The sequence below is a fragment of the Homalodisca vitripennis genome, chromosome 6 (assembly GCF_021130785.1).
Source record: "Homalodisca vitripennis isolate AUS2020 chromosome 6, UT_GWSS_2.1, whole genome shotgun sequence".
In the NCBI taxonomy this organism is placed as follows: Eukaryota; Metazoa; Arthropoda; class Insecta; order Hemiptera; family Cicadellidae; genus Homalodisca; species Homalodisca vitripennis.
In genome coordinates, this window is record NC_060212.1 from 156,602,104 (window position 1) to 157,015,326 (window position 413,223).

The following is a 413,223-nucleotide window of genomic DNA, read 5'->3' on the forward strand; positions in this document are numbered from 1 at the left end:
AAAAAATAAAAAAATCCTCGCTTACTACTTTTTTCTTGTCATTGTAAACGCTATGTAAAATGTAAACAATAATCAAAATTATTTCAAAATTTTTTTAATATTTAAAAATGTAACCAATAGATTGCCAATATTAAGAGCTTTAATTTGACGCATCTTACAGAATTGTACGACATTGGCTTCACTTTTAAATCGCGAGAGGAAGCCGTAAAGGTCACTGATTTTCGCAGTCTGTTTTCATACTCCACCGGGACAGTTTTAATACAGCGAGACTGACTTTTTCATGCAGGTTAGTAGTCCGCGGCCAAGTCTACGGTTAAAAAACACAGCGAGACTGACTTTTTCATGCAGGTTAGTATCATTAGCATGTCGGTGACGCGAACCGAGGATTTTACCCTCTACCAAAACGCTCAACGCGCCTAAAGAAGTTTTCACTTCAATAACGGATAAATTTACTATTCGTAAACAGTAGCAAATGTCAATGATCGGAAATGTTCTTATATAGAAACCTAAAAGTCTGATTTTAGTATTATTCTAATGGTCTTTTTTAAGTTACCGTTCGATTTTGCGCCATATACAAACAGACCTATAAATAAAAAAAATTGTTTTAATGTTTCTAAAGCATCATATATATAGTATATACAATGCATGACACATGTGAATGGCTCAATTTGTAATCACTTCGATAACCAAGTTTTTGTATGTATATTTTTATTCCTGTGGTTTTCAGTAATTTGATAAAATATAACAGAAATTAAAAAAGATTATTCATTTAATCAACGGACATAACCACGTTCAATAATCATTGTATAAACATAAAAATTAAATAAAATTACTCTTTATTTTTAATACAATACAATAGTCACTATTTGATTTCTTTATTTCAAAATACCGTTAAAAGGGCCGACCCTGTTAGTGATAGGAAGTTCTTTTGTGAAGTAATGTAATATAAACAGACAATTTTTAAATATATAGGTATTCAATGAACACAATTAATTCATCTATTATATTAAGCCGCACAAAACAAAATAATAGCTAAAAAGGAAAAGAAACAATCTAACATGAAGTTGAATAGATACTTTGGTGACACGACAAAAAGTCAGCTGAAAGAATTTATAGTAAAATGCAGTTAAAACAATAAGTAGGAGCATGAAGATTCAACGTTATTAGAGCCGACCATCCAGAGCCAGGTAGTATCAGCCGCTTGAACTGACCGGTCGGTTCAGACATCAGGTCTCTTATCACTGGAGGCAAACGCTTGTGCAATGTACGAGTATTACGTAACTAGCATGTTTTCAGTTTCACACTCATCTCAATGACAGGGATACGCTTGTCATCCCCACAGTGGTAGAGTAACTGTGTATGGTTCAACCAAGGACTACCCTCCTGTGCTTATAGGTGTAGACTATTGCATGTCTAATATGTAATTGATAGATCGTAAGAATATCTGATTCTATCTGAGCTTATGAAAAAGGTTTTGACTTATTTAGAGCTACCTTGAGTATCGATTTCTGATTAACATATAATGGATCAGTGATGGTTGTAAATGCCCCTTCCAATTCTATATTTCTACACTGTAAAATAGACTGCAAACTATGCAAAATAAACAGTATTTAATTCATTATAATTTAAGATTCACCCTAATTGAGAAAACATGTAAACCATATTTTAAGTTTAGGTTTTAAATAATTAATTGCGGTTCCCATCTGTTTTTTTGTCAATAATTATACCTAATTTCTTGTACTTGTCTACTCTCTATATACGCTGCCAGTGACAGGCGGTGTTAACCGAGTCGCCGTACGAGTGTATTACTAATTACTGCTCCACGGTTGGCTCACTTAAATGTACTCAATGCGATTGGTAAACCTTTTTAGCAAACAAATTTCATATTGTTCATTTCAGCAACAATCCATGAAGAGTAATAGTGAAGAGAGGTAGTCCATATATTCCTTTCATCGGTCATTTAGTATCTTCTAGCAGCTGGGAACGCACTAATCTTCTGGAATCTAATACAACAACGTAAACATCTATAGAGAGAATATTTCCCAACCATTGGATCCGTTCTATAACACTGAAGACCTTGTAGCTTGTAAGTTCATATTGAAGTACAAACCGTTCATGAGACCATGTTTGACCAGTGCAATGGCTAGTAATACGGTCAAATAACTCCGAGGCATCAGTGTGGTTGTAAAGTATCTTGAATAAGAACATGGCGTCGTTTACAGGTTGACTACGTTTTAACGTGCTTATGTTCAGAAAAGAACCTCCCTGAAATCGAACCCCATTTGAAGGGCAAACAAAAAAAGACGTACTTAATTTTTCATATTAATGTGGACTGATTTTGTGACCATGCCACCGAACAATACTCAAGGTAAACTCTCAAAGAGCACAAAACAAAGTCTTCAGAGTCCAAACGTTGCCTAGGTATGTGGTATTCAAATCAAGAAGCTAAAAGCTCTGGATATCTTAGCAATAACTGCTGTAAAAATATGTTGAGCCGCACTTATATCCTGGGTTAAAACCATAACCTAGTCTGGAACAGAAGTTGAACGATTCAGTATACTTATCCATGAAGGTGGTAGTGAAAAACTACCGGGCAGTTTATTCTGTCACATGTTATGCGTGTGCACTATGCCACGTTCTACGACATCCAGTTTATTCTGCCTAGGTCACACTAATTTTAAATAGCAACAAAACTGTACTAAGAATTCCCGCAGTCATTAATGCTGGTAATTCGTCAAAAATCTTACTGTTGTCTGTAAAAAGGACGAAGTTGGTCTTGGTTGAAGACAAAATGTCGATAAATATGCAGAATAGTAACTCACCCAAGAGCGATACCTGGAGAACATCACGCAAGACACATAAATCCCTCGAGAAAGATCCTACGAACTTGACAACAAGTTTGAGGCTTGATAAATATCTCAGGAACTATTCATGAAGATTACTCAGAATTCCATATGCATTTAATTCATAAGGAGGTGGATTTGACTGACAATGATAAATGATTTTCAGAAATCCAGTTAAATAACACTGGTGTGTAAGCGTTCAACAAAGGAGCTGACTATTTCATCTTTAAAAGTAATTAGTTAAAGGTGGTAGACTTGCCCGATCAAAAACCATGCTGCCTTCTAGTTTCAAGCTTCCATATACTAGCTTTTCAAACGCATTCGCAAAAGTAGAGTATAAAAACTTTCTCTTTAGACACGGAATTGTAAATAGGCAATACATAACTGAATTTGAATGCATCCAGAAAGGTTTCGATACTAATTAAAAAGTTGGCCATTGGTTCAGTAACGAGGCAACCACAGAACTTCAACAAGTTCGGTGGAATGTTTTCCAGTCCACAGAATGTTCTTGGACCAAAAAAGATAAGGGCTTGCTGGACTTCTTAGCCGTGATTTGGCAAGAAAATATTCAGTTAATATTAGATCCGACCAGAAAGATGGATCAGTAGAAGTCGTAAAAACTGAAGAGAAGAAGGACAAGAAAAGATCACAAAATAGCTTGGGTTTGAAGTAACATGTTGGCCCATTTTCAGACTGGAGGCACAGAGATTTGATTTTGTAAATGCTATGAAACATTTTGTGGTCGGTAAAAGCACTTTCTTGGACATGCGAAATATACGTTTGAAAACGTTTTCTTGAAAGCAAACGGAATCGTGTTGCAATGCAGGAGCAAAGGAGAGCTCAGCATTGGAATTATTACCATCCTATATGAATATCAGAACTTCTGTAACATTATTAGTATAAAATTACACATATACAAATAAATAAAATTAAACATGCATTGAAGTTGTGGTACAAAATTATGACCCAATAAGTTGGATATTTAGTTAATAAATTATTTAGATTATTATTATCTATACATTTAATTAAGGTTCTTCCTCCAGGATATTATTGCCAGGAATCGAGAACCTAAAAAACTGAATAACTGATTAAACCGTTGTTTTGAAATGTTAAATATAGGACAGTTGAGTGAAGAAATAGCCCACAGAACTATCCAATCGCCCACCATAACACTGGTAGCTTGGATATCTTTTGCGGAAATTTTGGAAGCTGGCAATGTCTAACAGTCTTAATAAGGATAACAGGATTCGGGACATTTACCATCGTTATAGGTTATAAAAGGTATATTATAAGATGGCAAATGTCCGAAATCCTGTTATCCTTTCAAACCTCCCATCGTCGATAACAAACTTTAAACAGTCTTTACTGTGGGCTTGTGGATTTACGTCTTGAACAAATTTATCTGCCTTACAATTTTCTGGTGGTGGAATAAGTGTTTTCTTAGTGCTCGGTTTTTGGGGTGGGAATGATATATTTTTTATTTCCCTATAAACAGAGTATTCTTTGTAATATGCTTGGGTGCTCGCCATTACATAGTATGCATTCGGAGGAAGATCTGTAGATTTGTTGCAACTATTAGTATCATGATCAGAATCGCATTTTGAACAACGATTAGGGTATCAGCTGTGAGACTTAGTAAGTCCATACCGCTAGCACTTTTAAATAATACACCTAGAACAAAAAACTAGAAAATAAATAACACGACCTGTTATTTATTTAAAAAAATCATATTATGAATCAGTGAGAATGAATACGAGAAATTGCAACAGGTCATTACAATTATAATGGTGAAAGAGTGGGAATGATATACCTTAAGTAATGGCATAACACGAGAGTAAATATTTCCTACACATTTTTACCTAATCTTTGGCAATATTTTTGTACGAGTAAGAGTTACTGATTGTTTAAATCATATCCCTTACATTTTAAATGTAGGGGACAAATGTAGGAAGATGTCTTATTTTCGTAGACTTACTAAATTCTTCTTGCTCATAGTTTATTTCAACATCTACAACTTGTTTAGTATTTCAAAACTATTACGTAAATTGATAAAATATCTTTTTTCAAACAAGATTGTTTAATACATTCTTGAAGCTCTTGTCTTATTGGAAATTATCTATTAATTTAAACAAACTCTCCAATTTTATTCAGTTGTGTGAGTCCGAAGATGTACTCATTGAGTACGAAAGGCCTCACAAAAATTAAAACTTTATATTATTGGAGAGTTTGTTTAAATTAATAGAAGATTGTTTAACATTAAAATCATTACCTGAAGGCAAGTGTCTCTTGATTTGAGACAAGTATTCTAGGTGGTATTATTTTCATTAGGAAAATTTCGATTCATGAAATTTCGCAGTAACACGATTGTCATATACTTGTAGAATTTACAAGTTTATTAAACATTGTTTACAGATTAAGAGTTAACCTTAGAGGTATCCCATTTTTTATACTAACTCCAATGCAATAGTTTTCGGAACAGTATGCTATGAATAAACAATATCTACTAATATTTCAATTACATTTTAAGAAAGAAAGTATTAACTATTATAAATACAGAAAATTATCACCAGCAAGTGAATAACTACCTGTGCTGTCAACTCACCGGAAGTAACTTTGCGTCACAAAGTGGCAAAATTAGGAATTTGGAATTTAGAATGACTTGACTTGATCATACGATGTATGTTTTTTGCTTTAAGAGGGCTTGTGTTAAACTGTTTGTTGATATTCAAAGGTTAGAGTTTAGTGTTTTAGACTGATGATGCCGTCGCTGTTTTTGTTTTGTTACTTTAAGTAAAAGATAAGATAACAAAGATTTATCTGTATTGTTTTTTAATAATCGAAGATAAACAATAAACACTTTAAACAACCATGTACTTATAGAAGTAACTAGAAATTGTGTCATCATCGTACCAGACAGTTACAGGCTAAGTTCATAAAAGAGTTAAGTAGTATATTTTTGTTATTAAAACAATCGGATATCTTGAACCTGCGACTACAATGATACAGTTACAAAGACAAAGTGTATTTTATTTAGTACATTATTTATGTTGTATCCTTGCTTTTGCTCTTCCTGCATTAAGTAAGTCTAATTCAGGAAAAATAACACCAGTAATCTTTGGTAAGTGTTTGATATTGACTATTAAATTCATCTTACTTTAAAATATTGATATGTTTAAATCATACAATATTACAAGCTGTTGAACACAACAAATTATCTGCCACTTTTCTGCTGAAACAACCTTTTGTACCCCCTCACATGTTATGGATTTTGTTGGGTTATTTGTTCTCCGGTTGCACTTAACTTTAGATACGTCAGCTATAAAGGATGCAGTACAATAAACGGCCACTGCCACAATCAGATCATGAATAACGAATGATATCCAATCATTGATATTCATGATCAACCATGTAAAAATAGGGAAAGCAAAATATCGGCCCAAATAACGTAACATATATATTTCAAAGAACAATTTAGTTTCTAGTTTTAGATTTTTTTTACAAATATATATAATATAATATATATTTAATATATATATATATATATTATATATATATATATATATATATATATATATAATTAATATAAGCAACCAAAACACACACACACACATATATATATATATATATATATATATATTTAACAAAACAATATTTACTTACGTTTAACTATTTTTAAGGATAAACATGGCTCTTGTGAGACAACACATGTAAGTACGTAATTGTTGTTGCCATTAGTCAATAACCAAACGCATGATTTCACTTTGAATGTATTTCCAAATATGATTTTACTTTGAATACATTTTGAACAATAATGTTGAAATGAAATAAGTTTAGGTTTTAAAAATTGTATTATAGAGAATCTATACTTTAATATGTAATAGAAATTCAAATTGTATAAAATAACTAAACTGTAATTAAACCACTCTTGAGTTGCATAGTACTTACGATTACTTCACAGGGTAGACATGTGTGATAGCATTTAATAAATGCTCGAATGGAACACCAGCAGTAATCATTAGGCTACTTCTTGTCAATACATATATTCTGCAAGTTGATCAGCAATGCAGTCGCTTCTGAAAGCAGTTTTTAAGCATTCTTTTGTAGCTCTCCATGTAGATTCTACAGTTTAATTATTTGGTGTTTGTTCTGCATTGTATTGCTGTGAAACACAATCTGATTTCCACCTTTTATTCTGTTTTTCATCTCACTACTACAAACTGGACACTTCGGATTTATAGGAGAAAGCTCCTTATCATGCAACCATTTAAAAAATTGCTCAATGTTTAAAAATATATATTGGGCCAACATCTGCATATTCATCACCATTGTTTTTCCTTTGTCTACCTACTAACCTACTCACTACATAAAAGAAATAACAGCTGGACTAACGTCATTATCCTACTCAGAATGTAATGAAATAAAAAACAGCCAGCAATAATTAATTATTAATATCAATAGGTCAATGTTGTATTCAATTGTATCAATATTTAAAACCATAATCCAATTGTGGCGGTGGCCACTTATTATACTTTAGACACTATAAAGATCTTAAACCACTTTTATCAGTTTCTTAAAATAGTATGTTTTTATCCTCAGAAAGAGTGTTTAAACGTGATTGCTAACCATAATTGTACAATAACTAATAATATGTTTAAAATTTTAGGTTAGGCCTATATCTCTAATAGGGGAATCAGGGTTTCTGGGTGGGGGGAAAGGTAGGAAAGATGTGAAGGGGCAATTTTGATCCAGAAATAGTTGAAATTCAGGTGCTCTTCTGGTTGGAATTCTCAATAAACAAGCGCTGTATGTACTTCATAGTTTATTATGCTCTGAGGAGATTTTGCCTAATTTTAATATTTTGTGTGTGTGTATGGTAGGTTTTATATGGGGGATAGAGAAAGCATGGAGCCAGGTAGCATTTCCGATTTATATGAATTTTTTTTTGAAGATAAAAAAAATCACTGTGGGTAACAAAATGAAATATTTTGTACTGACAGCACTTTACCAAGAATAGAAGAGAAATGTATCTTTCTTCTTGGGCAAGAAATATTTCATTGATATTGTGTGTCTGCAGTGTGTTCTCAAGGACTGTAGACCCACTTTTGGAAATTGGAAAAGGTACAATACTCTTCTTGTACCACCCTTTTTAGGGTTTATAATTTTCTCTGTTAACTGCACATTCTCCAGTCGGTTTCAATGACTGGGGGAACACTGGAACTAACAGGATGTTTTTTATGTATTTAAGTATCACTAGTCAAATATAAATTGTGGTTTATATGTTCTATGGTATTTTGTGCCAAAAGTTATTGTTTCCTATTTTTATTTTAACTGTATCTTCATAATCGTGTTTGTACACAGAATCGTTCTGTAGTTACATAAAAAATAATATTATTGAATAATTTTTTTTAAGGTTTTTTATTGTTCAAGTTTAGTTTTAAAAGCTAATAAAACAGTTTAAACAAGCAGAAAACTGGGTTTCTTGCGATTATAAATTTATAGCATATTAAATTGAGAGATTTTAAGTGAATTGAACTCAAGTTTGTATAAATACTAGCGAGTAGCATCTTTTTACAAATAACATTCATAATGATATTGTCAATGAAAAAATTAATTATTTTCTGTAGTTTTATCATGTTATTTTGTGGAAACAGGTTGTTTTGTATTGTTTTATTTATTTTACTTATTCACAAATGATTTTTAAGATTACTTTCATGATAATTTTAAAGTATGTTTGTAGTAAAATAATAATATGAATGATTTGAAGGTTGTGTCAAGCATGTTTTATTAGTTTTAATTCTTATAGTTTTATTTTTGTATTTTAAATTTTGTCAAATAAATTTGTGATTTATTTATATGTTGAGTTGTTTCCTGTTAGGATGTACTACCTACACCGGGTTATTGCATATCGTAATAATACACTCATAAATATTGTTATTATTTAGATTATAATTTCTTTTCATATTACTTTTACACTTTTTTTATATGGGTTGGATCCTTGCAAATTAATATTTCACCCCCTGCTTACAAGTTTAATCATCAATTATATTATGTAAAGGAGATCACACTAAGGAAGACATGTCACAAAATAAAGTAGCGAGGTTAAGAGATATCAGAGTAATAGAATAGTTTTTTATCAGACTTAACAATTAAGGAAGTAAAACACTGAAAAATATATTTTCAGATCAAGAAGGTATTGTATAGAAAAATTAACATAACTACAATCTTCCTAGGTGACCATTAACATGGACGAGTCTCTACTTAGTCAAACGTGGTTGTGTCTAGAAGCAGCTGTAGAGAAGCTACAATAATTCCAAATTTTAAATGTTTTATTTCACTAAACATTAGATATAAAACTGTTCACATTCATAGATTTCTATTGGTTTTACAACAAAAGTACAATTTTTATGACAGAAAAAAATGATAACTTTGATATGACATGATATCATCATCATCATCAGACGTTTCCGTTATCACGGGTCGTCGTACACAGCCTCCTCCATTTTTGTCTGTCATTCCAGGTCTCCTCTTCCTCCATCTGTATTTTCTGTAGTCCCCTTCTCTCTATGTCTTTCCACACTTGGTCTTCCCATCTTCCTCTTGGTCTTCTTCCTCTTTCCTCCTTCTCCAGTGCTATTCTAGGCATTCTATTATCTCCTATCCTCTTCACATGCCCCATCCACTGTATTCTTCTTCCTTCCATTGTCTCTTGCAGAGAAACTACCTTCAATCTTTCTCTAGTTATTTCGTTCCTTATTCTATCTCTTCTTGTACTCTTCTCTATCCCTCTTAAAAATCTCATTTCTGCAGCTTAACACTATAATATAACACTTGATATGAAACTTTGATTTTTTTACACAGTTTTAAGTTGATAATTTGTAGCATATTTACAATTACAAATTGTCAGTGGAAACTCATATTTTATAGATATAGTATATATTTTATAGTAGATAATCTACTTGCACTTTGACGTTAACTCCATTAATGACTGCATCAACAGGATCAATGATGACATTAAAAATATTGTTTTATGGTGTGGAAACCATGGACTTACACTAAACCATAAAAAAAACCAAATCAATACTTATATGCCACACACGTTTACGGAACTTTCTGGACCCGAACACCATTGAATCCTTAATTATTAATAATAATAATAATAATAATTTTATTTGTCATGAAAATGTATTACATCATTGACAAAGTCATAGTATATTGCTTATTGTTAACCAAGTCAATACAATAGTCAATAAAGTCTTACAAGTAAATTAAATAAAATAAATAAAAAATCACAAAAATGACAGTACAAATTGTCAGTAACAGTAACAAACACATTAAAAATCAATACTTTTGGTGTTGAAGAATTCATCTAGACTGTAAAACGGATTCTCCAACAACCAGGAATATAACTTATTCTCAAAGATATCAAAGGGATATGAGCAATATTTTTTCTCCAGAAAGTTATAAATTTTCAAAGATACTACAACATGACTGGTGAGGGTTTTGCTTAATCGAAAATGTCCAATTTCAGCATTGTTTCGATTACGCGTGTTGTGGTCATGAATTTTATGTTTAAAATTTAACAAATTTGGATTTTTATGGATGTAAACCACCGAGTCATATATATACAAATTTAGAACCGTCTGAAAACGAAAATTTATGAAATGGGGTTTGCAATGCTCTCTGGTATCACACTTTTTTAGAGCCCTAATTGCCTTTTTTTGTAATACTAGTATTTCGGAAATTCTGGTGCAATTACCATATAGGACTAATCCATATCTAAAAACAGATTGGAAAAAGGCAAAGTATGCGGCTCTTATAGAATTTAGTGGTACAATATCATTCAGTCTACTCAGAAGATAAATGACTCGTGAGAGTCTTTTATTTAGATAATCAATATGTGTTGCCCATGTCAAATTTCTATCAAGGTTGATACCCAAGAATTTAACTGAGTCTGAATAGCTTTCGTCCAATGACCCAGCAATATGCCTAAGAGTAAACAACATTTTTGTTGTTTTGTCTTTATTTAGCAAAAACCCATTAGCATGAAACCAGTTTGATGCATTTTTTAATGTATCATTTGCCAACAGCTCCAGATCATGTACACTTTGACTGACATTAAAAAGTGTAGTATCATCTGCATATAATATGGTTTTCGAGTTAAGAGATAATGGTAAATCATTTATATAGATTAAAAAGAGTGGGGGACCTAGGACGGAGCCCTGTGGAACTCCCCACTCCACGAGGGCTTCTTTAGACCACTTACCATTATTAAAGACCAGTTGCTTGCGATTGTTAATATATGATTCAAAAAAATTTAGATTAGGCCCAGAAAATCCGTAATGTTTTAGTTTAGATATAAGAATTTTACTATCAACACAATCAAAGGCCCTGCTCAAGTCACAAAAAGTAGCCCGAGCAAAGCCCTTGCTCTCGAAAGCTGAGTGAATTTGTCTAACTAATTGATCTAGAGCATTAAAAGTTGATTTATCCTTTCTAAACCCAAATTGTGAAGGTTCCAGAAGGTTATTACTTTCCCAGAAAGTAGTAATTTGCTTACAAACCAATGATTCAATTAGCTTACCCAATACAGGAATTACAGAAATTGGGCGGTAGCTTTGAGGTTGGTCCTTAGGACCCCTTTTAAAAATTGGACATACTCGTGAAATCTTGAGTTGCTCAGGGAAAATACCGTCATGAAGCAGATGATTAATAGACACTGCCAGAGGTTCAGCCACACTACCAATAATACTTTTTAACAAATTGTTAGACATACTATATATGTCTTGACTATCAGAATTGCTCATTCCCCTGACAGCATCCAAAACATCATTTGAAGTAACAATTTTCCATTTAAAATGTACTAAGCTATCATTAGAGATTGATTCCATAAGTTCAACAAATGTAAAACTGGAATTAACAACCTTATTTTTAATTTCTTTTACAGATTCGAGAAAAAAATCATTAAACACATCAGGCTCAATATTACAAATATTTTGTTTGCTGTTTGCTGTATTATATTTAATTACATCCCAGGCAGCTTTACATTTATTTTTACTATTTTGAATGTACTCAACATTTTTAGCATGTTTTGCCTCATTTATAGAACACCTGTATTTACACTTCAACTCATAAAACCCCATATTTAGATGTATATTATCCCTGTTACATTTTCTTAATCTGTCCAAGAACAGTAGCCTTTCCTTCATGATAGCTAATTCAGTTGTATACCAATCCTGTTTGTATTTGTTTTTATGCTCTGTTCTTTTTCTATTTACCCTTTTAACAACTTTGTAATGATTAATACTATTCAGTATAACATCAAAAATTTTAGTAAATAGTGTTGCAGAACTTTGCTTAGTATATTCACTTAACAAGGACGGCCAATCATAAGACTCCAGAAGTAAAGAGAGAGGTTTAATATTCTTTTTAGGTAGTACCATGCTTTGAATACTATTTATATGTTGAGAGGTACCCCTTGAGTCAACAAATCCGTCTTTTTGACATGCATTAACAAGTATCCCATCATGATCTGAGTAAGGAAACGATAAGGTAGTTACAGAGGAGACATATAAATTGTGATTAAAGATAAAAACATTATCTAGGCAATTTTTTACCCCTGGTTGCATTTTTATTCAAGGGGAAAAAGTTGAACTGTCTTAAAATGTTTAAAAATTCATTTGCAGTTTTGGTATGTTTTGTAATATCAAACTTACTATTAAAATCACCCCCAATTATAATAGTGTAAAATTTCCAATTCATAATAAAATTTAAAAATTTCTCCATTACTAGCAAAAATTCCTGTGGATTGCCATTGGGAGAGTGATATACTGAAACTACAACAGTTTTACAATCATCTAGTATTGCAGCTGCTGCCTCAAAATTTAGTTTGTCACAAAACCTTGTTACATCACATTCCCTAGGCTTTAGTCTATCACTAACAAATATACAGGTTCCTCCTCTTATTTGTTTTGATCTACAAAAATCTGCAGCACAAGAAAACCCAATGGGATAAGAACTAATAATTTCATCTTTTGACATCCAGTGTTCTGTTAAGCAAACCACTGAAATATTTAAATCAAGCAAGAAACTCTCCAAAACAGAAACCTTATTCTTTAAACCTTGAATATTTAAGAAGATTATATTAAGGCTGATTGATTTTTGTATTGTGCATGGCAGTGCTGTACATACAGGTAGGCTAAATACATTGTCCTGATCTATCAGGTGACAGAGATAAATTAATTTGACTTATATTAGTACTATTTACAGTTGTGTTTAAAATATCTTGAACGACACCCTTACCGATCTCAACAAGCACAGCACTAGACACTTTAGAACCTATATTTTCAACCGCACTACAATTTTCACTTTCATTTTGAAATGCTGAATGTGTGAAAGGCGGCTGAGCTGCAGAGTGGGTCATGGTCAAAGGTGTTGCTCTCGGTACGGAGTCTTCAACACGGCTGTCTGCTGACTTCTGTAGTTGATGGTATTGCAGAGAGATTGACTGTTTTAACTTTTTGATAAACTCAAGATGAGACATACCGTTTTGTAATTCTCCAGATCCTTCATCAAAAGATACAACTTTGATAATTGCTCCAGTGCGATGTTGAAAATCTACAAGTTTTTTAGCAAAATATTGTATTGGAACATTATCCCGTACACAGCCCATTGGAGAGCAAATAAGCTGTTTAAATTTTTTTAATTTGAAATCCTGTAGAAACTGTTCAAAGCTTGCATCATAGTCAATCAAATTAGGCTTTTGGTAATGTCTAGTTTTCGTCACAAGACCATAAATAGTTGCTCCTTCAGTTTTTTGACATGTCAGATGATTATTAATAAAGTCATTAGGTTGTGGTCTATTAAATTTTTCTCTGAAAACCACTGCCACGCCCTGAGTCATTTTAACGTCAGCTGAAATACAGTGAGAGAAAGCCGTGTCAGCAGAGTTTTTAAATTCTTCTATGACATCAAACATATTACTTTCAACTAAATTAATTGGTAAGGTTGTATCCATTCTCTTCTCTTTATCCTGCTGAAAGATTGAACTTATAGTGTCTGAAATTGAATACGCCAATTTAGTTTTTCCCCTGTTGTTCAAATGCAACCCGTGGTGTGTAAAGTGGAAACGTTTGAGTACTAGATCCAGATCAATAAGGTGAACGGAGTCAAGACGACTAACTAACTCTCTTATATAGTTGTTAGCTTTGAGAATATGATTATGGTAACTATCAGTAACATGTAGATCACACCTCGCTGGGATTGTCGTTAAAAGTACAGGTGTCTTTTTGCTTAACTGAACCAGTTCTTGTTCCAAGGTTGAGTAAATTGGACGAAAGTCCTTACATAGAGTGTCATTAGTTCCTCCCATCACAAAGATGACATCATCCTTAGTATGTGAAGCAGTCTCAGCTACTTGGAGGAGGCAGGCATTTGGCATAACTGAGCCTACTACTTTAAGGTTGTTTGGATTAATCCACTCAATTTTCTGTGCCAGTTCTCTACCCTGACTATCTGAGTACAATGAGAGTCTCAGTTTCCCTCCCATATCATTTCCTAAACTGGACAGCTTCTTTTTGGTGGAATTTTTGTTTTCACGAGGTTTTTTGCAAATTTGTCTTGTTAATATTTAGTGTTTTGTTTCGAGGTATTTCTTCTGTCATATTCGTCTTGATGTAAAATATCAGCTGCTTTAGTGTATTTGTACTGAAATTTAGATACTGATGTTTATGGACCAAGAATGCAAGCTGTGCCCTCTTTGTTATAATATCAGCTTCTGATAGAGGTAGAAGAATTTCTTCAAAGAGGCTTGGTGACAAAGAAATGCACCCCTCAGACAGTTTTGAAATAATAATATCAGTTGTCAAGAGCATATGGATACCGCAATCATCGTTATTGGTTTGTTTTGGAGTCTGAATACTTGCTACTGAAACTTTTTTAGACATGTTAAAATATGTATTAATTTAAAAGCAATCTTCTCTGCATGTAGTAAGTTATAATCACCTTTAGAGTCAAAATGGTAAAATTGGTTACCCACTTTATCCCATAATAATAAGCTCCAGTGGGATCCAGAGCCTCCAATGTTTTGGATTTCAGATGAGTCATTAACTGGGAAAAAAATAAATTTTTTATTATGCAGCTGCAGAGGTTTGATAAGACTGTCATAGTCATCAAATATTTTTTACAGCCAGTGTAATTTACTGGGTTGAGAAAATGAACATCTCCTTGTACAATGTTATTATTCAAAATGTTGAAGTAGGCATCTACTGTATCATCAGTGACCCATTTTGCTTCTATAAGTGATATTGGTATGTTTTCTTTCATTTCGATCTCTGGATTTGGAGAGCTAGCTTTGTCCGATGTATTTTTGTTCCCAAGTGATGCAGAGTACAGATCTTTTGTTTCCAGAGGAAGGGTACCGTCCTCAGATATGAGGCTTTTAGGGGTCGAGCTAGAATGAAGGCTTGTCGTCTGTATTTTGATTGCCATTTCTGCCATAGAGACGCCTGTTAGATCAATTGAGTAATCTATATGTAGAGGGTTTTCAACAGTTTATGGAGCTGTTATCATTTATTTTGGGAGTTGATGTTTTGTTTGAGGTGTCTGCAACACTGATGGTTAAATTAGTTAAATCTGCTGTTTGCAAACCTTTTGTAAAAGAAGTTGGGGTTTTACAATTAACTTTAAGCTTGGAGGCCCTTTTAGGAGTAGACTTCTCACTTACTTTAATAGCATTTTCCATTTCTTCTAATGCCAAGTTGAACCTCTCATTTTTTTCCCTGGGATTTCCAAATTTACTTTTAAATTCTTTATATGGGTATATATTAGACTGCCTACATTTGGAAGTTTCGTTAGTTCCATAAAAAATTACATGAAAATATTTAGTTTTATTTTTGGTTTCAATGTCAGTCACCACAGCAGGCCAAGAGGGGTGTCCTCGAACAGAGGCAAACACATATTCCCCTATTTCAGGAACTGCTTTAATTGTTTTGACCATTTTCAATTAATTAAATAATTTATTAATTGATTGAAATTATTCAGTTTCAGTTTAATTATTATATTTTTATTTGGTTTTATTTATTGTTTACTACTATTGATCATTCAATATATTTAATTCAGTAATAAATACCATTACTTTATAATACCACTATTTACTATCATATTATTAAGTTTTCCCAATAAATTGTTATGTGGAATTCATGATATAATCTTATCAGCTGCAAGCAGTAGCAAGGTGTAGTACTGTTTACATTGGTCTATCAATGAGACTCAGTCCAATGTCAAACCAGCTGTGCAGATACAGGTTTAATCCCAACACCAGACGCGCAGTAATATTCAAAGTCCACTTTTCAATATGCTCTAAAATAGTACACTTTGTTTCCCCAAAACATCAGTCTCTACTGCTACTATTGTGACTATTAAAGAAAAACTTTATAATAATTTAATGAAAAAGAGTTCAGTTAAACGTGTGAGTGAAATATACCTTCAATCCAAGAATAGCTCAAAAATGTGCTCAATATGCAACAACTGTGAGTACTTTTTTCACTTTAAATTTTAACTGTTAAAAAGTAGATAAAAAAACAAATCTATGATTAAGGTTTGTCACAGCATGATAAATGTTTGTATTTTACTCACTTAAACACATTTCAAAAAAACATTTATCACTTTTTAATGCATTTTTTAAGAACACTTGCCACTAAACACCTGCTACACCAGCCATACACCTATAGAAAAAAAGGTGTATTGACGGAACTACTCTACCATACTACGAAACAGTGAAAAATCTTGGTTTGACATTTAACTCGAATTTGACTTGGACGGAAGCGGTGAGGGATATATGTAAAAGAGTCTTCGCATCTGTCCTCTCACTGAAACGCTTACAAAGATTTCTACCTGAACGGATCAAACTACTGTTGACAAAATCACTAGTACTTCCACACTTCAATTACTCCAACTCTGTGATGAATGACATGACGGTAGCACTTAGTGAGAAGCTGCAAAGGACTGAAAACTACTGTTTACGTTACGTTTATGATGTGAGACGAGACCAACACATTACACCGTACTATATTCAGGGAAATATTTTGAAATTAAAAGAACAACGATCAATCAAAATACTAAATTTAGTTCATTCAATTTTACAATCTGGATTTCCAAAATATTTTTCAAAACTATTTCCAATTTATATCTCATGATAGTGTAAGAAGCACTCGCTCTGGTTCTCGTACCTTAAGAATGCCCCAACACAGGACTGTAGTATTTGATAGATCTTTTCAAGTGATGGGTTGTCGTCTGTGGAACTCCCTCCCCCCAGAAATCACTTCCATTGAGGGAGATCGGCGGTTTGTGGCGGCACTGAGACGTTTCTACCATGAACGGTTGGTCGGGGCGGGTCCGTCCTAGGGGTCTGTGGGTGTGGTGCTGGCATTGTGTGTGAGTGAGATAAAACACCATATATATTATTTATTTATAAATTATTGTTATTAGGTATTAGTAATAGTTTTTGGTTCTTATTAAAAATGGAAGTTGTAATATTATTTTGTGTTATGATTGTATAACTATATTTTTATTTATTTTTTTAGAAGTATATTTATAATTTTTTAGTGTTTAGATTAATGTTGAATTGAATGTCTTTAGTAAAGTAGATTAGTGTTAATATTAATTTGGTTAATATTTTGTTAATAATTATTGTTCAGGCAGGTTAAGTGTAAGAAAGGGCCATGAGGCCCTAACTTTGCCTGTTTAGATAAACAATTTTTCATTTCATTTTTATTTTCATATATAGTAAATACAATTAATTTAATTTAAAAGTAAAAAATAAAATTTGGAATGTCCTTATACTGTATTCGGACACCTGTATTTTTTCAACAGTTACAGGCCACATCTGTATAACAGGATGTTAGTATTTCCCTGCATTTTCTTTATTTTACAGTTTGTTATTGACGATGGAATGTTTAATAGGATTTCGGACATTTGCCATCATTATATGTTTAAAAACTTTTAACACGTTTCGAGAATTGGAATCTATCTTCTTCGTCAGTATCCCACTTTCATCCTTGTTGGTGTGATTGTGTTTCTCGTACTCTTGACTTGTGCTCAGGACTTGCATTCTCTGCAGTGACAACGCCTGGACTAGACTCTAAGCAGCTTTTATGTATGTACTAATACCTCCCCCAACTGATGAAGAGGATACATTCCAATTCTCGAAACGTTGTGTTATACCTTTTGTAACATATAACGATGGCAAATCCATGCATTTCTTCAAAAGGCAGAATATCTGGACATTAGTACCCAAAAGGTATTATAAATAATGTGAGTTTTGATACAAAAATATTTTATATACTGCTAAATAAGATGTTATTTCTAAATTTTCATTTAAAGTAATACTATTTCAAACATTCCAATATAACATGTTAAAAGAATAATGCAAAATTTTCAGGAAAGTGATGCATTCCAAGTTTTTTTCAATTAAAAAGTGATATATATATATATATATATATATATATATAAATTGCATCAACTTCATCACACTCTCCATCAAATTACATTTTCTGAAACTAGATAAAATTAAAAAATATATTTTGTTGGAACTTGAAACATATACTAATTACGTAGGCTTGGTCTTATTTCATACAAAAATAAAAAAAGTACCAAATCATTTTCCAAAATAAAATTTGATTGTTACTTTTAAAAATAAATTTTAATGAACAAATTATGACAGTGCATAATAAAGTAACCTTTTTCCTTCAAACAGAATGTCTTTGTGGTTGAAAATGCGGACATAAGATATCCCAATGTTCTATGTTATTCTTTTTTTTTTTAATGAAGAAGATTATCCTTTCAGTCTGGTAAAGGCAAGCCTGATCTTCCTATTCTATTAAAACTTTCAAACAACTTTTTTATGAATTTTGTATAATTTTTTATAAAATACATCTGCACAACCCAAATAAGTGATTTTCTAATAAAAGAGGTAATCTCATTACCAGTTCTTGGTTAGTGGTTTGTTGTATTTTTTAATAGGTTTCTAATGTGAAATAAGAGGTGAACATTCAATCAATTTTTAAAAAGCTAGATTTTGCGATAATGTGTTTATACAAACACTATTTTATGGCAAACATCATAATTCTACATCATAGTTTCCAAAACATAAAATTGTATCCAAACTCATTATTCAATTTTTTGTAACATGAATGAGAATTTTTTATGAAGATCCAGTTTGTGCCTTTTGTTAACCAAATAATGGTCTTAATCATAAAAGTTGTTTTAGTTTTAGAAAATTTCATTTTTCTTGAATGTCTTAGAAAATAAGTTTTAAAACTATTAGTTTCATGAGATAGCATGGTAACACATGTAAGCTAAGCTAAACCTAAATTCCAAATTTGTTCAAAATCTGACCATTGTTGAAATTTTTAATAGTGATCACAGATATACATATACACACGGACAAACCTCGTTATAAAAATCAAATTTGTCAAAGTCAGGATTTGAAAATCAAACTCTAATGTGGAGACTCATGTTCCAACTAAATATAGTTGAAACTTGTAAATCTTCTTATCACAACTCATCATACTGCATGAATGCATAATCTATGCCTGTAATGAATAGTATGTACTTTGTGCATACATTAGAAAAATGTCATCTCTTATCATCTTCATCTTAATTGTTTATAATCATCTGGCATCTGTCAGAAGAGTACACCTTGGGGTCAAGTTTAGTTAGATTGTGATTTATTAGTGTAGTACTGTAATATTTTTTATGATAAATGGTTCACATGTGTATTTTTCTAAGGTCAGTCACCATAATAATTTTATTGTAAGTATAATAATTAAAGTGCATTATTTTTAACAAGTCATACAATAAAGCTTGTTTTGTTTAGAAAGGCATGTTTTGTTTATCACAGGAAATATATTCAATGTACATTGTAATATATGTTTTAGTATATTATAAATCAGGAACTCTATCTGAATGTTTTTCCTGTAAAAATACAGAACTAATCGACTTTAAATTTGGCAAGTACTGGATACATGTATGAGGATAATATTTATCTTTAAATGTATAATTTTGTTAGCTGAATGTTTGTTTGAGTACATTTTAAGTGTTAGGAACAGTAACATTAATATATGAAATAGATGGCTAACTTTCTATTCAGCATCTAATTTCAGTTAAAATTAATTACATTTTAATACATTTATTTACTTGCACTTTTAAATATTGCCAAACACAAATTGTTGTGTAGGTAACATCTATAGACAACTTTTAAAAGTTTAACAACAGCTTGTTTTCCTTAAAACATTCAATCTCCTTTATGAAGAGTTTTAGGATAAGTTTTAGAAGATTAGATGAGAAACAACTTTAATATTATTAATTTATAACTCAGGTTATTTTTGGTAAAGATAAGCTACAAAAGTAAACATAACTTTAACACTTTAATGTACATTGGTAAGTCAACTAGAAAATTACAAGTAATTACGAATAAATAGTTAGCCATACATTAAATATACTGCACCTTGAAGTTAATCTAGGATTATAACGAAGATTTGGATCCAGAATGTATTAGATGGGGTTAGGTCAACTTCCGGAGCTTTTACACAGTCAAGAGGAGTTATACGTACATGAATTTTCTGTTTACGTTTTGATTCAACTTCATATTATAGACAGTCAGTTAATTTTATTGTTCCCTGCTCATACTCCTCGAAACTTTCCCGTTTACCTTTTATCAGGCTTCTCGATGATTTCAACAATGATGCGGCTGTATTCATGTTGTTTATAGGGTTTTGTAAAGATTCACTAGTTTTGTTTACTTGATCCAAAGTATCATCCCAAAAAACGGCATACAGCACTCTTTCCAAGTTGTTCATTTTTCGAACTAAACCCAGAGCAGCTACTCTTGATACCCCTGAATCCTCCATGTCTTCTGAAATATTCCCTATTGCCTGCTTTATTTCTTGATATCCTCGCAAAGCTTTGGTAGCATCAGCTCGACATGTCCATTGTGTTTGCGACGTTTTTTCAGTTCCTGCTTGTTTCAAGACTTTGGTTAGATTCTGGTATGTTTTGATTGAGGCTGTGAAATATACCAAAATCAACAAACTAGCTACGATAATAAAACATGACCAGTGACATCATTATGTCATTGTTACTGTGGTGCAGGCCCCTAGGCACAAAAAATCTATGTTGCCTATGTTTAATTCCAGCCCTGGTTGTACAGAACAATTTTGTGCACAAATACTTATGACTGCCCCTTTCATAGATGTGCTAAGCTTTATTTTAAATTCTGCCATTGGCAATTTTGACACTTCACATGTTTATAAATAACTAAATCTCTAAAACTAGTAAAGCTAAAGAAGCCAAACTCGGCACATAGATTTGAATAGGTAAGAGGAAGATTAAAAAAGAAATAATTGTGTTATTTTCTTTCATATTAACAAAATGGCGTCTGTTGAAAATCTTTAAAGTCAAATAAAAAACCCAGTATAGTTATAAAAAATGTACTAGACACCAACTATTGACCCGTCAAAGCATAAGCGAGCATGGCCAATTTAATGGTAACGCTTGCACAAGCCAGAAGCAACAAAGATTTTGTCTTTTGATAGGCATCAGAAAATAGACATCAGATGTATCTGGATCCCTCACAAAAATCTCTTGAAAATGTAGAAAATAAAATTCTTTAAGCTGATTTTAAGGTTTGGGTGGTAATAACAATCAGCTATAGATTATTGATGATAATACACACTGCGAAAGCCTCGTCTTGGACTCTGTCATGCAAGCTGACCAATCAAATCATACCAATTTTGCTGTTGATCACATTTGCTTGCATGAAATAGCAATGTCATAAATTAACTTGATAAAATATATAAGGTCAGTAATATAATAAATTTATTTTCATAATTTAAAGAGCTGAAATATGAAAGTGCAATTCTGCAATAATCATGTAAGAGCACTGCATAAAACAATTCAATATAGAATCATTGTTTGTAGATTTTGCCAGTCTGTCAAAGAAGCTTTTATCACAAGACAAACAAGTTTTGGCGGTTAAAATGAGATAAGTGTACAAGATTGTCCTTTTAGACCACAAATCCATGAAGTTCTAATGAGACTCAAACTCACCAAACGCTGCAGAGACTTGAATGGAATCAGATAAGAATGAATTTAATGGTGAAGGAGATGATGAAGGAATCCAAATCCCATTTTAATAGTTTTCTTCGTATTTAACAGGGCTGACTGATTGAAATTTTTGAAGACAACTGTCCTCTCTAGCTCAGAATTTAGCTTTCAGTGACGTGCACCAATCAGAATGCTTCTAAATATGTAAAACAACTGCTTGATTGAACTTGGCAACTTTGACGGAAGATTCAACACCTTAACAGCAAGGGAAAGGGATATCTCAAAATCCTATCTGCATCTACATGCCTACGTTACCTACGTGTGCTTGAGATAGCAAAGTAACTGTACAAGCAGTTCTTGCCATGATTTAAAAAAGTAGCCAAGGTGGAATTTCAGCCCATCAGGTCAGTATTTGGCCATTTCAAGTGTAGTGGTGAGTGCCTTCAAAGTACTCGTAGCTCTGTATGGGAGCCATCACTCACATGCGAGTCATGATAACCACATTGGATATGCAAAACTTATTAAAATCAGTCAGGTGGACCCTATGCGCTTATGGAGTGGTTCTTTGAATTTTAATCAGAGTGCAGACTGGGACAGGTAACATGGTTCTAGTAAAAAAAGAGGATCATAATCCAGGACTAAATAGACCAAGAGCATCCTAAAGTATATCGACCAGATTTTTTACGAAATAGACAAGGCCGTGGGAATCATGAAACTATTATAATGAAAAACTTTGGTCAATCTGGTAGTCTTATAGATAGCAAGTAGCAGCTGGTCTGTCACACTTCATGCTCCTATAAAGTGCGAGATTTTTGCATGTACACTACACTCTGAATTCTACAGCAACAAGGTGTTCAATCAATCATTCTTTATTACAATATCATCAAGACATGTGATAGAGTCAAGGTACAAAAATTAGTGATTCAAACTAAAGGCTTAATATTCTGCTTCAAATGTTCATGTTGTCCTGATGCAGTTGGTGTTTTCTATAAATTCTTGAAGAGTGTAGACAGGTCTCTCAAGAAGCTACCTCTTAAGTTCCTTCTTCAGCCCCAGTCCTGTCAGGCTTCCCAGGGTTGGCGGGAGCAGGTTTTTCAGTCTTCGGCCAGCATATGTTGGTGTTTTCTCCTTAAGGGATGTGCGATGTATTGGCAGGATGCATTGTGACGCATGCCGGGTATCATAGGAGTGGAGGTCTCTTCCTGTAGGGACATTCGTTCTGTCGACGTGCAGTATGACTTCCTGTATGTAGAGAGCCACCACAGTCATTATTCCTAGTGTTTCGAATGCTTTTCGGCAGGACTCCCGCGGCCCAAGGTCTGCAAGAGCCCTTATTGCTTTTTTTTGAAGGATAAATATTCGGTTGACATTAGCAACTGATGTTCCTCCCCATATAATGAGGCCATATCTGATATGGGCTTCTATTAGTGCATAATATGCTGTTTTTGCTGCTTGAGGGCCACCAATTTGTTTGATCCTTCGCACAACGTAAATACCTGAGCTGATCTTCGTGCACATGCTGTCTACGTGGTGATTCCAGGAAAGCTTATCATCCAAGGTTAGCCCGAGAAATTTCGTATGTCTTTCCATCAGTACGCCTGGGGTCTCAAGAATTTCTTCTCTCTTCCTGCTGAAATTCATCTGGCATGTCTTGGAGGGGTTTACTGCTAGGTCATTTGCTTTACAGTATTGAAATGCTTTATTCAGAGCGGTTGCTGTGTCTGTGTAAAGATCATTTGCACTGGTGTTTTTGAGCAGTATCGTTGTATCGTCTGCATACATTACTGTCATTATATTCGGGTTCTGAATATAGCTAGCAAAATCGTTTGTCAGCAGTATGAATAAGACTGGTCCCAGGACGGATCCTTGGGGCACACCACGTGTCACTGGCAATGGGTTGGAGCGGTGCTTGCTCGTGACACGGTTCTTGGTTTGTTGCAATTCTGTGACTTGCGTTCACCCTTTCAGGTAGCTTATGAACCAGCTTTTTAACAAATGTCTTACTCCAAGGCCTTCTAGTTTTTCTGAGATTAATTCATGCCCTAGGCAGTCGAAGGCCTTGCTGTAGTCTAGAAATACAGCTGTAACAAAATTTCCTTTGTCAATTTGTTCTACAAGAAACTCTACCAGGCTCACTATGGCAGAGGTCGTTGACCTACCTCTTAAAAATCTGTGTTGGCTTTCTGTTACAAGATGTTGGTGGTTGAGGTGGCTCATAAGTCTTCTCAGTGCTATTTTTTTCGATTATTTTGGAGAATGTCGATAACAAAGAGATCGGTCTATAGTTTTGGGTTTCTGTTGTTTCTCCTTTTTTGTGCAGAGGGTATACTTTGCTTATTTTGAGGTCTGAGGGAAAGTGACCATTTTGAAAGGATTTATTTATTATGCCTGCCAGGGGGGCTGTCAATTCATGTTTGAGGTGTTTCACCATCTTTGATGTGTAGTCATCGACACCACTTGAGGATTTGGATTTTAGGGAGTCAATTATATCTTCCACTTCTTTAGGGGTGGTTCTACTCAAAAGAAGCTCTTGATGGGTGTTTCCTAATGTTTGTAGGTTGATCACATCATTGACTTTCTCTGGTAAGTCCGAGTGTTGTTTAAAGGGTGGTTTCAGCTATCCGGATGAAGAATGTGTTCAGGTGTTCAGCCACCTCTGCGGGATCACTGGTCATTTGATTGTTGATTTTCAGCTGTATTTTTGTATTCCTTTCTTTTTTCCCTCTTCTTTGTGAGTTTATTATCTGCCATAAGGCTTTTGATTTATTGTCAGACTGTTCGATGAATTCAGCTGTTGAAGTTTGTCTTAGGTTTCTCAGTTTCAGATCATAACTTTTCTTTTTGGTGATCATCTCTGCTCTGTCCAGTAAGTTGCCTGTTGTTTCATGTTTGTTCAACGCTCTGACGAAGTCTTCCCTGAGAGTTTTAACTTCTTGATCATAGTACATGATATGCTTGTCTGCTTTTCTGTATCTGTTGTTTGATTTTCTTCTAGGGCATGTGTGTTCCAAAGCTGCTTGTAGGATTGCATTGAATATGCTGTAAGCTGTCTCTGCATCAGTGCTCTGGTGTACACTGTCCCAGTTCTGTTGTGCAAGGAGTGATTTAAGACGGTTCAAGTTCCTTGTGCATAGATTTCTATTCACTGTGGCCCCTATACTGTTATCTTCAAGTTGAATGTTCACCCAGCACTGCTGTGCAGTGTGGTCTGACAGGCCTGTTTGAAAAACTTCAGCGCTGATGTTGGTCTGTGGGAGGTTAGAAACATATGCAGTCAATTGATGTTGCTGACTCAGGGGTTACTCGAGTTGCGGGCAGGGCCAGCCTTCTTATATTGTGTGTGGTGAGTTCTTGTTCGAGGATTCTACTTTTTACATCTTGTTTTAGGTTATCAATATTGGTGTCACCAATAATGATTGTGTACCTGTTGTGAGACTGGTTTTCCTCCAAGATACTTGACAAAATTTCCATTGCAGGTCCTATGTTGTCTCCCGGGGGCGGTACAACCCAAGTATGTTTATGTTGTGGTTTTTAACCCTGATTCGGATCATCGCTACCTCACAGACGAGCTCCAGGCTGTGCTGTGACACATCAACGACTTCAACACTGTTGGTCCAATTAAAGTGGTTGCTCTCTGGATAGCAAGTTTTGACAGAATTGATTCCAACCACCTTCCATCATTGTTTGGTGCTATTCCCATTAATTTGATTGTTTTTTAAAATACAGTGGGTTTATTAGAGAAACGGGTAACTCAACATCTTGAAGTCTAAGTACACATTGTGAAAAACTGGTAAGAATCGCTACTCAGAAAATATCTTGTGTATATCAATGGAAAGTTAATGCCTTACACAATTATAACAACCATTTTTGAAGAGAAGTTTTACTACTCCAGATGAGTTTTTATCCATACATGGATCAACATATAAAGATAAAATATGCTGCGTTATATATCAATCTAGCGAATCCAAAGCAGCCATCAATGATACACACATCAAATAAATCAGATCAATATACCCACATACAATACATTTGAAGAGAATATTGAACATGTTCTTAACTAAAATGTATAACTTAAAAACATTTCAATCTTTTAAGATGTAACCTCAATCCCTAAGTATTTTCATTGAGTGATGAATGCACCGGACTTGCCTTGACACACATCCCCATATTTGTCCTAATCCTCCACCACCTTCAGGCAGATACAATGTACCGACATATTCCAATATTTATTGTAACCTCCAGGGATGCCTTTCCCAGGGCAGATGGCGGAAGAAAATGTGCCTCTGCGTCATTGAGAATGCCCAGTCTTAACCATCACGTGCAAGTAATGACCGAAAACATCCGTGACACAGCAATAGTTGCATGAGGAAATAGTGTAACTCACCGTGCCTCCATTAAACCCATTGCTGAAACTATAGAATAGCGCAGTCCAATGTCTTTGAGTATGTGTTCCTATCTCTCTTGCTTGTGCTGTAGATGTGGTTGTGATCTCGACCTTCACCATACCTTAACCAATTTTTACCTTGCCACTGGTAAAGCATTTTCCTTTGTTGCCAAGAACTTGAAGGATGACTCCAGTGAAGATCAGGATTGCCGACTCGGATACTACATGGTAAGCAGATGACTCTGCTGCTTGAAGCTGCACTCGAGCGAGTTGCAACCTGTACTTGTCTTTATCCAGCCCATCTGCCCACACTTCAGTAATTTTAATCTAGCCTGTAGAGGAGTATGGACTGAACAGCAGACATAAACAATCTTCTCCTACTGGCACTGGGACCACCAGCATTGGCGTGTTAAATGCCTTATCTGCTGAACGGAAAGTCCTGCTAAACTTGTTTACCCATAACTCCGATTTAGTTGGTGGCATTGTGGTCTGGACATTAACACTTTCCATGCAGGGAAAGAACGGTGACATTAAATGTAACAAGAAATACTACTCTGTGGGATTAAAGACAGTATCTCTCTGATCTGTACACATCTTTCTGCACCTCTAAGATGACCATCCCTTTACAAAGCCAGGGTAGATGAAGTCTCGATTGAATCTGGCAGGAGCAGATACTTTTTCAAGGTTTTCTTGTTGTGTATACCATGAAGAGCGACCTGGAGATTATGGTAGATCTGGGTCAGCTTTCCCTTTGCTTGTTAGTGCGAGTTTAGCAGCTTTGTAATGGAGGCAAAGAATCCCTAAGCTAGCATATTGTACATTTTCACCAACAACTTTACTAGACCTAAACACCTAAAACATCCCCATTGCAAGTGCCCATGGATCAAAGACGACCAATCCTTAGCTTCTGTCAGTTATTGTCCATGCTCCTATTAATGATCTGGTGGAGATATCAGCCCTCATAGCGACTCGACTTAGCCAAAGTGCCGCAAGATCTTTAGGCACTCTCCTTGGTTAAATTATATGTCACCTTCAACTTGTAGGTTTCAAATGACATGTCCTACTCGAGACGCGGATGCTCTGTGTGAACCATAATATATTATGTTGAAAATCATTTACTTGAGGTAACTGATCGTGAAATTGATGATGCCTCTCCTACTAACCAGAAAATCTTTATAGAAACGAATTACATGCAATAGTGATTGCAGGGATCTTGCCCTCTGCCTTAGTTTGGAATGATGAGTTCAGCTCCAACAGCAAAGTCCGAGCTATGTTTTCCTCGAGAATTGATAAAAGGCATTCCTTACTCGATACAGCAATCGCTTTAAAATCACTACTGACAGTATGTCAATTTGTGCTGAGTACAGTATTTTCTAGACAGTCAATCTTATCATGAAACCCTTAAATAGTCTCACTAATACTACGTAATAATAAAAATATTTCTTCCACCTCAGTCGGAAGAAAGGTAGATTTCACATAAGGCTGCATGATCTTGGAATGTATTTGTATTGTAAACTCTCGTTGACATCACTGTATGACTTAGCAAAGATTTACTCAACCTACAATGACCAAAAGAGAGATTATTTTTACTGTTGTGTTATAACTATGAACATCTTCATTAATCATCAAAACAGAGGACTTTTTCATAAATAACAAGGTCAAGGATGTAGATATTAACAACAGTATTGATTTTAAATGTCTATGAAAATAGGTTTACAGTAATCAAGGGATTCAGCATTACCAAGTATTCTGACAGCTTTTTCATTTAATAAAATTAAAATTTCATTTAAGAGGTTCGAATCTCCCCAGAATAACAGAACATGTTTTATAAACGATTGGAAGAGAGCAAAGTAAATCATTCTGAAATAATTCACAGTTAAAAGAGACGATAATCACCTCAAGAGGTAAATTACTCTGGACAACCTAGGCAAAACATTGTCTATATCACTTTCTCAGGTAAGCTGATGATCTATGTATACACATAAGAACAGAGCACTAGTTATATTAACAAAATTGGATTGAGGCGTATTAAAATACCTTAGAGTGAAAATTGGATTGAGGCGTATTAAAATACCTTAGAGTGAAAATTGGATTGAGGCGTATTAAAATACCTTAGAGTGAAAATTGGATTGAGGCGTATTAAAATACCTTAGAGTGAATACAATATTTTGAGTTTTACCGTGATTTAAGTAAAAAGAGTTTGCCTGAAACCATACAGATGCATCAGTGTCGCTACGATCATATAGGTTAATTGTCACCATACATTAACAATTTTTGTCCTAACATTTAGAGGAAGATCATTAATACAAATTAGGAATTGAAGAGGACCAAGAACTAAACCCTGGGGAACACTAAACTCAATCTCAATATCCTGTGACCACTATCCACTAATACAGACACTCTGCCTACGGTTAGGAAGATAGGACGTAAATAACCTGAGAGCAGCCCCATGTATGCCATAGTGATCAAGCTTCGACAATGAATCTGCATGACGCAGTGTCAAAGGCCCTGGTCATATCACATAAGGTAGACTGTGCAAAGAGCCTATTCTCAAAGAAATACAACGCTTGGTAAACTAGCTCGTCCACAGCACCCATGGTTGCCTACGTTTCTGAAAACCAAACTGAAAATTTGACAACATACAATTATTCTCAAGAAAAGCACTTACTTGATCATGAATAATGTTTTCAAACACTTATGGAAGAACAGGAACTATCGAAAAAGGACGGAACCATTCTGGTTTGTCTCTAGGACCCTTCTTTTACACTGGACAAACACGAGCTTATTTTAACTCAGAAATATGCCTTCCTGCACACAGTGGTCTATAAAGATAGTTATAGATTTAACAATGCAGTTAATTGTTTTCATCATGTTGGTTGACATAAAATATAAATCTTGGCTATTAGAGTTGCCACGTTTTTATTTGCTCTTAGAACATCCTCTGTAGACAATGTTTTCCAAAAAAATACTGAATCTATCCTGTTAAAATTCACTACCAAGTCTATGGCAGAAGTATTAGTGGTAATCAATATTTGATTTTTAATATCCTTAACAGACGACTCTAGATAGAACTATTAAAAGTGGAGATGGAGATATCTGAGTTACATTAGCCTTCCAATTCAAAGTACAGTTATTCTTAATAAAATTCCAAGCAGGTTTACTTCCTGCTATAAGACAGTTTAGCCTCATAAATTTTAGTTCTATAGTGGATTTTAACTTCAGTTAGGTAGTTTTTTCTTAACATTAGCACTTAAGGAATTGATGGTTGATTGTCAATTGTTGAAACAAATAGATAAATGTTGTGTTTTTTTTAGTGTTCAGTTTGAGTTAGTTCGCAATATACCAGTCCTTAATTGAATTAAAACTAGTTTCAATAACAGAACTAGTAAAGTCTTGTGGAGTATTTTTGACGCAAAAACCTATGTCATCAGCAAATAAAAAGAAAGAAAAAAAACATTTTGTGTGTTATTAATAGTTAAAAAGCAAGTCATTAACTATTAAAATAAACAGAACAGGGCCAAAAATAGAGCCATGAGGCACACAATGCTTAACAATATTTTTAACAGAGAAACAACCATCTACTAAACGATTTTGCCATCTACTGCTGAAATACAATTTTTAAAAGTTAACAATTCTATCGTCAAATTGATAAAAGAACAACTTATCAAGTAAGACATTATAAATATTGAATTATGTAACTTATCCATAATAAATCAGTATAAACCTGGATTATGGAACCTTCTGAATATAAACTCATAATCATATGCTATAAATTGTTCTTTTTTGAAATCTTAGACATATGTGCATCCAGCGGTCTAACGACAAAACACACCACGCCAGCTACGTCCGGCAGTCGTATAATCTAGGGTATAATAAAAAAAGTTCTTATCAAATTGTGGAACAGCTGGGAGAACATCAGCAGTGAAGATCACGGTGATCAGATGGCACTATGACAGACGGACAAGAAAAATCAAAGTGATCAGAAGTTTAGGTACAGCTTAGTCTGCTTAGTTTGGAATTTGAAGTTTTAACGAGTGGATATAGGAGGAATGGTTTGAAATTTGAAATTAATGTGTGTTTTATCTGTTGATATTGAATACAAATAATTATTTGTAGTCACAAGGATTAAGTAGCAATTTATTTTATTAAAATGAGGTAAGTTGATAGATGTAATGTATTGAACAATCGTTTCAGTAATAAGTTAACAAGTAGAAGTAGTAATGATAATTATTTATAATCCATCTTGTTTTTTTCAAACTTTACATCTCTATTACTTTTATAACACGCAACAATATAAACAATTAAATTAATTAGTTAAAGTGTAATAACGATAGTGTTGTTTACAAATTCTGTGTGTGAAGTTTTATGTAAACAGATACTTCAAAAATGCAAATTCCCATAATAATAAAAAGATATTTGCAATGCATCTGAGGAGGCACTTGAAAGACACATCTGTGTGCCTTGTTCTGCCAGACAAAAATTTGTTTTTAGATGCATAACCTAGTTGTAGTGTATTAAATCTTCTATATTTTAAATGGCTGCAGTATAATAAGCAGCCATCACCTCAATTAAATCAGGGTATCAAATTATAAGTTAGAAATAGCGTCATTTCTTGTCAAATCAACCACACAAAAAGAAAAAGGGTTTGACACCCATCATCTCAGATTTTTATGAAACTGGGCATGGTTTTTCTATTCATTTATGTAAGTAACGATACCAAATTTTTCCCCTGTATCTCTTGCGGTTTCAATTTTATAAGGTCTTGAAGATTAGGATTTTTATTATTCAACCGTGAGAAATGAAACTTGTTTTCCGATGGGAAAAAAATACCATGAATAATGTAAAATATAAATAAAACTACCTGATCTATTGAATACAAAAACATTCTAATTATAATGTATTGAATAAAATTATGTTCCAATCTAATTCAAGTAACAAAAATCATTTGTATAGTATTTGAGTAAAAACCGCAAGTACAATGGGAAATACATGTGTTATTTATGTCACAAGCTGTCAGACACATTTATCCCTCAAAATAGTATAATGCTATAGTATAATAGCTAAATGTTACATTTTATAAATACACATAGCCTCTGAGATTGTTTATTCATCATTAGAGTGTAATTTAAAATACATATAATGTAATTTGGTTAAACATTTTGGTTTCAGTAGTTTTAGAAAATATTTCTTGATTATTGAAGATTCGATTGACAGCCTCTTAAGTATTTTTTTATGGATATCACCTTCAACAAAGAATAATATTTTAAATTTGGGATAGCCACGTCATTCCAAATTTTATCTAGTTTCTGACAAAGTATAATATTATAGGCTTACATGTTTTATGAAAGATAAATTAGTTGCTAACAGCATAGTGCAAAATGACTTGATTTGGTAACATAAATACCTGCAATTGTTTTTAAAAAATACACAAAAATATTTATTTTTACTCTCCATGTGTTTAAGCTACACCAATACTTAGAACATAACATGCAGTAATAAATAAAAGTTGTCCATTTTTATCGTAATACCTATAATGAACTAAAACAATCAAAATAGCCTAGGGTATGCAGGGCTACTAATCACAAATATTATCGGGTATTTAACTTATTTCTTCATATTATCACAAATTTTTATTAAAATGCAATGTATAAGGGTATATAAACATAAAATGAGGATTATTTCATCAAATAATTACCCTTACAGTTGAAATAAAATAACTCCGGAAAAATAGCATAATTGTGTAGCTTATGCTATTTAAATTCTAGGCATATTGAACTTGTTAGCTGCCATGATGTGTTCTTGGACCAATGATGTCTTCATACCAATATGCACAACAACAAAAGACAAAAATGTTATTGAGATCAGGGTAGTATACATTTGGTACTTCGCCCATAACCTGCAAGTGCTGATAACATTTTTCCCAGTGCTGAGCCATTTTTGTTTTTCTACACTATTTTATTAATCTAGGTCCTTAACTATAATATATATTTTTTCAGAAAATTAAGAAGACTAATATAAAAATAAATTAAATCACTTACCTTTATTTAAAATTTTAGTTCTGGTAATCTTTTTTAAATTTGCAAATTTTTATTTTTTTCGTAGCGTTTGTGTTTGATTACTATTAAATCAAAAGAAAACGCATTATATACAAAATATTCCATGTTTATTTGTGATTTTGACATATATAACACAGCCATTATTTCGAAGGATAGAAGTAATAAAGTCGTTATACAAAAGACAGACTGAGAACGGATGCTCAACTAACGTAAAAACAGTTGACAGCGATTTACTGCTTGTAGCGACATACAATCAGTAAAATATATTGTTTGTGGCACATTTGATATAGTTGATATAGAATTTATTTCTGAGTACCTATATATATATATATATGTATATATATCAATATGAAAAGAATTAGAAAAATTATTACAATGGAATTAGTAAACCAATGTTTTAATTGTCTCGATCGAGGCAGTTAGCGCTTGGATGGTCAAACTTTTTATCAGTACACAGTCAAGGCTGATGACTCAATACTCATTTCCCATTACTACTTTCTTGAGACTGACATCTGCTAGCTAATATGTAGATTTACAATTCATAAAATCCATAAAAATAAGGCCAAGTATAACATGCTATGTATTTTCTTGTTTAATATGAAGCTGGTTATATAGGGAAAATACATTTGACCTACTTGAACCATCCAAAATAATATGTACCATCTAAAACATCTAATAGCTATTTTGTTTAAAATGTTTAATATGAGTAGGAATATTTATACTTATAAAGAAGAAACCATGAATAAAGTGACTGTTCAAAAAAGTATGTATATGATAAAACTTTTTGCCTACGATTTTTGAGAAATTGGAGGTAACCCACTTATAAATAACTACTGGTAACTTTTAATTATGTCATAGGTATGCTGAGAAGTATATCGTTATATAATTATATTGGGTACAATATTAGCCAAAAGATGAAAAATTTTACTTAAATATAAATTTTTTGTAGTGAAAAGTTCCGAACGGAAAAAAGTAAAAACAATTTTGCTCTTCTTGCTTATCACTTAGCAATCATTTAAAATACAGTACTGTTTGTTCAAAATAAGTTAGAGCTATATGGAAACACATTTGATATAATTATTTTCCATTTACAATTGCGAAATATCAATAAACCGAAATCAAAACACAATAAACAAGTACTCGATAACAGCTATAGTAGCAAACCGCTGATGGCGCAGTGGTATTGATTCATGAATAAAGTATAACATCCCAAAGCAGTATAATATATGTAAACTGTGCCATAGAGGTAGCTTTCAAATCTCCACTTTACAGTGACATAAAATATAAATAATTTTTGAAGCAGTTATAGCCGCTACGTACATTTTACATTGTAACTGATTAGGCATCATATTCCGGTCCCAAGCACTTTGGGAAGTGTGTAAAGGGACCAGAATTCGGTGCTAAGTAGTGGAAGGGTTAAAAAGTAACTTTGCTCTTCAACCTAAAGGCTCCTTCCCTTTGCTTTTCTGAGTAAATATATTTAATGGATTTCTGTATTAGGTCAGAGAACGGGATGTCTTGACAAAATGCTTCAACCCTTTTCAATTCCAATTGCACATATGGCTGTCAAAATTATATGAATGAAATTCAGAGTTTGATTATACAGATGTTCACAAATTAACTTCATGTTTTAAATTATAAATCTTTCACTTACACTATTCCAAAATGGTCACAAAGAATCGATCTTTCTAACAAAGCTGTAAAATAAACTTTATATAGCCTAGTGTCTTACTAATGATATACATGTATAACTGGCAGTGTTACAACTTGATATGGTTCTATATGTAAATCAGCTAAAAATTATATCTTAATTACACACTTTATTAAGTAATATTGCATTGTTGTTTTACTTGTCAAAGATATTTATTTTTTGTTTTAGTGTTTGAATGTTAATGCCTTTCATTTAACATTTTTTTTATTTGATGTTATGTTAAAAGTCTGTTCAGCTTTACTTGTACTAGTCATGTTTGTAAGTGTGCAATTTTTGAAATAAAGTTTGTTGTCAAAAAATTGTTTTGATTAAGGTAATAGAAAAATGCCAAATAGAGGTATGATAAAAAAAATAAACATAATTTTTTAGTTGCTAAGATTGAAAGGGTCAAGGAATGTCTGTGATGCCAGTATCAAGCGTTCACCTAAGACGATCCTGTTTTATTGCTGGAAATGTGTATGTAGGTATGTGCATAATAACAGTTCATTTTACTGCCATGGTTCTTAATAATGTATCTCTTTTCAGTGCTGTTGAAGAAACACAATCCAAAGTAGCAACTGACATACAAGATATTACCCCTCCCTGGGATGTGCCTCTCAGTGCAAAGTACATGAGGTAAACTACCGCCTCTATTATGTTTTTTGGAAAGATTGTCTTAGCTTAACGTAACAGTATACTGTTGCAGGAAGGAGCATTAAATAAAACAATCCTTGCCATTTCTCTTAGATCATATGAATTGGCTTAATGGATCATACAGAAAAAACTAATTTTGATTTTGTTGGTTCATGTAATAAAGGTCCTATATACCCAACCAATAAAACATTAGTAGTTAAAAGCATCACTTAGATTATTATTGACAGTGTGTTAAGATAGAGTGTTGCTGGCAGAGCTAGGGCTCATTGCTACTGTAATGATGGAAAAACAGGATTCTTCTTCTACAATATCTTCTACAATAATATGGATATGCTCAAATGGTTTTTTTAACATTTTTATTTGTATAATATAGAAAACATTTGATTGATCCACAATCAATATACTTTTCTTCCAATTTTTTTTTTTCTTTACATAAATTTCTAAAACATAAAATAAAGTTTCAATCACTACATTGAAAAACACACTGATCATTGCTGATAAAAGTCTTTTGCGTTGTGTCTGAAGAAGATAGCCTTTATATCGAAAGGCCTTACAAAATACAAAGTTGTCAGTATTGGTTGGTGTGTTTTTCAATCTAGTGATTGAATTAAGCACAAGCTCCATCTTCAACATAAAAAAGTTACTGTCTGGATGCAAACTGATGGTAAAGCCAGTATATCTTGCCACTTTGAAATCGGTGATACAAGGTGAGGGGTAGTTATCATGGTTCAATGAAGCTGATGAGATTACAAGTTGTTTGAAAAATTGTGTTGTAGTTAACATTACAAAAAAATATCTTTGGAATATGTTTTGATAATTTGACACACAAAACACACATTTATCGGAAACAGCTCTTGGCTGTTTGCGGGTGCTTTATATATATGGTAAGGAAATTAGACTACCTGTTTACATCCTAGAAGCAGGACTGAACTGAGTACCTCCTTGGGTGACATGACAGTCACTTAGCTACTCCATTATTAATTGTATAATTAATATGTGCTTAATTCGTTATTTAATTTTACTGCAGATTCAGATATTTCCCTATTTATCAATGCATAGCCTAGGAAATAATGAAATAGATACACTAATAAAACAGTGATGATAATATAATACTTTTTGTGAGCTGTAATTAAGCATTATTATTACACAGTACTTGGTGGTTTCTTGGTTTGATTCCTATTTGGTGAATAGGAGACAAAAGGTTAAAATTGGGATGGATTTCTCCTCATCTTTAAATAGAGTTGCTGGTGTTCCACAGGGAAGTTGCCTTGGGCCCATTCTATTCACCCTGTTTTCCGCCACTATGGGTTCAGACTTGCAACATAGTCGCTTGTATTCATACGCCGATGATGCTCAACTGTGTGTTTCATATGATGCCGGAAGAGCTGACTCAGCAGTTTCCATTTTGAATGCTGACTTAAGCATAGTCCATGATTGGTCTGAGAGGCATGGGATTAAACTGAACAAGGAAAAGTGTAGTGTGTTGTCGATTCCTTCCAATGTGGGTTCGGAGACAGTGGGTGAGGTGTTGCTTGGCAGTGTCAGACTGAAGGAGTGTGAATCGTCAAAGCTCTTGGGCCTCATGCTTGATAGTGGCCTCACACTATCTGGTCATGTAAGTGCTGTTTGTCGGCGAACACTTGGTCGACTGAGAATGCTATACAAGCATAGGCACATGTTTCCTAGAGAGACCAGGCTTCGCCTTGTCCGGGCTCTTGTGCTCTCTGTGATCGATTATTGCCTCCCTGTCTATTGCAACATTGTGTCTAAAGGAGATTTAGAAAAATTACAGAGGGTCCAAAATATGTGTGTAAGGTATGTATGTGGTTTAAGAAGGTTTGACCACGTTTCGGAGGCTCGACGATCGCTGGGTTTGTTGACTGTAGCTGATACTTGTACCCTGCGCTCCTCATGCCTGGTTTACAGAATCCTGACCACTGGCAGGCCGGGATATCTGAGAGAAAAACTAAAAAGCAGGTCTCAAGTCCGATCTCGCAGTACTAGACAGGATCAAGTGTTGGAGATGCCTCGCGTTCGCCGTGAATTTGAAAGAAAGCGATTTGCGTACTTTGCTCCCAAATTATATAATGAACTGTCCTCCAGCGTAACAGGCCAGGGTGTATCTGAAACGACATACAAAGAAAATATATACAAGTATTTAATGTACAATACAAGGTGATATAGCCATATATAACTGTATGTCTAATATTGTGTTTTATTTATTAATAACTATAAAATAAGCTTTTAATTTTTTAAGAACTATAATAAGACATGAGTCGTTTTGTAAACCAGCAATTATTGTTGAAAACCGCTCCAAAATAAAGTCCTTATTTATTTACTATTTATTAGTAATCCTAACGCTGTATTATTACTACTAGATAAAAGGTATACAAAAATCATACAGATTAATAAAAATTGATTTTATAATAAAAAGTTCTTTTAGTACTTTGTCTAATATTATTATTAAATTTTCCTGCTTCTTTACGTTGATCAATTGGTATTAATTTTAAAAATACACGATCCCAAGTTTGTCAGCCTATAATTAAATTGGAATATGAGTATGATCTAATGGAATTGTGTCAATATGTAGATGCATAAGTGAAATGCATAAATTCAGTAAAATGCAGTCTTGTGTAATTAATTGGTCCAAAAACTTTAAAAAATTCAATTTCAATAGTAGTACTATAAATATATTATAATAGATTCTTAGTACAATTCACCTTGTGTTAAAAATTTATTTTTTGTCAGTAAGTTAGGAAATTAAGATTTGTTAGCAGTGTCTAAGATTAACAGTTAAACTGTGCTTAACATTATAGTCTAAAGTTACGAGAAGAAATTATTAGATTATTTAAGACTTAGGTAAATTATTTACACATTATTGTTTCAAAGAATATTGTACTTTGTTATTATTGTTGGTCTAAGAGTTTTTTTAATGATTTTAGGAGTTTTGCATATCCCACGATCAAGGACAGACTTCCTGTTATCTTAACCAAGGTCATAGACGGTTTATCAAGAGATAAAGAGGCTATCGCTGCTGAATATGGTGAGGTAGGGCTTTACTGCTAAGGTCTTATTCTTTTGTCTCCATACTCTCAACTGCAATTAAATCGCTAATCCTAGGTTCAATGTGGCCTATTGAGTCACACTCATTTGTTGAACATGTGGCTTATAATATTGAAGTGTATTTGATAAAAAATACTTCGTGTAAAATTCTTATCATAATCTATTAAGCATGTTTTATTACTCTGCATTAATTTCTCAACGTTTCTTAAAAATGTGCCTGCCCATAACATGGCTTACAAAGAATTGTACATTTTGATATGATTCTAGCCTACAAGTTGTGAAATAATTCAACTAAAATATTTAACTGAGAATGAACGTTCATTGTCATATTACATCTTACAAGATCAGCTATGCTGGTAGGACAAATGCCAGTTGGAAATATAACAATAATAAATAGGCTAATAAATATTAAGTAAATATTGTTACTGCTATGTGATATAACCTATAATATACAATATGTTAAATTAAACATTATTAATAGGATGCACATAAAATCTGTACGAAGATATGACGTTATTGTGATAAACACTGAAAGTTGTCTAACCTTGGAATCATTAATAATAAAGGGTAGAACCCTCCGTGAAGCAATATATTTCAAATAAATAAAAAACATGTTCGATAATCGCATCGCTAGTGGAGAAAGTGACAAAAAGTAAAATAAATCAATATTGTTAGGTCTGTAAAACGCATAACTTTCAATGGCACATGCAAAACACTTCACTATTTTCTGTCAAGCTGTTGATGAAGTTGCCCTCTCAGAGTTGTTAACCCAAAAACACAGTTAAAACAAAGGGTGCAATTAACATTGTTAAACTAGTAATTAATTGCTAAATAAATGGTTTCCAGTTAAACGTACTTAATAGGAGTATTTGTAATTCATTAATATCATCTATTTAATAGAAAATAAAAACAAGATACACTATTTAATACCCACAAAAATGAATAAACAATACACAACGTTTACAGTTTAACTGATGAGTTATGATTACTTATTAACTCATTGGAAGAAATCAATCATTATTTTTTTGTGTTTTAGCAACTTTCTTCCTTATTATTGTCGAACCTAAGTTCCACAAAATCCATTTGTCTCAAAGCAAACTGTCTTCCTGACGCTCCAAATAATCTAGCAAACACTCAACATGATTTATTGCTGCTCAATGCGTGACCTTGGGATAAGCCGTCAAATTCTCCTTCCCCTCCTCACACCCTTTCCCATCACCTTCACTATCAACAATTCCCTGTGCACGTCTCACAATTTCATCATCTACAAAACTTTCAAAGGATGGCAAGTCTTTGTCAGTATTTAACCTCTCATTAACATTTAACAACAGTTTCTCAACAATGTAAGTCAATTGATAGGTAAGGTAAAGGATGTTTCCAGGAAAACAAAGGGAGGAGGTCTAAAAATAGACATAATCAAAACACTTGCTACTAATGAACAGACAAATGGACACAGTGGCCGGTGCGCAGGCTACATGATGTGTCCGTTTGTTATTACGACTGCCATTTTTCACTCACTACACTGCCACACACCGCCGCTTGTTATTTTTAAACATTATTTCACCTCTTATCTTTAAATGTTGCATAGCAGTTTTTTATCTAATATTACACATTATTAAAACACAGTTGAAATAAATTTTTACCCCGATTAATCTGCAACACGGTTGTTCTATCCCCAAAAAGTCGGGAGTTGACTGATAATAGTCAGATAACATATTAAGTTGACTTGTACTCAAAAGTTTTATTTCCCACACTTTATTACTCATTATGCCACAGTAGAATGACATAAAAGATTATACATATAATATAAAATGCAACAATCAAGTGGAAAAACACTAAACTACATTGCAGTGACACATGGAGCTATTGTATGGAATACATCTGTTGAAGTAGGCCAACAGTTCAATATTTAGTTGGATGAATACATCAATTAAATTCTGTTAATTGAATTCTGTTGAGTTACATTATATAATTCTGTTATACCTTAGAATGCAGTTTTTTTTTAACATAGGGGGAATGCATTTGCGCACGGAGTGTGGGACTCCCTTGCGGACTACCCACTAAACCCCCTACGGGCCACGGAAGGCCCAAGCCGGAACCCTTTCGGATGACATCTTGCCTGGTCCGGGACATAAGACACACGGCAAAAAAAACAAAAAAAACAAATTAGAAATGCAGTGAAACACACAGTAAGAAACAGTAAAGCTTATTTTGATGTTTTATGTGCAGGAAGGCAGAGAGGATGTCAAACGGGTTATCAGCTGTTTATCCCAACTGAAAAATGAAATGGTCACAGACAAATATTTCACCCAGTTGGTATGCGGAGATGATGCATCGAAGTGGAATGTCTACTGGCGTAACAAGACGGAAAACGGGACAATGGTGTCCTGGTACTCCACTGAGTGGTTGTATGCAGAGACGTACTTCTACAGGAGGATAAAAGAAGCTTTCCTGTTGAGGTAAACACTTAGAGTGATACACTTTGTGCGATTCACTGGTTGTGTATTGCTTTACATAAGTCATTCTTTGATTTCAGCACATTTGCTGTGGCCACCGTATTTCTGATCACGTAACAGTTGTAGTTGTACTGCGAGCTTTCTGAAACTTACACCTTCAGTATTATTGTGTCTGTTGGCTGCCAGCATTGGCCTGAGAATGTCTTTCGGTCACATTATGCTTTATCATATAACGCACATTTGGCGGGATGGGTTGATTCAATGCATATGTTGAGTTCAGTTCCAATTCACCTTCCACTTAGTGACGCTGTCAGACTTGACATTTAGAATCTGTAGTCCTTTGAATCAACCCTTCCGACCTTACCTAAGTTATTTGTGAATATTTGATTGCTCCACCATGCTTTGGAAACGTGTCCAAAACATAGTAGTGCAATCAATTGTGCACCTGATGAGGCAGTGAGAATACCTCTTCACCTAGATTATACTTCATTGTGTAATCTAGGTGTATCTGATATGAAAACAATGCAAAAAGTTCATTTTGAGCTTCCTTGTCACCGACCCTTTTTTTGTCTCCCCAGATAGTTGTTGACTCCACATTCCAGAAGTCAAATCTGTGACAGCGTCATATTTCAGGTGTTGCACCAAGCAGAAGATGAAATGGAGCTGAATTCAACATTTGTAGTTATCAATCATGGTCTATCAGTTAAGCCTTACATTGTTTGTGTGGTGTAAGTTTCGGAATGGCACATTTCCTTGTGCTTTATTTTGTGTTTACTATCTATGCATTTCTATCTTAAGTTTGATCTTTTATTTAGTTATGTTAGGTTTAGATTGTAAATAACAACTCCTTCAACCTCTAGAATAGGCTCTATAATCCAAAGAGCGTCAATAACTTTTTTTACGAATCTGCATATTGTTGGTGCATTGTTATTTTTACATTTTACATAATTTTGGTTATCTAGAACACTTATAAAATGTCCAGCCCATTTTGCTTTGAATATTCATATTTAAATGTGTAAATGCAAAGACCATAACAAAAACGTATACACACAAGTATTTTTGCATCAAAATTATGCTCATGTTAGCCCACTTAGCAATAATTGTATTTTTCCTATACAGGTATTTTAAATCATGTAATAACTCCAGATAAACTAATCAACTGTAATTTTCAGTAAGAAATTGGCGGACTATGATCCATTCCACAAACAAAAGAGTGACTGCTTGGAAGAAGCTTTGAAATCCATGGATATGCTGGCAAAATATTTGCTGAAAGAAATAGAAACTCACGACATCAGATGGGATACCATGAACAGTGCATTTCAACGCATGTTAAAGGTTTGCTTTTAATTATTTCACTAATTTGTAATTAATATATTTGATATTTTACAGAAACCTCTCGTAAATGATTTTTTTAACGCAGAAAAATCCAAACAAATGTTAAAAAAAAAAAAAATGCTGAAATGCCAAAACAACCGTTGGCCGGAATTATTTATAGTCGTAGATGGTGGTGGCAGCAGCAGTTTGTACATGGTGTATTCATGACTTCTTAATTGCACTAATTGCTATTCTGAAACATATTTTTATACATTGTTTGTGCATTTCTTAAATAAAATAAATATAAACTAATAAATAGAAACCAAAATATTTCACTCACATTTATTAGAAACTATGAAATGAATAAAACACAACTAACAATGATTTACAAACAATACTATTGTAATAGAACATCTGAGCTTGTTCTATCAGATATTTGTTGTCTTATTGCGAAAATAACAAAACACCAGATCTAGCTGAGAGAATACGTTCTCGACATATCCTGCGGACAGTTAGAAATCACTGACACAGCCAAATCACATGGAGGGAATGTGGATGATCTGAATGTGATTACGTCATTGTGCACACTCATGGTACTTGAAGCAAGATTGTCATAGGTTTACTTTGCAGGTTGTTTTTGCTTAAAGAGACAAATCAATTTAAGACGACTGTTGGCCATGAATGTTGTAATTGATAGGGCAGACAATATGAAATTGTTTAAAATAATGGTCCCATTTTTTGGTTTTCAACTTTGGGTTTTTTACTTGTGTGACAAGAACATGTGTTAATATTAAACACATTGTATAGAATAAGTGTGTTCTACCTGGTGGGAGGGTTCCTCTGGTTGAGTGTTGATATACAGAGGTCATTTTTTCTTGTTGGATTTTTATTTGTGGATGATATACTACAAGATTTGTAGGCAGTAATCATTCAAAAAGCTATCACGGACTGCTAGCTAGATTGATTTGTTTCTATTGTTTAACCTACAGTTTTGTTCACATTACTCCGATGTATTTTCGTGATGTGATCCCTAAATAAAGTGTTTTTGGAAATTCATCTGAATGCAACATAAGAAACTTGGTGTGAAATCTTCAGTATTCTTCTTGAGGTCATTGGTAGTAATTTTGAAAAATCTGAGTTTAGATCAAGATCAAGATTATCATCAAGATTTAGTTACCATCCACAATAAAAACAAAATTATTATTGAGGCTGGTGAGTATCAGGTTAGGAATCTTCAATACTTCCCAGAATCCTGATCTACCTTCAAAAAGAATGACATTGAGAATCCTTGAGGTTCTTTTATTGTGTGTTAAGGCAACATCATAGCCATTCTGTAAAAGACATCCTGTTAGCTTGAGAACTAATTAATTGTGTTGTTTATATAATCACAGTGTGAGTTAGCATGTAACTTTTTGGCACAAATTCTTAATGAGTAGAGGAACAATAGTACTCATGTACTACAGAATAATATAACTTTCATTGATTTTTCACAATAACAGAAAATTACTCTGTGTTATAGCCTTAATTATAGACAGTTCTCCACTTATCTTTGTATTTGAGATTTGCTGAAGTAGAGAACTCATCAGCACTAACAATGAATTAGCAGTGACTCTTAACATAGATAAAATTCGAGTGGGAGTAATTCAAACAAATTAGAGATGAACTGATTTATCATTCTGTAGAGAAAGCTGTAAGAGTATTGTCAAATCTGGGACTCACAGGTACTAATGGAAACACATTAACCCACTACTACTATTAATCTAAAGCAGATGTGAGCTACAACAGTGTATGACAACAGTTTAACCCACATTATCCTACTGGTATCTATACAGGACACCCTGGTACAGTATTAGAAATTTTAGTCATCATGGTCGTATTCCAGGCAGATGTGAACTAAAAGTGCATATTCTAGCTGTAGCTGCTTTGTTTGTATTTGAATGAATTATTCACATTCATACAAGCAACAATGACCATTTGTAATAAAAATTCAGCTCTCTTCACCTTCTACTTCAACTCCTGAAATTTGGAGTCTGTCTAAAGAAATCCAAAAATTAAAAGTCGATGACGAAGAAGCTTAAAATGAACTCTACATCATTTTGACATCAGTGACGCCTAGACTACAAAAATGTCATCTTTCAAATGTCTAGTTGAAGAGGTGTTGTCATTGTCTCAGTTTTGAGATGCTGCACTAAGTGAAAGGTGAACAGAGCTGAACCCAACATATTGGTGTATTGGATTAACCATTCTCACCATAGCTACATCTTATGTGCTAAATTATTTAATTTTAAACAGAATTCCGTAATTTTACATCAACAATTAAAATACAGATATATAAGTTCGTATATGATAGGTTAGTTTTTTGTGTACGATTTGTTGAAAAAAAAAAACACCAAAAGCACCCATCGTTCTACGAAGAGGCAAGTATTTGGGGCTAGCAATCAAAGTGCTATAGGAAGAGGCTGTCTACATTGAGTAAACACCCTAAGGCGTGGCTAAACAAGATCTTCTACGCTTGAAGAATATATTATAGAACAATCTCATACCTTGATAAAATTCGCTTTATGTGTTAGTGCATGTTCTTTTCTCAAGATACATGCTGCTTTGATTTGATCAATTGAGATGTTTTGCAGCAATCACTGTGGGCGAACAAAGTTGATCTGTCGCTGTCTGTTGGGAATCATATTGACATTGGAAGTGATCCACTAAAAGTTGTGGATGATCTAGACGACTGTGTTCTCGTTGACCAATCCAAGGAAGTCTGGGTCGAGATATCAAAATCGTCTATAGTTAAAGATCTTATCATAGGTTGGTATGCACCTTTTAAGCATTGCAATTATGAAATAAAATCTAATTTTCTAGACGGAACTAAAAATGTTGAGTGTTAACAATCATGGATCAATAAATTATTTATAATTATATATCTATCCATTTGTGTGCATGCGTGCGTATGCGCGCACTTGTGTGTGTGTGTGTAAAATTTTTATTGCATTTTTGTGTGTTTTATTTGATATTTTCTGATCACTGTACTGTTACTATGAGAACTTTACAAATCGTGTGACATGAAGATTAGAAATATTAATACATTTTTATTAGAAACGATATTACCCCATGGAAATAAAAGGTGGCATTTCTGGATTTTTAATAAGGTAACAAGTTTCAGATTTAGATTTGGCTACAATAAATTGTTTGAACATATTTTTATGCTCATCTGTCTAATTATGTAGTAATGAAGGAAATGTTATGTTGTTGTATTTCTTATTTGTTTCATTATTTTTGTTGATTCATTTCTCATGTTAATTTATTTTCTCATTGGTATGATGCAAGAGATAGGTTGTTTAAACAGTGCAAATCATGAGATTATGGAACTAAGAGAAATTGACAGGCAAGCTAGAAACAGAGTAAACAAGGCAACTTACAGGGAAAAACCAAATTTTTACCAAAACTTGTTTAAAAATCAATCTAGTTAAAAAAAACATGTTTACAAATAAATTCAATTATAGGTAAAAATAAAATCTATTGATGAAATAGTGGGAAAATATGTTTAAAGTTAAAATACAAAAGAAATAGCTAATACTTTCTGTCAAAGGTTTGCAGTAAGAGTAAATTCTAATTCACAACTGTCCTCAAATTACTTTGGAAAGCTTAACAACATTTAAGGAATACAATTTTTAATTTTGTATGTATATTTTTAGAAAAAAACAATTAATAGACATTCTAAGTTCAATGGAAAAAATGCACCTGGAATTGATGGTATAAGAATAGTAGATCTGAAAAATAATGCAGGATTTCTAGCTAGGATAGTAACAAAATTAATAAATGCATCTATACAACAATGTATAATTCCAGAAATATTTAAAGCAGCAATTGTGAGGCCAGTATTTATGCATGGAAGCCATGTTGATCTTTGTAACTATTGTCCGAGTTCAATAATTTCTTCTATTTGTAAAATATTGGAAGGATATGTGGCAAATAATTTAATAAAACACTTAAAGAATAATAAGGTCATAAATAAATGTTATTTTTTTTATTTTAGACAGGCAAAGGTACAAATGAACTATTCAGATTATTCAGGTTACATTATTGATGAAATGAGCAATGGAAAACAATTGTTTGTAATATTTATTGACTTTTCCAAAACATTTGACACTGAGGCATAATAAGATTGAGTTGGCTTTGGAAAGTGCAAGTATCAGAGGACAAGTAAGGAGATGGTTTATGGAATATCTTGCAAATAGGAAAATGACAGAAAAGATCAAGAATAGTTACAGTAAGCTAAAAAATATTTAGTATGGAGTTCCTCAAGGAAGTATCTTTCGCCCAATTATTTTTATCTTTTATATGTAAACCTGATACCAGAACTATTAAAATATTACAGAATTGTTATAAGTGTATGCAGATGACAAGGTGATGTTAGCAATTTCAGACAAAAATCATGGAGTGCATGCGCCAAATTACATATTTATTTTTTTAATGTAACAAAATGGTGTATGTTTTTTGTTATCTTAGATTGTTTATCTGGGAAAGTCTAGTGAGGATTTCACACATATTTTAGGGATTTTTATCTTTTCTCTCATAACTTGCGGTTCTACTCTGTCAATGTCCATTGAAGGTTGAGCAGGATCCATCCATGCTTTTAACTTAATTAATTTCAAATGAGGTGTCACTTAATGGGTCTTTATAGGTTTACACATTTTTTTTGCCGCCCCTCTCCCCAAAATCTCATTTTTGTAACAGTGACTAAAAGGTTCACTTCTATTTCCTAGAAATCTGTCCAGAGTTCCATCCCTCCATCTTCATTCATCAAAAACTAAACAGAGTGTATCCATACTTTTAACTCATACTGTATATAACAATGCTTACTTTGCCCCCGAGCTAATTTAGATAAAGTAAACCTAAAGAAAATGTTCACAATTTTGAAACAAGAAATTGTAACAATATCAACCTACCTCAAACTAGACTAGCTAAGACTGATAAAAGCCTAATGATGATGACTATCAATAAGTTAGAAGGGTACTCAGTGATAAGGAATTTAAAGCTAAACTAAATTATTTTCTTTGTAAAAGATAATTATATTTGGTGGAAGAGTACATATCAAAAGTGTGGACGAAGCAAGGCTTTCAGAATATTCATTGTTTTACAAAAGTTGTAACATTATTGACGTGCCAATGTATTTGTGTGAAATATTTTCTGGCAGAATACAATTCTTACTCTTATTGATATTATAGAATTTTTTATATAACATGTTTTAGACGTTTGTTTTGTTATGGAGAATGTGTAATGAAATAGGATTTCTGTATAATTGGAATTGTTGTTATGTTATTTGAACCTGCGGGACAAGTCTTGAATGGTTTTTGTAGTTTAAAGCAGGTTGCACATTCGTAAATATTGGTTGAATAGAAATAAAAAATTATATTCCTTGTTTTAAAATATTTATTTAATACCAGTCAGTTATAAAAAAACTATTTTTTCAATAATGTTAAATCAAATCTTGATTTGAATAGTTTTTGTTTCAAAACCAACTAGAATATTTTTAGTGAGGTTTGCACAGTAATAAATCTAGTATCAGTTGTTTCTCAGCATGTTAATTTTACTTCTTCCCAAATTTTTTCTTGTAAAGGAGGATCTAGTAATCCCTAATAATACGAGGGTAATTCGGAAAGTAAGGTCCGATTCACGTTAACCAGACAAACAGTAAGTGAGCAGCGAAATGCGCATGCGCCCTGACTCCCGGCACTTATTGCGCACAGAACGACGCCATTTGCAGTGAAATCGTTGTAGTCTGACTGAGAAATACGGTCTGTGATACGGTTTTTGACAGCAAGGAACGTTCCAGCAGCGGATATTCATCGACAGATAAATGAAGTGTACGGTCCAAATGCAATGAGTGACAGCAAAGTGCGGAATTGGGTGAGAGCTTTTAAAGATGGACGGGAAAATTTCCATGACGAACCACGATCTGGTCGGCCGTCAGTGATCACCGAAGATTTGGTGAAAGCCATCGATGAAAAAAATTCGTGAATATCGGCGATTCACTGTTTCTTTATTAGCAATAGAGTAGAACCACATTGTTTAAAACTGTTTCTGAAATTTTGGATTTTCGCACATTGTGCTCACGTTGGGTTCCCAGGCTGCTTACTGAGGAACACAAAAAAAGAAGAATGGGTATTGCTCTTGAATTTTTGATCCAATATCATCAGGAAGGTGATAACCTTTTAGGCCACATTGTGACGGGTGACGAGATATGGGTTTCCCACATAACCCCAGAAACGAAACGCCAGTCGATGGAGTGGCATCACTCGACGTCACTGGCATTTGCGTCGTCACTCAACGACGGCGGCCGACTTCTATGACACCGGCATTCAAAAACTTGTAGATCGTTATGGCAATTGTTTAAACAAAAGTGGAAATTATGTAGAAAAATAGTTATTGATGTCAGGAATCAAATAAAACAAGTTTTTTGAAAAAATCTGTTGTGGTTTTTTTAAAATACAAAACGGACCTTACTTTCTGAATTACCCTCGTAATAAGTTAAATAGGATTTTGGTCATGTATTACAAGATGATTTTGTTACAAACAGCCATTGTTAACGATGGCCAATGTCTGAAATCCTGTTATCCTCTCAAATCATCCATCATCAATAATAAACTTTAATCAAAGAATAAGATACATTAAAGTATATTTAAATGAGGTAATTTTATAACCCTAATGAATTCCTCATACACTTGATACAGAATTGCCAATGCTTATAGTGTTGCAGACATTGTGCTGGACAATGCAGGATTGGAGGTGATGGTGGACATGTGTCTAGCCGACTATCTGACAACTATGTACAATGCTTATAGTGTACATGCATGTTGCAGACATTGTGTTGGACAATGCAGGATTGGAGGTGATGGTGGACATGTGTCTAGCCGACTATCTGACAACTATGTACAATGCTTATAGTGTACATGCATGTTGCAGACATTGTGCTGGACAATGCAGGATTGGAGGTGATGGTGGACATGTGTCTAGCCGACTATCTGACAACTATGTACAATGCTTATAGTGTACATGCATGTTGCAGACATTGTGCTGGACAATGCAGGATTGGAGGTGATGGTGGACATGTGTCTAGCCGACTATCTGACAACTATGTACAATGCTTATAGTGTACATGCATGTTGCAGACATTGTGCTGGACAATGCAGGATTGGAGGTGATGGTGGACATGTGTCTAGCCGACTATCTGACAACTATGTACAATGCTTATAGTGTACATGCATGTTGCAGACATTGTGCTGGACAATGCAGGATTGGAGGTGATGGTGGACATGTGTCTAGCAGACTATCTGACAACTATGTACAATGCTTATAGTGTACATGCATGTTGCAGACATTGTGCTGGACAATGCAGGATTGGAGGTGATGGTGGACATGTGTCTAGCCGACTATCTGACAACTATGTACAATGCTTATAGTGTACATGCGTGTTGCAGACATTGTGCTGGACAATGCAGGATTGGAGGTGATGGTGGACATGTGTCTAGCCGACTATCTGACAACTATGTACAATGCTTATAGTGTACATGCATGTTGCAGACATTGTGCTGGACAATGCAGGATTGGAGGTGATGGTGGACATGTGTCTAGCCGACTATCTGACAACTATGTACAATGCTTATAGTGTACATGCATGTTGCAGACATTGTGCTGGACAATGCAGGATTGGAGGTGATGGTGGACATGTGTCTAGCCGACTATCTGACAACCATGTACAACGCTGCTCGTGTTCGTTTCCACTGCAAGGCCATTCCTTGGTACGTGTCTGATGTTATGGAGAAGGACTTCCTACAAGCTATAGAGAGACTCTCAAACCACACCTCAGCTTGCCAACAGCTGGCAGCCAAATGGAAAGACTATTTGGAACAAGGTTTGTCTAGCTTCTTTTAATTGTTGTTCAGTTGATAATGTGTGTCTTTATAACAATGTCTGGTTGGTACAAAATTCTGCTCTCTTTATGTAACTCTAAAACATAGAGCTAACCACAGAGAATTTAACAAACCAAAGCATATGAAAATGAACACGTTAAAGCAAAACTTAAAAACAAAAAAGATATATTTCAATGACATAATACTTAAAACGCATCACAAAAAAGGAAATTTCATGTTTAATTCTGCATAAAAATATGCCTGTGCTCAGACGTTTGCAAAGTTGACCAATGTGAGCTTTTTAGCTTAACCTTATAAACACTATGAATCGCAATCGTGACACTTCAGTGTGCTGCCAAAGCAATAAGAGAGTAAACGCTGCTGGAGTAAAATTGTAAGTGAGCTATCTGCACACCCAAGACATCAAGACAGGATGGCTGTTTGGTCTAAGGTCGTACTCTGCAGGAATCGGCCTGGGAGTTGCGAGTTAGATTCCCGCACCTGACATTAAGGATCTTTTAGGTCTGGTGTGCAGTTAGAAGTCACTGTTCTGTGGTAAAGGTGGCTGGTCCTAAATTAACAATGGTTGGCTTGGGTGGAAGTAAGCTCGATTTGTGTTATTTTATGTTTTGTCAGGCATTTATTATTGGTTAAGCATCTTGTAACCAGTTGTAAGTTTTTGATTAATATAAAAAACACTGGACTCAGCACTGACCTTTGTGGCATTACTCTCTCTATATATCACATATTTTCTAAATTTACATCACTCTGTTTTTGCACAGAATTATCAGTAGTCTTTCTTTAATTAAGAAATACTCAAATGTTAAATTGTTACTCATTTGTGTTTTTATTATTTGAAACTGCTTTAGTTGCCCCATGATTCCATTTTATAATAATTTGTTTAAAAAATGCTCTGTACTTGGCTCTAAATTTTTGAACACTTCGTCAAGAGTCCCTGGATCTGCTAATTGAACAGTTATATAGTTCCTCTCCTATCTTATGATGGAAGGAACAGTTATTACGTTGCCCTGTGGAACAGTTTCATAGTAACCCAACACAATAAATGTTAACTGAAGGGATAATTAACCTTATCATAAGTGGTTTTGTTATCCTCTTTCATTGAAAGTTTCTATGCTTATGGATGCTATCTATGAAAAATTTTATCAACGTCTTCATTGACAGTTATTTTTCATCATAATTCTTTCTGACTTGTACATCTGTCTTACTGAATTATTTGAAGTTTCTACTTCTGTTTTACTGACATCATCTTGCGCTATTTTACAGTTTTGTTGTTATTTTATTCGTTGTATACTACTAAGATGGTAGGCCCAATTTGGTGTTTGCATAATAGCTTAATAATTTTTCAAATATTACATAATAGAGCATTTATAATATTTACAATGTGTATCAGATATAACAGTTTTTTTTAAGTAGAGTTGTTAAGGAAATAAAAATGATAATGCGTTCTGCCATGGTAGAACAGTCAAATTATATCAACCTGTTGGCGCTTGAAGCACATTGTGGTAATTCGACTGAGAGAGGTTATGATTGATGACCATGTTCCTTACACCATTGATGCATATAAACAATAAAGTTTAATTATTGGTTATTCTCGATTATATGATCCTAATATTGCCTTGAGGCTGCCAAGTAATTGTCTTCAATTTCTACCATGACCAGACCAGTGTTACAGTGAAGCAGGTGTATTTCCAACGTCATGCAGCGAGTCTACATAACAGTAAGATAAGAGAGGAAGATCTCATTTCTATATCAGCATCATAATATTTAATATTAGAGAGCAACATGGTTTTATAAAACTTACAGTGTGAGATGAGAGAACAGGGTCCCCACCTTTACTACAGTAGCATTTTAAGAGGAAAACTTTAACTATAGAATATCTTAGAGCAGAATATGTCGTTCTTGATCATATGTGTCGAAAACAGAGCAAAGGTCTTTGATATTTATGGTACAATTAATATTGTGTCCGTGTTTGTCAAAATGTTGTGCATCCTCTTTGAACAAACTCTTCAATAGTGTAGGTTGGACACTCCAACAGCCAGTTTTACAAGGAAATTTTGAAAGTTTTCTCTAGCAATCCTTTAAGGTATTCTGATAGAATGTTAAAGAGAGTTTCTTCTTAAATGTAAACAGAGATGATATTGATTTTAAAATAAATGCTCTTGTGCCTCGTGTTCTACGGGTGACTAATGCCAGTATTCACTCATCCTGTTTTTATTGTAATTTAGAATTGTCTCTTGAATGTTTGAGTTCTACTCAGCAGTGAGGATTCTCAGTTTTTTGAAGGCTACTTGGCAAGTGGGACTCAAAACAAAGAGTAGTATGTTATGATGGATATTTCAGTACTGCTTATTTTTGTAATTCTTTTTATACATAAAGGTCTTCATTTAGTTTACAACAGAGGTGGTTAATATGGGGTTCCCCAGTTAAATTATCTTCCAAAGTTAGGCGTAGGTATTTTATTTAATTTTAGGAGGCTATGGTAAAATTATTTAATTTAATTCTAGTTCTAAGTGGTTGTGAAAAGCGGTTTGATTTTTTATTCATTTAAAACCAAAGTAAGGCGCTATTGTTTAGTAATGTTCATGGGAATGTCTAATAGGTCTTGTTCTTGTTTGCTACAATAAGAGCTGTATCATTAGCAAACATTATAATTTCATGATAGTTCTTAAGTTAGTTTAGGAAGTCATTGCTTTATAAAAAAGACATACAAGACTGGTTAAAGAACAGAGCCTTAAAGTATTCCTCTGCTTGCAAGTAGCTTTTCCCAATTTTTTTTTATCACTGTTATTTGTAATGTAGTAAGTAATTTGTATTATCTGATTCCTGTTACTTCAATAGGGTTTGGAATCAATCTATGCTTTTCTCAGTGATTCCCAGGCTTTACAGCTTTTTTACAGTGAATTTATGATGTAATGTTAACCTTTGTGATATCAATATTTATTTACTGTGATACTTTCAGATGCTTTGCTGAGATCAAAATTACTTGTAGATATGTATTTTTTTTTACTAATTTGTCAATTATAGTTTCAATTATTGCTGTTTTCTATTTGTATTTTAACTATGTTGTCTCGGTTTAAGGATATGGTTTCCGTTTTAGGTTGTCAAGCAGTCTGGTTAGCCCTATTCGCTATTGGAGTTTTTTGAAATTGTAGAATTGAGAGAGATTAGCCAATAACTGGTGGCTGTAACAGTTTCTCTGTTTTCATCTTTTGGGTAAACTTTTACAAGTTTCAGCTCACTAAGAAAAGTTTCTTGTAAAAGTGATTTGTTTATATATTTCTTCGTGGAGTGATAATTTTGTTTGTACTGTTTGATCAATTTAGAAGATACGAGGTGTCCAAAAAGTATCCGACCTTGACGTCTGGCATGAACTGACGTTACTCTGTGTCAGGACGTTACAAAGAGCTATGTCAGGACTGTAGGGAGGCTGTCGTAGTTGGTTGATGTCGTGTTTGACCAAAAAACACTGAATAAGATTTGAAGAATGAGCTGGCGCATTGTCGTGGTGCAGGATCTAGTCACGGCTTGTCCGCAGTTCAGGTCGTTTCCTTCGAACTGCTTCTCGTAACCGCCTTAGGACCTCAAGATAATACTCCTTATTCACTGTCTGGACTCTTGGAGCATATTCGTGATGAACAACGCCGCCCTGGTAAAAAAAAAAACTGTCAGCATGGTCTTCACATTGCTTCGACTTTGTCTTGCTTTTTTCGGCCGTTGCTCTTTGCGAATTTTCCCCTGTGAAGATTGAGCTTTTGTTTCAGGGTCGTAGCCATAAACCCATGACTCATCACCAGTAATAACTTTTTTAAATACCCCTGGGTCACTTTTTATCAAATCCAGATTGTCCTGTGCGATTTCAAGTCGCCAGTTCTTTTGGTCTTTTATCAGCAGCCGAGGAATAAATTTTGCCGAAACACGGTTCATTTTTAAATCTTTGTGTAAAATGTTACAAACTGATGATTTTGGTATTCCTAAATCTTCTTCCAGCTCTCGGACAGTCAATCGACGGTTTTCATTAATTGCTGCACGAACACATTCAACATTTTCAGTGTTTCTGGCTGTTGAAGGCCTGCCAGATCGGTCATCACTCTCCTCTGATATGCGGCCATTTTTAAACTGCCTAAACCACTCTTTTATTTGTGTATCGCCAAAAGACACGTCACCATAAACTTTCCGTATCATAGTAATCGTCTCTGATGCTGAATGGCCAAGTTTTTGGCAAAATTTAATGCAAATGCGCTACTCAACACATTCAGTCATGCGACGCACAAACACGGCAGTACTGTACGGAACAGAGCGCTGTGACTCACTGAGTGACCGGAGTGTATTCAATGCCTAATATGGGAAGGAGTAGGCTCGCCCCTCCCCTCCAATAACCGGTTCGAGCCGGTCGGTTACGCCGCGGCCCCCTACTGGTCGGCAGTCAGATACTTTTTGGACAGATTTCGTACTTTATTGATATTTTCATTATTAATGTTTCTTTTATAGTCCTTCCTATTTCTGTTTCTTTTACAAGGAACATTAGTTTTGGTATTTGAGATATATGATTTGGTTTAATCGTAGGTGTTGTTTGTTCTTAATTTTGATTGTTGAGAATTTTTCTATCAGCTATTGTTACTAAAACATCATCTAAGTAATTGTAAATGTCTATTGAATCTGAGACTTCTTTTATTTTCAAACATTCTAGTAAACAGTTAGACTTGCTAATGAGAATTGGAATGTTATACAAAATTTAGATACTGCGGTGAAATGAGACAGCAGGACCCTCACCTGTATGGTATCATGAATTAGAGCATCATTATATTCAAAGAGACTCCGACTATCAGAAACACAGGTTGTTAATTAGAGTTGAACTGTTGCAGGGAAGTGGACGTTACACAGTGAGCTGTATTGGACTCTGCCGTTCAGCTACAGTGATATGAAGGAGCAGGATCCTCATCTCTATAGCATCCTAAGTGAAAGCAGCATAATCATCTTCAAGGGGGATCTCAACTACCGGAAGTTGCTTGGAGACATAAACTGGAAGTATGACACACCCTTCCACTCGAGTCTCAGAGGGTTCAATCCTGCACCTATCGTTGCCATCCGCACTGCCAAGGCCGACCTAATATCTGGTCTGGACCTGTATGTGGTGAAAGTGGCACAAGCCAAGAAGAAGGACTGGCTCCTCACGGGTGACTTTGGAGTGATCCAATTTGATGGAACCAATAGCAAAAATAACCTCGAAAATGAAGTGAGCAGCGAAATAAAAAGGCTGATATCATAATTTTGCCCCGGTTTTTCAATAGCTTTTACTCCTTCTTTGTAATATATCTGTGATTTTTATTATGAATAAAATTGATTGTTATTTATTTAATGGCATTCATTACTCAATATTCAAAATTGTATTTTTATTTATACCACTCTACGTACTTGCTGACTTTAGTATCAGCAAGTCCTTAATAATATAAGAATAAAGAGACATACAATCAATATTAGGGAATTTTAGTGTAAATCTGAGGATAATAACAGAATAAATGATACAAAAAAATCACTATTGGTATCGTTATAGATAGACATTTTCTAAAGCATAATCTAACATTATTATATTATTGATGTTACAAGTTTTCATCAAACAGACTTGCATTATAAAACCACACATATTGATCTTTTCAGTGATTTAAATCACATTCTTACTCCCAAAATAAAAATTATGTGGCATATAGTGGGGGGGGGGAGTTACAAGACTTAAAGAGAAATGGATAGAAGTTTAACTACCACTTTAATTTTTCTAAATTATTCTCAGTAAATGTTTATTTAGAATAAAATTGACTTACGGAAGACATACAAATTCAAGAAATAGTTGAGTTTAGGATCAAATTTAGATATTCCAGAAAACAAATTTGAAAATGTATTTATCCTATTAAAAAAAGAGGTATTACTAGAATAATTTTAATGAACTACTGAATTGACAACATGGTTTTTGTAATGAAAATTATACGATTACTGCTGAATACAATTTATTCACCCTATTATTTATTTAGTTGATAAAATAAAGAGTTTGATTTTGTTTAGGTCTTAACAGAGTATTTGGCACTGCCTGTCATGAGATGAAAATAAAGGACTTTATAAAAGAGGTGAAATATGTTCCCATCAAGGAACTTTATCTGATGAAAGAAAAGTGATCACAAATCCCAGGATACATATACTTTTACTAATCCATGTCATTAGTAATTTGAACAACTTAGGAGTCAATTGTTTAAACTTTGAATAATTGTGAAAAGGAGCAGTTATGGTTTAATTTCTATGCGACATAATAGAAATATATATATATATATTTAAATAATAATTTCTGTCATTACATAATATGAGTCTTAGATCACAGTTAGACACCTTAGTGCATAGTGTTACAATGTTCTATCTTGAGACCCCTGTTGTTTTTTTTTTTCCCCTCTTAGGACAAGAAGCTTATAAATTGCACTTAGTCCTGTAAGAACCTTTGCGCTGCTTCCGGAGTAATAGGATATTCAGGATGGGTAAGGTTAGGTAGTAGGGGCCGCCTCCTATCGAGATCCATAAGGAAGAATTAGGGCACTACATCTCAGTCATCCCGGAAGAAGGGGAGGCCAGCTCTGAACTAGCCTCTCCAGTCAAAGTGGGCAGGGGGTGCCACACCCTTGTTGAGGTTAACAAGAACCTCTGAGGTAAGGGAACAAACCCCACCAACTCCAACAGTTATCTTCCACAGTAGACTAGACCTATCGAATTGCCCATGAACCCCAGAATCTCAACATTTGCGATTAGTGATGTGCCACTACTGGACATCCATAAGGTTGCCCAGATTGAAGTGACACATCGGTTTTTGCTGTGTCCAGTGGTGGGTTCAACTGGAAGGTATAAACCAGCCAGAAGTGATCCCTGCTGGGTGCTGTTGTTCTGTCAGCTTTACTGATAGCCATCTAGATTTTGAGCCCTATACAAACAATGTTCTACCTCAAAACTTTTACGCTTTTATTTTTGGTCCATAGAATTATGGAAGATGTCTCATTTCAAAGATTTAATCAATATGCATCCAAAATGTTTTTAAATCTCAACCTTTTTTTGTATTTCATCATTTATATATAAAGTATACACTTATCAAATCTTAATGAATAAATCATATACATAAAATTACATTTTCTATTATGTGCATTTTTCATTGGATATTGTTATGGGAATGCTGATGGCCGAGTGGTCCAAGACATTGGACTTTGAGTCTGATTGACAGGATTCTGTCTGTGACTCTTGCACTTTTTATCAGTACCATCGACCTTGTACTGTATCAACTCTCCCCCTTATTGTGTTTAATAAGATCCTGCACAGGCCAGTGGCCCTTGAGGACGGGCAGAATAAGGCATAAAAGGGGATTGGCTTCTTCTTACAAAAATAAAATAACTTTTTTAAATCGAATACATATCTTATAAACCATGTTTACTGCTTATTCTGTTCAAATTGATAATTACTACTCTTGTAGAGTCTGGTATCACAACAGGATATAAAAGAAGTGGAATAAATTCCCATCAAGTCCCATCATATTCCCAATCATAAATTTACATCAATGTTATCAAAGAAAAGTGATCACAAATCCCAGGATATAAGTCTTTTTACTAATCCATTTGCCACTATACAGTTGATTTTTATAATACAATAGGTGATGTGATAAATCTAACATGCTATATTCAAATTTTATTGCTCATACTATTTTTTAAAAATGTGAAAAAATTAATTTTACTAATCTTAACATCTGTATAAAGTATTGATCCAGCCTGTTCTACTGTATGGATCAGAGTTGTAGGCTCTAGCAAGTAAAGCCCAGTAGAAATTTAATTATTTTTTAAAAACTAAATCTTAAGAATTTATTGCTCTATCCAAGAGGAGGGAGAATAAGGAAAAGAAGGGAACTGAAAGACTTGTCAAGTACCAATTTGTGGTTGCTCTTAAAAGAAGCAGAAGATTGAGATGGCTGGACCATGCTAATAGAAGGGGAGAAATCAGCAATTTCAAGTGTGGGAAGGAAGACCAGCGGGAATGAGAACAAGAGGAAGACCAAGAATGAGATGGGGAGAGTTAGAAAAGAGCAAACCTGAGGAAGATGGGAAAAGAAAAGATCTTGAAATAAGCCTAGACAGAAGAGCATGGAGGTACAATGTTGGTGAGGCCAAAGCTCAAATGGGTTTCTAGTGGCATAGGACTAAGTAATATGTACAATGAAAATTCAAAGACATACATTTTCAATCATTTTCTTTTCCAAAAAGACATTCTGACTAAACCCAATAGCTGATTAATTTATTTACTCGAATAGAATAAATGATATTTAGTTTGTAGGAATCTGATACTTCAAATACTGTTGCAAGTCTACAAAAATAATCAATAAAACTTTGTAAACAAGTACTGGAAAGGAAGGTATTATTAGAAAAGGAAATAAATAACATCTGCATGGTTAGTTCATAAATTAGTCATTATATTAATACAAATTTATACATATAAATGGTACACTGTAAAAATTAAGTTATATACTTCAGAGGCGATGAGATCTGGCCCAAACTGAGGCCAACGTCTGGGTAGTTTTAACATGGAAGCCAAGCATATAGTGTAATAATCAACAGGATAAGTAATGTGACAGTAGTTTACTTCAGTTATGTTTAATATTTACATTGCAGCTCAGTTTCAACCATATCTGTTTACAAAGATAAATAAAATTGTAGAAATTTATTTTTTTGATGTAATACTATCATAATTTTAATAAACTCAGTTGTACACAAACTGATCTTTGTGTATAATTGTACTACAATTTTAACATCCAAATTCAAAGTAAAAGTTACAAAATCTTTTTTAACAGAATCTTTGAATGAACATAATTTTTAAAATGTTAGAGGCATGTTTTTTTAAAGTAAATACTGTTTTGATATTAAAAACATCACGTAAACTTTTTCTAACAATTTTATTTTTATGTGAACGATCACACTTTTATCTAATTTTTGACATAATTGCCATCAATATTAAGGCACTTATCATATCTAAAATAATCTTTAGAATACTGAATTAATAGCACCTGCAACACGATAATTTTGATGCTATTGTCGTCGTCGCGGTGCTGAGCTTTAAGATGCTTCTGATCTAAAACCAAATGCTAGTCTCTGGGCGTTAAATTGAGGCTGTTTGGAGAGTTACCAAATTGTTCCAAGCAAAATTCTGTTATGAGATCTTGAGTTTCTTTTACCGCATGTGGACGGACATTGCCATAGAGCAAAACATGTTTCTTGATAGAAATGTCATAGAGAACACTTCTTGTAACTTGAAGAGTCTTCTGATAACAAATACATTGTGAAATGTCTATTTTCACTTTTATCACTCACTTTCTGCACCAAATTGTTGCTGATTATTACTCCTTTTCTCATCATGAACATTCTTTTGGCCATATTTTTAAGCTCTTACCATTTGAATGGCATTCCATCACTCATAATATTTTGTCCTTATACTTCAAAATTGTGATAGCAATTTCAGGTGCTTTCACACCTTTAGCACCAAGAAAACAAATAACAGTATGTACTTCATAGCCAACGGGATTCTCAATCAACAGGGAATTTGAAATGTATTAATGCATATAAGACATTATTGAATTTTGTTGTAACTGCATCAGTAGCTAGCTATCAGATGAAGGTAGACAGTGTACAGACACAGGACACCAACTGCAGTGCTGCAGTGATGGAATTTCAAAATGGTACTTACTTGAAAAAACATGCCTTATAATCATTATGATTTGTAGAATATTTATCTAAAAACTGTTAAGGAAACAGGATTTTTCCGGACATTTGCCATCGTTCAGTGAAACAAGAAAACAGTAACACTACGTTTCGAGATCTGCAATCTGATCTCTTCTTCAGGTAAAGAACTAACCTAATACATAATTACAAACTAAGTTAAAATAAACAAATCTTACTAAAGCGTTGTGGCACGCCTAAGTCAAGCGTTGTATGTCCGCCATCTTGTTTTAGCCAGCCGTCACGATTGCCATTGGCTAGTCCCTCTGGTCAGTCGTAGGTGGCCAGTAGACGAGTGAAGACGCATTGTGACCTGTATTCCGTAGTTTACTTTTAATGATTAGTGTTTTGTATAGTTTTGTATTAAGTGCATGTCTTTAGTGTTAGTGAAGTTGACAACAACATGTAGGTTGTGATTCCTGACTTAGGCGTGCCACAACGCTTTAGTAAGATTTGTTTATTTTAACTTAGTTTGTAATTATGTATTAGGTTAGTTCTTTACCTGAAGAAGAGATCAGATTGCAGATCTCGAAACGTAGTGTTACTGTTTTCTTGTTTCACTGAACGATGGCAAATGTCCGGAAAAATCCTGTTTCCTTCACAATCCTTCCATCGTCAAAAATAACCTTTAAATAAAAACTGTTATAGTAATAAATTATAATCCTTGAATTCAAATGGAATAAAAAATGAATCTGAGGTGACTCCAGCTGCCTCTTGAGGGGATGATCTATCATGAGTGTGAGATAGCTTTATGCTACCCAATCAATGTCCATAACAGCCAATGCTGAGAATGCGCTGCAGAAAAGTCGAGATTGTTACTATGATGGAAGTTATGTTTTAATTATTAATATATCTTTAAAAAAATATGTAATATGCTGCAAAGAGTACTTAAAAATTAGTTTTAATGCGTCTTTGCTTAGGAGCCAACTGTAATAAAATAACTTTTATAGAACTTTGTACACCCTTATCATTGAGTTATGGGAGAAATCTTATTTTAAAGATATGATTAATAAGCGTCAAAATGCATTTTGGTTTTTATTGAACAGACTTTTTGAATATTCAAAAGATGAAGTACCAACAAATTTGAGATTTTGTCTACGAATGCATTTACCCGCGAGAACTCGCGCTACAAGAAGTTACGCAAGAACTCGCGTTGTTAGATCGAATCTAACATCCTCCAACCAACTAAGAACGGCTTTTTCATGGTCTTCATTCATTGCAATAATTGTAAAGTCATAAAAGAGCAATCTACGAAATATAACTTAAAAAGCAAACAGAAAAACAAGAAAAATCACTTAACTGATGGATTTAAACTGGCAGTTACGCGATCACTCGCGACGTTAGATCGCTCCTGACATTGGGCTGACGCAATCACTCGCGCTGTAAGGTTGAAACTAATAACCCGCGAGGAGCGTCCGCCCCCCCACCATGACGCCCCACCCCAGCAACTTCTAATGTCTAAACATGATGCAATACGCAGCAGACACACCCATAGAAGCATAAATTAAGGGTTCAGTGTTGTAAGATAACAACAAAAAAAAATGTCGTATAACACAAAAATTATGTTAGATTCAATCTAATAGCGCGAGTGCTCCCGGGTTAATTATATCTTTAAATTGAGACATATCCCATAATTCTAAAACTATAAATAAAGGCATAAAAATATGTTTTGAGTTTAACATAGTACTTATGAAGTTAAAGTCAAGGAAGCTAACATACAGTTCAGGTAGATCTATAATCTACGTGGTCTTTTTTTCTGTTTTTAAAATACTACGAAAACTAGACTAGGTTTTGATATTAGCAGTAAGATAGAGTGCATCCATAGATTCTAACAATTCCTTTAGTTTTTTTATTTCATATATACAACACATATTTTTATATTATACATATTAAAAAAACAACAACAAAAAATGCTTGGATAATTATTCATTGTGGCTTAGTGTATAAAAATAAAGTATTTAGAAACTAAGGAATTACTTTGGATATTTTTTATATAAAATAAAAGCAACAATGACACAATATTAATTAACATGGTGCAATAAATGTTACGCTTTCTATGCTTCAATAGAGTGAAATAAAATATTAGTTGTTTAATAAAGACTTGCACCTAATTAACGTTCATAATATTCACATACTAATGTTCATGATTGAAGGCAATTATATTTTACATTATCATAATAACTTGCACAAACGAGTAATTTAATTTAATTTATAGTTTTCTAGCTTGGGAAAACAGTAAATAAAACTAAATTTTGTATACCTCATGAATTTTAATGTATTTTAAATATCTGCTTAAAAATAATTTCTGTTCTTTTAACCCTTTTAAGGCTAGGCACTAATATAGATTATTAATGCCATGATTTATAGTTCAAGAAGGCTGTGTACCAATATATCAGAATCGTGACTATATTTTTAAAAAGCTGCATAATGATAAATTAGTGCCAGAAAGACGTTGGTGCTCCCCATCGTAATTTTGATTAGTCCAATTTTATTTGCAACTGATCGCAGTCCAATTTCCCTAGAAAGAAATCTTATTACAAATAAGAAACAAATTAAGTATGTAAAGTCTTTAAAATAACTATATATATATATATATATATATATATATATATATATATATATAATATATAAACACACACAAGTTCTAAAAATTTAAAAATAAATGATTCGAACAAACTTTTTTGGCTCAACAACATATATATATATAGAGGGGGGGGGAGAGCCAAAAAAGTTTGTTTAAATCAATTATTTTAAAATTTTTAGAACTGGTACATAACATAAAACAAAATATAAAATTAATAAAACCTTTAAAAACATAGCCTACTTATTTTAGCTCCAAATATAACAAGAAATTTCCTGAACTTTTTGTACTTTGTAAACAGATTTATACTGTCAAATGTAGTTTTATATTGTCCAAAACAAAAATTGTTAATCCAGAGCTTTCTCTGACAGAATTATAATTTTTTTTTTAATGCATGTTAAAAATGGTGTGTGTTAAAAAACTATCCAATATTATTTTCTATTAAGGAAGGAAATAACTAGAGTGAGGTGCTGACATATCGTTGCAATCAACCATAGTGGTCAGATGATGTCGTCATGTCAGCAGTTGATAGTTCAATTTCCCTATATTGAATAATCTACAGGAACATGTTTACTTTGTGTGCTATGGTGGAACATCATGAAACATATGATTTGGTCAAAATCTTGGTGATTCCCAAAATGAAACCATTCAAAAAACTTCAACAGACCTTCAGAGAAGATGTAGAAGTGTGATATAGGTACAGCTTGTGCCCGATTTCATGATGTAACAAATTGTCCAAAATACAAGTGCTACAAGTATAATAGACAAGTATAATGCAAAACATTGGCTCAACTGAAGTCTATTCAAAAAGAGGCAGTCAAGACTTCCAAAAGTAGTAGAGTATTGTAATTAGTGTTTGTAGTAAAAAAAGATTTTCTTTAACCCATTGCGGATCGTATTGTTTTGGCGCGCGGGCACGAATTAATTTACGGTCAGCCGCCGCACGAACAGCAATGGTGCGCCACAGTATCGCTCGCTTTTGTATACTAGAAAATTCAGCTGTGAAGGTATTCGTTCAGATGGACCATGGGCCCTGTCGTGTAGGAATGATAACACGCGAGCAAGGTTCCGGGGTGGCAGGGATGATGTCTGAATCATGTCTAAATAAAGCGGCTCGTGCGAAGCGATTACAACATCCGGGCCATTGTCTAGACTAAACCCGCCAACATGTACTTCTGCGTCGTTTAGTTCTGTGTCACTAAACTCAAAAGTATTATAATAACAACTGAAGAAAACACCCAATCAGAAGCGCTAAAAAGCAGAGAGTAAAACTCGTATGAATGATTTTTCAACTTCGATATACGATTGCGATCTGTAGGATATTTACAAAACTTTTGAAAACTCTAAACGTAGACCATTGTTAAACACTCTTAGTTGACAAGTGAAGACGATCACCTGATCTATCAGACATTAATAGAACTATTTGGAGGGAAACTTAAAAGCAGACCGCTTTCGCGAACCTGAGCTCGTCATCGTGCCATTAGGCCCGGCCGCTGCGTGACGAGCCCAGCTCGTCAGTGATCCGCAATGGGTTAAGGAGATCACATGTTAAAATATGTTGATGAGTAAACATCTTCCAGATTTAGGCTGGATACTTTTTGAAATCACCTTGCAAAGGTTGCATATTGAGCCTGGTCATTGAGCATCCTCTTTCTCATAAATCAGCTGGTTCTGAGCACTAGAATTTTGTATATTCACCTAGTTTTTTTACTGTGCTCCATCTTGAAAGGGTTAAAAGATGGTATAATACACAAACAATACACCTATTGTTTTCGAATTAATATATTTTAATAAATATTTACAAATACTCAACTATAATATTTATTAAAAATTTAAACTGCCATAGTTCCACTGCTGATGAGATCAGTTACAATATTTAAAAACCCCAAAAGCTTTAAAAAACAATGAAATGTGTTTTGGCTAAACAGAAAAAGGTTTTATTAAATTGCTACATTATTTTCAATTCAATATAAATTATTCCACACTATATAATGTAGATTTGGCTTACAAGAGGAAGTTTACTTTGTGCCTGGTTTTAACTTTGAAGAGATCAATAGCAGTCTTACACGTTGATGTATTTTCCTAACGATTTTAATAAAATAAATGAATAAAAGTCAGACCCACTGATAAAGAGTTTGTAAAGAGTGAGTTTTGTAAATGTTATAGTGTGCATCAACAGAAAAGACCTTATTTTAATACCTCATACTATCCACCACTTCATGTAAATTTTCCTATTATCCTCAGAAATCATATTATATTACACCAGACAAAAATGTACAGTAACTAAAGAGTGCATACTGTAAATTTAAAAGTCCAAAATAAGTAACATCACTAAATTTAAAATTGAAAGACTTGTTCTCATGTTTCCATGTTGCAAATAGTAGCTTAGGTTAGACAAAATTATAAAAATATTATACTGTGCAAATACAATAGAAGCATAAGATACGGTCACTAAGCCAGTACGGGATGCTCGTCGGAATGTGGTCTGAAGAAGACGTTGGGCCCGCGCTGCGGCCAGCTCTGTGCGGCATATGGCAATACGCGAGCACACAATTCTGCAGGTGGAGATACTGCATCACAGCTACAAGTCAGCCGCAGGCGACACACGGTCAACTGGCTGGGTGGGGCTGGCGGGGAAGTGTTGGCCCCTCGAGAAACCCCTCGTTCCAGCAGACACTGCTCTTCCACAGTTGCTCTCAACACCTCCAGATCATCATACTTTTCTGGAACAGTTGAAGCCCCCGTTTAAAACTTAGCACATTATCACAATTACCATGGAAAAATAAAATAAGCTGTGGAGTTGCAGCTCAACACACAAAGAAAAGAGCACAATAAAGCAGATTGAAATGCAAGTAAGAAGAGAGTCTATATTGCCCCATTTTATATCCACCATTTCCTTACCTTCTGTTGTATATTTTTCCCTTTCTGAACCTTTCATTTCTATTTCAAATCAGTATTGCTGGCAAAATTAATGAAAAAGCTTTGCTTTTGTTATGAGAATGTTTCTTTACTTATAAGACACAATGAAATTTTCATTAATGTGTTCCTTTGTGTAGTAGATGCAAATTATATCTCTTACAAATTACTAGAAGGTCCTGGAAGGTGTAGGTTGAGACAATGTATACAATGTTTTGTTATACAGAATCAAAATTGAATCGTTTTTAATCCTTTTAAGGAACAGATGACAGGTTACTGTCAGTGAAATTGCTGAAAAAATCAGAATGGTAACTCTACTATGTTTGCTACACCAAAATACACGAGATATTAATTAATATGTATGATACAATATAAATAAACCTTTTAACACTTTTTGTAAACTTTTATTTTTGTTAGTATGTACATTTCGAAATCATTGATTTCATCTTCAGGTACAAAGGTTAAGTTATGAAAATAAACAATTAAAACCAATTTGTCATGTGTTTTTTCACTACCTTGGTGGCTAAATTTGTTGTATTTAATTTTTATGTGATCAATGTATATTGTTTAAAAGTCTATCGAATAATACATTTTTTGTAAGAAAATCTTTGTCATTTAATAATATATTGATTAATTTTGGCACTTTTGTAGATTTCAAAATGTTCTAAAGTAGATAATAAGCGACTTTTTTTGCTTGTGTGTAAAATTTCAAGATTGTTTTCGATGTTAGTGTATGTATGGCCAGTGTTATTTAATTGGTCTGCATATTTTGAATTTGACGATGTTTTCAATGCTTTTATGTGTTCATTAAATCTAATTTTGAAGGATCGGCCGGTTTGTCCAATGTAGTGGGATTGACAATCGTTGCAATTTAATTTGTATACTCCACTATTGTTGAATTTTGAATTTTGATTTTTGTTTGTTGAATTGCTTTTGTTTTTGATTAGAATTCCAAGGTTGTTCGAGGTTTTGAAAGCCAATTGATATCCTTGTTTATAAAATGATTTGTTAATTTTGTGACAATGTTTACCAAGGTAGTCTGATTGAATGTATTTGATATCTCTTTATTCTTATTTTCTTTCTTTCTGTAGTTCTTCGTTAGTATATCAATCATGCTTGGTTTATATCCATTATTTTGGGCTATGTATTTAATAATGTTTAATTCTTTATAAAAATCTTCAGTGTTTATAGGAATTTTATGTAATATGATACAATATGATATATTGTATCATACATATTAAAAACACTTTTCAAGGCTACATCTCTAATATTAATTAATACGTACTTCTGATATTGAAAAATCTAGGTAACAGAACTTGTCATTTTATACAATTGTTCAACTCTTATAACAATTGAATTTTACTTGCCAACAAAATACAATGTCTTGATGTATATTTTTCTACGGTAAATTTATTTCTCTTTTATTAGTTTAGTTCAGGCTTGGGCACAAACCCTATTAGTTACATCCAAGCACATAGCAGCCAACTTCATAAGGAGTGGCAGGGGCCCAATTTTGTTTTTGGTTAGGTTAGCCCCACCAATATCTCTGAAGTTAAAGTTTACATAAAAATGTTCAAAAGTCAAATAAAAATGTACAGTGTTTGAAGTTTTGATTACATTAACGAACAAATAATACTTATATCAGTAAACTTCACATAAAAATGAAAATACATTACTGTTTTACTATTACTTTTATGAAAATAAAACTTAGTGTTGGTAATTAAGAAATTGGATTATTATTATTGTAGTAAAAAATAACTCTAAAACCACCTTATTGATCTGGTTAATGCATGCGCTGCTACAATCTAAACACCCTGTATGGTATATTGTTTGTCTACCGTGATCTAATGCAATTAACTTTTATTTTTTCCGACCACTGCCGATTTAGCAACAAATATTTTTTTGTGTGTGTCTGTGTGTGTTATCATTTATATCTGAGTTTAAACACAAATACGAAATAAACGAAGTATTTCTTGAAAAACCACGATTCAAACAAACATTGAAAAGAACAATATGCCAGCAACTCCCCAGCCATCATCTTGCAGTTCTTCTTTTTCCACTTTGTATTGATTACCATCTGGTGGAAACCAGGGAGATAAAATGTACTATTAAAAATCAAGGTTTATAACATATAGTTACATTGAGTTTAATACATTTATAATGCAGCTGAAGGTTTAATGAAATGAAAAAAAAGAAGCTTAATATCTGTCCGTTTGTACAACTGAAAAAATATGTTATAAAGGTTTCATACAGACAAAAACACTCATGCTCTTAAGTAAAGCACATTATGAGTTGCATGTAAACCAAATATGACAGTATTTCTGGTTGAACTGGTTGGCAATACTGCACATAATATTTTGTGCATTTTTACAACAATAAAATTGATTGGTCGTCAAGGGTTCGGTATTCAAGGTCATGAGGATAACTCATCACTGTTTTAACAATTACAAATTTGTGAAAAGACGTTCATCAGCCCAAAATAAAGAAATGGATGAGACATTCCAGATGTAAATGGATATTACATGAAATTCAAAACAAAGTAGTTGATACACCAGGCCAATCTATCTTGAGGTCCATGATTATAGAAATCCAAAATAATCATTACTTTGCTGTCTTAGTTGACAAGGCATTTGTAATATCTGTACAAGAACGATTAACATTTTGAATTTGAACTGTGAATTACAACTAAAATTTTTGTGAAGTTCCGAGCATTTTCTGCAAGTGCTACTTACCGAAACTAAACCCCTCTACAGTAAAAGCTATTATTGTTCAAACAAATTTAACAGATAGATTTAAGGAACTGCAAACATTTTTATGAGCACTTTTTATACAGACCACGATTCTTACAGTAATTAATCATAAAATACATATTTCATATTTTACTTACTTACTGCCGTGGCTCTTGGTACCCAAGGTGGTACTTTGCCTCGCCAACACACTGCCTCCAGATCTCTCTATCCATTGCCTCTTCTTCCCTTCTTCCCAGTTTTCTTATGTCTCTTCTGATCTGGTCTTGCCATCTCAACTTGGACCTTCCTGGTGGTCTTCTGCCCTCCGGATTGTTTACAAGGACGTTCTTGACTAAGGAGTTGTCGTCCTTCCTTAGTAAATGGCCAGCCCATCTCATTCTCCTACTTCTCACCTCGGCCACTATGTCTGGGTCCATATATAGTTGCCTCAACTCTACATTATGTTTTATCCTCCACTCTCCATCTTCAAGGGTTGGCCCATAGATTTTTCTCAGTAATTTGTTCTCAAATACTATCAAACGTTTTTCTGTTTTTTTACTTAACACCCAGTTTTCTGAGCCATATAACAGAACTGGTCTTATAATGGTTTTATATATACGGAGTTTGGTTTTGTGTGATAGTAGTCGAGAGCTTAATAGCTTGTGGCATGCTGATAAACTTCTGTGTGCTGCATTTATCCTTTGTTGTATTTCCATGCCTTCTTCATTATTATTCGTCAGCATTACTCCCAAATAAATGAAGTTGTTTACTTTTTCAAATTTGTGCCCTTCTATTTCTATATTATTATCATTGTTTATTTGGGTTGTTCTCCCACACTCTATTATTTTGGTTTTCTTTTCATTTATGCTTAAACCAACTTTTTGTGTATGGTTTAGGAGTTTTGCGACCAGCACTTCCAGCTCTTCTTTACTCTTCGCTATAATTGCAACATCATCCGCAAATGCAAGAACATTTATTTTGGTCCCTATTGTAATTCCAGCTTCTGTTTGTCTTACTTCTTGTAATGCTTCCTCTAAAGCTAAATTAAATAGCAATGGGGACAATCCATCCCCCTGTCTTACGCCTGTGCTTACATCAAACTTTTCCGAGATTTCCCCATTTATCTTATCTTAACCTTGCATCTAGATCCTGATATACATGATTTTGACAAGTTTATTTTACTACATATTTTACTACATAGAAAAAATTAATACACACCCGTTTTTTTACCAGGCAGGATATCGGGTGGTATTCAGATAACACCAGATATAAAACTAAGCTTGACATTCCCGAACACCATCTTACTAAACTAGGAACTTCTTTCAAAATAAATCTGTTCAAATTTTTAATAAATTTCCTGATATTGCTCACACCACGTCTTTCAATAATTTTAAACAAAATACTCTTGGCTGGTTAATGAATCACCTTCATTACTCAATAAATGAATGTCTAGAAGACAATATCTGTATTGATTTTAATTCTAAATAATTTCTTCCAATTAAGTGATGGATACTTGTTTTATGTTTAATTTTATTAACGTTGTAAGTAATGTCAAATTACTCAGTGGTATATTTGTAGCTTTTAATTGATTGACAATGTCTATTTCTTATAAGAGATCAGTGGCAATAAAATTCTTGATTCTTGTGTAAATTGTTTTATTAGCATTCCTTACTTAATGATTTAACTGCATTCCGGAAGCCAGACACTAACCTGGGGAGATCCTGGCCATGCGCTCCTGGATGCACTGTTCGTCCCTTGGCAGCCTGATGTATACACTGCTAGACGCCGGCAGCCAGTGAGTGGTCAACACCACATCCACACCCCCACCATCCAGAGAGGGCACTAAAGCACCTGACATAACACACACAACGTACCATGTCTTCATCCAAAATAGTACACAAATTACGTTCCAATTCCCTTTTGAATCAGATAACAAATACAACACTTTAGCTCTCCACGTTTAGTAACATTTGGAACAGAAATTTGGGCAATAATGTAAACAAAATTATCAGCATGTAATCACATGCCATAGTAGAGTTTACGTTATTGTCATAATTAACCCTTTAAGCGTCATGAAAAATTGGACCTGATCCTTGATAAAGTTACAATTTTTTTAAATTTCCAATGTGTAAAGTGAAATTTATTTTCGTTTCTGTATGTCAAAATAGAGTTATTTACCGGTAAATAATTTGTTTAGCCCTTTTTGGATTTCCTAGGCTAATTTTTAACTTTTGAGAATATCGTAGAATAGCAGTGTAGTTGTCACTAATTTTTTTATCATTTATTCAGTAAATAGGGGAATGAAACACAGTTTTACAGATAAACATATACTATATTACAAACTAATAAAATTAGAAAAATACAAAAGTAGACAAAGAGTGTTTATTTGGTGGTGGGCTGTCACAACTGGCATTCTGTGCGTCTCCCGCAAGCCACTGTTATCGCGTGGACTTTGAACCTTCTTATCGCTCAGCAACCTGTAGGACGGCCTTGTGGGGCTTGAATTATATTTCTTGCTTTCTGATAACATCCTTATGACCGTAGTAAAATATGAAAAAGTTTAGGGTTGACCAAGTAATTGCTCAGAATTACCAAATCTTCAAATTCCGAATCGTCTGGATTCGCCATTCACACGAATAATTGTAAAAAAAATAAATAAACAATGGACACTGCTGTATATAATATTAATAATTTACTTTAAAAAGAATAGGACACAACAGAAAATTAGCGATAACCGAAATACATGTACATGTACTGGACGCTTCTCACTAACTAACTGACTAGATGCCTTGACGGGAGCTCCCGTCAATGACTTTGTGAAAGGCGCGGGGCCACGCCTGCTAGACAGTGTTTGGCCAATTAGAAGCCACTGCCACTCCCACTGTAATAGAATTCGAGGCAGGGCAACCCGTCTGTATGTCGCATGACTACTAGAACCATCTAGCAGCAAAATATTCAACTAACATAGCAGTAAGAAAATAAAGAATGCAAAAACGCGGATGGTGGGACCTCTTCAGTGCAAAAGCAACTACTTCTGGTCTGAATAATAATTTCTTTAAAAATGATGTCTTCTTGAAAGTCATTAATCTCCATTTGTAAGGCAGCTTTTCTTGAGTGAAAAACCTGCGCTGCTTCACTATTCTATTCACCATTAAGTTGTAAAGAGAAGCAGTTGCTTAGAACTTGTACATTTCTTATTTTCCCCAAAATCATTTAAAAAAAGTTTCTAATGGTTCGATATCACTATCAACAGATTCAGCTCAGATAGATAAGTGCATCTGTTAATCAGTGATATCCTCACACCAGATACCAATTGTATTTGAAAAGCTCCTAACTTCTAACACACAAGCATTCCTTTCCCTTGTAACATAAAGTTTATTAGATTCAAATGTTTGAATACATCTGTTAGAAAGGCAATCATCACTACGTTCAGTTCTTTGTCAAGTAAGAAGCCTAAATACTTACTTGCAATATTTTCTTCACCTTCACTTTAAGACAGAAACAGTTTTATATCTTCAATAACTGCAAAAGAAGCTGAAGAACTGTCACGCTCAAGAGCAGAGCTTAATTAAATCCCAGATCGCTTATTATTCGACCAACCAAGCCTTTGTTTGTCCCAGCATATTGCTCGAACTCCATATGTTGCTGCTTATATTATCTTTTTCAAATCCAGATTTGCATTTTCCATTAAACATTGTGCAAGTCTTATCCATAAATGTAACCTTCCATTGATATGATAGTTAACAGTTCTTCAACGAACTGCTCTTCAGCATTGTCTAAAAATCTCATAATAACTACTAGCTGGGCTGTGTCAGTTATCACATGACTCATTTAAGGCCAATGGAAAACTATCTGTGCCTACTAAAACTTGTTTTAACATTTTATTATTTTCATCTGCAAACACCTTTGTATTTCTGGTAGTTGTGGGTGCAGAAACTGGAATGCGACTAATAGTGCCAATAACATCCTGTTTTATTCTCAAATAACGTATTCCATTCGCCAACAATCATTCTTTTACTATTTCTGCATCAGTAAAAACTTTCATATGTTTGGCGAGAGTCCATGAAATGCGCAAAGAGGCTTCTGCAAATTTTTCTTATGTTACCATACATCAATTCAACATTTGATTGAAAGTTGAATAACTGGCACATAAGGAATCAACTTTTGATTTGCGTAAATTGCTGGCAATTGGAAATTTTGTATAAAATGATTTGTGTTTGGTCTCGGTGAAAGTGATGTTTAAAGTTTACACTTTTAACCACAGATACTTTTTGTTGACAAATCAAACAAACGGGTAAGGCCTCAATTCAGTTTGGTACTATGAACTAATATTTATCAGTCCATTCTGATAAGAACTGACTATTCTCACTGTCTTCTCTTCCATTGTAGCAGTTGCTAAACTGTAACTCACTTATAAAACTTGCAACATCACCAAACAGCACATTAAACACAATAAAACTGCAGTTTGTAAAACAGCACTATATTAATATTCACTGGCAGCCGATGACTGACAGAAAGACAGGCGACCTGGCCGGGCAAGCCCAATCTGGAGGGAAATTGGTGTGTTGACCAGCCAGGTAGTTAGTGGGGGATGGCTGGTGTTTAATTCAGTACAATCGAATACTGATACTCAAACTCACTTGCTAGACTCACTTCAGTCTGAATAATAATGAGTAATGAATAAAAGCTTATGTTATTAATTTCAAAAATTTGGTAATTGATTACTGCAATATCCGCATTTTTACTGTATTTTACATATTACTCAAAAACTGTATTGTGGGCCGTTCCAAACGAGTTTGTGGTCCGGACATGGCCCATTTGAGGACCACTGTTCTAGGACATTGGGAAGTTGAAAAGCTAAAATATAGTTCTTCAAGTGTTGCACCCCATTTTAATCCCTGTGGGTTGTTGACCTTCATGAAAAGTCTTTATATTATCTAGTTTTATTTTATCTTTATAATTTTCCAATAAAAAATTCCTCCCCCAATGATGCTTACCAGCAGATCCAATGTGAGGTAGTCCTCTACTGACGATGCTGCGTCGGATCCTGGGTTCGGAGTCTTCCCTCTCATCTCTCCCCAAAGTCCCAGGAGGATACAGCTGAGGAACCTCCTCCCCATCCTGCCCAAAGCCTGGTTCCAGCTCTGGCAATCCCTCATTGAGAATGTTGCTGTACATGCCCAAATTCGAAAACCTGTCCACACATTAATTAACTTTAACTACAAAAACAAATATTTCTAAACTGTAAAATTTAAGGAATGCAAACAGACTCCTCACCACAAATAATTATTAATTAATTAATTTAAAAACAAACACTCCAATAATAGTTAAATTTTTTTTATGTGAGGCCTTCTGTTCTAAATGAAAACATCATCAGACCCACATCACTGTAATCAAAGTGGTTTTATTTCCATATCTTGTGTTCTAAAACATACAAAAATATGGACAAAATGTTTTATTATAAAAGCTTTTTGAGCATATAAGTAGTTTCTGAAAAACGTAAAAAAGAAATTAAACTATTATTTTAACTATATATATATATATATATATATATATAGTTAAAATATATATATATATATAAATATAAATATATATATATAAAATAAAACACAATATCATCCTGGTCTTTACAAAATTAATAACATTTTTAAAGTAGCTTACAAAATTCTTCAAAATTCTCCACTGACAGACTCATTTCTAAAATGTATTCCACGTATTGTTTTTAAAAGACCTCCTATCTTAAAGGACATTATATCGAAACCAAAATTACCAGCTGATTCTGATGTGGAAAATGAAAATAAATTTAAAGGAGCACATCCATGTAATAAATCAAGATGCATGGTGTGCAATCAAATACAAGAGTCATCAAAATTCGAAAGTAGTTCAACTAAAAAAGTATACAAAATTATTGGAAATTTGACATGTGATACAAAAAATGTAGTATACCAAATTCAGTGTAAAAAATGTCCTAAAGACTACATTGGCTCTACAACAAATAATTTAAGAATAAGAATGACAGGTCACCGTTATGATTTTAAGCATAATGATGAATCAAAACCATTAGTCATTCATAGTAAAATACACAAAGAATCTTTTGAAAATTTATATACAGTAAAACCAATACGATCAATAAAAAATAATTCAAATACATCAAAATTAAGAAATTTAGAACAAGCATGTCAAATTGTCACAAAATCTAAATTTCCCTATGGATTAAATCTTCGATAAATTTAAATCATCTGAACACTCATCACATCTTTACACCCACAGTTTGAACATATGTTTATCATTTCAAGAATATTATGCTTATTCATTTATTTATCTGTTTACATGTATGTTTTTAATTATTTTATGTGTTTTGTTATGTTGTTTTGACCTGAAGACGCGAAAAGCGAAATATAGTTAATTAATATTAATATGTTGGCCTTTTTCTACATATATATATATATATATATATATACATATATTCGTATAAAGAGTGAGGCAGATAAGGTGCCCCAAATGTATAACAGAAAACCCATTACAGCCGTAATATAAGAAATTTTAAGCCTAGGGGGTTTAATCACACATACATGTAATCCTTTACATACAATGTAAGCCTTGGAGGAGTTGAGGTGAATAAAGCTGCAAAAAACGTTCGGTTACTCAAGCTTGAACTGCCTGACTTTGAAAGGAGAAAGGAAATATTTAAGTCTTATAATAGTACATCCTGGCAAATAACAAGGGGTTTTTAAAGGAATCAGATAAGTGGGTAAAATATTGAAGTAGGACTATATCTATATGTGTATAAAATATTACATTATTTTGCACAAAATTTAGTAATCAAGATAGGTAAGTAATTAATGAGGCATAATATTTAACTAGTTGTACCCAATTAAGATGGTATTTAGTAATTTGTTATGATTCCAACTATTTTCTCTAATCTTTGTTGGGGTTTCTAGATGTTGGATAGCACTGGGCTGCAATGTAATCGTGTATGTAAAGCTTAGTACAGTACAACTAATTTGCTTAAGAAATTAAAATTATTTATTGCAAGTGCCCTTAAGTATTCACATGAAAATATAATAGCTTTACTTTTAGCCAGGGTATATAGCTGCCCAATATAATTAAAATATAACCACATTTATTGTTATATTTGCAGATGACACTACAAGTTTAACTAAGTCATCGTAACTTAAACATTATTTATAAAAATATACAAGCTAGTATAATACATTTCAACTATACTAAAAGCAAAATGAATCATTAGTGATTAATTTTCTTTCCCCACACCCTAAGTTAGGACTGTAAAGTTTGTCAATAAAACAATGAAATGGAATTTTTTATTAGCCTAAGACATGTTACAATGATGTAGGGCTTGTTAATAGATAAGAAACTTATATACTAATTTAAATTAATTAAATGTTACAGTAAAATTGTATTAAATTTCAAAATAACAAAAATAAACGATTTTTACCATTCTTAGATCAGTCAGATCTCTAATTTTTCCAATTGTATAACATGCTGAAATCGATTTTTGAATTAATGATTGATGTGATTTTCCCATCTCAAATTGTCATCTAAAATAACACCAATACATTTTTAAGTTGTAGAGCAAGTTAATTTATTTTCAAAGAATGTTATTTCTATTTGTTCAACAGTATTTATGATAAAGTGAAAAGTTCAATATTGATGGTTTTGAGATATTTAATGAAAGTTTGATATTCTTAAGCCAGATATATATTAAACTCAAGTTGTCTAGTAAATTTTGAGATAGATAAAATCTGCTCTATAACTTAAACTTGTAGTGTCATCTGCAAAAAGAATTAATGGATTCTACAACCGGCCCGACTGCTACCAATCTGAGGACAAGAAATTCCCTAGATTTCTCATGTCAATAAATCAGAACTAAGATAGTTCCGAAATAATATAATCTCGCAATTATCTTATTTGGTCCTGAGCTTGTGAAGCTGATATACAGTCATCATTATAGCTCTCAACTTATGATTTATAAAAACCTGAGCTTGTGAATTGCTCTTCAAAGTATTATGAGTTGTTTAAACATTTTTAATAAATGAATGGTCCGGAACTGCATTCAATGTAAGAGATACATCTGAAAACAGATAATGAATGCCTAAACGAAAAAATAAATAGGAAAAGAATATATAGTTGTAAAACTCCTAACTAATAATTATTAATAATACATGTGACTATAATAAATATTTGAAGCTAAAGTAAAAAATAAGACATTGGATCAATTTACTTGAATGGATAAGGAGAGCTGAAAATACCAATCATTTTGCCACAATGGCTTGATGTCTATAACATTGTCTTTATCTCACACTTCCAATGCACCATAGATGACAATCATCTGGATCTAAATTTTTATATTTTATCGAGTCATTTTATCCACGACATAGCTAATTCTCTCCCACATAACTGGGGAGTTGACTGTAATTGAGTTACAAACTTATTTTCTTGATCACCTTCACATAAAACTAGATTTCCAAATCAAGTCAATTAGTTCAGAAAAGTTTATTTATAAACGTGACCAATACCTTCTGTTCTGAAGGTCCAGAGAGTTGCCGTAAGCCGACTCCTGCGGATGCCACTCAGCATGAGGCCTTCTCTGGGGAAATCTCTCGTACTCTTCTAGGCTTATCGGTAACTCTTGTGCTCCTAGGTTTATACATTTTTTTTATTGATGTATACTGAATATACAATGTATATGTGGTGGGTTACTTTTAAAATCATCTATATATATATATATATATATATATATATATATATATATATATATTAATTAGATTAGGTTATTAATTTAGATAAGAGATGACACAAATAGTGATTTGACTGAATACCAAATATTCGGCTATGTACTTGGCCAAAGCACTGAATGTTCAGCATAAGATGTGCATTTCGCACATGACAGGATGTGACTTGTCTCAGTGTGATAGAAGCAGGCGTATTTGTTTCATTTCCATGTACATCGTGTCACTACACGCATAATTTGTTTAATTTTGTGTTAAAATATCACTGTTTGCTTGCCAAAAATTACAGAATGGCATCTTCTAATAAGAAATCAGCCACTTGGGAATATTATGAGATTTTTAGTACAGATAATAAATTGACTGTGTGTTTACTATGTAACAAGGTCTCGTGGAGTGGAGAAGAAAAGAAGCAAGTAAGTAAAATATTCTTACTATATATTTTACTTATATATTATTATGCTGTATGTATTATATATTAAGCAGGTAACACACAATTTTAGTTATAATTTACGTAGTATGTAATTACTAATTGGTAAATTGTAATTGGTAAATGTAATGTAGCTCTTACTATTTTGTTGACAGATTTGATAGAAATAAAATAAAAATAATACTATTTCTAATTATATATTTTTTTTATTATCTTCAGCTTTTCGTTAATTAACTACGAGTAGTTTTCTAACAAAGTACCTACAGACTTACGCGGTCGAATCTCTGGGCTTCCAAAATTTATCCTAAAGCGCTTCTATTTCTACATTCGAACAAATTTAATACTTTTGTAACATCAGTTTTAATAAGCTAAATAAGCCGTCTATAAAGTTTTTAAATATTATTATGTATTATTTTATTACTAATGTGGAGGAGGCTCATAGTCCAGCAGTGGACTGAGGGATTAGGATCCCTCATTGGTCTTGGGTGGCAATTGAGTTGGGGAGATACTTTCCCAATTCTTTGGGGATCACCTGAACTAAGGTAAGCCCATTCCCTAGACCCCAAGATCCACTTACTTATCCATGACAGTATGCCCAATATGACAAAATATGTACAAGACGCAGACTATGATCATGGAAAGTGTTTTATTCATTCATTGTAACTATCAAAGAATCGCCAAAGTCTAAAACTGAAATACCACAGAAGATAGCTGCTGCGAAATGAATTGTTACTCATTTTAAACACTTTGTAATAGCACAACAAGTTTAAATCAATTCGTTAAGAACATAACTCGCCAAACCACTAACTAGTAAAAGATGTAAGCACATGCTGGAATTCGATCTATTATTTAATGGAGCGATTATTAGCTGGAGCAACAGCGAGCTGACTCTTTCTATATTACGGATCACGAATCTTTAAACAATTTGACACTTTCTCAGTGGGAGTTAATGGATCAATGCATCAAACTCTTTAAACTATTCAAAGAGATTAGGAAAATAACCAGTACAGGTATTTCCTGTATCTCCGAAGTGATTCCACATTTTGCAACATTATTTAAATACCTTGAGAAAGAAGAAACTTCAAATAGAACACCAAATTTAACTAGAATGAGATCATCACAACAAGAAGAGCTTAAAAACTGTTCCAATTCGATGAAAATTACAAATATCTGGTTGCCACTTTTCTTGTTTTCAGACTGGTTTTCTAGGATTAGTTCAGACAGAAAATTTTTTTAGAAGCTCTGAAAATGAGTTGTGATGAGTCAAGTAGTACCGATGATGATTCTTCTCCACTTCGTAAGAAAAGAAACAACAATGAAACTGATAAAAGTAAAACGGAAATACACAACAGTTTTTGGAACTGTTATGAGGAATTCGCTACAGATTACATGAAAAACGATGGAAATACAGAGAAAAGTTCTGTGACAAACGAGATTGTTATTTATTTGAAAACTTTTCACCTGAATCAGACAACAGATCCTCACAAGTGGTGGTTAACAAACACACAAGGGTATCCAACCCTGACAAAATGTTTGACTCAGATATAATGATTATTATTCATGTTTAGTTGGTTCTTGTTGATCATTGATTGTATGAACGCGTTTTCATTTCCACTAAAGTGACATTAATCGATAGTAAACATTATAATGAAAAGTAGTTATTTATTAATAATATGACCTTATGTTTGTGGTGTGGGCAAGATCCCACCACAGAGAGTTCCCGACCCTGAGAGAAGGACCCAGGTGGAATATTTAAACAGACATTATTCTTTACAAAACAGATAATCCAATTTTGCCAACCTTGCAAAATTTATTCTTCGGAAAGAATGAAGAAACCTATTACTAACCGCAAATAGGCTTCTAAGGTCTTGTGGGATGGCTTCAAAATAAGTAATGAGAGAAGTCAGGGAAATATTAACCAACCTTGTGGTACTGATGGTACTACAGCAATTACAGCATGTTATATGTGTAACATGTAAAAATGACCATGGCCCTGAAAGGTTGAGTGTGTGTGAGCAACTCACCGAACTGCTGCCGATGGAAGGTGCTGTGAGACCGGTGCGGGGACGCCTTGAGATGCTCCACAGAGTCACCCTTGTGGTGGAAGTTTGACATTGGTTGCTGAGGCTCGGCTGGTGAAACCCAACTGCTGTTGTGCTGCTCTGGCCACCGAGATCCTGTCACACAAGTCAACATTATCTAACATCACCAACGAAACTGAATTGTACATATTATTTGTGACAGTAGATAATAAATATTTATATAAGTAAATATGAAAGAAGTAGTGTACAACTTTTTCATAATTTAGTGCGCACCTCTGTCACAGCCAGGAGCATGAGTGAACTCTGATTCTGTTGGAATCATTTGAATTGCGTGGTTTTTTGAAAAAATATTGTGCTCCAATAAAAACACATACAATAAGTATCCTTGATTATACTTAAATGGATGTTTCCATGCATCAAATACAACCATAAAGTGTATTCATAAACGTTGAAGAATCAAAACAATAATTTATTCTTTGTATGATACAAGAATTATTAAGGACTTGACAGGGTCTTCTTCAAAATCATGTTCTTGTGTGTACACGGCAACTCTTGACAGAAAGGATCTAGAAACAAAATTGCTGAAGAACATTATTGCTTTTGAGATTAAAGGACAATCTATCTGCCTGTCCATCTGCTCATCTCTGTCTTTCTAACTGTGGTAGAAAAGTCTTAGGGACTTGAAATTTGATATGGACCTTGATACTTAGGGTTCTCTTGATCCAAAGAACGACTGTTTCATTTTTGAATCTAAATGATAATCCTTCCATCTGCGTAAAAGATCTTTCATTACATTGTGATGGGTCCTTCGATACTCCGTTGAATAGGTTTATTTCACACTGATAAAGGATGCTCTACGCTTAATGTAACAAAATTAACAAAACATACTAATGAATGAAATGAGACACTACGCTTTTATTGTTATATATCAAACATAACAAATAAGGACTCAATATCAGTGACAAATCAAAAGGCTCTGTTCATAACCAGATTTAAATATAATGTCATTGAGGATAATTTTACTGCTTTTTAAATATGAGAACCCAATCCGTTTTAACACATTCATTACTGACATGTTGCACATTAACCATCATCACAATCAAACATAAATTATAAACATACCAACTATCGTTGACATACCTACTACTGTTGACACACCAACTATTGTTGACATACCAACTATTATTGACACACCAACTATTGTTGACATAGCAACCATTCTTGACACACCAACTATCGTTGACATACCAACTATTGTAACTTCCCTAGAGGAAAGCCAACTATAGTTGTGGTGAATCCAGTGGACTGGTGTCAACTATTCTTGACATACCAACTATTGTAACTTCCCTAGAGGTCAAGTCAACTATAGTTGTGGTGAATCTAGTGGACTGGTGTCAACTATTCTTGACATGCCAACTATTGTAACTTCCCTAGAGGCCAAGTCAACTATAGTTGTGGTGAATCCAGTGGACTGGTGTCAACTATTCTTGACATACCAACTATTGTAACTTCCCTAGAGGCCAAGTCAACTATAGTTGTGCTGAATCCAGTGGACTGGTGTCAACTATTCTTGACATACCAACTATTGTAACTTCCCTAGAGGCCCTAGAGGCCAAGTCAACTATAGTTGTGCTGAATCCAGTGGACTGGTGTCAACTATTCTTGACATACCAACTATTGTAACTTCCCTAGAGGCCAAGTCAACTATAGTTGTGGTGAATCCAGTGGACTGGTGTCAACTATTCTTGACATACCAACTATTGTAACTTCCCTAGAGGCCAAGTCAACTATAGTTGTGGTGAATCTAGTGGACTGGTGTCAACTATTGTTGACATGAACATAATGTCTTATTACAGTTAGACACATTTGATTTGGTTTGTTGGTCTACAAGTATGTTTGAGAACTATAATGACCATGTAATCTCATGGAATAATTGTATTTTGGTGTTTGCAGCATTTTATGTCCAACTACATTTTCAGCACTAGGGGTGAAACTGTAGGTTCAAACAGTGTTTTCATATCTGTTTTTTGCAATGCTTTTCATAAAGAAATTTGTGATTATAAAAGGCAGTTTGGTAAATAAAAATTGGTTGAGAAAAACAATTTCAAGGGATTCAAAGTTACATTGACAGGGTATTTGATTATTCTACATGTTCATCTGAACAGGAGTCATCAGACAAAGGAAACAATATTGGGCTTTGTCCTGATGCATCTTCTGCAAACTAGTACAATAACTGAACACAGGAAAATTTTAATCAGCAGTAATTAATAATTGATTTGGTGTATTTTGACTTTTTCTACAAATTATTCCTAATGATTTACAACATCCATTTTTGAGAAACACTATAATTTTTATATTTTGTTCATTTACACATATTTGTACATTTTTATCAATTTCTTTCTCACTTCCTAAAGTTTGAAACACACAAAAATAAATATATTTGATGAACAACATTTTATGATGAAATACAAATTACTTTATTCTTTCAAAATTGAAAAAATGTAGGAGTAGTGGTGGGCAGTATGTGGCACATAGTATACAAATATTTGCCATATTAAACTTCCATCCTACTTCTGCAAAGTGAGTTTGACACTGACACAATACACTAGTCCTACCTGAGGAGTACACTAACAGGCCAGGTGGTGCCGTGTGCTGACTCAATGCATACAGTCGCATATCCAGAGTAGAGTTGAACCGAAGTTTACACAAATCGGCTTTTACTCTTTGTTTGATTGGTGTACCTGAAAATATGTTAAACCGTCAGTGGTTAGTTTTAAGTACACAATTATTATTCAGAAGAGAAAAATAACAAGGAAATAATTAAAGATACAAATAATACAATCTTATTATGTACAGCTAGCTATGAGGATTTTACTGTGACTATGTCTGGTTTCAGTACCATCTCTTTATCTATTGTAAAATGCCAACAAAATTCATCAAATTTAAGTTAAATATGATTTTACTAGATAAAATAGAGTATCAAATATACAAGACTTATACTTGTAAAGGTGTATTAAATTGAAAACTATTTCAAATTAAATTACAAATATATTAGGATTAATTAATCATCAAAGTTTAGTAAAACTACATTGAAGTATGCTTGGTAAAAAGTGTTTTATATTTCAAGAGTTTGTAAACAATAACTAAGTTCAAAATTTTGCTAAAGCTCTAAAAATAGGAGGCTGAAAAGTACAGTAAAGCAGTGAAAATATGAATAAAAGTTTATTTATTTTCCATCAACAAAAATAAGAAAATTAGAATAGTCAGTACTGTGCTAAATTTCATTATGCTAAGGAGGTCTCTTCTTTCTATGATATTGAGTCAGCCACTAAACAAACCCCTAATGTGTTGACTGATTCAGGTTGCACATAATTTTCAATGACTCAATAAGAAGAGTACACTAATAAAAATACAACTCAGACCTCAGACAATCCTGAAAAATTTTATGCTATTTATAGTTTTTTTAATATTGGAAAATAAATGGGTTTTACCATTTAATATACAAGATAGAAGTACGCCACACCACTTGCTGTGTAACAGACTACACTAAGGTTGCATGCAAAATTTCAAGCCTATAGCTTATTTCATTTTCGAGACGTCCTGCGGTCAGAGAGAAAGACATCATACAGAAAAGATATTTTTACATGCCACTGGCAGACAAAAAAAACTGTGTCAGCCTACTATGTGAAAGCCTTCAACGAAGCTCAGCCAAATTCCACGGCTGGACATGAAACATCATAAACTCATTCTTCTCAATGTAGAAATGAAGTTTCATGCAATATTTAAAGTCTGCAGATGATTTTTATTGAGATATCTTGCCACATGATACATTCACATTTTTGTTCCCTGTTTAGGTTTCACAACATTGTTTATTAAATAATAAAAATTTCAGTGACTTAATTATAACAGTGTAACATTCTTGAAGCTCTCTTCTTATTGGAAATTAGATATTAATATAAATCAAACATTATAGACACTAGACAATGTACTTTATTTGCAACAATCATAGAGAATTGGCATTAGCGTCACAAATATAATAAGATCAAATATTAGTTGTGTCAATATTATTACATGTTTATGTCAAAAGTTCTCCAAGATAAAAATTCATTTATGGAATAGAATGGGTGTTACAAACAGCCAGGTCTTCAATGTTTTCTTTATGTTTTCTTGGGACTTGATGTCAGCAGGCAGGCAGTTGAACAACTTCGCTCCCATATAGGATGGCTTTTCTTCAAATTGAGTAGAATGGTGTTGGGGAAGAGTGAAGTCCTGCAGCATAGCGAGTGTTTGTGTTGGTGTACGTCACGGCCACGGGTGAAGTTATTCTCATGGGCATAAGTTATTACATGAGTATATAGAGTGATACTACAGTTAGAATTGAGTGATCAACAAAAGCAGCTCTACAAACTGTCTCTCTAGACTGCAAAACCCAGCTAGTGTTCGTATGCACTTCTTTTGTAAGATTAGGGTTCTTTGTATATTTTAATGAACTAGATATACCCCAAACTAAAATACCATACCGAAGAAGATGTGTTTCAAAAAGTGCATAATAAGCAGTTTTTGCCGTCTGCACATCACTAATTGTCTTTATTCTTCGGGATTACATAAAGTCCCAGAACTTAGCTTCCTGCAGAGACTGTCAACATGAGAGTTTCCAATTAAGACTTGTGTCAATTATAACACCTAGATACTTGGCAGCTTCTACTCTATCTATGGTTAGGTAGAGTTCCCGCTTCAAGCTTTCGTCTTCCCATTATTAAATGTTGCGATTTTTGTTTCATTTAGTACCAGGCTGTTCTGATGGCAGTACTGAGTGGCTACATTCAGTGCTATGTACGTTGACACTTCAAGTGGCTCTGTTTCCCTTGTTACTTAATAAAAGCACAGTATCATCCGCGTAATAATAGTGGTAGCAAATTCTTGCAGATACTTAGGCAGGTCATTTGTAAAAAGTACAAATAAAACAGGCCCCAGTACAGAGCCTTGAGGTACGCCTCTCGAGTTTGTTAGACAGGCTAGATCTCACCGAACAAGTCATACCATTGTCCGAATGAACCAGCTGAACCAGTTGTTGTCTATCAGTCAAATAGCTTCAAACCAACTCGCTGAAATTCCAGAAATTTCAAGAGCTTTCCGGTTTTGTTAGGAGTTGTTTATGATCAAGGCTGTCAAATGCCTTTACTAAAGTCTAATAAAACAGATGCACAGGTATTGCCATTTTTCAAGTTGATCAATAATGTGTTCTATTAGACTAAATATAGTGGTTGACGTAGAACGTCCTTTGATAAAAACCATGTTGCTGACTAGTTAGTAAAATTATTTTCCAGGAGGTGAGTAACAAGACGAGTCAGGGCCACCTTTTCAAAAACTTTAGATATTGTTGATATCAGCGATATTGGTCGATAATTACTAGCATCAGAGGTGCTACCCTGCTTGAAAAGGGGAATAACCTTTGCCAATTTAAGCCTTGTTGGAAACCTCCCTTCTGCGAATGATCGGTTTATCAGTAGAGTTATTGGGTCCGTCAGTTCCATTACACAAAATTTTCAGCAGCTTCGAAGATACCAAGTCAATTCCATAAGAACATTTTGTTTTTAAAGAAGATATGATCTTTATTACTTCGTCTGAAGTGGTAGGAAAGAGCTGTTAAGGGTTGGAACATTATTCTGAGCAGGTACAAGTAGGGGTGGTTTTGGATTAGCCTCTAGAGCCTTGTCTGCCGCTGTAAACAAACCTAGAATTTAGGTAATCAGCGATCTGGGTAGAGTCAGTAATTTTCCCTAATACCGGATCCATTATTTCTTTCGGACTATGTGATATTTTTGTTTTCCTTTCATTATTTACTACTACCCATAAGGCCTTTGACTTATTTTCTGCATGAAGAATTTTGTCTGTTACTTCTTTACGCCTTAAATCTTTAAGTCTTAAATCATAGGCTTTCTGCAGTGTCTTGCTTATGAATCAATTGACCAGTAGTGTTGTATACAAGCTGTGCTTGTAAAAAAACTTTACGTAGTCTTTCAGCCTCAGCATCTGTTATTTTATTTCTCCTTTTTCCTTTTACTCTAGATTTTTTTAGTGGGCAAGCAGAATTTATTATCATCCCAAGGTGTTACTAAACAATTTGTAGGCTGTGTCTGCATCTATAGCAGTAATCAGATCTTCCCATGATTTTTGTTGTAGTTTTATTTTAATGTCCCTCATGTTCCTTTCAGAAAATTGTCGTTTTTTCAGTCATCTGGGCTGTTGGTTTTACATTCCAATAATATAACAGTGTTATTTAAACCTGTTAGCGAGAAGATGAAAAACTTGTTGAATAATCCAAATCACTGTTGGTGCCTAAAGCCTAACCTAGTTATCTACTGTTCTGTGCTAATGCATGGATTGATTAGTATGTACAATAAGAAGTAAACTAACTGTTGAGGAAGGCAAAGCGCTGTTGGGTCTCCTCGTGACCGACGCACACAGCTACCCAGTAGAGGAAGAAGTCATTCCCTTGTCCTGATACACTGAGAGTGAGCCCAGGGGTCTCAACGTATGCAGAACTAGTCATTGGCTGGTCTAGTAGGGGTGCACCTGTGCGGCCATCCACAACAGTGGTCTGTGACAACAGTTAATATTGAATTCAAACAACTCAAGAATATTTTTCTCAAAACTACTTAAGGTAGGAAGACATTTAGGAATTACAAAAAAGTTCAATATTTTTCTTTTCCGATGGAATCAAAACATTAGTCATACAGTCAACAATAATTCCTAACAAAGGCAATTTTTTGAATAAAAATCTCCTAAACATCCCTTCATTGTTTTTTGCTAGTTAATGCTTCAACGTGGGAATTTTTCATGCCTACCTACACCTATTGAGTTATTCAGCCTACTGTCACTCACATCGTAAATTGGTATATTTTTGCCATTTTTCAAGATTTAAATTCGAATAAAACATTTAAAAATTGTCACAAACAATAGTGCATGAATTCTGCATGTGCGTGCATGCAGCATGCTGTCTATGCAATTTACCATCATTATTTTTGCAATATTTAATATTCTCATTCTTGTCCTTATTTGTATCATCTTCAACACTTTTTGATTTATCAAGCTTAAGCTTTGCCAGAATATAGATCTAGTACTTTTTATGTTCCGTATAATTCAATAGTTTTATTCTAAATAATATTTATACATTTATTTTTTTATTGTTATCTTTTAAATCTGTGCTAACCCAATGATTTTCTGTGAAGTCGGTCCCACCCACAGGCCTCTTCTCTTCGAGGGGTCTTCTCGTGCAATGGTCTTTATTGTAATGTTCATAAAATCTATGAGATAAATAAATAAAGAATTTATTTAATATGTAGTAAAAAGGATGGTATTCTTGATGTCTCAAATTATTGTTTATTTTATATGGAACTGAATGGAAAAAGCGGTAAAAGCTGTGTTTGATATTGTAAAAGACATAATATTGATAGCAATTATGTAAAAAAGTAGATTAAAGTATAGAATGTATAAAAATAAAATTTGTACTATTTTTATATACAACAACCAAACTTACTTAAAAAATACGCCTTGGATAATTTTTGTCGATTAATATATTGATATTTTAGGTACTTTGGGATTATACCGACCATGCCCAGACATGAATCGTTATTGACATTTTGCTTCTATTGATTACTAGATTAGCGTAGAACAATATTTCGTCAATATAGAACAAGAATTGTCTTATCACAAACCCCTCCCCATCCTCAGACAGAGGTCAAAGTCGAGCGGTCTTGGATTATTAATTAAAAAATACGCCTTGGATAATTTTTATTGATTAATATATTGATATTTTAGGTACTTTGGGATTATACCGACCATGCCCAGACATGAATCGTTATTGACATTTTGCTTCTATTGATTACTAGATTAGCGTAGAACAATATTTCGTCAATATAGAACAAGAATTGTCTTATCACAAAACCCCTCCCCATCCTCAGACAGAGGTCAAAGTCGAGCGGTCTAGTAGATAACGTGATTGCAGTCTCGCCGCTCGTTCAGCTGGTGCGTCGCTTTTTTGTACTTCCGTGTTTTACCCCTACATTTCTCCAAACATAAAAATTCAACAAAAACTAAACTCTTTATTGAAAAAAACACACAAAACTTGTTTTTATTCTTGATCACACTCCGCCACCCAAAATGCGAGTGCCTCCGGCCATCAGCGCGGGCTTCGGCTGCCCTGCGCTGATGTCAACGAAAGAAAAACATCCCTCGAGATAGTACCTATCAGTAAAATATCAAATTCTAGAGGGGCTGATCAGAAATATAAATTGAATTGTAATGGAAAGGCAATTACGTACCGTTCAAAAAACTTAAATAATCATGTGATGCCGCGTGGCCTGCCGTAATCGGGATTCTCGAGAAAGATAAGATAACAGCGACAACAATACCGATCACAATACCTGGAAATGCTTGTTGATTGATGGAATGTTAGTTCTGTTACTCAACTACATCGTTTTATAACGTTCTAAGTTCATTGAAAAAACTTTAAGCGTTGGGGGCATATAACGGAATCTGACCCCATTAACAATATTGATAATCGTTGTAAGTTTGTAATTTTGTAATTAAAGAGTTTTTTTTTTTCGTTCTATCATGTTTGTTTCTATAAATTTATATTTTTGTGTTCTTCATACTGGTGTGGTCGGTATAATCCCAAAGTACCATATTTTATAATGAATATCAGTTGAATAAAACTAACAAAACATTGTAGTAATGGAAAAAGATGATTCATCCTATATCTAGTGAAAGAAATAATTATTTAAATAGTTCTAATTTCTATTGACAGATCAAATCGGACATAAAAAGGGAGAAATTTCTGAGAAAAGAGAGGATAGTTTTAAAATCCATCAAAAACGTCTCAGATGATGGGTAGGAATATTTTACACATACCTAAAGGTGGTTGAAATTGTAAACTGTCCAAAAGTGGGGGAGGGAGACGTCTTATTACTAAAACGAGCTTTTAAACTGTTACTCACTGATTTTACAAGAACCTTGTAACTCTCATTTTACCTGTGCAAAGAAGTATTCAGGATATGTTGTACCAACCATGTGGGTGAATAATATGTCTGGAACGTCATCATCATTGAAGTAAGCCAGAGTTGGTGAGCTAAAATCATCAACATACTTTACAAAACAATCATTCTCAAACATGTTTTGTATGTTTTCTTAATTTAAAACAATAACATTAATTTGAATAATAGTTTCTGTACTGTCTTATTCATATATGCCTACATCAACAATTAATTGATTCAGTACAAATTAAAATTGCATCAAACATTTATATGTTGAACAACACAGTTAATCTTCTTTCAATATTTTCTGTTGTTAACCTGTTTGCAACTTTACTCCTGGAATAGCTACAGTGCTCTTTAACCTTGTGGTATTATTGGCAAAATGCAGGCTTTTACTAGAAAACGTAGGCTATCCTGAACTTTTTTTTAAAGCTTTTTTATTGAAATGTTTACCTAAGTTTTGGTTATAACTTTGTTTTAGAAACAATACAAACAAATGTACCATTTTAATTTTTTAAATTTAATTTTTACGTAGATTTTCAGTACACAAAAATAAAAAAAAAAATTAAAAGTAAAAGCTTGTAGTGAAGACAAAAATTACATTATGGCACATTTTTTCTTAAATCTGCATGTTATTCCCTATACAAAAATATTTAGACTCAAACCATTGTGAAAAGTATTCATCTATTTTTTTAACCACAATTTATAGTTTTACAAGTAAATTTTATATTTTGCAGATTATTTCTAATAAGATGTGAATCATAGGTATTAATAAAAATATAATTTATTTTTGTATGAACCAAAACACACATTTCATTAACAATGGAACCTTAATGGAATATGAGTCAGATTTCGGGCTCCGCGATCAAAGTAAGAGTATACTCATATTTCAGTGTGAATTAGTTAAAATGTATATATTTATTCATTCTTACATTATTTATTAATACAGTTCTTAGTTGAAGCGTTAAAAGATATTAAACTATGAATTAGATAACACGATCTAAATTTTTTGGGCACACTAAAACTTTTATTTTAGTGTTCTCCATTACTGCTACATAAGTTTTTTCGGCCAATGGTTTTATCTTAAATGCACAACTATTATCACAAAAATATCAAATAACAACTAGCTGCTTGTTAAATGGGTGACCACCAAAAACAAGCACCCATATGGGTAATGAGATATGCATGGATATGGAAGCAGCCCTTCCACCAAGATGTTGGTGATGTTCAGACACCCTCTTTTTGTGCTGGTCTCCAGGTTAAATGACTTTTTAGAAAAAATTCACCTGATAAACAAAATTCATTTTAACTTTCAAAATAATTTAAGGCAATTATTAAAATCTATCATTACTTGAGCAGCTGAAGTTTTCCAAACAAAGACGTTGAGGTTGTATTCCACATTTGTTCCAAAGTAATGCCGTCGATCACAGTAACCCTGTCTTCTGAAATCGCCACGATATCTTCAGTGCCATCTTTATTTAAGTCCACAAGTACAGGGGCTTCATTGACTCCTCCCTTCAGGAGCTGCAAACTCTAAAACAATTATTTAGGAATATATCCACTACTGCTCAATCATATATTACATATTGATGATGAGCTGAAGAAAACCTAAAAAATATATAAAAAGCTTTAAAATGCATTTAAAACCTTTAGACTTAAAAAAGTTTAGTCAATTTTAACCAGTTACCTATTGTTTAAATATTTGATGGTGTATTTGAGAAATTTCAAATTAATAATTGCATTGATATAGTACTATTTATTCCTCTGTTTTATACTCAGAATATAAATAAAGAAACTAACTTGTTTATAAGTTGTGCTAACAGGTTACTAAGATTTCTTCTAATTACTCAGATAAATATTTTCAATATTTATAATTCAAACTCTACTCTATCTACTATTTTCCCGGATAGTAAAATAGGATGTGTAGTAACTGTATGTCATACATTCTGTCCATATTTCAATCCAAACACACATTTATTTTGTTCATTCTGCTTACCTCATTATAATCATGAAAATATAACATTACAAAAGTAAACTTGATTTTACAGCTTAAGGATTTGATTTATACAGTAAAAACTAGAGCAATACTTTTATTTCTTTCAACATTTTTCCCATTGGAGTCATAACGTATTTGACTCAATTATAATCAACTTAGAAAAAAGTCACTTTATACAACAATTTCTATTTACATACTGTTCAGTCAGTTTTTTAATCCAAGCTGAATGATTAATTATTGTCTATGAAGTTGAATAAAGGTAATGGAATGTATACAAATCAATTTTAATGTTGACAAAGGTTTAAAACTTACTACTGGGCATACAAATTCAAACCACCTTTCACTGAGGCTATGTCCTCAGCCACTCACTGTGTGATATTGAATGAATTCAGAAATAGGCAAATATATATGGATGATTGAATTTTAAGATAAGCATAGCTGATATATCTTTGAATACATAACAGTTTGTGTGTGTGTGTTTTTTTAATAATTACTTTAAGTTTATCACTTCAACGAGTACAAAAACATAATCTAATTACTTTCATACATTAAAAATAGCAACATTGAAATTAACAGATGCACGAAGAACAAACATTTACAAAACAATTAAAACCCTAGGCCATTTTTATTGTTTGGTCTTCAGCATTAACCCTCCGAAGATTTCATATGTTCGTGAGCTCCTACAATAGTAACACTGCATACACATGGCATCAAACCTAATAGGATGTGCTCCTTTATGTACCTCACTGTTCAATTGTATACATATCCCTGTACTAATGACTAAAACATGAAGCTATCAACTACCTGTGATATGTTCCCTGTGGTGAGCAGATGAAGGGAGACTGCGTAAAGTCCGCCAGGAGACTCGATACTACCAGTAGACAGAAGCACGATCCTGCCCCCATCCGGCCCCACCGTGACCACAGGGTGACTGTATACACTCTCATAGTTGGGTGTAGCGACCTGAGCTAGAACGCTGCCGCTTCGCCCATTCAGGATTAGCAAGTGTCCTTGTGCTTGTCCTGATACATGACTCACTTCAATTCCGTAATACTTCATTCACTTATACACATAGGTCTATATACAAATAGTGTCAAAACACTACAATAAAACTAATGACACAACTTTAGTATGGAGTTAAAATTTCAATTACTAAAAACTATCTTGACTGAAAACATGAAAAATCTCGCACGCCTTCAGGTTGAGATTTAATTTTGTATCTATCAATAAATTTAATTAAAGTAAAACAAAGACTCAGTAGAGACAAGTGTCACTAATCTGTACTTTAGTACTAAAGTACTTTAGGAGTAGGAGTATGCCACTTCAAATGTCGTGTTACAGGCTTCACTTAGGGTGCATACTAAATTTAAAATTTATGGCTCATTTTATTCTCGGGATCTCTTGTGAACAGATAGACAAACAGACAATCGTACAGAAAATAAATTTTTACATTCTGGCACACAAAGAGATATTATTTCAGCCTACTAAGAAATAGACATTGATGATGCTCCACCAAATTCCGTGGTTGGATGTGCACCATCATAAAACTTATTCCTGTATATGTAGAAATGTACTTTCTTGCAAAATTTTAAAATCCACCGATGTTATCTTTCTCAAGATAACTTGACCCATGATATATTCACATGTTTGTTCATTAAGTTAGGTTTCATAGCAATGTCCAAAACATAAAAGTTCCTGTAACCTAGTAAGCATACTACAACAAAAGAATGTGCTGGAATTTATTCATTTCATTTTTAATCTATGAATAAAAATGTCACGTGTAAAAATCATATGACTACTCAGTTTGTTTACAAATTGATTAATTCAACTTTTTTTTCTTGTTATCATGGTTACCCATAAGAACAATCTAAAAATATTCATTAACGTTCAGTCAAATCCCATGGAGTGACATGTACTACAATCAGACTCACTATTCCTTATATAACAATGAAGCTTCATGTAAAATTTAAAGTATATAGGTAAGTTCATTTTTTTTAATATATCCCATTTCATAATCTTCAGTCCAATAATATAAATGTTAATTTATTCACAAATATTTGTAGAACATTATAATAATTACCTATTGTTAGTTTCCATGTAAATAATTTTCCTCAACAAAATTTAAAAATAAAATTTTTTATATTTTCGTAAATATTCTGTTGTGTAACTGTTACCAACAAGTTTTACATTAAAACTGTAAATGTATAACTTATTTTAAATTTTGTGCTACTTCCAAAAATATATAGTTATCCTAACTTTTACAGCAAAACTTATTTGTTACATGGCTTTGTAGGAAAAAGCGTGAGCAGTGACTGTTTTTTTTTTTTAAAGAGGTTGATCTCTAAAGAGATAATATCTTTCATGGGTAAACGCAATCTTATGACTGAAATTATACTTCTGTAAGTACAGTGGTTAAAACAAAAACAAAGTTACATACTAATTTGAATCCTATATAATTTTACATGAGTACAATACATACAAAGTTTCATCTTTTATTCAGTCACTGGATTCCACCCTGTGTTTGCGGCCTCTGTGTCAAACTGGTCTGGCATAGTGTTTGAGCAGATGGTAGGACTTAAGATGAATTCCACATTTGCATTATCTGTCTGAGTCACACAATTGTGAGAGAACACCTACTAGGAAATCACGTCTGGTACATGGTCTGAGTCACGTTTACCTCAATGTCAGAATAAACTTCATGTCATCACTAGAAATAAGATGATCCAAAACAAGCTCTCTAAGATCACATGGTCGGTCTCTAAAGTTGTCACCCTCAATGAACAACTAAAACTATAATCTAAGAAAGCTTAACGACAGTAATAACAATACTAAAACATACATTTTCCTCACAAATATTATTGAATTTGTAACTCCAAACACAAAACCTGGCAATTGTACAGTTTCAAAACAACATGCGATAAACGAAGTAAGAACAATAAATCAGTAATATAATTAATGTTCTACCAGAACATATCAAATATAAATCATTTATATCAACTTAAATCCCTCAAACTTAACCCTTTTAACCCCGACGTCCGTACTATACGGACGTCGTAAAAATGGCGTCAACTCCCGACGTCCGTATAGTGCGGACGTGCACTTTTTATTACTTTACTGGCCACCTATTTCACCAAATGCTTTGAAATTTCACAGACTTGTGCACAAAGATATTTTGCATCGAAATATATTAGTTTGTAATGGTTTGACTTCGTATTTTGTCAGTCTGTGACTGAGCAATTGCAGTTCGTCTCGACTGACTGCTCACGCTTGTTGCAGACAGCTGTATATCACGTGGTTGTGAATATTCCGTTTTCTTCACAGTTTTAGGTTAAAGCAGTATAAAGTACGGCAGTTAAAGTTTAGTTTATTATTTGTTTTATTTCAAAATGAGTAAAAGACATCGTTCAAAGTCTCCCGTAAGTGAAAATACAATAATTAGTAACCTAGTTGCAAATGGTGTGGATGTGATTAGTGACGACGATTTGAGTGATGGATATGTTGAAAATTTACATTTTGTAGTGATGTAAATATTGTTTTAAAACTTTTTAAAAATTTATATTATGAACAGTTTTAGTTATTTTGTCAGAAATAACTTTGGTTTTATGTTTATTTTAAGTACTGTGAATTTCAAAGGTCTTGTTACATTGCCTTGCCCAGAAATGGCAAAAAGAAAAATTTACACGGCTTTACAAAAATTGATGTTACTCCACTTGTAAATAAGGTAGGCCTATAATTTTTGTTTCCTTTTATTAAGGATTAAATATATCATAAAGTAAATGGGTATTTTTGTGTCAAATATTTTTTTATCTATATGGTTTCCATGATCAAACTTGAAATTTTTTTCATTTTTATTTATTTTTTATATATGTATATGCATTTAAAAAAAATTACTTTCAAAATAATAATTTTATTTGTATATTTCTGTAAGCTACATGTATAAAGAAGTAAAACAAAAAAAGAATTACCTAAATATCTTAAAAAATAACTGAGTTATGAATTTTTTACAAAACCCTTACATTTTGTCTGAAAATGGCTTGGGATTTCTGGCACATCACTTGATTTAATGGCCGGGGTTAAAAGGGTTAAATAACTGTATATGTATACTTTGGCGACGAATATTCACCATTTTCAAATCAGACGGACATTTGGTGATGAAATTTATTTTCATCCCAATTGCTGGGTTACACTACTGTGAAATAACTACGTAGCTGTATTGTGTGAGTTAATATTTTCATGCCAATTGTAGGGTTACACTACTGTGAAATAACTACGTAGCTGTATTGTGTGAGTTAATATTTTCATGCCAATTGTAGGGTTACACTACTGTGAAATAACTACGTAGCTGTATTGTGTGTAGTTAATATCTTCATGCCAATTGTAGGGTTACACTACTGTGAAATAACTACGTAGCTGTATTGTGTGTAGTTAATATTTTCATGCCAATTGTAGGGTTACACTACTGTGAAATAACTACGTAGCTGTATTGTGTGTAGTTAATATTTTCATGCCAATTGTAGGGTTACACTACTGTGAAATAACTACGTAGCTGTATTGTGTGTAGTTAATATTTTCATGCCAATTGTAGGGTTACACTACTGTGAAATAACTACGTAGCTGTATTGTGTGTAGTTAATATTTTCATGCCAATTGTAGGGTTACACTACTGTGAAATAACTACGTAGCTGTATTGTGTGTAGTTAATATTTTCATGCCAATTGTAGGGTTACACTACTGTGAAATAACTACGTAGCTGTATTGTGTGTAGTTAATATTTTCATGCCAATTGTAGAGTTACACTACTGTGAAATAACTACGTAGCTGTATTGTGTGTAGTTAATATTTTCATGCCAATTGTAGGGTTACACTACTGTGAAATAACTACGTAGCTGTATTGTGTGTAGTTAATATTTTCATGCCAATTGTAGGATTACACTACTGTGAAATAACTACGTAGCTGTATTGTTAATAACTGTGAAATATAACTGTATATAACTGTAGTATAACTGTATATAACTGTAGTATAACTGTATATAACTGTAGTATAAATGTATATAACTGTAGTATAACTGTATATAACTGTATGTAAATGTAGTATAACTGTATGTAACTGTAGTATAACTGTATATAACTGTAGTATAACTGTATATAACTGTAGTATAACTGTATATAACTGTAGTATAACTGTATATAACTGTAGTATAACTGTATATAACTGTATGTAACTGTATATAACCGTAGTATAACTGTATATAACTGTAGTATAAATGTATATAACTGTAGTATAACTGTATATAACTGTATGTAAATGTAGTATAACTGTATGTAACTGTATATAACTGTAGTATAACTGTATATAACTGTATATAACTGTAGTATAACTGTATATAACTGTATGTAACTGTATATAACTGTAGTATAACTGTATATAACTGTAGTATAAATGTATATAACTGTATGTAAATGTAGTATAACTGTATGTAACTGTATATAACTGTAGTATAACTGTATATAACTGTAGTATAACTGTATATAACTGTACATAACTGCAGTATAACTGTATATAACTGTTGTATAACTGTATATAACTGTAGTTTAACTGTATATAACTGCAGTATAACTGTATATAACTGCAGTATAACTGTATATAACTGTAGTATAACTGTATATAACTGTAGTATAACTGTATATAACTATAGTTAATATTTTCACTGCTAATATATCTTCATTCAAACTTGCACAATTTTGTAAGAAATTATTCTATAAAGTTATATATACAAAATTAACAGAAAAAATATCTTTAACAGAATACACAAATTTATAATGTATTATTATTCTACATTTGTTTCAAAGAAGATTTAACGTATTAGACTCTATGGCTTTAAAGTTTGAATCTAGTAAATTATGGTTAAGGATTTTATGTTTTGACATTGTAACAATATCATTTTTAATCATTGATATTTTTTACAACTGTAAAAAAATATACCTATATTGGAGAAAATTACAGTTCACACCACAATAAGCTGGATTCTGAATATTAGGTAATTTTATCTATAAACTACTAGCTGTTTCCCGCGGCTTTGCATGCTTTTTGTAAGCTTTGCCCGTGTATGTGAACTTCTGGTTTAATTGAATTATATTTACAACGCCGATGCAGATTTGTGCCTTGTTGCCACGATCAAAAAAATATGTTAATGTTTATAGCCATTGTGCACGTACACATACTTTATTATAAAGTGGTCTAACACTCAAACTTTAAATTCAATCAGAAATGTATCTCAAAGACAAATATAAATAATTACTTAGCGCCTTCAAATAGTGTTTGGCTATGTAATATACATAACTGTCTCGTAATTGCAGTTTATAGTGTGCAGGCGCTTTGAAACCTTTTATCTTTTGCAGCGCTGCTTGGTGGTGAGTTACATCAATGGGCATAGCTTATAAACCTTCTCCGTGGAAAAATACATATACATACACATTTTCATAATGGTCTGTCTAATATTTTGCGATTCCATAAAGGACAAACACAAACATTCATTTTTATATATATAGATATATAGATCACAACATTTAATTTATGAAAATTATACTTACAGTATCACTTAGTTAAAAACACGTTTCTGGCAGTAACGTTATGAACAGCTAAACTTATTCAGCTTTCTTCCATGTCCATATAATTCTACTATAAGTGATATGTAAATGGGTTTATTGATTTTATAGTAAATCTATCAAGAAATAGTGTCATTAATTGAGCCTGATTTATTTTCTCATTTCACTCACCACCATAAGAGGTGGCATCTCAGTTTCCGTGCATACACAGGAAGGCTGATATTTTTATTGTGTTCCGACTACCTATATTTTAACACATTCACTGCTATTGTCTCTGATTGGATACCTTCGAACCCCAAGGGGCTGAAAAAATTTCATCTCTATCTATCTGTCCACACGATATCTCAAAAACTGACCTATAGACTTGAAATTTTGCATGAAGCTTCATTTCTATACAAACAACACTAAGTTTGATCATAGTGCACTGGTCATGCACTATTTGACCATGAGATTTGACAAAACGTTTGTAAATGACTTTTACGCTGACGACAACCATTGAAACAACGAAAATTGATTTTACTGCAGAAATTTGTTTGTATTTTTATGACACTATCATATACTTCAGCTCAAATATGTTTCTAAAAATTTAAATGAAATAAAATTTCTATTGTAAAGAATTCTCCTGCATTAATACTGACCTCCCTGTATTGATGAGTGTGTGGTGAGTATGTCTGGCACCAAGTCGTAATCAACATCACCGATAAACTGTACAGCGTAAACATCAACCTCTTCCTTGGTCGGAGGTTTCTTCAACTCCCAGATGACAGTTCCGTCCCGACCATTCAGCGCACTCAGCACCTGCAGTAGTGGGTACTACTCAGTCATCGATTATATGCAACAAACATGTGCCCCAAATGTATGTGTCGGTTTAGCTTCACTGGATATTCCATAATTTAAGAGGCTTATTATCCCAAAACAACAATACAAGATCATTCGCTGTATCAATTGTCATGGTTTCCTACATTTTAAAAACCTGTTAAATTATCACCTGTATGCTTCCTTTAATACGTTAAGTTTCATATTGATTTACTTGTTTTATTCTTAGTAAGCTAGTTTGAAACATTTATAAACACATAGAGCTTATTTTCCAAAATCATACAAATTTAATTACCCACATGGTTTTAATCATTATCTTTGTAAAATGTCATTAAGTAACTAAAATAATAATTTTTTAAATGTACATATTAGTAGTGTAGAGTCCCGTTAATCCGACCTAATTGGGACCGAGCCCTATTCGGATTAGCCAGAATTACAGAAAAATACGGTTTTAAACTTGAGAATGGGTCTATTTTGTTATAGAATTATCAACATTTTTTATTAAAATATGTTTTCTGACTGTTGCATTGTATTTCTTGACAAATAACCGTATTTGCGAATACTAAGCACATTTACCGTATTTAGTGTGAGAGTTCTATTGTTAAAAAGCAATGTGAGCGTACTGGATATTGTACGGGTCCACGCGCTACGGGACGACGAGAACCTGGGTGATAAAGGAGAGTTGGTGCCACATGCAGACGGTGCAGCAGCGCTTCACCTTGCACTACGATACTTAGAGCAACAGGCTACTGCTACACCTGCCGATATCATGTTTATCACACGATGGTGAAACTAAGCGTCATCCAATAGACTCTCTTCAATGCGACAGAAGACAATAACTGAATTTATGTCTTTTAACAATTAATATTGTACTCAATAATAATATCAGTACTGTACGTCCAATTTTTGTTTGATTTCACTTCTTAAACAGTAATTTAACTCATACTTAACCTATAAGTTTCAATTTGGTACTGTATTTAACTTCATTATTTATGTACTGTACCGTACACAATTTGTCTTAATAAAATACTGTATGTCTATTTAATTAAAGTTTTCTTTGTTTATGTACGAAATGATGCACCCATTTTCATTTTTTAAGTAATTAGTTCCTATAACTGTTCATTATCGTTATAAATAATTCCTCCTGGACCTGTTCGGATTACACGAGTTCGGATTAGCGGGACTCCACTGTAGTGTACATTTTGTTACCCTAGACTATGTTTTGGCATGTTTCTGTGCAAACTGCTTTACTTTGACTTTGTCAATGATTGTAAAATATTGAAATGACATTAAAGATATTATTATTATTATCATACAAATATTTTGTATACATTTTATTAGTCAGAACAAAAAGATTAGATTTTAAATACCAAGTCACAGCATAGATTGTTATATGAAATACATTAAAAACATTTTACCAAATTCTTACTGCTGTACAATCAGCCTTTTGATAACAAGAACAAGTTGAGAGGCAGGACTACTTACACCACCCTTCCCAGAGATGACACAGTCGTTGGTTTTGTCAGCAGTTATGTCGGTAGAACAGTCAACATAAAGCACACCGCGATGGGTCCAGTGTTGCCATAATACACTGCCAGAGCGTCCGTCCAGTGCCATCACTCCGCCCAGACACGGAGACACTCCTGGCAGATAACTGGGACACACCTCCTCTCCAAGTCCCATATCGTCCGCTCCTATATCAAACACACACAATATAATACGGAACAATAATTTATCAAATTGATGACAGTCTAATTAATTATTTTAACCGTTTACCATCAATTTCTGACTATATCGATGTATCATTTATGGAAATACTTTTATACCAACATGTGGTTTATGATGCAGTTTCCAATTACCACCAAAACAAACAACAGAATTCACAATATATTTGGTATTTTAATTGAAAACATTTACAATTCAAATATAGCTTTTGGATATGGATGTAAACAGGTAGATGAGAATTTGATATATATATTCCATTATAGGGTTCTACACCATGGGCTTCAATAACTCCAATGTAAATCTTATGAGAGTATTTCAGAACAGCTGATTACTAAAACATGCATGTATAGCTCAGGTATTTATTCTATCTATTGTAGCTACAGCGATTTTAGGAATCTAAAACTTATTTATATACATATTTGCTACCAAACAATACCTCTTACATTCCAGGTGTAAGATAAATTCTAAGAAACAAAATATTCCATTTGTATGTGTTATTTTAATGTATCCTGATAATAAGAATTAAAATAGTTTAATTTCAACAATTAATTACAATTAATTAAAATTAATTTCAAATCTGGTAAAGGAAAGTCTACTCTCCTTACCCTATAACAGTTTTGAATTAATATATTTAATCAAATTATAATAAACTAATTCCAAACACTCACCAGTAACACTCAGGAAAAACACAGAGCAAAGAAAAAGGTTCAAGCAACTAAAACATAAAATGAATTTGTTAAAACATAAACAAATAAAAACGTAAAATCTCTATAATGGAAATAACAACTTAAAATACTGATACCTTGGAATTGATATGAGTGTAGAGAACCTGAGTTACCACCCAAAGTGTTTGACTAATGTTTAAATCGTTTAAACATGAACAGTGTCCATGTTGAAATATAAACTTCTATCTGGTCAATACAAAACAATAATTACACCGGTTTTGTGTGCCTATCTGTGTATAGACATGTTTTCTTGTATCACTTAACCATGCCAGATGTTCAGAAAAATCCTGTGTCCTTCAAAATACCCATACAAGTAAAATGGTGACTTTGACTTGACTTTCCTTAAAGTTGAAATTGATTAATACTGTGTTCTTATTAAATTTCATAAGTACGCTATACTATTTATATATAATTAGATACATAAGCATGACTTATTTTTTAACCCTCATATTTATTTTGTCAATGTAGTCAAAAGTTGATAATATTTTTTAAGATTTACAATACAAGTTTGGATAATGTGTTTACAAAAAATAATTACTAAACCTGTATAGTATTTCTGTAATGTGGAATCTTTACCATGTGTTCATAACCGCAAACAAAGAGTGTTTTTAAATGGGGAATGGTCCAATGAATTAGTGATTGAGAATGGAGTACCCCAAGGGTCAGTATTAGGTCCCCTTCTATTCTTAATTCATATAAATGACCTCCCTAGTGTTATAAAGGCAAAATCTTTATTATACGCAGATGATACAACTTTCTTAAATGTTCACACAAACTTTAACACACTACAAGACCTTGTAAATCAAACATTTACCGAAGCCTCATTGTGGTTCAGGTCAAATGGTTTTTTATTGAATGAATCCAAAACCCAAAACATTTTATTCAGCTTAAGGCAAATCCCTCCATCCGACATAACCAATGATTTCTTTTCTTGTGTTAAATTTCTAGGACTATTTATTGACAATAACTTAACATGGACCTCTCATATTAAATATATTTCCAAAAGATTATCAAGAGTAATTTTTCTTCTTAAACGAATAATGAATTGTGTGCCTGAAAGCTATGTAAAATCTACCTACTATGCCTTTTTCCAATCTATAATTAGATACGGTCTTGTAATATGGGGCAATAGCACTAGAATTAATGACATTCTCATCCTGCAAAAGAAGGTGATTAGAATAATGACTAAAGCAAATCCATTGGACCATTGCAAACCTCTTTTTGTTGAACTAGAGCTGCAAACTGTTATTAATTTGTATATTTTTGACTCGGTTTCATACATCCTGAAAAATATTCCAGCTCTCACTTTTGGCAGCAACATACACAGCTACAATACCAGAAATAAAAACAACATTGCAATAGAACACTGTAGGTTAAGCAAAACACAGCAGAGTCACATTGTAACTTCTCAAAAGATTTATAATAAATTAAGAAATGTAGTTGATAAGTATCCAACAAACATTTTCAAAGCTAAATTGTATACTTGGTTACTGAGGAATCCTTTTTATGATCTGACTGAGTTTTTTAGTATTCATGAAGTGAATTTCTAGTTTTCCATTTCTTCCTGTTTATTCTTATTTCTTTCTTCTTATTTACTATACTTTGTTTCATGTTTTGTATAACATTGTAATGTTTTTAATTGTATAATATTTTAATGTTTTTAACTTCCTAGATAGGTGCTAATATTATAGGTTATAGTTTTATTTACAATTTTACAGTCCATTTTAAATAGTTTGTAATAGGGATTGATCAGGATGTTGTTTAGTACCTAAGTTTATTCCGTTGTATCATTTATGAAATTGTATTATTTATTATGTAGGTATGAAGATAGGTGGAAGAGAGAAATTCTTGGCAACTTTTGTTGAATATGTTTAAATGTTAGATTAATAATATTGCCTCCAGACTATACCACTTAGGTGCATATTTGACTTTGCTGATGCATTTTTGTAAGATGGCAATAAACATATATTTATTTATTTATTTAACCATTCACTTCTGGTAATGGCATCAATTCATCCACATTTACAAAAATGAATAATTACGACATGCGTACTTTGTCAAATAAAAAATAATTCAACCATCACCTTTCAGCAACTGTAGTATGGTTAGGGTACTAATTTGGGCTGTGTAAGTATTAATTATAAATCAATTAATTCCTATTTGCAACTTTGCATTTATCAATTATTTTTATAAAGCAAACTTAAGTTCTATTAACCCTCTAAGTGGCAAGCGACGTCTGAGACGTTCTATTTACGCCGCCGTGACGTGGCAAGCGACGTCTTAGAAGTCGCTTCACATTGCCGCTTATTGCTAGGCAACCGATAATTATTTTTTACGCCTAGTTTGCACAGTTGCGTTCACCACTAAATTTCAAATACATTTCATATAGTATCATCAACATCACGATGAAATAATCAATAGTACTAACTGAAATAATCCTAAGTTTTCTCCCGCGGTCTGTGGCAAAACTAGTTGAATAGGCCTACGTGACTGTTTCGTTTCTCTTGGCTTGTACATATAGCTATATATTTTCTTCATTATTATAACATTGTCTATCTTTTTGGTTTTTAATAAATTTGGCATTGTTTTTACGATCTTGTGTTAGTTTGTTTATTCACTGTTTCCTGGTACCAAATTTCATTTTCAAGTTTGATCACAAACAAAAAACTAAAAATAATAATTTACTGTAATAAACTGATCTGGTAGATCTGTAAAAAAACTCTTTCTCTTCAAAGTAAAATATAGTATGCAAAAATTCTACAGCATTTAGGTTGTGTTTTTACCAGTTTCAACAAAATAACTTTTTTTGCTATTTTGCAAAAAATTTTTATTTTTTTAAATTTTTAAATTTATTTTTTTATAATTTTCAAACTTTTCCCTTTGTTATTTGTAGGTAATTATTGTTTCTACCTTTTGTATATAATGGATTTTCTGTAACTATGTGTTTGTTATTTTTTACAAAGTGTCAAAGTTACAATTTTAGTTTGGTCAATCAAAACTTTTTGGTTTTTCACATGATAAGTCCAATTCAGGTTTCAAGAAATCATTTTATTTTGTCATAATATGAAAATTCAACTCTTTCCGAAGAATTCAGTATGCAACATGACTAGGTTAGAGTAAAAAATATATTTTTGGTGAATTTTTAAAAAATACTCTTCAAAGTGGCCAAAAAGAGCTTGCCACTGTGGAAGTTTAGCATCGCCACTTCTAGGGTTAAATGTTGCCGACATGAACTGAGGATCCCAAAACTATCCAAATCATTACAGGCACGGTATATCATTATTTCAAAAAACCATTGTATAGATCTATTTTCTTTGTAATAATTATAACGTATCCCAAACATAATCCCATTATTGTATTTAATTCTTTTTGAACATTTTGTACAATAAATGTCTGGGCATATAGTTACCAATGAAGTAAAGTAGTTTGAATTGCACACAACACACACACACACACACACACACACACATTGCTGTACTGTTGTTTGTTGTACATTGAATTTTACAACAATGTAAATGCATTGAATTATTACAACGATTTAAATATTGAATTAGTGTGACAATCTTCAATAACCCCTTTATATCACTAAATGACAAACCAAAATTCCCCAGTTATAAACTGTCTCTTAGTAAATTCTTCTTCATGTTCAAAGTTACCAAAAGGGCTGTACAATATTCCACTTTAATTGATAAAAATTATACCTGTCCCATATCCTACTATGATGTCTTGGATACCATCTCGGTTGACATCATTCAATTTCAAGGACGCTTCTGAAGTCAGTTTAGGGAAAGTCTTGATCCAAACATCCTGAGTCTTCATATCGGTGCAGGGAAGTACAAGTTTCTTGTGTTGGACTATATTTTCTGACCAGAGGCGTATTCTGTCCAATGGGAATGGGAACATGTTTATCACCACTACTACTAAAATAACCAATCCTAGAAGAAACATAACAAAATAATCATTAATAAACAATTAACAAATTTATTCTTAATAAATGTTTATTACTTGGAAAAGTTACACTGGCTGCATGTAAAAGTTACAATATAGCAGATTTTGAATAGACAATAAAATAATTATTACAAAACAATTTGTAAACAGTAATTCATTATTAATTAATGTATTTCAGTCACTGGATAACAAGACAATTAATTATTTAGTCTACCAGTTGTTTGTTATACATCCATCTAAACTGTAAAATGCATACATTAAAAGCCTAATCAGAAAAAATTATACATTATCCATATTTTTCCAAATGAAAAGTGTTAATTTAAAAAATACTACAGTTTACTTTAACTGAACATTTAAATACAACCAGATAGAGAAATTAACACTTTTTAATGAGTCCTGAAAGGATTAACAAATCTTAAATTTCCAAATTTATAAAACAAGATGTTTCTGAAGATTTTCCTACAATTTAGAGAACATTAGGGCATGACAATAAGAGTATGTTAATACAAAATGTACACACCAAAATTGTGGGGAGCTATATGTCTTTACAAAAACTGGTACAGATAAATAAACACTGATCTTACCAAACAAAGCAACAAGTGCAAGGAGCCCATAGCAACAAGGGACGCAGAACGTTCTACATTGTGGTTGTTTGCAAATCTCAGGATGGAATTGACTGCCTGGCATTGATTTGACTTTTCTTCTTGGAGCCATTAGAGGACGCTTGGCCCCCCTCTCCTCGTCCATCTTGAAACCATTTCTCCCGTCTCGTATGAAGACTTCGTCATCCACATCATCACTGACATCATCATCATCAAAACTGTCCCGAACAGCAGGTTTGTTGGTTGTGTACATAGTCATCATCAAAATGCTGTAACAATAAAATAAAGGTAGCATTATACAATATGAAATAACTCTGGCAAGAAATACACGAACCAGTAGGTATCTCTCTTAATTTGGACTGTAATTTGGTAAAGTTTTTACACAAGGGAAATCTAGTAACTTTTTAAGAAAAGGGATGGAACTGATTAGACTTTTACTTAAAAATAAATAAAGAACGAAAGTTAACAGAGGAAACTAAAAAAAAAAAAACAACAGAAAAATGATTACTTTAATTTTATATACGGTGTGTCTTCAAAATCATTCTTCAAAACCATTTCACATTTTAAGTTTCTTTATTAAAAACTTAAAAATTGCAATGAAATTAATACAGATATAAAGAACACATTGAAATGTATAACCTTGGTTTATTTTAAAGTTTGACATGAACACCATAAATTGCCCTGCAGAAGTCTAAACTGACCTATTGTTATACTTTAACAAGAGTTCGACTGCAGTTCAGATTCATAGCTTTAAATGTGTTTAAATATTTTAAATTGTTTCCCTGTAAACAAAATGCTTTTACTCAGCTCTGTAAATAAAATCCAAAGGGGTGAGGTCAAGTAAGTGTGATGACCAAGTCTTCCACCCACCACATTCTATCCAGCTTTGACGAAATTTTTCATTCAGAAAATTATGAACAATTTTAGCACAATGAGACAGCACATTTCTTTCTATATTATAAAAAATCAATTTTTTACCAATTATTTCCGGAAATTTCAATTAATTTAAAAAGCTTAGAAAATTTTCATTACATTATTGATAGAGGCATGTTACTATTGTTGAATAACAAAATTAAGTCACTTGATATAAATGTTGAGAATTAAATGAGCTAACAACAAAAATGGTTTTACATACAAAACGGAAAGTGATGCCGACAAATTAATTGTTGATACAGCTATTAATTTGGAATAAAAAAATGTTATAAGTTTCAGAAAATATCCATGTCTTGAAGTTATTAACGATATTGGTGGATGTAGATTGTGAAATATATTTTCTAAAACCTTCTCAAAGCAAAGATCAATAGAAAATATTTTCATTGAAAAGCTTGGAAAAATCACTACCAAAATGTAAAGAATATGATATTTTTTACTTATTTTCACAGGTTGTGATACTTCTTCTGTGTTTTTCAATAAAGGAAAAATTAAGTTTGCCAGAAATTTTGAGTAACAAAATAATATACACGACAGCAGAAATATTTTTAAATATCAATGAAGACTCCGATAAAACATTTTAAGTGAGTGTAGTATGTACATCTGCGATGCCTTCACAGATATAGATCAGATAGCTTCTGACCTGCAGAATGCTATAATCAATAGCTTCCACGACAATTGTCCATTGCGACGGGGGAAGAGTCGAACCAATACTAAGTGGTGGACTGCGGGACCTCGCTCGCAAAAGGGCTAATGTTAGGAAGCTGTACAATCAATGCAAAAGGAGCCGTATCTGGGAGTCCTATCATAGAGCTCTAACAGAATACAGCCTAGCAATTAAAAAGGCAAAACAAAGTTCCTGGAGGCAGTTTACACAGAAGGTAAATGAGTTAAGCGCGGCAGCTAGACTGCAAACGTTTACTAGCCTCAGGTCCAACCGGTCACTTGGGATCTTTAAGGTCCCAGGGAGGTCAACACACTTCCGGGTCTAGTGATAGCTCAAACTTCTCCTTGAGACTCACTTCCCTGATTGTATCTTTGAGAATGACAACACTGGAACGTCTGGTAACCATGAGGCAGGCTCACGGCCAAGAGCTTATCGTGGTAGCTGGGCCATTGCCAGAAGGATTGTCACTCTCTCTAAAGCCAAATGGGCAATTTCTAAAATTTGCCCCTTTCAAATCTGCAGGAGGGGATGGAATCTTTCCAGCCCTGCTTCAACAAGGGCCGGAGAATCTCCTTACCCTTCTATGTGAACTATTCAGGGCGAGCCTAGCTTATGGGTACATACCACAAGTCTGGCGTCTCAACAGGGTGGTCTTCATCCCTAATAAAAAAGGGAGAGTGGACTATTCTGTCCCTAAATCTTTTCGTCCCATCAGTTTATCTTCGTTTCTACTGAAAACATTAGAAAGACTGGTGGAGAGGCACCTGAGAAAGGGAGTTCTCTCAGACACTCCCCTTCATCGCAACCAACATGCATACCAGCCAGGCAAATCCTGTGAATCAGCACTGCACCAACTAGTCAGTAGGATTGAGGATAGCCTGTCCGCCAAGGAATTGGCATTGTGCACCTTCATAGACATTGAAGGAGCTTTTGACAATGCTAAATTCACTGCAATGGTAAGTGGAGCACAGCGACGTGGCCTCGAGCCAGCTCTGTGCCGGTGGCTTAGGGCCATGCTGTGCTCCAGACGGATCAGGGCCGATCTCAATGAAGAATCGCTCGTGATCGCACCCACAAGGGGATGTCCTCAAGGAGGCATCCTGTCACCTCTACTGTGGAATCTAGTAGTAGATGGTCTACTTGAGGACCTTACTAACAATGGAATCTATGTCCAAGGATATGCAGACGACATAGTCCTTATGGTAGAGGGAAAATATACAAATGTTGTTGTTGATATCATGAATACCAATCTTCAACATGTATACAACTGGTGTCAGGGAGAGGGACCTGAAAGTAAATCCCTCTAAGACAGTTAGTTGTACCATTCACTAGGAAAAAGAAACTAGAGTCTCTTTCTAGGCTGAAACTCGCATCCACACAGCTTGAGTGGTCAAAGACAGTCAAATATTTAGGACTGACTCTAGACCATAAGCTTACGTGGAATGATTCATCTTAACAATATCCTGCACAAAGCAAAGTGGGGCGCTCATGACGTCCAGGAGACTTGCAGGAATCTCATGGGGCGTAAAACCCCATATAGCACTATGGCTTTACAAAGCAGTTGTAAGGCCTCAAATCACTTATGGTTCGTTAGTCTGGTGGACAAAGGTGAATCAGGTAACTGCCAAAAGCCAAGCTTGAAAGCTTACAAAGGCTTGGTACAATCTTTGCAACCGGAGCATTCAGGAGCAGTCCCTCAGCGACCCTCGAGGTGGCTTTAGGACTTCTACCTCTTGATGTCCATATAAAAGCTGAAGCGCGTAAGTCAGCTTATCGGCTGGTGGTTGCTGGCTTGTGGAGGAATGGCGCGTCTAACGCGAGCCATGGCGCCATCACTGAAGCTGTAAACCCAAGCGCTATTCTCGAAATGGTCTCCGACATAATGAGAACGGAGTTCGTATTTAATAAGCCATTCTCTGTTGACTTCTACTCCAGAGATGAGTGGAAAATCGCAAGATAACATCCCAACAATAAGAAAGAGCTTTGTCTGGTACACGGATGGCTCGCTTATTAAGGGTAGAAACTGGATATGGAGTGTTTAGTCAATCCCCTAGAACTGCCCTTTGCAGCAGTTTGGGTTCGGAACTGCTCCATATTTTCAAGCCGAAATCTATGGTATCCTAGCCCTGTGCCAACCTAGGCCTCACTAGAGGGTACCAGGGAATGAACATCTGTATAATGTCAGACAGTCAGGCAGCTCTTAAAGCTCTTGACTCCAACAGCATCTCATCCATGCTTGTGTGGGAGTGCTTTAACACTCTCTGCAAGCTTGGATCACGCAACTTTGTGCGTCTTGGTTGGGTACCAGGGCCACACAGGCATAGGTGGTAACGAGAATGCGCCGACAGGCTTGCCAAAAGCGGAGCAAGCATGCCATACACCGTCCAGAACCGAGTTGTGGTATAAGCAAGTCAGCCGCTTACCAAAGTATAAACAAATGGTCCAGGAAGACACACTGCTTGCGGTGGCAGAGTCACCAAGGACAAGCACTCGGCAAAAGACTGCTTGCTGATTCTAGCTCCGGCTTCACCAGATGGCTGATGGGGCTGGGCAGGGATCGGGTTAAGCAAGTGATTGCCTTAATCACTGGACACGGCCACTTCAGGAAACACCTAAACACTCTAGGTTTACGACATGAGGACTTGGAGTGCAGACTCTGCAATAAGTCTGAAGAGACTGCAAAACACATAATACTGGACTGTGAGAGACTGGGAGCAAGGAGAAGGGCTCTTTTCGGTGATAAACAACCAGGCGACGAACCAGATGCTAGTATCGGGGAAAAGCTTCTTAGCCTAATTAAGGGCACAAAGATAGGCTTACCCCTCTAACATCAAAGGGGCACACAATAAGCTCAGGTTGACGTGTGAGGATCTGTGAATCCACCCCAAATACCCAAAAGAAAAAAAAAAAAAAAAAAAAAAAAAAAAATGTACATTGGGTTTATATGCAGCTTCAACAAAAACTTAACTCCGTTCTAATTACCTTTCCTTAGTGTTATAGTTGTAATTATCTTTAGTTCCTCTATATCTATGTAGGTGAAATTCCACAAATTAATTAAAAAAAATACTTTTTAAAGCAAAAATATATGGTCAAAAAATAAATTTGTATAATAATTTGTTTAACCAGTGAAAAATTGAATTTACAAAAAATCTCTTGGTAAACATTGCAATTTATAGTTTACTAGCTGTTTCCCGCGGCTTCGCACGCTTTTCATAAGCGTTACCCGTGTATATGCACTTCTGACTCAAGTATATTATATTTCCAACGCCGATGTAGAGTTTGCTTTGTTGCCACGATCAAGAAAATCTGTGTATGTTTATAGCCATTGTACACGTACATGTGTTTTATTATAAAGTGGTCTAACACTCAAGCTGTAAGTTCAACCAGAAATTTATCTTCAAGACAAATATACATCATAACTTAGTGCCTTCAAATAGTGTTTGGCTATTAAATATTCGTAACTGTCTCGTAATTGCAGTTTATAATGTGCAGGCGCTTTGAAAACTATTATCTTTGGCAACGCCACCTGGAGGCGAGTTACATCAATAGACATAGCATAGAAACCTTCGTGGAAAAATACATATACATACAAATTTTTTGTAATGATCGGTTAAATAGTTTACGATTCCATATATATATACATTAAATTGTATTAATGGCAATAGCCTTATTTAATTTCAATAAACATTGAATCGCAAAAAATGTTTATCTCTCACCCGCCAAGTGAGAGATCCGGGTTCGACTCCCGGCGGAGCAAGTACTTTTTGCGATTCAATGTTTATTGAAATTTTATATATATAGATAAACAAAATCCCATGAGAACCATATAAATTCATTCACTGTAATTTGTAATCTGAGGTTTTAACGTTTAGAATGCTCCAGGTGCTCCACTATTTTACAAGCAATAAAATACAGTGAACTCTTTATTGAAATGTAATCATGGCCAATACTTCATTAACAGCTGCTTCATTATTAGTTGTTTTGTAGACCTATGAACATTAGTTGAATAGATAAAAACTATTTAAAGTATGCCCTTAAGCCGCGTTTACACTGGAAACAAAACATGTTTATAAACAGTGTTTCGGAACAATGTTCCTCAAATCGAAGAATAACTACTTGGAACAATGTTTATAAACAATGTTTCGGAACATAAATTCGGTGTGTCTCCACATGTTTCTTGTTTCCCGTAGAAAGCGGTAAGATCAAAGGGTGTTTATAAACATTGTGGAATGTTTCGGAAACACAAGACGTTTAGATATAGGAACATTGTTAAGAAACATAAATCATCAGGTCTACCAATAATTTTTTATGCGTTCTGTTGGTAGAACAAGTTGTCAGTATGTTTTGTTTCGATGGAATGAAAACAATGGTGTCATACAAAGTCAAGGATTCCAAAAATGTGTTGCTTCTATCGACTTGTCATGAAAAGCCATCAATTGATAAGGACTCAAAAAAATCTCTAATCATTGAGACATACAACGCAATCAAAGGTGCAGTTGATACTTTGGATCAAATGTGCCATCAAATGACATGCAGCCGAAAGACGAGGCGGTGGCCATCATGTGTATTTTTTGGCATAATAAATATCATGCTAGTAAATTCATGTTATTTACACTAGTAACATGGTGAAAATGGGCCCGAAACCGCTTTCAAGGAGAAACTTTGCAATGCAAATCCAATATGACCTCATCACACCATGGTTTCAGCACCGTATGAACTACCCAAACTTACCAAGAAATCTCCGCTAATCAATTGCTGAAATAATTAAGGCACCTCTTCAAACAAACAAAGTTAATGTCCCTCAACACCCCCGTCGAACAATTTGTGGAATATGTCCATCAGCAAAACGGAGGATGACGGCAATCTTTTGCTGCCGATGTGCCAAGCCAATCTGTGCCGAGCATCGCGGAAGATGCTGTGTCCATTGTATAGATGAGATTTAACCATAGACTTAGTTTTAAAAAGGTTTACTAAGCTGTATAATAAGTGTTAATACGCAATTAAATGACATTTTTGTAAAATAAAATGTATTTGTACATTTTTTGAATCCTGTTGTAATTTTTACGATTCGTTAGCTTTAACGTAACTTTTTGAACACTTTAGCTCTCTAGGGTTAAGGTCTTTGAATAGGTCGCTTCCACTATAAACACCTCGTGACGCAAGTGAAGGCCTTACCCAGAACCTCCTGGGTTCTCTGTCATATAACAAAACACAGGTAGCGGCAGCTAGAAGAAGAACATCCTCCTCGTCAGACGTCATCAAGAGTGGCTGTCCTAAAATGTTTAGGAACATTGTGTGCAAAATATTTCATGATAGTAGCAAAATATAAACAATGTTTATAAACATGTTTTGTTTCCAGTGTAAACGCGGCTTTACTGTGGGCACACAGTGTTAAAAAAAACATAGCAAGATCAGAGAACAATAATCCTTTTAAATAAGACTAAAGTGCTTTTCTGTAGGTGATAATTTAAAGTATACTACCATTTCAAAAAAGACCTTACAATAGATTTAAATCTACGCTGGTACCTAAAATCTTATTACCAGTCTGCATATTGTTTACATTATTTAACTAAATACCCATGTTTACTAAAACATAAGTTGGCCTAGTGGAAAGCTATGAAACATTCATAATAAAAGTCCAAGTATTAGAATATTACGTGCTTCGCTTGTCAAAGTTACATATTAATAAAAACTGAATTCCTAGCACCCAAGATGATTAAAGTCTTAAAAGTAATACAAATTGTACATGAATAGACAATAGACAATAGACAATTGCTTTATTTTCGTATTCATTAAGAACAGAAATGGCGTCAAATATGATAAGACATATAGTCAATTAATTGTAGATAAAAGTTGCTAACTACATTAACAATTAACATGTTTAACTGACAGTTTAGGTAGCTATTTCTTTAAAACATGATAAAAGTTTTACCAAAATAACAATTACAAAATACACATATAATTTACATATTTACATTGGTTATATTCTTGAACTCTTCAACACTATATATTGAAAGGTTGGGTGGCTATATATTTATATATTGACCCTCTATAAAATATTTGTATTTGATCTATAATTCATTGAGAAACCATATCAAAACTAAATAATTATTAAACCGTAAATCTGCAGTATTCCTTATATTTAATAAAAATTATGGTTTATATTCAGTATCATGGATGCGACAAGAAATGTTAGCACTGTAACATATTCTAAATTTATTCATGATATAATAAAATTAAAATACACTGTTAGTTTTTAAATTCTGGAATTAGTGCTAAGCAGTAAAAAAGTTACTTATTCGAATTTTAAAAACAACTAACATAAAACAAAACGTTTAAACTCTGTGTTTTTTCTATGCGTTTCATTTGGTGGTAGTGTATTGATCTTAGTTAGAAATAACATTAAAAGTAAATAAAATTATTAATTCCCGAAGTTGAAGATCTTATAGTCTAAAAAGAATTTGAATGTTGTTTTTCGGAGATACTGTAAATAAATTTTAATTTGTTTTAGCATGTATTTATAGATCCCTACAGCAAGATCTAGTTGAATCTTTTCTAAACAGACTTGATTTTTTTATATAATCAAAAATTCCACATTATTCCATATTAAATTCCACAGTACATTAAATGGTAAATTTAAGAATATACTCATTACAGGGAATTTTCACATTAATGTATTGAACAGAGACAAAACATACAGTAATTTTGGTAATATTTTATGTTCTTATAATTTAGTTTATAAAGAAATTTTCTTATTACAGTTACCTCAGAAGCAGAAACTAGCGTATATAATTTCCTCATTAATATTACAAGCAAGAAAGTAAAAACATCTGGTATTATTATAACATGTTTATCAGACCATAATGGGCAACTGTTTGAAATTATTTATGTAAAAAATGAACATCATATAAATAAAAAGTGTTGTAAAAAGTGTTCAAAAACTAACATTGATTTATTTATAAGGTTCTTGGCTAGTGAAAATTGGTTAGACGTTTACCAGGCTAGCATAGAAACTAAGTGTGGTGTTTTTTCACTCAATATTTGTTCATATCTTTTAAATTAGCTTTCCTAAATAATTATTCATTTAAAAAATGAAAAAACTTAAATATTCAGATTTTAGATTATGTAAAGATTAAAAAGGAAAAAAATACATAGTTGGAAAAAACATATAAGGTTTGGAATAACTGATGATTTAAAACTATTAATTAAGCAACTGAAAATTGAATCTAACATTTTAAAAAACAGCGATAAAAAAGGTTTTTTGTAGCAAACCAGTTAAAATCAACTTGGAAAATTATCAAATCTGAAGTCAACAATGGTGCCAAAATCACCAATAACATAAAATTAGTTCAGGATGGCACATCCATATCAGACCCAATTTTGGTTGGTAATATGTTTAATGACTTTTTTTAATGTTGTTAATAGATTTGTGCTTCTACATATTCAGAAAAATGTTGTTAATTAAGCGGATCTTGAAAAATTGCCTCTAGTCTCAAATTATTTCAAATTTAAAGAGGTTGATGAAGAAATTTTTAAAACGATTGTAATGGCTTTTCTCGACAGGAATCAATGATAAACCAATTTTCTTCATTAAACAGTATTTCCCAATAATCTCCAACCCACATAGTCAATTCATCATTAATATCTTGCCTTTACCCATCCAAATTGAAAATTGCTAAAGTTGTTCCACTCTATAAAAAGTGGAATTTAAATAGTCTAACAAGTTACATTATTACGATGGTATATCATTTCTTTGTTTAAAGGTTATTTTTGACGATGGAAGGATTGTGAAGGAAACAGGATTTTTGAAGGAAACAGGATTTTTCCGGACATTTGCCATCGTTCAGTGAAACAAGAAAACAGTAACACTACGTTTCGAGATCTGCAATCTGATCTCTTCTTCAGGTAAAGAACTAACCTAATACATAATCTACATACATAATCTAATACATAATCTAATACATAATAGGTATATCATTATTACTTGTATTTTCCAAAATTTTTGAAAAAGTAGTATATAGTCAACTTTTGGATTACCTAGAGAGAGTAATCACTTATTGGATGATGAACAACATGGTTTCTGACTACAGAAATCCACGATAACTGCAGAATTAATTTCATTGAATCAATAATAGACTTGGTTGACAGGAATGAAAATCATTTAAATTTTCCTTGACTATTCTAAAGCATTTGACAGTGTGTCACATGATGAATTACTTTATGTACTACTGTATACAATTTAAACATTAGGAGTAAGGAGGAACATGAATTGTTTCTTTTGTACATAAATCATCTCCCTGCAAACATATCAAACAGTCTAATACTTTATGTAGATGATACGTCTGTGCTTGTTAAATCTAAGAATGACGACAAATTGAAAGTTAAAATCAGTGAAACCATAACTGAATTAAAGGAATGGTTTGAAGCAAATGGACTGAATCTAAACCAAGAAAAAACTAAATTTGTAAAATGTTATACTCCTCAATCAAGAAATCATTATTTTAGTGATTTAGAATTTGGATATCAGAGATTTTCTATTAGAAAAAGTACCAAATTTTTGGGGATAGAACTAGATTTGCATTTAAATTGGACTAAGTGCATTAAAACTATTTTAAGAAAATTAAACTCAGCATGCTTTAAAATGCTTATTTTGAGACATACCATAGATTTAAAAACATGTTTAATCATATATTATGCTTATTTACATTCAATTCTTCATTATGGGATTGAGTTCTGGAGGTTTTTAACAGATATAGATAACATTTTTAAAATTCAGAAGAAATTTTTAAGAATGATGGCATTTTTACCTTGGAAGGCTTCTTGTAAGCCTATCTTTAATGAGCATACAATTTGAACTGTACCAAGCCTAATAATTTTCCCTATTAACAGTGCAGTCTAATTACGACAACCTTTGTAATGAAAACCATAAACACAATGGTTTTCAATATCCCAGACATCGTCTGAAAGTGGTGGAAAAGACACCATCCTACATGGAGAAAAAAGTTTTCAATAAATTACCTTTAAGGTTTATGGAATAAATGTATTCAAGCGCATTCCGAGATAAGATTAAGGAGTTGTTACTTAAAGAAACATGTTTTAATGTAAGAGTTTTTAAATTTTAAGCACTGTATTACTGTTTTTGTAAATGTTGATTTTTATATTTTTAAGTACGTCTACAAGTTACTTAAAACTCATAATTACTTGACATTTACTTCCTATGATAAATCAATTATTACCCTGTTTTATTGTATTGTATGTTTGGATAATTTACTTATACAAGAGTAACAAGAGTAGTGTAGCTTATATTTGACAGTGTCATCTGTTTTATAGCTGTGCTATATTGTGGAATAAGTGGTTTGTGGCAATAAGGATTTATTTATTGCTTAAATCTTATAAAGAAAACAGACAAAAATGTAATCAAATTCAAAATAGTTTTAATAATTTATGCAGCACATATAAATACACTCAAAATAGTAGTATTCCAACTATAAAACATACAGTCCCTCAGGGATCTATCCTTGGCCCTCTTCTATTTCTTTGCTATTTAAAGGGGTTGCCAGGTGTGATCAGGGGATGGCTCAGTGTGGCTCTATGCTGATGATACCAACATGCACAATTTTAGGTAAAAGTCAAAAGGAAATTGAGCTTAAATCATTTCTTTCTTTCAACTGTAAAAGAATTTTCAGATAATAGAAATTTAATACTAAATCCAAATAAATCAAATTTTATTTCATTCTGTACAAAACGAACAATACCAAAATGAAAGTTAAATATTTCTCTAGAAAATTAAAAACTGAATCAAGTAGAAAACTCAAATTTTCTTGGCCTAATATTGAACCAACTCTTAAGTTGGGATAACACGTTGACCATGCAGTAAATAAAATGTCCTCTGGTATTCTACAACAAATATCGAGGGTAGCAATATTGAAACCTTAAAACAATTTATTTCACATTAATGGATTCACACATATCTTAACGGTATAAGCATGTATGGAGAGCTACAACAAAAATTTAGATTGAATTCTTTACCAACAGAAAATAAGCGTTTAGAATAATTGAAAATTTGGAACCAATGAATCTGTCTAACATGTTTCTAAATAAAAAATCCTTACCGTATATGGTCTATATATTTTTCAAACTATCATGTTTGTGAAATCAAATGAAAATAGTATACCTACATTAGGAGCAAATCATGATTACAACACTCGCCATATAAATTATCCATTAATTCCAAAACATTACTTAGAACTTTGTAACATAAATAAAGTCCACAAGTGCAGGACAAAAACTTTTGTTATTTCTTCCATAAGAGTTTCTTAAAATTTCACAAATTGCGTATTTAAATAAAGTTAAAATAATTTTTAATTGAAGAGTCAGTACACTCATTTAAGGAATATTTTGTGGTAACTTAGTTCATCTTACAATTTAGTAATTAATAAGACATATTGTAAATAGTAGCCTAACCGTAAAATCAGTGTTATCATTTAAATAATATTTTGAAGTAAACTTCTTTATTTAATGATCTATGTAGTTACTAAATAGACGTATTGTAATATAACAGTAACGCTATTCTGTATTTATACTGTACATGTTGGCTAGACTTTAATAAGCGGCCTACACTCGTCATTCAATTGTTTAGATCAAACTTTTCGATTCTTTATTTAGAATTATTCAATATTGCAATAAATTAAATTTAACATAATATGTCTTTAACTTATTAATTAATAACGTTTAATGAAAACAATAAACAACAATCAATACCTTTCTGAAAATTTGATCATTGTGAAAATGTCAATTAATACGAGGAAATTGTGAGATATCATTACAAAGTGACGATATTTGTTTTAAGTGGCTGCAAGAGGTTTGGCTCCTGGAAACCCATCTTGTGATAATTATCTGCAATAGAGAAATGAAGACTCGTGTCAGAGGTGCAAACATGGTGGTGTTTAGATGCCAAAAAAGTGGTGAAAATGTTCTTACTGTCATGAAAAAACGCTTTTGCCAACACTTTCTTTGAAGGTTCTAAGTTTGACATGAGAAATATACTTACTCTCATGTACTATTTCTCTATGAACTAGTCAAACTATGACTTTTTTTATGTTAGAATGCAGTGACGAAAAGCATAATGTGTTGAGTAAAACTATTTGTGACTGGCTTTCTTTCTACAGAGAAGTATGTTTTATTTTGCTAGATGATAAGTTTGACAGGGAGGAAAGGTTGGGTGGTCCTGGGTTGTAGTGGAAGTTGATGAATGTAAAATAGGCAAAAGAAAGTACAACTGTGGGAGATTAGTTGAAGGATTTTGGGTGTTAGGATTGGTAGAAACTGTACCTGAAGGGAATAGAAGAGGGTATCGATACAGACTCGAGATCTGTCCTGACAACAAGGGAGACGCGGAAACTCTGATACATTTGATATTTAAAACATATGAAAGCAGAAACAGACTTGTGGAAGTCTTACTTTAATTTAATTGATCATGGGTTTGTACATTTTACCGTAAACCATTCTGAAAACTTCACTGATCCATTGGCCGGTGCAAATACCCAAACTATTGATAGTTCTTGGCAAGCAGTAAAAAGAAGTTTAAGAAGTGGAATACCGGCAGACTACCTAGCGGACGATTTCTGTGAATTATTGTACCACAAGGAAATACATCTGTCTGGGGAGAATCCTTTAATTCATTTTACAAAATCAGTTGCTCACTGCTATCTGGAAAAACAAATACTGTATTGTAAAGTTTATCTAATATGTTTTGTTGTGTTTTATGTTATTGTTAAATTTAAAAGTCGTATTATTTTTTTTGGGTAATGAATTATAATTCTTGTTGCTTATCCGGGCAAGTAAATACTGAACTGTAAAGATTATCTAATATGTTTAAAAAAGTGTTGTTATGTTTTATATTATTGTTAAATTTAAAAGTCGTATTATTTTTTTGGTTATTGAATTATTATTCTTATTGCTTATCCAGGCAAAAGTAAATACTGTATTGTCAAGATTATGTAATATGTTTAAAACAGTTTTATGTTAATGTTAAATTTAGTTTATTAAAAGGCGTACTATTCTTGTGGCTAATGAGTTATAATTTTTGTTGCTTACAATTAACAATGATATAATATCAAAGTTTATAATGTATCGAAACGTTTGATTAAAACAATCGATTGACAAGCGTAGGCCGCTTTTTAAGTCTACCCTACATATACATTGTGTAAATCACAGATACAGTGAATTTGAATTTGAATATATAAAAACCAGCACATTCACTAGTACCGACAACACAACAGAAATGATTTTCAATACTCAATCCATAGATTGAAGTTAATTGAGGGATCACTTCATTATTCTCCAAAAAAGTTGTACAATAATCTACCTGGATACATTAAATGAAATCTATAAGTGATATATATCCATTTAAAGAATCAGTAAAAACTTATTTATGTGATTTTATGGTATTACCAAATTTAAAACAATCATAGCCGAATGTATTGGTTGCTGCTGACATTAGCCATTATACTGTCTTTGGATAGGTAAATTAAATACAAGGCTAAAATCAGGAGAATTTGACCAAATAAAATAAGTAAACAGAAAAGTACCCAATAAACAAACAAAAAATATAAATATATAATCTTGAATAGCGTTTTGGGTGGGTGTACTATAAGTGGCCACCACAACTAAGCTATCAAAACATCGATATTTCTGATTATCTACACTACTAAACAAAAACAAATCAAAATAGTGAACTGAATTATGTTATACCTATTTCATATTAACATAATTGCTCCTATACGTTAGGTCTTTAGTTTTAGGACATGTCAACTTTTTTTAGCCTCTTTTTTAACACAGGCCTTTTTTATATGTCACTACTGACAAAACATTTATTAGTTCTAACTAGGCTTATTGGTCTGAAATTAAATATAATCTTAAAAATACAATAAGGAACATTAGAACCTGAAATAAACATACACAGTTTATCTTTGTACAGAAAACTTAACTAAATTACAAGATTGTAAATAATGACCAACTGCAGAAGAAAAGAATATGTTATCAGTTTCCAGGTTTCCATTTCAAAATCTACCCAATTTCCATGACTAAGGTGTACAAGAAACAGAATAGTAGGTACATTGATTAAAATTAAATTACAACGTAAATAATATTTTAATATAAAAATAAACAACAATTTGAAACTCACAACTAACTTTAACAATAATTATTGTACTTAGATGATGATAATTCACAAGGTGCAGTAAACACTGAACATCAAGCAAATGAGCAGACGACACTCAATATGTTGTTTATACTATCAGCTGGCTGTCAACTTTTTCGCAACCAACCACCCTATCTCAAACCAACACTACAAGAAAGAAGATCTTGTTTATTCAAGTAGCTATAAGAGACACTTAATAACTTCATATATTAATTTTTTCAATTAAACATTATTTATATTAGTTTTGAAATAATAAATATATAAATCTATACATACAGATTTCATTACAACTATAAATAAAGTTATTAAAATAAAATTAAAACCTTCTTTGACGCATGTACATAAAACTGAGATCCTTCTTTAAAAAACTTGTCAGCAACAATATTAGGGTCACTCTAGCTTTTCTACTATATTGAATTATATTTATTTTCTATGATAGATTTTGTTTTATTTTAAAGGCATTAGCTGATTATGCGTCATATATCTTTAGTTTTGTTACTTTAACTTTAAATCTTTTTCATAGCCACAAGCCACATTTTCTTTACATTTAGGAATATATTTATATAAAGACGTCTTGCTCTCCTGTACAGAGTTCTTTGACAGTGGTTAAAATAAAAATCTTTATAGACGAGTATAACTCCAACACCTCATCTCTGTGTCCATGTTTCAGTATTCAGTTTAATGTTGTATGTGTTTTTATTACATTTAATTTTAAGGCTCCGGATTGGTATGCTTATTTATTTATTTACATACGCTATACACCATTTTACATTTGATATAGGTATTTATTTATTTATTTATTCATATACGGTTAACACCATTTTACAATATACAGTAATTTTACTTGCAGCCAACATCAAGATGAACAACAATATATTCAGTATAAAAGAATAATTTATGATATTAAATACGGTAACCTGTAACATAACATGCAAAGTATGAACCAATATTATAACAAATTCAAAAGATAAATATATATGTATGAGAACTTAACATATTCTGTTTCAACTTCCAACGGTCAAGGTCCAATATACAACAATATTACAAATATAATTCTACAAAGACGGCTAAATCCAAACTCAGTTACAAAGGGTCAAGCCAAACATGCAACATCACTCAAACCAAACTACTACTTACAAGCTATGGGTCAAGCCAAACATGCAACTGGACTTTATATATATAATCTTACACATAAATAGCAAAAAATGAACCAATATAATTTATAATAATGACTTTAGCAAAAGCTATAGCAATAGATAAATATACATGGCTTGTAACAAATATTGACAATGATCATAACAAGAGGTAAAAGTATGTAATTACAACGAATAATTAACACACAAAAGCTACAACTTACACCAAATGCATATCAGCTTCAACAAAAAACTTAATTCATTTATAGTGAGGACAGAAAAGTAAACAGATACATGCTATCAGATAATAACTACAAGATATACAAAATTTAGGTGAGCGAAAATATGTACAAAAAAAAATTCAACAAACCAACAATTACTACATAAATAAATACAACATGCATAAGTTACTGCAGCAGGACATGCCAGCTCACAAAGCACTGAGTTTCCTGAGTTTTCTCCTAAAAGCATCATCAGACATAGCGAAAAAATCAAAGTCAACAGGAAGGCTGTTCCCCAGACGGTGGAGACGTAGTATGGTACTGAAGAAAGAATATTGGGTTGGACAGAATCTTCTTTCAAAAAGTTGTCTGGTTCTAAGAGACTGGTGGGCACGAATGTCGATTCTCCCAAGCAGATCAGTTGAGTCCACAGTGGCTGAAATGATCCCCTTTAGGAGCATTAGATCAAGGACTTTACGTCTGAAATCCAAGGATTGAAGTCCAAGATGGTGGCTTAGGTCATTCAAAGGAACATCCGCATAACGAAATCCAAGTTGTACACCAATGACCCGAAGAAAGTTTCTCTGAACACCCTCAAGAAGATCAATGTGGCCTAGTTGATATGGTGACCAGACAGGAGAACAGTACTCCAGGATGTGGCGAACTAGATGAATATAAAGTGTCCTTAACGCTCCAGGAGAAAAACCATCCTTGGACACTCTGATAATAAATCCAAGGGCCGAACTTGCCTTCCTACTAATACAGTCTAAATGAATGTCGGGACTCAATGTAGATGTCATTGTAACTCCAAGGTCCTTGACCACAGAAGATCTTGTAAGTGGCTCTTCTCCAAGAGAAAAATTGAAGATCAGAGTGTCAGTTCTTCGAGAGAAGGATAGTACTGCACATTTAGATACATTCAATTCCATTTCATTCTCAGAACACCACAATAGTACGTTATTCAAATCATCCTGGAGCAATCTGCAATCAAGTTCTGAGGCTACTTCATTATATATTTTAGCATCATCTGCAAAAAGTAATATTTTTGAGTGTTTGATAACATAAGTCAAATCGTTTATAAATATGGTAAACAATACAGGGCCCAACAGAGAACCCTGAGGGACTCCAGAAAGCACAGGGAAGGCCCGAGAGGTTGCCCCATTATATCTGACCTTCTGGTGACGACCACTAACATAGCTTTCAAACCACCGCAGCATGGGTCCAGCGACACCCATATTGCTAAGCTTAGCCAAGACATGTACATGGCTCATCCTGTCAAAAGCCTTAGCGAAGTCGATATATATACTGTCAACTTGATGACCTCTTGCAAAGGCTGATATAATATCATCCTGATAAATTACCAGATTTGTTAAAGCTGATCTTCCACTACAGAAGCCATGCTGGGCCCTAGATATGTGACTCTTAAAGAAAAAAGATAGTCTAGCAAGAACCAGAGATTCAAACGCCTTAGCCAATGTTGATTGTATAGAAATTGGCCTGAAATTTTTTATATCGGAGACAGCTCCACTCTTGAAAATGGGTGTAATAAAGCTTGTCTTCAGACATTGGGGAAAGATACCCAAGTGCAAAAATCGGTTGAAGTATAAAGTCAAGTGGGGAGCAAGAATGCAACTGCAGTACTTCAATATCGAGGGTGGTATGTCATCAGGCCCCGGCCCCTTATTAACATCCAGAGAAGAGAGGATCTTTTCAACTTCGTCACAAGAGGCAGAGAACTCAGTGAAAGAACCGATAGTCAAGCAGTCCCCATAGGAAGGTCTCCTAGTGGATGGCCTGAACACTGAAGAAAAGTGATCGGCAAAGAGTTCACAGATGTCCTGAGATCCTTCAGCAGTCTTACCATTGAAACACATCCAAGCATTAAACCTAGCAGAGTCCTTAGTATGATTTATGTGAGCCCAGAAAGCCTTAACATTGGTCTCCATAGCACCTTCCACCCGCTCAATATACAGCTGATAGCAGAGTGACGAAAGTTCCTTACACTGCCCTCTCACGCGACTAAATTCCGTGTAAATATTCATATCAGAAGTAGCCTTATACTGACTATGAAGCTTCCTCTTCAACAGAACCAGTCTCATCAATTCCGGGGAGAACCAACAGGGAAAGGAAGATTTCCCTAAACCTTTCATTGGAGTCTGAGATTTAATTAGGGAACTCAGGCTAGTACAAAAGTGTGTAAAGGAATACTCAATATCTTCACAATCATCCAAAATAGGGTACTGCCAGAGTTGCAAGTCTTGAAAGACCGCTTCCATGTTGCATCTTTTGAAATCATACTTATTAACTGTATTTCTTGTTTTCATATTGCCATTGCACACAACTTCAATGTCCAAAGGAGGATGATGGGACTCGACAGGCATCAACGGATCCAAAGCCAGCTCAACCGATACATTCTTCAATGAGGAGAATACAAGATCCAGCACAACTTCCCGGTCATTCTTAACCCCATTAAACTGTTGCAAGTGAAAGAGGTCAACAAAACCCAATACAGACCGAAAGGAAGAATCCCGCTCAGCATCCATGGAACATGTCCAGTCCCTGTTAGGCAAATTGAAATCCCCAACTATAAGAATAGGCCCCTTTGTGCCTGCAGAAAGTAATGCCTCCTCACAGGCAACACAGAAGTCCACATACTGGCTGGCTGGCATGCTGGGTGGAAGATAAACAGCACTTAGAAACATAGAAAAACCAGTAAATCTAACCGATGCAAAAACACACTCAACAGGGCAAGCACGATGCACTATCTCTTGGGAGACCAATCTGTCATGAATACCCACAATAACACCACCACCGCTCATCTTGTTTGAGGTTTCATCTGAACGATCGCAACGATATATCTGATAATGTGTAAGGCCAAGTTCAGCATCAGCTATATCGGGTACAAGGTTTGTCTCTACGAGGATAATAATATCATAATTACTTTCAGCAACGGCGAGCTTCAAAATATTTAACTTACTTCTAAGACCATTGACATTCTGAAAGTAAACATGCAGATCGGTCTGGTCTTTAAAGTTTATTCGTTTTTTGATATGCCTTTAACGATAGCAGGGATTCCATGGGTGTATTTGATGGTCAAGGAAGTTTCACCTTTCTTCTTACGTTCTTCTAGTTCCTTTCTAACTTCCTGCAAATACTGGCGTTCTTTAGGAGTGCGATCTCTACCAATCGAGACACTTGCATAATCACCATTTGCTGATGAAACCAACTCCTGAGAAAATTTAGAAGTGAATACTCTGGCATCATTTGACGACTGGAATATCACTTTAAGAGGCCTATTCTTACCACGAATTAGCTTACCCAGTCTAAGAGTCCTTACACGTTCAAGGGGCAAATTTATTTTCAGAGCAGTGTTTAAGTTAGACACGTGGTTGAGGTCGTGGTCTTGCCTATTTTTTTACGGTAGAACTAGTAGACTCCCCTAGATTATAAATTATGACATTTGCGGCACGCTGTGACCTATCATTTAGTTCTCCAATAATAGCTTCTGTATCAGAGCCAACAACAGTATCTTTCAAACTTTTAAAGTCCTGTTCAAGAGTGGTTATTTTTGATTCCGTATTCAGAAGTCGAGGTTCCAAAGAGCAAATCTTAGAGTTTAAAGCTTTAATGTCCTCCTTTATGGGGGCTATATCCTCAGATTTCAAGCAATCAACCTTCGAAATAAGATGATCCATTTTCCCAGCAAGGTCAGAAATCTGAACAATCAAATGATTAATGGGGTTTCCGACATCTTTTAAACAATCAACCCGATTGCAGTTCCATGACAATTTCTTATTGCCTGCAAACTTTGCATATTCCGCCGCTGACATTTTAATACAATCAATATGAAACCATCGGTCACAAGGCCCATCGCAACCAATGGCCTTCTCCTGATCAAGTACTTTTTTCATACATATAACACAAGCAGGTATCGTAGAAGCCATCATTATCAGTTCCCGGTATTATGAAAATACAAGAGGCTTGATAAAAACAACTTACATAAATAGTTTACATGCATACATGCTAAAGCAAACAAAAGCAAGAATAAGCAAAACAAGTGCCAAATAACAACAACGTCGTGAATAAAAAGAAAAAAATTATGTAAAAGTAATTTTTTCATTACAAACGGTTCACCCAGCACCTTCATTGGATAAAAGTTTTTGAATATGTGTAAGCAGTTACGTGTACATAAAATCGATGGGGATTCAGTAACATCCTCAACCAAATAATGTTGTAAATTTTATTACACTAATCATTATTTCTCCATTTGGGCGACTTTAATAAGCGGCCTAGACTTGTTGTTCGATTGTTATTATCGAACTGTTTGATATATTATCCATATTCAATATTATATATTAATCGTACGAAACAAGAATTAATACATTAATAACAAGAATACATTACAATTTTTAATTACATAAATTTAACATTAACATTACAGAATAACAAATACAACTATGGCCTAGACTTACACATCAGAAATACGTTACAATAGTTATAAGACTGCGCGGATAGCAGTGAGCAACTGCTTTTGTGAAGGCAGTAGCCAAACTCACATGTATATCTACAAATTTATTACATAATTTCCTCATATTCATCGTCATTTTCAAATTCTCCATAAATTAGGTAGTTACTTCTTGCTGTTTATTGTTTACGTAATAAGTGACTGTAAGTAATAAGTAGGAATTATATGTTTTGTTAAATAAATTATAATGTCAAATTATTCATTGTGATTAAAAAATCAAACCAATCGATATTTAAAACAACCGAAAAAAACAGTGTAAGTCTTTATTTAAGTCTACCCGCTCTGTTTTATAAAATAACACAAAAATAAACCCACATCTAAAGTACTGTAGTGTAACTCGTACCGATTATATGTTTATACTATATGATGCGGGTGTCAAGCGAATACATATAACACAAGCAGGTATCGTAGAAGCCATCATTATCAGTTCCCGGTATTATGAAAATACAAGAGGCTTGATAAAAACAACTTACATAAATAGTTTACATGCATACATGCTAAAGCAAACAAAAGCAGGCTTCTGAGGCAAACAAAAGCAAACAAATTCTGAGGCTTCCTCAGATAGCTCCGGAGCCTCAATGGTAAACCAGTTTTGAATTATTTATTACCGATAGGCAAAGGCCTTTAACTATTATTGATTTTTTTTAGATTATCATAGGTTCTAATAATGCTTATGTTTACCGCCAGCTTTTGCTTACTAACGACAATGGCGGGAGTGGACTCGAGGGAAAAAGGGAAAGTTGATGCTACGGAAACGAGCGTGAGTGCTCAAAGTGATATTAACAATTTGTCTAAGTTTGTTATCAAGAGAATTTTAAATAACAATGCTCAGCGTAAGACCATTTTTGTTGAAGGTCATTTTCACGATAAAGATGGAAAAGCAGTTTTGTTGTTAGAGAAACAAGCATTTGATGAAAAATTTCTATCTTCCTTAAGTAATCAATCTGAACTTAGAAACTATTTTGTGAATGATGTTTATGGAAATTACGAATGCTATCCAGATCCACAATTCAATGGTAAGCTAAATTCATAAAATATACGATACTCATGATCAATGTACTCTTCCAAATAATTGTCCACGATAAACTTCACTGAGTGATCTTGAGTAGTGCTAAAATGCAAGAAGCACTATGGCGTCTGCCAGTACACGTGCCATAGTATCTGGGTAATAATAGTGTGGGCTAATAAACACCTTCAATGTTAATGTAAACTGAGTGATTTTGAGTAGGCTAGTCCTAACATGTTTCAGCACTGGGACATCTGAAGTCTATGTGTTAACCCATTAGCCACTCAATATTCTTGCACTAATCTCCTACAAATCCATATAAATATGCAAAATATTCAAGTGTGTAGCAAAACTCTCACAGAACATTCAATTTTATTGCTGTCATATTTGTTTGACTGAACTATTGTTTTTTAACTAATGAAACAGGTTATTATACTGTAATTTATAAGAACTGAATTATATAGGCTAACATTGATATATCGAGAATAATTTTTATAAATTTTGAAAGCAAGAAAATACAGTTAAAATTATGACATTAGGTATAATGTTATAGGAAAATTTTAATTCTTTTTAAGTGGAATTAAATGTTATTTCATTGATTTAGGCTATACCTATCTAAATTTTTTTTCAATTTTACGTAGGTTTTTGTAAAATGCAACATTTGTGTTCTTACACAAATCCTAACAAATAGGCTACGCTAAAAGTGCAAGGGTGTAGTATTATACCTTGATTCACATTGTATTTCTGGTGTTTAAGTACATATATTTAATAACGTATGTCATCATCATAGTACCGCCGCTTCGTGATTGGCGTTTTGGTACCACGTCGGCCATCATAAGACGTGCGCTAGTGACAACTGTGAAAGCAGTAATACACACCATGGATATTTTTGGTTATGGCTCTGTAGGAGACGCAGAACTGATGAGCATACAGTCGGAGCTAGACAAAAGGTGCTTCCATCCCCGTGCTGCTGAGTGAAGGTCGTTTAGAAATGCTTCCTTGGCAAACGCAATAAGTATGAAGCGTACACCGGCCATTTCGAAGGCCTTTTGTGAACTAAAAAACTCCAAGAGACATAATCCATAATATCGGATATAACTGTATTTGGCATTTTGGTCAAAGAATGTCATTCTGATATATATGTCTACGGCGTGGGAAGGGTTAAGGTTTTGGTTATATATTTAGTCTAATAATTAATCATATTATATTCTTTTCAATGAAACCCTTTATCAGTGTTTTGAAGGTACAACTGTGTCTAAACCAGAGGTTAAAATATTTACTTCAATAAATCACTTAAAAGCCACTTATAACAATAAATAGTAGGTAATCTATATATTAATTTTCAGAAAGAACTTTTAGGCAGCTTTAAACATTAATAAAATTATTGTACAAAAACCCACCCTAATAAAATTATTGTACAAAAACCCACCCTTTGAGTGCCAAGCGTGTCTGCAGTATGATTAGTGTCCAACACTCAAATGATTGATAATATTGAATATCGATTAAAATAATTTAAATGTTGTTTGACATGTTTACCTGTTAAGTAATTGCAAGTACTAACCTGCTCAAACTTAAGGGCAGAGTACGATCAGTGGATCCAGTTGTTATATGCTTATTTTCTACAATCTAAGATGTGTATATTTCTTTGACATATAAAAATATAGCTTTACTAGGGGAGACTTTAATAAGCAGCCTACACTCGTTATTTGTTTGTTTTTATCGAATGGTTCGGTATATTATCCAACTTCAATATGTAAAAATCTTACACAATAAGAGTTTAAAAACATAAATTTAACACTAACAATACAAAACAATAAAACCAACTATGGCCTAGACTAAGGTATCAAATAAAGAAACCTTACAATACTTATAACCTGCCTAGCTTGATATCAATGAGTGACCGCTTTTTTGAAATGGAGGAAAGAATTCTCCCCATGGGTTACCAGTAGCCAAACCCACACGATGAAGCCACTTAACTAATCTTGTCACTTGCAAGAAATATCTCACATATTTATCGCCATTTTCAAAGTCTCAAAATATTAGTTACTTTTTGTTGTTTATTGTTTACATTAAAATTACTATAACTAATAAGTTGAAATCGAATGCTAAGTTAAATAAATTGTAATATAGAATTATTCCTTTGGATAAGAATATCGAACCACTCGATAAAAACAACTGAATAACCGAGTTAGGCTGCTTATTAAAGTCTACCCCTTCAATATAATACAATCTTAAAGTCTATAATGTAATTCAGTTAGACATTATTGTTCCAAATTAATTCAAACAATCATGTGTATGGTATCTGAGTAATGACCACTAGAGAAGGGAAATAGTGTTCATCAATAACCTATTACAAGTTAATGTGTTGTGAGTATTACGTTCCAGTAACCGTGGTAACATGTTAGTGTACAAAAATTTAACTAACTCACTACAATGTAATATTTACTGATAAACTAATAAATTTATAAACGGATTAATTCAAATTTTACTATAAACATCCCTTAAGATAGTATCCAGATTCAAGCTGAGATCATGTGAGCACTTGTAAAGGCTAAGTTTACCTTTGTTACTATTAGTAACATATTTATTATAACCTAATTTCAATCTATTTATATCGCATAATAACATTCCATAGTGTAATATTTCCATTCCTAGCCTCATTGCTTGCACGAAATGGCCTTGGCTGTTACTGGTTATTAAGTCAATTAAACCAGAGAATCGTTTTGAGAACACCAAATTATTCAATCCAGCTGTTACTGAAATGACCATATCCTGGTAATAGGTTACCACTGAATTACTTCTTGTATGGGGCGGCCTATTACCATGCACTTAAACCTCAAGGGTCTTTTGTGTACCCCGGAAGCACACCATGAGGCGTACTAGTCTATGATTTCAGCAGTTCCACAAACTTAAACTTCCCATCTTTAATTGCAACTAGTACATTGTCATGTACATATGTTTTGTTTGTCAGACATGTTTATCCTTCAAAAAAGTTGAAAGTAAATAAATGTTATACTGTTTCGTTTGTTATGTTTTATAAATACACATAGCCTAGATTGTTTTTTATTCACCATAAAATTATTGCTTTTTTACTGGAATTTGAAATACCTATTAAGTAATTTGATGTAAGTAGTTATATAACACGTGGATTCTCTACTCAGAAATATTCATAATTCTATATTGATTATTCGAGTGTTGGATGCTTATTATAATGCAGCCACAAGTGCTTTTGAGGGGGTGGGGCTGTTAGTACAAAGCGTTTATAACAGGTAACCTATCGGCTGTAGTATAATAAACAGACATTACTACAATCGAATTGTGATTATCGAATATTTTTGACTATGACTATCTAAATATATTAAAAACAAAATGTCGAAAAAAATTACGTAAAATAGGTATTTAAAACAACAATACAGTTCTGTTGGCTTTTAATCTAACAACTAAGTATTAACGATTCAAAAAAATGCATGTTATGTTTATTTATAAAATGTTACAAACAAAACAATGTAACATTTACTTACTTTTATTTATTTTCTAAAATAAATGTGTTTGACTCCTGGTGACACAAAGAACACACGTACATCATCATTTTACTTGCCGCCATTATAAAAATTATTTTTAATTAATTTAGAGCAATAATGTCGAACCTAGTTATGTTTTAGGCTTTTAATATTGTATTATATTGAAACTATATTTCTATATGTCAATGAAATGTATTTGTTTTAGATTTTATAAAATAACTAACTTTATTTAAAGTATGTCTGAACAGTGTAGTACTTACGATTACTTTAGTCAATCTTGAAATGGTATTTCTGCAGGTACTGGTGCCGTCAAAACTAAATTCAGTTGTTAAAAAGTCATAGTTTGTTTCGTTGCAATTAAAATAGAACATGATTTTCAGTATGATAGTATAATTATATTATGAAATACCAAATTTGGGATGTTTAAAAAACCCTTTTCAAGTGTTCTTTTTGCAACGTCGTGTTTGTTCTGACTTTTCTTGCAGTGAACACTATTTGATTTTCACTTTTAATTCTAGTTTTGGCTGCATTATAATAAGCGGCTACCAACACAATCGTATCAACTATCAATTAGAAATATCTAAATTATCGAATATAAGACATTTGATCTATAGATATTCATAATTAATCATTGCCTGCAGTCTTGGGTAGAGTACAATAAGCGAGATATCGATTAGTTTAATCATCGATGCTTAATATTCAGATATCGAACACTAGTATATCAACATATATATAAAAATTATATATATTAAAATTCTGAATATATATATATTATATATATATATATATATATATATATATACACGCATAGTGACTATCTCATAAATAATAAAGGAGGTATAACTAGGAAAAACTCATAAATAATAACAAAATGATAACAGACATTTATAACAGAAAATACATAATATGCGTACCTATTTTCTCCTTGGTAGCAATGATTAACCGCTTTTAATAAGTTGTTCAAAGCATTTTCTCTATAAAACCGTACTTCTATTCAGTACAAATACACACATAGATTATCTGCTGCTGTGCCACTTTAAACTTCGTTTCACGGTCCTCCAAGAAATTTTGACTGTGTGTTGTCTATAAAATACAATATGTTTATTATATGAAAAAGTGTTAACAACTTAGTTATTGTTAAAAAATCGGTATCGGTTCATTATATCGATAGTTGAAATTAAGTAATATCTTTTGTCAATATTGTTATTAAAAACCGGGTTCGCTTATCATACTCCATCCATAGTTTTTATTTACTGCGATAATAATATTGTTGAAAATTAATTTAATTAAATAAAGTAAAATTATTTATGTACTGAGTAGGATATTTATTTATTCACCATTATACATTATACCATTATATTATGCTTGCTTTTGTTCATTGGCACAATATGGGATCCAAGTGTGGGGATGTAGTTCAGGTATTTTTTCTGTTTTTAAAGCTCAAAAGAGATATATTAGAACCATGCTATTTTTGAATCAGAGAGCTTCATGTAAAGATATTTTTTAGAGATATGAAAATATTGACCATTCCATCATTGTATATCTATAGCTGTTTAATATTTATTCATAATCGCCTAAATTCAGAAAATATAATTCATTATGAACATCAGTATGGCACCCGTTTTAAAGACAATCTGCAATTTCCTCTTCACAAATTAACATTATTTGAAAGCTCTCCAAATTATATGGGAATTAAATTTTACAACAAATTACCTCTACATGTAAAGCAGCTAACAGTGTTCAGTTTTAAAAAATCAGTGAAAAGCTTACTAATTAATAAGGCCTATTATAATTTTTCTGAATTCTTGCAGGACAATCTGCAGCTTGTGTAGTTTTAGTGAATTTGACAAATACATTGTTAATGTATGAAATGTTGTACAAACTGTTTTTACCATATAGTATGTATTATTGACAAGCAACCTGTTCACACAACATGTATAGTTGTATAACTGTGGATGTTATGTTGCAATACATTTCTTGATTCTTGATACAACAGATAATAATGTATAAGATGGCAATACATAATGAAATCTCATAAAATTTAAAGGAAGTTTTCAATTGAAACAAGTAACAATTATAATTATACATCAAGCATGAGTAAAAATAATAAAAACAATAAAACCGTAAATAGAAAACTATAAATGTAACAATAATCATAAATTAAGCAATGATAAAAACAAATAAATTAACATCAAGAAATGTTCACTCTAAAAATATATGCTTGAGATTTATTTATATCATTTCTGGTTTTATGGTGCCTTGGCATGGAACTATTATATAAGTGTAACGTTGAACTACAGAGACGAAAGAATAGGTTGTTTGAGTGGGTGGGTGTTATCACTGTAAAATCAATTTTAGCTGAAGGTCAGGGCAGTCGACATCACCAATTATAATTTTCTTGAGGAAGACCTCACCTGCCTGTTGTTTCCTTGAAACCAGTGATCCAAGACTAAGGTAATTAGCACCTGCTCTTTGATAGCCCTGCAATAGCAAGAGAGCGGTATGCCATCTTTGGTAGCTTGGACAGGGGTGGTGAATTTTCCCAGGAGGACTTGATAGGTTGTTTTCGGCGGTTTGTTGAACTGCTGAAGTTGTAGACTGGTAGGCATCATGGTGTTTCCGGGGTGTACAAAAAGCCCTTGAGGCTTAAGTGCATGGCAGTAGGCCGCCCCAAGGGAAAAGCAAGAAGGTAAGTAGCAAGCAGATCCATAGGATAGCACCAACGGCAAGACAATTGCGATAAACATGCAATTTTGGACTCAAAATGTATTTTTAAACATTGAACAGTATTTAGAATGGTTACAAGATAATGACCTTGATGGTGGTGATCCATTCAAGCATTTTTTTAAATGCCGTGGAGTTAGACATGTTCACCCTTTATATTTATCGTAAGAACTACATTGCTCAATCATAAAGTTTGGTTATTTTATATAATCTTAAATACATACATTTCTTTTATATATAGAAATATAGCTTTACTGTAATGCAATTTTAAAAGCGTACAACGTAATTTAATAAGGCATATTTATTCCAAATTAATTAAAATTAAAATCATGTGGTTGGTATTTAACTAATGGTCACAAGTACAATGGAAATGTACGTGTATTCTTTCTATCACAGGGAGTAAGACATGTTTATCCTTATAAATAGTAGTACATTGTTTTGTTTATAACATTTTGTAAATTTACATAGTGTAGATAGTTTTTATATTTATTGTTTATATATTAATTTTTAGGATGTAAAACCAGCAGAATTATCTTGTTATTTGAAATACCTATACTTAATTTGGTTCAACATTTTGTTTTCAGTATTTTTAGATAGTCATGAATATTGAGGATTTGTTACTCATGAACATTGATGATTTATTTGATAATCATGATTCGATTGTGGTGGTGGCCGCTTATTATACTGCAGCCCTAGATTTTATAAAAATACTATGCATTTTATAAAATAATTGCATGTTCATCACCATTGTTTTTGTCGATATCACAAGCCTACTCAGTAAGTAAATTAAATATAAGCAGCTGGCAATGATTAATTATGAATATCTATAGGTCAGATGTTACATTCGATAGTTTTGATATTTGTAACAAGTCTGTCAACGTGATCTTGGCTAGGGAAAGTATCGATCACAAATGCCCCTTCCATATATGGCGAGCTCCTCATGGGCCACCCACATGGGCTGATCAGAAACCTTAGAGAGAAAGAGTGGGGGCAGAGCCGAGCTGTACCGACAAATTCCGAACATGCGGCTGATCAGCGATCTCAGTTCAGAAGAGTTCTGTTTTCTACTATCTATTACAAATTAATGAGTCGTTTTATATCCAAACATATCTGAAAGACATTAAAATTAAAATTATAGAGAACGTATACTGCAATAATGTTTATTCAATAAATTATATTAGGTTTATATCTGAACAGATCTGAAAAGTATATAAATTATATGGAACTTGTACTATATTAATGTTTATTCAATTAGTTATATTAATACTGAACTCTCTTTATACCTTTCGTTTCATATGTGTGGGCTTAGGTGAAGCCTTTGGTGACATCTTGCACTTATCGCAAAAACTAAAAACATCTCTTTAGTTAATACCTAAAAATCAAATGTGGGTCTCCTAAAGTAGAACAAAATTAATCCTTTATGTTCAACATGTATACTGAATCATTTTATGATTCACTAACAATAAATCTCTAAACATGTTTCTACATATAATTTTAGTCTCTAATGAACTATTGTGGTTCACAGGTTTGAAAACAACTCTAATTTTCCCAGCAACTGACAAACACGTGCAGAAATTTGAGTATCAGCCACATCACATAATTGAAGAGACCAAAGAGCTGTATAAGACTGTAACATTACCCCACTTGTCACAAGAACAGTTCAGCCTACAGGTAAGATGTTCTTCATTATTATTTAACATATAATCGTTTAAACTACTACTGTATTGTATACTTCATTATATTAAACTGGTGTACTGATTTAGGACCTTTATATTACTCTTGGATTCGGTGACATACTTATAGTCAGATAATATAAGTACAGGGTGGCGCAGAGAAACAGGAAATTTTGAAGTTGTTGGTACACCTGTAAATCTCGTAGGAGTGGGGGATGGAAGTCATGATGTCAAGTAGTAACGGTCATTGAGTTGAGGAGCAATGGAGTGGTGCGAAGCGTGCCGTTGCCATGAGAGCGTTTTACAAAAATGGCGACAGTGTAACAGCTGCACAACGAGTGTTCCGACGCCATTATAATATTCCTCCCCGCGGTCGAATTCCTTCTTCACATGCCATATCATCATGGGTTCGGAATTTTGAAGAGACTGGTTCGGCCTCAAAGAAAAAACCTCCTGGGCATATAGTGACTGTTCGAACCCCAGAAAATGTTGATGCAGTGCGAGTTGCAGTGGAAAGGAGTCCGCGTCGTTCTGTACGAAAAATCGCCTCATCATTGCAACTTGAGCGTCGAAGTGTGCAAAGAATATTGCACGGCCTGCAGTTTCATCCTTACAAGCTTCAGATTGTTCAAGCTCTATAACCAAATGACGGTGAGTTACGCTTACAATTTTGTTAACAGCTACTGACCAAAATCAATGAGGACACAAATTTCCTTGAAAATTTTTGGATGTCTGATGAGGCCCACTTTCATTTAAATCGTTGAATCGATTGAATGAACATGTTAGGCGCAATGGACAGCACTTAACCCATTGCGGATCGTATTGTTTCGGAGTGTGGACACCAGCGGGCACGAATTAATTTATGGTCAGTGGCCGAACGAACAGCAATGGTGTGCCACAACGTATCGCTCGCTATTGTATACTCACTTCATATCTACGTTGAACTGGATTCCGGTTTATAAAAATATCTCCATCTATATTCTTAAAAACAAAATAATTAAATACAATATATTGTTTATGAACTATTGTAATAAATATTGATCAAGTTCAGACGATCATTAGTTTTCCATTTCGATGAGCTCATATTATGACACACAAATTATACCATAAAATGCAAACTATTGAGTTTTGCCTTAACATTAAACATATCCACATCTGAGTGGACTAAAGTAGTATCATCAGCATACACATCACAATACATGAGTCTGCTGTGTATTTTCATAGACAGAGCTGTTAAGGAGGGATCAGCTGACGGAATGAATGAATTGTCGGTCAAAAATAGAACTTTACTTAAGGAAACAAATTTAAAAATAAAAGAGCTAAGATAGGAAATTAATTCTTTAGCTAAATAATTAGATATTTTACTAGTGGCTGTGTTTTCTATTTCTAACTTGAACATTGTGTCAGCAAATATATATATTTATATATATACAAGGTCGGTCCAAAAAGTATCCGACCGCCGACCAGTACGCGACCGAGGTGTAACCGACCGGCTCGAACCAGTTATTGGAGGGGAGGGGCGAGCCTACTACTTCCCATATTAGGCATTGAATACGATCCGGTCACTCAGTGAGTCGCAGCACTCTGTTCCATACAGTACTGCCATGTCTGTGCGTCTCATTTCAATATGACTGAATGTGTTGAGCAGCGCATTTGCATTAAATTTTACCAAAAACTTGGCCATTTAGCATCAGAGACGATTACTATGATACGGAAAGTTTATGATGACGTGTCTATGGGCGATTCACAAATACAAGAGTGGTTTAGGCGGTTTAAAAATGGCCGCATATCAGTGGAGAGTGATGACCGATCTGGCAGGCCTTCAACGGCCAGAAACGCTGAAAATGTTAAACGTGTTCGTGCAGCAATTAATGAAAACCGTCGATTGACTGTCCGAGAGCTGGAAGAAGATATAGGAATACCAAAATCGTCAGTTTGTAAAAATACAGGAATACACAAAGATTTAAAAATGAACCGTATGTTGGCAAAATTTGTTCCTCGGCTGCTGACAGAAGACCAAAAGAACTGTCGACTTGAAATTGCACAGGACAATCTGGATTTGATAAAAAGTGACCCAGGACTATTTAAAAAAGTTATTACTGGTGATGAGTCATGGGATTATGGCTGCGACCCTGAAACAAAGGCTCAATCTTCACAGTGGAAAACTCACGAAGAGCAACAGCCGAAAAAAGCAAGACAAAGTCTAAGCAATGTCAAGACAATGCTGACAGTTTTTTTTTACCAGGATGGCGTTGTTCATCACGAATGTGCTCCAAGAGGCCAGACAGTGAATAAGGAGTATTATCTTGAGGTCCTAAGGCGGCTACGATTACCCAGCAGGGATCACTTCTGGCTGGTTTATACCTTCCAGTTGAACCTACCACTGGGCACATCAAAAACCGATGTGCCACTTAAATCTGGGCAACCTTATGGATGTCCAGTAGCGGCACATCACTAACCGCAAATGTTGAGATTCTGGGGTTCATGGGCAATTCGATAGGTCTAGTCTACTGTAGAAGATGACTGTTGGAGTTGGTGGGGTTTGTTCCCTTACCTCAGAGGTTCTTGTTAACCTCAACAAGGGTGTGCCACCCCCTGCCTACTTTGACTGGAGAGGCTGGTTCAGAGCTGGCCTCCCCTTCTTCTGGGATGACTGAGATGTAGTGCCCTAATTCTTCCTCATGGATCTCGATAGGAGGCGGCCCCTACTCCCTAACCTTACCCATCCTGAATATCCTATCACTCCGGAAGCAGCGCAAAGGTTCTTACAGGACTAAGTGCAATTTATAAGCTTCTTGTCCTAAGATAAAAAAAAGGGCTACGAGATGCAGTGCGAAGGAATACGACAGCCTCCCTACAGTCCTGACATAGCTCCTTGTAACTTCTGGCTATTTCCGAAATTAAAAATTCCTTTGAAAGGAAAAAATTTTTGACGATGTTGAACAAATAAAACAAAATGCAACGAAGGACCTGTTATTCATTCCGCAAAATGAATTTATGGATTGTTTCCGGAAGTGGGAGGAGCGTTGGAATAAGGTAGTGGCTTGTGGAGGGGAGTACTTTAAAGGGGACCAGATTGTTGTTGCCGCCTAGTAACGTCAGTTCATGCCAGACGTCAAGGTCGGATACTTTTTGGACACACCTCGTATATATTAATCTTCATGTTTTATGTTTTGTTATTGCCACTTATTTAGTTTCATTTAATTTCAGACATTGTGAGAAACTTCTATACTTTGGCTTAAATTAATAGTAAAAGTTGTTGCTTTGCGTCATACTATTCCATTCATTCTTCGATATCTTTAGAAATTCCTGGAGTTTGGTCTCAAACTAGGAATTTCATTCCAAGAAATGTGTTTCAATCCTGTTTTCTTTTCCCAGTGATCTAATGGTTTTTTTTTTATGTTCCAGTGGGTGTACAATATACTGGAACACAAAGTCGAAGTGGACCGAATAGTTGTTGAAGATGAAGACCCAAACTTAGGTTTTGTTTTGTTGCCAGACCTGAAATGGGATGGAAAGCAGATTGATACTCTCTATTTGTTAGCAATAGTTCGTCCCCGAGGAATACGAAGCATTCGAGATCTGACTGCAGAACACCTTCCTCTCTTGTACAACGTCAGAGACAAAGTTATAGTGAGTCATTGATATAGTATTAAAACTGTAACTTTAATATATATAACTATAACTATAACAATGTAGCTGATTGTTATACCTGGATACGTTTGGTTATTAATAGTTTATTTAGTTAAAACCGACTTCAAAATGTGTTAAAGAGTTCATAAAAGTATTGAGTCATATTTTAAAGTCAATGTCCATAACTACTTTATTTATCTAAAAGTTTCATGATCGATTTTGTGTGTAATTCCATGTATCCTAGACAGCTGTGATTTAACAACACTCCACACTGAAGATAAAATTCCATTACTACCAACAGTGTTAAAATATACTAACCAGCCAGATATTTAACCCTTTGAGTGCCACAGCGTCGCTAATTTTGACGCTACGAAAAGTGCATAAAGTGCCAGCGTCGCCAATTTTGACGTTTCGTATTTCGATAGTATTTTATATAGTACAAGATTATTTTGGCCTAATAATCAGACGGCTGTATTCAATAGGTTCCAAACTATCAATAAATACGAGTTTTATGTTGTTTCATTACTATTTTATCTGTGAAACTTATGTTGTTTGGGTACTTATCAAGAAGCCACTATTTTTGGACGAGTTTTCCTTATCGGGGACAAAATACATTACATTGTTAAAAACAACTGACTTTATTTAACCTATTTTGGAATGTACAAGTTATTACGACAATCAATTAAATCAAAAACTATAAGAACAACGTTTCATTATTCGGAAATGTCAGGCCATTCGTGTGTCTATTTGGAGACGATTTGGAGATAAGAAGTATGACTCATCGAGTATTTTTCGATTCATTATGGAAGAAGGAACGTATAATGAAGTTTATTTTGATCTCTGATAAGGAAAACTCGTCCAAAAATAGTGGGCTGTGATAAGTACCTGTACGATGATTCTGTCTTACAGTCACGCGACGTAGCGGACGAGTACCGTGTTGCGTAACGGCCTTTCTTGTTGTTTATGTGCCGATAACCAAGCATTTGAGTAAATACAAAATAAAATAGTAACTTATATAGTATTTTACTGTATTTCTTTACAAAAGTAATGTATGATTTGAGTTGTGTTCAAGCGAAAAACGTGAATTTTCAGTGTAAATATTATTAGGGTTATTATTTAGTAAATGTAAACTTTTATGTAAATATGTTAGCAAGTATTAGTTTCTAAATTTACTAATCATAATTATTTGTGTTGTATTAATGTTTTATTACATTTATTGGGAAAACTACATCATTACTAAGTCATTTCTAACCTCTGACAAATGAAGTACAGTTTATAAAATGTCGGTACCGGGCAGCATTTTGTTAATACATATAATGCCATGTTTTTAAAATCCTAAAATAAGATATTACACATGGGTTTTATTTATAATCATATGGCCTTTATCATGGTATAAAGAAAAAAAAATCTTAAAAATACCGTATGCACACAAATTAGGTCGAAACTTAACTTTTTATACAAAAGTAAAAAACTTTTTTTATAAATACTGAAATTTTTATATTTTTTTAAATCAAATTTTATTTGTAACGATATGTATCATATTCTGCATTTAATAAGAAAAAAAACAACAACAAAATGATGGAAATCTGTTTGGTAGTTATTTTACAACAGCTTTTTTCCCAAAAGCTTACAAATATGCGAAAAACAGCGTGGCACTTTATGCATATGCCTTCAGAAAGTACCCGTGGCACTCAAAGGGTTAAAACACTGAGTTGGCCTCATCACAACACAATCAGTTATTGGCACCCATTTCAAAAAATAACAATGATAGTAATTGAAGTGTTTCAACCCCTGCTGCAAACATAGGGAAGAATTGAGCATTTTACATAGAATTTATAGTTTTCAATCTATATAAATAAGGCACACATTTAGCATTCTTTACGATGCAAGTCAATAAAAAAATTCAAATGTTCATAATTATATAAAATGTGGGTTTTTGAATTTTTATTTGCAATTCCAGAAAGGTGAAGTGTTTTATTTGTATTTGAACTGTGTAGTAATTCTGTGCATTCGGGTATTCATTTTTAGTGGCCATTTTGTGATCCTGAGCTTACAGTGCCACGACATCACACAGTTGTTATCTTATTTACTTTTTAAGCATTTTCCTTTTTTTTTTTAAATAAACAAATATTGTAAAGTGGCTAAAGTATAGTTTTTGGGGAAGAAGACAAATGCTGCTTCAAAGACTTATAGTAAGTATAATAAAACAAAGCTTTATGAAAATCTTTTTACAATTTTTACAGGCACGTACTTTCGAATTTTATAAAACTTAAATATAGGAAAATTTTATTAACTATCACAATCCTTTTTTTATTTATTTCTAAAGATGATTTGTTTTATTATAAACTGATACGATAACTAACCCTGATTACACCAATGTATAGCACTATGGAGATTAGATTTGATATATTTAGTTTATAAGGGAGATAGTGAACTTTTGCAAGAAGACCAAAATCATAGATAAATTATTGAGTTACTTGTTCAAATCCTCCAAACATAAATATTAGAATCATAAATACAATTATTATGATATCAAGGGAATAGTACTAAAAATAGTAACATTTAATTTTTGTATGAAAGGGTTTTTTCTCAGTGAAAACTTCTATGGTACTATGAACCATTTCTATTATAAACTCTGAAAGAGAAATTGAAACCTTTTTATTATTCCAACTATCAATGACTATAATACGTCTTATCAAAGTAAAAATCTATTTAATTAAAGAAAAAGCATGAAATCTATAAGAATACAGATGAAGGTCAAATACACAATTATCGCACTAAAGAACTCTTTTATATACACACAACACTCACACAAACAAACAAATAAATATATACATTTTGTATACTTCATAGTTTCATAGAAAGGACAATGTAATTAAATAATAAACTTACACTTAAACACGAAACACACAAATCAGTTAGTAGCTGTTCATTAATATAGTTCTTAATCCAGATAAGTGTTATTGTCTATTAATGCACTATTTCTTATCCAGGTAGAATTCTCTCAGTGTCACGTTACTGTGTTGGAGAGTATCTTGTCTTTAGTGAAAGCATCCTACCATAGGTAAAAATATTATCATAGACCGGTAGTAAACTATTTAGTTAAAAGCAAATTATGTACTATTTTAGTTTTGTTCAGTATTTTCAACTAGATATTGTGTTTCAGAAATCAATAGAAGAGAAATACACCATTCCTCAGTCTCAGCTGAGAATTTATTTCCACTATCAGCCATCGTTCTATCACCTACACATACACTTCACCTATTTGCCTTATGAAGCTCCAGGTAATTAATAATTATTTTAGTAAGAAATATTTTGTATTAATGGAAACAATTTTTGAATTGTTAATTTACAGTGAGCGAGATACAGATTATTAATCCAATAGTCTAGTCTCATGAGTTTTACTAGTGCACTGAAAGCGTAAATCGGACCTGGATTTACCACATAGCTTGATCTCAAGAATAAAGATAATCAAATTGTCATTTAATAAAAATTGCTCTGGGAAATGTCTGCATTTAGTCTTATTTACATTATAAAAAGAAAAAAATACAATTTTAACTAAATAGCTAAAAACATACAGCCCAGATTTGTGTTATCCAATAAATACAAACTCATAAAAATAAATGCTTAAGATAGACAATTTATCTTATTTTTTCCAATAATTAACTGTACACTGTAAGTAGGATCCCCATAGAAAAGCCTTTATACTCTTGCCTATTGCCAAGTGTATGGTATATGTCATATTTATTCGGTAATATTTAGCGAGTATGAAGTGAATTTGTTACACTACCTTTCTGATGATTAGAGAGATAAAAGTAGACCAAGAACAATATTTTATATGTTAGGCCCATATTACACAAACATAGGTTTAGCAAGATAGTAAATTAAGTAAAAGAATACCAAGACCAATATTTTTTGTTAGGTCTGTATCGCACAAACATGGGTTAAATAAGACAGTAAGTGAAGTAAAGAATACCAAGAATAGGACATAAATTAAGTTTGATAGTAAATAAAGTAAAATAATACCAATAACAATTCAAGTTGATATCAGTCACCATACATCTCAACGTTGTGATCGTAAGACTGACCTCTCGCTCCTCTGCTGGTCTTTCCTTCTGATGATTTTGCGCTGGAGCGCATGTGCGAGTAAGCGTGCATGCCGCAACTTGCCAAGCGCGATCATGTCTTGGCCAGATAGATGGAACGAACTCGTCATGATTACGTCATTTATTGTCAACGAGAAAACTTACCCTCCAATAAGGTTTGAATTGATAATTAAAAATTAAACAAAAATTACACTATACGTTTTTAGTACCTCACAGCTCTACCGACTCTGACGCAAACAAATATTGTCTAAGTGCCTGGTAACAAAAGAAGATGTAAACAGCTAAAATGGTATATAGTTTTGATAAGATCTATTTCCTTTCTGGTTTGAATCATGACACATTTGATAGTTGTTTTCAGTTCATTACCACTAGACAGTTACCAAGCAAATGTATGTTTAGGTATTCTGACGGAGAAAGCTCATCTACTGAGTACAGTAATCAACAACATCCAGTTGAGATCTGATTACTATCAAGAAGCCACACTGCCTTTTGCTGTTAAAGAATCCGACAACTTGTTTTCATCTTATGAGAAGAAAGGTGAATTTACAGTATTCAACTTTAGTTATTACTTCTGTCGAAAGACAATTAAGATAGGTTTCATAACAGTTTTTAAATGTATAGTAAAAGTGAGACTACTCTTGTCTTTTATATCTGCACTGCTAGCAGTTACCCGCTGCTTAGTATACAATTTAGTAGGTTTTGCAGTTGTATGAGCACTTCTGGTTCTGAGTTATATTTTCAACACCAATGTTGAGTTTACCTTGTTGCTACTAAGGTGAGGAAAAGTTTTGAGAAAAAAACTCAAAAAGTGTATAACGGCCAATGGAATTTACTTTGTTTGTAGTGTTTTTTGTTCCAGTTGATTTTGACTTGTTAAACATGTGGTTGTGTTGTCACAAAATGATGTTTACACAGAACAGTTAAATACATTTGACAGGTTCTTTCAATTAATATTTCACAACTTTAGAGACCAAGATGGGATTTTTTACAACTTTAACCCTCCGAGTGGTGAAAGACGCTGCAGCGTCTGTTTATTTTCTATTACCAGTGGCAAAGACGCTGCAGCGTCTATTTATGTAAGCCTTTTTTGTTAAGCGGTTTATAAAAACATTCCGCGACGTATCCACACTGAAGTGGTATGGATAGAAAGAACAGATTCCAAACTTTAATTTCATATAGTATTTTATTGTACTGGCTATACGTTTTGTTTACTGTATGCCGATTTTAAACGCCCTTGGCGAGTCGCGGTAATAGAACAGTCGGGGCTGGATGCAAAAAAGACTATGTGTTGTCCTCCTCGGTAGACTAATGGATATAGTCTCGGCTCTCTAACTGAGAGATTACGGGTTCAAATCCCGGGGAGGGCCCATCAGGAATAAACATAAAATAGCCAGTGTTCAATGAAGCCGTCATAGCTTAAAGCTGAGGCTTAAAAAAAAAGAACAAAAAATAAAAAAAGACTATGTGCTTTATGTGGACCCACAAAAAAAGAGGTAAAATCCACTTTTGGTGTCCAGCCTGCAATTGTGGAGTTCACAGAGAGTGCTTTCCTTACTTGGAACATTATTGGAGACCTCTAAGGCCTGGAAAAAAGAGGAGGAAAGAAGATGGCTCAGATACAGACTAAAATGTCAAAAAATCTGGTGTGCATAGTTGTTTTTATGTAATTAGTGTTAGTGTTTTTTTTTTTTTTTTAGTTCATTCAAACTGTGTGTTTTTCAAATTGAAATTAAATTTAGAACAAAACTGCTATCATGAATAGTTTATTTTGCTATTTTTTTAATTTCATAATTGAAGCCAAACATAAAAATTAAAATTTTCAAAAAAATATTTTGGTTTTTCAACTAAACTAAGGTAAGTAAACTATTTTAACATTGATACATTGTGTGTTTTGTGCAGTTTAATTTGATATATAATATGTCATAATTATATAATTTTTAGAGCTAAAAATATGTATATATTGATACAATACAAAATGTGAGAAAAAGTCCCGCCACTTGGAGAAAAAGTAGTTGCCACTGGGAGGGTTAATGACCAGTGGAGTGTAGCCCGGAAGAATAGGTGTATAATAATATCCCAGGATCCTGAAAATGGCCATGTAAATTTTAGTACAATCCGTTGAGTAGGTTACGCATGAATGCAAAACAAACAAGGCACCTTCGCATTTATATTGTTATTATGATTAGGATATAACTAAAGTAATAATAATGTAAGCTGAAGTAACCCATAACATTATCATTTAGTTAACATTAGTAGAGCAGTCTACACAAAACAATGTTGATGGTGGTTGATTTACCTGAATCCTTCCTTTAAACCATGTGCTCAACATTGCAACTGATCTGTTTGAACATCATTATATAAACATAATCAACTGATACTTTAAACAACTATATGTACATTTAATTTCATACATCTGTTTAGTAGGCAAGCAAGTAGTATATGACCATAACCATGTCATAGTGGAAACAACTGGTGGTCACCAGCGATATTGCAAAATTTCATCCCAAATATTGTGGGACTGTTTATGTACGAGGTGTTTTCAAAAAGTATCGTGAATTTTGTGTATTTTCAAAAATTATTTATTTATTCGTGAATATCTATTTTTTCCCTTTCAAAGTAATCCCCCTGGGATATTATACACATGTGCCAACGTTTTTTCCAATCTTCGAAGCACTTCAAAAAATAATTTTTTTTTTATCTTGTTCAGCTCCTTCTTCGATGCCGTCTCTATCTCGTCAATCGTGGCGTAGCGTCGTCCTTTCATGGGCCTCTTCAGTTTCGGGAACAAGAAAAAGTCACAGGGGGCCAGATCTGGGAAATACGGTGGCTGCGGTATTATTAGTGTGTTGTTTTTGGCCAAGAAGTCACATTCAACCGAACTTGGCGTGCTTTTTTCGGTCTTGGTTCATGCGGCAGCTTCCATTGAGATGATTGAGCTTTGGTTTCCACGTCATAACCATAAACCCATGATTCGTCACCAGTTATGACCCTCTGGAGCAAATTCGGGTCGTCGCGGACAGATTCCAACATCTCATTAGCAATGTTCATGCGATGCTGTTTTTGATCGAAATTGAGCAATTTTGGGGCGACCCGTCTCATGCCCAAATTATCGATTAAAATCGAATGGCACAAGCCAATCAATATGCCTAGGTCCTCAGAAATTTCTCTAATGGTGAATCGACGATTGGCCAATACCATTTTCTTCACTTCATCAATGTTTTTGTCTCTTGTTGAAGTGCTCGGGCGTCCGGCATGTTCTTCGTCATTCACATCTTCTCGGCCTTCTGAAAACATTTTGTACCACCGATAAACGTTGATTTTGTCCAAAGTAGCTTCTCCGTATGCCACAGTCAACATTCGGAATGCATCCGCGCACTTAATTTCGTTTTTCACACAAAATTTGATACAGGTTCTTTGTTCCATTTTTTTGGATAGGTAAAAATCGAAGACTAACCAAAACACGTGCAAGTAAAGCAGCTGTCAACAATTAACTGAACATTCAAAATGGCCGAAATTTTCAATATAAGTGAGACATATGTACCAACATAACGCCACAAAAAGAAATTCGAATATACGTAACCCGCGAAAATTCAAAATTCGCGATACTTTTTGAATACACATCGTATGTGTTACGCTAACAGTCCTGGGTACTCTGATATTTGTTCACAATGTTCTCGTTTAGTGTAATTATCTCAAGTTGAACATGAATTCAAACAAATAGATTAGAACTGAACATACCTTGTGTGATTGCTGTCATTTGCATCGCAAAGTCTAAATAACACAGACAATCAAGGTTTACAGGGTGAACTCAAAATAAATATTTCTGAACTATAAAGGAATTAAGACCTAATGTTCGATACAATCAAAGGCTATATAGTAATAAAATATAAGGTAGTTTTGTAGTTATTATTTGAATTAAACAATTATAGTGTGGGTTATAACTAAATACAACAACTTTAAAGGTGAGATGAATTTAGCTATCTTCTTGGAGTTGTATTATCTAGTGTTTCCTTTTACGACATTGCGGCATAATTAAAGTCTTAATACTCAAAGTAATTAAGTACAGTACTATTGTTTCTAATATAAAATAATTCCTTTAACAACATAGGACTACCAAATATTGTGAAAACGTCATTTTAGCACACAGTCCATTATTGTATATACTATTTAGGTCCAACTTTAAAAAACACGTAATATATTATTTCCAGTTAGTTATTGTTCGGGGCTGTAAGTGTACTTGTTTAGCCCTTCACCACAGGAGGTTTCACGAGTCCACATATAATCAGCTGTAGGAGTTAAGTCAGCCGACGATAACTTACATTAAGTGTACTTGTTTAGCCCTTCACCACAGGAGGTTTCACGAGTCCACATATAATCAGCTGTAGGAGTTAAGTCAGCCGACGATAACTTACATTAAGTGTACTTGTTTAGCCCTTCAACACAGGAGGTTTCACGAGTCCACATATAATCAGCTGTAGGAGTTAAGTCAGCCGACGATAACTTACATTAAATGTACTTGTTTAGCCCTTCAACACAGGAGGTTTCACGAGTCCACATATAATCAGCTGTAGGAGTTAAGTCAGCCGACGATAACTTACATTAAGTGTACTTGTTTAGCCCTTCAACACAGGAGGTTTCACGAGTCCACATATAATCAGCTGTAGGAGTTAAGTCAGCCGACGATAACTTACATTCTGAGTCAGCAATCTGGTCATTGTTATAATGCAATGATCAAAACACTTATTACATAACTGTATTTTGTTTACATTATATATAATACAATGTTCATAACTAAGGTAGTTTTAAAAATAAAAAGCCCACTCAACTACAGCAACTTTTGGTATGCTATATTCCACTTATTGTACATTAAATTAACATTGAATACTGCAATTAGTATTGACTAAAGCAGTGATTAATCATTAAAAAACAGTCTGAACCTGAGCCGTTGTAAAAATTGCTTCCTTAATGTTTGAAATGATTATCTGATACAAACCACTGATATATTCGTAGAAAAAAAAACCACTGAATGAGGCAAATAAAATGTAGTATATTTTGTTCTCTATCTAGTGAGAGAAACAACTGATTGAATTCTGACTTCTGACGATAGACTACATAGGAATACTGTCTAAAGTAAAACCAATCCCTGTACGAGGACGAAATGATTAAAATACCTAATACTGATAGCCAGGCTGCACTGAAGGCTCTTGATACCTGTTCATTTGATTCGAAAGCGGTCTGGGAATGTAAGAATGCTCTAGCAGAGCTGGCAATGAATAACAGAGTAACACTCAGTTGGGTATCGGGCCATGAAGGCATTCATGGAAATGAAAAAGCAGACATCCTCGCCAAAAAGTTTTCCATAAGTAAACAGTTTTGACTTATTTCAAAACTCCCATAAAAGGGCTTTCATGGTTAAAATGTTTAATCTCTGACTGCCCCTGATGTGACCAGTTAATTTGTCTTTTGTAATAACTTTACATGTCACATAGGAACTGATTGTTTTTAGGTGGTTTACTTACAGGCATTGGGTTTATTTCAGAAACTAGGATTATTGACAATATGATAGTGAACATGTTACTGTATATTGTAACTATATCATCATATTGAATAGACGTATTATTTATTTCATACTCCACTTATTCTATTCTGCTACGATGAAATGTTTTCTATTTTACGAGGTGTGTCCAAAAAGTATCCGACCTTGACGTCTGGCATGAACTGACGGTTACTCGGCGGCAACGGCAGTCTGGTCCCCTATTAGTACTGCCTTCCACAAGCCACTACCTTATTCCAACGCTCCTCCCACTTCCGGAAACACTCCTTAAATTCATTTTGTGGAATGGCTAACAAGTCCTTCGTCGCATTTTGTTTTATTTGTTCAACATCGTCAAATCTTTTTCCTTTCAAAGGAATTTTTAATTTCGGAAATAGCCAGAAGTCACAAGGAGCTATGTCAGGACTGTAGGGAGGCTGTCGTAGTTGGTTGATTTCGTGTTTGACCAAAAAACGCTGAATAAGATTTAAGGAATGAGCTGGCGCGTTGTCGTGGTGCAGGATCCAGTCACGGCTTGTCCACAGTTCAGGTCGTTTCCTTCGCACTGCATCTCGCAGCCGCCTTAGGACCTCTTAGTGTAAAATGTTTCAAACTGACGATTTTGGTATTCCTAAATCTTCTTCCAGCTCTCGGACAGTCAATCAACGGTTTTCATTGATTGCTGCACGAACACGTTCAACGTTTCTGGCTGTTGAAGGCCTGCCAGATCGGTCATCACTCTCCTCTGATATGCGGCCATTTTTAAACCGTCTAAACCACTCTTTTATTTGTGTATCGCCCATAGACACGTCACCATAAACTTTCCGTATCATAGTAATCGTCTCTGATGTTGAATGGCCAAGTTTTTGGCAAAATGTAATGCAAATGCGCTGCTCAACACGTTCAGTCATACTGAAATGCGACGCACACATATGGCAGTACTGTACAGAACAGAGCGCTGTGACCGGATCGTATTCAATGCCTAATATGGGAAGGAGTAGGCTTGCCCCTCCCCTCCAATAGCCGGTGCGAGCCGGTCGGTTATGCCGCGGACGCCTACTGGTCGGCGGTCAGATACTTTTTGGACAGACCTCGTACATTCTCTTTTCAGTAATTTAATTTAGTATAAAAGTGTTATATTCTGAGATGACCTGGTATGTTTCAGGTCTTGTGAAAAGAATACCACCTAAAGAAGCCGATGGAGCAGCCACAAGTAATAATTGAGATTCGTCCCCGTTTGCATATTTGCCACATGTATTATCATGTGAAAGAAAACAAAAATGAAAAAGGAGACCAACAACCGTACTGTCTAGAAGCTCAGTCTTCATCAATCACAATGAAATGTGATCTTTGGGAACATACTTTTGTGTTTGATAGTGTTAAAATTAAACCCACAACTATTAAGGGACTGGTGCAAGATGAAGGGAATGTGATCACATGTAGACTTCAGATTCTAGCTGCAATAGATGAGAGCAAGGAAGAAACAACTGCAAAGTTTGTTCCCAGCGTTGTAAAAGATAGTCCGACCCAGATTTCCTGTAAACATTGTCATTCTGATTTGTTAAAAGAAGAAACCCGTTTTACTAGAATTTTACCCTTGCCAACGTCAGATTTTGATCCAGGAGACCTATTTTGTCATACTCATAGTCACGAAGATTTGGAAAGCAAGCATTGTTTATATCCTAGACAGTATGATTTTCTTTATAACAATTTTTCCTTCAGAATTCACGGAGACGTGTTGTGCGGCTCTAAAACAATGTGCGAGAGCAATGCTGTTTATTGCAGGGGATGTGAACTCCGTGTAGGTTCAAAGGATAGAAACTCCGTCAAAATTTGGAATTTTGCCGTGGATTTTGGCCCTGATAATTCTCTGGTAACTCCTGAAGGAGATTTTGTTTTGTTGGTAAAAAGTTGTGTTCATGACTCTGTAAGTGCAATGTGCAAGATACTAATCACCTGCCAGCCAGCTTCGGGTGATAAAGAATATTTACTTCTTTGGGTGATGGACAGAAGTTTAACTTTGTTTGTGAGTTGTGATGGTTCTAATAAGTTAATAAAGAAAAATGTAATTAAATTGCTATACTCTCATGAAAAAAGTGATTCAAAAGTAGTTTGTGAATGGAAGAAAAATGTCAACACTAATACTTTTGAAATTCCTGAGGTTATGTTCACAGAAGGATTGGATTACTTGAAGAGATGTAATATGTTGTTTCCTATATCATTCAGGCAAGCTAACAACATGAACGTTGGCTACTTAGGCATTTAGTAATAGTTGTTTTATAGAGTAATAATACTTTTTTGTAAACATTATACATTCATAATATAAAGAATAAAGTGCTGTTTTAGATATTTTTTGTTCTTCCAAAATGTTTACCTTTAGTTAAATGGCAGTAAATTATTTTATTTGTAAGTATAGACTGGGTCACAATTGAAGGAAATAATTAATGTATAGAACAAAGATTTAAAAAAACATGTTTTATTTACATTGCGTAAATAGTTGAAAATATATTGTGTATAAATAAGTTAAACTAGATTCTAATAATAATATTAGAACTTATTGTTTGCCATAATACAGTACAAAAATGCACCAAATATTGCAGACACACTCATATATTTTTTCTTGATTGAAACAATCATATTTCTATAAAAATTGATCCCAACACTGAAATCAATCAAATTCCCCTCTTCAAACATTTGATCTATTTCAATACAGAAACACAATGACAAATAAATAAAATTATTTCACTTTTGGAAGTAAAGTGGAATAATACAAATCACAATTTTTTTAGTTACATTAATTAAACCAACAGGTAAGTACCATCATTATCACCTTTCCACAAAAATAATTAGAAAACCCTGATATTTCTCCTCCTAAAACTTTTAATAATTAATTATAAAATTTAATTTGCCACATAGAAAAAAGTACTAAACTTACTTTAAGCTTTACTCTACATAATAGTTTAATTTTTCATAAAAACTGAGAAGACGGACTGAAACATTCAGTTGGACTTGAAGATAGCTCTGACAGCAATCGTTTCAATTCCCTGATCTCCCTCTCCTGCCGTTGAATTGTCTCATGTTGCTCAGCAATGATCCTAGCGCTGTTCGAGTTATCCTCATCCTCCAACAGTTCCAGCAATTCGTGGGCAGTCGGGCGCTTGCTTGGAGAGTGATAGATGCAACGCTTTATCACTCTTACCTGTAATACAGTTCAAAAGTAGTCAATTGCGACAAACCATGAGAAATGTGAAGGAAATAGGATTTTCCAGATTTTTCCATCGTTTAGTGATACCAGAAATCAGTAAAACCATGTTTCGAGATCTGCAATCTGATCATTTCGTTAGGTAGATAACTAACTGAACAAATAACTACAATCTAGGTTAAAATAAACAAATCATATCAACACGTTGTGAAACACGTACGGAATCACAAAAACATTGTGCGTTTTCTCTAAATAATGCACTTAATAAAAACAACACTAATTATTAAGACCGAAGTAAAGAATACGTGTCGCAATAGGCCTGCACTGAACGATCAACCACTAAAAACTGACCAGAGGTCAAAGCCATTTGCATCACTGAACAGTCTGGAAAAGTCATGTTTCCTTCTATTGGCAAAAACAAACCTTAGCATTAGGGGATGTTTCAGTTACATTTGCTTGTATCGATCGGTTTGCGCCCTCTCCCTGGTTAATGACCATAGCAGGCTTCTGACGCTACTAAATGAATTAATTGGCCTGCTCTGCCATGAGAATACTTTTATTCACATTTTAATTTTAAAATTCTACTAAAAATCTATTATGTTATACATTGTAAAGCTTATTACGTTCTGTGTAATTTCATTGTATTACATAAAAATTAATAATCTTGTAAGGATTCGGTTTCTTATTCTTACATGCTATCGAGTGACATAAACTTGTGCCTGCCATCTTCGTCTGTTACTCCTAAGTAGCAGCACAAGGTGGAACTTCAAAGAGTAAACAAGAACAGCAGTGCAAATAAATCATTTCATTAGACGTTTAAAATACCGCCACATGATGGAAGTTCAAAGCAGATAGGTATAAAGCAGATTGTGTCTACTGGGCTTTTATCGCCTGCCTCCTCGGACTGCAATTGCCAAGAGAGGGTTAACCCTGGACCTGGCTTTAATCGATTATATGAATTAGAACATGTCTAATTCATCAATAAACTACCACAATAAGTTTTTCGCTTTGCCCAGAAAAACTATTAATCAACTAATTAAATTAAAATTAAATCAACTAGTCAAAATATGGAGATCCAACATTTTGTATCAAAACTTTCTATAGGCATGTTGTACTTTTACTAGAAAATGTTAATACATTGATGTGGAAAAAAGTGATGTTTTTTAGTCCTTTCAAAATCATTAAGTCGTTTAAGGGAAAATAATTAACAGTTTCAGGGTTAAGCAATGAAATTTAGAAACTTGCCAGTGTCTTTACATAACAAAAATTTTCAGTTGGTGAAGAATTAAAAACAAATCAGCATTATAGCACAACATGATACAAATGAATGAATAAATTAAATTAATATTAATTTATTTTCCAATAAAACAAATTAAAATACATATGTATTTTTGATTACACTTTATTTTAAAACATAAAGAAGGTATTAATTATATCTGAAAAAGAACAAACATATTTTAAAACAAAAGACAAACTATACATATTTTCTGGGTACAGTTCCTTTAGGGAAATTAGGGTTGACATGGGCAAGTAAGCCTGTGCGTAGACCCAAGCCATTAAGGTGCTGATAATTGGAACGGATTTTAGAAGAAACAAAATTAATAAAAAATCACTCAAAATGCAACTTAAGATACAACAGATAGTCTTAGATTGTGTTATAAATCGGACAATAATTAATTCTTAATTTGACTTGTGATTATCAGGATTGTTTAGTATTTCAAGTGTTAGTAATTTGACACAAATAATTTAAATCCTCAAAGATAACACGGAAAAAACAGTAATTTGGTGCAAAAAAATACAGAATATTCCGATTATGAGCTAAAATTGCTGATTTGTCAACAATACTATTCAAAACACCGATTATGACAACCAGAAAAGGTTGAGGAAGGAGACTCAACCTAATGTTCATATAACGTTATTCTGCAAATTATTGGCAAAATAATTTAAATTGAAAATCAATAACCAAAGTCAATTTTCAGAATTCATTAGTATTCATGCCAGTTACCATGGACAATGTGGCCAGAACTGATGCAGTGCAAAAAAGTGTAGGGCTGAGCTTCTGTAATACATTACACACATGCTGTAGAGTAAAGGATGATAGCAAAAGACACAACCTGATATGACAGAAATATAGCTTGACTAGGTATCAACAGCAACCTGATCTATAGAATCACATGAATGTATCACAAACTGCCCCTAAATTTAGTTAATTTTAACCTAGTATAATATGCTTACCAATCTTAGCCCTGGATATCAGCAGGTCTATACTCAAGCAGGTTTTTTCAGACAATTTTACCGGGCCAGGCATCGCTACATGTCTATTTGAAAGAACCGTGTCAGGTGGCAGGGCCTGGCTTGGCCAAATATCTTTTCCAGGGCCCACTAAAGTTAAATGCGGCCCTGCATATCAGCAATACGTTTTTTAAAACTTTCTGATAGTATCTGAAACGAAATTACACTAATGCTAATGCACTTACAAGTGTTGGAAAAAATTCGCTCAATTCGGGGGGAATGTTGCCGGTCTTGAGTTTTCCAATGACTTTGCTGCGCTCCATATCAGTCTGGAAAGGTTGTATCAGCTCCATCAGAACTATCCCCAAACTGTAGATGTCACTCTATAACACAATTGCTATATTAAGTCGAGCGAGTTACTTTGCAGTGGGACTTGCCATTCTCCAATTTTCAATGCTAATGTGTACTGGGAGCTGAGACTCATTGTAACGCCTAGCATGTAAGGTAAGGATAGAGTAGTACTTAAATGCTACCAATTTAAAAGACCCTTGACTATGTATTCTAGTTTGAGATAATTGAATGCTGAATATTATTTTTTCAGTAATAAATGAATAAATGATTTATTTCCTAAAAAAACACAAATATAAGTATCAACACAAAATCATATGCGTATTACATATGTATACTAACATAATATAAAATTCTATTATGACAAATAAAATATAATTTTGTTAGGAAAATAGGGTCCCAAAGGCAAAGCCTGATGAGTGATTCCACCAGATAAGTTTATTTAAATAAAGAGTTCATTTGCGGTTGCAGACACTATAACTATCTATATCTTCTAATCCCATAAATTAATTTATTGTTACAATCTTTATGGCTTAGCAAACAGAATTAACAAAACTCAAATTTACCCTTCGTGAAATTAAAAATAAACAGAATATACTTATTGTAAAGAAAATATATGTTTAAACATCTCCACAAACCGCCAAACCAAAATAACAAATAATAAAGGTTTCATTTTATATACTGAAGCACGCCTATTTTAAAGAAACTTAGTACACTATCATATTTACGTGCCACAGTAACATACACTATAAGAAAAAACAAATTACCTATTGGATAATAGTTAACAGATACTCAACGTTGCTTCTGTCCATACTTAAAAGCCAGGTTTTAACACTTCTAAGGAATTTATTTACTTTTGTAATATTTTTTATATTTTGCGGCAACCTATTGAAAAGTCTTGGTCCTGTATAATTAAATATTTTTGTATAAAAAGTTACATTAGGTTTAGGAACTCTAAAATTGCTAGCATTTCTAAGACCTTGTCTAAAAAAGTTAACACTTGATGGTAAATTTCCACTAATTAAATAAAAAGCTTTTAAAACCTTAAATATATAAATACAACGTAACGGCAAAATATTCATACTAACAAAACACGGATGAGATGGTTCTCTTAATCTTCTCTTTAGAATTAATTTAACATACCATTTTTGAATGTTTTCCACAGGTTTTATTGTAGATCTATACGTTCCACCCCAAGAAATTATAGCGTATTCTAATCTACTATTTACTAAGGCAAAATATAAACAACGAAGAGTTTGGATTGGGCATACGTCCCGCAAGTGATAAAAAAGTCTAATTCCTGTTATGAGTTTTGATTTTAGTTTAATTATATGCGTTTTCCAGCTCAATTCGCTATCTAGGATTACACCCAAATATTTTACTTCTCTGGTTGGACTGATTTCTGAACAATTTACACAGGTATTAATCGTATTTAAACAATCTAAACATTTATATATAATTTTATTATTAAATTCAATGAACCCCCTTAAATTAAAATTAATGCAGTTAGTTTTTTGTGTGTTGAGAACTAATTTATTCCTGTAAAACCACCATTTTAAAGCTTCCAGATCAGTTAAAATTTTTCTTTCTGATTCTTCCCACGTCTCACTTAAATAGCAGAGGGCCGTGTCATCCGCGAATGCGGTGATTTGGCCATTTAATGAAGAATTACAAAGATCATTGATATATACAAGAAACAAAGTTGCTCCCAAGACCGATCCCTGGGGGACTCCGTGCCTGACTACACCCATTTTACTCAAAACACCCTTGATTTTAACACATTGCCTTCTGTTTTGTAAGTAGCTGGAAAACCAAGCATGAGCTACCCCACGAACCCCACAATTATATAATTTCTCTAATAAAATGGCATGGTTGACTGTATCAAATGCCTTCTGTATATCTAGGAAAAGTCCACTCACACACTTACCACTATTAATACCTTCATTTAATTTGCTAACAAAGTCTAAAAGAGCCCGTTCTGTATTCATTCCCACTCTAAACTCATACTGATTATTGCTAAAAAAATCTATTCTATTTAAAAAGCTAGTAAGTTTTTCTTTCTTACTTTTTCTATTATTTTGGAAAATGTTGAAATCAATGAGATCGGGCGGAAATTTGAACAAATGTTGGGCGAATTACCTTTATAAATTGGTATTACAACAGCCCTTTTAAGACTCTCAGGGAAAATTCCCGTGCTAAAACTTAAATTGATAATAAACGTAAAGACTTCAGCTATCCTTGAGCAGATATGCTTAACTAAAAAAGAGTTCAAACCATCAATCCCAGGCGATTTTCCATTTTTCAGAGACTTAACTATTCTCACAATGTCATCACAACACACCGGTCCTAACAACATTGATGACCTCTCTTGAACTAGGACAAAATTATTTTTGTATTGGGAGTTCTCCAAACCATTCGGAATTGAGTTATCCTCTATTATGTGCTCAGCTACCGACAGAAAGAAATCATTAAATTCGTCAGCAACTATTTCTGGGTCTGAAATCATTGTATTATTAATTTTTAAACAAAATATATCATTCTTTATGTTCTGACCAGTCATATTCTTAATGGTATTCCAAGTAGCTTTATGATTACCAATATTGTTCTCCAGTTTATTTCTATAATAGTTTGATTTAGCTAACTCAATTTTTTGCTTCAAGCTGTTCCTAAAAGAATTATAATATAACCTAAATCTATCATTTAACGACCTATGTTTTACTTTTTTATACAACCAATTTCTTTTTCTTATTTGATTACAAATGTAATCATTCATCCAAGGCTTTAATTTGCGATTTCTATTATTTAATTTATATACTTCTTTACATTGTTCAATGCAAGATTGTATTTTAATTTCAAATAAATCATACGCCACAGAAGCGTTATTCTGCCTATAGATGTCAGTCCAGTCCATATTAGTCAACATACCGTCCAGCTTATCGTAACTTATAACAGTACAAGTAGCAGCGGCGGGCTCGGCTGCGGGGCGCCCGGCCAAACGTAGCCGCAACGACGTCATGTAGTGGTCGGTCACATCGGCCTCCACCACAGCCGCCTCCACCGCACACGGTCGCTTGTCTCTACATGACATCCTCAAGTAGACATGATCGATACACGATCGTGTCGTAGCAGTTACTCTTGTCGGTTGAGTTACAAGCGCTTCAAACCCATAACCAGCCATCATTAATTTATAGTTGTCCACATCATTATCATCTGTCTTTAATAAATCAATATTTATATTATAATGCGTTATTAGTAAAGAAATATACTATTTAAATTGAACTTATTTTTTATATAAATTAAGATATCTAAATAATTATATTATACATAGAAAATTTCCAAACTGTATTTTTTTAAAGATAAGTGATAAGAAAATATGAAATTACCAATATGAAAGCATTTTCAAGGAAGGTAAAATTCACTATTTTAATTTAACTGAGGTCCTTATTAAAGTAATCCAACAAATTTAATTTAAATAATATTCAATGTAATAAACACAACTCAACACAGAAACATCAAGAATTGTACTATATCAAGCTCCCTATCTGAGAAACTGTGAAACACACCAGCTTACAGAGTTTCTAGGCATCCAGTTCTTGTGACAGAGAACAAACTGAATATTACGAGATTTCCGCATAGTAGGAGTTAAAATTATATGAAAAAGTTTGTAAATTGAAGATAATGTTAAATAAGGAAGTGATTAGTAATCACGAATTATCATTGTTTTGAAATATCTCGATCATTAATTTATAACTTTTATATTAATCTTTATGACCCAAAGCCCTATGTGATAAATTAAATAAATGCTTGTAACAACTAAGATGCAAACAATTTCGAGATGTATGCTTTTCTTTTTTCTAACTGAATATTATCCACAATTTATTTATGAATTAATTATTGTACGTATTAAAATGAATGTGTAATATTCAAAATTCAATTATTTTGTGCATTTAGATAATTAATCCAATGGATCATAAAGCAAAAGTTAAATATAAATCCAATAATTTGCTATTATTACAATGAGAGACACACCTTAGGAGTACAGATGCCATTGAGTTGTTCGGGGGCAGCATACAACTTGGTGCCCAGTTGGCCACGGTGAACGTGCGCCGTGGAGGGGATCACAGCAACCTCTGGGTTGTGTGCCAGGAGAGGGCAGGCGAGACCAAAGTCCCCCACCTGTACCTGCTGTTGGTCTCGACTCAAGAAGATGTTGCTTGGCTGAAAGTAATAAAGTGTAACTTAAAATAGCAGAAAAAGGACTTGCTATGGTATACGAACTCTCTGGAACTGGATTAACAACTGGAAACTGACTTTCAAATCACTTAAAAGGGTATGGTCTCTTAGCTTAATCCATTCAGTTACAAGGCTCTTTACTGCTCGATAACACTAATCATACTCACGATACCAAGTGAAACTATTTAGTTGAGGAATTTAATTAATCATCAAAAACACTTATAACATTTACTAGATTAAAAACATTTTAGATTGGTTATTCATACCAAGTATAAAGCAATTTAAGTTATAGATTTAACCTAATTTAAAAGCATTTTGATTTGAAATATAAAAAAAAAACAAGTAGTTCACTAATATTAATAGAATATAAACTCATTTCCATATTTTGAAATTTGGCCACACTAAATACACTAGTATTTTAATAAATTGATTGAATACACAATGACATTGACACTTGGATACAAAAAACAATTCTAAAGATGTTTGCTATGGTATTTTAAAACGGTGCAATACATTGGACCACACAAAGTGGTCAGACAAGCTGAACGGAAAAACAATGAAGGCCATGAAGTGTGACCTAGCGAGCTGAGGGACAGGAAATGGTCATAACTCTTCGAGCTGATACAGAGAACGGCCATGGCCCTGGAAGCTAAGAGGACAATTGCATCATTTTATTACAGGTGCTCAGTCAAGGGTGTCTGGCGCATGAAGTAGAGTATCTTTTGTTATTTATTTTAAATAGTTAACACTTGCGAAGTGATCCAGCAATATTATTATAATTCTTACTTAAACTTATGATCTTTCAAAAATCTGGATATAAACAAAACAGGAGACTGACCTCATAAAATGGAGATTCAAAGATTCTAGACCTAGAGGAGCAAGATGGGATGCGGTCAGGATATGAAGATTTCTACCTATACCCATTAATCACGTATGTAAAAGACATCCAACTGTCGAGATGAAACTCGAGATAATGGAATTATTCCAATGTACATAACCACACGGACAAGCTTTTGGAGACATGTTGTCATTTAGATAAAGTGATGGCCCTGTTGGTGGTTCATAGCTGGCGCAATAAAATGAAATGAAATTATTTATTAGCCTAATAGAATGACCAAGACAATAAAGGCTTGCCAAGACAAGAACGCTAAATAAAAATTACGACTAAAATAGTAACTAAATCACAAGTCACATATAGATAAAACTACGTTAAGTATAATATTTCACACCTTGATTATTTTCTGGTGAATTTGGTTTAAAGTCTTCACAAGAATTTCAGTTAGAAGCATATATTCTTTCATGGTTCATTTGAAGGCCTTTAATTAAGCAATCTCCTTCCACACTAAATGTAGTTTATTGAAAAAGTGCTGACTATTATAAAAAGACTTTTTTTTAATTGAGTTGTTCTATATATAGGCACAGGAAGAGAATGGAAATGTACGTTACATAGTTATGATGGAGAAAAAGGGATTGTATAGCTTTCTTTTGTAAATTTGAGTTGAAATTTCCATTATTACTTCTCACTGTCCAAATTTAAGATTTGGAAAAGGGTCTTTACATTGATTGATTAAATTCTAAAAGTTTGGAATTTTTAACGTAATTGATTGAAAATAAACATCTTGGAAATCTTTTGGCACACATCTTATTTGTGAATTACCTTATGAATTGCTAAATTTGCAGAGTTTTAGAAACACTAATTTAATTCGGAATAATTTCTTAATCTAAACAGAAGTTGTTAATATTTTCATTAATGAAGGTGAATTAATTTTCGGCCAATACTTGTACATAACAAATTAAGAATCTTTTAAATTAATAAAATCTATAACACTGACAGGCTGTATTACCTTGATATCGTGATGCACTATTCCTTGGGAGTGAATGTACTCCACACCTTGCACTATTTTCTTAAACAACGCAAGGCAGTGAGTCTCTTTAACTGGCTCAAAACTGTGGTTTCTATCGTCTAACAACTGTCTTAAGGTGACATGGCACAGTTGCATTTGAATGTACAGACATGCCCATTCCTGCAACAAATTACATAACAACACTGACAAATACTAGTACACTATCTTGGACAAATAATTAAGTTTAGGCCTGATGAGAATTCTTTACTATGTAAAATGTAGCTTATCAACAAGCTGCTAATTTTGGATTTAAAAATTCTCACTGGTTATACACAAATGACTGCCATAAAAATCATGTTGAAAGAATAAATATTTAAATATTAAGTTTACTATGATTAAAAGTGTCTTAAGAGTTTTGGGGGTATTTTATTCTTGTGCTGGATTAACTCAATTACATACAGCCACTTGCCAATTCAATTGGCTTTAAAAACCTTTCCTCAATTCCAATCCTCCAATAGTACTGGCCGCAGTATTTCTCCGGTAAGTCGGCATTATTTTCATAATCACGATCCTCTCAGCTCGGATCCTCTTAGACCACTGTTTTATAGATATAACACACAATATTATGTTGGTAATCGATTATTATCAACAATGACATGCAACAAATGAAACATGATGCCTAGCAGAAGACACTCACTTTTGTGCCGGTAGTCTTAAACCACAAAATAATCATAATGAATGACCAAATTAAAGCATACTACATTGCAAGATCTGAAGTTCGTTGTTTTGGTTGTTTATAAACTGAAAGAAACAATATGTTGTCTTTCCTTAGCGATGAAACTATAATTTTATTAACCTGTACACATTTTTTTCCAACTCTAAAATACTTAGAAAAGTTTTGGTATATAGCAAAACCTGACATATCCAACCTAATGTGACAACAGGATAAGCGTTACATAATTAAAACCAGATACCGATGTCGCAGGTTCCGTGAAATGTGAACTTTTACCTTTATACTGATAAGAATTAAATGCAAATCAGTATTTGTTTGAGGTTTATACACGATTGTAGCAGTATAAGAAGTGAAGATAAAACCTCTGTTTCAACTGGACAGGTCTCCTCTATTTTGATTTTGTGGCTAAAGAATTCCATAAAATTATTTTCAACATCCCAAAAAAATTTGAATGAGGTAATTTTTGGGAAATTTTTAAACATAAAGGTGGGACATGTGGTACCTGATATTAAAGGTTTCTTGACACAAATCATTTCAAATAACTGACCCTTTTAAACATAAAGGTGGGACATGTGGTACCTGATATTAAAGGTTTCTTGACACAAATCATTTCAAATAACTGACCCGTCCTATCCATTTATCACGAAACTGTTTATTAAGACCAGCAATGATGTGGAGGGGCGCCATCTTCCTGCAGCCATTTTTTGTGTGTCTAACTTCGTTCCGAAGATCCATAAATAGTTTAGGCAAGACATTGTTAAGGAAATAATTTACGTACCTCCATTTAAATTTCTTTCATAGCAGCTGAAACATCAGAAAATTTCTTGCTTTAAACTGGCCTCATGAATTTTCTTACCTTTGTTGTGATTACAATGCACACTTCCAGTTTCTCGAATTTGATCAGCTAAGCTTCAAAATACCTTCCGTGAGTAGTGATATCTTCCAGGAAAGCGATAAGCGCACAATATAGCATAGTATATAAAACTGTTGCAACAGTAACAAATATTTAAGATGCTTCCTAGCTATCATTTGCTTGTTCGGTACTGAATTAGCTGTTTCAAAATTAGTACACCAGGTTAAATTACATAACAAACAATAACAAAACCTGCACTATTGTTATTGTTTATCTGAAGAACAATGCACACCTTATTGCTGACAAAGGATGACAGTCAAATTCCTGAAAATCTAAGAACACGAAGATAAGCCAAATTACCTTGCATCCTTGTGGACACACACTGAAATATCGCTAGTAGACTTTGCATTAAAGGATGATAAGAGTTTGAGGACCTGCAATAATTTTACAAGTTTTATAAGGACGTTGTTTAGAGAATGTTCATTATATGGATAAAACTATTTGGAAACAAATTGGAATAAATCAACTGAAAATGTTATTTTTGCCTACAGAACTGAAACTGCTCAAGATGTTTAAAATGAGGTACCATGTGCCCCACCTTTATACCTCAAAATTTCCCAAAATAACCTCGCATTCCCCAAAAATTGTGTGGAATTCTTCGGCCACAAAATTGGGGACGGAGGGTTCAGTTGAAACGGAGTTTCTATCTTCACTTGTTACACTGCTACAATCAGTGGCTCAGGTGGTCTGGTTCACCCTGTACAGTACAACGGTCTGTGTTGGAATGCAGTGGCATGCTGTGCCAAGTGGCAGTTGATGTATTATATGGCAACATTACACAGGCCTGTCCATTCCATTGGATGCCACCAACTGCACTCCATGGCCTGTACTGTAAATAAATTTAATACATTTTTTACAAGTTTAAAGTTAATTTTGCTGTAGTTTGTACAATACGACATATTAAGAATTGTATCTTACCTATCTTTAATTGCTAATCATGATTCTATAATTAGGAGGATAGATTAATTAAGAATAACTGTAAATCATAATCCACAATGTAAAAATAATAGAAAGTTTAAAATGATCCAGTTTTGTAATAATACGTGACACTAGTTATTTAGGAGAAACAATACCTGAGGACAGTTGGAGAACTGAGTACTATTCCAAGTAGATATAGCGTCAGATGACGGCTTTGGCTTCACAATTGCCAAATTGTCGTTAACTTCAGAGATAATACTTTCATTTGCATCAGATGTCTCAAATACTATGCCACCGGAACTGTCTTGTTTTTCACTACTAGAACATAACCAAAGTTTGAGGTCATTTCCCAATTCAATTGGTTGGTTTCAAAACTTTGATTTGATTAAAAGCATAAACAAATAAATTTTGAACATAATTTTTCTAAACAATTCTTACTTTTAACGATAACAGAATGTTTCTACAGTCTAGGACAAGGCCACTTCTGTCATTCTTAGAGTGTAACAAAACGTAAATATAATTTCTGTTTTTATTTTTAAAATTTAAATTATTTTTTTGGGCGATTCTTAAATTTTTTTAAAACTTGTAACGGTTGTGCATAAACTCTGTGGACACTTATTTGGAATCAAATCTATTATTATTCATGTTGTAAAAACATGTTTGCTCTTGTAGTTTGAGTTACAGCCATGCCGTCTTGTATGTCAAATGATTTACGGATGTGTATAAAGTCAATAATATTTACCTAGAGTCAATAATATGGTTGTTCATGTTGTGAAACACATGTTTGCTTCTCTGACTGGGGTCTATTGGCTCCAGCCATGCGGCTTTGTACGCTACAATGTTGGGGTGGTTCAACTTAGCCAACATCTTCACCTCTGTTAAACTCTGCATGAACCCTGTAGCATTGCTGTATCTGGAAAAATATCATACAACTTAATTGATGGGAATAATACTGATATGTTTGTACTGAGTCTACAGCTACTTATAATAAATAAAATAAACATGTTTTTATACACATATGACGGTTACCAACTACACAAAGAAATGTAAACAAGAGCAATAAGGAGAAAGTTGAGTCAAGTCTCCTCATACAATACATAAATATTGGATACGTCCTATGATTAATATTGAAATCTTATAATAGGCAGCTTGCAATTGGTTCCAAATAAAATATAATAAGTGATTCATTTATGAGTCAATAGTTGACAGAGTATGGAAATCAGAGAGGAAACCATTAATGTGGAAGAGTCTGCTAAGATATCGTTAAAGGATAAGTTCATAATATAAAGGTTGTCCATTACACCATTTGATTTTCCAGGTCAAAATATGTAGGAAATGTCATATGAAGTATAGCTCTGTCTTTCTCAGTTAATGTCTACCTGTTTGTGTTTCCTCTGGAAAAAATATATTTCCACTTTAAATTAAATAAAGATATAAATTTAAAAATTTACAAAATTTTGAGACCTGTTTTGATCGGTTTTTGAAAGATATGAGAAAGAGAATAACTTTATTCAAAATCATTAAGATTTGAAAGGCGTCAAAACAATATATTACATTATATTTTTACAAGAACAAAGTTACATTATTATACTTAAATATATCTGTCAAAGTTTCTCCAGGACAAGAACACATCCACTGTGTAGAATGGTCGTTGAGCAACCCAATTTTACAAACGGATCATGGTTTTTCCGACTCATCAACTCATCTAGGAGAAGGTTGTAGACCTTGGTGCCGACATATGCTAGACTCTTAGTTTACAATGCTGTGCCGTGAAGCAGAAGATTGAAGTTATTTGCGAAAGCAAACGAAATCACTGCTGAGATGTAGTAAGAAACCACTGTCAAAATTTTCATATCTTGAAAAGTTTTCCTGCAGCTATTACGTATCCCCAACCCAGCCAATGCTTTTATTGCGTTCTTTTGGAGAAGTAAACCCCTTTCTAGGTTGGCATCCCATAAGGTGATTCTCTATGACATGGCTCTCAAAAAGGGCATTGTATGCAACTCTTGGAGACTCTGCTGTATCGGTAGCAACAGTTCTTCCCACGGCATACAATGAAATGCCGAGTGTTTTACAGTTGATATCTACATCGTTCTTCCATGAGAGGTCAGCATCCACAATAAATCCCACATAATTGGTGTGGACAGTGTTAAAACCAGCAACTTCATTTTTCTTTGTTACAAATACCACCAGCTGCTTTGTTTTTTCTTTGTTAAGAACCAAGTCATTGTTGATGCAGTAGTCAAGGACCACAACTACTGCTATGAAAGAGTTGATAAAATTGATAAAAAATTGGTGATGTTATGAATAATTTATAAGGATAAAGAAATATAGATTTGTTCACGAGAATCTGATGAGCATTTTGATACCAAGTTTATTTCACTACAACAAATAATAAGTAAGAAGTAAAGATTTTACTGGGAACTATCCCTCATTAAAAAACACTAATATTGAGTTATTTGTGTATTTACTAATAATCACCTGATTGTTTCATCCAACAGATGATTACTAGCTAACTGTTGTAATTCTGAAAAATTTCTATGACATATTTTGTTTGAATTCATGTTTTCCTGAATTGGCCTTTAAATTTTGTTGTATATGTTTATGTATTGGAATCAAATACCATATTTTAAAATGGAATTAGTTTGTTTACACAATTCTTTGTTACATTTTTTATTACTTTGAATGAATTAATTTACTGAAGAAAGTCAATTAACTGTCATTACTTAAATTTTATCTGATTATTAATTTAAAAACTAAAATTACCAACTCATTGTTGTTGATTGTATTTAGTAAAGAATCCCATTTACAGCAAAACAAATATAGAATAATATATAACAAACTAAACTTTATGTTTAATAACTTTTATTTAGTTACAATACATAAAGAAATAAAGCAAAGATCAGTTCAAAAAATATGTACTGCAGTGAAACACAAGCCTCGAGTTGCTGCATAATAATGGTAATACCAATTCCTCTTGGTGCAAATCTGATGCTGTCACACACTCGATTCCTGGAGTCATATTCGTCTGAATGAAGAGATACAAAAAAATTCAGTGACGAAGAAGCTCAAACTCTCTACATCGTTTCGACTTCAGATTTATTTTTTATCATGTAATTTCATAATCATTTAAATATTATTATGGTAAATAATAATTCTACATCCTGTAAACAAACGAAGATGGATATAATCATCAAAAACATCTAAACAGCTAGTTCGAGTGACTTGAAAATATTTACATTATATGTAATGGTTTGAAAAATTTAAACTAAAAAAACCATTCTCGATCAGGATCTTTAATTGTGAAGTATTTTACTTGAACAAAATATATTAATTAATTAATTTATGAAAAATTTCCTTTTCTACAATGCCATCAAACAGATATTTTAGACAATACTCATTATTTATGGATCAATAACTACAAAACTTTGATTTAAATCCTGTTCCACTAGTTCAATAGCCAATATACTGTATTAAAATGTAAATTGATATAAAATTAATCAGTTTTGAAATTATTTTTATGCATTTTTCTTCCCTTTCCCAATGAAACTTAATTAAACAAACACCTATTTATTTTATCACATTTAACACAATTTACTACTCACTTTTTTGTACATGAAGGGAATATAAATTCGGATATGATAATTGCAATACTACAAATATTCATAAGCCTACTTGATCAAGAAACCATAATTTTTTAGTTTAATTGTCGTACAAATTCTAAATACCAAAATTTGAATTCAGGGAAACTTTAAGATTTTAGGTAACAAGGCAGTTACCAACAGAAGGTTCACAGAGAACAATTCATAACATCTGATGCATTGAAAATTTCATAACCTAACAATTTATATAGGTCAACATGTGTATTAAAGCAAAGAAATTACAGAACCACAAGCCTCAAGTTGCTGCATAATAATGATAAATACCATTACGTAATATTACAAACCTCAAGTAAATCTTTTTCACAGCATATAACTCTCCATCAAGCTTGTGGCGAGCTCTGAAGACTTGTCCAAATCCACCACGAGCGATGAAATCCAGCTCTTCAAACTCTGTTGAGTACCTTGACCATTCGAGTATTGCGTCTGCCTTCAAACATACCAGGCTGCTGCAACATTTTACCTTTAATCTACTTCTGAATATTTTGTGGTGTAATATTACTAAATTCGACCAAACTTTAAATAAAAGATATGCATGACAAATTAAATTTAACTGAAATTTAGGCTCTTCAAAGCAAAGCCTAAATATTTCAAGAATTTAATGAAAGTACCAGAATACAATATTTCAATCCGGTGTGAACTAGAAAACTTAAATGTTTGTTATAATACCAGCCACGGAAGTCTAAGAATTAAGATATGTTGATTGAATGTAAATTATTATAGCAACATATTTTAATTTCTAGGTATTTATTAATTTACTTCTGAATAAAAAATACTAGGTGTCCAAAACTCTTTATGTAGCATATGTATATATTATTACGCCATATTTTAACTTATGTCTTAACATTTTACTCACAGAATTCATTTTATTACATGTCATAATATTTTGTTTCATTATTGTCAAGATATTATTTTAAATTGATCGCCTAACATGTTGGTATAAACTTGAAGTTGCTGAATTTGAGGTTATTGAATTTAGGATCTATTAAAAGAGTCAATTCCGTGATAAAAAGTCGTTTTTTACAATTTTGGAACAAGAATCTATAATGGATTTAAAAAACTGAATTTCATACATCTGCATGTTTAGTTGTATGTGTAGGGATACTACAGTTTAGTGAAATTCAAATTTTTTTAAACTGTGCCACTTATACAGTTACACAGCTCCATGTGGTAGGTCAATCCTGCATCTTTTTACCCATACAATCCAACAAACAAATTCATTAACTTGTTACTATTTAAGTTTGCGTTATTATTAAGGAGATGATAATCTTGATGTTTATATGATTTTTTTCACAATTTCTAACTTATTTGGCTGCGTTATCATTTATTCAGTAACTTGATCAAAATTTCATTTTGACTTCACCACTACTGAAGAAAAAGAAGTGAAAATCTATGTTTTATAAATCTGTGTCCAACAACTGTTGTCACTTCACGCCAATAGTTAATATAGTTTCTATTTTATAGCTTCTCAATATCCAAGTTTACAATGTTTCGATAGTCGCATATTTATTTTTATTTCATTTTTTTTAAATTCTAATGTTATCCAGTTACAAATTTAACCCTTTCTTCCAAGATGGTTTAGTTGAGATAGTGTCCACTAACTCTTATAGTAGCTGTATACATGATCTCAGCAGCGGGTGGTCCCATTCCCCGTCCTGAATATTTCATCCCAGAAACTGTGCAGAAAGATCTTTTATGTTTAAGTGCAATAGCGGTTTCATTAACTTTGTGTTCTATAAAACAAAAACAGTCACTTACGCACACATAAAATGAGATTGATCTGAACTCACTTTGTTTTTGGAACCATAGCCTTCTTGTCAGGGGACTTTGAGGTCTTGGCCACGGAGACTAGATGATACAATGCCTTCTGGTAATAACTCCTCATCGACTCAAACTCCTCCAGTTCATAGCTCTCGTCTATCAACTTCATCTGATGAAGTTTCTTGCAAATCTCTGGCAAAAAAATGAGCAGTTTATATCTTATAGCATAATTGAAAATATTTAAATCATACATGAATTAAGATTTCAAAAATAACAAAATTGCCCTGTAATAAATAAGATACTTGCATCCATAATTGATCATTTAATGAGTATTATAAGTTAAACATTACTAAATAGAGTATTTTAAGGATTAATCTCTTATAAAAACCAGGAATTCCCATCAAGCATTATAATATTAATTAGTTTTATATTCCATGTTCAGGTTCTATAGATCTTCTAATTATTCTAAACGGGAAAACCCTATAAGAAAGGACTTCAAAGAAGTAACTGATCTACTTTACAGAAAGTAATAGGTGATAAAATTTGACTTTTCTTTAAATTCTCACTTTTTTATATCTGTTGAATAAAATAATAACATTACAAATTTGTTAACACCACATACAAATGTTCAAACTAAAAACGTCAACAGACCTAAAAAATGAACTTTTTTCAAGGCTACTATGATGGTGGAGCAATATTTCCCAACCTCTAAATATACTCCCTACTTGTGCATATCACGTGTCATAACGTGACATAATTCCTACAGATGATCATATTATAATCCTGTACACATCAATTCTGGGAACATTTCATCACTCTGACTGTGTGTAGAGCAGTAAAACATAAAAATGTACTCACTTAAATACAACTGTTTCTGATGCTTTGGTTCCTTTTCAATAAGTTTACAGAGCTGTCCGATGAGCGACTCAACCAGCAGACTGGAAGGACAGAACTGCTGGACATCTTCGCTAGAGTCACAGGTGACAGTGCTTGAGAGGCCTACACAAGAAATAGAAGGTATACAAAATAACATCGGACAAGGTCAAAGTATTTTTTTTTTTTTATACAAAATATACACACTAAATCTGTGATTTTTATGTCCTTCGCGCAAAATAATTAAACCAAAATCAATTTTATTCATAAGATTGCAAATGGTTAAGCAATAATGCATTTTAAATTATTATAATGCTGTGAACAAGCAACACATCAAGTTGCAATGTAATTGTCATATTTAGAAATGTTTTTGTATTATAATTAAAGAAACTAAAAATAAAATCACAGGATTAAAATATAATTTGCTTAATAAATAAAACTTTGTATCTAAATAAGCGAATATTTAATTCAAATGTATGATTTAATAATTATTATGCCATTCACAACATTCTTAAAGAGATTAAAAACAAAACATAAAGACTTTCAGGCATATTAATTTACAGTCATGTGTGTTATTTTTGTATGGTAACACTCCTCACTTGGTGACACTTCAAAAATACTAGATTGATTAATCCATATATATATATATATATATATATATATATATATATATATATATATACATTCATTCATTAAATTTGTATAAATAGCAATAGCCAAATTTAATTTCAATAAAGTACCAAATTGAACCACAAAAAGTACTTGCTCCACCGGGACTCGAACCCGGATCTCTCACTTGCCGGGTGAATGTACTACCATTACACCACAGAGCCCTTACTTTTTACGATTCAATTATTTTGTATTTGGCCGTATCTGTCACGTATGCGTTTAAATAACCAAACTAACATATGATCCGAAGACCAAATACCTGTCAAATGACTTTTATTTTCATTCATTAAAATTGTATAAATGGCTATTGCCATTATACAACTATAACTAAGTTTATATAAATAAAACTAAGGTTATTTATAGTAAACAACACATTGAACAAGCAAACACTTATATAACACAAGTTATTTACTTTTAGTAATTATGTAAAATAAAGTGTTTACAAAACTCATTAAAAATAATCCCTGTTGTAAACAAGTGTTATCATTTCATTTTCTCCTCTTCACAAACAATATATAAAAATTCCATACTGCTGAAAATGAGACCTATCGGAGGTGTTACTTCAACAACCAACGATGATAAAAATGCTTTTTTTACCCTACTGAAATCCAATAACACTCCTGACGTTACTCATACCTTAAAAAAACGTTTAAATCATATTTATACATCACATTTAACCTATCATATTTAAGTTACACACATTATCTTCTTTGACATTATTACTATTCCATTTATTAAATATGTAACAAGATAAATGAAATTTCATGTTTTTCTCTTTCATTAGGTCTGGCAATTTACTTAAAAAATTATATAAGACGATAAAATTGATAATTTCTGAAAAAAAAGTGAAAACAAGAGAAAATTTAATACAATTCATTTAATCCCAGCCCGTAACAATTAAATTTACTTTTAAATGGCTAAGAATAATATTCACAGGTAGAGAAAAAAGTATTTAAATAAATATAAGACTGAAATGTTTCATATTATTTAAACGACTCCAGTATGATATTGGCACATTTATCTTAAGTGCCAGCTGTACGGCAGCCAACTTGACTTTAACCTCAATAAGAAATTTGCAACGCATTTATGCCCTTAGTTTTAGTCACATAATCATAGATGTCTCATTTTTTAGATCTTTATTAGTGTTTTTACTTTATATATATATATATATAAAAACGTTTAAAAATTCTTTTCTAAATAACTGGAAAGAATATATATATATATTCTTTCCAGTTATTTAGAATATATATATATTCTTTCCAGTTATTTAGAATATATATATATTCTTTCCAGTTATTTAGAAAAGAATTTTTAAACGTTTTTTCTTCAATATGTATATATTAAAAACTTACAGAAAAACTCAAAAAACATTTCAACATGTATTAATTAAAAATCCACATAAAAAGAAACATATTCCATAATTCTTAACCAAAATTAAGGATGTAAATGTGTTTGAAATTCAACATATTGATTTTACGGATTAAAACTTTTATCACTAAAGGTTATTTCACTACATCCCTCTCTTAGTTGGTAATTTGAGAGGGTAATACTGATACGTACCATTGTCAAAAGATGAGACAGTCTGAAGCCCAGACCACCAATCAGAATCATCATCCTTCATTATTTGAAGCAATCATCAAATATCTCTTTTTTGGAGCTTATCTGCTTGCCTAAGAGTAAATAAAACCATTTATGTTACAAAACTTTGTGTAAGCAGCAATATAACATTAATAAATGTATCACTTTGTAACTAAGTTAACTAATACATTCTCAAAAATACCTATTGCTTCATTTATTGAAGGAGATGTTACAAGCGGCAGAACATTTCAAAATGTTGCTGGAGTTCTTATATGGGCATTAACACCGAGAACAAAAACAATAGCCCTATAAAAAAAATCATATTCTGGCTCAGAAAATTTCCTGATATGACAACAGTTTTAAATTTTACCTCTTAACACGTTTACGTCAGCATTTTTCAGGTTAATCAGGTTTTTTACGTCAAACATCTATGTATAACGAAAAAGGTATGTAGGCTTCGTAAGTTTGCACACAAATAATAATTTCATTATGTTTTTTAAAATTTTTTCCGTGTACCCCAAGAGGTACCTAAAAAAGTTAATTTACCTTAAAAATTAAGCAATTGTGCGCCCGTTAGGGTACACAATAGTCTTAGTTATTTGTTTAAGCACGTGATCGAATTTAACAAACCATCAAGACAGACAAACAATAAAAACGCAATAATTAAATGCATAGCAACATGTACCCCATCAGGAGCACGATGCAAGTGTACCCATCGGTACAAAATGGCAGTTGTGAAAGATAGTGTGTATCCAATAAGGTAAACGTTGTCGTGAATGTGTTAAAGGCCTAAAATATGTAGTATTATTTCAATTTCTTTTAAATTTACATCTTTTAAAATTTGGTACAATAATTCCTAGTAGAGAACTGCTTGCAAAGATAAGATCATTCAGAGGTTCGTTAACCATGCAAGAAGTTATTATGTTTTATATTTTTGAAGTGGTTGCTGTAAAGTGTATACGTAAAGTAAGTACAAAGTGGGGGAGAGTCCATTTTTAAAAGTTATTTGTTTTTGACCAAATTCTGCACCCAAATCGGTTCTCATCCGAAGGTACATGACCTTCCATTTCTGTTATTTACTTTTGATCAAATTAATTTTTAAAACACAATTTTCTACAAAATAGACATTGAAACACGTTTTGGTAAACATTTGGTCAAAATCAAACAACTTTTTAAAATTGGATATCATGGTGCCCCACCAAGGAGTCTTTTGGCCATAGTTAACACGGACTTTTAATAAGCTCTTCTTTTATAATTGTTCGTTATCTTTTTACTAGAACTAGTACAAATACTTGTACCCTGAACCTCTTGTCATGTAGTTTAGCGGCCTTTTTTGATCCTTTCCTACAATAAAGGGGAAATGAAAAAGTTTTGGTGGGTATTTTAGAAAATAAACATTACAGCATCTTCTATAATAAATTTAATCAAACTTGGATACATTTTTAAAATGGTGCCATGGTACCTTCCCCTAAGAGAGGAGTTAGGGATCAACAAGTTTGTTCCCTGGACATTGACATAGATTACTGAACTCTAGAGCTCACCCTGACTGTGTATTTAAAAAAACTAAATCAGTAGGCCTGCTTATCCCTATTAATTTTGAAGCTGTACATATACATTGAAGACATATATCATATTTACCTCAAACAGAAATAATAATTTTGTCATATATTTAATAAAATATTTCTGTATAACCAACATCAAATTATAAAAATCTACACTTTTACAGCAGTGTGCAAGCAGCAAAAATGTCAGTATTATGATCTTACCATTTAGATAGTATAAACAAGATATGATTGTATACAATTACAAAGGCATTTAAACAACTAAATGTACATAGCTACTGCTCGGAAACTGAATTTTATTTAACAAAATAATTTTATTTTCACTACATTACAAGAACTAAATTTTAGTGTTAACATAAAACCGAATTATTTATAAGAAAATTTACAAAATTTAACCACCAACCTGGTCATTTACATGATTTTAGATGCATGAAATACATTTTCAAGATATAGGCTATAACTTTTCTTATTACATCATATGAAAATGAAACATAAGCAAGTTCTCATTTTAAAAGGAATAACTACACTAAATCGGAACATTAAAACTCTTACTAAGGAACATCACGGTACAGATCATGAAGAGCTTGAACTTATCGTTATAAAGAATAATATAACCGTTGATGGTGAGTTTCTTGATAAATTGTCACTACACTGTAGCCAGATGTGCAGAACTTGAGCACCTGTGTTAACTGTACACTAGCATGCATATCTACAGTCTGCCTCAACAGTCAGCACCTGCATCTCTTTTTCATCACTCACAGTACTAGTACAGAATAAATGTGCTTGTACCAAAACAGCCTATAATGGTATTCATTTTTGACGTGGCGCTTGATTACCAATCAATCAACATGCCATAACAATATACACAAATTGACACAGGAAATTTAACCACTTTACAACTTTTATTCCTTAAAAACGCAATCAGTAAAAAATTGCATTAAATCAGTCCATTTTTATCAATTTCACAGGAGATAAAAAAGCCAAATTTGTATCAATTAACACTGAGCAACCAGCGAAACACATACAACCTGCCAAATTGTTTATCAATGTAACAAGAGCAACTAACTAAAGTTGACAAAGTATACTGCCTTAAGTTTATACAGTTTTTAGTCGTTAGCGAGGCAATTTTTGTTGATCCCCTAAAATGATAAAACCAAATCATGACTATAATAAGATTTTTTGCATTATGAAGAATAATAAAAATGTTTTAAATCATAACATAGCTATAGTAGGAAGGGTTGATTCAATGTGAATATTGAGTTTAGCTCCATTTTACCTTCTGCTTAGTACAGCGTCTAAAACCTGATGTACAGATTGACTCCTGGAATCTAGAGTACACATCTGTCTGAAGGGATCCATATAAAGACAGTAAAAAGGCGTTCAAAAAAACTCTTTACATTGCTTCGACATCAGAGACATCTAGACTACTAAGGAGCACTGTCTGGTTACCCAGCAGCTATCCAATGTAATCTAGGTCAGAAGGTATCTCAATATCTCATCAGGTGCACAACTGCACCAGTGTTAGATTTCAGACTTGTAAAAGAAGACATAATGTCTTTTCTGTTCAGTCTGAAACAATAATAAGAGTTTACTATAAAAAGCACTCACAAATTTTACACTAAATATTAAAAAAAATTACACTAGCACCACAAAACTTATAAAAGAGAAAGAACAACCAATTGTTTCTTTGTATGATTACACACTCAAATCTAACCAACAAGGAAAAGAAACATCAAAATGCCCAAGAAGTTGCACAACAGTAAACAGGGCATAATAATAAAGGAAAAACATTAAACTTGACCCTAGAGGCAGAAAATGTGTCCAAAATGACAAGAAACAGAAAAACATACCAAACATCTTTTTAATTACCTTCAAATGCAGTTGGTAGGCTTCTATTCTAATGTTGAGTGGTATTTTAATCCAGTTGATACAATCATATTTTGCACTATAAAAAAATTAAAGTCAAGGAAGACTTTAAGAGATCTGCACTCATTATTAGGTTGTTCGTAAGGATTTTCTATTGTTTATCAAATGAATAATTTGACATTACAGTCTATTCAACATATCATTTCAACTTATTAATTATAATTAATAATGTTTAATGTCAACAATAAACAGTACTTTGGTATTATACGGAGGAAACTATATTTGAAATGAAGAGTAGATGTCATTATTATGATCGGTTCTTGTTTTCTGCCTTCCGAAAGGAAGCAGTGTAGACGAGCAGAAGGTCACTCTGTCCCTATCTACAACTATTTATTACGTGATATAAGTTGATTTAGATTAGATTATTGTAAATATGTTATTAGTACAACCAAAGTTAAAAATATCCTTTACGATCAATTACGACGTGATCTGAGCTTGAATTTGGGTACTATTTCAGGGGATGTTTTCTTTTTTCCCCAGAAGTGCGGGGTGGCCCTGACTGATGGCCAGGGGCATTTCCGATCTGTACCTTCTCAGATCAAGTCCCAAACCGTCCAACTTTTCTGATGTCAGATCATGTTGGACGATCTGACAGGTGATGTGAGGTTGGGTAAAGTACCAATGGCATCCCTCAAGATAATACTTAAATTCAAGTTCAGATCACATGAGTGCTCCTTGAATTTTTATATTCATAATACATACATATATATAATATTTATCTACTTAACCTATATAATCTAACAACAAATAGTATATACGGACAGAGTGGTCTCCTTCTTCCCACCATCGCTTCCTTTTGGAAGACAGAAAACAAGAACCGATCATCATAGTGACATGTAGTTTTCACGGTAAGTCAAATAAAGTCTATCATTTCTAATTATTTTATTTTATAGATCCCTCGATAAGAAAAACTCTTTCAAAAATATTTGTCTCCATATAATACCAAAATACCCAAAAAACATAAAGGAGAAACTAATTCTGGGATGATTGGAAAATAGCAATTAATATGAGGAAATTGTGTGAGATATCTCTTCAAAGAGAAGAGATTTGTTTCAAGTGGCTTCAAGATGCGGGTTTGGCTCCTGGGAATCCATCTTGCAATGGGGGTATTTAGATACCAAAGAAGATGTGAGAAACCTTACAATATCACAAAAAACGCTTTTGCCAACAGGTTCTTTGAAGGTTTGGTATGAGAAATATGGTCATTTCATGTATGTTACTATATCTCTACAAATCCTATATCTCAATTTGACAATCCTATATCTTTACAAAGACAAATTATGTCTTTTTGATGGTAAAATGTAGTGATAAAAACTACAATTCGTCAAGCAAGACTGTTAGTGACTGGCTTTCTTTCTGAAGAGAAGTTTCTTTCATTAGTCAAGACGATAAGTTTGACAGCGAGGAAAAGTTGAGTGTCCAGGAATTGTAGTACAAGTTGACGAATGCAAAATAGGCAAGAGAAAGTATAACCTCAGAAAATTAGTTTAAGGCACTTGGATGTTAGATTTAGTAGAAGCTGCACCTGAGGGGAAAAGAAGAGAGTATCAATAAATACTCGCAATTTGTCCCCGACAACAAGAGGGACACGGAAATTTGAAGGTAAAAATATTCAGACTAAGGCCAAAATTTAGTTATATATAAGTTTTTTTTTATTTTTATTTATTATTCTTTATGTTAAGTTAATGTATTATAACTCTCATTGCGTAAGATTATTATATGATATCGAAGTTGGATAATATTGAATCATTCGATAATAGACATTGAACGAGTGCAGGCTTCTTATTAGCCCTTGATTCATAACCATTTGTCTACCGCACAACACGATTCTCCAGGAAAGTGAGGTTCTCTATATATTGGTGAACTGGAGAACCTGAACAGCCCTTCTATTACAGCCCTGTATTACTCCACCCCTACTTCCTGTCAGTTCCCCTTGTGTGACTGACCTGAGATAATCAGTAGTTTTGAGGATATGTTTGTTTAATTTTCATTCGTAGTTTCAGAGATGAGTAGTTACAAATAGTGTTACCTGCAAATCCAGCCAAAAAAATCATTGTGGAAATATAAAAGTAACAATATGTTCTATTTACCCCTCCAAAAAACGAAGAATGACATATTATGTGTGTTATAATTGTCAGCGCCATACGTACCTTGAGCACCAGGTGAAAATCTATGTGATCTGTGTGGCTAAATCATAATGATGATACAAAAGGTTAAAACCATTTTAAATTAGCCTACTTATATTTACTTTGTCAGCTTATACTTTTTACTTTTATTACTTAAAGCTAATAATCAACTCAATATTCCTCTTAAATTTTTTCTGTTTTTGTCTTTTACAGTACACTCTAAAACCATACCTTTAATACATGTAATAAGGGTAAATAAGATAAGTCAAACAAGTAAAACCCTTAAGTTAAAGACTACTTACTTAAGTTATTAAGGGGATTTTGTAATTAATCTATTTTTATTTTATTGAAATAAAACTCATAAATACGAGAAAAGCACACCATATATTTCAAATTGGTGAGGGATAAAACTACTATTAATATTTTTAGTTTAAGTATTGTTTCACATACTTTTAATAGGTTCTGTAGTTTCATAAAAAAGCATATGTAGCAATAAAATGATTATTAAACTATACACTATTTATTTTTTCCCTGGAGTAGTCTTGTTGACTAATGGTTTTGAATAGCTGCAGACAAATCAGATTTGTGTTTTGTCTTTTTGGATTTACTTTTGTGATGTGTCTGATGAAAAAACGAATCTAGCTTTGCAAGATACATCATGTAAAAGTACATTTATATATACCCTACAAATGACATAAAATATATCTGGTTTTATGTGCTGAGAAATGTTTTAACAAGCAATGAGTTCATATTCTTAGATTTGCACGTACACAATCCGAAATTTATGTTTTTCTTAAAAATACAAAACGACCCCAGGATGACACATGTGAAAGTACACAATATACACTATGACATATAATACATTCTTAGTGCATAAAATCAGATGTATTTTTTCATTTGTAGTGTAGCCTATATTATGTACTTTCATGTGATATAGCCTATGTATAATGCTGGAGTCATTTTGTATTTTTGAGGAAAATGTAAAGTTCAGACCATCTACTTGCAAATCTACAAATCTTTGTTACGATTTTCATATCTGCTGCCGAAAATAGCCAACTTCAATGTTGCGACTTGTATGGTTTATTTTTGTTCCAGGTGATGACAGTGTAATTCTAAAAGCCAACTCTACACTTCTGGCTAATAAAGAAAAACATTCTCCAAGATAGAAGTAAAACCCAAATTTAACCTCAGATCATGTGAGCACTTGTAGAGGTTATCTCTATCTTTGACACTAATGGTAACATATTTATAACATACTGTACACATACTTTGGGGTATCTCGAAAAAACTAGTAGATATTGACAGAGTAGCCTCCTTATGATAGCAAAGTAGCCTACCTGTTATTTAAATATTAATCTTCCATTATATCAAAAATAGTGCATTAATTTTTAAATTTAACTAGGTTAACTACTTGTTCTATCAATAAAACGTAATAGCCTAAAGTATTTTTATCTACTGAAGGACCTAGTCAAAATATATTTGGAAATGCACAATAGCTTATGATCTCTATATTACAATCATAATTATCCAATGCAAGTTTTGTATAGACTACAATTTAACCAATATAGGTTACAATAATTCTTACCAACATTGAAAGTTGAACGGAACGGAGTAACGCTAAAACACAAATCTAATTTAAAGAAAAACGAACAGGTCAGTTCATGAACACTGAAGCTCTGTGTTCTGTTCCTATTCTAGCCTAGTTCTAATTCGTTAAAGGAACTGTTACTGGATAGGTTAGGAATTGAGAATAGAGAATCGAATAGAGAACGCTGTGTTCCTTTTTCCGTTCTCGTTTTACCCTCTAATCTTTGATTCGTTTTTTTTTTTTCAATCTGTTCGTACAATACACGAGGAAAAGTAATCATGACGTCATTGAGCCTGTCCTGGAAGGAATTAACTACAGTATTAAGACACGTAATATTACCTATGGAGTTCCGTAATAACAGTAGATTGGCGAATGAACTTCTGAGTTATGATAAATGGACTTAGCATCAAAAGTAGTTTCCAGTTTTTGTAAGCTTGAGAATGATCTCTAGTCATTGGCCATAGGTTAGGCAAGCCATCAAATAAAAAGCCTAGACCTCAAAAAATTGTGCTACAACATGCTGATTTAGTATCTGAAATCATGACGAACTTTAGGAGCGATTAACTTGAACAATCTCTACCAAATGGTACTGTCTCCCGCAACAAAACTCCAAGAGAAATGTAGTTTCTGAACAATGTCAGGGATAAACTGAAGCAAAGATATGATAATAGTGAACGCAGTTTGACTATTAGATATCAGGTTAATATTCAACAATACTTCAAAAACACTTAGTAATCGTAAAAGCGGTGGCTATCAAATCTATTACCAGAATGTTAATGGCTTAAGGGGACCAGGTAGTGGCAATCTCGCCCATGTAAAATTTACCTTTTTTAGGTACACTTTTCTCAAAAACTAAAAGAGATATTGCAATGAAACTTTCACACTATTTTGTTTGTTGCTCTGTTAACAATAATAAGGATTTTCAAACATATATTTTTTACAACTTTTTTTTATTGATTTTTGAATTTTAAAACATTTTTTAAACATTTTTTCTTGCATAAAAGTGTTATAATTTTTTTATTTTTTATTTTCCTGTAACAATACATCTTATTATTGTTTATTGTGATAATACAAAGAATGTGTGCAAGTTTGGTCAAATTTGGTTCAATAGTTTGCAAAATAATGGTACCAAATGACAAAAAAAAAACTTTCGGAAAACCAACATTTAATTTTACTCTGCCCTAAAACTAACAAATGTGTATAGGCCTACCTACTTGAACATAATTAGTGTGCACCATAGCCATAGGCTGGGTCATCTGGGTCTTCCTCATTCTCAAGTATTCTACGTTTCACTGTTTTTCTGACTTTTTTTTTCTTTTTTTCTATATCTTTCATGGCTTTTTCAGCTTCAAATATGCGGAGTTCATCTTGTCGCTTGAGTCCTACAACACAATTAGTTCCTGCTTGGCCACATAACTTATCAAGAACTTTTATCTTCCCAAGAGCTCCATCATTGTAACACAATATTGCATCTTGCACTCCAATTGTCAAAGTGGAAAGTCCAAAAAATTGTTTTTGGAAATCCTTGTCAAAATCATATTATTGAAGGACTCGTTTTGGTTTTGTGTCTTTCCGTGAACACATTTTTTTAATAAATTTGGGTCTGCTAAGTCTTTATATATTGGTTATATGTGCTCCATCACAGCAATTGGTAAATTGTTAGTGGGTGTAGGGGAAACTTTAGGGGAAACAAATGGGAAATCCTACTGATATGTGTATCAGCTCAGTGCGTTCCCGCACAAAAAAATTAAAATTAATATGAATTAGTGCTTAGATTTGCATATATTTGGTATCAAATTGTTCAGAAAAAGATTGGCAACAATAATAAGTAATAATAAAAAAAATTTTAAAATTAAAATATTTCACTACCTGGTTCCCTTAAGGTAAAAGATTTTATATTTGAAAGAGGCTATCTCAATATCGTTTTTGATATTGTTGTACTTATGCAATGAAATTGTTTACGCTGACATTAAAAGTAAGGAACACTCTCGTATCAACTCCTGAGTAGGATTGTTAAATTAGCAAATAAGTCAAAAATCATTTGAAGTCTCATAAATAACAACAAACCTCCCGGAAGAAAAAGTACTGTTGTCCCCACTTTGCTTGATTCTGATGATAATGAAGTTAGGGATCCCGTTAGGGTTGCCAATATGTTTCACGATTTCTACTATTGGTCAATACCATGACACCGGTGACAATATTGCTCTTGGCCTAAGCGAGTGAACACAATCTACTACACTACAATCTGTAACCAAGTCGTTGTTTTTGTCCTGACAACAGAGCAAGAAGTATCGCGTGTAATACTCTCTTTAAAACCTAAGCCATCTTGTGGAAGTGATGATTCTCGTCTAAGCTTTGCAGGCAGATCCATGATTTGATTTCTTCCCCACTTGCTTGTTCGATTAATTTATTTTTTTGTGTGGGTGAAATTCCTAATTCACTAAATCACGCTTCAGTCCACTATCTACACAAAAAAGGGGCGAGGAACGATTGTAGTAATTTCAGGCCGATTTCATTGGTTACAATAATTTTTTTAATATTTGAGGAAACATTTCTGGGCAGACTGTTGTATTTTCTGGCAAGGAATGGTGTTCTTTCTCAAAACCAGTTTGATTTCATAGAAGGAAAATCAACCACTGACGTTATTTCATTTTTAACACAGGCACTAGATTTGGGCAATTCAGGTATGGCTTTGTTTTTCGATTTGACTAAGGGCTTCGATTTGGTTAATCACAATATTTTGCTAAAAAAATCCATCTACTTGGTATTTGAGGTGTATCGTACTCTTGGACTTCATCTTACCTAAGTGGGACGACTCAATCAGTTTAGCTACCCTTTTTGGACAGCCATGGCTGTCAAAGATCAATCTTATCAAAATCAAGTGAGGTAATAAGAAGAGTCTCGCAGGGTTCAGTACTAGGACCAATCGGTCCCTCTTGTTTGTTAATGACCTCCCAAACTGCATTACTAGTGCTAATGTCAGAATTTGTCTTTTTGCAGACGATACATATCTTACAGTGAAAGCCACAAATCTCTTTGACCTCATGACTCTGGCTTCTGAAGAAACGCACACAATATATCACTGGGTTCAACATAACCAGCTTGTAGTAAATAACGAGATAACTCAAACGATTATTTTTCACATTAGGAGTTCAGGGTTTGGAACATATTTCTTTCCGTTTGGGGGATACAGATATTTCGTCTGGTAACTCGCAAAAGTTTCACATTAAGCTCGTCTGTAAGAAACTAAGCTCGGAGGTTTTCGTTATAAGAAACCCATCAGTTTGCTTAATATTTGCTGATCTACTCCTTTCTGACATATACTGTAGTTGTTTTGGGATGTGAAAGTGCACGCACAAAATTTGCTTTCAAACTCCAGAAAACAGCGTTGAGAGCGTTTTGTGGGAAACATCGTAGAACTTCATATTTTACGCTTTTTAGGGAGGCCAAAGTTTTAACATTTCTATTGATTTATATTTTGAACTCCTTGACATTTGTTCACATAAACCTCCACCTTTTCAAAACACATCGCCACAATCTACGTCACTACAATATAATTACCATTCCTGCCCATAGAACAAGTCTTTTAGAAAGACACTTATTAGTCAGCGGCATTAAACTCTACAGCACTCTCCCAGACTCTATGAAATTAAAAAAGAGTCCTTTTTTATGAGGGAGGTCAAGTGGCATTTGGTGCAGCGGGCTTATTACAGTATCAGGGACTTTATTGAGTGCTCTAATGAGACTAGTTCAATCTCAAATGAAAGATTACTTGTATTTTTATAAGCTTTAGTTTAATTTAGCATTAAGAAACAGGTTAGTGCTATCTTAATTAGTCTGATTTTATTTTAATATTTAATTTAATTAGGTTAATTTGAATCACCTAGTGTAAGTAACTATTACATATTATTGTTGACGCTATTTTTCAGTGTTATTCTGTCTGTCAATAAAGAATTTTCGAGTTCTGATGCAAATTGCATGAGTATTAACTAAAAGGTGATTAACCTTTTGTCGTTATAAAAACCAGTGTTTTTATTATACTCATAGTAGCATTATTGTATTCAAGGAGAACTGTGTTATGGATCTGGAGTATTTATATCGCCGGTCTTAAGACCAGACCTTCAAATAAACCAAGTTTATAATAAAACGTCAAGAGCAATGGGGTTAATACTCCGTACCGCCAATCGTGGTATAAATTTTGAATCTATGAAGATCCTCTACATTTCTCTTGTTAGAAGTATCGTGCAATAGTGTGGTTTGGTGTCCTTTCCAGTCAAGCCACATCGATCAACTCGAGAAGGTTCAGAGGCGTCTCCTAAAATATGTTGCCCTCAGATTCTAGTATGGCTATTATACGGCCCCCGTGGATCCCTGGCTAATTTTCATAGTCTTGGGTCACTGGCTTTAAGGAAACAACAGGCGGACGTGGTCTGCCTCAAGAAAATTATAACTGGTGTTGTTGACCACCCTGACCTCATGAGTCGATTTCAAGAGTGCTAACACCCACCCGCTCAAATGATTTCTTCTTTCGTGTCTGCAGCTCAACGTCACATTTATATAATAGTTGCATGCCAAGGCTCTAGAGGACTGGAAATGAAATTACTAAATCAATGATTACTTTCTCGAAAGTGTAAAGTCTCTCAAGCACGTATATTAAAGTTAATATTTGTTTATGTTAACTAATTTGTTAGGTTTGCATCATTGCTTGATTTATTATCATTGTTATATTTATAGTTTTATTTTTATGGTTTTATTGCATTTATTAATATTTTGACTCATACTTCATGCACAATTATAATTATTACTTGTTTCAATTCACCTTTTCCCTTTAATTTGATAAGATTTGTTTATATATATATATATATATATATATATATATATATATATATATATATATATATATATATATATATATATATATATATATATATGTGTGTGTGTAGATAGCCATCTTGTACATTATTATCTGTTGTAAATTTTTTATTCCGTGAATAAATAAATGAACAACAAAGGCTATAATTGGAGTCAAAACTCTTATAAATTCAACATTCACAATTAATAAGAATAATGTGTTTATATTTTAAATAAAAAGTAAACAATTAAGTACTTTTTATAAATAATGAACAATCACTTTCTGTGTTTTAAATCAAATCAACATTTAATATTAACACGGATCTTCGTCAAACGTAAGGGATATGAAATTAATAGTAAATAAAAATTCATTACTAAAGAGAAACCACTTTCCCATCGTAGGAAAGGAAGTATAGTAATATAATCCAATACAAACATCCGTTAGATGTAAACCGAGATTATCCTTGCGTTCACACGTCGCTGCTAAACAACAGGAAATTATAACATATCGTTTTAAAAATTTTCATACCAAACATGCTGATACAAAAAAATATTGGTATTCAACAATCACCAGAAGAGATTCGCAATATGCGTGGTCCAGGGGACATGGTGGGGAACGTCCAAATACATGACCCTCGAGGGGAGATCGAGGCAGGACACACAAAGCCGAGGAAGATAAACGAAAATTCGGGTGTGCGCGTGCGTGTGTTTGTGTGCAGGAAAGATGCTTTAGGCGTTAGAGTGTCTTGTGTCTGAAAATATGTAAGTTAAGAAATATTATACTTCATTATAGGTAACTGTCGTTGGGTAATAATAGAGTTGTATCTATCATATTAATGTTTTAGTTCAATTTTCAAGGTATCTATTTGTACCTATACCAAATATTAATTTTCTCATGAGTTGTTTGTTAGATCGAATTAATAGTTTGTTATTGGAAAATGTGTTTATAAATGTTATGTGATTGATGTAAATGTTCTTAATTTGAAATAGTAATTCATTCATTTCAATTATGTAATCATTTTGTAGATGTTTAGAGATTTTAAGAGAAAGAGTTCCCTTGTTCTTAGTTTTGAATGGAAACTATCTGAAATAAATTAGTTTGGAATATAGTATTTAAATATTAAAGTTGTCATTAGATTCAACGAAATTAACTTATAATTTTAGCAATTAGAAAACAATATCACATTTTATTTAAGTTTAATATAAAAATACCTTTTACAGATAACAATTATTGTATATTTATTTATGATATTTTATAATATTTAAAACGATCAGAAAGTAATTGAAATTGGAAATAAATAAAATATGTGTTCCTCCATGTGAGTGTGTTGTATTGCCGATCGAACCTACTATAATTCCCCTCACAATAGCCAAACCTAAATATTTAACAGCCACTGTTTTGGTGCCATATTACATTGGTCGTACGCTATAATCTTACTGTACATGGTGGTAATCATTTGATGACGTCCATAGATTAAAATTTACAAACATAGCATAAAACAATAAATAAATAACAATGCCTACAACGAAATAACAAGGTATGTGTTATTATTAATTGCATATTCTATTCAGGGCTATAATAAATTGGAAATAAAAATGCGAAATTGATGAATTGTGTGTTTTATATTCGCATGCTTTCAGTCTTCTATTTTTGTGGTACTATTCAAATCATCCAGTTCAGTAATCTGGCACACACATACCTAGGTATTTTCACGTTAGTTAATTACAAAAGCGTGTATGTATTTTTATATTTTAGTACTGAATATAACGGTTATTACAACGACTTCAAAAATACTTTTTTGATTCTAGGGGCAAAGTAAACGAATTCTATATATCCGATTAACCTCACACTCCGTCATCATAGTTATGTGTATCAAGTCTCTTCGCGTCCACGTGCGAGACATAGGAAGAAGCATTGCCACAGTTTGCAATCACTACACTACGGTACGTTGTATACTTCAGAAGCGACTTACCTTTGCTGTTTGTGTTCGTGCCCCATGCTTCAATATGTGAGTTAGCATCGCAGCACACCACTACTCTCAGCATGATCCACCAAAGAAGCCTCGTCCGAGAAGCACCTTTCAGGAAACTTCTTGGGTACCAAAACAACTCTTTTCCCATGAAAACTTCCATAAATGTCTCCCCCACTTCCTCCCCTATTGAAGAAACATTTTGGCAACCTGCCTGCTTTTGAGGTGTAGCCGGGCGTCTCTTCGGCGGACAAGCTTCAGCTGTGTCCATGGACTTAACATTTACATTAACTCTAACGTCTGCTAAATCTTCGTCAATAGAAGTTGAGCGTAAGAACAGACAAATACACCCAACGCCAAATTGCCAGATACAACTGCCTGCCGTAACTGTAGATCTAGAATTGTCGCTTTTTGGGTATGTTTTAATTTCATGATGTGTAAAAAGTCCCACGAGTACCGAGGAAATAACCGATCCCCCTGGTCAGACCTTCGCATGACTAGGTAAGACTGTTTACGCTTAAGAGGCGTCTAACAACCCTTGCACTATGCATCCCTTAGGCACGAATCGTTTCACAACGTGGGATTGGAAGCCCTCCAGTCTATACAATGTATAAGGTACGATTCCGGACAGACCAGAAGAGACTGGCCATGTCCGACCAGACAGACACCACTACTGCGATGCGCCAAGGATAACTGCCACAGGAGAGTACACAATGAAGATCCTTGTCTAGATCCTGGATTTTTTAACAGCAGGGCTAACTCATGCAGGACGCTTGACAAGCGTTTATCCAAGCCGAATTATTGGTTGGATTAGGATTTCCAATTGGTTTTGAGTGGCACTAGAGTCATAACTATGTATGTTATTTTTTTCAATTTTCTTGTTCTTATTAATTACGGTTGTTGCTGTTGAACTAAATTTTTCTCTATTATAATTTGAGGTTGTTATTATAAAAATGTAACTGTTGCTATGAAGTAAGTCGTTAAAAAATAAATGCAAAATCTAGATATTGAGATTCTGTTATTTGATAATACACCAGTAATTTTCCTGAACTCTTCGCCTTATTCTTATTAATGGCGGGATTTCAGTTTTTGAATGCACACAAAAAAATCCCTTATTTATTGAATACAACAGTTGTGTATAATCTGTGACATTAAGAAAATATTAAATTTTGTTGTTGGTTATGTAAACGTTTTATTGCACATCTGTATAGCAGCATATGGCATTTAACGAATTGGTTGTCATAGTACAGGTGTTTGGTTTCGTTTCGTCTGTTGACTCCCGTTAGTTGAGTTGGTTGTTTGTCAGTGTTATGTTGTTATTGTAATTTTCTATGTTAGTAATGTTGCAGTTTTTGATTATAATTATCATTTGATCGATAATCACTGACTTTTGAAATTTATTTTATTATTTAAAACTTTTAATTTTATGATGGACGTTTTACCATTTACTGATCCACAGTTGCAGGGTGAGCAAATTATTAGTTTTACAAATGTTTTGTTTTTATGATAAATTGTGCAATTAAGATTTATAGTCAGGGGCTTCTACTATTTCTAGTTTTTTTTTTGCTTTTAAAGTATTTGAAATAACTTTTATTAAATCTTACTATTTAACTTATTATGCTGATACATTAGACACTATCTCTAATGTATAATATAATTAAAATAGTTTTAAAGTTGAAGTTACATAATATTCCTTGATGGCCATAAAACAAAATGTTTTTAATTTAATTTTGTAAATTAATTAGTGGGTTAAGTTTAGTTTTGGGCTACCATAATTAAATAGAGTATCAGATAAAAAACATTGATATATTCTTCTTACTAAAATAGCCTAAATAATTTGTATTAAACACATTTTGGTAAATATTAAGATCAGCGACTACCGCTCTAATCGCCGTAATTTTTTTGCATACTAACACAGGTTAACGTAATTTCACCGAAAAAAATTGTCCCTGATTATCGCTAATATATAAAAACCAGTTTTTCGGCAGTACAATGTTGGCAATACAAAACACTTAAATAACAAGATTTTCGACTATCAAACTATAAACAATGGCCGACCATGGTCGTTTTGATGAGTTGACAGTAGTCACGTGACAAACAGGAAAGTTTCCGATTGGCCGGGCGGATCACATGACCTGTAGGACGGCTTCGATAGACCGCCAGACGTAAACAAACAAACCCACATGGACAAGGAATAATTAGTGAAGTTATTGAAATGGCGTGCGATGGTTCTTGTCACACGCTAAAAAGACCCTAGCTTCCCTATTCAAAACTCAGATCACGCGATGCTTGCCCGCTGCGCAGCGCTTTGCGCTGCTTGCTCTTTTAGAAAAAAAAATTAACTCGAGCTTGCAAAGTCCAAGCCCAGATCACGCCATGACTGCTTACACACACAAAACTCAGACAGAACTAACGCAGGTTTCATTACAGGCAAAAGATAAGCGGCGCGCGTTTATTACTGATAAGATAAGACGAGTTTATACTAGAATTAGTACATGGACTACTGCCCTACGAACTAATAACACCAAAAAAACAAATAAATGCATTGTCAGTCAGGTTTTTCAAATTTTGTTTTCCAAAATTTTTTTTTGGGGGGGGGGAGTAAACGGCTACGGCGATAATCGGGACTACTTTTTTCGGTGAAATTACGTGCCCTGCGAACTAATAACACCAAAAAAACGAATAAATGCACTGTCAGTCAGGTTTTATTAATTTTATTTTTTCCAAAAATTTTTTTGGTGGGGGAGGGAGTAAACGGCTTCGGCGATAATCGGGACTATTGTTTTCGGTGAAATTACGTTAACCTGTGTTAGAATGCAAAAAATTACGGCGATCGGAGCGGTAGTCGCTGTTCTTAAGATTTGCCCACATTTTTGACATTATAAATAACAATTAAATAAAAACATATAGACAAGGTTAGTTAAGTTAGTAATACTGATCTATCTATCTATATATATATATATATATATATATATATATATATATATATATATATATATATATATATATATATATATATATATATAGTTATTAATAATTCAATATAATTTGTTAGTATTGATATAAAACACCAGGTTCACTTATCACTTTCTACCCTAATAAAGCAACTTATTTCATGATTTAATTATTTATATATCTTCAAAAGAAGTCATAATTTGGGGCAGAGTAGAATAAGTAGACCAGGTATTATTATTATTGATACTTTATCTGTTGAATAATATAACTATCAAATACAAAATAAAAGTCATAGGTTTGAAGTTTGGAGTATTAATTACAATTGCCTGTTCAATGAATGACACATCATAAATAATAAAGGAACCATAACCATCGAACAACCAATTAGGTTTGGTAATAGAGAAAATTTAATTTATATAGTAAAGAAATCATAACAACAAAATAAGTATATTGAAACTAAAAAAAACACACATAATTCACTGCCTTTTAGTGCTATATTTGTCAGTTTTCTAAACATGACTTAGTTTTATTTAAATGAATTCACTATCAAATGGCCGTAGATTGCACAACCATCCTGACTTGGTGTCTTCAACATGCAGATAGTTTACTGAGGATATCAGCTGTTGTTGATCAAGTCAACTGGATTCCAGGCCAGTTCTAGTCTAAAGTACCAACTTAAACATATTTTTAAAGTTGTAAACATATTATTTGATAGTGAATTCGGGCAAAGTACGATAAGCGGACCCGGTCTTTATATTGCTTATTATAGTTATTGATACTTATATATATCGAGTAACAGAACTACCAATTGATATCAATGTCTCTGAAATACTAAATTAAAGTCACGTTTCAAATTAGTAAAATAGTTTAAACAATTAGGTAATGCCATAAATAATAAAGAAATGATAACCATTAAGGCTGGGAAACACATATCCATAAACGGTAACTAAAGTTAACTATCCTTTTTATTTAAAAGAAGTTACTTATAGAACAAATTGTGTTTAGAAAATGAAAATGCATGTACAGTTGGTGTAGATGATTTAGTTATTGTTTAAAATTAATTACTATTGATTGGTTATATTGATGGGTATAATAATTAAATATAGTTTGATAATATTGATGTAAACAACCGGATCCACTTATCGTACCTGTGAATTTATTTAAATAAAACTGTTAGAAAATTAACTAAAAAAAACCACTGAGAGGCAATAAACTGTATTTACTCAAAATCAAGCAGTATATTAAAAATTCCTTAGGCTTAGAAAATGCAAGGTTTTTTTCTCTATTGTTTAAAATGTGATTACATACAAGTATATAACAGTACTTAATTAATCTATAGTTGTCAACAAAGAAATGTTCAAAATAGTTATATTCAACTGATAAAAATAGAAATAATTATAATTAACTGTCTATTTTTATAGTACAATAAGCTTTATGCTATTTTGCCTTAATTTCAACAGTACATGCAAATAATTTTAGTCCAATACGTTCTATTCAATTGTTTTGTTGAGATGAAATGGAACTTCAATCTAATAAATTCACAAAACCCCTTTTTTGTCACTTGAAAAAGTTTGAATTAAACTCATTACTAACTTAAATCATGTTGCACAACCCATTAATCCTTTAAAACATTTCTTTGGATTTAAAGACTTTAAAAGTCTGTGCAAACAAACTGTATTTGGTAATTACAGTAGCCTACACTGCAGTAGTTATTAATTAATAATATTTTATTAATTAGCAGTTACACTGTTCTGATAAATTAAAGTGATTTTTCTTGATAAGAGAATACAGACAGATTATATTTTAAACATCTTTTTGTTTCACTTAACTCAGGCCCTGTTAACTGATCATTTCTTCTTCTTCAGCTATGGGCACCAGTTGGGTACATACCAAAAGGAGACTAGTCATGGTACCTCTTTTTTGATTGGCTAAAGGTGTTTCAATCATAATGTCTACGTATTAGCTGAAATAAATAAATTGATATGATTAATCATTATGTTCTTTACAGTTTCTATGATTGAAATGTTATTAACATGGTTTATTCACGATGCTATAATTATTTATATTTGTATGCAATGTAATGTAGTATGCACCAGTGATGAATTTAAAACGTCTATTACTTTGTAAATATTATTTGAAAACTGTCACAATAGACAATATATCTTTATTTGTACATTCTTTGAGAATTGCAATGGCATCTAAATGTTACGAAATTGAGTCAAAAAAAGTATAGGTCAAATTCACCAAAATGATCAAGCCTCCAAATCCCATTGAGTTCTCCAGTTTTTTAATTCATCAGTGGTGTAAAATGGGTGCTTCACCAACCACTTCTTCAGCTCCCTCTTGAAAGCGATGCTCTCTTCCCGTAGTTTGATTTCTTCAGGCATGATGATGAATAGCTTAGCTCCCATGTAAGATGGCTTTTCCGAGTACAGTGCCATTCTGTGTGCTGGTAAATTGAAGTTTGCATCCCGGCGTGTGTTATATGTATGCAGGTCTGTGCCCTATGTCAAGTTGTTACAATATACATACATTATCACTTGTAGTATATAGAGAGACACTACAGTGATGATATTGGGCTCAATAAAGGCTCTTCAATAGTATCTCTGGGCTGTAAGCCTGCCAGAACTTGGATACACTTTTTCTGAAGAACAAGTAGTCTCTGTATATTTACCATGCTTGAACTACTCCATACTAAAAGACAATAGCTAAGATGAGAGTCAAAAACAGTGTAGTAAGCAGTTGTTGCTGTATTCTTATCAGTTATCGCCTTAATTCTTTTGACAACATAGAGTCCTGTGGCAAGCTTTATACAGAGGTTGTCAACATGTGTGGTCCATTTGAGGTCTTTGTCAATTGTAACACCCAGGTACTTAGCTTCATCCACAGTTTCAAGGTATGGTAGCAATCTCACCTCTTCTTTTTTGCGTTCCATGACAAGCTGTTTGGATTTGGCCTCGTTTACCATGATATTGTTGCTGTGGCAGTACTGAACAGCCATCTCTGTTGCAATACGACTTGAATCTTCCAGGATATTAGTTGTGCTGTCACTGAGAATTATAGTTGTATCTTCTGCATACATGATGGTCGTTGTATATTCGTCCAAATAAGTGGGAAAGTCATTTGTAAATAAGGCAAAAAAATAACAGGGCTCAGCACAGATCCCTGTGGCACACTTCTTAAAATTGGAAGAGTTTTGGACCTCATATATCAGGTTAATCCTTTTTCTGTGTGTGCCAATTCAACCACCTTTTGCCTGTCTGACAGATAACTCTCAAACCATCTGGCTGTAATTCCTATGATACCAATTGCCTCTAGTTTTACTAAAAGTTGAGCATGGTCGAGACAGTCAAATTCCTTGCTGAAATCCAGTAGAATAGAAGTAGTATTGTTGCCAACTTCCAGTTGATCAATTATGAAATCCACTAGACTTAAAATAGCAGTGGTTATGGATCGGCCTTTAATAAACCAATGCTGATATTTTTTGAGAAGGTTGTGTTCAGAAAGGTGGTTTAAGAGTCGAGACAGTGCCACCTCAATCACCTTAGAGAAAGTTGACATCAGTGATATTGGGTGATAGTTTCCCACATCAGCCGCATTACCTTTTTTGAGTAAAGGTACAACTTTGGTAAATTAGTTTAGATGGAAATTTTCCTTCCTTAAAAAACATGTTGATGAGAAGAGTCAGTGGGTAGGCAAGCTCTATAACAGGATTTTAGGAGCTTAGATTACACCTCATCTATTCCAGCTGGCATTTTGTTTTTGAGAGACGAGACAACTCTTTTTATTTCAATTACCATAGCAGAGTACAAACACAAGTAGAATCCCATAGTCTGGTGCTTTGGTCAAAAAACCAAACTTAAGGACAAAAGCTGTCAATTTGTTTATATACTGTACTTTAAACTGAGGGCTTTCTTGACATTGTGATATGGCATTTTAAAAGTGTCTTAAGGCAAAACAGAGAAATGAATTCTAACTAGCATGCCTCAATGATCCATTCTTTTCTAGACTACAGTCCAAAAAGCATCAGTACTTAACAGCGCAAAACCTTATAAACGATTATTTTGGAAAGTTGAACGAACTTAAGAATTTTCCCCCTATAACAGAAGTAGATAATAAGTAAGCAGGATTTCCTAGAATGTAATAGGCTTCACAGTCCTGCTTATGTATGTATATTTTCTTCCTTGGTAAACAAGGCAAACTCAATTATGGCACTGGAAATATCTTAGACTAATAGTACATTACACTTGACCAATAGTAAACCAAAAGAGCCGAATTAAGTCACTTATTCATTTAGTAGATTTCCGAGAGCCACATACGTATAAAGCTTTTTTTTAGTAGACACCGTATAAACGAAGTAGGCTTCTCAGACCTACATATGTACTATGGCACTAAGCATTAAACGCTTTGGGCAACAAGACATACTCAGCTGTGGCTTTGGAAATCTAACTAATTCAAACCAGAAATGCTCCTACATATGCAAAACATGATGTGTCAGGTTAAACTTAGATACCATGAACAATGAAATAATCATGATACCTGATGTATGCCTACTTAAGTTTGAAAAATGTCATAGGACTCCATCATATTACATTATAATTGCTTTTACTTATTAGTATAAGGATTTCGATTTTGAAAATTGTGTGTGAAGCCGTAGGTAATATCTAGTATTATATATATTGTTTGTCATAGCCCTCCTTCTTGCACTATTTATATTGAAACGAATGGAAGTACAATAGAAATCTATTGACTGCAGTGAAATGTCTATAAACCAAAGTGAGTAGAATAAATATAAAATTGATAAATTTGAAATTGGCGCCATATGGTAGACTGTGGAAACTAGGACCTTACATTTCCAGTAAGCTAAGGAGGATACCACAATGTGATAGCACATCATTGTAAAATGTTGGAACCGATTGTCAACATGGACATTCAGTGTATATTTTTTACTCTTTACTTTATAAACCAAATTGTATTTCTCTACATACAAATGGCATTTAAACAGATGGCTTTTGACAACTTAAAATGTTTATTTACTTTTGATAAATTTGGATTCTGTATACCTAATTCAAACCAATTTTGTTCTACAAAGTAAACGAAAATGGAAAATCATAGTGTTATTGCATTGTTTTAATACACTTGGATATGTTTTAACAACTTTATATAACATTTTACTTGACAATTTATTGTTTAAAGGGTTGACCATTATTGTGTTTATTTTACTTGTATAATTAAAACTTGCTACTATACTTTAGTAGTTTAAATCCCAGAAGTGTAATGGGAACATATAATTGTACATTTACAAATTCAAACATGCTTGTTTGCGTTAGATGTTATGTTCATCATATAATTAAACATATGTATACTTCCAGATCATACAATGATACTAGTACCTAAAGATTCAGAAGGTTCTAAACAGATATTTCAATTTTTTTGATGCAATGTAATGAGCATAAGAAATAAAATTAACATACTAAAACAATTTAGTCCAAAACTTGCATTGATAAGCCATAGAACATATCTAAATATGTCATTTTATACCAATTACTACAACCAGTCCAACAGAAAAAGGTGGGTTAGGTGTCTAAACAAGCAGAGAGAAATACTGGTTGATCCAATATGAATTAACCAGTAGTCAGTGTTACATCATCAACTCTTTTACTGTGCTACATTAGTATTAAATTAAATTATAGCGATAAATAATTTTCAATTACTGGTTTTAAAAGAGTGTTGATATGTATCTAATCCCAGAGACACAACATAAAGATTAAGAATATTAATGTTCTCCTACACACAGGGATGCCTCATAGATATTTAGTAGGTTATGCATATGTTAATAGTAAAGAGTCTGATTTTTCTATGGCAGAAGAAAATTTGTAAGGCTAATGTAAATGGTTCATACTGTAAATTTATATGAAAATAGTGGATCAGTTTTTGAGCCTGGTTTGACTGTTCCCAATTGTTAGTTTTGTAAAATAACAAAAAAATTTATAGATTTTATAACTTTGTCTGACTGGTTGTCAAACAGATGAATGATTTAGATGGCCCAGAACAATATGGCATAGACTGGTTTGATGTAAAACAGAAAGTAATGGTATTTAATTTAATGCTATTGTTGTATGCAGACTGCAGTTTTTCAGCTGGGTTGTCTGATTCCCATTGTTGTATTGTTGGAAATGGTAAGCATTTGGTTAAGCCTAATTGTATTTGTTAACTTAGATAAATGTGCTTGATTAAATGGTAACTGAGAGCCAAGAGGATAAGCAGTAGTCTACAGCAGCTGTCAGTCATTTCATTCAGCTGGTCATTTTGTTCTTTCTTTCATTCCGTTCTCTGACCAGTCGTTCATTTTGTTCGGTCGGTCACATGATGACTGATATTGACCAGTAACATGCTCTAGCGGAAAGGCTCAGTAACTGTACACTAAATGGATCAGTTGAGTGGGTTGCGGCAGTGAACGAGACTGACTGGGCCGGATCAGTCAGATGATCCAAATATCACACCACTACTGTTGATCAGTGCTGGTAATGTTGATGCAGTGTCTAGTCAGTGCCACATTCACAGGTGGCCGAGCAAATGAATGATGTGGACTTATTTGTCATTTATGATGTGATCAAATAATTCTTACAGCTTAGAAATGTAATTGTACATCTTTTAAAAATTCTTGATGTTAAATTACTGCTTTTGTGGTCATTTTAGTTTTCTGTAAAAAATATAAATGTATAAATATAAAAAGTTGTATTTGTGAATAGACTTACCATTGCTCTAAAAAGGTAAGTGCAACAATGTTTTTTTTTTTGACAAATTACCATCTTAAATTTCCTTTTTCCTGGAATCACTTTACTAATACTGTAGACAGTCAGCCATGTTATTATTTAATTTAATGTTTAGATCCATATATAGAACTCAGTAAAATTTAACAAATAAGTTTTAAAAGATAATTCAGTCTTTGGTATTTAGAAACTAAGAATGGACTTTTAATCAAAAAGAACACAAAAACAAACAAGTTTACTTAAACATTAATCATGAACAGTTTTGCAAATCATGTATTTTAAAAATAATTTAGTCTTGGCCATTTTCAAACTAAAAATATATTTATGAAGCTTACAAAACACTTAAAAAAGTATGCAATTTATTAACTGAGAGTGCTTTAGTGTAGCTTTAGTAACAATATTTGTACAAGTCAAAATTTAAAAAATTTAGCAGGAGTGAAGAGAGTGAGCATTTAGTCTGAATTCCCTTTCTGTATTTACACAAATATTATAAAATATATACATAAAAGTATAAAGTGTTTAATTCTGAACTTTTTGCTTACTTTTAATAACTTCTAATGCAGGTTTTAATATATTTTATAATTATTTATTTAAATGTCCAGAAAATCAGGCACAGAGGCAGTTCGTAAATAGCCAAAATACGAAAATCTTGAGGTTGCCAATGAAAGGATTATTCAATTTAAAAAAAATATATATTTTGCACATATATATCTTATTATTAATTTGTATACCAAAATCATATTTTCTATTGGACTGTCAATTGGTACACTAAAGTAAATATGGGTTTATTTTAAAAGGCAAGTAAAGTAAGCATTATGGATATCTTTAATTACAGCACCTTAACACGTTCAATGCGGTTGCGGTAGATCTACTGCACGGCTGCCTCGCGCCAGGCGCGCATGACGTAGATCTACTGCACAGCGCCATTGTTTAGAAACCCAGTCAGTCAGTCAGTGTGCTCTCAGCACTCGTCGTGTATGGTTGTCCGTTTTGCCGCTCGTGGGGATATACTTTTCCCGCGTTTTTGTGGTCGCCGTTCTCAGTTAGCGTTTTGTGGTTAGTTTTTAGACTACTTCAAATTTTACCGTTTTTGTTGTGTGTTTAGTGTTATTCTTATAATACAATAGACATGGATTTGCCTCCTGGAACTAGTGGAATCCAGAATAGACGTCAGTTTGTGGCTAATAGTGATTCTGATTATGAAGACGACCCTGGTGTCCCTGGTTATGCTCCGGACCTCGACGATGAACAATACGAGACTGATGAGTCAGAGGTCGAAGACCCAGACTATGACGTAAGACCACCACAATGGAGTCCTCAAACTATAGGTATGAAAGATGTACCGTTTACAAAAGAGGAAAAGTTTTTAGTCCCTTTGCCTAATGAGATTACCCCAATCAATTTTTTCTTGTTGCTGGTGGATGTGATTTTTTTGGAGGGCATTGTGGCTACTACGAATAGATACGCGTTGGAGTTATTCTGTGGACCTACTACAACCCCAGGCTCACGAATCCATAAATGGAAAGACATTACCGTGGAGGATCTCAAATGTTTTATTGGCCTATTGCTGCACATGGGAATATTACAATTACCCCGAATACAAGACTATTGGAAAACTTGTAAGCTGTTTTCAACGTGCTTCCCCAAATTCATGGCCAGGGACAAATTCATGCTTATTTTGCGATGCATTAATTTTGAAAGGTACCCTAACCCAAACAACAGAGCTTCTAAAGTACAGTTTCTAATTGACTACTTCAACAATAAAATGGACTCAATTTATTATCCTCAAAAAAAGTTGTGCATTGACGAGGGAATGGTTTTATGGAGGGGACGGTTGTACTTTAGGCAATATATAAAAGGGAAACGCCATAAGTACGGCATCAAACTGTACAGTTTGTGTGACCCCCATGGCCTAATACTTCGTTTTTTTATGTATTGCGGAGTTTTAGATGATTACGGTGGTAAGGGGCATGCAGCCAATGTTGTATTGAAGCTGATGCAAGGGAAACTCAATTGTGGCCACAGTTTATTTATGGATAATTATTATAATAGTTTTACTCTTGCCTCAAGCCTGCTCCGTAGGAATACATATTGCACTGGAACTCTTCGGCTGGACAGAAAATACGTATCTCCTGAAGTCAAATCGGCAACCCTGAAAAAGGGTGAAACCATCGCCCGCTACGCCGAAAGTGTTGTTGTCGCCAAATGGAAAGACAAACGCGTTGTCTCTTACATATCCACTGAATTTGAAAATGACATGGTGAATTCAATTAATCGAGGTGGTTTGGAGAGACTAAAACCACTACCAATTGTTCAATACAACCATGTTATGAAAGGCGTGGACCGCAGTGACCAAATGATGTCATATTATCCTTGCGAAAGGAAAACACTGCGGTGGTATAAAAAGATTTTTGTCCACGTAATTCAGATGATGTTAGTGAATGCACACTATCTCTATAACGAAGTTCGCACATCAAGTGGAAAAAACAAAATGCCATTGTACGACTTCCGTCTGGAGGTTATTGACAAGCTACTCCCGGACGTTCCCGAGCCTCCTCGACCTCTGAAGCGCCGCCGCGTCCCCCATGTACCCTCACGGATTACAGAAAAAGTGGCTTGTGGAAAGAGAAGTAAACAAAAGAGGTGCAGAGTTTGCTATGCAAATGGCAGAAAGAAATACGTGATGTGGCAGTGTTTAGAATGTGATGGACAGCCTGGGTTGTGTGTCCCACATTGTTTTGACCAATTCCATGACTAATGAAGCGTACCTTGGGGAGGATGGTTGGGTTGTAAATAGTAGTTTTTAGTGTTTTTTATCAATATATTTTTAGTTATACTAAGTGATTTGTTCCCAGTATTATTATAAACAATCGTTAGTGGTCTGTTTTTCAAAAACAATAAGGAAAACGGTGCGCGCTTCGAAGAGAGACTGGCCCCAGGAGCGTGTGCGGTAGATCTACTGCACGTTTTCAAAATGGCGAAATTCGGCTCTTTTGGTGTTTGATGACCTTTCTGTACCAACCCGTGTCACAACAACTAAATTGGTAAGTGAATACTAATAAAAAAAAATTAGCCTCTAGCAACATACATTACTTAATTTTTAGCAGCGAACGTGTTAAATATATCTTTATAATAAAGTTTTTATTTTAAATTATACTAGCTGTTACCCATAGCTTTGCACACAATTTAAAAAATAAAAATCTATAGCCTACTTAATCAAAGCACTTATGATGTGATATGATGGTCCCCTATGATATTTTGTAAGTAGGCATACGATCAGTTACATATTATTTCAATTTTCATGGATAGACGATGAGAGATTGATGGACTAACTATTATATCAAGTTTTGCGCTTTTCCTAGATTATATATATATATATATATATATGCCTGATTGTGTGTAGATCTAAGAAACCTATTCCTGTCAAAAAGTGTTGACTTCTAGTCCACAATATTTCCAGTGTAGTGTCGTAGTAGAATTTGCCACGTTGTCTTAAGAAATAGATTATAGACATGTAGGACTGGTAAGTCTACCTTGGCCAAAAAGCGTCTATTTCAGGCCGCTTAAATTAACTTCCGGTCTAATGTATTTTTAGGTCCCAACCAAGAAAATATATACATATGTAGGTCTCAGAAATCTACTCTGTCAAAAAGGGTTTAGTTACGTCCCTGCAATCTTCTTTTGGTCTAAGATAATTCCAGTGCCATAGTTGAGCTACTTTGTTGTCACGATGAGAAAATACACATGCATACCTAGGACTGAGAAGTCTACTACAGTTAAAAACATCTAATTCAGGTATAAGGGGGAAATCCTTAAGAAGTTTATCCAATATTTCAATAATCATTTACGATAGGTGTTTTTAATTCGTCTTTGGCTCAATCTGGAATAAAAGTCATAGGGTAACTTTGCTCAAGGTAAAATTGTTACAGTGTGTTTGTGTATGTACTAAAATGTTTCTCTAAATCCCTACAAATTAATTACTCATTGCAAAATGATATAGGTACATATGATAGCACGTGTGCAATTGTTTGTTATCATAGAGAAATTAAAAAAATACAGATTTGAAGTGAAAGGCATGATACAAGCACATCCATTTATCAACACTGAAAATTTATTCTATTGATTGGCAGTATTGTAGAACTAAAGTGATGCCTAATTTAACGTTTGCTATTATCCTCTCATTCTATGTAGGCGTACATTTTGTTTTACCATTGTACATATTTATTTTTTTAGTTGCATTGTTGTTTTATTTGTTAATACTACATAAGTTTAGAGGAGAAAGTAATAGTATTCTAATAGTACTGTATTGTCATAATAAAAATATAACTTGATTAAATTGTTCTTGATATAAAAAAAATATAAATATTTAAATATAACTTTGCATTTTTTTCTCACTGCTGCATATTTGTAGACATAAATTTATAGAAAATACAATTTTTATTATTTCAAAATTTATTTTTACTCTACAAAAAATGTATTATTGCTATATTGCAATCAGCAAAACACATTCTACTACTCATTTGAAGAGTTCAGTGTTATAGTTTTCATAAATATCATAATATTTTCCATTTTTAATACGATTCTCGTATACTCAAAATAAACATGTTTTAAATTTAGTAATGGTTTATAAAGTCACACCTGTTAAGAATAAACATTATATGCAACAGTATGCAGAATAAGTATTTTATAAGAACTATTTTTAAAAAGCTTGCATCATGTGCATCTTTTAAGTCAGAAGCACCACTTTTTAAGTTTAAATCGTTACAAATCTACTTTAAACTAGTAGTAGTGAAGGATATAAAATAAAAATCATTCACAAGATGAGTTTGTTACTATTAGTATAGAACCTAGATCTTAGTAGAGAACCTATACGTTAGTGGTGATTCTTCAATTAATATTATCTTTGTATGAACAAGTAATAAATTTTAGGCAAGTTTAAACATTAATTTTATATGAATTATTTCCCTAACATGCCAGAAAAATTTAAATGAAACCAGGTTATTAACATATTCTGTATGTACAGAATGTATTCTAGTTTATCATTTTATGTTTTAATGTGGTAGTACATTGTGGGTGGATTGAATATATTATATTGTAGAAGTAGGTATAAAAATTAGTTGGAAGCAAAGATGAAAAATTATCATCCCAATAGGGCTGTACATGACTCATTATCTGCTATCTTTATGTGTCATTCCAAGGTCACTATTATCTACATAGAGACAATAACTGTTTAACAGCTATAACAAGAGAGTTGCTTAGGCTGCATTCCAGAAGTTTTTTTTTATAAACTTATCAACATAAATATGCACAGCACTTTCTGTTTTAATACTGAGCCAAAACTGTCTTTCCTTGTTTATATTACAAATTTTTTTAAATACAACAAATAATGTTTCCATTTTATTAAACTCTTTTCAATTTTTTATTATTGGCCTTCTAAACAAATGTGGGAATAATATGAAATACATACACTGTAATGGCCTTATCAGAGATGTAATTGAGACAAATGTTTTACTTGGATAAGGTTGTGCACACATATGATTGCTGATACACCTTTCTAATATTCAAATGAAAAGTTACGTAATCACAAATATGTTCGACCTTGATTCAGTAAAAAACTATGAATACAGATTATGAGGTAAGTAAAGAATTGAAACCAACATGCAGGAGCGAGTTTTTTGAGGGATTTCTCTTTAACTTTGTTTTGTTAAAGGCTAGTATGTCACTAGCCAACAAGAATGCAAGCAAGGAGGGGAGCTCCTATTATTGGAGGCTTTTTATAGGGGATTCTTTCTTTGCTTGTGACATTTTTAATTGGTCGTATTAAACACATTTAAGAGAAAATAGACAAATCTAATTGCAAATTTTTGTTGACCTTCTTGGGAATTGAACCTGTGACCTCTTGTTAGAGACAACTCCTTTAGCAATGGTGAAGGGTAAGTTTTCTCTGGGCTAGGAATTATATACAATTATTACAATAGTACATTATATTTGAATGAGCTAATCTAGGAAACTTTTGATATGAAAAACAGCCATTATATAATAACAGAAGTTGTAATCTAACTAAATATATACCCATTGACAAATTAACATTTAACAGTCAATCCGATGTATTTGTGATTGAATTATAGTACCATATTTATAACAATCTTACCATTGCCCAGCATTAATCTACAGTAGTATTCCATTTTACATCAAGATTTTATTCACAGGTATATATTTTGTATGTAATAATTATTATATTATTTAATTCAATTATAAATCTTACTAAAAATTAGAAATTAAAAAAAAAATCACTACTAACACGGGGTACATTAATTTCCATCTGATTAATTATTTTCAATACTGGTGTGTGTTTAGCTGGCACAGTTGGCTCATGTTTCCTGTTACAACCAGCAATTATGTGGCTACTAGAACAGAAAGTAAACTTTTGATAAATGATGTTGTTTCCTGATAAGAACTATTGAGGCCATTTGTTTGTCAAGAGTGAGATTGCTGCAGAAAATATCCATGATAATTCTAGTGAAATATGTTGAATCATTTGAATTATTTAGTAACCATTACATCTAACAGAGTGATACTTGTTCCAAAATTAGAACGTAAGTATGAGTGTAAATTATTACATTACAATACTACTTAGAATTAAATATTGCTGGATAGAATTTTTCAAATTCAAATATCTATATTGTGATTCCATTGCCTTTTGTGCCTAATCTACAGAAATGTTAAATCATTGTTAAGTTCTCATCCCATATGTTACCGCTTTAGGTTTAGGTATGTTAAAATTGGGATTTAACTGTTTTGGAAAGGAAGATTATTTTCTATAAGGTTGTTAAGTGTACATACTATTTTTTTTTTATATTTTCAATGAATAATTAATTATTTATTGTAAGTGCTGACAGAAAAATTGGAGTTTAAAACTACAAAAATAATTTACATTAATTTTAGGTTAGTACTAAGTATTTCATTTTTGAAGAACAAGAAACAAACAGTATTTTAAAAGTGAAATGTTTACAAATATTTATGCAGCTAATTCAAAGAAAATTTAAAAGATATGAACAGAATATTGTGATATAAAAGAACACTTCACACTCATTTTTCAATGGAAACCCCACATTGTTTATTTTTAACCCTTTAAGTACACCGCCCAATCTATTGGACATTTCAACAAATTTATTCTACTCGGTTGTTTTCCTATTAGTTGGTAAAAAGAAATTTGTTTGCTTCTTCATGTCACAATGTTATTACGATAAAGTGTAACGCCCTGTCTTGTAAATTGTTACAGCTAAATGAAACGTGTTAACTATGAGTTAAGAATTTATATATTCTATCGCTGTTAGTCACATAATTATTCCAGTTTATAAGAAACTAATTTTTTCAATAATAATAGTTAATCTGACACGTCACCAATTAAGTAATTTAACGTTTTGAACCCAGAAACTGGAATAGAATATTATTACAATAGTACAATGGTACAGAGCTAAAATTGTGCAGCTAGCCTCGTGCGCTGCTGATACAAATTGCTAACTCCAGGGCTAGCTAGCCTCTCACACAGGCTCTAGTCTTTTTAGATTAGCCACGGCCGCTGAAGCAATGACAGCTACTTGACCTGTTTAGCTGTTAGACGTCAGTCACGTACAAAAGTTTAGGTAGGTGACATGTTAGTCCGATGCAATGCCTTATTTAACCATTTTAGGACAACGAATATTTGTTAATTTTTTCTGGTAAATACTTTTGAAGTGACTACTTTTTTTCTGAAGGGTATACTGAAGAAGACTAGTGAAAATAGAAAAAATACAAACAGTTTATAAGTTTACATTATACATAATACAGTTTTGTTACATTTTAAGTTTAGTATTAAACAAGATGTACATATCATATTTTTATCTTAGTATTCACACAAAAATGGTATATCTTATAACATAGTAATAATTTGATTAGGAATAAAGTTAAAAAAAAATTTTACTTTTTTGATTGTTTTCATTTTTGTTGATTTACTATAAGAACAAACAATAATTTTACAGCGGAAAAAATATTTTTCAGTTGCTAAATTTATTTTATAAGGGCACAAAATTGATACTGATTATTGGAAAATAAGGATAAAAAATTATGTGCTAGCAATAAAAAATCCTAAATTAGCTAAAATGTACTAAACATATGTGTTACTCGTTGTGAAAAAGATATAGATGATGAGTTTACTACCAACATGACCACATAAAATATTTATAGAAAGGTCATAGCATAAGCGTTAGCATAGAGAATCATTTGATTTTACGATATTCCGTGACTAATAAACATAACTAAAATAGATGGTTATGGATATGTTTTTGGGCAAATCTAGTACGGAATACTTATAGCCTGCCTGTATCGTCTTCTTAGATACTTTGGAGGCTATATAGCTAATATAGCTAAATGTAGCTTGCTCGTCCTGTCCTAAAAGGATAAAGCTACAAGAATAAAGTTATTTATTGATTCATATACAATGTTCATCAGTTAGATAAAATTATTAGTTACTTGTTGTAAGTACTAATATAATACAATACAATACTTGTTGGCATTTAAATTTCCATCAATGAAAAATGGTCCTATAATTGAATTACGTATTATACCTCCCCACATGTTAACTTTTGGGGATGTTGTGTGTGACACTATCATCAAGTATGAGTCAACGTTATCCCAATACATGCAGTTATGCCTGTTAACATAGTCAGTCAACATAAAAGTCGACTCATCTGAGAATACAATATCATCCCAAAGTATTTAGCTTTGCTCAATTCTATTCATAATAATTTCATAAAATCCCATCTGACAATCAAAATCGTCTTCGCTCACTTGTTGCATCAGGGAAACACAGTGTGCTTTGAAACCAGGCTTCTTTAAAAATGTCTAATGAGCCGTCTTCTTCTATCATAGTAGTTGGTTGTCCACGTATGACATGGTCCCTAACACTACTATTTTCTGGAAATCGGGCAACTGTGTACTGTAAAGAAAAGTTTTATTGAATAAATCTGTTACTTCTGCATATGGTCTTACATCATCACCCCAGCCATGCATTAATTAAAGTGTAATTCTTTTACACTCTCAAAACGACACAGCTGAACAAAAAGAACTTTTTAAAAAAAGAAAAGAAAATATAGCTTTGCAAATAGCTGTTGAATCATAACTTACAGTGACAGGATAAGGCTGCAACAACTAATATAGCTTGGAAAAATAAATAAATTGGAAATGTTATATATTATTTACATTTATTAATATTTATAAGTTTTTCCAATTGCTCCAAGGGTCTTCAATAATATAGCTTGCAATTGATAAGGTGAAATAAAGGAAGATAACAGACTATGTTGGGAAGTCCAGTGAATGGAAAACCTTATCAGGGTAGTACTTTCATTTATAGTTCACTTCTTTTAGCAGTGATTATTTCTGAATATGCTTAGCATATTACCAGACTTTTACCAGATGGCTGGAGAGAACATTTTGAACACCTAATTTGAAATTAGTTCCCTCAAGTATTTAATTCAACTTGTAACAGGTACAGTATTAGCTATTTCTTAAGTACAATGTATTAAAAATGTTTAAGATTTAAACAGCAATTTATTCAGGCTGGATCAACCTTCTCAAGTCCAGTTTGCGGCATTGTTTTCAGTTCAACTGGACCTTTAAAATGATGCACAACTTATTATAGGCTGTCATTAAAGATTTTCCTTCTTACCTCCAACAGGCTGTCCCCAGAGGTGGCATCCGATCACCAAGTACACAGAAAAGTAGCTTACTATTAACAGTAACGGTATGCCAAATTTGGTTGTCAACTTTAATTTTATCATTTACCTTATCTTTCAGGGTATACATAGTTTTACATTTGGACCATAGAGTAAATACTGAAAAATATGGAGTGGAAAGTCCATTTAAAAAAAGTTGGTGCCAAAATTTGATTATCATATGCTCTCACATTTTGGTACTCTCCTTTGCTCACCAGAAATGAGTTGTGGCACCAATTTCAGACTATTCAATATTATATTATTGTTCTACTAAAAACATATAAATTAATCTGAATTGGTTTCTAGACAGTGGTTAGTTTTCTTTGTGACTTTCTATGCACTGTATAATTTTTCCCACAAAATTTTTATTGTTGTAACCAATTATCTGATATTAAGTTGGTCAGTGGATGTTATAACAAATCAACTGATAGTAAAATGGTTAACAAGTTGACTACGGCAGACGCCTTAGGGCGTAGTAGTCTTGTGCATTAGTCAAGATCACTCATTATAGAGTTGCAGTGAAGGTGTTAATGGATTGTGAATAACTGCCTGAGCAACACGTGTATTTTAGTAATCAGTTCTTTTAAACTAACAAAATTACTCTCATAAGGTTAACATTGGAACTTTGAAAGCTTGTGGGGCAAAGTCCTATGGAATCTAATTTGGATAGGAAAGGGGAAGGTGTACATAGAGAAAAATGTGTGGAATAGAGGCATGATGTCACTCACCAAAGTTGTCTACACACACACGCACACACACACGCACAGCACGGTAAGGCTGAGATGTCTCATCATCCCAAAAGACTCTCACAGGGTCTTCACACTGTCTTTAGGCACATTTACAGATAAGAGCAGAGTACAACATATATCATACTCAGATTCCTCTGGAATCAAAGGGTAGGAATATCCAATTATGCGGGAATCCACATGTGTCCAGGGTCACGAAAGATGATCTCCATAAATTACATTTAATGCGGATCATTGGTGTTCAATAAATACCCGTACATTCTGTGTGAATTTACATAGTTTTAAAGAGAGGAAAGGGCAACGGACATGTACTCGGCCCAAAACTACCAACGAGATTGAGTTCCACAACCCCTGATTCACATTATGGATGAGAACCTCTCTTTGGAATTATTTCTTTTAGTGACAATGGCTACTGTGTTAAATGATTTTGCATAACCCTATGTCTATAAAATAAAGTGACTAGCTTTATCCAGTATGAAAAGAATTGTGATTTAATGTACTAAACTGGTGACGTTCTTCCAGTTGCGATTAACAGCTTGCTAGAAGCAGCTGGGGACAAAGATGACACAGTCCGGGCAACAGTATCTGCCTCCCTGCGCCGGTTGGCCAAGAAATATGCAGTACACGTTCTGCAGTGTGCTGTCGCCTATCGCCAGAAAAATCCTAAGGTAACACAAATCATTCCTTAGGGGAGACATTGTTATAGTTTTATAATAATAGTAATATTTTTTATTGCATATGAATACAGAAATATTATTGCAACTGTCAAAGTCAATTATATACTAACTTTTTGCATTCATTCACTACATTTGAATCTCACATATACATAACATTTTTACATTCACAATAATGTACATTCATGATAAATGTAATGTTTTAATATAGCTATTTATCGATAGCATGCAAAATAGTTTATATATTCTAGAATTGCTTGTAGCAAACAGCTACACCCCCAATACTTATTAATACTTGATGTATATCTTGTTTATATAATTTATTCCATTTTTAAATACCATAACGCATATTTGAAAGTGTCCTTTTTTCACATTTGGTTACTTTTATTCCTGAAAGTCCCAAGTCTGGTAATGAATTGTTAGTGTATACATAACCTAGTTGGCTATACAGATTATCTTGTATTATTCGTATTAAATTAGTGTTTTTTTTTATTTTTACTTACAAATCTATATTATTGTCTGCACAAATAATACTAACAACATTATTTAAACACTAAAATAACATAGGAATGTACTAATTTTGTCAAACAGTATACTTATTTATTTTTTAATGTATCATATATTAATTTAACCATATTCTTTAAAAAAATTGATGTATACAATAAATGAATATAACATAAAAAAGGCATCTGAGAGACATTTTGTAAAAAATTAGTACAATACAATGCTAACATTTCTTTTACAAAATAAAATAACAAGCAGAAACTTGCATCATCAATGTCTGTTAATTATTTTTATTTTTGTTTGCTATATTTCTCCAAAAGGATGTATTTTTCCAAAAACCATTAATTTTATGATTTGTGGTATATACTATATATATAGTTTATACTATATAGTAGATACTTTTTGGATATAAATTAGTAGTTCAAGCATCATGAATAACCAACAGATACCTAAATATGAATGTTGAGTTTAGCTCCAGTTCACTTTCCTATTAATGCAGCGTCTGGAATCCGATGCAGTTACAGACTTCTGGAGCCATGTTCATCTGAAGAAATAGAAAAAGTCAACAATGAAGAAGCTCAAAATGAACAATTTATGTTGTTTCGAGATCAAAGATGAACATGGCTCTAGATTTAGGAGTCAAATCTGTAACAGCATCAGATTCCATATGCTGCATTAAGAGGAAGGTGGACTGGAGCAAAACATTCATATTAAATCAACCCTTCCTACCATGACTACGTTATTTTTATATACCTAAAAAAAGAAAGCTTCAAATAGGTGGTAATAATTGTTCATCCAGCTTGCTATTTGTTCTAAAGTAATCTAGTGATGAGAATCTGCTGTTTTTGTGGTCTTCAGAGTTAAAATTACGTAAAATGTTTTCTGTTTAGAAGTATATCATAGGGCAGTCAAAGGAAATTGAGAAACAAGAATATTACGGTGATATAACATATAACTCTATGTTCGGTGTACAGTAGAACCCCTCATATCCGGCCACCACGGGACCGAGCCCCTGGCCGGATAACGATTCGGCCGGATAAACCAACCTACAGTACACAGCACTTGACGAAACAAAACAATTGTACTGTACTGTACTAACCGCATTGGAAATAATCAACGAACTGTTTCCAGGTTAAACCTATTAGCTCAACTGAGGACAACACAGGAAAATGTAAACAAATAGATACACCAAAATAACGCAAGAGTCGTGGGAGACTAGTGCGTGCAACGGCGCGTCTGCAAGCCGTGGTAAATAAATTTCGATATTGGCTTCCGGGAAGTGGCCGGATAAACCGAGGTGCGGTAAAACCGAGGCCGGATATGAGGGGTTCTACTGTAATGACAATTTTTGCAATGAAAAAACATTTAAATGAGAAGAAAAAGTTTCAACTTTGACTTTCAACAAAAACGAATTATGCAGTAAAAGTGCATGTGATACAGATTTATGTGTTAATTTAATTTTTAAGAGTGAGCCCTACTCTAGCGCTGAAGCCGAAAACAAAGGTCTAGGAGATTTTTAATCATTTCCTTACTACTAAAAAAGCACACAAAGAAGCACCAAGAAGGCAAACTTTAATTTTATGAACAGCGAAAAGAAAGATTAGTAATGTTAACCTTTTCGCCGCGTAAATCGACAATAGTCGACTCACCGTTTTTTTCCGTTCGCCGCGTAAAATCGACTTTAGTCCACGGCAGCAGAAAAACTTCTCCGTTGGCTGTGTAAGTCGACTATAGTCCCAAGTGAGTAAACGCCATATTCACTGCCTTCTGTAAAGTGCTACAGCCGCGCGGCAAATATTTGAACTAGACTAGTCACATGACGATGTTGGCAGTTGTTCGGGATCGCGTCTGCTGCTTTTGCCGTGTTTTACTAACATTAAACATTGGTTTATGTTTTGGTTATTTGTTTTGATTTATTGTATTCATATTGTTTAGTTTTTATTGCTTAATATTTTAATGCAAGTAAGTGTTTTAACATTAAAAAGTGTTGTGTTACTGTAAGTGAATATCTTACAACAAAAAGGCTGTGATTGTTAGGTATGTAGGCTAGTCAGGGACAATAGTTTTTTACAAATTTCTAGCCTGTTGAGGTTATTCTGTTTAATAATGGAACAAATAACCGATGATGAGATTAATGAATATTTGAATCATGGTAATGAAGACTCAGATTTTGAAATAGGTGATAACAATGTAGACTATTCTTCTGAAAGTGATATAGATGATCCATTAGATGAAAATAGCCCTAGAGCAATCTAGGCCTAAATCTCAACAAAACAATGCTACCTTGTGGATGAAATTCAAATAGGTTTCTAACATAGTATTAGACAAAATACCTAAATTTACACTTTGTGATACACCTAAGGTCAAATTTGAAAACCTAACTCCAACTGAATCATTTCATAAATTCTTTCCTGAAGCAATCTATAAATATGTAGCTGAACAGGACAAATATTTATTCTTTACAATGTTGTGATGTAACAACTGACATTCCCAAACGTTCTAGACTACACCAACTAAAAGAAATCGATGATAGGGACATGAAAGCTTTTGTAGCAACGCAAATTTCAATGGGACTCATTCATAAGCCAAACGAAGAATCATATTTTCAAGACGGCTTTTGGCTGACAAAAACTCCGGCATTTTCCAAAATATTTTCTAGAGACCAATATCAACTAATCAAGTCTTTTTTGCATTTCAATGATAATAGCAATCAGTGAGTGTCAAAGGGTAATCCTGGATATGATCCACTGTTCAAAATAAGGCCCTTGATAGATTTTGTTTCTAAAACATATCTAGACAACTATGAGCCTGGAGAGGCACTTTCTATAGATGAAAGTATGGTTAAATTTAAAGGTAGGCTATCCTTCAAACAATATCTCCCAAGCAAGCCATCAACAAAATGGGGAATCAAGGTATGGTCCGCTCCTGTGACTCTTCAAATGGATTTCTGTTGAGATTCAAGGTGTATACTGGGAAAGAAACCGACAGTAAAGATGAGGGCCTGGTAGTAGAGTTGTAAAAGATTTGTTACTAGGTTTTGAATCTACTAACAGAATCATATACATGGACAATTTCTACTCTAGTGTTGATTTATTCAACGACCTGAGGTTGAGTGGGTTGGGAGCATGTGGTACGGTGAGAGCAAACCGAAAAAAAATTTGCCTGCACAAATGAAAAATTTGAAGAAAAAGAAAGGTGACTTCCCAACAACAGGATTAGAGAATCTAAGGATATGATAGCATGTTCCTGGCAAGATACAGGAAAAGTAAACATGCTCTCTACTGTAGGTGACACTGGAGTAAAATTAATTGAAGTCCAAAGATCAAAGACAGGCAGACGAGAAGTCACAAAGCCCAATATTCAAGTACTGTACAACAAAAATATGGGTGGAGTAGACTTATTTGACAAGTTTTGTTCTACGTATCCTTATGGCCATAAATCAATGAAATGGTACCACCCCCCTATGGCATTTTGTCATTGAAATTGCATTGATAAATGGCTGCATAGCTTATAATATGCAAAATGGTGTAAGATCTCTAACCCACAAAAGGTTTCGAGAACAGGTTATTGACGGGTTACTAAGTGCATGGCAACCTAGAACTGCAATCCGACGTGGTCGAAAAATTGAGCAACCCTCTTGATGACAGACTAATCAGGGAAAATCCATTTTATCAGCCAATATGGAGATAAAAAACCACAAACCCAACTGTGCTGCTGTTTGTAGTATCCTACCATCAAGCTGCACCAAAAAAGGGAAAGGCACGTGTAAAAGAAAGCAAACATCGTATTTTTGTAAAACTTGCCAGATAGCCACCCCTGTGCATAGTTTCCTTGTTTTGAAATTTTATCACTCTATAAAGATTTATAAGAAAACTTGCAATTGCTAAAAACCAAGACAATCTTGTAAGGCTATAAGAGAATGTTTGCATATTGGACAACATTTTTACATTTTTTATTTTTTATGTTTAGGCCTACTAACTTGTATTTATTGTGACTTATTACTTGAAACTATTAAAAAAGTAAATTGAAGAATGAATAGTTTTAACTTTGTGTAAATAATTCTAAATGTATAAAAGTGAGTGTTTGTGAGACATGGACTCCCTGCTACTTCTGCACCTCGTGCGAATCACCACATTTTCAGCTTTACTGGTAAATTTATATTATTATGTACAAATTACTTGTTACACAATATCATATATGGGTGTATGTACAATTAAATTATGATATAAAGTTCATTCAGATTGCACATCAACCGACGTATACAATTTAATATTTTTTTTACAAATTTTTTGATAAAATAACTAAAAAACATGTATTATTCACCATAAAAAAATTTTAATGTTGCGTTTTTCTTACTAAAACATGTGTGTAACATCTCAAGGAACCAAAATAATAATGTTTAATAATTTGTAGGAAAAAAAAATTTTTTTTTGTCAAAAAATGTAAATCTTGGAACAGTGTTGGTTTAATAATTCGCGGCGAAAAGGTTAAAGAAGAGAATAGAAAAATATATATACATAACTACCCACTACATTATGATTTCAAAATATTTAATGACTTTTTAGGTTTTCCATTTATTCCAGATTAGTGGATGGACTGACAATACAATTCGATCTTTTGCGAATCTGTTTAAAAAAATATTTCAAATAACCTTTCAGATTATAAAAAATAAAAACACCTTTTTTAAATATACGTTTTCTGTATTTCTTATATTGATTATGTATGTTTGTAGTTATTTAAAAAAATCATGATTAACTCTTAATATTTTTATACCTAAGCCTCTGAAGTTACTGAGATACAAAGAAATCACGAAGTACACTAAACTCTTGCGTTCAATAAAAGTTGATAATTTCTTTTTCAAAATTTATTATAAATTAACTATGACTGTTAAACTGATCATAACCTAAGTATTTCGGTATTGGTATAAGAATCTTCATTTAATATTTTTTAAACATTTTAAATAAGAGTTGTACAATTATTTTGAATAACCATCCCGACTCGTTAAGAACACATAAATTTAAAGTTTCATAACTTTTGAAACAAAGCATTCTTGTAAATAAAGTATGTAGAAGAATTTGCTTTATTAATAGAAGAAAGTCTTTAGTAATAGTCATAGTTTTGGTTAAAACATTTTAATTATGTACTGTTATAAAACCTAAAAGAGTTATGTATTGTTTTTTGCATGTAACATTTTTTGAAAATTATCCCTTCTATTTAGTTTCTATTATATGTTAATTGCCTTTTCTAAGCAAAATTCTATTACAATATTTTATAACTATCAAATTATAACTTTTGTAAGAATCTGCTTTGATTGTTTATTGTTCTAATTCCAAGTTATTGTGTAGGTACAAACTGACATAAATACTAGATTTGACAATTTTGGCATAACATGAGATTTGCAAAGTGAGGCCTAGCAAGGTTAATTTAATGTTCTTCTTCTGGTAGTGAACGACGCACAGATATCAATTGGGCATCACCCATCATGTCGCGGGTTCGGATCAGCAAAAGTAACTGGTTCTCAGTAAGATCCCTTCCACAGCTTCCATTACCTTTCGTTGAACTGACTCTTGCCAGTGCTGTTGGTGGATTCCTGAAACTTAGTAATGTGATTTTATATATGTGATAGGGCACACTCTTAAGTGAAAATAGATTATAAATCTGAAAGTTTGTTGTTCCTATTCATCACTGTGTACTGTGTGTCTACAGCTCAGTGCCGGACACCTGGTCGCCATACTTACTGCGATGGAGCACATCTGCGAGGAACAAGTAGATGATCTGGACGACAACACTACCAAGCAGCTGGTTATGTATTGTGTGGAGGAGATGACTAAATGTGCCGAGTACCTGCCTTCCATCCAGTTCCCTGTCTCCAACATGCTGGTGGCCCTTGGACAGAAGAACTGCTCCATTGTGAGTTGAATTCTATTTTATGTTTGGTCGATACTTCTTTCATAAATTACCACTTTCCCTAGTTTCATTAAAGCATGCCGAAGTTGTAACGAATGTTGAAAATAGAGATGCATTGGAGGTCATAAGTTACCAATTATATCTATTTTACTTATCTCAAGCATCCCATTGCAAAAACTTTTCCTTGTGCAGTTGTTAAATTATTTCGTAAAATATGATTTTCAGGTAGGGATTGTAAAAGAAAATTTAGGAATTTGACAGTACAATATTTAATGTGTGTTGTATTTCACAGTGGATGGATTGTGAAGGAAACATGACTTTTCCGAACATTTGCCATGTTCAGTAATACAAGAAATGAGTACCACTACGTTTTGAGATCTACAATCTGATCTCTTCCTCAGGTGGATAGCTGACATAAAACAACCACAATCTATGTTAAAATAAATAAAGCATACCTGAGCAGAATCATAACAACCATTTTGTGTCAACCCCATGCACACTATCTCTAAAACATACATTAAATATAAACCACACACTAATGCAAGCACTAGTTGTGCATTTCCATCACCTAAATTTGGGTGACATGGAAGAAGAAATAACAATAGTGATCTATGCCCAATTGTTCCTTGAGGGCACTAAGAGAGAGATGGCTACTAGTGAACATTTTCATTGTCTAGATTTGGGTGGCAAGGAAGTAGAAATACTCTGTATGATCTGTGTCCTCAATCGTTATTGTTCTCTCAGATTTATCATTTGAATTTCAAATCCTAATAATTTTCTTTAACCTTTGAGGTATGTCAAAGTATCAATCAATCAAAATCATCATCAATCTAATATCTAGTATTCTTAAACCATTGGAGATTGCCCTACAACACAAAAGTTACCAAAGAATACTATTTTAAAGCAATTTTCAGAAGTTCAGAAAAATAGCTATACTTTCATAATTAAGTAATGTTTGAAAAATTTAAAACCACTACCTATGATAAAAAGTATTAAGATATAAACCTACATAGATGATTCTATACAGGAAACATTCATACAACTATAAACATTGTAAGATAAATAAAATTTAATGATCGTCGTTTCTTTACCATTGTGTAGCTGACGTCCACGAGAAGATGCAACAGACTCATGGCGATGCATGTACATAAATACAGAACTAAACTCTAATAATGTGTTAATTAGGTTATGTATCTTTGCTTTTTCATACACAAAATACAGTATGACAAAACCATGTATTATAGATCGAATTTGAGTACTGCTGATCAGCTATAATTGATGATGTGGTGTATTCCTGCAAATTCAATTGTCGAATCCAACTGATTGATTATTGATTTGGTGGATTCAGGGATTTGGCTTTGACACATTATTTATTGTCATATTCCTGTCCTGCAGGTGATGGGCGGGCTGGTGACCAAGCTGGAGATGAATGTTGTGCCCCACTACACTGTTCTACATACCATGGCTAATCTGGCCTCTGCCAATGTGGCTGGCTTCGTACCTTTCATCAAGGCTACCCTGGATATGATCCTGCCGTTGCTTAGTTCAATCCGGAACGATCCCATCAGGCAGGTCTTCTCCTTTGGTGAGTAAATCTGTCAAAATTGTAGGGGTTCCTAAAATGTGACTTTCTCCAGAGTTTCATACTACTCCAGATAAAATGTTAAATTTTAAGAATTCTTTAATTAATCAGAATGTAGTTTTTAATGAGATGGGCAGATTAGAAAATGTTTTGTCAGGCATTTACTACCTATTTTATCGTGCAGTCAAATAAAATAGGTAAAAGGCCTACACACACAAAAATACGATATAGTTATAGATTAGGTTAATTGCTGTAGTATATACAAAACGGCACGAACTAGACACAATTGACACAGCTGATAAACAGAGATAAGGAGGTGCTCATCCCACTCTCCACTACTGTGCACTACTCTCACTCTGCTGGAGGGGATCCCTCGTGCGAGCTTTTCATATATTTGCTTCTGCGCAGATTTCTTTGCAAGCGGTTTATCTATAGAAAAAATTTCAGGTAATGCTTCAGAATGGTTGACTAATGTTTTTTTTTAATGAAGACAAAATTCAAAACAATATTTACTTTAGGGCCATTTGATGTATAATTTAAAATGATATACCTACGGCAACCAAGTGAAGTTTTTGGGAATTTAAATTGATAAAAACTTGACTTGGGGGGTCTCATATTGATTACATAATTTTATCAAACATTTCTAGAGTTATATAGAAAATAATTGTATTATAACTGTATATTTTTCATATTTTAAATACATTTTTAGTTAAACTTCTTTTAATCCTTTACAATAATTGTGATAGGATTGATGAAATTTGAGTCCTGCAAAAAAAGATATTAAGAATCATTTTGACTTTAACTTTTACATATCCAGTGCTGGTTTTATCGGTCACGGGAAAATCATAGGTGTAAAACTAAAAATACAAGCTATCATATATATGTGTAACATCTGTAGCTTTTATTGAAAATGTATTAAATTCACAAACTAGATAAATAATACATATTATAAGTAATAATTTTATTTCAATCTGTTGTTGTTATGTTGTAACATCAAACTGTCATAACTAAGTTTGTCTAGAAATAAGTTTAATATAAAGTATATTGAACTTTTCATTTGGAATTTACCTGTAACTGTTGACATTTTCTATGAATGTAAGTGTTTTATGACAAAAAACACATCATTTTTATTATTGTTTACATTAATATTTATTTTCTTAATTCTTATTTAATTTTTATTATTCAGTAATAATTAGAAATGACTTTTTTCTCTCTATTGTGTAACATCTGATGTTTATCTCAATTTGTTTGACTTCTATTTCGTAGCTCTGGGAAAGTTCAGTGAAGCGGTGTTGGAGTATCTGAGCACACAGCAGAACAATGAACAAGGAGACATTACAGCGAGTGTTACCAGGGAAGCCTTCACCGATGAAATCACCACAGCCTACGAGATTCTCTTGACGTCTTGGCTGCAGTCTCGCGAGTCCAAGGTAGTTAGTTTCAATCGAGAAATGAAATGTATAAGTTATCTAATAAATATGATATACACATGAGGTTTAAATAAAGCAACACCATTACAAAGCACTGTAACGAGCCAATTAAGTAACTTAACTTGAATACAAATGTTGAAAACAGATTGTGGAGAATGTTGTGGTAGCGGTGGGGCCCATGTTTCCTTTGGTGGACAAAGAGAAACAAGCGGAGTATGCTACCAGAACCATTACAGTGCTCCTGTCTATGTACCGGAGGACTCAGGTGATAAGCCAGTACCCGGTCACACAGTGTCTGGCCTCCATACTGCAGGCCGCACCTTCCTCGGCTGTCGAACCCTTGTTCGATCAGCTCATCTCTGTCTTGGGAGCCATGGTATGAAAACTTCATTATTGGTATAGCTGGGTTATTTTGTTAAGTTTTTATAAGGCTTCTGTGTTGGATAGGAATTTTAATTATAATTGGATTACCACAAATTTTATTACCTAAAAGTTATCTACACAAATTATTTTCTCCTAAAACCTGAGTACTTATCTCTGTGGTCACTTGTATCCAAAGTTGGTACTTTGTTTCTGTAAAACACTGTGTTGTTGCTCAAATGCATGAAATTTTAAGTTGCCAACTGTCCTTCTTTAGGACTGTTAGCACATGCACGTAGTGCTTTCAAAACATTCCACAGCTTCTCTTAACCAATTAAAATTGGTATTCTTATTTGTATGGTTTTAAAAAAAAATAAATACTCCAGATAAGCTTTAAGCTGTATGTTGAACGCCAAATTATGGCATCAATCTTAATGTGGAAGTCACGGTGGCTTATATAACAAATAAAATTTATCACAGGGAATGGTTGGTGTTTTAAAAATAGTTGTGCTTTAAATAGAGTTCTGGCAAAGGTGTATTTTGTTTTAATAACTAGTATAGTTACTTGTAATTAATGTTTAATTTGATACATTGCAGGTTGTCGTAACTCTGGACTATACAAATCCACAGACTGTCAAGAATCACAGTGAGGTGCTCAGGTGTTATGACAGGTTAGGTGAGTACAGTAGTCGTACTTGGTGGTCTATGTATAAAACAGTAAAATATTTTAGGTGGACGTAGCTATGTAAATGGCTCAGAGTGAATTCAGCAATTGAATTTACAAAACAGCACTAGACTGATCATTAAATGTACAAAATAGAATTATTAAAAACTCTAGCAATGAATAACTACCCAGAGAATCTAGTAATCAATAATAGAACTAAAGTTAACTGCTCAATTTGACGTGGACATTGTTTCCTTTGTACTATTATATTGTTCTACAGCCTATCATATTAGGCATGTACCAGATGAGTATTATGCTATGCTTGTGAGGAACAAAGAAAGTAAGTTCACGAGAGAGGAGAACCCTAAGCAGTAATGACTATAACTAACAAAAACTGAACAGAAGTTTTAGATATAGATTTCTAAAATATATTGGTTTTATTACAAATGCTATCATCACACACACTATAAAAAAGAAGAAAAAGTTTTGTATAGTACATGAGACAGGTGGTTGTTACTTATTAAAACAAAATATGTAAAAAAGAGATAAAACTTAAACTGCTGGAAAAAAATCAAATACTCTAAAATATTCAATATGGTTTTGACAATAGTTAGTGAAAACGAAATACAGAATGTTTATTAAAACTGTTTCAGATGGAAAAAAGACAAAATTGGTAGTTCCACGATGTCAAATACACTAAAAAAACATGAATGGTATAGTCATCTAGTAAGATTCATAGTGTAATCTTCATGACCTCCGTCACTTTCTTATACTGCTTCGACAGTCTCAAATCTCGGTCATTTCAAAGGTGACTGGACTTTAAGGAATAAAAAAAAAAACCACAGATGACCAAGTGAGGTGAGTAGGGTGAACGGTCTGAGACAGGGATGCTGTGTTTGGCTAAAAACTTGTTGACTGACAAAAAATTGTGAGCTGGAGCATTCTCCTGGTGGCGAATCCATGACTTTTTTCCACAAATAATTCATGTGTCATTACTTCTGTCTTTGCGGCCATCTTAAACATTTGTGTTCATGATAAACAATCGTCACCATACACTTGTAACATTTTATATGTTTCTCTTGGAGATTGTTCAAGTTTGGAAATTAATTTGATGTTCATTGGCTGTTCTTTCTGGACACTGAGTGTGGAAGTCAGACGAAACTTGAGCAGTGGGCTTGTGGTCACAACAATACTAATCCATTTTCTAGCCAAACCTTATACATTTTTGCATCAAATGCTGTGTACAATAAATAATTGTTTAAAATACAGAGCAGTTTAGTAGCTAATGAGACGTACCACCCTCCATGATGACTTAGGAAGTCTTTTAATTATCAGCCACCCCTTCCGTGCTTGAATTGGATTGTACCAGCAAAACTTCAGTTAGAACTTTCGACTCTTCTTAATATAACTAGATTCTAATATAGGATCTATCTCAATGTTGTTTTGCTTAGTATCTTTAATACCTTTGCTATCTATCCAAGTATCTCTCCACGTACTCAAGTATCCTTTTCACCTGTTCTTGCAAACATATCATTTGCCTCTAACAGACTAGTTCTCTGGCAAACCCAACTAGTAACATTGGATGATGAGGATACATATACATTATATCTATACTAGTGAAATAGTTTAGCTAGTGTTGTAGATGGAATTCATTATTTGTCTACTAAAGACTTCACCATCTAGAGCAACCTCTCCTTTCCTTCTATTGCATGTATTTTCGCACTTCCAAAGTGGAAATATTTGTCGGCCTTTAGATGAGGGTTCGGTTTCTTGTTGTATAGAATCTTGCTAAGGATATTTCATAAACCCAACCCAAAAATTTTGTGCAACACAACCGGTACTTCCCACCTCAATGACTGCAACTGTTTTGTTGTGTATAGGCTTTCACTTTCCCGAGCGGATGGCTGATGTGTTGGTGAAGCAGCTGACCACTGGCTCGGAGAAAGAGAGGGTGGAAGCTCTGGTGGTGGCAGCCCATCTGCTGGCAGGGTCAGAGAATGTGTTGCAGCCGCGGGTACATGACATCACGATAGCCATGCGACTCCTGCTGTCCGTCAACTCTGTTCGGGTAATTGTCTAATTATCATCCTGTCATTAATCCTTTGGAGTCTAATATTCAGTACAGATGAGCCACATTCATCCAAACCCTTGAATTCCTGAAAGCTCGTGTAAGTCACTGGGCATGCTAAAATTAATTTTAGCATTTTTCTGATGTTTTATTAGTATTTCCCTGTTAAGCCAAACATTTCAATGATCCAAACGCCTCGAACAAACATTTGGATTAATGTGGCCTGCCTATATATCAAAAGTTGCAATTGTAGTAAATATAGTTAAACTAATGATTTCAACTTCTTAAAATAAATTAACTGCTACTACTAATGAATGTACTAGTTATATAAATAGATTCCTTAATTTTATGTTATTAACTATCTTATAATTACTGCTTAATTTTTACATTGTTACACTTTGTTTATGTTTTAAGGAGTTTGAAGTTTAGTTTGTACACTATTTCATGTACCGAAATTGGAAATAAATTATGACTCAATTCAATTCAATCATATTGAAAGCTGCACATTAAATGTTTTACATGTTTTCTATTACATAGTTTTATCAAATGTTCATAAAAACTCTTTTAAGAAAAAGCATGGAAATAATATTTGACTTGAAATTAATATATTCTATGTCTGTTTGATTTTAAAACTTGATACTTAGATCTTGAAGTGTTCAGTATTTCAACCGTTCGTGTTTATGTATTTGAAAACATTATTGATGTGTTAAACAAAGTCCAGATGTTAGTAAAACAAATATTTTGGAACTGTTTTGAGGTATACAAAATAAAATTTGAGAGAGTAACAATAACAAACATTATCCTAACCATAAAAAAGTATAACATCTAATTTCAGAACATCCTGTTTCAAGAGTTTTTCTATTGGTTAACATGTTGTATGAATTATTGTAGAATAGTTAGTTTAGTACTTTGACTGATTGACACTATTCAAATGTGCTTATTTCAGATAAAAAAAGCACTTTTGAAAACGATAGTGTCGCTGGCTTGTAGAGGAAATGCAGAGGATGGTTCGGACTTTGTGGAATTCCTGGTGCGACATTGTTGTCCAAGCAATATACAATCTGTGAGTGGGTACATTTTACTTTGATATAGATTCACATATGCTTCGGTGTAGTAACATTTTATTTTCTCTGTCTAATTAGTAGCTGCATGGTTTGTTAGTTTTAGCATATCATGAAAAAGTAACTATGTTTTTAATTTTTATTACACATACATTTTCATTATTTCACCATAACCTATAGTACAGTGGAGTCCCGCTAATCCGAACACGTGTAATCCGAACGTCGGTTAATCCGAACAGGTCCAGGAGGAATTATTTATAACGATAATGAACAGTTATAGGAACTAATTACTTAAAAAATGAAAATGGGTGCATCATTTCGTACATAAACAAAGAAAACTTTAATTAAATAGACATACAATATTTTATTAAGACAAATTGTGTACGGTACAGTACATAAATAGAGAAGTTAAATACAGTACCAAATTGAAACTTATAGGTTAAGTATGAGTTAAATTACTGTATTAAGAAGTGAAATCAAACAAAAATTGGACGTACAGTACTGATATTATTATTGAGTACAATATTAATTGTTAAAAGACATAAATTCAGTTATTGTCTTCTGTCGCATTGAAGAGAGTCTATTGAATGACGCGTAGTTTCGTACAACTATTGAACGCGTGGACCCGTACAATATCCAGTACGCTCACATTGCTTAACAATAGAACTCTCACACTAAATACGGTAAATGTGCTTAGTATTCGCAAACACGTTTATTTGTCAAGACATACAATGCAACAGTCAGAAAACATGTTTTAATAAACAATGTTGATAATTCTATAACAAAATAGATCCATCTCAAGTTTTAAAACCGTATTTTTCTGTAATTCTGGCTAATCCGAACAATCACATAATCCGAATAGGGCTCGGTCCCAATTAGGTCGGATTAACGGGACTCTACTGTATGTAAAAATAGAAACATTATTTTGGATTGTGGCAGTTGAGTTTTGTTTAAGTCAGAGAGTTTAAAGGATGATTTAAGTAACCTGTGTAATTAACCCTTCAACGCGTTTTGCCGTACTAGGTACGTCATGACACTTTTACTTGAGATCGCGTTTTGCCGTACTGAGTACGTCATGGAGTAGTCGGTTATTTTTGTAGCTGTAACAGACAACTATCGAATGTTTTCAATGAAAAATGTATACCAATCGAAAGGAGAAGATCCAAACTTTCGATTAATTGAGTCGATATCTCGAAAAATCGATCCTTAGAAAAAATATCTGAGAAATCAGCTGCATTCAAGACGACGTCATTGCCGTGCAGCCGATCGTTTGTCAGCTTACGTTTGTTGTTGTTTACAGTCATTGTTAGTGTGATGGTTATGTTCTACTGACATATTTTTGTGTGTTTTATGTTCCTTTGTTTAGTTATTATTATTAGTTATGCTTATTATTAGTTTTACAAGCTAACTATATTGTTTTGAAGAAGGAAATCCCGTTTTGACAGGAACAATTTGTTGTGTTTTATAAACATGAGTTGGGAATTTTTTGTAGGTTAGCTAGCTTTTAGGGAAATATTTTAGGGAATTTATTTTAAAACTGTTATCGTTTTTGTAAAATGTTTTAAAATCAATTGAAAATGAGTAATCTTGAAGGACACCTAGTGTAGGACACAAAATCCTTGAAGGACACAAAATCAGACTTCTAATGTAAGTTATTCAGTTTGAATCACTGTAAAGTTAATAAACTAACCTAAAGTAGGTTAATTTTGTTTAATTTGGCTAATTTTAAACACTAACAACATAGAAGTATAATAAAATAATTATAAACTTGGGTAATTTGCTTATATTATTTATAAAACACAAAATCTCTAAAAAACCGCCAGAAAAATCAATGCAGGAGGGGGTATGACCATGAAAAAAAATAACGCGTTGAAGGGTTAATATAGTATGTTTACTTCTGGTGTACAGTACTTAAAAAAAACCTTTTGATACAGTAAAGAAATATATAAGCAATGTTTTTGTGTTGGGCACATGGAGGTATTTTGCAGGATACCCCCAGCCAGCCAAGTGCTCTCTTTACAACTCTTGTATGTGTTACTTTGTGTTTACATGTTTTTGGTTATTCATTTTTTTCCATTTCGAAGGACATTTATACAATCTTAAAAGCTATTGACAAACTAAACACCAGTGATGGCGGTTTTACATATTCAGTATTTTATATTTTAAGTATATAAATAGGTTGACTCTATTGAGGTAAATCAAGGACACTTTGGTATATTTTATTTTATTATTTATTCAACTCTTTGCTGATAATATTTATCTGTAAAAACACATTTTTACAGTTCAAGGTCTCCAATTACTGTTTAGTAACAACAGAATTAAATTGTATTATGTTCAACTGAGTTGAAAGATAAGATTTTAAAACAGAAAGTAGAAATCATATATTATTCATGCCCAACCACAACATGAATTCTGGACTATGATATGTGTTACAATGTCTTATCAGTTGAAAGGTTAAAGACTTGTGATAATTATTTATTTGTTTTATATTGATTAGAGCATGAGTCAAGCAAGTATAGTTTAACACATCTACTGCTTGGATGCAACTTCCATGTTCAGCTGTTCTAAAATACATTCTCTTACTATAATACCATATTTTACTTCTATTTACAATAAAATCCATAATATTTACATTATAAACAGACAGCACATAACAATGGCAAAATAATAAATTACACTATAGGACTATCTGGATAATGCCCAGAGTTGCCATGAGTTCAAACTGTGGGAACAGAAAGTTCTAAAACATCTAGTTTGAAAAGTTTCAGACATCTGCCATTAGATTCCGCCATGTACCAGAGCGAGAAATAAAGCTCTTTACGTTTTGTTATTGCTTATTGCCCAGGCAGTCAGCTGCAGTGAACATGTCAAAAGTAATTAAGGACTTATCTGAATTTTGTAAAGTACACTAACCCTGGAGCTGAGAGACCTTCATCCATCCTTCCTATAATGTCATTGTTACTTTATCATACTGAATCACGTTTTTATTATATATTTCGAACATAAGTCAGAATTTTCACATAAAATTTTGTATTGTTACTTTACAGTGTAATGGTATTCAAGTTTTTATTTTGCTGTCTATGACCTGAGTTTCGTGTTTACGAGTTCCGTATTTAATCAGCTGTGACGCCAAATAGTCTGAGACTTGTCGTGTGTTGTTGCCACGCTTTGAGGTTGTTAGTGCCAAAATTAGACAAATATTATGTACATTGTCGTACTGTTGTTGTAAATATGTGTTCAGTATCTTTAGAATTAAAAATTAAGTTTATAAAAGTCATAGTTTTTACTTTTTGTATTATATATTTAAGTGTGCCTAAAATTCATTTTTATTATTAACACTTTTAGCGTTAAAGCATAATAGAAATGTTTGTCTGAAAAATGCCAAAGATTTCTCTCAAGGTACTGCTGAAAAATGTAAAGCCTATTTCAGTGATTTTATAACATTTTACTAAAACATACATAAAATTAAAACTGTTTGAGATAGTACTTTTTTTGAAAAAAAAAAATTGTATTTTTACACTTTTTTGTATGAAAAACACCATTAGTATCTATGTCTTTAGCTGATAAAACCCTATACAAAACTATTTTAATATAAAATATCATAGTCTAATAGAGAAAATCTTAACATTTTAGAAAAAATTGCCAGCAGTTCCAGGATAAATGTATTTAAAAGTCTACTGATTTGAGTTAGGTCTAGAAACTGTAAGCCAATTGAGTAATCACCGCAAATAGGAATGGACTATGAGCAGTACTAAGTTTGAGATCTAATAAGGATATTTCAGTAGGCGAATTAGGTAGAATTGCATATGAATTTCATTAATAGTATACTTCAGTGTATTTTTTCCAAATTCCTATTCCTCTAGTAACATGAAAACAATTTATCCTGTAAACCTTTGTTTCTAATATTATCTGAGTATTTGTTGGTAACAATAATTTTGAAGAAAAAAAATGAGTTGAAGCTTCAGATTGATAAAGAAGGTCAAAGGAAGTTTATGGAGAGATGATTGATGAACAGAAAATCGAGATGGAAACTAGAAGACAAAAGGTTGATTTCTAACACAGACGTATTAATAGCTGGAAGTTTTACTAGATGATGATGTCTGAGTGAAGTTTTCCTTGATATAACATTGTGAATGGCTATAGGGTCCAGACTGGGAGGAGCTGAAAGCCATGTGCTCTAGCACAGTGTATTTGCTGAGTAGTACAGTAGCTGAGGTAGAAACACTGCTGTGGTCTGTACTGCTCAGGCTGCTACTGCTGCCAGAGTACGACCCGGCTTGTGCCACCATCGCCCGCTCTCTGGCTCATCTGGCTTCCAAGCGCAACAGCCAAGACTCCACCAGTAAGTTACTCTCTCATATTGTAAGACTAAGTGCACACAGATTTTATTTCTATAGTTTTTATCAACCTCCAAATAAATTGAATAATGAAACAATGTTTTGATATCTTTCACTTCCTTTCCTTATAGATACTGTACTGATCGAGGTGGTGGACACACTCAAATTACTTTGAAGTTACTGTTTATGGCATTTTTCTCTGTGGTTTTTGTATCACTGTTTCTCTCACATTCCTTGTTGAAATCACATACCAGGCTTGTTCAGTCTTCCACACTTGGGTTGTGCCAGTCATCTATCTGCTATACAGTGTTTTTATTCTGGATAAGTGGATTTACATGTACTTATTTAAAATGTATATTTACATGTATATTTAAAAACTGTTCAAGTTAAACAATGTTCATAAAAAGTTTTAGGAAATGTTATAAGCATTCCAGAACTTTTTTGATTTTGTCTCTAGGTTAATAAATAACGGAATTGTGAATTCTGTTAACACATTCGAGTCTATGCTCGAGCCAGACGCGAGCGCCATTGTTTAAACCCCCGGCCGGCGCTCGAGCGTGACTCGAGCACAGCTTTGCCGATTGATATACGGAGTGGCTCGAGTGATATTCGAGTGCCGTCTGCTGCATTAGAAAGCCAGCTTTAATGGTTAGTTCAGGAAAATTCCGCTAGGCGCTACTACGTCATACCCGCTTGAGGCTTTTGTTACCCACTGACGTGGCCTAGCGCGTCGTCAGTCTGTCTACGACAACAATAATTCTTTTAGTATTTGAAATTTTTTTGGCAATTAAAATAATTATTTATAAATATGTATATAGTGAATGCCTTTAAAAAATTGAAATTACTTGTTTTATTTATTCAAAAGTTAGTTTTCAAGTAACACAAGACATGCGGGAGTTTTTATTTTTCTTAAAAAATTGTAAGTTTTGAAATTTTTAAAAAAATTAATTACATTTTATAGGAATACAGTTTTACATATCATTTTAAAGAGGAAAGATAGAACTTTCAAGAGAATATAATATCTTATACATAATATTTAAAAGTTTTCTAACAAAAAATCTGAAAACCAATTAATTTATGCAGACTGGGTTATAAAAACAGCAAATAGCGAGCCAGACTCCAATGTGTTAAAGTTAGAATTGCTCCAATATTGAAATATAATGGCAGACATTTTGATGAAATAAATTTTTGTACCAAATTTCAACTTGTTTGGACTTTTTTGTGTGACAGTTATCAGTGCCACAAGCCACATTATATCAGCTTATTACAATTGTTCTCATCATAGCACTTATCAAAAATGTCTGTATAGCTTCAACAAAACCTACCTTAGAGGCCCAAAAACCACCCAAAATAAAAATTTATGTATGTGTTCTTTTGATATATATATATATATATATATATATATATATATATATATATATATATATGTATATATATATCTCAAAAGGTTCTTTTAATCTTCAAAGACAGATTTAATACCAAATGGCTCACATATACAATACACCGAAACAAGTAAATTTTCAAAAAAAGGCTATTGTATAGTTATTTAAAACATTCATAAATTTTTGTGCATCTGGTACACTTCTTTAGATAAATATAAACTGTATAAATACTTACAATAAATATGAAAGAAGAAGAATGGAAGGATTCAAACTAGAAAAACAAGTATAAATAAATACAATAGATAAGCAGCTGATGGTCCAAAAAATTAGTGTTTGTGAAAAAGTAGAAATCATGGATTTTATCTTAAATTAAGACCTCTGGGATGACTTTTGTGAAGTACTACTCGGTTTGCAGTTTCATTTTTTTAAAATTTCAATCTATTAAGTTTTTTGTTACATTGTCATGGATGTCACTAATGCTTTTAATAGTGTAACAATGTTCTAAATGTTTTTGTTTGTGGGCATTTATAGCGTGACTGGCTAAAATGTTGTTCTATGTCGCTATGGACAATGTTAAATCGATGGCCAGTTACTCTTATGCGTAAGGGAGTCAATATTGGGCTGACACACTGTTTTTAACACAGAAATTATAATTCAATTGATAAATTAGGTTTTTAGTGTCACAGTTAATATCTCCTTTGATAGGATATACTTGGTGGATTCTAATATCTATTATATTATCAAACTTTACCATTTATTTATCACCACTTTAAAAAAAACATTTATTTATCACCACTTAAAAAAATATAAAGTTTAGTCATTTTTTTAAAGTTTGTACATAACTTTTTACACCATAATTATTTCCACATTCTCCTAAAAAAATTATGTGTTACACATATATACTCTAGTAAAAATGTATTTACTAAAGTACGGGTACAAAACACTAAAATTTGGTTTGTCATATGAGGAAAACCAATCACCAGTTCTAGGGTTAGACTCAGACAACCTCTAAGACTAATTTAAACTGACATTCTAATTTTAAATCTTTTTCTAAAGGTATAAACAGCCAAATTCCTAGTATTTATTTTGGATATAACTATAAAATGGTTAAGACTGGTTTTATAAACGAACATTAACAGCTAACAATGAAAGTGGTATTTTATAAAGTGGGACTAGGACTTTCCAGTGATAACAAGGGGTTTTTGCCAGATAAAGGCAGTGGCGGAAGGATGTAACTTATCTGACCTTCTGCTCCTCGTATCTACAGAGCAGATTAGCACAGAGACAATTCTGGACTGTTACACTGGAGAAACCTGGTTCAAACCTAGTCTGAGATATTACTTTTTGTCAAACTTATGTATGAAAAAAACATGTAAATGTATTTATTCAATACTATAAACTTGTTATTCTATGACGTGATCAAGACTTCTTTCTTTCAGTAGAATGTGATGGATGGTAAGTTTCGTAATTGATCGATTATCACTCCTAACCAATAGGAGTACGTTGAATAAGGATTAAGTAAAATTTTTAATGAAATCGAAGACAAATCTACCTGCTTTGTGACTGCCCCATTGGGGAAATGAATCACTGCCCCAGTGGGATTCATTTCTGGCTAGTTTTTAACAAACAGAAGTAGCCACTGCAAGCTTAATATAAACCCAATGACTAATCTTGATAACACTCACAACAGCGAAGAGGCATATATACACACAAAATCCTCGTCTTCGATAGTAGATGAACATGACCCCGAAATCTCCCTCTATTTGTCAACAGAGGTAGGGAATACTCTATTAACAGAGAATGCCAGTCTGAAACACGGACTACGGGCTGTAAAATTTTTTTTTTTAAATTTATTTATTTATTCTTTGAAATGACAACAATTACAAATCATTTTATTCTTAAATGCAAAAAACCCTATTGGGTTTGTCTGCATTTCACTAAATATACTAATTACTTATTTTATGCTTTAAATTAATTTGTGGTCAAGTCCATGCAGTTTTATTACTAGAGTAAACACCTCACCAATAATGCAATTGCAATATAAAAAATAATAAATACAAATTTCCAATTGACATTCCAAAATTTCTCAAGAAAAACAATAGCAATAATTAATTAACATTTATAAAAAATAACTTAATCCCAACAACAATAAATAAATATTCAAAGATAACAATAACAACAACAACAAAAACAACATACAGAAGAAACAAATAAATAAATATATATATATATATTAATAACAATATACCCAAAGAACATTTGTTAAAAGCTCCTTTATATTCACTTGAAAGTTCATTCAAGGATAATTGATTTATAAATAAATAAATGGTTTTTTTTGTGTGTATACATATATGTGTGTATATATATGTGTGTGTGTGTGTGTGTATATATGTATATGTATGTATGTTTATATATATATATATATATGTTTGGATAAATAAAACTTTATTGGTTAACAATAGTCAACAAAACGATCAACAACAAAACAACAACCAGTAATATTAAATTTCATTTTTCCATAACAACTCTTTTAATGCAACTTTAAACAATTTACAACTCTTAGCATTTTTAACATTGTTTGGAAGCATGTTAAAAAAAAGGAAAAAATTATCAGGCTCAAACTCAACAGCTTGAAAACGATAATGAAGCAATTTCTGACAGAAACGTGAAACTTGTAGAAGCTGTGGAAGAATGTGATCGACAGCATGAAAAAGAACCCAACTATGTTGGGAACTTATACAAGTTTCTAAAGATGTGAAAGAGAGAAAATGGAATTCGTCGACAAGTATGAGAACTTGATAAGAAAGTTCCAAAATGAAACTTACTACCGAAGAAAACCACTAAAAACATAACTCCTGATTAAAACCATTAAGTGACAACCAAAGTGAGTGCTGCAGAAACTCAAACCAGTGGTTTAGAATCAACTCAACAAAACTACACATTTATTCTCTCTGAGTTTGCACAGATGAAAATAAAACTAGAACAAATGGAGAACATGTTATTAAAACAATACTTTTCCAATGTAATTTATTTTTTGAAAGATCTTTTGAAACCAAAGCTTTTATCATCAGGCGACTACACAAAATAAATTATATAGGGAAATTGTTGTTTTAATAACATTTACTACTAATTTAAAAATTTGTCCAATTGCTCCAAGAGTCTTCAAATGGAGAACAGTATTAAAAATACATTAGATCCTTAAGATCACATGACCAAAACCAATCAAGATCCTAATGATCCCAACTTCTCAGTTAGCAAGGTTGTGCTATTTATAATGCAAGTGATGTAGAGGAATCTTATAATAGCATAAGCAGGATTCTTTTACATACAATCGATCTCACATGTCCCCAAACTAGACAAAATAATAAAAAACACAAATATACTCTAACCGACCCAACTGCTGTACAGATGAACAGACTATCCTTAAAACCAAAGATCTATACAATACCACAGGGAGAAACAAGACTGAAGAACTGCAGCACAACTCAATAAGCACCTAAGATGGCAAGAACACATAAATGCATTATCAAAAGATGATAGCAAGTCAAAAGCTCTATGTCGGATTTTAAATTCTGAGAGGAACTCAAAAGGAGAAAAGATTTAATCCACAGCTCTAGAAATTGACGGATAGCATATCAAAGACCCTAAACTAATTGCAGACCACCTTAACATTTTTGCAAATATTACCCATGAAACATTTCAATTAAATGGACCACTTGGTGTACATAAGATAACTCCAGATGATAACCCAAACACCACAACATTAGTACTACAACCGACAAATATAAGGGAAATATCTGAACTCATTGAATCCCTAGAAGCAAAACCCTCCACGGCTATGGGCAAAATCTGTACAAAACTTATGAAAACTAGCAAAGAACTGATTGGTCCCTTTAACGGAAATTACAAACAAATCATTTAACTTAGGAATTTTCCCGACTGCATTAAAAATAGCTTAAGTATATCCAAAATACAAACAGGATCTTGCTACTCAACCATACAACTGCCATCCAATATCACTAGGATCCACTTTCTCTAAAGTAATAGAACAACTTGCACTAACCATACTTTAAACACCTGACACTAATCAACAACTGACACCCCAACAACATGGTTTCCTGCCTGACAACAACTGCAACAGCATCCATAAGCTTCCACTGCTATTATACTTGATTTCAATAAAACATTTGACTGCATTAGCCATGACCATCTACTGTCGAAATTAATTACTCTTTGAATATGAAGGCAATCTATTAAGTGGTTCAAAAGCTACCTCACTAAACAGAGGAAAATTACAGAAATTAAATATACTAACAAAGGTCTAACACGTCAAACAATTTCAGGGGTAAAAACTATCACATAAGGAGTGCCCCAAGGCTCTGTACTTGGGCCAGTCATGTTTGTCCTATACATCAATGACTTTCCCCAGTACATGCACAACCTCAGTAGTATGATGATGACATAGTGCTCCTACTAGATAAAAAAACAACAAGAAAAACTTGAAATAGCTGCAAACACCGCCATCAACATATCAGTGCAATATTGCCATGGTAATGACCTTGTTGTGAATAAAAGTAGTTAATTCAAGGAAAGCACAAAAACACTACTGGAAGTCTTCTTGTTGTAGAGGAGAGTACCTCTTCAAAATATCTCGGTATGATAATTGACGACTCCCTGACATGGACCGAGCATATAGTTCTCTATGCGGAAAGCTCAATACAGGTTTGTAAGTTATCTGCAGGATGAAACATATCAATGACACAGTAATAGCCAAAACTGCATACCGCTCTCTATGAATCCCATCTCCGGTATGGATATGCAGTCTAGGGAGGCAGTACACAGGGTAATCTGCAGCGCTTCCATTCTAATTTTAATTTTAATTTCCATTCAAATCATTGTTTTTTTATAATTATTTTTTAATGTATTTTTCAATGTTTAACAAAAAAATCTATTTGGGATATAATAAGGCAAGGAAAAATTCACCTTGAATTGACTAGTTTAGTGTTATACCTTATTGCCAGGTAATAAACAAGTGTAAGGAAACAAATTTTCTGTAGTTAGAATGTATTGGTAAATGTAATACCAGCCTGTTTTTGTTGTATTCAGAGAACGGTACAGGGGTGCCAAGTCCTCCTGCTGTGTTTGCACGATGTATGGCTCTTCTGGGCAGTCCACTGAATAATAATCGTGGTCCCTTCCTGCTCAATTTCCTGATGCACTATGCAACAAACCTGCAGCCTATTCTATCCAAGATTTGGACCCACAAGGTCCCACAGCTCATCAACTATCTGGAGGGTAAGTGACATAGTAACTAGTGTCATTTCAGTTTGTCACATTGATCAGTCAACTCCAATAACTCGTACCCCCAGTTTCAGAGTGGTCAGAAACAGAGTGGGAGGCACTACTGCTGGAGTTTGTGTCGTCATCGCTGCAGACAGTGGAGAGTGAGGACTTTGTGATTCTGGTAGCCAGCCAGTTCAGCGCCCAGCTGCCCCTATACCCCCCTGCCGCTGTAGACGAGCGAGCCATGCTGCTCAAGTGTCTGGCTCTGGCGTCCTGCAACCTTACTGACCGACAGATCATCAGCTCCCACCTCGATGTCATGCTCACACCTCTCAGGCACTACACTCCAAACGACAGTAAGGTACTCTCCAGCTCATTCATAATAAGATCAGACATTTTTTTCAAAAACCTTGTGTGTAAACAAACATAAACTTACATTACGGTGTAATGCTTATGTACTATAGATGAACCACATTGAAAGTGACCTATACGAAGATTTCTTGCGCATGGGAGGGGGGGGGAGAGTAGGAGCTTGACCACGCCCTCTTTCAGTACTTCATCTATTTCTTGCTGGTGCTCTGCTTCCTTGTGTTGGTGTTTTGGAGCACCACTGTATGTTTTTTATTCTCGTTGTTACGTAATAACAAATATTAGTATTAAATATTATTATTTATGTTAATAATAGTGCATTGCATCTATTTACTATGTAGTATAATATAATTATGAAGTATTAATAAAAGTTTATTGTTAACAGCTGTTGTTATTATTAATAGGTTTGTAAAACAGCTGTTATATAACACATATACTCTTCGAGTGGTAAAGTGGCAACTGAGGATTGGTTGGTAAGGAATGTGGAGGGGGAAGTGAGTCCACGCTTCTTCTCCTTCTCCACATCTCTCTCTCACTCACTCCTCCCCCCCGCACTGTTCAATTGATAGGTTGTTTTCAATACAGCTCATCTATAGATGGAATTTATTTTATTACCTAGTTTAACTTCCTTTTTAATAATTCAACTATTTTACTCCAATAACATTGAGATCATAACCATGACAGAATGGTTACGAGTTCTTTTCAGGTCCCGGCGGAGCAAGTACTTTTTGTGATTCAATGTTATTGAAATTATATATACAGGGTGTTCTGAAAAAAGGTGCCCATAAGTCAGGGCGTGATTCCTCACATCAAAATAAGAAAAAAATGTCTAATTAACATAGGTCCGAAAATGCTTAGTTACCAAGTTATACAGGGTGAAAGATTTCGTCTGAATTTCAGTTCCCCTGCTGCAACGAAGCCCTACGGGTATTTGTTGGCTGTTAATTAAGATGTACAATTTAGCGTACTTTATGTAAAATGAACTGAAAAATTGAAATAAAACCGTTTCTAGACCTGTAGCTACAGTAATGTTTAAGATATGAGACGAAAATACGCGAAACTTGGTCCCGAAAAACAAGTTACATTTAGGTTTGAAAGCAGATTTACTATGTTAAATGTACAATAAACACAAAATATTTTTTCACGGTACTTTGTAAAAATTTAATTTCGAAGAGAAAAGATGTAAAAATAAGTCTATAATAGACCAACGCAAACTTTAAAAAATAATCCTTAATTACATACAAAACGCATGAAAAATAGACAAAATCTGTTAAGCTCTCTACAAATGTAATATTGAAATTAAAAACAGCTGTTTTATTAAAACAAATTAATGAGTTACTATTATTTTTTATCAAGTAAATATTTTTAACAATCATACATTATCATACATAAAAAAGTTATCTGAAATTATCATTCAACAAAAAAGTTACACTTGTCCTAAAAAACTAACCACGTCACAGTAGATGTTCAAAATGTTTCCCCTCATTCAAAATACAAGCATCCAGCCGTCTCTCATAGACTGCCGAACTCTTTCGAAGATCCCAGGTGTCTCACGTATCCTTTGAATCCCGTTAACAATCCTTATTCGCAACTCTTCTATGGTATCCCACAGGCAGTCGTAGACAAGCGTCTTTAAATGTCCCCATAAGAAAAAGTCTAGAGGATTGAGAGTCAGGTGACCTTGCAGGCCATGCTACTGGGGCTCCTCGACCAATCCATCTGTTTGGATATGCTTCATTTAAAAATTCTCTTACTTGTAATGAGTAATGAGCTGGAGCTCCATCCTGCATGAACCACATGTTGTTTGCGTGTGTATAGTGGCACATCTTCGAGTAACTCATTCAGATTAGTCGTCAAGAAATGTAAATAATTTTCACCATTGAGCGTATCAGGTAAAAAACTAATAAAAATTTTATCACCCAGAATAGCAGCCCATTACGTTTATAGAAAACTGATATTGGTGACGGTTCTCTGAAATAGCACGTGGATTTTCAACTTGCCCACATGTGAGTATTGTGGGTGTTAAGAATAGCCATTCTTGAAAATTTTGCTTCATCAGTAAAGATAATGTAATTTAAAAAATGTGGATTTCTGCACCTTTGGATAAGCCATTGGCATAGCTGAACACGAGGAAAGTAATCTCGAGGCAAAAGAGCCTGGACCCTTTGATAGTGATAAGAATGCAACTGCTGCTTGTGTAAAATCTTCCAGACAATTGAATTATTAACACCGAAATCCAAGGCTAGTTCTCTAGTACTTCTTCCAGGATGATTCTCTATTTCGTCCAACACGCCCTCCTCCAATTCAGCTGTACACGTTGTACGTGGCCATCCTGATCTACCAACTTTTCCAGATTTAAAGGTTCCCGTCTCGCTTAGCCTTCTATGAATGGAAGAAAACATTTTATGAGTCAGTAACTGTCTAATGAGGAAAATGTTCCTGATAGAGTCGTCTAGCCTGACGACTGTTGCAATGTGCAAGACCGTACATTAAATGCATGTCTGCCATTTCACCATTAGTGTACATAATATTCATATTACCTGCCATGATGAATAAGATAATATTAGCTATCAAAAATTAACTTCAACGGCACTCGCACTAACTTGTATTAAAGTACAGATCAACACACGCACTTAATGAGCAATGGAAAAATAGCTGCTTGTAATGTTTATTTAAATTATTATAAACAATGTTACATTGTTAAAACATATGTTTTAAATAGAAATTATTTTGTTTCTCAAATCAAATATTTTAATAAAAACAGCTGTTTTAATTTCAATATTACATTTGTAGAGAGCTTAACAGATTTTTGTCTATTTTTCATGCGTTTTGTATGTAATTAAGGATATTTTTTAAAGTTTGCGTTTGGTCTATTATAGACTTATTTTACATCTTTCTCTTCGAAATTAAATTTTTCTACAAGTACCAGTGAAAAAATATTTTTTGTTTATTGTACATTTAACATAGTAAATCTGCTTCAAACCTAAATGTAACTTGTTTTTCGGGACCAAGTTTCACGTATTTCGTCACATATCTTAAAAATTACTGTAGCTACAAGGTCTGGAAACGGTTTTATTCAATTTTTTCAGTTCATTTTACATAAAGTTCGCTAAAATTGTACATCTTAATTAACAGCCAACAAATACCCGTAGGGCTTCGTTGCAGCAGGGGAACTGAAATTCAGACGAAATCTTTCACCCTGTATAACTTGGTAACTAAGCATTTTCGGACCTATGTTAATTAGACATTTTTTTCTTATTTTGATGTGAGGAATCACGCCCTGACTTATGGGCACCTTTTTTCAGAACACCCTGTATATATTTACCATAACTCCATTCACAGCGATAAAAACCTTAAAATTAAATCCAATCCTATTTCGGCCCATACGATGGAGCATAACAAAAGATTTGATGAATGTCTTTCTTTATAAAGTATTAACAAAATTCAGAATCCCCATAAACTTTAAATGAATTATTTAGAAATAGCTCATCAGAGGGTCCTACAAACTAAACATCCGGATGGTCTCTAAATTTAAGGTATGGATAGTTGTCTTGTAGATATAAATTATCCTTTGCAATTTGAATTTGTTTTATTTTATGAAATTACACATTTAACTACAATATATATATATATATGCATATTTAAAACTTTTATTTAATCATTCTTTTTGTAGTTGTTTATTTAATGTCATACAATAATCAAGCATAGTAATTACAACATTGTTTGGTAAAAATATTTTTTATACTTTTGAAAGCTGTGTTCATAATAATTTTTTACTAAGCATGCTAAATAATATCCTTAAGGTAAACATAGAAATACACATGAGGCATGATTAAACATCGATACAAGCACTGAAAATGCATACTAAATGTATAAATAAGCCCAATCGGTATTAACAATGAGTATTATGTCATCATTAATGTTCTTTCAATTCTTACCTTTGTACACTCATACTTCCTCCTAGTTCTGCACACAACATGAACTGTAAAGTAGGGTCAGATTGTGCACAAAACCGGTTTTTTAGGTCACGTTATTAAAGCATAATTTAAAGTTTCCATTCCATCTTTGTCTTTACTCGTCATCAAGTTACATTGCAGGCACCATTTGTAAACTGCTCTGATGCTTTTTTACTTGTTTATTTTGAGCTTTGACAATCAGTCAGCAATTGTTCAGCCCAGAAGTAAATTGACCTGTGTATCATTTCGTGTCTACAGGCCTGTGCCAGGGCAGTTGGTCTGCTGTCCAGAATCCATCTGAATGTAGTGTTGACCCGGCTGGAGTCCCTGACCCACAGTGAGTTGAACCGTCGATCCTCCCGACTCCTGGGACTCATGAAGGACACTAGAGCTGACTTGGAGGTGAGTTACTAATGATGGTTTCTATGAGTGAAATATCCAACAACCAGTATCAATGGACTTCTATGTCGGTTCTTAATCTGACTACTCTGTTTTTCTCAAGGAGTGTATAGTGTTATGTAGTGATTGCTAATATACTTATTGCATTATGTTTATTTTAACAAATCGCATGATTACTCTTAATGATAGTTTTTAAAGGATATCAGTATGGAAGTTGTAAAAGTAAGCGAAAAGACAGATAAAACCTCAATGCAAATATAGTTTTCTAGAAAAAACTCTTGGCTCCATATGGTTGCATTATGTTAACCAAAATTGGCATCAACAGTTCATATAACAAACGTTGACCAAATATTGTTTTTGATTGCCTTTGGAACCAAGGTGGGAGAGCCTGGGGACAAAAACTTGTTCAATTAAACCTTCAATTGACTTCTTTTGAACAAATGGATTTTGATTAATTTGGCATGAATTATGTATGAAATAAATAGGTGTAGTGATTCTGCATCTTTTGGGTCAAGCTTGTGGGGAACCAGGGTTGGGAACCTCCTAAAGATTGGGTGGTTTTGGTGCCCTAGGGCTTCAAACAGCCAATTGAAGTAACAGGCCAGAAGCCCTAAAAGCCAGAGACTTTCAATGGTGACTTCAATTTTTTTATAAACCGTGTAGTATATAAAATAGGAACCACAAACTTGCCAGTCGCTATGAGTTTTATGTGTGAAGTTAGTAAGAAATAGTATTTTGTGCAAAATAGATTCAGTTAATGTGAGGTCTTATCTTCTCATGCAAGCTTCTTCCCTTAGAAATCACTAAATCATTACTGTTGTTTACCTTATTATATACTACATACTGTTTTGCTCAGATTTTGTGGAAAAGTACTGTGTTTGTATTGTCTTTATTAAATGTTTTAAGTTTTTGGTAATCAAATTCATCATTCATTCATTTAATTTCTGACACATGCGTATGATTACAAAAATAACTGCCTAATGTAGGATACAATAATACAATATACAATAATCTTTGCCACTTGTCATTGTTATAAAATAAGTAAAACACTGGTATTTTATTCTTGTTAGGTTAGAGAGCGTTGGTGCTTCACAAGTATAAAGTTTTGAAACATTTCAGAAGAGACATCAACGAAAGTAACGATGAGTGTTTGCCTGTGCAGGTAGAGAGAGCCCGTATTACACTGTTAAGATGTTATGCGGAGGTGGCAAACCAGGCGCCCCCCTCATCCCTGCTGCCTCATCTGGAGGATGGCCTCATGACTTGGCTCATCAGTCAGCTGTCTCAAGCTAAGGCAATTATATTATTATCAGCTTTTCATCTCTAAAAAACAGTTATATAATTTTTTTGTTTAAAATGTTCTATACAAAATAATATCTGTTCTCTTCCTGGGAGAACCTCTTCTTCTCCCTTTGCATGGGAGTTGATAGACAACTAATGCAACACCGGTAACAGGAGAAATCACATTGAACGATTACAAACGTTCAGGTTAAAAGTTGAAATCTTGTTTTCTTTTCAAAATATTATATGGCATACATTTAAAGAAATAACTTTTAATTGAATGTGTTGTTCTCATATGTAACCAAATCAACCACAAAAAAGAAAAATATTTTTTAAAGGAAAGTTACCAAAATTGAGTGTGGTGTGGTCCCCCTCTCCTGTGAACCAGCTTAATTGTCAATTCTAGATTTTCTTTTAACTGAAAATATTTTTTTTTAAGAAGATGATTAGATGTTTAAACTTTTTTCCCTCATATCAAATGATTTTTAATGCCGGTTAAATTTGCTGTTCGTGTTTATTCCCATGTTTGAGTACCTGTTATTTAATCACATACATTTTTGTACATAAAATATACAATGTGTCAGTTGAGTTTTGGAAAACACGAGTTAAGTTTTCCACTATGTATAAAATTTTATGTATTTTAGAATTTAAAATATGTCAATCCCTCTGGAAGAATGATGAATGACACCATAGGAATATATACTTAATAATTGGCTGAAAGTTAGCAAAGCCCATCACTCGAAGGCGGCTGGAAAAATTTCACTTCTGTTTCTCTGTCCACAAGATAATTCAAAAACAAACTGACCTGTGGAAATTTTGCATAAACTTAATTTCTACACAAAGAACATCCATGGGATTTGGCTGAGCGTTAGAAAACATTTTTACATTGGTATTTGAGTTATCTTTATGGCAACGAGAAAATCATAGAACAAACGGATTTTTAAACAGACTAAATCATTCATATAATATTCAGGTGATATTTGGTCAATTAGATGGCAAGACTTTCGTTACATTCAATTAGATCCTTTGATACTCCATTATAGCCTATAAGTTTATTGACTAAGCATTAGCTTAGTCAGTCACTTGAGGGGCTAGAAAATTTAATCTCTGTCAGTCTGTCCGCATGATAGCTTGAAAACGAACTGCTCTATAGATTTTTAATTCTCTATTTAGACTAAGCAACATTGAAACCTATAACTCACTAGGCTGGCAGATTTTCTCTTCTGTCAGTCTAGGGGTGTAAAAATTTCTTTCCTGTCTGTATGTCTGTTCGAAGATATCTTTAGAATAAATTGAGTTGTAGACTTGAGCGAAGCCTGTTATACGACACATGGTGTAGTGTACTCTTCCTTATTGTAGACTTGAGCGAAGCCTGTTATACGACACATGGTGTAGCATACTCTTCCTTATTGTAGACTTGAGCGAAGCCTGTTATACGACACATGGTGTAGCGTACTCTTCCTTATTGTAGACTTGAGCGAAGCCTGTTATACGACACATGGTGTAGCGTACTCTTCCTTATTGTAGACTTGAGCGAAGCCTGTTATACGACACATGGTGTAGCGTACTCTTCCTTATTGTAGACTTGAGCGAAGCCTGTTACACGACACATGGTGTAGCGTACTCTTCCTTATTGTAGACTTGAGCGAAGCCTGTTACACGACACATGGTGTAGCGTGCTCTTCCTTATTGTAGACTTGAGCGAAGCCTGTTATACGACACATGGTGTAGCGTGCTCTTCCTTATTGTAGACTTGAGCGAAGCCTGTTATACGACACATGGTGTAGCGTACTCTTCCTTATTGTAGACTTGAGCGAAGCCTGTTATACGACACATGGTGTAGCGTACTCTTCCTTATTGTAGACTTGAGCGAAGCCTGTTATACGACACATGGTGTAGCGTGCTCTTCCTTATTGTAGACTTGAGCGAAGCCTGTTATACGACACATGGTGTAGCGTGCTCTTCCTTATTGTAGACTTGAGCGAAGCCTGTTATACGACACATGGTGTAGCGTGCTCTTCCTTATTGTAGACTTGAGCGAAGCCTGTTATACGACACATGGTGTAGCGTGCTCTTCCTTATTGTAGACTTGAGCGAAGCCTGTTATACGACACATGGTGTAGCGTGCTCTTCCTTATTGTAGACTTGAGCGAAGCCTGTTATACGACACATGGTGTAGCGTGCTCTTCCTTATTGTAGACTTGAGCGAAGCCTGTTATACGACACATGGTGTAGCGTGCTCTTCCTTATTGTAGACTTGAGCGAAGCCTGTTATACGATACATGGTGTAGCATACTCTTCCTTATTGTAGACTTGCATACATTTTTGTTGTAGTTCCAAACACTTTTAACTGACAGGAATCTGATTTTCTGTTTTGACATTTCCCCCCTTAAAATACAATATTGGTTTATTTATTGAATAGGCCTTACATCACTAAACTAATTATCAAACGATATAACTCTGAAATAGCTCAAATATTTTCTTATCATATGCACGTAGTGTAGATTACTTCCATATCTTGTTCGATTTCACAGCCATGTCTTAGAAGAAACAGATTCATTTGAGTCATACAATGTGTGGTTCCCAAATTAAAAGTGACCGAAGCTTTTGCAAATAAATTTTATGTTAATCTTATTTCCTACCTAAAGTATATGAGTATGTATTTAGTGAAAATGTTAACATTATTAATTTAATTTAAATTTAACACAAAACGACTGTAATTTTGTTAAATTATTTCACGTTTTACAATTTGAAAATGGCTACTAAAATGTGTCTTCCACGGTAATTAAAATTGTTGTCTATCAACTGGAATAGTAATAAATGTGAAGCAAACTGTATCCTTTAACCCTTTCCGCTCGGAGCAGTAATGTTAGAATGTCCACAGAGATCGGATGGGCAGCAGTGTTGGCCACCGCCATTTCCTCTAGCGCGTGCATATATTTTTAGAGTCGCCGTCCTCAGAGATCGGATGGTCAGCTGTGCTGTCCGTTGAATAATCCTACTAGCGCTCGGATGGACAGCAGCGTTGACCACAAGTTATAAACTCTTTTTTTTATTCTGACGTATTTTTTTATAATACAATGCATTAAGATCAATCAGCTGTTTCATTACAAAGCTTAGAAATTGATCATCTGGTCAATATTGCATTCTAGGCTTTCGTTTTAGCGCGCTTTTAACCACATTGTCACTAGTGAGTTAACCTACATGCATTATTAGAACGGATTGTTTATTATTCTTAGTATTATGCAATTTTATTAAATATTAGTGTAAATGAAGTTTTGTAGATATCAGTGTAAATATAACTGTAAATAAAAGTGTAAATATATCAGTATTAATACCTGGTTTTACCGGTATTATTATTAATTACTGGTATTAGAGCTTGTTGGCAATGTAAGGAATGAAAATAAAAAAGGAAGACCATCCCAATTGCAAGACATTTCCCGGCTAAATGGGAAACTGCATCTACCATATCCTCTTGAAGGTAAAAAAGTGAAGAATTGCGTCGTGTGTAGCAGCAGAGCACAAGGCGGCACCAGGAAAAGGGTGAAGTTTTATTGCAAAACTTATGAAAATGAGCCCGGTCTTTACATTGGTGTTTGTTTTGAAAAGTACCATTCATCTCAGATATTTTAACAACAAGATGACAACTAGCCTGCAGTTAAATTTGTATTCGGAACAATAATATACAGTTAAATTTTATTTTTATCATGTTATAATTATTTACTGTCACATTATTAATACTCATTGTAACTCATGTTAGTTTATAGAAATATAACATTTCCATTGTAATACTTTTCGACTACATTATTATTTACCTTTGGACCTTTAAATCCATTTAAATTTTTAAAAGGCACAGTATCAATGACGCGGCGAAAATAAATCCGAGCTGGTGGGGACGCAATAATGACATGGCTGCTGTGTGCACGCAGGCGCCATAGTGGACAGCATCGCTGCCCATCCGATCTGAGTGGACAGTACGCGCTAAAATAATACAAACCTATGAGAAGCCATATTTGGTCAGCACTGCTGCCCATCCGAGCGGAAAGGGTTAATATTATAGTTTAGATAGACAGAATCCATGACTTCCGGTTCAGTAGCTATAATTTCAACATTCTAAACTTGTTTTCCATTAATCAATATTTGTTCATCGTAGAGAAAAGAATTTTTAATTTTTTAGAATTCTTAGGTCATTCACAACTTTTTTAACGTGTTTTTATATATGTAACGTGTGTTTTTTAACTTTCAGATATCAATATCAATGTTTCATGTATAAGTTGAAATTGTAAATATTTAGTGGAGAATCCATCATGTAATTATTGTTTTTAAAAGTAAAGTATTTCTTTATGAATTGTCTATTTTTGTAATGTTCATTATTTAGACATTGAGCGTTTTTTCCAACTTAAGTATTGTTCTTGAATACAAAGTAAATAAAGATAAAAACATTATGCCACAAAATACTTGGGTTCCTTTTCCAATAGCTTATCCAAAGGGGGTTGAAAATTGAAATCTTTAAACTGGAATCATCCTCTTTGGGACACGTTTTCTCAAAAATGTGTTGCCTTTGTGCCAAATAGAAAAGTCCCATTAACTTAACAACACTCCCCAAGTTTCGTTTTTTGATCATCAGTAATTCAGAGATGAGCATGGGGATTTCTTGGTTTCTCTATGTAAAGAATTTTGACTAGTTTTAACACCTCTCCTGTCTTTTTGCCTTATGCTAGGAATCTGCAGCACGTGAAGCTGCCCTGTTCACGATTGCCAACATTGCAGACACACTAGACCGTCATCGAGATACCTACTCGGAGAACCTCAAGTCCCGAGATCAGCTGCTGACCACCCTGCTGAGCCTGATACAGAACTCTCCTACTCCTGAACCCCTGATACTCAGGGTCACAGCTGCCATTGTGTATCCTTCTTTGGCTAAACATTTGGTATTTTGTATATTATTGTTACTTTAAAACTTGTTTTCCTTATAAAGTATCATTTTCACTGCACTATTCACAAGAAAATACCACAGGCAGTGCAATAATTATAAAGGTATTTTTTAATTTTAAAAATATACTTGTTTATATTGTTATACACATGAAAATAAGTTTTAAAATTCATAAAATATATTTATGCACAGTGAAAACATATACAACTACAATTACAATTTTGTAATACATTCACGATTTACTCTCTTATGTTGACTTACTGTGCTCCTAACGGTTTCATCTCTTACTGTCACTAGTTCATATTTACACACACACACAGTACTTAGTAAGAAAAAGACAAAGTAATGATTTACCTATTTCCCTAAGCAATGAGCCAACTCTTTGACCTTAGTAAAGAAAATGAGAATTTAAGTTGTGAAATACCATCGTTCCAAAACAAACGAACAAGAGCGTGCACTAAGAGAAGACTTTATTAATCAAGCAAATTCTGAAAGCCACATCTTCTCAGAGCAAATAAATGAGGTGTCATCTTTGAACAAGACCTTAAAAGATAAAACATTGAAGAAATTATGATAGAGGCAAACAGGGAGTCAGCTTTTCTTAAATGGAACCTATGAGCTAAAAAGGAAGAACTAAATATCTTAAATTTCAAAGTACAAAACACATGAGTGAAAAACTTGAAGTTAAGCTGATAGAGAATGGCAACACAATACTAGAAATGATAAGTTAGTACATTTCACTACACCATGTCAAGCTATATGAATCTAAACCATCCTACATGGGCAAGAAACTTCACAATACAGTACCACAAAGACTGCAACACAAGAGAGGGTACCCACTAAAAGCAGGCTCATGGACCAACCTTTCTACTGTCTTGCAGAATTTCTCCAAGGAATTTTTGAGAACTAATCTGAGTCTGTCATAAAAATTAAATCTTGACACTATTTGTAATCTTGATTATTAATAAAGATGATTCTGATTCTTATAGGAAAGTTAGCCAGACCATCAAGTTAATTTTAGAAATTTTATTTTTGGCTTAATATGCTTTTTTTTAGTTCATTATGATAAAATATTAACCCTTAAAGCTCTGAAGAAAATTTGGCCTCAGTTCAATTATTGTACATTAATGGATTTTTTAAATTCTGTTTTTGCTATAGTTAAATTTATTTTCTATTTCTTGAAAGAAATATAACAAATATACTTTTTAAAAGCTCTACTGGCTTTACATGTTATATTCACCATATACATGGGCACACTGTATGATTATATCTGCATGCCGAATCTTGCATCGTAAGACAAAACAATATTAAAGTATATAACAGGTTTTTGATTGATTTTTCACTTAAAACGCAATCTAATTTGCTTCCTGTCGGTCATATATGAATACATTTAACCATTTCTACATACTCGCAGCATTTTCTGAATCATAATGTGTACACGATAAACTAAAATAAGACAATTTTTTTTATTCTCGAGAGAAAGAGGTGGTTGCCTCCGGATGTAGTCCTAAAAAGACCTGTGTGCCTCTTTTACTTATGTTTGTGCCCTCAGAATCTGAGACTTACAGAAGCCAATACAATTTGAGGGCTCCTGAACTCTGATGTCCTTGGGGCTGAAAAGATACGCACCTAGGAATTTTTTACTACTTTCTGATATGGCAGGACAGTTTAGCCATATGTATTTTGCTGATTATTTTGCTTCTCCGCAGAGTCTGCATATATCAGTCTGACCCATCTTCATAAGATGTTTCCTAAGGGAACCATGTCCTGTGAACCTTCCTAATATCAATCTTATATCCTCCTTATTTAGTTCTAGGAGAGCTGCCCACCCTTTAGTATATGGAGAGATAAGCATTTTAAGTTGTCTTAGTCCTGAGGCCCTACTCCAGTTTTTAATCCTCTTTCCCAATCTTCTTGGAAAAGGCTATCCAGAAAGGTTGCCAGGTATCCAGAGTTCACATATTAGAGATCAAGCTCTCCCTTGACCTCACAGCCCTCAGTATATGCTGTTCCACCTTGGCTTAGAAAGACAGAGAAAATAAGTCAGTAATGGAAAAATATAGTAGAAGTTAGATTTTTGGGATAAGAATTTCCCGAAATTTGTGGGTAGACTGAAACGAAATGAGAGCGTGATATATGATAGAAAAGAAACCAGTCAGTCCAGCTCAGTCTGATAGGAGTTTGTTAGAAGACAAGAGGTGGATCGGTTCTCTGGTGGATGTGCTGGGAAGTACAGGACTAGATGAAGAGAGAAGGTGGCTGTGTGTGATTGTGCTTTGGGATGCACTGACTTGGTTCATGTATTGGGTTAATAATAATAATAATAATAATAATAATAATTTTATTTGTCATGAAAATGTATTACATCATTGACAAAGTCATAGTATATTGCTTATTGTTAACCAAGTCAATACAATAGTCAATAAAGTCTTACAAGTAAATTAAATAAAATAAATAAAAAATCACAAAAATGACAGTACAAATTGTCAGTAACAGTAACAAACACATTAAAAATCAATACTTTTGGTGTTGAAGAATTCATCTAGACTGTAAAACGGATTCTCCAACAACCAGGAATATAACTTATTCTTAAAGATATCAAAGGGATATGAGCAATATTTTTTCTCCAGAAAGTTATAAATTTTCAAAGATACTACAACATGACTGGTGAGGGTTTTGCTTAATCGAAAATGTCCAATTTCAGCATTGTTTCGATTACGCGTGTTGTGGTCATGAATTTTATGTTTAAAATTTAACAAATTTGGATTTTTATGGATGTAAACCACCGAGTCATATATATACAAATTTAGAACCGTCTGAAAACGAAAATTTATGAAATGGGGTTTGCAATGCTCTCTGGTATCACACTTTTTTAGAGCCCTAATTGCCTTTTTTTGTAATACTAGTATTTCGGAAATTCTGGTGCAATTACCATATAGGACTAATCCATATCTAAAAACAGATTGGAAAAAGGCAAAGTATGCGGCTCTTATAGAATTTAGTGGTACAATATCATTCAGTCTACTCTACTCAGAAGATAAATGACTCGTGAGAGTCTTTTATTTAGATAATCAATATGTGTTGCCCATGTCAAATTTCTATCAAGGTTGATACCCAAGAATTTAACTGAGTCTGAATAGCTTTCGTCCAATGACCCAGCAATATGCCTAAGAGTAAACAACATTTTTGTTGTTTTGTCTTTATTTAGCAAAAACCCATTAGCATGAAACCAGTTTGATGCATTTTTTTAATGTATCATTTGCCAACAGCTCCAGATCATGTACACTTTGACTGTTATAAACATGTTATAAAGACATGTTATAAAGACCCCGCCACCTCACACCCAAAAAAGAAAAAAAACGTATTGTGAGATGAAACAAGTAAAGAATATAACAGGTTTTTGATTGATTTTTCACATAACATGTAATCTAATTAGCTTCCCGACAGTCATAAATGAATACATTTAGACATTTCTACACACTCATAGCATTTTCGTTAATCATAATGTACACAATAAACTAAAATAAGACAATACAGATATACCTATATATATATAACGCTTTAACCAAAATTCTGTCATATCCGTATGTCGCACTTTAAGAGTTAATAACCAAGAGGTAAAAGTTATGTTCATTGAAATATATGAAATTAACTTTTACATTTTGTGAAACATTGACAAAAAATTATGTAGATTTGGTTCTGACAATATTTTGTATAAGGCGGGTAGAGCAATACAAAATTATTAAAGTTAAAATACACATTTTTAGAACAGTGTTACCCTTTTAAAATCAAGTTTATCAAAGAGCAAAATACAAAACATTAGTAGAACATCATAATAGAAAATCAGACCTAAGATCTATCTGTCAAATGATGAACTGAATCGTGCTAAAATCGTGTTTTGATCCACTTATGAAGTATCAGCCTTTTTTTTGTACTGAGGTCGCTTTCCTAAATCTACAAAACCCCTAAAGTTTTAGTTTTAGTCTTTGTCTATGCAAATAATTTTAGAATAATAATAACTTTTGACTTTTATTATATTTGACTTTTGATGTTTATGTTATTATCTTCTGAATTTCTGAGGTGTTGCCAAATTTCCTGAACATATCAGTAAGCTTCCACCTGAGTTGACACCGGAGGTGAGATCCACTCTGCTGAAGACTTGTTTTGATCGAGTATTTTCTGCCGAGGTCAGTGAGAACAGTGTGGAGGAGAAACCACCGGACAGCAGCCCTCTCATGAAGAATTTAGGTAATTTTTTCATTGAGACATCTGTTCACCGCAACCCCTCACCAATCTAGCAATTGTCGTATAACTCCTGATCTAGAAAATTGTTGTAAAATCAAATATCTAAAGCAGCTCTCAGGCCTAAGCATGCAACATTTTAGGAAATGAATTGTCTACAACAACCATCTGAGTGTGAAAATGACAATAGTCATCAAAATTTAAAAAAGTACATTTGCAATGCTAATATATCTAATTACCGTGTTATATATTCCAGAACTAAGAAACAAATTTCTCGTTTGAAAGGCAAACAACTGAACACAGAACTATACTTTCCCTGAGAGATGGTGGCAAAAACCAAGCCTGTCACAGACAAATGAGCTGAAAGAGTAGGAAGTTGAAGTTCTTTTACATACTTACTCCAATTAGACTATTCATGAAAGGAATTTCCTTCTCACTACTTCAATCACTATATTTGTAACCACAGTCTCTATTCTAAACCCCAGTGGCATACTAAAAACTGTCTTGAACCCAGGACTTCTTATCTTAATTATTCATAAATTTAACTTTGTCTCAAAATTGAAGTTCCTCATAGCTTTTGGGACTAACGCTTACATGTTAAAAGCTTGGAATCTATTAAAACTCCAAGATCAATGTACTTTTTTGAGCTTGCTACACTTAATCCCACAAGAAAAAAACAAAGGGATTAGTTGTACAAGTTAACCATCACTTTCATGAAGTTCAGTGACAATTGGTTGATTTCAGGTCATCCTGCAGCAGAATGAAAGGCTGATTGATGGCAGATTTAAATGGTCTGTCATCAGAGTAGACTTTGACACACACTTTATAAGTTACGGTGACAAAAAGTGTCATAGTTATTGTAATTTTGCTTATTATATCCTTAAACAACAAGTTGGAAACAGAAAAAGATTTAAATTAGTTTGAAGAATTTAAATTTAATACTAAATTTGTACTGCATTTGTACAGTATTAAGGTGTACTGTACTGTAAATCTGACTTAAAAATAAAATCTGGTTATATGCTAGCAATAGATGTATATGTAGTTGCAATTCAAGAAATATGAAGACCTTATTAAACTAAAAGTCTTAGAATTTCATAATTTTATATATGATCATTTGATAATGAGATAGGATATGAAAGTACTGGCTGAGCTAGATGGTTGTTGTAGGGATCCTAGTGGAAGAGTTGCTCATCGATGACGTGTCTCCTGCCACTCTGGATGATATCTCGACATTACTAGAGCCTTGGCTGGTTCAGCGCAATATACAGCAGAGAGCGGCAGCTGTGTACGTCCTGCGTATAACTCTACAGGCCTACTACAACCACATGACGTTCGGATACGAAGTGAGCCACGATTTAAGTAACCAAGAGATATATATGTGGAACTATATTTTCCAAAATCTAATGAAGACAAAGACTCCTGAAATCAACTTTGTAGTACGTTATTTAGTATACTTCTACGTAAGCTGTAATAAAATGTAACTACCTATTGCTTTACGAGTAATTTATTTTAATTGTATTGAGATGTTATAATTATCTTTTAGGCATGCCTTAATGTATCAGCAATGACACTAATTATGAAAAGTCAGAGTACATATTATTTATTTTTATTGTGTGTAACCGTTCATAAAACACATATTTATTAAGAAGAATAAGAAAATACGTTATTATAAACCTGAGGATATAATTTATTCTGGATACACTTTAAACGGCTTTTATTAAAATAATTGCTATGGTTTGTTCTATTACAGAATATTTGTGTATTTCACATATTAAAATATTATGTTACATAAAGTGCACTGTACACAAATAACTGTTGATCTGTGCTTCTCTTATACATTTTTTAGAGTTGGTGTTTACACTTCCTCAGGCCCAGTCAGTCAAATGCATCAGCTGGTTTAGTAACTGTTGTTTATTAAATATTTTGAATTCACAACAGGTAATGTGACTGGAGGGAGAAGGGGTTTTTGCATCAACCACGGTTATGGGCTTTTTGCTTATTTGCTTTCTCTATATAAATTTAAAAATTTGGTCATTTAAGAAATCATCCTTTATATTTTAATTTTTGACAGTCCAAATAACTGCCCTCACATGTTCATATAGCAAACAGAAATGGTGGCCACTTTGTTTGTTGAATACAGATGCATGAAAGAGAAGATGAGGTTATTTCTCTTAAGGCACACAAGGAAATTTAAAAATTCCCATTAATCCATACAGTTGCTTTCTCTAATCTAGTAAGAGTCAATAAGTGAAATGATTGTTACAAATATAAACTAACTCATAACTGTAACGCACGTTATAACTCAACGTAAATGTATCATCTTAGATGAGGTAAACTGTTATAGAAATAGATATAAAGTGATTTGATAAGTCGCTTGAAATACCAAGATTCCCTCCTTATTAAACAGCATGACAAATATGTCAACTGTGACTATATAAACCTGGCAATACATAACATAATATGTCAGAGTTAAAGAAAGTATTCAATAGTTTTCTTCTGTTCAATTGGTGTTTCTTAACTTTTATTCATGAACGTAAAATCTTTAAAATAGCATAAATAAATTGGTTCTTGCAGTTTAAACATATTTTGTTTGTAATTTTTATAATTAAACCTTATTGTATACAGGAAATAAAGTAAAATTCCAAAAAAATATTTCATAAAACTTTTGTTGTTTGAATTAAATTAAATAATAATTGTATGTGAAGATTCTTGGAGCATTAGAAATATATTAATTTAATACCACTAGTGAATTACAATACATATTCCAATAATTAATTTAATTTTGTGAGGCCTTTCAGAATCAAGAATTCCATCGTCAGGCAACTTCACAAATGGAATACTTGATTCTGAAAGGCCTCGCAAAATTAAATTAATTATTGGAATAATTATGGGATGTAATTCACTAGTGGTCATCATCATCATCATCATCAGACGTTTCCGTTATCACGGGTCGTCGTACACAGCCTCCTCCTCCACTTTTGTCTATCATTCCAGGTCTCCTCTTCCTCCACCTGTATTTTCTGTAGTCCCCTTCTCTCTATGTCTTTCCACACTTGGTCCTCCCATCTTCCTCTCGGTCTTCCTCTCGGTCTTTTTCCTCCTTCCTCCTTCTCCAGTGCTATTCTAGGCATTCTATTATCTCCCATCCTCTTCACATGCCCCATCCACTGTATTCTTCTTCCTTCCATTGTCTCTTGCAGTGAAACTACCTTCAATCTTTCTCTGGTTATTTCGTTCCTTATTCTATCTCTTCTTGTAGTCTTCTCTATCCCTCTTCACTAGTGGTATCAAATAATAATTTCATGTTATAATTTTAGTACATACACATTATTACAACTAACAGTTGTCTTGCAAAACAACTGACCATGCTTCTTCTTTCCCATTTTGTCACAGTTCAAAAAAATCATTTGGTCTTATTCATACCATAGCACAACAGTGAATTTTACAATATTTCCTCTGCTATTCATGTGGCATGTGTCACAAAACCCGATCTATTGACATTAACAGATGAATTCAATATGGACAGGTACTAAAGTGAAATATGCTCAATTAACCTATTCATATGACTTTGTGAATTCAGTATAGTAAAACGATGTACATGTGTCCTTAGAACCCAAGCAAGTTCAGTCAAGCTGGGATGCTGCTGGCACGCTCAGTGCTACGGTGTCTGGACGAGGAGGGGTTGGTGCGTGCAGCCGCACTCGACTGTGCTAAACTCATCCTGCTTATCACTGCCAAGTATGAGGGGCACTCGGTAGGTGACCCGGAGCTAGAACAGGCATTCGCAAGCATGTCCATCAGCGACTCTAACATCAACGAACAGCTGGCTCGGGTTGGTCTAACTTCACGCTGCTATTTTAAACTGTTTAAGTGGTGTTTATTTTATTCTATATTGATGTACATTTATATGTATTAGTTTTCCAACATTTCATAAAATATACTGCGTACCAAAACAAATACGCTTGACTCCTAATTATGTAGGGCAAATCAACCATGTTCCGGGTTAACCATGGTGACACATTGAATCGGAAAAGTAAAAAAACAACTTTATTACACACTGAAACAATACCATCAGACAAATATCAAACCTTAAGAAGATGTCAGATTGGAAGACTAATAAAAGTTGGCATTTCTGATACTTTTCTTTTTAAACATATGTATTATTTCACTAATTTATTGACAAACAGAAAGAAAATCGTAAAGTATAGAATAGAATAGAATATTCTTTATTGCACATATTCTTGGAGAACAGGGCAAAAGTCATGTTTATGTTACAATTGGTGTATGAGTTAGTGTTTGTCAAAAATTGTGTGTTCTACATTGAACAAATTCTTAGATGGTGTAAATTGGTCGCTCCAGTAGCCAGTTTCTCAAGGAGGCTTTGAAGTTCTTTTCTGGCAGTCTTCTTAGGGATTCAGGTAGAATGTTGAAGAAACATTGCTCCTCGATAAGAAGGTTTCCTCTCAAATAAGCTGAGATGATGTTGATTTAGGAGAAAGTTGCTCCTGTGTCTGGTGTTATAGGAGTGTCCGTCTCCAGTCCTTGCTTGCCCTGATTTGATTGTATAGAGGATTGTCTCTCTTGGATGTAGAGTCCTACTACAGTCAGAATTCTCAGTTCTTTGAAGGCTTGTTCGGCATGTGTCAAGTGGTCCTAGTCCTTTTAGAGCTCTAATTGTCCTTTTTTGTAGAACCAGCACCCTTTGGAGATTTGAGATTGTCGTGCCTCCCCCAGGCTATCAGGCCGTATCTCAAGTGAGATTCAAACAACGAGTAGTATGCTGTCATAGCTACATCAGTGTTGCTGATTTGTGCAATTCTCCTTATTGCGTAAAGACTGCTATTTAGTTTTTGACAGAGCTGGTTTGATGTGTGGTTCCCAAGATAAATTTCGGTCCAAGGTGAATCCTAATATTTTCCGAATTCTATTGTAGTTACTTCTGGGAGACCATGATAGTTATTTTGAGTAGCTGTAAAAATTAGTTGTTGGGTTTTTGATTCATTTAAACCAAATCATTTAGGTTGCAATATTGTTTAGCTATATTGAAAGCTACAAAGGAGTCAATGTCTAGTTGATCTTTGTTTTTGTTTGCTACAATAAGGGCTGTATCATCGGCGTACATTACCATTTCACAATAGTTTTGAAGGTATTCTGGAAAGTCGCTAGTCAGGAAGGATATACAAGACAGGTCCAAGAACAGAGCCTTGCGGCACTCCTCTGCTTACTGGTAGTGGTTCAGATTTTACTTTTTTGACCGTGTTGTGTGTAGTGTAGGTAATTTCCACAATCTGTGTCCTATTGCTGAGGTAGCTCTTGAACCAGTCTATTTCTTTGTCAATGATTCCCAGAGTTTGCAGTTTTTTTGTAATGAGCTTGTGGTCTAGACAATCGAAGGCCTTGGTAAAGTCCAAAAGTATACTTGTGGCTATATATATCCTGCTTCCAATTTATCAATGATGGTTTCAATTAGTTGGACCAGTGCTGTTGCTGTAGATCTGTTCTTTTACAAAAACCATGTTGTTCTCGGAGTAAGAAGGTGATGCTGTTTGAGATGGTCCAGTAGTCTAGTTAGCACTACTCGCTCCAGGATTTTGGAAAAAAAGTGGAGATAAGTGAGATTGGCCGATAACTGGTGGCTTCATCAGTTGCTCCAGTCTTATATTTTGGATAAATTTTTGCGAGTTTCAACCCGCTGGGAAAAGTCCCTTGTAAAAGTGATTTGTTTATAATAGTTGTTAGTGGAGTGATAATTTTATGTTTGCATTGTTTGACCAATTTAGAAGATATTTCATCGTCTCCTGTTTGATGTTTTTGATTTTAAGGTGTCTATGATGTTTCCGAACTTCTATTTCATTTGTCTCCTGGAAAATTAGTCTTGTTATTTGGGGTATGTAATTTGGTTCTATTGTGTGTGTTGTTCGTTGTTTTCATTTTCCTTTGGTATCAAGTGTTCTGTCAGCAATTGTAGCAAAGAAGCTATTTAAGTAATTGGCGATGTCTATTGGAGAGTCTGATGCGTAGTCCTGTATGTTTAAGCGTTCAAGTTGAGTTTTTTCTAATCTCTCTTTTCTTTCATTATTAATCACTTTCCACATGGCTTTTGATTTGTTGTCAGATCTTTCAATGTAGGAGGAGTTAAGCTGTTTTCTTAGTGTTTTTAGTTTTAAGTCGTAAGGATTTTTTCCTTTGGGCTGTTTCTTTTTTGTCGTCAGGATGGCCCGTAATGTGTTCTCGATTTAGTGCCTCTAAGTATGCGTTTTTTAGCGCCTGGCTTTTCATCATCCCATATATTCTTGGTGGGATTTCTTTTATGTTTTACTATTTTGAGAGGGCAGGCTATGTTCATTGCAGATTGGAGGATCCCATGAAACGCTTTATAAGCAGCATCCACATTGTCTGTGAGCATAACTTGTGACCAGTCCTGTGCTTGTAGATTATACCTCAGTTCTTCTACGGTTCTTGTGTTATAACATTTTTGCTCCGGTTAAATGTTCAGTATTTTCTTTGCACTACTGAAATGACATTTTACAATGCTACACTGACATTAATGTGTTTATTAATTTAATAACTCTTTATTTTCTTCAACTACTCTTTACAAAAATGTTATCGCTCTTTACGTAGCAGTATGTAGAGAGTATGTGAAGCAAGTGTAGATACTGTCAGGTGTGATGTATTTAAATGAATACATACTATGTAAATGGTGGTGTTAATGTTGGGAGTGCCGATGGCCGAGTGGTCTAAGACACTGGAGTCTGAGTTAGAGATAGCGCAGGTTCGAATCCTGTCTGTGACCGTTGGACTTTTTATCAGTACCATCAACCTTGTACTGTATCGACTCTCCTCCTTATTCTGTTTGATAAGATCCTCGCACAGGCCAGTGGCCCATGAGGACGGGCAAAATAAGGCAAAAAGGAGAAAAAAAAAATATATATATGTTAACAGCCTCTCATTCTTAGCCTCACAATCTAATATATTTTATTCTGCCCAACAGATAGTTGCCAGCAAGCTACCCCACTATCAGCTGTACCACTTTGCAGACACTGTACTGCAGGGGCTGTCAGACCTGGAGCCTGCCAATGTGGACTCGGTCAGTGACATCTTGGTCCACTTCTTCCAGGCAAAGGGTAGTGAGCTGTACCACCACATCAACGATATCTTGGGTCAGTCACACAAATATCAGTTGTGGGTGTTGGGCTACAGTTTACTTTTTAAAGGTTTACATGTTTATTAGCCTCTATCTTAGGGTCACATTTTTGTTTATAATTATAAAACCTATTTCTCTTAACTAAACTTATTAGTGTGTCGTATGATTTCATTCAGCATATGTAGATTGTAAATATACTAATTATAATGGATTATATATGTGCATATAAAACACCTGAGAAATGAGAAAATTTAATTTTTTTAAACAGAATTTTCAAAAGCGCACTTTTGCACAAAGTGTTAAGTAAAAAATGTCTTCATCAGTGTAACATAAAAAAAAGTATTTTTTTTTTTAAATACAGTTCACTACATATAAATGTTAAATTATTTTTATTACTCTAAAGTGCAAGAAAGTTACAGTGTAAAACTAAAGTGTATGTGAAGTTTCCAGTAGAGAGTAGCTTTTACAATGGAGTGTTCCTGATTTTCATAATATTTTGGTCACTATCTGTAAGAATCCTTTTTTATATTATATATCCTTTATCAAACTATATATATATATAAAAACAAAAAAGCAAATTAGCATGTAAGTACTTAGAAGTGACATAGATAAATATGGTAACTTAAAAAATATCAAAATATTAATTTTTTACTATTGATAACCTACTAGGCCTATAATAAAATAATGTTTACAGTTAGTTTAAAGATTGAAATTACACTACATTGTAAAATAGCCTACAATAAAAAGTTTTAAATAATCTTCATAATAAGTAAATCATTAATAATAAAATAGTTGCAGTTAGTTCAAGAAATTCACCTGAAAATAAAACACTGAAATTAGACCAAATAGACCTAGGCTAGATCTTGCTGAAGCTCACTATATTTTACCACAAAACAATAGATGTCACTATATTTGTAACACTACAATAATATTTTCACGGTTCTTTGGTATTATCTGGAGGCCACTATTTATGGAAGATTTCTTCTTACTAGGGAACTAAAAAAACTATATTATTAGAAAGAACATACTTTTTTTGACTTACTGTGAAAATTACATGTCATTATGATGATTGGTTCTTGTTTTCTGCCTCCTAAAATGAAGCAATTCGGCTAGAAAGAAGCCACCCTGTCCCTATGTACTATTTGTTATTAGGATATAATATGTAGGTTATCATATATATATATATATATATATATATATATATATATATATTACTAATAGTACCAAAGTTAAATACAACCTTTACGAGCGCTCAAAAGTGCGGGGTGGCGCCACCGAAGCCCTGGTGGCCAGGGGCATTTCCGATCGGTACTTTTCTGACCTCAGACCACGTCCTAGATTGTCCATTTCTGACATCAGATCACGATGGAAGGTCTGGCACATGATCTGAGGTCAGAAAAGTGTTAGATGGAAATGCCCCTGGCCATGAATGCAGGCTTCAGTGGTGCCACTCCGCACTTCTGGCAAAAATAGAAAAACATTCCCCCTAAATTCCAGATCAGATCACGTGAGCGCTTCATAACTATTTACATTTATAATACGTCCGTATGTATAATTATTTACTAAAGCATTGTCATAGCCGGTGCTGTTTTGAAGTATTTTGAGTCAGTTCTTCGATGGAGTAGAGAGGTCTGTCCAACAGCCTGTGTGCAGTGCAGTCCTCAGTACCCTGTTCCAGATGCTCCTCTTGATTTGCAGCTCTCTATATATGAGGTTGAAAATCTTGCATCCAATGTATGATGGTTTTTTGTCATACAGCGTCAGGTAATGGGCTGGGAGGGTGTACAGCCCTTCATTTCTGGTATTATAGGAGTGGATGTTAAATTACCTAATTTGGTTCTCACCAACCGCATACATTACTAGTTGAAGGGTTTACACTCCAATCACAGTCAGTATTTTTAGGGTTCTGAAGGTGTCTTTGCAACTGTCCGTAGGTCCAATGTTGACTAGTGTCTGGATTGCTTTTATCTGAATCACTAGTACTCTTTGTAGATTTGTTTTAGCAGCTCCTCCCCACACTGGTATTCCATATCTTAGGTGTTTTACAAAAAGTAAAAAGTAGACTGTTTTCACAGTGTCAATATTGTTTATTGATTTTAATTATCTGAGAACAAAAAGGCCTGTGTTGTTTTTTGCATAGGATTGCAGTGAATGTGCCCTCCTTCACCGTGACCGCTGTCAGTTCAGCTGTTTAATGACTTGACTTTTTTTATATAATGTAGACTTATACAATGTGAATATCTATTTGCATTTTTGTGTAACTACTATAATCTTTGAATAGATGACCTTTCTTTATTATTCCTATTGGTTACTACTAAAGTTGGGAGATTTGAAAATAGTAGTTAATTAAATTTTTTTTCATAAAGTATAAAGTTTTTAAGCAACACCAGATCAATAGAATGAAAAAAAATTTAATAAATTAAAAAAAGAACTCACTTTTGGGGTCTTGTATGATGTACGGAAGTCACAGAGTTGATGTTGGCATTATTGTTTTGTAGCCCTGCTGTTAGTGCGGTTGGCTGCCCTGAACCCCAGCAGCCGAGTTGGTGCTGTAAGGACAGTCCTGCACCTTGCCAGACATCACCCCAAGGCTGTGGTCAACGTACTACTGGACCAGCCTTTGCCACTGCACATGTGAGTACATCAGCCAGATTTGATGTTTCAAACAGTTCAAAATTCATGTATTGATCATATGAATTACGTACAAGATTTGACTTTGAATATTCAGGTTGTTAAATAAGGTAGTATACAATTTAACTGTAATCGTTGTGGTAGTTTTATTTAGACTTGCTTGTCTTATAATTTATTCACTTGTTGTGTCATCATGCTCCTCTCATAATAAAATAAATAATTGTTCACTTCTGTATATATATATATATATATTGTGTGTATATATTTATATATATTATTGTGTGTATACAGGGTGACAATTAAGTCTGGAACCCCCTTTTTAATTTTTGAACCACAATAGAAAGAAATACCAAAGTTCAAACGTGCTTACTGGTGAACATTCTAACAGTAATTGTGTTATTGGTAATAATTATTGATTCCTGGCTTTGATTACTACATTGTTAGATGATGGGAGGGGAACATTTTGAACACTTACTTTGATCACAGGTACTTAAAAATTGGTGTTTACTTGTAATACTTAATAATTTACATTGTTAAATTGTTATAAACTTCAAATAGCTATAACTACTGAATGAATCCACCTTTTGAAGTCCGGTTTGCGGCATTGTACTCTGCTAAGTGAGACCTTTAATTTGATACCAAACTTGACCTATGCTGCTATTTAAGAATTTTGTCTGACTCCTTGTGGACCGTCCCCCAAAGGGAATATCTGGTCGGTAATTGGGCAGATGTGTGCGTTACTATCACCAATAAGCACGTTTGAACTTTGGTATTTCTTTCTATTGTGGTTCAAAAATTAAAAAGGGGGTTCCAGACTTAATTGTCACCCTGTATATTGTGTATATATACACTGTGTAAATAAAAAGTATGGATACACTCTGTTTAGTTTTTTATTAATAAAGATGGAGGCATGGAACTCTGGCCACCTTTTCTAGGAAATAGAAGCAGATTTTTAGTCACTGTTACAACTTTGCTCATTTCCCCAAAATGGGATTGGGGGAGAGGGAGGCAGCTCAAAATTTTTAAATGTAAAGATCCATTAAGTGATACCTCATTTTAAAGGCCTTGATAAAAGAAGAACAGTGCCATATTTATAGTTTGATAAGGGACTTTAATATTGAAAAGGATTCTTACAGATAGTAGTCAAAATATTATAAAAATCAGAAACACTCCATTGTAAAACCTATTCTCTTTCTTCTGAAATCAAAGACTATGAACCTAAAGTTTTACAAAGAAGGCTGTATAGACAAGTCATATTGTAGTGCTAGGATCTGGAAATGCAAAATTTCAGTTCTTGATTGTGTTTATGGATTTTACCCCTAATATGTTACATCCTTACTCTTGCATGTAAACCAGTGTTTTATATGATTTGTTTATTTTACTTTTTCATAGTAATTTTTCATCCTCTTTGAGGAATATATTGAACCATAAATCTGAAACTGTAGTGATTGTAACAGTTATCTGGTTATTGCTACTGATGGCTGATCGTTGCAATGTAACTGGATTGAGGATGGAAGCCAACTCCTCTCTTTACTGTTTCATTAACTGGCTAGATCAGTCCAAAGTAACCATGTAGCAGATTCTCTTGTCTGTTGTCTCACTATAGTTCTGTTGTTGTCCATGACAGGAGTGTGTGTGACTGCTGGAAGGTACTAGCTGCAGACTCAGCTCTGGCTGCGGACATATCCTCACAGTTCCTGCGACTTATGAATTCCACCCCTCTGCTCAACGATGATGCTACCGTTCCCAACAAGGATAGACCCAGAGTTGCAGCTCTCCTGCCATTCGCGGTCAGTATAAACTATTTGTCATTGTAGTCTGTGATCATTTCAGACTAATTGTTATATTTACCATTAAGGTGTGTATAATTAAATCTATACATCTCATCTCTTAACTTGCATTATTGATGTTCGTATTCACGTCCAGTGTATACATATAATGGTAGGAATACACCTGTTTTAATGTATATTAAATACTGGAACGTTTGTTGTATAACTGGAATAAATCCATATGGCTATAAATGGGCTGTGCAGTAATCGAATGAAATGATTTCATCAGTCTAGAACCAGTGGGATAACTCTGTAAGTTCTTATGTGTTTTGAATAATAACATGACTGCCAGTGTATCCTCATGTACTTATATGTTTCCACAATCCTGAAAAATGAGTTTGTGTGCCCCTTACAAAAACCCAGAAGTTTTATGTGTTAACCAGCTTAGGCTGATCTCAATCTTGTGAATAACAAAAAATAGTTATTAAAGGTACATGAATCAAGAAGTTATCTCAGTTTTCTCTACAATTTTGTTTTACCAATTATGTACTAATGATTCTTAGCTGAAAAGAACATCAACGTTTTTAGAAGGTGCGAAATAGCAAATCTTAGTTGGTAAATAAGTGAAACAGTTTTGCTGTTTTTGTATTTTTTTAAATCTTACCAAGATTATGTAACTTGGATATAAAGAGTATGTGAATTGTTTAACTGATCATTGATTCTTGTATATTAAAACCATATTTGTTCTACACATATGAAATGTATAGCTTTCCAAAGCTCAACTCGTTATCTGGCCTGACAGGTAGTGTCCGCTCTGCGAGAGATGATGCTGGTGGCATCCATGCGTGACCTGACCATGGCCCACTTCCCAGATCTGTTTGCACTCAACCTGACTGTTCTCGCAGCCTATGTCGGGGTCACCCCGCCTGTGTATAGTCCCGGCTCAAACAAGTCTGCCTTCATCCCCAACCGGGAGGCTTACAAGATAAACCCGGCCAGGTAGGCTGTTGCCTTACAAATTTTTAAAAAGTTATGAGTGTCAAGTTGCCTGACTGTGGCATAAAAAAAGATATAAAGATTTATATTAAAGGTAGGTAATGAGGTAATGTTTGATATTTTTTGTTTAGGGTGGCTCAAGAAAGTCTCAAGAACTTCCTGCTGTGTGCTGGATGTGACGCTGCTGCTGAAGCTGTCCTGGAGTGTTCTCAGATAGACCTGAGCAACAGTCCTGACTACTTTCTCGCCATGATGCCTTCTTTGACCAGGTACGATAACCACTAGACAAGGCTGCTATATTTCAATTTTTTCAATTTGTATGTTAGGTAATTGAATTTATAGAAGTGATTAATGTTTTTTTTTTGTTGCTCAGAGCTATATGTGAGAACCTTGGCCACATGTTACCCAAGATATTGACAGCCTTAGGCCAATACAGCAGCAGTCCACACGAGGCACAGAGAGCAGCCGTCACAGCATTCAACGTTGAGGTTAGCTGTGCAACATAAGTTGATGTGGAATTGTAAATGTTATATCCAGGATTGACTCTGGTTCAACTAATGATATTTAATAATTATAAAGGTGCTTTTGAAATATTTTTTTATCTAAACTAAATGTATTATTTATCTTTGCTGTTGTACAAGTGTGGTTCGGAAAGTCTCCTCTTTTGTTGTAGAATAAGAAGTAACTATTTAATCCAATTCATAGCGTAAAAATACAATCCTTAAATAGAACCACTTTTTAACCCTCCATCGGGCGCTTAAAATTAGAAACACCATCAGGCGCTCACGGAGGTTTCCTCCAGGTTAGTGAATAATGGATATTATAGTCGTTTAAACTGTTTTTATTTGTTTAAATATTCATACTGATTTAATTACAATGTAATATATTCATTTTTAGAATTTAAATAAAAATTACTCTCTTATGTAATGAATTTTCCAAATAAGAATTTTAAAATTTAAAAAAATGTTATTGTATAGTAACAACATGATTTATTTTAAGGAATAATGCAATTAATTGTAAAAATGTTTAACCTTCTGAAATAATATATGGAAATTAACTTAGTTTTTAACTTCTTACAAAAACAACTTACTTCAATTCTTGAGATATTATACAATAATTGTAATGTCAATTATTATTCTAAAATCAAAATTTATTCTTTACTAAAATTTTTTTAACACTACACAAAGTTTCAAAACATTTTCCTTCTGGTTCTTATAACGACAATGTTCACTCCATAAACAGTACTGAAATGTTCCCTAGCACACGGGTACTGTACTGACAAGTCTCTCGTCTTCATTCTCCATTTCACAAAATTCAAATAAAATATATTGTAAAACTTAAAAAGAAACCATCGCAGGTCAGACATTTAGGCGCACACGGATTATTACTCCATAAAAACTAAACACTATAAGGCGCTCACGGAGATTTCGTCCAAGGACTACAAACACGACATCGGGCGCTCACGGAGGAATCGTCCAGTCTCGCACGGAAGTAGACCTCATACTGACAGATTTTGACAAAGATAAGCGGGAGGCTATTGTTTCGCTTCCCCGAAAGATGCTCGTGAAGTACACTGCGGGACACGACTGCCAACATCAGAAAAGTAGTACTATTTTTAATAATAAAAAATACACGGAGGAAAACTCCGTTTAGCGCCTGATGGAGGGTTAATTGAACTGAATTAATAGGTTTTACATTGTAAGCAATGTAATCAAAGTGGGAACAATCATATGACATTTTAACATGTGACACATTAACACATACAGATAAACTACCCCAACATCATCTTCTAGTGACTCGGTGTGTAGACTATTATTATACACTGCTATGAAACCCAACTTAATGAAAAAATATTGTAAATGTATCATACAGAAAGATATTTTGAGAAAAATTTCATCTGTAGACTTTAACCCGTTTATAACGTCACAGACGCCGTATGGCGCATAGACAAACTATCTCCAAACGGCAAAGACGCGGTACGGCGCATCGACACAAAACTGCGTCTATAGCAAATTTAAGTTCCCTTTAAATCCGATCAATGTCACTAACGGTATGCGTCAACCATGTGTGTGGGTTATTGACCTATGTCAAGCGTCAAAATATAGCTGTCGCGTTACATTGTTTGAAACAATAGACGCGGTGTCTAGACACTCTCCCCGCCACACGGCACAGACGCCGTACAGCGCGCGCGCTTTTGTTTGCAGTTTGGCTTCAGGTAGTGCGTGTCTAACCATCGCTGAGTCGGTTTCCTTCGTCGTGTTTTCTGTTTATATGGTTTTTATTTATTTTTAATTTTATTATATATAATTTATTTTAATTATATTTATATAACTGTCTGGTAATGTTTATAGTTTAGCTAATAAAATTTTGTGTGCCTTTTATTTTGACTTTATTTATATCTACAATTTAATGTCCCATAAATATATGTACGTACAAGATAATTTTAAAATTTTTACTTTTTTATACTTACAATAATTATAGAAAGTAAAAATAAAAATGAACTTTACACATTTAAATTTTTTTTTTTAATATTGTGCCGTTTGCTGGAAGTTGTGAAAAGATATACTGACGTTATAAGGGTTAAAATTTGCTTGAAACTTCATTACTACAAAGACAAGAGTAAGTCTTGATAGTGCATGTCCAAACATGAAATTTGGCGAAGCGTCATTAAAGCCTATCACATTGTAGGCTGAAACAATTTTTGTTTTGTCTGTCGGAGATGTAAAAGTGTGTTTCTTTATGTCTATACATAGAACATTTTGAAAATGAAATGTAGATTTTAAATTTTAGCAAGCAAGCTTAGCAACTCCTATACATATAGTGTGACATACTTGTACCTTGTTTTACTAGAGTGTCAAGAGACTAGAATAACAGTTCATTCTATCCAAAACTTAGAATAAAAATGTTGGAATATCCAAGTTTGACTATATGTCAAAATGAAGAATTCCTAAATTGGAGAGAAGACACACAACTCCAGTATAAGAGCTGAAAAAATGAAGAGTTCCTAAATTGGAGAGAAGACACACAACTCCAGTACAAGAGCTGAAGATCTTCCTTGTTCTAGTCTGACTTTCCTGGAAAATCCGAAGAAGAACAATACATTATCTTTGTAATATTATTAGCCTTGACAATGTGTATATCTCAAAGATATATGTAACATAAATATAATAAATAAATACATATGTCAATAAACTTGGTAGGATATACATTTTATATAAAACTTTTGTTTAGGAATTGAAGAAAGAAAATTGAAAATGCAAGGAATAGAATGATTTTATTTTTTTACTTATATGTTGTGAAAATAATCACATTTAATTTACTATAATTTTTACACAAAAAACATTTTTTAATAATATTATAAATATGAAAGTGCCTTTGTTTATTTGTTTTGGCGTATTTTCTTGATTATAGCAACAAGGTAAACTCATCATTATCATCGGAAATATAATTCACTCGAACCCGTAGTGGTCATACCTGTATGCCTACTAAATTGTGTTCAAAGCCGTAGATAACTGCAGTGCAAATATACGTAGCAATGTAGTCCAACTTTTACTATACATTTAAAGACTGTTAGGAAACCTATCTTAGTTGTCTTTTGCCAAAAGTAGGCTTCTCAGAACTGCGTATGTATGTATATTTTCTTGATCAGGCAAGATGCAAAATCAGGTACAGTATGGAACAAAAATCGGAGTAAATTAAAATTACTCCTTAAATACGAGGTGTGTTTAAAAAGTATCGCGAATTTTGTGTATTTTCAAAAATTATTTATTTATTCGTGAATATCTATTTTGTCCCCTTCAAAGTAATCCCTCTGGGATATTATACACTTGTGCCAACGTTTTTTTCCAATCTTTGAAGCACTTCAAAAAATCATTTTTTTGTATCTTGTTCAGCTCCTCCTTCAATGACGTCTCTATCTCGTCAATCGTGCCGTAGCGTCGTCCTTTCATGGGTCTCTTCAGTTTCGGGAACAAGAAAAAGTCACAAGGGGCCAGATCTGGGGAATACGGTGGCTGCGGCATCATTAGTGTGTTGTTTTTGGCCAAGAAGTCGCGTACAAGCTGCGATGTGTTTAGCAGGGGCGTTATCGTGGTGCAAAAGCCAATTTTTGTTTTCCACAAATTCGGGCGTTTCTGGCGGATTGCTTCGCGCAAATTGCGCATAACTTGCAGGTAATATTCCTTATTCACCGTTCTACCTTGTGGCAAGAACTCATGTTGCACCACGCCCCTGCAATCGAAGAAAACTGTAAGCAAAACTTTCACATTCGACCGAACTTGTCGTGCATTTTTTTTCGGTCTTGGTTCGTGCGACAGCTTCCATTGAGATGACTGAGCTTTGGTTTCCACGTCATAACCATAAACCCATAATTCGTCACCAGTTATGACCCTCTGGAGCAAATTCGGGTTGTCGCGGACAGATTCCAACATCTTATTAGCAATGTTCATGCGATGCTGTTTTTGATCGAAATTGAACAATTTTGGTATGAATTTTTCGGCGACCCGTCTCATGCCCAAATTATCGAATGGCACAAGCCAATCGATATGCCTAGATCCTCGGCAATTTCTCTAACGGTGATTCGACGATTGGCCAATACCATTTTCTTCACTTCATAAATTTTTTCGTCTGTTGTTGAAGTGCTTGGGCGTCCGGCACGCTCTTCGTCGTTCACATCTCTTCTCGGCCTTCTGAAAACATTTTGTTCCACCGATAAACGTTGCTTTTGTCCAAAGTAGCTTCTTCGTATGCCACAGTCAATATTCGGAATGCATCCGCGCACTTAATTTCGTTTGTCACACAAAATTTGATACAGGTTCTTTGTTCCATTTTTTTTTGAATAGGTAAAAATCTAAGACGAACCAAAAAACGTGCAAGCAAAGCAGCTGTCAACAATTAACTGAACATTCAAAATGGCCGAAATTGTCAACATAAGTGAGAGACATATGTACCAACATAACGCCACCAAAAAATCGAAATTAAAATATACTTAACCCGCGAAAATTCAAAATTCGCGATACGTTTTGAACACACCTCGTATACACTTTTTAACATATTTTCTTGATTGTGACAAGAAGGCAAACTCAACATTGATGTCGGAAATATAATTCACTCGAACCAGAAGTGCTTATACAGGTACAAAACGTACAAAATTGCATGCGAAGCTACGGGTAACTGCTAGTAAAATATAAATTTAATATTTACTTTACTATATCAGTTGCACTCAAAGTAGGAATTGATAAAATTGTATATTACTTGCCTTTGAAAAAGTAAATTTACTACATCTTTGTCAATGAAAAAGGTTGTGATTTTGCTTCTTTGTCTTAGTAATTAGTTCCTTAACAAGTGTTGTAGAGGTGATTTTGTAAACTGTGAGAAACAGTTGAACAAAAACATATCTTAGCATACAGGACTCGGAGAGCCAGTACATATTGGTCAAAAATAATTAATGTGTTGGTAAACGCTTACCGTGATCAGAGTTGACTGTTTCCCGTAGTCAAGTAAGAGTTGTAGCAAGCTACTTTTAAAAAGTAATATGACTAACAGAGTTATCCTCACTCTTACCTTGTGTTGTGACAGTGCGTACAGATGCAGTGTGCAGGCCAGTCTGTGCTGATAGACAGTGTGCTGAGCAACTTGCTGAGTTCACTGACCGATCCGTCTGCCCTGGTGCGGAGACTTAGCCTCAAGGGATTGGCCAACATCTCGTTCCTTGACTCCCAACAGGTACAAGATCCTCCCTCTTGTAATGTCTCTCTATCACTTGCCATATTTACTTTATTTATTAAATATCAACGATTTATCAATATTTATAGACTGATTATCAAAGGCGATTACAGCAAAGTCAATTTTTCCTAAGCAACATTCCAGAATTAATGTTTTAGGAACTCTTTTGGGAGCATTTAAACTGTTACAAACATTAAGTGCTTTTTTATTTCTGATAACTCGGTTGTTTACTATAGGGAAAATATTCATGACAAGTTTTATTTTGAGTTTCAGCTGATAATGAAAACACAATGGCAATTTTACAGTGGCATTAAACTGCCATATGTTCCTAACAATGTTAAAAGTATTATAGTTTTTTACGTGAGTTCACATCTTCAAAAGGAGTGTGGTAAATCTACCCTCTCATAAACGAAGGATTTAATATTAGTGGAAGTATAAACACCCTCATAAACCTCATGAAATACATGACGAAACTCTGTGGAATGTGAAGGAGCATAATAAATAATACTTTTCTAATTATTAATTATATACGGTAATTTATTATACTGCTTCTTGATTGTTCATTTGATAACAATTAACTTTGTTTTTGTAGCTTGCTATGTGGGACCACTGTTCACACGTAATGGTAGGTCAGGTGTTTTACAAAGTTAGTGGAGGTAACAATGCCATCAAAGGAGGTTTTTAAATTGTAAAATATACAAGTCTGAACTGAATAGTAATTGTGTAAAGTAATCATGTGATGTTCACTTGTTGTGTAACTCATTGTTTGTTGTATAATTCAGTAAACTACCAAAAATTGTTTCCCACTCTTTATTTTTGAACACACAAAAGATATCCATTTCTGATCAATAGAAGTATGCAAAGTAATTTTAATTTACTCTTCCTTTGTATTTTCCATAATTTGTATTTTCGCTTTTTGTGGAAATTATTCACAAACATAAAAATATTTAGATTCTTTAACTGTTCTTTACTTATAGTAATATTAATAGTCTATAAACAAAATAAATTATAGATAAAATGTATTGTAAGGTCTACAATAAAATGTATTGTTGGTCAAATATTGAATGATGTTCAACTGCTCATTTAGACAATGGAATTAAATATTAAGTTTATAGATAAAAAAGAAGGTTCTATTTCTAAATTGTTCTACATAAAATTATGTGAATTGCTTAGTCATGTGAGAGTGGTTTCTTACACATTGTAAAAACAGCATTACCAGAGAGGGAAAAATCAAAAATTAGAAAATAATTGGGTGGGAAACTAATGGAAATGAAGATCACGTGATGAATTATTATGGAAGGATAAGTTCTTAATCTGGTATTATTGTAAAAAACTTATAAAGTCCATAAAGCTCTGCAGTTTACATAAAATGCAACTTTTTGTGTATTAATGCTGCAAATTTCAGTTGTATTAAAAAATAAGAATATTTTATCACTTTCAGATTTCTCCGCATGCATTTTTGTAAGGTAGGCATTCAACAGTTTAGCTTTTCTAAGAATTATGGTGATCAGAATGCTGAGTCAATTTATCAACAATGATCTGGTGTGATGAATCTGGAGGTTCTTACGACAGTTTGGTACAATATATATTATAATGATACTTATGACAAAATGTTGAATCTCAGTAAGGAGTAGTTATCATTAATTTGTTAAAAGAAAGTACATTCTATTCCGTTAGAGATGTTTATTCTGTCTTAATGAAATTTAATTGTTAAGATTTTTTATTTGTAACATATTTAATGTTATTTAATTAATTTTGTTGACTTGTAAGATTGTCTAATTTTACTTTCAAAATATGAGCAAGGTTCTTAAATTGCTGTATTGGTGTTATTTTGTAGTTAAACATATGTTGGCCATGACTATATATAATGTGATACTTAAAGACAAACTGTTGAATCTCAGAAGGAGAGGCACTCTGAGAGTGTGCTGGAGGCATTGATACAAGGACTGGACGACCACGACGCAGAATGTCACAGTGAGGTTGCTCTGCAGGCCATGATGGGGCTGTCTCAGGTGCTGCCGAGCGTAGAGCAGTCTCATGTACGAGATATCCAGGTGGCCATCGCACTCCGCGTCAAGCCATTCTTCGAGAAGGTGACATACCCTTGCAAAATTTCTTTTAATCACAAAAAGCGAAATTAAATTAAATTAATATCTGTTGCAATGAACAAACGTCATCGCCTGTTACCGTCAACAAATATATCTTCATTTCATTTCCTTCATTTGTTTTGCAGACAACATTTAAATCATGCAGACTGTTTAAATCATAGCCACATAAGAACAAAAACAGCTGGTGGTCAGCATCGATATGGCAACACTGTCTCAAATGTCAATGTGCTATTTTGGTGCGGGCTGCTCCACCTATACTATGTGTTGTTAGCCACTACAATGCCAGAGTCTCGTATAGACTATGAGGAACATCTAGATAGTAAAATGGGACTTAAGGTGTTCAAACATATCAAATGGTTAAGTGAACATGTGATTTTTTATGACATTAGTGTTAATACAGTTAATAGTGTGAAGTGAATAGTGAGTTTTATTTGTACTTTTACTTTGAATTGAGAAAAAACTACAGGTCAAATCCAAAATTTCAAATCTTAAAATTGTTCTTAATTGTAAAAAAATACTTAGTATGAATTTATATTTTTGGGAGAAAGTTGACGTAGCATCTATCTGTGTAGTGTGGAAAGTTTGGCCCAGAGGATTTCCATTTTTCATATACAAACAAATGTTTTTCTTAATATGACTAAAAGTTGGTTATGGACATGCTTATAAATTTCTCATTTTTATTAAAAATGGTTGTTTATAATTCATTCAGTATTGACAGTGGAACATAACAACTGTTTATTGACAATGGGGAATGTTCAGGAGAATGTGGAGCTGCGTACCACGTCGCTGAGGCTGCTGGGAGAGTTGGCAGTGACAGGGGGCAGTGCTCTGCCAGGCTTCCAGGATCAGATCAAGGCTTGCCTGGTCTGTCTGCTTATGCATCTTTCTGACATGGAGATGTCTGTTGTTAAGGTATGTTTGTTATTAAGGGTTTATTGTTGGTAAAGGGTAAAATTTTCTCAAAATCTATATTTTATGTTATATCTGCTTTGTTTCATTTTCATAAATTATTTTTTATATTTGAAATCTAAAAGATTGGTGCACCTATGTTATTATTTCTGTTTCGTGAAGGATTGGTAGTAATTAATAGTAATTTTTTCAGGCCTGCAAGTTCAGCCTGCGAGCAGCTACCAATGTTCTTGAAGCAGAGAAAACTAAGGCTATGATGAACCAACACCTGATCGATGATGCCATGTTGCATTATCAGCAGTTCATCACCGATCTCGCAAAACTCATGGTCAGTGTGACACATATTTGCTTGCACCTGTACTAATTCTTGTCCCGTTAAATCAAATGGTTTTATGTTACCTGTTCTACCTGTGAAAAATTAATCTATATAACATCTAGAATCTTGATTATTCCAGGTGGAGGAGATGGCGGATCAGATTCCTATAATGATCACGACCGCACTCACCTACGGCAAAAGTGCTTGGGCTCCTATCAGGGCGAGCTCAGCTCTCTTCATTGGTAAGTCTTTGACTATTGTCAACAATTGTACATCAACTGAATTTCATATAACAAACCATTTTGGATAATCAAAATGTTGTAAAATCAGAACACAATGAATTAAGTGGAGTGTTTTTAAAAAGATTTAGCTATTATATATTACTGTGTGTACGTGTATTTTCTGAGTTCCGTAAGGGCTTTTTATGTAAGATTTTGTGTACACCCAAGTCACATTTTGCTAATAGTTATAGCTATTCTTCAATTAGGTGATACTTCTGTTCACATTGTGACGTTGTGGACAATGTCTCTCAGTGTTCATTTTTTGACTTTGCCCCTCAGAATATATATATATATATATATATATATATATATATATATATATATATATATATATATAGCTTTAGACGTTGCAAAGCCAATATTATGTTCCTCTTTTGTTGTCCTAATCTGGATCACTAATCTTCATTGTTCTTCAACTTCAGCCTTGTAAATATGTAACTTAAGCGCATTGTTGCCTAATAAATTTGTAGGTATTACAAATCTAAATATGCATTCAGATTGACTTTTAAAATCACTTAAAATACACAAAAATCACTTAAAATACACAACTTTATAAAATATTTATCTTTCAAAATATTTTTCAACATATATTTGGAGGTTTTTGGCTAGTGAAAGTGACATATTTTTAGCTTTCTAATTAGAAAGGTAAAATTTTACCTCAATTCAGGTTGACACCAAAAATTAAATCAATATCCTATTAAAATATTATGTTTTAAAATATTTTATTTCATAATATGTTAACATGTTTAAATATTGGGGGTTAAATATTTTCAATTTTCAGAAATAGTAGTTGTCAGGAATATATTTTTCATCTAACTTTATGTTTTAAACATTTATTTTTCCCAACACGTTCGGTATAGTTTTTTTTGTCACAATCCTCATAATTTTTTCTGTACTTAAATATTAATATTTGAATTCATATGCAGTAATAACATGTTTTAGTTGTTTAGTAGTTTAACTTAATTTTAGATTTCCAAAAATATAGCATATAATTTGATAACTCAATCAAGAGTATTTTGAAATTTTTAATATTTCTCAAAAATGCTAACATTGTTTGGTGCTTATGGTTATTGGTAGCTTCTGTTATCAATTTTTATAAATACAACTTGGTTTTAAATTTTCCAATTGAATTGAATTGAATTTGATAACTCTAGTTTGGTTATCATTTTGCGTTTTGAAACACTAACTGTTTTTGAAAATATACTAGACGTGATTTTCTGTTTTATGGCGTGCTTGACTACTGTACATTTTTCTTGATTTTTTTAAATTCGAGGTTGAACTCGAATTTCAAAATGAAATATCTTTATGTTATACCTCAACTGTGTTTATTTTAAAACATTTCATTTTTTATAATTGCGTATTTAATTGATGCTTCTCTTAATGGTAATAAATTTACCAAAATGTTTGTATTTTTATTATAGACAAAGCAATTTGGATTTCTCAGATAAAATACTATTCTTTGGTACCTCACACAATCATACTGAGGGAATAATATAAATTGTTATATTTTTAAAGCGTTTTGTCTATTTATCTATAATTTTTTAGTTGAAAAGCCCAAAATCAAGTTTGTAGTATCTGTTGACATATTCTGGTAAGAATTCGATGGGAACAGTTTTTATTCCCTAAGTCTCTGAAATCAAAATTTCGGAACATTGTAAATTGTTCTTGTCATTTGTGTCCATTATTCACCTAAATGTGAAATTTATAATCAAACTTCTACTCTGACATGTAAAAACAAACCAATTTATCTTGATAACTTTAAAAAAAACTATTTTTATAAATTTCAAGTAAATACAGAAAAATAATTCCTAAAAAATCAGTTTTTCTTTCACCATCTAAAGATTAAAAACCATTGGATATATACTGCAAACTGCTAAAATAAAAAATCTTTGTGTTTTATTGGCTTTAATGTGATAGAACACTGCATTGGCTGCAATTTGAAAAATGTTGACTTAGTTTTAAATGTTTCCTAACAATTAAAGATTTTCATATTAAGAAAAATAAAGGCCAAGTGCCTTAATGAATAATTTAAAATATTTTTTTACATTTTTGTATACTCTGTGTAACAGTGTGTGGTACGGTTAACCGTAATTTTAAAAAATTGAATGCTATAAAATAATCTGGATTTGGAGACCAACAAATCAACATTACCTATTTTTACATTTTTAGAGTTTTCAAAAAACCTACACCATCCCTCAAAAGAGTCATTTGTAGTATAAAGTAGAGTTAGTCCCTGAGGTCTTTTGAATCAAAACTGTGGGATTATAGTTGGAACAAAGAGTTTATTTCAATTTGTTTCACTTTATACAGGTACCGCGCCCCTATATATACAGTTCGAGGACTAGCTGTGCGCGCGTGACCTTGAGTGTGTGGTGATAGGCAGGTGGGGTGGCGGGGTACCGTTATGCACTGCATCCCGAAAACATTTCCTATGACTCATGGGTAAAACCCTCCTATCAGGAATCGTATTGGCCCAAATAACTCATCACACTTGCTAAAATCAGTTTGTTTTGTGACAGTGCTGAGTGTGGGTGGTAGCTTGTGCTTTGCTTTTACCATAATGTCTGTTGAGTTAAAGTCGAAATTCAAAGGCAGAACTATCATAGTCAGGCTCGCGAAATTGTGATTAATGTTTATACATTTATGAAGGAAGAGGCAGACCATCAAACTGTTAAAATTCCGTTGTCAAAGGCTCGCCAAAGAACTGCTGCAGCAACTGGAGTGTCAGATCGAGTTGTGACTAAAATAAGCAGTGAACTTAAAAAGTTGAAGGTTAGTAACCTGTGTGAGGCAAGTTTTACTACGCCAAAACAAAAACCGGTAGAACAGTTACTCATTTAGATGACTTCGATAAATGTGTAGTGAGAAGACTAGTGTACAATTTCCATATTGAAGAACATCGAATACCGACTGCAAAAACTATTGAGGGAGGCGCTAAGGGACAAAATAAATTTCCAGGGTTGTGAGAAAAGTTTGAGGTGGTTATTAAAGGACATGGGATTTTCTTGGAGAAGGACGGCAAACAATAGAAGATTATTAATTGAAAAGCCAGAAATCCGAGAGAAAAGGATAACATACTTGAGAGCATTGAAAAATTACAGGGAGCAAGGAAGCCCCATAATTTATTTAGACGAATCTTATATACTATCGTTTCACGTATCTAACCAAAACTTGGGTCGGATGGCTCAAATGAAGGGTTACACGTACCGATTTTCCAAGGGCGAGAGACTAATAATTATTCATGCGGGTGGAGAGAAAGGGTTTGTGCCCAATGCTTTTACCTGTTGGAAAGCAAGCAACCATAGTGGAGACTATCACGACAACGTGAATGGGGACATATTATGAAGTGGATAAAGGAAAAAGTGTTACCAATTTTGGAACCAAATTCAGTACTGGTAGTCGATAACGCGCGCCTACCATAACATACAAATTGATAAAGCTCCTACTTCAAAAAGTTAAAGAAGCAAGATATGAAGGTGTGGCTTTCAAAAAACGGGATACCATTCTGCAACGATATGCTTTTACCTAAACTCTACAAACTTGTGCAGCTATATACACCAAGGCATGTCCGGTACGCCTTGGACGAAACTGTTCAATGGAGGGTCACAACATCTTACGACTTCCGCCCTACCACACAGACCTCAATCCCATTGAGGTAATTTGGGCCGAAGTCATAAGTTATGTGGCTATGAGAAATGCATCTTTCACTATGTCTCAAGCTAAAAGCTCTATGCGAAGACAAGATTTCAAGTATGGGTGCAGAAGAGTGGTCACTAAAGTGCAAGCACATAGAGAAAAATCGAAAGGGACTATGCAGCCGCAGAACCCCAGATTGACAATATTATAGAATCTCTTATTATATCAGTTGGTTCGGATACAGACAGCAGTGACAGTGACCCAGAAGAGGAGGACAATTTGAGTGGGGATTGAAGAACTTCAATGAAAAAAAACAATCATTGTAAAATAAATTGTTATTAGAAAATTATATTCTAGCATTTTAATTAACTAAATATTATTGAAGTGATTGTAAATTAAATAACAAGAGAATACTAAATAATAGCAATAATAGGACTTATCCTTGTTTTTCAGTTGTTATAGTGTTGTTTAACGTGTTTTTGAAAATAACGTATTTGTCAATACTAATCTGCAAATCGAAATCGTGAGTTTTAAGTTGTTAAAGAGATTGTTGCGCCTTTATCTCAGCGGCTAGCACGTAAACGCAACCCGCCACACACAGATAGCATTTGTTTGTTGAAAGGGTAGTATTAGGGCTGCACGAGCACAGCTAAATTCCTCCAACTGTACATAGTGTTAAGAAAAGGGTGTCAATAACTTGTATGGCTGATAAAACTCATAATTTCAACCAAAAAAGTGTCCTATAGGTTGATAAATGTGTCATTAAGCCACTAGCCACAATTTTGTGTTTTTAATAAATACATTATAACCTCTAGAACTAATAAAGCTATAAAATACCAACTTTGCACATAGGTTGTGATAAATAACAGGACAATTAAAAAAGGTATGATTTTTTTATAATATTAAGTTATTAATTAGGTCTATCCCTGATTCTTTGCAACAATATGCCAGCTGTGACAAAGTAGGATACATAGAAATCATATAAGCAATAGGCACGGAAGCTGACCTGGGGTGGGGAGTTTGTCTGAAGTGGAAACTTGACAGTGGTCAGGTGGTGGTGGTAGAAAAGATCGGTGCAGTGGATATCAATAAGTACCTAATTGCTATTTTCGTATTTTATCCTTTTAACTGGGAATTTGAGCTATGTTCTGAATTTTAGGGGTATGTAGGGGCAGGGCGTAATATCTGAGGAGGGAATAACTTTTGGAAGGTAATTGGTGATATGCGTGTGTTTCATATTTAAAAATCAAAGCTAGCTTACGCACACACACACACACACACACACACACACAGAAACACATATACACTATAATACTTTGGTTTTTAGTGAGAAATGTCCTCCCATTAACCATGTTATGACTGCAGGAGCCCTTTACAGCAGTTCTCCGAGCTATGTACGTGAGCGTGTCTCCTTGGAGGCTGTCACGCTGCGTCTGCTTCAGCAGATCAAAGATCCGGAGAAAGAGGTTCGTAGTTCTGCCGCTCATGCTTTCTCTCTGCTCTTCACCTCACCGACATAACTCTCTTCTCAAATACATGTGATCTACTAGACATCTTCCAGTCACCGCTGTACTACAAAAAGTGTATTATTTTCCTGAAATGAAAACCGTATTTATGATCATGTAGATTGTTTACCACTTCAAGATGTATTACTTTAGTGTTCATAAACTTTCATTAACTGTCATCCATTCAACTAGTCATTACAAAGATTTTAATCATGCTGTCAATGTTTAATGTAAGTTTTACTTTGGTGAGATATTTATTTTTATATTAGTTTGTTTTTATTTTATTAATATTCGTTATCTTGAATAGTAATTTTTATTCTGAAGTAATCTATAGTATATAATGAGAAGTTTTATTACTGTGGTTTGAAAATATGTATGTAGTTTAAAACTGATTAGTTGTTAATTTTTACCGTCTTGTTTTATTGTTAATGCAGTGTTTGATTTGTGATGTTTGACATTTTGTTATCTTGTGGTTATTTTATAGGTAATGCAACTTTCAGCTGCTAACATAACGGTTATATTAAATTTATGAATTGTATGAAATATGTATAGGAATTCAAAAAGTAACAATAAAATCTATTTATTATATAATGTATAACAACTTAAATGCATTTATTTAATGACCTCATGTGGTTGATAAATTTGTTTAAATAGACTGTTAATAATTAATTTAAAAAGTAGTGATTCAGTTTTTATCAGTCTATAAAATTAGAATAAAATGTTTATAGATATCAATTTAAAATGTTGCAAATCGACTTTTTCTGATAATATATAAAATTATTCGTTTACTTATCGCTATAACTTTATAATAAATTAATAAATAAAGTTTTTCTGCCGTATAAATTGTGCAGAAAATAATATTAAACTGCTTAAAAGTACTTCATAGTTTAATTTCTTGCCATATTTTTGTTAGCAAAGATTGGAAGTATACATACATTCCTTGCTCTTTGTTTTTATGCATATAGAAGCATTTAATACAAGGTTTGTTAGGTAAGTAAGTTTCTTTGCCATCTGATTCCTGAAGGTTGGGAGTAAAGATTCAATTTGGGTGGCGTCGTGTAGCTCCAAGTATACATTTCACATTGGCACTTTAAAGGTTATTCTGCCATTCTGTATCTCTCAAAAACAAAATTTTGAAAATGTCTAATGCACTTACCTTTTCCACCAATTGTAGAATCTGTGCTATAATTAGATTTCTTCATGCAATAATTTGGACCCATGAAGATTCATAGTGAATTAATTGTGTTCTGTATATGGAGAAAATAGTTGTGTTTGTTTCGGAACAGATACACTAATATTCTTAATGAAGAGCAAAGTGGCCAACCATCTTTGAAATAGTTTAATGAGTCTTCCTTCAGATAAATCAATTAAAATTGAGGTATTATAGAATTTGTTCTGTGATTTCTACTGTTATCCAACATTTAAAAAATATTTTAATCTTTAGTGCAGCTGTTACCTTTAAAAATATAAAAATATTTACTTGCAGAAGACAGTGTAGAGATGATTAGTACAAACTTTATTTAAAAAAAAAAACAAAAGGCAATTTTGGAAAAACTATGGATTATTACAAATTAATCAAATTTTAATCTACAAAAATATTCTATATTTTATATATTAAAGCTCTTTTGCAGCAAAAATCTTGTTTTGCATCTAATAACATTGTTATTGTATTCAATTTGTAATTGAGCTTTAAGTATAATTTTGTTTCTTACTTATAAACATTTAAATATGTAAGTGCTAATTGCCGTAAACTTCCGGTCATTTAGGGCAAAATTATTTCCAATTTGAAGCTGAAAAAAGATGTTTTTGAATCCTTGATATCTCAACAATATGTGTCCATAGTATCCAGTTTATATGAGCAAGCATTTCAAACCTTCTGTTAAACCTATGTAAACAAAACGTAAAGTAAGTAAATAAATCAGTGTTAAGATATAAGTTTTGGTACTATAATAAACATTATTGGAGTGGATTATCCCGTAATTTGGCATATCTTCAATTAAATATTCCATGTAATTGCATGTTTTGTTTAACTTTTTGTAAACGGTTAATTTTTTTATGTTGTTCATGTGATTTTTATTAAACAATCAAACATCAATACTAGGGTCAAATGAAAGTTTGAGAATTTTAGGATTTAAAAATTTGCTCATGTTTTAACATTTCTGATATTATTATTTCAATATGTTACTGTATTCAAATAATATTTATTGTATAAAAAAATAAACCTGTAAAGTAATTGTGCCTATGATTTATTTTATTGTATTGTTTTAAGAGTAGTATACCTATGGTATCTATTAATTTTTATTTTTTTAATTTGTTTTGCAATTTTTAATGGCTTATCAGAATGGTAAAATAAAAATAAATGTGTTCTGGCTAAGTGTAAAACTAGCTTGTTAATTCAGTCTTAACAAAGGTATAATATAACCATAGTATAATACAGACACAAAGCTAAGTAGTCAGCTTAATTGTAGGCCTGTAGGCAAGTGATATTTTTATTTGTAGCAGTATTTTTGAAAAACTTAGAATTCTTTTTCACTTAGTAGTATTAAGTTTTCAACACCAATATCACTTATATAATTGGATAGATTATCCCTGTCACTTTTTACAGACAAATGGATGTCATGGAAGAAATACAATTTTTTTCTCTGTCAGATTTTTACTATGGACTTTTTTGTGTAATGCCCGTTTACTTATTAAATTGTATGAAATTAGAACTGAAATCCGTGACGCATGTCTGTACCATATTAATTTCATATCATTATTCTAATTTCTATTAATTTAATTACAGTCTTAATAAATAATTTTCTACTCCGAATAGTTTATTGTTTTGTTATTAAAGAAATAAAGTAATGGCTACCCTATCTTAGAAAAAATTCCATTAACTCTTACAACTTGTATTTTGGACGTTGTCAAACATTGTGATTTTGCCGCTCCAATTATATGTTGCACAGCATCCGACATTGTAAATACGTTATTTTTACATAATCTTCAGCCAATATGTGATGTTCCCGATTGATTCTGCGATGGCATGGCATTCTCAGGAACTAATAACTAATGCATTCACGAGTCATTTCCCACCTAACAATGTGCAACGAAAACGAAAAAAATCAGGTCCTTCATAAACAGACCAACTGTTGCCCAACTCCTCACCACCACCATCACCATGGGCTACTGTCACTGTCACTGTCTACGTTTTTCAGTGTTGGAATAACATCAACATCACTTTGAATAGTTTCATTAGTACTAGAATCATCGTCATTCTTTAATTCAGCGTTAACTTTGAAACCAAAAAGAAAAGATGTTTTCGGTAACGACACATTGATTATTGACTTAAACTTGTCTGAAAGTAATTTAGGGAACTGACTAGAGTAACAAAAACCAGCAGATAATAATCGTTCTCCAATTTTTCGAGTGTTTGTGTGTGTTGTAGTTTTTTACCACAGCATGAATCGGAAACATTGAAAACCAGCTGATAATAAAGTAAAAATAGTTTTAATACAATTTCAAGGTTAAGTGCTAGAGAGGGCTTCTTAGCACTAACTTCACCTGGCAAAATAAGACATTTTTCACTTTTTTCCTACTATGGATGTTGTCCGACATAGAATTGGAATTGCAAATCACATGTCGGACAACGCCCAACATACAAGTTGTAAGGGAAACATTGTACTAATGCAAACCCTAGTCTTCATCCCCCTGAACGTGTTCAAGGATATCATACCCTGTTAAAATACAAAAATTATTGGTATAAGAGCAGTTTTTCTATAGCTCAAAACAATAAATTTAAAAGATGGTAAACTATAAAGTACAATACCGTATATACTTTTATAGCCACTGGTTTGCTCAAAATTGGGTTTTCACTGAAAATATGCTAAAATAAATACAAACTGAAGTAGCAAACAAGTAAAAAATCCAATCAGAAATCGTTAATAATTACTATTAGGGCAGCATTTGCTTTCTTTGCCACTAGGAGCACCAGTGTTGCGAGGTAGAAAAATATCAGATTGAGCTTTGCATCTGTCTGTATTAGCCTATGTTATAAGGATAATGGTCTTGTGTCATTTTCTTCTACACTCTGTTTCATAATACACAGTAATGATTCTTTATTAAAATACTGTTCTTTTACGATTTATGAGGTGTTTAAAAACGAATTTGTCAATTTAATGTCAAGAAATTTTAACGAATTGAATAGATGTAATTGCATCTTAAGATAAATAAATTTAAATCTATTTTTAAATGAATGTGTTTGTAATGGTTTATCTAAATAATTTTCATATATACTATGAAAATAAGTGAATACGTTGTGTGTTGTGCCTTTTTTGCATGCTACTACTTTAAGTGCGTACAATCTAATGAACTTCGTATAACATTTTATTTGAGAGATATTTACTATGATGATCACATAGTCTACTAACATAATTATTTTATACAACGATTTTCAGCATTGACATAGAATAACTACTGGGAATAGGTGAATGTAGTGTAATGCCATTTCATTATTTTGCTGATCGGAAAAGTTCTGTTAAACCAGTTCAAAATGCAACTTGTGTGGCGGAGCCTGTGGAAAACTATTCATATAGTACTTCCAGAAGTACTACAATAAATACCTTAGTTAGATTAATTCCTAATTATTTAGCACTCGGATCAGCTAAAGCGGAGTGAGTTGAGCAAACGTAAGATGTTCTGTACTCTATGACAGTATAATCAGTTAGTTATTATACATCAATAGTTTTTATTCCCCAATGTTATTTTTATTGCAGGATGCACTTAAACTGCCATAATTAGTTATGAGTTATTGAACAACCATTGGTCTGATAAATAGATATGGTCAACCATGAAGAGTGTTAATATTATTTAAATCAGGCATTTTTATATTCCCGGTTTTCTGTTCCAGGACAGAGAGATGTAATAAAATAGATTACTTGAAAATAGTCTTGGTTCCTATGTAGTCTGTATGGTTACATTGTAGCATAAGTGAAATGTATAAATATGTAAAGTTAAAAGAATTCTTGATTCACCAAATTATGAAGTTAGCACTAAGAGACATTCTATAAGATTAAACATGGGGCTAACACTGCATGAATGTGACACCCAAACTACTAATAGTATGTCGTAGGCAGACTGCTAGCTTGAGCACGATCGTTCACTGCTCACCTATCCAAAAAGCTGCCACGCTCATTGTTGCCATTTTAACCATCTTAGTAACTAATTGAAAACTATTCATCTGGTTCAGAATCTCTTCCTGAAAGCTGCTTGTTAAACTCTTCCCGTAAAATGCTCAGGGTTCTGTCTGGTTTTATGAAGTACAGACACCCTATGCAAGGCCATTAACAAGTTACTACTTTATTGATAACTTCTATTTCTCAACAGCTATATTAAGCTCGTCATATAAACTGCTTTTAATAACTTTTTTTGGGTAATTTAAGTGCTGTAATAATTTGTCACGTAATAAAATTTTTGCATTCTCCAAAAATCAAAATAGTTTGAGATTACAAGTGCAAATATATGTTAATTTTTAACTTTATTGTGGTCTTTATCTTATACCTTTTGTGAAATGCAATCTAGGCTCAAACAAAACATTTAAGCTTTTAGCTTGCAAATATTATTTCTTAATACAGGAAAATGTAAGCTGTGATAAGTATAGAAGACTTATTACTTAAATATATTTTATCCATGTTTTTGTACAAAGAATTGTTTAATTATTATTAATGTGTGTAAATTTATGAAAAGAATAAATATTTCCAAAGATTTTTTCTCCTTCATTTCCCATATTTCTTTAGGTCACTCCATCTGAAACATTAAAAATGATAGAGTTACTGTAGTATCACAAAAATGGTGTTAGGAAAGTTGAACAATGCCTATATAACTCTGCTGGATAATTTAAACATTAGCATGATTTTCCTTTTTCTAAATATCTATTTATTTACAAGCTGTTTAAGTGCCAACTGTACAACATCAGTGCAAACAGAAAAACTTAAAAAGATTGAAGTGATGTGACGTGTGTCCTCATTCATATAGAACATTAGATATATTTATGAAATAAAAATGTTAAAACTACTCTAAAAGTCAAATATGAAAGACAATATAAGCAATAATAATAATAACTAGAGAAAATGTTAAATAAAAAGTATTTATATTATTTGAGTTATTATAAGCAATAATAGAAACAACAATCGATAAAATAAGTAGAGTTGATAAATATATTTCTTGCAACAAAATTCTAACTAATACAATAATATTGAAACATAAAATATCCACAAAAATAAACTGTCTGCAACAATAAGACAACTTTTAGAAAACCAAGTAGAAGGTGGGAAACAACAAATGAACTTCAAAAGCAGGAAGCAAATATAAATAAAATAGTGTAGCGAAAATACCAAATATTTACACAGAACTGTTTAAGGAGAGACAGATGTTGCCTTATGGTGCAGAGGTAGTGTGATACTCTGATGTCACTCAGTATAGACCTGCAGTGAAGGTGTTAACACGTTTACTGCGGCAAACACCTTATAGTGCAGAGATAGTGTGAGACTCTGATGTCACTCAGTATAGACCTGCAGTGAAGGTGTTAACACGTTTACTGCGGCAAACACCTTATAGTGCAGAGATAGTGTGAGACTCTGATGTCACTCGGTATAGACCTGCAGTGAAGCTGTTAACACGTTTACTGCGGCAAACACCTTATAGTGCAGAGATAGTGTGAGACTCTGATGTCACTCAGTATAGACCTGCAGTGAAGGTGTTAACACGTTTACTGCGGCAAACACCTTATAGTGCAGAGATAGTGTGAGACTCTGATGTCACTCGGTATAGACCTGCAGTGAAGCTGTTAACACGTTTACTGCGGCAAACACCTTATAGTGCAGAGATAGTGTGAGACTCTGATGTCACTCAGTATAGACCTGCAGTGAAGGTGTTAACACGTTTACTGCGGCAAACACCTTATAGTGCAGAGATAGTGTGAGACTCTGATGTCACTCGGTATAGACCTGCAGTGAAGCTGTTAACACGTTTACTGCGGCAAACACCTTATAGTGCAGAGATAGTGTGAGACTCTGATGTCACTCGGTATAGACCTGCAGTGAAGCTGTTAACACGTTTACTGCGGCAAACACCTTATAGTGCAGAGATAGTGTGAGACTCTGATGTCACTCGGTATAGACCTGCAGTGAAGCTGTTAACACGTTTACTGCGGCAAACACCTTATAGTGCAGAGATAGTGTGAGACTCTGATGTCACTCGGTATAGACCTGCAGTGAAGCTGTTAACACGTTTACTGCGGCAAACACCTTATAGTGCAGAGATAGTGTGAGACTCTGATGTCACTCGGTATAGACCTGCAGTGAAGCTGTTAACACGTTTACTGCGGCAAACACCTTATAGTGCAGAGATAGTGTGAGACTCTGATGTCACTCGGTATAGACCTGCAGTGAAGCTGTTAACACGTTTACTGCGGCAAACACCTTATAGTGCAGAGATAGTGTGAGACTCTGATGTCACTCGGTATAGACCTGCAGTGAAGCTGTTAACACGTTTACTGCTGCAAACGCCTTATGGTGCAGAGGCAGTGTAAAATCTATTATGCTTTATCTTCTTATGATAATTTAACTAAATGCCTGCAAACAATTCACTTAAATTAACTGCTGACCAAAGGTATAGTGGTTGACCCTTAAATCCATCCTCAATGGTTAGGAATATTGTTTTAAAATGCACATCATAAAATGTAATTCCTCATATTGGGATTCTTTTTAATTCCAAAACACAAGTTGCTTTCTGGATGGCAGTCATGTCCATATCAACATGTATTTTGCAATTCTAAAATCTTTATATTTTTAACACTACAATAATTCAAAAAAACAAAAAGAAAAAAACAGTTAAAAGTAAAGTATATTATTTGATATATCAGTAATTTGAACCTGTTAGCAAGTTGACTAGTGGTGATCATCGGATCTGAGATGTCCCGTTCCTGTTCCTCTGACTCCATCCCGATTGGATTTTCAGGCAAGAAGCCAGTGTAGCCAGGAAGTCTCATAGTGTAAGAACGGCGGAGTCTGTTCTCTCTGTCTAGCTGCAAGATCTTGTCTGAGAACTGAGATGACTTTAAATCCATAGTAGCTTGATCTATCAATTTCACTGGAGTCCTATAGGAACAGGACAATAGTACATTTTCATATCTATAGGCATAAGAGTTAACTACGTTTTATGAAAAATTAAAGTAGATATGGTATTCTAAAACTTGTTTTTAAATGAGCTGTGTTTGTTACAATATGCTGTATATTGTTGAATGTTTAACATTAATCTGGAATCTTTAAAGCATAACTCACAATATACAGAGTGAGTTTTATGTCCTGGCACACCTGGATATAATTTAAACGGCTCGAGATATCTATGTGAAACCTTGACCCTACCTATTATAACATATTTTTTTAATTTTTCAAGTTGTTGAAAATTTTGCCCCCCTTTTCTAAAGGGGGCAACTAAAAATTTTCAAATACAAACCCCTATCATGTGACCCCTCATTTTAAAGAGAATAAAAAAAGAAATACAATAATGCAAACTAGAGGTCTCTACGTTTATTTAAACAGATTTTATGAATAAAAAAAATCTGTCATAAAATCTGTTCAAATAAACGTAGAGACCTCTAGTTTGCATTATTGGATTTCTTTTTTTATTCTCTTTAAAATGAGGGGTCACATGATAGGGGTTTGTATTTGAAAACTTTTAGTTGCCCCCCTTTAGAAAAGGGAGGCAAAATTTTCAACAACTTGAAAAATTAAAAAAATATGTTATAATAGGTAGGGTCAAGGTTTCACATAGATATCTCGGGCCGTTTAAATTATATCCAGGTGTGCCAGGACATAAAACTCACTCTGTATACTTCTAACAACAGCATTGTGAGCTTGTAACGATTTGAATATGCTTAACTCTATTCTCACTAAATAGGTAACTTAAATAAAGAATGTGTATTTAAAAAACATCTTTTTAAGAGCTCTGATGATGTTTTTCAAACTATAATTTTTAACCCTATTAATGTACATCCAGTCTTTCGAAGTGTTCTGGATTGATATGTACATCATGATGATGAATTTTGTTAATAATTGTTCATATTAGTATAATGGAATAAAATTAAATTTGTTTGATATATTGATCCATAATTTTTCAATATTGAGGTTAAGTGATATCAATAAATTATTAAGGAATTACATAATGGGTTTCATAGTAGCGCCCTAAGTGTATGTTTTCTCCTATCTTCAGATAAGTCATCATCGATCGTGAACTACACTCACCTCCTGTACTATAATACTCAATAGTTGTAATTAACATAATCCTGGTTTATAATCTTAACCCTTAATAACATTAACAATTATGGAAATCAAAAAGAATTTCCAATGCTTCACTTAAAAAACATCTGAAATTGGTAACAACAAAAAACAGTAAAGTAAACAGTTAAAACTCACTCATTTTTAAATCGCTGCCAGAAAGATAAAGTACAATCTCCCACAGCTCTGCTCTGAAGCCTGTCCCAGTCATTAAGCACTGTATCTGATATCTCTTCTTCACAGTCTTCATTGACAGAATTATCCTTTTTGCTGAACCTTACCTTAACAAAAATTATATATGCTTACAATTCATAATTGGTAACAAAATTAATATACCACCCAAATGCTTAGTTTATAATATTGTTTGCTTTCTTAATATTATTATAAGTGTCAATTAAGTCTGGAACCGATCTCTCAATTGGTGAACAATTACAGATAATAACATACCACTTAAGTTTATAAAAATTATATTTTAAAAATCCACATTTTCAAATGACTTTTTGGTTTTTATCATATCAGGGAATGTCCCTCAGAGGTAACTTTAAATGCAAGCATAGGTCGAGTTGTACATAAAATTTAAAAGGCTTTGGTAGCAGAATGCAATGCTGCAAAGCAAACCACAAAAAGTTCTCCATAGTCAAACAAGCGGCAGTTAACAGTTATTTTTAGTCCTAGCAAATAGTCTGAATAAATAAAACATATATGACATTATCAGTTAAAAATCTAATTATTTAACTAAATACATTATATGTACAAATTATTGCCATAATAAAACACCATTTCCATAATAAAAAATTATCTTAAAGAATAAAATGGATTGACAAAAACCGGAAATAACATTTCTTTAAATTTGTTATAACAATATTTAATGATCTTAAAGAGTTGTAAACCTTTAATGTGATTAATGTGCGATTATTAATTGTTTGATTTAGTCTATAAAAGTCTATGAACACATTTCTATATCAAGGTTTAACTAGTTCAAAAATGGTGCAGCTAAAGCTGTTATCACCTGTTTTATAACAAATTTAGTAGCTATTGGAGTTTCTCAAACACTTGCCAGCATTTAATATATGATTTGGAGATATACTATATGTTTCCAAGTAAAAGAGATAGGTGGGATGAGATTTTTCTGAACAAGTTCTTTAATGCTAGGAGTTTGTTAAACATACTTATGTTTTGTTTAATATTTTTCATAGAATTTAGAAAGAAATAAATGAAATTATCACAGTTATACCACTTATTAGTCTAGTACTACCTGTATTTTTCATGTTATTATTTATTTTCTATGCTGCCTTATACTTATTATCACTAGACTCTAATAAGTTCAGAACTATACAAAAATTTATCATCTATTATTGTCTGCCTATATATAATTTCTTTGTAAGGTCTTAATATATTGCTGAAGCATTTAACGATAAATAGTTGTCATTTCATTTAAATTACAGAGCTAACTCCAAAACATGGCCATTAACTACTATAATATCTTACATGATCAGGTGGTTCCCATGTAGAATTTGGAATTTCACGTTTGGTTATTCTCTTACCAGCATCTTTGCTTGCCAGTCCCCAAGTCGTTGAATATGTATAGTCTAATATTTTCTCTCTAATACTTTGATCCTCGATATCATCAAGGGAAATCTCAGGTGCTTTATACACTCTTGGACGAGTCAACCGAGCACTGCCATCATCTTTTGGCAATTCCTGTAAAGAGAACGTTTCAATAGTTTTATTAGTAGTAAGTTTGATTGATTTCATTTGTCTTTATTGTATACCAATGTACACGTATTGAATAAAGAATGATTTGATTAGCATCTTTTTTTATGCATCCTTAAAAAATTGAAAATGTAGCAACCATTGTCATTTCACAAATGTAATTTATCAATCATTAATTTTTTTCCTCTGTTTAAATTATTGTAGTTCATTGAAACTTCCAGAATAAATTTGGAGTTAAATGTAGACAACCTAATCTAGCAAATAGGAGATAAATTAGAAGGTATGAAGCAATTATGATAGCAACATACTCCTCTATACCTGGCTATATATACAAGATTTCCTATAACCCTTGATTTTAATGAATCTGTACTATTGAGGGAGGCAAATCAGCTGTGTTGATTTCTTCCTTGCAGTGGGCATTCTTAATGGTAACACACTATTTTATTAATAAAATTATATTAATAGTAAATTATATTGCCTCTATGCAGCAGGATCAAAGAGATATTATGTGAGTGAGTATTAACATTCCCTTTCACATGTAAGACAATCTTTTTAGCTCTAGATTTTTTTATACATATCATTATAATTCACACATCGGCTGATAATGTGGACACTATTGGTATCAAAATTTAATTAATTAATGAATGGTCTTCTTGATAAACATGCTCCATTTGTTTCAAAAAGAGTAACCAAACAGCCTGCTCCATGGATCTCAGAATTTATTCGACACCTCCAGAAGCAAAGAGATAGAGCTTTCCTTAAGGCTAAGCGGTCCAAGTTACGTGATGACTGGGCTGCATATAAAAAATTAAGGAACAATGTGCAACAACAAATTAGAAATGCCAAGATCAGGTTTTACTACTCTTCCCTGTCTAAAAAAACAATCTAGCAGAATGTTGTGGTCGAAACTAAAAGATCTTTGGAGTTGGCAAGCCTAAAACACTTATTCCCCCGGTTTCCCTTAATCTCGATGATATCAACAACTTCTTTGTTAAGATTCCTGTTGATCAGTCTGGGGCTCAAGAGTATGTCTCCGAGCTCAAAGAAGCTACTTTTGATAAACCTGGATTTCAGTTCTCTTTCACTCCAGTGACAGAGACAGAAGTGTTAAAGGCTATTATAAGGATGTCCAGCACGCAGTTGGGGCCGATGGCATTCCTATAAGATTAATAAAAAGACACTCTTCCAGTCACTCTTTCAACTATCACTGCTATCTTCAATGAATCTCTGGCTACTTCAATGTTCCCACTGACATGGAAGTCTGCTTTAGTTCGCCCACTTCAGAAGTGTTCCTCTCCACTGAATCCTTCACAATTCAGGCCAATAAGTATACTCCCTGCTTTATCAAAGTGTTTGGAGCGGATTGTTCATCAGCAGTTTTTCAATATATATCTAGAAAGTAATAACATTTATCAAATTTTCAATCTGGTTTTCGCTCCAACCACAGCACTACTACTGCACTTCTAAAAATAGTTGATGATATACGCCTTGGAATTGATAAGAGTCAGGTAACCATTTTAACCCTTTTCGACTTTTCAAAGGCTTTTTGACTGTGTTTATTATCCCCTTCTCCTCATCAAACTTAGGAAGGATGGTTTCTCTGATGGTAGTGTCAAGTGGGTTGAGTCTTACCTTTTGGGACGGCGCCAGTGTGTCAGATCAGGTGAGAAGCAGTCGAGATGGAGACCAGTCACTCGTGGAGTTCCACTGGGTTCAGTTCTTGGGCCACTTCTATTTTCACTGTAACATCGATGACATTACTACTCAAATTACCCATTCCAATTTTCACTTATATGCAGATGGCTTACAAATATACCGCCACTTTTTCCTTAACAGAAACTGCAAACTTGTGTGACTCTCATGAATTCCGATATTGACGCTGTTACTCACTGGACTTGGAAACATGGACTAAAATTAAACGTAGACAAAACTCAGTGTATTATGATAGGTCATTCAAAGCTTGTTCGTAAAATTGACTTTACTACGGCTCCCAAATTAAAACTAAATGATCAAGAGCTAGAATACTCTGAGAAAGTTAAAAATCTAGGACTTATTATTGACAAACACTTAAGATGGACTGAACAGGCTTCTTTGACTTTTAATAGGGTCTTTGCCGTGTTCACAGCCTCAAGCGGCTGGCTTCATATCTACCCCAGAAAAGTTAAAAATAATGCTGATAAAGACTCTTGTACTGCCTCACTTCAACTACTGTGACATAGTCATTAACGACATGACTGTGGAGCTTTCAAATAGACTCCAGCGTGCTCAGAACTTTTGCATTAGGTTCATTTCAATCTCAGACGTGATGATCACGTAATGCCATACTTCAATCAATTATCTATCTTACAATTACAAGGACCTTCGAGACTATCACTCACTCATGCTGTTGCACACTCTGTTAAATACAAATTGTCCTAGTTATCTTTCAAACAACTTTCGATTTATGTCTGAAATAAGTGAACTAAGTACAAGGAGGGGGGTACATCCTTATTATCTATCCCAATTCATTGAACAACTACCTTTAGCAAATCGTTTTACAGTTTCTGCCTGCCGATTGTGGAATGCTTTACCCGTCAACATACCCGTAAATTTGTATATAGTTGCATTAATTATTGATGATTGTTTTGATTTTAAGACTCATTTAATACGTAATAGACTAAGTTTTAGTTATAAATGTATTCATAATATGTTAAGTTTAATTTGTATGAGGTTAAGTGGTAGAGAGGACTTTATAGTCCTAACTTCGCCTCTAATAAAGTCATTTTTCATTTCATTTCATAATTGACACAACCTGTAAATATCTGAGGATTTTGTTGAATCTCTGCAAGAACGAGGATTGGTATTGGATCAAAGGACGAATTTTACTTTAAGAAGAATCAATTTTGGAATGGGTACAAAATAAGAAAATAGAGGCATACCAACAAAATAAATGTTCATTTTTAAGTATAAAAATTTACTTATAATCATATATGGTGGACTGAACAGGCTTCTTTGACATGTAAAAGGGTCTTTGCCGGTGTTTACAGCCTCAAGCGGCTGGCTTCATATCTACCCCAGAAAGTTAAAAATAATGCTGATAAAGACCCTCGTACTGCCTTACTTCAACTACTGTGACATAGTCATTAATGACATGACTGTGGAGCTTTCAAATAGACTCCAGCGTGCTCAGAACTGTAAATATCTGAGGATTTTGTTGATCTCTGCAAGAACGAGGATTGGTTTTGGATCAAAGGAGAATTTTACTTTAAGAAGAATCAATTTTGGGAATGGGTACAAAATAAGAAAATAGAGGCATACCAACAAAGAAATGTTCATTTTTAAGTATAAAAATTTACTTATAATCATCCTGAAAACCATAATTTTAGAAGAATTTTGTGTATTTATTAATTGGGGATAGTTATAAGTAACTACTAAAATCATAAAAAAAGAAGTCTAGTAAAAACCAACCTTTGTGCAACCATTTTAAAACTTATACATGGTTAGTTGATATCTAGGTTCAAGGAATCGTGTTCATAAATCCTGGAATACAGTTTTTAATGAATTTGAAATTGGCTATGATTGATAAATAGACAGGAAAATTGATAGTATATTTATAGTAAGGTGTGAAAAAACTAAGAACGTACAAATAAATTTGACTCAAAACAGAAAATTTCTATTTTAATTCTGATTAAGAATTATGTTAAATTTATAACTTGTCTTTTAACCAATGAGAAGGGTTAAGTTATGTTATATGGTTCTGTAACCTAGACGTTTTCTATGTGTTTTATGTACTCAGAGGTGATAAGTATTGACAGTGTAATGTAAATAAAGGTTAATTTAATTGAATATGAAACCTAAATCAACTTTAGTTTGTGTCAGGTTGATACTAAAGCACATTTACTGCTACCTCCCGTAGTGTCAACGGTGAAAAACATCACTAAAGATAGTAACTACCGCATGACGTTAAAGATACCGCATTCTTCTCACGTTAAAGATATTTTGATAATACAAAAGAGGGTTTTACGAACAATCTGTAGAGCTGAATTCTTAGAACATTGTAAACCACTTTTTATTAGTTTAAAAATTCTCACAATTATAAACCTATACATCTTCCATCTATTATTACATGTAAAAACTAATCTGCGCTCGTTCACACTTAGACAAGATTTGTATTCGTATAATACTAGAAATCGTGATAAGCTTGATATACCCAAGTACAGGCTGGCCAAAACAGGTTCATCTCACATGGTGAACAGCATTGTTTTCTTTAATAAACTTAATTTAACAGCTTGGACTGCCTCAACTGGGGTGTTTAAGAGTAAGGTATTGCATTGGTTACAACAAAATCCATTTTATAATCTAGAGGATTTTCTAAATCATGATGTGGATGTAGAATTTTAATTCTGAATAACTAGTGCCAGAGTAGTAATTAAACTCATACATTGTAAAACCGCAATTGTAAAATTGTACTGTAAATTTTACGTGTCTAATTTTAAACATATTTTATATATTATGTCTATTATTATTAATACATGACTATGCCTATTTCATTATATGTAAAATGTGATCAATGGCAATAAAAATTATGATTATGATTATGACAGATCAAAATTCTAAACTAAAATTCCATAACTTTGTGGAGACATATTTTTAAGGGGTAAATAATACAATCTAACTATAACATAATTTAACTAAATTTGCCTACATACTGGTAACTACCACATGACAGATCAAAATTCTACACTAAAATTCCATAACCTTGTGGAAAAATATTTTTAAGGGGCAAATAATACAATCTAACTATAACATGATTTAACTAAATTTCTTACATACTGTTTTATTTAGATCTTACTGTAATATTGTGGCAAGGAAATTAATTTACCAGTAATAATAAAAATAAATAATTTTCTCACGATAATGATAAATCACAAAAATATTATGGACAACAGTGTGGGCACTCTAATATCCAGTTATAGTTTGGATTTGACAATACTGTTATTTAACTGGCATAACAGATTTACACAATATCATTTTGTTACAAAAAATACTTAATGCTCATGTTACTATTTAAAAACAAATACGGTATAGGTAATAAGTTAACCCACCAAATTTGGATAAGGTGATTGAGGATGTGATTGAATAATAGGTTTTGGAACCAGCAAATTATCAAAGGGCAATACTCTCTCTTTAGATAATTGAGCCAATGTTTCATTGCTTCGATAAACAGGTTCTGGATTTTTTCTTTTTTCTTCTTCGAGATTTCTTTCTCTGCCCCACTTCTTTATACCCCAACCTGTGGGTTTACACCACTGAAACTCTTGGTTGTAACTTGTTTTAATCATTGCAGTCAATCCTGATTTTAATCTTATTGATCATTTACTGAAGCACAATAGTTTTGAATTTAATTGTTTTCCACAAATCGAAACAATGCTTTTATTGTTTATTTCTAAACGAATATCTCAGTAATTTTCCGGAAAAAGATAAAAATAACAACTAAAGTAAACACATGGTATTTGTTACACAGGGTGTTTGTTTTACTAATTGCTTGTAAACAGCTGTTAAGAAAAGGTATTGTGAGAGTTGGAGTAAAGCGAGTTTGCTATTAATAATAATTGTGGGATTTCATACCTGACACTTAGATTAAGATGCACTTTGGAAGCACATTAATCTAATTTATACCTTAAGTATTGTCATTTGCATTGTTTATATTACCGGTACTTTATTAGTTATTTTCTTCATAGTCACATTCTTTAATAATCAAACTTATCCACGTTAAAAAATAGTTTGCAGTAAGAATAAAAATATAACATTTAGAAAAAAAATTTATTTTAATTAAGACCTTTGATAATAGTGCAGAGAATTTTTTAATTTATGTGCCATAATATCTGTGGGTAGAACTATAACATTATCTATTGTATGAGGAATTTTTAACTGTGCATATATTGGAGCACAATAATAAAAAAAGAAAATAATTGAACGTAAGTCAAATTTCATTACAAAAACATTTAATTTTATGGGTTAAAGGATGCATAATAAAATAGGTTGCTCATTAGTTAAAAATTTATTTTTATGAAAGAAATAAAAAGGTAAAGTAGTTTTTACTCCAAAATTAATAAAGTTATAACATCTAATGTGGGCGGCTATAAACAAGTAAATTTTGACCTGTCTCTTCTTAAAACTTCATAGTGCATTACACCTTCAGTGGTGCACACAGAAACCTCCTCTTGGGTGGGGGGAGGGAGGTATCCAAAACATCGAGTAGTCAGTATGGCATAGTATCGAGTAGTCAAAACACATGGAGTATGGATTTTTTCAAGACAACATTTTTACTTATGTGGTCTCAAAATACAGATACATCCATTTAAAACCAAAAATAAATTGTTTAAACCGTCACAATACTTTCTCCTACTCTGGGACAAAACAAAAGGCACAATAACTGTCACATTGTAATTTTTCAAGAAAAATATGTTATCAGTGACTTAAATATTTCTAATAATAAGATAATATCATGCTAGTATTTTATATTATTAAAATGAATGGGTTAGAGTATTTCAAAGAAATAAAATAAATACACAAATTACAATGAAAGGACACTTTATTAACTGTCATTTTGTAAATAGGCCTAATCACCACAAACAATAAAATTAAGATGTTACAAATAAATAGCTCATTGGTGTAACATATTTTATCAAAAACTTTCCTCAGATTCATCTTAAAAAAATAATTTGTTAAGTTTCACACGTAATATGTACCTACCTTACTTTTCACAAAATACATGCTATTTATTAGTCAATATAGGTACTTTAGATCTATTTTTAATCTGTGTTTTAATATTGTGTTAATATCTGTTTTAATATTGTCTATACATTTTTGTGAATAATTTATGGTGGTTAAAGTTTTTTTCGTCAAATTCTGGAGCATCTTTTACACTTTAAAAGGTTGCTAGGATATCCTCCACTTAGTATTCAAGTTGTTAGCCATGTAAAAAATTAGTTGGAAAAGAAACATCACTATGAAACTATTTTGGTATTTATGAGATTGATAAATATGATTTCTCGAATGTGTAAATTATTACAGCACTGAATTTAAATGGGAAGTAATTCTGGATGGCCTTTCTTTATGATTGTGAACGTCTTGTTCAATAGGTGGAAAAAGTCATAGCTTTTTAAATCGCGCGCGATTGGCTGTCTGATAATGACACTCAAGACCAGCTGGCGGCTTGGAAAGTCACGTTGTTGTTACACGTGACTCTTCAGTTCGAGTAGATTGTCTGCTAAGAAGTGTCAAAATCGTTCTGTTTGGTGTTGGATTACCGACACACCTGATTGTTACTGTTAATGATAAAGGTGTTGTATATCCGTTTGTTTTTTTAATATGTTCACTAAGTTTACATTGTGAATAAGTTCTGTACAATAAACATTTAATGTGACCTGCCCATGAGACGGAAAAAGAAAAGGATTTTTCAATTAATATCTCAGGAAGATCTATTGATTAGGTAAGAGGAAAGTGTTAAATGTATAAATTTAATTTAAATAGGTTAAAACATGTATTGATAACAAAGCGTAAACGCAGCGTTTCTTGTTGTAAACCATTCTTAAAATTAATTAGGTATAAAATTACTATCTATACCTATTATTAGAGTAGGTCTAGACCTACATTCCATTTATTTTATTTCATAGTTTTATTGGCTTTTTGCTGAGTAATGTTTTTCTAAATTGGTAGGTTTGGCGGTCTACTTTAAAAGTGTAAATTTCTTTAATAGAACACACTTTTGGCTTAAAACTTGGCAAAAGTAAAGTTGGCATAGCTATCCTACTGTTAACTTTGTATTACATAATTATATATATATATATATTATATATATATATATATATATATATATATATATATATATTATATATATATATATATATTATATATATATATATAATATATATAAATTAAATAGTCAAAAGTGCCTAATATGTTCATGTTGTAACCTGTAATTTACTTTTTTATCAGGAGCAATGAAGTTATTATAAGTAGAGTCAATTCAGTAATTCTATAATTTTTCTTGAAGAGACCTCTAAAAACCCTTACGAAAAACGTTGAGGCATTATCTTACTAAGGAATATTTAGGCACAACTTGCAACATAAAGGACTGCCTTTTAATCTTATTTATTTAACAAATTTTAAATCAGTTTGATATTTTATTCCCATTGTCTAAATTTCACCAACATTGTCTATATAACTTATTATTGTTCATATTTGGTTGCAGTATAATAAACAACCACCACAACAATCAAATGAGTTAACTAAATTACTGTATAGATTAGAAATACCTAAAATGTCAAATAAAATATAACCATAAATAAAATGTCATTATTTGAGTCTCAATCTATCATACATGTTTAATCCTTCAAAATAGTTAGACGGAAGTTTTGCACTGCCTTGTTTTTTACGTTTAATAAATACACATTAGATAGTTTTTAATTAATCATTAAATTATTAATTTTTTAACTATACTATAATAAATAGAAATACCTATAACGTGATTTGGTTTCACATTTTGGTTTTTACGTTTTTGTTAGTTTAGACAGGCTAATCAGAAATATCAATGGGGTCATACCATGTCAAATCAACCAATGGTCTGGACCTTGGCTTCTTAGATTTTAATGATTTTTGTATGGAAGTCGTACCTACCAAGAGTAGTTAAAATGCAAAATTTTACATTTTTCTGCCTTTTGGTTTATGAGTTACAAATTTTTAAAAACCCACAAAAAGGCAGTTTTTGGTCATGTTTATGTATTTTCTAAACAACACAACTAACAAAACTATTAATGCTAAAGAGCTGAAATTTGTGGCATTCTTTTTCATCTGAAATACTTTATAATTTGATATATCCACATGATTAAATGTTTTGTATATTTTGAATTTTTTTAATCGCCTCAAAAACAGTTTTTGACAACCCAAAATACGTACCCTTCAATATTTTATTGTTAAATTTTGTATGTATGTAGTGTAATAATAGTGTAAATAACATATAAGTTTAAAAAATTAAGTGTACTTATTTTGGGTTTTTCAAAAACCGTTTTTGGGAGGATTCAAAATATGCAAAACATAGCCATGTGATATATCAAATTAAAAAGCATTTCAAATTGAAAAAATACCACAAATTTGAGCTCTATAAAGTTAATCGTTTTTTTAGCTACGCTGTTTAGAAAATACTGAGACATTACCAAAAACTCCTTTTTTTATTTTTAAAAGCTGTCACTCAAAAATCAAAAGTCAGAAACAAGTAAAGTTTTGCGTTGTAACTTTTCTTGGTAGTTACAACTTCCCTGAATAAAAATCACAAAACTTGAAAGAGCAAGGTCCAAAATTACTTTTTCATTGGTTGATTTGAAATGGAATGACTGAATGATTCAATTGTCGTGGTGACCTCTTGTTATACTGCAGCTTCATATTTTGAAATGAGGTAGGAGTATGCCAGACAGTGTGTTACATAACAGGTATCCCTAAGTTTCAAGGCTGCAGGTGAAGTTATCTCTATGACATCCTGGTGGGATGGTTAGTTCCATTGCCCAAAAAGCTGCCTTGATCTAATTCCTGCTAAAAAATTATTAAAAGTTGGTAGGAAGAATGCTATCCCCCAAAGCCCTCCCCGACTGTTTAAAAGCAATTGACTAGTATACGCCAGCATATGTACATCGATCTTGCGTATGTAGAAAAAAAGTTTCACCCTAACTTCAAGCCCATAGGTTAATTTGTTCCCAAGATATCCCCTCAGTGAAAGACTTAACACAGCCAAATCCTTAAGAGACATGCACAACGATCAAACTCAATTTTTCTGTGTAAAAAATTACTTTGCATCCACATTTTAAGTGTAGCCTATAATTCAATTAGATATCTAGATATTTCTCTGCATAATGGACTTCACTAGTGCCTAGGCTATGTATGCATCATCATAGAACTTGATCTTGCCTGTGCAGAAGTGAATGTTGAACATTTCCAATCTGTAATTCAACCTGTTCTAGAGATGTTCTGAGGAAAGGCATTACTAACGCTCAGGAAGTCCCCACAGAGGAACATACAACATCATCAAACTCAATCTTGTCTCTGTAGAAATGAAGTTTCTTCTAACATTCCAATTTTATAGCTCAATTCGTTCTCGAGATACCCAACTAAGTGATAAGGTTCCATAACGCTAAGCCAAACTGTATGGACAGATATGCACCATAATTAAACTCGAGTTTCTCTATGTAAAAATTAAGCTTCATACAAAATTTAATGTTCATAGTACTTTTTGTTTTTGAGATGTCCTGACTCACAGACAGGAAAGAATGTAACCAGTATACTGAGTGTAGACAAAATATGCAATATTCCAAGTCTACAGCTCAATCTGTTTTTGATATACTCGAGAAAGTTAGACTTCGTAATACTCAGCCAAATTCCATGGAGAGACATGCTACTATCATCGAACCCGATGTTGCCTACTTAGCAATGAAGCTTTATGTAAAATATCAAGTCTGTACCTCAATTAGTTTTTGAAATATCGTACAGACAGAAGTGGAATGTTTCTGGGATCCCCGAGCGGAAGGCTTTGCTAATGCTCAACCAATGGAATGTGTAGCAAGACCCAATTGGTGTCCCATGAGTATGTGGCAGAATGAATAAACCAATTTGAAGACTTTTAAAATCTTTGTATTACAAGAGCTTTCCCACACATTTTATATGCAATTAAAAAAAATGATTCCCTATTTTATGCTTCATAGACCCTTTAGTTACTTCGTCCATGGCTCACCCTTTAGATGATTTATTATATGGTTATGCTTCGACAAATAAAATTTGTGACAAAATGTGCCATTCCAAGGCAGTATAAATATCTTGTCCAATAGTTTTGAATTTTTCTGCTTTGTTGAGTGTGTGAATATATTAAAAGAAAATTAACACCTTTACTGCTGATTTTTACTCAGTGATCTGGAATACTCTCACTCTAATTCTGCACTGTAAGGTGTCTGTGGTAGTCAATGTGTTAAGGTGCATTTTTTATAAATTTTCATATAATTATGATAAACCATATAAAAATATATATGTGTGCTATCCTTTGCCTTACAAACATCTTGTGTTCTAAAATTTTGCATGTTTACTTTCTGTATGAGTCAATTTAGGCATTTAAGATAATTTGAGTACATTTTATTAATACGAGTATTATTTTCATTCATATGTGATTTTTAAATGAATGAAAGTCAAATTTGTGGCAGCAAGGACTACATCTTCTATTTCATTTGGGTCTGAAGGCATGTCTGATTTTTAGGGAAGAATTTCTCTATTATGCCAAGACAAACTTCTCAGATGCAAACACTGTATGTGCTACTTCCACATTTTGAAAATTGTTATTCAGGGGTTTGTGGAAATGTTTTTATATGACATATAGAATAATATGAAATGTAAAAATATGTGCTAAGCTTTGATCTTCCTTGTAACTGCAAATCTTGGATTTAAATCTAACCCGTATTAGTTCACAAGCATTTTAACATCATTTTAGAAGTTTTTTTTTATTGTTTATTACATAATTATGCTTAGGTAAAGAAAGGTTAAAATGCGCCAAACTACGTGTACGCACTAAAGGCGTGGGTCGACGTATTTATTTATTTATTTCACAATTCTAATGGCAGTTAATGCCAAGTATATTCGAATAGTTCATTAACAAAGGATATTATTTTTTCTTCCAGGTGAATTCTAAATTATTATGTATGAGAACTGAATACGCGACCGTTTTAAGGTCATTTCGAACGCGACCTGACGTAACGATAACTGAACACTTATGCCGATATGATGCTATTTAAATAAACCTTAATTTGATATTAAAACACTAATTGTAGACTCGGCTGGATAAGACGCGAATTTAGAAGCGTAACGGTTCGATTTGACGTTAATGAATAAACGGTGAAGTTTTGTTAAGTATACAATAATTAGGTCAATTAAATGGCCGTAGTTTCACGAACTAAGTTGTTACAAATATATCAAATTATAAATATTCAACAGAATTGACACCATTGCATCCGTTAGATCAACTATACATTACTTTCAAAAGATTCCTGGTTTCTTCTTAATCTTTTGGGCCTTCTTTCTCATCTATCTCTACTTAAGATCAAGTTTTTAAACATTAGTCTAACTGGAAACAGAACCTAATTAGGGCTGAAAGGGAAACCAAACTGTGTGATTTGTTCATACCGTGTTTTAGCACATGCCTTAGACATGAAAAGTTCACGCAGCATAGCACAGCCTACCCAACAAAGTTATAATAAAATTATCTGTTTCCCGTCCTGTACTTGAACGGCTCTTTAGTAGTATACACCATTATCACAGTATCTTCGGTTCACCAAATCGCGTCTAATGTGTCATCAAGCTGGTCAAGCTATAAATTTATAGTAAAATTGTACCGCGTTTGTACTAAGTACTTAGCGTGAAGTCTGGCCCGTTATCGTTAGCGGAAACAAACCTTACTCGTGCCATGAAGTGGCATCCAGTTTTAGTGGCGTCTTTATTTGCGTCAAAATTGCGCTGCGTGTTTACTTAGCGTGACGAATGCTGCGTGTTGGGTTAATTTTATCGTTATGTTCAAACATCTTAGTCGTGTCATAAAGTTTCATTTAGGAATGGGAAAAAACAACCACGGATCGAAAATCCGACAGACATCCCTAAAAAATGCAAGCTTGTTTCAAGTTTGTTTCCTGATGTAAAAGAGCCTATAATAATTCCTTATACCATTAAAATGTTCCAGATTTTTATACTCCTGATATTGTCTAATATGTTTTACAATTCCCACATTTTGATTTCTGTACCTATGGACTTCAACTGTGCCATTGATTGGTTTAATTTATTTTCACTTAATTTACCAGATGCAAAGGACTTTCCGGAAGGCAGTCACTAATTTAAAAAAAAAAACATCATTTAAGATTTAATCAAATGTTGGTTTAGAGTGATCGTACAGTCAGTGTTTAGAATATACTCTGAAAAATATAGTTCTAAAATTGCGTCTAAATCATCTTATCATTGATGAGTAACCCGTAACAGCCTTGTGCTGCCAGTACCCGTATGGTCACAGTAGTTCGGTATGAGATGATCGTCTGGGCTGATGCAGGATCAAGTATAAACCAATAGTCTCAAATACGTTAGAAAAATATAAAAGTAATAATAGTATGCAGAAAGCTTAGCAGGCCAGTCTGCTTTTAACACGGGGCTAAAATTTTAAAACTCCGTTATAAAATAGGATTCTAGTCTAGAATAATTCATACATGTTTCACTTCAGAAAGTAGATTTTAGTGTCAAGGCCAATGAATTGATAAAAATATTAGTATCTGTTCTAATTCTTTGTAATTTATATTCAGTATGGATTTCCTCATAAGAAACTCTATTTTGAATATAAATTACAGTATTAACAAATAATCGTATACTGGAAGCGTTTAAATTTTTTTTATAAATGCAAAGTATCGGATGCGCCGTTCTCTTGTGAGAGACGTCTTCTTTGTCTGAGGTGATTGAATTCCTTGTTAATAGTGACTCTCATGCAGACTTTTGTATTATTTTGGATCACTGTCTTCTTTGTCTGAGGTGATTGAATTCCTTGTTAATAGTGACTCTCATGCAGACTTTTGTATTATTTTGCTCACTGTCTTCTTTGTCTGAGGTGATTGTAAATTCTCTTGTTAATAGTTAACGCAGCTCGTAATTGAGACTGTCTTCTTTGTCTGAGGTGATTGAATTCTTGTTAATAGTGACTCTCATGCAGACTTTTGTATTATTTTGCTGAACTGGTAATTGTTAATAGTGACTCTCATGCAGACTTTTGTATTATTTTGGTCACTGTCACGCCAATTGGCTTTATTTAAAATTATCATAAAAGGTAAATTATTTCCAAATTCTAGTTTACATGTTTGAAATATCATTAAAAATTAACTTCAAAATCTTTTTATAACAAATTAACATAACAATTTAACAGATTAATGTTGTACATGTTTTATTATAAAGTTAACGTAACACCTAATCGATGTAAACAAGGACAAGAATTAGACTGTAACTTATTCACAATAATGAAATCGTATATCAATAGTTTCGGAACGCTTCTACTTTGACAAGGCGGATCGATACCCGTTTGCGCTCAAGGTCAAACTTTAGACCATGTCCCACCCACCACCTATCTCGATTTAAAGTGCAAGGTAGCCACACCACGTGTCAGGTAACATGCTGTGGTCGAGGTTAGGCCTACACGCAAATTGTCAAGTATCTCATTCTATTAGGCCGCTTACTCACGATGTGACATGTTAAAATGTCTTCATACTACAGATTCTCAGTTTGTGCACAGATTTATTTATTCTCCAATTGTATCGTTGCAATCATGGTTAGACTACCCATGACACTCATGGAAAAATGTTCTCTACCCTTCAGCCAAATCCTATGTAGATATACACCATCATCGAACTCGATTTTGCTTATGTAGAATTGAAACTTCAAGCAAATTTTCTACAGGTCAGTTGGTTCTCGAAATATTTTGCGAACAGACAGACAAACAGACCGAATAAAAAATTTTAGAGCCCTCGAGTAAAGGCTTCGCTAACGTTCAGCCCATTGCCTTAAATACTATTTTAGCTGTGTGAAATACACAGTTAATTGATTTTTGCTACATTACAATTACGTTCCAATTGTATTGAGAATTGTTTCAAGTATATTCGTGAAGACTCTTAAGAGTCTAGCAATTGTATAATAGTCCATTCTTTTAATTGAATCTTAAAATATTTTGTAACAGGAAAAGGTCCGTAAATTTTCAATTTTGGTCATTAAAAGACTGTTCAAAAAGGAATGTTTTAAGAAGTTTATCAATAGGTAAAAACGTGTTTCATGAAGTTTATCAACAGGTAAAAACGTGTTTCATGAAGTTTATCAATAGGTAAAAACGTGTTTCATGAAGTTTATCAATAGGTAAAAACGTGTTTCATGAAGTTTATCAATAGGTAAAAACGTGTTTCATGAAGTTTATCAACAGGTAAAAACGTGTTTCATGAAGTTTATCAATAGGTAAAAAACGTTTGAAGGTTATTTTTGACGATGGAAGGATTGTGAAGGAAACAGGATTTTTCCGGACATTTAATTACCTTTAGTTACCTTAATTACCTTTTAATTAACATTTTAACCTAGTTTGTAATTATGTATTAGGTTAGTTCTTTACCTGAAGAAGAGACCAGATAGCAGATCTCGAAACGTAGTGTTATTGATTTCTTGTTTCACTGAACGATGGCAAATGTCCGGAAAATCCTGTTTCCTTCAGGTAAAAACGTGTTTCATGAAGTTTATCAATAGGTAAAAATGTGTTTCATGAAGTGTTATCTCGGCAATCCATACACGTTTTAATGCACTGTTGGCAACTAGGACTCTATTAATAATCATTCAATAAAAATTAAAAACTTTAATTGGCCCACCAGTAACATTAATGTTGCGTTTGCCATTAAAAAAAATTGAATAGGTATTAAAAAGCTAAAATCGTTTCAAAATAATGTTTTAAAACACGTAAAAAATAAATTAACAAGAAACAAGTAGGCGATGCCAATTATGCGAGTACTTCACCACACAAGCGACAATATTAGAGTTATGCTTTCCAGTTAATAGGAATATAACTTTTTGTTTGTTCTAATACCACAATGCCTTGTTACCGTTGCACATCAAGAGGAAAAACGATAGCCTCCCCTCCCAAAGAAACTAAATCCAATCAATTTTAAATATTCCTTTGGTCATTAGACAAGGCGCAAACGGCTGAGCGATTTATACTCTTTTTTACAATATTAGGTCGTGGAAACATTGTTTTGCCTCCAAGATTCAGTAACATCTCACCACTCTTTCACCCCATCCCCCCCATGTTCCTATCATGCTCGGAAACATCAAGTGACGAACGGCATCGTTGTCGTATGGTTAATTATGTCTGCAATCAATTACAAATTCAAATGATCGCTGTTTATAAAATCAAGAAGTGAAAAGTAGGTTGCGTTGCATCAGCATACCCGCGTCTTGACTGGGATCAACGGCACAGCACGAAGCTCGGGTAGACAAACAGCGATGAAGTAACGGCCCTACGTGTCCGAAAGATCTTGTTCTTCACGTAAATTTGATTTTGTGGCAAAGTTATACGCAATCTTGGTTTATATAATCTTTACGGTAAATTATATTGGCTGCTTTTATAAAACTGTTTATTAATTAAGATTTTCGTGTACAACCCTCAATTTCACTAATGTTTGAAGTGACATTTGTAAATCGAAATGGTAGTGAGAGATGTATTGTAAGGGAGTAGAGGTGGAGTGGAGCACTGATTGTCAGATAGAGGTAGGAAGGGCGGACAATTAGTTACGGTTACGACACACAGGTTCAGCTCTTCTGCGTGGCGCGGCGCGGCCACCAGGGGGCCGCTAACTCGGGCCTTGACGTCATCGAGCACGTGGCAGGACCACGTGACTCCGCCTTTTGATCGGCTGTCTTTGACAGTCATCACTCTTCCAGTCTTCTCGCAGTTAGCCCGGACACAGACATTAGACATAAACTTGTTTGTGGAATTGTTTTAACAAATTTTATTGACGATGTGGCTATTACCCAAAGAACTTTTAAAGATCCTTATTCTCTCTTAACGGAACATTTCAAATGTCCATTTGGAAATTATTACAATATTGATGTACCTACGTTGTTTTATATATTTCAAAATAACCAATCCTTTCAAGATCTTCGAGACTATCACTCACTCATTCTGTTGCACGCTCTTTTAAATACAAATTGTCCCGGTTATCTTTCAAACAACTTTCAATTTATGTCTGAAATAAGTGGACGAAGTACAAGTAGGGGTACATCCTTATTATCTTACCCAATTCATCGAACACCTACTGTTAGTGAGACGTTTACAGTTTCTGCCTCTCGATTGTGGAATGCTTTACCTATAAACACCAGAGCCATTGATAAGTGCGCTCGCTTCGGGGCGGAGGTCAGGGTCTTGATGCTGGTGGATCAGAGGGTATAGCGGTTGGCGGCTTTGGAGTGTAGTACTTAAGGCAATTGAATGCAAGTTGAACGTAACGTAACATAAAAACAAAAACGTGATGTTTTGTTATACTTTACTGATCACGAACTGACAAGTATTTCAAACATTGACAGGCTAGTTCCTCACACTCCTGTTGTGTTTGTGATTGAAATTGAAAAAAATATAGGGAAAATCTAAATAAATATTAAAGGTAATACTGAGTATCAATCACTTTTTAATGAAACTAAGGAATCTTTTCAGTTAATCTTTATTTTGGTTGTCTTTTAATCACATGTTACTGGCGGACTCAGGCGGTCTCGCGTTTCAATTTGTGATATTTTTGGAAGCAAAATCATAAAATACACACCTAATTTAAATATTTGGTGGGAACTCATATTCATTTTTTAATAGACGCTTAAAGAATCAAAGAAATTTTCATAAACAATATTATTATACACCAATTAAATATGTGTGCGTGCAATATACTTTGCGAATTTAACCTTTTCGTACTTAAAAGTTTAAATACTTAACAATAGAAATTTACAACTTTTATCATTTTAAATAATTATATGATTATTACGCATCCAAAACCTTTATTTTTATTGGTTAAGTACGAAAACCTTTTTGTACTTAAACGTTTAAATACTTAACAAGAAAAGCTATAAGGCGTTTCAATACGTATAAATCATATCTTTGAAATTAGATATCTTCCGTAATTCTGAGACTAAAGAGAACGTTCAAATGTTTGAAATTTGCTAACATTGTTCTTATGTACTATAATGGGAGAAGAAATATTTTGTTATTTACTTCTGGAAGGTTTGGTACACATTCCAAATATGCGGAATATTTTAATCACGAAGTATAAAAAAACTGATCGATATCACCTTCCCCTCCCCCTCACTTAATTATTAGATTTGGTTTCCCAAAAATGAGAATACTCGTTTTGTGGCGTACAGCAATGCTCAAACAACGTGATTGGCATAAAAACGACGTCGCAGCCGTGGCTACTCGTGTACAGCGCAACAACGATAGCGAGCCTCACGCAGTCACGTGTCGTGTACTCGTGTCAGATTGACGCGGATGTCGTTATCAACCAACTTATACAGTTTGCGTTACGATATCCTCTCCTATGAAGTACGGTGACCTTCTCTCGAGAATCAGCAGTCGTGTGATTCGATACGGTTTTTGTCGATACACAGCTTCCACCTCCAGCTGGGGAGTATGTAATACCGCAGAGGGAGGTCTAACTGTGGATTTTAAAATATCGGTGTTGGTTAAAGAATGTAAAAGGTATTTCACGTCTCGGTATGCCATACTTACGGAGAGCGATGAATTCACGTCAGTGATATCGTGGTTTTCCACGAGTTGTTTTTCGTGATTGGTTAATAAAACATGTGAAAAAACTCGTGAATGTCTATAGAAATTATGTGGACCCTAATGGTAATTTTATTTTTTTTTTATAAATTCTGAATGTGGTAAAAATTGCCATTTAAAGTATCGTGGATTCCATGATTAGACTGCGAAATATTCAAACCCTTTTCTTAGCGATCACCTAAGAAGTAAGGCGAACATGTATATAAAGTTCCATTTAATTCCGTTTAGCCATTATACGGGGATTTCGTGATGGGCCAGTTAGTGATAATTGGCTTGTTTATGTAGATAGATAGCTTTTTTTAGATTCACTAATGACCGAAACAGTATTAGGGCATACCATTCTTGTAATATAATGGCTATGTAAAATTGGTGAAGTAAGGAAGCCAAAGGACTAATGGTATATCACACTCTGACTGACTATCCGTTGTGAAATAAAAATTGTGGTGTAGGCATTGGCCAGACGCTGAAAACATGATGTGTTGATTTGGAAGTTTCAATTTACAAAATATAACTAGAGCCGTTTTCAGACCTTCTGAATCCCTAATTCAAGGAACGTAATGGAAAGTTAATAACAATGTTCGATCTAAATAAAACTTCCTGTAATCCCTTCACGGGTTCCTCTCTAATTGTTGATAGACAATCACGATCTGACCGATAGCCATTACGGATGAGGTCGATGGTCAATTACTACAAGTACAGTATGCCTACCACTTAACTCGTTTAAGAGTCTATTTCAAGTCCGTAACAAAACAAGCGTAGATAAATATACAAACAAGTTTTGAGTTAGCACAACGATTGCCGTTTGTTTGTAATGTTTGTTCGTAGCAAACACATTAGTCCTTAAAGTATTACTAATACGTTATTGTAGTAAACGTTAACGTTAGTCCATAGGATCGTGGTATCACTATCAAACACCTACTAGGGAGTGCCTATCTTGGTAGGGGTAATCTATGGAAGTGTGGAGCATCGCTAATAGTTGTCCTAGAAGCATACAGCAAAAAAATAAATGCCTTGCTCACCTCGATGGTGTCCTAGAATGCAATAAATGCATTGCCGTGGATTCCAACCGAGACACAAAATGAGAAATAAGAGAGTATATGATCTTAAATTTAATCTTTTAACGGTAGTGATTGATTTGGCCTATGTTAATAGTAACATGGTAGTAATGTCCGTGGGACGGACGTTTAATGGGTTTACTACTTTAAAGACATATGAGGAGTAACGCATTAATCAATATTTAACCATTACTAACAGTCTACCACTTGTCATCAATACATCATAGTCAAAGAATCAAAGAAGAATCAATGCATGTATTTGTTCAAAACACAGTTTACAAGTTCCTATGAAAAGAGAGGCTTAATTGCATAAGGCAATCTTTCTTGGAAATTTTTAAAATTTCCGTTTGAAGGCAGGTTCTGAATTTGCATCTTTAATGTCAGTGGGAAAAGCACTACACATTTTCACACATAGGTGATGAAGTCTTTTACATACTCCGTGGTAGAATGCCTGTAAACTGCCAGCATGGTCCTGCCTCTTGTATTGTACGAGTAATAAAACCCACAGACAGTAAAAGACTAGGGTTCCTTCTGACAAAACTCAGTCATCAATATAACATTTTATGTGATTTAAAATGGGGTCTGCATAATTAATTATCGGTTGTTACGCTTTAAACAGCTATATCCACCATTTCTGCGTTATAAAAAATCGAAAAAAATTGTAGACGTTTGAGATTCCTCAAAATATTACCCCATATCGTACTATGAGTTCTACGTTGGAGAGGTATGTGGTGAGGAGCACCCGAAGACTACAGACCCGGGAGAGGCGGCTAGGAGCAAAGCACATGGAACGAAGACGCCGATAAAAATGTTCCACATGGAATTGCCACCTTGGGACTTGTCCACGTACAAACCCAGAAGCTTGGTAAAAAGTGATGATTTAAAAGACTTCCGTTAGAGGAGAACCTATTGTAGCATCCTCTACATCCAACTTTGCGGACTGGATGGCTGAAGATTATGATGACAGATACTTGAAGCGTGCGGTCATCAGCGTACATAGCCATTTGGCCCTGTTTAATTTGTAGATTAGATCATTCATGTAGATCACAAAGTGTTGGAAAACACCCTTTAGATGGCTTATGTATAACAATTAAAACTGTTTTATGCAGGGCATTGAAATGCCCGCACACTTAAGATGGATTTCTAATGATAGATCATTAGTACACTTAATAATAATAATTCTTTATTGCAGTAAAACAATTAACAAAATTGCATTGCAAGCGTCATTTCAACATATTGATTTAAAAATCTATAAACTAAAACCTATCTTATCATAGGCACAGTTAATTCCACATACTCATGTGTGAACCTAACAATATATTGTATTTTGCATGTTTTGGATATCAGAAAAGGATAAATAGAATAATAATAATAATAATAAAATGCTAATTTTCATCCCAGCGGCCCATCGTAAACTCATCAACGGAGTAAAATGCCTTTGACTTTAGTTTAGATGTAAAATAGTATGATTTAGAAAATACAACATAGTTAGTCAGGTGCAAGTTAAAATCATTATACCATGTCTTCAATACGCAAAAGAAATCAGGGTCAGTCTCTTATAACAACTCTTATAGAATGAGCCTTGTTGTTTGTACTTTGGGCATTAAAGTTCATAACATATGTACTCTTAGGTACAGCTATATGCTGTCCACTCTGTGGTGTACAACTTAACAGGCCCCAGATTACCAGCTGAAGTAAAAACAATGGCATGGCGACTGTTACAAAACTGTATCGTTTTCTATTAACAAACACCACGTGGAAAATAATTGAAAAAAATTAAAACAAAGGAATTAGCGTGCAGTAATTTGATAACATGGAAAAAACAGTGGTTCGTGTCGCTAAGTGTGTAATTGATCATACAACCTTCACTTTCAACTGTAATAAACAACCTGGCGCTCATCCCAGGGACAAGATGGCCGAGGCCAGACAGTACTTCAGTGTACAGTAGTCTGTAGTGTAACCTGACCTTGGCTGAGCACTGGCAATACCCGCGAGACAAAGAGGTAAAAAAATAAATTACAAGGTTTGGATTATAAGGAAAAGAGTGTAAAAATATTCAAATATAAAATCTACGCAATTATTTTGATCAAAAAGTGTCTGGTTCAAGTGTGACTTCAACATATTGTAACTGACATTGGTGGCTTTCGGACAATTGATTCTTTTCACCGGCGCTTGTTCGGCTAGTAAATTACGTACTTGTCGCAGGGATCATCTATCAATGTTTTACTGCAGTGGTTCCCAACAATCAGGGGTCATATGTTCGAGAGACATTGTTTCGACGCAAAAAACACATTTAGTGATCAGCACGTGACAACATTTAAGATCCAATAAGTTACATTGCTCTCGTTTTGTCACGAATTGGCAAAAGTGTTGTACGAGACTTTGAGAGCGCATTTGTGTTATCTGTACATTCTATAATATAACAGCGAATATTTAATGTTTAGCTTCACCTATTACGATGAAGGGGCTAAAGATGACCCCAAATATCAGTATTTTATTGGTTCTACAATAGTTTCTAACTAGTGGATGAAGCCTGTAAAACCTCGTTGACATCTGAAAGCAAAATTTCGTTATTGTTAAAATAAGTTTCTAGATTTAAAAAATTAAATTGAGTGAGTTCAAAACAGTAAACATAAAATGATGAGTGCTGGTGTAGGTTTGCAATAATGGAAATGCCACTTTGGATTTATACGAAGCCTCCCAAAGCGTAGAAAAGTCTGGGAATTCTCACACTATTGCTGAAGAGTTCATACTACCAGTAACTGTAATATCGTTAAATAGAATGATCGATGATTCAGCTGTTAAGCTTATAAGTACTGGAGCCTTGCATGTTACATCGATGGACGCTAGAAGATGTTTTTTTCTCAGTAAATCAGAGAGAACATTATTAAAAGGTACCGGCGCGGCGTCCCGATTATGTGGGATTCTTACCAGCACTAAACCACTCTGCTGCCATGTCCTTCTTGGCCGTACAGCACCTGGACCCTAGGTTCACTGGCTGTAGAGCGTGCGCTAAAAAGTAATAAAGTTTCATTGACAATTTAACGATATTGGCTGGAAATCCAAGGCGAAATAAAGTTCTGATTAAATAATCAGTTGCATCCCTGTCATGGTCACCGTGAACGATTTGCTATCTCTATTGTTACATAGAATCTGAGTTTGTGAACATCGACGCATGCGCACTAGCATATGCCAACCACGTGCTCTCGCCCTTGTATGTCAAAGCAGATGTGCGGCGTTGGCATTGGTGCTGTAAATTGTTGTTTATAAATTTATATTAAAAATTTTTTTTCACTTATTTGTAGTCCATTAGCCGAAAGCCAATTTCAATTGCATAAGCACCCGATCTAGTTTCTTTTGAAATTTACAGGAAAAATTTCCCCTAAGGACGAATTCGATCGTCAGCCAAACTATTTTGAAGGTAGTCTAAACGGGAGAGTATAAAAAGGATTACAAATTTGAAATGAAAACTTTTTGTTCATATCGTACTTTTCGTAGCTTTGCACACTTAAAAACCAACCGTCAGACATGGAGACAAATATAAAATAAGCGCCAGCTAATTTACGTGCCATTATATGTATGAACCAAGAATTATATATAAACTCTTAAGGTTGCGAATTTCAGTATCTTTATTAAGTTTTCTCTGGCCGTTAAATAACTATTATTGACGTGTCTGGTGGATGGTTCCAATTGTATCCATCCACCTAGAAAAAATATAATGTGAGAAAAAAAATTAGCGTTCCAGAATTTAACCTTTTTGGTACCCTCCCATTCCGATCTCCACCAAAACTGTTATGGTTGATGATCTATTTCTTTGAGATGACGAATTCCACTATCGATTTCAAAAACAACCAGGTTATGTGCTGAAACAGTGACTTTCGACTCCTAGATTATTTTCTTAGAGTGGCTAGGAACTGTCACTCTGCTCAAAATTTTTTGGCTCCAGATCATCAGAATCGCTACGTATTGTGGCCAAAGAGTGAAACTAAAAAACGAAATAGGGGTACAACGTAAGTTACTGTAATACAAAAAGTGGGTCTTAAGTCTTAAGAAAAATGCAAAACGATAGCAGTGATTAATTTCGTTAAATGTTTACACCCAAAGTAATATTAAGGAATTTCAATGTTTGTTAAACGGAGACATTTGTTTCTTGGGAGGTCAAAGGTATTGTTCTGAAGCGTTTTGTAAACACCCGACGCGACGTGACGTTCGGAAAGTTCCGCCGTCACTTGGATTCCCAAAGCCGCCCACGCCAATCGTTGTAAAAAGTTAGTTGCTGCCAGTCACTCCTTTGTAAAACTACTGAATAAAGGGTTTTAAATTATTTTTTAACTATAAACACAATCCTTGACTCTGTACGAATAATTGTTTTTCTTCGAAACATCCTACACGGTTAGAGTAGTTTCACATCTTGTGGATATTGTTTTATATATTAACGATGTTTTTTTTTCTGTGAAACGTATAAACTTATACAGTTCTTTTAACAGTCTCTCTCACTGTCGATCTCCCATCCTGAACTATAAAGAAATGTTCAAATATTGAGCCTGTAGCTAAATAACGCAATGTTAGTACAAGTCCTGCACTATCGGGTTAGTGTGAACATTAGACTAAGATTTGTTAAGTTTTGACGATACCAAGTCTCTGATGTATGCAAACGTTTCTATGTGTATCCTTAAATTCACCATACCCCATCCTTTCACTGTTAACTGAATGCCCTACAAACTCACGTTCACTTGATTCGCACAACAAACCGAATTTTGACAGCTGTATTTTCAAGAGAAAACAACCCTTATCGTTACTTACTCCTTCTATATTGAACAAGCGACTGAAACAGCGCCAACAAGTCACTCGAATGAGGGTCACTCTGAAAGTTTTGAGGTATATGAAGAGGTTAGTGCTCGACTTACCAAACGTTAAGTGCGTTCAAAGTAATCCTCTCCAGCGCCAATGCGCTTTTTTAATAGGATTTATACTCGTTGAAAACAGCCAGTCTCTCAATTTTTGAAATGGAGCCAAAATATTTATAAATCTCATCATCGATTTTGGCTTCCGAAGAAAAGCGACGACCGCGCAATTGTTTCTTCACATTGAACAATAACCAGGGGTCGCACATAGCGAGATCAGGTGAATGACGGTGCTCCATCGTTTGATGGATTTTCGGCCAAAAACTGTAAAGATCTTTACAGCCGTTTGAGAAGAGATTACCGTCGTGGGAAAGTACGTTCTTAATTTTTAATTCCTGAAGAACTTCTGGCAGGCATTGCCCAGCCGTGATAGCCCTTTGTCCCTCCAGCTTAATAGTCTTCACCAGTCCCGTACTCCTGAAGAACTTCTGGCAGACATTGCCCAGCCGTGATAGCCCTTTGTCCCTCCAGCTTAATAGTCTTCACCAGCCCCGTACTCCTGAAGAACTTCTGGCAGGCATTGCCCAGCCGTGATAGCCCTTTGTTCCTCCAGCTTAATAGTCTTCACCAGCCCCGTACTCCTGAAGAACTTCTGGCAGGCATTGCCTAGCCGTGATAGCCCTTTGTCCCTCCAGCTTAATAGTCTTCACCAGTTCCGTACTCCTGAAGAAAATATAGGTACATTACTTTATTAACAGATTGTTGTTCTTGAAAATTGTGGGGGATGGTTCCTCTTAAAACATCCAAACGCGTTTATCTTTCCGAGTTTGGAAGGCCATAAAATGGTACGTGCGTCTCATTTCCAGTAACAATTCTGGAAATAATCCAGTGACCGTCATTATTAAGCAGTTGGAGAGTTTGCTGGCTGGTTCTCATACGCTCAGCTTCTGGCTCATCTGTCAAATCGTGAGATACTCATCAAGACAATTTTTCGGACTTTTAAAAAGTCGTGCAATATTGTTCGCACTGCTTTGGAACTAATGTCTAGAGATACTGCAATCGTTAAATAAGTGCAGTGTCTGTATTCTTGGGTCATAACGCGCACTTAACGATGTCTTGAGTGACGGCGGAATAAGGTCTTCCTAACCCCATTGAATAGTCCAATAATAATAGGCGCTATTACGGCCTCTTAGAAATTTCGAATACGGCCTAAAACAGTAGTTAATCGTATAAAATCACAGCTCTCTCTCTCTCTCGATAACTTCATGACTTCACGAAATTGATCTTTCCGAACAGAAGATACAAGCACACTAACGAACGCAAGTCACTGTCAGGTAATGATGGGCGCTCGGACAATCAGATAAGAATGATAAGATTATTGCAGTATCCACTGTGTGCCGTTTTAGAATGACTCTTGTATCTCGCCAGGCTAGGCTACAAGCGAGTATGCGAGATAACCAGCTTATATGCGACCATCCCGGCTCTAGTGTGTACTAATATGTCGCTTTACACATTATATGAGATTGCAGAAGTACATAAAATTTGTAATGTTGGTCTTCCTTTGAGAAAAGCTCCTAGTTATACGAAGACTCTTTCTATGCCAGTTACTTGGCACGACTGACCGTGACATTTATACAGAACGTGATGAACCTTAAAGAAACACGCTATATCCCTGCATGTAATAACTTGAGAGAAATGTGTTGGCATCTCTGCATATGGGATAAAAAGGAATGTCTGGTGAGAAAACAGGTTTCCAGGCTCGTATAAATGCGGAAGCTTCAAATGCCAAATGGACATGCTTTATTCATCGTGGAGGTCTGATGCTGAAGTAGTTACTGGACTCAATGTAAAATATAAGCTGCTAATCATAACAAACTTGTAATTCTAATCTAAAACGGGATAGTTAAAAGTGTCTTCAACGATGAAAATCCCATTGAATTTTGGTTTGGAGAAGATTCACTAAGCTCTCAAAATATTTCTAACATTATTTGTGACCACGTGTATATGTGCAGTCTTCTCTACTTTGTGCTCTATGAAAAAGCAAGTATGAAAACCGGCCCCACTCCAAGTTATATTTTAATGTCAAACCATGAACCCAACTTATCACAAGTTGCTAAGTAAAAAAAAAACTAAATTTGTTACATTCTATATCATATCATTGTGAGACACAAAACGTGCCGTATAATTATTTAAAGATGGAATTGACAAATTCAGTACAATGTACACACTAATAACTTGAAGACATGATACTTTTTATTTTATTATTTTTAAAATTTTATGGTTTCATGTTTTTTTGTGTTCATATGTACCGATAACTATTTTCGAAATTGGAATTCTAATTTTTAATGTATTTTTTAAAACATTCTGACAATTGAACCCCAATAGATTCTTTGCTACTCAATCGGACCGTGTTTGTTAACAGTTAACTGAAAGTTATGAAACTAAATTATCCTGTTTTTTGTTATAACTGACACTAATTAGGTCGGAAGCAAAAGAAACATAATAAATACGAATACCAATTTGTAGACATTCTGTGATTTAATTATAGTATTAACAATATAACCAAATAATAACTTAAAATGTACAGTATCACAGTACAGAAAGTTCTACTTAAAATTTGTATATTTCCAAAATAAACCTCGTATTCACTGCGGCTTAATACTGAGTTATCTTGACTGGTGCACGAGACTGATGCGCTAGTCAATGGCCGTCTGCAGCAATTAACGTGCTGTAATGTCCTCAATTATTTTGTTTTCCAAATCTACGTACAAACGTTGTTACTAAGGGAGCCCCCAACAAATTACCCCGTTTTGGAGGTCATCAAAACAAATTTAATTAGTTGAGAACCACTCTTTTACTTGGTAAGATGCTACGAAGCCATATTTAGTGTATGGTACTTTAGAATATAAACCTCACATGTAGAGAAGGCATACTATGGGGAGGAGTATTAGGCGATAGGTTCAACTCAGCGAGGACAGAATTTTATTCTTGTAATTCTCTATAATCTGCCCTCCTCGCTGGTTCAACTCGAGTTGAATCAAGATGGCGCGCTACTAATGTCTGTCACTAGGTTGCGCTGGCATCTAGTAGCAGTTCGCCAACAATTTTGTCTCGATGCCACTAGGGTTCGTTAGGCAACTTGTGTTGGGCAGGACAACAGTCTTCTCTATATGAGGAGACAATTCCTACCGTGGACGATCTCCCAAGTTTCATCACCTGGTTTTAGAGGGTTTACTAAAGGAATTTCGTTTTTCTGTTCTCTCCGCTCGCCGTTATCGTGGTCTCCCTTTCTACTGAGTTCTGCACGGTCATGCTGTATCAGCAGTTTTACTTCAGCACGGTCAACAGTGCCGTTCAGTTTGTAACTTTCCTTCCGGAGACATGTTCGTCATTTGTCCCCATACATGCGCGTGTGGCCCGGAAATTAGATGTGCGGTCACCGCAAACATGTGTAGCACTTTTCATTCTTTAAATACGTTTCTGGTAGGTTTTACAGGGCGTGGAAGTGAACGTGATTGTGTGAAGGACTTTTATTTTCAACTTTAAAACCTCATTGGATTGTAATTTTATGGATTTTAACATCAAACTATACACTTTTCTGAAGATTAATGAGATAGATTACATACAATTTTGCATATAACAATCTTTGTCGTGGATCATTTCTTCTTGTTCTTTCTATTCAAAGGTCCCGTACCCTAAAACACCTTTTTTACAAATTTTTACTATTTTGTACATTCTAATAAATATATAAATTTGTCAATATTTTATATTCTTAGAGTGGGTTTAGTGAAAACAAAACAAATCATCTTACCATCATAGTTTTGAGGCATAGGAGACCCGGTGTTTTGACTATTATCTAAGTTTTCTGATCCACGCCTCGTTAACAATTAAATTCTTAAAATATTTGAGCTTCCTCTTCAGTCATCTGACACATATAAAATCAACTGTCTGCCACTTAAATAAATTATAGTTATAACACTGTCAACCAACGAGGTAAAAGACAGTCATCATTTTCAGAAATGGTTGTTTTTCATATGATTGGTTGATGCTGATTCATCATTATTTATGTGTCTGCTGGCGGTTGGTTTTAAGCTCTCAAGCCAAAAAGTATAATCTGTGAAAAATTATAGTTTTTTTTTTTTTTTTATTTTAAACTCATTTGATATCCTCTTACTTCGACCTCACCAAAACTACTTAGTGTCTGGCAATAAATGTCTGCTCAGTGAAAATTCCTCTCACAATAACTAGAACTAGATTGTAGTTATCATGATTCCTATATTGAGTTCACAAAAACCTACATTGCCTGCCTATACAATGCAGGTTGCTTCTCATCACCTGAAGTATATAATCAAATGATCGCCAGCTCGGAACTGATGTTTAAACGACATTTAATCGCTGCAACCCCTATCGCTTGGGTACTTTCCTTTGTTCATACTTATTTCAGTAGCGTTAATGGGATGGACAAGGCAAAAGTTTTTTTATGAAATGTGGAATAAAGATATTGTATATTAGGTTTGCTTTTAAAACTCCCTTCAATGGTGTATTACCGATTAGTGTAAATATGTCGGAGATAACGTAAAGTCATATCATATTGTGATATAGGCTTAACAGTTTATAACCCAATTATTTAAAGCCATGGCTGTCCCTATTTGTAATTTTATATTTAAATCTCTATAAATTACAATTTTTAGAGGTGAAACACTACAAAAATACATGTTGAAATGAATTTTTTACAATATTTTGTAATCACTTTATTAAATATTAGTCTTTATGAAATTGTTCAGATCTTAAATAAATCTTTTAATTTTGACATCATTCCAATGTCTCTATTAAGCCACACCACCCATCCATACGTTATTCTATTGATTGACTGTTATGTAGGTGTAGCTTAAACTTGAAAATAAAAGTTTTCAGTGATTATTCTATAAGGGTCACTCCAATAATTGCCAGCAATTTTCAATAACAGGGTTTTAAATATATATTTGCAAGAATTCGGATTCGATTAATACGTTAACTGTGCTTGTACCTACCTAACTCCTTGCATCTGTTGTCAGGATAGGCGTACCTAAAATTACCTAAAGGGAGGGAGGTTACCTCTAGAAACTCTCCGTACTTCACAGGCAACCTAGGCTATGGGAGCCCCCTCCCGCCCGGATATGTTAAATGCTAATAATATTCTAAATTAAGTTTGACAACCGTCTGACAGCATTATTATTATTATTATTATTATTACCATCATTTTATGCTCTCATTTAATAATGGAATTCACTTGTAAAAACTGTTTGACTCTGTAACACCTCTTGATGATATTGTTACAAGCATATTGTCTATTGTTATTGTCTCTACAAGAACTGCTGTAACATAAGCGAAAATGTATCCTTTTTGGAGACTGCCCGATACCACAAAAGAATTTAAAGAAAATAACGTATTAATGAGATTAACAAAGACTCGGGAAATGGCTATATCTCAAGACCTAAAAGACACATCCTCCACCTTTTACCTAGAATTTATACGTTAAAATATGGACTTTCAAAAAAAATATCTTTTACATATATTATATATATATATTACGTACATATATTTTACTTGAAAACGTAGGCGTGTATTTGTATATTTATAAATATTATGTATTTGACATTTAAATATTTTTAAATTTCAAATCATGTAATACCTAATAAAAATATTGTGGTATAAATTTACATGTATATATTTACCATGTATATGCATGGTATATTTACTTGTGTTTACAACTACACAGATTTCGAGACATGAAATTATTAATTGTGTGTTTTTTACCGCGGCAGAGCGGTTGACGTCCACTGCGTACATTGCGCTCAGACGCAGCAAACGATCGGCGATGAACAAATATAGACATACAAAATATGAACTTCAAGTTAAATAAAACTTACAAAGCACGATATTTCGTCACTTTGGTTGTGTAATTTTGGGGTGTTATCTTCAAAGTATGACAAAAACACGTTATAGCGATCGGTTAGTAACTATCGTTATAATTAATGATCGTACACGAATATAAATCGACAAAAGGCAAATCTATTTAGTTTTTGGTGATTTTAACGTCATAATACTAGTGATAACAGATAACAAGGACTCTATTGCCATATTAGACTTTCTTTTGGGTTACAGTTTTAGATAAACTTTTACATGCATCAACCTGAGATTTGACAGGGGAGGCATAATGTAGACAATATTTTTGTTAATCTTTCATTTGACAAATTTGGCTTTTATTTAGCAGTTTCTTAGAAGCAAGTAACTTTTAGTATGAAAAGTATCAAAAAACATTGCAACATGAAAGCTGGATGCAATTTTCATAGCCTTATAGTTTATATTTTACATGGCCCACCAGAATTAATTGTTATTATCAATTAAAGAACAAAACGTATTAAGTTTTGAACATAAAACTTATTGCTAGAGTACAATTTGACCATGCTAGGGTCTTCGTTGTTGCTGTTGGCAACCTAGAAAATTATCACCAATTCTATTTTATTATTATTATTTATATATAATTTATTCCTGATATTGATGTAAATAAAAAGTGTTCTAGTGTGTAAAATAAAACCTAAAAAAAATTAAAAACTTAAAGCCAGATATTATTTAAAAGGTTATATTATTTCTGGAGTATTTGTGAACATTTGATTAAAGTATGTTATAAAATAAATTAAATGGGTTATTTCATAACATCAGACATACCTACTAGAAGTTCACCACCAAAGGGTTGAAGGTTCATTATTCTATTTTTATAGTTAGGTCAACTAAAAAACACGCTATGATAAGCATCTAATTTTGTGTATGCGTCTTACACAATTTTTGTTGAAACAATAATGAAGATGTGTATAATAGTGAAGTCTGTATAATGGTGTCAACTCCCACAGGTCGCAAACGGACTCGTCATTCTGAAAACTTACGAAGCATGAGTCTTATGGTCTACTAATATGTTAGCTGCTATAGTTAAAATATATAAAAAATTAAAACAAAACTGAACTATGTTACATTGTTTGACTACAAGACGTATACTTTCAGTTTAACACAAGTTTAAATATACCTTGAATATTTTTATTAATGAGGGGGTTACAACCCCCAAACACCCCCTCCTGGATATACCTATGGTTGTCAGTGACAGTAGCATGTATATTGTACAACAGCTAGAGAGGCATTCGTTGTTGCTTGAAACATACATCTTTCCTGCTCTATTCTGTTCTCTGTAAGTCAGACTTTACACAGTGTCTAAAAGCCTCAAGACAAGAACTTAGCCAGGAAAACATTTTGGGGAGGTCCAGACAACTGATATTTTCCCGTAGTGGACAGAGAGTAAGGCCCACTTTGTTCCTTTAAAAGTTCTTGAACCGTTTCTTTGTTGAGAACGATATTTCAGCAGTACATGTCAGTAATACTGAATTATTTAAATAATAATAATCGTTTACTGAACATTTGGGAATGTCCGGACCCCTTGGTCTCCCTCGCTAACTACGTCCTTGCCACAAGATAACGTATTTAAACCTTAGACAAATCCTTACGTTTTGTGTATACGATAAAATTTTCTCATAATTTGCAACAACTGTTATCCATGCACTTTTGGATGGATTACATGAATTTTGATTACAAGTCTTGAAAGGTTGCTAAGTATTCCATGGAGAAAATATTGTACATTAGAAAAAATATATTAGTTAATTTATCTAACAGAAACAAATTATTTTGAAAATTTCTTTCAATATTTGTATGATTTCAAGATGATGATCTATAAAAATCTGATGAATTCTGTAAAAATTCAGAATCCTTTTTGAGATTGTACATAAACATTTTTTTTGTATGTTGTATGAATTTGATTTTTTATGATTTAGCACTCAGAACTCTTGAAATATACGATTATCTGAAATTTAGAGGTAGTAGTTACACTTAACTTCTACCTTTACTTTGACTGTGCTGGAAGAAAATATTATATTTTTTGTTGTGTATGATATGCAAATTTGCAAGTGTTTACGTACATAGGATCAAGCACAAACTTGTTCTAAACTTACCAGAATGTTGTCATATGGAATAAAAATCCATATAAATGCTTATTGGAGTATGTTTACGCAGTTAAGAATCGAAACTCATAATTCAGTTAGTTCTTGTGAATAACTCAATAAGCTTCTCTTTCAAAGCAATCTTTTGTTACTTGTTGACTTTCTATTTACACTGAACGCAGTGACGTACATCTAAAGGTAAAATTACAAGTAGAAGGTTTCTTACACAAAGAAATTAATCCTACAGAGCAAGTGAGAATAACCACAGAGTTTCAGATAATTTTTTTATTAAAAATCTATACCATCAAAATGAATTAACTGTTTTAGGAAACAGTTAATGTCATCCAAGATCTTATCAAATAGACTCAAAACTATTTACAATTTGTAGATTTAAAATATGGTTAATTAAGTATTGAATGCATTCTTTTACATACTCTTACTTACTCTTACTCCCAGGGCCATTTATATCGGAGGTGATATTTAGCCGCACCAACAAAGCTCCTCCATCTTGAACGGTCCTCTGCATCTTCCTCTGAAGCGCCCATCTTCTCCATATCAGCCTTCACCTGGTTCCACCATCTCACTTTCGGTCTCCCACGGGGTCGTCTTCCTTCTGGGTTCCCGTACATTACCCTCCTCAGTTTGCATTCTTCTTCTCTTCTCTAAACATGGCCTGCCCAACGGAGTCTTCTGCACTTTATTTCTCCTATTACATCCGTACTATTGTAGAGCTCCCTGATTTCTCTATTATGTTTTCTTCTCCATACCCCTTGTTCATATGATGGCCCATAAATTTTACGTAAAATTCTATTCTCGAAAACTAGAAGCTTTTTCTCATCCTTCTTATTTAGCCTCCACGTTTCGGATCCGTACAAAAGCACTGGAGATATAATTGTTTTGTATATTCTAATTTTAGTTTTGTGAGAGAGAGATTTGGTTGAAAGTATCCTATTGCATGCATATGCACATCTATTTGCTGAGTTGATCCTATTTTGTATCTCTGGTTCATCTGTGTTTTTATTTGATATTGTGACCCCAAGGTACTTAAAGTTCTCCACTTGTTCGAAAACATGCCCATATTCTTTATGCATTCTTTTACATATTTACAAAAAATTAATAATATACTTTTTCATGTCTTTACCATTATGGTTAAGTAGTATCACTTTTTCCATTGAAGCACTTATCTAAAGAAACAACCACCTATGTAAAAGAGTAATCTATAGTTAATGGATAATAAGCTATTTCCAATCATTGTAAAGAATTTGTTGCATACAAACTGTCAATTTAAAAAAATTAAAGATTTTTTTTAATATGTAGGGAATATTTAAATGATTTATTTTAGTAAAGGTAAAAATTGCAATTATAAAGACACGAATGAATGGAAAAGATAATAGCACAATATTGAAAAACATCCCAGACATACAATATGATGACAATGATGAACTGTCTTATAAAATAACTTTTAATCATCCCTTACAAAAATTGTTTATTGGAAATTAATGATCAAAGTACTATTATGTACCAAATGTATATGAAAAGATTGATTTGTGCAGTTTTATTGCAGGGAAATAAAAAATCAATATCGATGCCTTATATATGTAAGCAGTAAATGGTAATTTCATAATCATAGGCTAAATATCTGCATATCCTTTACAATAACTAGAAAACGTAATGAAATTGTATATATATATATATATATATATATATATATATTGTCTATATATATTGTATATATAATTATGTCTATATATATCATCTTATATATATAGACATAAAAGATGATATTCATAGAAATTTCTTTGTTTGGTGCTGTGCCTAATATTTTACTAAATAACAAAAACTGACTGTGAACTTACTGTTTGAGTTATAACACTGTTAGAAAGAGCTCAAGCCATGTTTCAACCACACTGCCAGTATCAGTGCAATGTTTTACTTGTTGTTTGTGTAGTTGATAGCAACGGAAAGTTTGTCAACATGTGGTGATTATCAGGATGTTCATACTGACTAATGTCATTGATGTGTTGACAGCAGCACGTGATGGAAGTGGTAATGCAGACACAGGAGATTATCTCCTTGTTCTCCTCTCTGGGTTGTCCTGTGGGTGATGAATATATACCAGGAGATGATTGCCAGGGTGAGTTGTACTTAGTTTTGACCAGAGTAGTAAGCAACATGTAAAATTAGTGTGGAGGTCTGGTGTACTTGTTCTTATCTAAAATCAAATTATTGTAAGATGTTTGTTTTAATAGCCTGATTACAGAAAGGCTGAAGGATCTGTAATTTGAAGTGGTCTCTTCACCACTATATTGTAGTAATTATTTTTCTGTTTAGTAACTCATTTTAGAAATTTCTTGATGGCTGAAGTCTCATTTGTAGACTCTTAGCAGCAACACACACCACACGCGAGACATGTAGTTCTGATTGGAGTAAAAAATAAATTGTGTTGTCTAATACAAACGCAAAATATTGTTATTTTCCAAGAAATGAATGTCCAAGAATAAACTATTAAATAGCCTTTTAAAATATCTAAAATTTAGTAAGTTTCTACTAAACGTAGAAAAATTACTAATTTTTCTGTTAATTATATTGCTTTTAAAAATTACTAAAAAAAATCTGCATCAATAACCAAAAAATGTCATAGATTAAAATTAAATTAAAAATGTGTTCAAGATGTAATTAATTATAGTATGGTAGTGTAGAGTAATGAAAATATCAATAATACTGTTTATACTTGATGCTAACAAAGTATTTTTTGTCATTTCCTCCTAACAGGAAATGAAGTCTTCTATAATAATATTTTGTTTGAAATTGATAATGCTGACCGAATTGAACATTAACTTGCAATAGCCAATACCAATACCAATATAAATATACATGAGTACCTGCTTTTTTTAAAGTTACAAGAAACCTGATATGTAATACAATTATATTATATTGGATCATATTTGTAAAAGTATTGATGAATTTTTGTTCAATAATTTATATTTCATTAAAGAAAGAGTACACAAATGACAGTGTGCACAGGAGAGAGTTTATCTATTTACACATATGGTACCAGAATCAAACTCAAGTTCTTAGCTATCATCAAGGTTACCCAGTTCAAACCGCATACCAAATTTGCCAACACAATTCAAATCTTATACATTTTAAAGTTAAATTCGGTCAAGTAAATTATATATTCATAAAAGAAATTTGAATAAATATACAAATACATTTGAATTGTATACAAAACATTTGTGGAACCAACCACGAATTATTATTAAAAATAATAAAAAAGTAAATAAATAAAAAGGATAGTAGTATTTTATACTGTACTATTACATGTATATATTAGATATGCAACTTTAAAAATCACCTTTGCCAATGCGAAAGTGCTAATGTAGAGGAAAATCACTCACTTAGTAAAAACCATGTTTTATAAGTTATGCTTAAGAAAATAGTATTAGACTTGTTTTATAATGTAATATAACATTGGAAGGAATAAAACAATTAGGATTAAAAAACTCACTTTGAAACCTGATGTAAAAGATTCTAGGGGAGTAACTTACTACAGTTAAATGCAATACAAAAATTCACATTTTGGACAATAACTGTAGAATAAAAGGGACAGGCAATTAATGTCCTACAGTAAAAGACTGATAGACCCAAATAGACGATGTATAACCAAATAAAATAGTTAAGGGACAGGGTAGGGCCTATCTAAACAATGTTAAATTGACCAAACATTTGCACACATTTCTCAATAACCATAACAGATATCCCAATGAAATTTTTTCACAATAATAATTATACTATTGTACAATGTTTAACAGGAGGAATTAAAAAAAAAAATTTAATTATTTTTTTGATTTTTTTTTATAAACTGCAACAAAAACTTTGTTTTTAGCTTAATATTTTATTTAAAATTTTTTTTCTAAAATGAATATTGATAATATCTCTCGTTAAACCATAAACTAAGTTAGTTTTATATGTGATAAAAATTTCAGAGCTTTAAACCTCTCCAATGCTGAGAAAAGTGTGCAACTGTATTTAAAAAAATGTAAGTTTCGGAAATCGCAAAAAACGCCAATAAAGACGGTGTTTTAATGGTAAATACATGAATTTAACGTAAACTTACTTTTAATGCATCCCATAACCATAGCTGGGGTCATCAGGATCCTCTTCCACATCTTCAATTTTCATTTTTTTATGTCTTCTCATTTGTCTAGCCTTCTTTGTGATCTCTAACACTTGTTTTTGCGCAAAGTATACTCGGGTCCTTATCCAACCTTTTCATAGCTTCAATTGTGTTTAGGCCTATTTTCATGTTACATTTTTTCATAGTTTCACATTTGGCAATGTAACCATCATTAAAACATGAAATTGCATCATAAATGCCAAAATGCAATGTTTTATTAGCTACAAAGACAGTTTTGGGAATGCGGTTCCAAATAACATTGTTCACGCTCTCATTTGGATTTTGGGTTTTCCCATGAACACATTTTTTAGTAGATCTGCTTTGGCTAGGTCGTTAAAAATAGGTTTAATCTTCTTCATAACTACTGCAGGTAGTTCCTTTTTATGGGAAAAATGTTGTTGGTTCGCAACTGCCTTTTGGTACTTGCACCACGATTGCTGGCGAAATCGGTGCGTGCAATGTCCACAAATATCGTAAATAAACATGACTTACATATAGATATATATATATTGTATTATATATCAAAATGTTCAGAATACTTCAGAGAACAAGAAAAAACATTAAAATGATTTTCTGAAAAAAAATCTCTTTTTGCTTACCCTGTCCCCTTAAAGATATGTTTAGATAAGTCAAATACAAATAGTATTAAGAAATAATTAAAGTTCAATAACAAGGATGACCAGGATCATGAACATGAACTAACTGAATACTTCTAAATGTTTTGGTGTCAAATTCTCTTTTTAAATTGTTTATATAAACAATCATTTTTCATATTTTCGTGAAATTGTTAAAAAGGCATTATTTTTTTTAATTAATTGTCCAGAGTTATTCACAATTAGTTCAATGATTACAGGTGAAAGTAATAATTGGAACAAGCTTAATTGTTATTGTCTTTGTAGAAGTGTTGGATTCTGAGCAACATTGAAGAGATCTACACAAGAGTATCTACATAATTTAACAAAAGTGATTTAAACAAGCAGTTTTTTAATTTAGCATGTAGAGGCACATAGCATTAATGTTTTAATAGAAATTATTTTAAAATTTCCATTTAAAACTAAATAAGGACATTAGACCAGATTCTTCATCCAGATATGTGAAGATCTGTTGGTAACCGAAAATAAACCGAATATTTAAGAGTCTATCTATTTTAGTTGCACCAGATCTATAAGCGCTTTAAACTGATCAAATGGACTTTGTTTTAGGGATTGATAAATAAGTTTTTAGTGTTTGAATTCCAGTATAAAATCAATTTTTTGTTTACTGAAAACCAAAAAACAGGTATGTTCTACATCTTTCCTCAGAATTTATTTGAAAAATAATAAACAGAATGTTAGTGGCTTTTTCAATGTTTACAGGATTCTATAAGTGCCTTTTCATTAGGTAAGTTGCAAGATAGGATCATTTAAAATCTTGTAACCATTTTCGGAGGTAATTCCACTGTAATTAAGCGGTGTGTAGTTTGTTTCTGTATAATTATAATTTATATGTGAACCACAGGAGAAGAATTCTGTATTTTGGTTTACTCGCCAATAGAACCTATACTGGATACAGCAAAAATTGATCTGTTACTTAAATGGATGTCACTGAGCAACCCAAGACTGGATGGATGTCCAGGAACGATATATCACTGACCGCAAATATAAAGATAATGAGGTAAAAAGGACTGGTCAGTAAATCTAGTTGGCTGCAGAAGATGACTGTTGGAGTGGGTGGCGTTCCCTTATTGTTAAAGGTTTTTCAAAACCTAAAGATGAGGGAGTATGGCTTTCCTTGAGTATGGCTTCCCCACAGTTTGGATTGGAAGAAGCTGCAACAGAGCTAGCTGCTCCTTTGTCCAATACGATTGAGATAGTGCCCTTCTCATGGGATCTTGACAGGAGGTCCCTATACCCAACCTCAACCATCCTGAATATCCTGTCAGTCCAGAAGCAGTTCAAAGGTCTTTTTAGGACTTAGTGCAATGAGAGATTTCTTCATCTTCTTGGCCTAAGTAAAAAACCTTCTGTATTACTATAATGTAGTAAGTTCATTGTCCTTAACAAATTAATTTTAATAACAAGTTTCAGTGTTTTATATAAATTATATGTATAGAGTTGTACATGAAATTTATTTGTAATGATGTGTTTTGGTTCGAGTATTAACAGTTGTTCTTGTTGCAGCAACATTGGAGGAAATCCTGTCCAGACTGTACAAGGAGGACAAATATGTACGGGCCTTTAGATGTGTTATATCAAACTCGCAAGTTTTGAAAAAAGTGAGTTTGTATTAGATTGAACCATATACATACAGTAGTTAATTCACAGAATATTTCAAACCATATATTTTAAAGTTTTTTTATAGTTAGTTTAAAAATGTACACTATATTACAATAACAGGTTGTATTAAAACATCAAAATATGATTGAATGAGATAAGAGAATTATTTGAATATTAGTATTTTAAATAATCCCTTTTATAATTACTGTGTAAATCATTAAGATTTCCTTTTTTATTTCCTATTTTTATTTTTTTGTAGAAATCATTAAGTGGCAAGTTCAAGGGGATTTTATGTGAGGGGCAAATAATGTATTTAAAATATATATGATTTTGATTATTTTATAAATTTTATAATTGCAAATCAGATTACTATATTTATTTAATAAGATTTACATGTAAAGATTTGTGTAAAATTAAATGAATCTAACACGGGACGACATCCACTTAATTATTCAAAAATAAACTGCATACTATTAGCTTATACAACTCTTTAAACACAAAGTTAAATTTTATTACAGTATGAGCCTTCTAATACTTCAATATAAGCTTCAGTAAGGCACGCTGAGCATGTAAAATAATAGATGTGTACTTTATTTTACCTTTGACTATTGACAAATGTATTCAAGAGCTGTATCAATATTGCTCTTGTAGTACAAATAATCAATGTCACCATGCTTGTTAAACATGGTGTATTAAACAATAAATATTTTCCCAAAGTTTGCATAGTACCAAAGTTGCAGATAAATTTGCACTTCACAAGCAGTTCTTAACACACAAGTTTTATTTAAACCACCAAATCTAAAAAAGCTGTCCCATAGGCTGCAAACAGCTGTACAAATATCTTCTCATATGCTTAACTTATAACAGTGACATCAATACATTTTTGATAATCCGTGTAGAAAAGTATTTGATTTTTATACGGAGATTTTAGATATCTAAAACTATTATTTTATATAGATATTAGGTATCTGTAAAAAACTACTGCACTCTGGTATGTCTTTTAAGGATTATAAATACATCTGGCTATAGGGCTCTACTGCACAGGCTTTCAAAGCTCCAATCTTAACCCTGCGTTAGTCGCGCTCCGCCTGGAACGTCGTTGCTCGCGCGCACGGTCTGTGAGACCGTGATTGAGTAAACAATAGAATAAGCTGGTTAAAATTGAAAAAAGCTCATAAATTATAAAAATACTTATTAATAATGTATTTTAGTAACGAAATAAGTAAATAATTTATGAGTAGTTTAAATATTCTTATATAAATGTAATTAAAATTTATATGAACTTAAAACTTAAATTAAAAAATTAAAATTTCGATATCCAAAAGTAAAAAACATTATTTAAAAATACAAATAGAACTTAATAAATCAAACATACTTATAGAACATTTAAGAATACACAGTACAGTAATAATATTATTTATAGGGTTCAATAAGTGCAGTGAAGTAAGTATAAAAGTGGAAATTTATAAAACTCTGATTTAATCTGATTCATCAGTGTCCATGTTTTCTGGTCCATCTAATGGGCAGTTAAGACACAGCTTTAGGCCTGTATGCTCGCCCCAGATGTAGATTCTACAACGTGCACATCTTACTCTTGTTTTCCTATTTTATTTCCATGTCCATATCGTCTAAATCCGAATTAAATTGGTCAACAATAAAGTGATTTTTACTTGGAACTTCATGTAGAAGTTGGAGAATTCGTTCTTATTCTTTCGGATCCATTTTCAAAAATTAGATGCATAAAATTTTTTTTAATCGCAAACACTTATAGTCACGCACGGTCCACAAGTCCGGGAACACTCAAACACAAACAGTCGCGCACGGTCTCGAGTACCGGGGTAGCGGCTACACAGATAGGCGCGCCGGAATAGCAGACTAGGCCGTAAACAAAACCCCTCTGTTGCCTACAAGGTAACACCAAACACTGCTTTTACACCTTGGAGTGGGGTAGGGGGTTCTAGAACTCAGCTAGACAAAAGCCCGTTGCATGTTGCAAACCCCAACAAGAATATCATAAAAAATTCCAGCGTAACGGAATCTAGGACCGTGCGCGACCAACGCAGGGTTAATCTAATGAGAGTATTTTTGCTAAGTTTCAAATAGCTGATTACTAATACTCACATGTGTTATTCAGGTAGTTATTTTAATCTTAATATTAGCACTTACCAACTTATAGTTGATCAACACATTGATTACAGTGTACGCACATTAATACTGGAAATTGTGTTCAAAACGCAAAGCCATTGGTAACTGTCATTGTTTATTAATAGTTTTGTGTAGACAGCTTTTGAAACAACTTAAAATAGAGTTAGTGTTAAAATAGTATATTCAACTATTGTTACAAATTATGATTAAACTTGTTAACATTCACAGCATATGACTAGACTATGGCATTGCTTCACTTCACACTCGCATATCAGGGCTTTCCTAACATGAAAGTTGTGCAGATTATTCATTTTAAAAGCCTGTGAAAAGGCTGTAACAAAATAAGTGTAGATAAACTACAAAACATGGACCAGCTAATTTAAATATTTCCATAAATATATACCAATACAGTCGAACCTTAATAACTTGAATATCAAGGGACTTCCGTTTCGCTTTGTGTTAAGTATAGTTATAGATATGTGTTTTTCAAGTCATGAGGGTTACAGTTTTATGGAATTTACCTTACAGATGTAAACTAGGTATAGAGGTAAAGAAAACAAAATTCAAGTTAAAATTCGTTGTATTCCCTACAAACAAGAACAAAATTAAACCTAAAACATGCACAACCAAAAATCAAGTACTGCATCGTACATTGTATTCCTGGGGATTTCGAGAAAGTGATGTCCGATTAAATATTCAAGTTATAGAGGTAAAATTCAATTCTTGGAGGTTAATTTAAGGAGAGTTCAACTTAACTGTTGGAATTAACAGTAATAGAGGTAAAATTACTCTGGACTTTGACTTATGTACAATTTATGATTTCTGATGTAGGTAAAATTTAGTTAGAAGATTATTTCAAGTTATCCACTATAATTTGTTTCAATTAAGAAAGGTTTTCAAAGTTAAAACTCTTTATTTACATGATCTTCCAGATCAGTAGTTGCGTCAATTCACATAATAATACATTTCGTATACTTAGACAACAAGAATCAAAAAGTTGTACACTAAGGGTTGTTCTGTGGTCTCCATTCAAAGAACTCAGTGATGGAGTAGAATGGGTTGTCTTGCAGCCAGGCTCGCCTCGTAGATCTTTTCTAAACCGCTGTCGGTCTATCCTCTTGAGGGCTTCTGGTAGTGAATTCCAGATCTTCGCACCGATGTAGCTTGGTTTCTTTTCCGTTGAGATTCAAAGATTCAAAATTTCTTTATTTACATAATCGTTTAAGATTAGTAATGGCGTCAAATACAAAGTTACTAACTATTACAGTGTAGAACATTAATTAACATATTATAAAAACATGTAATGTTACATGATCAGTGATTATTACTTGACACAAATGTTAAAACTGTTAAACATTAAAAATAAAGCAGTGTTTAAATGAATACAATCTGGCTGCATATGAAAACTTCTACAGAGAAAAAATGTACATATGAAATAGAATGAAAAAAAATCTAAAGTTAACATTGATGATACAAAATGAAACAAGTTTGGAGTTAAAAATGGACATGTCAAAGTTTGTGTTAAATATACTCTATCAAAGTGGTAAAATAATTTCAAGTTAGTGCTAGTTGAAATGTTGTTTCCAGTTATAGAACTCTGCTAGGCTGTAGAAGGGTCGGTCCTGAAGCCAACTCTTCAGGCGGCGTGGAAACTTTTGTACTTCTGTCTTCTTAAGGTCTTCTGGTAGAGAGTTCCACCATTTTGGCGCCAGTGTAGCTGGGTTTCTTCTCAGTCCTACTAAGATGATGCACAGGAAGGCAGTAGTTGGTTGCGTGCCTGGTGTTATGGTGGTGGATCTGTGCTCCATTTCTTGCCGCTCTGGCGCCTTGATGTGTATATAAGTCACAAACTTCTAGAATGTAGATGCTTATGACTGTGAGGATCTTCAGGCTCTTGAAAAGTGTCTCTGCATGTTTCTCTTGGTTGTGAAGGTTCCCTAGAATTCTGATTGCTCTTTTTTGTTTTAGGAAGACACGTCAAAGTCAAAGTCAAAGTCAAAATGTTCTTTATTCATATACATCTCAAGTACAGAGATAGTGTCAAAAAATTAATAAACCTAATTGGTGACATAAAACATTTAGAGTAGAATATTAATGTCCAGGGTTGGTCATTTGGTAAAATTCTTCAAGTGTGTAGATGGCCTGGTGTGAGAGCAGTTTATGGAGTTCAGTCTTTAGCTGTTTCCCCTTTCTTCGTTCTTATTTCTATCGGTAGACAGTTGCTCAGCTTTCTTCCTATGTAGGATGGTTTTTTTTTTCATTTACTGTGCTAAGTGGTGAAATGGGCAGTGGATACATAGTTGAGTTGCGGGTGTTGTAGTAGTGCAGGTCTTCAAGCCTTGATAGGTTTTCTCTCTATCAACATATAAAATAACTTCTTGTATGTAGAGAGCGGTCACGGTCAAGATCTTTAATGTTGCAAAGACCTCTCTGCAGCTTTCCCGGAAATGAAGGTTTTGCAAGTATTCTTATTGCTTTTTTTTGAAGGATTAGAATTCTGGTCATGTTAGCATTTGATGTCCCTCCCCATACAGCTAGACCGTATCTTATATGTGACTCAAATAGAGCAAAATAGGCAGTACGTGCTGTAGTCAGATCACCAATTTCTTTATACCTGTTTGAGTGCATATAGGCTTGAGTTTAGTCTATTGCATAGCTGGTCAATATGGGGTGTCCAGGATAAGCTTGAGTCAATTGTAATTCCGAGGAATTTGGTTTGTTCAACCAAGTTAACTTCTGGTGAGCAATTTAATTTGGTGCTGTTCTTCTCCCAAACCCTAATTGGGTAGTTTTAGAGGGGTTAACCACTAAGTCATTTCCATCACAATATTGATATGCCATGTTGACCGCAATAAAAGCATTTACACTAAGGTTTTCAGGTGTATTGTTGTCAAGGAATTAAGGTTGTATCGTCAGCGTACATCAAAGTTTTAGTATATTCATGTAAGTATTCTGGAAGGTCATTAATAAAAAAGAATAAAAAGCACTGGACCCAGCACAGATCCCTGTGGGACACCTCTATGTATAGGATAGGGTTGTGATCGGAATGCTTTAGTCACCCCTTTTTCAGTAGACTTTAGTTGGACTATTTGACTTCTGTCTTTGAGGTAGCTTTCGAAACCATTTCAGAGCTGTTTCTGTTACACCAGTGCTTTTAGTTTCTTCTGTATGAGGTCATGACCCAGGCAGTCGAAAAGCCTTACTCAAATCCAAGAAGATAGCTGTAGTCAGGTTGCCTTTTTCTATGCCTGTCAGTCACTGATTCTATCAAGCTAATCATTGCTGTAGTTGTTGACTTGCCATTGACGAAGCCATGCTGAGAGCTGCTTAACAGGTTGTTCAACCTGCAATGTTCTAATAGCCTGACACGAGAAACAATTTTCTCACAAAGTTTTGAGACAGTTGGTAGTAATGAAATGGGTCTGTAATTACTTAATTCTGATTTACTGCCAGTCTTAAATTTAGGATAGATTTTTGATATTTTCAGTGCTGAGGGAAAGTGTCCTTCGTTTGAAAGATTTATTGAGGATATCAGTAAGGGGATAGGTAACACGTTGTAGGTTAGTGTTAGTTGTTCCTCCCCATACAGCTATTCCATAGCGTATGTGTGACTCAAAGAGTGCATAGTATGCAGTCTTGGTAGTTGTGGTGTCACTTATACTTCTCACTCTTCTCAGCACATACAGTCCTGTGCTAAGTTTCTTGCAGAGTAAGTTGATGTGTTGTGTCCACGATAAGTCTTCGTCAATTGTAACTCCAAGGTATTTGGTGGAGCTAACTTCATCAAGTTCTGGTATTCGTGTGACAACTTCTCTGTTTCTTCCTAGTACTAGTTGTTTTGTTTTCTTTTCATTGAGGACAAGGTCATTATTGTGGCAGTATTGGATTGCCATATTTATGGCTGTGAAGGAATCAATTTCTAGTTGTTCTGTGTTTTCTCTGCCAAGTAATAAACACTGTATCATCTGCGTACATTAAACAGTTGCAATAGAGCTCAAGGAGTTTAGGAAAGTCGTTTGTAAAGAGTATGTACAGAACAGGGCCTAGAACCGATCCTTGAGGGACTCCTCTTGTGATCTTCTTCGGATGTGATCTTACTAATTCTAGTTTTCCATTGTTATAGTGTTTTATCTCCACCAGTTGTTTTCGGTCTGTTAAATAGCTTTTAAACCACTCTTTTGTTGTTCCCCGAATTCCTAGTGATGACAGCTTTTTAAGGAGATGTTTGTGGTCCAAGACAATCAAAAGCTTTACTATAGTCAAGCAGAATAGCAGTAGTTGTATTTCCTTCTTCCTGTTGGTCAATGATGAATTCCACCAGACTAATCAAAGCAGTGGTTGTGGATTTTCCAGGCATAAAAACCATGTTGGTATTTTGTCAGAAGTTGATTGTTTGTTAGGTGTTTTAAACAAAGACGAGATAGAACTATTTTTTTCAAAAACTTTTGATTATGGTTGGAATTAAGGATATCGGTCTATAATTAGATGGTTGTGCTGTACATCCTTGTTTGTGTTTTTGGATATACTTTTGAAAGTTTCAAAAGCTGATGGAAAAGGTTCCAGTAGAGAATGATTTGTTAAGCAATAATGAACTAAAGGCTCTATAAGGTCGTCTTTACACAATTTTAATAGCCTAGAGGAGACTTCATCATAAACCTGAGGAAGTTTTTGGTTTAAGTTCATTGATAATTTTGGAAATTTCCTCTGGATCAGTTGGGGGCTTAGGATTAAGTTGGGAATATTTCCCTGTGGGGTTTGGTTCTGTTAAGTGGTTAGTATTTGGGTTTTTACTTGCTATTGTTTGATCGGCTGCATTAATAAAGTAGGTGTTTAAGTGGTCTACCATTTCCAATGGTTCAGATACTATGTTTCCATTTATGTTGAGATTGTGTTAAGGCACTGTTGTCTGATTTTTGCTTTTCTTTCTAGATTAATAAAATTCCATATTGATTTTGTTTTGTTTTCAGCCGTTGCTAATTGTTGATATTGTGTTTTGTTTCCTCAAGAGACGTAGTTTGGAGATCGTATTCCTTCTTTAATAATATGGCAGTTTGCCTATGTTCCTCCCTACCTGTAGTATTATAGATGTTTTGTGCTTTGAGGAAGTCCTTTTTCAACTGGTATGCTGTGGGGTCAGACAGAGCATAATTCTTTTTCCTTCTTCCTTGTCTTGATTTTATTTTTGGACATGCTTCGTTAAGGGCGGTAAGAAGGGTGCTACTAAATTTAGCGTAGGCTTCATCAGCTTCGTCGGTATTATAGACCTCTGTCCAGTTTTGCTAGGTTTAAGAGTTCTTTTAGAGACATCAGATTTTCTTCGCTCATATTTCTTCTTTCTTTTGCTATAGTGTGGTTCATAGGGGAGGGTGAGGTATGATTTATAGTGCATATTTGCCCTGTGTGGTCTGAAATTCCTGTTTCAATTACTTCTACCTTTAGGTTGTCTTCTGGGATGTTGCTGCATACACAGTCAATTGACGTCCTTGATGTTGGAGTATTCTGGTAGGTGGGAGGTCTAGCCTATATAAGTTATAGCTGGTTAAGGTTTCAGTCAATAAAGTAGAGTCATGATTTCTGTTAAGAGAGTCAATATTTATGTCCCCCATTAAGATGACTTGATGTCTGTGTGTCTGTATGGTTTCCAAAGCATCAGATATTGCTTCAAGACCGGTCTCAAGATTACTTTTTTGTCCTGTAAACCCCTATGATCGTGAATAGACTTTTACCTATTTTAAGATTTATGGCAGTCATTTCGCATGTGAGTTCAATCGAGAAGTGCTGGATGTTAAGAGCTGTGCTATTATTTTTTAGGTGATCTTTAATGAAGATTGCAACTCCTCCCTTTAGGTGATTTTCTCTGCTATATTCTGTTAGCAAGGAGTAACCAATTATTCTTGTGTTGAGCATTGTTTCTTTTTTTTGACCATGTTCAGTTAGAATTACTACGTCAGCCTTATGCGTGTATAGGAGAGCGTTTATCCTGTCAATTTTTGTTTGCAATCCGGTCTGTGTTTTGATGGAGTATAGAGAGAGATGTTTTTATTTAGGTTGTTTGTTCGATAGTGGGATTTTATTACTAAAAAAGGCTGCAGTTTTTGAAGTGTTGTTGAGGAATTAGGTGATGTAGTTGGAGTGTTTGTCCTGCTGATAACTGGTTCAAGGTCATTATTTTTTACCCATAACCTGGCAGTAGAAGTTAATATTTTGTGCAAAAAATTCTTCAGTACTTTGATTTATAGGTTTTATTTTTGCATGTAGGGGTGGTGTTTTACTGAGTTCAAATTTTGGGTTTTCTGATTGATCTGTGCTGGATTTGCCAGTTAGAGTCCAGTGTTTCTTGCTGGATATCCGTGCACTTTTTGCGACCTGAAGGGAGACGCTGAAAAAATTCCTCTTATCACTTCTTTTAGAAGGCTGTTTCCTTTTATTAAATGGCATCTTGTCTACGGATCCAGTCATACTATGACTCAGTTTGTGTGTCAAAGATTGACTGTCTCTCTCAGTCAATTCATGGCTCAGTTTTTTGGTTGGAGTTTGTCTGTTTCTCCAGGTCATTTCGTAACCCAGTTTTTGTGTCAGAGTTTGGCTGTCTCTCTCGGTCAGTTCGTGGGTCAGTTTTTTGTGTCGGAGTTTGGCTGTCTCTCTCGGTCAGTTCGTGGGTCAGTTTTTGTGTCGGAGTTTGGCTGTCTCTCTCGGTCAGTTTCGTGGGTCAGTTTTTGTGTCGGAGTTTGACTGGTTCTCCCTGTCACACTGGCGTCAGACTGGTGTAAAAGTAGGGTTTTTATCTGGAATGTCATTATTAGTAGCATAAAGTCTGGTACTATTAAGAGCTGTCTTTAGAAGCCTTTAGGAAACTCTTTAGATGTTCATGGGCCGTTCTGGCTTGTTCAGAAAGTTTTTCTGCAAGTTCTTCACAGTTTTCTGACATTTTGTTTAACAAATTGGATTTTTAATTCAAGTTCTTTTTTTTAGGTTTGTCATGTTATTTGTAAAGGTCGTATATTTGTTCCTTTAGTAAGATAAAGTTAGATTTTTCTTGTTTTACTTGCTCTTCAAGTTGGCTATTTTGAGTAATGAGATTCAAGTTCTGTGAGGATAGGTTATTTATTTGATCACAGAACTGTGTTTTTTCTATTTCAGTTTGCTCAATCAGTTCTTGTTTATGATTTTGTTCAGCGTATAGCTTTATTTTTCAGAAAATCTATTTCTTCTTGTAATTTGATATTTTCAGCGGAGAGGTCGTGGGTTACTTCTTCTGCTGCTATTAGTTTGTCTTCCAGTTCTAGTTGATACTCAGATTTTCTCAGTTTTTCTTGATGAAGTTTTTCTTTTAAGTATTTTTATTTTCATATAACAGGGCATTTCCAACTTCTGCAGCGATAGATAGAGAACGTTTCATGGTCCAGATTATTAGTTTCAGAGAGGTTTTGAATTTTGGTTTCAAGCTCTTCTATGTTAATATTAGGAGATTCTGAGCTATGTTTACACTTTTCACATATCCAAGATATGGTTTCTTCAGGGGTCAGGTTTTTTAGTTTTTTTTTTTTCCGGCCAATTTAGACATCGTGAGTGATACCACAAATTGCAGAGTCCAGAGCAGCGGATAGCTTGGTATTTCACTCCAATGTTACAGATGCCACAGGGGTTACTTAGACATCGTAGTAGGGTTTGTGATATATGTTCAAACAGCTGCAGTACACAGGTGTAGTAGTGATGACACTGAGTAATCTAATGTAATTTAATGTTCTTAGTTAAAAATTAATAAATAATAATAAATAATAAAAAATTAATAAAAAAAATTTTTTCTATTAAAAATAAAAAGTAATTCTTTAATGAATAAATATGTATTTGAGGCGTGGGTGTGTACTGGAAGGCAGTAGTTAGTAGCATGTCTTGTATTGTACTGGTGAATTTGTACTCCGCTTCTCACTGTTGATGGCATTTTGATGTGAGCGTAGGAGACTACTTCTAGGATATAGAGGTTGATTACTGTCATAATTTTGAGTTCCCGGAAGGCTTCTCTGCAGGATGCTCTCGGTTCCAAACCTTTAAGGCTTCTAACTGCTCATTTTTGTTGCAAAAGTACTCGCTGCAAATTTCCCATTGTGGTTCCTCCCCACACTGCAATCCCATAGCGAAGATGAGACTCAAACAGTGCGTGGTAAGCTATTTTTGCAGTATCGATGTCACTGGTGTTCTTAATTCTTCGTATTACGTAGAGTTCTGTGCTTAATCTATGGCAGAGAGTATCCACATGAGGTCTCCAGGATAGTTTGTCGTCCAGAGTAACTCCTAGGTATCGACAAGAAGAAATTTCTTCAAGATCGGGTAGTCCTGACACATCCTGTTTTTGTCGTCCCAGTATTAGTTGCTGTGTCTTAGTTTCGTTAACAGTTTTCTCAAAAGGATTGGTAAAAATGTAAGGTTTCAAAGAATTTGATTTAAAAAGGTTCAGGTATGAAGGTTCGACTATAATTCAATTCAATCCAATTCTTTATTCACACATATCATTTGTACAATTTTACTAAAAATATACAAATATTGTGTTTTGTCAAGTAACATAATGGAGTAAAGTATAAACAATGCAAGGAAAAGCAAGAACGAGATATCTTAACTTTCTAAGTAAAAATTGAAAGGAACTTTACAAGTCAAAAATTAAACTCGAGGAACTCCGTAAGAGAATAAAACACTGAACTCTTTAGGAGGTTCCTCAACGACCTCTTAAACCCAGAAAAGGAGGTTTCTGCTCTTATTCGTTCCGGTAACATATTGAACAGCTAATAGATCATCAACTAAAAATAGTGAACCAGCAATTGATAACAATATTTTTAAAGTTTACATTAAGGATGTTATAGTTTTGAATAATGAAGTAATATATTTACAAATAAAAAAAGAAATCAGACTTCACAATTTGTCAACTGAGAAGTATATGATACCAGTTCTGAATGTTAAATAAACCATACAATTTTATATATATACAATAATAAACCTTTTTAACACTTTTGATCTATTTTTTATTTCGTGCAATGTACATTTCAAACTCTAAGAGTTCTTCAATTTTTAATTCAATCATGATGAATTCCTAGAAAGTCAAGTTGGTAAAATTTTTTTGACAGTTTTACATGTTTTTTGTTTGATTGAAATCTACTTTTAGGTAGAGTTTAATTTTAATTATTTATCTGTTGCAGGATCTCCTTCCATTATTTTACAACGTTAAAAATGATTATAAAATTTTGGACTTGATAATCGAGTGAGTATTTCTTACACAGTACGAAATCAGTTCATATAATATAAGTATTAGTTTAAACATTTTACACAGCTGGATCAGTTAATCAGATTTTGGATAGCTCACTTCACAGAAAATTCTTTTCAAATACTGTACATTTAAATGTGGAAATAAACTTAAAAAATTTCACCTGTATTCAAAAATAAATTAAAATTTTACTTATATAAAATATTAAACTGCAAAATCCATTCTTTATATAAATCAGTATCTGTGCTAAAATTTTAACTAGTATTTTAATAAAGATGAATTTCAATATTAGGAAAATATGAATATGAATAATTTGAATACCACTGGTTTCTACTGTTTTCAGAAGTTAATTATTAATGTTTTGAGTTATTTTCTTGTATAAATGAGTTTGCTAGTTTTGTTAGGTAATGTGTTGTTACAACACAAACATCATTATATGGATTCCAATACAAGCAAACAACATTGTTGACAGGAAAGTAGCTGAATCTGTCATGCAATATTTTGGACTTAAGTTAGAAATATTTAGCCTTGTGTTAGGCCATGTGACAGTCATTTAAACTCTCGAGTGTTGGTCATATTTCATAGGTGAATGTAAGAAATTCCAAGGCGTTTTTTTGCCATAAAGCATGATTTTACTTGAAAAACGTTAAGTTTATTATTTTACAAGACATCAAGTTAATTTTATATTTTTACATAAAATTAGCTACACATTCATGTGTAAACCCAAAACTATAATATCTTTACAAAAGTAAATAAATAATTGAATGAAATTGTTAAAAAGTTATAAAAAAACATATTTGACTTTGTGTCATCTAAAATCTTTAATGAAAATATGTAATGTCTGTTAAGATTAGTATGATTTTCTATGTCTATTTATAAGTCTCTATACAAATAAATTGATAATCCTATATTTTTTAGAAGTTAATGTGCAGCAAATCTTTCATTTCTTGATAACGGTTCCAATTTGCTCACTTTTACCAGTTTTTATTTACACTTCCAATTTTTGTTTTATGCATACTTTTGCTCAAAAAGTAATTCAAACACTCTAATTTAGCATAACATGAAACATTTGGTACTTTGATAATATCATATATTTACTTCAAAACTATATTTACACTATTTACAAGTTAAAACAAAACAAAGTACAAGTAAGTTTTTGATGGCTCCCTTTTCACATTTCTTTCAGAAGAACCTATCTTTTTCACTAATTTGTATACACTACTTGAATATAATAAAAAGTAATAACAAATATATAATGTAATTGTAATCTAGAAACAGATAAATTACTTTTAAGTAAACAAACACACGTCTGCATTGATGCCAGTACAAATCACCTTTGAACTTTGTTATTAAAGAACACAGACTATCATATACGAAACATAAACATAAAAACGATATATCAATCTTAAGTGAAACTATTGAACATCAAAACATCCAAATATAAGGCATTTTGGTTAACCATGCAGTCTATAACATCAATAAAACTGAACATTCGTACAAGGCTGACATCAGAATTTCTAAGAAAACTGCAGATACTAGTATTGTACAGATGTTGGGCACTAAAAGAGTTAACTCCCTATTGCCAGTCAATTTTTTGTATTACAAGTCTATTTTAAAAAAAAAGTAGAGATATATACAATGTTCTACATTTTTTATAAAGATTTTAGACGATGCACAGTCAATAATGTTTTTTAATAGCTCGTTTACAATTTAGATGACTTATTTATTTAAAGCAAATATAGTTTTTTGTTTACATATGACAGTTCTATTAGTTTGAAGTCAAAATTAATTTGATATCGTGAAAAATAAAAAAGTTATGGTGTAAGTAAAAGTGTGCTTTATGGCAAAAAAACACCCAAGGAATTTCTCACATGTACGTATAAAATATGACCATCACTTAAGAGTTTAAATGACTGTCACATGGCGTAACACAAGGCTAAATATTTCTAACTTAAGTCCAAAATATTGCATAACAGATTCAGCTGTTTTCATGTCAACAATGTTGTTTACTTGTACTGGCATCCATATAATGATGTTTGTGATGTAACAACACATTATTAAACAAACTTGGCATACTCATATATATGTATACATATACAAGGTGTTTGAAAAGTCTGGGTACGGCTTAATATTTTACAAACCGTAGCAGATAACATCTATAAACTTTGCACAGTGTCATATGGCTATGTAAACTATTTTCCTTGCTATTACCATGACATGCCAACCATGGGGGGACGTCCCACAGAGGAAAACATAGAAATGTTAAATTAAAGCATGGGTCGAGTGATACCTCATTTGAAAGAGCTCACTTTTTTTTTTTCCTTGGGGCGGTCTACTGCCATGCACTTAAGCCTCAAGGGCCTTTTGCGCACCCCGGAAACACCATGAGGCCTACCAGTCTACAACTTCAGCAGTTCAACAAGCCGCCGAAAACAACCTATCAAGTCCTCCTGGGAAAACTCGCCACCCTTGTTCAAGCTACCAAAGATGGCATACCGCTCTCTTGCTATTGCAGGGCAATCAAAGAGCAGGTGCTCAGCAGTCTCCTCCTGCTCATTACACCTTCCACAGAGCGGATCTTCCTGAAGGATGCCAACTCTGTGTAGATGCTTTTTCAGGTGACCATGCCCCGTAATGAGACCAATGACCTTAGAAGACATTGATCTGTTTAATGAGAGAAGGTCCGAGGCCACCTTGGAGGAAGGTGACTGTAATACCATTCTACTCACTCTCAAACCCGGATGCAACCTCCACCTTCTCCCATGCTCCGCGTGAATCCATTTCGAGACAACCCTAGAGGATTCGCACCTTGGAACACCGCAGAATGGTTGAGGGCCCGTCATAATTGTTGCTGAGCCCTGGTTGGCATCAGCTCTTTCGTTCCCAGGAATCCCCTCATGACCAGGAACCCAACAAACGGTTACATTGTTGATTCTGGCAAGGGAGGAGGAAACGGTCTGATAGCAATCCCAAACCAGTTTGGATTTAATTGCGCAAGAATCCAGCGCCATCAGCGCTGCCTGACTGTCCGTGAAAATGTTAATCGTCTTGCCCCTATATCGCAGACGAAGATTCTCACGAGCACATTCCATAATGGCTGCGACCTCCGCTTGAAAGACTGTCGGATACGGACCCATAGGAACCACCAGCTCCCTACATGGTCTCACTCCCAGAATTCCAGCGCTCACTTAGTAGAGTTGAATGCCGCAAACCGCATCTCAAAAGGTTTATCCAATCAGAAATGGCGGGTTGTTTTAGGTACACATTGTGAAGTACATTATGCGCTGCCATTTCTGACTGGATCGTCGTATTCTGATGCGGTAGGCGGCGTTTCACTCTACTAACCAATGGTTTCACTGATTAGTATTTATAAAAAATAACAAAAAAATGTAATTTAAAAATTAAGTGGTAAGTTACTATCTCACCAACAAAGAACAATGGTAGAACTTAAGTATTGATATTATCCACTTTAACATTTTTAAATGTTTAAACTAATTTATTTAAGAGAAACTTGGATGTTTACTTTGAAACTTTTACATTGGTAAGATTTCCATGTTTTCCTCTGTGGGCCATCCCCCCATGGTTGGCATGTCATGGTAATAGCAAGGAAAATAGTTTACATAGCCATATGACACTGTGCAAAGTTTATAGATGTTATCTGCTATGGTTTGTAAAATATTAAGCTGTACCCAGACTTTTCAAACACCTGGTATATGTTGGATGAAATTGATTCTTTTTGTGTCTTTAAAAGGTTTAACCATTACTTTATATACATATATCCATATTTTATATGAGAACTGTGTAAACATCAAATTAGAATCAGCTTTACATATATTCTAATTTGCACTCCAACTGTGTGCTGTGGAGATGTCTTTACCAAGTCTTATTTGTTTCCTGTCAGGATACTGGAGAACCTGATGATACCTGTCGAGTGCCTGTTGCCCATTGATATAATGATCAAGGAGGATGCTGGCAGAAGCACCATCTATCAGCTCAACTGGCTACTGACCGCTTGCAAGGAGGCCTTCCTCAACCCTTGTGCCACCAAGAGCGTCATCGACTACATGAAGCTCATTATCAAAAAGGTAGGTAAAGCAGTGTGATATAGAAAGTTATTTTGTAAAATACCACTGCCTGCATATTGGTTTTATCTTGTATTATATCATGAAATTGTAATGCTGCCTTTAGTATTTGTAGTGAGCAAAATTTTCAATAAGTGTCTGGGAGACCTCATTGTTTATAAAATTTTGACTTTGGCTACTATAACGCTCTCAAATATGTCTGAATGGTTATGTAAATGTAATATACACTTTACATAAGACCCATGTTAGTCTCTAAGGCATGTTGAAGTGATTAAGTTCCACCTTTATTTAAGTAATATAACAAAATAAATTAAATTTATAGGAACAGCAGCTGACCAGCGAGGGAAGTAATAGTATCAGCCTATGCTTGGTGCTGCTGCGGAATCTTCTGCATATCCCCGAGGTGCGTGGTGGCGCTCCTGGTGGTGGCGCCTCACACCAAAACCAGATTATCTGGCATCTGTTCACTCAGCATGTTGACAAGGTGAGATTGCTATTTCCTTAGTTATAATTATCATCCAGTGTTATATTATAGTAATACAATAACTGCAGTGACTTTCCATACAAGTGGTCCTTTCCTCGAATTGCTAATTTACTTATCATTTCAGAACATACTTTTCTGTGATTCCTATAAAAGGTAATGGATATTCTCTTTAGAAATAACGTTTTTCATTAGACTTTATGCAATTGAGCATGGAAATTAATTTTCTCTCGAGATCATAGCTTAATTGCAAGTAATGTTTAATTAAACATTGTAATAAAATTTAGAATATTTGGAAATAATATTTTATCATTTTTCAATGCTTATAAACTAAGTTTTCTAGAGAAACTCTTGGTTATGTTTTCTAGTTTTACTGTCTAACATAAAATATCCATATATTAAAATAGACTGGTGCTTTTGTTAACTGAGTTTTTGAGGTAATTCCTAAACGGATTCAATTAATCATTTTTTAACTGCAAGCAATGTTGCATAGCATGGAATTTCAAGATTCAATTTTGAACTTGGGCTTTCAGTTTTTAGCCAGATTGATTGTAATTTTTAATAAGTAAGGCAGCCAATGAAAGCTATTACCTATTTCTAGATAGAGCACACTATGATGTCAAGTCTTTTGACTCTAATACTAACAAGAAATTTTCCTCAGTAACATAAAAAAGACAAAGTACACTGTAACAAAAAAAGAAAGACAAGTAAATGTATACTAAAATCATTAGAAAATTGTTTCCTTATGGGATATCATGTATACTTCCAAATAATGTTCCAAAAATAACTTCTTATAACCTTGAGCATAAGTGTCAACATTGCTCTCCACTCTATTTTAACCATGAAAAAATACAATTGGGAACTTTACATTCTGTTGTAGCTATGGCAAAATTAATTAGCTTATCTGAATCACACGTCTTCTTAATTTTAAAAGCATGGTCATTTACAGGAGCTAAAACTTCAAATATTCAATGTTGTTCAACCATGGCACCAGGTTAGGTGTTGGTTCACTATTGAGTAGACAAGTCTTTTCGTAGGCAACTACAAATTTGCTCTAATAAGTAATGAAGGATTTCAGATTTTTTTCCATCATTATAAATTACAAAATATATAACTCTATGTTTCATGGATTGGAATTTACCCTCTTCCTCAGGTTTAAAAACCCTAACTTACACTTAAAACCTAAAAATGGTGGCAACGGACTGACACAGAAAAAAATGTATTGTAATACCTGACCGGTACGCCAATAGCTTGAGTTCAGACTGGAGAAAATGTACTTGCACTTAACTGATATCTCTACACTAAAGTCAAGACTACAAACACCAAATCACACATGCACTAAGGAAAGTGGAGCTTATCACTTCAGCTTGATTCTCAAAATGCAACAAATGCACTTGCACTTAACTGATATCTCTACACTAAAGTCAAGACTACAAACAACAAATCACACATGCACTAAGGAAAGTGGAGATTATCACTTCAGCTTGATTCTCAAAATGCAACAAATGCACTTGCACTTAACTGATATCTCTACACTAAAGTCAAGACTACAAACAAAAAATGACACATGCACTAAAGAAAGTGGAGCTTATCACTTCAGCTTGAATCTCAAAATGCAACAAATGCACTTGCACTTAACTGATATCTCTACACTAAAGTCAAGACTACAAACAAAAAATGACACATGCACTAAGGAAAGTGGAGATTATCACTTCAGCTTGATTCTCAAAATGCAACAAATGCACTTGCACTTAACTGATATCTCTACACTAAAGTCAAGACTACAAACAAAAAATGACACATGCACTAAGGAAAGTGGAGCTTATCACTTCAGCTTGAATCTCAAAATGCAACAAATGCACTTGCACTTAATTGATATCTCTACACTAAAGTCAAGACTAAAAACAACAAATCACACATGCACTAAGGAAAGTGGAGCTTATCATTCATCTTGATTCTCAAAATGCAACAAATGCACTTGCACTTAACTGATATCTCTACACTAAAGTCAAGATTACAAACAACAAATCACACATGCACTAAGGAAAGTGGAGCTTATCACTTCATCTTGATTCTCAAAATGCAACAAATGCACTTGCAATTAATTGATATCTCTACACTAAAGTCAAGACTACAAACAACAAATCACACATGCACTAAGGAAAGTGGAGCTTATCACTTCAGATTGATTCTAAAAATGCAACAAATGCACTTGCACTTAACTGATATCTCTACACTAAAGTCAAGACTACAAACAACAAATCACACATGCACTAAGGAAAGTGGAGCTTATCACTTCAGCTTGATTCTCAAAATGCAACAAATGCACTTGCACTTAACTGATATCTCTACACTAAAGTCAAGACTACAAACAAAAAATGACACATGCACTAAGGAAAGTGGAGCTTATCACTTCAGCTTGATTCTCAAAATGCAACAAATTCACTTGCACTTAACTGATATCTCTACACTAAAGTCAAGACTACAAACAACAAATCACACATGCACTAAGGAAAGTGCAGCTTATCACTCCATCTTGATTCTCAAAATGCAAAAAATGCACTTGCACTTAACTGATATCTCTACACTAAAGTAGAGACTACAAACAACAAATCACACATGCACTAAGGAAAGTGCAGCTTATCACTTCATCTTGATTCTCAAAATGCAACAAATGTGATTGCAACTTAAACCTTGTACACATTGTATAATGCTGAACTGTTTATCAAAAAATTGAAATTTTAAACCACTTTTTGTTACATATATTATAAACTTCGAAACAATAAGATAGATTTTGACTAATATGTAAGCATAGATTCTATGTGGAGGTCAGGTTTTGAATTATGTTTAAGGCCAAGTCTCCTATCTCACCAAATGTCCATAATGTTAGTTGGAGTAGGTCTTGGAGGATGGATAGGGTGCTAATGAATGTTTATGAATGTATGTGTACTAAATTCTTAAAGGGACCTTTATTATTTAATTTTGTTTTATTTTAAATGTAGTAATTTTATTTGACTTAAATATTATACTATTATATTAGGGTTAATTGTAAGACAGGGCCTTATGGCCCTAAATTCACCCTTTTGTATATATGATACAAATAAAGTCATTTGAATTTGAATTTGGGCAACTGTAGTCCACATTTGTAGTAGGGAAGGGATGTAACTTTGCATTAGGGACCAGATTTCAGCTGCTTAGGAGGTGTCCCTTAGTGTAACGTAATGTTAAAATCTGCCTTTTCAAATTCCCGCCTCTGTTGTACCGGTATCATTAGTATCCTAACCCCCTAGTATCACTACATAACACTGCCACCAATACCCTCCCCCTAATTTATATTATTCTAAAAATTGTGATATAATAAAGACAATCTAAAAATCTTAAAGTAAAATGTGAATTATTAATTTATAAACAGCATTCCTAAACTGTAGACATAACTTTGAACAGTTTGCTGTATCTTCTCAGGATGTAATTTAAAATCAACGATTAAAACAGTTTTTCCGTGTCTACTTTTTTGACATTTTAACTAAGTAATAAATACAACTATATTGTAGCACGATAATCACTACACAATTACATAGCATGAGATTCACTGTACTGTTAAGACAATACTATATGAACTGATCAACTGTGATTATACTCAGCCGAATTTAATGTGACTATACAAGCAGATGGTTTCTGTACTTAATGTGCACCCAGCTTTGGGCGTGTCAGACTATACAAGTATTTGTTAGGCAGACAGACCACATATCCAGTTTGTTATTAAATCAGTGTTGAAATGGAAGGAGAAGAAATCGTTTGTGTAGATCTAATGCATTTGCTTTGTTGTCTGCACTTTTTGATCTGCGTAACTTTAGTCCTACATCTTTTATTTTTATTACAGTACTACATTTCTTACAGCTGACATTGTAACTGAACTTGACATTGTTCCATTTCCACAATACACTTATCTGTATTGGATTTATGGGATGTGATACGTTATGAATAAACTATGAGGGATATTCAGAAAGAACATTTTGGTATAAACAAAAAACACAATACAAGAAAAAATTGTATTATATACATTTGAAATTGACTCTAAAATACATAGTCATCTTAAAAATTTAGGCATTTATCACAGTGGTGTTTCAAACTCCAGCATTATAAAATTCTGCTGCCTGAGACTTCAACCAGATAGTCACACTCTCTGTAGTTCCATGTCGTTATCAAAGCGCTGTGTCACAAGCCAAGTCTTTATGGCTGGAAACATGTGGTAGTTGCTGGGTGCAAGGTCAAGACTACTCGAGGGTTTCTCGAATCCAATAGGCCGTGTGGTTGTGCAAAAACAAAATTTTCCTCTGTGCTTATATTTTATTGCTCTTCTTAACTTTTCTTAACCAGATTTCCCAATACCTCACAGAATGTATGGTAGTGCCATGTTCTAAGAAATCAACAAGAAGGACTCCTTTCCTGTCGCAAAAGCCATTTGCCATAATCTTCCGTGCCAACAATGTTTGCATACATTTTCTTGGTTTACAGGGTGTGGTAGATAAGTAATGAGACTGGCCGCCGCGCGGCGCCCCAGTCGCTCGCAGTGCGGTCTCCACCTGCAGGTCACGTGGTGGGGGATCTGAGCTAACAGTAGAACCGTTTCGCAGTCGCATCGTAGCTCTGGCGCAGTGAGGGTCGAGCTTCGCGTATTACGTTGTTTGTATGCCCGTGACACTTGTGAAAACGCTGAAGATGGACCACTCGATAGAACAGCGGTATGCAATCAAATTTTGCTTTCGCTTGGGCAAAACTGCTTCGAAAACTCTTGCTATGATTACGGAGGCCTACAAAGAGCACGCCCTATCAAGAGCTCAAGTGTTCCGGTGGTTTAATGAATTTAAAAAAGGGAGGGAATCCGTTGAAGACATGGAACGATCTGGACGCCCTTCAACGAGTCGTGTGGATGAAACGGTGGCCAAAGTGAAAGAACTCCTGGACTCCGACCGTCGTTTTAAGCCTCAAAATGATCGCCGATGAGGTCTCCGTGAATAAATTTACGCTTCACCAAATTGTTACAAAGATTTGATGATGAGGAAAATTTGCGCAAAATTGGTTCCCCGAGTGCTCCCGCTAACAAAAGCCTTGTGACCTCCTATTTGACCTGAATTGGAGTTGAAGTTCTGCCACAGCCACCATACAGCCCAGACAGGAGTCCTCCTGACTTCTTCCTATTTCCGAAGGTAAAAAGATGCCTGAAGGGTCATCGTTTCGACGATATTCCGAACATCCAACGTGCTGTCACGAAGGCACTAACTGGGATAACTCCAACGGACTACAGTGGGGCCTATGAAGCTTGGAAAACGCGCTGGCAACGTTGTCGACGCCCAAGGCGAGTACTTTGAAGAATATTAACGTTTTGTACAAATCGGATCAATAAATTTGTTTTTATAGACTGAGTCTCATTACTTATCTACCACACCCTGTATTTGGGGAGTGTGTGTGCTCCCACTCCATAGACTGTAATTTGGTTTCGCAATTCATCTGTTTTACCCAAGATTCGTCTCCTGTCATGATTCGATCAAGCATCGAATCACCATCTTTATTGTAAATGTCAATGAAGCAGCCATACGCTGATTTTTATGAGTTTATGTTAAGATTTTTGGTACCCATCTTGCATGAAATTTATGGTAACCTAACTTTTATGTAACAATTTCGTATAACAAACTCCTTGAAATTGGAGGAAAACTAAGTGAGAGTTCTATTATTGTGAATCACAGTCTTTAATTTTTTCATTGAATTTAGAGACAATTTTATCGGTCACAATGCTTGGCTGCCCACTTCATTTGTCATCATGCACATTTTTTTCTTTTATCCAAGGGAAAGAGACAGTTGTCTCCGCACAAAGTCCTAAAAGGCCCTTTTGCACCTCCCTTTCTTGTGTTTGTGCCCTCAAAATCTGATACTTTTACAGAAGCAAATCAAATCTGAAGGCTCCTGTTCTCTGATGATTCTTGGGGCTGAGAAGATATGCCCCTAGTAACTATTTCTTACTTTTAGATATGGCAGGATAGTTTAGCCATATGTGTTCCGCTGATTCTTCTGCTTTTCCACAGAGTCTGCATTCATCAGTCTGACTAAGACCCATCTTCATAAGTTGTTTTCTAGGGGGCCATGTCCTGTCAGCATCCCTACTATCAATCTTATGTCTTCCTTACTTTTTTCTAGGAGAGATGCCCATCTTTTACCATAAGGAGAGATAAACATTTTTGATTGTCTTAATTCTGAGGCCCTATTCCAGTTAAAGGATCTAATCCTCTTTTCCCAATCTTTTACAAGAGCTTGGCTGCAGGAGAAAGCCTGTCTCAGGCCCTACCATTAGGAATTCTGTAACTATTTTGGCGAGGGTATCTGCTTTTCGTTTCCATGAATACCCTAATGGCTCGGCACCCAACCGAGTGTAACTCTGTTCTTCCTTGCCAGTTCTGTCTGAGCAGCCTGGCTATCAGAGAGGATTAAATATTCTGCTCCTTATAGGTCGTCAGCGTAGCATTGTAGTCTTATTCCCCTCTTTCCTGCTTTAGTTAGGTTGTTGATCACCATCGCCCACAGGAGAAAGACAGTACCATTTGTGGAAGCAGCCTTTCCAGGCCGTGATAGTAGCCTGATCTTTGCTGTAACTTCTCTACCTTTTAGGAGGGCTACTATTCCTGATTCTTACACAAGGAATTTACTCCCTCTGGTACAATTTTCAGACTGGCTCCCTCCCAAGATTGAAAAGTTTCTTGTTTTCCTTTCAGCCATTCTACTGTATTTTGGTTTTCACAAATAAAAATCAAGATCCCTGTCTCCTAATGACCCCATAGAAGCTTGGAGAATTTGGACCCCCCTGTTCTTCTACAATCGCTTCCAGGATACAGTTCTGAATCGATTCCATTTAATCGGATGAGAGTAGGGTTTCTGTAAAATCAGAGTTAAGTATTTCCATCCTTATTCTCTCTGCAGCTTGTTTATGTGACGGTTTGTGGGGAGGTACAGATTACTCTTTTCATGACCCATGTTGTCCCTCTTCATTTCTAGTTTTCTTCCTCTGATGAGCTTCTGGAGAGGAGCCATCAGAGTGAAGTCTTTTTGGTTTCCTTCTCAATGCCTTTTGAGCTATTTGTTATTCTCTTCTGGGATTGGTTTTAAGGCCAGATCCCAGGCTTCGTCTTGGGAATACACACGTCTTCGAAACTATACCATAAGTTTTCTGGCAGCGACACCCAGTCTAGGGATTGCTGGGGCTGGCATTTCGGCTGTTGTTCCCTCTCTTTGGTGGTCATTCTCCAGTATAGCATCTTCCTCCGATATGTCGACTGGGACTGAGTTGGGGATCCAGGACTTCTGCTAGGAAGTCCGCCTGTCTGTCTTGATTCTTCAGGATTGCTAGGGTAAACTCTCAGTTCTAATTCCTCTGTTTTTTTTTTATTTTCATCCACTTTTTGAGATCTGCTAGAGCTCTGGTTTGGTTTGGTTTTTGGTATTTTTCAATTGTACTCATTGTGTTCTCACAAGTAATAGAGATCTAAAGGTCACCCCAAGCAGTGGTCCGCTCTCTTTGGAGAATGCTATGTTTAAACTGGAGGTTGCCAGGTATCCAGTTCGCATATTAAAGATCAAGCTCTCCCTTGATCACGCAGCTCTCAACATAGCTGTCTTGGCTTGGAAAGACAGAGAAAATTGGATTCAGTTATGTGAAAGCATAGTTGAACTAAGACTTTTGGGAAAGATTTCACCGAAAGCTGAGTTTAAACTGAAATGAAGTGTAAGCGAGATATGTGATAGCAAAAAAAGCTCGCCAGTTCAGCTCAGCCAACAAAAACCGTATTACCAACCGCACTTCACAACTAGTGGGATTTTCAAATGTGTCACACATTTTATGTTTTCACATGACCTCTCATGTCCAGAAAGTGGACGTCTTGTGTGTTAATGTCACTAGCTAAGAAATAATTAATCAACACTAACGCTGATGCACACTGTTCATTTTCAATTCCCTAATCACATAAAATAGTATCCTTTCATCTATCGGATTCTAATGCACAAAGTTTACAATCAGTCATTTGTGATTTTGAAGGAAGCATAGTCCAGTTTCTATAAGTGAAACCAGTATTTTCAGCTAATTAGTAAAATGAAAAATGTTTACAATCTTCCTTTTCAGATGAAGTTTACAAAGACATTGACTGACATGTACTACAAAGTCGTGGTATATAACAAGTTCCTTCTATTCGCAGTATTTCACCTAGACTTCATTCATAACGTATGAAATGGAAACATTCAGTTTATTCCAACAGAGTCAATGAATGCGATCATTAAAACAGTGACATGAGGTAAACATACACAGATATTCTGCGAGTCTCTCAGCTGCTAGGATTCGAGCCGGTACTATTACGTCTTGTTCTGCACTGTGTCTTGTTGAGGTTTGATCTCTAATCATTATAAACCGTATATAAAAAACATTTCACAATCCAAATAAAAAATGTTTTCTTTTGATATTAGTCTTATACTGTTATTTTTAACTTTACTGGGGACCATTCGCTATACATACAGGTAAAGAGGTGTTTTTATTTATATCACATTTATTATTTTTGTAATTAATGTTTAGTACCAATTATGTCGACTGACACACCTTTTGATGAGAGTTGCCATGCTTTACTTTCAATGTCACCGAGTATAGAGCCATGATAGAGTGTCAAATTGCACCCATTTTTCAAATATTTTTTAATTCCTGGACCTGCTTGTGTTTGCTAATAGAGGTATGTCATTGTGTTGGTTCTTATAAATACTACTTATTCTTTACATAATTCATTTCTGTCTTTCAGATGTAGCCTTTTCCTTATAGTCTACCAAGAATCTCAACATGACAGTGTTAAATGTTACATTAACCTTTTGAGTGCCAAGATCCGATGGAATCGGCCAGTGGGTAATTCCGAAAAGTGCAGAGGGCCGGCTAGGTTGGCTTTTCAAATATTTATTATTCTGTTACTAAATTTTGACATATGGCATTGTACTTGTTTTATTTTATACATAGTACATCAAATAAACATAGACATACTTTATTTTCACAAGACGTTTACAATATGTACATATGTACATAGACTATCTATTTCGATTCGATTTGAGATGAGTTGTTTGCGAAATATGAGAGACACCTTTTATGCGATTATAGATTTTCAATATTTTGCATTAATAGAAGAAGAGTCATACTTAGTATTACAGATATAGTTCTTATTTTTTTAAACTTGGTAAGTTAACGTAACAAAGTTTAAAAAAATTGATGTATAATATTTTTATTGAAAAACGTCAACTAGTTTTATCATTTAAATCAATATTATGACGTATTATACATTTCCCCTGACACAATAAAACAAAAATCAGCCCATTCTGTTTATTTTTGAAAAAAATTTTGAATTATTTTGTGGAACACTACACAAATACCAAATGTAAAAAATTCATTTCAGTTACACATATGCTTAACTTTTTTTTAATTTGACATATTTGTTCCTATGTACACAAGGAACAATAAATATTATGCATCCAAATTAATTAAGACCATAAAATTGCAATTTTTGCATTTTAAAGTTTACAAAAAATTTAAATTTAAATTTTGTGTGTATTAATTTTTTATTTAAAAAGTTTAACACGTTTTATCATTTAAATAAGTATTACAAAGTTTTAGTATACTTTCTCCTCTATACACTAAAAGCAAAATCATAAGATAAAAACTATTTAATTTTGTTTGTTTTTTAAAGTTATGAATTAATTAGCTGAACACTACAAAAATATCAAGAGTGCTTGGCACTTAAAGGGTTAAAGAACGAAATTTTCTTCAAAAGATAACAAGATTATGGACTTTTGCTCTCATAATACGCCACAAATAATGAAAGACGGTGTTATTGTGAAATGGTGTTTATTTTCTTTTTTAGAAGTCAAACCCTATAACATAGGGTAATGCTTGCAAGAAAGTTAGGTGATTAGCATCCCAAAGTCATACTTAACAACAACAAATTGACTTTTATAACTTTCCCAATTTCTAATTCTTTTATGGATGAGTTGAAATGAATTTAAGATTTATAATCAGTATGAGTTTTGACAGATTAATAGCAGTAAAGTGAATAAAAAGAAGTAAAAAGTCTCAGCAACTACTACGTAGTAATAGCATTTTATTGAAACAAAGTGAATAAACAATTGCTATCATTAGGTAGTTACTATTACAAACCGTCTGGAACAGATGGTTGTTGTTACTTCCTTACTACCACCTACTAAACTGTAGTAATTACTCTACTTTTGTGGACTCCTGACTCTCTCCCCGAGTTGCATGATAAGATAAGCGTTTAAGAATCATGAATTTTATTGTCTTTAAACACAATTTGTGCAATGGACAAAGTCAATACGTATTATATTGCATAGTAACAATATCAATAATAATTATAAAACAACCAAGAATCTAATAATACATAAATTAGTCAAGAATAACAGTAAGCCTATAACAGTAACAATAATTAAAATAACAAAATAATATAAATATAAATGTATTTTAAATAAAGGTGAGTAAAATAACAATTTAATAAAAAACTTGTATTACATGCCAAATATTTGTGTACAGAATAAAATACTTTTTGTTTCAACCAGTTTTTTGTTACTACTTTACACCTGTTTAAAGATACAGACCAAGCTTTCTCAGGCAACTTATTAAAAAGCTTAATTTTCATGATTATGTGGCTGCTTTTTACACTTTTCTAATTTGACTGAGAGTATATCAAGCATATGATCTATCCTGTTGCTAAAACATTCTTAATAGTTCGCAATGCCTTTTTTTGTCATGTAGAGAATATTATAGTATTGCTACAGTTGCCTCATGAAGTTATTCCATAATTTATATGAGAGTGATAAAAACATATTTATTGTAACACTTTTTCTTAGTTTGTGTAAAAGGTAAATAACTCTAGATAATTTTATCTTTCCGTCTGAGATTTGAATGTAGACCATGTCGTGTATGCAAATGTCTCTCTGTTTTACCGGTGACCACCATGAGAACATTAGTGTAGTTTTCTGAAAGTTCTGAGTTAGTCTTCTTTATCTTTTTATTTACACAAGACCAGTCACTTAGGTCTTACCTACTTGGGAGATTGACCAAGACTACATTTGTGTGTTTAACAGAGTTCAAGATGGCAGATACATTTTTTATTAATTCAAGGGTTTCATTTTTTGGCATATCGTTTGCTCCAGTCATTAATACTAGTATAGCATTCTTCAGATTTTCATTCTCAATATTTCTTTTGAAAGTTTTTCTTGTTCCATACATTTTAAACTGTAACTTTTCCCCCTCAACAACCTGGGAAAAGATCTCATAATTACCATGATTTTCAGAAATCCAAGCTCGAGTTTTTATTTTTTGGCTACCACAGTTCAGTTTATAATATTTTAGTGGACAAATATGGTCTAGGCCCATTTTTTAACACTGAAGAATGATGATTTTTAGGGTTACATTTTATTGTATCATTAAGCTGATCATTAGTTCTTTCTAATAATAAAATTGTTTTTTCCATTTTTAGAACTAAGGTTCTAGTTGTTTGGGATTTTAGTCTTTTTATTTCTTCATATGTTTGATTCAGATCTTCACTTAATGTTTTCATTATTTCATTTCAATTTTCAAGTTCTTCTGTAGGTCCTAACGGTATTCAGGAAAAGAGCTGTGTGCACAGAATGCTGTTTTTTTTTTTTTTTTTTTTTTTTTTTTTTTTATTATGACAGAAACACAGCCATTAAAAAACTCATTGAAAAGTCAAAAAATGTAAGTGTAATGGCTCCAAAAAAACCTTGGACTCAAGATCTTTAACCACCCTAAGTTAGAATCCTGGATTAGCCACAGTGTGCATAAAATGTTTTTTCTCGTGCTATTCACTTTCAAGCAGAAACTCAGCAGTTAGACAATTGACATAGTCTTCCTCAAACTGTAAAAGTTGTTTGGCAGTGACATGACACAACTCACGCTCATGAATAAGCATGAAAATCGCCCTGATACAGACTAAACTGAAACAATGCCTGACCTATTTTTATTATCAAAGTAAATGTTATCGTTTGTTGATATATAAAATTTTATGCTATAAAAATCAAATTGTTGTCATCTGATTTTTTGGCAGGTCTTGATCCAGCTGATGTCATGTGGAAGGCGTAGGCAGTGGGGATCCTATATTGTACAGGTAAGACAAACTGATAGCACAGTCATATCACAGCCTTATAAAATAAAATATGTTTTGCTGCCTGTCTTTAAAAAAATAATCCAAATTCCCAAACTATTTTCTAACTTTCCAGCTTTACCTTTGCAATCCAAGCTGATTTTGCAATCTTGTGTTTTGGTTTGTCAAATCAAAACTTTTTGAAACTACATAAACAATTCTAATTTTATGTACTGTATATAGATTTATAATTTATGGGAATGAGGCAACATTATCTAAATTTTCCATAGTGATCTATATTTTAACCGTACATCTAGTGCCAGTACAGTGAGCCACCATAACCAGAACACATGGTGTGGTGTTACAATTCAGTAACTTGTAGGTAAGCCTGGTAATTGTAACAAGGTTTGAACACAAATGTTCATGTTGTCTCTATGTTCGTGTGCAGTGTCTAGACAGCGTGAGCACTGTTAAAACCCAGCCAATACCATCGGACCAATATTTGAGTGGTTCGGTGTCCATGTTAAATATAGTCCCTTAGTTTGTCTTCTCACTCGGCTATTAGTTAATACAGCTTTCAAAGAAACAGTTCACCTTAGATAGTAACAAGACTACAAAAGGCACTTCATTCATTGCCTTCACATCTGGAGTGTTTAAAGATAAATAAACTTGTGACTTGAATCTGGTACAAACTGTGGTGAGAGTGTATATAGAACTGTGTTAGCTATTTAATCACTTATGAAAATACATATACAGGGTCTCCAAAAAAGAATACCGGGATTTTGAACAGCCATTACTTATAAACTATTCAAGATAACTAATCGATTTAAATGTTAAATTGAAGTTGACATAACTAAGTTTTGTTTTCCGTGTAGAATAGGAGGATACATTGACCTTGGCATGAGCAGATCAGCTGTGTGGTGGCAGTTCACTATTAAGACTGACATGCCTGGCATCAGTCGCAAGTACGATGTTTACAGCGCAACAGAAGGCACAATGTGTTCTGTGGTACATAGAGTTGAAATCAATTGTTAGTGTGCAGGGTCAGTTTCGAGTTATGTATTTAGGTCAAAATTCACAAGATGATTAATCAATTCATCGCTGGTTTAACCCTAGAGCTGGCAATGGTGTCACTCTGTACTGGCGGCTCTATTTTAACAGCCTCGCAGATGTTTCTTGTAATGTATCACATTTCATAACTGTTAGTCCAAATATAAACTATTATATGTCAGTGTATTCACAACTATATGGAGAGCATTATAATAACAATATCTTATTGTTTCCATGGAAACATATTTTTATTTTTTTTACAAAATGTAAAAAAAAGTTTTTTGGAAATTTTTTTTGTAAATATTCCGTTGTGTAACTGCTCAGCAATAAGCTTTACATCAAAACCGTAAATTTTTAACTTATTTGAAAGTTTATTCTGATTCCAAATATATATTATTATTGTAACTTTTACCTCAAAACGTATGTGTTACAGGGCTTTGTATAAAAAAGCACCCATATTTACTTATTTTCAAAAATGCGTACATTTCTAAATACATATTATAGTTCGTGGGTAAACATAATCTCTTGACTGCATTTATACTTATATATAAGTATGACAGTTAAAACAAAAATAAAATAAAATAATAAATTTTTATCTTACCTAATTAACATATGTACAATATATACAAACTTTCATTTTTCACTCAGGGTCACTAGATCCCGCCCTGCGAGCTCTCTAAGATCATTTGATTGGTCTCTAAAGTTTTCACCCATACTGAACAACTAAAACTATAACCTAAGAAAGCTAAAAAAACAATAATAACAACACCAAATACTATTGGATTCGTAAACTCAAACACAAAACCCGGCACTTGTTTACAGTTTCACAACAATGTGGTTGACCTGTACTACGTTCACGTCAGCTGTCAAAAAAAAACCGATGTTTTACGGTAAACAAAGAAGAAAATAATTGAAGTAAGAACAGTAAATCGGTACTATAGTTAATGCTCTTCCAGAATATATCAAATAAAAATCATTTATATGACCTTAATTGCCTACAATTTCAATAACTGTACATGTCTACTTTGGCGACGAATATTCGTCGTTGCCAAATCGGACGGGCCTTTGGCGACGAAAATTCGTTTCATACCAGCTCTAGGGTTAAGCATTTTCGTGACACAGGAACTGTGTTGAAAGGACACTAAACTGGCCGCCCATCGATTGTCTGATGAAGTCCTCAGTTAAACATAACCGAATTGACAGTCCTCAATGTTATTTGTAAAACATTGAGACGTTGTGCGTACAAAATTCAGTTAAGACGTCAGATTAAACTTGCCAATCGCCCTAAGCATTCAGATTTTAACAGTGCTATGCTCAATAACATTGATGACAATCCCAATTTTATTAAAAGAGTGCTGTTCTCAGACGAAGCTACATTTCACACAAGTAGTGTTTTTAATGGTCACAATTGTCGGATATGGGGTTCACATATGGCCTAACATGTGTACGATTTGTCAAAAGTGAGCGTGTGGTGAGGACCAAGTGATAGTCCCAGGCCCTTTCTTTTTCAATGAAACAACAAGCCAGTGAACAGATCATTTTGATGCAAGACAGCACCCCACCTCATTACCTTTGGGAAGAGCGTGAAACATTAAAATCAGGTTTCCAAACGGTGGGATAGGCAGGGGCACACTGGATTTGACCCCTTCGAATTTTTTGTGAAGTTATGTAAAGAATATTGTGTAGTAAATATTTGTGATTTGGCACATCTGCATGGGCGTATTTCAGAAGCAATTGCAACTGTGACACCAGAGATGCTACGTCACACTTAGCAATAAATTGAATACCGCTTTCATATCTTCAGAGTAACAAATGAAGCTCACATCAAAACATATAAACGAAAGGTATGAAAACAACATTTGTTGTTTTCTCTTCAATTTGACGTTTAAATCTTGAATACTTCAAAATCCAAACATTCTTTTTTAGAAATCCTGTATTGTATTGTCCCTAATACCATTCAAAAGAATATTTTAGTGAATTAAACAAAAGGTTTTACTTACCCAGGTGAGTAAGAATAATTGCAAAGAAACATGAATTTAATAATTTATATTTTAGGTATACATAAAATCGTGTATATTTGGTAATCTTCTTTTTTTCTATAAACTAATCTGTTGAACTTTGACCTTATGATTTATCTGCAATAGTTCATATACCTGACATGATTGTCAGCTATGGTGGTTATTATTTTCATTGTATTTAATGTTTATATTCCTGTTGGCAGTTTATCATGTACTCAAAGGTTTTATTACTAAACCTGAAAGAAAAAAAATCATTCACCTTTTATTGCATTTTAAATTACTTACAAAAAGTTCTTAACATGTACATAAAATATATTATAATAAGATATAATATTTATATCTTAATATATAAAACATGAATATTCTTTGTATAGATCTTTCTCACTAAAACTCGAGAACGGCTGGACTGATTTGGCTAATTTTAGTTTTGAAATATTTGTAGAAGTCTAAGGAAGGTTTAAAAGGTGGGAAACATTGGAACAATTCTCTGGATATTTAATAATTATGGAAAATAATTATAATATTTACGACACGTAATCCAAAGTTAACTGACCCTAAACAGCTGTTGACACTTTCAGCTGAAGTTCACCAAAGTGGCAGAAACATGTGTATACATTTAAATTTTAGAAATCATTGACTTAAGTATTCTTTTTAAGTTTATGTATGCACATATTTTCTTTATCTGAGTAAAAATTAATATTAATTATAGCACCAGAAATATCACAGACCGCAAACATTTTTAAATCTAAGTTGGATTCCAAAACCCACATATATGTTACAAATTTTATGTACAATTACTAAACAACATTTTTTTTTCTTTCTCCAAACGCTTTTGTATGATAAATACAATATTAATGTTTCTCCATCAGATATTTTGCCACGCCCTTTATTTTTTCCCCACAATATCTGAAATGGTTCTGATAATTCAGTGTATAATACGAACACTGCCTTTTACAGCTAATCTCCTTGCTGTACAAGGATCAGCATAGCAACACTCTCTACAAGCTGCTCAACATCTGGTGTGATACAGCACTTACTGAGAGCTCGGAGGACGACGAGAGTAACACCTCTCCGCAGGTAAACTCATCAAGAGACGAGCACGTTATTTCTAAAACTCTTTCATTCATTTTCATTTTTATTTATTGTCATTTGTCAATTTTACATTGCTATAGACAATGTCAAGAAATAAAATGTGTAATACATTACACTATACAAAACATACGAGGGCTGTTTTTTTTTTCAAGTTCCGTTTGTTTCTCCAAATAACCAGCGTAGTGGCGGGAGGCGGGGCTGTGTGTTGTGCAATTGCGCCGCTCCCCCACTACAACCAACGCCGTTGCCGGCTCCAATCCATCAGTCGTAGCCGAGCTACGGGCGAGTAAAGATGGCCGCTACGATCAATTCTCCCGCCAGTTGTGAGTTGCGAAGTGTGATTCGTTTCCTTCAAGCTGAAGGATGTAGTGCTGCTGAAATCCATCGCAGAATGAGTGTTGTGTATGGTGAACACTGTATGAGTGATAGCGCGATAAGAAAATGGTGTAGGCTATTTGCTGAAGGTCGAACAGACGTCCATGACGAAGGCGGTCAAGGACGCAAGTCGGTCGCTACTGCAAGTTTGGTTGAACGAGTTGACCAAGCGATCCGGGAGAAACGGAGGTTTACAATTGATGAACTTTCTACCGAATTTCCAGCCATTTCAAGGTCTTCCTTGTACAAGATTGTGACCACCGAGCTAGGGTACCGAAAATTGTGTGCCCGTTGGGTACCCAAAATGTTGAGTGAGGATCACAAAACGAAGCGAATGGCATCAGCCCTAACTTTTCTGACGCGATATGACAACGAGAAAGACAGTTTTTTAAAGTCTATTGTTACTGGGGATGAAACTTGGGTCCTGTATGAAAATCCAGAAACCAAGGAACAATCAAAGCAATGGATGCACACTCACTCCCCTAGCAAGCCCAAAAAATTCAAGCAGACTTTGACCAAAAGGAAAACAATGGCTACAGTGTTTTGGGACCAAAAAGGTGTGCTTCTGGTTGAGTTCATGCAACAGGGAACAACGATAACAAAGGAATCATACTGTGAGACTCTACATCGCCTCCGGAGATCAATACAAAACAAACGGAGAGGAATGCTGTCATCCGGCGTGGTCCTGATCCACAATAATGCACGACCGCATAGTGCCAATGTCACAAAACAACTTCTGCAAAAGTTCAAATGGGAAGTTTTCGACCATCCGCCGTATAGTCCTGACTTGGCGCCCAGTGACTATCACCTCTTTCGAGAAATGAAGGCGTGGTTAGGTGGACGACGCTTCGCTGACAACGAAGAGCTTCAAGCAACTGTAAGGGTCTACCTGAGCTCACTGGCGGCAGACTTCTTCGAGGAGGGTATAGGAAAGCTTGTCTCTCGCTACGACAAGTGCCTCAACATTTTTGGTGACTACGTAGAAAAATAAGTAAGAAATTACGAATCTTTTGGTAATAAAATCATCTTTTTATCTCAATGTGTTTATTATTTATGGCCTATCGGAACTTGAAAAAAAAAACAGCCCTCGTACATACTATTCATTAGGTTAGTTTAAAAAACATAATAATATAATTAGCCTAAACATGATCAAGTGTCAAGACTAAAGTAAAGTCCACACTGCCCAAAGACCTGTACCATCAAGACAGATTGAAGTGCTTATATAAAACATGGAAAGAATACTAGTAATAGATTCAGGTCAGCCCAAACAGAAAAAGGGTAGATCTATTCTAAGGTAGATTAATATTAGTAATAAAAAATTCCTCCAGTGAATAAAAGGCCTTACTTATAAGCCAACGTGACAATTTACATGCATACAATTGAAGTTCTAAACTTCTGAACTCTTGTGGTAGTGTGTTAAAACACTTAATTTGCAAATGTCTATGACTAGCTATAGTCTTCTGTAGCCTGGAAGAAGGTATAATAATATCCTGTGCCCTTCGAGTATAATAGTCATGTACCTCGTTAAGGGGAGATAGGCAGTTTTCTCGCTCCCATGCTATTTATATTTAAATGGGGAAATATACACATAGTTAGGTACTTATCTCCCTAACCACTAATCCTACAAACCTGAAACTTTAGCACTGATATAAGTGAGGTATATGGAGTATCTTATACCTATTTATAATAGGTTTTACTCATAAAAATGTTTAAAAAAATCTATTTTTTGGTCGAAAAACTGCCTATCTCCCCTTAAAACAAACAAATTCATTTTGGTTTTTCTTTACATGTATTAAATTTTGAAATATAAAAATGGGAGGAACTGTCATTATATTAAAATCAATAAAACATTGTTTACAATCATCCTGATAAGCTAAATTGGCCAAAATTCTCACTGCCTTTCTTTGCCAAGTGAAAACCTGGCTAGCACCCTTACTATTTCCCCAGAGCATTGCAGCATATATCAAGTGAGAGTGAAATTCACTAAAGTAGGAGATAAACATCATATCTCCACCAACACAAGATTTTAATTTTCTAAGTAGAAAACAGGCCCTAGACAGTTTTGAAATTACTGTGTTGGTGTGAGCCTTCCAAGAAAGCCTCTGGTCAAAAACCACTCCAAGCAACTTAACTGGTTTAGAACAATTTTCATTTATGTTCAACTTTTTCAATGTGAAGCAAATTGATTCTGTTTTATCAGATTCTGTCTTATTATATAAATTACACCTCTGGTTGGACTCTTTTACATTTTTTAATAACCAGATCCATGCTAAATTTGTTATTATCAGAAATTATTACATGTACATTATATAACAATTTAATGGCTTTGTCTGAATTATATGAATGAGATTAAGTAAGTTATAATTTTACTTTACTGCTTAATAATCAGTTTGAGGTTATGTGATAGTACCAGGTATTTCCCTGTAAACTGCCATAAAATTACGATATACAAAAAAGCAGACTTTGTTTCTTTTTTCAGTCATTGTTTACCTTGTAATTTTTTTTCTATCAGGATGATTTCAATGAAATTGCCCATCATGTTAAAGTTAGTAAACTAGTTTTTTTCTATTAAGAAAGCTTTTAACCCTTTGAATTCAAGTGTGCAACTACAAGCAAGAGGCTAAAATGTGTGAGAAAAGTCTATGTAGGACTAAAAAAACATCTAAAATTACATCTTTTGGAAACAAAATTGTTCAAACTTTAAAATTCTATTATTTTTATTATAAGAAAAGATCAGTCTTTCCAGAAAGACCCTGATATACTGCAATTACAACTTATTAGTTTGAGAATAAATGATATATGATTTAGATGGCTCGCATTTTTAGATTAGATCGATAAAATTGCATTTTTCAAGATAAATGTTTATTTGTATGTGTGTAAGAGCATATTGTTTATTGAAAAAAATACTATGTTTTACAAATGAAGAATTTTTACTGAACTAATTTTTTGATCCAAGTTGAAAGTTGACCAAAATAGTTTTGGTAAATACCAAGTTATTTTTACAACAAATATTTCCTCACTCTGTACTTTAAAATTAACATTTTTTATCAGTTATGTAGTTCTATTAATATATCATATTAAAAACAAAACAAAAAAGTTTGTAAGTAATTATTATAAGATAATTTTTCCAAAGAAAGACTTAACAGTTCACTCTGGTCTGGCTCTTCTCATACTACATAAGGTCTGAAGTCTGTGTCTTCTCGCATACACACCTGGCATCTAAAATCTAAACTCAAAGGATTCCTTTTATCTTCTTCTCCTTCACTCCTACACTTCACCCCTCAGCCAGTTATCTCTACATTTCCTTACATTAAGTAACCCAGGCAATTAGTTAAGTTTGAAAAAAAACATATATTCCAGTTTCAGTTAAATAGATAGTAATTATATAGATTTGAGCTCTAAAATGTGAAGTATGAAACATACAGACTGAAATAGATGAAAATAATAGAATATATGTTTGTGTTGTTTGGTGTACAATGTATTAATTACCATCTCTCAAATGTTTTACAGAGAATTTAATAAGATCTTGAAAATGTAATGTGATATGACTACTTCCATGTGATAATGTAGGACCAGGCATCAGGTGACTCCTCGTCTATGGCGACGTCTGATCCTACTTCTGACTCCTCTGACAGTGATCACCAGAAACACACTCCCAAAAGTGAAGTGGAATCCAAACATCAGTGCCACCCAAAGCAAGTGGTAGGTCATCCATTCATCCCACTTTTAGAATATTTTATATTTTAGAAACATTTATCAAGTACTTTAAACTGTGACTAAAATAATAAGAAAGTTAAATAAAATTAATAAACTCGTTAGAGACAAGCCTGCCGTGAAGGGAAACGGAAATATCCGAGCTGAGGCACGTTTTTTGTTATAAGAGCATTATCGTCATATGGCCGGTAACCGTAGACAGAAAAATTACGAAAGTTTTTTTTTATAATGTAAAATTTTATATTATAAGATTTTTACTCAGTTCAAATTTTGTTTACTTTAAACCATATAAAATATTCAGTCCAACTACGGTAATAAGAATAACTACAAACTTGGCAGGTGTTAAGCTAATCAAAGGGACATTAACAAGAAAAACAAATAATAATATCACTTTCTGTCATAAATGGCTCTATTTAAGTGTTTTAAAATTAAATATTGTGAAAACCGTTATTCCTACAACAATTTTTGAAATAATAATATTTTGTTATAAACTTCATAACAAATCCAATAGCATTCTATCTGTGTAAATTGGTTGAAAAATAAGTCAGTTACAGTTATTTATAACTTATATTTTATATAATACTGTTACTAAACTACCTATGAAGTTAACTCATTTGAAAATCTTAGTATATAAATGTATATCAACTCAAAACTATAAACTGCAGGTCAATTCAGTGCTTAACAATGTTAACTGAGCTCACTATATTTCGGCAGGCTCAGACTCGCATGACGGAGATGTTGGCACATGGTAACGGCCGTAAGGCCCAGGTTGCCATGAGAAACAAACACGGCAACAGCAAAAACACTCACCCAGCCAAACATCGGCAGCCTGATCACAGTCACCCTTTCGAGTCTCAGACCACCAACAAGGTACGTTTTTGTCATATATACAAAATAAAATGTTTTCTATTTAGTGTATATGATAATTAAGATTATTACAAAAAAATGTTAAGTTACAAGTAAAATTGTGCTTCAGATGATGCAGGGAACCAGGATGTGCTGGGGATCAGAGAGTGGGCTGGGGAGTAGTGTGTCCACCTGTGGCAGTATGAAGATGGAGGAGGAGTCAGAGTGTGGTTATGTATCACAGAACCAAGAGACCATCTCAACGTCTAGTAATGAGGACAAGGAACCTTCCAGGTGTGTTTTACTATTCCGCAGAGTGTACTTTCCAAATATTTGTAATCCAAATGTCAAATACTGTCATATTTTAATTTCCTGGTTGCCGTATACACCCTGTATACATCAGCCTTACCTGCTGATATTTCAATGCATTATACTGTTACCGTTTGTATTTAGTGGGATCTGGAATTATCATAACACTGCAGCTATTTAACAAAATTATTATTTTCATTTATAATTACATTTTAAAGAATAATATTTATCTAATTATGTAAAGAATAATAATTATATGCATTTATAGTATAATTCTGTAAAAGAAAGAAGAGATAAAAACGTTTTTACACATGGCTGTTTTATAAATTGTGGTGCAAGATTTTTTTCTACTGTTCACTTGAAGTATTACCAAATACATACAAGAGTAATAAAGTTATTTGTTAGAACCAGTGATGAATTTCTAGAACTAGAGGTGGCAGAACTGTAATCTCGTAGAGAATCCAGTAAAAAGGGGGGTCCAAGCTGTCCCCTGAAGAAAGTTTGAAAGTATGAGGTCCCTAAACAGTGTTTTTTTTTATTTCTAAGGTGTAGAGGAAAGTTTTCCTTGTAAACCAAAAATGCTTAATTTTTCATACAGGGGTACTGGAATGCTGTTCCGGTGTGTTCCACCTCAAATTACAACTGGTGAGAACTGAAATGAAGTGCAGTAGTAACAAAATTAATGTATTTGTTTCTCAAGTGTTTCTCCACCAAACTGGAATACTTAACTATTATTAAAACTGGCACAAAGTGTTATCTATTATTTTTTTAGAAAACATAATGTTAGGAATAGAACTAATAGAGAACCACAATATCACTAAGGGATGATATATGCAAGGAATGTGTGGAAAGTACACATTGTTTTGTTTGAAGGCACAGTAGCTCTATCATCGTCATCTGCACATACACACTACACTGCTTCATTGTTCCACTCCATAACAGTTTATACGTTTTCTGTTTCCTGTAGTCCTTAAAATATTTAAAACAATTGATAAAACCATATTTTGTGTATATAGGGAATTTTTAAGCTAGTTGAACACACAAGAGATTTACAGTGAAAATTCCGTGAGTTATAGGTTAGTAAATAGTTTCACAAGCAACTTAAAACAAAAGAGAGTAATGTTAAAGTTGAGGGGTTTACTACGAAATATTCCTCCACGTATGTGATATCCAGGTCGGTGTCCAGTGATGGTTACAATCATACATTAACGATTTGATTTTATACTAAATGCAATACTTGAAAAAGGAAATACTTCTAGAAATATGAACAATTAATTTTGGGACAAGGCTCTGTCTTGAGGTATCTATTGTTTTTAGTTTATACCAACGATTTACCGAGAAATGTTAAACACTCTAAAATAACTATGCAAGCAGATGATACAGCTGTGATAATTTCTGTGACAAATTCACACCAAACAAACTTATTTCTCAATGTTTAAAACGTTTAAATAATTAGTTCAAAGCAAATTGCATTTAATGCAGTGCTGGAAAAATTGAGGGCGTCATTTTGCATCCTACCTATGTCTTTAGAGCTGACACATTTTTCCTTGATACAATATTTAATATTATACCATACACAAAAATTCTTATGAGTTTTGACATCAGGAGACACCGTGCCCACTTTCTTCTAATAAACTTTAAGATGTACTACATCATGTATTCCCTGACTATATCAATGAGTACAAAATATTATTAATGTTATATTATGCTTATGCGTGTTCTTTTGTACACATGGCATTAAATTTTGAGATGATTCAGTAGAAGTTATTAGGCTTTATATAATTCAAAAGAAGGTAGAAAAATCAATGATGCATCTTGCAATATAAAAAATAAATGAAGGATGATAATACTCAATCCCATGCTTCTTACTCAGAAGCTAATTTAACAGTTCATTTGTAAGCAGTGTGATCATACTGTGCTGTATTCATCACCCGAAAACTCAAACTATCACTTCTGATGGTGACAGTTGCATTTTAATCCCTCCTGAACACACACAAATGCTCCCAGTTTTAAGTGTATGAAAAATTACTGGTCCACACCAGCATTAGGATACAGCTGATAGTCAGCGGCCATATGACAAGACCATCTCAAATGTCATTCGACTATTTTGGTATGAGCTGATTTAGTGCAAGCTTGTTGTTAAGTGCTTTGAAAGTAACACTAAGAAACACTGTACAGCTTGGACATTATCAGTGGGATATTTCTTGTACGAAGATATGGATTGATTGTTCATCTGTTACAAAAGCACTTAAAAATTTGTGAATACAATGTAGTATGATATATTGTAAACTAAATGTGCTCTTTTATGTGCAATAAAGTTTGATGTGTAAAAGTTTTCTATTAATAATTTTTAAATAATGCTTACATTCAGACATGACTTGTATATTTGTTGTATGCACAAACAGTGATGTTGATGTAAGCCAATTTTAAATCCTCACGTTATTATGTGCAGTTTAACCCAACTGTATGTCTGACTGTACATAATATTTTGATTACAAAATTATTTGCTCAATAATATATCATCGTTTAACAATAGAAGATAGTAACAAATTTACACCAATTAATTAAACTTTTTCCTGTTTTAAATTATTAACAATATTATATTAATATTATTTCACTTTTGCTTTTTTAAGATTTGGAAAGAAGAAGACTATCCTTCAAAAATCTTTACATATGATTCAGACTAATCGTTACAACAATGGAAAGTTACCTTTGACTTGTCAAGCCAGGAAAGAGCTCCGTAGAGAGAAACTCATGAAACGCAGCAAGACTACCACGTAAGTTGAGTAGCATCTTGAATAGTAAAAGAAATTGTTTAAAAGCAAACTGTTATAAGCAAATTATAATGGATAGATTTTTTTTAAGTCATTACAATTCCAGGAAATTTACATAGAAGAAGGAAATAGAGAAAAGGATCAGATTTTAAATTAATTTAAGCTGTTAACTTTATCATAATTTACATTTTAAATTCTTCTCCTGTCATCAGCTCCAAATTTTTTTCCCACCGATTTTGTAATAGACATGATTCTGAGCTAAAACTTCTGATATTGTCAATGGGTGTAAACTTTTAACAGCAATATTTCTTTATTTATTTACAACCTGTGTTTTTAGATGGATAAATTTCCCCTAATAAAGAAATAGATTGTCAGCCATGATAGTTTTGGTGGAGCTCAAAATTAGTGGGTATCAATAGGGTTAAAAATATGAAATAATAATTTCTTCTCAGATCATATTTTTCTTAGTTTGGCAAACCTAACACCAGAAACATAAATTGATATTGTATCAGTGTCACATAACCACATACAGATTCTCAAAGTGGTGAATTTTAGCCTCTGTATCTAGCTACCTGATGATAATATAACTGTTATTTATGTGTCTGATAATAGTTTTTAAGCGTATACTATTAAGAAAAATATAATCTGCTAAAAATTATCGCTTACAATGTTTAACCCTTTATAACGTCACAGACGCTGTATGGCGCATAGACAAACTATCTCCAAACGGCAAAGACGCGGTACGGCGCATCAACACAAAACTGCGTCTATAGCAAATTTAAGTTCCTTTTAAATCCGATCAATGTCACTAACGGTATGCGTCAACCATGTGTGTGGGTTATTGACCTATGTCAAGCGTCAAAATATAGCTGTCGCGTTACATTGTTTGAAACAATAGACGCAGTGTCTAGACACTTTCCCCGCCACACGGCACAGACGCCGTACAGCGCGCGCACTTTTGTTTGCAGTTTGGCTTCAGGTAGTGCGTGTCTAACCATCGCTGAGTCGGTTTCCTTCGTCGTGTTTTCTGTTTAAATGGTTTTTATTTATTTTTAATTTTATTATATATAATTTATTATAAATATAATTTATTTTAATTATATTTATATAATTGTCTGGTAATGTTTATAGTTTAGCTAATAAAATTTTGTGTGCCTTTTATTTTGACTTTATTTATATCTACAATTTAATGTCCCATATATATGTATGTACAAGATAATTTTAAAATTTTTACTTTTTTATACTTACCATAATTATAGAAAGTAAAAATAAAAATGAACTTCACACATTTACAATTTTTTTTTTAAATATTGTGCCGTTTGCTGGAAGTCGTGAAAAGATATACTGACGTTATAAGGGTTAATCCTTACGATACCCTTCTATTTCAAACTCTTTCATGACTAGCGTGGCTGATAATATATTTCTTTCTGAAGAAACATCCCCTTATCAATTTCAAGAAAAACCAAGTTTTGTGCTTGTACAGTGCAAATTGGTTCTTGGCTCCGAGACTATATCTGTATAGAAACATCTGACACTTTGTTGCAGCATGAGCATTAAAACGTTCCTGAACCATACACCTAGTGAAGAGGACATCGCTCACCTGCTGAAGGAGTTCACTGTGGACTTCCTGCTGAAGGGATACGGTCTGCTGGTCTCAGATCTCAAGCTGGTGGTACTGTCCACCCAGGATTTGCAGATGGATACCTCGCACTTCACTTGGCTCATCATGTTTTTCTTGCCGTTTGCCACACAGCTAGAGCTGGACCTGGACCTCATCAGGTCATTACTCAGTTTTCCTTCATCTTTCTTATTTAGAATTTGACTGTGTTTGTAAATTTATTTTATTTAAATTTCTCAAAGGGACATATGTTGGTTTTTGACATTATCGAACAAAACAAGTTTTTGCAATACAATTCAATTTTGATAAACATCATTCCAAAATTGGGTTTAAAGAAGGTAATACCTTCAACTCACAATGAAGTTTGACTGACTTTTTTCCTATATCTCAATGAAAGTTAAGTATATTTCTAATAAGTGGAAAAGTTGATAAATTGAAACTGAATAAATACGTTTAAAACGTTGAAAATGATTAGGTAATAAGCAAATACCATTCCTTAATTAATAACAGGAATTAACCATTCCTGGTATTTATTATTGGGTGAGGCCATTTAAAAGTGCTTAGTATTTCAACAATCATCGATCTTCTGGCTCAAACGTTTTGTACACAATTAAATTCATGAAATATTTTGGTTTAACATATGTTGACTGAAGATGGCTGTTCACAACAAGGCCAAAATATCTCAAGAAGTTAATTGTGTGAGTAATGTTCCGGTGCAGTGTGAACCGGAAGACTTTAACACTAGTTATGACACCAGTTGTGTAAACCTTAGTATTAAAATGTTAAGTATTTGAGATTGAATAAGCAATATCATTTAACACCATACTTAGAGGCAGTTGAAAATCTAATAAATTAAATAAATTTTAATAAGATAGAAATATAATATGTTAACTGGGTTTCTCTTATACTTATGTTAGCTATAGTAATCCTTTCCATTCTGTAATATACAGTATTCCTACATGTGTTGTAACATAATGAAATAATTTTCAGGTCTCGCTAAAAAAAAATTTAAAGCAGTTTAATTATCTTGATATGCTTTTCAACCTGCTTGACTAATTTAAAATGTTATATTGTATTCTTTTACTTTTAACATTTTAACCCTTCCCACGCGGTAAATGGATATATCCGTTAGGCCTAATTTTGACCGAAACGTGGTAAACGGATATATCCTTCAGTCTATTTTGTGTTATTTAATAAATTGTAGTTGCCGTGAAATCCGCTAGAGTTCAAGGGAGTGTTGAATACTTGTTCCGAAAAGCAGACGTTACAGTTAGAACCTCATTGGCGCATCGCAGTGGTGGGAGGGCGTGGCTTTGTCCCTCGTGGCGTGATTTTGCCTCAGTCTGCGGTGAACCATTATGCGGTAAACGGATATATCCCAGCACGGCATATTTTAGTGTTTAACGCTGTTTTGCCATATTTCCTTATTTACTGTTCGTGTTCCTGTTGTATTTAGCATTATATTATCTTTTTATTTTGTTGTTATTACTTTATTTGTTGAAAATATTTTTAGAAATTCAAGTAAAAAGGTTGTTTTTTCAATTTTATGTACATTTTGAAAATGTTTAAAAAAAATATAGGGGTCTGATTATTTTGTGATACTGTATTATTTTTTTATTCCTAATAGCCACCACTAACTAAAAAAAAATTAGAGTTGGTAAAATCTAGAAAATAATTTAAAAGTAAATTACGCGTTATGAGTCAAAATTGAAAGATAAATTCCGCGTGGGAAGGGTTAAAGCTTACTGAACATTGTGTTTATGTAGATTTTAAAACTTTTATGAGATGTTGTTATACTTACATAAAATTTCTGTTTGTTAGCCCTATATTATCACACGACACTATTTCGTACTTGACCTATGAAGGTGTCAATCTATGTGAGGAGTTAGAGGTAGCAAAGCTTGATGTGGGGGAAAAACTTACCGGAATTCTCAGCAAACTGTACTTGGTAAGTACTTTACTTGTAGTATGATCAGTACAAATCTTTTCTTCAAAAGAAGTATGGACTGTACATTCTGGCCTAGACATATTCTCAATAAATAGGGTAAATTACTATGTTGAATGATTATAAAAATAATTATAGAAAAAAATAAAACTTTCATTCTGTTTCAAACATATTGTGAAAGGTAAAAAATTGAGTATCTCTCAGAGGATGATTTGAGTATCTCACATGTTATCTCAATAATATCTCATAAATTACTCAAAGAATTGTTATATCACATTTTTAATGGTTTATTGTGCTTTTGGTAGTATGGAATATCATCTTTATTCAGAAATCTCTTGAGGAAAAAAATTACAAAAAGCTTAGTCTGGAATTGACAGTCCAGTAGTTGTCATCTTAAAGGATGATTTTTCAAATAACGTCTGTTAATGCTCTAGCAATCTAGACATCATGATCTTCTCTAAAAATTTAAGGTTACCACCAATTTGACTGTTCCTGATATTAAGGGAGAATTCTTTTTTTGTTATAATCTTCAAAATATGGGTTTTTACCTTCCATGAAATTTGAGTCCTGTAAATTATGCAGAAAATTCTACATGTTTCGGCATGATAATGCCATCAACAGAAATTGAGACAGTAAAGAGAACAACAATCAACTGGTGATGTTGTCAGTTTTTGGAGAGTTCGGAAATTAACAGGAGTTTATTGTATGTTTGCCATTTAGCATAAAAAACAGTTTTACTATGTTTCAAGGTCTGGTAATTGATCTCTTTATCTTATGATTTAATGTGCTATGTTTGCTATCCATCTGAGGAACAAGTATTTTTTTGGTCTAGCTGAAGCCAAAGGAAATATTTCAATCAAATATGATGAATCTATGTGAAATTCTTGAATGAAAGGAGTGATTTTATTCACAAGGCTGGAGTAATCAGCTCACATGTTGCGTAGCAGGCTTTGCTGAAGTTGCATGCAAAATTTCAAGTCCTGAGGTCATTTTCTTCTCAAGACATTTTGTAAACAGACAGAAATTAAATTTATCTAGCCTCTCGAATAATAGACTTCACTAACATGCAGCCAGTAAGGACAAGAAGCTGAAGAAAATAAAACTAATAGGGTCTTATGTGTAGCTGCCATAGTGACAGGATATTCAGGGCATGGATGTGTGGGGAAATGTGGTTGTCGCAAACCGAGATTCAATAGCAAATCCATCATGAGGTGATAGTAAACATTATGCTATTGTGAACAAATAAGGAATCTCCCTCACCTTTAGTCTTCCTAGAACACTAAAGAAGCCTCATCCACTTCAACAATTATGATATAAACCAGCCAAAAGAGAAACCTGTTGAAGGCAGCAATGAAAATTGTGCAACTGGTCAAACTTTTTTTATTAGACACTATATCAAAATTTGGCATAGATCATCTATGACTTATGTGTTAACCTACAATTAGTACTGAACATGTTTAGGAGAAAGTACAGTTCCAATATGAAAGATTGTTGAACAATGTTATTATGGGACCTTTGTTAGTGAAGGAGTTTTATTTGCTATGCATTCACACTAGGTCATTCACACTTTTTTACATTTTTAATAGTTTCTTTCAACATTTTATAGTCTGTAAATAAATTTTGTCTTATATTTTCATATGTGATTTTTCAGATTGTGTCTTGTCTCAAAGAGATTATAATCACTGTTGAAGTGTATAGAAAGGTCACTCATCTTACAAAAGCTGACCGGGAATATTTGAAACAGCTGCAAGGTAAAAAAGTCTCTATTTTATTGAAATTGTACTAGTTATAAAGTTAGTTATTATACTAAAATATTGAATTTTAATAAAGAACTAAAAATCAATTATGTATTATTGTGGTTAAAACAATAAATACAGTATTTTGCAAAGGTTAGCTGTGAGTTGCCATCTGAGGTTCTGCTTTTAACAGAGGGCAAAAATTTAAAACTGTGTTAGAAATAGAAACTCGTCTCAAATCCACAAATATTTTACATCAGAAACTAAGATTTTAATGTATTGCTAATTAATGAATTGTTAAAAATTATAAATTCTTTATTGAATATAAATTACAAAAATTATTATTAACAGGTAATCATATTTTTACAGTTAACCCTCTCCCGCTCGCAAGGCATGAATCGGCACGGCCACCACATAGCCACTGCAGCTTAAACAGCTCAGATCAGCATGCACAGCTTTACCCACTAGAGCCGATAAGTGCTGCTCTCGCGTAGCAATATTTTGTACTACTATGGGTTGTTGTTTGCTATCAGGATACCATTTACTTTACTTTTACAATAGATTTATTCCATTATTTTGCTATTTATATTAGTTGTGCGGAAACAATGGGGGGTTGTAGTCGTACACTTCGTGACAGTGAAATCGATCTCGTTATTAGTAGTAATTGCGACGATTCAAGTGAGTGTAGTGATGTACCAGAGCCTTGTGAAGTGGTTGGTGGCACTGAGGATGTAGTTCGGAGTGATCACAGTGGCAGTGGCAGTGACGGCAAGCCAGACAATGACCTTCACCAAGTAACTGCGCAACAAACAACCCCGCGCCACCGGCGCCCAGCTGTCCTTGTGCCCCCTCCCTGGTCTCATACAATCAACTTCATTGAACCAATATATAGTAAAATAATTCATATATATAATAAAATTATAGTTAATTACAATGACAGAACGTGTGTAAGTTGAGGTGCCGCATATTTTGACCGAGCGTGACCGGCAGAGCGAATTAATTGAGGTTAGAAGCACCGTGAGCGCCTGGAAACAATGCGAGCGGGAGAGGGTTAAATATTTACAATATATTTCTAAAATCTATTTGTTTATACCACATTTGGTTAATTATATTTGATTAAAATATCTGTAAAGTTAAAATTAACTTATATTCATAACTGCCATGCATTATTTGTATTGTATATAAGAATAAATTTGTTTTCAAATCTTTGGAAAATTTGTTCAATTCAAACCTTTGTGAATTTCCTCTAATATTTCAAAGTAACACTAACTGACTTTGCTTGTATTTTACAGAAAAGATCTGCCACACAAATGACCTGAAGTATCTTTTCATCTTGTTGCTTCGTCACTTTGACCCCATGGTCCACAGTCATCAGTTCCTGCAGGAGACGGTGGTGGCCAACCACAACTTGCTGGTGCTGATAGAGAACTGCCCCAAAGTGTCCAGAGCAGCCGTGCTGGAGCACCTCAGACAGTGAGTACTGTCACACTCAGACAGTTGTTACATTTTTGGTTGTTGTACAATTGATTGATGACCAACTATCAAAATATGAAGAATGAAGAAACTAAAGGAAAGTGACAGAGGGGAGGTGGTTCAAGGTAGAGTGGAACTCTCCTCTCATGGTACTGTGCTACATATAGGTTATTTTGTAAGTTGCTTCACTTACTTCATGAGTTGAAGCAATCGTTTTTCTTCTTCTATAATGACTTTTAAGTTGAGGAAATCTTTGTTTCCTAAAACAGATGGATAAATACAGACTTGACCCTGGAATTACTGAATGCACAATGTTACTAGTGTGCACGTGGACGTGTGTGTGCATGCGCACACAAAATATTTTTGTAGAATTTTAGACCAATCTTTTCCTACTTTTCAAATGGGGTAACTTTAAATTTTAAAATTGCAAGTCCTATCTTGTGACATGTCAGGATATCGACTTACAACCTTCACCATACTTATTATATTACTTCTGTGGATTTTTTTAGAATACAAAATATTTTCCCCCCTTTTCAAAGGTGGTAGCAGGGGGGTAACTTTAAATTTTCAAATTGCTACCCCTTTTCAATAGAAACACAAGGGCATGAATAAAACATCTCTACAGTGTTGCTAAAAAATGTTATGGGCAAATATCTTTATACAATATATATACTGTATATGACAAGTCCCTCCCAAGTAGACTATAGGGAGGGATAGGATTTTATGTGGATGTGAGAACCATGATGTGGAAGAGGGAACCTTCCATAAGGGTAATCTAGACACCAAGTAAGATCAAACTTTCTAGTAAGGTTTACTAGGTAAGTGAGATTGAAAAGTTTTGAGGAGTGTTGGAGGTTTCAGAATAGTGCTTGATATCAGCCTAAATCATGTGAAGATGTTATCACTGAAGAGTATCTAACAAGAAGTTGGATGGAGTGGTTTTGGTAGAAGTTATTCTCCAGCTACTTACAAAAAGGTTGGTATAAAATCGTACTATGTACCCATCATGAAAGCTATAGTCCATTTATTAGTCCTCCATGCATAACAGAGATTTAAATTGTTTACTTTATGTTCATGTTACTATTATATTATAATGTTCAATTATGCTTTGCAGAACGTTTAAGAGTGTAAATCAGAGTCTGACAATGGAATAAAAGTTTTGGAGTACAAATTTCCAAGTCCATCCTTAATAAAGACATTTGTATCGGTTACAGGTTTGCCAGTGAGGATGTGATGAAGCAGTATGGAGTGTTGTTGGCTTGCTATATGGACAATGGGGAGATGGTCAATAATTGTATCTTCACCATGATGCACCACGTTGCTGGAGACCTGGAGAAAGTTTCTGTATTATTCCAGCCATCCATATTGAAATCTTTCACCATGATTTTGAAAACTGAATTTGAAATCCGAGATGTAAGTGATATCCTTATTAAGAAAAAAACTATGCTCCTACAAAAAAATTTGATAAATAGTGTTACAAAAAATACTTGTTTCAAGGAAAAGGCTAATTGTTAAATAAAAGGTTTTTAATGTTAAAATAAACCACAAGCTGTTACACCTGATGATGGCATTTTTATGTTGAAAAGCCTTTTGAAATAAATTTAAAATTATTGGACAATTGTGTATTTTCTTTTACAATAATAATCACCAGACACTTTTAGTGGTTTAATATAATGTGGACCTTTAAATACTTCATATTTTGATTGATACATTTTTAAGTGGTTTTAACAGATAATGTGGTGAGTGTGATAAGGCACAAATACAAAGAAGTAAACCACTATCGATCACCCAAAGAGGGTGCACTTCTGGCTGGGTTATACCTGCCAGTTGAATAAATGCGCACAAACAATGGTGTAACAAACTGTGATGTGTTACATCTGAGCAACCTAGTGGATGTCCAGGAGTGTTAAATCGCTATCCACATATATTAGAATATGGGGATAAAAGGGTTGATCAATAGCTCAAGTTTACTGGGGAGGATGAGTGTTAGGGTGGGTGGAGCTCCCTTAGTGTTAATTTTTGCAGGCCTAGGCATGAGGGAGTATCATACCCTGCCTTCTTTGAATGGAAGAGGCTGGAATAGATAGCCTCCCTTTCTTCCAAGGTAAAATTACTGAACAGTCTCTACAATATTGTGGGTTGCGCAAAAGGCCCTCGAGGCTAAAGCTTGCAACGAAAAAGCTCTTAAAATGGTATATTATGCATTTTTTTACTCTCAGTTGGTTTATGGTATTGAAATATGGGGAAATACATTTAAGAAGAACATTAATAAAATTTTATTAATAAAAAAAAAAGCAGTACGTTATATTTCTGGTATTGGCTATAAGGATTCATGTAAACAAAAATTTCAAGAACTTCATATTATGACAGTCCCTTGTTTAGTTGTGTATAAACTTTTGCTTTATATGGCTACGTCAAACAACCTAACATATAAAAACATCCACCAATATAACACAAGGGGTGCAAACAATATTGTAACCAAAAAACTGATTTCCAAACAATATTCATTAGCAACATTATCTCTTGGACCAAAATTATGGAACACACTGCCAAATGGGTTAAGATCACTGCCATTTGGTATTTTCAAAAGACAAATTGGATTTTTCCTTTTGGAACACCCACTTTATGAAGTGGATGAGTTTTTTGGGATTAGTTATAAATTAGATAATTGTTGTTGATTTTGGGAAATTCTTTTATCTGTATTGTAATTAGTTTTAATTAATTAATTGATTTGTTTTAATTGATATATTTATTTAATATATCACTTCTTTTAAAGATCTGGACAAACTGGAGGATTACATTGCTTTTAAAACTGAAATGTACAATATTGTGTTTTTCAATGTGACAATGTATGTAATCTTTACCGGTAATAAATGAGTATCATTGAGTATCAAAGTGAATAGCAATAGCCTGCCCTTAGAAGAAGAACTTGTGTAACTATGATAATAAAAAAATGTTTGAGGTTTCTGTATCTTAAGGAGGTAAAAAGAAGCATTATAACTGTTATTTCATTATTTTACATATTGTACAATATGTGATTAGATAATAACTGGACTGAGGCTGAAAACAGAATTTATCTGCAGATATTTACAATTTGATGTTATCCAATTCAACTCCCCCACTCAATCTCAACACTGCTCCATGCAAATTTTCCACTTCCGCACAAACAATGCAGATCATTTTCCATAACCCTGTTCATGACTTCTGTTGCTTTTTATTTTACAATAATAAGACATTATTGTCAATCTTGTTCCTTTCAAAGCTGACTTGATCTTTGGGCACAAAAAAGGTCACCTTAGGAAACAAAGGGTGAGTAGGGTGGATGAATTAAGACAAGGATTGTTGTGAATGGCCAGAAACGTCTTCACTTACACTGCCTTCTGAGCTGGAGCATTGTCCTGTTGGAGGGTCCATGACTTGATTTCCACAAATCGTTCTGTTTTCTCTGTACGCGCTCACGTAGGGTAATCAGGACGCTAATGTATTAATTCTGATTCACTCTCTGCCTCTCCAGTGCCCAATCACTGTGCACGATCTCTGTGATATAAAATAACACAATCATTATGGCCTGCCAATGTGTGTGTCATCCCTTATCTTAACGACCATCTTTAAATTGTTTAAACCACTCAAAAACGTGTTTGTGATAAACAGTCGCCACCGTACACTTTTAATTTTATGTTCACACGATGTTCTTTCTGGATATTCAAATTTTTCCAACATAGAGATAAAAGGTTAACTGCTTATAACTGATGCTACAGGTGGAATAAGTATGGAAACCAGACGAAACTCAAGGTGGTATGGGAGGGGGTCACATGCTGGGCTGTTCGATATTCAGCCTTTTTGCATTTGTTTTGTGGCTCCTCTAATACTAATCCGGTTATTTCTCGTATATTACTAAAATAAAAATAATTTAGGGTACATTGTTCTCTAGGATGTTATTTGGATTGTTTACTCATCTGAGAGTATTTGATGTGTTATGTATGTTTGATGTGCTACAGGACTGGACAGATCTGGTGGAGTACGTTGTGCAGAAGTGCCTGAAGACAAAGCAGATCAAGGCTGTACCGACAGGGCTCAACATAAGTGTGGATGAAGATGAAGAGATGGCAGCTGATACAGCTCATCGTGAGATAACCTCAGTGCCTGTACAGGAGCCTACCGAACCTGAGTCAGTAGATGGGTCCTCCATGTTTACATGTGCTAGTCACTGTGCACTTTGATTTGTTTTATTGGCTTCCCACTTATTTATTCCTGCTAGTGTAACCATTGCATTCACTTACGTTGTCAACACATTATGATTTCACAAATTAAAATGGCTAATGGTTTTTTTAATTTGGCGCTAAATTAATCATCATTTGTTCAACAGTTCCACAAATTGGTATTATTGGTGTAGTTTATGTAATTTTTTGCTTGTATTGATTGCTTTTATTTTTTTCACCTGTCATCAAATTGAAATGCTTATCTGAAAAATTATTTATTTGAAATATTACAGTCCACAGTTCAAATAAGTTTTTGATTTATTATCAAATTGTTTACAAGATTCAATGTGCCTCACAAAGCACTAGTAATATATGGAAACTTAAAAACAATATTTATTATCAACTTAAGTTAACAGCTAAACAGTCCAATATTCTTCTTCCACTTTGCATAAAAGATTTTTTAAGTCCATTGGATTATTCATTAATTTATAAATAAAACGCTCCAATAATTACATTATAGATTTTTATACCTTTTGCTTTCCAGGAAAGCATTATAAGACCCACATAAATTGATGAATAATATTAAAATCCAATAAGTAAGAAGCATTTATTATGCAATCTATTGGATGTTTGAATTTTGAAGAATAAGTGAGTAATTCAAGAGTAATACAGTTAAAACAAATAAGTCTAAAAGATCAGTAACATACAATTTAATCACCAGGATTCACAAAAATACAACTCATTCAAAAATAGTTTAAGTGACTTTGAGTGCATGCTATCCTATATTATGTACCTACAGTAGGCTTAAATGCCCTCGAACCAACCGTCTATTGACTTAACCTTTGCCGTTCCAGGATGCGAGTCACATCTATTTTAAGCCTCACTCAATAACGGTCAAGAAGTCAATAAAAGTTGAGGATTTTTTCTGTCTTACTCCTGAGATATCTCTTGCACAGCACAGTTGTGTACAGCAGAGGTTTCACTGTGGGTTGCGGAAGAACTGTAGGTGGGTCGCAATGAGTTTGTGACAGTAATTTAAATAATTCGTATGCTGAATTAACGATGTACAAAAATATGAAGGCCATTACAACAACCGATTCAATATTTACTGTTCTGTTTGTAATAGTCTTTTTTCTACTGTTCTAATACAGTGGAAAAAAAATGTACTCTAGGCATAGAATTATTTAAAGTTGACGAGACCAAGCTAAATTCGGGTAATTGAAATTTCAGATTATGTGGACCACTATAAAAACCTGCTTCCAGCATAATTTATAATATGAAATAATTGAGAATTGGTAACTAAAAAACGCGTAAGCGTCTACAACAAGAATCAGCACTCACTATTTATAGCCTTATAATTTAATTACTTCCTAATGAAAAGCAAGCCTATAGCATAATGTATACACATCCCTAATTTTAATTGTTATAATGTACTGTACTTTGGATTACTGCATTCCAGATAATCACATATCCAGTGCAGTATAAATAAATTATTGTTATAATTAACTAAACTAATAAATTAAATTTTTATACCAAAACATTAACCCAAAACCTTTATGAATTACCAAAAATATTGATTGTTTTCATGAGAATAATGTTCCTTCCAGACTACGTTCAGTTTACTCTAGCAGTTTATTACTGTACTTCATTTTTTACAGATAAAATGTGACATTTTGTTCTGATATATATTCCAGGAATCTCAATCATATAACAGCAATCTTTAAATTTTATTTTGTTATATGAATCCAGAACACTTCCTCATCATTATCGTCAGCCGATAGCTCTTTACATAGCAGTTGATGCTAGTAATGTTGTTTAGTGTGCTCAATTACAACCTGATAAGACCATGTGGTTGTAGTTGATTGGTGACATAAGTCAGCAAGAACTGATATTTAAAATTATTTATTTATGTCAGGTGTGACGTGACATAAGAAAGATAGAGAATTATAATTGAATTTTACTCTAATTTCCAATGTTGTTTGAAATAATATAGTTTTTGTACTTTGTTTGAAGTTTGTTTTTGACAATGGAAGGATTGGGAAGGAAACTTGATTTTCCGGACATTTGCCAATGTTCAGTGGTATAATACAATCAGTAACACTACTTTTTGAGATCTGCAATCTAATCTCTTCTTCAGGTAAATGACTAAATTAATGCATGACTAAATAATGAAGTATCAAAACATACCAGAGCGTTGTTGTGACACGCATAAGTCAGGAACAACAGCAGCCATGTTGCGTGTCTATTACATGTACACTAACTCTAAAACATGTACTTAATAAAAACTAAACACTATTTATTAAAACTGAACTGCAGACTACTAGTCACAAAAAGTCTGCACTCACCGGCGAACCAAACAGAACTGACCAGAGGCCAATAGTAAATGGCAATCGTCACGGTAGAAACAAGATGTTGAAAAAAAAGAAGGGACGAAAGTGGGCTTTTTAAGAGGTTCATTTTAAGGATGAACTTCTTAAAACCATACTGTGACTGCGCATTGGTTTATTACAAATCTATAATCTGTTTGACACTGTTTGATACCAATTTAATGTATGAAGCCTCAGTTAATTTCATTAAAAAAAAATGAGGTTCCAGATGTAATATGTTAGCTTCATCCCAATTCATACGATGGTCTTTGGACCAACATTGATGTGAAAATTTTTATTTTTCTGTTAGCTCTTTTCTATTGGTTTCTTTGTGTTCTTTTATCCTTATTTTAATGCTCTTTTTGTCTAGCCTATGTATACCATATTAAAACTACAGTATTTTTTTTTTTTTTTTTTTTTTTTTTCTTTTTTTTTTTACGAAACTTTGTCTAAGAGTATTATTATTTTGAAAGCGATTCTAATGTTGAATTTTCTACCTATTCTTCTAATTTTCTCTTATAATCTCGGCACATAAGGGATATACATAAACACAAATTTATCACTGTTCTTACATTCCTGTTTTAATCAAGCTTTATCTGAGCATGAGCATTATTTGCTCTATCTAATAATAAGTAGGCCACTATTTCTTTGACAGATATTTGATGCTTTGACTGAAAATTAGATATTTTCTTGTCTGAGTTTTCTTTCGAAAAAACATAGTCTTAAGAACATCCCTATCTCTTAATACATACACATCCAAAAAGGAAGCTTATTTTGGACTTCCACTTCCATTGTGAGGTAAATGGAAGGAGAAATACTATTAACATGATTCAAAAACTCATTCAATTTAGTGTCTCTATGAGGGAAACAACAAATGTATCATCCAACATACCTCCACCAAGTCTTCGGTTTGAACTGAGCTAAAGCCAAGGCTTTTTCCTTAAATTCCTCCATAAATATACTGGTGAAAATAGGAGACAGTGGAGAACCCATTGCCATGCCTTCATCTTGACAATAAAATTTTACCCTGTAACTCAAAATAATTGCATTGATTGCATAATTCTAACAGTTCTTTACTTTACTTTTTACTTTACTTTTACTTTACTTTACTTTTACTTTACTTTACTTTTACTTTTAGTTCCATAATTACTTGCAGGGGAAGTTTAGTCCTTTTACTTAATGTTTGGTATCCTTTGAGATTCCTTGTGATTCAATGATTTCAAGAATTTCTGGAACGGTTACATTTTTGAACAGACTTTTAACGTCAAAACTTACTAGTTTATCAGTTTCAGTCAACTTAATGGATTTTGATTTCTCTAAAAAATCCCTAGAATTTTTTATAAAAGAGTTAGTTTTTCCTACAAATGGAATTTAAATATCCAATAAGACTTTAGACAATTCCCTGCAAGGTGAATCACGAGAACTAATTATTGGCCGGAGAGGGATGCTAGATTGGTGGATTTTGGGAAGGCCATACATATGGGAAATTTTGGAATGGTGTGGAGTTAATTTAGATCTTAATTCATCTGAAAACTGTGTATTGTGTTTTCTTAAATTGTTTACTACTTTATATTCAAAGAAATCAGTTGGGTCTTTGTTTAAACTGTATATTTGCCAGTATTTAAAGTTTCCGTAATCTTTTCTTTATACGTTACTGAGTCAAGTACAATCAGGTACGATCAGGTTTTTTTACATTCATTACTATTTTGGAGGAGACTTTTTCACAATGACGATATGCAATTCTTTTTTAAGTAATGCTTTAGATGCACAAGATAAGATTTTACAAGCTTTCCTACCATGAAAGTCCTACAAACCTAGATTTTAGTCATGCATTAGTTTAGTCATTTACCTGAAAAAGAGATCAGATCGAAGATCTCGAAATGTAGTGTTATTGATTGTATTGTATCACTGGACAATGGCAAATGTCCGGAAAAATCCTGTTTCCTTCATAGTTTGTGTATTTTATTTATTAAAAAGAACCAAAATAATTATAGCTCTGATGCTTAATTCACTAATTTTGTTTAACTAGGAAGGATTTACATTTTGAATTCAATTGAAATTTTCAATGAACATACAAATTTAGGATGTTGAACATACAATCAAAGATACTGAAAATGTTAATATACCATTTATTAAATCTAATAGATTGTTGTGGCATACACAATATATTAGCTTTTGTATTTACACATTCCTTAGCGTTTACGGGTACTACTAATTTTACATTATCAAATCTCTAGATGTGGCTAAAGATAATTTAGGCCTAGTTTATGAAATATTGTGTTCATTACACTAACTAAATTTGGAAATAATACAACAAAATTAATTAAATACTGTAGTTTGTCTTGAGAAAAATTAACTGTAAAATAATTAATTTTAGATAAATAACTTTTATAACAATATTGAAATATCGTGTAATCAGGTTAATATAATTACGTCTTTAATTTTGCTGTACAAAATTTTAATACTTGCAAAATATAAATTACCAATAATATATTTTATTTTGAAGAAAATAATGTGTCTTCAAGACTAGATATTGTTCTAATAATTTTTTTTTATGAAATGTGAAATTGAAATTTTTATCCAGGTATTATGCAGTATTTTAGTTATAATTATAGAGGTACTTAGCAAATAAGTGGATACTTTTTAAGACTTAATGAATAAGATCAAAGGTCAATTTTTTCTGTTTAGCATAAAAAATGTTTCAATCATAAAATATCTGATAACTATTCATTCTGAATTTACCCATCACATTTGTTTTTGACAAATAGTAATTTTAATAATACATTAAAATTTGATAACTGCCTCAAGTGTCACCAACATACTAGACAGATATGTTAAAATGAAATAATGATTTTTTTCATGGCATACAGATATTGCCATATTTTATAAGCAGATGTATTAATATATTTTAATAAAGTATTAATTGTTCATTTAAAATTAGAATCACTAAGAAGGAATAATATAAAACTATTTTTAAACTTTGGTCATTTTCAAGTTTTATACCTACAATTAATACTTACATTATACGTCAAAGTAAATATATTCTTGTTTTAAAAAAACACTTTAGTATTATAACATGGTTTGGAATTAAATATTTTAAACTCGGCGGTAGAACTACAATAAGAATATTAAATTAGGGTTTAGTACTATTTTAATACTACTTAAGTTCCAAATAAGTTATAACATAAGAGAAAAAAATATATTGTGAAATGTACATTTTAATGACAAAGTTTTTGAGGAATCAATGTTTATAAAGAAACAACTGTTTACGAAGTTGTATAAAATTTATGAACCTACTATATAAGGAAAAAGGAATGGTAAAATAAAAAGGTAGTTACAAAATTAGAATTATAAAAATTAAAGCATAACTAGAATAAATGTAGGTAAAATCTTATTAGTCTTTCAAATCTTTCATTGCCGGCAACCAATTTGTTAAAGAAACGAAAAATCAGATTTAAGGTGAATAACAGAAAATTATTATTAAAACTAATTGATTAAACTGTGAATAATACAAGTATTTCTTTATTAGAATCTTTTACTTGGATACAGTCAAAATTTAGGCACGTAGCATTTACTAATTCCCTGTACAGGCAACAGAAACACAAAGAAACGACATTGCGGCTAGTTAAGGAGATTTCAGGCAACTTCATTTCACTTGGTGACAGGTATGTGGTTCTTATTTTGGCAACTTCTCTGTAAATATTTTGTTTTGTTATTAACACATAGAGTTTTTGCACTTTTATCGATAGTTTGCATGCTTCCTGTAACTTGGTTCAATTTGTTTTTGTTACCAATAATTTACGAAACTTATTCCATAGACAAAATGAAGTAAAAGTATTTAAGTTAATCATTGGGCAAGAGTTGTAAACAACTCATAAATATTACATTATTTGTAGTTAATGTTATTTTTTTTAAGTTTACTGTTAGATAAGATGACTTAAGATTATTTAGCGTAGGAGTAAAATGTTATTTAAAACGTAAAAATACTTTTTCCGAAAAGTAAACAATTTTATATTTCTAACTATTCTACTGGGTTTGTATTAAAGTTTTATTTGTTATTTCTACTGATGGGTCAATTCAAAAAAAGTAAATCTGGTCAGTAGGATACAAACATACATTTAATATATAGTTATAGAAGACTTATTTATACAATTACCAAATTAAGAGATAAACAAAAAATTAGCGAATGTCTGTTTGTTTACCCCTGAGAAGCAGACGACTGTGTCTTGATACAACAGAAAATCATAAATATATCAAATGATAATTATGAGTAAATATTATTTTTTTAAGTAAGGTAAAAGTTTTATTTGTGTATGTATTTTTATACACAAAGTACAATAAAACTTTTTAGCCATCAGTAATTGGTACACTGCCAATCAGCTGTTGCCCATGAATAGGCTTAGTATACTCATGGTAGTGTGCAATAATAAATAATGGTGAGAAAATATAATTAAAAATATTATTGTAATTATTTCATCTATCTACATTTTTCCGTACAGAAATTACGATAATAACACATTTTAGCGATCATTAATTTGCATATTGCAGAACAGTGTCATCCTCGAATAGACTTATATGAAGATTTAGTGGTTTTGAGATTCAGCCTCAACCCATCCTTATCATTTAGCTAACAGTTATTTTTAGTACCTAATTAATGGAAACTTGTTTAAGTTTAAATGTTTTAATAAAAACCATAGTGTTTTAAATTTAAAAGAGGGCCTAGTACTGAGTATGAAAACACATCAGTGTCAGTTATGCCATGGCCCTTTCAAATGCTGGTATTCAGATGTCCCTTGCAGTTCTATTGTTAATTCTAAATGATAAACATAATTTCCTCTGTAAATGGTTTTTTTTTAAAACACCGATTTAATCTGGAAGGTTATGTTCCCATTGGTTCCTTAGAAATAATGTTTTGTAAGGTTTATCTTTTCTGAAATGCCAAAAATTAGCATTAAATTTATCTGTAGTAAATATATATAAGCATAATCGACTGTATGTATAAAAGCCAAATACCACTGACTGACTCATCGTGAAATGTCCATACCTACAGAATGGGTTTACATAAAACTTTATACAAATTTTCGTCTTACCTCTTAGGTGCTTGCTAACTTGGTTTTTGTAAACTTCTCAGTCTAACCGAGGAAATCCATGAAAACCCTAGATACTTTTCACGTAAATTTTTATCAAGTTTTAGAATTTTTTAACATTAAAATGATTATTAATGTCACTCTTGAGTTCTATAGATACAAAATGAATTTTGCATCGATTCATAACCAAACATGAACTCATTATAAATATCGGATTGGAGGCTTGAAATATGGGCTGAAAATTGAAATGTTTGCTCACAATGATGAGTGTAATGGTGCCCGATAATATCCAATTTTTGAACTCCCAAGATCACAGGCCTGGTGTAGTAGGGAGATTTGGGGTGCAAAAACTGTGACTTATTCTCATGACTGTCAAAGATTTTAGCGATATTTGGGAACAGATCGACATCAACATAAAAACTTCGGCCAATCAATAATAGGAACCGCAACTGGCATATAGTATGTATAATATATATATATATATATATATATATATATATATATATATAATTATAATGTTGTTTTGTTGCAGAGTGTTTATTTATATTTATTTAATTATCTCTGAGTCCCTTTGAAACTAATTGTGCTGGTTCCGCTAAATTCAACAGTTTGATGGTTATAATAAAAGTTTTGTAAATAAACACATTTTACACAAAACATTAAATATACAGAAATTATATTTTATGTTAGTGGTTACTAACATACTTAACTATTGAAGTAAATTATCTGCTTTAGTTTAGACTATTTTATGATTTTACTACTTCAGTTCAGATTTCATCTGGGAAGAAATGCGCTATATCTTTTATTCATTGTTATTAAATGAACGCTATATCTCAACACTTCCCATGTTCTTTTTAGGAATGGAAACTGAATTTCCCAAGATATTTGGGATGGAGGAAAGCAAGAATTTCTAAGAACTCAAGTAATACAGTGGACAGTGCACCACATTAGTAAGACGTTATAATGTACTTTTAAAGGTTGTTGGGGCAATGCTCAATACAAGAATGTATAACCTGATAAATTAAGATCATATTTCATTCATGTGTGATTTTAAAATGGTCAACAAAGTAAATAATTACGTTATAGCAGAAGAGTACTTTACAATCTCATACTCTTTTTGTAGATGCCGATACATAAATGATGTACAAATCTTTGCATATCAGTACAGCCAAACCCTAATTCCAAAAAAATGAGCTTAATATCAAGCTTCACACCGAATTGCTTTTTATTACAGTAGTTTCCCAGTTTATATGAATGCCGATGACAGTTGTTTAGTGAGAAAAACTATTTTTGTCGTCTTAGTCACTAGAATCATCCATACAGGCCAGCACTCTTCTCATGACCCAATAGAGCAATCACTGATCTTTCTCAAGGTGTTTTAATAATTTGGATTTCCCACTATTACCCTTATACCGTAAGAAGATTACAATGCCAGAAGTAGATACTCTGTGGCAAAAGTAGTCTTCTCGAACATACATATTTATGTATCTTCTTTATCAAGGCACCAAAGCAAAATCAACTATAGCACCAGAAATGTATTAGACAGGAAGTGAGCTTAAACAGCTGGAATAAAATACTTTTTTACCGTAATAGGCTTTTCAGTCCTACGCATAGACCTATACACTTTTTTCATTCGGACCCAATATGGCACTGGGATTTTCTTAGACCAGAAGAGATTAAAAAGGCTGGAAGTAGATGCTTTTTGACTGAAGTAGGTTTTTGAAACCTACATTTGTACATATTTCCTTGATAAGGGCAAAAAGGCAAATTCAACTGCTTCATTGGAAATTCAACTTATTTTAACTGGAAATGGTCTTACATGTTCGCTTGGAAAAAAGGTCAGTCACGATGTTGGTCCCCTTAACTATGAACACTAAAATAATGTGAACCTGATATATGCCTACTTTCTGTTGAAAATGTAATAGGATTCTACCACAAGTGAAATAATGATGCATTCTTTCTCTAAGAACACTATGGACTTCGATTTTGTAAATGACATGTGAAGCAGCAGGTCACTGATATCATACAATCTGTATGTGGATAAATTTTACTTTTATATGACATTTATCTGTAACAAGTGTAACAAGTTCACTCTGAAAATTTAGTTTTATGAACTATGTATGATGATTTTTGTGTTTCAAGGAGGTGAGTGTGTATTGCAGTTTGTATGTTATGTTGGCCACACTGAGAGTAAGGAATGTCCACAGGTGGAGCAAGGAAGATCTGGATAGTCTGTGTTGGTATTTCTCTCAGTCCGTCTCTGTGGCCGATCCCATTGGCCAAATCAGACAGCTGTTCCTAGAGAACTGCGGTCAAACTAAAACTAGAACAGGAGTAAGTGTTGTGTTTGGTTTAATTTTATAATATTTTAGTAGAGATTAGTTATTAAAGTTGTATTTTTTCTGTCTCTTTAATATACAGTTGAATATAGATTTTTCACAATACTGAGTGTAGAAGGGGTTTGTAGACTGTTCTAAAATTTCTAAAAGAATATTATTACTGGTGTCAAAAGTACTCTATCAAGATGTTTTATTCGCAAACTGTTTCAACATAGTGATTGTTTTACTAGCACTGTTTAACTTTAAGTCGAAATTTAACTTTGGTACATTTAAAATTAGATTTTAAATTTGTTTTCTTATTATGATAGAAGTGATTATTTTGGGATTTATTACAGAAAATTATTACTTGAATAGTAAGTTACAAAATTTATTTACATTACATAAATAATATAAATAAACAATTAATAAAACACAGAATAAATTTTGTAATAAGTAATAAATTTACATAAAACTAACAAATATTTTATGTGAAAACTATATTTTTGAAATCAACATATAATTCTAGATAGAAATTTACATTTTTTTATATAGTCAAAATTAAACCTAAAACGTAATTCAAGGAGTATTTCAATATTTTTCACATAGTTTTCTGTTAAAATATGTCTAAACACATCCTTAAACCATACATCCTATAATTTCTGAAATCAGCATAAATTTTTGAATGAAGTGTGTGTGTGTGTGTGTGTGTGTGTGTGTGTTTTATGAGTTTTTAAGTACACTACAAGTTATGTATAAAATGGAATATTGGGATAAATTATTGAAGTGTTCTAAATGATTATACAGTAAATAAAAAAAGTGAATAAAGATATAATTTTCTATGAGCAATTTGATGTATAACATGTTACTTTTGAAGCATTAGTTGTTGTTGAAATACATTCTTTTTGTACATAAACAGTTCAACTGTGCCACTAAAGTTGGTTTGTTTTTTATATCTAGAGTTAAGTTACTTATCAACAATTAAACTGATCTGTTTTAATGATTGTATAAAATATTTCTCAATTTAAAACTAATAATGCTGTTTAAATATTTCAGATTGTAGAGAATTTGTGGAAGCAAGGGCTTATACTAGAGAACCAGTACAAGAATCTTCTGGCGCAGGAAACATCTCTGGTACATTTCTGTCAACTTTGGTTTTTGGTATTTTAGAGAATTATGATTAGAAATCATCTTGTAAATTGTTTGTGATAGAAAATAATATGCAGAAAATTGTCACTTTTAGTCCACTTTCCAAGTCATTCAAAATTAAAATATAAATACTTTCTAAAAGATCAAAAACAGATCTATAAAATCACTACAACTCTTTCAGAGCTATCAAAAAATTAATGAAAAATCAAGTAGAACAGTATTAGAACCATTTGAAAATCTATAACATTTATTTTTAAAGTACATAAAAATCTATAAAATAAACAGAACATTTTAAAAATCAATTTTCAAAACCCTAATGAAAAATAAATTCTTCATGAAAAACTTATTTTACTAAATAGTCAAATTCATCCTTATTAAATAAAGCGTGAAAAAATTAATTTTCCTCACTGCGAAAGTGATATTTTTTAACAAAATTATAATCACATTATAACTCTAAGAAACATCTGGAATACAACAAAAGACAATGAATTTAATTATCTTCAAAACTGGGCAAAGGAAAACCAAATTCATAATGATGAAAAACTAAATGAAATCTTTTAAAGAAAATAAGATCTATCTATCTTTTAAATATTCAAAAATTACAAGATTTCATTAAAACATTATCTCTTAGAAAAATTTGTTTTATTGCCAGAAACTTTTGATTGGTAGAACATATTTAAAAAGTTCCAAAACATTCAAAGCATTTTGATTTAATAAGTACTAAATTTACTCAAGATTTAGCACTTGCACATTGTTTAATGATTTCTATAAATTCTTGAACAGCCTTGATTAATAAATTATAGAATAACTTATTAATCATCATAAATATTATATTAAGCATCATAAATTTCAGAATTATTCTTGAAGTTCAAAAGAAAACATTATGGACATTCATACAATATCGCCTATAAAAGTATATTTTAAAGAATTTATTCCATCTAATTCAGCTGAAACAATTTATACTAATATTTCTCCATATTAAGAATCTCAAAGAGATGAAATTATTATAACAATTGAAACATGTAAGTAAATAATAAAGATATTAAAGATCAAATATGTTTAGAATATAAATATGAAAGCCAAATGAAAGGAATTTGAATATTGTTCCACTGCAATATCAGAAATTGATGATAGAATTAAATAATGACTTCTTGTTATGATTTGCTGTTTTCATAACAGACTTCAATAAATCGGTAAATGCACAATTATCTAAAAAGCACTATAATAAATTTAAAAAAAATGAAAATGAAGTGAAAATGTTTGTCACTTTTTAAATCAGGGGATTCATCAGATCATTTAGAAGTTTGTACACATAATTTGTTTAAAAACCAACAATTATTTATACATAATTTCAATTTCAAGGTAAACTACAGTGAAAAGTTTTTCAACTACTATATGAAATTCTCTCATCCTTATATAATTTATATGAATTTTGAGATAAAATTCCAACTTGTAAAAATACTCCTGAAACAACCACTAAAACTCAAAAGCATATTCCTTATATCTACGTTGTACCTAGTTTACGTTGTACAAACTAACGTAACGTCGTAACTGCCGTAACTGTCGTTTTACGTTGTATCTAGTTTCAAATATAACAAATAAAATGTACAAACCTATATGTTACAGAGCAAAATCTGAAGAAAACAGAATGTTCCAATACATACATTACATACATAGATACATAGTACATTATTCCATTCTTATGGCTCGTGAAAAGTTGTAGGAACATTTACTATATGATTTTATATAACTGTTTATGGTATTTAGACATATTTACATTTGAATTTGATTTGCTTTGAAAGTGGATTTGGAGTGATAATATATTATCTACTCTCTACTATGCAAAAAACAGAATTTTTTCAGTTATAGAAAATTTAGTGTGGTATCTGTATTTGTATGTAGTTCTTGCATTGACCGTGATTTTAGTGTTAGTTGTAGCATTGATAAATTACAAAGTGTTTTCAGATCCTAAATAGTAAAATGGACCTATTCAAATCTATAAGTTCATAATGAAAGGTAACCGGTTTATTTCTTTTTTTAGAATGATCCTGAAACAATCCAGAACAAGAACACAGAAATAGATATTTTAGAAGGCATCCAAGTAATTATCGGTAAGAGTCTTTGTAATAAATGTGCTCAATCAATATTCAGTATGTCTCATAAAATTTGTTAAACTTTTCTTTGCTACAGTTTTTTTGTAGACTACTACACTTCATGAAAATAGCAATAATTTAAGTTACTTCTGGTACATACATTTTTGTCCAAAATTAATAATTTGATTAAAAATATGACTAAAAGATTGTTGTGTATCAATTTCAGACTACCTGTATGCAGAGAACAAGGGTTTTTTTTGTGAAGTGGCTGCAAGGCTGCCTGTTGGAGGCTTGCTATGCCAGACTGTTGGTAGACCACATTATGACACCCCGAGAGCCTGTTGAACCCGTCGCCTACTATTACACCAGTCAGTAAATCTTTTAGGATTAAGTGTTAACTTAAAAACTTTAAATAATGGTGTGAAAACATAAATATTATATAATCAGAACTATCTTTATTCAATTATTACACACAGTGAACATGAATGGTATCATAACATTAAAATATAAGTTAGTTAGGTACACAGTTACCAGTACGATGCACTATATTAACTTATTAAGTTTTTAAAAAACTAAAAAAGTATACAATAAATCTTGGACTTTCAGAAAAACAGTCTATGGAAAAAATGTCAGAATGATCTTACTCTGTAAAGACATTATTTCTGTGTATTAACACGTTCGCTGCGGGCGGTAACTCTGGTTACCGATGCTACGCTGCGCTAGGAGCGGGCGGTAACTGTGGTTACCATATAGCCTTTGTTCTGAAATGAGGTCAGTGTGCGGCCAGCACTCGAGTTATCACAACGATGTATTTCTCGTTCCTCGGGAGGTACTTTTCCCGCATTTTTATGCACTTTGTTTTCACACTAGATTTTTTCATTATTTTTAAAGTTTTTATAGTAGTAAGTGATTGTGCAACACTATGCATCTTCCCCCGGGACCAAGTGGTGTACAGTAACCAAGTTCAAAGCGTACAACAGAGCCAGTATTGAGTTCAAACAATGAGGGTGACAACATGGACGATGTGGAGTACCAGACGGACTCGGAAGTTGAGGATCCTGATTATGAGACCAACCCACGCCAATGGAACGCTCACAACTGTATTGGAATACATTTTTATAAATCTATGTACTACAATGTTTTTTGTATCATTTCAAGTAAACATTTAAATATATTTTGTTGTAATTACTCACCACATATTTGTAAATAATAACTGAATTTGAGTGAGTCAGCATAAACTTTTTCACATTTTTATAAACTTTTACATTCATTTTGGTTTTTACATTTACACATAAATATTGTTTATGTTTGTCTAAAACAAATAAAATACAGTTCACTTATCTACAATGTATTCATCTGGAATATTCCCACTGCCATAAAAGGACGTTCTCTAGTGCGAGCGGTAACTAGAGTTACCAGCTGGCAAGGAAGACTGTCCTCATTCCACCACAGTCCGCATTCCCAAAACGGTAGAGAGTGATAACTTTTGTGACATAACTTTTAAATAATTTTCTTATATTTCTGTCATATTTCATCCAAAAGTAAGTAAAAATATATTTAAAAAATTTTAGCATATAGGGAACTCTATATAGGGACTTTTAGCAGCGAACGTGTTAAACAATTGAATTAATATAGTAGTGATTTTCATGTCAACTATAAATGATTCATTACTCTAAACCATAATTACATAACATGGACTATAAGAATGTGACAATTTTCCACATGGATATTAAAATAACCATTACCTTGTATCTATGAAAACAAGTAAAATAAAATGTACATTGGAATGAAAATTAACACTCAAAATTGCAAATACCTTTTATCTAACATTACTACAATTATTTTGTAAAAAGTACAAGCTGGAAAATTAATTGACAAAATTTAACTTTTAAGCAAGTTACTACAACATATTCTATAACATTTTTTTTTCTAAAAATGTTGGATACTTTTCTAAGTATCCGACTCCCTTTGCTGGCTGATTGTTTTACAGCCAACTTTCTAAGATCAGTTATGTGGATGGAGGGAGGATCCCTCTGAGACTGCCACCAGGAATCCACTGCCCATTGAATCACAGTGCTCTGCCTCATATGTTATTACATATGATTACAATGTATTTCACTATTATTGAAAATTCTTGACCAAAGACAACATAAAGTTGTACCAGAACTTAGCCATTCTCCTTCAGAGATAATGTCAATGATACAAAAAGCTTTTGGTAACGAGTTTATGGGTGACACTCAGGTAACAGAGTGGTTCAGGCAATTCTAAGATGGTCACATTTGAGTGGTGAGTGACCATAATGGCCAGAAATCGGGCAAACATTGAACATGTTTGTGCGGGAATCAACCAAAACTGTAGATTGACTGTATGGGAGTTGGAAGAAAATTTTGGTATCTAAAATTCTTTATTTCACTGTGTTTCTGGATTTATAGCCGTTGCAGATCTGCCAAATCGTGTGAATCACTCACTCATAGATTCAATGTCAGAAGCTGTGTGTCCCAGAATACCTCTGAAGCAGAATGGCCAAGTTTTTGCAATTTTGTGGTAATGATTTTAGTCATAGTAAAATGTGACGCTAGCCCATGACATATTATAAAAACAGAATGGTGTGAGGCACAGACTGGATGCAGCACAGTAAAGCCTTGGCGGTGATCTCAGAAGGGTCCTCTCTCCATACAAATAACTGATCTGGGACAATCGGTTGTGTAAAAATTGGCCAGCAATGGGAGGTCAGATACTTTTTGGATAAACCTTGTATATTAAACCACTGAACCAAGATATTTTAATTCAAAGTGTACCATTGTTTAGTAATTATTGATTTTTTTTTAATAAACCATAACTTCATCAGTTAATCCAAGAAAAGTAAGACAGTGAAACATTAAATTTAATGTTATGCCTGTTATGTTTGCTGCAGTGCTAGGCCAACCAGTGCCTTTGGTCACCTGGAGCCAGGAATTGTGGAAAGTGATGCAGCTGGAACCCTCAATCTGGCTGCTATCAGCTCTTAACTTTCACCTACCCACTCGTACCGGCCAGGCTCGGATATTCGCTCGTATACCCTCTGAGTGGACAGTGGATCACCTCTACGTGGTGACCCTCATCCTCGGCCCTCTCAACTCCGGTGAGTTCAAACATTTACCAGAGTACAATTGAGGGAGTTATTGCAAAAATTACATGATTCCAAAAGTGATGTCTGAGGATATTGCGTTTTAATATTTTTAACATATCTATGTTCGTGCAAACTAACTCCAAGTTTGAAATGTGTTAACATTTATTCTTATACACTATGGCATATAATAAATATTTTGAAACGATTTCGGACATTTGCCATCGTAATATGTTACAAAATGTATAACACAAGGTTTTAAACCTTCCATTGTCAATAACAAACTTTAAACAAAGAATAAATATTTTATTGACCTTTTAAAATTAGAGTAGGGAATTTACTTTGTATAATGAATGTGTGTAAATAATTTAAGAAAGTGACTACTTGGCCTAGCCAGAAAAAGGATTTATTTTTCAGGGTGTAATACATTATTATGAAGTTTCAAAGGTATAACACTTGCAAAGTTTTGCAGATTTTTAGAAACTGTTTTAAGAAACACATTGTCAAAAGCCACATATCTCTCATTAGTAATTATCTAAACCACCTAATGAGCAATAGCTTAGAGTGTCACATTGTGGTTCTCATTGAGAGCATTATGTATGTTAGAATAGAACAATTGTTTGATAATGTGGAGGAAAAGTTAGTTAGGCATTATTATGCTATTGGTTGATAAATCAATTAACTACTTTTTTTCAACAATGATCTCAAAAATGATAATTTCCTGTGAAAATAAGTGTGAAATTGTGTTGAAAGCCTACTCTAGATCTGATACAATGAGTTCAAAATGGTCGTGTTGTTTTTAGCATTACTCCAAGTGTTTTCTTAATCTTAAAAAATTCAACAATGACATAAATTACTTATTGTTACACAATCTTTTTGTCAGGCAATACAAGTAACTGGTGGTTTTGGGGATTACATTAATAACTAACTGACCTCTAACTGACTTGAAACTATGCATGAAGCTTATGTGTTAGCAATGTAAATTATTTATTGTTATACAACCTTTTTGTCAGGCAATACAAGTAACTGGTGGTTTTGGGGATTACATTAATAACTAACTGGCCTCTAGACTTGAAACTATGCATGAAGCTTATGTGTTAGCAATGTAAATTATTTATTGTTATACAACCTTTTTGTCAGGCAATACAAGTAACTGGTGGTTTTGGGGATTACATTAATAACTAACTGACCTCTAGACTTGAAACTATGCATGAAGCTTATGTGTTAGCAATGTAAATTATTTATTGTTATACAACCTTTTTGTCAGGCAATACAAGTAACTGGTGGTTTTGGGGATTACATTAATAACTAACTGACCTCTAGACTTGAAACTATGCATGAAGCTTATGTGTTAGCAATGTAAATTATTTATTGTTATACAACCTTTTTGTCAGGCAATACAAGTAACTGGTGGTTTTGGGGATTACATTAATAACTAACTGACCTCTAGACTTGAAACTATGCATGAAGCTTATGTGTTAGCAATGTAAATTATTTATTGTTATACAACCTTTTTGTCAGGCAATACAAGTAACTGGTGGTTTTGGGGATTACATTAATAACTAACTGACCTCTAGACTTGAAACTATGCATGAAGCTTATGTGTTAGCAATGTAAATTATTTATTGTTATACAACCTTTTTGTCAGGCAATACAAGTAACTGGTGGTTTTGGGGATTACATTAATAACTAACTGACCTCTAGACTTGAAACTATGCATGAAGCTTATGTGTTAGCAATGTAAATTATTTATTGTTATACAACCTTTTTGTCAGGCAATACAAGTAACTGGTGGTTTTGGGGATTACATTAATAACTAACTGACCTCTAGACTTGAAACTATGCATGAAGCTTGTGTGTTAGCAATGTAAATTATTTATTGTTATACAACCTTTTTGTCAGGCAATACAAGTAACTGGTGGTTTTGGGGATTACATTAATAACTAACTGACCTCTAGACTTGAAACTATGCATGAAGCTTGTGTGTTAGCAATGTAAATTATTTATTGTTATACAACCTTTTTGTCAGGCAATACAAGTAACTGGTGGTTTTGGGGATTACATTAATAACTAACTGACCTCTAGACTTGAAACTATGCATGAAGCTTGTGTGTTAGCAATGTAAATTATTTATTGTTATACAATGTACCTCTAGACTTGCAATGTAAATTATTTATTGTTATACAACCTTTTTGTCAGGCAATACAAGTAACTGGTGGTTTTGGGGATTACATTAATAACTAACTGACCTCTAGACTTGAAACTATGCATGAAGCTTATGTGTTAGCAATGGGTGTTTCAAATAACTATGGAATTAATACAAATAATTAAATAATAACATCAAATTTAATTCATACACTGAAGGCTCTGATACTAGGCATACCATTCAAAAATAATATCACTTTAAAAATGTATTCATCACTCATGAATCCAGGGTCTTTATTCCTCTATATTTATATGTTAACCCCACAACCTAGAGCATAACAGTACTCTTGTAATCTTCAGGGCTAGACCGAGATGTAAATAAAGTAAAAACAACTATTTTTAATTCTCTGGACATTTAAAGAATCCTTTAATTTTGATAACCATTTGTACTCATGACACTTTATTTTCTTAAAGATTAAAATTCAAAATTACTGAATTGTTGATAACTGAATTTAACGTTATTTGTAAACACTAATAAAATGAATAACAGCAAGTAGTCAAAGAACTAAGAGTCAATTTGCATTTTATGAGCATACACCCTGGGTTTCTTGAAATCAGTAGAAGAATGTTTCCTAAAAAGATGAATCAATTGTCAACCATGCTAGTTTTAGTTTAGGTTGAAATGGGAGGATATCGAGAGGGTTAAAATAAGGAAAAATAATTTTTCTCAGATCATATTTTTCTTAGTTTGACACTTATAACCATCAGACAAGTAAATAAATGTTTAAGTAGCATCAGCCAACCATGTACTGACTGGCTGTCTGATGGTGATGTAATCATTATCTATGTGTCCAGCAGTCGGTTTTAAGTGCATCAAGCTAGGAAAATTATGATCTGATAAAAATTATCGTTCCATGTTTTGAACTTTTTATATAGCCTCCCATTTTGTCCTCTATGAAAATTAGTGTTACTGACAATCAATTTATTTCTTAGAGAAAGTCGATTTCAAGAAAAGCCAGGTTGTATGGTATACAATGCAGATTGGCTCTTGGCTCCTGGAATATGTTTTTACTTTGTTTATTTTGTTGTTAATACAAAACAAATATTACACGACCACATGTTTTACAGGCAGTATGAAATTTGACCCGACAACCTTGGCTGTGATGAAGCAGCATTGCCAGGCCCCCTTTACCCCAGATCAACCCTCCATCGCCAGATCTGGTGTACAGAGCAGCAATTCTTCACTCTTCGGATTCTTCCTTGGGTAATTAATTGTTTACTTTTTTAGTTCTATTATGTTGGATTAACTATTATCTAAGTTTTCCGGATTACATTTTTTTTATGATTCCTACCACAATAAAAATCTTATGAAGTTTTGGCCTCAATGTGGGAGGAGCCATCTTCAGTAAACAATATTTTAAATAAAGATGTTTTGGTGTAATATTGTTGACTGAAAGTTGTCTCACATGAAGTGAAGCTGAACTTATTGTTTAACACATACACTGCGGATAACAAAATTACCGGCGACAGAAAATGTGGGAATTTTGTTTTGTTTTTTACTTACCCAAAACGGAGTCAGGATAGCCGAAAGGGTTGTCCAAGGTATCCCGGAAGCTTCGTTGGCCAGAACAGGTGACGTCATGTCCGTGCCGAGTCTGCTCGTCATCCGCACCGGGTGCCGGTCCCCGTGTTGTATGTGCTCGCAGCGCACTAGGTTTCGGTACAAACACTCGCGAATTACATGTATATAGTACATGAATGGACACGTAGATAGTACATAAATTACACGTTCGGGGTGATCAGGGGTATCAACTCTTCAATAATGCAGACATCTCAAAATGCCAAGAAATCAATCTCGAGACATGTACTCCTTGTACATAGGAAAGTTCAACAACCGATGAGTTTTCCAATAGTCGTTCAATCGATTCAGTCTGACATTGCCAGTCAACAGTAGAAGGCCTCTTAGTTCGGCCATCACTAAGTCCTTCCATTTGGTTATGCGAGACACGGGAGTAGTGGTGGGGCCACAAAATAGTTCCAGGGCATACAGGTTGGTTTGTCTAATGATATTCTCCAAAAACACGGTGTCAAGAAGGATATTGAGCCAGTCAATTGGTTTATTGTCACCTGGAATGAGAACGAGCAAGCCAGGTTGACCAGTGAACGGCATGTCACGTAAACCAGCCATGTCGCTGGCCGTGCCGGCCCACTAGGGGTAAGGGACGCCGCCTTCACCGTCCCTAGAACTGTTTGAACTCGACTCATTGTCTTCATCAGATGAAAAATTATTGTAAATAACATTATCGTATTCCTCCATTATGAGTACATACACTTACACAGTCAACAGACACTAATCCACTCACACAATATCGCAAAGCATACACAACAAACGAAAATGGCGAACCACCGACGAATCGCACCAACTGACTCACCGAAACAGGCACACCTCGCTATGAGTGTTATAACCTTCCCAGGCAACTGCTCAGCTCACACTGAGGCAATATGAAAGCAGCTGCCGTATGCCGAGCTCGCTCGTCCACCGCCCGGCGCGCCATTTTCGCATGACTAGCATGCTCGTCACCCGCAGTGAATGTGTTAATAGATTTAGTAATTACTCTACACCAGACATGGAATTAACACCACCCAAGAACAAAAATTGTGTTAACTTGTCCAAATCTGGATACACAGATCAGTAACTGCTTTTCATCATATGAGTACACATGTTTGATTTGTATTTGTAGTATAATGAATTTACTCAAAATACGGTAAAGGAAATTGCTTTGTTCTTGTGCTGCATACATGACTGAGTTACCAAATGTTATCATTTTGTTACTCCTTGTGATTGATGAGGTTTTATAAAACAGCTATTCAAATTATTTATTACACCTCCTTAACCGTTTTAAAAATGGAGTAGCTAGACAGCAGGTGGGTTCTTGGATGGTACCAGCGCATTACTTTACAGCCTGTATTGAGAACAAAGCTTGAAAGATTAGTGTACATAGTAAATTTTTTAAATCAGAATTGGTTAAATAATTGTCATGGTAATTTTGTGTAGTGGATAATAAATTATGCTTGAACAATAAATAAAATAAAATTAGGTAAAGTCTGTACTTTGTATTTTGAGAAAATTATTAATATTTTGAACCATTTAATCTGGTTTAACCATATACTAAAATACAGTTAACTGGAGATTTTGTTACTCTGTTACCGTTTGAAATTCCTCAGCTACAAAACTTTCTTCTTAAATACTTGTGTAAGACTAAGTGCCTGTTTTTATTCTGTTATTAATTCTGTATAATATGATGTGTGTAATGATATAATTTATCCTTAAAATTTCTATGATGAAATTGTTTTAAAATGTTAGTGTACTTAAAACGTCCAATGCAGCAGTGTCTCTGAATATATCTTGTACTTTGAACTGCATTTTCTGTTGTTTTGGAACCTCATTGTTCAATACATTTATGCATCGTGTACTTTCTCTTTGTTTATGACCATCTCTGTCACCAGTCTTTTGAGATTATAATTTTTTTGTGATTTGTGTCAGTTTAAAGTGGCAATCACTTCAAGTAATATTCTTTCGCAATGCTTTATTATAAGCTTCGTACAGTATGTGTTTGTTGTTTTATTAACCCATTGCAGATCACTGACGAGCTCAGGTCGTAAAAGCGGTCTGCTTTTAAGTTTCTCTCCAAATAGTTCTATTAATGTCTGATAGATTGAGTGATCTCTTCACTTGTCAACTAAGAGTGTTTAACAACGGTCTTCGTTCAGACTTTTCAAAAGTCTTATAAATATCCTACAGATCGCAGTTGTATGTCAAAGTTGAAAAATCATTCATATGAGTTTACTCTCTGCTTTTTAACGCTTCTGATTGGTTGTTTCCTCAGTTGTTATTATAGTAGTAACTAGTATCACATTTTTATGGTATAATTTGCGTGCCATAATATGAGCTGATCGAAATGGAAAACTTATGATCGTCTGAACTTGATCGATATTTATTACAATAGTTCATAAACAATATATTGTATTTAATTATTTTGTTTTTAAGAATATGGATGGAGTTATTTTTATAAACCGGAATCCAGTTCAACGTAGATATAAAGTGAGTATACAATAGCGAGCGATACAATGTGGCGCAATATTGCTGTTCGTTCGGCCGCTGACCGTAAATTAATTCGTGCCCGCGCGCCAAAACAATACGATCCGCAATGGGTTGATTTAAAATAAATTAGATAAAAAATCAAATCTTTTAATCATAAAATAATGATAATTAATATACAAAATTTTATTGATATTAATGAATTTTTTTATACTCCTCTGTACTGTACAAACTGTCTTAAAGTCAAAGGTACTGGGGAAAAGCTACAAATAGGGACACTGTCATTAATTAGACTGTTTTTCATATTGCTATATAGGAAAACTTATTCAGGTCCCATAAATAAAAATGGAATATTAATTGATCACAGCTTCCATAAATGAAAGCTAATCAAAAGTTAAAAGATGTAGACATTTTACTTTTTAAAGCTAATACAAGTTTAACGAGAAAATGATGTTTATGTCAAGTTCACATTTACAGAAATTCAGCAAGTTCACCACCATGAATTAATGAGTTTTAAATTTTTTTATGTTTGCTTAACCTTTTGCTGGTTTATGGCACCTGAAGAAGAGAATGGATTATATAGTGTTGTATTTTTGTAACATATAACAATGGCAAATGTCCAAAATCCTGTTTTCCTTTCAAATCATCTAACGCAAATAACAAACTTTAAAGAAAAGATGTTACAGTTTGTTGGAACCAGTCACTTTTGGGAATAACGTTTATAGTACGGAGCTTGGGATGATCGATTCTTTCAATATTAATATTTGTTGTTAACACAGATCTACATCAATGGCAGAATGGCTACAAAAGGTGAAACATCTGAAGACCGCTCCCAAAGTTCAACCTTTGTAAGTACATCATAATTTTTTTATTTAGTCATGGAACATTAAGGGCTGGTTTGAAAGTCAGGAGTTTGACTAAACTGCAGGTTATAACTGGTCTTAACTGGTTTCAGACCCAGAACTGTAAGAAATTGTTTCTGGCAGTCAGAGCATTACAAAATTCTGGTTTTTAACTAAACTTCATAGTTTACCATTTCACTTCGCAAGTCAAGAGTTTATGAAATTCCAGACTTTTGTAAGATCTGCATGGGTTCGGCTAAAACTAAGATATAGCCACTTTTATATCATCATGTTCAACTACCTTCCATTCAGAAGGAACACCAGCACTTGGTCACTTAACTGGATTGTAGTAGTGTCAGCAGAAGAAGCGTTTGAAGAGATCCTTTCAAGTGGAGGTTCTTCAGCTATGCCACCATAGTCGTTGATGAAGTCCTCCAAAGAGTAGTCCCTGACAGAGATTGTGAATCAGCTGTTGACTTAATGACTTGCCATGCAGCTTTTACTTTGCTTACAGCAGCTTCCACAAAACTTACATTTTTAACCTTATTATCTTCTTGTATTGCTTTTTTATTTGTTCTTGCAGTCAAATAAGCTTGTCTGTCCTTGACATGTTTTGTGGAGTTAGCCACTGTATACAGTATCATAATAACACTTCTAAATGTGCCAACTGGATTCAGCATCTCCACTTGGTGATTGTGTAACCATGTTAGTTTGACTTAACTTCTATTTTAATGGCAGTATTTTACTTTCAAACCTTTAAATAACTCGGATTTTAATGCAATCCTCAAATACTTCCAATGTTTACTATCTTTAAGCTTAAAATCTTTTTTTATTGGTTATGTATTATTTTCTTGTAAAGGTACCAAGTAGTATGTAATTTACATTGTGGTTTTATCTCATGCAAAAGTATTTTATTTGCAATTTAAAAATAAAATTAGTCTTAAGTGGGTCTCTAATATTCAGAATATAAACTTATTTCCATATTTTTATATTTGGCTCTACCAAATGTACTAGTATTTTAAAAATAATTGAAAAATTGAAAGAATACACTAGAGCACCTACAGTGGCACTGAGACTAGGATGAAAAAACAACTGAAAATTATGTTTGCTATGGTGTGCGCTGAAAAATTGTGAAATCTCAATTAAGCTCCTTATTTGGTCAAGAGATTCCAAATTCTCCACATTCCAGCCACTCCAATATAAGGTTAGTGGCAGACAAGCTGAACAGGAACAGTGAGATCCATTAAGGCTGACTACATGAGGGACAGGATGGCTTATACCCCTCTTTTGGAGGATATTCCCTCAGAGATTTTAATAATGTTGTCATCGCCCTGATATCCTGTACACTTTGTGTTTCCTGTTAAAAGTTTTTGTTGCTCAAAATCACCCTCTCTAACTCTCTTGACAACTGTAATGTTATCAAAGCAAAAAAGTTATTCATAAGGTATCTCTTATGAGTAATAATTCTTGAAAAATAGTTCTTCCCATAATATAATTTGTTATTTGAGGACATCTAATTAAAGGCTCTAAAAGAAGGATTTAATCATCATATGAGAAATAACCTTTAATTTTCACTAACTATGTTATTAAATAATAAACTCATTATTTATATAAGTCAACCTTAAGTGTTAATCAAAAGTCAACATGAAGGCAACAATGAAAACAAAATTGTAAGTTGTTTATGAAAATAAATATTTAATTTGTAATGACTAAAGCATAATACGAGGGGTATCCAAAAAGTAAGTTTCCCTGTTCTGTAAAAAGACGCGTACGTAACACAGCGTGCAGCTGTGGGCGGGGATATGTAGCGCGGTTCGGTTGGCAACAGGTGCGCCGGTCACTGGCCCATTGTCACGCTTCTCAGTCAGTTGCTGCCCAAACATCATGGAGACTCCACTGCGTTCTGCCGCCAGTTGCGAAGTCCGTAGTGTTATTCGTTTCTTGACCGCCAAAAACGAAACTGCCGTTAAAATTCATCGTCAGTTGTGTCAAGTGTATGGTGAACATGTTATGTCCGTTCAGATGGTCCGTTGTTGGCGTGCAATGTTTTTGGAAGGAAGAGAAAATGTTCATGACGATGAGCGTAGTGGCCGACCGGCCAATTCTCGGCAACCTGACGTCATTAATGCTGTACGAGCAGTTATTGACAATGATAAGCGAGTGACTCTCGATGAAATTATGGATAAACTGCCGTCAAGTGTTGAAGTTAGCCGGTCATCTGTGTACAATATCATGACAGAAGATCTTCAGCTTGCAAAAGTGTGTGCAAGATGGGTGCCTCGCTTATTGAGCAATGCCTATAAACAACAACGAATGGCTGCTGCCCAGTCTTTCTTGCGATTGTTTGACGATGAAGATCAAAACCTTTTCAGTAGAATAGTCACTGGTGATGAAACATGGATTCACCACTCAACTCCAGAGACCAAACGCCAGAGTATGGTGTGGCAAAAAAAAGGAGAGGCAGCTCCTCAAAAAGCCAAAGTTTTTGAGTCGGCAGGAAAGGTAATGGCTACAGTTTTTGGGACTGCAGTGGAGTGTTATTGATTGACTATCTTCCTCGTGGCGAAACCATAAATGCAGAAAGGTATTGTGAAGTTCTCACCAGACTTCGGCGGGCAATACAGAATAAACGGCGTGGACTTTTGTCGGGCACGGTTCTGCTTATTCAAGATAACGCCCGACCACACGCTGCTCGTGCAACAATGGAACTTTTGATGAAATTTAAGTGGGATGGTTTTGGTCATCCTCCATACTCACCAGATCTTGCGCCTAGCGATTTTCATCTGTTTCCGGAGCTGAAAAGACACCTTGGCGGTCGGCGATTTGCCAACAGCGATGACCTTCAAAATGAGGTGGATACTTGGCTTAACAATTTGGCGGGTGAATTTTGTGATGCTGGAATAAAAAAACTACTTCCTAGATACCAAAAGTGCTTAGAAAGGGATGGTAACTATGTAGAAAAATAAGGTATGATGTAAAAAGTTGAATAAATGTGTTTCAGTTATTTTTTGAGTCTTTTTAACTTTTTCATAATTAATGGAAACTTACTTTTTTGGATACCCCTCGTATTACATAGGTATTATAGAGCTTCACAACTGAAGCAATAGAATTAAAGAAATTGTTTGTGCAAGAAAGAGTCCTTACCATTGTTTACGACAGTGAAATATGTTAGTGTTTGTATAAGTGACTCATGCCAACATAACAGCAGTAATATCTCTATGCCTACCCCATAAACTCTAGAGGTTTACAGCCAAACCCTAGAATTTGCAAAACTTGTTAAATTTCAGCATTTGTATTGTGACCTGCGATTGCCAAACCTAATATTTTTCCAGAGTTTTATAAAGTTCTAGACTTTCAAAGTCCTAACTGCCGAACCAGCCCTGTGTTCATAAACTGTACCTTCCAAGTATATATATATGTGTGTGTTGTAAATTTCTTGCATTTCTTATAGAGATCAATTGTCTAAACATAGTCAAAGTTTGTTAAATGAAATAAAATGTTATAAACAATTGTTTTGATGGTACTCAGCAATACCAGCTTTTCAAAGAAAAGTCATAAATTTCAAGTTTTGTTTTAACACTCTTAGCCCCAGAAGATTTATGAGTATGGTATTTACACTTACTGTAGAGTAACATAGATGCTTTGGGGTTGAAAGTGTTTAAAAAATCAATACAGTCATTATTTTTTATTTGTGCTTATACAAAAATAAATCCAATTATAATGTTTGGAAAAGTTATGAGATTACATTTTTATTTTCCAGCTTCTTTTTTACAAAGCAAAATTGTTAATAAATATAATTCATGTATTCTTTTCCTCTTTCGAAATTTGTTTTTGATGATGGAAGGATTGTGAAGGAAACTGGATTTTTCTGGACATTTGCCATCATTCAGTGCTGCAAAAAATCATTTAACACAACAAGTGTTTCTGATTTTTTGTTTCACTGAACGATGGCAAATGTCTGGAAAAATCCTGTTTCATGTATTCTTCTAGCTTAATCTTGCTCATCTGAATGTACTAAACAGATATTCAAGAGTGTGTCAAACATCAACAGGACTCGTTTAAAACAAAAAAGATTCTAATTTTGTATGATTGAGTTTATACATATATATACTATTTTCATTCGTAGTCTCTTGCCCTATAAATAAATTTTTTCCTATCGTATTGGAACCATTTTTAATTCATCCTCGTATACATCCATTGGTCGTACTTGAAGCCATTGTAGCATATGCCTTACAACTGCTTATTTATTGTTGAAATGGAGTGTTTTCCGAACTAATGCAGCCGTTAGTTTCATTTGGCCTTAGCCAGTGGCGTAGCGAAGGGGGGGGTCCAGGGGGTCCGGACCCCCCCCGAAAGTTTGACATTAAAAAAAATAAAGCATGGAGCAAGAGAAAAAGGGAGAGTTATCATTACTCTTGTCCACAAACGTTAAATTGATTGATTTAATTGATTAACGTGACCATTGTTAAACATATGATTGTCCTTTCGTTTAAATCATAAAGTATTAAACGATACTTTTGGGCTCGGCCTTTCGGATAGTGTAGTGTAATCATGGTATTTCTATAGGGCGCGGTCACGTGACGTCGCAAAGTAAACCTGAACCGTAACACGGCGAACAGTTTAAATTAGCGACCACTTCGTTCAAATTCCGTCTAGGGGACGTATAATGACTGCTTAGAATTAAGTTTACGACGTTTATTTTAGGTGTGATTAAACTGTAGACGTGTATATATAATTATCGAAAAAAATATAAAAAAATCACTTTTGGTTGGAAAAACATTTGAAAAACTGTACTGATTAGAACTTCAACTAATTTGGACTTCAGTGATGAGGTAAACGTGGTGTTTTCGATTGAGTTAGGACGACGATGTTTTGTTATCATTAAACTGTACACTGTACCTATATAATTATCGAGAAAAAAAATCACTCCCGGTCGTAAATTCCGAAGAAAAGCTCTGTACAGATTCAAGTTTTGACGATTTTGGATTTCACTGGTTGAGTGGTTGAGGTAAAAGTGGTACTTAGAATTATGTTAGGACGTTGATTTATTTAGATATTAATCAAACGCCGAACTAATTCATATATAATTATCAAGAAAAAAATAATAAAACACTTCCGGTCGAAAAATACCGAGGAAAAGCTCTACTGATTGAGATTTTGACGATTTTGGATTTCACTGGTTGAGTCGTTGAGATAAAAGTGGTACTTAGAATTATGTTAGAACATTGATTTTAGGTATCAATTGAAACACCAAATAATACCTATATAATTATCAAAGAAAAATTGAAAAAATCACTTTCCGGTCGGATAATACACAGGAAAAAAAAAACTCTGCTGATAAGAAGTTTTCCGACTACTTTGGATTTCACTGACTGGAGGTATTATTTCATTTTCCTTAGTATATTCCGATCGGAAGTGATTATTTTTTGTTTTTTTTTTCTCGATAATTATATAGGTATTAGTCGGCGTTGAATTAATAAACCTAAAATCAAACGTCCTAACATAATTATAAGTACCCACATTTACCTCAACCACTCAACCAGTGAAATCCAAAATCGTCAAAACTTGAATCTGTACAGAGGCTTTTCTTCGGTATTTACCGACCGGAAGTGATTTTTTTCTCGATAATTATATAGGTAGTTTTGAGTACAGTTAAAGATAACAAAAAAATCGTCGTCCTAACTCAATCAACAATACCACTTTTACCTCAATAACTGAAGTCCGAAGTACGAGTAGTTGAAGTTCTAATCATTCGATTTTTTAGGTGTATTTTGATTCCGAACCGAAAGTGTTTTTTGTTTTTTTTCGATAACTAGTAGGCCTATATACTTGTCTACAGTGTAATGATACAATAAAAGCGTCATTATAACTCATTTATAAATACCTCAATCAGTGAAATTCCAAAGTAGCACCCGAACTTCTAATCAGTAGAATTTTTCCGGTGCATTTTCCGACCTTTAGTTTGATCTGTACCCGAGCAGCGCTCGAAAATTGCCCTCCTTTTCTAAAGGGTTGTTTTGGCCGTCAGTGGCCCTATGCCGCCGAAGGGGTATTTCATTTTCTTCACAGAATATAGTTTTGTGTCAATTATACGCTTGAGTGAAGCTCTATTTTGTTCTTTTTCTTTCTTATCCAGTGAATCCAACATCACTTTTGGTGCCTTCTACTGGGCCAGAATTGAACTTCGTAAAGTTTTCTGTAGCTATACAAGAAAATTTGTGGTACTAGAGAGTTGCTGTGAGAGTTGAATTTGCCTATTTACTTTCTGTCCACTTTCTATAAGGCTTAGTTACTAAACCTCCATGTTTTTAGTATTACCTTTTAACCAGTAACTCATTGGCAAATAACACACAAAACGCCCCCCCCGGATCCCCCGGTTTCGGACCCCCCCCCCCCCCCCGAACGAAATTTCTGGCTACGCTACTCTGGCCTTGGCCACTAGAAACTGCAAAAGAAAGTGGCATGGGGTGCAAAAGAATGACACTTCTGGCCAATTGATTCTTCCTTTTCTTTTTAAATGATAATTTTGCTGCATCCAGTACATCCCAATAATACAGTGCATTGATTGTGCATTGTTCTTAGTGTAAATCAACAGGAAAATCACCTTTGCTGATTAACAAAAAATACTGTGACCATTATCTTTCTGGCTGATAAACTCATCTTTGCCTTAAGCAATGCTCTCTTACCCCTCTTCCTCCACTCCATATTTGCCTGTTTCAACTCAGGTATGTAATGTTACACTCCAAGTTTTGTCCCAGACGATGTTGCAATTCAAAAAACCTCTTCATCATGCTAGAATCGATTGAAGAGTCCATGTGAAACTTCAATCAATGTCGCTTGTGATCTTCCAATAACAGACATGTAACCCGCTTGACAGACACTTTGTGGTATCCCAAATCTTCTGATACAATACATTGTTAACTTCCGTAACTGATATTCAGTTTCTCAATCATTTCAAAACTCGATAGGCCTCGGTCACACTCATCTGTGGGCAGTGATCATGGCTATCATTCTTGCCCTCAAGATCATTACAAACAGATAGGTTCTTGACAGAGTGTTGTCTATAAACTGTGCCTGTAACCACAAAATTTCATTTTGATTCATCCCTTCCTTGGTCAAAAACACGATTATAATCTGTTCCACAGAGGCTTACGAGTGTGTACCCAAAAGTTCCTGGAATAGCTCTGCTATGGGTGGGGATTTTTCAGTAAAAACATCTGCCACTAGGTATCGATAGTACAACTCATCGCCATTTCAGTGCCGCCTGGATCGTCGACCTAGCTTGTTCTGTTCTTCTGTATTGACAATTTTTGCTGTTGTTGTTTTGTGCTATTTTCTTTTTTTATGATGGCAAGTTTGAGTGAAAAGAATGCTACAGTGAAATCTCATTTCTTGCTTGGTAAACATGCTGGTTTAATGTTGAATACACAGCCTGTTAAGATGCTGCTGTGGGAGGAAACTCGAGTTTAGGAGTGGTTTTCTCAGTTGAAAAGTGGCGACATGTCCATTGATGACAAGCCTTGTTTCAGACATCCATCAACTGCCCAAACAGATGATAATTTCAGAAAGTTGAACAAAATTGTGCTTTCAGGCCGTTGACAGACCATTGATCAAATGTCAGAGATTAGTGGGTTATCTTGAAGCTCAGTTCAATAAATTTTATCTGAAGAATTTGAGAATCAGAAGGGTCTCTGGCAAGTTTACGCCCCACGCTCTAACTGACAATTTATTTATTGATTTGTATTACAAATCTGATAACATCAGGTAGTGGATTTAAGTCAAAGGTTATTTAGTAATGAATTTGGAGATTTCTTGGAAGCAGACAATAAAAAAGAATGTCAGGTTGAAACATGTTGTGACTTAAAAGAACACCTTGAAACAGACCCTGGCTTTGTTCAACATTAAAACAGTTTCAACGGAATATTTACTGAGTCGGAAACAAAATTTTCAGCTGCACTCAAACTTGTTACCATGAAAAAGGAAATAGCACTAAACAACAATAGCAAATACTGTCACTACAAAAGAACAAAACAAGCCAAATCGGTGATCCAGGCGGTAGTGAAATGGCGATAAATTGCTCTACCAATACCTAGCGACAGAAGTTTGAACTGCCCAAGCCCCACCCACAGCAGACCCATTCCGAAAACTTTTGAGTATCCCCTGATATACTTCATGTTCTCTCGTGACTTGTTTTGATAATGTGAAGATTTGATAGATTTGCAGTCAGTTCTACCTCCTCGATATCAAAACAGTTTACTTGCTTATCAGCTGTTTCTAGGTTAATGTTCCTACCAAATTTTGTATTTAAATCGGCCCATTTAAATTTGACACACCCCTGTATAATTTAAATGATATAAATATGTCATAATGCCAAGTATAAAGAACATTTTTCTAGTTTAATCATGAAACAATTAGTACAGTAATATGTGACATAAATGTAACTGTTTTGTTTCAGTCCAAACTACCCATAAGTTACACAACATAATACACCTTAACAATATTTTAGACTAATATAGAAATTTTTAATCAGGACAAAACTGAATCGGGCTGTAAATCAAACTAAAAGTGTCATGATTTACTACAAAATTTTAATACTTAGGATTAAAAATCATGAACTACACAACTAACACAAAATTTAAAAAATCACCTTTCTTTAGAAGACATGATAGACACATTTACAGAAGTATTTGACAATTAAAACATGATAATATTACACTTATTTCTAATTGGATGATAAATATAACATGTTTGGGATGATATTAGATAAGGTTTGACAAAAGTACCATTCTGCAAAAATTAACAATTGGAAATAATATATTGGACCCAAATAAAACTGTACAACAATCCAGCAAATATATCAGCAACAGTTGCAGGTAAACTATTTGAGCTTGAAAAAATCCTTTATATACTGGTTATTGTTATATAGATTTCTAGAGATTTTAAATTTTCATATATAAAATTTTTTTATCAAACCAGTATAAAACACAAATTCTTTTCTATATGGTGGAATGATTGTTCTACCTCTATCGAAAAAAGGTAAATCCTATATATGCAACCAGTTATGTTATTTAATAAATTTCTCTTTTCAGAAGGGAGAGTTTCCAGACAGATTGAAATTTTCTGTGATCACACACATCTTTAAAAAGGGAAGTAAAGCCAACCAGCAAATGTTTTCCCAATACCAATTATTGCAAAATATTTTTAAACAGATTTGGGTCTACAGTTGACCTGATATTTTGAACAATTTTCCAAAACTTTCTATTGTGTACCAGATATAATATTATTCTTTTTGAAATTTTTACTAAGGAATCTGACTAGTTCATTAATCTGACTAGTAAGTTTCTATGCATTCTACCTAATTAAGCAACTGCAAATAAAAAAAAATATATAAGGTGAAAATGTTACTTAATTTTACAATTTAGATTAATTTTGTGGTCCAACATAATTTTTCTGTAATATATGCAAGCAATGTCTATGATTATTGAGTTACTTGTATACTTCTGTTCTTTGAATTGCGACAAATACAATTTTGTTGTCTTAGATGTATTAGCTTTTAACCTTGTATTAGTCATGCTTTGTTTCTAACATTGTATGTGGCACATAATCTCGAAAACTGGGTTTGAATAATATTTGGAAAGATCTGATAAACAATTATTTTAAGATATAAAAGGTGACAAACTGTTATAAAAAGTTATTGATTTAAAGAGAGTAATTTTTTATTGTAAAGATTTTTTGACTTAAAATACTATCAAATATTAAATTTTTGACATGTTAAAATGCTGTCTAAACATAATTTTAACCCATCCTGACTAATTAAAACACTAATTTCAATAGAATAATTAAAAATCTTACGCAGTTCCTTAAATATATATAAAAAATCACAGATTTAAATATAGTAGGACTCTGAAAATAGTACAGAATGTGAACAATCCATTTCTTCAGCCTAATTTCTATTAGAGGGAATTCTAGAACTCAGCTCAACAAAATCATTGCAGACTGACAATCTATCAAAACATGACGAACATTTCACAGTGCACAGAACATGAGACATGTTACTAACACGGGGTTGGAGAACACATTTTAAGATAATAACAAAGATGCTGAGAAACACAAAAGCCAAAGTTAACATCATGTACCTTTTATTACCTTTAATGTCAATTTTTTAACAATCGCTAATATCCAAAAATGAAAATCTGTAGTTATTTCTATGAAATGTTATTTGTAGATTGATACTAATTTTACAGTAAAGAATAAAACCTACATCCAAGGATATACCTGGAGTTCTTAAATTTGTGACCTAAACCAAAGATCTTCGTATCAGTCCAGTTTTAAACTTGCAAATAATGTATTGGCTCATAAAAGCTTTAAAAAAAATTAATGATAGGATGATACAAAATTTAGTTTTTCCAAATGAGGAATAAAATTAAAACTTTTAAATATCAGTTATTTTTACCGTCTCTAGTTTGTTTTAAAATTTCATTGACATGCTGTAAAACTGTATCCTCAAGGTCTTTGTTAAAATTCTAAAATACAGTAAAACACATATAAAAAACGCAAATAATTAAAAAAACACATTTAAAACTAACAATTACTATTATATTAATTAATTAGTAAGCGACACGGCGATGGCCGACTGGCTGACATGCTCCAGACTGCACACCAACATGAAACACACACAGCTGACTTATCCACTCAGACTTGTCTCTGAATTATTATGTGTTATCTATCACATCTGCTTGTTCCGCTCTTTGTAAAACTTAATATTTGTACGACCTCATGGTCTGTATTGTTTAGATAGTGAAATATATAAGTTGGTAGAATCCATTTTAAAGTTTTAAACTTTTTATGTTAAATTCATAGCGCTTTAAGATATTTTGCCTGTTGCAGAAAAAGTTGAAAAGATGTCTTGATCACTCCACATGAAATTACAGTCATTCACAGTTAAAAATTTAGGCATTTTATAATGAGGCACAAATAAAATCAGCTGAAGATAATAATGTGAAATTTTTACAGCATGTATATGAATTATAGCATTACAGAGTGACATATATATTTTTACTTACTTCAAAAATATTTTAACGCATGCCAATTTAAAAAAATAATACAATTAATTTTCTTAGGTCATAAATGAATAAAACAACATGTCACTCCCTGAAGTTATAACTTATGTACACACTGTAACAATTTTACATTTTTATCTTCAGCTGCTTATATTTGGATCTGATTACAAAATGGTCTAAATTACCTATTTTAAATGCCTGTAATGTCACGTGAAGTGTAAAAAATGGTTTCTACCCTTTTTGTATTTTAGAGCTATGAATTTCACATAAAAAATGTTGGACTTTAAAATGTTTTCACATAAAAACTATGAATGTCAAATCCTAAATGAATTGCACCATCTGAGGATCTCTATGGTTAATGATCGTTGCTACACTGATAAGTTCATCTTTATCCTCTCAAATAGCAAAAAGCCACGTTTAGAGTAGTTAACGCTTGCCAAATCTCTTCTAAACTTGTTTGAGAGTGTATGCAAGCGCAATGCAAGCTTGCGTATGGAAGATCCCAGGCCATCAAGATATATTATTAAATGATACAGCAGACATACTAGCCAAGGGGAAGACTTAAGATTCTGTAATTAGACTAGACCAGCGTGTGGTGTTAATTGTTCGATGGTAAAAACCACATTGTAAATTGTCAACTTTACCCCAGCTAATGCATTTAAAAAACCTCGGCAAAGTCCTATATTTGTACTCTCTAGATGACTCCTTCCTAAAGCATTTGTTCAGGATGAGAGACTAATTAATTTTTTAATAGAGATCACTCGTTATATAAGTTTTTTTCATAAGTGCTGTTCATTTAACAGTATAAAACTAATAAATTATGTTAACGATCTACATAGGGAACAGCATAACCATTGAACAGTGAATGCGATTCATGGCAGTAAATTTTAAAACTTTATTTTTGGAAATTAAACATATTAATACAATTTAAAATTAATAAAATAAAAGTGGTTTTGAACGTTATGTTAGTTTAAACAAGTCAAACTAAATTAGTAAAATTAAATCTTCAAAATATTATAGTCCTAACTCAATTTTCATGATTTTTCAGGATATTTTATAAAACTGTTTTGTTGTAAATTGACAGTGTAATTCATAATTCATTACATTGTATTCATATTATTGTAATTGTTTTACAATATACAAACTATTACTGTCATTTCAAAAGATATACCTAGATTAAAATTTAAGATTACTTTAAAATTAAATTTAAAGTTTTGCAAAAATATTTTAGTGTAAGCTTTGTAAAATCATTTTATATTGTAACAACATTGATTCATACATATATTTATTTATAAGAACTATAGCCTCTATATAGCTGAATCTTAGGATGTTGATTTCAACAGTTAGATTTGTGAGATAACTGATTGAACAATGATAAGTGACGAAAGTGTGATATCAGATGGTGTTCTGTCTGTAGAGGAGATAAGCAAGAGAGAATGAGCGTGATCAGTGGAGATGAGAGAGACTGGGACCTGACATCGATGTGTGTAAGCGACGAGGGAGCCCGCCACGAGGATTCCACAACAACCACCTCTACCCCATGACCCTACCCCTCACTCTCCCAGCTCTCTTGTGATATCTATTGCTAGTTCTGTGCCCTCAGTGCAATACCACCAACTATAGACTACATAGAATCGTAACTTCACTCAGCCTCATTGGCAGATTTACAAAATCATATTAACACGGATTATGTTTAAAAAATTGTAACTATCCAATTTGACACAGGCTGGTAGCAAATATTCTATGAGCTAAACAAATACGTTAAATATTTTTTTACGATTCTGTGTATTTTTTAGTTAATGGCCATGTCAAAATGTTTAAAGTTTAGTTGAAACGTGTCATGCTTAGTCAAGTGGTTACCTCAAAGTTTCCATGTATAATTAGTTTTAACATAAAACTGTTTGTCAAGTTTTTTTAGTGACATTTTGACTTGCCTGGTGATCTAACTGCAGTGACCGGGTTAGTGCAAGGTGTGTCTGGAATGTAAGTACTGTGTGTCTCACGCTGCTACAACACTATCATTTCCTGATTTAGTATTCCTCCATGGAAACCATTCCGTTAGGTACATTCTGATGTCCAATTATTGAACACTAGACATGTTAAACCGATCTAAATGGATTGCGAGACGAAGAAAGGTTTAGGGTGAAAATGGAATGGTGCAAATCTAAATAATAAAAGAATAGAAACTGTCAATAAATAAATGTTGTTATTATATGATAATACTGGCTCCATGACATCTAAAAATTAATTCAGTGGTTTAATCCGCAACTGTACAGCTCAGATCAATCAATCAATCATTCTTTATTACAATATCATCAAGACATGTGATAGAGTCAAGGTACAAAATTAGCGATTTAAACTAAAGGCTTAATATTCTGCTTCAAATGTTCATGTTGTCCTGATGCAGTTGGTTTTTTCTATAAATTCTTGAAGAGTGTAGACAGGTCTCTCAAGCAGCCACCTCTTAAGTTCCTTCTTCAGCTCCAGTCCTGTCAGGCTTCCCAGGGTTGGCAGGAGCAGGTTTTTCAGTCTTCGGCCAGCATATGTTGGCGTTTTCTCCTTAAGGGATGTGCGATGTATTGGCAGGATGCATTGTGACGCATGCCGGGTATCATAGGAGTGGAGGGTCTCTTCCTGTAGGGACATTTGTTCTGTCGACGTGCAGTATGACTTCCTGTATGTAGAGAGCCACCACAGTCATTATTCCTAGTGTTTTGAATGCTTTTCGGCAGGACTCCCGTGGCCCAAGGTCTGCAAGGGCCCTTATTGCTTTTTTTTGAAGGATAAGTATTCGGTTGACATTAGCAGCTGATGTTCCTCCCCATATAATGAGGCCATATCTGATATGGGCTTCTATTAGTGCATAATATGCACTAGTGCATAATATCTGACATGGTCTGATTACCACTTGGTCATGAACATGATGTGTGAACTTGACGGTAAAAACTTTGACAATTGCAACACAAAAAAACACTGTGGAGTCATGGTATCACGTACTGGCAGAAAGTTTCTTTGTGGGTGCATGAATGTTAATAAAATTAAAACTAATAGTATTATTTTTAAGGTTTTATGTTTTTCAAAGATACTTACATTCCAGACATGGTTCATGTATACACTTGGATTTTATACTGAAATGTTGGTTTGTGCATCATTAACTAGCTTATCTCAACTTTACCAAGTTACCTCATCATTGACTTGTAAATTCCTTATCTTAACGAGTTTTCTTTCACAATTCAAATTCTTCTTACAGTATATCAATTTAGTGTTACTAAATTTGTAATAAACTATGTCAATGTATTATGGGTCCATAAATAGTTATGTGATATAAATACTAAGCTCTTCAATAAAGGGTATGAAAATATTATCTTTGGACAGAAAGGATTATAATGGGAATTACTTTTCTGGTTCTTGTAAAAAAAACATATTTTCTATATTAACCGAGACTGTTAAACATATATATATATATATATATATATATACAATATATCATGCAACTTTATATTTGCAAAGAATTGCCACGTCCGAGATATGTCATGCAACTGTAGTTTTGTGAACAACCGCCATGCCCGAGTTTATTCGTTTTCACATTATCTGGTGTTTTATCTTCATTATATCAGCTTTATATTGTGTTACTTGGTTTTCTATTATGTTACAAATGTCTAGAAGATAGCTGTCCAGTTGGTGGTGTAATCTAGTGGACGTTAATCAAACTACTTGGACGCCAAGTGCTTTGTATCGTACACGAGTTCGAGAATAGTTGCATTGATATTTTGCGAGGTGTTTTCCGTTGTTTATTCGTAGATAGGTGTGTGATAGTAGTAATAATAATATATATATATATATATATATATATATATATATATATATATATATATATATATATTATCTTACCAACTCTCGATTGACATTATTTGTGATGATTGTAAACATTATTAATGGTTTACCGTATTTATTAAACTTTAAATAATGTGTTGTACGTGCTATGTCAAAAACTCCTAAAAATAGGAAAACAATTACTTGGCACTAATATTTTGTATGTAAAACTAAACCCAGCGCTCAGAGGTCACCGTGAATCCAGGAATGAGGCAGTCAAAGGTTTAATATTCTGCCATCTGTATCTGGTGTATTGGATTATTTGTTTCAAATCTTAGTTTAATCTGCTTTAACCGTTCTAAAAATATTTCCATTTAGTGTCCCAAGTAGTAATACTGGCAATGATATGAAGGCTATCCAGAAAGTAGATTACATTTCGCTCTGTAGCCACTAGGAATGGGACTATCACGGCCATTTTGATGTCAGGGTGTTTGTCCGTTCAGTCTATCCAGTCATGCTAGTGAGAGGTTACTATCTCCTTGTTGTTTTGCAATAGCAGTTTAAAATGTGTGATGCAATTAAAAATCCCACAAGTTGTGAATTTACAGTATTCCTCCTCTCTTCAAATATTTTCATTCTTTTAAACAAATTTATATTTCACCTGTATTTATTTAAAGATAGGTTTGGTTAAATTCCTGCCCAATCAGTAACCAATCAAAGGATTTGCAACATTGCTTTTTTTTCTACTCAATTAAATATTTTGTATTCATCGTTTCAGGTAGATTCTTGTGTTGAATATTCATTCAAAAATAATTCATTGCCCAATAAATATTTTTAAATTAAAAGTATAATCAGTAATATTGGAAGTCTGCTATTTATCATCACATGTTTCTATAATTTTTACTAGTTATTTTTAGTTTACCCAACTCTACTTTTTCACAAAATAAAAGCAGGTTAGGGAAGTAAGACAAATCAGGCTAGAAATGCATGTAATTAAGAAAGAAGCGAGCTCAAGCTAGGTATGTATCCTGTGTACAAGTCAGGATATCGAGTTCGAAGTCATATGTAGAAATACTAATGTAGGATACTAACTAGCCACTGACTAATTTTAAATTGGTTGTAAGTCAGTTTTAATGAACTAACTCACATTTAGTAAGTTTTTAAACCTGTAAAAGTGCCTAACTGCTTTTTCCTGATGCCCTAGTTCTCAAAAATGAATTTCATTGTTCAATGTCCCCAATTTGTAAATGTACAATCTAGTGTCATAGCTATGTTGGGAGAGTGCTCAATATAGAATGCAATTTCTGTTGTAACAAAGGACATTTTTCTTTTATGACAATGTCGTATTGCCAATGGCGTAGTGTAGCGGGTACAACGGTTATCGCAAGATAACCGGATCAAGCAACGTCGAGCGTGGCTGCTGCTTGGATGGGTGACCGCTGAGTGATCCTGTCCTTGCAAACAGCCCGCTTGCCCGGCCGTTGGTGGTGGTTCGGAAGTCACCTTTAAGCCGTTTGTCTCCAGGTTAAGTTTTAGAGAGGGCTTATTAGCTCTAACTTCGCCTGGTAAAATAAGACATCTTTACTTTACTTTGTTATTTACATGACTATAAAGATCACTGTAAACAGAATAGTGTTGGTCTAAAAACCTAGAGTTCTTGTTTACGTCTAATATAGAAAATATGTTACATTTACAAGTTCATCTGGCTGTTGACACTCTACACACTAAATGAATCAATCTATTTTCAGTGAATAAAGTCCTTTTTTATTATCATTTTTGTAATGGAATTGGTATAGTTCAAAAGTAGATAAGATTACGTATTGGATTGGCAGACCATGTATTTTGTTTTGTTCTGCTGACCATGTTGAAAACTATGATGAAGTGTGAGAATTTCACAAAGTGGTTGTGGCTACCTGCTGTTGTACCTACAAAAACTGACACAGTTCAAATTATGTCTCTAGTTGTTTTAATTAAGTGCTTTGTTTCATTCATTGGTTTTACTGTGAAGAATAACATATTAATTTTGTAAATCTTGCTTGTAATTATTTTAGGACATTTGTGTTGCATCAACTGTGGTGTGGAATATTGTTGTAGTGTACATTTTATATAAATATAAATAGTACAATTTTCCTTTGGAATCTGCATAAAGATAAATTTTGGACATTGACTTCAAAATTTATTAGATGTAATAATAGTTACTGAACATTTTATCAGGTGTTGTGTTATTTTATTATTGTGCAATATTATTTTACTTGTACTTTTCATAATTTTTATTGGTAACGAAAATATGTAATTATATTTAATTAAAATCTAAACTTTATATAAACTAAGGTCAACTAAAGCTAACTTTAAAGACCATCATCAAAGAATACTCCTCCTTGTCC

At 33.3% G+C, this 413,223-nt stretch overlaps 8 protein-coding genes across 21 annotated transcripts; 5 read left to right on the forward strand and 3 right to left on the reverse strand.

Annotated features, from left to right (window-relative positions):
• The first annotated feature begins 19,497 nt into the window (after positions 1–19,497).
• LOC124365048 (damage-control phosphatase ARMT1-like) lies at positions 19,498–54,843 on the forward strand. Of its 4 annotated transcripts, none has more exons than XM_046820951.1 (8): positions 19,498–19,652; positions 34,621–34,710; positions 37,671–37,776; positions 40,021–40,250; positions 41,420–41,582; positions 44,192–44,366; positions 49,246–49,473; positions 54,355–54,843. In XM_046820951.1, exons 1-8 carry the CDS (start codon positions 19,603–19,605, stop codon positions 54,756–54,758), a joined length of 1,446 nt encoding a protein of 481 aa, XP_046676907.1. In that variant the 5' UTR covers positions 19,498–19,602; the 3' UTR covers positions 54,759–54,843. The 4 variants fall into 4 exon arrangements, with proteins under 4 accessions (XP_046676907.1, XP_046676908.1, XP_046676909.1 ...); XM_046820952.1 differs by having other exon boundaries at positions 19,577–19,628; XM_046820953.1 differs by lacking the exon at positions 19,498–19,652 and adding an exon at positions 30,263–30,483.
• A 9,098-nt stretch (positions 54,844–63,941) lies between these two features.
• LOC124365050 lies at positions 63,942–119,073 on the reverse strand. 2 transcript variants are annotated; one of them, XM_046820956.1, is made up of 15 exons: positions 118,953–119,073; positions 104,152–104,438; positions 103,321–103,554; positions 98,655–98,863; positions 96,992–97,151; positions 90,552–90,769; positions 89,103–89,284; positions 87,750–87,846; positions 85,134–85,317; positions 81,332–81,457; positions 78,699–78,851; positions 76,035–76,155; positions 72,495–72,691; positions 69,208–69,348; positions 63,942–64,575 (listed from the first exon to the last, which is right to left on the reverse strand). In XM_046820956.1, exons 2-15 carry the CDS (start codon positions 104,429–104,431, stop codon positions 64,304–64,306), a joined length of 2,574 nt encoding a protein of 857 aa, XP_046676912.1. In that variant the 5' UTR covers positions 104,432–104,438; positions 118,953–119,073; the 3' UTR covers positions 63,942–64,303. The 2 variants fall into 2 exon arrangements, with proteins under 2 accessions (XP_046676912.1, XP_046676911.1); XM_046820955.1 differs by having other exon boundaries at positions 118,960–119,059.
• Positions 119,074–125,529: 6,456 nt separating this feature from the next.
• On the forward strand, positions 125,530–149,391 carry LOC124365052 (m7GpppX diphosphatase). Its single transcript, XM_046820962.1, has 6 exons — positions 125,530–125,862; positions 133,623–133,768; positions 137,179–137,403; positions 140,570–140,687; positions 141,909–142,046; positions 148,208–149,391. The coding sequence occupies exons 1-6, from the start codon at positions 125,553–125,555 to the stop codon at positions 148,264–148,266; spliced, it is 996 nt and encodes a 331-aa protein (XP_046676918.1). The 5' UTR covers positions 125,530–125,552; the 3' UTR covers positions 148,267–149,391.
• A 111-nt stretch (positions 149,392–149,502) lies between these two features.
• On the reverse strand, positions 149,503–177,375 carry LOC124365051 (eukaryotic translation initiation factor 2-alpha kinase 1-like). Of its 4 annotated transcripts, none has more exons than XM_046820961.1 (11): positions 177,205–177,375; positions 169,988–170,097; positions 167,744–167,884; positions 166,915–167,077; positions 165,412–165,570; positions 162,208–162,378; positions 161,621–161,783; positions 158,902–159,081; positions 156,854–157,042; positions 152,722–152,859; positions 149,503–150,241 (listed from the first exon to the last, which is right to left on the reverse strand). In XM_046820961.1, exons 2-11 carry the CDS (start codon positions 170,046–170,048, stop codon positions 150,011–150,013), a joined length of 1,596 nt encoding a protein of 531 aa, XP_046676917.1. In that variant the 5' UTR covers positions 170,049–170,097; positions 177,205–177,375; the 3' UTR covers positions 149,503–150,010. The 4 variants fall into 4 exon arrangements, with proteins under 4 accessions (XP_046676917.1, XP_046676913.1, XP_046676915.1 ...); XM_046820957.1 differs by having other exon boundaries at positions 165,412–165,573; XM_046820959.1 differs by lacking the exon at positions 177,205–177,375 and adding an exon at positions 176,957–177,118 and having other exon boundaries at positions 165,412–165,573.
• Positions 177,376–185,259: 7,884 nt separating this feature from the next.
• Positions 185,260–272,300, forward strand: LOC124365053 (maestro heat-like repeat-containing protein family member 1). Of its 4 annotated transcripts, none has more exons than XM_046820963.1 (32): positions 185,260–185,494; positions 200,114–200,352; positions 204,777–204,922; positions 211,139–211,342; positions 212,735–212,924; positions 214,188–214,351; positions 214,497–214,727; positions 215,309–215,387; positions 217,256–217,443; positions 218,390–218,506; positions 222,648–222,846; positions 229,330–229,518; positions 229,593–229,867; positions 234,090–234,233; positions 235,393–235,524; positions 240,233–240,417; positions 244,553–244,692; positions 245,854–246,122; positions 248,297–248,518; positions 251,678–251,846; positions 254,329–254,464; positions 256,089–256,251; positions 257,033–257,229; positions 257,358–257,495; positions 257,600–257,714; positions 262,804–262,950; positions 263,543–263,575; positions 264,852–265,043; positions 265,818–265,970; positions 266,161–266,295; positions 266,423–266,525; positions 271,566–272,300. In XM_046820963.1, exons 2-32 carry the CDS (start codon positions 200,283–200,285, stop codon positions 271,718–271,720), a joined length of 4,980 nt encoding a protein of 1,659 aa, XP_046676919.1. In that variant the 5' UTR covers positions 185,260–185,494; positions 200,114–200,282; the 3' UTR covers positions 271,721–272,300. The 4 variants fall into 4 exon arrangements, with proteins under 4 accessions (XP_046676919.1, XP_046676920.1, XP_046676922.1 ...); XM_046820966.1 differs by having other exon boundaries at positions 185,261–185,494; positions 245,854–246,029; XM_046820964.1 differs by lacking the exon at positions 200,114–200,352.
• Positions 272,301–275,167: 2,867 nt separating this feature from the next.
• Positions 275,168–288,227, reverse strand: LOC124365054. 2 transcript variants are annotated; one of them, XM_046820967.1, is made up of 5 exons: positions 287,817–288,227; positions 282,508–282,720; positions 281,158–281,300; positions 279,616–279,840; positions 275,178–277,489 (listed from the first exon to the last, which is right to left on the reverse strand). In XM_046820967.1, the coding sequence occupies exons 1-5, from the start codon at positions 288,051–288,053 to the stop codon at positions 277,459–277,461; spliced, it is 849 nt and encodes a 282-aa protein (XP_046676923.1). In that variant the 5' UTR covers positions 288,054–288,227; the 3' UTR covers positions 275,178–277,458. The 2 variants fall into 2 exon arrangements, with proteins under 2 accessions (XP_046676925.1, XP_046676923.1); XM_046820969.1 differs by lacking the exon at positions 287,817–288,227 and having other exon boundaries at positions 275,168–277,489; positions 282,564–282,698.
• A 1,718-nt stretch (positions 288,228–289,945) lies between these two features.
• LOC124365055 (protein timeless-like) lies at positions 289,946–388,828 on the forward strand. 3 transcript variants are annotated; one of them, XM_046820970.1, is made up of 24 exons: positions 289,946–290,206; positions 317,069–317,174; positions 321,377–321,471; positions 332,806–332,867; positions 336,772–336,955; positions 337,275–337,436; positions 349,580–349,639; positions 353,641–353,760; positions 357,721–357,852; positions 358,579–358,734; positions 358,841–359,004; positions 361,653–361,796; positions 363,339–363,572; positions 365,233–365,359; positions 367,008–367,107; positions 368,385–368,565; positions 369,780–369,978; positions 372,564–372,733; positions 378,721–378,795; positions 382,425–382,551; positions 383,589–383,666; positions 385,723–385,792; positions 386,001–386,142; positions 388,689–388,828. In XM_046820970.1, exons 2-23 carry the CDS (start codon positions 317,078–317,080, stop codon positions 386,117–386,119), a joined length of 2,856 nt encoding a protein of 951 aa, XP_046676926.1. In that variant the 5' UTR covers positions 289,946–290,206; positions 317,069–317,077; the 3' UTR covers positions 386,120–386,142; positions 388,689–388,828. The 3 variants fall into 3 exon arrangements, with proteins under 3 accessions (XP_046676926.1, XP_046676927.1, XP_046676928.1); XM_046820971.1 differs by having other exon boundaries at positions 317,072–317,174; XM_046820972.1 differs by lacking the exon at positions 378,721–378,795 and having other exon boundaries at positions 289,947–290,206.
• On the forward strand, positions 386,790–407,055 carry LOC124365611 (protein timeless-like). Its single transcript, XM_046821602.1, has 5 exons — positions 386,790–386,874; positions 388,689–388,895; positions 392,154–392,289; positions 395,904–395,972; positions 405,056–407,055. Exons 1-5 carry the CDS (start codon positions 386,790–386,792, stop codon positions 405,078–405,080), a joined length of 522 nt encoding a protein of 173 aa, XP_046677558.1. The 3' UTR covers positions 405,081–407,055.
• The last annotated feature ends 6,168 nt before the right edge of the window (positions 407,056–413,223 follow it).

Coding starts and splice junctions, on each gene's coding strand:
- LOC124365048 (XM_046820951.1), top strand. CDS start 19,603: ATGGTTCACATGTGTATTTTTCTAAGGTCAGTCACCATAATAATTTTA. Junction 19,653..34,620: donor GTCACCATAATAATTTTATT/GTAAGTATAATA, acceptor ATCTCTTTTCAG/TGCTGTTGAAGAAACACAAT. Junction 40,251..41,419: donor AAAGAAGCTTTCCTGTTGAG/GTAAACACTTAG, acceptor TGTAATTTTCAG/TAAGAAATTGGCGGACTATG.
- LOC124365050 (XM_046820956.1), bottom strand. CDS start 104,431: ATGATGACTATGTACACAACCAACAAACCTGCTGTTCGGGACAGTTTT. Junction 85,318..87,749: donor CTGAATACTTCTTTGCACAG/GTAAAATGAGAG, acceptor CTGTTGTCACAG/ACCACTGTTGTGGATGGCCG. Junction 81,458..85,133: donor GCGCTTTGCCTTCCTCAACA/GTTAGTTTACTT, acceptor ACATATTTTCAG/GTACACCAATCAAACAAAGA.
- LOC124365052 (XM_046820962.1), top strand. CDS start 125,553: ATGGCGGGAGTGGACTCGAGGGAAAAAGGGAAAGTTGATGCTACGGAA. Junction 133,769..137,178: donor AAGAACAGTTCAGCCTACAG/GTAAGATGTTCT, acceptor TTTATGTTCCAG/TGGGTGTACAATATACTGGA. Junction 142,047..148,207: donor TTCATCTTATGAGAAGAAAG/GTGAATTTACAG, acceptor GGTATGTTTCAG/GTCTTGTGAAAAGAATACCA.
- LOC124365051 (XM_046820957.1), bottom strand. CDS start 170,048: ATGAAGGATGATGATTCTGATTGGTGGTCTGGGCTTCAGACTGTCTCA. Junction 165,574..166,914: donor GCTATGGTTCCAAAAACAAA/GTGAGTTCAGAT, acceptor AAAATGTTGCAG/CAGCCTGGTATGTTTGAAGG. Junction 152,860..156,853: donor ATGGCATCTGTACTCCTAAG/GTGTGTCTCTCA, acceptor ATTGTGTTATAG/AGTGACATCTACAGTTTGGG.
- LOC124365053 (XM_046820963.1), top strand. CDS start 200,283: ATGTTGAATCATTTGAATTATTTAGTAACCATTACATCTAACAGAGTG. Junction 204,923..211,138: donor ATCGCCAGAAAAATCCTAAG/GTAACACAAATC, acceptor GTGTGTCTACAG/CTCAGTGCCGGACACCTGGT. Junction 240,418..244,552: donor AGGGTCACAGCTGCCATTGT/GTATCCTTCTTT, acceptor TGAACATATCAG/TAAGCTTCCACCTGAGTTGA.
- LOC124365054 (XM_046820967.1), bottom strand. CDS start 288,053: ATGATTAAAACAAGTTACAACCAAGAGTTTCAGTGGTGTAAACCCACA. Junction 282,721..287,816: donor AATCACCTTATCCAAATTTG/GTGGGTTAACTT, acceptor TTCTCTTTACAG/GAATTGCCAAAAGATGATGG. Junction 279,841..281,157: donor TGGCAGCGATTTAAAAATGA/GTGAGTTTTAAC, acceptor CTGTTCCTATAG/GACTCCAGTGAAATTGATAG.
- LOC124365055 (XM_046820970.1), top strand. CDS start 317,078: ATGGAAGTGGTAATGCAGACACAGGAGATTATCTCCTTGTTCTCCTCT. Junction 317,175..321,376: donor ACCAGGAGATGATTGCCAGG/GTGAGTTGTACT, acceptor TTCTTGTTGCAG/CAACATTGGAGGAAATCCTG. Junction 358,735..358,840: donor AGTCTCAGACCACCAACAAG/GTACGTTTTTGT, acceptor ATTGTGCTTCAG/ATGATGCAGGGAACCAGGAT.
- LOC124365611 (XM_046821602.1), top strand. CDS start 386,790: ATGGACGATGTGGAGTACCAGACGGACTCGGAAGTTGAGGATCCTGAT. Junction 392,290..395,903: donor CTCTTCGGATTCTTCCTTGG/GTAATTAATTGT, acceptor TTGTTAACACAG/ATCTACATCAATGGCAGAAT. Junction 395,973..405,055: donor GCTCCCAAAGTTCAACCTTT/GTAAGTACATCA, acceptor TTCTCTTTTCAG/AAGGGAGAGTTTCCAGACAG.